A 537,357-nucleotide genomic window follows, 5' to 3' on the forward strand; every position below is an offset into this window, starting at 1 on the left:
TCCAAAAATACGAATATTTTCCCTTTGCTGAAAAAAAATTGAATTCGAGTAAAATAATTGACAGCGATTAAAAAAGATGGGTAATAATCAAAGCAAAATTTTTAAAGATGAATTATACAGGCTGGGTGATGAAAAAATAAGAGTTAAAGGGAATCGCTCAATCGGTTGTGGTGTGACTTTATGTGCAGATAAAAATGGAAATTTGGTAGAATTTTTGGCAGGTCCTTTTGGCACATATCTAATTTCATAGTTTCTTTAAATCACTGGAAAATTTTTTTAATTCTTTTCGAAGAATTGAAAAATGAATTGGCTTAAAAAAAATTTCATCTAAAATAAAGATGGAAGATTTGGTAAAAACTATACCTCAAGACTTTGAGCAGTGGGATTCAGATCGAGTGGTTACTTTTTTAAACACTCAATTTCAACTTCTTCGGTTCAATGGTACAATCGGTCAACAAATTGGTTACGCTAGACAATTAGGTCGTTGGTGTCGAATGCATCCTAATGTAAAAGCTCACAACAGCCGAAGCTCTGTCATGTACTGCAATGAAAAATGCAAATGTTATTTTTGAAGAAATGAAAAGTTTGCTGAAAATAAAAAAATTGAATTCGAGTTAAATAATTTACGGCGATTAAAAAAGATGGGTATTAATGAACTAGAAGAAAGAATAAACGAGTTGGAAGAAAGAAAAGAGTCTACTAGAGAGGAGATATACGCGTTAAAAGGTGAGAAAATAGAACTGGTTCAAAAAAGAAAGGAGGTGTCAGCGGAAAGAAAAATAAAATTCCCGTACAAAATCAAAACGTGGGATGAAGGAAAAAAAGAGATTTTGGAAGATCTTGAATTGTCTGAGTTGAAGAAAAAAGCAAGTTCGCCCGAAGAGAAAAAAAAGGTGGCTCAAAAAATAAAAGAGATAAAAGAGAAAAGAAAAACTCTAATGAGTGAAGAGATGAAAGCTGAGAAAAAAATAATTTTAGAAAGAGGTAGAGAGCTCTCGATGAAAATAAAAAAGGTGAAAGAAGAAATAAAAATGCTGCATGGCAAAATAAGTGATATGGAACGAGAGAGAGTCAAATTGTGTGTTGAAATATATTATTTGGAAGGTAAATGTAGTAAGGAATTTTTTGAAAACTGGTATAAAAATTTATAAGATTATTAAGATCTTTAAGGTCCATGGAAATCACAAGTGATTTTTAAGATCATTTCATGATCACTGGAAATCTGCTTTTTTTAATTCTTTTTAAAGAATTGAAAAAATTGAATTAAGATGAATAAAATCTTTCAGTAATAAAAATGCATTACACAAAAAAGGAATTGAGAGAGTTGCTGAGGGAAAATGGTGTTATGCAAACTTCAAACAATTTGTTGGCTTTGACACTGATCGCGTATGAAAACAATTTGCTCGATAAAGAAGAATGAATGAAAAAGGTGAAAGAAAAGAAACCTGTGGGGAGACCGAGAAAGCCTAAAAAAGAGAAAAAACCTGTCGATCCTAAATGGCAAAGACTTGTTGAAATTAGAAAACATCCTTTCACTTATAAAATTACCCATGTGGAAACGGGTGAGGTGACTGAATACAAGTCTCATTACCAATTAAGAAAAGAAACAGGTCACTACTGGAAATACTTTGACAATAAACACGGTTATCAAATAAAAGTGATTAAGTCGTAACGAAATTTTAATTTGCTGAAAATTAAAATTTTTGATCATGGCAGAAATTGAAATGGGTTAAAGATTTTTTTTCTCCTATATAAAATCGACAAACTAAATATGAAAGCGTTAAAAGAGATGGCTGATGACCGAGGTGTCAAAGGCATCTCAAGAATGAGAAAAGCCGAGCTCATTGAAGCAATAAAAAATACAAAGCCCATCATTGGGTATGGTAGACGCACGACTGAGGCAAGGCCGTTGCCTGCACCGAGACCTGTTGTACAGAAACCTCCTATTGCTCCTCGTTCCGTTTCCAATGACTTGATTTCGTTTGGTCCTGCTCTCTTGCAAAAAAGGGTAACAAGAAATGAACTATCCATCCTTGACACATCTGTTATCGATTCAACAAACGTTATTACACCCAAACCTGTTCCTGCACCGAGGCCTGGATGGCTTTCAAGAATTGCAACGACTGTCTACAACGGTTTCAACAAAATAAATGCTCTCGTTGATCCATACGTTCCAACTGCGGTGAAAAATGCAGTGAGCAATGTGGGGAACGAAGTAAAGAAAAAAGTGGACTCTCTCAAATCAATGGCTCTCAAAGCAATCGCGCGATCAGCAGTTTACAAGCCACAAATAAAGTTTGTATTGACTAATCATGCGCTAAAACACGTCACTGAGCAATTTACTTACACCCCCTCTGTTCGATATGAAGACCCTGACGCCTTTTTAAATATGGTCAAAGAGGCTGCCATCAAAGTCATTAAAAAAAACACAAAAACGAACCTTGTTTTAATCTGCGAAATGACGCGTGTTAATATTGCTACTGGAGAAGAAAATCTTCGCACTGTGGTCTTCCCGTCTATATATGAAATTATTCTCGAATCAACAGACAAACGAGAAAGCTTTAAAACATGGAAAGAAAGAATTCTTGAAAACATGTCCAACTACAACAAGGAAGGATCCAATTGGAGAGTCAACAAAATTTTAAGAGTAGAAGTTAACATGATTGACTGGATACCTTTCAGCGGTTCTTCCTACATTGAGCTATCTCCTGAACTAAAAAGTAAAAAGGCGATCATCAACATGAAAAACGATGACAATCAATGCTTTATGTGGAGTGTCACCAGGGCGCTTAACATGAAAGAAAAAAACGGTGAGAGAATTGATGAAGACTTGATTCTAAAATCTAAAGAGCTCAATTGGAATGGAATGGAATTTCCTGTCTCTCTTACTCAAGGTATCAACAAGTTTGAAGCGAATAATCCAGATATTAGCATCAACGTCTTTGGGTACGAAGAAAAAATAATCCATCCTTTACGAATATCCAAAATTTTAGATCGAAAGCATAATGTTGATTTGCTGCTCATTTCAAACAAAGACACTAACCATTACTGCCTCATTAAAAACTTGCAGAAATTGCATGCAAGCTTATGACCGAGAAGAAAAGCTTCAAAAACACCGAGAAGACTGCTATAAACACATCTCGGTTAGAATTGAACTTCCAAAAGAAGGGACAACCGTTCAGTTTAAAAACTACAACATGTCCATGAGAGTTCCGTTTGTAGTCAATGCAGACTTTGAATGTTTCACCAAACCTGTCAACACTTGCACCCCTGACTCAAAACAGTCATACACCAAACAATATCAAAAGCATGTTCCAAGCTCGTTCAGCTACTTCATCAAATGCTTCGATGAAACCATTTATAAAGAAAAACCAGTCATGTACACAGCAGAAAGCGAAGAGGATGACGTAGCTCAAAAGTTTATCACCATGCTTGAAGCAGACCTTACAAAGATTTGGAACGATAGCGATTTACTTCAACAACAATGGAAGAATAAGAAACACGAGACTGATGAGGATAAGAAGAAGTTTGAAACCGCAACCAAATGTCACATTTGCAAAAAGGATCTTAACGGTGACAAAGCGTGGGATCACTGTCATTTGACTGGAAAGTACCGTGGTGCTGCTCACAACCAATGCAACTTGGATTATCAAATCCCAAGTTTCATACCCATTTTTTTACACAACTTATCCGGTTACGATAGCCATTTGTTCATCAAGAAATTAGGCGGGAAACTCAATTGCATACCCAACAATGAAGAAAAATACATCAGCTTCTCAAAAAAAATCAAAGTGAGAGACTATATTGATGAGAAAGGCAAACCAAAAAAAGTAAAGAAAGAAATGAGGTTTCTTGACAGCTACAGATTCTTACCCTTCGGTTTAGACAAACTAACTAAAAATCTAACCGATGAACAATGCATAAACGTTAGAGAATATTATCCTCAAGATAAACAGTTCAACTTGATTAGAAAAAAAGGCATTTACCCTTATGATTGGGTAGACTCCATTGAAAAGTTTTCCGAAACGCAGTTACCACCCAAAGAAGCATTCAACTCCAAACTCAATGGAACTAAAATAAAAGAAGAAGAATATGCGCATGCGCAAAACGTTTGGAACGTATTTGGATGCGAAACCTTTAAAGATTACCACGAGCTGTACAACATCTCAGACGTGCTCATTCAAACTGATGTTATTGAAAATTTTAGAGACGTATGCATAAAACATTACGAACAAGATCCCACCTGGTATTTCACCTGCCCTGGGCTCGCTATGGAGGTCTGTTATAAAAAGACTGAAGCTAAAATAGAACTTTTTAGCGATCCTGATATGCTTCGCATGACTCAAAAAGGAATACGAGGTGGTATCAGCATGATCTCAAACCGATATGGAACTGCCAATAACAAATACATGCAAGACTATGACCCTTCACAAACATCTAAATTCCTCCAGTATTTAGACGCCAACAATTTATACGGATGGGCTATGAGCAAACCTCTTCCCGTTGGAGGATTCAGATGGATGAAACTACTACAGAAAGCGGGTTCTGGCGCATTGATACTTTCCCATAGTTAAGGATGGAAACATTGATGCGATGTCTTACCTTTTATTTAAAATAGTGTGTCAATGTGATTTCCAAGATGTGTAAAGAAGTATAAAAATAATCATGTTATTTGTGTACCCTTTAAGATGCCTAAATTTTTTTAAGAAGTTAATTCAATTTTCTTACCATGTAGTGTCCAATAGCCAAGGTGGTGTGATTATTCAATAGGATGCTTTTGTCATCTTTTGCGCTGAGTGCAACTTTGTTAATTTCTTCAGTGTAGATGTCGTGAAGATGAGATCTGAAAACGTTCATGGTTGCAAGTTGTTCATTTCCACTCAATAAGCAGTCTTTAAAATGTTGGTGAGTAAGCTTATTTTTGACCACGTTCTTTTTCATCCCTTTGCATTTTTTGTGTTCATCTTTAGTGATTTTGTAAGAGTAGAGCTTGGGTCTAAGTCCAACAAACTCTTTAATTATTTTTCCTCCGGCTTCGTCTTTGAACATGCCGATGGTCTTATTATTTAATCCTACTTCAAAGCCAACGTTTTCAATGGCAGGATGGTTATTAGAAAAGTTGCTCGTGTCAAACATGTTTTTAAGATCGTTTGAAATGTCTTTGAAAAAATCATCCGTTTCGATTTCGTAAAAAAGTGAGTCAGTGTCGGTCATGAGCAGCTTGGCTTTATCACCGTATTTAGGTTTGATGTATCCGTAATGGAAATCAAACATCAAAGTTTTGCTCAAATCGAGGATGCTCATTCCCAAGTAAACAGGTTTATCGTAAAAGCATTTTGTTTTTTCCATGTGAATCACGATTAAGTTTTCATCAAAAATGGTGTTTCGTTTATAGCGAGGTACTTTGGACAATTTTAAGGCTTCTTTTTTAGTGGTGATGAGTCTGACATCAACGCGCTTTAGAATATTTTCCATTGTTTTCCCAAAGACGGAGTTGTTCATGAGTTTGAAAAATTCCTTATCAGATTCGTTGGTAGCTCTTGTTCTTTCCTTGGTGTTGAGATCAATGTATTTTTCCATGAAAGGTTCTTCTCTAAAGGTGATTCCTCGATGAATTTTGGTGATGACCAAGCCCAATCGTTCATAGAGTTTTAGGTTTTCATGATGAACGACGTATTTTTCTTTGTTGTTTAAATTTGGAACAAGTTTGTCTACTTTTCCAATGGTTAATCTTTCAGGAGCCAAAGGGTAGTCGTTGTGTAAATCGTGAAGCTCATCAGGATAGCTCAAATCGACTTCAAGAATGCATGGCATGCTGCGCCAATTTTGAAGATCATTCATCCATCTGAATCCTCCAACGGGAAGAGGTTTGCTCATGGCCCATCCGTATAAATTGTTCGCGTCTAAATACTGAAGGAATTTCGATGGTTGTGAGGTATCATATTTGTCCATGTATTTGTTGTTAGCATTTCCAAGCCGGTTGGAGATCATGCTGATTCCACCGCGTATTCCTTTTCGGATCATGTTGAGCATGTCAATATCGGTTATCAATTCCAATTTAATTTTAGTTTCCTTTAACATGGCGTCCCAGGCTAATCCAGGAGAGGTGTAATACCAGGCGGGATCAAGGCCGTAACATTTTATGCATACGTCTCTAAAATTTTCAAAGGCATCTGCAAGAATCAGCACGTCAGACTTGTTGTATAGCTCGTGGTAATCTTTAAAGGTTTCACATCCAAATACTTTCCAAACGTTTTGTGCATGCGCGTAGTCTTCCTCTTTTGCTGGTTCATCTTCCAGTTTGGAATCAAAGGCTTTGATAGGAGGCAATTGCGTTTCGTAAAACTTTTCAATGGAGTCTACCCATTCATAAGGGTAAATGCCTTTTTTTCTTATCAAGTTGAACTGTTTATCTTCAGAAAAATATTTTTTAACGTTTTTGCATTGATAGTCGGTTAGATTTTTAGCCAGTTTTTCTAATTTGTCAGACATGAATCTGGTGGTGTCAATAAACCTAATTTCTTTCCAAACTCCTTGAAGTTTACCTTTTTTATTGATAAAGTCTCTTACTTTAATTTTCTTCGAGAAGCTGATGTAATTTTCTTCATTGTTTGGTATGCAATTGAGCTTTCCACCTAATTTCTTGATGAATAAATGGCTGTCATATCCAGACAAGTTATGAAAGGCAACTGGAATAAATTTTGGAATTTTATAATCCAAGTTGCATTTATTATGAGCAGCACCACGGTATTTTCCAGTCAAATGACAGTGGTCCCATACTTTATCACCGTTAAGATCTTTATTGCAAATGTGACATTCAGTTGCTGCTTCAAACTTCTTCTTGTCCTCATCAGTTTCTATTTTATTTTTTTCCCATTGTTGTTGTAGTAAATTGCTCTCGTTCCAAATCTTTTTAAGGTCTGCTTCAAGCCTGGTGATAAATTTTTTAGCCACGTCATCGTCATGTGTACGTTTCAAGCTTTCCCTTGTAAATAGTTTCGTCGTAGCATTTGATATAATAGACAATGGAACTTGGGACATGCTTTTGATATTGTTTGGTGTATGACTGTTTTGAGTCAGGGGTGCAAGTGTTGATGGTCTTGATGAAACTTTCAAAGTCAGCATAGATCACAAACGGATGTCTCATACCCTTTTGAAAGTTTTTAAACTGAACAGTCGACCCTTCTTTAGGAAGATCGATTCTCATTGGAGCATTATCATAGCAGTTTTCTCGATGGATTTGAAGCTTTTCTTCTTGGTCAAAACCTTGCATGCACCTTCTGCAAAAATGTAGCTTTCTTTTACCTTTTGATGCTGAAGAACCGGCAAACCGACTGAAATTTTTAATGAGACAATAATGGCTGTTTTCTTCGTTTGAAATATACAACAAATCAACACAGTGCTTTCGGTCCATAAAATCAGATACTCGTAAAGGTTGAGGTGCTTTTTCTTCATACTCAAAGACGTTTACGCTAATTTCAGGATTATTCACTTCAAACTTGTCGATTTTATGGTAATCAACAGGAAATTTTATTCCATCCCAATCGAGCTCTTCTGATTTTATAACCAAGTCATCTTCAATTCTTTCGTTGTCTCTATTTTTAATGTTCAGAGCTCTGGTGACGCACCACTTGAAGCATTCATTGTCGTTGTTTTCCATGTTGACAATGGCCTTTTTGTTTTTCAACTTGGGAGGTAGCTCCATGTAGGAAGAACCGCTGAGAGGCCTATAGTCGATAAAATTCATGTCCATTTTTAAAATCTTGGACAAGACGCCATTGGATCCCAATTTGTTGTATTTGAAACTATTTTCCAAGATTTTTTCTTCCATTTGCCTTATTAACGTTCTTAAATCCGTAGCCGCTAGAATAATTTCCGAGTTGGATGAAAAGTTTGCCATTCGAGTGAATTCTTCACCAGTCAAGATGCTTACAGATTTCATTTCACACGTTAAAATAATCCTTACCTTTGTGTTTCTTTCTCCTTCCATGGTTTGAATAGCAGACTCTCTTACCCTATTAAAAAAGGATTCAAGGTCTTGGTATTGAGAAGACGGAGAGTAAGAAAATTGTCTAACAGAGCGCTCTGCTGAATGCTCAGTCATATTAAACTTTACTGTAAAAGGTCTTGGAGCATCAAATGCAACACCTTTGAGAGACTTGATCGTTTTTTCCACTCCGCTTTTTACGCTGCTTACTGTTTTCTTCACCGTAGTTGGAACGTAGGGATCAATAGCAGTGAGCACTTGGTTAAAACCGTTGGAGACAGTCGTTGCAATTCTTGAAAGCCAACCAGGTCTAGGAGCAGAAACAGGTTTTGGAGCAATGACGTTTGTTGAATCAATAACAGGTGTGTCAAGGATGGATGGTTCATTTCTTGTCACTCGATTTTGCAAGCGAGCAGGTCAGAAAGAAATCAAGTCATTGGAAACAGGTCTCGGTGCAGGCAACGGTCTTGCCTCAGTCGTTCGTCTACGAGCAGGTCCATACCCAATTATGGGCTTTGTTGCTCTTATAGCTTCAATGAGCTTAGCTTTTCTCATTCTTGAGATGCCTTTGACACCTCGGTCATTAGCCATCTCTTTTAACGCTTTCATATTTAGTTTGTCCATTTTATATAGGAGAAAAAAAATCTTTAACCCATTTCAAATTTGCCGTGATTTTTAATTTTAATTTCAGCAAAATTAAAATCTTGTTATGACTTAATTATTTGATAACCGTGTTTATTGTCGAAATATTTCCAGTAGTGACCCGTTTCTTTTCTTATCGGATCTTGACGGACATGCCATTAGAACCAATGCCAATTTTATTTGTCTAATCCCTCAAGACGATGGAACTGTTGGTGAAATTTATAAAAGGCACGCCTCATGTGATATGGACATAAAAGAATTTAGAAAGTTTTGTAGAGATTGCTGGTCTAAACATCGTGGATTTGTCGTCATTGATCTATCCTCTGAAAAAGATAATGGAAAATACAGAAGCGGGTTGTACGATTTTTATTTTCCAAACGTATAAAAAACATGTCTGGATTTTATTTGCTTGCTAAATCTAAAAAAGATCTTCCCACCGTATCAAACAGCTCCATCAAAACATACTTTGAAAGACCTATCGAGCTGGATTTAAACAAACAGTACGAAATGGCTCTTGTAGGACTTGAAACCTATCGAAGCTACCCCAACATCACCTCTAAAAATAACGTTTTCAGATACAGTCCAAACGCTGGATCGAACAGCTACACCATCTACATTCAAGAAGGATCCTACGAAATCAACCAGCTCAACGAATACCTTCAAAATGAAATGCAAAAACAAACAGGAAGCTTGTACAGAGTAGACGGAGTCACCATTACAGCAAACGAGTCTTCGTTAAAAGCCGTATTAAAATTTGGAAAGCCTACAGCAACGACAAAATACTGGGTTGATTTCAACGTCAATAACAGCATTGGATCGCTCCTCGGATTCGATAAAAACGAATACACCTACGTCGAAAAAAAAGAAGACCCTGTTGATCCTAATAAAGTCACAAGCGTCATCGACACCTACGAGTCTGAAAATATCGTGAGAATTGAAGAAACTGCAGTCATTCGAGTCACCAACGACATTATCGGCTCGTCTTATTTAGACGGAAGAACAACAAACGACATTTACTCCTTCTACCCACAAGTTGAACCCGGAACCAAAATTGTTGAAAAACCTTTTCACCTCATTTACCTTCCCATCGTTGTCAGCAAAATTTCAAGAATGGAAACACAAATCGTTGATTAAGATGATCACTTGATCGATTTTAGAGGAGAAGACATCATTGTCAGATACCACATCAGAGAAAAAATCTCATCCACTCTACACGATCTTTTCTCCGGAAGCGCTTTCAGTCGATGAAAAAAAATTTTCCTTTTCTATTAAAAATGTATCAAAAGATCAGTCTCAACATTTCGAAAGGACAAGCTGACAAAATTAAAAAAGCGTTACATGATAAAACTGCAACCAGCATAAAACTCACTCATCAAGACTTGAACGGCGAACATGTTCTTGCTGTCACTAAAACCCGATTGAACAAAATTGCAAAAGCATACGACCACAGAAAAGGCGTCACGCTCAAACTCAGCAAAAAACAACTCATGCACAACGCAAAAGTAGAAGGTGGATTCATTGGTGCCCTTTTAACTTTACTAGGGATGATCGGAAGCACCATCGCTACAAAAGTCGTTCCTGCTCTTGCCACTGGACTACTCTCTGGTGTTGGAGCCTCTGTCGGTTCTGCCATGGTTGACAAAATCGCTGGACGCGGTATCGTTTACTTAAAAAAAGACGGAAAAGTACTAAAAATATCCAGATTAGGATCAGGTATATACCTAAACCATTGGAATGGAAACACTCAAGGTGATGGGCTTTACATCAAGAATAAAAAAGCATGCGATCGTATTGGCTCTGGAGAAGAAGAACAATTCTCCGGTCTTGGTTTACTTCTCGGTCCCAATTCACCCTTCAACAGCATACCTATTTTAGGCTCCATTTTGTAAAAAAAATCATTTATGGAAGAAATTTTTTATCCAACAAGAATAAAAAATCATAGAATTTACCAGGATCCGTAGGATCATAGAAAATATACCTTTATCATTCCTATTTCTCCTTCAGACGAAATCATTAACGTCTCTCCCACATACACATCCAACACGCTAGAAAAAGAAACGATTTTTGAAACCCGATACAGCTGATCAGACTTACGCACCAAATCCAATTTCTTATCATCGCTCTCTTCTCCAAACTTAAAACTCTCACTAATAACACCACTTGTCCTCATTGAAAATATCAACATCCCTTTCTCTAAACACACTCTAAATTCCGATGTCGGCTTTACCATCTTACACATTTCGCTAAACCTACTAGCCGAAACTCTTCTCTTTGAACAAAAAGAATAGCGCTCACTCAAACTCACGTTTTGAACGCTTTCCGTCGCCACCTTAATATTATACGCAAACTGGTCTAAAGTTCTCACGGCGATTTCTAAACTTCCCGAACTCAAAATCGACAGTCAACTCGCTTCCATTTTTTACCGTTTTAAACACCTTGCTCACATAACTCTCAACACCTACATGCAACGATTCCTCAAATTCAAACACGTACTCATCAAAACGATCTGAAAAAAGATTCACCTCAAACATTAAATTTATCGTTGTTTTTGTTCGCACACTTATACTTTCTTTACTTATTCGCAAACACACCATCCTCATATTTTTGAATAAAAGATCAAACAACGCTTTCACTTCACCTGCATTCTTTGTTCTCGCTATAAACATTTTTTAAGAAGAAAAGAAATTTTTAAATAACATGGTAAGAAAATTGAATTAACTTCTTAAAAAAATTTAGGCATCTTAAAGGGTACACAAATAACATGATTATTTTTATACTTCTTTACACATCTTGGAAATAACATCGACACACATTTTTAAATAAAAGGTAAGACATCGCATCAATGTTTCCATCCTTAACTATGGGAAAGTATCAATGCGCCAGAACCCGCTTTCTGTAGTAGTGATGAATGATGAAGAGCTTAAAAATTGGCGTCGCATGCCTTGCATTCTCGATGTCGATTTAGATTACCCCGATAGCCTTCACGATTTACACAATGATTATCCTTTGGCTCCTGAAAGATTAACCATTGGAAAAGTAGAAAAGCTGGTTCCCAATTTAAACAATAAAGTAAAATACGTTGTTCATCATGAAAACCTAAAACTCTATGAACGAATGGGATTAGCCATCACCAAAATTCATCGAGGCTTCACCTTTAGAGAAGAATCTTGGATGAAACCCTACATCAGTTTCAACACCGAAAAAAGAACAGAAACACCCTTCGAATCTGATAAGGAATTTTTCAAACTCATGAACAACTCCGTCTTTGGAAAACATCGAAAATCATGTTGACGTTAGACTTGTCACCACAAAAAAAGAAGCCTTAAAATTATCCAAAAAACCTCAATTCGAAAGCTTCACCATTTTTGATGAAAAATTAATCGCGGTTCACATGAAGAGAAAAAAGCTGGTTTACAACAAACTTGTTTACTTGGGAATGAGCATCCTTGACATCAGCAAGATTTTGATGTTTGAACACCACTATGACTACATGAAACCAAAATACAACGATAAAGTCAAGCTGCTCATGACCGACACTGACTCGCTCTTTTACGAAATCGAAACAGAAGATTTTTACAAAGACATTGCTGATGATGTACTTGAAATATTTGACACGAGCGAATTTCCTAAAGACCATCCTGCCATTGAAAACGTTGGCTTCAAAGTGGGTGAAAATAAAAAGGTTATTGGCAAGTTCAAAGATGAGGCTTCTGGTAAACAAATTAAAGAGTTCGTTGGACTTCGACCCAAGCTCTACTCTTACTACATACCCAAAGAAAAGGATGAACACAAAAAATGCAAAGGCGTCCAAAAGAAAGTCGTCGAAAATCACATCAAACATCAACATTAAAAAGACTGCTTAATGGATAAGAAAGAAAAACTTGCAACCATGAACGTTATCCGATCTCATCTTCATGAAAATTACACCGAAGAAATTAACAAAGTCGCACTCAGCGCTAACGACGATAAGAGGATCCTATTGAATGATCACAGAACATTAGCCATTGGACACTACACAACAAGGCACGGTAAGAAAATTGAATAAAAAGGAAACAGAAAGACATCTTAACAAATATACAAATAACATGATTATTTTTATATTCATCTTGATAAGAATTAAAAAAAAAACACCATCTTGGATAAAAACATCAACACATCCCATATATAAGGGTATCAATGAGCCAGGATCCACATTTTACATCTACTCCTATGATAAATTTGTGAATGCTAAAAACCGTTGTGGTTTGTGGAAAGTGTCTCCTTCAGTTTTAGAAACTTTTACAAAAGTTGAGTTTCCCTTTCGCCATTACAGTAATGGTTTTGTAAAAAAAAATTGATTCAGAATTAACTGTAACTCAAATTTCAAAAAGAGTGGAGTTTGGTTAACATATCTGAACTTCGTAGTCTTTGAACAAATCGAGTTTCCAAAGAACTGTCTTTAAACTTATTTTATCATCTGATTACACTTTATATCAGAATAAGATTTTTTTTATATACTAAAGAAAAACTAAGTATCCATAAGCTCAAAGAGAATCAAACAAATTCAAAATCCCTCCGTTCAAAAATGAAAAAATTTCAATCAGATTTTGATAAATAGTAAATATCTAAAATATTTAATAAATATCTAAAAAAAAAGGTTTCGTAACCACGAATATCATAAAATCAACTTACAAATATCATGAAAACATCCTTCCATAGTAACTTCAGCAATTATTTGTCATAATTAGATTAATTTTAAAAAATGTTGAATATGTCTGATATAACACAGTATAACAGCAATATAAAAAATCTGATGTAACACAGTATAACAGCATTAATACAGAGGCTAAAAGAATTGCGAAAAATTTGGACATAGACAATAGAATAGAAAGCCAACCATGAACACAGCATTACCATAAAAGACCACAAAGATAATTTTGTCAACAATCCTCAGTGCCGTTTAATAAACCCCGCTAGACTGGAACTCTGGAAAATTAGCAAAATGTTATTGGATGATATTAATAGCAGAGTAAGAAAGGCAACCCTCGTCCACCAATGGCATAACACATGCGAAGTAATAGAGTGGTACAAGTCAATACCTGACAAAAAAATTTGGTACTTTTATTTAATACGACATACACGAGTTTTACCCTTCTATTTCAAAACAATTACTTCAAGATTCTTTAATACACGCTAAGAAGTTCACCATAATTCCTGAGAACCAGGAGATAACCCTATATCAACGTAAACTCCAATCACCCACCAAATATCATCAAACCGATACCGAAAATGATTTCTAACCTCATCAGTAATATATCTTCAAACGAAGAAGTTTTTGATAGAGCCGCACCGTTTTATAACAACGCTCTCAATTCTTGCGGATTTAAATGAAAAATTTTTTTCAATCAAAACTCGCCAAAACGTGATTCATGATCTCGAAAACGAAACCATATTTGGTTTAACCCCCCTTTTTCAATGAACGTTGGCAAAGATATTTTTGCAAGCGTAGCAAAGATATTTTTAGGTTTTATTGATAAATGCTGTTCATAACAAAAGACGACTATCTAATACTACTAACAATAATAGCCAATCATGCAATTGCCGACAAACCGCTGCCGTAATTTGTGCTTGACCGAAAAGTACTACATCATTAGGTCGAGGTTTTAAAAGAGGCTATCAAAAAATATGAAGATACTAATTTTGTTAAGTTATGAGTTAGAGATGCTAGAACTATTGAGACTGCTAGAAAATCTGTTCCTAAGAATGCTGTTTTATAGCACCTCAGATTTAATACTATTTCATCAAGTATTGTTGTATACATGGTGGTAAAAAACTTAAATATAGTGGCGAGGGAAAACGTAAAAGTTCGTAAGTTTTTGTTTGTTTTTTTACAGGATAATGCTAAAAAAAATCAATGACAATTTTTTTAAAACCAATTCAGAGATATCATTTATGAACACCGAAACAATATTATTTACAGAACCAATTACAGGACCCTGAGGAACACTACTTATTAAGTCTACCCAGTCTGAATAGAATTCACCAACTACTATACACTGATTTCTATTACTTAATCCAATCACGTTTAGCATGGATCATGATAATGCCAACCTAGCTGACCCAAGAACGCCACTTACATGGGGTGATAGCGTAAACGTCAAGGTGATGATGCAAATTTTGAAATCATTTTATTTTGTCCGCAAAAAATAACTTCATTTGAATGTTCAAATTGAGTGAAATTTTGACTTCATTGTGCGCCCATAAAAACACCTGTAGAATGAGAACCGCTATACAATTTGATAAAATTTGGTGCAAATGTTGCTTACAACCACACCAAACTTTGAATTAAACTTCAGTCGGATTGGTTCACGGGTTACGGATTTATGGCAGCTTTAGTTTAAATTTTGTTAGTTTTTTGCTACTTTTACCTCAAAACGTTACCGATTACTGTGATACTTGGTCACTTTTTTCAAAATTATGGTTACATGAGTGTTCTACTATGTAATATCAACAGTTTTTATTGAAATTGTTTAATTTCTACATGTACCATTTTTATTTTATAGACCAAAATATTGGTTTGCTATTTAAAGCGTGGTTTGGCTTGGCTTATGTATAGCGTGAAAATCTCGGCATTTCCTAAAGTTTAAACTACTGCCAAAGTGTAAATAAACCCTAAAAAAAGTATAAAACTTGGTCGAAAAACTACCAGTTGGTAAAACAAAAAAAAATAAAAAATACGTCTCCGTTGACATTTTTTTATTGACTTTTGAAGCCTTCTTAAAAAGATTTACTTTCAAAATTAAGTGATAAAATAACTATTAAAACCCTTTTTAACATTATTACCATTAAATAGCATCTGATTACAATTTAAGAAATGTCTTTTGATTTTCTCCACAAAAAATTTATTAACAAATTGTTCAATATACTCTTTTAGTACAAATACTCTACAATACAATTTAAATGTAATATTAAATTCATAATTTTTAAATTAACAGTATTTAAGGATAAAATTGGTTAAAATGTTCATTGTAAACCGTAAGCTATGATTTTCTGCTCCTTAGCTCTAATAACTCAAATCATGCTAGCTGCTCTTCAAAGATGCTTACTGTATAGATCAGTTAGATGATTATTGTTTAGCTTATACCTTGACAAATGTTGATAAAAATCTTGATGAGCGGTTTCAACAGTTTATTCAGTATAGGGCCCCAGGGGAGGGGGAACCTTTATGGCTGATGAAATCCTTGATATGGTAGAAGACGGTGTGAACTTTAGGTGTTACCTTGCACCAGTTTCTATCAGCAAGTTACTGAAGCATATCAACATTTTTAAGAAGCTTTCTACATTCGTTTCCTTCGAACTGACCCCCATGATATGGGCTAAGCTGAATGTGGAGAGCACCTGGCCACTTAACAGCTTTTGTCCAAGTAGCTTTAAGGATCTGATACTGCAACAAGAATTTGTATCTTGCTCCAGTGTCATTACTAGTCCTTTGAGTAAGAGGCTTTTTTTGTGGCGGTGAGCTGCTTTCATCCCTGAACGTAGTATCGATAATTCATAGACAAAACTTGAGAAAACCTTTGCCACCATCAACCTCGAGCTTAACAAAACAGCCACCAGAAATTTTGCGAGATTGAATAACATGGTTCACAAGACTTGATAAATCATTGCAGTGAGCAATAGCCCGAACTGTACCAGAATCTCCTTTTCCGTCGGTGATTTTTTAAGCCACTGCAAGTGAAGAAGTCACTTAAGTGTTGACCTGCTCTTATGAAATTCTTGTAAAATTTTGACTATACCATATTGCTGCTTGATGTTTGGTTTATAGTTTTAATCAGCTATTTTAATCCGTTGTTTGACAGGCCCGCATTTAATTGTACATTTACAAGAGCTGGAGTGGTCAATTTTGGAGCGCTTGATGGTGACAGGGCATTACTTCGGCCTGAAACCAAAACATTCATATTTTATGTTCATAATAAACTTTGTTTAGAAAGTTTGGTAAAGCTTTTAAATTATTCGTTTTTAAAGAGATTAGAAACTTGTCAAAAATGTATTTCCTAAAGTCATCTAGTCTCATTTCTTAATAATCAAGACTTTCTTTAATATTAGCATGTAAAAATTATTTAAGTATAAATATTTACCGGGGATTATTGTAAATGGGGGCCCGCCGGATGCTTTAGCAAGTCGAATAGTTCCTTCCGGGGATAATTCTTTATGGGAAATAACTCGAGATGCAATTTGTTCGGCTGCTTTGGCATCATTTACTGCTAAAGATTGAAGGTTTTCCCTGTACTTTATTTGCATTGGCATTATTTTATTAGCATTGGTGTGGGAAACCTTTTCCTAAAGGGCTGAGGCATGTGCTGCAGTGCACACTTGGTTCTTTCTCAACGGTGGTTTGCTCTTCAAGAGGATGTTTTTCTTGCAGCTTTGAACGACTTGTATTGACTTGAAATCAAATAAAGGGGGGAGTGCAACTTCTTTCCCCTCTTGTTTCTTGCGCAAAGCAGTTCTGCATGATTCTCAGAGTCCTTGTGGTACCCGAGAATCACTTATATTGATCTTGGTCTTATACGTTTGGCATATTCGATCTGCTTGTTTAAAACAGTAAGCTGTTTTAAACATTTTTTCAGACAGAGCAAGCACACAAACTTTCGATTTTCATCATGAATCTTTGTTCGGTTTGGCATTGTATTAATTCACGAAATCTAACTTTACTAAATCAAAGTCCGCCTTTTACAAAATTTAACCTAAATTTATATTGGAAAATAATCCACTTAACATACTTACAATTATTAATATACTTATAATTATTTAAATTAGTGTTACTTGTAAACAATTATTAATGACTCTTGTTAACAATTACAATTTTTAACATACTACATTTTTTAGCATTTTTATGCATTTTAGCGGTAGTTTAAACTTTAGCCTCTTACTCAAAGGACTAGTAATGACACTGGAGCAAGATACAAATTCTTGTTGCAGTATCAGATCCTTAAAGCTACTTGGACAAAAGCTGTTAAGTGGCCAGGTGCTCTCCACATTCAGCTTAGCCCATATCATGGGGGTCAGTTCGAAGGAAACGAATGTAGAAAGCTTCTTAAAAATGTTGATATGCTTCAGTAACTTGCTGATAGAAACTGGTGCAAGGTAACACCTAAAGTTCACACCGTCTTCTACCATATCAAGGATTTCATCAGCCATAAAGGTTCCCCCTCCCCTGGGGCCCTATACTGAATAAACTGTTGAAACCGCTCATCAAGATTTTTATCAACATTTGTCAAGGTATAAGCTAAACAATAATCATCTAACTGATCTATACAGTAAGCATCTTTGAAGAGCAGCTAGCATGATTTGAGTTATTAGAGCTAAGGAGCAGAAAATCATAGCTTACGGTTTACAATGAACATTTTAACCAATTTTATCCTTAAATACTGTTAATTTAAAAATTATGAATTTAATATTACATTTAAATTGTATTGTAGAGTATTTGTACTAAAAGAGTATATTGAACAATTTGTTAATAAATTTTTTGTGGAGAAAATCAAAAGACATTTCTTAAATTGTAATCAGATGCTATTTAATGGTAATAATGTTAAAAAGGGTTTTAATAGTTATTTTATCACTTAATTTTGAAAGTAAATCTTTTTAAGAAGGCTTCAAAAGTCAATAAAAAAATGTCAACGGAGACGTATTTTTTATTTTTTTTTGTTTTACCAACTGGTAGTTTTTCGACCAAGTTTTATACTTTTTTTAGGGTTTATTTACACTTTGGCAGTAGTTTAAACTTTAGGAAATGCCGAGATTTTCACGCTATACATAAGCCAAGCCAAACCACGCTTTAAATAGCAAACCAATATTTTGGTCTATAAAATAAAAATGGTACATGTAGAAATTAAACAATTTCAATAAAAACTGTTGATATTACATAGTAGAACACTCATGTAACCATAATTTTGAAAAAAGTGACCAAGTATCACAGTAATCGGTAACGTTTTGAGGTAAAAGTAGCAAAAAACTAACAAAATTTAAACTAAAGCTGCCATAAATCCGTAACCCGTGAACCAATCCGACTGAAGTTTAATTCAAAGTTTGGTGTGGTTGTAAGCAACATTTGCACCAAATTTTATCAAATTGTATAGCGGTTCTCATTCTACAGGTGTTTTTATGGGCGCACAATGAAGTCAAAATTTCACTCAATTTGAACATTCAAATGAAGTTATTTTTTGCGGACAAAATAAAATGATTTCAAAATTTGCATCATCACCTTGACGTTTACGCTATCACCCCATGTAAGTGGCGTTCTTGGGTCAGCTAGGTTGGCATTATCATGATCCATGCTAAACGTGATTGGATTAAGTAATAGAAATCAGTGTATAGTAGTTGGTGAATTCTATTCAGACTGGGTAGACTTAATAAGTAGTGTTCCTCAGGGTCCTGTAATTGGTTCTGTAAATAATATTGTTTCGGTGTTCATAAATGATATCTCTGAATTGGTTTTAAAAAAATTGTCATTGATTTTTTTTAGCATTATCCTGTAAAAAAACAAACAAAAACTTACGAACTTTTACGTTTTCCCTCGCCACTATATTTAAGTTTTTTACCACCATGTATACAACAATACTTGATGAAATAGTATTAAATCTGAGGTGCTATAAAACAGCATTCTTAGGAACAGATTTTCTAGCAGTCTCAATAGTTCTAGCATCTCTAACTCATAACTTAACAAAATTAGTATCTTCATATTTTTTGATAGCCTCTTTTAACACTACAAATGATGAAAAGGAAGCAGAGCAAGTAAAAGCAATTGGCATTTTCACTATATAATATAACACTTGGATTTGTTTTGGTACGTGACGTTTTTAGCCAATGAAACGGACTTTCGGTAGGATAAGAATTTATTTTTGGCTACCGACTTTCGGAAGGCTATCCACAGCTTTATAGTGTTTTAAAGGAAAATGAGTTTAAATAAAATTTACATAAATAACCAACCGTACTTTCTCTACTCAGATTTTGAAGATGGATTGGCTGTTTCTTTAACTAATGGTTGTGATGTGTACCATGGCGAAGGTACATTTTGTTTTTTTAATTTTTTGATATAAATTTTTTATTAAAAAATTTGATTTAAATTAACCTGGTTAGAAGTATGAAAACCTTTTACTACTGAGAGGATAATGAAAACATCTTACATACAGGACAATACTACTATGCTTGTATGTTAGGTAGTTGTTTTATTATTTACATGCGAAAAAACCTTTATATTACAGACATAAAGATGATTTTTACTCACGAACCTCCTTCAGTATGTTTTTTGTAAAAAGTATTATAATCTACTATCAATCAGTATAAAATTAAAAAGATTGAAACTAAATTAAGATACAAGTGCATTACTAGCTTTATATTTGTCAAATGAAAAACTATTAAAATCAGCTGCATGTAATTGCATTCAAAATTCAGTCTTGACATTATTACTTTTCTTTAAAAATATCAAATTAGATAAAATAAATCTAGCATGGACAATTTCTTAAAACATTTAAGAAAAAGATAGAATGACTCCTACAGAGAACCAAAATTACTTGACTTAGTTTTAGATTTATTACAAATGCTCTTAATACAAATATAAAGCCTAGAAATTTTTTTTATTATTCTTCCAATAAGGCAAAGATCTGCTCCCTTTTTGCAAGTTCACCAAGTGAGCTTTTCTATCAGTAGTAAATAACTCTGGAAAGTAAAATAATTAAGTGTAAATAATTTGCCCAGAACTTAGCTGTATCTAAAAATGCATTATGAAACCATCATTATCAAAATATTCCCAATGAAGTTTTATTTCTCTATTTGGTAATAGTATGAGTAAATCTGATTATTAGTGTCTTCACAACAATGCACTGAGAAAAGGTTGCCATTTTAATTGTCTAGGATTTGTGAAGGAAAAAAGAAAAATTGTTTGGCAAATAATACAAATGAATTTGATATAGTTTGTGATTTAGCTTTTGGCATTAATGGATTATGGGTTATCAATGATTAGTTGTCTTCACTAAATGCCTGAACAAGGATAATGGGATTTTTTCTTATAATAAGTTCAATTTAGGAAGTTAAGAAAGTGCAATTAAAGTGAAACAAAGAAAGTTATTTATTCAAACTAAGTTTCAAGACAATACAGGTCAGGTTTTGGATCTACCCAAATTTAGTTGCTCTGACCAAAGATTTTTTTTGCAATGCAAAACTGGCAGTCAAAGTTCTTGAAATATTTTATGTAATCCTGTGAATTTTTTATCTAATTCTTATCTGGGCTTTTTTAATTGATTAGTTAAAGTTTTGTCTATTGGAATAATGAAGTAAAGAGGCTCAGAAATTACAAAATAAAGGTTTTAAGGAGTTATGTGAGTCATTTAAACAGAAGTGTTCATGATGCAAAATAAAAGAAGATTGCTTGAGGTGCCTCTTGTGTTCTTTAGATCCTGTCATTTGTTCTTTACAATAGCTAAATCAAAAAAATTTTTTAAATGGCATTTTAAATCTTTTAAAGTAGCTGTATCACAGCAGCTTTTTGTTATAAAATGGCATTTTTGTGAAAAAAAAATTTGAAAAGAAATTTTGAAGTCTTTTTCCTTTAAAAGCTCATGATAACATCAGGTACAAAAAAAAGGAAATAAATACTAAAATGTTACTTGCCATATAAACTTTTGTCAAAATATAAAAAATTTTTTTAATTTTTTTTTTTTTTTTTTGATAATTTTAAATAAGGCTAAAATTTATGAGAAAAAAAAAACAAAAAGTCCTCCAGAACTAGTGAATAATGATATGAAACAAAAATTACAAGTTATTCTATGAATGCATATCAAATTTTAAGACCCTAGGGCTCCACTTGAAGTTCCAAAATCTCAAAGCATTATAGACAAAAGATGTGTAAAGTGCTTATCTGTCATTGGTCAAGGTATTTCTTATAAATGTACAAAGACTACTCTACACAAGAACTTGGTAAAAATCACAACTAAAGACAGAGTTACTGTTGAGACAGTTGCAGTGTCAATCTTTTGTTCATCTACTGCTTTTCCACATGGAATATAATGACTCAAACAAGCACAAGGAGGTAGCCCATTTCCTTTCCTTCTAGGTAAATATTATCTTTGTAAAATGCTTTTAACTTTTAATTATTTCAGTTAGTTTGACTATTTTACTCAAACTTTGTACTTTATTTACAGGGACCTCTAGGTTTAAATAGCTTTTCCAAGAGAAAGATTACCTTGCAGCTGAAGACTTTGCAAAAGTTCAAGTGAACACTAGCCACTTAAATTCTGGAGTCCAGAAATTGGTTTTAAATTTGAACAGTATGTTACAGACCCACATTATAGAAAAAATTTTGCTTTTTTCTTTAATGCATTTTGGGGAGCAGCTTGCTTCTGAAATTACATACACTGAAGTTAATTTTTCCCCAAAAAACAAATCAACAGCACTAAAAGTGCAACATCTCTGGAACAAACCCTTCTCAAATGTGTAGTTTCACAAGATCATCTTGTGAAGGTTGGAATTTATGGAGGAGTTAGTTTTCTCAAAGTCAGTTTGGGTGTCATGGATTTGCAACAACCTACTCAACAAGTCACAAGAAAATTTATGACTCATCAGACCTTAAATGTCAGCTTTTGCTTTCTGTTTGTGAGGAACTTCTAGAAATCTAAGGGAATATCAAAACCATCTTGGAACTTGTCCAAGTGCAACAAATCACCTTCTTTTTATCTTCTCATATGAAAGTTGCAAACATTATATATGGAATTCAGTCCCATGCCCCTGTATTTGGTGTGATGTTAATGTAAATAGTCTTTTAAGCTGTGAAGCTCCAAGAACATTTGGTTCTGTCAAGAAAAGCTATAAAGGATTTGTCTCTTCTGGCAGTGATGGCAAAAAAGCAAAAAGACTTAACAACACTGCTCATCTTCCAATTATAATTATGTCTAGTGAATCTCTCATTATTGACCTTATTCCTCCAATGGAACTTCATCTGCTATTAGGATTTGTAAACATCTGCTTAAATCACTCAAAGATGCATGGCCTCATACTGATTAGTGGCTGGCTGGACTACACATTTAAATCAAGCCATACAATGGCGGTCAGTTGGCAGGACCAGATTGCAGGAAGCTCTTGAAAAACATAGACTTGCTTTACAGCTTGCTGAAAGAGAATTTGCATTTCAAGTTTTTACTTACTGACACACTGCAAAAGTTCAATGTAGTTGTTGAGTCTTGCTTTCAATAAGCTTGACAAAGCCTTCTCTGAAAAAATCCAAAGCTTCAAGGAGTCCTACATTACTCTCAATGGACCATCTATAATATCAAAAGTTCACAGAGTCTTTTACTACATTCAGAGTTTTATCAACAGAAAGAAATGCTTTCCTGGAATCTTCATTGAGGAAGGAGCAGAAGCTTTTTATTATAAGTTTAGGCTGACGCAGAACATTTCCCTGGTTATCCTCAATATGCCGAGTGTTTGACCAGCTGTCTGGTTGATCTCAACAGAAAACACATATGAAGATTGAGAATTTTAAACTCTATTCAACATAGTGATTATTATTCCAATATGTAAAGGAAGAATTATTTTTGCTTTAATTATAAGAATTGTCATATGTTTATGAGAAAAAATGCTATATATAATATTCCCAAATTCAATATTTTGTACTAAGTTAATAATACCAAAAACATTAAATGCAGTTTTCTCTCTCAGACATCAATTGTTGATTCTATTATTAGTACTTTTTTGAGTCCAACTGATGTTTACATGGAGCCTTTCTCCTTCTTGCCAAAGCTTTGCCATTTGCCTTGATGGCTGAGTATAGGTGTGTTGATACACATTCCTTAGTAGTTTCTGACTTCCAAGGCCACCAGCCACCATCCTGTTTTGCAATAAATTTGTTAATTTAAAATGGGATATATTTATCATCTTTTTGTTTGATTACAAAAGTGTGACTAAAAGAAACTGGTTTTTCTACTGATTGAACAACAATTTATAAGATCTTATCAACTTTTCTATTCTTGAAAATAGAAATAATTATTAGAATTAGCATAAATTTCTATGGTATCCCAAAAGAAAAAAAATATATCTTGAGCTAAATTCCATCAAAGTGAAGCATTTGCAAAAAAAAAATGGTTGTTTTTTTTTTTTTTTTTATATTAGAATAATGGATGGACCTAATTCACTTGGTTATTGTGTTTAACTAAAGTGAGAGTAAATTTTAAAAAATATGGTAGAGCAATAAAAGAATTTTGAGGCAACCTTTATCACTTTAAAATGATAAATAAATTTTCAGTACCTAACTGTTCTGATAATTAAAACCTTATCTTGATATTGAGGATTTAAAACTTATGTTGATTTGAGAGAATATAGTCTTTTCAAATGATATAAAAAGTTAGTATGCAGCTACAATAACTTTGCATGTTAAAAAATATTTTTAAAATATTGATAATATTTGTAAAGACAATTTTTTTTAAAGTGCATACAAAACAAAATTTTCTAAATGAGGTCATCTTTGCTTTTGTCTTAAAAAAAAGTTCTGCCTTGTTGCTTTTCTTTACTAAAACATCTAATAATAAACTTTGTATTCAATAATAGGCTCATTTAATATGAAATCATCCAAAAAAAGAACATTTTCAACAACCTTACGTCTCAGAATTTGTTCATTTTTACCTCACTTGCAGTCCATATTAAAAAAATAATAACTGCAAAAATTTCAGTTAAAAATACACATAGGTTCCAGAGATATCGTCAGTTAAGATAATGCTGACTCAGCATTTTAGTGATTATCTGAAGCGACTACAAAGCAACTTTGGCATATAGTATCTTCATAATGGCTTGGGAAATTTCCTAAAATTTGGTTCCCCAATAGATTTTAACTTGTGGAATCCAAAAAGAGCACCCTCAAGACTCGATTGTCTCAGGAAATGCCTTGTTTATCCAATTTTGTTCAAAATTATTGACTTGTAAATTCATGATTTTTGGAAGTAAAATGAAGGCTGTGGCCCAGAATCCCAAATAAAATGTTTAATTGTATATCTTTATTTTATCTTAGTCTACTGAAAAAAATTAGATTCATCAATTGTCTCTAATACTTGATCAAAATTTGCGTTTAAAAATTGTGTCTTTATTGAAAAATTGAAATTTTGTAACAAAAGCAAATGAAATGTTTTTTAAAACATTTATTTGAATAAAACATCAAATAGTGTTATTTATTGACTAGTTTAGGACGTTTATAGTCATAGGCCAAGGGAGGGCCAGGGGGCCTCTGACCAATTTTGCTTTCCCCCCCCCCCCCCCCCCCCCCCTCCAATCTCCCTGGATTTTTTTTTTTTTTTTTTTAATGCATTAAAGGATATGATAATAAATAATTATTAAAATTCAATTTAAAAACAATTTTTTTTAGTTTAAGTTTGAGAAACAATTTTTTTTCATTATTTACCTCTTATTTCAAAGTAAGCACTTAAAACTAAGATCTTTTCACGATTTTAAAAATCATAAATTTTAAAAACAAAAATATTGAAATATTTTTTAAAACATTTTAACAACCAATATCTTTAAGGTGTTATTTAGTAGATTAATATTAATATAGTCATTGACATAATAAGGTGGACAGTGGGATTTATTTAAACCCTTCTCAGCCTTCCATCCAAAGATTTGAAAAAAAGTAAGGAAGAAAGACAAATTCTAACTGCAAAATAGGTAAATAAAATTGCAAAAAAATTATTTTAAATGTATCTAACTATTTTTTTGTAACCAACTGCTTATATTCTCTAAATATAAATCAGATATGTTGTACATACGACCTTATATTGTTGTGGGACATGTAACTTTGGAATTGACATATAACTTCAGATTTGAGCACCCAAAACTCGTCATTTTTCATTGGCCAAAAGTTTTTACCTGGTCCATGTGGATGAATAAATCTGACTTTTATATCAAGCTCACTTACATCTTCAGCAATCCCTACCCACCAAAATCTGTCATAAAAACATGAAAAAGATTTCCTCTAATATAAATTTTTTTACTTTCCATGTGTGTTCCAAAAGGATTGCAATACTTTGTAATTTTTCTCTCAAAATGTTTTCCATAGAATTGCTCATGATAACAACATATAACTCTTATTGAACAATATTTTTCCTTTAAATTTGCTCGCCATATTATTACTTCTTGTTTTTCACAAAAAAGATCTTTGAATTGAACAAAACCTTGTTTCCTAGAAAATCCAGTTTTGTGACAATGAACGTTAAGACTTTTTCCAATGTCACATTTCTCCATATTAAATATGTTTATCATTTATAATATTACCTGCTAAAATAATGCAAAAAAAAATAAAATTCACAATCATTCTTTAAAAAAATACAAACAAGTATAACCTTAAAAAAGAACAAAACAAAACATTTGCTTGTTGTTGATATGATAAGAGGTAAGCATTCACCAATTTGAATTGAAATAATGAAAAAAAAGTGTTTCTCAAACTTAAACTAAAAAAAATTGTTTTTAAATTGAATTTTAATAATTATTTATTATCATATCCTTTAATGCATTAAAAAAAAAAAAAAAAAAATCCAGGGAGATTGGAGGGGGGGGGGGGAAAGCAAAATTGGTCAGAGGCCCCCTGGCCCTCCCTTGGCCTATGACTATAAACATCCTAAACTAGTCAATAAATAACACTATTTGATGTTTTATTCAAATAAATGTTTTAAAAAACATTTCATTTGCTTTTGTTACAAAATTTCAATTTTTCAATAAAGACACAATTTTTAAACGCAAATTTTGATCAAGTATTAGAGACAATTGATGAATCTAATTTTTTTCAGTAGACTAAGATAAAATAAAGATATACAATTAAACATTTTATTTGGGATTCTGGGCCACAGCCTTCATTTTACTTCCAAAAATCATGAATTTACAAGTCAATAATTTTGAACAAAATTGGATAAACAAGGCATTTCCTGAGACAATCGAGTCTTGAGGGTGCTCTTTTTGGATTCCACAAGTTAAAATCTATTGGGGAACCAAATTTTAGGAAATTTCCCAAGCCATTATGAAGATACTATATGCCAAAGTTGCTTTGTAGTCGCTTCAGATAATCACTAAAATGCTGAGTCAGCATTATCTTAACTGACGATATCTCTGGAACCTATGTGTATTTTTAACTGAAATTTTTGCAGTTATTATTTTTTTAATATGGACTGCAAGTGAGGTAAAAATGAACAAATTCTGAGACGTAAGGTTGTTGAAAATGTTCTTTTTTTGGATGATTTCATATGGAATGACCCAAAAATTAAAATTCTCATATTAAAGTATTTGGTTTTAAGCCACTGAAAATCAACTTTTATCAATGGCAAATGAAGTGGATATGAGTCAACAAAATTTTTTACAATCTATGAAAAATGCATTTTGTGGTAATAATGGATCTTCAGAAGTGTTTTCTTTTGAAATCAATATCACTGAATATGCTTTCAAGGTATTTTCATGTAACACTCAGTAAAACATTATTTGTTCATTGTGGTGATGTTTTTAAATTGATTGTTTTTTGATTAATAGTTTATTTGGAAACAGATTATAGCTGATGAAATGAAGGTATGGTCTGTTATACTTTTTATGAGAACATGCTTTTGAGACTGGTTATTTTATAAAAAATATATTTTTAAGTTTCTCATAAAATATGTTTTTCATAAAATAAGCATTAATCAAACCCTGTACTAATAACCTGTAAAGTTCAGCAAGTAACCTTTTGGTTAATGTTTATAGTTTCAGCTTGGTGTTCTAGAGCTTAAAAAAGAAGAACAGTTGCTTCCCATGCTATCACTGTTACAGAGAGTTATGAGCAATGTTCAAATGTTGTCGGTTCATTGTTTCTTTCCTTTAAAACCTTTTTGTCATTTGAATATTCCTTTTTTTCTGAAAAAGATGAAATTTTTTTTTAAAAGATGAACTCTTTTAACTATTTTTTTTAAAAAAATCATTCTATAGCTTTAAAAATCAATCAAAATTTGTTACAATTTATTCATAAACATTGAATTGAATATCAACTACAATATGTTATCTAGAATAAAGAAGATAAACTCAAAGACCAGAATGCATTATTGTTAAAAGAAAATAATACAATAACAAAGGTAAAGTTTTGTTAAAACTAAAAAGATTAGTTTTTCCATGTCAAATCACCAAAAAAATATTAATTTTACACATTTGTATCTTGAATTTTTTATTATTTGTATTTCATTATAAACAAACTTAATTAGCCCAAATTTGAACCTAAAAAACTTCAAGTTTTGTTTACATTTTTTCACAGCCAAAAAAGTGAAAAAAAAAACAACTTTCATCTTCAATAGTTTTAGAATACTTTCTTAAAGTTTTATAATTTTTTAAAAAAATTTCTCTTCTTTTTTGTCATGATTTTCAAGTGATTTCCTTAGAATTTGTTTTTCCCTAGGTTTTTGTATAAGGAATTTTAAAAAAAAGCTATGAAATCAAAAATTTTGCTTTGTTTTAACAATTTTGTTTAAAATATTTTGACTTTAAGATAACTAATTTTTGTAGGTAAATTGAAATTTGTCATCCAATATTTCTTATAGTATTTATTTAATATGTAAATGTGTGTGTATAATTTTTTATCTTGTTAGGAAATCTTAAAATTTTCCTTGATTTGCTAAAGTTTTTCACAGTTTTGTAAAATTAGGGTTAATGTTTACAATCATTCCAAGAAAACCCTTTGGAGGTTTGAATATTCACATATGGTAGAGTAACCAGGGCTGTGGAGTCGGTAAACCACAGTTCTGATTCCAACTCCTTAACTTTATCATAGGCAGACTCTGATTCCTGACTCCAACTCCTTCATAAGTCACCAATTTGTAACAACAAATTTACTGTGGTAAAATGTTAAGATTGCCTATTTCATCACCATGATATAAATAATCTGACCACTTAGTGCTTTACACAATATTTAATAGAAAACAATTTCTGAACAAATAACTTTTCTGAACTTTTGTAAATAGATATACAATAAACTCTTATGTAGTCACTAATTAAATTATGAATTAGTCCTCAGAAAAAGTATTGAGTCCGTCAGATCTTCCTTCATGGATGTCCTCAAATCTTATTATTTCTAGTGCAGAGAACAACCTCTCTACACTAACTTGAGTTGGTGGCAAAGCAGTAACCACTCGGGCAACTTCTTTGACCATTTCAGGATACATATCAATTGCTTGCAGTTCTGTTACTTTTGATGAACAGTCAAATTGTTCCACTGCTTTTAATGCACATGAAAAACTGTGCTGAAATTTACTGGCGGTGTTCTCTGATAGGGATGACTCTTTTTCCATGTGGTAACGCTTTGCACGGTCTTTATGGTCCAAATATTTCTCAAAATCAAGTTCTTCATCAGTAGATGATGTTTAAGATGTGGTAGTATGACCCAATTCCTCTTGTTCCTGACAGTATGCAACTTGTTCATTCTTACTGCTATTTCAAACAGAGCTTCTTTTCCTTTTGTCAGTTGTTAATCATCAAGAATTATCCGATGCATTGGATCTACATAAACAGCTGCCAAAAGATTCTTATTTTCTAATAGTACTTTTTCTCTGTTTTATTGAAGCGGCAATGCCACTTGCAGATAATGCTCCTTTTTGGGACAGGCAAATTACCACTTTTTAAGAAAAATACCTGGAGTTAAGTCCTCTTCTTGCAATTTTTTAGTCACTGGAAATGGATGTTGTAGCAGTTCTTCAAGCTCTTTCACCTGTTTTCTTTGGCTTTCATGTAGCATCAATTGAGGATTAGCCATGTCTACGAGAAAAGGTTTTAGTTCAACCAAGCATTGAATCATTAAGTAGGTACTTCCCCATCGTGTGGCTTGATCAATAGTTGCCCCTTTTCCAGCACGTCTCCTCAAAATTGTCTCAACTTTAGGGGTTCTGGCAGCAGTAGCCAATTTTCTCAATTTTTTAATTAGTGCAGCAGCATGTCCTTCTTGCAGACCATCCTGTATAGTCAGCTGTAGCGTATGCACAGCACAGCGCATGTGATGAATGCAAAAACGTATTGACATAGTTTCAATAAAATCATTTAAGCTATCATGTTGCTGTTCATCTGAAGCAACTTTGGTTTGCTCCTCTGTCTCTATACTGTGTTCCTCCATTTTCAATATATCTGTTTCTCTGAACCTAGTATGTTCTTCCAGCTGCCTATCACTTTGAGTAGTCTTGTTCATCAGTTTAATGGTGCTTATCATGTTTGAAGCATTGTCAGTTACAACTGAAAGAACTTGTTCTTTTTTAAGTTCATATTCTTGAAGATTCTTTTCCAATTAGACCTGGAGAAATTCACTGGTGTGATGAGCTTTGGCGTCTTTTACTGTCAATGTCTTGGGAACTAATTCATTATTTTCACAAACATATCAGACATTGATCGCAAAATAGTTCACTCTATGATGTGTACAGCCGTCCATTTTAAGAAACACAAAGCATACTTTGAGAGATTCTCTAAGTTCTTCTTTTTGTCTAATAGCTTCTTCAATCACTAATTTTCTAATACTCTCTCTCTCTCCAGAGAAATGCTAAGCTTGCGGGTCATTTCTCCATTAAGACCCATAAAAGCTGGTTTTGAAAATAATGATATAGGCAAACCATTCTTTACCTCAAGCTCTATGATCTGTTTTTTAAATGTATCTACTGTCATTGTCACAGTAACTTTGTCCTTTTCAAAATATCTTGCAACTGATATCTGCAAGGTTCTCTGCTCCCTTGCTTGGCTGGAAGTGCTGGTCACTGGTTCATTACTTTGGATGCAATCTTTCTCTTTCACTACTTTGAATAGTTCAGAATGAAAGCTCTGTAAATGTCTCTTTAGATTGGAAGCTCTTGTAGGAGCATTTTTATCTTTGCCTGCATATGCACTGATCTTGACTCCACAGTATTTGTTTTCATCTGGATCATTTGTCATACACTGACAGACAAAATGTTTTCCATCTTGAGTAATAGTAAAATGTTCAAATACAGCAGACTTAACAGGAGGCTTCTTTGACATTGTCAGTTTTTTTTATAATGTGCTCACAATTCAAATGACAACTGTTTTTCCTAAAAACAATTGCACACAATTGTTAAAATGTATATACACACAAATTTATATATATTTCACAGCTGTCCACTATGTATAAATTTATATGTTAGAATTACATTTGTCCGAGAAAGAAAAATGTGAAAAGTGCAGGTGCTATGTTTAGACACCAGGGGTTATTTATTGAACTATTGTAAAGCAGTAGATCAGGGCAGTAGGGCAGCGCTAGTTGAGCAATTTTTACTTATTCTAACAGATCTCTTTAATGGTGCATCGGATTTACATTATTTTTTGTTAGAAAGATAATTCTATCTGCTAAAAATGGCTTAGGAAAGAAAAACTTTTTTAAATTTGTTTGAGAAATTATTTGAAAAGTTTGCCCAGCTGCTCAACCTACCCCAGTGGGGTAAGTTGCAACAAATTAATGCATTTCTGTGGCTGCTATGAACTCTTTTATAAAACTAAAATATACATACATACATACATACATACATACATACATACATACATACATACATACATACATACATACATACATACATACATACATACATACATACATAGATGTGATTGAGTCGTATTTTATGTACATAATCTAAAAAAGTAAAAAGCGCAACTGCTACATTGGGCATTAAAAGTAATTAAAAAGTTCTTTTGTTTTCAAAATATATTTTAACAAAAGAGTGTGCATAATTAAGACTTCAGTAAATTTTCAATTTTCTTTGAGGAAAAGCTTGAAATTGAAAATATTTGTAAATTGAAAATAAGTGTTTTTTTTAAAAACTGTAAATTGTCAAGACCGCAGAAAAAATGATAATAAAGAACTTTTAACTTTGAAGTATTCAAAGAAATTAATTTAAAAACATTTCAGCTTTTGACCTTTTTGCATAATTGTGCAATAATTATGGGCTTTTCTATTAAATATGTAAAGTTGTATTTAATGTACGTAAACTAGAAAGGTAAAATTGTTCTTTACTTTCTAGTTTACGTACATTAAATACAACTCAACCTATATATATATATATATATATATATATATATATATTATTATTATTATTATTATTATTATTATTATTATTATTATTATTATTATTATTATTATTATTGTTGTTATTATATAGACTAAATAATTAGCTTGGTTTATATTACATTACTTAAAGTTTCACCCAATAGCGATCATCAGATAACATCTGATGATCGCTATTGGGTGAAACTTTAAGTAATGTAATATAAACCAAGCTAATTATTTAGTTTATATAATAACAATAGTAATATATATATATATATATATATATATATATATATATATATATATATATATATATATATATATATATATATATATATATATATATATATATATATATATATATATATATTAACATATCAAACTCCTAGTCCTACAGTTTTTGCAAACTATTACTACTATTCCCATTATGTCTGGATATCCTACAGCTATCAGAGCAAACTGGGACTTAAAGTTTTGTAACAATTTGAGGGCTAGAGTTTAATACTTAAGCTTTAGACTGACAGAGCCTAAACTATTTTAATGACTAACATATATAAAATTCATATGAAAGTTATGAAACTTTGAAAGATTTTTTTTAAGCTGGAGTCAGAGCTCCAACTCCACGACTCCAACTTTGACTCCACAGCCCTGAGAGTAACTATGCAAACTTGCAAAACATTTTAATCCAAGAGAGATGTTTGATTTTTAAGATTTGGATGGAAAAAAAAACATTCAGTTCACATGTTTCAAGAGCTATATTCTTTTACCATAAACTTTACATGAGTGATGTTACATAAAAATACATATTTCGTACTAAATAACTTAATCAGAAGGTATATTTACATATGAAAAATCTGAATAAGTAATCACTACACAGCCATTGAGTATGAATTCTGTGCAAATGATTCCAATTTGATATACTTGTTTTTATTGGTCATATACTCTTGCTAAAAACTTCCAAGTATATGTATTTAAAATGTCATTGAAAATTCTCTTCAATGACTTGACAAATATTTGTTGTTTTTATAGTTGACAATTCAATGCAAGAGCTCTGAGCCATACTGGCAATTTTTTCCTTTGTATCTTTTCCAGTGATCTTTGAATTTGAATGCATTGTTTTTGTTTCCTGTTCTCTAAATAATTCAAATGAAGTGCCATGGTATTTGATGAAGTCTGGTACATTGAAAAAAGTGGTATGTTTGTCAAGTTAACCACCATGAAAGAGTTGCATCTTAAGTTTCAGCTTTGCAGGCTAGTCTTTTGCTTCTGGTCAGCACTGCAGTAGTATCTTTTGGTTCTTTCTGTTTGCTTTTAAATGGATGTATTTGTTCAGCTTTAGTTTTCCGATCTTGCAATCAAACACTCAGAGTTCAAAGAATTTTGAGAGTGTGGCTTTATCTGGAATCAAAGTTTAACTGCAGGCAGTTAAACTTTTTGATTCACCTTGATTAAATTTTTGGAGCAACTTCCAACAGTTGTTGCAAACTCCTGGAACCTCTTGAAATTCAAGTCCTTTTTAATAAGTTAGTGCACTCTTTTGCTCATAAATGTTGTTAGTTCCTGTTCACATTTTTGCAGACACAAAAAAACACAGAAATTTGCTGCAATCTTAATGATTTTTAAATGTGGCATTTTTAAATGTTGCAATTTAAAAAAATGAAAGTAAATTGTTTACAACAAATGTGTAAATAGATTTGAAAACAAACTGAATAATGCAATTTTAATATCAAGGAATCAAAAAATGGGGCATGGGGAAAAGAGGTTTGAAGCTTTAAATGTTTTGCAATTATTTAACAATATATTTTTTATTTTAGACAACAACGGAAGAATGAAAAATAATTATTAATCTGCAAGTGTATGATAGTTTTAGATGGTTTTTGCTTCATTTACATCATTTACTTTTTAAGTACTGATTAAGTTCATCTTTTATTGGTGTTTTTAGGCAAAAATTTTAAAGGAGAATATCTCTCTTGGACAAAGCTAAAAGTTTTTGATGTTTTGCCAAGTTATTCTACAATATGTTTATGTTTGAGAAATAAGAGAAGTTTAATACCACTATACAAATACTTAGGGTTTTTAGAGTCAAATTTAAAAGTCTAGAAAAACACTGCAAAATACCTGTTGCAAATCAAAAGAAAAGGTAAATAATGGGTTAAATATCAAAGAATGTCTTTTCAGCTTATAATGTTAATGAAATATTGTTTAAAAAGTATACATAAACAGATCAAACAATTAGATGAATGAAGATGGTTTTAGATAATGTATGAAATCTTTTACTCTTATCGCCATAATGTTCAAATGATAACCACAAGAAAGTGAAAATGCAAGCACCAGAATCATGGACATCATAAAAATATTGCAAATCAAATTTTAAAATTTGCATAATTCACAAGATATTGAAGATCAGTTACAGTTAATTTTTTGCTTTTACATTTTCTAAATTATTGTTTGCAAATAAATTAAAGATCAATTTTGAGACATAAGGTTATCATAATTTAATTCATCTCAAGTAGTTAATTTGAAATTTAAATTTTTGTTATTTAAACAATTTTTGTATTTAGACAATTAAAGATGCCTTTAATTACTGAAATGTATAATAATACTAGTTTTCAAATGTTTTTTAATGAAACAAAAATTGTTTTGAAATTTCTTCTTAAACTTAATATTCTGCTATATAGAGAATGAAAAGTTATCTTCTGGAAAAAGACAAATTAGAGCATGAGCTATTTTCAAAGGTAAAATAAATTCTTACTTAAATAGTCAGAAACTCTTTGAAGTTTAATTTTTCCTAATTTTTTCTTTTTTTAGTTCTGTTTGGTTTTAAATGAAAAAAAAGCAAAGATTCGTGCCCTAAAGAATGAACGTTAGTAGTTTACTTAGGTGATTTGTAACTACTTTCTGCTTAAAACCTTTTTTTATACTACATATAAGACAAGAAGTGTTATAAACATAACTATTTTTTTTATACTACATGTAAGACAAATATTACAAATATTATTTAACAATTAAGGGTGGTTTTGAGCTTTACAAGCTTTATTAAATGAATCGGTTTACTAACATTTATCAGTTCATTAAAAGTATTGCTGGCTAAACCAGTATTTATATTTTTCAAATAACATGAAGAATGGATAATGAATAATGTTAAAAGCTCCATTGCAGTTGTTTCAGTCACACAAAATTTCAATTGAATTGTTTTTTGCAATTATCAAGTTGCAAAGTTAAGTATGGTATTATTCTGTTGTCAAAGTTCAGTACAGCATTGTCTGTTATCTCAGTCTTCCAAACACTGGGCATCTGCAGATACTTGTACTTTGCTTGTCACAGCTGGCTTTTTTATAGTTATTTGATGTCTTCATCATAACCAAGACTTATTGCAACTTTTTTAATGGCAAATGTTCCTTTTTTAAATGATGTTCTGTCCGTTATTGATGTAATTCCAGGATGTATGTTAATTCTTGCTCTTTTGGTTGCATATCCTGTAACATTCATGACTTCCTGTAGCAGTAGTCATAGGTCTGACTGTGAATTTACATCATTTTTTTAAAGAATATTTATTATTTGTTTCCCAATTTTACTTTGTAAATTTTACAAACAGTTATTATTTGTCTAATTACAATGAATTTACATTTTGTTTACAATTTCAACTATTTTTATCCCTAAATTTTGTCTGATTACAAAAAATTTTATGGTGCACATTCTTTATTTCCATTTTAATAGAACTGGCTACTGACTCCATCTCTGAAGATGATTCTAAACTTTCTATTTTAAGAGCCAACCTTACAGATATTTTTAGAGACAAGATTTGTAGATATGTTTTTATACATATATAGGTAGTTTATAGATATAGACAATGCCTATATCTATATAACATAGGAGCAGAGATAAATATGAGGTCTGGGGGCAAGTAATAATTTTAAGCTCCCCAAAAATTCATTTAAAAAATAAAAAAAGCTTTTCCTTTTTTTATTATTATTGATTTTAATATCTTTATATATTTGTTTTTTTATTATTATTATATATCTGATTAATTTTATGTATATATATATATATTTTAGTTGAACAAAAGTCTTTAAAATCCAACATTCAAAAGATTGGTAATTTTTACTATTTAAATGTAATAAGTGTTTATTTAAAATCGTTATCCTTAGTGCACCCCCAACAAATATAATTTCTTTAATCTTTATAATATAGAAAACAAATCATCTGAATATTCAGACACAGAAAGGTTAGCATATTTCATTTCTTGATTACAGCATGCATTTTGAAAGTTGTTAATAAAAGTTGTTAATAGCTTAATTGTTCTTTCAGTGATCACGATAACAATCGCACGAAGGTATATATATATAAAAATTTTTTTTTTTTTTTTTTTTTTTTTTTGAGAAAATAATGAGAAAATTTGTCTTAAATATCTACTGCTATTATATATCTATATATATATTTGGCTACAGAGAAAACTGTAAAACCTCTTTTAGAAGAGTATTGGACCTCAAAGTTCCTGCAAAGATTCCTTGGATAATTTAAGTAGCTCAATAGGGCCCGATGATGTTGATATTCCAAAGCGAAAAAGCAAGCAAAAGTAAGAGGTCTTTTTTTTTATTTATCTAAAAACGTTTTTTTAAGTTAAGTTTGTAAATTTAACTCAATAAAAGTTTTATGTAAATTTTAGGAAAGTTCGCTCATCGAAACCAAAAGCACCAGTTACTGTGCCAAGGTTTATTTCTTTGCCAATGCAAAATTCAAGCAGTTCAAGGTGTGTTCATTTACTAAAAACTATAGTTAAATCTTATATTTTACGTTTTGAGGAGCTTTTTTTTTAAAAAAAAAGGTGGTAAAATCCCTTTGTACAAACATCTTGCAGATCTTATAACAGATTTTAAAAAAACTTAATTCAATCTATTCTTACATACCGTGGTGTGACCTAACAAAGTCCTATGTTGTAAGAAATCCTAATGTAACAAATTATAAATTTTATATTGTAAAATAAATATTTTGGTAAAATATTTTTTTATTTTAATTGGATATCTAGTTATTATTTAAATTATAAAGTCTATGTAAATATTTATTTTATAATATACAAAATTTATCATTTGTTACATTCGGACTTTCTTACAGCATAGGATTTTGTTAGGTCACAGCACGGTAACTCTTTTTAAAAAAGAACGGCTTACATTTAAAACAGGGAACTGGTGGATATGAGGAGGGAGATTTACATCTAGTTTGAAAATTACTGCTCGTAAAAGTACCTTTTGGCGTCAAATTTTTCTTTCAATACTTATGTTTTGTAGTATTTTTTTTAATACTGGTATTTTGTTGTAGGGGAGACCAGGGCTAGTTGGCTACAGTTTTAGTTTTTGAGCTCTGTGTATTTCTGGGTGAACTTTTTTGAGGATATCAAATCGCAGTTCAAAAGAATATGAATCTGGCAAGCATGTTCAAGTCTCAAACATTAAAAAAATATATTTGATGGCCCAAAAAGGGCCTCCAAAAAAGAAAAAAATATGTACCAACCTACCCCGACGCGGGGTAAGTTGCCTATACTCTCAGGGTAAGTTGGCATACTTAGAAATTACAAGCCTGTCTACTTTTTTTTTATAATTTCGCATGTCTGTAGATCTATAGTGTTATATAACTTATGTGAATTTACGGCTAATGTGAAAAGTCGTAAGTTGGCATATGTTGCCAACTAACTCCAAAAACTTTTTGCTCAAAAAATAGCTTATAAATCCCCAAAAACGCGAAGTATTGAGAAACACAAAATGTGACTGGTTAGAGCGAACCATACAACACCTACATTTATTCGAGTTTACTTATAGCTAATGCTACTGCTTTTTAAAATTGAAAAAGCAATATAGTTACAAAAATTACAAAATTAGAAAAAAAAAACACAAAAATCGCTATAACTTCTATGCGCATGCGCTTATAGCCCTAATACTACACTGAAAGATGAATTAGTTAAGCGAGAAGGCTCCATGTGAATTTTGGAAATTTCTGGTGTAAAATTCCAAAGTTAAACGCAGTGTGTCAACTTATCCCTGTATCCAACTTGCCCCGGTCTCCCATATTGTTAATTAAAAAATTCCTTTTGTTTAGTTCGACAAACACAAGGGTTCCAGTGGTTTCCGAAGATTATTGCGATTTACTTGACGAATTATAATGATGAGTTCATAGACCTATTTTAAATATAAATGTAATTTATTGCTTGAATTATTGTTGCCAAAGATTTGTAAATCAAATTTGTAAATGGAATCTTGAATAATTGAATATCTAAGTAGCATACATTTTTGTTCCCTTTGTGTTGCATGATACAAACGATATCTAATCGATATTAGCGCATATGCTTAGAGTATATATTGCGAATAGTATAGGAATATATACAAATAAATAGGTTGATTAAGTTCATGTTATCTTTTCTGTTCCAAAACATGACATCAAAATATGTCGCTAAAAGTTAACATTAAAATCTTGGAAATAAACGACAAAAGTTTTGAAGGAGCGAATTTTTTATTATTATTAATCATGGAAATGAAAGCTAGAAGTTAACTTATTTTTTTTTAGTGTTAACTCATGTGATGACAATTGGTTCCGCTTGGTCTCCATGTTTGTAGTCTCCATGTTTGTATGTTACTTGTGCTTTTCTGTTAACTGACAACAACTTAAATAAAAAAATTCAAAAAAAATGTTAAAAATTAATTATTTCAATCGAACTAAATGTCGACCTCGCATCAGTTAACATAGGCGTATAAAATGTGCGTATAGTCTGTCTTTCTTCTCCCTTAAGTAGATTTGGTATTTTTGTTTAGAGAATGAGTACGAAGGTGAGACATTTTGATTTCGGTTATAAAGGTTACATTTATGGTATGAAGGTATAAGATTATTATTTTTTGAAACCTAGTGCGTTAAGTTGCCGCTCACCAAATATTATAAAAGAATTATTCTCTTTCATTTCCTGTAATAAATTCTTTAAGATTTTTTCCGATACGAGAACATTGAAATTTGCGAGCCCTTTAAATCGGTGTTAAACTTACGTAACACGATAGCTAGCTTCAAATTTAAGTTTCGTGTGGTGCACGATATTCACTGAGCCTAGTAGGCATAAAAATTTTACTAAATGTGTTGCGGAATTCAACATTGGTTGCTGTAAATAATTTTTCTTCGCTAAATACAAATTAAAAGTAAGAACTAAAAAAATTTATTTTAAACTTATGCTTCGTCGTTCTTTTGATCGCTGCACATCTCTAGTCGCCATTCTGTATAAAAATATTTTAATATATTGAGCTTTATCGAGTTTAAATTTAACATTAGTTGTAGACAATGCCTGCTACTAAAACAATTTCTTTTAAACAAATAAGAGACACCAAGTATGTAATATTACATACATACATACATACATACATACATACATACATACATACATACATACATACATACATACATACATACATACATACATACATATTTTTCTTATTAATATATAGTAATTTATGCTAGTTTATTATGTTGCTTGATGTACTGTATGTTTATGTGGTTGAAATGGTGCCTTGAAAGTAAATCTTTTCACCATGTATTTGGTGGTTTGAAAGGGTAAATTGCACTGAAAGTCATTTGAACTGCACAAAACTTTGACCTCTTAATTGAAACTAAATTTTTTTTATTTAAAGTAAGCAAAAAACTTTTGAGAAATAAATTAGCTTGTCACTGTTAATTACACACAGAAAAAATTGAAATAACAGCCAAATTAAGTATTAAATTTTATTGCATTTTTTTTCCGGTTCACGTTTATTTTATAAATAGCTTAGTTCGGTTCACGTTTGTTTGAGAATTACTGACCTATTGCAATTAAATGAGCATTCAAGCATATTAGATAAGTGAACAGCTTACCCCCTTAAATTTCACTTAACTGTGTAAATAAAAGCTGCAAAAAGAGAGTGAAGCTGGGTGTTTATTTTTGGTAAACAGAGTAAATGTCCGTGTCTCTTATGTTTAACAAAACGTACGCTTAATTAAACTTATCAAAAATAAATTGGGGAACTAATTAAAATAACAAATGATGTATTATTTTGGGGTTACTTTTTAAGGGCTTTTTTTTTTTTTTTTTTTTTTTTTTTTAAGGAAATTGAACGCCAAACTTTTATTTGTTAATTTAATCAGTCAAATAAAGTTTGTTTTTTTTTAACAAAGAAAAAATGACATTTTGATAGGTATATTTCATTTGAAATACAAAAGTTTTTCATTTAACAGTTTTACAAAGTTTTTATTTATTTCCATTCGTATGTTGTAATTTTTTTAGGGTGTTTTTATTATTGTTTGATTAACATGTGCTTGAAAAAATAATGAGTTTGAAAATGTGGTTTTTTTAAAGGAAAATTGACTTTCAAAGCAGTCGTGAAAAATGAGCGAGAGTGTTAAAGCGATTGTTCGCTGCCGTCCGCTTAATGAAAGAGAAATAGACGCCAATGTGGATATTGTAGTTTCCGTGGATACTTTAGAAAGACAAATAACTTTGTCTCGATCAAGTAAAATGTTATATTCTTGGGTTTCTTGTACATTTACCATATTCATTTATGTTATATATAATATGTAAATTGTTTTTTCGGAAATTTAAAATCGGTTGACTGGTTTTTACTAAGGCAACATCAATACTCACCGGCACCGTTCATTCACGTTCGATCACGTGTTTGCCACAGACGCAACTAATGAAGAAATCTACAACGAAGCTGTATCGCCTCTAGTTGAGAGTGTTCTTCTCGGTTACAACGGTTGTGTTTTTGCATTCGGCCAAACGTCTTGCGGAAAAACATTTTCCATGCAAGGTATTAAACTGTTCAAACTTTTATCTTCATTGTAGTATATGTCTGCAGATCGAGATGATTCTTGTTATAAGTACTTTGTGGTGCTGAAATTAATCCGTGATTTTTTCATAAGAAAGTTACGAATTGCTTTTGGTACTTTAATTTCCTTATGAGAGTTTTGAATTAGGAAATAAGTTTAATCTTTTTTATTTCGACCCAAGAAATAAAATTTTTTTATAAAATTTGTTTGCAGCTTGTGAACTCTTAGAATGTTTTGCAGCTTGTGAACTCTTTGAATGTTTTACGTGGTATTTTTTATAAAATTTGTTTGCAGCTTGTGAACTCTTTGAATGTTTTACGTGGTATTTTTTTTTGAACTCTAGAATGTTTAACTTGTTGTGCAACAACGAATCAAACTTTGACGTGCAGTTTGAAATATCAAATGTAATAGAGATTAATAACTGCATGAGTAAGTATGAACTTTAGAAGAACTAATTTTTGTCATTTATAAATTTAAGGGGTACAAAAACCGTCTTCTCAACGTGGTGTTATGCCCCGGGCTTTTCAACAAATATTCGAATGTATTCAAGCGACTGATGTCAGTTATTACGTTGTTCGAACTTCTTACTTAGAAATATATAATGAAGAAATTCGCGATTTGTTGCAAAAGCAAAACAATCATAAGCTTGAAGTCAAAGAACATCCTGAGAAAGGTATAAATCAAAATTGCTTTTACAAATGGAACAAGGATTCGGACTTTGTTTAACACTTTTTTTTGCATCACAACACTGATTTTTATAATCGGCATATGACAACGATACAGAGCCCTATATTTAATACTTATCTTGCAACGATATAAAGTCCCACGATGCATATTTTTTCTTCAACTTCATTCCTATTATTTTTTAATAAAAAATGAGGCAGCTGTACGCTGGTACAGCATTAGCGGAGAAGTGTAAGTAAAAAATGAGTAGTTGCAAATGACCTTAATTTAAAGAATAAACTAAAACATAATGAAACCCATCTTAAACTATAATTTTCAATCTTTTTGCATTAGACTTTTTTACGTTCAATCAAAATATTTCCAATTTACGGGATGAATAAAAATGAAAATGATATTAGTTTTTAAGAGTTCTCGTGAAATAGACTCGTAAAAAAAACTCCCTATTTCGACATGATATATTTGATTTTGTAATAACAAAAAATTTATCTTTTTTTGTCAACTTGGTAAGTTACTTAAGTTTTGTATGTTCAGTTAATAATTTGCAATTAAAGTAAAAGCACCTGTTTTGAATAAATTTTGTAATATAAAAATTTATGTAAAACCAAGTTCTTTAACAATTGTGTATTAGAAAATAAACTAATTTAAAGTAAGTAATGTACTCATATTTTATATACATAAACAAAAGTTTTATGCGACGGTTCTAACTTAAGATTCATGGGTATACAAGCAAATTGCAACTCTACTGAATTCCTTATAATTCAGCAACTCAAGAATAGTGGAAAGTCATGTCGAAAAATTTCAAGACAAATAAAGTGCTCTGTTGGAATGATTCAAGAGCGCTACCTAAACTACTTAAGAGTATCAAAACTAGAGTTCGGAAAAGAGCAACGACTAATCGAGAAGATAATTTGATTTTTGAAAGAATCTATTTATCTCCAGCAAAACCATTAAAATAAGTTTTAAAATTTTCTGTAAATATTAACTTTCTGTAAAAATTAAGGACAAATAAGAAATATGACGTTGTTTTGTAGAAAGATGAATCTAAAATTATCATTTTGGAATCACATGGCAAGTAGTATGTACGCAGACTATCAAATAAAGAATATGATCCGAGTTATACTTAAAAACAGTAAAATTTGGTGATAGAAGAATTACAGTGTGGAAATGTTTCTTATCATCAGGTATTGGTCGTATTCACAGACAATACGACAGCTGATATCTGTATCAAGATGCTTGGATAAACTATGCTTCAATATGCTGAGGATAAAATGGCGTTGATTTGGACAATTGAGTATGATAACAATCCTAAGCATATAGTTTTTAAAGCTAAGAGATGGTTCCAACACCTCTGTAATCTGGGAATTATGCTGGTTAATACAATTACCTTTTATCGTTATATAAGGCAATTCTATCAACCAGTATAATCCCCAGATTTAAAGTCTATAAAAAGTTATGGTAAGTTTTGAAAAATGGTAAAGCAAGACAAAAACTGCGAAACAAAAAACAGTTGTGGAAGTTTGTAAAAGCTGCATGGTATGCTATTCCAAAATCAACTTTTCGAAAATTAGTTAACAGCCAAAAGGGTAATTTTCCAAAAGGGTAATTTTCCAAAAGGGTAATTTTCCAAAAGGGTAATTTTCCAAAAGGGTAATTTTCCAAAAGGGTTATTTTCGGCACGTTGATACTGAAAAGAGAAATCCAAAAAAATTTTTTTTTTTTAAATTGTCAATCCTGTAACCCTGAAAACAAAGAGAGCAAAATATTTTTTTTTTTAAATAAGATGGATAACAATAAACTGTGAATGAAAAAATTATCAATGCTCGTCAATAAACTGTATTTTTTTCAAGTGAGATTCTGCATGTGTCTTTTTTTTCATCACTGTAAATAAAATTAATTGAATTTAATTTGTTTTATCTAGGCGTTTATGTCAAAGACCTAACCAATATTGAGGTAACATGTATTGAAGACATGGAAGAAGTGCTGGAAATCGGAAGTTGGAACCGTGTTTTAGGTTCAACGGCTCAAAACCCTGACTCTTCTCGATCGCATTGCATATTCACTATCGAGTTCGAAATTTCATTCTTTAGCGATCGAGATCAACAAGAACATTTTAGATCTGGTAACTTACACTTTTTATGATCATAAAACAAGCGTTATTATGATGTAAAATAATAATTAAAAATAAGACATAATAAATCTTTAGGTCGATTAAATTTGGTTGATCTCGCTGGAAGTGAGCGCCAGCGTCATTCAAAATCGGAAGGAGATCGTTTTCGCGAAGCTACCAAAATCAATCTATCTTTGAGCGCTTTAGGAAACGTTATATCAGCACTAGTAAATGAGAAATCAAAACACATTCCTTACCGCGCTTCCAAGCTCACGCGTTTGCTGCAAGATTCGCTCGGTGGAAATTCGCGCACTCTTATGATCGCTTGTGTTAGTCCAGGCGATAACAATTACGGAGAAACATTAAGTACTTTGCGCTACGCTAACCGAGCAAAAAACATTAAAAATCGACCACGCGTTAATGAGGATCCAAAAGATACCATGATTAAGCAATATCAGAAAGAAATTAAAGTTTTGCGTCATTTATTATCTAATCAAATAAAGATATCGGGCGAAACACCTACGTTGCCTCTTCCTGTTTCATTAGAAAGCAACGAAGATAAAAAACCAAGTCGTACGGCGGTTGTTATAACTAAACAAGAAAGATTGGCCTACGAGCAACAAATCTCTGGACTTCAACACAAATACGATTACGAACATGTTTCGCGTGAAAAGTTTGAAACATCTTTGAAATCTACAAAAGCTGACTTTGATAATTACCGCTTGAAAAACGAGTACAAAATACACAAGCTACAAATTGAATATCAACTGAGAATAAATAAACTAGAAAAACTGCTTCAAATGGCCAAGGATGATGTTAGCGAGGAGTCAGCTTATGTATCCAACGATAGCGATGAAACTGAAAATATTTCCTCAGATTTTTCAGACAAAAAAGACAAAAGCACTCTTCTGAGCCCTGTCACCGAAAACTCGCATTTGTGGAGTTATCAATGGCTAAAATGCTACTGTGACTCCAATGGTAGAACTATGAGTAGAAACTTTTTCTCGTTGAACTCGCAGACGGATGACCAATTTAATTGTATATGCAGCGAGCAAATTAAAAAAAATCAAACCAACGAAAAAGAAAGTCAAACTTGTCAAATTTGTATTAAGCGAGCAAAGTTAAGGAATATTGATTGCAGTAACTCCAGTTTAGTGACGTCTCAACCAAGTTCTATTTGCGAATCTCTTCTTAGAGAAGATATGTTGGATGAGGTAATCTTTTTCTCCTAAATCGATGCGTAAAGTTATTTTGTTTCAACCAGAGAATCTGTCGCAAGATATTTTGAAATTTTTTCTAAAATAATTTGTTAAGAACGACGGCATAAATTTGTTGAATATTTTTCTTTTAGAAACCGCAAAGACTTCGTAACGGTGTTTGTTGTTTCATTCCTGGAATTTCATTCTTTGGCGAAACAAGTTGAAAAAAAAAAACAAGTTCATATTAAAACTAGCAGGAAGAAAAAACAGGTGTTATGTAGAGACTCAGAAGACTGATGAAAGAGACAGAAGAGACTGGCACCATTGCCATTTTATTCGAAATTGAATACAATTTCAAAGATTTGGATAAATTCGTAAAAAAAAAATTCAAAAATAGAATGTTATTACAAATACCTTAATTTAAAAACATCACTAAAAATTCAATAAAAAGTAGTGATAATTGTACTTTTTATTTGATTGTATTTTGTTTAAGTGATTATAGTTTAGTTGATTATAGAAAATGTTCTTTATGAAAGTTCAAAAATTTTTTTTTTAATGACACTACACAATACGTTTTTTTCTGATTAAGTTTTAAGCTTTCTTTTACATAATTTTGGGTTGTTTATTTCAAAAATGGTAACCATATTTACTTATTACGTTATAAAATTTTTATTCTGTAACATATATCCCTATTTTATGATGTAGAGAAATCAGAACAAGGAGTCATTCTCACAATTGTCTCAATCATTAGTAGAGTGTGACAATATGTTAAATAGACGATGGAAGATGGTGAAGACGATGAAACTACTCTATTTTGTCGAAGCCTTATTCCAATTATGAAAGAACTCCCATTAAAAAAAAATAGACAGGCTATGATAAAGATATATATATATATATATATATATATATATATATATATATATATATATATATATATATATATATATATATATTATCTTTTTAGTAATATTTTTTCAGAATTACAAATATTTATGGGATCAGGAAAATTTAATTTATTATTTTCAATTGCATAACCAAGACTGCAATTATTAAAAACACTACCATCACTCTGTCTTCCCGAGTCACCAATGTCTACCATGAATTCTACCATGAATTCGTATTTAGCGTTACAAACTGCTAGAAGGACAATACTATGCGTTTTTTTATAGTTGAAATATTCTGACCCTCCATTATGGGGAGCTTGCATAATAATGTGCTTGCCATCTATGCAAGCTGAGACACCTATAGCATGCGGAAAATCCCAAATATTTTCGAATTCTTTAGCAATTGACTTCCATTCGTGTTTTTCTGATGGGACGTGTAGAAAATTTCTCTCTTTCAATGAATTCCAAATGGCTGCACACGTTTCACTAATAATTCTACTGATAGTGGAAGCACTGATTCTGTAACTTGCAGCAATAGTACACTGAGCATCTCCTGTTACAAGGAATCTAAGTGTTACGGCCAACCTCTCACTTGGACTGACAGGATCTCTCATTATAGTTCTTTGTTTCACAATGATAGGCGTTACAAACACAAGCAACTCTTCGTTAGTTGTTGGAGACATGAAAATACTTAAAAAAGTATTCCTGGTCGTGCAAACGTAAATTTCGTACTAATAAATGAAACTCTCCTTACTATAGGCGTTCAGCATAAATTTTCCTTACCCAAAATCGTTTCTTTAATTTTTCTTGTTTTATTTGCAGTATCTTTAAAATAATTATTTTTCTACTAATCAATAACAACCTTTTTCTTATTAATGACACGTTTTGTAGCAAAAAAAAAGCGTGCCAAATTGATGATGGAATTTAAAATTCTGATTCGGCGAAAAACGAGCCTCGAAAAAAATCCGTCGCACGAAATAATTCGCTCCGTGGAAATCCGCCTTTACACATCTTTGGAAACCTCAGACGTATAGAAAATGAAAAAAGATATGCACTCAAAACACATTGTTTTCTTCGTTTTTATCCGCAGAATTTTCAAATAGATAGATTTACAGAGTATGCTTTTTTAATATGAACAATATTTAGATTTTCACGATATTTCCGGCAGATCATTGTTTGCAGAAAACTTTTATTTTCGGACGGTTAAGTCAGGCATTCGGTCACTTGAGCCACAAATGTTTTTAAAAGATACCAACTTCAAATACTAAGAAATAAAAACTAAGGCAGCATGTTTTTTTAAGTTTTACCTTCTCATTATCACTTAATTGCTCATTTTGATAAACAGATAAATTGATATACTACTTATTATTAGTGTTTAGCATAGAAGTTACATCAGTTTGATATATTTGTTGCAAAATGTTACCAGCTTTTTTCAATTTTCAATTAGCGCAATTTATCTGCCAATGGGTATTTCTCAATCCACAATTTAAGCGGTTTAATCTGTCGCTTTGAATAATTCTAAAACCTCAAAGAAGGAGAGCCAATATGGTCGAAGGCATCAGTGCTTATTGTTATCACTTAAGTTTTATTGTAGTAAAAAAAAAAACTATAATTCGTAATAGCTAAAGACATAAACACATATAAACACAATGTTACAATTAAATTTCCGTTTTTTCCATTAAGTATTTTGTATCGGTGCCCCAATACGAGCTCATTAAAGTTTTAGTTCAGCTGATTTGTTGGCTTAAACTAAAACGTAAGTTTACCACTTTTAGTTCTAGTTATATGATATATTAGTTTTACATATCTTTTACACATCACAATTTTTTTTTTTTTTAATTTGAAAAATTTTGACTCATACAATCAATCAATATCAATATATTTTGTATTATTAAAAAGTTACAAAACACAGGTCATTACAAATAAAATAAATTATAATGACTTAAATCCAATAAAAAATGTACAAAAACAACTCATAAATAATTTAACCAAAGTTTACATGCATGCATGTATACATACATACATATATACATACATACATACATACATACATACATACATACATACATACATACATACATACATACATACATACATACATACATACATACATACATACATACTCACATACATACATGTCTGATGTTAGTAGGCAGGTTACTTCGGTACTGTTTAAATATTGAAGTTGTATAAATACTTTTTCTTTAGGAAATAAAGATATTTTTGGGTTGAAATTATGAATGTTCTTATTTGATTTTACTAACATTGCAATATAATAAAAAGAAGATGATCAAGCATATTGTAAGTAAAAAAAAGAGAAGGTATATAGAGAATGGATTTGATTTGGATCTTGCCTGTATCTTTTCTATTATCCAGCCACCAGGTATCATTCTTTGGTGGTACTGTTTTAAGTTGTAGAACTAGGAATATCAGATGGAACATTAATACTACTTGTCAACTCATTAAGTTTCATTACTAACACTCCTTTTATTAAGATTGCTTTGTTATGGGAACTTTCTCCATTAAACAAAAAAAAATTTCACATATTTCTACTCTCTCTTAGAATGGTCACCATTATAGCTTGTCATCATCCAAAATCTGTTAAGGACCAATAAAGTAGTTTTCTAGAATTTGTAACAATTCTTCTAGTTGCTAAGCTGTGAGAAACTTTTGATGGTCACATAAAGATTTTTTCTTGCATTTCCATGCATAAAGTATCTTAAACTTTGAAAATCACAGATTAAAAAAAAAAAATTCTTAAGAAATTTATATTTTGCCGCACTATAACTAATAATTACCACAATTTGCCATGTGTTGTGTTATATTTATTTGAGCTATATGATGCTTCAATCGAGTTTTAATTGATTGCTCATCTCCTCAAATCCCTGTTCAGATTTTATGTTTTAACTTGGTTGCTATGGTAATAAATTTTGCATAGCAACAACTCATTTTTACATCAACATTGTTTTAACAGTATTTTACTTGCTCTAAGTACATAATATTGGGGGTATGTATTAAAATGAGATTCACAATTCTTTTGAGGTTAATTTTTTTTGGTTACTATGGACACCTTACTTTGCATAGCATAGTAACAACATATTTTCGCTAGTTGTTAGTAAAAACGACGTGTATCTTGTTTAATTGAATCTCATTTGTCCAATTAATTATTTTTTGCTGCTTATAAAAAATTTAGAGATAAATTGTTATTGTTGCAAAGAACGTTTAAAATATTTCAAATACAGATAAAGCAACTAAATATTCAGCAGACAAAGCACTGGCTTTAATAATTGATGCAAGTCTGATAAAAGCTTCCTATCAATTGATTAGAAGAGAAGCCTTGGAGAAAGAATAAAACATCTACCCCACTTACAATGATGTCAGAGATGCAAATTTGAAATGTTATCCTGCAAACATAACAGTGTAGGAATATTCAGCTTCAGTTCCTTTAAAAGATTTAATGATTCATATTTTGCAAAGAATCTGTGCAGTTCAGGAACCTGTGCTAAGGCACTTGATATTGAACAACAAAGCAATAAAAACAATGACACTAATGTGTAAGGCTGGTTTTGATGGTGCTACAGGCCAAAACATTTATAAACAAGTTTTATCAGAACCTGACATTAACAGAAATTTAAAGGGTGAAGAATCATTATTTATTACTTGTCTAGTCCCATTGGATTTCACTGGATTTAACAATAGCAACGAAAAGGTGCCTATTTGGAGAAATCAAAAGTTGTTCTCCACAGCCTATTGTAGACCCATAAGATTTGCATACAAAATGGAATCTGTGATTGAAGAAGATCAGTACATTAAAAGTGAGATAGAAAGCTTGGGTATGATTTTATTAGAAGTTTGCAGATCTTCTATTGAAGTGAATTGTATTATTGAACTTACAATGATTGATGGGAAGGTTCAAACAATATTATCTGAAAAAAAAAAAGAAACAAGAAGAAACAAGAAAGTGGCAAGCAAGATCTAAAGAACACAAAGAAAAGGCATCTGTAGCTAAACAAAAGATTCAGACTGGTTTTATGAACAAAATGGGACTTGTTGTTGATTTCCCTAAAAGTGGTGGTTCTGGAACAAGCAATGATGGCAATACCTCAAGACGTGCTTTTGCAGCATATGAACAAACAGCTGAAATTCTGGGTATTGATCAAAATCTTATATTCAGATTTTACATTATCTTGGTAAGGCTCTTTTCAGGATATAAAATAGACTGCTTAAAATTCAAGGATTATTGTTTTGATACTTTTAGATTATATGTGTCCCCTTTATCCATGGTATTACATGGCTTAATCAGTTCGCAAAGTATTGATACATGGATATGACATAATTAAAAGCCTTACATTACCCATTGGACTTATGTCAGAGGAAGCTCAAGAATAAAGACTTTAAATCTTATTGCAAAAGTTTCAGCCAAAAAACATCCAGAAGAGCAACAAATATTGATCTTATCAATAGACTCCTAGTTTCCAGTGATCCTGTAATTTCATCACTGCGTAAATCAACATCACACCAAACAAATCATAAAGTATTTCCTTCAAATGTTTTACAATTACTTAAACAATCTTCAAATGATATTATTGTTTTATAATTTTTTGATGTAATTTAAAATTGACAATGTTTTCTTGTTATATTTTTTGCTTTTATTATTCCTAAAATATTATTTACCTAAATACTCAATTGTTATTCAATATAGGTGGGTCAAAAATCTGATAAAATATTCAAATATCAATTTACCACTTTGTAAATAAGGAAAGTATCTGGTAGCTAAGCGATATAAGTATCCATAGCAACTATATTTTAAAAATTACCACTTTTGTAAGAAGTGTGATCTCATATTGGTATTCATACCAATTTAGTGAATATAGCACTTATAAAATATCTGCAGATAACAAAAATAGGTTGTTGCTAAGCAAAAAAGGTATCCATAGCAGCAAAATAAAAAAAAAATTACCTTCATAAAAAGTGCAGACATCATATTAGTACTCATACTAATTTTAGTGAATATAGCTCTAATATTAAATTATTTACGAATTTTCTCCAGTATAAGTGAATTCTGGCCCATTGTGCACTGCAAAAATGATTTCTCACTGGTTCACTTTACTCAATATAACAGTCATACCATAAGCTATCAAATTTTTTAATGAACATACATGTGTGTCTAAATATACGAGGGCAATTGTAGATGCATATATTATGGAAATAAAGGTTTATCTAAGTATATTAAGTATTATTACTTTTTAAAGTATGATGATTTAAAAAATATGATTAAAAAAAAAAAAACTAAGTTATTAAAATATTTCAAACTTTGAATTTTCCTTAATAAGTATTGTTAGATATAAAGCCAAATATTATTGCCATGGGTTTCCCTTCAGAAAATCTTGAAGGGGTATACAGAAACAATTTTGATGATGTTGTTAGGTCTGCTTTTGAAAAGATTTATTCCACATTTTTAGATGGATTTAACAATTTCTCTGTTTCATGTTTTATATAGATTTCAAGGATTGTTTCTTATGTTTTACATTTTTTAATTTCATGCGGAAGTAGTTCTAAAAAATGGTTTGTTGAGTGATTTTTGTTTTTACTTTCAGGTTTCTTGAACAAAAACATAAAGACAAGTACAAAGTTTATAATCTGTAAGTTAGTAACTTTTGTGTTTTTATGTTCATATTTGTTATGTGCACACAGGTATACACAAATAAATACAAACTCAAAAGTATTACTGGAAAGTCAAAAAGCAATAAATAAAGTAATAAATAAAGCAATATGTAATGAATACCTTGACAGATTAAACACATGGGCCATTACACTCTGGCATTTAGTTTTTAGTAAACTAGATGCCAAAATATAATGACCGTTTTGAATCATTTCAAGCTTGTTTTACAAGTTTTTTAGACAAGTTCAAATAATTAGTCTGTTGTCAAGGTTTGTCTTTTGCAGCATGTTAAGCTTGAGAACAGACATCTAAAATGCAATTCAAGTCTTAACTGTTAGCTGGCCATTCTAGTTTTTTTTATATTGTCATTAAACCATTTAGTACACATTTTTGCACAATGGTAAAGAACATAACCTTGTTGAAATATGCAATTAAGTCCACTAATTCTAATGTATGGTTGTAAATTTTATTTGGTATTTCAATAAATAAGATAGAGTTAAGTCCAACCATAGAAAATGGCTATTCTATATGGATTCAATGTGAAATACAATAACTTTATAGCATAAAGTGTAGTCTTTTCTTAGTTTCTTTAGATCTTTATGAATAAAAAATGTAAATTTTATACCAGCGTTAATTAAGGTGTGTGGAATTCAAATAGAACTAATTTCAAATTAAAATACACCTAATCAAAATTTCCATTTTAAAAATATTTCACTAATATTTATGTTATCATGTAAAGTGTATAGATAAATACAAAGTGCATTTAGAGAATGTTAAAACTTCTTCAATTTTGACACAAAGTTCTACTTATGTTAAACTAACTTTTTAAAAACTTAAAATTAGAAAAAATGAGTAAGAAGGATCAGTAAAAAATGTAAGAAAAAAGTTTTGAGCAATCACATTTAGTATCAGTAGTTATGATTTAATCAGAAGTTAATATTGGTAAATCTTACATGGTCTTATGTAACAACGAGTGTTAGATTGCAACCAATAAATTCTGTTTTCCTTTCATTGAAAGTATTAAATATTAAATGTAATTATCTCTGCTATGTGAAAAAGGTTAAAAAATAAAAAAAAAATACTGCACCAGGAATGATACTTTTTTATAAGTCTGTCTAGCGTAGATTCAAAATATAATATTTGATAATCATAAAATGAATTGATTTAAAATAACTTTAAATTATGTAAAGGATGCATGACATTTGCTAGCGAATTACTTTGCATTTCCATATTAGAAAAACATAACAATAGTGGAATTATGAAAAAATACAAATGATTGAATGAAAGCCATTTTCGCATTTCACTTCGCTACTATTTTTTCTTTTTTTTTTTGTTTTGTTTTGTTTTGTTTTGGTTATTTATTCTATTATTGTAAGTATTTTTGTACTACTGTTTTGAACAAAATTGACATTTAGCTTTGTTTATGATGAATTTTATAAAGTATGTAAAATGAGGTGAGTTTGGCCAAAGTAAAAGTAGTTTTTCTCACAAAAAAAAGGTAACAATGGTTAATATATTTATATTTTAATAGATGTGCTCTCAGTTAAATAATATATGAAAATTAAAATGAAAAAAAGTTTAGTCTTGAGCTTTTTTTTTAAAATCCTTTCCAGCCCAAATTATTTAACTTCAATAAAAAATTTCTTTTTAACTATTTCTTATGTAACTATGTCTAGACAACATTTTGTTTAAATAACAAGTTGGTTTTCCTTATTTTTTGTATAGAAATCAATAAGTTTTTTTTGTTGGTTATGCAAAGGTGCACATTACATTTACTACATTTCAGCCAAGAATATCCCATTACACATAGTTTACATCTATTTTTTACTAGACTGTTCTGGTATGTGTCTGTAATTATCAAATTGATTGTTTACTCTGTGTATTGATGTAATGCCATATTTCTTTTTTTTTTTTTTTTTTTTTTTTTTTGCACTGTTATTTTCCTAAGACAATTGTCTCCCTCATTTGGTGGTCACCATTGTATTGTAGTGTATCAAACTATTTGCAATTTTGGCTCGAAGATCTAAAAGTGCGTTGTTTTATGTTTAGATGTTTTAGGTGCCTTTTATATAATAACCAAGTATTTTCAATACTGACTACACTATTTTCAGATTAAATCTTTTTGTTCTAATATCAATACTATATAATACAAGCATTCTACAACCATATCCAAAAGTTTAACCCCTCTCATAAAATTATTGTACTCTTTAACAATTGCTTTCAATATAGGTGTTGGCTAAATGCACAAATTTGTTGTCCAGCAATTTGACAGGAATTACACCATTGTTCTCATAATAAATTTGGTCACAACCATCTCTTCTTTCTTTTTTCAGTTCTTTATCATTTTTGAAACAGCTACCAGGAAACCTGTTTAAATGAGTAGTTCCAGTTGTAAAAAAAATAATTTCTTTTAAACTGACAATCAAAGAGTGGCGCATGAACCAATTATCTGTAAAAACTCAAATTTTGATTCCTTGGTAATGCCTCCACTAATACCAAATGTTTGGGTCAATTTGAAGGTATTTTTTTCCAATATATATAGTGAACATTTGGGTCAATTTGATGTTATTTTTTCCAATATATATCATACAAAACCTTTTATACCCCACTTATGTGGTTTGTTCTTTACATAGTTTCAAAGAACTGCCTTTGAAAGCAATAATAAACTCATCTATAGAATTGTATTGATCAGGTTCAATTTTTCTAAAATTGGCTGTCAGTTTTTCTATATACAGTCTTATTTCTTATCAGGAACTGGCCCAAAAGGTTTTTATCCCTCCAAAACATTCTATAGGAAGGCATCCTAATAATGCCACTTAGAATATGAATGCCTTTAAATTGTTCAATTTCTTTTTCAGTTATATTTACTGATATGTTGTTTTTTTGTACTGAGTACAAATCAGTTTGATAAGCTATATTTCTTATTATCTCCTAATAAATAACTGAAAATATTATTAAAGACTTAGTTCTTCATTTGTTGGATGTGAAAAAGACTAATATGCCTTCTTATGTAGTAAGCTTTGTAATTTTTTTTGGTTCAGTATATATATATATATATATATATATATATATATATATATATATATATATATATATATATATATATATATATATATATATATATATATATATATATATATATATATATATATTGCCATCTCTACATTCTTTTAAAATTTCAAGTTTCTATATTTCATGTAATTCTTCATATCTTCTCCTGGATTCTTCCTGAAAGGCTTTCTTTTCCTTCTTCTTTTTTCTTGATACCAGAAAAATGTTTCAAATATTCTTCAACAATTATTGTATCAAGATTTATTGTTTTTTTAGATGCACTCATCTCAAAAAATTAAAAAGTCAAAATAAACAAAGTCAAAATATTAAAATAAACAAAAAAGGTTAAAATGAACAAAAGAAATTGAAAATGCATCTAAATTGTAAATTTGCAAAAGAATTTAAAAATTTAAACAAGAAAATTAAAAATAGAATATAAATATAATTTTCAAACATGTAAGTTGTTGAAACATGAAACATGAAAATTGTTGCCGCATGGCAACAATTTTCGTTATGGAGAATATTTATTTTCTATAAAACAAGTAATAATAAAGTATATACATTTGTAATACATACCTTTATAATGGAGAAATTTTTTTTTTTTATCGAAAACACATTAACACAATAATGATAAAAACAATAGATAATGAAGGTAAAGCATAACTGTAACACTTTATTGACAAAAGTTCAAAATATTCAGTTAAAAACAAATGAAAATTAAATATTTTTAAACAAAGTTGCAAAGAGCCATCTTTAACAGACTAGTAAAACTATTTCTTTCATTTAATCCAGGAAATTTACATAGGTGCAAAATTTATGATATTTTAAATGACATGTTGCTGTATGGCAACAATGAGCTGGAAAAAGATAGACATTAGTGATGGGTCAAAGTCTATAAAGGTGGTGACTTTGACCAATAATGTGAAACTCAAAGTTATAGAGTGATTATATAAACCTTATAAATATTAAAAAACATAACCATGTACATCTTTATCATAAGTATCAGTCAATTTAATTTTTTTTTTTTTGCATCAGTTAATTTTTGGATTTTTGTATTCATGCTGGCTGCTTGTATGTTAGAAACATTGGTGAAATACTTTTCCCTAGAACAACTGATACTTTCTACCTTTTTTAGAGTTATATGTCACCTCTTGCTTCAACCAGATGTTGTATGAAGGAATCAGTTATAAGGGAACTAGTACTCTCTTCACTTGTATATTCTCTAATATGAAGTCTGTTTAAAAGCTGTTTTCACTCAAGCCATTAAATTCTATTTTGATTTTCTAACAACCAGGTTTTTCAATTTTGCTCATGAGATTTTTTATCAATGTGGGAAATTGGTCCTTTTAAAGTTTAGAAGTGATGGTGCTTTACATCCTTTCCCACTTTCTTTCCCTCCATCAAGCCTTCACTGGTCAAAAGTATGCAACATCCAGTGGCTGCATCAAATATGTTGAATTTTGAGGAAGTGTTATCAATTTTGTATTGTTGTCTTCACACAATGACAGATTGTGTGGATTAACATATGATGACAAATTGTCTCTGATGAGAATATATGTACATTGAATTTTTTGATGTAATGTTTACCACTCATTGATATTCTTTAATTTTTAGTGTGTCTAAAAAAGATCATTGTACTGTTTGATAACTACCATGTTAGGAGAACAGGTACAATTTATGTACTATTGTGCCTAATGTGTTCCCAAAGATAAAGCCATAAAGAAATTTGTTATTTGAATTATTGCTGAAGTTACTGCTGTGAGAGATTTGTCAAAGGTCAGTGTCTATGATAGTTATGCATAACCAAAACATTATGCTGAATTAAGCTATTGCAACAGTTGTGCAATATATTCAAAGGTTGTATGTAATCGATCTAGAGAAGATCATAAAATCAGAATGCTGCCCCCATTATTTGGTTTAAGACCTGAAAATAAGTGAACTCCAGGACAAGGGCCAGCAGCAAGTGGAACACCTTCAAAGAATTAATGGATGAAATAAATCTTCTGAATTTTTTTTTAAAAAAGAAAAAAAGCAATTTAGAGCAAGATAATCTCGTTGCTTTAAAAGAGACCTCATTATCAAGCTATAAATTGCTGTATTTTTTATTTACTTACACACTAAATGATTTTTTTTTTATTTACTATAAGATTTTTAAAATTAATTTACACGCTATATGATTTTTTTAATTTACTTACACTATATGATTTTTTTTATTTATACACTATATGATTAACACAAATATTTATGAAAATTTGAGATTTGGTCATTTTAATTATAAATTTTTTTAAATACTTTAATTTACTCTGGTATATAGTTTCATACTTTTTGTCATAAATTTAAAGATAGTAAGAAAAATGCACTAGAAAATATAGAATAGTGGGAAGCAAAAGTCTGATACACATCTTTTTAGTATTTAAACAGGTATTAACATGAAAAATCATCATTGAATTTGCATGGAATTATTCATAAAATACTTCTTGACATCCAACTGTTGCTAGACTAGCAGTTGGGCAATAAGGAAATTTGTTTTGCTTAGAAAACCAAATAAATGAAGCCCAATGATTTTTCTGAATCATTTAAGTTGATGTTCATCTTTTGCAGTTAGAGTCATCTGATCATTTTAACAATTCTGACTTGCAATGAATCTCCTAATTCCTTATAACCTTTAATGGTAATTTCCAAATTACAATCTTTTGCTATGTCAAAAAATTATTGTTGATCCTGAAATATTTTCTAAAATTACAACCAACCATTTTAAATGAACTTGATAATTTTTTTTATTAGATTAATTTTAAGAAAATTAATAGAAAAGATTTTATTATAAAGTAAATAAATAGGATAACTGTTAAGTAAGATAAAAGTTATTTTGTTCTATGATTTATTATCAAAGTTATATGTAATTCTTTGCAGAGTATTTCATATTTCATTTAGCATTTTTTTAATATTTTTAGTTGTTCTGAGAAGTACTATGAACCTGAGAAATTCTGCAGCAGAGGTAATTGAGAATTCACTAATATTTTAAATCATCTGTTATGTTTTTCTCTGCTTATTGATTTGAAAAGAAAAATATGTAAAACACAATTATTTTATAATTAGATACATTTATTCCTGGGCATATATTAAAAGAATGTCTTAAGAAATTGTTTGAACAGATGCGATGATCAAAATGTTTGATGTTTTATGAGTTTTATTTTATGAATTTTGCTCTATGTAGTTTCTCTATTTGGATTTGATGACCACAGTGCACCACCATTTGAATTGATGGAACAATGTTGTGTTGACATGGACAATTGGTTAAACAAAGATGTTGATAATGTTGCCATTGTTCACTGTAAAGCTGGAAAGGTAAAAGCATTAAAACATAAAAATGTTGATGTGCACTTTATATGACTAAAATTACATCACAATGCTATTGGGTACATTGCTATACCTTCATGATGGTATTATTTAGTTTCTCTTTTCTTTATAGGGACGTACAGGTGTAATGATATGTGCCTATTTATTGTATAGAGGTTATTTTGACAATGCAAAAGATGCAATGGATTACTATGCTAAAACTCGAACTTACAACGAGAAAGTAGGTAGTTCTGCTTCATTTTTTTTTAGATGTTTAACAAGTGTTCCTGGAAAAGAAAAAATTTGTTAACGGGATTTCTATCCTCATATATTCTCAGCTGTTTTAACATTGCATTGTGAAAACACAATTTCCTCAAATAAAATGCAAAAGATAATATAAAAAGTTATAGATAAAAATTAAAATTGCTTTGCTTATTGGTTATTTGCTATTTCTCTAATAATCCTTACTATTATTATATTTACAAGTATTTACATTTATTATATTTACAAGTACATTTATTAGTTATTAAGGTTAAGTTATGAGATTAAATCTTATATATATCTTATAGTGGAAAATAATCAACTCACAGTAGAAAAGTCAGTAAAACACATTGAAAATGCTAATTTTAAAGAAGAGAAAAACATATAAAGACATAAAAACAGTTAAATGATTAAGGTTAAAAAGAATATTTGTATGTTTCATAGGCATGCACAATTTACTTAAGGTTTGGTTGCATATTGACAAAAGATACATTGACATGATATAAAACAAAAAATTTTTGTCTTAAACCATAAATACTAGTGTGACTAGTATTTATGGTTTAAGACAAAAAAGAAAATGGTAACAAGCATTTAGAAAGCTTTGGTGTAAAAGTAGAGTGACATTTATGTATCACTTTTTACTTTTGATTTTTGTAAATGTAAAACATGTGAGTTTTTAAAATAGAAAATTTGTAAAGCAAGTTTCATTGCTATTTATTACTTGATTTTGGAATAATCACACCCTGCTGTTTAAGATATTGTTCTAAAACAGTAGACAAACTTCTAAAGCAGTTAGATCTATCTTGTGATGCTTTCTCCCAACAAACTTCTTTCTTTTCAAATGTAAGTTTTAATAGATTGGAAAAATAAGTTAGATTTGTCTGCATATTTATTAAAAAATATCTGGAAGGATATGCTATACAAACCAGTTTTAGCACTTTGTGCAGATATTTCTGTCAGTGATGGTCATGAGCATTTTTTTCATATCTGAATATTGAGTGATGTGGTTAAAAACTTCTTTTGGAGTTTTACATAGAGAATTAAGTGTTACATAGAGGATTGAGTTTTTATATATATAAAAAAAAAAAAAAAAAAACATTTATTTTTTATTCTAAAAACATTTGCACAAACGTTTTTTCTGCCAGACATTTTATGTTGAAACTTTGCAAAAACAAATTAATTAGTTTTCTTTTTTTAATCGAGTAGCGTTATTTGATTTTTTCTTTTGTTTCTACTATTTGACAGGGTGTGACAATACCTAGCCAAAGACGGTACATAGAATATTTCAGCTACTACATGAAAAACATAAAGTATAATTGTTTCTTTATAACATTTAAAATTGTGTTTTCTTATTTAAAGAACAGTTTCTTAAAGTTTTTGTTATGTAATGTGGATCTTGTTCCTAATTTTAACTTAGGAATGGGGCAAATGTTACTTTTGACAGAAAAACTGTTCTCCTTGAATCAATCAAGTTTATTGGAATTCCTACTTTTAACTCTGGAACATGTGGTGAGTTCCACTGAACTACTTTTGTTTTTATGGTTTGTAGAAGAAATTGAACTATCCTTTTTATACACAAAGTTTAAGACATTAAAAAAAATTCTGACAAAATTTTATGCAAATAATAAGTTAAAAAATTGGTTCTGAAAAATTGTCTCGAAGTTAAATATGAAAACATCGTTCTACTTAATTAGTTTACTTAATTACTTAATTTAGTAATAAAGTTTTCAGAAAAGAACAAAAATCAACTTTATTAGGAGAAACAAATGATCACTTTAAATTAGCTGAGTGTGCTATTTCAGTTAAAGTGACTTGGCATTTTTTTAAATGGTTTTCAATGTGAATTCCTTAACTTTTTAAAATCACTTTTTTAAGTAAGATAGCAAATACAAACATTTTACTGGTTCACTAATATTAACATTGACAGCTGAAATGGTCTTCATCACAAACAAAATCCTTTGTGTTGTGCCATTTGCTTTATCAAAAACAAAAAGTATTTTTTGTCACTTTTTTACTTTTCAGTGCCCAGTTTCGTCATTTACTCTGGTAAAGTGGAACTTTACAAATCCAAACAAACATTCGAGGTAAGTAAGTTCAAAAACACGTTTGATTTATGTAAACGAAGCTGCTGAGTGTTTAACAAATTATCAACTAAAAAAATGGAGAGGTTTTTTTTTTCTGCTTTAAGTTTTTTATCAGATTTGTTTAACTTTTGTTTATAACTTACTAGTATCATTAATAGTAATATGTAACATCAATGAAAAGTATTAAATCTAATATTTTTTGATTATCACTAAAAATTAATAACAGTAATAATATTTCTATAGTAATAATATTTCTAATATAAATAATTAATAACAGTAATAATATTTCTACTGGTGTAAAGTATTTATTTAGATAAAGAAAAACGATAAAGAGTATACTATGAAGTTACAAAAACCAGTCCCACTGTGTGGCGACATCAAAATAGATTTTTTTCATAAAGAGTTGTTTAAAAAGGTGAAAATATTTCTTGATTTTTTACTATTTATGTATTGCGCGCAATCGCGTAGTCATTCAAGCCTCTCACGCTTCCTTTTAGTTGTTATATAAAAACGAGCATTTTGTTATTTTTTCTCTTCCTTACAAGAAATAAAAACCGCTCTAGCACGCTTAGTTATAAATAAAAAATAAAATTCTTTACATCGTGTACAAGTACTACGACATTATGTTTTTAGTCTTGTTTTTTCAATCTAGCTTAATATTTTGAAAATTCCATGAGTTTTTTATATTTCATATCTTTTATTTGTACTTTGAACTAGGAACGTATGTTTGTTTTTTGGTTTAATACTTCTTTTCTGGAGTATAACACAACATCGAGCCATACGAGCAGTCCCGGCTGTAACAAGTGGCAAAAAAACGAAGTGAAGAGCTTCTTGTTTAGTAAAAAGGAGCTTGACAAAGCAAACAAAGACAAAAAAGACAAGTTTTTTCCTTCAACTTTTCAGGTTTTTTTAGTTTCTACTTTCGTATTGTTTTTGTTTTTTTTTTCTTTCTAAAAAGTTGAAGTTAAAACTATTTCTTCGCAACATGAAAGAGTGGTAAATGTTTATTTTCAGCTTTCTTTGGACATAACACTTCCAGGAGATGGGAAAACAGACGCTACGGATTCCTGCGAACAAACAAGCCAAAATGATAATAAATGTAAATCCAACGTTAGTAAAATTGAAAAGAGTTCTTCGTCCGAATCCAACGAAAAACTAGCTAAATACGATGAAATACCAAAAACTAACTCTAAGCAAACTTCTGATAAGGCTAACAGAACATTATCACCATTTACTAAACGAGGTAATTCTACTCCAAGCGCAGTTAGTGATCTAAATCGTTCATCGAGTCCTTCTTTAGACACACTAGCAGTAGAAGACGTAATAACTGTGGAAGATGAGCAATTAAGTGACGATGATGAAGAAGAAGAGTTTAATGAGATTGAATCCAAATAATTACGTTTTTAAATAACCATACTTGCAAATATCTCTTCGTCTTTCGAAGTAAATAAAGATGGTCTGTCCGCCGATATCTTATTGATGGAGTTGCTGCAACTGTCACCGAAAAGTGGCATGATGGAAAAAAATCATCTAAATAATTATGTCCTATGCATTTAATTATTATATTTTTATATGTGCAATTAAAATCGAAAACTGAGTCAACATCGATTACACTTTTCCATGGAAAAGTATTCCAAATTTCGCAATTACTTTTTTCTTAGTATCCTTTACAAACTTAAAACAAGATGTGAGCTCTTGCGTTTGCAGTTGTCTTCAATTGAATCTATTTTTTGATTTTAAATTTTTAAATTTTGTTTTCGTTCACACGTTGTCCTAAATTGAAATATGCACAATCATCTTACATCATAAGCTAATTATGCACAGTCATCTTACGTAATATGTTAATTACGCACATTCATCTTACGTAATATGTTATCTTAAATAATTTTTAAATAGTTTTTTTTTAAAAAAAAAGCATGAACATAATGTTCCGTGGCGAAATAACTTCATTAATTGAAATTAATATATAGTCCGTAAAATGTTCATACGGTGTGTTTTTTGTTGATAATTCTTATCTGCATTTTGCATTTTTAGCAAAAGATTTGCTTGTAATTTTGCCGTGCCTAAATGGATCAAAAATTTTAATTAAAAAAATTGTTTTTGACCAAGTGCATAGTTGTTCGTCCATTTAATTTTTTTTTTTTTTTTGTTGTATATCTCCTGTGAGTGGAGCAGAAAAAGCTTATTGAGCTGGATACGTGGGAATTTAAACTGGGGGCGTTGATCGAAAGTTCTAAAAATTTAAAGTGTCAAGTAAGCTAAATTTCAGTTTACATATTTTAAAAACCCGTGGCTTTTTCTAGACAGTCAAACAAAACAGCAGGGTTTTGGTGTCAAAAAGAAAGTTAAGTTCAAAGCTGTTCTTAAAAAATGTTAGATGGTAAAAGTAATGAACGAGGTTTGTTAAGTTCTTTATTCGAGCAAATAATGCAGCAAGTAAAAAAACTAAATTCTTAAGGTAGCAGATCCCCTTAAAATAAAGTTGCTTAAATTGTTGTAATGGAGCATCAATTGCAATTAAATTCTATATTATATCAATTAAATATTTTTATTATTATTTTGAAATTTTGAAAAAAAAAGTAACCAAGGAATAGTTAGACATTTAAGCAGCCATTTTGAAAAATATACAAACAAGATTAAAAAAATTCTGGTAAATGCTACTGACTCTAAATTTTCAAGGTATGTTAGGAGAACTATTAACTAGGGTTTCAACCACTTTTGTGTAAAACGGGTAAATATTTCAAAAGATAATAAAATAAAAGATTTTTTTTTTTTTAAATTAGTAAAATTAAGTACCTAAAAAAATAAAAAGTTGTACTTAATATAAAAATTAGACCTTTGTTGAGGTATAAATCCCAGACAACACATCAAGGAACATTTCCTGAAAATTTCAAATCAAAATCTTCATTAGAAGTTGAGAAAACATGTTTAATGTGTTGCAAAGTATTAAAAAAAATGAAACACAAGAAAAATGCTTTTACAGATTTCGTAATAAAAAAATAAAGTTGGTATCATTCTAAAAACCACCAGCAGAGTATGATGTTCCTTCTTCATTTTCTTTATCTATGAATCCTTTTTTTATTGCTCTCAGCACCTTTCTTCTACTGATACCTGCTGTGGAAGTCTTTTTGGTCATATAACCTATTCGAGTTGAATTTTTTTTATTGTCCCAATGTGCATAAATCGAACGATTTTTATTTTCAGTTTTTTAAAAACTTCATATAGCCCAGTTGCTCCATCATTAAACTCTAAAATAGCAGATGATACAGCAATTTCAAGAGTACTTCAGCTAAAATAAACATCTTTAGGACATTTTTTCCAAATGAAGTTGTTGATAGCTTCGTTATTATTTTGCGTCTGTCCATGCAAACACTTGGATAATAATTTATCTCTGCTTAAATCTTGAAAGATAGGTTTTAAAATTTCTGTTATTGCTAATAAAAGAATTAATTTAGCTTTGTAATTCGATTTACCTGTAAATTTATTTGACTGCCACATGCACCAGCTGTTTATACATCGAGGACAAAATTTATGCCGTTCTACTTCATCAATAATATTTGAGTTATGGAAAAGTGTTGCCCAAATACTTTTTTTCATTTCATAAATGCTGTTGAGATTTTTCTGAACAACAATTTGTGACTTCTGCACTTCTTTTATTTACTACTGAAATTTGGAATGTGTCTATAACTTCGTCACAGTTTTTACAAAACATTTCAAATTGCAAGCTAAATCCCATTTTTTTCTTGAGGTTACCATGCAAAATAATCTTATTTCTAGGGTTAGGACTATTGTAATTGTAATGAAAACAATAACAGCAACAATAATTATTGTTATTGTATTAACTTAATTTAGAAACAATAACAATACTTGTGATTTACAACTATTGTAATTCTGTAATACAATAACAATAAATATTGTATTGTAATTCGTCTTTGTAATACAATAACAATATATTGATATTGTAATAAAAATTATTTTATTGTCAAAATTTAATAAATGTTTTAATAGTCCAGTTAAGGGTAATAGTCCACTATATACCCTTGTACCCTTGTACCCTTGATTCTATTTTACTGAAACATAATGGGAGGGGGAAGGGGTGCCAGAATGGTAAATTGGGCAACTTTAAATAGTAAGGCTATCATTAGACAGGCAATATTTTGCGGCCATTTAGAGCTTAGAAATACATAACAAGATAGGTGATGCGAAATCTAAATATGATCCGAAGGTGATCAAGATTAATACCGATTGCATATTATATTATATTTTGAAGATCAACACCGCATTTGTTACTTTTTAATCAACATATATAAAATAATGTTTTTACCCTATTTACACAACTTTAATCGGTTAAAAAGAGATAACTTGGTTTTTTAATGATCATCATAAATGTGCTATATATGGCACACTCATGGTAATTTGTCACCACAACCACGCATAGTTATAGGATCAGCATTATTATAGGATTTTATTTTTTACATATTTTTCTGATCAAAACATATAAAAAATAAAATTTCCAATATATTTCAATTCCGTAAATAAAAAATAGCGAAAATAATAGTAAGTTCGTCAGAGATGAATATAAACACGTTAAAATACGTTAGCTTTACTACTTTAATGTAAAGTAATACACTACAATAGTTATTGTAATTGTTTTCATCAAAACAATATAATAATTATTGTAATTTTATATCATTAAAACAATACAATACAATAGTTCTCGAATTTTATTTTATTGTTAGAAAAAAAACAATACAATACTTATTGTAATTGTTTTTATATCACAGCAATACAATACCAAAATAAAATTTTTTTATTGTTTCTGTAATATTACAATACAAAATTATTGTATTGTAATGTGTAATTGTATTTAATTTTTACAATTACAATTACAATAGTCCTAACCCTACTTATTTCCACATTCAGGACAACAAATATACTCACTAAATAATCTTTTTAAGATGGAAAAGTTCATAATAAAGTTATAATTGTTTTCATAACCATCATTCTTATCCTCGACATTTTGAGTAGTATTCATTTTCGAAAATAACTTCTTTGCACTTGAACAACATGCAATTGATAAAGGTAAAGTATTTTTCTGTTTTTCGTTGTATGTGTACTGATTGCCTTTGAACTTATATTTACTTTTTCTAATCGTACTACGAGTCATTTTTTTAAATATAAAATACAAACTTAAAATAAGCTTTTTAAACGAGCATGCAAATACAGTCAAAAGATAAGATTTTATTTACTAGAGTTCATTCTGTGGAATCTTTCTTAAGGTTGTTTTGAGCCCTGGTAATAAAATAAAGCTCACAAGATATTTTTAAGACTTAAACCCCATTCACACCAAAAATAAAACTTGTTTTAATCGTGGTTATTTAAACTTGAGACGCATTTTTTCCGTTCACACTGCTTTTTAAAACCTTGTTTCAAATAAAAGAGTTAAAAAAAGCGGTAGCTAAATAAAACACCGTTTTAAAAGCGAGTGTTATTAAAACTCGATTTTTTTGGTGTGAATGGGGTATTAAATTTCATCCAAACTACTAATTAAAAAGTTAAAAACCTAACAACAAACCCGTTGCTATGGCGGTAACTAAGAAAGTCTGAAAACTGAGGTGCACTAAAACATAATTACTTAAAAAACTAAATTAAATTACAAGCAAGAGTTTTCATATTACCAACCTCTGTTAAATTCTGCATCGAAATCAAATTTAAAAAATTTTGTAAACTTTTTTGATTTTTGTGGGGGTCTGCTACTTTAAGCATACTAAGTTATCCTTATCTGACGTAGTGGCATTAAGAGATTTATGTTCATCAGTACAAACGGATTTTTTCAATACTGTTTATCTGCAACATCTGTTCATTTAGCATCGGTATTGCCAGTTTCGCAGGGCTGACCTTTCATTAGATAAAGCCCCTTTTTCATTAAACATCCTGGAGACTTAAGGTGGTCCACCCCAATTCAAAACGTACTTTTTACATTTTTTTGAGTTTTTTTTTTTAAGTGATTTTTTTTAATTTCAGTTATTGTAGAACATAATTAGAGCACTTTTTTTAGTTGAATTAGTATATTAGTAGGTCTAATTGATCTCTTTAATAGGATAGATATATTTTATTTACCTAACAACGCCCATAGCAACCATTTTTCAAAGAGTATTATAAAATTAGCATCTCAAGAATCAATAAATACATAACAAAAATAAAACTGTTTAGTCTTACATGAGTTTTTGATAACTTTGGCTATATTTTAAAAGCCTATCGCGATGTGCATTTACTGTAAAGTGATATATAAAGTGACAACAGCAGTACAGACATTTAAAGTTTAATTTTAAATAGAAGTAAAAATTGTAAGTTCTTCACAAAAATGCCAAGATCTACTAAATATGTTAAAAAAAGAGTATTTCGAGGTAACCAACATGTTAGGAATCAAAGCATACATAGTTTTGAAAACAAAAAAGGAAGTGCAAGTGAAAAAAAGTTGCAACAAAATGTTGACTTTAACGATGTAGAAAATGAGCTTGATGAGGATAATTACAATATTATAATAAACTCTAAAGTTTTAAAAACAATGTTTAATAATTGTATATGTAAAGAGTGTTGTTCAAATGATGGAAAGCTGTTACTAAAAAACAATTTACAAAACAAAAATGGGTTCTCATACGAGTTACAGTTATCATGTGATACATGTGAATATATATCAAAATATGATACATCTCTTCAAAGTTATAAAAAAATCTTAACCACTCCAGGAAAACCTGTTGCACCTATAAATTTTAATGCCATTGTAGCTTTTAGAGAACTTGGCAAAGGTTATGAATCTTTGCGTACTTTTGCAGCATTGATGAATATGCCACCTCCTATGACGCCAAAAAACTTTAACTATTTGACTAACAAATTATGCAAAGCATATGAGACTGTTGCTATTCAAAGTACTACTAGAGCTGCATTCCAGACCAGAATGAATCTTTGTGTTGATCATAATGAACCTATAAATTGTCAGGTATCTGTTGATGGTACCTGGCAAAAGCGTGGACATCAATCACTAAATGGTATTGTAACCATAATTTCAAAAGAGAATGGAAAGTGCTTAGATGCCATTGTTCTTTCAAAAAAATGCAGAGGTTGTTTGTACTGGAAAACAAAAACCCTTAATCCTGGATATCTTCATTGGAGTTTAAATCATGTATGTGATGCTAATCATGAAAAATTATCTGGAGCAATGGAATCATGTGGGGCGGTGATATTATTTTCTCGATCGATAATGAAGAATAATTTAAGGTACACTTCATATATTGGGGATGGTGATACCTCTTCATTTACTGATGTTGTTTCCTCAAAACCCTATGGCAATATAAGTATTGAGAAACTAGAATGTGTTGGTCACGTTCAAAAACGAATGGGAACTCGTCTTCGTAACTTGCGCCAAAGTCAAAAAGGGAAAAAACTTATTGATATTAAACTTGGTCAAATTAGTCTAAGTGGCAAAGGTAACCTCACAGACAAAGCAATAAACTTGTTTCAAAACTATTATGGCATGGCCATACGACAAAATGTTGACAATCTCTACAATATGCAGAAATCCGTATGGGCTGTGCTTTTTCATAACTCTGACATTGAGGATGAAAACGTCCGCCATCAATTTTGCCCAAGGACAAAAACAAGCTGGTGCTTGTGGCAGTGTGATAAACTAACTAACTTATCTAAATATCAAAAGAAATTGAGCCTTCCATTAGCTATTCACAAAGTTTTAATTCCTATATTTAAAGATCTATCTAATCAAGATTTACTAAAAAGGTGTCTTCATGGTCAAACACAGAATAATAATGAAAGCTTGAATAGTGTTATATGGAAAAGATGCCCAAAAGATATATATGTTAGTAAAAGGTCTTTGGAACTATCTTTAAATTCAGCTATTATTTCGTTTAATGATGGTTTTCAAGGAGTTTTAGAAGTGTTTAAAATTTTAGGTGTTAACACTGGGAGGTTTATGATTGATGCTTCTAAATTACATGATGTATTACGTATATCAAAAGGAAATTATAAATCCACCAATAAATGCAAAGTTAGAAGGCAAAAATTAAGAGGAATTAAATAAGGGTTCTTAGATAAAGAAGCAGAAGAAGAACCTGTATCATTTTATGAATCTGGAGCTTTTTAAATAAGATTTTATTTTTGTTTTGTGATTTTCTCCACATTAGCTTTTTAGCGAATCAAATAAAGTTAAAAAAAGATATCTCCTGATTGGCTTATTCTTTTTCTTTGAAATTTTCCCAGTTTGTTTAAAATATATTGGAAGAGGACTGGTAGCAGAATATTTATTTTTGCTTTTTTTTAAGTTTGTGTTTTTGTCATCAAACAGTGAGACCTTCACGATAAAACAAGGAACCATTATGGCAATGCCTATAACTTTTGAAATATTCCAGTTAAATAGATAAAACTGCTAGGGTACCTGAGTAAACATGTTAGTAGCTGAAATACCAAAGGGCATTAAAAAGGGTCATTTACTTCCTGAGAAATCTTTTTTTTAAAAAACACACCAAAACAGGGAAAATGTTGAATAAATGAGGCAAATTGTAAGATTTTTTTAAATACTCTTTTTTAGTAAAAAACAACATAAATAGACTAAATTGAAAAATATAAAGTCAATATTAAAGAAATTCATTTGAATTGGGGTGGACCACCTTAACTGTTGGGTTGGCCTTAAAAAATACATTGTAAAGAAGTGGGTTTTTTAGGGTTTTGCTTTAGAAATCAAACTTCTCTCACGTTCTACCAATAGCATCACAAAAATAAGGCTTCTTTGGGATTAAATTTTTCATTTCATTCATTTTTATCAAAAAGTACTTAAGTACAACTTTCCAATATGTCACATATTTTGTCTTTTCTTAAAGAACCACCCATACTTCGAGTCTTCAGCCTCCAATCTTTCCAGAATACTTCTCTTTATCTGTTAGGTGAGCTAAAGCATATTTTAATTTTATTGATACTCATGTAAAATCTCGAGGATTGAAAACTGATCCTCTGGTGAGACTATGTATTTAAACTGTACAAAATAGAAGAGTGTCCACCAACAGAATATATAGTAAAAAAGAGGTCTGTGGAGAGCATTGACAATAATAACAATAATTGGGTTACAAATGCCACATTTAACTAACCCACTTACAATAATTAAGTAATAAATGTCATTTTCCACATGCTCCTTTACAATAATTAAATTAATACTGTCACTTTTAACTCGCTCCCCCTGTTGACTTGTCAAAAATATTTTTCTTTTAATTGTCTTAGATATTGTCCATCAAGAGCTGCTTGTCGAGTTGGACTTTTATTAATTGACCTGAGCGTCTTATCATTCTGCCCAATCTTGGTTTCAACTGCACAGACATTTTTTTTTTCGAATTATCATCTTTATCTTTGTTACTTTGTTCAACATCAATCTCTAGAGTAATTAATTTTTGGACAGGTCGGAAACATATCCTGGATGTTCCTTTATTCGAAATAACCTTTAATTTTGCTCCACAAATTGCTTTGTCTTTCCTTCAATAACTTCCACTTACTTCCGGGTGTTAAATCTTTGTCATTAATTAACATAATATCATTTACTTTTAGTAGCTCTTCTTGTTTTTTATCATTAAATTTATTATATAAATGTTGTTGTTTTAATTCATTCAGGTAAACTTTAATGAAACGCTTTCAATAACCATTAATTGATTTCCTTAACTAAATGGCACGTTTCTTGATATCAACCAAATAAAAACATAAATTTGATTCCATATTATTTCTTGATATATTTCGTCCATACATTAAGGGAAATTGAGTAAGCGCTTCTTTATTATCATCTTCACTCATGTAGACAATTACTATTAATAATAGATTCAATATTGCATAAAACTGTTAGTTTCTACTATATAATAGTGGTCTACTATTAATAATAGATTCAATATTGCATAAAACTGTTTGCAGTTCTTCATAGGTGACGAGGGATTTTCCCATGATCATGAATAGTGGTATCTTCACTAATCGTACCAATCTTTCATAAAATCCTCCCCATCGAGCGGAAGAAGGTAGGATGAATTTTTGATTAATCTTATTGTTTAAACTTCTTTATTTCAATAGATTTAAAATTGTCACAAATAATGCAATCAGGTATGCCCCTGCGTGCAATAAAAAGTTTATGTGCTCGGAGGAAAGCAGGGATCTTCATGTCAGGAATTAATTCCAGATGAGCAGCACGATTAGACGCACAGGTCAAAATCAAAACATAAACCTTAGACACAGAATCAGTTTTTAATTATTTTTTTACATATCGATGGCTCCGCGCAAAACCGGACTATCTGCAATCTCCGCGGAAAACAAATTTGGCATATCTGCTTTCTCCGTATAAAACAAAATTGGCATATCTGCAATCTACGCGTAAAACAAAATTGGACTATCTGCGTTTTTCGGGTGCATAAATTTTTGGTGGTGTTTCTTTAAATATTTGAAGTTTTTTTATCAATATCAATATCAATATATATATTTCGTGTTAAGAATGTTACAAAAAACACAGGTCATTGCAAATTTTTATAAAATTCTTTAATTTTTTAAATAATAGCGATTATTTAAACATTTATTAATAGCGATTATTTAAACAACTAACAAAATTATTGTTATTAACCTATTTTTGTTCATTAACCAATCAAACTATGTGGAGTTTTCTTTGTTGTCTACTTAAAACCATTCTTTTTTGGAGATGCTACTTAACTGAACACAAACTAGTTAAAAACTCATGCATGAGTATTAAACATTATGGTTTCCAACTTTTCTTAAACTTGGTTTATCAATAATTAGGATCAAAATCAAACTGAACCTAAGGTTCAGTTGGATTTGAGCTCTAAACCATTAAACATTGGCTTAATCAGATGTCACCTCAACTGCAGTGATGATCAAACAATTTTGGTCCAATTATATTTGATAATTTTTACATATCCAAGACTTTGGGATGTAATGATATGTAAAAAAGGGTTGTAATTTTTTTACTATGATAGTAATAACTATGATACAATCAAAAATAGCTGTATTTTTTCTAAAGAATAATTACAAAATAACAAAAAACTGCTGTTTTAAATAAACATATCCTTAACTTGCACATTGATCTGAATATCAGGCTTTTATTACTTTTACAGTATACCCAATATAATAAATTATCACATTTGTAATAGACAATATTAATTACTTGAATTTAAATTATAGTCACATTTAGGTAACTTTTAACTTTAGAAATTATAATTTAACATACAAACACAACTTATCTAAAAACATCTATAATTTTGTAGTCCTAACATATTTTTAAGATCTAACATATTTTATTTGACGATAGCAATAATACACTTGAATTAATTAATTTTGTAAGCTAAACAAACCAACTTGTTATTTTCACATTTAACCAAAACATGACTGACTGCTATATGCTATATAGTATACCTATATAATATAGATAACACAGTAACACTACTTTTTTTTTTTCTGTTGAAAATAGACAAACTTGAAAAACACCAAACAATGTTTCAAATAAGCCTCGTAAAACTGTAAAACGTTTTCTTAATCCAGCAGCATTTTAATTTCAAATTAAATTTGAATACATAAAATTGGTTTTGCGATCAGCTACACTTTGATCAATTCATGATGAGTATACGCTTACTAAGTTCAGACTTGAGATTAAAGTAGATGCAGACTGTTCTTATTTTAGCTGCTAAAACGATGTTCTAAAAATATTGTAAATTTTTCATTTGCATTAACATACCATGTCATATAACTATTTAAAATAATTACTTCTAAACAAAATCAAATGTGGCAAGTGAAACTTTGTGTTAAAACTTAAACAGATTTATATCTCAGGAATAGATGGAAAATAATGCAATTACTGTCTTCTTATTAACAACTTTTATCATCAGATCTGCCATTTGTAGTGAAATCACATTTTGACAAGGCGCATAATTTCATGCAATAAAAACTTTGAACGCCCGGAGAATGCAGATAGTTCAAAAATAAAGCTGGCGGAAAATGCAGATAGTCCAACTTTGTTTTACGCGGAGATTGCAGAGAGTCTGAATTTGCGCGAAGCCATCGATATAATGGTCCAGTAAAATCTACACGAACAGCTTGAAACGAAAATATAGGAACATTTGTATGATAATCAGGTAAGTCAGGAGTTGGGGGAGGTAGCATTGTTCTTCCATTAATCTTCTTGCAAATAACACACTTACGCGAAACATTCTTGACACTTTTTCTTCCTTTAATAATCCAAAACCTTGCTCTAACTTGACTTAATGCCATTTCAATGCTATGATGCATGACATTGAAATGACATAATATAATAGCTACGTATTCCATCACGTAAAATAATAGGATACTTTTAATTATAACTTAGTATCGAATTTCCAAATCGTCCTTTTAATCGCAGTATGTTTTGTTCATTAGTGAACAACTTCAGGGATGAGCTTAGATTCTTGTAGTTACCTTAATTTTGTAAATAAAACTGTTCAACTAATAACCATAAATTGAATGCCTTATCATATTCATCAAGTGTTAAGGTGGCTTCACAGGAAATAAAAGGTGTAAAATCAAAAAAAAAAAAAAAAATTGAAAAACATGATTTTTGAGACTTTTAACAATGCTGAAAATGATTGTACAATTATTTTTTAATAATTTTAATTTTTTAAGCAACAATTTTGCATTTTGCAGGTATGATATAAAGTAGCTTCCTTAGCAACGTCTATAGCAACGGAAAAAAGCAGTATGAAAACTTTTGTTTAACCACTCTTTTGGTATGTTTTCGTGTTCTGCAATTATAAAAGATTTATTTTAGAGGCTAACCATGTTCAGTTTTAAAAATAAAACCGTTCCACTTATTAAAATTGCATCATTTCACGATCATTTAATTACTTCTTGTGACAAAACCATTATACTAACACAAGTTGTGTTGATACAATGTTTACTTGAAATATTTTTTTAGATTAATAAATTAAATATATAATGGGTAATTATAAGAATACTTCAAGATCTAAGAAGAGAAAATTTAGTGGTAACAAGCACACCAAATGTATTAAAGATACGAATGTAACTGGTAACTTGTCTGAAAATGTTTCATGTATCAGTTCTAAAAAGTTAAAGTTTGATGTCGAAGATACAAGTAATGCCAACACAAATGATTATTTTCTTCTTGTTAATTTTATTTTTATCAAACAGTTATTTGATTTGGTTAGTGCATGTCCTGATTGTAAAAGTAAAGTTAACATCACAGATGATTATTCTAGCAGAATGGGTTTCTCCCATAAACTTATTTTAACATGTACAAATGCACAATGTTCTTTTACATACAGTAATTTTACTTCAAACATTGTTAAAAATGATAAAGAAGGTAGAAACATGTTTGATGTTAACCTGAGAATGGTAATTGGATTCCGTGAAATTGGAAGAGGACACCAACCAATGGTTAATTTTTCACGACTTATGAACATGTCATGTTTAACTGTAAATGCTTTTGACAATATAAGTAGTAATGCAGATGCAGATGAAAACTATTCTCGTAAATTAAACTTGCCTGAATGGATTTATGAAATTATTAAGAAAGACTTTGATGAATTGAGTAATGACAGTTTATTGAAAAAATGTCTTCATGGGCAAACTCAAAATTGTAATGAAGGACTAAATAATATCATCTGGTCCCGATGTCCTAAAAATGTTTATGTAAAGACAGATGTTCTTGAAATGGGAGTAAACTCAGCAGTTCTTTCTTTTAATGAAGGTTCATCTGGTATTTATCGTGTATTTAAACATTTAAATCTAGACTTTGGAAAAAATACAATAACCAGTTCAGTAAAAAAAGACCGAAAGCGGTTACAGAATATGGTGAAAAAAGGACAACCAAAAAAAAAAAAAGAAGAAAAGAGTTGAGAGGAATTAGGAAAGGTTGGATTGATAAAGATCAAGAACAATTATCAAAAAATAGCTACAAAAAGGGATGTTTTTAAAACTTTTTTAACTTATTTGCCTTATATCTAAAAATGAAGATTTTAACATAATTTATAAACTCAAAACACGATATCTCAACATTAAAAAATGCTTAGACCTTCAAATTTTCCCTAATTGTCCAATACATATATATGTAGAGAATGAACTAGAATCTTGATAATTGAATGAATATTTATTGATTGCTAAGTCTTTTTTTGAACCCTACCCCCTAAAAATTAGTCAATTTTCAGTTTTTAGGGACTTAAAAGAAATGTTTTTGTTTTTATATATTGATCTTAGTTCATCCTCTACCTCATATATCAGATAATAATATTGCAAAGTTGCGAGTTGTTTTAATTAGCCATTCTGGTTTAATCGTGTTTTGAAAAATAAATAAATATATGCTTTTTTATGCGTTTTTTATAAATAAAGTCCTCTTTTTTTTTTTTTTTTTCAATAAGCATTTATATTTTATTGTTATTTTCATTAAATTAAATTTATAAAACTGATTTTAGAACAGATTTAAGTTATTTTACTAAAAAAAAAACATTTCCTGTGAAGCCACCTCAATATGTTTTCTTTAATTAATCCATTGTTCTTCTTAATTGTTTTTATCAAATTACTTGCAAATGTATTAACATATCCAGTTACCATTATGAGTCTGTAAAGCCACTTCAGAATCTGTCCAACAACTAACATTACTAATAATTAATCGATTTTCTGTTACTCGTTTCACTTCTCCTACCAATTTGCTCAACAACAAACAACCCAACAGTTCTAACCGAGGAACAGACAACTCTTTCAATGGCGCTACCTTTGTTTTGGCTGCCAAAAAAAATACTCTCACAGCAACACTCGTCTTAACTCTGCACGATATATTTCTCTTGAGCTATCAAAAAATCCATGTAACTCTGCCGAAATTATTCTCTCCTCTACTCAAACAAACGCCGCACAGTGGCTCAAAATCCTTAAAAAGTGGCAAAAAAGGAAAAAAAATAAAGTCTTTAGTTTCTAAATACAAATAACTTTTAATGATGGTAAGGCCAGATGCATAACAATTTAAAACTTTTTTTGAAGCCATTGCAAGTTTGTGTATTAATTTGAAGCACTTTATTAATGCTTTTTTTATGACGAAAAAAAACCGGAAATGTTCGATAAAATAGTCAGTTTTAGAAATTTATTTTATGGAGACATAGTAGCTAAAGTGTTAGTATTTGAATGATTTTTTTTCTAATGATTATTAGGTTTAAGCTATTACTCAGCATGAAGAAATCTATTAATAAAAATTTTTTTTTTTATTTGTAACACATTATTTGTGGTACAAGAACAAAAATGTTCCGCATAACTCCACGCTGATTTTAGTGTTTTTGAGTACTGTCAGCAATATACCATTTGCTGGAATAAAATTTACCTGCTCCAATTTGCTCCAATCTAAAAAAGAGCTTTTATCATTTACTCGCTAAATATTACATTTAGCGAGTATACAATAAAAGGTTGGAGTAAATTGAAGCAAGTAAATTTTATTTATTTATTTAAAATATAAACTCTTTTAAAAAAAGAGTATCAGCCTTACCTATTATATATATATATATATATATATATATATATATATATATATATATATATATATATATATATATATATATATATATATATATATGTATATATATATGTATGTATGTATGTATGTATGTATATATATATGGATTTTCAAAATACTTGTAGCTATTAAGCTATAATGTAAACGACAATAAGATTGTTAAACTATTGATAACTTTTGTGTGTTATGTTATAGATAATATATAAAACATGAAAAGAATTGATCTTCTTCAAAAAATTAAAGAGCTAGGTTTCAATAAAGTTAATCTGCTTGAATCTTTGTTTAAAGAAGTTTTAAATGTTTATAACCTTCATGAAGATGACTTCGATAAATCAGAGCTTACTAACTTAAAGAATAAGTTGTCTGTTTTTAAAGCAAAAGTGGGAGCTAAGTTAGATAAGCATAATAGAAACTATGACAGATTGATTTTAAAAGAAGGTGTTTGGCTGCAGGTAAAGAAACAGTTATTTGTTAATAATTTTTTTTATGCAATCATTCTATTTAATTAAGTTTCTATTTACAGGAGGAGTTTTTCCCCGATCTTGTTAAAAGAGTTAAATTTAAAGAAGGTCCAGGTAGAAAAAATAAAGTTTGGGAAAATCTTGGTGAAAGAAGCAAAAGAGCTAAAATTGCCCATTTAGCTGAAAACAATCATGAAGCATTGGCATTAGCTTCTATAAAAAGTGCAGCAACTGAATCCAACATTAGTAGAAACAATTTTATTTTTATAGTAAAGAAGGCTTTGGACCCAGATAAAGCAAATGAAATTAGGAAAAACATGTCTATGCTTGAACCTGTTTAAATGAAAGTTGAAGATGCTCTCAGCCTAAAAATTCAATGTGATCTGTCCGATGAACAATACCAGATAATCAGAAATAGCTCCTTATTACAAAATGCAAACGTCTATCCGTCTCTTCATAAAATTTTAATTGAAAAAAAGAAATGCTATCCTGATAATATGACTTTTTCAGAAACATCTGCAGTTTGCTCCCTTCAATCTCTTTTTAATCACACACTGTGTAGAATCTTGAGTCTAAATAGTTGCAACAAAATATTTTCTGAATTATTGGTTAAAGATATCAATCAGCATGGAATCATGCATTTCAAAGGCGGTTTTGATGGAGCGTCTAGCCAGAGTCTGTATAAACAAAAATATTTAGATACAACTCTAGATGAAGTTATTAAAAATGAAGAGAGTGTTTTCCAAACATCTGTTGTGCCTCTTAAACTGACTGTTAATGATACAGTGATATGGTACAACAAAAAACCATCTAGTACACATTTCTGCAGACCGGTATGTTTGCAGTACAAAAAGGAAACAGATATGCTAATTAAAGAAGAAGAGGAACGATTACAAATTGAGATTCAGAAACTTGAACCATTTGTAGTAAGTTTAGAGTCAGAAGAAGCTGAGTCATCTATGATGACAGCAATTATAAAGTATAATTTGGATTTGACTATGTTTGATGGAAAAGTTGTTAATGCACTGACAAGTACTACATCTTCTCAAAGCTGTAATGTATGTTCAGCAAAGCCAACAGAGATGAATGACGTTAAATTGATTAGATCTAAACCTGTCAATAAAGAAGCTTTATCTTTTGGCCTTTCACCTCTTCACCTTTGGATAAGATGCTTTGAGTACATTCTTCATCTTGGATATAAATTGAAAATTAGGTCATTTTATGCTAAAACCTCTGAGCAGAAAGAATCAGTTAAAGAAAGAAAAGCATTTATCTAAAAGAAGTTTAGGGAAGAAATAAGTCTTATTGTTGACATGCCCAAACAAGGTTTTGGAAACACTAATGATGGTAATACTGCCAGAAGAGCCTTTGAGGAATCGATTACTTTCTCTGAGATAACTGGTGTAGATGTTGACATCATTTCTAGACTTAAAACAATTTTAAAAGCAGTTTGTTCAGGATATGATTTAGATCCAAGCTCTTTTCAAAATTATTGTAATGATACAACAGATAAAATTCTTTCTGAATATAATTGGTATGTTATTCCTCCAAGCGTTCACAAACTTTTAGAACATGGTTTACAGATTGCCGATGCATTAGAACTTCCCATTGGAGTTTATTCAGAAGAATCACTAGAGGCTCTTAACAAAGAGATTAGAAATGCAAGATTAAACCATTCATGCAAAATTTCAAGGATAAATGTTATGAAAAACCAGTTTAACTATCTTATGATAAGGAGTGATCCAGTTATATCAAGCATCCAATTCACTAACCATAGATGTGAAAATGGGAAATTGCTTCCAGTAGAAGTTCTTTCTCTTCTTAAACAGTCGTGATTCTTTTGTGAAATTTTTTATTTATAGTTAAATTTGCCATCAAAAATTAAAATTTTCTATGAATTAAAATTTAAAATAGTTATAATAGTAATGCTCAAAGTAGAACTATTATCTACTCTTTGTTGATGTCTGAATTTTTTTTATTTATTAATGATAATTCTTTTAATCATTGTTTTTATCAAAAGAGGAGGATAACAATTGATGACAGAAATTTTAAAAAAATTAAAATTTTCTATGAATTAAAATTTAAAATAGTTATAATAGTAATGTTAAGAGCATTCTATTATATACTCTTTGTTGATGACTGAACTATTATTATTTTTTTTGAAAATTCTTTCAATCGTTGTTTTTAGCAAAAGGGGAGGGGCCCGGTAATAATTATGACTTAAATTTGGATGGTAGTGTACTGTGTGATCACGCCTGATTACAAGTTGGAGTGAGTTAAAAAGAGATTTAAAAATAAATTATGTATTATGCAAACTATTACTTGATTCGAGAAGAAAAATTTAAAAAAAAAATCTGCTTGCGCGTGTAAAATTTCATACGCGCGTGTTTTTTAGATACGCGTACGTTTTGCTGGTTGTTGCACGTAAAAATAACTTAAAATCACATAATTGATTTTTAGACAAAAAAAACAATAACTATTCATTTAATACATATTAAAATGCAATGGTTATATAATTTTTGCCGTTTTTTCTTCACTTTGAGTCACTGTGCGCCGATCTCTTTACTCTTAAAAGACTCAGTTCATCAGCATTTCTCAACGATTCTTTTTACTTAAACTCGATTACACTTACACTCGCATCCTACTCCGTTTTATCTCTACATAAAATTTGAAAAACTGTTTTTAGTCTGGCTGTTATAGGCGAAACAATGCCTAATGGATCGTAAATTGATGCCGAAATTTTTAAGATATTCCTTTTTGATGTTTTAAGTTCACGTGACATTTTTATAAACTCATGAAATTGGAAAATAAATTCATCATTTTTTGTGTCCCATTCAATTCTTAAAATTCTTTTATACTCATGATCACTGTTACCCAATTCTGTTTTTAAATAAGTACTGTCATCAAGATTGCTTATAGAATTTTTTATTTCCTTATTTCTTATCATTTTCTCATTAAAATCAAAATACTTTTATAATTCTTAGCTGTTTGTTTTCCATTTCCTTAAATTGCAACCACCTTCAGACATAATTGTTTTTGACTTTTTATAAAACTCTTTACCCTTCGTTACACTTTCCGTTCCAGATGTCACATCATCAACGTATAAATCTACAACGAATCTTTTTAAAAACTTACCATTTGATTTTTCATATTTTTAATGTGAGGTCTTATTGTTCCATTTAATAAAAAGGGGCTAGTCAGACCAAATACTACTCTCAAAATCCTATAAACAATCAATTCTGAGTCCTGTTCTGCATCAATATTTTTATACCAGAGAAATCTTAAATAATCTTTATACTCATAAGAAATTTCTACATTTAAGAAAGCTTGTTTAATGTCTGCTAATATGGCAATATAATTTAATCGGAGTCGCAGTAGCACATCAAATATTTTGGATGATAAATTTGGCCCTGAATAAAGACAATCATTCAAGGACAATCCATTGTTAGAACAGGAAGCATCAAATACTGCTCTTATCTTAGTGGTTTCCTTATATTTTCTTAAGACTGGCCTGTGTGCTAGGTAGTGTGTTTTTCCTGATTCCTTAGCGATTTCATTGTCAGGTACTCTTTCAATAATTTTATTCATTTCGTATTCTTCAAAAACAGCGTCATAATCACTTAACAAATTCTTATTACTCAATTGCCTTTTTAACCTATTCAGTCTAATCTCACAAAATTTATAGTTATCTGGTAAACAATCGTGATCTGGTTTACAAGGAAGCTTAGTTACGTATCTCTCACCGTTGTGCATAATATCATTTTCGAATTTATGTATCACACACTCATCAGTAGATTCCATTTTCTCCGCACTCCAAAGTTTGTGTAAACCACTCCTTAGTTCATCTATCTCACTGCGCACATCTTCCACACTCTTCATTAAATTAGCATCAACGCGTAAATTCGTGTTTACTTTCTCATTACCATTTTTTACAGAAGGCATTAAGCCACTTCCCACCCAACAACAAGTCGTCTTAAAGACAAATTGAAGACGTCTTCAAATTGGTCTCAAAGATGTCTTAAACTGGTCTCAAATGAAACACAGTAAGTCGTCTTATCTAAGACGTTTTAAAGTTGCCTTATTTAAGACATCTTAAAGTTGTCTGAAACTGGTCTCAAATGAAACACCGTAAGTCGTCTTATTTAAAACGTCTTAAAGTTGTCTTATTTAACACGCATTAATGACGGCTTAAACTGGTCTCAAATGAAACACAATAAGTCGTCTTATTTAAAACGTCTTAAAGTTGCCTTATTTCAGATGTCTTAAAGTTGTCTGAAACTGGTCTCAAATGAAACACAGTAAGTATACTTACTGTATTAATTAATACCCATCCTAGAACAGAGGAAGAAACTACAGGGCAGCCTTCAATCCCTCTAAAAACTTTACTTGTCATAAATTTATGGTACAAATTACAGCCTACCAATAATTCAATAGGAAAGTCTTTAGAACTATCATCACAATCAGCTAGAATTAACTTTGAAATTTGTGGGTAATTTTTTCACGATCGAGATATCTCTTGCCTCGACATACACATACAAATTACTATTTCTATGTTTTACCTTAAGTTGAACAACATCGAGCTTTTTAACCCGGGATTATTAAATTAACCGAATGTTTTTATAATTATAGCTTTTTGCCTTGTTTTTAATTTCAATCTTTCACATAGATTTTTGGTAACATAAGACCTCTGACTACCGCTATCAAATAAAATTCTGAATATTCCACAATCACTCTCTGAATTAAAAAACTTAGCCTTTGCTGTCTGTAGTAAAATGCTATCAGATGCACCTACAAGAGTTGCACTAGTCTGGGTTTATTTCTTATTGCAAATAGAAATTTGATGTTTCCTATTGTATTGAAAACATGAATAGTTAGAATGACCAAATTTTGAGATATGACCTAATTTTAAACAGATGAAACATCTCTTTTAGCGTTTTAGAATTTCAATTCTTGAATCTAAATTCGTTATCATAAAACAGTGAGAAGGCTTATGGTTTTCTGAGCAATATACACATTGTAAAATTCTTTGTTCTGGTGCTCTTTTATTTTGTGTATTGAAACCTGATGTTGTAAAGTTATTTTGTTTCTATAATTATGAGAACAATTTTGGATAATTTTGCTGTGGATTTTTGTTTAAAGAATTGTATTTCAAGTTTTTATGTTCATTTTCATCATAACTTGATTTTAAAAAATATTTGGCAAAACACTCCTTAGCTTGTAATTCTTCATTGTAAAATTTTAAAAGTCTGTCTAAAGTTCATAACTCCCCGGTAAATTTTCTAGAAACTAAAATCAAAAGTTCATCTGGCAGTTTCTCCTTAAGGATAGGAATTAGCAATCAGTCGTAACTTGTTATTCTGTTTTTAGGGATCTAATATTACGTACACAGCGCTTTTATGTAATTATAAAGCTCTTCTAGATCGTTGAAATATTTAATTTGCTTTGTGTTTAATAAAGAACCCATATCAGCTGTACAACGTCAAAATACTGTGTTTTGACGTTGTACAGCTGATATGTGCTGAAACTAAAACTTGTGTTTAGTAAAGAATCCATATGTGCTGAAACTAAAACTTGTGTATTCCAATATCTGTTAGTAAAGATTTCAATTGCCTTTTTTTTTAATTTTCTGAGCTAAGTTAAAGTCCTGAAATAAAAGCTAATGCTTGGCCAGACAAATATATATTTTTTTTGATAGTTAAATTTATCCATATCACTTAAACCTTCATGCCTATGAATTGACAAATTAAATTGGTCCAAGAAACCCTGCCAATCTACGGGATTCCCATTAAAAACTGGCAAATCTAACTTAGGTGAAGTACACTTTTTTGATTGATTGAAACTTTTTACAGAATTTTTATCTCATTCGTTTATTTTTATGTTCTTGAATTTTAGTGTCACTCCAACCATCAACACATGATAACACTCAACTACTTTCGCACTCTCCAAAACGTCATTTTCAATTTTCTCTTAACCTAAATTGTTTGATATTTCCTCATATATATTGTTTAATTTCTCGTAACTCTCGCTTAAATTATTCTTTAAACCTACTAATTAGGCATGGTTAAACTCCTCACTCTCTAATTCCTCTCTTACTTCGCTCAACAAGTTTCCAATACTCGTTACGCTTTCTTTCTCGCAGCTGCCATTTTAAAATAAATATGCACAACTCAGAATAAAATCGAATTTTCCTCACAACCAACACCTTCAACAATTAAATTCTATGAAATCTTTCCAAATAAATCACAAATAACATGCAACATGTTTTTGCAGGGTGAGGAACGTCGCTTTTTGTAGTATTTTTATGATTGAAAATGAGGAGGCAGTGGTAAAATATATTATGATCAGAAATAAGAGTCTAAAAAGCATTATCAAAGCAGACCAAACTCCTTTTTTACACCTTAAAAAAAGAGATTACATTAATAAAAGATGCAAAGGACTACATTAATAAAAGATGCAAAGGACTACATTAATAAAAGATGCAAAGGACTACATTAATAAAAGATGCAAAGGACTACATTAATAAAAGATGCAAAGGACTACATTAATAAAAGATGCAAAGGACTACATTAATAAAAGATGCAAAGGACTACATTAATAAAAGATGCAAAGGACTACATTAATAAAAGATGCAAAGGTTGGAAGCTTGTTAAGTTATCTCCTAATACAAAAGGTTAAGTTATCTCCTAATACAACAGGAAGTAAGTTTACTGATTTTTTTTTTTTTTTTTTTTTTTTTTTTTTTTTGTTTGTATTTATTGTATGGAAAAAAAGTTTACACAATCGACATTCCTTACTATTCATTTTCTTAGTTTCGGGCATGTATTTTTGCTCCGTTCCATCGAAATTGGGTAAATAAAAGTTCATCAAAATTGGGTAAAATCTGATGCAGTTATTGAGTAATAAATTTTTACGAATTGTAGAACTAGCTTAAACCAATTCTAATGTTTATTTATGCAATAAATAAAACTTGATTAAAATATATTTATAATATAAATGTAGTCATACATTTACTCAATAATAACTAACTTAACCACTTTTCTTTCATTTGAAATTATATAAAATAAATAAAAAATGTATTGCGACACCTGTAGGAAAAGCTAACCATCATTTCGTTGCTATTGGTTTTTTAAAAAATACGGAGTAGAAGATCTATGTTGAAAAATTTCATTCATCATCAGTAGCAAATCATCAGTAGCAAATCATCAGCAGCAAATGGTAACAATTGAATTTTGTTATCCAATACCCAACCTTCCATAGTCGGAGCTTTTTGTTCTAAAGCGCTTTATCTTTGACTTATTTCAGTTTTTTTATTCTACTACTTCTCCAATATCGAGTAGAATATTCCAACATGTTTTGGCGACTTTTACCAGAACGTCTTTGTGCAGGTTACTGGCCATTTTCAGTGGCTGGATTCAAAACTTCGGCTAGTTTTGAAGCCAAAGGCGAATGCACGATTGAAGGTTTTTTTTTGGTCAAAAGAGGTCGAAGCCGAAGGTTGGATTCTCGTAGATTGTATGAGAATGAATTTTTGAAAACGATGTTTCTAATTTTAAAAAATGTTTTCTTATTTAATTTTTTACCTCTGTAATTCATATTACTAGGCGCCCCCCACACTCATATACCCTATTTTGGTTCCACAAATTGTTTGCGTTATTAGCATTAAAACGCATGAACAATCCTCCGTAATTTTATGCCAATAATATAAAAACAAGATTCATTAAAGCGTGAAAGATATTGATTGTGAGCGCGTACCGATTGTGAGGGCTACTCGTTCACTCGGGATAATTTTTATTGGCCGTTTTTTTAAAAAAAAACAACAATTAAACAATTGATTTTTTTTTTTTTGGTATATTTACGTAAATAAAAAAATCTCAGCATGATTGCGTGCAGAATTTTACTGAGGTATGGTTATAATTATACTCTTTTTTAAATATTTTGGAAGCCGTGAATCAGTTAAATAGCACAGTCGTGTGGGTTTAGTTTAGCTGCTCGGAATGCGCAGTTTGCAGCCAATATGAGGAGAAGAAAAAAAAAACCTGAGGGGAAACTGAGCATTTAAATTGTTAGTAGCTAGCAGCGTTACTATGTCATAAAAAAATATTTGAAAACTTGCCAAATGGTTGAGACCTCGATATGAAACATTAGACATGACAACGAAATTAAATTTTACTATCTTTTGCTTCAACATTTTTGATGAAAATCTAAAAATAGTTTTTTCTATTATTTCCCCCACAAATTTACAAAAGTAAAAAAAAAAAGATTCAGACGGATGTTCAATTTATGCTTCATTAAGTTTATATTTTTCATAGAATAAAAGTTTTACTTATTAATGAGAAGTGAATGTTGTGAAAAAAGATCGTAAATTGCTTGTAAAAAACAAAAAATACTTCAAATCACAAATATAAGTTAAAGAAAATGCAATTGTTTTTCAAATTTCACAATAGAAGAAACTATATATCTTATTTAGATGAAAGCAGCCATTACTTCCAGCGCCATTTTGATCACATTTGTATTTTTGTCTTTTGTGCAATGCGAGAAAAAGTTCTTAAAAGGTAAGCATGTAAACAAAACGTCAGCTGCAAAGACTAAGAACGGAAAACGTTGGATGCAAACTTATCCAATGGGTTATTTGCAACAACAAGAATCAATACAAAGTACGACCTTCAACAACCCTTACGGTGAACAACCATTCGGAGGGTCACCTGACACTTTAGGTTACGGCTTTAATGGTTTTAAAGATAGTTCCTTTCATGACATTTACAATCTAAACAAGCAGCCATATGGTGGTGATGATTTAAGCTCGAACTTTGCCCAAGACGAAACTGCCTATTTGAAACCTGGCATTGGAGATTACCCTTCAGATATTCAAATAAACCCTTTTAACAATATGGGAAGTTTAAGAACAGGTTCTTATGATATGATGACCAATATTGGATTGCCAATTCACGAAAAACCGAAAACTCAAAAGTTAGCACAAGCTTTTAATACTTTAGAACAAATTGCTCTTGATGATGCCGCTTTAAATCCTTCGGCATTGCATAAAACACCAACGAGCAATCTTCCTTCCACAGATGCAACTAGTTTAAATAAAGGAGATAGTAACGGCGCATCAGGTAAACTTGCGCAAGAGTCTCTTCCACTTGTGAAGGAATCTGAAGCTGCTACAGAGAGTGTTGCAGCCGTTGAAGCTAAAGATGATGGGAAAACTGCAGAACTTTTACCCAAAGTTGAGGCCAAGGAAGATACGACTGACGAACCAACTGCAGATAAAACAAAAGCAAAAGAAACGGCAAAGCAAAAAGCTGAAATTACTCTGCAAAAAGATGTTTCAAATTTATCCAAAGATAGTAACAAGGAAAATGCAGGTGAGAACTCTTCAAAGGATAAAGATGGAAGCAAAGTTGAAAAAGAAGCTGCCTCAGTGGTTTCTTCTAAAGCAAAAACACAAAACGGTTAGTGAATTGTTTTGATGTTAAAATGTGAGGTTCTTATTTGATTACTACATTTTTTAAAACTTAGGAAAGTTTAACAAATAAATAGTTCTAATAGTTTAATGAATAAATTAAGCTTACTTTAAAAACTCAACTGCCTCAAGAGATTGATAGGACCCCGCTTGGATTTACAAAAAAATGACACGTTAGAATGAAAGCTTTCATACATAAATACTCTTTTACGAAATGCATTACAAAACTTATTTATAGCAATTTTTAATTTTCAGTACCACGCAATTTAAAGTAAATTTGAAATTGAATAACGTTTCAAAAAAATAAAATGATAATAAAAAACAATAGCAAAAAAAAATTTTTTTTCGATGTAATTTGTAGAGGTTAAACATTCCCGTTTGATTTGCGGTATAGAGTAAAATTAGGTCAAATGAAATAGTTAAGAATTTTAATTTTTTTTAAGGGAAAAAGGTTTTTAATTTTTTTTTTAAAAGTTGAACAGAAATTTGAGCTGTATTTAAATATATACAAATCAAGTAAAAAAAAGTTTTTAATTAAAGAAATTTTGTTTAATTGAAAAGAAAAGTTATTTCATTCTACCCTCACATTCGGGGAGAATGAAATACGCAAATCTATGTATAATTAAAACAACACTTAACTAAAAAAAACAAAAAGCAACCAATAATAACAATTTAAAAAAACAACCAATAATAACAATTAAAAACAATCAAATAAAAAAAATTTTATTTTTGTGATGATGTTGAGTCGTAAAGAGGTACTAGAGGTTGAGCTGAATTGTCACTTGTGCGGCACTATTTGGTGCAATAAAACTCAGCGCCTTTTACACATCGCTTTGGTATGCATGTTTGATAAAGCCAAGCCTTGCATTTCGAATTTTCACATTGATACCATGTCATGTATTGACTTGTTGAAGCTTCGCCTAAAACTTTACTGCACTTTTTACACTTCACTTGGTTTGCAGCTGTTATTGTTGTTGGAGTTACTGTTGTTGCTTGGTTTATTTGCAGCTCGTCATTAAAGCTTAGCTTACGTTGCTTTTTAGCTTGCTTTACTGCTTTTTTGCTCTCAGCATCTTTCAATCTTTCGAGTATTTCAGGTTTACTGAGACACTCCCCATCGAACCTTGGTACATCTACATTTTTTCGTTTTTTTGCGTCAACGTGTTGGATGCGAAACATTTGGTGCAAAGCTGCTACAAGCGATTGGGCCAATTGCAATTTTTTTTCAACCTCTTTTTGAATTTCCTTTTGAATAGCCGGAGTTATTTAACTATTGAAGGTTGTTTGCAGGCGAGTTGGCTTTGGAGGTAACTTTGAAGCTGATGCTATGCAACATATGCTCATGCTAGATGTTTTTGATATAGATTCAGATAGCAGTGGCTGAGATGATGTAGTTCCTGGTGCTAGTAGTGGTTGTGGTGCTTTCATAGATTCTGGTGGTTGAGATGATAAAGGGTCAGGTTGAGATGACGGTATTTCAAACGTATTAGCAATTTGCAATTTTGATTGATCGTTTTTACTGATGTCAAGTGGAAACAAGCCAGTATTCTGAAATCCACTAACTATTTGGGTGCGTGTAAAAACTTCACCAGAGCTAAAAAGCTTTGCTTGCAGTTGGCTAAAACATTTTTTTGATAAGTTGCTGAACTTTGTCTCTGCATAAAACTGTTGAAGTAATTTGCGCCAAACTCTTTTAACATGACAATAAACACCGACATCTAGTGGCTGCAGAATGTGTGACGAATTATCTGGTAAGCAAATTAACAAGATATCGTTTTTGATACAAATAAGTATGACCAGATAGGTGACATGTGTCACATGTCCATCTACGACTAAAATATGAATGCCTATAATTGGATAACTATAATTAGATTTATTTAATTAAATAATTAATTGATTTAGGTAAAGAATAAACTAATTACCTGGAAATTTTTTTAACGGCAGGAACATACACGCCAGTGAGCCAATTCAAAAATTGCTTATCTTCCATCCATCCGGATGGAGATATGGCGTAAACGGCATCGTCTGGACCACTTAAGCACCAATTTCTGTACAGGCGTTTTTTTGATTTAAAAATAATATATGGAGCAAGACGATTACCAGCAGCATTGATGCAACTTCCAACTGTGTAATGGATTTTTTCATTGTTGCCAACCAATTTCAATGGTCTTTTTGCACCACGCCGGCAAGCTACATGTTACTTGCCTTGATCACCAGAAAATCCAATTTCACCAAAGTTCCACAAATGACATGAAGAACTTTCATTGATTCCTGCTTCGTTGAATTCTTTTTGCAGTGTGTTGAAATACTTTGCAACTATTTCTTGTGTGCAAGAAGCGGCTCTGAGTGATGAAATATTGCCTATGGCCCTGATGCTTAACTTATAACTCCACTGGTTTATGAAAAGCTTATACCAATCTCTCCCTGGTGTACCATTAGGAAACAAATGAGATTGACCTTAGTGTTGCAAATAGTCGGTAACTAGTGTGATGAAGTCATTGTAAGTTCTACCGAAGCCCCAATCGGATAATTTGATTAGGATATTTACCAAAAATTGATTCAAGTTGTTGCGACAATCTCGTGTTTGAACTACTTCCCATTGTTTCACCTATGCCGTGGACACGCCTGTGAAGAGTTGCTACTGGTATGCTGAATGATTGAGCAGTTTTGTTAAGTGAAAATTCACTACTTTGTACTTTGGCCACTGTAAGAGCAACTTGCTCTTCGGTGGATGGTTTTTCTTTTTTCTTTGAGAGCAACTTGTTTCGAGGCATATTTTATATTAGAATAGATTTAACACGAATTGATTTAAAATTTATACAAAAAATTCATAGACATTGATTGGTCACTTGAGATTTAATTAATAAAAGCCGCATTTAACAAGTGAGCAATCAGCGTATTTCATTCAACCCCACATGTCTCCGTTTTCGTTTTTATCTCATAACTTTTTTCCCTGAATAGCAAATTTAATTTTGAAAAAAGATTCTTAACCAGCATAAAAAGTTCTACCAGTATACTTATTAAGTTCATTAATATCAAATTTAATTTCCGAGAGCTTTATGTCCATTTTTCAAAAAAAGAAAAAAAATATCATCACGCATTCGGAAACTTAACAAATGATCAAAATAATTTCTTTTTTTTAGTTAAAATTTGATATCATCTTATTCAGAAAAAAATCCTCTACAAAATGATCAAAAAATATTTCAAAAAGTTTATTCAATAATTAATTAAGAACAAAAGAATAAGCATAGCCATAACTATTTCATTCTACCCTCTATTTCATTCTACCCTGTTTTACTATACAAATTATGCATGCATCCTTTAATTTATGAGTAAATCTTACTCAATGAGCTCACGAAACATGAATTTTAGAGATTCGAAGAATTTTAATGATTGTTTAAAATGTGAAAACAAAAATTGCTAATAAAATTAATCACAAAAAATTCAAATGAAATTGGTTTTTATTTTCAAAAACAAAGAATTATGTTTTTAGATGGAACAAAAATAAAGCTGAATTTATAGAACCAATATTATTTTTTGTTGACACAATGTTCGTTATCACAATGCTTGTAGCACACAATGCTTGTAGCACACAATGCTTGTAGCACACAATGCTTGTAGCACACAATGCTTGTAGCACACAATGCTTGTTATCACAATGCTTGTTATCACAATGCTTGTTATCACAATGTTTGTTGCACACAATGTTTGTTATCGGCTGTCGAAAAGGTTTTTTGAAACATTAATAAATGTATAACAGGAAATACAAGTTGATTAAATACATAAATTGTCGAACAAAAAAATTGAGAATAAATTTTGAATAAAAAAGTAACTTTTAACCAAATATAATTTATCTACATTTTAAGTTTAGAAGTTTAGTAAAGATTCAAATGATTTAAAAGAATTTTATCAATAAAGGGGAGAGTGTCTTTTTAAAACGGGAAGAGATTCTCTTTTTGCTCGTTCGTTTATACGTCATTAAACTCTTATATATTGATTTGTGTTCATGTTTTTCAAATGTTAAGCTCGACTTATTTAGCCTTACAGGATTCATGTTGTTTTTACAAGTTCAGTCACATCTTTCATATCATTCTTTTGACTTATGTTGTAGAGAAAGTGTGGCTAATCATAAGAACATATTTTTTCATAATCAAAAGTCAACTCTTACCTAGTTTCATAGTGCGACTCTTAATAATGCTGACTCTTAATAATGCGATTACAACCTTTTTTAATAAAAGAGATCGTTGAGTTTTTTTTTTGTTTTTTTTTGTTTTTTTCATGTTTTTCACGAAAAGTTAAGTTAAAATCCTGTAATTTTTATGTCACGTGTCAAAGTGGTTTTCTTCTTTTTCTAAAATCCACACGAATTTTTATCCATAAATCACTTAAAAGGCGAAATATATCTCAATTTTGTAATTCAAAAATATATTGCGTCTTTTAACTGATTTTTTAATTTATTGGTATTTGATTGACATTTTATTTTTTTTGTCGAAGTTTTAGGTGGTCTGTTTTTTATAACTTGTTCTAAAGAAGAAAAACCCGTCTTGAAAAACATTTGTATAAATGTTTTTCTTTTTTGTTTTTTTTTGTTTAAACTTTTTGTTTTTTTTCAGTTGACAATTATTCATATTGATTAAGTAACATGTTAAGATAAAAAAAAGGGTATTAATTATTTTCATGTTTTTTCTGAGAAATAAAAGCAAAAAAGTCAATTTTGGTGAAAAATTGGAAGCAAAAATTTGACGCATTAAACTTTTTTTGGAGGTTCTCACACATAAATATTTTTTTAACTTTACAAGCTTTATTTTGAGTTGACAGGCCATACCATAAAATTTATGTTTCAAGTTACTTTATATTTTTTTGCTAGAGAATCTATAAATTTTTTTTTGAGGTTTTTTTTTTTTTTTGATTATTTCCTTGTTACTGATTTTACAATGATCATTGATTTTACAATGATCATTGATTTTACAATGATCATTGATTTTACAATGATCATTGATTTTACAATGGTCATTGATTTTTACAATGGTCATTGATCACAAAAAAAGTTTTCTGCAAAACATTGAAAACATTGGAAAACATGAAAAGAAAATTTTTTCATTTCTAAAAATTAAGACTAAACAAAACTCCCTAATCGATGCTCTCATTACTACAAATACTACAAATATTCACTTCAGAAATGATACAAATATCTAAATATATTTCCTATTATACATTTTTTTAACACATGAATTGAAAAATAAATATTTGAGATACCTAAAATTATGCTCAAGGCTCATTAAAGTAGAAGATAAATGGTTACAATATGTTACAGTAGATCTAGATCTTCAGTAAGAAGCTAAAGAATGAAATGAGTTTAGCAATCATAACATTACTTTTTTGGCGAATGAATATTGACACGTTTACATTGTTTCATTTATGTATTATATATATATATATATATATATATATATATATATATATATATATATATATATATATATATTCTATTTATATTACACTTTTTTTGTTTTATTACATTTACTTTTTGATAAGGAGCAAAGGAAATAGAATTGTTGGCTGATCAAAAATGCTCTCTCATTCTGAAATTCCAGATTTATTCTTTTAGACAATTAGATGATAAGAAAACTTTGTTCCACAACCGAGAAATGTTTACTTCATATCATTTTGAGAACGATGCTGACAATGAAAAAAAAAAAAGTAAAAAAAAAAGTTATGAAGGTAAACTCTACTACTCTTTGAGAAATCTATGCAATCCTATGCTATGTAACTCTGGTCCAACAAGCACACTGCAAGATATTTTATGGAGATTCGATTAAAAAGATTGTTAGTGTGATTTATTTCAAATGCGGATTTGATGGTAAATTAACCTTGTACAAAATAACATACACAGAATAATCTGAAGTTGTTAAAAACAAACAGGTCTCTATTAACCGTTATTTTAAAATTGATTTTTTTCTCTCTGGAATCATAACTTTGTATGTCTAAATGTTTACACTATGCAAAATTCTATATACTTGAATGACAAGTTTTTATTTTTTGGTTTCCATTTGTTAAAAACCTAACAAACGCCGATGCTTCGCTAAATATACTTAAATATACTATAAAAGAAATACTTAACATTCTGGAAACTGTGTGATGCTGAAAACAGATGAAGCGGTTCTTATAGGTAATAATATTCATCTTATCACACATATAAACCTATGACTCAAACTGGTGTAATTAATAATCGTATAATGATAACTGCATAATACAAATTTTTAGGTTTCAAAGGCTCTAACAACTAGTTTCTAAATTTAAAATATCTCGCATGGCAGTGGAACTAATTATTTGTAGATGTATTCCATTAAACATTGAAAATGAACCACAACATTTTGTTGAGCCTCCACACAGAGCTTAAAAAAAACATATTGAACTAAAAACTTAAGTTATGATGATTCTTAGCGACTTTCAAAGTTTATTTGGGCGTTTTCCAACTTTTCAACAACTTTTCCTGTGTTTTTGAGTTATGGATTTTCAATTGATCATATTGAAGAAATGGCAAATGTTAGCGTTTTGCTTTTAATTATTTTCAACTTTAAATAACAAGATGAATGTCAGTTTTATAAACTTAAATATTAAAAAATTTTTTAATAATTTTATTAACAGAATAAAGGGAATTTTATTGCTTAACAGACTTTTAAAGCATTTTTACTAATCCAATATTTGAATCAATCTATATTAAACCTTTGATGACAATTCCAATAATATTTTAATCTTTGAAATTTTTAAATTTCAAGATTTTGTACTTTTTACAGAATGAAGAAAATGGAAAAGAAAAGGGTATGACAGCACTTCCTTTATATTCAACTGCAAGTTAACGAACAACGATGTTTAGAACAAAGGCTACGCAATAAACCAATCAACTTTGATATTTATCTGATAGATAATTTACCTATGGACAACTACATGAAGTTAAATGAGTCAATCAAAAGTGATGTCACAGTTAGTGGTCATGATATTGATGTTCCATCCAAGATCTGCTCAAACGTTGCAATAATCAAATCAGCCACAAATGAAATAACCAATTTCATAGCTTATTAATGCTGATTTTATTCAATCAAATTAATTGAATAGAAAGGAAGCAAAGTAGACATTTGAACTCTAAAAAAAATAGGAATGGAAACTTGTTCCACTAAAGATAATTTCTCTAAAACAACACTTGAGCAAAGTTTTCTTTTTACTAAGATCACTTGTAATGTAGGAATATTTTTCACAATATAATGATTGATTCACAACAAAAGGTCGTTGTGAAAAAGTTTAAATATAAGAAAATATAAGAAAATATAAGAAAATATAAGAAAATATAAGAAAATATAAGAAAATATAAGAAAATATAAGAAAATATAAGAAAATATAAGAAAATATAAGAAAATACAGCAGGGCGATTTTTATACGACTGTGGTGTGATCCAGCTCAGTATTTAAAGAAATTTCAAATAGTAAATAGAAACAATATAACAGTTTCTAAAAACAATGGTATGATAAATTTAAGATGATGATAAAATAGGATTAGTGTGTTATAATAATACAAACAAAATTCCACAAAATTTATAAAAAATTTTACCTCAGAAACGCGTCTGAGAAAAACAAAATGCATATTTGAAATCAGTGTTCAAACTATTACCTCACTAATTCAGTTTTGTTGATGATTTTGTTGACTCGTGTTATTAACTTTAAGTTAACTTCCTCGTTAAATTTAAACGGTTGTAAACAGTTTGTAGACTTTTCTTTTGCAGGGGGGTTGGAACTAGAGAAGGTATTACCTCCTTTCCTCTTCCAATAATGTTCAGTGATGTTAAAATTCTTTCATTCATTTTTGGTTAATTGCCAATTGTCATAAAAAGTTGACTGAGCTCCGAATTCCAAACATAATCTTAAAACTAGTATATACTATTCATTTCCTTTTTTTGATGTTTAAAGAATAATTGTGGCTACGACCGCATTGCTGGTACTTTTTAAATGCCTTTTTTAATGATTATTAAATGGTTTAATTACTAATACAAACAAGGTTGCTGGAAACAGCGACCCTGTTTCCAGCGGCCCTGTTCTAGCAACATTGTTTGTATTAGAAATTAAACCATTTAACAATCATTATTAATTGAGCATTAAAAATATTCTTAAGGTACACGTCGTCAAAACTGGGAAAGTGAGTTAGTTGACATTTCTGATGTTGGCTTACCTTCGTTTGCTTCTAATGGTATCTATGATAAGGAGGTGTTAGAAAATAGTGATTTGATTGAAGATGTTGAGAAAACACCATACAAGGTAAAGGAAAAGTTAATATCTTCATTACAAAAAGCGCTCTCAGATAAAGATATGTCTGCAGACGAAAACAAAGAGTTAGAAGATACTAGCAAAAATTTGGCACTCGAAAAAGGTGAATCATCTATTGAGCTTGTTGAAGATTCAATGTCTGAGGAAAAAGAAGCGTCTGGCAAACCTGAATTATCTGATGGTGATGGAAAATTTGAAGCTGATAGTAAGACAGCAATTATTGAACAAAACCTCATGAAGATTGATAAACCCAAGCTGGTTCATTTGCTCGGTAAGTTGATCAATATCTACAACTATATAAAATTATATATCTATCTATAACCATAGGTATATCTATTTATATTCATAGAAAAAATTGAATCAAATTGGAGAAAAATTAGGGTTTACAATTTTATAGCATCTGTTATTCCACAGACTGTTTGTGGTCTTGGGGGACCAAAAACTAATAAAGTAAACTTTGTTCCAGCCAGTGAAAACAAATGTTTTTTATAAACTAGTCTGCCGAAACTAGTTTTTGCAACTTGCATGAATGCAATGAACGAAAAAGCGCACTCAACGCATTTTATCAGCATTTATAGTAATTTATTGATGTGCATGTAACCGGTTCAGTCTAATGATATAAGTTATTTGCAGTTGTCAAACCACAGGAAGCCATTTATAATACTAAATTTGAATTTTTGATATTTTGTCACTAAACTCAAACTTAAAATGTCCGCTAAAATGAAATCTCTCTAGATCTAATTCTTACATTATCCGAACAATTTCAATTAAAGTAACACGTATAAATATTGTTTATTAAAATATGATAAACAATATTTGGGTAGCTTTCTTGTTTATCTTTTTACAGCCACATTCATAAGAGATAATGAGATGAAAGAAGAAGATGGTCAAAACGAAATAAAGGAAGATGCTAAATCAAAGCACTTGACACAAAAGTCAAAAAACGAAAATTTGCAGGTAGCAAAAGAAAACCTTGACCTAAAGGTGTTAGCTACCAAACTGCAGAAAGCGGAAAAATCTTTAAACGATGCGGAAAAAGTTAAAGTTAAAGGAATCAAAGGACTAAAACATGGCGAACGCGGTAAGAGTTGTAGATTTTTATGTTACATATGGTGAATTCGCTATAGGTTGTGAATTTTCATTATAACGACAAGTTAGATCTTTTCAACAAAACTCCTATTGAAAAATTTTAAAACTTTCTTTCGCTAAAGAAATCAATTGTAAACTTGTTTAGGAAGCAGTCTTGAGCATGATCCTTATGCAAACATCGGAAACACTGATCCACTTAATGCAGACACTGATCCATCAATGGGCACAAGAAAAACTAAAAAAGCAACCCATAGATTTTTAAGCAATGAAGAAGATTTAACTAAAGCAAAAGAGGCATCGGACAAGGAAGAAGACCAAGATGATAAAAGAAAAGCGGCTGAAGCACTCAAATTGGAAAAACAACTCAAGGAAGAAAAAGACGCAATTAAGGAAAAAGCTGCTGAGATAAAGGAGGCGAAACTAATGCATATAAAAAATAAACAAGATAGCGAATCCTCTGGCGACATGAAGGAGGGCAAAGAAGCTGAGCAAGAGAATGTCGATGTAGAAGTTCAGTTGGAGAGACAGGAATTGAAGAAACTAAAAGCATTGGAAAAAGCCGAAAAAGAGAAAGAAATTGAGTTGAAAACATATGCTGTCATGGTGAATAAGAATAAAGCTAACGAAGCAGCTGAGAAAGAATCAAATGAAGAAGAAACTAATGATGATGATACTAATGATGATGTAAACAAGAAAGCTTCGAAAAGTCAGAAGCTCCGACTAGTGTCTCCTGAACTTGTTAAAGCAATTGCCGATCAGCTGGAGAAGCATAAATCAGAAAATGATCAAGAGCTCTCTCAGGAATCCGAAAATTCAAAAGAAGACTCTAAAATTGAAGGTAAAGAGGAATCTAAAGAGAGCGAAGAATCAACTGATCACGACAATGAAAAGTTAAAAGAGAACGAAAAGGTCGATGACGACTCGCTTAATGTTCAAACTTTAATAGAACATATGAAGCAAAGCCTAATCAATGCGAAGAAATTCAAAAACAAAAATGCTTTAAAACCAGCAGAAAAATCTAGCAAGCATCATAAAAGCACTTACGATGATGCTTACGCCCAAATAGGCTCGCAAGATATTAACATAAAACGAAGTCGAAAGTTTGCTAAAAAATCTCTTACACGGATATCCAGTCGCGATAAGAAACACCACGTACACCACACTCACCCTCTTAAAAAGCACTGATTAATTGAAATGTGGTAATATTTATCTAACTCAAACATTCGCGTGAACGTTTGAGTTATTATAAGAATTTTGTGAATGAGATGTCAGCGGCGGTGGAAACAGGTCTTCAGAATCTTAGAAAATGTTTTCCTAAACCTTGTTTATTCAAAAAGTGCATATGAAGAGTTCTTTTTACGAAGTTCAAACTAATGAATAGTTACTTAGTAGTATTTTACCCTTTAAAAAACTGGAGCAATAACGGAATTTTGTTGACGCAAAGTTTGGTTCCATGTTTTCACTGGACACATTTTAATTTTTTATTTGTAAAAAATGCCAAAGAAACCGTTTTTGAAAATATAAAAAGAATCGTAATAAAAAAAGTTAAAATAAGTTTGTACAAATAGTTTAAAAGTTATAACAAATTATTGATTTTTGTAAATTTTAGTCAAACGGTCTAATAAATTATTAATTGAACACATGATTGTTTTGTACATCAACGTTATGTACAAAATCATTTTGCAACAAAAGAGTACTTTATGGGTGCTAGCAGATCACAGAGTTTATTCTCATGGACACTAAAGTCAATAAAAACTGGGAAAAGATGATAAAACTGTTAATTCAAAATCATCTATATTTTTTTTCACTATAAACTTAATAATAATGACCCTCCACCACTAGGTCATCAATCGAGATTACCAGCAATATTCATTAATAACATTACTGGTAATCTCAATTGATGACAAACATTTTGTTCATTAAAATGATATGATTTAAATGTTCGTTAAAATGACAATGTTCATTAAAATGACATGATTTAAAGATGTCATTTTCAGCAATCTGTAAGGAGATTTTATTTCAGCTTAAACATTTATTACTTATAAGTTAAAAATTCTTTCGATGATTCTACTTAAGCATCTTTTAAAGTTGATCGATTATTCTACTTTTAAGCATCTTTTAAAGTTGATCGAGATTTAAATTTTATTTTTATTACCATGGAAGGTTTTTGAAATTTTACTAAAAAAGAAAAAAACAATGAGAAATTAAAAAGAAACAAAAATGAAAAGAAAACGAAATGTGAAAGAGAATAATGCACAACAGTGAATTGATACATGAATTCATATATACATATTTACACACACATACATTTACATAATAAATACAGATCACAAAATCATTTTTTACTGCGCTTTAACGTAAATATGACGTAATGAGCGCTAAAACTTAGAAAGTTCATAATTCAACGAATCGCTTAACAATATTTTAATTGCTTTGCTTTAAAAAGTTAATAAATCTAAATGATCACATTGCTTACGACTTCTTTCAAATGCGTGAGGTAAGGAAACTATTTACGTCCATCGCGAAACTCACAACCATAAAGAATCGTATGGTGTTTTGTTAGACATGATGCGCGGAAATCTACAAAAGTCAAGGTAACTTGCAGGGTGCAGCATAGCGAGCTATCCTTTCATGCATGCCAGCTTCGTCAGTAAAGTATAGCTCAGGAGTAAATGTGAATATGCAATTCGTTGGGTAGATTACGCCATCATCTCTTACTAATGATATGGGGACACTAAGTTCTGATTGCATATACTTCCATCTGCCTTTAAATAAAGAAACATCAGGAACCAGACACAATAGGGTTTGGAAACTTCTATAAGGAAATTGTATGAATTGTTATACTGGTCGGTTCACAATAACAATATTACATTAGTATAAAAAAAGGAAGATAATGTAGAAGAATTTGAAACACGCAATTAATGTTAACTCAATTTGACGCACAATAAGACCAGTCTCAAATTCACTTGCGCAATTGTAATTGTGGCATGAAAACGAGGCAAGTATGGACAACATAAACAAATATAGAGGAATCACATTAGTAATATTACTAAACTGCAGGAGGAATATTTTCAAGTATGAACTAAATGTCTCTTTCAGATATTTGGACATCTTGGTTAAGTTGTGCTAAATTTTACCAAACTTAAGGTACATGAAATTAGACCAAGTAATTAGATCTCTTGATACAGCAGATTTTGGAGTTTTAAATAAATCAGGAGATATATGTCAGTGAAAAACTAGGTCATGCTAAAAAACATAAAAAACTGATCGATTGGTTTCGTTTTTGGCCAAGGACCAGGCTTGGATGCAGGTGTACAGAACGAAGGAGATAACAACTCTTTAAGCATTTTTCCTTCGGATTTATCTTTTTGTAGGAGAATGTCTAATATTCTCAAATTTCATTTTTTATGTGAATATATTTAAGTTTCAATGTTTTCCAAAGTAAATATGAAATAAGTTAGATTCTTAAAACCTCATTTATCATTTTATTATATTATCTTCTAACAGCTTTCTACATTTTTTTTCAAATGTTAGTAGCTTGCAATTTTTTTGTGGTGTCTTAAATAAAAATACACCAAGAATTTCATTTCTTTTCTTTAAAATTTTCTAATCTTTATTTCTTAAAAACTAATCTTTATTTCTTAATACTTAAAGTAAAATCGGCGCACTTTACGCATTTCGAAAAATGAAAGAAGCCCCTTTTCTTAAATATTAAAATATTTTCTTGGATCCAGCTTTACGTCTTTTTACATCTTTAATGAAAACATCTTTTAATGAAAACATCTTTTAATGAAAACATCTTTTAATGAAAACATCTTTTAATGAAAACAGGGCAAATTTAGTCTTTCATATTGGTCGTATGATTCGAACTTCCGCGGAGCAATAAAATTCCACTAACACCTGTGTTTAATTCTAGACATCTTTATCTTTTATGCAGTTATAAGTACACATTTATAAGTATGCAGTTATAAGTTTGGTTACAATTGTTCATAACTAATTATCTTAAGAAAGCAAGATGTTTTTGTATTTGCTTATATTATTTGTTAATAAGTTTTCACACTGCAAGTATTGCGTGATTAATTTCGGGAAAGATCTATCCAGTTTGATTATTTCCGAAAATTTATTTAAGAATTATGGCAACAGGTACAACATTTTAACGACTAACTAAAACTGTTTATATTGTTGTGTAAGAAAAGCAGCCATGTTTTCCTAATGAAATTTGTAAGAATTAAAGAAGCAAATAAGAAAATAAAAAAATGTAACTTAATGTTATGTTATACGCATGTAACTTGTTGTTTCGCTATATGCGGTCTTATTTGAATTGAACCAATATGCATTAATAGTCATGTTGAAGCAAAAATATGCATTAATAGTCATGTTGAAGCAAAAATATGCATTAACAGTCATGTTGAAGCAAAAATATGCATTAACAGTCATGTTAAAGCAAAAATATGCATTAATAGTCATGTTGAAGCCATGTTGTAATAACATTTAATGCTACATTTATTAAAAAAAGGTCGGAGAGTTTTTAGTAGATTTTGTGGTAAATATTTTACAAAATTAACATAAATATTTTATTCTTTAAGAAAAATAATAAACTGTTGAGCATAAAAAGAAAAGGTAATCAACAAGCACCTGTACATAGTTTCAGCTTCAACGTCAGCGAACCACACTTTTAAGCGTGTCGTAAATTTATCACCGTGTACTTCCACTTTAGCAACATCACCACCCCCAGTTAACTATAAATAACTTTATGAATTTTATAATCTATTATAAATTTATTCTGTCTTTATGAGATAAGAATATCTTTCAAAAGAATATCAAGAAAATGAAGCGTACATGCAAATAGGAGACAAATGGAACTGGAGCAATTTTGCTATGAACAGGACCAGCACCTTCACAAAACTTGTAAGTACTTTTATCTAAAAAAGATTTTCTTTTTAAACTCTAAATTTCTATGTTTATAAATCTAATTTGTAGTTACTTTCAAAATTTTAGCATTTCAACGACCCCCTCCCTCCCTTTTTTTTATTCCATTTTATCCACAAAAAAAAAAAAAGTAGCAGTTTATGAAAGGTTTTCGTGTAAAATTAAGAAACTTGTTATAATTTTGATTTTTGGCTTGTATATAGTACTCATTTAAAATTGAAGTTAAAAAGCCTACCAAATTGCTGATAATCCACTAGTCTAGAATAATGTCTGGAGTACTAAGTCCAATTACTACTCTAATATGCATGCATGAGTTTAAAAACAAACACAGTTTCTATTGAACTTCGGAAAGAGAATGAGAACTTAATTAAGCTTAAAGATACTTAAAGGTACATATATTTACACTTAGATGATATTTTTAAAATTAAATAGGGGGTTAAATTTTAAAAGTAAATTAAACTTTTGAAAATAAACTTTGTTATAGGATTTTAAAATCTTTTACAAAAATCTTTTGTTTTCTTCCTGAAGAGTATCTAAGGTCAAAATATTAACAATTGCAGACTTCTTTCATTTCTTTTTACTAAAGATTGTGAACATACAACTTTAAAAAATAAGAAAACAAAAATCAAATTTAGCTCAATGATCATAGAACTGTTTACCTGCACTGATAATAGTCCATGAAGCAGCATCTGATATTAACTCTCTTCTTGAGTCTTTAGAACAAGGTGACGCCTGACAATTATAAACATAATATTAAAAACTAGATAACAAGATGAATAATGATGCTTCTTTTATAAATAAATTATAATGAAATATTGTAATTTTTTTTTTTTTTTCTTTTTTCAAAAATTAAAAATTATATTAAAATGTTTAAACAACAACTATTTGATTGCCCCAGTTCAACAGTATAACATCTCAAAAATATTCATTTTAAGATTTTTTTTTTTTTAATTCTAAACAATGAGGGCATGATCTTTTCAGTACAACAACTGTATTCAATCAAAGTAACTTATTTTCCATATTTTTTGCATAATCTTTAAATTTTTTAACTTCAAATTCCCTTTTCTAAAAATGTCTAACTTTTAGAGGTTACAACTGTTGAACTGGGGCAGCAATATAAACAAGTTTTTTGTTTTTTTTTTTACTTAAAAAAAGAAAAGAAAAAGAAAAAAAGGCAATACAAGAAACTACAAAAATTTAAAGTGGATTTTATTTATAGAACTTGTCTTGTGTAACAAAACAATTTCATAAAAAAGCTAAAGAAAAAACCTGAAACATAATGACTTTTTCTTGATTTATGCTCAAGTACATGTGGTTGGTACCCTTTACATAAAATGCAACTTTGTGTAACTGGGAAACAGGATCATCAGCGTCAATTAACACAGTTTGTTTGTCAACTTTGCGTATAATCTGCAATAAATAAAAACTATCAATGAGGACCTAATAACTTGCACCTTAAATAGTTATATAATTCGAATATTTTTGATTGAAATAAACATTTTAAACAACAAAAAATTGTGATAAACTTAAAAAAAAGCAAACAAATCAAATGTGAAATACCATCATTGGGGTAGCAAGATTTGTTTTTACACAAACTAATTTAATTGTTTGCCCATAATGTACAATGCCTTCAATAACATTAATTTCTTCTCCATCTGGTTCATTATCATCACCTAGAGTGCAACTTTTAATTTAATAAACTTTATATAATAGAATTAATAATATACAGTACTTTCAAAAAAATATAGGTGCATTAAGACGGATTACTCTTTTTTTTTCAAAGTAACAGTATTTTCTTTTAAAATAAAAAAAAAACAACATTTGATCCAACTTTTTTTTTTGCATGAAGAGAGAAATATTTCTTTGTGACTAAGAAATGTCATTAACAAATTCATTACTTTTTTATTAGTTCAGTTTTATTAAGTAAAAAAACATAAAGGAAAATATTGTAAAAAAAAAGTTTTAAACTGATAGCCAGGATTATTAATCCTGGGATTTATAAATACTGGTTCTTGAAAGATATTAACATATAATGTTGATTTTTTTAAAAGTTATAAAATGGCACATTCAAATTAGCTTTATAAAAACTATTTATCAAATATTAAAGAGTTAATTGTTTTTATAGATATAGTATATACATGTAATAATAGTCCTGATTATTTTTAAGTTTTAATTGCAAAAAATCCAGCTGCAGAAAATGCAGGATCAGACTCTACACTGGTAGGTTTAATAGTCATTAAAAATCGCATGCTCTTTTTAAAAATTCCACCTCATGTTTCTCCATTTTCAAGCAATTGTATTTCTTTTTAAATTTTTGCTGACAGCGTATCACATGAAATTGGTATCCTCAACAAATTTCCTTTTTTTACAGCTTTTTTTTGAGCTCATCTCTTTTTACAGCATTTTATTTATTACAGCATTGAGTTCATCTGAAATACAAAAAGGTTCAAGAGGAGAAAATATAAATTCAGACAGAGACTCAGGTGAATCAGATAAATTACTTCATTTTTTCGTTATTTACTTATGTTGAAGTAAATAACAAAAAAAATGACATAACAAAAAAAAACCAAGAAAAAAAATGCCAAATGGACAGCCTGTGTGGTTAGCATTTTTAAGTTTTTTTAACACAAAAGTTACAGCAACATTGGCAGTAAACAAATCTGCATCCTGACAAAAAAGGGCCTCAACAGCTACTTTTATTGGGATGAGAGCTTTAATAATGGTTGATATCATTTTAATTTCATTACTAGAAAGAGAAAAAGATTCACCTTTGGGTAGACTTACATCTATTTATGCTCTTTGTACACAATTTTGTAATAAATGTGCATGTTAAAGCACAAGCTTGTTTCAACTAGTCTTACAATGTTTTGTTTAAAAAATATCTGTTTGCTTTCCAAACTCAGTCAGGACAAACTTCTGCAAGATATCATTTTTTATTGATCTATTTGTTTTAACACAGAAGCATGTTTACATAATAAAAAACTCCAAGATAACTATGCCAGTATAACATTTGATACCTAACTTTGTGCAATTGGTCAGATTTGTAACTAGACATTTTTTCAAGTTTATTGTAATTAGACAATCTCTCATGAGCTTCTTGAAAACAATTATACAAATTTTTGTATATAAAACTTAAAAAAACAAAGTTAATATAAAGAACAAAAAATTTTAAAGTCCTAATAATAGAACTTACACAAATGAATTGACAAATAACCCCACTGCAAACTGCTGGCTATAAAGTTGTCATCTTCTACATGAAGGTAGCGAGTGCTTACAGTTTGTGAACGTAAACGATTAAATAAAGCCACATTTGAATTTGAAGAAATGCATACTACAAATAAAATCTGATAATTCATTCATCAGAAACCTTACTTATATCATTTATATAAACCTTTCTTATAAGATCACTTGTGGATGTTTATGAATAACAAGCCTTAATTATTTATATAAACCTTTCTTATAAGATCACTTGTGGATGTTTATGAATGACAAACCTCAATTATTGCGATATTATCATGTTTAAGTAAACTCTTTCTACAATACTAAACATCATTTTGTTTGCGACATTTTGTGTTAAATTAAATTTTAAACTTAAGATTTGTAAAAACACTTACATTTAAAAAAAAAACTAAGTACTTTTAAGTATCTAAATTGATTTAAAAGTTAGTGAGAAATGGTGTTATTTAAATTTTTACACTTACATTCTGTATTTTTGGATGACTGTTTCTTTTTTGAAGGTTTTGATATGACCTAAAATTAAAGGAAACTTAGTAAAAATAAAGTTTAAAAATCTTCAGTAAAAACATGGTTTTGTTAAAAACTTTTAAACAACTTTTATTGTAAGATTAAATTAAAAAATTAACAAAGAAAGTTATACTTTAAAAGAAGAAAGTTCAAAGAAAATGTTTTAAAATAAAAATAAAATAAAAATACATATAAAAAAATATGTAAGAAAGGGAAGATAGTAGCCAAATAAAGATAATAAAAAAAAAAAAGAAAGAAGAATGAAGAATACCTTCTTTGGTAAAAAGCAGAGAACCAATTAATTAGTTCAAAAAATAAAATACCATTATTTTGTTAATATATTGATAAATATAAAATACCATAAAGTACCTTAATTCGTTTTGAATCAAAAATGCCCAGGTTTTTTCCATCTTGGAATATAAGCTGAGAGTGTATCATGAAATTTTTGCGTTTATCAACATCAGAAATGTACAAAGATTTTGCAGAACAGAATGCAATTTTCCCCTTTAAAATAAAATAGACACTCAATATGCATATCTTAAAAAATCATTTATAAAAAGAGTGTTGACATAGTAATTAAGATTTAATAAGGCATGTTAGATCTTAAAGTATATCATAAAACCAATTAATAAAATTCCAAGCAAATAAAATTCTTTTAATAAATAAAATAGTTTGAAGAGTTTAAGTGAAAAACTACAACTTAAATTAAACAGTGTAATTTGTTTAAGAAATTTTGTTTATAATGGAAAATAATTGCCAAGATGAAACCTATTACTTCTACAGATATCAAAACCTGATATTTCTATAGATATCAAACTAAATTTTTAACTTTAAATTACAATTTTAAAAATTGTTAAAAAATTATCTTAAACCTTTTCACAAATTCAAACCTTTTCATTGACATCAAACTGCTGAAAACCAGGTTGATCTGGAGATCCAATATTTGTAAATATGAATGGATACAGTTGACTCCCTTCACCTTTCTCCTCTTTACGCTTTTGCCAACCTTTTCCACTTAAGTAGACACATGGTGGTGGGCAAAAAAACCTTTTAAAAAATGCAGATAGATAAAAAATCAGGAAAAAAAAAGGTAGATTAAAGGTTGAAAACTTTTTAAAGGTTGCCACTTGGCAAATCCCTTGGATTTCAAAAGAAAAAAAAGATGGGTTTCAAAGAGAAAGAAGAATTATCATCATCATCAACAACAACAAATTTAATAAAAACTTTGTTTAAATTAAAATAAAACATTTATTTGCAACCTTAATCTATATTTATTTAAAAAGGCAACTATTACACAGAGATAATATTTCCAAGGTAGAAAACTTATTAATGCAAAACTATTAATAGTAAGTTTATTACACTATTTTATTACCTTTTCTCATTGCCATATGATTTTTGAGCAACTTTTGCATGCAAAACAGTTACAACAAAATGATCTCTTTCTTTTAAATATCGGTTCATATTATTTGCAGTTAATTTATGTAAAGTTTGCTCAACTCTGTAAAATAAAAAAAATTTTAATGTAAAGATAAATTTTATGACTTTAATGGAAAAATCAAGAACTGCTGCTCTGGGGATCAGTAAAACCAGTTATTTTAATCAATTTTAAAAAAGCTACGTTCATAGGCAAGATTAGGTCAAAGGATTCATTAAGTTGTTGCATATTTGTTGCAAGAATAGCTCCCTGATTACAAACCTTGCAATCTTAATAGTTTTTATGTCAAAATTAATTAAAATTTTTCATGAGTTTTGACAAATACTACTGGCATTACAAGATTCACAATCAGGGAGTAAAAGAATACAAAAATTTGATTTGCATGACCTCTTCTTACTGTCATTGGAATTGTGACAAAAAAAAGAACAAAGAGTTTAGTAAGAACAAAACAAAGTGTGATATGAAAAAATGAAGTTAATGAAAAATTAGAAAAATTATTGATAAATACAAATATGCAAGCAAAGCAAAATTTCTACTCTACAAATATACATGTATAAACACACAGATTCGTATATATGTGTATGTACACAAACATACATATATATACATGTGTATATATATATATATATATATATATATATATACATATATATGTGTATATATATGTGTGTATGTGTAAATGTATATATATATATAAATATACATATACATATACATATACATATATATATATATATATATATATATATATATATATATATATATATATATATATATATATATATATATATATATATATATATATATATATATATATATATTAGACCAAAAAAGACCAGACAAAAAAAAAATTTTCTGAAAATTTAATTTGCTAGGTGTTTAAATAATGTATTTTGATGAAAAAAGTAACTCCTGAAAATTTCATGACCTTATTCCAATATTTAGTGACAGCTCAATTAACTTTACTTTTCTGCTTTTGTCAACTACTAAATTTGATAGAATAACATACTGAATAGTGTTCATTTTACTTTTGTTTATAACTGTGTTGGTTTTAATTGGATCTAGGTATTTGTTGGGCAAACAAAACAATTCATCTAAGTTTCAATGAATTTTCTTAGTTATGACTGATTGTTTATATTTTTATATGAACATGTATGTAATATTTTTAGTGAAATAATAGTATTTAGCAATAACTGAATCAAAGTCAAAATGTCAAAGAAGAAAGTTATCAAAACAAGAGGTGACACTAATGTGTGGTTAATTGTTCATCAATTACCAGTTCAAGATAAACTAAGTTGTTCAACCTGTTTGCCCACAGTTGGTTTTGTCCTACAACGCCTCTTTAATGACTTAAAGACAAACAAAATGGATCTTTCACAAAGCTGCTCCAATACTATTGATGAGGTTTTATAAATTTGGTTTATTGCCAATGCTATTGCTAAACTAAAAGTATTGTATAACTCATATGTTAAAATTGGAAAAAACAAAAAAAAAAATCTCGCAGAACTGAAAGACAGTTAAAATTGGAAACTGATTTGGTGAACAAGTTTAACAAACTGTTTGATGTGGCTCATGCAGGTTGTAACAAAAATTCAACAATATATTAATTTTCTACAAGACCAAAGAGAGAAAAGGAAAATGGTAATGGGTGCGGAAGATTTAGAATTTAAAGAATATTAACAAAAACAAGTGTATTGACATTTCCAAGAAGAGTAGTGCAAAAAAAAGGTACTAAGATCGGGTTGGTTGAACATATTTTAGATTCAGAATATGAAGAAACTGGTGATGAGGAGCTGCTAATTAGCAAGTATCACCAGCAAAAGGCTAGAAAGACCATTATATTAGAAAACAACCATATTCAAACTCTAGCTAAACAAAACCAAAAGTTAGCACCAAAGCCACATAGTGTTATTGATAACTCATTATTTATTGGTAGTCTTGATCGTACAAAAACTACATGAGTACAGGCTATGCACATTGTTGTGCCAGTCCTTAAAGCTGTTGGCATTGACATTAAAGACACTATCTGCAAGCTCAATATATAGAACTCGTAAAACAATTAGAAAATCCATATCCCAAAACATTTAAGAAACTTTTGTGCTGAATACACCCCTGATTGCCCATTTTGAAAGTAAAATCCTACCAGACCATATGGAAACCTGGCTGATAGGATGCCAATTATTATATCAGGTTTAAATGTTGAAAAACTATTAAAAATTCTTAAACTAGCTTTGAGTACTGATGAGCATATGGGAAACTTGGTTGTTGAAATGTTTAAAAAATGGAAAGATAATCCAGATTGGCTGGTAGATCTTTGTTTTGACACAACTACTTCCAACACTGGTGTTCATGCCGGTGCAATTACTATCATTTAGAAGGCATATTACAAATATTTACTGTTTTTAGCCTGCAGGCATCATATCCTTGAAATTGTTTTGGCTGTAGTTTTTCCAGTCTTCAGGTCCACAGATTGGAATATTTAGTCAGTTCAAAGAACATTGGAAGCTTATTGACACTACCCAATACAGTACAATTGAGGCTCCTGACAATCAAATCAAATCAAATCTGAACTTACAGTTGCTGAATGCTAAACCAGATGAAGAAAAATATGTTAGAACTCCTTAGGAATCACAAAAAGATTACCTGGAGCTCATCTGAATCACATTAATCACACTGGGTGAAAATGATGATGTAATTCAATTCAGCCCTCCAGGTGCCTATCATTGTGCCAGGTTGATGGTAAAAGGAATATACTGTCTTTAAATCTATTTGTTCCATAGACAATTCAAACTTACAGCATCTGTACTATAGGGTCTTCGTCATATCTGTCTTTTCATTATTAACATTTATGTGAAAGTCTGGCTTAGACTCCAAACAGTTTTTATGCTCCATACAATGATCTATGTCTACTCCAGACTCTTGAGTCTTATGGTGCTATTGACAAACAGATAGCAGACATTGCAATTAAGAAAATAAGAGGACATTTGTGGTATTTGAGCAAAGATTTAATTGGACTTGCATTATTTTCTGACTTTGTCCCAAATAGTGAGAAAGAGACTATGATTACTGTTCTAAAAATACCACCAATGAAAACTGATCTCAGAAGAGTTCATTCAAAATTAGTTGCACACTTTAAGGAAAAGACTCTGTCAGATTTTATCACTCAAAGATCAATGAATCTGTTCACTGCGCTTAACATTGATCCAATTTTTCATACTTTTAATCCAACTGCATGGGTTTTTTTGCCTATCTCACTGCCAAGCTAAAAATAGCTTGAGTCACCAAAGACTGTGCTGAGCATGCTGTTAAGTTAGCAATAGACTTCAATAATGTGTTAACACTTGATGAAGCTGAACGGCAGTTAATATTTCAGATTGTCGAATATCACAGAAATTTCATGATCATTTGGTTAAAGAAAAACTTTAAAGCAGAATAGAAAGTGATTACAACTTGTAAATACTTTGATAAAACATTGTATAACACACTTAAATATATTGTATTCAATCAATCTTATGTGATAAGAAAGTTTACTATTTTATCACTATTTTTTTACAACTTTGAATCTCTTGAGCAGTCACTAAAACACATTATTTAATACCCCATTCACACCAACAAAACCAAGTTTTAATAAGACTTAATTTTAAAGCAGTGTTCAGTTTAAAGCTTTTTTAATTAATATCCTTGTCACACCAGAATAAATCAGATTTATTTTTATGAAACCGAATAAAACTTAAACTTGCAAACTCAAGTAAATATTCTTTTATTTAATACTTTGGTCACATCTACTTTGAAGTATTTTTTAAAAACAAAAAAAAAGGAAAAATTACAAAAAGAAGATATATCAATTTTCAAAGATATCGAAGAAAAAGTTGCTATTTAACACAAATCATACTTATAATACACATAAATATATGCTTAATTGTATCATATATGAAATAAGAGAGGTAAAAAGAGAGAATATGAATAAAATACATATATAAATGATTTTTTTCAATTGAATATATATATATATATATATATATATATATATATATATATATATATATATATATATATATATATATATATATATGAAGACCTCAGTGGAAAAACCAGCGTTGTCACATTTTTCTTATTTTGAGATAATCAATTTTAAAAGTTCAAAACGTTCTTTAAAATTTAATTTATACACTGCTTTTTAGTTTTATGTATATATATATAGATTAACTATATTTATATCAGATTATTTCTTAAAAAATAAAATATAAATATTTTTTCAATGTTTTTTTCGGAAACTAAAGTTCATTATCAATAAATGGACATCACTGACTTTTTCCTTGGAATTTTTAAGTGGCGTAATTACTATTTTTAGCCCTTCTTTTTTGTTTAAAAACAAAACAATATCTTAAAAATGGGCTCTTCATGATGTAAGGGACCTCAAAAGACAGTTGACCCTGCTGTTTCTTTAGCTAATTTTTTTTTGTTATCCCACTGAAACGTCTATGGGAAGTTATTACATTTTGTTAACATCTATTGTGGAGCGATAGATTTTTTTATCTAACAAAGTCAAACTAATTAAAACATAAATTTTAACACAAATTTATCAGAAACATTACTATACGTGAAATTAATGAGACCAGCATGAAATTAATGAGAAACATAACCATAATTAAAATATATTTTTCTAATCAGTATCTGAATCTTCTGATGCCGAATCTTTTGTTTTTGTTTCTGTGTTTGAAGTAACAAGATTATCAAAAAAACTGTGATTATCAGGTTTACATAGACGCTTCAGAACTTGTAAGTCGTTATACTTGGCAGTACTTATTGGTAGAACTGAGGAATACATATTAAACTGATTGAGTGCAGTTTCTGTTTGATTATTTTGTCTACGTTTTACCAAAGCAGTATTTTCAATATTGCCATTCCAGTTGTTAGGAAAGAGACGCAGTGCAGGGTGTATATCTTGAATGACAAGTTCTCTGACTGGTCGAGTTTTTATCAGACATGCACACTTATAATATTGTTTCAAGTAATCAGAAAATCTGAAAAAATTTACATTGAAAAAATTTACAACATTAAAAGGTGAAGGTTTTTTTCTGCAATTCTTAAGAACCTGACGCCAATCCTCAGGAATTTCAACATTAGCCTTTATATTTACATTTGCCATGTCATGATCGCATTCCATATAGGAATGACCTCGTATAGGAAATGACACTTTAATACATTTAAAACGTTTTTGAAAGTGAACCATCCAATGCAAAAAACGAAACACAGTGTAATTTTTGTTTTGTCCTGCACATCCATCGCAAAAAAAATGTAATTTAAGGACTGTGTCAGAAAGATGATTAATGATAAAATGATAAAGCATAGAGCAAACATCATCAGCTCCCTTTTTTCCTGTTGTTTCATCGTATGTATAAAGAAATACTTCATCACTGGATAGGATGTGTATATTAAATGAAAAAATTTAAGCTGTCTTGGGTAATACACATTGTTAGTTGATTTATTAGGCAAGGGTAAATTCTTCTGAAAATCAAAAGCAATAGCTTCAAACATGTCTGAGTTTTTTGCTCGTTTTTTTGCATTTGACTTTCTGTTATAAAATACAGCAGCTTTTTTTGTGTGAAAATCATGCCCTGTTTCAAGATCTTTTTTCTTTTTTTATTAAGTTTGATAATATCTTGACCAACTGCATTTAAAAGCTCTTGGTCAGTGTGTTTTATATTTACAATGAACTCATCACAAGCTAAACAAGTGTCTTTTTGTGGAAAGCCAAACCCAATATTAAATTTATTGTTAAAAACTACTCTGTATGTTTCGTATCCTAATTTAACAGTTGGGTAAGCATGTTTGAATAGTTCAAACATTTTAGAGACATTTAGATCTTCAGATAAGTAAATTTTTTTAGTTTTTCCAATAGCATAATGAGATGACCTTCCTCTGAAAGAAGATATATGTTTTTGGATAGCTTCACTGTCACTTTCGGTTATTTTGTGTGGCCAATTTTTATGCTTGCCTCTACCATCGATTGGAGGGCGACCTAAAAGAACAAAATGACATAATATTCATATACACACACACACACACACACACACACACACACACACACACACACACACACACACACACATAAATAGTTTAGTTCATAACTTAAAATATTATAAATAACTTCTTTAACTATTTACTAACCAGTTGTAGCAACTGATTTCCTTATTGATTCGATCTTAGCTTTTGTAATTCCGAAAAAAGACATCATAGATTTAATGCAGATTGGAACTTCGATAGCTGATTGTGCTCTTTGCACCCTTACACAATAAGAATATGAAAAATTGTGTAAGTAAGTTTTATCTGCATTCTGTCGTGGTCTTCTTCTGTCAATGTTTTGGATTTTTATTAGTGTGGATAAGTACACGTCCTGACTATTTTAAGATGAATATTCATTAAAGTTCTTAATAAGTTCGTTCCTTTCCTCACTACTAATATTTTTAAAACATGCAAGTCGAATACAATTACAGTCTGCCCCAATAATATGGCTCGATAAATTGTGTATTTTTTTTCTATTTTTAAAATTAATATTAATCTTTCTTTTTCTTGATTTTTCTGTAACCACCGGACTATCATTACAAGCCATTTTGTTTTTTGTTTACTTTTTTCCGCGGCTTTTTTTTCAACCAATACTTGAGGTATTAAGGAATCACGTTGTTTCGTAAACTATAAAAACTTCGGACAACGCAGGTTATTCCAAATGTAACCCTTGACATCACCGATTGTTCCATTTGATCATGTTTAATTTTATCCTCTTTTTTAATGAGTGGACTAGTTTTTTCACTTGGTAATTAAAATAAAAGATGAAATAAGATATGCTTGCTTGAAAAATAATAGTTTCTCAAAAATTTTAAAAATGTGACATCGCTGGTTTTTCCACTGAGGTCTTCATATATATATATATATATATATATATATATATATATATATATATATATATATATATATACATAATCATCACCATCACCATCATCATCATCATCATCATCATCATCATCATCATCATCATCATCATCATCATCATCATCATCATCATCATCATCATCATCATCATCATCATCATCATCATCACCATCATCACCATCATCATCATCATCATCATCATCATCATCATCATCATCATCATCATCATCATCATCATCATCATCATCATCATCATCATCATCATCATCATCATCATCATCATCATCATCATCATCATCATCATCATCATCATCATCATCATCATCATCATCATCATCATCATCATCATCATCATCATCACCAGCATCATCATCATCACCAGCATCATCATCATCATCATCATCATCATCATCATCATCATCATCATCATCATCATCATCATCATCATCATCATCATCATCATCATCATCATCATCATCATTATCATCACCATCATCATCATCATCATCATCATTATTATCATCATTATTAGTATTATTAGTGGCGTCCTATGATTCAACCGAATCCTAAATTTCAATTTAGAACCGAATATGAGAAATTTATTACACAACCGAAAATATTCACGAAAAAAATTAGAACCGAAATAATTTCAATCGAATTTTTGATCAAAATGTCATAAATGTATTAAGAAACGAAAAAACTTCAATCGAATTTTCCATCGAAAGTCATTAATGTTTTTAGAACCGAAAAAATTTTGATCGAAAGTCATTAATGATTTTAGAACCGAAACTCATTGAAAAGGTTTACAATCGAAAGTTCTAGCACCGAATTATTTTAGCGTTTATAAATTTTATAAGTTTTATACTTTTATACTTTTATAATATAAGTTTAAAGCGCTTGCTGTTTGAAATACAGTCTAACATAACAAATTGAAAAATAACTTTGTTTATTTTCAAAAATATCTCGTAGTTGGTGGAATAATAACAACAGAATGGAATATCAAAAAGTTGAAGGTGAAAGAAGAAATTCATTCCTCTACATAGCTGGGAATAATTGCTATGTAAAAAGCAAGAATCACAACGGTTACATTTATTTAAAATGCAAAAACTATCAACTGTGTGTTGGAACTGCAAAAATACGCGAAGGAAGTGATTTACTTGAGACAATACGAGGCCACTCTTGTGATTCCAAAACAGAAGATTTTAGCCATTTGGAAGCGCTGGAAAAAATGAGACTGAAAGCTGCAACTACACAAATTCCATTACGCCAGATTTACATGGAAATTATTCAAGACTGTCCTGAAAATGTTAAAAGTTCTTTATCCTACTTAAAATGTGAACAGATACTTCGTGGTGCAAGTAAAACTCAGTATAATGCAAATCCCAACAGCCTAGAAGAAGCAGTATTGGCAATATCTGAATCAAATCCATTTACCAACATTCTGAAGGGAATCGTCACATTTGAAGACCAGTTGGCCATACTGTTTTGTTCATCAGCACTACTACAAATACTCTCAGGTAGCACAGTAATTTAGCTCAAAACTGATGACTTTTTGTGAAACTTTTTTAGAAATTCATTCAACATCTTTTAACCTTAGCTTGCTCAGAGTATTCTGTTTTTGTAATATTTTTCAGTACTCTTATAAATTTTTTCGTTTTTTTCAGGCTCTACAATTATTTTTATTGATGCAACACTTCGTGTTGTTCCTAGCATCTTTAAAGGAGATCAACTACTAAATATCTCCATTGTGCATTGTGACATTGTCATTCCGGTATTTCATGTACTTATGACTGGGAGAAAAGAAGGTATTTACATCGCCATATTTAGAAAAATTAAGAAACTTTCAAGTGACTTTCAACCACGAATTTCTATGGCTGACTATGAAGCAGCAATAGGCAGTGCCTTGAAGGTCGTCTTCCCTGAAATAAGATTGACTGGTTGCCGGTTCCATTATGGCCAGGCAATTTTGAGAAAAATCAAAGCCGTTGGTCTTCAATCTGAATCAACAACCCTGGTCAACAACCTTGCAATTAGAAGGTGGGGCCAGAAATTCGTTGCCATGTGCCTCTTGCCTAGTGTTCTCATCAGAGCAGAAGTAGATTTACTCAAAACAGAGATGAGTCAATTCGCTAAAATTGAAACTCGTGAAAAAATGAGAATGTTTTTGTATTACTTTGAGAAGTATTGGATGACAACACAAACCCCTTGCTTTTTTTTCTGTGCATGGACTTCAATTCAGAACCAACAATGTCTCAGAAGCACTGCATTCAAAAATGAATAGATGCATGACTGCTCACCCTAGCTTCTGGAGGTTTCTAGATGATATATATCATCAGGAATTGCCATATTTGAATGAATATTGTACAGGCTAAATTCCATTGATTAAACTCATAACAAAGTAACTAGATTTAATTTGTAATCCATTAAGGTATTAGGATCTCTTCTGATAGGTCCAAATCAACATATAAATTAGCTATCATAATTTCACAATTGCACTATTTAAATTTGTGCTAACAAATATTTTACAAATCAAACCATTTGCTCATATTTTGAAACAGCTTGAAAGTGTGATTATGATGATTTATTTGTGACAATTTGCTCATATCTGCCCTTAATAACATTTTGATGATATATATGTAATCTTTATTGCATTTGCACTTTCAATCTCTGTTTGTTTGAATTTCTTATAATAAAAATGCATCAAAAGATTTTTTTAATAAATTTTTAGATAATCCTAAATGCAGAACTGGAACTCAACCAATCACAAAATGGTCATCAATCTCGAAGAGGACAAAGAAGAGAGAGAGTTCGATCTTTTGAACGATTACAAAGTTATGAAGAAAAACTTTCCACAGGAGAGTGGACTCCAACAAAGTTTCTTAAGGCTTCAGCTTTCTTCTTTAATGACATCAAACTTACATCAATGGGAGATACAGAACAAGAGCAGGTAAAATAAATTGTCAAAACTCATGCACATTATAAAGTAATTCTGAAAATGAAATAATTTGGTGTAGTAAACGTTTCAGTTAAATATTTTAATACCTCGGATATTGTGATTAGACAACATTATTATTATACTACAGCAAATTTTATGTTTTCGTCCGAAAACATAAAATTTGCTGTAGTATAATTTTTATATTGTAAGGTACCATTAGAAAGTTTTTATCTAATTTCATTTTTGAAATTTATTTTAGGACGAAAATCCACAAGAGAATGTTCAGGATTATCAACAAGAGACCAGGCCTGCTGAGACATTGTGCAAGATATGCCTTGCACTTCCTTTAGAAGTTGTTGTTCTGCCATGTAGACACTTGTATTTGTCTTCAGTGTTCAGATATCCTTGCAAATGACAGAAACAAAAGATGTCCAATTTGTCGTTCAACTTTTTAAATGTTTTTGTGTCTTAGTTGGAGGAACTGTTTGATTAATTACTATTGTAAATTATATACAGATCATATATATACATATATATTATATTCTAATTGGTGATTTTAATATGCAACCTTCAGATAAAATAATGAAGGAATTCCTTCAACTTTGCATTAATTTAACCAATACCATCAATGCATTAATTTAACCAATACCACCAATTGGTTTCAAATGTGTAATAAATTTCTCATATTTGGTTCTAAATTGAAATTTAGGATTCGGTTGAATCATAGTACGCCTACTTTTCGGTTCTAAGTTGTTCGGTTATGAAATATTTCGGTGATATTTTCGAGGATAAATATTTTCGGCTCTATCATGTGACACGTTATTAATATTATCAGTTTTATTAGTATCAGTATCACTACTATTATTACTATTCTCAACTTTTCATTACATCTATTTTTTCATGGAGATTTATAAAACCTCTCAGCTTCCAAACAAAAGTTTTTTTAATAAAATAACCCTGCAAATTCATTACTTGTTTAAATAACCACAATTAAATCAAGTTTTATTTTTGGTGTGAATGGGGTGTAAGCTTGCAATTTTGAACTTATTTTCCTGACCACAAACCATATCAAATTAGAAGGTAGCCCAATTAAAATTATATATATATATATATATATATATATATATATATATATATATATATATATATATATATATATATATATATATATATATATATATATATATATATATATATATATATATATGTATATATATATATATATTATGTATCCTTAGTTTAGTACTGTAAACCACTCTATTGTACAAGCTGCACACAGTACTTAATTATAATGAGAAATCCAAGCTGAATTGCATAACTTGTAATAACTTAACTAACCCACAAATATATTCATAAAACAAAATGTATGCATACAATTCTAAGGCATAGTGTAGGAATCATTAAAGAAGTGCAAGAACTGAAAATAAAAAGATAAACAACTTCCTATTTAAATCTAAATTTATTATAAACTTTACAATATAATAGTTGTTCAAATAACATAAAAAGAAATTTGTTTTTACTGGTTTATTTGATCAACTGATTGATAGTTACAGTTTTCTGATTGTATACTGTGGTGAATGTATGATGACTCTGCACCTGAAAAATGAATACATGTAAAGATATTCAATCAATTGTGTATCCAGCAGCATGTTTCTTATCATTACTATTATTTCACTAAGATCTAAATCTTCTCTCTTTCTCTTTAAACTAAATTACAAATAAACTGAATTACAAATAAAAAATTTCTATTTAAAATGACTGCAATGTTTTTTTGTGTTTTCATTTCAATCTCAAACAAAAACTACAAAAAAAATTGCATTAGCATGCATTTTAGCACCCCTTTAGCAAATTTTCACATTTAGTTAACTTTTAAGTCGAATTTGATCATGTTAGAATGAGATCAAATCATTTATTTGTAATTATAAATTTTTTAGTATAAACAGATCTGCAGTTATATTAATTTATAATTAAATTATACTCAATACTTTTTTTAAAAAAATTTCACTGTTTACAATTACAGTTGGTCTAATACTGACAGCTTTTATTATCAAGAAGCATGTCAAACATGTCTTGTTAAGTCTGTGAGAAATTGAATACAGCAGCAAAAATACAAACCCTCTCATCACTGTTCTTGATTACTTTTTCAAATTTAGTAATGTTATAATCAGATATGTATTCAGACAGAAAGGAATTATCAACTGCCAATGACAGTTTTCTCTAAGAAAATCAATTAGTGTATTTGTTGCAAAAATAATCTTATTTGATATTCCAAAAATGCTTGCACTAAATATAAAAGTACTTGTTTGGACATCATACAAACAATTCCATGAACACATTTTTACAAGTCACCCAATTACATAATAACTGCATGCTAACCCAAAAAAAATCGCTTCTTTTTTGCAGCTTCTTTTTAACTTAAAAAGAAGCACTGTTGTGTTAGATACAATTAAGCAAAAAGCAACCCCAGAATTCTGGTCTCTAAGATTCCCCTACTGTATTGGTTAAAATGCTGATTTTGCCACTTGCTCTCCTGAAGGTTTGTGCTGCTCCTGTGAGAACGAATGCAGCTTTCCTACATATCTATGGTTTTCCTAAGTACAGTTCAAAAATAGTTGAGAAACTCATCTTAACCAATTTCTTAAACACATTTAACAAAAATAGTTAACAGAATGCTAAAAATCTGTTTCTCTGGCCCATTATATTATCTCTTTCTCTTTCTATTGTGCTACTATTCTCTAATCCCTTACTTCTATGTAAGAGATTAGAAAATAGTAACACAATAGAAAGAAAAAGAGATAATATAATAGTAGCACAATAGAAAGAGGAAGAGATAATATAATAGTAGCACAATACAAAGAGAAAGAGATAATATAATAGGCCAGAGAAAACAGATATTTAGCATTGATACATATTCTAGTAATAATGTATTTAATTTGCAAATCCGAATTTTATTATTGGTTTCTCTTAATCATTTGTAGATTTTAAAAAAGGTAGTTTATAAAAGAAAATGATTGAAAAAAAATCTCTAAATGAAATTCGGAGATAGTTGATAGTAGATGTATGGTCAGCAAATAAAGTCAGCAAATAAAGTCAGCAAATACTGATGGCCAAAAGCTGATTCCATCCTTGTGTTCTTTTAAAATAAATAGAACTAATAATGAAATCCAAAAAAAATAGCCATTTTATCACAGCATTCAGCATTATTATTGTCATCATCAATACCATTTACCATCAGCATTTTATTCTCATCAACATTTTTAACAAAGAAAATCTGCTGGCCCAAACTTTTTATTTCAAACATTTTTTGAATCATTAATTTTTTTTTTAAACTTAAAATAAAGTAACTTTAAAATGATAAAAAAAAATTTTATTTCGTTTTTTATTTTCTTAATTTTTTAAAATTTCTTAATCAAAAATAGATAAAATAAAATAATTTGGTGAAATATAAAAACTATTTGAATATTAAATCATGTTATAAGAAATTATAAGATTTTTTTTCAGAATAAAAAATTTTAATGGTTTATTGTTCAAAACTTCAAAATTTTTTTCAAAAAGTTAAGAGTAAATAAAAGTTTTAATTATTCAAAAAATAAAAGTTTTAATTGTTCTTTTCTTAAACAACAAAACACTGTTTTATCCAAATTTATGTTATTTAAGTCTGTTAAACATATTTGACTCTGACTATTGCACATTTTAATATGACTGATGAATGTTATATTCAACTTTCATAAATTTAGTGAGTGAGACACATAGAAAGTGTATACTAACAACATGGCAATAGATATGGATGCATTTGATCTTGATTTGTTCTTAATATATCATTGAAGTTAATGAAACATCTATTGAAATATTATTTTAAAAACTTATTAATATCTAAATGAAATTGGTTTCTCTTATGATAGGACTTTTTTTTTAACATTGTTATTTTATCAAGATATATAACAATAAAAACTTTATATTTGCTTTTGCTTTACATCAGGGGATATTTACAAAATTTAAAAAAAAACATCCTTTAAGTTATAATATTCATTTAAGAAGATTATAATACAGAAATAAAAAATTTTTTTGAAATAAGAATATTAAAATAAGAATGGTATGTAAACCACAACACCTAAATCCAAGATAATCATGTTGCTATGTTTATAACTTTTAGTTAAACACTTAACTTAGATGGAAATGAAAAAAATTTATGTATAAAAATACAAAATAAACTCCTTAAAAAATAAATTTACAACACAAAAAAACTTCACAACTTTAAATTGTCTATTATAGTTAAGAAAATGAGTCTTGCAATTCAATAAAAAGTTCTTTCTATTTAACCATTAAAACTTTGGTCGTGTGAAAAACTAAAAAATCCTATGAAAGTCTTTTAGGATGATTTCTAAGTTAAATCTCTTCCAACATGCAAACAAAAACCATGAGATAATAGGTAAAGGTAAACAGCATATTACAGATAAGAATTAAAATTAGAACATATATATATATATATATATATATATATATATATATATATATATATATATATATATATATATATATATATATTATGCCTTACAAGTTTTAAGTGCATAAAGCAGGGTATCCTTAGACTCACAAAGAAATATAATAAAATGAAAAGATTGAATAAATTAATTTGGAGTTCCAGCAAAGCGAATTGGATTCAGAAGCAAGTAGAATTCTAGATGGAGAGTTATACCTTTTTTGACATATCTGTTCCTTAACTAATTGACATGTCAATGAAAGATCAGAGAATAATAGAAGAGCTGAAAAGAGAAGATGCAGCCTTTTATGAAGACCTGAAAGATCTAAAAGGAATATGATTATGATTGTACAACAAGATGAAGATTTGAATTTAATTTCTGGCAGAAGCAGCAAAGATTTGTAAGAGTTAAACATTTGACAGAGCTTAGGATGGACTAAGTAAGTTTTAAGATGAATTAAAATTTTAAGATGTTAAAACTTGTTTTGATATTGTGAATGAACATGATAATTCCATTTCGGACAAAGAAAATTCTGCATATGAGGTATCCAAATCTAAAATAATTTTAGTATTAATACCTGATAAACTCATCAAAGCTGTTTGTGTTTAGTATAGAATGTTTTAAGATTCATTTAGAAAAAAAATTTATTTGTGCTTACAAAAAAATTTGTTCAAAGATTGTTGGCAAGAATAACACAGCATCAGATTATCCAGTTAGGTTTAGCTGGATTTCTTTAGAAGTTGAACCTACCTACCTACAATATAGCCAAGGTAGTATTAAAGTTTGAAGGAATTGCACTGAATATAAATGTTTTAAATAGTGGGGACTACAAGATTCTGTCATTCTGTCATTTTTCAAAGTCAACCAAAATCGACCTATAAAATTTTAAAATTGAATAAGTCTATTAAAAGTCGATTTAGTTGAATTATTTGAATAAAAAATTATAATTATATACTTTAATGTTGCTTAACAGTTTATTTTTTAGATGCAATCAAACAAATAGAACTTTAAGAGAGTAAACAAAAAAACTAGGTGGTATGTAATACTGTTATAATAACACATGCTGTTGTTTTATCTAGACCATTTTCTTTGTTCAAATTTAATTTATCTAATCACTTAGATGAATTAAAATCGAATAAACAAACAAAAACAGAAATTAAAATCACTAAGTAAAGAAAAAAACACAGATGGGTATTTTATATCATTTTTCACAACAATAAAGCAAAATATTAATAAAAGACATTAACTAATAAAAAAACAGTAGTGTAGATAGGTGGGTGCAGATGGGGCAACTATACCTTTTTTGGGGTGGCAGATTTATAAAACTTTTTCACATCCTTAACTAAGCACTATAACACATTACTTAACATTTTCTTTTAAAAAGCATCAACTGGTTATTATAATGAGGAAAAGGAAACAGTAAAGAAGTGGTGTTACATCCAGTAAGCTAAGAGTTAATTTTATTTTATACAGCAAATAAGGTTCCATGTCTAAATATTTTAGTTGAATTAAAAAACCGCTTTGAATGATATTCTTACGCATGGCTCAATCTTTCTAAATAATTTATCTTTAAAAGATAAACTACTAATAAAGATATCTCTTCACTAATTGGTCAGCATCATAACCATATTAAAGGTTGATAAAATTAAATCAAATGAAAAAATAGAAATAAGGGTGTCAGGATGATTATCCGATTAAATCAACTTTTAGTCGATTAGTAAGAAACCCATAGTTGATTAACACTTTCGCTGCCAACTACGAGTATACTCGTAGTAAGTTGGCATCATTAATTTGCCAACTACAAGTATACTCGTAGTGAGTTGGCGTTATTTATTTGCCAACTACGAGAATATGTCAAGCTCGAAGACGTAGTAGTATAAGCGAAAAATGAATCCGAATCTTCAATATCATCATCTTCACTATCCTCACAATCTTCCATAATCATAAGTGCTGTTCCAATTGTGGAATATCTGTGTTGAGCTAATTGGAGATAGATAAATTTATAAATTATCTATTTGTAAAAAAGAAATTACTCATCTATAAAACACATTAATTAGTATACTGTGTAAAAAATTCAAAGTGCACACAAAAATGTTTTTTAATGTATTAAAAAATATCTTATTGTGTACTTCAAATTTTTTTTCACATTTTTAATAACATACAGTATAATGTAGTTATCAAATATATTTTAGCTTCTAGTCTAAAAAACACAACAATTTAGAATTAAGAAAACAAAATATAAATTACCTTGTTTACTCATGATAACTGCCAATGTGCATGTGCAAAAAAATTGAAACACTATTTATAATAATAATGCATAAAATAAGCTACATTACTACACCTTTTCAAGATGTAAGTGAGAACTTGAAAGTTGTAGTTAAGAAACATAAGATGTAATTGAGAAATACAAAATATAATTTAAAAGTCACAATATGTAATTTAGAACATGGAAGATGTAATTAAGAAACGAAAGATGTAATTTAGTAGATGAAAGTTGTAATTAAGAAACAAGATGTAACTGAGAAGAGGAAAGTTGTAATTGAGAAAAGCTTATAATATATGTTTCAAATTACATATTGCGATTTCTTATTTACATGTTGGGTTTCTCAGTTACATTTTAAATTTCTTAATTACATGTTGTGTTTCCTAATTACATATTGCGACTTTTAAATTACATGTTGTATTTCTCAATTATATCTTACATTTCTTAATTACAACTTTCAAGTTCTTAATTACATCTTAAAAAGATGTAGCCACCGCAATAAGTTACACTCATTATGGTGTTAAGAGTACTTTGGCACTGGAGAAAAAAATTTCTTCAACATTACCAAACTATGAGTATACTCGTAGTGCTTTTTTTTTTGTCAGTTATATTCAGAATAAAAAATACTATAGAACTATTTCAGATTAAAAATATTCTTTTTATTGAAATGTTGATATCTAGCCTTGGCAATGAGAATGAAATCACATAAAACAGCCTCAGCAAAAATTAATGATTGTAGACATTATGGCTTGGCAAAGAAATAACGCATAGTTTAAAATAGCTCGGCAGCGAAAGTGTTAAATCAACTATTCGATTTTTCAAAGTAACTAATTTCGAACTTTGACTAGTCAACTTTTAGTCAATTTAGTCGAATTTAGTCAATATAGTCGAAACTGATAACAACACTAATATATTATTATTATTATTATTATTATTATTATTATTATTATTATTATTATTATTATTATTATTATTATCATTATCATTATCATTATCATTATCATTATCATTATCATTATTATTATTATTATTATTATTATTATTATTATTATTATTATTATCATTATTATTATTATTATTATTATTATTATTATTATTATTATTATTATTATTATCATTATTATTATTATTATTATTATTATTATTATTATTATTATTATTATTATTATTATTATTATTATTATTATTATTATTATTATTATTATTATTATTATTATTATTATTATTATTATTATTATTATTATTATTATTATTATTATTATTATTATTATTATTATTATTATTATTATTATTATTATTATTATTATTATTATTATTATTATTATTATTATTATTATTATTATTATTATTATTATTATTATTATTATTATTATTATTATTATTATTATTATTATTATTATTATTATTATTATCATTATTATTATTATCATCATTATCATTATTATTATATAATAATGATAATAATAATAATAGTAATAATAATAATAACAACAATAATAATAATAATAATAATGATAATAATAATAATAGTAATAATAATAATAACAACAATAATAATAATAATAATAATGATAATAATAATAATAATAATAATAATAATAATAATAATAATAATAATAATAATAATAATAATAATAATAATAATAATAATAATAATAATAATAATAACAACAACAACAACAATAACAATAATAATAACAATAATAAAAATAATAATAATAATATATTTGCTCTACTTATTCTAAGCTGTAATGAGCACTCTTACTGGAAATATTAACATAATTTCTACAATACTACATATATATATATATATATATATATATATATATATATATATATATATAATTTATAATTAGAGTAATAAGCATAATTAGTGTTAAATTTTTAAATGTTTTTAATAATATTAGGTCAAAACTAACACAAAATTTAACTTTCAACGGAGAAACTACAGATATTCATTTATTTCTACGCAATATTGTTTCTGTATTTATATTATATAAATATATGGTTACTATACATAAAAAAATAAACATTAAAACAGTATAGAGTTTAAATTTTGCCAGGTATTTTAACATTTAAGAATTTCTTGAAATTAAAAAAATGTGACACCACTGGATTTCTCACTTTTTACTTACTATCTATATGTATATACCTGGAGTAAAAATCAGATGAGGTAAATCAAATTCATTGTATGGGTTGCTTGTTATTGCCAGAAAGTCATCCTGATAACAATTTTTACCAGAAGATAAATATGGATGGTATGAAAATGATTCTCCACTTCTTTTACCTTCCATTTTATATTCTAAAATTAAAAATCAAGTTTTTTATTTTTTTGGTATTTATGAAATTCATAAATAGAATAAATCCAACAATATACACAAAGATAAGTACATAACCATTTTTTTATAATTATAACTATGTTTATGCATACATACAAAGTTATATTTATATACAGTCAGCCAAACACACACACACACACACACACACACACACACAGATATATATAAGAAAAAAAGTAATCAACATTATAATATAAAAAAAAGTTAATCAGCAAAAGTTTGAGTTTTTCTTTTTGGTTTTTTTTTTACAATATTCTTATCCTAAAATTCTAAATCAAGGTCTTATTTGGGACAAAGTCAGTCCTGAATTTAGCTATTTTAACAACAAGCACATTTAAAAATACTGTACAGGCATTGGTTTAATACATGAAACAATAACACTACTCTTGCCTTCCAAAGTAAAAAAGCCCTCACTAAAAGAAACTTCTGTAGATGTAAAAAATTTAATATTACAGCTGTGAATGAAAAAGAATATGAAAACAGACTTTTTTTTTTTTTTTTTTTGCTTTTTCTTTAATTCTTTTTTTTTTTTTTTTTCATTTCATAGCTGCATTATTAAGCTTTAACAACAGTCTGTAGTTTCAATGTCCAGACTTTTATCAAAACTGTTTTATTAACAGTAAAGTTACTTAAACTGTTTAATAAACCATGCAGTAGTCATTGTAAGGTATTAGAAAACCATGATATTTGTGCTGTTATTCAAAAAATGAAAATTTTGTGCAGAGACTGTTACAAGAATCCTCAGAAATTAGGAAATTCATGGGAAAGTAACTAAAAGAAAAACCTTAGCTACCTACAGCAAGTTAGAATAAACTAATTGACTTTGCCAAACAGCATACTAATAAAAGCATTCAGATATTAAAAAGTAACCTCTTTCTTGATTAAAAAAATGTAACATGCTTGAAAATGACAGACCTTGAAATGTTTAGACACAAAAGTAAGGAAGTGAATTTTAAGAAATTAGGCTCCAACAGTATGGAGTTGGCAATTTGATAATGGCATTTTAGGTATCAATGGCACCAGCTGGGGTTGGTGAACTGGTGTTCACTGAATACTGGATCATAAACAATACCTACAGATTATCCAGGGTAATGTACAAGCATCTATCAACTTAGATACGGCACAGATAACCCTGGATAATTCAGTGTGACAGATATTGTACCAAAGTAATATACAGGAGCCACATTTATTCAGCTCTACAGTCACCAGACTTAAAACTAATTTTTGAAAAGCACAAATGTTTGATTGGATTTAGGTTTCTTTCAATATAAATAACAGAAGTTAAGAAATTAAAACAGAACTTTTTAAGATTTTTTGTTAAAGTAGCCAAAGTTTGCGAAAATCCCCAAACTTTGCCGGCGAAAAACTTTAAAAATTTCTTCCTTAAAAATCTCTTACTTGAAAATTTCTTATTTGAAAATTTCTTACTTAAAAGTATTTAGCAAAAATTAAGAATAATGTTACGCGGAAAAAGCCTTTTTCATTTTTTGTAAATAGTTCAGCTCTTATTTTTGACTATTTTTAAAACGTTTGATGATTTAATCACCATTATTATATTTAACACATTTAACCAGCACTACTAAATTAGATGTTTTCCACACCGCAATTGCATACTCAAAACAAAAGTGAAACAAGGTTAAAATAAATGACAACATAGAATATTTCTTGCAAAAATTTTACGTAGTAAACTAAATTTACAAGATATCTGAAATATTAGATGCTTTCAATTTTATTCTCATCTAAGCTATTTTCTATCAATCTTACAAAAAGGTTGCAGATAAGTCAGAACCAAACATTTTAAAAAAAGATTGCAGATAAGTCAGAACCAAACATTTCAAAAATTGACCGCGTATTCTCTTGAAGTTATCGATTGTCTGAACTGTCATTTGCTGTTGTAATTCAAGAACGGTTAGTAGTAGGTGCTGAAATGGCAGTTTGCATCTTTCATATAGCCTAACGAAGAGCTCGGTCTTTTCATCCGCCTTTCCAACATACAACATAAGAGAAATTTTTTATCACTATCAAGAGGCGTAACTATGGGGTCGTAATGGTACGCATTGCGGTCCATCGATCCTGATTCAAACTAAGTTTCGTATAGATACCACCGTTTGTCAAGTGCTTCTATTAAATGTTATCTTTTTGATAATGTCAAAAGTGTTTAAGATTCAATTAAGACACAATACCGTATAATGGATATGTTTATAAATATGTGCTTACAAAATTACAAGGTATACGTAATTTTTTTAGTCGATAAAATACAAAAGAAAAAAGATCGTAAAAATGTTACCAAAAACATTTCTTTCAAGATTATTACCTTAATAACAGTTCTAAAAGAGTAGAATTGTTTAAACATTTAGAATTAGAATATTTAATGCTGTCATAGATACATAGATACTATTTCATATCAATCATACGAAAGATTTAAGATACTATTATTTTGGATTTCAAGATTCACATAGATCATAAACTTTAAAGTTTAATATTGCTTTTTTTTTTAATACCAAAGATTATCAACTTTAAACTTTAAAGCTGATAATCTTTGATATTTAAAAAAAAACAAATTTCAAAAGAAGAATTCTACTTTTTTTACTATTTCCATTGAATCTTATTCATGTTCATTTGCTTTTAAAAAATATAAAATGCTTATAAGTGGTTGGATCTACTCTCTGTTTTTATATTGTTCTTCACTCTCCCAGTTGCTTCTGTAGAAAGATTATTTAGAAAGTTAAAGTTAACAAAAAACTATAAAAGAAATAGTTGGGACAATCGCGGCTGAATGATCTTTCTATATTAGCAATTGAAAGCGCTGAGGCTAAGAAAGTGGGTTTAACAAAATTAATAAACTTGCAGCGATGAAATCTAGAAAAAAATTTTTAGTTCATAATTATTTATTGGTAAAGTTGAAAATAAAGAAGTGTTTTCAACTTAATTTGTATTTTTTATTTTTGTTTATTTTCTTTTTTTTTTTTGTTTTTTGTTTTGTTTACTTCGTATATTGTCTTTGCTGTAAAGACTCGGTCTGTTTCTGGAATTTTGCGTCTGGGCCAAAATTTTCTTGTCTAATTTGAAAATTTATTCAAGATTAATAAATTTATGATTATAAAGGAAAACCGCAAATTCTTAGTTAGGCACACCCTTCTTGATAAAAGAAAATGTTGGCTAACAAATTTAGCATCGATTTTGATTTTTTTTTTGTGAAGTATAAGAAGGTTCGCGAAAAAATATTTGTTTTATACCAAAACTCCAGATGCTGTTTTTGTAGGCAAGTTTTCGTCGCTCCTGCAAATATTTACAAATAGTTAAATTACAATTTATTAGAACGAAAAATTGACTAATTTATGTTGATAAAAGAACCTACTGTATTTAGATAAATACAACCTCAAATAGTTGAAATGAGTAATTTCAACTCAAGTCTTTTTTTATACTAAATGCTTAATTTTTTTATTCTTAGCAGTATAATTAACTTTATTAATAATAACAGAGAATTGAAGACATAAGTGGATGAACGCGTTATGTCGCAAAAATACAAAATTCAAAAACATGTACAACACATTTTTTTCATGAAATTAAATATTACATACACAATCTTAAGTGTTTGGTTACTATATCCCTCCATAAATATTAACATATCTTTGCTATATAAAAATATCTAGAACAATATGTGTTCAAAACTTTAACTCCTGATATCTCAGTTCCATATTGGTGTAACATAACACCTTCATCCACTTATGGCTTCAATTCAAACTTCAAGATAAAAGTTTTATTTTGAAGTTTTTTTAAAGTTTAGCATAACATAATTAACATGTTTAAATATGTTGAGCCAAATAGGCATAATTTCAAAACAAATATGGTTTCATCATACAATCAACTGCCTCCTAGAAATAATGGGCAGCCTAAAGTCTCTAAAAGCATGCAATCATCTGCAGTTACAGTGCTCTGATAAAATTGCATTAAAGTTTACTGCATGGCTGTGTTATTTCCCGTTTATTTTTTTAACTGTGAATATCGGAGTTAATTGGTACGTAATTAAAGTTAAAGTAATTGAAAGTGACAAAATTTCACAGTAAAAATCAATTGAGTAACAAAACGATGTTAATTGAGTAACAAAACGATGAAAAAACTTCTGAGGCATAAACTATAAAGTATTTCAAAAATTTAAATCTTCAGGTCATAAATATTAATTAGGTAACATCATTTATAAAAAACTTTTATTCTTACTAAACATTTAATTAAAAACAACAATGAAGAAAAAAAACACCCGTAAATTTTTCACCCTTTTCAGAAATATCAATTAAAATTTTTAAACTAGTTAAGAGGCTGGAATGGAGTCTAAATCTTTGTCAAAGTCATATGTCAGAATTACATAGCGAGATCAACAGCTTTTATTGTACCTAGATATCTATTTACTTTACCATTTCAAGTCCCTGAACCAAAAACAAACAGTACCAATTATTTCAATATCTTAAATTATAAAAGCTTTGAAATTTTAATGTACATTTAAATCTGCATTTTTTTTCCAGAAAAAGACAGTAATAGCATTTTTGTTAACTTTAAAAATCGTTTTTCAGGAGGTCAGATAGTGTCTTGACAAAAGAAAAATGTCTAGTAATGTTATTTACAATCCGATTTTTTGGAGGTTTGAGAATATTCATGTTCTAGATATTGGTCCACCAATTAAATTTTACCTAATGCTTCTTGTTATTTATTTGTTTAATGCACTAAAAAAATTATCAATAACTTCTCAACAATCTCGATGTTCTTCAACACTTGCAATATGAGAGCACAACACCATTATTTTACTTTAAGTGTTAAAAATTTTTATAGAAGACAAATTTCTATATTGCCAATAAAATAACTTCTGTTTTATCTAACAGAAATCAAAAGAACTCAAACTATATTTACAGTAACCAACTGTGACTGTAGAAATCAGTTTTACTTTTGACTATTATATACAAAGAAATATTCACATGCTACCTATCTGTTTATGTTCTTCAATTGTGTGTACATACATACATGCATACATACATACATACATACATACATACATACATACATACATACATATATACATACATACATACATACATACATACATACATACATACATACATACATACATACATACATACATACATACATTCATACATACATACATATATAATATATATATATATATATATATATATATATATATATATATATATATATACATATATATATATATATGTATGTATATATATATATATATATATATATATATATATATATATATATATATATATATATATATATATATATATATATATATATATATATATGTATTGTATGTATGTATGTATGTATGTATGTATGTATGTATGTATGTATGTATGTATGTATGTATGTATGTATGTTACAGTTAACTAATAGAAATGGCAATTGTTCCTGAACTTGAGAACCTTCTTAGTTTAGATGGGTATTTGACAGATTTCAAAGAAGATATAATTCAGAGGTACATTAAAGTTTGTTTTTCACAAACCCAAAGTTATTTGTTTCCAGCATATTGCATGTTTAATAATATTTAAATATTTCTATGTTTTTTAAAAAAATGCGTGGAATAATTTAAATATAAATTTTATAACCCACTTTTTCAATTTCATTTATAAAAAAAATTGTAAAAATTTTTTAGAATTGAAAAAATTACAAAAATAAATGATTTATAATGCTGTCAAAAACATCTGAAGCATCACTTTGCTGAGGCTTTTTTCAAAGAGTGAATTTATATTTTCTAACAAGCTAAACTATTAGCATAAAAATCTTCAGATCTTTATGACATATAGTTATCACTATTCAGATTTAAATTATGTTCTGCAAAATCTTTTATAATATTCAAAGCAATCTTCTTTGCCTTTAAAAATCTTTATCTGTAGATTGTGCCATGAAGCACCAATAGTTGATCTACTGTATCCACCTTTTCAAAGTCTTCTGCAGTAAATTTTGATAAAATTTATACTTAAGTGATAAAATGGCATAACTTTAAATATGTTGATTGTTCTTTAACCCTTTAAGGATGGGTCACATCAATAAACTTTTTTGGGTAATTGCCCTGACAGCTAGTTAGCATCATTAAGTATTCTGATAAATTTACTTTTTTTAATATCAAATAATGCTCATTAACGTTAGTTAGTAAAGTTTGATTTATTATTTCCTTTTTTTTACTTTCATTCTGTTTTCTATCTTCTGTGAAGTCTTTAGTTGTTACATATATATATATATATATATATATATATATATATATATATATATATATATATATATATATATATATATATATATATATATATATATATATAACAACTAAAGATGGATACACCATCAATTAGTTGTAATTTTTCCACATCAAAACACTTGCTCTTTAATGATTCAGACAGTGATGAAGAAGAACTTTTGAGTGAAATAGATAGTACTGATTATAGTGATGTTAGCAGTGATAATGATGAAGAAACAGTTAAATCCAGGTATAAAATTGTTTACATTTTGCCAATTAAAAGTGTTACTTGGCAAAATGTAAACAATTTTATACCTGCAGTATACAATTTTGATAAAAAACAATATCAGGCATGTTACCCTTTATTTAATGTAACAGATAGAAATGAAGAATTTGATTATTTTATGAAGTTTTTTGATCAAGGCATTATGCAATTTTTTGTAAATGAACCAAGTAAATTTTACAATTATTGTATGCTAATGAAAGTACAAAATCAAGTGGATACAACCTTGAATTGTATATTTTCTTCACTTTTAAGATGCTAATGCCTCATAAATAAACATAAAAAAAGGAATACTTGTCAAAAGATGAAGTGGTACAGACAGAATTCTTTATTATGTAAATTATAAATAAAATTTCATAATATTCTATTATTAACTTTTATTTTGCATCCCATGGGATTGATATTGTGAAATATAACCGTACTGAAAGAGTTAATGATCAAAGTTTTGCTGCAGGGTAATGCAGTTTGGGCTAACACATCCAGTATTCTTGGGTCTAACAACTCCTCAGTTATCTCAAATTGTAAAAGTGCTCTAACATTCTAAGCATGGTTGTTTGAAAGTATTGATAGGCTAACAGTACATATGCATTCTGTCAGTCCAATTCATAAAAAAGTAAAAGACCACTTCATTGCTAAGATACAAAATCTTCCCACATAATTTTAGCAATTATGTAGCAACCTTTGCAAATTAGAAGCCCAGCCTTGTCTCAAAAAGAAATAACTTTCATGTTTGTTGTGGCACTTGCTGAAATAGTCAATTCAACTTGTTAAAGATCGAAGAAATATTGCAACACCTGTTAATTAGAAGGCAGTTTACTTCTACTGTTGTTGAAAAAAAAATCATCCATACTACTGTTTGCCATCTGTTGTGAATGATGATATGTATACATTGTCCAATATATAATGTTAAAAATACTTACAAAAAAATTGATTGTGAAAAAAGTAATTGATTTGTTGATTAAACTCAGGTCAAAAGTGAGTGTTAACATATGATTTACAAATGTAATAAAAATTTAAGTTATGCATCATTTCTCAAAATTTTTGTGAAATAATGCATTATTTAAAAGATTCAAAATAAAATGTAAGCTGATTTAAATTTTAATGAAAATACTGATTCAATTTAAAAACTTGTAAAACTTTTTGTTCATTTTTTATATAATTATTATAATAAGTTGTAGGCTGTTGTTAAGAAAAGTAGTAGGCTGTTGTTAAGAAAAGTAGTAGGCTGTTGTTAAGAAAAGTAGTAGGCTGTTGTTAAGATAAGTTGTAGGCTGTTGTTTTAAGTTGTAGGCTGTTGTTAAGATAAGTTGTAGGCTGTTGTTAAGATAAGTTGTAGGCTGTTGTTAAGATAAGCTGTAGGCTGTTGTTATGATAAGTTGTAGGCTGTTGTTATGATAAGTTGTAGGCTGTTGTTAAGATAAGTTGTAGGCTGTTGTTGTAAGTTGTAGGCTGTTGTTAAGATAAGTTGTAGGCTGTTGTTAAGATAAGTTGTAGGCTGTTGTTAAGATAAGCTGTAGGCTGTTGTTATGATAAGTTGTAGGCTGTTGTTATGATAAGTTAGCTGCAGAGATCACACTGTGAAAAAGTTAAGGGAATCGTTTTTAAATGGCAATGATTTTAAAGTAAAGTATTTTTAGATATGAACGCTTTCAAGCATTGGTGAGCCACATTGACCAAAATGAAAATGGCCTTGATATTTTTTCTCAAAGTTATCAAAATTATGGCTTGCACGTCACAGATAAAGGTTTAATGTTCAGAGAATGGATTCCTGCTGCAACAGATGTCTTTGTATATGGAGATTTTAGTAGGTTTTGATAAACAATTATTTAAGTTATTCAAGTAAAAGTTTGTATTTTATGAAACAAGCTAATAACATTACTTTGCTTGAAATGTTCTCTTTTATAGATTGTTGGAATTCAAAATCTCATAAGATGTTAAAAAAAGACTTTGGAAAATGGGAGCTATTTCTTCCTATTAACTCTGATGGAAGTCAGCAAATAAAGCATCTTTCAAAATACAAGGTTGGAATTTAATCTTCTTATTATTTTTTCATTTGTTGATTTCACCTTTAAAATTTAGGAAAATGAATTAGGATTATACCTTGTGATGATGAAATATAAAAATTGTTTTCTCTAAAATACTTTTGTAGACACAAACACTGATGTGCAAATCTCAAATAAAATTTTACATCCTTTTTTCTATAATAAAATCCATTTTATTATAGAAAAAAGGATGTAAAGATCTGGTTTTTCTCTAAATAGTTTTTAGTTTTGATTAGATATGGTTTTATGACATATGGTTTAATTAAGTACTTACAGATAACATTACCTATACCAAGTTGGGTACATTTTTTATATTGTTTGTGATGAGTTTAACAACTCATATTTTTCAAAATAAAAGTGAGCTAATATAAATTATCTAAAAAACAGGATCTCGATGTTTAAAATTACTATATCTTTACACTGCAGAATTATATCTTTATGCTGCATAATTAGTTTCAGTTCTTTGAAGCAATTGAGGAAAATGGTTTCTTTTAAAAAACTAAAATTTTTTAAGTAAAGAAAGGTGTCCATTGGTTTTTATTGTTGGTTTTCAGCTTCTCATAGTGTCTTCCACTGGTGAGTTGTTAGAGAGAATATGTCCATGGGCAAAGTATGTTGTTCAAAATGATACAACAAAACTAATGGAGCCTGTTTTTTGGAATCCTCCAAATCCATACATTTTTAAACACAAGTGTCCTGTGAAACCAAAAAGTTTGAGAATTTATGAGTCGCATATTGGTATTGCTTCTGAAGAAGGCAAAGTTGCTTCATACAGAGAATTTCAAAACAATGTTCTTCCACACATTAAGAACTTAGGTAATATAAATCAAAGTTTTTCTTTTTATTGTAGCTTTGTTATAATCAATCCAATGTGATATTTTTATTGTAGGTTTATATAATAAAGACACTGAGACATTTTTTGATTTTTACAAAACTATATTTATAGTAAACATAACTGATTTAAGAATATTGAATATTTAATTCAGTAATATGTAAAGCATACCTAAAACAGACATAGTTTTTCTAATAAAATTTTATCAATCTGTCCATTCAATATCAGTAGAATTTATCAGATTAATAGAATTGTTTAACATAAAATGCTGCTTTTTGTAGATATAATAGAAGATTTAATGTATTGGATCGTAAAGAAAATTTGTTCGGTTTTATAAGACAATTTTATTTAAACAAAAAACATTAATTATAACAATTAATTAATCAATTATGTATTCTCTGTTATTATTTACAACCTCCCAATGTTCGGCTAGTTTTTTGATGCCATCCCACCAAAAATTGCCCATTCTGTTGTCAAAGAAGTTGTTGAGCCAGTTTTTGAGGCCCTCTTCATCATCAAAGGTAGTGCCTCTCATATGGTTTGAAATGGAGCGGAAAAGGTGGTAATCTCTTGGCACAAGGTCTGGAGAGTACGGCGGGTGCTGTAGAGCTTCCAATTTGAGCTCTTGAAAGGTGGCTTTGGCGACTTGTGCAACATGCAGCCTAGCGTTGTCACAGATCATAGCCTTTTTTGGGTGAAGATCTTGCTTTATTCTTGACTTCTGTGTATCTCCTGAAGCCACCCAATATTTTCTTTGCTTCATACTCATGTATAGACACCATTTTTCATCTCCTGTAACGTTTCAGTATAAAAATTGTTGTTTATGGCCTCGTGTTGCTTGATGGCGTGCAAGATGTTGAGCAGCGGTTTGAAGGCAATTTTCTTTGTTGTTTTCATCAAGCTGTTGAGGCACCCAAGCTCCGAGTTTTTGTGAAAAGCCTGTTGGTTGAAGATGGTTGGCGATGGTCATGGCACTACATTTTGTTTTTTTGGCCAATTCATGGTTGTTTGGCAACCATCTTCTTTCAACAGGACCTTTAAATGCTCCTCATCAAATTCTGATGGTTGTCCGCTTCGAGGCGTGTCTTCAAGGTCAAAGTTGCCATTTTTGAACTTTGCAAACCATTTTTGTGCTGCTCGCTCCCCTATGACACCTTTTCCATACATGTTGCATATGTCCCGAGCTGCTTTGGCTGCTTTTTGACCTCGATGAAAAGTAAAGAAAAGCAGGTGTCAAAAAAATTGATTTCTGCCTCCTGGATATTCCATTTTAAAGCCTGGAAAAATAAGAAAAAATTAAGTCTTTCAAAAAACAAATAATACAGGTTTGTAGAGCAGAACAAGTACTATTTAAAGAATATAAACACTTTACCGTATAACAACAAATACCATTATGAAATAAAGGAATACAAAAACTGAACGAACTTTCTTTACAACCCAATAATTGAAGTAGTAAAGTAGATAAAAGTTATTTTGAGATTAACATAGTTACTTCAGAACCATACATTTAAAATACAGTTGAATTCATAAGGTATTATGTTAAGTAAAGATTCTAAGTTTCTCTAAATAAAAATTATCCTAAGAAAATTTAGTGATTTGGTAAGTGATTTATTGATAAGTTCTCTGTAAAAAGTTTCATATGAAATTAAAGTTAATCATGATGGGTGGCAAAAAATTTTAGAGACAATTTAAAATTAATTATCTCAAAAACTAAAAAAAGAAAAAAAAAACTGTTTTTTGCATTGTGTAAAATATTTATTCAGTTATAAGTTTTCACTTCTTTAAAAAATGAAAAACATGTTCTGCTGTATTTCTTAATTTTCCCTTGACTCCCTTCATTATGGAGTTTAAGTAAATTTCTTTCAATTTTTTTTTTCTTTTGACCCACTGCACTATGGTTTCTGAGACCCGATTTTTTGGCAGAAACCCATTTTTTTTAAGTTCTAAAAAAGATTTTTTTTATGTTGTACCTTAAAGTAAACCCATCAAAGTGATAATAAACGAGGTCTATTTTTAAATTAATTGCCTAGTTTGTTTTTAATATGCACTCAAGTTGAGGATATATTTAATCTCTGCTTAGTTTGCAGTGAGTTAGCGTAAAGTGAGCTGTAAATTTAATAATACATAACTTTTGAAATAGTTAACATTTTTGATTGCTGTAAAGAAAATTATTTTTATACAGGTATATACTTTTTAAAATTATTCAATTAAATTAAAATACTGCATTATTATAATGATTATATAAAAGAAATAAGCGCGTGTATAGAATTTTTTCTTGACATTTTTTAAAACTTTGATTTGACTTTTAAAAAAATCTCCGTATTTCTCCAAAAATATTTTTACACGATTGAATTTTGGTAATGTTCAGAAATATATTCCAGTTTTCAAAACTTGCCCCTAGTTGCCCCAATTAAAAATATATCTGTTTTTTTGCCGTGATGTTCCATTTCAAATACGAGGACTTATTTAATGTAAGGCTGGAAAAGAAAGATATAAATGAGAGAAAGTCGAATGTTTTTGAGCATGTCATTCAATTAGTTGGAAATGATGAAACAGTAGTTATTAGCAATAATATTCAAAAGAAAATATGTAGTTTGTGCAATTCTTTTGAACGAAAATGGTCAGATTGTCAAAGAACAATATGCCGATTTAAAAGTAAAAATTCAGATTGGTTGAAAAGAGAAATTATATTTACTGATGATGCAATTCCATCAACATCTTCTGGACGACCAAGGTTATCATATACCGAAAAATCGTATCGGGCCAAGAGATAGGAAGCATCAGAGTTGTGCCGGGATATGTATACGAAACATCTCTTATATTACAAGCAGCAGGTATGGCTGCACGTCAGTAAAAGAAACGTGATTTAGCATTGTTTCTAAAAGAATTGAACACAAGTCCATCTCGGCCAGCTAAAATTTAAAAAAATATATTTTCACCAAAAAAAGAAACAGTACGTTACACAGCCGAAGAAGCATTAGAGTTAATTTTGGATTCTAATTTAAGTATCAAACAGTTTTTTAAGTATCAAACAGTAAACAACAGTATCAAAACATTAGACAAGGAGTTATCAAAAATTGTAAAATGTATCCAGATTACAAAGAGATTTGGAAATGTAAATCAGAATGTAGACCAAATGATATATCAATTTCCGATATCCTAGCACAAGTACCATTAAAGAATTTGTTAGAGTATACAGTGGAACGTTTTGTACAATCACAAGAAGAAGTGATTTTTCAGCACATGGAATCCATCAATACTAACGAAATTATAGCCGAGATGATCTTTCTTCCCAGTATCAAAGTAATTTAGATAAATTTGAAAAATATTGTTTTGATCCGGCAAAACATTTTATGTCTAAATATCCTTGGTATCCAATGCCTGCAACTGTACATAAAGTTTTAATAAATGGTAGACAAATTCTAGAAAATACAGTACTACCAATAGGTTATTTTGGTGAAGAAGGGTCTGAAGCCAGGCATAAAGTTTTTTAATATGATAGACAATTTCATACTCGTAAAACCAGCAGAGAAAAAAATCTAGAAGATATTTTTCATAGAGCCTTAGGTACCTCAGATCCTATCATATCCAGTATTAACTTACATAGAAGAATTCAGAATCATCTTAAGTTACCTCTTCCTTCTGAGGTAATAAGTTTACTAATAGAAATGCCATTTAATACTTTGCAACATCAACATAGCGAAAGCGAAGAGAGAAGTAAAAGCGATGACGACTATGATGATGCAATTTTCGACGAGGACTTAATTTCCGTTAACTATTTAGATTTAATTACATTGGATAATAAGATTTAGTTAAAATTTAACTGATTTTTTGAATATGAATTCATCTAACGATATTTTTTACAATAGATATAAATAAAATATATCTATATAATAAATATATTTACATATATATATATATATATATATATATATATATATATATATATATATATATATATATATATATATATATATATATATATATATATATATATGTATATATATTAATCATATAAATTTTAGTTATGAAATATTTAGAACATATTGCCAATCTTTAGAAATAAAGATTATTAGCTATTTTGTCTTTAAATTGAAGTTATTAGTTTATGCCAAAAAATCGTGTCTCAGAAACCATAGTGCACTGATCTGTTGTTTTTCCTTCCCAGCCATTCTTGTAAACCTTTTGTGCTAAATAACCTGAAAATTTTTTGATTGGCTTTGCTTGTGGAACATTTGGCAGATTGATCTCTTTGGCAACATAGTTCAAGTTTTTGTATATCCATTGTGATGAACCCAATAAACATAAACCTCTTGATAAAGGCTTTATTCAACAATAATATACTAATCTAAAGATACAAGAGTTTTAAATATAACACAAAAAGTTCATAACACAAAAAGTTCAAAAACAATAATATAAACACTAAGAATCACAACAATTTTCCCATCTATATAGAAAAGACACTAGCTTCGTCAGTTCTTGTAGAACGTTGCAAAACGTCAGTAGATGACTCATTTATTGGTTTATTGACTTCAACACTTATTTCCGATGCAATTTTCGGTGATGGGCTTTTATTTACATTAAACACTTCCGCAGTTGCATTATCATGAGATTCAATAATTCTATTCTCGTTGATATTACAAGACTTTTCTTGTGGGGCAGAGTATGGTGCAAGATCTTGAAGTGAAACAGTTGATTCTCTTCCATCCGGGTAACGAATATTAGCATATGTTGGGTTTACATCCACTAATTCGACTTTATCAACAAGATTATCATTTTTGTTTGTTCGCACAAAACGTCTAAGAAAAATGGGACCAGGAGTTAACCATGAGGGTAATGAAGTTCCACATGATGAACGCCGAGGGAAACTGAATAATCTCTCATGGGGTGTACAATTAGTTGCAGTTGATAATAACGAACGTAGTGAGTGAAGGGCATCGGATAGAACAATCTCCCAATTTCTAACATCTAGGTTGTGGGTTTTTAGTGCCAAACAAATATTTCTCCAAATCAACCCATTGTACCTCTCAACTTGTCCATTACTGATAGGATGATATGGAGTGGAATTACTTGTTGCAATTCCTTTCTGAGTCAGGTAAGATTTTAGTTCATTAGATATGAATGACGAGCCTCTGTCAGAAAGAATGTAAGTTGGAAAACCACAAAAAGAGAATATTTGGTCTAAACATTTCACAACGGTTGTTGAACTGATATCTGGACACGGGATTGCAAATGGATACCCAGAATATTCATCAATAGCTGTAAATAAATACTTATTTCTAGAATTCGATGGCAATTGTCCTTTAAAATCTATACTTAGACGATCCGTTGGACGTATCGATTTGATTAACTCACTGACATTTGCAGATCGATAAAACTTTGGTTTTAATTCTGAACAAATATGGCAGTTAGAGCAAATTTTCTTGACCTCTTCGGTGGAAAAAGGTAAGTTCTTAGATTGAAGCATACGAGTGACTCCTGGATGACATAAACAGTTATGTATATCGCTTAGGTTTGTTTGAGGTTGAGTTGTGGCACAAAAAGCACGCGTAAGTGCATCAGGGACTACATTATCACTTCCAGGACGATACGATATAGTATAGCTAAACTTTGCTAACTCCATCCTCCAGCACTGAATCTTACTATTTTTAATCTTTGTTTTCTTTCGGTTATCAAACATAAAAGCTACAGAACGCTGATCAGTGATTAACTGGAATTGATTTCGTAACAATAAATGCCGTCATTTTCGAACAGCTTCAATAACAGCCACTGCTTCTTTTTCTACTGCAGGGTAATTAATTTCACTTTTGTTTAATGTCCGAGACATGAAAGCAACTGGGCGACCATTTTGATTCAAGGTAGCTGATACAGCTACATCTGATGCATCACATTCAACAACAAAAGGTAAACTCTCATCAATAGAACTCAAAGTGGCAGAGTGAAGTTCCCTTTTAAGTAATTGAAATGCTTCAAATGCTTCACTATCGATTGGAAATGATTTAACATTAATTAAAGGTCGAACTTTATTAGCAAAAGAAGGGATCCACTTTGAGTAATAAGAAAACATACCCAAAGTTCGACGAAGTGATAAAACATCAGATGGAGGAGGTAGTAAATCTAAAGGACGTAATCGTTCAGTATCTGGTTTTATGTTGTTATGACTAATGCAATAACCAAGAATATTTATCGAAGGAACTGAAATGACAGATTTTGATTCATTTAATGTTAAGCCCCAACGTTGTGAGGCGCTTTGAAACTGTAGACAATTTTCATCATGATGTGCCTGATCATAGCCACCAATGGTTATATTGTCAAGGTATGGAAAAGTGTCATGCAACTTTTCTTCTTCAACAAATTTGTCCATAGATCTTTGGAACATAGACACACCATTAGTAACTCCAAATGGAATCCTGCAAAATTGGAACAATTAACCATTTGCTTCAAATGCTGTATACTTTTTATCTGAATTTTTTTATAGGAATTTGGTGGTAAGCACTTTTTAAGTCAAAGGTAGAGAATACCTTGTATTTTGCAAGTTCATTTATCATATCATCTATTCTGGGGAGAGGATATGCATCTAATTCAGTGTAAAGGTTAACTGTTTGAGAGTAATCAATGCAAAGTCTTTTTTTGTTTGATTTAGTAAGATCCTTTACAACCACTACCTGGGCTCTCCATGGTGAGAAGCATGGCTCAATTATACCATCTGATAATAGCTGTGATATTTCACTTTCAATAAAATTTTGGTCATCTTTATTAAACCTTCTTGATTTAGTAGCTATTGGCTGCGTTTTGTTTGAAATACCCATAAACAAGGAAGGTATTTTTATTTGAGCCATTTGCAGTGCACATAGGTTATTTTCCTTCGTGACTATTAAGTCTTCTTTTGCTCCACCAAACGGAAAAATAAGATTTTTGTGTTGCTTTTGGAAGTCATATCCAAGTATGATATCACTACAAAGATTTTCCAAGACACCAAACCGAACATTATTATACAGTAAACCATTTAGTTCGAGGTTAACTGAACAACAACCCACCAAACCAGACTCCATTGTTGTGAGGGCCATAGAAATTTTTCTTTTACTGGGTATCGTTTTTATTTTCAAATTATCAATAATTTTTTTGCTTATAAAATTATCTGAACTACAAGAATCAATTAGTGCTGTTAATGATTCATCATTAATTTTGACAACAACAGATGCATGAGAAAGGCTCTCAGGACAGCCACTTGAAAGAGTACACAAACTTGGTTTATGCACTGCAGCAGTAACACTGTGGGTCTTATTGATTGACCGGCCAAGACAAACTTTGGAGAAATGTCCTTTTTTTCCACATTTAAAACATGTAACATTTTGAGCTGGACAATTTTTCCAAGCAGAGGTTCGATTGAGTTGGTTGTGAGATTGATTACCACAATAAATACAATTTGTTTGTGGATGAACAGGTATTGCATTAAGTGCTGCTGTAGATTCTTCTGGTAACTCTATAGTAGCAACAATATTTGGACTGGTTGATGATGAGGGGGGTTTCTGTATATAAGACTCAGAGTTCCTCTGAGCAATGTCAAGAGAGCGAGCTTGGTTAAATGCTGATTGTAAATTCAATGTTGAATTTTCAAGAAGGCGTTGACGAATGTAATTTGAGGTTATTCCAGAAATAAAAGCGTCTCTTATTTGTTCCTCTCGATATTGTTCAGCTGAGACATCTTTATAATTACAGTTTTTGCTAAGTTTGCGTAGTTCCTGAAGAAAGTCTTCAAGAGATTCACCTGATGTTTGATGCCTTATTAGTAATTGATGCCTTGCAAAAATTTCATTAGGGGTTTTTATATATAAGTTTTCCAGTGTTTCAATGATGCTCTCATAGGAATCACACTCTTCAATGTAATCATAAACATTGGATGATACAAAATTAATGATGGAGCGAAATTTATCTGGAGTATCCTCTCCACAACCCTCAATAAAATTCTCAAATGTTTGTTTCCAATGCTTCCATTCTTTTGAAGCAGTTGGTGCATTATGGTCAAGATCAAGCCTTGTTGGTTTTAAGATCTTTGACATTTTATATATATATATGTTGAATAAATTGTGATGAACCCAATAAACATAAACCTCTTGATAAAGGCTTTATTCAACAATAATATACTAATCTAAAGATACAAGAGTTTTAAATATAACACAAAAAGTTCATAACACAAAAAGTTCAAAAACAATAATATAAACACTAAGAATCACAACATCCATGCAACATTTGAATAATGGGAACTTGCTAAATCAGACCAAAATATGTACTGAAATTCAGGATAATGCTTATGAAAAAATGGGAGAAGTCTTTTCATTAAGCATTCCTCAATATACAGCTCAGATTTGATGGAGCTTGACTTGGTTTTAAGAATAAGTGGAGTCGATATACATGCAAGTGAAATTGTTACACATGTGAGAACTTTTGAAGGGAATTTTTCTTTTACTGTATATTTGATGTTTTCTAGACACATATTGATGTTATCAGTGTAAAATTCTGCATTTCTGGGCATTTCCATACCATTAAATAAGATACTTTTTGTCATTGATCGCTATATCTTCTTTTTTTCCATAAAGGTGGTTTATAAACTTTTGATACAAATTTTTGGCTCTCAAAGCTGATTTTGGAGTTTTTGTTCATTTATAGTAAGAAATTTGCATTTTTGGTATGAAATATATTGATGGCTTTTTCCAAACTTCTGGCCCGATTTTTTTTGACTCCATATCTATTGTTTACTAGTTGCTTGAGTTGAGCTTGCTTAGCTGGTGTCCTTGAAGATGGTTGTCCAGTTTTTTTCTTGTCTTTAATTGGTCAGTCAGTATGTAACTTATTTAAGAATTTATGTAAACTTGAACATGCATATCCTTCTTTTAAAAAGTGATTGATGATTTTTGATTTTTTCATTTTTTACAATGAAATTTTTAACAATTTCTCGAAGATTTTTCTCTCCTGGAAATGTTTAACCTCATTTTTAAAACTAAACATCTTTATATTGATTTATATGAGAAAAAATAATTTAACTTTTGTCTAAACTTTTTTGCCACCTGTTAAATTAAAGTTGTTACATAAATAAAATTCTTCTTCCTCTATGCAGTCCTGAAACTTTCTCATTACTAGGTAATATATCTTTAGAACAAATTTTGGATATGGTAAAAAGCAAATGAATGGATTATAAAATCAATAGGTTAAAATAGAATTTTTAGTATGTTTTTTTTTGAAACAAGAAAGTTTCTTGAAGTTCCTTGTACTTGATTAAAAATATCCTGGAAATGTCCTGGAATTAATTAGGTAAAAAAATTCCTGAAAAATAACAATAAATATCCTAAAAATTGCTTGAACTTTAGTTGCTATGATAACCCAACTTACTTATCAGTAGAAAGTGTTGTCATCTTTAAAATAACAGGGTAAACATTTTTGATTAAATAATGACTCGAAAATTATGTGTTCTTTAGGTTACAATACAATTCAGTTAATGGCAATTATGGAGCATGCTTATTATGCATCATTTGGATATCAAGTTACAAGTTTCTTTGCCCCATCCAGGTTTGAAGAAGTTACAAATATTCTTTACCATAGTTGGCTGCATTAGAGTTCTTTGCATTAAAAATTAAAATTAATGTTTTGGATGTAAACATTGAAGTGTGATGCATGACTTTTTAACTTTAAAAACCATTTTTTACCTTCAAAAACTTGTTACTTGTTACAAAAACCATTACTTGATATTTTAAATTAATTTTAATAATGATTGCCTGTTGCAATCCATGTTGCTAGTAGTTTAACACTAGAAGTAGATTTTTCAATAATTGCTCAATTGTTTACTTTATAAAGCATGCCACCATTATGGTTCTATTTAAATTTGTAAAACATACCAACAAAAAGTAGTCAAATTGGTTATCAAATCATTTTGAAAAGTGGAATTATATATTAAAGTGTTTAAAACCAGAAATATATTTAACAGTGTTATTATATCAGAGTGTTTAAAAGAGGTTAAAGCAGTTGTTTGAACTTTTTAAGATATTTTTTTCTTTTTGATAATACACTTTAATTAAAAATGTTCCACTATCTCAGAAGCTAACCTAATACCATCTCTAATATTTCCATGTTTTAACCACCTTTATATATATTTCCACTATTTAACCACTCTAATATATATTTTTACTTTTTAACCACTCTAATTTATTTCCACTGTTAAACACTTTAATATATCACCAGTTTTAATGGCTTTTTATATCTCCAGTTTTTAACAACTCTATAATGTTTTCTATTTTTAAATACTTTTATTAACACTGTTAAACACTGTTCTTTAAAAAGAATGTTTGACATGGAAACTTGCAATTATTTTAGTAATATTTTACTTTCAGTCGATATGGAACCCCTGATGAGCTAAAAGAATTGATAGATATTGCTCATGGTATGGGTATTACAGTTTTGTTGGATATTGTTCATAGCCATGCTTGCAAAAATGTCTTAGATGGGTTAAATAAGTTTGATGGAACCAATGGATGCTTTTTCCATGATAATGAACGCGGCTATCATGATCTCTGGGATAGTAGACTGTTTGATTTTACAAAGTGAGTTGGCAATTATAAATTTTAACTTTTTTTTTTTATTAGAAAATTTTATGCTACCAATGTGTAAATATTCAGCATTTTCTGAAGATTTTTGTTTTTTAGAAAAGTTATTTTTTATTTCATTAAATTTTTTTTTTTTCCTAAGTTAAAAGGTTTAAAAAGTACAGAAAAAAAGTTATTAAAAAAAGCACAGTACAGAAAAGGGTATTACTAATTAAATGCTGTGTATCTAATTAGAAGGGAAAAACATAAAAAAGTTAACTTTAACTGTACTACCTAATATTTGCATTACTTTTTTTTAAAAAGTATGAGGTGTTTTAGCTTATATATTAAAAAATACAATTCAAATGAATTGTAATAGGAAGAGAAAAAATACACACACACTACCATCCATAATGATTCAATTGATATAGAGATTTTTGAATTTTATATTTCTTTTATCATTTTTATTTTTTGTAATATTGGTAAAAGTTTTGGTAGTAGCCACAAGGAAACCACTTGTCTACAAAATAAGAAAAGGAAAATGCAGTAGCAGAACAATATAAAATATTTATTGATGATGACTGGAAACTTGTTCTTTGGACCGACAAGTCAAAGTTCCAAATTTTTGGTTCAAACAAATGTTGGTGATCAAATGATGAAACAGTGAGTGGTGCCAACTGTAAAACTTGGTGGAGGTAGTGTCATGGTGTGGAGTTGTTTTGGTGCTAATAATACTGGTGATATCATTAAAGTAGATGGATTAATGACAAAAGAAGTGTGTTTGGGCATTTTAAAAAACCCTACCATTCCAACAGGAAGTCAGATAATTGAAGAACCATTCATTTTTAAGAAGATAATGACCTAGAGCATTCCTCAAAACTTTTTAGGAATCATTTAAGTGAATTAGAAAATGATAATACAAACTTAAAAGTGGCATAAAATAAACTTTCAAAAATTGCAAAATTTTACATCATTATACTGAATGCCACAAAAATGTAAAGGTGTTATTATATTCGAATAATTATAAAAAAAATCATGAGTATTTTAATTATTTTAAGTATTTCAACTTATAAATATTTATGCCTAGGTGGGAGGTTCTTCGTTTTCTTCTTTCTAACTTACGCTGGTATATTGAAGAATTCAAGTTTGATGGTTTTCGATTTGATGGTGTTACATCAATGTTATATAACCATCATGGTTTGAGTTATGGGTTCAGTGGTGATTATCGAGAATATTTTAGCACAGCAACTGATACTGAAGCATTAAACTATCTGCAACTTGCTAATTATATGTTGCATACACTTTATCCTGAAGTTATCACTATTGCTGAAGTAAACAATAAATATTTCTTGACTTATTTTTAACTATTCATATTGATTTAATGCCCTAGATGTTTAATATCAAGTTTAATTTAAAAATATTATTTTGGATTTAAATAAACATCTATATTATTATTATTTATTCTGGCTCTTATTGTGGCTAAATGATATTTTTAGAATTAACTTATAATAGAAATATTTTAAAATAGAAATATTTTAGCTTACAAGTGTTGCTATTGTTGTTATTTAACAATAACAACAATAACAACAATTTTGTTACTTTTGTTATTTTTGTTATTTTTGTTATAGTTTTTATAATCATTATAATCATTGTTATCATCATATCAGCATCATATTATCATCATCATCATCATCATCATCATCATCATCATCATCATCATCATCATCATCATCATCATCATCATTATCATCATTATTACTATTATTATTATTGTTATTATCATTATTATTATTATTATTATTATTATTATTATTATTATTATTATTATTATTATTATTATTATTATTATTATTAATATTAATATTGTTATTATTTTATTAATATTATTATTATTATTACAATTATTATTATTAAAATTGTTATTATTTTTATTATTGTTATTAAAATTATTTTTATTATTATTGTTATTATTGTTTTATTGTTATTATTATTGTTATTATTATTACTAGCAAAAAGCAACCCGTAACACGGGTTATGGTTGGTCTGTTACTTAATTTATAGTGGCTGTTTTCCTCAATTTAAAGTTGCAAAACCTTAACTAATACCCTTTTAGAAAAATGCCTTCAAATTGAAAAAATTAAACCATCTTTAAAATTGAAATAAAAAGTATGCCGAGGTAAAATAATTTACCAATTATTTAACATTATTTGAGTAATTTACAACTGACATAGGTCATATCAGTGTAAGGCAGAACCATTTTCCTCGACATTACTAAGTTTAACACAATACATTTTTAGTTACTGACTTAAAATAATAACACTTCATCACGCTTTAAATTGATGAAAAAGTAAAGCTAAATTCTTGTTATATTTTTTATAACATGAACTTTAGTTAGTAAGATTAATATAAAGCAAACGCAAATTAAACATACATGTTTCTTTAAAAAAGGAAATTGCCTTAAAAAACGTTAAATGCACGCAACTAAATAAATTTATTAAAAATAACTAAGCAAATGAGTACAAATACATTTCAAACAAAAAAAAGTTAATTTACAATCAAACATGTGTATAACAAATTTAAAAAAATATGTAAACTTTGATCTTTTATATTGCATTAATGGGTCATATGACTAACCTAAAATAAAAATTGTAATAGATAAGTAGACATAGAAAAAAAAAACAACTGGAAAACAATTTACCTGCTTTTCAGTAACCTATTGCCATACTTAAACTGCTGTCGTGATGCAGCTTGTTGGTGTTGTTCTGTGACGATATTTCATGTTGGCTTTTAGTAAACTTTAATTTTATTTAAAAGACATTACAATAGATTTAAAGTATTTTAATTAAAAAGCAAAATAACAAATGCTTCAAGGAGCCAAACTATAAACATTAAAAGATAAAAAATCAAATTAAGATATAAATAAATTGCATTTACATAGCTAAACATATTGTCTTGGCTTATAGAAAATTTTAAAAGCAGTGAGTTCAATAAATTAAACTATCAATTAATTATTTTTAACAATAGAATGTAGTATCATATTATGATGATTGGGTAATGAATTATTTAACTATATTTAAGATTAATTGGTGAAAAACAAATAAAATTTTAATTAAAAAAGACAAAAACCAACCAAATATACAACATACATTATTAACAAAAAAATTACAATATTTAAAAGAATAAATCACTGAAGAAAAAGCGACAACAAAAAAGTTATAAATATCTTCACTGTTAGAAGACATTTACAACCTTTTGGTTGCTGTTTTTTATTCAGTGTCTCCCAACACCCCGGTATGGATGAGCCCTCCATTTAATGGATGGCTCATCCATTAAATGGAGGGTTCCTCCATTTAATGGATGGCTCATCCATACCGCCATTACTACACCACTTATTGAAGGACCTCTCTGAGAGAGCCCCTGGGTGGTGATAACTTTGGTATTGCTCAAATGTTAATGGCTCTAAAATTAAAATAGAAGGATATAAAAGTTAAAAATATTTGCAATTTTATTTAATCAAAATATAAAGCATAACAGACTCTCATTTAAAATAAGTTATACAATAATCTTATGACTTTAAAAAAATAAATATATATCAGCTATAAGATGTTTGAAAAAAAATCAGCTTAGCAAATAATAAAAAAAAATATTAAAAACATGCAATTCTAATAATAAACATACTGCTAACAAAGAAAAATTAAAAAAAAAAAAAACGTTCTAAACCCTTTTTTGCAAACTTAATTATTATTTCTTCAAAAAAAATTATTAGTAAATGTTTTTTAAAAATTCACAAAACTTTACAATATTTTCTTCTTCTATACCACATAAATACATCATCTGATAAATCTAAAATAAAAAATGTAACGAATAAGTAATTACATACAAAACATTACATACAAAAAATGAAAATCAATGTACCTTATAGAGAAAAGCTGTTGTAATTTACCAGAGTAGTAGTTGTACAATATTATTATTTCATGTTAGCTTTTATAAAATAATTTATGCTGGAACATCATGATTCCAAAATATTTATAGCAAAATCATGTAGTAAACAGCGCTAAAAACAAAAAATCAAATTGAGATAAAACAAATGGTATATATGGCAAAAAAATTTGTATTGGCTTTTAGTGAATGATTAAAAGCAGTGATTTTTAATAAAAATTACCTATTTACAATTTTTAATAATAGACACCAACATGAAGAGAAGCCAAATGTCTATTAACTCAAAAGATAACAAAAAACATCACAGCAACAACACACAACAATAGCACACACCATAAGTTAATACAATATGTATATAATATAACTTAAGTAAGATAACATTCATATGTAACAAAACATAAGTAACAACATTACGCAAAATGTTACTAAAATACATTACGTATTTTTAGAATAATTAATAATAAAGGCTTGAAAACAGCTAGACCTAAAGCAGTAACAGTTTGATACTAAACACTATCGTGTAACCCTCTGTTAAAAGTACATCACTTGGGTGGCAAAGTTGACAAATCTTGCTCTTCACATTTACCAAGTCACTCACAGCACTTTGAAAACACAGAAACAACATAATATAAACATATGTACCAATTAATAACACAATAAATGTGTTAAAATATGTATATAAGGTTAAATATATACCTTATATACATATTTAAATACATTTTTAAAACAATTATATAACACATATTAACATTTACACAAACAATAAAAGAAACACTTTACATGCCATGTCAGTGTTGGCACAAAATTTTAATTTATTTTTCTAAGTTTTCTAAAAAATTTCAAAGTAGTAATAACCATTTTATGGAAATAGCATTAGTATAACTTTAAATAACATCCATACTCCTATTTTCCTTCTAAAAAATAAAATAATAATAATAAAACTGCTAAAAGAAAAACAAATTATAAACGATTTGAAAAATTAAAATCTTTTCTACTTTAAATCCTTTCTACTTTAAATCCTTTCTACTTTATCTAATTAAAATGTATATATAACTATTTTATATACTTGCTTTAATTATAATATAATCTTAACGATGATTATTTATCTTAATATGATTCTTTATGTAATATATCTAAACTAATAATTAAATTCCAAAAGGAAAAAAGTTTTAGCTTGCTTAAGAGGTCTTATTCCAATGACCGCATGTATTTAGAGAATGCGCTCTTTCAAAGCCTAGTAACAAATGAAACGACGTTAAACATTAAACCTTAAACGTTTCTGTAGCAATTATATTAAGATTATTGTTGCTGTTGTTGTTGTTGTTGTTGTTGTTTTTGTTGTTGTTGTTATTACTATTATTATTTTTATTATTATTATTATTATTATTATTATTATTATTATTATTATTATTATTATTATTATTATTATTATTATTATTGTAGTAGTAGTAGTAGTAGTAGTAGTAGTAGTAGTAGTAGTAGTAGTAGTAGTAGTAGTAGTAGTAGTAGTAGTAGTAGTAGTAGTAGTAGTAGTAGTAGTAGTAGTAGTAGTAGTAGTAGTAGTAGTAGTAGTAGTAGTAGTAGTAGTAGTAGTAGTAGTAGTAGTAGTAGTAGTAGTAGTAATTAAACAAAATGCATTAGTCAATATCAATATTCTACTCACTGAAGAAAACTATAATTTAAAGCTATTATATTACTTAAGGATGTTAGTGGTATGCCAACATTATGTCGACCTGTTGCTGAAGGTGGTGTGGGATTTGACTATAGATTAGCTATGGCTATACCTGATCAATGGATTAAGGTTTTTTAAATTTTTATATTAGTAGTAGTAAATTAGTAAAATGTTTTTTTGTTAAATATTGTAATTCATTGTAAAAATGAAAGTTACATATTAAGTTTAAAACTTAAGCTTTAAGTAAGTTTTAAAATTTTGTTAGATATTAAAAGAGAAAAAAGATGAAGATTGGGACATGGGATATATTGTTCATACACTAGAAAATCGGCGCTATAAAGAGAAAACAATAGCATATGCTGAATCACATGATCAAGCTCTTGTAGGTGACAAGACTTTGGCTTTTTGGCTGATGGACAAAGAAATGTATGATTATATGTCAATACTGAAACCACTTACACCAATTATTGAGAGAGGCATTGCTTTACATAAGATGATCAGGTAATCTAAAGTGCTTTTGTAGTTTTAAATTCTTGTTTTCTAAACCAATTACTACAGTTTTTTACCTTTATCAATAAATATCCTTTTTTATTCTGCATAGACTGCTGACATGTGGACTTGGTGGTGAAGGTTACTTAACATTTATTGGAAATGAATTTGGTCATCCTGAGTGGTTAGACTTTCCCCGATCTGGAAATAATAGTAGCTACCATTATGCTCGAAGACAATGGAATTTAGTAAAAGATGCTACACTAAGATTCAAGCACCTTAATGAGTTTGATAAAGCCATGATGCACTTAGAAGAGAAATATGGCTGGCTAAATGTAGAACCTGTATGTCGTTACAAAATAAACTGAAAAGTTTTTCTTACTTCTCTATTTTTATTTAGTAAAATTTTATTTTCCAGGGATATGTGGCATGCAAACATAACGAAGATAAAGTAATTACATTTGAAAGGGGAGGACTAGTATTTATATTTAATTTTAACATTAATAAAAGTTTTGTAGATTACCGTGTAGCTGTTGACACTCCTGGAAAGTATCTTTTTCATTTTACATAAAATATCTTTAGATTTTGTTTTAAATTGTACATAAATGAAAATTAATGCTGTGATTACTCAGAAGACGTGTCAAAAAGTATGAGAATGTTTTGGTTAAAAAGGCACAATTCCAGTGAAGGTAATTTTCTGGAAAATCAAAAATAATTTTCTCAAATCTGTTTCTATCAGAATTTTGATAAAAACATCTTTTGAGCATAATTATCATAATTTCTCATAAATACATAGTGTGAAAGTTAATATTTGGTTAAATCTAAAAAATTTCTCAATTTCGAAAAAAAAAAGTATTGCTTAACTAAAAATCAGATATAAAATTGTTTTGGATTCTGATATCGCCCTTTTTGGTGGCCAAAACAGATTAGATCATCAATGTGATTTTTTTACAGAAAATTATAGTTTCAATAACCGAAGATGTTCATTTAAGGTATGTTTATATTTGTTAAATATTTACAGTTATGGAAAGAAAAAAAACTTGAGTTACATATCTGGAAAAAAAATTTTTAACAGTATTTGACAATTGTGTTTTTGTTTTGCTCATCTCTCACAAATTTCCCATAAATTTTTTACGCAATTTAAAATCTAATTGTTTTTATCCTTGTATCGGAAACATCTCTTAGCTTTAGGAGATGTATGCTATGGATTATCATGCTGAATGTCCAAAGTGACGGCATTTTATCCTCAGGATATGGAAGCATAATTTTTTTTAAGTATGTTTGATACAAATGCCAGCTGTCATAATTTCTGTTATCAAATGAATGCAACCAACATCTCATCATAGCAAACATCTCCACACTGTAATTCTATTACCAAATTTTACTGTTTTAAATGTAATTTGGGTCATGCTCTTTATTTGATAGTCTGTGTACATACTGTTCGCCATGTGATTCAAAAATCATAAGTTTAAATTCATCTTTCAACAAAACAATCCATTTTTTACTTGACAGAATATTTACAGAAAAACTCTTTTCAGGCTTTAACATTATTTTTTCAATAAAAGCATATTTCTAGGGGGTTTTTTCTACTAAGTTAGGTTCTACTAAACATCCTCTAATTATAGATGATGTTACATTTAATTTTTAGTTGTTTTTAATGGTGTTGTTGAAGATAAATGGACCCATATAAGCTTCACGAATCAAATTATCTGAAATAATCCTTTTCTTAACAATTTAAAATGTTGCATTTCCAAAAAATTCCAAGAAAGTTTTTTTTCTTTCAGATATCTGAGTTCTCATAGAATCACATCTGAGTTCTCTAGTATCATTAGTTTCATCAAGCCACTGAATCATAGCATTGCATCAATCCAGAAGGGATATAATCTAAAGACAAGATTAATGAGATTTTGAAACATTTTGCTAATTTTATTTTTCTTGATATACGTATACATTAGATTATTTTATGTATTTACTTTTGTCAATATAATTCAAACTTAGTTTTGATATAAATATTGGTGCCTGATTTAAATTTTGATTTAATACACCATGTTTTTAATTACAAATTTGCCTCGTATATAACAAAAACTGTAAGGAAAGTTTTTACAACCGACGGTTCGACATACTTACAGTTCGTTCGACATACTTACAGTTCGTTCGACATACTTACAGTTCGTTCGACATACTTACAGTTCGTTCGACATACTTACAGTTCGGTTCGACATACTTACAGTTCGTTCGACATACTTACAGTTCGTTCGACATACTTACAGTTCGTTCGACATACTTACAGTTCGGTTCGACATACTTACAGTTCGTTCGACATACTTACAGTTCGTTAGCAGAACACTGAAAAGTGAAGTTATATTTAACTGAAAGAAAACAAGGCGGCAGAGTAGTACTTAAGGCGTCATTTACCACCACTTCTAACCTAATTTTATTAGGTTTGCTGTAAAATGAAGAGATTTTAAAATTTCTCGCATTCTGTTCATTCAAATGTGAAAAAATGTTGGTAGATACGACTTTTTTTATTATTATATTCAGGACTTCAAATCGTTAAAATGTTTAATCGCTGGGCTGTTACTTATAAGTTAGAAAACGTAAATTTCCCGTTGGCATGAAAACTAGAAGAAAATAACAGATGTATTTGAATTTAGCATGTGAAATTTATAATAACACATGCTAAATTCAAATACATCTGTTATTTTCTATTATTTAATAGCACATTTCATTTTAAAGCCAAAAATGATTGAAAATTTGTAGAATAGTTTTAATAGACAATACTGTTAAACTCGTGCAGGTTGACCCCCATATAACTGATATCATGTCAGTCAAATCATGAAATCATGTATGAAATTTTTTTTTAATAAATTGCAATCTTATAAATTGCAGTTATAAAGAAACTTGGAGAGGATCAAAACGAAACATGATTTGTGTGTTAGTAGCTCTACGTTTTATCAAAAAGTAAATGTTCGTGTTTCACAAATATTCGTTGGTTGCTGTGTGATCAAGCATTACTTAAAATCAAAAAACTGCCTTTTGTGAGTTCATATGAATTTTTTTTGTGAATAATGTAACGAAGTATCTTCTTATAGGTTTACATACCATCTCGAGTAGCTATAGTTCTTGCGAAAGATGACAGTTGATTTGTGAAGAGCATCTCTTTGTGTTGCCGCTGTTGCGTTGATTGGTAACTTGGTGAATATTTTAGTGTAAAACTGGTGTAGCGTAAAAGTATTCTTTCTTAGTGATTTTTATTATATGCGGTAATATTTTAAATTATAGATAAGTTTTTCTTTTCAACAAAAATTTGATTGATAAATTTTTATTCTAAAAGTAATATAAGATTTAAATGCATTTTATAAGATTTAATATCTGCATTTTCTTTTCTTCAATTTATTGCAATTTTTTCGCATTAAACAAATAAGTTTTAAAAGTTTTTTTAAAGTTATTTTAAGTATTGTTGTGTTTATTTGAGTTTTTTTGTTGTTGTTTTTTTTATATATATATATATCATTTTGTAAGTAAAGTTTTGGTTAGAGAAATTAATATATATTGAAAAGTAAAATATGAATTACACTAGCTAAAAATAAACTATTGTGTTTATTCGGCTTATTTTTTATATATATCATTTTGGAAATAAAGCTTTGTTAGAGAAATTATAACGTACATCGAAAAGTAAAAAATTAAATATACTGACAGAAACAAACTAAAAAATGATGAAGGGGACGGAGGAAACTATATGGCGAAAAATTAGGTACCACAAGATTTATTGTAGAATAGAGCGATAGGTTTATTTTTATGTAAGAAAAATATAAGAAAAATCTATCATAGAGAAGTGGGTAAAAATAGTCTGGGGTGGGATGAATGAAGATAAAATGTTAATAAAGGTACCTGTATATAACATGCTAATTTTCAATCATTGAAAAATTGTTTAAAATACTGGAGCACTCATTTCTATGATATTTAACATGCTAATTTTCAATCATTGAAAAGTTGTTTAAAATACTGGAGCACTCATTTCTATGATATATAACATGCTAATTTTCAATCATTGAAAAATTGTTTAAAATACTGGAGCACTCATTTCTATGATATATAACATGCTAATTTTCAATCATTGAAAAGTTGTTTAAAATACTGGAGCACTCATTTCTATGATATTTAACATGCTAATTTTCAATCATTGAAAAATTGTTTAAAATACTGGAGCACTCATTTCTATGATATTTAACATCTTAATAAATGAGCATTTGTACCCTATCCTTGCATAGGGTACGCAATACTTCATTAAGTAGTAGTACTGTACACTGGGATTATGACTTTGCAGAGACAACCAGTTGTACCAACAACTTGTAAAAACACAACGACATGAAAATGTTTAAACATAAGGGGTTTCTGGGGTCAAAAACTTTTATGAACTCAAGAACTTTTTTTTTCTCTTATGTATAAAAAAAGAAAAGGCATCAAGTTTCAATTTCTTTTGAACTTGGGAATTAACTTTGTTTATTTAATGCGCGCAAACTTAGTTTTTACCTCTAATGGCATCTTTTTAGATTTATCGCATCACTTGAATTGATAAACTTTAACGAAAATGTCAAAAATCGTCAAAATAATATCTCTATGAGATTCCATGATATTTCATACTAAATTGAATTACATTTTCAATGTATTATATTAAAAATATATATCATAAAATTGTTTCGTTCAAGTGTAATAAAACAGTTGTTGTTTTTTTTAATCTCAAATTTCTCGTTGATAAAATTATTGATAAAGAAAAACGCTTTAATGAAAGATTTATAGGGTTTGTTCGAAAAAAATCAGGTAAAGAGTGTATTTAAAAAAAAAAAACAATTTTAAAAATCAAAAAATGAGTTTTAGCCGTTAATATATTTGAATTTTTTTTCTTGATATTAAGTATCGTTTTAAGAATCTACTTATGTAATCTTTAAGAATCTACTTATGTAATCTTTAAGAATCTACTTATGTAATCTTTAAGAATCTACTTATGTAATCTTTAAGAATCTACTTATGTAATCTTTAAGAATCTACTTATGTAATCTTTAAGAATCTACTTATGTAATCTTTAAGAATCTACTTATGTAATCTTTAAGAATCTACTTATGTAATCTTTAAGAATCTACTTATGTAATCTTTAAGAATCTACTTATGTAATCTTTAAGAATCTACTTACGTAATCTTTAAGAATCTACTTATGTAATCTTTAAGAATCTACTTATGTAATAAATTGCCTGTGGAAATTTTAAGATTTTAGACAATAACAACCCAAAACATACTGCTAAGAAAACGAAGCTATACTTAGAAACAAAATTACCTCAATGTTTTAGAATGGCCTTTTCAAAGTCCAGATTTAAATCTGTTAGAACATTTATGATATATTTTGGAAAGAAAAATTGGTGAACAAACATTTAGACGCAAAAAAACGATTTAAAAGATGCTTAAAATGAGCGTATGGGATAATATAACAACAGATGAGACCCAAAAATTTGGACAAGTCAATGCCAAATCGTCTAAATCATCAAGGCTAAAGTAGGCCCCCATTGATACTAATTTTCATGAAATTTGGTCGGTTTGGAATTTTTTTTTTTTTTTATTTTGCAGTAGCTTTGTTTGTAGAAATATTTTCTTCGGAAGTCTCTTCGGAATATTACTGATAAGAATGTTAATGTCTCTGTCTGGATTAGTAGATCTTCTTCTGTATAGGCATTGTAACAAAACAGTGTTGTGTAAAACAGTGTTGTAGAAAACAATTAGGAAGCAAGTTTAACAGACCTGAGCATTAGCCTACCTGACATTTTAAAATCATTTATGAGAAATATCTCCGCATGCTATTTTAGTGTTTTCCGATAATCTTTTGTGAATAGCTTCATTTGCAACATCTGAATTAAATTTTAAAGGTAAAAAATTTTCTTATCAATGCTTAGTTACCAATATTTTTTACAAATTAAATTCGATTAACTATTCTTTTATTTACATTAAACATTTTAAATGATATCCGTTATCCAATTCGAGATTTTATTTAAAGAAAAAAAATTGAAGACTAACGGGTGATGTAACTGCCTCCAGAATTTTTAGTGAAAAAAACTCCAGGGAAGGTTGGACACATCTGTTCTCCTCCCTCTGCGACGCCATGACCGTTGGATCACTTTTCTAGTGATTTAGTGTCAAAAGATATAAAAAGTAAATGCTCCTCACGACTGTTTGGTTTAAAAAAAGTTAAAAAGCTTCATTCCTAAATAGAACTCCGAATAGACTTAGAGATAGAAACTACATGATCCGAAGGTGATCACAAATAATACCGATTATGTATTATAAAGTTATATTTTGAAGATCAACATCGTTTAAATTTATTACTTTTTAAATCAACATATTACTAATAAATTATTTACTCTATTTACACAAAGGTTTAAGTCGTTAAAATAAAAATTGGTTTTTAACAGCCGTCATAATTGTGCTACATATGGCACATTTATGGTCAGAGTTGATACGGCATAATATGTCTAACAGATCTGTCGCCATACTTTCAAAATATTTTCCGTCGACATAAAATATGTCAAAAATATTTTTCTGTCCACTTGCTTTGACTTAATTTTATGTCTGAGGCATTTTCTGACAACATAAAATATATCCGAAATATATTTTCTGCCCATGTATTTTAACATATTTTTATGCCAGAAATATTTTCTGCCGAAAGAAATAAGTCCCAAATATATTTTCTACCCAAATATTTTGATATAATTTTGTCAGAAATATTTTCTGCCGAAAGAAATATGTCCGAAACATATTTTCTGTCCACACATTTTGACATAATTTTATGTCTGAATTATTTTCTGCTGACATAAAATGTCTAAAATAATTTCTATCCACATTTTGACAGAATTTTACGTCTAAGACATTTCGCGAGGTTCGAATTATTTCGTTCAATCTCCCATTTTAAACGTTGGGAGAAAATGAGTTATTAATTTTATTAAGTAGTGATTACTTTTAAAACACACTCTACTTTTTAGATTTTTTTAAAATTCTTTTTTAAATATAAATTATCTTAAAAATTTATAGCGCATTTTTGTTTGATTTGAAGAGTAAAATAAAAGCTTCGATTTCCCTTCATTTTAATGTAAAAACAATCTCAAACTTAATTTTTATTACTGAATGTAGTTTTTATCATATGCCATACAATATGGCGTCCAGTACTTGTGATTAATGATGAATCGTAACTTGTCTTTCGTGTCAGCTGATGAAATCGGACAAATGTCTTTAGTAAAAAATGCTCTCAAAAACTTCAAAATTGTTATAAATCGTCACAGCATGAATTGCTACATTCATCATGGGTGTGAAAATATTTTTTCGCTCATAAGAGAAGAAACTGAAAGTGTTCTTGTCTCGTCGATATTTAATAGTATGTCGTGATATGGAAGAAACGTGTTCGGAGTTTGCTCTAGATATATTAAGGACGGGCAAATTGCTGACAGAACCTTAGGCATAATTACTCAAGAAGGTCGACAGTTTGACGAGATTTTGGCTGCTCAGTTAGAAAACGTGGTTGGAAAAATTGGAAAATGTGCTTATGATATCTATGCAACTTGCACAGAAATTGATATAGGCGCTTAAGAGAATGAAGAAGGAAATTATAGTGAAGTCCACACTGTTTGCTTTGAAAAATCAGTTGGATCGTTATGCTCAGCCATGTTTTGTGGCGCACATGTGTCAGCTAGCTCCCAAGGACGTAATGTCAATGTTTGAAGATGCATTAAATAACATCAGAAAAGTTGCTATGGAATCCAAAAAAGTAGCATATATTTAAACATTTAAAAATCTAAGTAAACCTCCTATAGACATTGAACTACGCTGGGAATCCACTTTTTTGATAATAGAAGATTTCCATACCAACGCAGAAGCATATCAAAGGCTAAGACACGACCAACTAAATTTAAATGATGCATCATGGAGCTTATTAGATGAATATTTCGATGCATTTTTACCAATACATTCGGCCATATGGATTTTCAATCCGCAAAATTGTCAATGAGTGAATTCTACGTTCGATGGATTCAAATGAAAATAGAAACTGAGGACATTCCAGCAGGTGATTTGGGATTAAAAATGCATCAACTGTTTAATACACAAATGTTGAATAGAGGAATTATACAGTTGATTAAAATCCATCAAAAACTTTGTACTCGACGAGAACAATTAAGCTCTTTATTAACAGAAGTATTTATACAATCAAATGCGTCATATTCCTCCAATACTTCTGAAGAGATGATTCCGATGAACTCAGAAGAAGTTGATGCTGAAAAGGTACGTCGTTTCATTGAATATACTGGAGGAGGAACTAGACAAGGTATTGCGAATGTATCTTCAGAATCAGATCAAGATATTTGTCAACTAATTTAAAATGGACTCTTAATGAACCACGACGTTGAATTTGACGTTGAATTCAACATTCTCGCGTACTAAAAGAAAAACCAGACAACAAAATGGAATCGACTTTATGATATCTCGCAATTATTTTACAGCGCGTGTTCTCCAGCGTAAAAGTTGAACGTGAATTCTCTGGATTCGCTTTGGTTTACAACCGTCTACGCATTCGCATTTCAAATGATTTCTTAGACTATTATGGTTGTAAAAAATAATGAAGATTTATTTGATAAAACAAAATTTGTTTAAAAAACTGAACATTTCATATTTCCTTTTAGTCGAAAAAAATTTTTGTGGCGTCAAGTGAAAGAATCAAATTCTGAAAACTTTTTTAGTGTCGAATGATAAAAATTTTCTTTTACAACAAAATTCTTTTTGATTTTGCGTTAGAAAAGTATTTGACAGAATTCTAGCACATGATTTCAGTTACTTTTCAGAATAGAATTATGATTAAAATGGCTGCGATGTAAAAATTTACAACCAAATAGCATTTAGGAGCCGTTTTTATGGACAAAAGCTAGTCCGTTTGCCTAGCTCGCCTGGCTAACGAGCCCATCTTTAGAAATGTGTTATATGACTAAAGCAACTCTTTCGAACGTAAAAAAAAAAAATTGATATCGAGGCTGGCCTCAATATCAAAAAAAGTATATTTCAAAGATGGCGGCTGTAGACAAGAAAATCTTAAAATAACTTCATTTGAATGTTCAAATTGAGTGAAATTTTGACTTAATAGTGCGCCAATAAAAACACCTTTTTAGACAAAACTTGAGAAAAACTTTGCCACCATCAATTCCGAGCTTAACAAAACAGCCACCAGAAATTTTGCGAGATTGAATAACATGGTTCACAAGACTTGATAAATCATTGCAGTGAGCAACAGCCCGAACTGTACCAGAATCTCCTTTTCCGTCGGTGATTTTTAAGTCACTGCAGGTGAAGAAGTTACTTAAGTGTTGACCTGCTCTTATGAAATTCTTGTAAAATTTTGGCTATACCATCTTGCTGCTTGATGTTTTGTTTATAGTTTTGACCAGTTCTTTTAATTCGCTGTTTGACAAGTCCGCATTTCATTGCACATTTACAAGAACTGGAGTGGTCAATTTTGGAGCGCTTGATGGTGGCAGGGCACTACTTCGACCTGAAACTAAAACATGCATATTTTGTGTTCATAATAAACTTTGTTTAGGAAGTTTGGTAAAGCTTTTAAATTATTCGTTTTTAAAGAGATTAGAAACTTGTCAAAATTATATTTCCTGAAATCTATCTAGTCTCATTTCTTAATAGCCAAGAAATTCTTTCAATGTAAGCATGTAAAAATTATTTAAGTATAAGTATTTACCGGGGATTAGTGTAAGTGGGGGCCCGCCGGATGCTTTAGCAAGTCGAATAGTTCCTTCCGGAGATAATTCTTTATGGGAAATAACTCGAGATGCAATTTGTTCGGCTGCTTTGGCATCATTTACTGCTAAAGATTGAAGGTTTTCCCTGTACTTTATTTGAGAGCATTGGTGTGGCAAACCTTTTCTTAAAGGGCTGAGGCATGTGCTGCAGTGCACACTTGGTTCTTTCTCCATGGTGGTTTGCTCTACAAGAGGATGTTTTTCTTGCAGCTTTGAACGACCAATTTGGCAGATTAGGCAATGACACATCCTGCCTCTTGTTTCAAGCCTCACTTTTATTGACTTAAAATCAAACAAAGGGGGGAATGCAACTTCTTTCCTCTCTTGTTTCTTGCGCAAAGCAGTTTTGCATGATTCACAGAGTCCTTGTGCACGGTGATTTAAGCGTAGGATGTTATTGTGAGCATGTGCATTAAATTACACTGTATAAAAAATAAAAAAAAATGGCGGAGCAGTTTTTCCGTAAAAACTAAAAACTTTAGTGATTGATTTCCTTTCTAAATGTCTATTTAGTCTTTGCAATCAAAAAAATAAAGTTTTAAAATTATATAATTGATAAGCTCTTTATTAAATTTAAAAAAATAATAATAAAAAAATCTGTCGTAAAGAAACAGATTTTTTTGTTTAAAATAATTAAGTTTTTAGGTGAAAAAAAAACAGCATCTCCTCAATTATTTAAAGAATATCTTGCGACTGAAAATTTTTTGGATAAAAATTAAAACATATTCTTATTCTCGATACTGTAAGGAAAAATTTTATGTTAATCATTTTCACCAGTCATTTTTTTAAATCGAGATAATTTATATAACGTTAGGCAAAAATTATTTTATTTTTTTGACTAAAAAAAAATGTAAGGTTAGCTTATTTATGCTTAAGGGTTAAAATCAATAAGGTCAATTTGAAAATGAAATTTAAATTAGGATTTTGTTTTTCTTTTAAACTTTTAAAATTTATAACAAATTTTCAACTAATTTTAAAATTCTTTTACAAAAATATTTGTAAAATTTTGTAAACTCATTTTTCTTTTTTTTACAATTGGCTTTATATCTTTTGCTTTAGGATGATTTCTTAAAAAATGTTCTTTAACAGTGCTTTCTAGCCGACTACAACCCTTCATATGCCAGAATAATCTATTAAGATTGTTGAATTCGGCGTGTAAACTTTCACCACCTTGTTCACCATACACACCGATTCCTAATCTCCATTTTTTAATAAACTGATATACATGGTTTTCAAGTAAATGCATTTTAGGTGTTACAGAAGCATCTGGCCATGTAAATCTATAAAATTCCATGAGTTTTTTGATTGCTAAATCTAAAAATTAACGAGATTTTCCATTATACAATACACAAAGAAAAATAATACTCAATAATATCATACTGTAAAAATAACAAGAGGTAGTTTAGGTATTATAATTTACAATCAAGAGAAAAATTTACAAGAGTAAAATCGAAAAAGTTAGTTAAATATTTACCAAGCTCCTGAATATCATTATCTTTGAAATAGTGTGAACTATTCATAATATTATGACACTTAGAATAATATGAAAATAACTTTTTAAATTTCTAGTTCACATCAATAGATTGTAAGCGAACACCAGTATCTATAAATCCAAGGTCTACAACTAGCTTTGGAATCGAATTGCATAAGTCAAGCAATGGTTGATGCTATAAATAAAAAAATATCAAAAAAAGTCAAATCAATTCATAAATCAAGGCATTATTAGTATTGAGCTTTAAATATATTATTTTATGCAATACACTTTTTTATTATATATAATAAAACAGTTTGTTGTATATACACATATATACAAAATGCTTAAGGTAGTTTTTTTAATACTGTAAATACATACATACATACATACATACATACATACATACATACATACATACATACATACATACATACATACATACATACATACATACATACATATATATATATATAATCCTTTTTCGACCTTAGAGCGACATGCTAATATATGCAGCCTTAAGGTGACAGTTCTCAAATCTCATAACTTTTTTTTTTTTTTTAAATTTTTATGTTGGCATTGGTTTGCTTTATCTAATCGAAAAACTTCTTTTAAAATAGACTTGGTGTAAAATACGTTTGTAGCAAGATATATAAATTACGGTCCCCCTAACGATATTGTATATTTTTAGGGTCGCCTTAAGTACATTTGTATGATTAGATCGTCCTTAGGTTGACCCCTTTATATCAGGAAAGTCGCCCTAACGTAAGTTTATCACAAAAACAATCTGAAATTTTTTATAAAACCAAAACTTGTCCAAAATATCAAATCATTTTTTAACTTGTTAATTCTGATTTCACAAAACCACATTAAAGTGAAACGAATAAGAACGCAATAGGTAGCTCTCGTCATAGTTTTCAATATATTCTAACTATCAATCTATAAATCTATTTCAAGTTGCTTCTGGATCTTCCGTTGGTGCAACTTTCGAACTGCTCGAACGTTTATAATCCTCGTTCTGACGTGCGCATAACTTAAACCATTATATCGATCGGCAAACTTTTCCATTTCCATTCGACCTGAAAAAGCAAAATCGGCCACTATGATTTTATAACAATCTTGAAAAAAAAAACTAGAGTATAAATTTGGAAAAATAACCATTCCACAAACTACCCTGGCTAATTCCAAAAAGACATCACAAACAAAAAATATAACATACTTGGGTAACCATGGTCTTTCTCAAGATGGTCCGCAAAAACCTTTTCAAAATACTTTTTGCTTTCTGCTGTCCATGATGTATATGATCTTTTATTTTGTGCAACTACTTAACAAAAAAATAAATTTTTGCAATAAAATTTATATAAAATTTTTAAACTTTAATAGGGTGACCATTAGCAGACTGAAGAACATTTACAGACATTAGTGGTGATTTTCAACTTTCAAAAGGCAATAAAATTTTAGGTTTAAAAAATCTGAATAAAAGTTATCTTAAAAAGAAAAAAGTTTGCATTCAATAGTTGATGGTTGTAAACATTGTATTCAGGTAGTGTAATACATGTAAAAATTATATACATTATTCGAAACTTCGACAAATGCTAGCATACCTAATAACAGTGATAAGAACAACCCTTTTACCTTCTTTTGGTGTGGCTTTTGACTCCTTTTTTAATATTTGAATGGGACCAAATCTTATGTCATTGTTCAAAATATTAGGTGACACGTTTTTATTTGAGTGACATGTTTTATGAATAACTTCGGATGTTTCTTTTCTTTCATTCATTGGTAAGTGGTTATGAATCTGTAACAGCCGTTGACCTGTTGTTTTTATCTGTACCGAACCTGAAGCTACCTGATAAACATTTTCATTAACAGATTTTGAGTGACCAAAATGTTTAAAAACCAGCTCCTTTTCTTTTTCAGAAAGGTTAAGTTTGGCTAGTAGTAACGCAACTCTATGCCTGTTTTTAGTAGCATTTATAGCACCTTTTAAACTTAGCCTATTTAATACATCATCAATACAATTCCATCCACTGGCATGACTTTCACTATTACGTGTACTAGCAAATATATATTCATTTTTTCTTGATACACCTGCATCTCTTCTTATAGACTCATCTGTAAGAAACTGCATGGCTTTGATAGTTTCTGGAGGAAATAACACTGGAACAAGATGATCACCTCCTTTCCCCGTCTGATATGTTACCAACATGGTGTCAGACAGAAATTCTGTGGGGACATCATCTTTGTCCATCCATTCTCCACTTAGAGCCTCTTTCCACTGGTGCAACATTAAACGCACTGGCTCACCACCTCTTCTTGCATTGAAAATTATTAAACAGGTTGCTGTTGCTGATCTTACTTTTATAAATAACTCAACAGGTAAATCAAAACCATTCAACGAATTCATAATTGAAGAACATTCATCTAAAAGCATTTTGACATATCATCATTTGGGAGATGAATAGGCTTTCGAAGGGTAACATTTTTTCTGTAATTCAAGTCATAATATGCATCCCCAAAGAGCTCATCTTCAACTAACTTTAAAACTTGCAAAAATTCAACAACTTCCTTAGATTTCTTATCCAAGTTTTTGATAGGAAAATGACCGATCAAGAATTTGGCTGTCAACTTAAGCATATTTAGAATGCTGATCTTTAAACCACTTTTCTGATCTGAAATCGAAATATGATTTAAATCAGTACTATCACTTTCAGATTTTTGACTTAAGGTGTTCACAGCACTGCCTAGTATTGTTATGGATTCCCTTCTGTACATGTCTCCAGCATTATTTAATTTGTCAGTCAAGTTGATTTCTGACTGATTATCATAAGCCTTACAAAAAGCTAGGTAAACTCTAGCTATTAGTCGCATGCGACAATGTACTGCCTTCTTTCCCTCTGTTACTTTATCCTTTTTTCTTTTCAAAGAACCAAATGATCTTGCTCCTATCATTAGAATGATTGGATCTGTTTTTATATAGTTTCCAATTTCATCTAACTGAAGAGAATTTAAAAGCAATTTAAAGTCATGTGAATAGTTTTCCAAAGATTGACTTTGTTCAAAACTAACCATTGGTAACATTAAATTTGTGCCACCTGCAGGGCAAATAACTTGATGTCGTGCTTTATAGCTCCTGGAGAAGAAACCTTTGCAACCAGAACACATTATGGGTACCTCAGATTCTTGCTCTGAGTTACGCTCTCTCATAAAACTTTTCTTGCCAGTTTTTAAAATATCAATGTTAAAGTTCAGTATACCATTTCTTCTGAAACTGCCAATTACACGGTCTTGTTCTTTTGAATTCATAGTTAACAATGGAGCTACAAGAGGTAGCTGAGCATGCTTTTTCAAAATATGACGTTTAAGTCTAGTCTGAGGTTCTTTACAAAAGTAGCAAGAACGTGACGGTTTTTTATATTTTGTTGATAATTGGTTTTCATTTTTATTATCACTTATACCATCATTAATAAAAACACCACCATTGTCATTATCAATAATTTCTAAAGAATTCTCAAATAAATCAGAATCGTTTAAAGGAGTATAATCACTTATATTGATCATACTATTATTTACACAAGCTATTTTAGAATAACAAAGGTTATTTGATACATGGTCAGGTAAACTGTCAGAAGTTACATCATTTAATTTAGTGATGGTGAGATTTTCACATTCTATTACATCTGCACTTAGAGTATCAAATTCTACATAAGCTGCCTCTACTGAATCAATGACTAACTTTTCTGAATGAGTTGACTGGCTAATCTCAAAATCTACATCAACTGTATTATCCTCATTAGATTTACTAACACCAACTATTCTAGCAACTTCACCAATGGAAAAAATATCTTCTACTGTATCATTAGCTGTGTTAGTTATAGTTGAATAAGGGTTTCCTGTCTCTGAGGCCACATTGGTGCAGAAAATTCTTGCATCATCACCACACAAACTTTCACCTATAGATTCCACATTTACAGCATTTAAATATGATGGCTCATAAACAGGTGAATTAAACCCTTTCAAATGCAACTTGAGTGGTTGTTTGCTTGATGATTTAGTTAAAGGTAATAGCAATCTAGAAGACAAATCCATACTAAAATTTGAAACATTTATATTAGTAACAAATGACAACACTGATTTATCTGAAGAAATGGTATTATCTGCAACAGTGTCAAATGGTTCTCTAATTGTTACTTCACAATCACTGTCTGGAGCTATGTCGATAATATCTAATGATGGCAAGTCTGTATTGGTAGTATTTTGATTAATAACTGTAGAGCAAAGATTGATTGTTTCCTGGTCAGAATTTGAATCAGAGAATGTAACCTCCAAACCCTCATCATTCACAGTTGGATCCTCTGACAAAAGCAAATTATATCCTTTAAAATGCTTTTTTCTGAGCTGTATATTTTTTAACTTTTTAGAGGTTAGATATTTAACTCTTGAAGTATTTGGGTGCTCAGTCTTTATTATTCCATCAACTATGTTTACTTCATATGGATGCAGGCAAGATGCCTAAAAAAAAAAGCAAATATATTCACACATTAATTGATTGGAGCTGGAGATGCAGAAAGCCATAGCATTGGTCATAGTCAGGCAAAACAAAAAAAAGATTGTTATTCAAAAGCTTTAAACTTCATCATAGACAACAAAGAAATCAAAAGTATGATATAACAGATATATATATATATGTTGAGAACCTATGGTTTTCATATCAAAACAACTTATAATAATAAATCAGAGAACTTTGAGAATGTTAAAGCACATACTATCTTTCTCCATGGCATGTCCTGCTCTTTTTCTCCATAATCATACCTTCAAAAAAATTTTAAATAACAAAGTAGTGGGTCCATCATACTTGTTTCTGCTAAACATCAACAACAGAATTTTTTTTTAAAACAAAGCCAGATTTGGAATCCAAAAGAAGATAATAGGACACCCCATTTATTTACAGGATTAGAATTATCAAGAAATATATAAGTAAATCCTAACCTAATTTCTGTTCCTTTTGCAATCCTTTTTGTTGAAAACAGACAGAGATGTACATTATTTTTATACACAACTCTTCTCATACGTGCATTAGAAAGATTATCTGGTGAATCATTTACCATACGACCTAATTATTCTGTATGCTGTGTTGCATCAATACTAAATCAAAAATTGCAATATAAAAAATAATGAGAAAGAATGATGCACTAAAAAATATTATTTTTTTCTAATTTTCAGAACTGAACCACATAGTTGTGAATTAAAGATTTTTACAAACAAAAGAAATAATTTGGCAATGAGATTGCAAAACACAATTTGAGCAAATGCTTTTAATAAACATTCTACATCAAGTGATTGAGAATTTATCTTGAAAAATTCCTGTCATGTTCTAATATCCATGTACAAAAACTATTTTGTAAAAATATTTTGCATGTTGTTGAAAACTGTAAATGGAAATCCAACTATATAAATAAACCTAATGTGCTGCCTGTGTCCAACTAATACAGATGGCACTTATTCCATTTCATAAATATAATATTCATTTAATTTTAACTAACCAGATCGAATCACTTCAATAGAACAAGTACACTTTATTTTTAATAGCTATTAAAATGAGCTTTAACAGAACTGAAAATTTGAAATACTTTATTGGAACTCTGTCATTCTCCTGATAATTATGGAAATGATAAGAAGATAGGAAGCTAGGAAAAGAGAAAAATTGCAGTACAACAAAATCTTACTAAAAATCCTATGATGAAATAATAAAAACTACCATATGGATTTTCCATACACATCTTTTACTCCATAATAAATAAAACTTCCAACTTTATTTTTTGAGTAAAGTTCATAGCGTTGTTCAGCATCATTCATAGAAATTTTTTCACCTAAAAATACAATATAATCTTTAATTGAGGTACCAAAGAACATGTAAAAATGTGTAGCAAGATTTCTAACATAATCATTCATATCATTTTTAACTATTGAGAATACTTTATGGACTTTGCAATTTAGCGCAGTGCTACACTCACAAAACTTCTAATAGAAGAAATATGTTATAATGTAACAGCAAGGTACCTCTGTACTCTAAAAGGAAGTCTCCCTTTTCAAAATCCACTACTGCAAACACGCCAAAACCTAATTGTGGAAAATCACATTATTAAGCCTCAACAACTTTGAAAAGAGTAAAAAATTAAAAATAGTATGTGTCAAGAAATTTAAAATAATATGCACATCAAATATCTACTGTGTCTAAACTTCAAAAATGTATATTTAATATTTCCCCCTCCTAAAAACAAAAATAAGAACATTAATATGATAATAAAATAACAAATAAGTGGCAACTAGTAGGTGAATTTTAAGTAAAACTTACAAAGTTAATTTAGATTTACAATCAAACAATTCAGATTTAGTAGTTGTTAAAACACACAAGAAAACTTTATTTATTTACTTATTTTTTGAAATATTTTACTAAGAACTTTATTAGATTAAAATATTCCAATAAAGCTCTTCCTTAGGTAAATATGTACAGTACTTCGAATAACAAAACTATCTTACTTTTATGATCAGTGGATGTTTTGAATCCAGGAAGTTTCATTAAGTTTGCTTCATCAGCAAACCTTCTGGATTTATGATTTAGACTGTTTACAACAATTCTTTATAAAAGATTTAAATTTTATATTTAAGAAGCCACATATCAGATAAAGCAATAAGAAAGTTCTCCCGAGTATAGTCTTTTGATGATAATACAAGTTACACAAATTTAAAGGAAATAAATAACATAAGAGACCTTAAGGAAGATTTCTACTTCAGTCCTTAGCTTTTACTAACCTAGTTTCAAACCTAGAACACTCTAGTAAGTCCATTACAGGGTCAAAGTTATGCAATTCTTCAAATAAATAGAAAATTTTTTAGAAATATTTTTAGTATTGAATTGTAAAAAAAAAACTTTCCTTTGGCGTTCTAATTGAATAAAATATATAGGAGTAGCATAAGTCACCTTAATGGAAAGTTCTACCTAAATATTCCCAGCACTATGTTTTGTTTCCATTTTAAACTGGATTTATACAACACATTAGTACAATAAATATACATAAAACATTATCACACTATTTTTAAAACAAATTGTTAAAAAACTTTATAAAAAATTTTTATATTCTTTTCTGTATAATATTACAAGCTTGCTTTTATCTTAATCATTTACTATTTTATACTAACATAATTTTACAAAACATTCAATGGAACTTCACTTTATGTAATAATTGAAAATTTAGCAATTAAGACAAACATAGTTTAAAACATACCCACAATGTCATTTATTTTAAAGAGCTTCAAGCCATCAATATCCTTTTGTTTATTAATGCTACAAATTGAGGCATCTTCCTGAGATATCTTAAAACGTTTTCTCAATTTGAACTCTAACAGGTCAATAGAATAAATTAGCAAACAAAATAAATTCATGAAAGATTACTTTGAAATACTGAACCTTAATATAGGTTATATCTATTTGGTACAATAACTAAAAGGCAGTTAAAGGAAGAAAAAAAACTCATACTTTTTTTATCCTGTCTTTTGTTTTTGCTTCTTTCCATCATCATTTTTAGTTTGTTTAAATGTTACAAATTTTCTAACCAGTCATCAAAATTTACATTCTTATTTATACTCATCGACCCTTTATTTACAGCAGTTATATTTGATTCTCAACTTTGTGACACTTAATGTTAGTCTATTGTCTTGCTATGCATTAAGTAACTACACATTAATAATTGAGACTTAAATATATATAGATGAAAGAGTTAAAAAATGTTTGAAACTTTGCTTTACAGGTGGTTTTTCTTTTTTTCTAAAAGGAAAAAGCACCTAGATTAAATAAACTTCTAGGTGCTTTTACCTGTTAGCATCCTTTCTTTTTAGCATGATGGGATTGGTATATAGCTATGCACTATTTATATTTTGGTCTTAGCATTTTTTATTAAAAAACCTTTAATGGGGCAAATATGTATTCTATTATTTCACTGGTTAAAAATAATAATTTGAAAACATTTAGTTTAACCACTGAAGAATCACACTTTTGTGACAATTATTAGTATTAAGTTAATAACTCATTATTGACCAATGGTACCCAAACTTTTATGCACTGACACATTAACAACTGGGCTTTAACTACATTTGTTTACATGTACTTCATTTATTTATTTAGCTACCCAGCCAGTTAGAAATACTTTGAAATTTTACAGAAAATAATGTTAAGAATCTTTTTAAAGATTATGTAAGCAAAATTATTTAAATAAGATTATTGTATATTATTTAAACTTTTTAAAAGACAAAAGAAACTGAAAAATTGTATAAACTTTCTTGTTTAATTCCAAAATGAGAAACTTAATACTATTACTATGCTTAAAAATAAAAATCTTTTCCAATCATTCTAAGCTTGAGACCCATATTTTCTCAAAATAAATATTTTTTTTTATCTAATTAATCGAGATGCCAAAACATTTATCTAGCTTAAAGGAATTAAGAAGTTGTAAGAAAATCAATTATTGATGATAATAACTCTAAATCTAAAAATAATCTCTTAATGAAATTATACTCATTACTATTATTATTGCTGTTATTCAAATTAAAATTAAAAAGCTGAGGTTCACTCTTCGAAGATGAATATAATGCACTTAAAAAATTTTAAAATGTATAAGCTTTCGAAGTTAAATTCATTTAAAATCTAGAATAAATATATATAAATTAAAAGTGTCAGTTACATAGAGAGGATGTAAGATAAACTTTTCCGTTAACTTCCCGTTGAGTTTACTTAAGTTTCTTCGCGCAAAGAAGTTTGCATGTTTAGAGATTTGTATATTTTTAAAAATGCACTTTAAGCCTCACTCTCCTTTCCAATTATATATCTAAGACTGCTTTTATATAGACTAGGACTTAAGTGGTCCTTTTCAATTAAAATATAGGAGATATATAATTAACAATGCATATAAAAATCTCCCCAAAGTCAACTGTTGCCTTTAGGATCGGTTTTTGTGCAATGTGCGAATAGACAAATATACAACCTAAATAAACAATAGTTTCTTATTCCAAAACTGGCAATTAATTAACGTAAAACAATTTATGTTTAATGATTACATTACGGCAACCCATTTATAGCTCCGGTTTTAAAATTGATATTAGATTAGTTGTTTAAAACTATGTTGAAACGTTAAGGCGACGATAAAATGTTGCCTTAAGAATACTGTCGCCTTAGTGATATATTTTAAGGTATCGTAAGTCGCCTAAGAGGCAAAGTAGCAATATATATATATATATATATATATATGTATGTATGTATTTACAGTATTAAAAAAACTACCTTAAGCATTTTGTGAACATGGTTTCCTACAAAACATTTCCCATGATAGGCTTGCCTTTCAACTTTATTTTCTTTCAATATTTCATCTAGTTTTTGAATGCATGGTCCTGACACTTTGTCTAGTTCGTTACATTCGTGTAAACTTTGAAGCTCTATTGACTAATAATATGTTTTTTAATTAAATTAGGTAGACAAAATTTACAGATATTTAATCTTTTAATTATATTTGTATAAATTAAAAAAATTATTGACAACTTAAAGTAAGAAAAACTTCATCCTCTTTATTAAATTGTAATATCCTAGTTTGAACAAATTTTTAAAGCAAGTTTTATCTATAAATTTTGATTAATATTAAATTTAATGATTCATATTTTTTACTGAAAAACAATACCTTTTCGTTTTTTCTCAATACATAATAAAGAATTCTTGGTTTATATATTTTCAAAATATCTTCTGCTCTTTCTGGATCACGCAAAACTTGTATTCCAACTGTGTCTTGCAGAAGAGCAATTTTTTCTAGACAATCTGTAATAACGCTATTCAAAAGACTTGATTGGACATACATGGAAATAAACTTGTCAAATTCTGCTTTACCAATAGTTTTATTTCTTAATGCAAGTTCTCCAGCAAGTTTTATATCAATTAAATGACACTCGTCTTCTAACATAATAAAAAACTTCAAGTAGATACCCAGAGATATATGTAATGCAGGCATTGCAACCTGTTAAAGTTAATAAAAACAATTGTAATTATTTTGTAGTATAACAGCATTATTTAAATAAAAAGAACTAATTTACTTGATCCAGAGGAATATTAAACAAAGAATGATCAATAACATTGTTGAAAAGCTTCGCATTTTTTAAAATTCCTCCAAAACTCTGAAAAACTTAAAGTTATCTCTTAACGAATAACGTGTTCTATGTGAAACATTATGTTTTCAATTTTCAGGAGTTATTTTGATCTCTTCCTTTGTTATGTCACAAAAGAGGCAGCAGTGCCGAAGGAATGAATAATGTGTTGTACGACTGATTAAAAAAATAATTATTCAATTGCAGAAATAGATTTGTTAGGATAATGATTTATTTATTGCATATTAGAAAAAAAACTTACCACTAGCTCCTGTGATTCCATATACACTGCACAGAAACTCATAATCTCCAAACATAAAAACACAACAATGGTGATTTCTAAACAAAAAAAGTTTTTTTATCCAAGACTTTATGGAGAATAAATATTTTACAGCTTTGATACAGTAATAACATCCTAAAACTAATTACAAAGTACCCACCCAAACATGTGTGGAAACTCAAGAAAAAAAAAGTAATATGAATTATTCTGAAAAATTATATTTTATTGTTCAGAACAAGTATTAACCGTGACTGCTGTGACATATTAAATTACTTCCAAACCATTTTTTGCAACTCATCAACTTGCTGTGTATATCTAGACAGTCCAACTTTCAGATTGACACAATAATCTTTTGCTTCAAAAGTACTAAACACAAAACTATTTGATTTTGAGTTAGGCTGATTTTGATTAATAACTTGGTAACTCATTTTAAAAGAACCACCTCCATGATCACCACCAATTTTTATATGTATTTCATCCTTTATAATCCCATCATGTTTAAGTAAGTTAAACCTTAAAATATTAACATTTAAATTTGTAAGTTTGTATACATACATATATATATATATATATATATATATATATATATATATATATATATATATATATATATATATATATATATATATATATATATACTTATCTTATACAAATTAGTATAAAGATTAACTTTTATTTTTCTAGTAATTTATAAATTTAAGTGTTTATTAAAAATATCTCAAATTAACGAGTTATTACTTTTCCATAAGATTTAGTAGGTTTTCTATATTTTGAGGTAGGTTGTTGATATATACCCAAGGAGCTAGTTAAATTTCAACAACAGCATTATTATTCTCATTTTGAAATGTAAATGGTCCATCTAAAACAACTAAATCATTTCCAGCCCATTCATTTGCAACAACTCTTTGTTTGTTGTTTGAAGCAGTTTTAATATTTTTTGAACTTAATCACCTAGAATAATAATATACAAGCAATAAGTTTTGCAATTATAAACAATTGTAAAAATGAACTACAAGTTCTCAAATAAAAAACGAAATTACAAAAAGTATTTAAAGTTCCATATTTATATTTACCTAGCCATAGTTTTCAATTTATTCCAAGGAATACCCATATCAGCTTTTAAAGCAACCATTTCTTCTGCATTTAAATCCACTCTTCCAATATTGGCTTTATTTAAAATTTCATTTGCTTCATCATTATCATATGACTTTAACATTACAGCTGTTTGACAGATTTTAGAGTCCTTAGAACTACCAGCTGTATGGTCTTTTTCTTAGTGTGCTGTTACTACAGTTTGCGCTATCTTTATAAGCTTTGGGAGCAGAAACAAAACAAAGTGGCTGTAAATTAAATAAAACATTACTTCAAATAGAAAATAAAATAATATTTTATATTTTTTTTTTATAAGTTATATTTAATATTAAAAAAACTAAATCAAACTTAGAATTTGAATGATGTAATAAAGTTTAAATACTACTACAATTCTAATAATTATAATTATATCTAGCATAATAGAAAAGTAAACACTATTTAACTTACTATAAAGTTAAAACATATTTCTTACCCTAGGCCCACCTGATGAAAATTCTATTGTAGATGTTTTGGACTGATTCAACTTTTTTTTAATGATATGTAAAACAGCATCATTGGCTTCTCATGGGATTTCACTTGTGTCAGTGATTTGGTAAAAACTGTTTATACTAACTAATTGGTTGTTTTCATTTATGGTGCTATTTGATATTTTTCTGCAGTCATGATTTTCAAAATTTTTGTCTTTCAAAAATACTTTTTTGTCACAATTCTTGCATATAATAGTTAAATGTTTTATAATTTCAGATGTATGGACAGAATATGATAGGCTGTCAATTGTGATGTTAGTTTTACATAATGGACAATTTGAATCATTTTCTGATTTATCTTTAACATTTGATAAAATGCACAAGCTACAGAATGAGTGTTGACAGGTCTTTAACATGACAGGCTGATTCATAACTTCTCCACAAATCTTACAAATGCATAAAACTATATGTGGATTTAGTTCATGGTTTAGTTCTGTTAAAATTTCTTTATCTTCTTGTATAGGCAATCAATCAAGAAATGATTTTATATGAAATTTTGTCCATTTTTTAACTTTTCCTGGTCGCCCAACATTAGATAGAGGTTTTTGACCAGGAATACCAAAAACACATTTGCATTCAACTGTTAGACATTTTACCCAAATTTTTGGAGCTTTGAAAACTTTACTGCCTCTATTTTCGATGTTTCTAAGAGAAGTATAACACTTCATGCACATTTTCTCTGGATGACTACACTGAGAATCTTCTGATACATTTATTCCAAAAGCTTTATAAATTCGATCTATTTTACTGTCAGTTTTTAAACTGTCTTTTCCTAAAAGGTTTCCACATATTCTACACACTCTGGAAAGTTTTTGTTGGTGATTACTCGCCATATTTTACGGAGTTTTTTTCGTGAAACCTTCCCTATTCAAAAACATTATATTTTCTTATAAAAAAATGACTGGTAATAGGGACTATTTTTTTTGAAAAGATAAAAAGAAGGAGTATTGTTATTAACTTACCAAAATCTTACAAAAATTTCAGTTCTTCTAAAATATAAATAAATAAAATGTGTTAATTTCGCTAAAAACAAAGCTTTGTTGATCCCAATAAAGCAACTTTACTACTTCAAATTCTAATAATTACAATACTCAATCAAGTTCATTTGTGATCGGTTTTGCTTTATTTACAAGATCAAGTTTACCAACAACAAAAAAATACAAGCAAACGGGCAAACCAGTAAGCACTGTAAAATGAAAGCTTAACACAGTTAATTAAAATAATAATGTTTATATATTTGCAGCTAACGCATGCGCATAATAAAATCCCAAGATTTAATAAGTGAGACCGTCAGCTTCAAAACCGGTCCTTTGCACTAAAGCAAATTTTACAGGATACACTTTTTTTTTGGGCAAATAAAAAAATTAAAAAAAAACATATACACATCATGTTTAGTCACTAATGAATGGTTTTCTATGTGAATATCAGTAATTGTGATAATCATTGAATAGAAATATTTAATTAAAGGGCATTTTTTTCAAAAAAGAGCCGGTTTTGATCCAGCCACTGCACATTTTAATAAAATTTTAATTGTTTTGTGATTAATTTCGTTAGAACCCATGGTTATTTAAAGACCAACGCGATTTCACACGCTTTTCAGTATATTTACGTCATATATGGACAATTTTAGAAAACTCTCCCCCCCCCCCCCTTTTTTTTTTTTAGCAGGATAGCCCGCTAATGTTTTTTAAAAAGTTAAATATATTTCGAAATAATTTTTGCCATGCATTAAATTTCTATTAAAATGAAATAACGTAACTAATTATTAGTGGTCATAAAAATTGAAGAAATACCTGGATCACATGTCATATAAGTTTAGCTACCTGGGTTTTATAGTAGAAGCAACAAAACACGGAAAAAATTTTTAATGAGAAATTTATTATGGTTCTTGCAATATGGTGTTATTAAATAAATTTATGGTGTACATAAAATTTCTGCTAGACATGTATAGGCCACAAATACATGTGTGAACAACATTTAAAAGATTAAATTTACTTATGTAATAATTAGAAACACAAAAATTATATAGCTTTCTTTTTTTTATATGCACCTTAAAAAACACATTAAAAAGGCAAGTCAATGTCATAATAAGAAATTCTTTACAATAAAATAGTTTCAAGTTTACAAAATATAAATTACTAAATCCTAACATCAGCATCATCAACATCAGATGATCCATCTTCACCACAGCACAGCTCATTATTTTCTTCTGATTCACTGTCCTGATCAGAGTCAATGCCATCTATTTCCTCATTAGGTATGATTTTATTGTAAAACTCAAGATTTTGATCTTTTCTCCAATCAATACCATAATGAGAGTTCAATAACTTTTCTACATCCTTTATTTTCTTCGGGTTAATTTTAATTTGTGAATGAATGATTGGTAAATTAATTGAATTAAAATTTTTACCTTTCTTGGTCAATGACTTAAAAGCATTAACTTCTACTGTATAAAAAGGTTCACCTCTCACCTCAACAATTCTTGGTCTTTTTAACACAATGATTCTTTTACAACTAGCTATTTTGAAATGCCAAGAGACATTATTTCTTAGAACTGTTTTCAAATAACTTTTCCAATCAAAAATTTCATAATTTTCTCCTAAGTGGAAAACTGCAGAATGTTTTTGAATGACCTCCACATACTCTTTGGGCCTAACAATGATCTCCTTCTTATTGATGACCTTTTCAATGGTGCCAAACACCCTATCTGGTGGGATAAAGGAGTGACCTGTCACTGGGAAATCCAGTTCCACTGTTTGAATACGAGGATGAGCTTTATTAAGGAGCCAATAACTGATCATACCAATCATTACTGTATTCTTATTTTGCCCAGGGCATCCATCACAGCACAATCTGACTCTTTTTATGTTGCTAGACATGCTTAAATTATTCAGAGAAAAATAAAGAGCAGATGCAATTTCATTTGATCCCTTAGATTGCTCCCCCTCTATCCAATAGTGAGAATCAATATTTTCTTTGTTAAGTGTATTATGAAAGCTCCCTTTTACAATTGTAAAATTATAAAAGTTGAGTTGCCTCCTATAATATGCATCTTGATCTGATAGTTTAGGTAAGACTTGATTCTTCTCACAATCAAATGAGGGGGTAATAAGGTCATCACTTTCTTCCCTCAGCTTGTCAAAATAAGCATCAGCTCTTTGGCAATGGATGTTTAATTTTAAAAATATTTTTTCTCTGGCTTGGAGATCTTTTGTATTTTTGATTCTAGTTTTAAGTTCAGAACATGCAGAGCAGGTGTCAACTCTAGGGGTCCCAAAACCTAGATTATACTCTGTATTGAATATATTAGTAAAAAACCATTTGGTAACTTTTAATTGACTATCACACTTTTTGTTATACATCCTCCACATTGCAGCAGTTGAGAGTTCAGCTGGTAAGTACTGCCTACATTTTGAGTGTGACCTACAGTAGTGCTTTTCACAAACTTGAAATGATTCTATGAATTTATTTACTTTCTCTTTTTTCTCAACAAACTTCTCTGCTTTTCTGTCTCCATCTCTACTTTCTTTGGCTGAAGTACCAGATTTGTGATATCTACTGACAACTCCAAGCAGTCTATGTTTTTTTATGCCTAATATTCCTAAAAATGTTCTCCTACAAACTGGTATTCTTATAGAGGAAGAGACAGCCTTTGTAACAAAATATTTTACAGTAAATTCTCTTTTCCTATTTGATTCACCTTTAACACGTTTCGGCTGTAGGAATGAACAACGCTTCAAAATGAAGTTGTCCTGGTCCATTTTCTTACTTGTTTGATAAAATCGCTCATTGAAAGTGATGACATCACTCTGTGACAGGCAGTGACATTGGGAAGCACCCAATTTGTGCTTGCATGAAGGGATTTTTGGTGGACTCTTTGAATACCTGCAGAAAAATAGAAGTTAAAAGTTAATAAACATAATTACAAATAATACTTCATCAGTAATGCATACCTAGCTTTCTTCTCCTTTGCTCGTTTAGTGTTTTCGGGGTCTGCCACGCGTTTGCGTGACTGCAGTCTGCTTGTTTATTTTACTTTTCGATCGTTTTCCATCGCAAAAAGTCTGTAAATGTTTAATTAATCAATATTTCATAAATATTTTCTACTTTTTCTATTACTTACAAGACAAATCACGAAGAATTTGCAACTTCCAGAGGATAAAAGCATTAAAAACGAAAGTATTTTCAATATCAGCTGTTGTGATCACGTGGTATGATAAGTGCTTTCCTATTGGCTGAAATAATAAACTGGTTTTGAAGTAGCTGCGCAAACAAAAAGAGCCGGTTTTGCACCATTTGCTGAATGTTACATAGTAAAAACTATAGGATTGAACAGGTTTTGCACATTTTTAATGAACAGATTTTTTTAATTTTTCAATATAGTGCGAGCCATTACGAAACATTTGGCGTGCTTCATTCAAAATCGAAAAAAATGTCACAGGGCCGGTTTTGAAGCTGACGGTCTCAAGTATTGAATCACCGTGTGTGGTACCCGAGAATAGTGAGTCCGAATAATCGTATTTTTACGTTATCCGGGTAATCGAGTATTTATTTTTTTAATTACCCGGGTATCCGGGTAAAGAAAAAAAAATTTACCCACACCATGTTGTGTTAATCAAATTTAAAATAAAATGCAACAATTTTAGTTTTAAATCTATTTTTTATTTAAAAAATAATACTTTAAAAATACAAGTTTGTCAACCGTTTCCATTTTCAACTGATTTCGGGTTTTTGTGACAAAAGCTGAAGCTACCGAAAACACTCTTTCACTTACTGTTGACGTTGGTTGTATTGTCAATAATGCTGTAAAAATTTTTCCAATAGAGTCACCTCGTTTTGAACAATCTTTCTCCCACAACTTCATTTCTTTTTCCAATGAGGATTTTCTCTCATTATTTTCTTTCGGAACAGTCATAATTAATTCAATTGTTTTTTGGAGTTCATCATAATTTGAAACCAAACCATTATTTGAAATTATTTCTTCATTTTCAATTGTTAACTCTGTATCCATCTGTGTGTTTGCAGGATCTTCATTGAACAGCCTTTTGAAGGTTTCTTTAGCCAATAAATGAATAGAACTTTTTTTAAATAAGTAAAATGGCAGGTAATCTTTGGTTTAGGATAATTTCCAGATTGTAAAAAACGCAAGAGTGATACAACATCCTCATTTCGTCTTTCTTCAACTCTTTTCTTCAAAGCAGTGAACATTTCCATGGCTAACTGCGTATTTGTTTCTTTTAGTTTGTTTTGCAAAAAAATGCATACTCCTTCAGCTTTTAAAAGATTATTATTATCTTTACTGAGCTCTTTAACAGCAAGCTCAACCGGTTGTAAAACATGTGATATTTCTTCTAAAACTTTGATATTTTTTTGTGAACATTTTTGCTGACCTAATTCCATTAGAGCCTTTTGTATACAATCGTATATTTTTATGAAACGATTTACCATTGGTATTATTGAGTTCCATCTTGTTTTGCAATCGAGTAGCAATCGTAACTTTTTGCCTTCTTGATCTATTATATGCTTTTCAAGAATACTGCTTCGAACTGAAGAATATTTGAAAAATTTAATAATTTTTCGTGTTTCATCAAGAATTTTGCCAATGTCTTCACGAAAGATTGGTAATTGTCTAACTAAATCATTTTGGAAATTTAAGTTACCATCAAAAGCAAATGCATCAGCTACCTCATCATTTTGTACGGTAGTTTCAACACAATCATCATCTGCTAAATTTTCATCATATTCTAAATTCTCATCATCTTGGAAATTTGTTTCAATTACCGCATCATCATTCGTAATTAAACTCCCACTTTTTTTATAAAATACATCAAGTACAGCAAGATGTATAGCATGGTTGTAGCATAACTGAGAAAATGGTAAAATATTCTTCCCATATTTTACCATGACTGATGCTCCATCATGTGTGGATCCGACGATATCATTATCCATTTCAATTCCATAATCTTTAAGTTTTGCTTTTACCAAATTGATAGTGGCATTTGAATCACAAGAACCTATTATTGCAGATAGACCCAAGACTACAGGTGGCTTTGTTGCTGAATGAAGAGTGATATTCATGAACCTTCTAACGTTTATATCACTCCATTCATCGAAAGTAATACTGAATCTCTCTCCGGATTTTTTTGCTCTAATAACGACGCCATTAATTCTTCTTTTTTTTCTTTATAAAAATCCATTACATATTTCATTACCGTTGTTTCACTTTTTGGCATTTTATAATTACGACTTGCTACGAAACCCCTAATGGCTTCAGATGAAGTAATTCCTTTGATGCTAAATCCATCTTTTGTCGCACATTTCGCCAATATTTTATTCAATGATTCTCGACTTATGAAATTTATTATTCCATTTCCAACTGATTTTGTGTTTTTCGAAGAAGACGCATCAGTTTCATTTGTGTCGCCCAAATTTCTTTTTTGTAAAGATATGCTATGTAATTTTAAATGATTAATCATTCCAGTAGTATTAGATCCCGGACTTTGAATTATAGATTTGCATATGTTACAAACTGACTCCGATTTCTCTTTTTTTGTAAAATATTTCCATACCTCTGATTTTTTCGAAGACATTTCTGGGTATATGTAAATAAATCACTAAAATAAAAAATCACAACATAAAAATTGAAAATTGAAATTTATATGTATTTAAATATGCATTTATTACTTGAAATTTAGTACATTTTACTCAAAACACTTCACTTACCAAAGGCAGCTATATATATATTAGAAAATTAAGTATTTATTTTATTTATTTCACAAATTTTTTTTTAAATATTTTACTTACATTTATAGCCTGCTTAAATGTAAGGCTATAAATGTAAACTCAATTATCAACATCAAGTTGCCACGACTAAAAATACAAAACGCAAGCGAAACATTATATGGTTTAACCCTCCATTCAGTAAAAACGTGGAAACAAAAATAGGAAACCGTTTACTTGCATTGGTTGACCTTCACTTTCCGGTAAATCATAGATTGCACAAAATTTTCAATAGAAATTCGATCAAGGTAAGTTATAGCTGTATGCGAAACGTAAAATCCATCATTAATTCGCATAATCACAAGGTTTTACAAGACCAAAGAAGCATACCAAAAATCACCTGCAACTGTATCAACAAAACCGCTTGTCCTTTAAACAATCAATGTTTGTTAAGCAATATCGTTTATTAAGCTATCGTGAGTTCCGAAAATCTTGAACTCAAAGAAAAAGTTTATTTTGGCATTAGCGAGACACCATTTAAGCTAAGATATGCTAACCATTTAAAATCTTTTAATACGGTCAGGTATAAGAATGATACCGAGCTTTCAAAGGAAATTTGGAAATTCAAAGAAAAAGCCATCACACCTATAATAAAGTGGAGAATTGTAAAGCGCTGCAAACCTTACAACCCTGAAACCAAGATTTGTAACCTTTGCCTTCACGAGAAGTTTGAAATTTTATCGTATAAAGAAAACAACCTGCTTAACAAAAGAAGCGAAATAATATCTAAATGTCGACATGCTAACAAGTTCCTTTTATCCTCTTTTGATACTGAAGACTACACTCTCCGAACAAGGGTATGCTCCGAAGAACTTTTAAGGGTTCTAATGGTTTAGGCTGACGAGGCACCCTAAAAGTTCTAATAAGAACTTTTTTTTAAGGTTCTTTGTAAGAACCCTTAAGAAGGGTTCTTGGTGGAACCTTAATGGACGGTTCTTCGCTAAAACCTTATATATAGTTTTAGCGAAGAACCTTTAGGGTGTCCCGTCAGCCTAAACTGTTAAAGCCCTGTAAGGTTCTATTAAACCTAGCATATTGTTGTGATTATTTTAGACACAATTGAAAAACACTTTTTAAAGATTGCTTAAGATGCGTCAAAATACTATTCGGGAAAAGCATTTTAAGATTTATTTTCATGAAAAAAACAATGAGTTACTATTATTAAAATATTTCGTAGATCTAACATAATAATGTAATAATTAGTAAATAAATCTTCTAATTTTTCTATCAAATTTATAGCAAAAATAATTTAGTTCATTTCATCAACAGGTTTGTAACACGGCGTACAGGCATTGGTATGTCGTCGTTTTCACTTGACAAACCAATTAATGCATGTTGCACAAATTTTAGCGTGTTTGAAATTTTTGGATGATATTTCGCATTATACAGGTAATGAACTCCGATCAAACATGCCAAAGCAAGAACGTTGTCTATCCCGAAGTCATCGCGCATGACTTCGACATAGTCTAATACAATCGTAATTTTTGGAGATGTTGCCATATTTTCTTGTTCAAAGTCAAACACAATGGCTGGCGAATTCACTACTGGCATTTTACCCGCAACGAATAAATGGTCGCTGCAATCTCCTTTGAATAACCGTGGAAGCATGAGAACGGCAGTATTCATCATCATTTCTAAAAACACAATTAAAATTTAAAAAAAAAGTCGCGGATTATATATTTTTACTTATATCTACAAATATTTGTTAAAAGGATACCTTATGATTCACATAGAGTATTTATTTACGTAGAGTAATTATTTTAAATATATGTTTCTATAAAATATTTTAAAAATGACGTTATTTTGTTATTTATCTAGAGCCTAAAAACTGTTTATGCTAAATAAACAGCATTTATCCGACTTTCACACACACACACACACACACACACACACACACACACACACACACACACACACACACACACACACACACACACACACACACACACACACACACACACACACACACACACATACACACACACACACACACACACACACACACACACACACACACACACACACACACACACAATCTTGATATATGAATGTTTACAGTGCATAATTTGGGTACATTAGATTTGGTAAAAAAACTAAACCTTTCTTTTTTACTTCATCTTTCTCGCCTTCTATTGTAGTAAGAATACTTGAAAGCAACTGATCTTGCTTCTTGCTAACAATATCCAACACCCTACTTGCAATACGTGTTAATGATACACGGAGCTCTCTATCCAAGTCTTTATTAAATAGAATCTTGACTTCAGCCAAAATCTATAATTTGTAAAAAACTATAACAGTATTTGAAGATAGACATTCAACAAGCAATAACTTTTTAAAAAAATATTGTTACATACTATAAATCTAAAAACAACCAAAAAATATAAAGGTTAAAAATATTTTTATTATTAATGTAGTCAGTGCTGTCTCCAGGGGTGGGGGTGGGGGGGTGGGGGTGAGAATTAAACTAAATTTAACACCAAAGCCTTATGTAGAGTAAGTTACAGCAAAAGTAAAATAAAGATACCAGTTTTGGTAGACTCATCCAAGGATATGCAGCCATTATGTCAATGGTAGACTTATTTTGTATATCTTTTGTTCTATGCGTGCAAGTTCTTTTTTGTCTATCTAACATCATTTCATAATTTGGACTCATCTTTGAAGATTCGTGTAGCATTTCATCTAACAAAAGCATTGTACTAACGTCATCTTCAAATTCATCCTCCATTAGTGGAAAGTGCTATGGAGATTAAACAACAATGAAGGAAATTACTTTTACTTAGAAAATATAAAAAATGAACTTAATTTATTATACTAGGAATTACAATTTTATTTATAACAAAAATAAATAAAAAATAAGATACAAATAAACAAAATCAAGGTTATTTTTTTTTTTTTATATCCACAGAGAAAAAAAAAAAAATTTTGTGGGTACCTTGAAAATACAATAGGTTGCAGTAAGTCAAAAGTTTAATTTTTTAAAAACAATTCTTATTCACAATGTGCAACTTGGGGATAAATAGGGAGCTTAATACTTGAAAATGTTCATGTTTCATAAAGAATAAGACAAAATAAAGTAAAACTTTAACATTATAACTTTAGCAGTAAAAAATGGGTTTCAACACATTTACACCCTAATATTATATACCCTAATATGCAATTATAGTTGCTATTAAATTTAGTTTAATTTTTGTTTAACTTGATTGTCTAGTTTTTTATTGCCATTTAGAATAGGAAAGAAACAAAATATATGAAGCAAATAAGTTATATATAAATATTCTTTAAAACCATGCTATTATATGAAATGAATTCTGAAAAAAACACTACTGTATTACCTTTTAATTGCAACTAATTTAAATTAAGCAACAGTTTTAACAAAATAAAGTAAAATATATGCAAATGAATTCATATTGTTACTCGAATTTGCCTGGGTGTATTTTCAATTTCTTCAACTATTTTGCTGTCTTCAACAAGTTTGTGTTTTTTTCCATATCCTTTTCTGCCAAATTTTTCCTTTGCCAAAAGTACATCTTCATTGTTAACCAATGGTATTCGTTCTTTTTTAAATTTATTTTTTAAACTTTCCAGCAGTATTGACTAAATCCAGCAAGTGCATGAGCTGACAAGTTATCAGCTGATATAGTTGCAAGTGCACCATACAATTGTAAATTCTCACCATCAATACATAGTGCAATCCCATTTAAACACAATTCAATCAAGTCTGATATTAAAGTTTTTAATATTTCTGCATATTTTTTTGATTGTTTTATATATTTTTCTTTAACTAAAAGACACAGGTGTATATACTTCAATTGAGAGTGATACTTATATTCTAAATTACCTATAAAAAAATAAAATGCACAAAGCTTATGTGTGGAGCGGTGTGATCCAATTGGGTTACACACAACAAAACCTAAATTTGATTTACAATAAGTCAAAATTTTTGCTTCAGAACTAACAACTGAAAAGGCTTTGTCTAACAAAGCTTCACTTTCTAATATTTCTACAAGATCATGATTAGGATCAAAAGTAAAACCAGCTTTACTCAAGCAGTTTTTTAGACAATCCGCATAATTAGAAGAAAAGTAATTAATTAATGCATGAACTTCATTACTAATTTCAAGCTGAACAATTGTTGGAATAGAATGTTTTTGCCCCAAACCAATCACAAACATTGCAAAATGTTTTTGCAGTTTAAGAACAAAATCATTAATATCTCTGTTAAATGGCTGATTGAGTGTTGAACTTGCTAGTTCATTGTCAAAATTACAATTGAGTAATTCTAAGTTTTCATTAACAGATGAATGCAAACTTTCATCAACATTTGTCTTGTTTCTGTCAGCATAATATATTTGATTGTGTTTTATTCGCATGTGTTGTCTTAAACCTTTTATTGTGTTATATGTACAGGGACAACCATCAAGCCCACAAGCTACAGTAAAATTAGCTTCAGCTTCGTGGCATATCTGAAGGTGAGTCAAATATTTACTTAAAATAAACTTTTTAACTTGACAAAAAGAGCAGATGAAACTTGAAATACTCAACATTTCAAAAATTAATCTAAAAAATACAGTAGAATAATTATTAAATACTAACCAACAAACTTTGGTTTCAAAACACTTAGGTCTACTGTGTCCAAATAGTTACAAGTGTCATTAACTGTCCAGTTAAAGAATGGTATTGGAACATCATTAGTAGCCATGAAAATTGCTACGAATGAAAAAAACAAATTTAATGGATATTGCTGAAGCCATTTATGAACAAAACAGTAAATGAGTATTATAATTATTTTTTAAATGAGTTATATATATATATATATATATATATATATATATATATATATATATATATATATATATATATATATATATATATATATATATATATATATATATATATATATATATATATATATATATATATATATATATATATATATATATATATATAGAAGATACAGCAAAGGATGACAACTTTGTTGGTACTTAAAGTTTCATACCGGCGTGCCGGCAATCATCAGCCAAAATACATAATGAAAAAAACGTTACAAAAAGAGAACATTAAAGAAAAACGAAAAAACCGATAAAAATGTCGTTAAAAAAGAATTGTTCTTATTAATGGCTTCAAATTAGTCTTTACTGTCAAATGACGCAAGCATGTATTTATTCATATGCCTACACTTACTAACCAGCTCTTGCTTTTTATTTAATAAATTTGCGCCTCTATAGATGGCAATTTCAGTTTTTTCATTTAAACATAGAGCGCATCTTCTTGTGCTTGGTTGATAAGGTTGGCATTTCCTGATTATACTCCATTTAATAAAAGGTTTTCCGTTTTTTTCTTTTATGCGCCACACTTCCTTGGATAGTTCGGTGTCGTTTTTGTATTTTACAGTATTGAACGACTTAATGTGGTTTGCATAACGTAATTTAAAAGGCGGTTCACTTATGCCAATATATATTTTATCTAAATAGTTCGGAAGGTCTGAAGAAATAACAGCTTTGTAAAGCATGTTTTCTGTTAGGCAAAGTTGATTTAGTGGACAATGCAACCTGTTGATACAATTGCAGGATTTCTTATTTTGATCTTCAATATCTTCGATGATTTTTTGGTTATGCCAGTTTATTATAGATTTTAAATTCGGCATGCAACTGTAACTGACTTTCAAAGTGTTTCTATTGAATATTTTGTTCAAAATATGCTTAGATGGAAAATGTTTGTCTACCAAATTAAGAAATGATTTGCCAACTTTTGTGATCACATTTTTGCTAAATGGTGGGTTGAACCATATAATGTTACGCTTTCGATTATACTTCTTTCTGGTATTATTATTAGGAGTATTGTTATATTTTAATTTATGACTATATCCTGCTTTATTTAATGCCTCCTCATAACACTTAATAGCTTTGCCGAATATTTTTTCACTGGATGAAAGTCTTGATAATCTGCGTTCCAATGAAATGGGTATTTGCTTAATAATATTCGGAGGATGGTTTGATTCCTTATGAATATAGTTTATTTGATTCCCTGGCTTGCTATAGGGTTGGTAAGTAGAATCGTTTAAGTTCAAAGTAATATCTAGGTAGTTAACGATTTTAAGATTGCATTTAATGGTAATGTTTAATCCATATTCTTTAAACATTTTTGTGATTGTTTTCTTGACTTTTTCCAATTCTGGGCCACTTAGATTTTCAAAAACCGCCAAACCATCGTCTCTGTAAATACCTATAAAATTTTTATTATAAACGGATGATAGCTTATCTAACAGAAATAGCCCCACTAATTCGCAAACTTCAGCCCCGTCAAATGCCCCCATTGTTACATCAAATAAACCGCATCCTTTTTTCATCCAAGTCTCATTTCTATGAAACAGAAGAGATTTTCTAGAGTGGTATACTATTCTTTTTTCTTCAGCTGTAATACAAACGAATTTCTCAGCAAAGGACATCACTATTCTCAACAGTTCTTCACTAATTGTTGGATAAAAATCGTTAATATCAAAAACGACGAATTTCTTTAGCTTCTTATTCGGAATGCTTTTAAACCAATCTATTACGTTCTGCGTGTTTTTCCATTGATTTAGATTCAACGTGCCCCTTATAGTATTGTTTATTTTGTCTAAAATAGATTTGCTTATTTTTCCCAACTCGTTTTTTGCAGGATTTATTAACCGTACGCTAGGGTTATTTACAAAATTCTCTTTGTGATCTTTAAGTGTTATAAAAGCGCTAGTTTCACCATTGATATGCATCTTGTTTAATTCGGTTGTGCCTGCCATGATTTCCTTACCTTTGGCATACCTATAATTTTACCTTCGGAAATCATTTGACAGTAAAGACTAATTTGAAGCCATTGATAAGAACAATTCTTTTTTAACGACATTTTTAGCGGTTTTTTCGTTTTTCTTTAATGTTCTCTTTTTGTAACGTTTTTTTCATTATGTATTTTGGCTGATGATTGCCGGCACGCCGGTATGAAACTTTAAGTACCAACAAAGTTGTCATCCTTTGCTGTATCTTCTATATATATATATATATATATATATATATATATATATATATATATATATATATATATATATATATATATATATATATATATATATATATATATATATATATGTATATATATATATATATTACACTAACTTTTTTATTTTACTAATTATATATATATTATACTAATTTTTCTGCAACATAAATTTTTTTAATAATAACTAATAAACAAAAAGTCAACAGCCTATTTAATAAGAACAATAGGTTCCATTTTCCATTACTTTTTCTTATTTGAAATAAATTTAAATTTTTCTGTAATTTTTTTTTTAGGTTACCTAATAATTTGTATAAGGTTACCTAAACCATAAGGTAATCTTTTTCTGACCTATACTATAGTAAGTAGTATAGGTCAGAAAAGAGATTATAACCAAATAGATCACAAGATATTCAGGCCATACACTGAACTTTTAGGTTACTATACTTAGTATAGTATAATACTATATATTATTTGATCACTTAGGTTACTATACTAAAGTATAGTAATCTAATTGATCAAAACAAGTTCAAAGTACGGCCTGAAATTCTATTTTGTTAGGTAATCTAATAGGTACTTACAGGTACCCATTAGATTACGTAACAAAATTCAAAAAAGCAAAGAATTTTTTGTAGGCTATGAAATTTATAATCAGCTGACTAGCACATACATTTGAACCATGCAAAGAGAAATTGAAAAAATAATAATTAAAAAATACTTACAAGTGCTGAAAAAATAACCGAATTATAAGGATAAGAACACGTGAGTTTTTTAAAGAACCTTTTAGCAATTTTTGGATCGAGTAAATTGTTCACAGAACCTTTAAAGCATTGTTAAAAACCCGAAGGTTCTTGGAAAAACCGTTTAAGCATCTTAAGAACCCGAAGGTTCTTTCAAGAACCAAAATGCAGCAATAAGAACCCGTAAGTTCTTTGAAGAACCGAAGAGCAACATTAAGAACTGAAAAGTTCCTTAAAGAACCGATAAGAACCCTTACTTTTTACAGTGTAAATGATTGCGTCTTTTTGCTCATTACGACAGAATTCGTTCTACCGTAAATTTGATTCGTTTTTAAACGGTTTTTTACGTTTTTAAATTTGTAATTAATAGCTGATGATCGCCGTAAGGCACGAAACTTTAAGTACTATTAATATGTTGTTTTACTCCATTTAAATAACAGATATATATATATATATATATATATATATATATATATATATATATATATATATATATATATATATATATATATATATATAGGCGCTACTCGACTTTCTCCCCCCCCCCCCTAATTTTATGATTGATTCTGATAGAGAATTTTATGCTGATTAAGAATCGTATAAAAACATGGGTCTCAAAATCAATGGAAAGTGCTCTAATTCGAAGTCAAAGTTGTAAAAAATCCCACTAAAAACCCTAATATTCGCCATTTTTTTTCAAAACGCTTTCATTTTTAACGAAAATTAATTACCGTTACATTGCGCAATAAACAGACCTGGTTATATATATATATATATGTATATATATATATATATACATATATATATATATATATATATGTATATATATATATATATATGTATATATATATATATATACATATATATATATATATATATATATATGTATATATATATATATATATATATATATATGTATATATATATATATATATATATATATATATACATATATATATATATATATATATATATATATATATATATATATATATATATATATATAGATATATATATATATATATATATATATGGCGTTACGTATCAACAGCCCTGTAAGTACAAAGAGAGCAAAGAGTATAGTTTTTCAATTTAGATTAAAAATTTTGATTTGTATCAAAAACGATGCTAGAAAACGATATTTTTTCCTTATAAATGAAACTAAAAACCTCCAGCAAATTCTTAAGGTTACTCTTGATGAAATAGACTATAAAAAAGTCGAACAAGTCACTGAGAAAGCCCGTGAAATAATGTTCAAAAAGTCAAAAGAAAGATTATTCAAAAAGTTTAACGTTCTTCTAAACGAATTTAAAAGTAACCACGGTAATAACAGCTGCAAGTTAACCACGTATACAAAGAACGCTGTTTTAAATCTATGCAGTACCGAGATTCCAAAACACCAAAACGATCTTCTTAATCTTGGCCCACACTTTGTACCTTCTTTGAGAGATATCCCTTATATGGACATTATTGCAATAACAGAGTCTTTTGCTTTAAAGCTGGAATATAACAACAAGATTGAAAATGCACAGGATTTGAGGAAAAATGTCTTAAGAGAACTTAAAATGGGCAAAAAATTAAGCCAAAATTTAACAAGAGAACAAAGAAAAGCACTTAAAGAAATTAAAGAAAGCAAACTTGTCGATATATATCCGTTTGATAAAGGTAATGGTTTTGTTAGAATAGAACACGAAAAAGCTTTAGAAAAAATTCGCGAACAGATTGGTCCAACAAAAGTTCTGAGTGAAGATCCTACTTATAGTTACGCGACTAAGATCAGAACCTATCTCTCACAACTTAACAAAAAGCAACGATTTTCAAAAACTGAATATGATAATATATATCCAAGTGACCCCATCCCACCTCGTATGTATGGTCTAATTAAAGCTCACAAACCTGAAAAATCCTATCCTATGAGAATAGTAGTATCAACAATCGGCACGCCTAACTATGGAATATCAAATTACTTAGTAAAGACAATACAACCTGTCTTGAACAAAAACAAAACACGTTTAAAAAACTCTTTTGACTTTATTAACAAAGCAAACTCATGGAATATAGAAAAAAATGAGGTTCAAGTTTCATTTGATGTAGTAAACCTCTATCCATCAATTCCACTTAAAGAAGCTACTTTCATTCTTTTGGATCAACTAAATAAAGATGATTCCTACAAATCTTCTACTAAACTTACTATATTGGAAACTAAAAAGCTGATAGATCTTTGTTTACATCGATGTTATTTCTTGTGGAACGAAGAAATTCATGAGTTGGAGAATTCCGGTCCTATTGGCCTTTCGTTCATGGTCATACTGGCGGAATCTTTTCTACAATACCACGAAGAAAATGCTTTTAATACTGCAAAAACATTAAACCCTCCTCTTGATTTAAAATCCTATCTAAGATATGTTGACGATAGTCATGCTAGATTTTCAAAAATTCAGGAGGCAGAGCAATTCCAACTTATTTTGAATAAACAACACCCTGCAATACAATACACAATTGAAATTGAAAGCGAAAATAAAACTTTAAACTTCCTCGATGTAACGATAATAAATAACACTAATGGTAATTACGAGTTTAAAGTTTACAGAAAAGAAGCCATTACGAATATTCAAATTAAACCTCACTCAAATCACGACCCCAAAATTTTAGGCGCAATATTTAAAGGTTACGTTCACAGAGCTTACTCCATATGCAGTGATTTACATTTACAAAACGAGATAAATTTTCTAATTCAAATGTTCAACGAAAATGAAAATGGTTACGACAAAAGTCAACTGGTAAGTATTGCAAACCAAATTAGAAAAAATCGGTCTATAAATAAAAACAAATATCAATCCGAGTGTGACACCCTCCATACAGTTTCATTACCGTGGATACCATCACTCTCCCCAAAATTAAGAAAAATATTTAGAAAAGTTGGATATAGGGTAGTTTTTAAATCGAATCCCAATTTAAGATCACTGCTAACGTGTAAAAACAAATCTAAATTACCACGCAATAGCCAACCTGGAACTTACTTAATTGAATGTAACTGTTTAAAGAAATACGTTGGCGAAACGAAATTACAAATTAGAACTCGAACCCAACAACATCAAAAATTCTTAAATGAGGGCAAGTATCATCAGTCTGCAATAGCCACACATGATAAATCATGTTCAGAAGAAATTAATTGGGAGAGAACTAAAACTCTTAAAGTAGAGACAAAAAAGTTTGATCGGAAGGTCCGTGAGGCTCTTGAGATACAGAGACACCAATGTTCCCCTCTAAATGGCGGGATTAATCTGGATAATGGGCAATTTGTTAAAACTAAATTTTGGACACCATTTTTTACGTTTTTACGTAAGGATATAAAAAAAGAAAGAAGCCATTCAACTGCTGACGTCAGTTAATTTTAACCGTTTTTTGTAATTTAAAATAATTTATCGAGCTGATGATGCTGGTAACCATAATCCAGCGAAAATTTCATCATAAATTAATATTTGTATTTAGAGAATTCGTATTATTTGATGTTTTTTTATTAACATAACATACACTCTTATACAAGATGTCAACATTCAAATCATATATATATATATATATATATATATATATATATATATATATATATATATATATATATATATATATATATATTGTTTTTACAGGTGGCTTAAGACTTATAATATATGCACTGCATCAAATGCGTCACAAAGAGTAGTTGCTGAAAATTGGTCAGTCAATGAAGTTATTGTTGAAAATGCTCCTTTCTTTTTCGAAAAAGATGAGAAAGATAAGTTAGAAATTAAGGAAGTTCCTTGGGGTTATATTTCTGATTTACCCAAACATATATTTAGACATCTAGAAGAGTTAGAGAAGTAAGATATTTTAGAATTACAGAAAGATAATAAATAATCATATTATATATATATATATATTATATATATATTATGAATTATTATATATATATATATATATATATATATATATATATATATATATATATATATATATATATATATATATATATATATATATATATATTATAACTTATAGTTTTTCAGTATTACTTAACTTTTCAGTCCATTATAATTTTTTTTCTCCAGTTGCAATGATCTTGTGAATCATAATTTTATTCAAAATAAAGAAATTCACATCAAAATTGGAGGAGATTATGGTGGTGGAAGTTTCAAGATGAGCTACCAGATAGTTAATACCATAAATCCAAATAGTTCTGAAAATACTATTGTTTTTAACATATTTGAATCAAAAGACCTCAGAGCTAATATTAAAGTAGCCATGGCAAGATTTGAAAAACAAATAGAAGCGCTACAAATAATGAAATATAAGTATGTTAATAAATTATGATGTATATATATATGATATGATATGATATGATATGATATATATATATATATATATATATATATATATATATATATATATATATATATATATATATATATATATATATATATATATATATATTTAATGTTTGTGTACATACTTATAGGGATAATAGTATCAGAGTATTTATTTTTGGAGATTATGAATTCCTTTGTTCACTGTATGGAATTTCCGGAGCCTCAGGTGAGCAGTTTCATTACTTTTATCTTAATTTTTTTAATTATGTATTTCAGGACAGGATTTCAAGACAAAATAAACTTAAGTTGGGTAGGTCTTTAGAACTGCCCAGGAGGCTGATAATGTCTGACCACTAAATCCTGCTTTGTTCATTCACCTCACCAAAATAGGATTAGTATTTAATAGTTGGTAGTTTTTTAGGTAAACATTGTTGTTTATTCTGTTACGCAACCACAAATGAAATGAAGGTTTGCAAAAAAGAAAGAACAGGCATAAAATCTCGTACCTTGGAAAATCTGCAAGCTGATTTTGAAAGATTTATGAAAGATGGTGGCATTAAGAAAAAGGCCAAGTTTTATAATAATGTTATAGCAGAGCCTATCCTGAGAATACCTTTAAACCAGGTTAGTTTTTGTTTTACATTTTGTTAATATTTAATCCATAGTTATTTCTAGGGTTCAGAAAATGTGTCTGCGCAGATCTGCGCAGACAAAAATATGCGCTTATCTGCGCAGACGTCGGCGCCGACGTCTGCGCAGACACTTTAATGGAAAAGAAAAATTTAAATTATCTGAATCAAATGTCTGAAATTATTTTTGTATAATTATCTACTTTTTACGAGTTTTTCATTACTTATCTGTTTCTTCTTGGTTCGAGCTACGTATAATCAATCGATATAAGCTTTTGTAAGTGTTTCTTACTACAACTTAAAGTGATTTAGAATCAAGAAATCTTGTATTTTCGTCATTCAAAATATTTAAAATGGAAACCATCAAAATTTCGAATTATTTGACAAATCTTGATCGAGAGAAGCGTTCTGGCACTTGTTTAGCATGCAACAAAACTGTTCAATGGTCGAAGGAACGCCTTGCAGCGCATAAAAGATCAACATGTCCAAACGCCAGTGTCGAGGAAAAAAGATTGTTTTCAAAGCGTAATTATGAATCGTCACATCTAATCAATGATTCTCAGCAAGTTCCGTCTACGACTGATTCACCGACGCAGCGTGTACATCCACCAATTAATGAAGAGCTCAAAAATGATATCGATACGAAGCTTGCTAATTTCTTTTACCGTACGGGTATATCATTTCGTTTAGTCGAATCGGAGGCCTTTAAGGATTTCGTTAAGTCGCTCAATCCATCGTACGCATCTGTCATCCCGAATGCTAAAGCCTTATCAGGATCTCTGCTCGACAAAAAATACACAAAATGTTTTACTTCTGTAAATGAAATTTTGAATTCTGAAACAAACTTAACACTGATGTCTGACGGCTGGACGAACATAAGAGGCGATCACATAGTGAATTTTTGTATTAAAGCGCCCAATCAGAAGCCTTTTTTTTACACCTCGATAAATACATTCGGAATCATTCAAAATTCATCTGCAATTGCCGCAGCAATCTTACAAGTTATTGAGAAGATTGGCTCACAAAAATTTACCAGTTTCATAAGCGACAACGCTCCTGTTATGAAATCAGCGTGGAGGATCATTGAGGAGAAATATCCACACATCTCGGCTAGCGGATGCGGAGCTCATGGAGTCAACTTGCTTGTGAAGGACATAGTTTCTACAACTGAGGCCACAAAAACAGTCAAAGATGCAGAAAAAATCATCAAATATGTGAAAAATCATCACATCGTGAAAGCAAAGTTTGATGAAAGACGAATTGCAGCAAATACTTCTCTTTCATTGTCCATGCCTGTATCTACACGATGGTTTAGTTATTATAAATCAATGAGCAGTCTCCAGCTATCAAAATACGTTCTTATTAAGTTGGTAGACGAAGAAAGTACATTGCTGAAGGAAATTCAACCAAAGAATACATCTGCTGATGTTATGGCATTGATAAAATCTAACCCATTTTGGGACCGTCTCTCTAAGCTTGTCAAAAGCATTGAATTTCCTTCCAACGTGATCGGAAAGCTAGAAAGTGATGAAGCTCCATTGTCTCTCGTGTATGATTACTTTGGTCAAATGTACAATTTATATATGGACGATGAAAACATACAACAAAAAGTGCAATCTCGCCTTGATTTTCTCTTTACACCAGGTATTGGAATTGCTTTCATATTAACGCCCAAAAATGCCGCAGAAGGTTTATATTTGAATGAAGATAAAACCGATTTTATCACTGCTACAGTTGAATTCGCCAAAAAGATCAAACCTGAAATTGCTGACACTGCTGAGGATGAATTGATTGCTTTTATGGGAGAAATGGCTGCGCTGCCTGAGAGAAGGAAGGAAACAATATTCAAGATGAACGCGCGAAATTATTGGAACATTATCGGTCGCGATAAATATCCTGCTCTTTACGAAATTGCTAAGTCTATTAACGAAATGATCTGCTCATCGGCTACAGCAGAAAGAGCTTGGTCGACCTTTCGATTTATTCACTCGCGACTAAGAAATCGTCTTACGAATGAGAGAGTTGAAAAGCTGGTATTCTTGTATACCAATAGCGTGCTGATGGACACAAATGACAAGACTGATTACATTCTTGAAGAAGGTGCAATTCTCAATGAAATTGAATGTCAAGAAATCACCGAATAGGCGCCAGCATTACATTTTTTTATTACTGTAAGAATCTTTGAAAACTCCTATTGTTACTAATCACCAAATTTATAATAAAGTTAAAATATTACTTAAAACATTTTATAACTTTAAAACTTTTTTTTGTTGATTTCAAAAAATCGTCTGCAAAGCAGTAAATTTTGTCGGCGCCGACTTCTGCGCAGACGTCTGCGCAGACAAGTTATACTGTCTGCGCAGATCTGCGCAGACAGTCCGAACCCTAGTTATTTCCCATAGAATCACATTGACTATATTTAAATAATAAATTTATTTTGTTCTCTGCATAATTAGGTGTCTTTACCAAGTCTGCATATTGCTCTTGGTGTTTATCTCAAGTTTTTTAACATGTTTGAGGAAGAAGCCCATGAAGTGGACATTATGATGGCAGCATCATTAAAAAATAAAAATTGTCTTTTATCTCAACCGAATCAAGACTATATTTTAAAACAACAAAAAATTTTGAATCTAAAAAGGTGCATTGATAAACTAGATGACCAAATCCAGCTGGTTAATGATACTGTAGCTATAGCCATATTGAATAATGAAGATTGTGTAGAAAATATTCAGTCACTTTACATCCCTCAACTCAATTTGCTAAACGAAACAAAAATGGAAAAAGTAAAAATTGTTATAAAATTTAATAAATATAACTTTGTGAAAATAAGATTGTTTTATGTTATTTTTGACATGCGGATAAAAAACATGTTTTTTTAGGTTAGAGAGTGTAATGGTTTGGAAAACGAACTGATTTTTAAGAAAAGTGAGGGACCATGCATTCAACAGATTGAGTTGATTTTGCAAAAACTCAAGGTACAGCGACAAGCATATCATAGGAAAAGTTTTATAGGAAACCATGTACATAAAATGCTAAAAGTAAATATGTGCTATATGTTTTACATATAATATTTTATATTTTTATATATAATATATATTTAATAATTATTATAATAATAATGATGATGACGGTGATAGTGCTGATGATAAAATAATAGTGATAATTATAAGCTGAAAGTACCAAGTAATGTATCATTTGTGTATTTTCAGAAAAAATCTATATTAGAGCTTTGTAATTCTGTTCCGCTTCTTGTTTATAACAATGGATTGTCTGGAACAACTGTTCATGAAAAATCAGTTGAAATCAGTAGCAAGTATAAACAACTTTTCAATAAGCTTTCCAATTGTTATAGCATATTTTCTTCAAAAAGTACTATGACAATAATTGAATTAACACAACTAGGTATGTTTTATGTAATAGTTTTGTAAATAAAATAGTTACTATTTTAAATAATTATTTTGTATTTGTTTTACATTGTAGTGCCTCTTTATTGCTTGTTTTATTGTATTGCATTAAATTTTTCTCACATAAACGTAAAAATCTAATTATGTAATAATTAATAGCTATATTTTAAATTTTATGGTATAGTTGACAACTATAAACTAAATTGCAAAAACCTAAACAATAAATTATATAATAAGAATAAAGACATAATATAATGTAATTTTTTTTCTTCTGCTTAAGCATTTGATAACTGTGTTTTTGTATACAGAAACATATGTTGATGATTTAATGCAATTTTATCATGCCAAATGGCCTCAGGGTTCAGTGCCACCTAAGTTGCACATGATGGAAGATCATGCGATACCATTCTTACAAAAATGGGGTGCTGGCTTTGGATTCTATGGTGAACAAGGAGGTGAATCAATTCATCATCAGTTCAACAAATTAAAGATAATATATCAATCTATTCCTTCACCAACAATGCGATTAAAAAGCATCCTTAAATCGCACCATCTAAAAACTAATCCTAAAAATAGAGCGCTGAGACCTAAAATTAAAAAAAGAAAAAGGAAATGATATCTGTGTTACATTTTAAAAATTATATGTCAATAAAAAAAAGTCAAAAAAGAAAATGTAAATAATTTAAAATTGATATTTATTTTTGACTTTATATAAAAAATAAAGTTTTATTTATTTCAGAAAACTTTTTTATTTGAATTATTTTTATGTATATATAGCAAATATAAAAAGTTGAAAAAAGAAAATATAAATAATTTAAAAGAGTTATTTATTTATAACTTTATATAAAGAAAGAATTTTTTACATTGCAGAAAGCTATATTTTTAAGAAATGACACCTGTCATTTCTTATGGGTATTATTCTTGTTTTTATCAACATAAAAAATTATATTTTGTTAAAATAGTTACTAATAAGAGGATATAAAGTAATAGGATTAAATGTAAATATGCTACAAATAATTTAAGCAAGGTAGTTATGTTAGTTTTTAAATAAATGTAACAAATTTATAATCATTCAAAATTTCTTAAACTAAAAAGTTGAGTAATATGAGAATATTATGTATCCAAAATAGTAAAAATTTCCAAATAATTATATCCATTGTATATTGCTAATAAACACCATAAAAGTATAAGGTAATTCAAAGAACTTACCGATAACAAAAAATTAACTGTATTTTTATCCTCAATTGTCAAATCCAATTGATTGTAATCCAAGAAAGTTAAATACCATATTCTTTATTTTTCATATTTCAAAGAATTTTTTCAAATTTGTGTCAATGAATCAAAAATCAATCAACATCTCAATTGATTTTGTATCTATCAACACAACAAAATGTACATACAATAAACCATGTTACTTCCATCTAAAAGAGAAGAAAAACACAAACATATATATAAATATATAAATTAGTAAAAACTCTTATTAAATTTTTTTCTTCACAGAAGAAAAAAATTATATAAGCATTTTTGCTAATTTATTATTGCTCTGTTCTTTAATAACATTGAGCACTCTATTTGTAGAATACACTAACATATATATATATATATATATATATATATATATATATATATATATATATATATATATATATATATATATATATATATATGTGTGTGTGTGTGTGTGTGTGTATGTGTGTGTGTGTATATTTATGTGTGTGCGTGTATATATATATATATATATATATATATATATATATATATATATAATTATTATTATTATTATTATTATTATTATTATTATTATTGTTATTATTATTATTATTTAGATGGAGATAATTATGGAATAACTCATTAGTCAGATAACAAAGTATACAATATTAATTTTAAGATAAGTAAGAAAAATTAAAAGTAATAATAAAAAATGAAACTTTATTATATTAGGACATAGTCCTATCAGTAAAAGCATACTTTTAAGCCAAAAAAAAGCTGAAGCAATAACCAAAAAAATATCATTAATATGGAACATATTTATCTGAAGTTTAAAAAAAAAAATTTTGAATTCCTACAGTCAGATTTTTAAAAAATCGAATTTAAATAAATAAACAAATCTGTGTTTTACTCTAAAAAGTAACTAACTAGAGATGAAGTTTAAGCGCGCTAAGACCATTTTAATACTATTTTATTGATGTAATTATGAAATTATATGTATTAATATACTGATATAAGTTAAAAACAAGAGTACAGCATTATATTTCAAAGAAAATGTTAACAAATTAACGGTTGTCATATAAAATATTTTATGTCGTTAAGAGCCGCAGCCATTTTAAAAGTTCAAGACTTAAATCTTTTAACGCATGCGTGCCTAAACATAGCGCTTGTAAACGACCGTGGAAAAAACGGTAGAATACCGACACTCGATTGATTAATAGTTAAATGAATGTGCAATATTTACATTTTTTTGTTTAAATATTATACTCGATACTCGAAAAAAATATTCCGAGTAGTCGACTACTCGGAACTTGCTTATAAAGTATCAATTACTCGGGTACTCGGGTAATCGATAATCGTAATTGGATTCCCTACCCGAGAATCACTTATATTGATCTTGGTCTCATACATTTGGCATATTTGATCTGCTTGGAAAACAGTAAGCTGTCTTAAACATTTTTTCAGACAGAGCAAGCACACAAACTTTCGATTTTCATCATGAATCTTTGTTCGGTTTGGCATTGTATTAATTCACGAAATCGAACTTTACTAAATCAAAGTCCGTCTTTTACAAAATTTAACCTAAATTTATATTGGACAATAATCCACTTAACATACTTACAATTATTAATATACTTATAATTATTTAAATTAGTGACACTTGTAAACAATTATTAATGACACTTGTTAACAATTACAATTTTTAACATACTGCGTAACTATTTAAATCAATGATAATTGTCACACTTAATGACAATTTAAAAGAGATCTTATTGGTGAGACAGTCCTACAAACGATTTTTACGGCTCTTCAAAGGACTATTCTGCCCTTCATAACATTTCTCTCTTCAAAAATTATTACACTTTTAGAAAACTTTTGATAGAGATTTTCTCTTTTTGTGTCTCTGCAATTATTTTTATAAATTTTGTTTCAAAACAACCCTAATCTGTAAAGATTGATTTTCCTCAGACTGGCCCTCGAAACTTTTTAACGGTCAGTTATCTTAGTTATCTAAAATTTTTAAGCCAATTTTCTTAGTCAATATAACAAATATTTGGTTTTTTTCACAGTTTTTCTGTTTTAGAAATAATTTTTTTTTATTTTTTATGTAGGTATCCTTAGAAAGGCTTATCCTTAGGAAATTCTAAGGAAATGCCGAGATTTTGACGCTATGTATAAGCTAAGTCAAACCACGTTTTGAATAGCAAACTAATACTTTGGTCTGTAAAATGAAAACGGTACGTGTAGCAATTAAATAATTATAATAAAATATGTTGGTATTACATCGTAGAACACTCATGTAACCATGATTTTGAAAATAGTGACCGAATAACCCAGTAATCGGTAACGTTTTGAGGTATAAGTTGCAAAAAACTTACAAAATTTAAACTAAAGCTGCCATAAATCCGTAACCCGTGAACCAACCCAACTGAAATTCTATCCAAGGTTTGGTATGGTTGTAGGCAACATTTGCATTAAATTTTTTCAAATTATATAGAGTGGTTCTCATTCTACAGGTGTTTTTATTGGCGCACTATCAAGTCAAAATTTCACTTAACTCGAATATTCAAATGAAGTTATTTTCCGAGGACAAAATAAAATGATTTCAAAGTTTGCATCGCAGGGTACCTTGATGTGTACGCTATCACCCCATATAAGTGGCGTTCTTGGGTCAGCTAGGTTGGCATTATTGTGACCTTTGCTAACCGTGAAGTCGACTGAAGATATTAATTGACCATCGAATGTTAATATTCAATTAATGTTCAATGGTCAATTACTTAATTTACTATTATAATAACTTAGTTACTTTTACCACAAAGAGTATTCGCACACATAGTAAAAACTATAATGAATTTTATAATGAAACTTTACAAACTTTGCCTTTTATCTTTATTTCGACTTAACGAATTGTGTAATTGTACGAAAACAGAATGCTCAAATGATAGAGTTTATTTCGAATTAAAAAATCATGTAATCATTGTGAGATAACAGACGATTCAATCGATTATCACGATCCATAATAACCGTGCTAAATATATTTTGGAGATTTGTGTTCATGCTTAGTTACATGTTCAAAAAAATGGGGTGAGCCTGGTCCCAAATTTTGTTATTACTTGCAAAATTTAACCTATCTATTTTGTATTCAGTATATAATATAGAACAAGTGAAAAATCATTTCTAAATTTTTGTCCTAATGTCCCAACCTTAAATTACAGTTTAAGTATCGCAAATAATCACCGGTTGCGTATATTTTAAAGAAAAAAAGGGTGAAAACATGAATTAAAATGCGTAAAATATGTGAGTTGACAAAAATTCTTTGAAAAAAAAATAGTTATAAAATAAAAGCAGCACGAAAAACGTATTTTTTTTTTACATCTTCACTTGTCGTTATGTAACGATCTTTAGGCGCCTAATAATACGTTTCTTTTTCCACCCAACCTGTAACAAAAGTAGCATTTGTTACTAAACTGTAACTTTTAACACACTAGTCAAATGTAGTAGGTTTAGGTTGAAAATTTGATTACTTCAAAAATTTTAGTTTCCTGATATTAAAGAATGGTAAACTGACTGATCTATGAAGAGAACGAATTATTTGGCGTACATCCTGACTAGAAAACCAACTTTTAGGGAATTGGGTCAAATTTCCCCCCTCCCAAAGGAAAATTAATTAATAGAATTTGTAGAAAAAATATTTTGGTCCTTATGAAAATGTTTTTGATTAAGTTTAGATATTATAAGAAGTTTGATAATTTATAATATTTTTATTTCTAACTTCAAAATATTTTGTATTAGTATTATATATATATATATATATACACATATATATATATATATATATATACACATACATATACATACATAATCACTTACATATTCACTTACATATCACTAGCATAATTAATATATGTGACATGCCTTATAAACATAGAGATCATTTATCATCTCGCAAGATTATTTGTGCTTGTTGTGGCAAAAAAAATTTTTAATGTTCTTTGTTGGAACCTGGAACTCAGTTCCTAAATCTGGTTCAAATGTATGCAAATAGTAACTACAATCCAGATCTACTTTCTAGCCCAACAGGTTTATGTTCAAGCGGCAAGGTTTACTTATACTCTGCCAAAAAAGAAGAGTCATTATTGTAACTTTAGAAAATTGGTTGCTCACGTCTGAGAGAATTAGATTACTTCCAAGATTTAAAGGTAAATATGTATTCCATATTTCTCTGAATATATATATATATATATATATATATATATATATATATATATATATATATATATATATATATATATATATATATATATATATACATATATATATATATATATATATATATATATATATATATATATATATATATATATATATATATATATATATAGGTGATGCAGAGTCAACCTGTGATTGTCCACTATGTGTTATGTCCAGAGATAAATCCAAAGAGGTAAAACCTTAAGGTAATGTATAACTTTTAATGTAAACATAGTAACAAACGTTTGAAAATCAACTTTCATAAAATATAAGTTGTAATTTACTTATTCAATTTGAAAATTGATTGAGTTACCATTCATAATAACTTATAAAGTATAAAAAATTATTTCTTCGGATGTTTTAAGTGTTTATTTAAATGAACCTGAGATATCAAATGAAGTTATTCAAAAAATTTGCTTTAACTGTTATCAAAGAATTGGAGTTGGAATTCGACATTCCTGTAGTAAGAAAGATACTGTGGAGAACATAAGAATGTTGTTGATCTCAAAAGGTATTAGAATAAATAAATTAGAGTCTGTATAAAAGTTCTTATTAAATCTTATGACAAGTTTTAAATGTTAAATTTTAGGTTTAAAAACATTAGAACAAGTCCTCTCCAAATCTCTAAAAGAAATCCAACAAGTTCAAAACATTCAATTGGGGAAAACTATAAAATTGTCGACAGGTGGGACTCCGTTAAGTTTACAGATAGGAAAGAAGAGGACAATGAAAACAATATCAAGTCAAACTTTCTATAGTATAAAAAGAAAGCACGATCTATCAGATTCTACAATAAATTCAATTGCAATGGATTGCAGAAAAGATTTGGGTAGATTGGGAGTGGAAGCTAACACTTCAAAGAAAATAAAGATATGGTCATCTAGTCTTGATGATTATTACGCAGTAGAAAAAGTGGAGTTTACAGCTAAGAAAAAAGTTGGTAATAAAAAAATCCTACATACTGTAATTAAAGATTTTGTGTATGTGAAAGATTCCAAATCACTTGTTGAACATATTTGCACTGTTAGGGGAGTTAGGGGAGAAGTAGATAAAGTTATTATTTGTGTTGGAATAGATGGTGGTCAAGGATCCTTAAAGTTTGTTATGAATGTTTTTAATATAGAAACAGATATTGACTGTTGAGAAAACAAAAATACTGGTGTTAAGAAAGTTCTGGTATTGGCATTTGTCAAAAATGTTACTGAAAATCATGCGAACCTTCAGATAATTATCAAGAAAATAATGCTCAACAGACTTAAGTTCTACTTAGCAGCAGATCTTAAACTGCTAAATATAATTTTAGGCTTATCAGGACATGGAGGAAAATACTCTTGTTTATATTGCAATGGTGAAAAGTCAAATCTGGGAGAACTGAGAACTTTTAATAAGTTAAAGTTGCTGTATACAAGCTTTGCTGAAAATGAATCTAAGAAATGTTCTATGCAAATCTACAAAAATGTTATTCATCCATGTCTGCTTGATGTAGCTGGAGATACTTATGTACTTGATGTAGTTCCTCCACCAGAACTTCATTTGCTGATGAAGATTATTACAGAGATTTCTAATGTTTTATGTAAAGAACCTGAAATTGTTGTATGGCTAAGTAACCATGGGATAATTTGGCATGGATATAATGGAGGTGGGTTGGATGGTAGAAATGCTAACAAAATTCGGAAGCTTCTGCCTGATTTGGAACAACATATTTTTGACCATTATCCTTCTTATAATCCAGTTGTTGAACTGTTAAAATCATTTTCTATAGGTAATTTATACACACACACAAACAGACACACAAACAAACACACACACACACATTTGTGTATGAACTATTTTTTCAATTTAAAACATAACTTTAAATTATATGGTTAAATTTCAACATTAACCATGACATTTTAGTTGTCGATAAGTGCTTTGGTATGACTCTTCATGAGGGTTACGCAGATGCCATTGCAATGTATGTTAAGAAGTTAATGGCAAATTAAAATTTGAAAATAATTTTTAAGAAAAGTTTGAAAAAAGAAATTTTAGGAAAGTAATTATTGAATATGATGTAGAAATAAACATGGAAACAATTCTTATTTAAAAATATTAAGTCATAGGCATAGACTAGCTATTTATTTTTTTACTTTTGATTTAAGAAACTGAACTTTATGATAAAATTAACTTTAACCACAATCTCTCAATGGGGTGGAAAGGTCATATTATTGAACACCACCTCATTAATTTCTTAAACAATATTAGAATACCATTAGGCATATTTGCTGAGCAATGTTCCGAATCTGTTCATCACAACATGCTGAAAACTCTGAGTAGATTCGCAACATCTGAATTCAGATCAAACCATGGAGTACTACTGAGAAGAACAGTGGTTGAATACTCAAGCAATAGAGTTTAGATGATTTCATATAAATCAATCATTGGAATGTCTGTGAAATAGTCTGTGAAAAATTTGTAAAATCCATAAGTTTATTGGATTTCCCTATTGTAATACGATTACTTATCTTTTATATAAAACTGTATGTCTTGTAACTGATAATTTTTGTATTATATTCTGTATTATATTTGTTATTTTAATACTTAATAAATTCATTTATAAATCATGTTGCTTTATCTATAAGTTTATCCTTAAGCCTAATTTTGTTTGAGTTTGATTCTCAATTTTTCATGGACTTTCTTATTTTAATATATTCTAGTTATATTCTATTATGTCTTAGATATTATAATTTTATTATATTATACATATTTGTTATTTTAATACTCTATAAATCTATTTAAAAATCATTTAGATTTGCAATTTAGGACTTTTTTTTATATTTTAACAAGTAAAAACTGAAATATTTTTTGAAGAAATATATAATAATTTTAAAATATTCCCCAAAAATATTTTTAAAAATTTGGGGAGGGGGAAAATTTGCCCAAATACCCTAAAAAGTTGATTTTTTTGTTAGGATGTATGCCAAACAATTGTTCTCTTCATAGATCAGTCAGTTTACCATTCCTTAATATCATGAAACTAAAATTTTTGAAGTAATCAAATTTTCAGCCTAAACCTACTACATTTGACTAGTGAACAGCAAGCTTACTTGCAGATTAAAAAATGACAAACCTTGTGGGTTTCTCCTTAAAAGATATCTTCTAATTTCATCATAGACAAAAATTAACAAACTGAACGGAAGTCCAGGTAACCACCATGTAAAGTTCATTGGACGAAGACGAAGTCCTATATTTACTCCAGGAGTATACTGGAGAAAAGCTGCAAGAGCAGTCTCAAAGAACAATCCAAAATTTAGGAACCAATTGCTAAATAGAATATTACACAAAATAACCTTTTATTAAAAAAGGGAGTTCATTTTTACTAAAACACTTAAATAACTGAATAAAAAGTTATTTTCTTTTTAAAAATTATTAAACATACCCCATGCCTTGATGAAAAAGAGAAAGTCTTCTAGTTTTACTGATAATAACATCAGCCCATTGCACTACCACAATCGTAGTAAAGAAAGCTGTTTGGCATGTTAGCTCCAATTCTTTACGTTGAAAGTATGTCCACTCACTTCCAAAGGAGTCAGGAAGGTTATTAAGTTGTTGATCATCCCATCTAGGTCGAATTCCAAACAAGTATGATGGCAAAAAACCATTTTCAGCCATGATTACAAAGTATGTAAAGAAACCAGCAGAGGCCTGTAATAAAAGAAAATAAAAACATGCTAACAAAAGAAAGTGAACCATATATGGTAACAAGTAATTATTATAAGTAAAAAAAAAAAAAAAACTCTGCAAAAACAGTGAACAACACAAGTTCTTAAAAATAGAATTTTTTTAGAATAGTAAAAAAATTTACCTGTATCATACCAATCATACCATATGCCAAACTGATTAGGCGCTCATTGACAAGTTTGTCTCGCACAGGATCTCGTGGTTTACGCTTCATTATGTCACTTTCAGCCTTTTCATAAGCTAATGAGATGGCTGGAACTAGATCAGTGCCAAGATCAATGCAAAGTATAGTGACAGTTCCCAATGGCAATGGGATACCAAATAAGATAAACATGAGAAAAGGGGATATTTCAGGAATATTACTGGTCAGAGTATAGGCTATAGATTTTTTTAAGTTATCAAAAATAAGCCGCCCTTCTTCAACACCAGTTACAATTGAAGCAAAATTATCATCTAACAAGATCATATCAGCAGCCTGTTTAGAAACATCTGATCCTGCAATTCCCATAGCAACACCTACAAGAAGTAAAAGTAGCTTAAGCTTTTCAAATAAAATTAAAAATGCATAAGAAAAAACTTCATAAGCATCATGGAAATCTTACCAATGTCAGCTTTTTTTAATGCAGGCGAGTCATTCACACCATCACCAGTGACAGCCACAATGGCACCAAGTCGCTGACAACCTTCAACAATGATTAACTTTTGTTGTGGTGAAGTCCGTGCAAACACTATTTCAGCATGGTGTCTTAAAATATCATCCAAGTCATTTTGTGATATGTCTTTTAATTGAGCTTCAGATAAAAAAAAAATTATTTTAAAAATTGCAGTAAAATAACTAAAGTAATTTTAGATGATTTTAAATAAATTTACACACATCCATGGATAACACATGCTTTAGCATCACGTTTATTCACTTCTGCTAATGGTATGTTCAATCGCTGAGCTATGTCTTCTACGGTTTCATTCCCTTCTGAAATGATTCCAACACCTTTTGCAATTGCTTTAGCTGTAATTGGGTGATCACCTGTGACCATGATAACTTTAATACCTATAAGAAAATACTTTAAGAAATTAAATTTTTTGTAATTTACTTTTCATATTTAATTTACAATTTAAAAAAAATTTTAAATGTTCATACATTTTAAATTTTCCATTTTCTTAAACATCTGTTTTACATAGAACTGTGATTTAGATATATTAGATAACAATAAATGTAGATACTGAGATTTCAGTTTTATTTTGTCTTTACTAACTATAACTAGTATATATAGTGTATAACACTATATACATGTTGTATAGTTAATAAACACTTTAGATGTTTACTAAATGTGAATGAAGTTTAGTGGTTAAATAGAAGTAAGAAAAATCTAAAAACAGATTGTTTATGGTAGAACATTTATTTGAGAATATACCAGCGCTCCTGCACTTGCTGACAGCATCAGGTACAGCAGCTCGAGGAGGATCAACCATACTTAATAGACCAACAAAACAAAAATTTTCTAATGGAAAATTCTGCTCTTCATCAGTTTTGAATTCAAAACCTCTAGGATATTGTTCAGCAGGTAGGTAGAAGTGACAAAAGCCTAACACTCGTTCACCAAGACCACCTAGAAGACATTCAAAATTACAAAACTTAACCTTTTCAAATAATAATAATATAAAAAATGTATGATTGTTGCCAACAAACCTAATTCATCATAAGCATGGTTGTAAGATTGCCTAAAATCATCATCCAAGGCGTGTTCAACACCATTAATAAGTATTGTTGAACATCTTTCCAATATTCTTTCAGGTGCACCTTTCATTACAAGAAGATATCTTGAATCATCAGGTTGCTCGTGAACAGAGACTTGATACTTATTAGTTGAATTAAATGGAATTTCTGCTACCTTTTTATATTTTGCTCTTATATCCATAACATTACCTACTGAGAGTTCAATGAACTTCAATATGGCAGTTTCTGATGCATCACCATTACATTCTTTTCTATAAAACAAAAAGATAACTTAAGTTTAAGATATTATGTGTATTGAAAATTCAATGCATTTTATTATCGTTAAACAAATTAAATTTTTCATATCTTTTTATCTAACTTTCTTTTTTAGTTAAGAGTAAGTAGTTTATTTTTAAATAATTTTGCTGTTTATACTTTGTATATGAAATTTTTACACAAACTGTTTAAGTAATTAAATTTTCTTATAATTTCTTTCCAATTTAAACTTTCTACAACTTTTTTGAAGTTATAAGTTATTTTAGCATGTTATTTACATTTACTTTTTTGTTCTAAACTCACTTTGGCATACTGTTAAACTGTTTTGTTTTTTTTTGTTTTTACTTTTACTTTGGATAAGCTAATTCATAAAAAGATGAAATCAAAGTTAATGCAACACCTCAGAATAGGAATATTTTCCTGTTTAGGTTTAAACTCAGCACGATTACACAATGCTCCAACTTTGGCAAGAGCTTTCCATGTAGATGATCCTTTCTCATGAGCAACACCTGATTGGTCTTCTGTTGTGTCAGCCTCAACAATTATTTTGTCAAACCACATATGAGCTACAGTCATGCGATTTTGAGTTAATGTGCCAGTTTTGTCAGAGCAAATGACTGAGGTACTTCCAAGTGTTTCAACTGCCTCCAAGTGTTTCACAAGACAATTTTTTTTAGCCATTTTTTTTGCAGTCAAGGTCAAGCATACCTTTCATAAAATAAAAACATAAAATGAGCATATTTTTAGCAGAAACTTTCATTGATGTTGATGGTCATGCAAAAAAAAGAATATTCTAAATAATTAAGAATGCTTACTGTAACAGTAGCTAGCAAACCCTCTGGGACATTTGCAACAATTATACCAATAAGAAAGATGATAGCCTCAAGCCAATGATATCCCATTGCAAGCGAAATGATCAAGAAACTTACACCAAGGAAAACTGCAACACCAGTGATAATATGAATAAAATGTTCAATTTCCAAAGCAATAGGAGTTTGTCCACTTCCCAGTCCTGATGCAAGATTAGCAATTCGACCCATAACAGTATTATCACCAATTCTAACAACTACTCCAGTTGCAGTACCTTCAACAGCATTAGTTGAAAAAAAAGCAAGGTTCTTTGTTTCAATAGGATTCTCAGATGTGCAATCAACACTGCGAGCTTGGGGTTCTGATTCTCCAGTAAGCGAAGAGTTGTCTACCTAAAAATAATTGATTTTTGAAACATTTAATCTTATTAGAAAATTAACAATTTTTTTAGGATTCTATATGTACATAAAAAACTCAAAAGCAACTGTTTTTCAAATATTAAATACTACTTTTAATGACTTTAATGAACACATATTCATATAAACAGAGTATATTTACTTGCCTTAAGCCCTTTGCAATCAACAATTCTAATATCAGCTGGAATTCTATCTCCAAACTTTACAAATACAATATCACCAACAACACATTCAGTAGCATTAAGAGTGGTTTTTTGACCATTTCGTAACACAATAGCTTCCTGTGGTATCATCTTTTTAAAACTTTCCATGATCTTAGAACTCTTTGATTCCTAAATGTTATAATATAATGAACAACAAACTTTCATTACTTGTTTAAACAAAACTTATAACTTTTTATAAATTTTTCTTTACTTGTTAAGTTATATTTATTAAATATTCAAAACAAGTATATATTTAAAAAGCAGTTCATTATATAAACACAACTAAACTTGTGATTTAAATCTCTTTAAATGTTAGAAGAAAAACTCTTTAAGAAATTTAAGATTTTAAAGCATTAGTATAAACTATGAAGGATAATTTGTTTACATCAATTCTTTACCTGATAATATGAAAAACATCCAGTGATAATAACTACAGCAGCCAGAACAATGCCTAAGTATAGCTCATCTTTTGCTGGGTTTGCCTCTCTACTCACACGTATAGTATAGGCAATAAAACACAGTATTGCACCAATCCATAATAACATGGCAAAACCACCAAACATTTGCTTACAAAACTTAAGCCATTCAGGTGTTTGTTTTGGGGGAGTTAAGGCATTTGGTCCATCACGTTCTAAATTGCGAGCAGCAATTGAAGATGTCAAACCAGTTTCTAAGTTAGTATCTAGGGATTTTAGCAGATCTTTAAGCTCCATTTTATGTTCAGACTACAAAAAGAAATGACAAAATCAATTGCAAAAACTATGACAGCAACAAAAGTTTAATTATAAGAAATAGTAATCAAAATACCATTTCTAGTTCTTTTTTCAGGTCCTCTAAATTGATCTTTTTTGGTTTTAATTTAGCTTTTTTCCCATGCTTTGGTTTGTTAGCATCAGCAGTCACTGAATAACTGCCTGAGCTCTAAATAAAAAAAGTTATCAACTATATTTTTTTTTACAAAATACAAACTATTTAAGAAGTTAAGCTACTAAAACAACTTAAATGAAAAAGTATAAAAAGCAATCTTGGATGTTTTCCTCAGCCATCTTGAGTGACATGCAGTGATAATAAAAAGTAATTTAAATTAATGAAGCCACATTATTAGTTATAGTGAACATAAATGGATTCCCAGAATCAGATAACATAAATGCTGCATTTTAAAAAGATATAAAGTTTAAATTAATCTAGTAATAAGTAACTTTAATACAAATGTTTTTGGCACTCTTGAGAAATATATCTTTTATACAGAAAATCCTTTAAGCAGATTAATAGCATTTTTGTTTGTCACCTTTTGCAATCTTTGAACTGAAATTCGAGATATACATTAACATTTTTAAGAAGCTTTATACAAACTTTAACTTTTTAAAACTTTAAAAAAAAAATTAAAATAAGAAAAAAAAACTTGCTTTTTTAAAATAACCCAATGTTGAGGCAACCTGTGTATATTTTCTATTAAAATATATAATGGTTTGGCATCAGATTGCACGTAACAAAAATTTCAAGTAATCATAGATGTAGACCATTTAAACGCGGAAGAAAAATTTACAATTACTCATAAAAAATTATCTGTAGTAAACTTGCTCTATCCAATATCTTTAATATCATAATTTTTAGAACTAATGTTGATCTGATTGTTTTGGTATACTTGGTACTTAATAAGTAATTAGATTTGAAAAATACTTGAATATTTAAAGGAATAATTTTTATATTTAATTTAGAAGTCTTAATAAATTATAACATAATAACTTGATAATAATTTAGTGAGCTCCTAATGATTTTTAGAGTACCTTGCTAGTTTAATGAAAACTGCAACATTAACCCTTTGCGGTCCAATGTCCCGTGTGACGGGACATTATGAAAATGTCGTTGCGGTCTAATGTCCCGTGCCACGGGACATCTACTATGTTGATGTTTATACAGAAAAAATTATCTTTTTAAGCTAACTTGGATAATTTAATAGGTTCAATTGGTAATATTATAGTGTGTTTTTAACTTTGTGCTTTTCAGTAACATTTTTTGAACGTCTAGCCTTACTTATACTCTTAGAAATTTTTATAAAAATTTACTTACTAATGGCAAGGAAGCGTTTTACAACTGAAGAAGTATTGATGGCATTGGATGAAACAAGTACTGAAAACGACAGTGAATACACTTTTAGTGAATCTGAGACTGAATTCTCAGAGATATCAGAGTCAGAGGAAGATATTGAACTGAATGAAATTGATGATAACGAACCTGCTTTAAACATAGGATGGATAAAAGTAGTGCAAGATACTCCTGCATTTGAAGCATTGCCATTCACAGTAGCAAATGTAGGCCCTCAGCATTCAATAAATTTAAGACGTGAACTAGATTTTTTCAAGTTATTTTTTACTGATGAGTTACTTGCAGATATTGTAACTGAAACTAATCGTTATGCTAAGTCAAAAATTAAAAATAACAAATTGAAATCTCATTCTATTTGGCATAAATGGAAAGATGTGACACTTGAAGAAATTCATGCTTATTTTGGTACTATTTTGAATATGGCTTTGAATGAAAAATCAAGTATAAAACATTATTTTTCTTGTGATTGGCTAAACTACATGCCATTTTTTTCAGCAGTTTTTTCTCGAACTCGGTTTCTTCAGATACATTGGATGCTGCATGTATCCCCACCATCAAATTCATCTAATGAACTGAATAAACGTGCAAGGAAAGTGCATCGTGTTGTATCAGAAATGAAAAGTTCCTGTTCTAGAAATTTTGTCCCATCTCGTAATATTGCAATTGATGAAAGTACTATTGGATTCAAAGGTAGAGTTGCATTTCGCATGTACAATCCACAAAAACCCACAAAGTGGGGCATTCGTGTTTTTGTTTTAGCTGATAGTGAAACAGGTTATATTAGTTTCTTTGAACCGTATTATGGTAATTGCACTACTGAAAGTTTGGCAAGACCTATGATGCAGTTTACAAGTTGAATCGTGTTGCATTTGTGTGATGAGCTTTTAGAGGTTGCCCAAGGTAGTGGTTATCACTTATTCACTGACAGATTATATACTAGTTTTCCTCTTGCACAAGAACTCCTCAAAATGAGCATACAAACTACAGGAACAATAATGAAAAATAGAAAACAGTTACCTGAAGATATAAAAAAACTCAAATTAAAGAAGCACGAAGTTTCTGCATATGTACACTCTTCCAATGTTATGGTTTTGGCATGGCAGGACAGGCGACAAGTTCTGATGCTGAGTACTTTCCATGATTCAACAACTGAAGTTGCAAAACAAAGAACAAAACAAGGTATTGTAGACATTGATAAACCAACTGTTATTGTAAATTATTCGAAACATATGGGAGCTGTTGATCGAGCTGATCACTATTGTTCCAGCTATTCATTTCTACGCAAGTCTTTAAAATGGTGGAGAAAAATATTTTTCTGGTTGTTGGAAGTTGCAGTTGTAAACAGTTATATATTGTTCAATAAGTTTTGTGAAAGCAATGGTAAAAACAAACTTCGACACCTAACCTACAGACAAAACCTCATTGAGCAATTAGTAGGAACAGTTCGTAACATTCAAGAACGAAAAGGAAGGCGATCATCACTAGATGATAATGAGCGCCTCAACCAAAAGCCACATTTTATTGCACAAGTTCCAAGTAATAATGCCAAAGACTGTTTAGTATGCAGTGACAGAAAAACACAAGGTGGTAGAAAAAAAACCGTGTACTATTGTAAAACCTGCACTAGAAAACCAGGACTACACCCTACTGATTGTTTTGAACTTTACCATACAGAGACTGAGTTTCATGTAAAATAGGATATCCAAAGTCAATATTGCAATTTACTTAAGAATAAAAACAAGCTTGTACATATATTTGTTTTTTCTTTCTTGTTTAGTACTTGCACTTAGGTCATAGTGTTTTTGGCAGAATAAAAATTAAACAATTTAGTGCTACACTAAAAACCTATTTTTTGTAAAAAATAAAGAAAAGCCATGGGTCAAACATATATTTTCTGTTATATTTAAGGTCAATAAGTAAAAAAAAAATTTGGACCTGATAGGCAAAAAAAAATTTTTTTTAAAGACCTCAAAGGGTTAAGTAAAAAATGAAAAACATTTGAACATTTAAGAATGGATTTTGCAACCAGTTAACCATTTTTTAAACTTGAATTTAGCTAGGTAGATCAACCAATCTTCTAAACAATAAAATATTTTTGTTGATGTACAATTCAAAAATTAAAAAAAGACTCACCGTTTTTGTTTCTAATTCGACAGGGTCAGCCATTTTAACGAATGGCTAACTATAATTTATCCCTGGATAAATGAAATATAAATGAAACAGAAAATGATGTGAAAGTGCTACCCAATTCAATAAAATGTGATAAACTAACCATCTAATGTAGAGAGGCGTGATATTATTATTGGAACAGCATTCTGGGAGAAAACTGTGGTAACAAGATCAACAAGTTACAAAACTTGTTTGACACTTTAAGCTCAGTAAAAACGTGCGAAAATAATTCATATAAGCACGTGCAAAATGCATGATAAACCTACATGGTGATTTTACATGAAAATCCAAAAGAACGCAGTGATATTATTACAAAATAGAAGGACTTTTTTGTTCGAATGTTCAATCTGTTTTTTTAACTTCTTTTTTTGTTGTTTTTCAGAAAAATTCTGCTTATAGATTGCTTGAAAACAATCTCTGGAAGAAATATTCTAAGGTTTGTTTGCGTTTTGTCGTTTTGCCATTTGAATAATCAGAAAAATTCATTAATCATTTAATAATTAATTGGTTAGTTTCTAAATTTTAAACATTTTCATTTTTATGTAAAACATATTCAACTTATCAAGCTTTTTGGATTAGGCAGAACCTATAAAAACACATTTTATCAATGTTAAACTATTTATCGATAGTCATTCGTAAAACTTGTTATTAACTTTGTAAATTATAAACCAATTCCACTAGAACTCCTCTCTTCTTCTACAGAAGGGGGTGCAAGGCTATATATAGCATAATAATTTTTTTTTTCCATTCCACATTTAATGCATTTAAAAACTTCGCGAAAAGACTTTTGGTACTTCGGTAATCTTGGTGAATTATAAATAATCCTATATATTGGTGGGATTATCTAAGTAACAAAGTAAACCAACAACATTTCTTTTTTTAGTTATTCATAGGTAGCAGTAAATAGTTTTTAATAATTTTTGCTATTCTTTTAATTTTTATTCCTTTTAACTTTTTATTGGAAACAAAATTATTTTTTTTTGATTTAATAAAATCAATCTCTTCTTGTTGTTAGTATTGTTTTTTAAAGAAGGAAATGCATACAGTTTGGTAAATAGGAAAAGTATACTATAGTATAAATCTGCAGGGGAGAGGCACACTTAAGAGTAATATAGGTATTACCCATATGAAAACTGAACACTTAAGAATAATATTGATGTTACCCACATGAAAACGGAAAATAAAGTGAAAAAAACATTTTAATGAAAATAGAAACACTTATTTATTGAATTAAAAAGAAAAGAACAATGATTGAGTACTTAAAAAAAGCATAAAACTTAAAATAATCTGAGAAAATCAACAATGTTCAAGATTGGAGCCCCGGACACAATCTTTACATAAAATTTTAATTTTTTTTCAACTAATGGGCTCATCTTTCATTCATAATTTAAATTATATCATGTCACACAAACATCCCAGTTATTGGCACGAGTAATTTTAACATAACTTTCGTATGCCTAATCCCTCAGGGTTATGAGATTATTTTTAGATGTTGTTTTAGGGTTGTGGGAGTTTTTCCATGAAGGCACCTTTCTAACATGTTTTCATCTGATAAATCAATAAATATTAGTTTAATTATGTCCCTAATAGCAGTAGGCAGTCCTAGTTTTTGTTTATAAACATTTGTTTTTGAACTTTGTCTGCTTGGCATTTGCACCAAGTATTAATAGTTCAAGGACACATTGCATGTCTTACATCAGAAGATGATGCCTCAGAACAATGAAATTATACAGCTCTAATAACCTTTTTTAGCTCATAAACAGACTTCCCATAGCATTGACAAATCACAATTCCAAAATAATTTTGTAACTTGTTAATTTTTTTGTCTATAAGACAACCAACACCCCCTAATCTTTTACCATCACTTAATAAGCTGTTATTAGTTGCTTTTACTTTCTTAGCCTTGCTCCAACTCTTTTTTGAATATGACCTACACATTCAAGTTTGGTTAATTCTTTCCTATCATAAGGATTCTGTTTTTGAATGTCTACAAATGCTTTAGAGTCACTGCCTCCAAAATAATTTATATCTTGGTTTCCTTTCTAAAACAGAAGCATTAAAACACACGACAAATCCTGCTGCTCCCACAGATCCAGCAGATCCAATATGATTAAGGTGACAGTCATTTTTGTATTTTTACATAAATTCTACATACTCATCAGAGTTAAACTTATCCTCCCAGAGTCCACAAACTTTACATATTTTTGTGTGAACACAATAGTCAAGGTATTTTTCTGTATCAACTGCAATAATAGTCACTATACCATTTAAAGAGTTATATCCTTGTTCCTGCCATGCACCATCACAAGAAACAGTAATATCTGAAATTCCAGTATTATCTCTTACTGTAAACTCAAGAGCTGCATTGATCATTGAGTGTGTTGCAATATATTTATATTACAGCCATATTTTATTTTGAAAGTCATTAGATGTGGCTTTTTGAAGTGGAGGTGGTAAGTTTAAAAAACCACATAGTTTTTCTAATGCACTATGTCCTTTTCCAATTTCACACTTTTACTGCAATTACTGAAAGTAAATTTATATCAAAAGATTTTTCAGAAGTTTTACTTGAAACTTTTTTAACGGTATAGAACTTCAATTTCCATAAACACTCAGCGCAACTCAATAGCAACAAAGAACTTAAGTCTTTTTTATTTTTATGATCTATATTCATGTTGATAGCCTTGCTCTCACAGTCAGGGCATGTTCCAACTTGGTTAGACGATAATTCGTCTGACTTTTTTTTTCCCGTGAACTTTGGGAAGTCAGACGAGAAAACTTTGGTTTTTGCGCTAATGCAATTTTTCATCTACCGGAACTGCTCAAAAATTTAGCACACATAAGATTTAAGTTTCATTTTTCTTCTTTTAATTGAACTTTTAGGCGGTAAACTTCTTATGCCTTTTCAATTTTTTTTATTTACAGTTAATTAAAACATACCTTATATAGAAAAAAAAATTGAAAAAAAATTACGTTAATTTTACCATCTATTTTTAACTTAAACAGAAACCGATAATTAAAGCGGTGTAAAAAAGCTGCTCATAAGTTTAGCACACTTGCACTTCTATTGTCTTTTAACTGCCGCTCTTTACTTTTTGACGTCAAAACTTTATTAAAAAGTAAATTTAACTATCCATTTTTACATAAACAAAACTGAACAAAAGTTTCAAAGATATAAATAGTATGTATTACCTCATTTGAAATAAACTTGGTATTTTTCGCTTAAATTTTGTCCATAATGTGACCAATAAGATGGGAAAAAAATCAATTAGCTCTGAAATAAAACAGCGTATTGTAGGACTACACCTTGGTGGTTTCAACAGCTCTGAAATTGCTCGAACTCTTAAGTCTGTATCTCGTTCATGTGTACTCAGAACAATTCAGAAATTTGAAAAAACTGGTACTACTGCAGACAAAAACCGATCTGGACGACCAAGAATCACAAGCATCACCGATGATAACAGTATCTATAGAATTGCAAGAAAAAACCCTAAATACTCAGCCAAAGAGATTGCACAAGAAGTGAACTTGGCTCTAAAAAATCATATCTCAAGACAAACTGTAAATAGAAGTTTGATTGATCGAAAACTTTGTTGCTACGTTGCTGCTAAAAAACCACTGCTTAAACCAATTGATCGGTTAAAACGTATCAAATTTTGTAGAGCTATTTTGAAAATGACTAATTATGAACTAAGAAGAATAATATTCAGTGACGAATCCAACTTTACAGTTATTAACCGAAAGAACAGAGTGATTATCTGAAGACACTATATTGAGATGTTTCGTAGTCGCTTCATTGTGCCGCGACTACAAGGTGGTGGAGGTTCGGTAGGCATATGGGGTTGCATCACTAATGACGGCCCAGGTCTCTGCTACTTATACAATGGTCGTATGGATCAACATAAATATATCGAAACGCTTGAAAATCATTTAACCCCGACTAGAGACATCTTTTTTAGCAATGAGTCAGAGTGGCAATTTCAACAAGATAACGCTCCTTGTCACAAGGCAAAAACGGTGACTATTTGGTTTCAAGAAAACAGCATTAAGGTACTTCAGTGGCCAGCTAGATCACCTGACCTTAATCCAATCGAAAATGTATGGACTGTACTGGACCGCAAACTCACTAAAGCTCCCGTAACATCAGCTGAACATCTTAGGGAAAGTTTGAAAGAGTCGTTCGACAGCTTATCAACTGATTATTGCCGAAAACTTTTTGATTCAATTAAAAGAAGATGTGAACTATGCATAAAGAACAAAGGTGGACATATCCCTTATTGATCTTGCTATTAAAGCAAACTTAAATCCAGGTGTGCTAAACTTATGAGCGGCTTTTTTTAACTTTTTTTTATATGTTAACTTTGATTAAAGATATTTAGTGTTAGACATTTGTTTTTTTTAGTTTTTTTTTCTCTTAATGTAATTAAAAAAGTCAAATAAATATTTTTTGTTTTTTAAAAAACCTTGAATTTCTTATTTTTTACTTTTATTTCATTTTTAAAGAAAAAAACGCAACTTAAATCTAATGTGTGCTAAATTTTTGAGCAGTATTGTATGTTCCTGCGGCTTTTCTTTGATCTTAATGAAATATCGTAAAGTTTCGGGGGGTTAATCATGGGTTACGCCAAAATTTAGTTAATTAAATTATCAGTGCTATTTAGAAGCAGTATAACAAAAGAAAAAGATAATTTAAAGTATGCTTTTAAAAAAGTTTGCGATTTATTTTTTATTAAATTTTTAAAGGATTACGAAAAAGAAGCTTTAAAAGCTCTCGGCAATGGCATACTACCCCCGTCCTTAAACCTGCAAAACGAAATTATATTTCGCCATTATTCATTTTTTTAAATAACCAAAGTTTTCTCGTCTGACTTCCCAAAGTTCACGGGAAAAAAAAGTCAGACGAACTATCGTCTACAACTTAGTAAGAATTTGTACAATCATGGCCTACTTTATACACGGCCGGATATGTTGCATAAATAGAGTCGTTCGACTCTTTATCTTGTCCAGTTAATCTACCACTGTGGTATTCACAAGATTGCTGCAGATACATTTCATCAAAAAGAATAACACAATCATTGCTTATTTTGTCCTCATTTAACAATAACTTTAATGATTTTATTGAATCAATTCCACCTGATACTAACTTCTTTAATAGTGACTTTGACGGTAAAGGAAGTTGTTCCAGAAGATGCGAATAAGCCTGAGATGATGAATATCTTTGCATTAGTGCAAAACGTAACACTTTTGAAGAATATGGAGGTCGACCTTTAGATTTAAAAAAGGTTAGTTTTGAAAGTTCATTAACTAAATAATAGGAATTTCCTTTAACAAGGTTGAGCATATAAGACACCAAATTGTCTAAAATAGATAAACTTGTGAGTTTACAATTGTTGATAGTTCTAAACCAATGAGGAAGTGGAAGTGGACAACTTTTATAATGCAGTTTTACATGCAAATTGTTATCAACACTTATTGATTCAATAAAAGGAGTGGAGTCTACAAAAAACAAACGATAATATAAAACAAAACTTTCATATCTTTGAAAACTAAATCCATTTGGAGAGTTAGATTCATGAAGCATATCAATGTTTTTTATTTTATCCATTTCTTGAAATGAATGAATTTCATCTGGGATAGTAGAATCTCGTTTAGTTGGTGGTTTACGAAAGTTAGAAACTTTAGGCATTACAGAAGATGGAATACAAGTTTCTTCAGAATAAATAGATGGAACAGGTTTTAACTCGTGTTTTAAAGTAACTCGTTTTCCATATTTTAAATATTTTTCTTCAAAATGATCCATGCAAATAACTGAATGTTTGCTTGGTTTCCAATCTTTTCTGTTTACAAATTTAATCCATTTTTCTTCTAAATTAGTATCTTTGGGAAAACTAAAAACAGTTTTACTTGGATAAAGAGAACTAGGTTCACTTTTTTTAAATTTATAGCCAGTTCGACAATTAACCACAGCGCATTTATTTACCATATTTCTCACAACTAATTTGGAAACTTGATCAACACGACGTTCTTGCCAAAAAGAACCATGAAAAACTGGCCTTCTAATTTTCGGCCTATTTATGCAACATATCCGGCCGTGTATAAAGTAGGCCATGGTACAATAATGTAAGGGTCTGCGTCTCGTTATTTTTTTTAATCGAGACGAGACGATCCTAAAAGCTTTGTCCCGATTAGCGATAAATATCGAGACAATTTTCAATTTTCACTCGAAATCCGGGACGATACCGAGACGAGGCGAGATGTCCCGGACAAAATAGGAGCTTTACAATTTCCCGGAATTTACATCTTTTTAACGGGACATACCGAGACATAATTAGACATACTAGTTAATCCTTAATGTGAAAAATTGAAATAATGAATTTCTGGCGCAATTACTATTATCTATTTCAGATGCTATTATTGATATTGTTATACCATCTATATAAACTCAGCTTTATAAAAATTAATGGTAGCAACTGAAATCAGGGGGAAAAAAATATTTTTGGAATAGTATTTCCACTAAAATATATTGGAAGAAGGGGATAAATATGTGTCCAAGAGCTGAGTTTCTGATATTGTTTACCGTTGAGGTCAGTATTCACTTCTAATGCAAGAGTTTGTTTTACACTCATATTTAAGGGAAAGATTATCCAAAGTGTCTTTAAGTTTTTTGATCCATAAAACATTTGACTTTTTTTAAAAAGTGTAATTCTTGCAGAGACTAACAATAGAGCATGATGTTCAATACCTAGTTCTTTTATTTTTTCTCTTTTCCTTTGCTCTCCAAGGACCACCCATTGTTTATGGGGTTTTCCAGAACCAAAATGGCTACTTTTATTGGTCATAAGATTTTCTTGAAGCCATTGGTATTCTTTTTCTATAAAAGAATCATAATTTCTACCATATTGTTTTAGTTTTTTTCCTCATTTTTGAAATAGATCTATCTAAAGTAGCATTAATTTATGTTCTCTTTACTAATTTCTTCAGTTTTATTTGATTTTGTTAAGTAAATCCTTCCAAAATCGTAATTTATCCACTCCTAATTCAAGTATATTCGGGATAAGATCTAATCTTTTTGTTGTTGTTGTTTTTAAAACCATTAATATTTATCAGAAACATTTTTGAGTACTTTACATAATTTTCACTTTACACTGTTTAACATTTTATATTTTTATTGCTTTGACAATTATCACATTACAGTTCCCTATAATGTTTAAGTAAATAATGTTACTTATTACAAGAAATATTGAAGTTGTGAAGTAATGCTATTTCAAATATCTAGCACTTCTTGAATAGTAAATCATTATTCAAATAAAAACATTTTAACAAATTTCTAAGTAGCATATGATGACAAAAATATGTTACTTGAAACAATATTTGATATGTTGAAACAAGTTATACAAGTAAAAAACTCAAATTCAAGAAATACAAATGTCATTGAGTTCATAAAAACCTTGTTATCCGCCATTTTCATTTATTTTGATATAATAAAGCACTGTTAAAAATTGACATTTGTATTTCTTCAAAAAATATATAAAGTTAAAAGATTATCTTCAAAGTAAATATAGACTTTAATTTAGATTAAAAGTTCTCCATTTTTACTAAATAAAAATCTCTCATTTTTTAGATTTCTTTGAAAATAATATTAAAATTTTTAACTTCTAACCATAAAATGTAAAATATAAGTTTTATGAAAAAACTGTTTTCACTTTTTAAATAAATGATCATTCTAATTTAATATTATTTTAAAAAAGGGCACTATATTTACCAAAAAATTGTGAGGGGTTTAGTGCCATTTTTGTTGTTGTTTTGAGTCACTGTGCGTCATTTCTGGCTGGCTAAACCAACTTGGTTGGCAAAAAATTTTCTTCACTGCGAAAGCGCGAGTTAGATATCTAGTTTATATAATTGATCTGTCTCGTAAAGTTTTTTAATTATCCGGGACACAGTTTTTAAATTCCGAGAAAAAATTTTGTCCCGATATATAACTTTATTCCGGGATAATCGTTTCCTTTGTCTCGCTATTTTTTCCGGTAATATTCTCGTCTCGTTACGCTTTTCCCGGTTCATTTCGAGAAAACCATTCCGAGACGCAGACCCTTACAATAATACCAAGATCAATTACAACATAGCTAGACTCATTTTTATTACTTTAAGGTTGTGGAATAGTTTCATTATTGACAAAAAAAAAATATCCGTGTTCACTCAAGGCATGCGACCGCACGCCTCTCCTGGGAAGGCCTGGTGGTAATAAGTGCTTTATAGTTGTTTTATCAATGTGTTTTTATAATAATGTAAAGTGTTTTTTTACTGTTTGTGTATGTGTTAATATGTGTTACATAATTGTTTAAAAAAGGGGTTTAAATATTTATATAAGGTATTTATTTATTTTAGTATATATTTAACCTTATATACATATTTAAACACATTTATTGTGCTTATAGTTTGTACATGTGTTTATATTATGTTCTTTCCGTGTTTTTAAAGTGCTGTGACATGGTAAACATCTACCTGAAAATCAAATATTTTATTTTAGAGAAGGAGCAGAACAAATGGCTTTAGATCGTGCAGCTCAACGTGATAAGCACCTAACGGCATAGTTTAAGTTAAATACTGAAAATGAAAGAGCACATTGCTATTCTTATGTAGACATTCCTTATCACTTTGTATTTGATGATAAACATTGTAAATGGAAGGTTAGATAAAGGGATGGTAATAAGGTGATAATAAGTTAATCCAACAAGTAAAAAACTTGATGGTAATAAGGTGATATAAAGTTAATCCAACTGGAGGATTTTTTTTTTTATTAGACTGTTATTTTTGCAAGCAAAAGGAGCAACATCTTGGGAGGATGTGCATACTGTAAATGGTATTGTCCTTGAAACGTTTTGTGAAGCATGTGTTTGTTTTCAATTATTTTGACCTTTTGTGAACCTGACAATCCTTTACATCTCTGGAATACATACAAATTTTTTATGATGGAAGATTTCATTCACCACTCAGTCCCACTTCTAATAGCTGAACAAGCTACTCTTCATCAATTTGAAAAGATTATTAATAAAATGTGTTATATAAAACCATATTTGTTTATAGTTGTATATATGTTTAAATTATGTTGTTTCCATGTTTTCAAAGTGGTGTGATTTGGCATTATGTTGAGCAAGATTGATAACCTTGCCAGCCAAGCAATTTACTTATAGCAGAGTTGTGACTTGGCAGCATTTAGTGCCAGGCGGAGTTACTGCTTTGGAGCTAGGTTGTGTTGTCTAGCCTTTTTTAATTATTCTCAAAAAAAAAAATAATAATGTCTGTTAATGTTTAGCGTAATGTGTATGAGAGTATGCAACCTTGATCTTTAAATCTAGGGTGTTTTCATGTCCTAAATTTGAAGTGATTGAATAACTAATATTGAACATAAAAACAAATATACTTTTATGTATTTATATGTTTAGTAAAAAGATAGACTTAGTTAACTTTAAATTAGTTTTCTAATTTTGCCTTTCATATTTTAATTTGGTTTGTTATCTTCACTGGATTTTAGGATCAAGGATGTAAATATGCTATTGTTTTGTGTTATTGTTGTGATGTTTTATGTTGGTATTCATTTTTAACAATAGACACCTTCATGTTGGTGACTATTGTAAAAAATGAATAATAGGCTGTTTCATTATTGGTACTTACTGCTTTTATTTATTTACTGAAAGCCAAGACAACATTATGCTAAAACTGCATGTTTATATTAACTGCCATGTCAAAATGGGTTACTATAAATAGGTAAATCGATTTTCAGTTTTTTTTGTGGTGTTTTATTTATTTTTTTTTTTTTTGTGGTTTTTGTAATTATAGTATCATAATTCCATTTTTTTTTTTCTTTAGGATTTACGATTGACGCTTTTATACGATTTATAAAAAGAAACCTGATTACCTTTTATTGTAAATTCTGGTCAGTTAAAATGATATAAATGTATGCAATTAGTTCAATTTTTTTAAAGTTTTCTCTATTTTAAGCCTAATAATTTGCTGTATGTAATTTAGGGAATCTTTTTAAATGGGTGGTTAATATTGTAGTTTAGCGCATTTTTCAAATATCGAGTTATTTAAATTTGATAAGATTTTTAACTAATTAATTAGCTTAGTTTGCATTTGCAACACTTTTGAGGAAAGAAAAAATTTTTATATATATTAAATTCTTATAAATATTAAAAAGAAAAAATTCTTATACACGTAAATCATTGTTTTACATTTCATTATTCTGGTAAAAGGTCTTCATCAAAAACTTGACTACTCTTAATAAAAATAACTATTCTCCTGACCACCATTAAGGCAAAAACGGGGAAGGGAGGTCCTTTATTAGTGTCAAAATATTTAAGAAAATTAAATTTCGAGTAACAAAAGGAATTTTTAGTAAATGGTAGTAAATTACCGTTTACTAAAAGCTATTGAAACAGAGGACATATATATAAAAATGGTCAGATTAGTGCCATATATAGTAATGGTCAGTTATTTTTAATAAATTAATTTGGTTGTGTGCATTTAACGTTTTAAAGAAAATTTCCTGTTTTAAAGAAAAATGTATCAAAGGGATACCAAAAAATTAATAAATCATGTATAATTTACGTTCGCTTAATATTAATCCTATTAATTAAAGTTCATGTTATAAAAAATATAACAAGAATATAGCCTTACTTTTTCGTCAATTTAAAGCATGATAAAGTGTTATTATTTTGTGTTAGTAACTAAAAACATTGTGTTGAACTTAGTATCGAGAAAAATGGTTCTGCCTTACACTGATATGATCTATGTCAGTTGTAAATTACTCAATTTCAAATACTTGGTAAATTATTTTACCTCCGCATACTTTTTATTTTAATTTTACAAGTGGTTCAATTTTTTTAATTTGAAGGGTTTTTTCTAAAAGGTTATTAGTTAAGGTTTCGCAACTTTAAATTGTGGAAAACAGCCACTATAAATTAACAGACCGACCATAACCCGTATTACGGGTTGCTTATTGCTAGTATATATATGGTTTTTGAATAGGATAAGTTTTTTTAATTGCTTCCTAAACTTTTTTAAAGTTAGTTGTCAGTTTGTGCTTTAACCAGGTGATAAAGATGTATTTTTGCATAGATTTCTGAAACAAGTTCAGGTAATAAAGATGTGTTTTTGCATAGTTTTCTGAAATAAGTCTAGGTGATAAATGTATTGTTTATTAAATATTTCTATATTCAAAGTTTTGTAGCTACCTAGAGCACAATGGTTTCATGTCCAGGGAACTACTCAATCTGTTATATTGCTGTAGTTTATTAATATTATAGAATTTTCTATTTTAGAGATAAATATGCATAAAATGAATGTAAATACAATAAAGAAAAAAATAATGTCACTGTTTTAAAGAATTTTACCAAAACCAATTTATGGCAAACCGTCAAGACTAACTAAGTATTTAATGTTAACATAATATGATTACCAGCTATTAAGCATCTGCGTCTCGTTATTTTTTTTATTCGAGACGAGACAAGACAATGATATCCGGGATAGAAAGATGATCCGAAAGAAAATTTATTGTCCCGGTTTATAACTCTATTCCGGGACAGTTTATTCGTCAATTTTTTCTGGGTTATTTCTCGTCTCGTTACGCTTGTTCCGGTTCATTTCGAGAAAGCGATTCCGAGACGCAGACCATTACCAGCTATAAGTACACTAAATTTTATTTCACAAAAACAAATGGGTTATTATGTGTTTTTTATGACAAATGAAATAATATATGAAATATGAAAAACGAAAACATGAAATATCTGGTTGCCGTTTGCAAGATAATTATAAATTTGAATAACTTTTTAAAAGGTTTGGTTTTATCAAATGAATTGTAAAAAAGCCTTTTAGAAATTACATCAACTAAAAAGAATGCATACTGGAATATATATTATGGAGCTTATAGAGTAGTCAAGGCAAAAAACGGCGACATATTGGAAAAAATACTAAAAAAATACACAAAATTAAGACTGGTGAATCTTGACAAAAAATTTTATTTCAGCTTTTTTCTATATTTCGCTATACTTTTTTTAGTCATTTTAAAATTATCCTTACAGGTCTATATTATTATTGGCAGACCTTTTTTACACAAAAAATGTTCCCAAATTTACCAATGTTCATCTTGAAAAAATGATGAAAATCTGTTCGTGCCGACAACTAATTTCCTTTGCCTTGGTGTAATTTGTTTAGTAATTTGTCAACGTGTGATGTAGTTACTTTATCCTGAACAGTCTTATAAAACAAATGCCATAAAAGTTTAAACTAAAAACACGCGATTAGAGTTTCTGTTTTAAAACTGTGGTCTGCCATTTTAATAGATTTTTTTGTTGACGGGTGAAAATTTAGAGTTTGTCAGAAACTCGCATGGCTCGCCTATTTCTGCGGCCGCTTTGATGTAAAACAAAGAGATGCACGTCCATCTCTTAAGCTTGGTTTTCAATAGTTGTAGGAATATCGTACAACAGTTGCACAACAACTTTGTTTTATAATGGAAACATTTTCTAGTGCAAGTTGCATAACTTAACGTCGGTTGTACGACAAATTTTATGTTGTACAACTACGGTTGTGAGTTTTTAAAAAGATCTATTTCTGCAACAGTATTTTGTTTTTTGTGCAAAACGTGCAGCTTATTTTTTTATTGGAAACCACACAACTGTTGTACAACAATCAAGTTTACAAAATATCGCCATTTTTTACAAAGCATGGCGACGGCTCCATCTTGTGTGTTAGAAAAAATCTCTATGGCAGATTTTATGAACGAAGTTCAAAAATTTTCGGTTTTGTATAATAAGTTTGATAAGGTATTTAAAGACAAATAGAAAAAGAAAAATGCATGGGAAGAAATTGGTCGCCTGTCAAACTTATCAGCTAATCAAGTGGAAGAAAAGTATAAAAGCATTCGAAATAGTTATGAAGGTGGCTGAAATCAAAGTGAAATATCCTATCAGGTTCTGGAAGTTCCACCTTAGTTTCTTCAGCTCGATTGGCTAAATACTTTTATAGAACATCGTGAAACAACATCGAATATTTGTTCAACCTCTCTGATTCCAGATTAGAAACAACGAATTTGGAGGAAAACGTTGAGGTGGTTTGTGAGCAAGTTGAAAATATTCATCATCCATTGAACAAGGAGCTAGATAATCATTTATCTGAAGATGTGACTGAAAAAAACGATTATATAAATTCTTGTGTGCAAGTAGAGTCAAGTGAATCGACAATTCATACTAATAACAAAACTAAAAGAAAAAGAAAAAAATTAGATTCTGATGATTTACTTGACAAAACTTTAGTGAAAACATTAGAAAAGATTAACTCCAATATTGAAAATCCGACTGAAGAATAGCAGGATAAAGATTATTTATTTATGAAATCATTAATTCCACAGCTAAAGCAATTAAACAGTTATTCCAAAGCTTTGGCTAAAGCTCAAATACAAAGCACTTCTTCTCAAATTAGAGTTTCCAGATAAAGGTGAAACAATCTAGCCTCTCTGTTTAACCTTTTAATGTGAATAAATAATGTAAATATTACATTATTTATTCACATTAAAGCTAGCTTACTATTTTGTTTAACCAATTGATGTGAAAAACTACACACTTTAAATAAAACCATTGAGGTATAATATACATCTTTTATTAACTTTTAACTATTGAGGAATATCTAAAATTTAAAAAAGTAAAAAAGTATTATTTTTTTAAATCATATTGTCATTCAAAAGAAAGTTTATTAAAGTATATTACATATAATCTAGTTATTAAAATGATTGTGGCCACATGGTTGAACATAGTCCAATTGCCACGAAAGGCTTCCTTCACATGAATTAAAATAATCTTTAGAAGTATTTCTTATTGCAATTGCATCAAAAAATGATTTAATACTTTTTGATTTTGAGGAATTAAGCAAACATACTTGATCTTGTAATTCTTTTTTCCGATCTCCTTGAATAACAATTGCTGAATTACTTTCACTATCAACAAAACCAGTAGAGATATAATGTGCATCCATTTATTAAATACAAATAGTTGCGAAGACAGACAGTAGCCTTTATTATATTTTCCACTTTCAATGGTTTTGCTTTATTTGGAGATTTGTAAATTCTCCATCTAGCAGCTAAAGTTCCAAAGCTATTTTCAATTCTTCTCCGTGCTCTTGGTAGGCAATAACTAAAAACTCTTTGCTGAACGGTAAGGTTTTTACCTGGGTATGGTTTTATTAACCATGGTTTAAGTGTAAATATATCATCTACAACAAAGAATGGTGGAACTTTAGGATCGATTTCAGACATTTCTGCTAAATGAAAATTTCCCATGTTAAATGCTCTACCAAATGTGCTTGCCTTTAAAATAGCAGCATCATTATCCCTTCCATAAGCCCAACAGGTTTGAAGATCCGATTTAATGACAAAAGCCGTTCAAGTCTGTTAGGAGACATTCTTAAGTAACGATATAAAAGTTCTCTATCAAATAGCATCATTTCTTGCACTAAAGGACTAAACGCACCTTGCTTAACGCGTTTTTTAAATAGTTCTGTGACCCAAAACATATGCTTTCTATTTTTTACGCTTTTTCAGCGTCTTAAAATTAAAAGTATAACAAAAAGTCGATAATTTAGAAAGAGATTTTTTTTATGAAGACCATTTTTTGTTTGTTTACACTGTTTTTTTGAAAGATCTTTGCGCTAATTCAAATCAATGGAAACATTGCATTGCACAACAATTTACCGCACAACAAATCAAATGAATGTTGCACGATTGTTGAACGATATTTCTACAGCTATTTGAAACCAAGCTTTATACGTCCATGCTTTGATTTCTAATTGCATCATTCCAGTCTGGCAAAACAAACCTGGCTGGCAAAAAATTTGCTTCACTGCGGAAGCACGAGTTAGATATTTAGTTAATATATATCATTGATCCTTCCAAGCCTATCAAATAGGACGTCATCTGAAAACTTTGTTGATCAACAAAAGTCAAAAATGCATAAAAAAAAGTAAAAGTTTTGTAAAAATAATCAAATTTAACCAATTTTGAAGGTAAGAAATGACAATATTCTTACCTTTCAAGATTCTTTTTTTAATTTAGTCTAGAACCCGCCTAAAAATGACTTAGGGGCCCCTTAAGGGTCTCTTAGTTGTTCAGGGTACTTTAAGGGCGAATTTTCTCAAACAATTTTTTTTATTAAAACTTCAAAATAGTAGCTTACATTTCTTTTCAGATTGAAATTAGTATACTTTTAATGATTTTTAAAAATTAGAGTGTGTTTAAGTGAGATCCTAATAAGGAGTGGGTTAGGGCAAAATTAGGGCTAGCCCGAAATCGGCTTCAATTTTCTGGAATTTTAAAACTCGGAAAAAGCGATTTAACAGAACAACTTTGCTTATACTGACATTGTTTTTACAAACTTTACAAAAATTCTTTGAGTGATTTTTTTTATGTCAGTAATTTAGATATTTTAGTAAATAAAAATTGTATGCAAAACTTATGTAGAGGAGAGTTTTTTAGTATAAGAGAAAATGTAGAACTGAAACGTTGTGTTCGCTGCGAGAAAGCTACATGCTCAACGCCGTTAATGCATGTTCTGGAAAATACACGAATTTTGCGTTTTTACAAAAAGGTTATGTTTCACTGTATTTTTTTAGCCCAAATAATTTTTTTTTTAATTTTTTTTTTCTCCTAACGCTTTAGTTTGTCTAAAATCAAACAGAGTTAAATTTTTTTTTTAATTACTCAAGTTTAGATTAAGATAGACAAAATTTTGCTTTATAGTTGATGAACCATATTTTGGTATAATATGGTGCTGCTCTAAATGAAGATAAAATATTAAATTGAGAAAACAACTTTTTCAAACAAGTTTTAAGTTATATGTTTAATTTCTAACCAGTCATATGTCTGCAAACATATTAAAGGTCGAAAAAATTTAGTTATTTCAAGTTTAAGATCTGTTTTTTCCATTTTATATGAAAGTTTTTGTTAATATGAGTGTGAAGAACACACAAATTGACATACGACTAGTTAGACTTTTAAAGTTAAACCTCTTTAGAGGTTTAACTTTAAAAGTTTTATAATATAGCTTAGAAAATAAGCTATATTATTTTCTAAGCTTAGAAAATAATATAGCTTATTTTCTAAGCTCAAAATTTAAACATTACTGTGATATGAACCACCCCTATTTCACAATGCCATAAAACTATTTAACAAGAATTCCGGTCTTTAAATTACCAAAGATTAATGTAAACATGTAAAATAGCGGGCAGAATATAAATTTACTTACTATTTTCTTGTAGAAAATATGTATACATATTTTCTTACTCCATCTCAAAAGTTATATTAAGTTTTAAACAATCTTAATATAAATAGTACAGAAATGTTTAACGTTTAACGTCGTTTCGTCATTAGTTACTAGGCTTTGAAAAAGCGCATTCTCTAAATGCACGCGGCCATTGCAGAAAGATCTCTTAAGCGAATTGAAACTTTTTTCCTTTTGGAATTAAATTATTACTTTAGATTTGGAATTTAATTATTAGTTTAGATATATTACATAAAGAATCATATTAAGATAAATAATCATTGCTGAGATCATCTTATAATTGAAGTAAGTATATAAAATAGTTTTATATACATTTTTATTAGGTAAAGTAGAAAGGATTTAAATTTTAATTAGTTAAAGTAGAAAGGATTTAAATTTTTATTAGATAAAGTAGAAAGGATTTAAAGTAGAAAGGGTTTTAATTTTTTAAATCGTTTATATTTTGTCTGTTTTAGTTTTTCTTTTTGCAGTTTTGTTTTTATTATCTTATTTTTTAGAAGGAAAATAGGGGTATGGATGTTATTTAAAGTTATACTAATGCTATTTCCATAAAATAGTTATTACTACATTGAAATTTCTGTAATGCTATTAACTATTTTTGTTCTTTTTTAGAAAATTAAAAAAAAATAAATTAAAATTTTGTGCCAACACTGACATGGCATGTCACATGTTATTGTATGTAACGGTTAAATTTTGTTATGAGGATTACAGGTCCAATGAAAAAAAAAAAAAAAAGAAGGAAAAGAGTATTGGGCGCTACTGCAGTTTCTCCCCCCCCCCCCTTTTTTTTTTTTATGATTGATTATGATAGAGAATTTTATGCTGATTCAGAAAAATATAAAAACATAGGCCTGAAAATCAACGGAAAGTGCTTTAATTCGAAGTCAAAGTTGTAAAAAATCCCACTAAAAACCCTAATATTCGCCATTTTGAAAATAATAACTTAATGATCTTTTTGCTGACAAAAGCAATACATAAATAGCATGGTTTTTACATTAAAAAAGTTGTTAAAGTATGTTTATCTTGCGCAAGTTTTTGTGGCAATGAAAATAGCCGTTTTTTGATAGAGAATAAACTATATTGCAAGTAATGTACTTTTGTAATAAATTTTAAAAAAGAAATCAACAGTTTTTTTTTCCTAAAAGAAGAACTTTTGAAACTTATTTCATTGTTGTTTTATCACATGTAAAATTTAGAAATAGTAACCATTAAACCATTTTTTTTTTAATAAAAAAACCAGTGTACGATACAATAATAATTATTCCTCAGTTTGTCTGCATTCTCAAATTCTACGTTCAACCTTTATCTGAAATCTTCCATTAATTTCATTTCGTTATAACAAATTCGTTATAATACTCTAACAGTAATGCAAAGGCTGATGGAAACCAGGTCTGTTTATTGCGCAATGTAACGGTAATTAGTTTTCGTTAAAAATAAAAGCGTTTTGAAAAAAAATGGCGAATATTAGGGTTTTTAGTGGGATTTTTTACAACTTTGACTTCGAATTAGAGCACTTTCCGTTGATTTTCAGGTCTATGTTTTTATATTTTTCTGAATCAGCATAAAATTCTCTATCATAATCATAAAAAAACAAAAAAAAAAAAAAAAAGGGGGGGGGGGGGGGGGAGAAACTGCAGTAGCGCCGAGTATTGTTTGTAAATATGCATTTTGAATCTTTTTAAATTTTCTCGCGTCGTTTTTAAAATTTTTGTTTGCACGCGTTTATTGTTTGCATATATGCTTTTTTGATATGTATGTGTATGTGGTAATAAGTGCTTTATAGTTGTTTTATCTATGTGTTTTTACAATAATGTAAAGTAGTACAATACTGTAAAGTGTTTTTATTGTTTGTGTATGTGTTATATAATTGTTTTAAAAATGTGTTTAAATATGTATATAAGGTATATATTTAACCTTATTTACATATTTAAACACATTTATTGTGTTTATAGTTAGTACATATGTTTACATTATCTTATTTCTGTGTTTTCAAAGTGCTGTGACTTGGTAAACATCTACCTGAAAATCAAATATTTTATTTTAGAGAAGGAGCAGAACAAATGGCTTTAGATTGTGCAGCTCAACGTAATACACACCTACCAGCATGGTTTAAGTTAAATACTGAAAATGAAAGAGCAAATTGCTATTCTTATGTAGACATTCCTTATCACTTTGTATTTGATGATAAACATTGTAAATGGAAGGTTAGACATTGTAAATAGAAGGTTATGGGTGGTAATAAGGTGATAGTAAGAATGGATAAATTTAATCCAACTGGAGAATTGTTTTTTCTTAAACTGTTACTTTTGCAAGCAAAAGGAGCAACATCTTGGGAGGATGTGCGTACTGTAAATGGTATTGTCCTTGAAACATTTCGTGAAGCATGTGTTTTGAAAGAATTGTTGTAACATGACACTGAATGACAGAATACTCTTTCTGAGGCAGTTTTAACACGTATGCCAAAGCAAATTAGACAGTTGTTTTCAATTATTTTGACCTTTTGTGAATCTGACAATCCTATACATCTCTGGAATACATGCAAAGCTTTTATGATGGAAGATTTCATTCACCGCTCAGTCCCACTTCTGATAGCTGAACAAGTTACTCTTCATCAAATTGAAAAGATTATTAATCAAAGTGGTAAAATGCTGGCTGATTACAATCTGCCTGTTATTGAGTTTATAGGCTTAAATCTAGAAAATTGTGATGAAAATGTTCAACAACTGAAATAGTAGAATTGTGTATAAACACAACCAGCTGAAATAGTAGAATTGTGTGTAAAATTTTGTTTGCATTGGCTATGGGTGCAGAAGTTTGCATTAACTGAAAATATGACAGTACAAGATGGGGAAGGTGAATTTTCCCAATGTCTTCTAAAGCTTGGGAACGGAACAATACCTGTCAAAGAGGAGGATCCTTTTAAAGGATGCATTGAAATACCAAATCAGTGCATTATTAGAGAAAATGAATCAGTTGTTGAAAAGATTTTTGGAGATGCTGATCAAAATGATTATTCTAAACGTGTGATTTTAACACCAACCAATTTTGATTCATTATCAATCAATGAAGAAGTGCTTGAATGTCTACCGGGTGAGGTCAAAATTTATTTAAGTGCTGATCAAATTGATACTGATGACCTTAATGAAAGAAATAATTTTCCTGTTGAGTTTTTGAACAGCTTAACACCTTCAGGTTTGCTACCTCATTGTTTAAAATTGAAAATTGGTTGTATAATTATGCTACTTAGAAATTTAGATCTCAAAGCTGGGCTATGCAATGGTACTCGAATGAAAGTTTGTGCTCTTCAAAATAATTATATTGATGCAGAGGTTTTGACAGGTGTTTCTGGTGGTAAACGGGTTTTTGTTCCTCATATTCAATTGGCTCCATCAGATTCTAATTTACCTTTTGTTCTGAAATGTCGTCAGTTTCCTGTCAGATTGGCTTATTCAATGACAATTTTCAAAAGTCAAGGTCAAACATTTGATAGAGTTGGGGTATATCTCAAAAAACCGTGTTTCTCTCATGGTCAACTATATGTTGCATGTTCAAGAACTAGGGCATTTAATAGTTTGTTTTTCAAAATTGATAAACATTTCATTCAAGGTATGGAAGATGAAAAGTGTTACACAAATAATGTTATATTTTTTTAAATATTTTAATTTTTTTTTTCATAGTTTTTGATATATATACCTGTCATTTAATATGTTTATATGTGTAATAATATGTTTATATGTGTTATATGAAACCATATTTGTTTATAGCTGTATATATGTTTAAATTATGTTGTTTCCATGTTTACAAAGTGGTGTGAGTTGGCATTATATTGAGCAAGATTGATAACCTTGCCAGCCAAGTGGTGTACTTATAGCAGAGGTGAGACTTGGCAGCATTTAGTGTCAGGTGGTGTTACTGCTTTAGAGCTAGGTTGTGTTGTCTAGCCTTTTTTAATTATTCTGGAAACACAATAATGTCTGTTAATGTTTAGCGTAACCTTGATCTTTAAATCTAGGGTGTTTTAATGTCCTAAATTTGAAGTAATTGAATAACTAATATTGAACATAAAAACAAATATACTTTTATGTAGTTATATGTTTAGTAAAAAGATAAATATATAGTTAACTTTAAATTGGTTTTATAATTTTGCCTTTCATATTTTAATTTGGTTTGTTATTTTTGCTGGATTTTAGGATCAAGGGTGTGAATAATCTATTGTTATGTGTTATTGTTGTGATGTTTTGTGTTGATAGACTGCTTGGCTTACCTTCACGTTGGTGTCTATTGTTAAAATGAATCATAGGTAGTTTCATTATTGGAACTTACTGCTTTTATTTATTTACTAAAAGCCAAGACAACATTATTATTATTATTTTTTTTTTTTATATTAGTATTGATAATCCTTTTGCACTTCGAAACAGATTTTATAGATACATTTTCGATAAATGTTTATATTAACTGCCATGTCAAAATAGGTTACTATAAATAGGTAAATCGATTTTCAGTTTTTATGTGGTGTTTTTTTTTTGTTTTTTTTTTTTTTAAGGATTTACGATTGACGCATTTATACGATTTATAAAAAAAAACCTAATTACCTTTTATTGTAAATTTTTGTCAGTGGAAATGATGTAAATATATGCAATAATGTAATTTTTTTTTTTTTAATTTTCTCTATTTTATGCCTAATAATTTGTTGTACGTAACTTTGGGGATCTATTTAAATGGGGGGTGAATATTGTAGTTTTGCGCATTTGTCAAATATCGAGTTACTTAAATTTTGTAACGTGTTTAACTAATTAATTAGCTTAGTTTGCATTTGCAACACTTTTGAGGAAAGAAAAAATTGTTATACATGTAAATCATTGTTTTACATTTTATTATTCTGGTAAAAGGTCTCCATCAAAAACTTGACTACTCTTAACAAAAATAACTCTATTCTCCTGACCACCATTAAGACAAAAACGGGGAAGGGAGGTCCTTTACTAAAAACTATTGAAACAAAGAGGGCATATATAAAAATGGTCAGACAAGTACCATATATAGTAATGGTCAAATGATCAGTTATTTTTAATAAATTTATTTAGTTGTGTGTATTTAACGTTTTAAAGTCAATTTCCTTTTTTTAAAGATACATGTATCAAGGGGATACCAAAAAATTAATAACTCGTATAATTTACGTTCGCTTTATATCAATCTTACTAATTAAAGTTCATGTTGTAAAAAGTATTACAAGAATTTAGATTTACTTTTTCGTCAATTTAAAGCATGACGAAGTGTTACTATTTTGTGTCAGTAACTAAAAACGTTTTGTTTTGAACTTAGTAATGTCGAGGAAAACGGTTCTGCCCTACACTGATATGACCTGTGTCAGTTGTAAATAACTCAATGTTAAGTTATTGGTAAATTATTTTACCTCGGCATACTTTTTATTTTAATTTTATAGATGGTTTAATTTTTTCAATTTGAAGGCGCTTTTCTAATTGGGTATTAGTTTAAGGTTTCGCAACTTTAAATTGTGGAAAACAACCACTAAAAATTAAGTAACAGACCGACCATAACCCGTATTACGGGTTGCTTTTTTGCTAGTTATTATTATTATTATTATTATTATTTTTATTACCATCATCATCATCATCATCATCATCATCATCATCATCATCATCATCATCATCATCATCATCATCATCATCATCATCATCATCGTCATCATCATTATTATTTTTATTATTATTATCATCATCATCATTATTATTATTATTATTATTTTTATATTTATTATTATTATTATCATCATAATTATTATTATCATTATCATTATTTTTATTATTATCATTATCATTATTAGTATTATTATTGTTATCATTATTATTATTATTATTATCATTATTATTATTATTATTATTATCATTACTATTATTATTATTATTATTATTATTATTATTATTATTATTATTATTATTATTATTATTATTATTATTATTATTATTATTATCATTATTATTATCATTATTATTATTATTAATATTATTAAGGGGGGAGAAGAGAGCTCTACAGCATGTTATTCTTTTGAAACGCGACTCATAAAATGTGATTTATTTTTACAAAAGAGCAAATGACTTTTTTAATCAAAATTTTTATAAATCTTGTTTCGACTGGTTTTAAAACTTTATTTTTTATATTGATACACATACCGTAAGATTGGGTGGCTTTGGCCCATTTTACACCTTAATGTCTATTGCATGAAAGCCACAAAAGTTATTTCCTCAAACACTAAGTACTATTAGAAGTACAAAGAAAGGACAGTTAGAACTTTTTGTCTCCCATTTGAAAATTATTTACCTGAAGTATCTTTTGGGTTGGTTTAAATGGTGGGCCAAAGTCGCCCTGTGTGTTAGGGTGACTTTGGCCCAACCCTGTAAAATGGGACTAAAGGAAGCAAAACAACAATAAAAATAAATTTACAAAAATAAAGTGACAAAAGAAGATGTAGTAACAAAGTTCTTGTATACAGTAAATAAAATATAGGTACAAACTAAACAAGTATAGGTACGAAGTAAACAAAACAGTTTAGGTATAAAGTAAACAAAAATGACTTAATAAATGTTTTAAAAAAATTTAGTGAAAAAGTTCTGGAACTGAATAAATTCCTCTTTTTGAAATTTTCTTTGGTTCCTCAATAAAATTGACTATTTCAGACTAGGGAAAAAAAAGTTGCACTGCTGGTAGTGACCATTTCCAGTTAAGTCCATTTTTTTTCATAATAGTAATTTCTGCTCCATTTTTTCTTAATTTTTTCAACTGCAGAAAAAAAAAATTTCCAAAGTTACTTTAAAATTATTCAATAGTTATTACATTAAATAATATTAGTTATCAAAATAATTAGTTATAAAGTTTACTAATTGATTAGCTAAATATAAATAATTCAAAATAAATAAACAAACCTGTCCAGGATTTAAATCTCCATTGCATTTAACAATTACATAACAATTCTCTAAAAGATTTAACAATTTCTCCTTTTTACAAACATTTTTTGTTTTATTTTTTAGAAGTCTCAGTAGTTTCAGTATTTGTACTTGGGCCAGCAAAGTCAATGTTTTTGGTCTCAATTGTATTTATAATACTAATAGGTGTATCTACATTATTTGAATTTAATCTATTATTTTCATTTATAACACAAGATGATATATCAGCAATTCACCATTAGCATTGCCACAAAACATTACAGAGAACGAGTTCTTTGTAGAATTAATTATGCGTTCAGGATACTTACATTTATGCTTTGTTAATTTTTTTTTTTTAAACCTGGATCATCACTGAGATTGGTTTCATCATAATTCCATATATTATCAGGTGATATATTACTTATTTCATTTGATAGATTTATAAAGTAGTTATCAATCACAGTCGTTCCTACTTCTGCTCTCTTTCGCTTTATGTTGCTTGCAAATCTTACTGTGAGTTCAGGATTTCTTTTTAAAAAAGATCAAATCCAATCATCACCTGGAAAATTATTTTTGAACTGAGGTATAATGACGCCTTTTTTCTCTAAATACCCTTTTACTATGCATCTTAAATCACATTTATCAACAGGAAAACCAAACTCAGATGATTTTATTGCATATGCCTTAAACATGTCTTCTTCTTTTGATGTAAATATTTGCTGACCACCATACTTTTTAGGTTATGTCTGTTTTATTTTATTTTTTAATGTTGATCTTGGTATATCGTATTTCAAAGCTGCTTGTCGTTGAGTAATTAAACCATTCTTTAAATCTTTTAATGCATTGTCTAACTGTTCTTAAGTATAAGTAACATATTTTCTTTTTCCACGATTTGGCTTGTAATTTTGTGGCATATTTAAACTAAGAACTAAACAAATTTTGCTATTTACTAATACAAACTGTTATACTGTTTTTCTATTGCATTACTACTACAAAATTTTTCATTCCAACATAGTAACCACCATAATATCTATAAATGATCACTAAAAAAGGTTTACTCTAATACATGGGGTGACTTTAGCCCGGGCCAATGTCACCCTATGTAGTGGGCCAAAGACAACCTTTTTTTTTTTAATCTCAATTGCAAAAAAGTAATAAACTGTTAAGCTTTCAAAACAAGATAGAATCAAACACTAATGGTTTAAAATTAATTCAGTGTATATTCCAATAAAAAACCTTCTCCAGGTACTGCTATCGATGTAAAAGTTTACACACCTAAAAAAATTCGGATTTTAGGTGCTTCTTCTAAAGTGCAACTTACAATAATATCACAAAGACTCGAGTTAAGTAAACTAAGTTAGACTAAATAAATAATAAATTTCCAACAATTTGCTACTAAACATTAACCAGCATACCTTGAGGTATCGATTTTAAACCATTTTTTAAAAAAATTTTGCTCGGGCTAAAGTCATCCCGTAGGGCCAAAGCCACCCAATCTTACGGTAATAAAAAAACGGGGTTTACTTGAAATTATAAATGGATACTAATAGTTTTAAATATATGCATTTTTACTATAAAGAACTTTAGTGGTTTTATAAGTTTATTATAGTTTATAATCATTAAAAGTTTTTCAATTTTCTGTAAAATGTTTATATTTTTGACAACAAAGTAAGAACTTCACTGAAATAGAGTGTTGTGATAAAAATTATACCAGATACTATTTGATGCATTTTTTTAATATGTTCTATATTCAAAATCTGTATTAAAAAAAATAAAAACCACGTCGTTAATACTTTTAAAAGATAACTTTTAAACAAAATAGATCATTGCTCAAGATGGTGAATGTCAGCGATCTTGTGTATGTTTTTCAACTATTAACTTCCGATTAGAGCAATTTACTTTGATTTTGAGGCCTATATTTTTATACCATTCTTAATCAGTCTAAAATTTTCATAATCGATTTTAAAAATAGAGGGGTGAGGGGGGGGGGGGAGTTGAGTAAAAGCACTTTCTTAATAACAAATATTTAACGAACGTATTACACAACTGGGTTTCTTTAATCTAATTTAAGTGAAGATAAAAAAGTTCCAAACTTGTTGAAGAAAATGTAAATAATGTTTACCAGTGTATAACTTCATTCTTAATCTCTGTATATATTTTTCTTTCTCTTAATGTATATTATGTAATCTTTTATTTGTGTATATGTATATATGTACATGTATAGAAGTGAATACGTTTTTTTATTAAATTTAATTATTTTATCTCTTTAGTCTAATTTATGGGTGTTATTATATAAATTTTGTGAAATTCTTTTTCTATTGTGTGATTAATTTTTTATTAATGTTATTTTTGTATTTTCTTTATCTAATTTAGATTAATGAGTTTTATTTGTGGAATACACACACATACACACAATAGTTACATTAGTTTCAATAATTTCAGAGGTGTTATAGTATTAGGATTTTTCAATATATTCTGTCTGATTGTCTTTTAAATGCAGAAATTATGGAAACACTTAAATCTAAAATAAATAAAATATTTCATTCTGTAAAAGAAATAAAAAGAGTAAACAAAGTTTTTTCTTTATAAGCATTTTTTGGTATTATTTTAGAAATAACTTGTGAATGCATTTATGATGAAAGAACTCCAAAATTTTTCAAAGATCTGTCGAAAGATTGTTTGTGTAGGACGAAATTTTGCAGATCATGCATCAGAGCTCAATAACCCAGTACCATTAGTCCCTCTAATTTTTCTTAAGCCTCCTACTTCAATTATTAAACAAGGTTCTTCAATCAAAGTTCCACCAAAATGCACCGCACTTCATCATGAGGTGGAACTTGGTGTTGTTATTGGAAAAGGTGGATCTAACATTCTAAAAGACAAAGCCTTTAGTCATATTGCTGGTTATGTATTAGCTCTGGATATGACTGCAAGAGATTTCCAAGAAGAGATAAAAGCAAAATCACACCCATGGCTTTTAGCAAAATGCTGGGATACTTTTTGTCCAATTAGTGAGTACATACCAAAAAGTAACATAGAGAATCCTGAAAATTTAGAGTTATGGTTGAAAGTTAATAATAATTTAAAACAATCAGGCAATACCAAAAATATGATTTTTGGAGTTTCAGAAGTAATTAGTTATGCAAGTAAGGTCATGACATTGGAAATTGGAGATTTGATTCTTATGGGAACTCCAAAAGGTGTTGGACCAGTGATCTCTGGAGATGTAATTGATTGTGGTATAAAAGATGTAACAGAAATGAAATTTTTTGTAGAATAATATTTTGATTCAGTATATATATATATGCCAGCCAGGTTTTTAGTTGGAATTTTTTCAACATATTTGTTATATATTTTAACTCAAAATAATTTCTGATGAATAAGATAGTATCTTAACAACTTAAGTTATAAACTTAAAGTATCTTAAAGTATTATCCTAATACCTAAAAATATTATAACACTATATAACATTTGATATTAACTTAAAATCAACATTAAGAAATCTTAATTTTTAATGGTATTTGATCAATTGTTTGACCAGAAGTTATTTCGAGCAATTAGGATTACGTATATATATTTATAAGTATATATGTTGTTTAAGTTGATTCTTATATATGTCTACAGTTAGTTTTTTTAAAAAAGTAAACAAGTAGTTAGACTTGTTTTTTTAAACAATGAATAATATTTTTATAAACAATGTTTATGTCTAACTTGCTTTAAAAAAGTTATAATAACTATGAAAATTTACTTAATCAATGATCTGACATTTATTAGAAGAGGTTTATTTCTTAAGTTTATAATAAGATTACTAATAATTAATATAAGGATTTTAATTCTTGTAGAATCCTATTCTATTAAATAGTTGAAGCTAATTTGTGTATTTCTAAGAGTATTTTTTAATAGAAAATAAGCATTCATTCATTATAATATTATAGAAATGGATTTGTGTCATTTTGCTGCTACTTGTAGAAAAATAATTGGTATCGGACTTAACTATAAAAAAGCTATTGCTGAATTGAATATCCCGCCTCCAACATCACCTATCTTGTTTTTAAAAGCCACTTCAAGCATCATCAAAGAAGGACAACTCATTAAGATACCCAATGGATGTTTAGATATAAACTATGAAGTAGAACTTGGCGTTGTAATTGGCAAACCAGGTTCTAATATCCTGGAGGAAAATGCTCTTGATCACATTGGGGGTTATGCCTTGATTCTTGATATGACATCTGGAAGCCACCTAAAACTTGTTAGAGAAAAGTCTCTTCCATGGTGTATTGCTAAAAATTGGGATACATTTTGCCCTGTTAGTGATTTCATCTCAAAAGACGAAATTGCGAATCCTAATGACCTTAATCTGTGGTTAACTGTAGATGGAGAAATAAAACAATCAGAAAACACTTCAGACATGTTATTTAATGTGGCTCAAATAATTAGTTATACAAGCCAAATAATGTCTTTAGAACGAGGTGATTTGATTTTGACTGGCACACCCAATGGAGTTGGAGCTGTAAAATCAGGGCAAGTAATTGAGTGTGGCATAAAGGGAATAAAGAAAATGAAGTTTTCTGTTGAAAAAAATACATGAGACTTTTTTTAAAAAAAAATTTTTTGAGTTTGTTTACAAACTCTTGTATTGTTTTTTTTTTTTATTTCTGAGTTTTTAGTTATCTTCTGAGTCTTATAGTATACAAATAAATTTTTCGTCTCTAGAGGGTCATAAGTTTTTCAGTTCAGGATCGTTTAGTCTAAATTTTTTAATTTGTCTTGATCTCTTACTGAGTAGGTTCGTTTTATTCTTTTCGTTATCATTTTACATTTTCCTTGTTTTGGTTTTAGTCTAACAACATACTAATGGCGCATGCTCTGTTGGGTTCAAGAGTTTCTATAGTAAGTCGTGTTTTTAATTAGATTAAAAGTACTTGTTGCAATTAAACATGAAATAAAGAGCACCTAAAGTGTATGAAAATGTTTATAATATTTAAAGACCACGTGGGGAAAACGGTAACCACAAGTATGGTTTCTAAATAATAAATTTTTAGGTTGAGCATAATTAATAATTCTTACGTCGTTTTCTCATAGGCCACAATGCTATTGTTTAAAAAAATAAATGGCAATAAATTTCTAATCAAATCCCATAAAGATTGTCAACATGTGCATATATATATATATATATATATATATATATATATATATATATATATATATATATATATATATATATATATATATATATATATATATAAAACTAACTCCTGTAGCTTATAATAATTTTTTTAGAATAAATTGCCTTTTTTTCAACCGATACGAAGAATTACATCTGCGAAAAATATGATTGTTCAAGTTATTACTTTTCGGAAAAAAGTTGGTGAGAATATTTAAAACACCGTTTTTATTCATAATTTAGACAGATTAACATAGACTTTAGTTTTGACACGTAGATAATTTGCCAAATTTTTCTTGTCTTCCTCCAATTGAGAAACGTTTGTTTCTCAATTGCAGAAAATGCTTTTTTTTGTTTCAATAGGTCCTTCAGTGTACAAAGGAGTGGATGAACATGTCAGTTTTAACTCGAAGCCCATCTCTGTTTATAAATGTCCAGATTATTACAAACATAACAATATGTCTTTTTACGACATTGAAAAAGACATCGCTGCTTCCAATTACCGTTTGAAACAACCTGCTTCTCATTAAGTTTTAAGAAATATATGCTATAGATAAAAACTTGAAAATTTGTTTCTATTTTTCTAAAATCCTCTGTAACTGTAAATCCTCTGCACAGTTTCATTTTAACAAAATCAACGAACTAATTTAATTTTTTGTTTTTTAATTAATTAGTTAAGTTTAATTTTTTGTTTGATCTTTGTTTGGTTGTTTGAGAATTTTTTGAGCTTGTTGTTGCTTGTTGTTGCTTGTTGAGCAGCTATGAATTAAAGTTAAAATTAAAATATTTTCATCTGTTAAAGAAACTTATTAATGTTCATAAATTTGTAACAACAACAAAACAAAAAAAAACGTGTCTTTTAGGGGAGAGTGGGGCACCATGAAACACTTTTGGTTTTTGTTTTGTAACTACATTCTTAAACACATTTTTTTTTTAGTGATTAGTGCAATTTGTAGATAAATTTATACTTTCAAAATTAAATTCTTAAATTAACAAAATAAAAGAGGTCAAACTCAAAGAAACTTATTGAGTAAAATTCGAATTTTGTATTAAGGTACCCCATGGGTGGGTTACCTTTTTGGGGTACTTTTTTTTTTCTTCTGATAAGATTGCTTTCTTATCTTACTTTTCTTTTCTTTTAATTCGAGTACAGTTTTTGTTGATGTATCTGTTGCTATTATACTGCTAGCTTTCTCATGAGGTTTTATTTTATTTTTTCTTTCAGCGAATCACATGAAATAAGCTCAGCCAAAACAACATCAACAGGGTCCTTTGTCTTTAAAAACGAATCAACGGGTTTGATGACTTCGAGTTTCCTCTCAGGAGTAACAACTGCAGCAAATGTGATGTTGTGCTTTGTCCTCAGGTGGTTCCTCATGGAGCTTGTGGTTTCTCCTTTGCACAATTTCTTGGTTGCAGAGCTTGCACTTGGCCAATTCAAGTTCGTTTGAGTGCAAAAAGTGCCTCCAAATTGATGTGTTATCATTGTGGACTTCAGAAAACGACATTTTCGTTTTTGTGAAAATTTGTTTCATTTTTTTTACTTCACAAATTGCAGTAACTTACATTAAAAGTTCAAGTGGAAGCAAATTGAATGTTTTCATTTATTTTCTTGAGCAACTTCATATCAAGAAAAGTGTTTTAGAATTGCCAAATAACCAAGTAAATTTTGTGCAAATGATATAAGTTATAATCTCTCTAATTCGAATCTCTTTAGTTCGAAAATCTCCATAATTCGATTAAATGTTAAGTCACCGTGAAATGTGCAAAAAAAAGTCAACTTTCTATAATTCGAAAATCTCTCTTATTCGAACTTTTATTTTTCCCCATAAAGTTCGAATTAGAGAGATTGTACTGTATATCCAAAAACCGGTTTCGAAAATAACATTTTCGGTTTTCGATTTCCAAAAATTTTACGGTTTCCGGAAACCGGTTTTCCTTTCCCTAATAATAAACTTTGAATGGAGCAAATACAGAGACATCTAAGGGCTGCATTTTGTGACTACTATGTGGTGGTATAGTAAGAATAGTAACACCAGTATTCTTTGCAAGATCAAGAGCTTTTATAGATAAGTGGCTCTCGTGATTATCAAATATAAGTAGGAATGGATTTTCCTTTGACAAGAATGTTTTTGATATAAAATGTTGAATTACTTCTACAAATAACTCTGTATTCATCCATCCAGTTGGATTTGCAAGACCAAGAGATCCAGATGGTGCATTATTAAGCATATGTTGCTTAAACTTTCTTTGTGGGAATATTATTGCAGGCGGTATGATAGCACGTGAGGCACTTATGAAATAACAACTTGTCACCAAAGTTCCACACTCTCTACTTGTCACAGAGTTAACTTGCTTGATGTCTTTTTTAGTAATTATTTTATTACATCTTTGTACAGTGGTGGTAGCTGTTTCATCCAGATTCCAAATGCGAAATCCATCACCAAGCTTTGTTTCTCTTAAATACAGTGCCTCTAAATTAGTAAAAAAACTTTTGGACATGGTAATTTTTGAAAGATGTCATTCTTGACAAAGAACATCCTTCTGGCATTCGAATACTTAAAGAATTCATTTCTTAATAAACACCCTCCTGTTAATACTTAATCAGCAGCTACCTCCATTGAGTTACTCGAGAAGGTTCCTTTACTAGTTTTTCTTACATAGCTCCTCATTCTAATCTAAAAATATTAAAGCAATAACAAAGAGGCTTTACAATGTATAAAAAATCAATTCATGGTCATGTCATGATTTGATACCACGCTGAGCTTTAAGTTACGTAAATAGATTTTACATAATAATAGAAATCAGTATAAAAACATAAATTAAATGAATGGTAATCCTTCAACAAAAAAGAGTTAATAAAGCAAACTTATGTCTATGTAAATTTTTGTAACTTATGTTTACAAGACAAAGTTAATTTTATAACTACATAAGTACATCATCATGCTACGTGCATAAATACAAAATAATGTAAAATTTATTTTTGCTACATAAACTTCATTTATTGGTCCATCGATTTTTTACCAAGTTAGGTGAAACATTAAAGTATCTAAGTCGATGTTTCCCGCCGGGAACTAATTAAAGTATGCTTGACTATCGAAAAGTTTTTAAAACGGTACATTAGTTTAGTGCCCCACTAAAACTGTTTCATGATAGCCCATACGTTCTAATAAAATAAGATGACAGGATTTTGTTTTTCAAACAATTATTTTGCACTGAAGAGCTCATGAAATATAGTTTACAAAATAGAAGCGCTTCCCAAAGAATAGAATGAATAAAACACCGTAAAACGCAACAGATCCAAAAAATTTTTAATTACTTTGTAATGCAAAAAACACAAATTTGAACCTTTCGCAATATTATTGACATGTTCTGATTTAAATAATACGTTAAACAATACATCTAGTACCCAGACAGCCTATGACACTGGGCCAGAATTCCGGCGAATTATCGCAAGCCGTGACGACTAGATTAGTAACGGGCCAGTACTGGCCCGAGTCTGGCATGCTTCTGGCGAGTAGTCGTACGCCATTGCGATGGCATTTGATATTGGGCCAACACTGGCCCGATTGTGGCGGCTACAGTGTTTTGGCCGAATGTCGTTTCGCCATAACCGTCATTATTTTGAATATTTTCTGCGGTAGGGGAGAACGGGGTGAGATGGGACAAAAAAATTTGCTTGCGTGCTGTGCTTTAAATTTTCCACAATAACCATACAAATCGGTTTAAAACTATAGTCCAATGAATTGTCATGTTAAATTATTGCAAAACCCATTATTTAACCATCAAATTAAGTTCAAGAGCTTGGTTTTTTAAAGTGACACTGTTTGTCCCATGTCACCCCATGTTGGGGTGAAATGGGACAATGGTTGGGGTGAAATGGGACAAAAATAGAAACAAATAATTTTAAGCATTATTTAATTGTTTATTCTACTCCTTATAAAACATAACAATACACAAAATTTATTTATGTTTAACAAGAATAAAATACCATTCTAAATGCATTTGTAACTTTGTTCAACAGGTTGCTTGATGTTTAAATTGAGTCAAAATTACGTTGATGTCTGAGGGGGTAACTTTTTTTCTTTTTCTTATCTTTATCTTCTTTTTTTCTTTTACATTCTGATAAACTTTCAACTAGTTCATTTCTTGTTGGTGTGTCAGTCAATACCAGAGACCTAGAACATTTTTTTTTTGCACTTTTTCTCTTTGCCACCCTTTCACCCGCTTTTGGAAATGGCCTTATATCTTCTGCTGTCCAATGGTAGGCAGAAGTGCTGATTTGCTGTTTCTTTTCATTAATAACTTCAGATACAATACACAGTGATGTGGGGATTGTTTGTTTGTCGGATTTGTCATTTGCTGGAATTGGTCGATCAGATACATAAGAACATAAAAAGTCGACATCACTGAAAACATATGGATCGTACGGGAAAATGCCAGCTGCTTTAAAACCATTTTGAATGTTTTGGGAAGTAAAGGCTCTCGTATAAGCTATTCCTAAATTTTCAGAAATGTCATATATCATCATAGGAGTATTTGGATGCGCCTTTAACCATGAATCACATGCTAAATTGTAAAATTTCTTTAATGGCCCAAATACTGATCTGTCAAGTGGTTGGAGTTTGTGGCTGCAATGGGGTGGCAATGTCAAGAGCACAACATTGCTTTCCTTAGCTTTATCCATCAGTTCAATCGATATATGAGTTTTGTGGTTGTCCATTATTAAAAGTAATGGATGATCCTTGCTGGGATGCCCATACTCCACAAAATGATCAAACCATTTCAAAAAAATTTCTGTATTTATCCATCCACTAGGATTAGCATCACCTTTTGTACCTGTTGGTGCACCTTTAAGCATATGGCTACGAAAGTGGACACGAGGAAATATCAAAAACGGTGGAATAAAATTTCCAAGGGCATTAATGCAACCCACCATTGTAACTAGGGTTCCCCTTTCAGCAGAAGTTACCTGTCCTACTTGCTTTACTCCTTTACCAGCAATCACTTTCACTGGCTTATGAACAGTTGTCAGACCTGTTTCATCAATGTTGTAAATGCAATCAGCAGAAAAGTTATAGCGCTTCTGCACACTGTCAAGGTTTTTGAAGAAAGTATCTACATTTGTGCGATTGAAACTAGTTGTTCGACTGAGGCTGGTAGCTTCTGGCGTACGAATAGATAATTTTGTACGGTTTAAGAATAAATAAAACCATTCAGTTCCAGCTGTTTCACTCTTTTTCCAGTTTTCTGGTATTTTAATGTCATTTTTAATTGCATATTGATATGCAAGTTGCTTTGTTTCTCTAACATCAAGTCCATAATGCATATTAGATGCTTGACGAAGATATATTGAAAGTTCATCTTCTTGTGTCTTATTAAAAATATATTTATGTTGTTCATCAAAGTATAAGTTACTGTAAGAAGTTTCTTTGTTAGCCTTTATTTTCCGCTGTAAACTTGATTTTGAAATTGTATACTCTTGTGCAGCTGCTCGTAGTGATAAACAGCCAGATTCGACAGCCATCACAGCAGCTTTTATTGTATGAGCATCAGGCTTTAACCGACTTGTCACTCGTTTGTACTTTCTTGGCATCTGAAAAATTATTACTCATATTACTCACTCCATTATTAAAAAAAATTATGCTCTTTTTAATTGCATTAACCAAAATCCAGATTAGGCTATAAATTTTAAATTTATTTTAATGAAAATAAAATAGTATCACAACCCTATAAAACTTATAATGTGATTAAATTTAATAAGGCTAATAGTGAAGAACTTTATTTAAACTGAATTTAAAATACAAAAATGATTGGCATTAAAACAATACTTACTGTGAAAGATGTCTTCAGGACAAAGTAACAAAGAAATCCAATATAATAATAATTATTTTCTATGATAAAAAACACTTTACTATAAAGTAAACATTGAAATCTTATCATAAACATAAATATAATTTTCTGTTCATTTGCTTTTTTACAAAAATATTGATTATAAAAGTTAAAGTACAGTAAATTAAAAAAATGATAAAATTGAACAGTGTCCCATTTCACCCCATATCTCCTGTCCCAAGTCACCCCATTACTCGTAAGTGTGAGAAAACCTTTATTTTATATAGTTCTCGTAGCCATATGCTAATCATATTTCTTCAGTAGTTAAATAAAACAATAGTGAATAATTAAAAACCATAAACATAAAAATATATGCAAACAATACATAAATATTTAATATTAATGATGTCTTCAAAATCCAGGAAAATTGTTAGATTTTTACATATTCGCAAATAATCCGAAAAAAAATACTCCTGAAACTTAAAAAACACAATAATATGAAGAAGCTATTGCAAACTTATAACATATATAAAAAAACTTTTGCTTTATTAAATTTTTCACTGAGATATTGCCAAGTCCCATCTCACCCCATGTCCCATCTCACCCCGTTCTCCCCTATCCATGATGATTTTATAGACGCGAAGCCAAATGCTTACAAGGTATATTTTGCAAATTTCTTTCTTTTGCTGTTATTTTTTTATTATGCTATTATTACAATACGTATTGTAATAATAATAGCAAATGTACGTTTGCTATTTAAAAAAATGTTGCTTTTTTTTGAAAACATATAGTTATGTTGTAATTAGAATTGCAATTGCTAATCCTAACTCTTGCAGTAGTAAATACTACTGTAAAAAGTTTAGATGTGGTATGATGTAAATAATGTAAATTTCACTTATGCTGGCACACATCATGGCGCTACTCGACTTTCTCCCCCCCCCCCCTAATTTTATGATTGATTCTGATAGAGAATTTTATGCTGATTCAGAAAAATATAAAAACATAGACCTGAAAATCAACGGAACTTTTAGCTGACAAAAGCAATACATTAATAGCATGGTTTTTACGTTAAAAAAGTCGTTAAAGTATGTTTATTAGGGTGTTTCAAAAAAAAGTCATGTCTGAAAAAAAAAAAGAGCCCTAGCTTATCATCTGCCCAGACCATGATTTAGTACTAAGGATTTTTTTTTTTTTTTATATTTGAAAATCCTAAGGGTCCCTCCAGGGGGTAAAAGGGGCAGTTTTTTTAGCGTTTTGTACCATTTTTAAAACAGTTTGGAGGAAGTCTTAACATTAAAATTTTTAATTTTTTTTTTTATATTTCTGTTTTTAAAGACCTAGTTAATCTAAATAAGACGGACTCTATTCTCCAAAAAAAAAAAAGCTTCTAAAAACTGTTTTAAAAAATCCTAAATTTAGGGTTTTTTTGATTTTATAAAACCCATAAATGTTAAACAATATTTTTTTGAAATTCATATTAGTAGGTTTATTTTCGATTAAATTTTCGATGCAGTATTATATTAAATTCACTTGTATTCAGCTACAGAGTTTATTCTAGGAAATAATAAAAAAAGAGGGCCTGGGAATGAATAATAAGGAAATGATTAAATATTTTTTGTAATGAAATATTCAAAACCAAATGGTTTTTTCCGAAAACTAAAAAAAAAATAAAAATTTATGAAACTACAAAAAACTTCAAATCCAATGTAAAATTTGTTTTAAATTGAAATACAGTAATCTTAGTTAATTTATGATCATCTTTATTACAGCTATCTATTAAAAACAAAGTAATTTTTCAAATTAAAAACAGATTAAAAATTTGTTAAACAAAAAAATGTAAAATAAAAAACTAGATTTTTTTTCTGCTAGCAGCATTTTCATAATCGATTTTTTTTCTGCTTTTTCTGTTTTTCTTGTAATCATTTGTGAAGAGAAGGGTGTCCTGCCTTTTCTCCTCAGAATATGCTCTGTTTATTAGGTCTTGAACTAATTTTACCGCCCTTTCAGAGCAGTCATTAACAACATCAAGTCCAATTACTGTTGCTTTAAATTCTAGATAAAAATCATTGAATTTCCAAAATTCTGGTGGTGTTTTCATCCATTGAGTTTCTGCTTTTCCATGTCTAAGCATATCAAAAACTAGCCACGACTTGTCTGTTATTAATGGAGCTAAACTAGGAGGCTCATCTTTACTGAAGTTAAGGCTTTTTAATATAGCTTGGTCCATTATTTGGCGCTCCAAAGGGAAATTTTCATTTGGACATCTTGGTAAACTATACAGTTTCTTGGCCATATCACCACGTTCCCTACATTCTTCATCTGCTAGGGCAAAAACTACCAAAGTGGGATCCAAATACCAAGTATGTCTAAGAATAGAGCTCGTAACAGCTTGGGAGCCAAGTAGATTCCATTCCTCATATCTTTTCATTTGCCAGTAAGCTTTCATATCCTAATAAACAGTATTAATAAACATTTTGAATCATTTTAATCAATAGCAAGCTTTCTAACCTCTCAATAAATTATTAAAAGACCATATACCTGTGCTGGTGCTAAAGAACTTAACTCTGCTTTTAGAAACCACTCTGTATAGAAAAGAGATATGAATAAAACCATACCAGTTATTTCTTCTTTTTCTTTGTTAGTCAGGTTTGGAATTTCATTCATTAAAAGATACAATTTTAAATAGTATAAACCTTTTCCCATGAATCTTGAATGGTGAACTGGTCCCGGTAAATGGAATTTAAACCTATTTGACGATAGAACCATTAAAGTAAGTTCAGCTAGCTCATGGTATTCTTTTCTAACATTTCCATCCTAATAAATTTTTAATATATTTTTAATTTGTTACAATCGTTTCTTTTAAATATTTAGAATAAATAGACATAAACAAAATCAAAATTATAATAGCACCTTTTTAAAGATCTTTGAATTGATCACATTAGTAAAAAACTGAATAGCAGCTAATTTTTGATTATATACCCATGTTCCAGGTGGTATTATTAGTCTTTTCAGCTCCTTAGTTTCAGTATCTACACAGTTCCAATTTTTTTTTTAGAAATTCAAATAGTTTGTTTTCTGGACCAGAAGTTTCGCTGCTAGGGTAAACCTTCCAGAAATGAGTTATGTGTCGCTCAATTACATGATGTCTACATGCAATCAGCAACAATGGGCGTTGAATCTGTTGAACTAATCTCATGCAAGTACCTTGCCATCTTCCTGTATTTGCTGAAGTTGTGTCAAAGCAGAGACATTTAACTTTATCTCCTAATCCAAAAAACTCCATTAATTCAAAAATAGCTTGCTTTTGATTAACCCCTGAACTAGACTCTATTGGAAGAATGCCAAGTAGTTCTGTTTTCCCATCAATCCTTACCAAAACTGCAATTCTATCTTTTTTTAATTGCTTTCCTTCCGTCAATTCATTTACTATTTTTCCATCAAAGTGTATGGTCATTAGTGAATCTGATGATACTACACTGTTTTTTATATATTCCCTTATTTCTGTTGCTCCGGCAGATACTATGTTCTCTGCAGCTCTATAAGATGTTGATTTAGAGCACTTAAAGTTTGCTACAGAACCACCAGCCATGACAATAACACTACTAATCAAAGCTGTATGTTGGTGGGGTGTTATACCCTCTCCCACTGCTGTATGAGCAGTAGACTGAAGTATATTTTTAGGAAGAAGAACAGAATTTTGAGTATTAGGAATCTCATTAAAATCAAAGTCGATATCTGTTTCCTGGCCTAAATCGTCGCTAGTGTAACTAGAAGAACTTAGATAATCTAAACCATTTTTATCTAACTCTACACATAGCTCTTTTTCTAAATTTGATTTGCTTCTTTTCTTTCTTCCTACAGAATACTCATATCTTTTATCTTTTCCTCCAAGACTTCCTTTCCTTTCCCAAAGCTGGTCTTTTAAGAAAGCAATATCTTCTTCCTTGTCTTTCATTTTTCTCATTTTATCTTTTAATATTTCCTCAAACATAACATGAGGATGTTTTCCAATCCAAAATACTTTATTCATTTGTTCTTCAAATAAATGTCTTTTTTTTACTTCAGCAAGATTTGTTCTTTTTCTTTTATCTTTTAATTTCATCCACTCTTTTAACAGTTTCTCAACTTTATTCCTTTAAAAAATAATATTTGCTTGTATAATGGTTTATGGATTAAACTGATTTAGAGTTCAATGATAAAACTTACCTTAGCTTTTGTATTGTAAGCACCTTAAATCCACCACGTATCCAAGGACCCATTAATTTAGATAATATGCAGCAGTCAAACTGATCAACTGGGCAGTTAGGTATAAAACAGGAACTTTTGTTAGTACAACCTACTAAGCACTTAAGTTTTGCTTTACATCTTAATTTTCGTAGAAAGAGATAATATTGAATTACCTCTTTAGCAGTTGCAAATTTATTTGCTGGAAGTTTTATGATATATTTTTTAACTAAAAATATTTCAACCAATCTATTACTTCTAACTTTTTTTTTCGGTGGCATTTTAACAATTTTTTTATTTTTAATCTAAAAACAAAGTTTTATATAACATATATTTAAATAAAACATTATTTACTGAAAAGATTTAAAATTTTATTTAAAAAAATATATAAATAAGTACACCGTAAAAATATTTGTTTTTGTTATATATTTATGGATTTTTGGGTTTTTTAAAACAGTTTTTAGAATTTTATTTTATTTTTTTGAGAATAGAGCCCGTTTTATTTAGATTAACTAGGTCTTTACAAACAAAAATATGAAAAAAACATTTGAAAATTTTAATGTTAAGACTTCCTCCAAACTCTTTTAAAAATGGTACAAAACACTCTAAAAATTGCCCCTTTTACCCCCTGGAGGGACTCTTAGGATTTTCAAAAATAAAAAAAAAAAAAATCCTTAGTACTAAATCATGGTCTGGGCAGATGATAAGCTAGGGCTCTTTTTTTTTTTCAGACATGACTTTTTTTTGAAACACCCTAATGTTTATCTTGCGCAATTTTTTGTGGCAATGAAAATAGCCGTTTTTTAATTATTAGAGAATAAACTATTTTGCAAGTAATGTACTTTTGTAATAAATTTTAAAAAAGAATTCAACAGTTTTTTTTTCTAAAAGAAGAACTTTTGAAACTCAGTTCATAGTTGTTCTATCACATGTAAAATTTAGAAAATGTAACCTTCAAACCGTTTTTTTTTAATAAAAAAAACCAGCGTACGATACAATAACAATTATTCATCAATTTTTCTACATTCTCAAATTCTACGTTCAAACTTTATTTGAAATCTTCTATTAATTTCATTTCCTTATAACACTTTCGTCACCATATTTTAAAATAATAATGCGAAGGCTTATGGAAACCAGGTTTGTTTATTGCGCAATGTAACGGTAATTAATTTCTGTTGAAAATGAATGCGTTTTGAAAAAAAATGGCGAATATAAGGGTTTTAATGGGATTTTTTACAACTTTGACTTCGAATTAGAGCACTTTCCGTTGATTTTCAGGTCTATGTTTTTATATTTTTCTGAATCAGCATAAAATTCTCTATCAGAATCAATCATAAAATTAGGGGGGGGGGGGAGAAAGTTGAGTAGCGCCTACATCATTACAGTAATTTTATATGAAAGTAGTTATGTTTTTATATTACAACAGTTTGAATAACATTCATGCAAGATATTGATTTAACAATAAAACAGAAATGGTTAAAGAAAAATCTATTTAAAGGTTAGAAGATAAAGTTTTAATCACAACAACTGTAAGATAATCAAGTTTTTAAATAAACACCTTTTTTATATTATATATATATACACTGCAGGCCAAAAGTTTCCGGACACTTGGATTTTGTTTAATTTTTTAATTCTTTCTCCCATAATTATTTCAATAAAATTCAAATATCATATTTATTTTTTAAAAGATACATATAGTTACTATTTAAGAAAAAAAAAAGCCAAAAAATGAAATAAAAAAAATACTAAGAACACTATTCTTATTACACTGTCTTTTTGTCAAAAAATAACCCACGAGTTTTTATCACTTTTTTACGATCCGTGGCATCCTATTTATTAATTTATTTATTATTTCGGGTGTAATTGATAACCAGGATTCTTCTAATATTTGCCACAGGTGCTCTTTGGATGTTGGGCATTTTTGTCTGACCTTTCTTTCCAATTCTTCCCACAGTAACTCTATTGGGTTTAAATCTGGTGATTGGGCTGGCCAGGTCATGATTTTGAGGGCACCATTATCCTCTTGTTCCTTTATATAGTTCTTACATAATTTTGAGGTGTGTTTAGGGTCATTGTCCTGCATAAAAACAAAACCACGACCAATAGTTCTTAAGCCAGAAGGTATAGCATTGTTTTCTAGAATTATTTTATATTGTTCTTTTTTCATAATACCCTCAATTTTAACTAGGTCACCTACACCAGCTGAAGAAAAACATCCCCATACCATAACTGACCCACCACCATACTTGATTGTCGGCACTAAACACTCTGGGATCATTTTTTCTTTAGTTGTTCTTCTGATGTAAATTCTACGCCTTTGCCCAAACAGTTCAAAATTGGACTCGTCGGTCCATAGTACTTTTCCCCAGTCTTCTTCTGTCCAATTTTGGTGGTCTATAGCCCATTTAACCTTTTCTTTTTATTTTCAATCCGTAGCAACGGTTTCCTGACCGCTATACGGCCAGAAAGTCCTGCTTGTCTAAGACGTCGCACAATGACTCAGAACGATCAAAAAACGGTAAAAATTAAATAAAATTTGACATAAATCGTAAATCAATAATGCTATATATCAAAATAATAAATTTTTGGGTCAAAGATTTCAAATTTATAAATAAATTTTTTTTTTATGCGTAGCTTCGACGCGTATAACGCGTGCTTATGCGCGTTTAAGGTGACTATACGCGTAAAAAAATTTTTTTTTTCAAGTTTTAGAATCTTCAAGACAAATACATTATCTTGATATATTACTCTACTTGATATTTTTATAAAAATGGTTTTAAAAGGAGGTTGATATTTTCTAAACGATATGCTTAATACTTTTGGATCTGATCTTACAAGGTAGTGCATCTGATTCATCACTGTGTTTAACCTTGAAATTTTTTGCCGTGTGCTTAAGTCTAGAATTTCTTATCTGTTTATTTAAACTCTTCAATGCATTCCATTGCTTATGGGGCCTTCCAGAACCAAAATGACTATTTTTATTGTTCATAAGGTTTCTTTGAAGCCAACGATTTTCTTTTTGTATAAATGTATCATAATTTCGTCCACATTGTGTTAGTTTTCTCTTCACCTTTGAAATAAATGTAACTAAAGCAACCTTTAATTTATTTAAGTTTTCTTTGCGAATTTCTTCAGTATTTTTTATTTCATTAAGTAAGTAAATCCTTCCATAATCGTAATTTATCCATTCCTAATTCACGTATATTTGGGATAAGATCTAATCTTTTCATTGTTATTGTTTTTAAGAACCATCAATATAATAAAACTAATATATCAGAAACATCTTAAATTACATTATACATTTTTTTACTTTAGGGGAGGTAGGGGAGCATTGGGCAGTCGGGAGGTTTGGGCCAGTTATAAAACTATAGCGCTATGGTAGAAAACAAAAAATATCTATAGTAGATTGTGAGAAATGAGGGGGTGCCCAAACCTCCCGACTGCCCAATGCTCCCCTACCTCCCCTACACTGTTTAAAATTTTATTTTGTAATGACTTTAACAATTGTCACATTGTTACATCCTGTAATAACACTATATTACTAAGTTAACATTATAATACAGGAGCTACTAAAGTTGTTCAGTTGAGCTTTTTCAAACATGTTTTACTTATCAAATAATAAATACTTTCAAAAATGGCGGAAAACAAGGTTTTTAAGTGTTTATCAACACTTTTATTTCTTTAATAACTTCCAATACCGCAGGAGACCGCAGTAATCCCTTTATAATTTAAAAGTAGAAATGTTAATTAACTAGAAAAAATGTATATATTTTTGGAACTCGGTAGAACATTTTTTTAGCTGATATATAAACAAAAAAAATACAATTACTTGCGACCTTTTTTTTAGAAAAGTCTTTAAATTTAAACAAAAAAATCAGACTTTTTTTTTCTTTTGAGTAAATTTGAAATATATAGAGCCAAAAGATTATCTTTAAAAAAAATATACACTTTTTTTAAAATTAAAAATCCTCTTTTTTAGTTAAACAAAAATCTCACATTTTTCAGATTTCTTTGAAAATAATATCAAATTTTTTTACTTCTTTTAACTATAAAATGCAAAATAAAAGTTTTATGAAACAATCATTTATACTTTTGAAATAAAAAATTATTGCAATTTAATATTATTAAAAAAAGGGCACTTAACTTATAGAAAAGTTGTGAGGGGTTTATTACCATTTTCTTTGCTGTTTTGAGTCACTGTGCGTCGTTTCGTAGTGGTTAATGAAATAGATTTTGAACGACTCCTATTGTAGCCTGAAGTTATTTCCGGGGCCGTAAGTCTTCGATTTCTTTTACTCATCAATATTATACTATTATCTTCAGCTTTTGTTGTCTTCCGTGGTCTACCAGATCTTTTTTTGTCTTCAAAAATGCCTGTTTCTTTCCATCGTTTTATGGTATCTTGTACAGTACTTCTGGCAACTTGTCTTTTTTTGCAAATTTCACGAACTGAATATCTTTCTTTATGTAATGTAATTATTTCAGAACGTTTTGCAACCGTTAAAGAAGGTTTTTTACCCATACTTTTAATTAAATAGTCGAATTATAAAATGCAACCGTCATTAATACCAAATGAAAACTAAACAAAACTAAATATTCTTAATCATTTTAGTCGGATATCATTATATTATAAATATTTCCTTCACGTTTCAACAAATAAATAACTTTAACAAGACCAAACTCTTAAGAGTAATGAAACGCTATATATCAAGTTAAAATAAGCAATTAAAAAAACAAACTTATTTATGTAAGTTTGAGGCCAGTAATACCTAATTACTGACCTCAAACTTACATAAACACTTAAAATTATTAAGTTTAAGTATTATAAATTAATATTATTGATTAATTTAATGATACAGGATAGATTTTAGCTTTTTATATAAAAAATATCAAGTGTCCGGAAACTTTTGGCCTGCAGTGTATATATATATATATATATATATATATATATATATATATATATATATATATATATATATATATATACATATATATATATATATATATATATATATATATATATATATATATATATATATATATATATATATATATATATTTTAAATGACGACATCTTGTATGAGAGTTGAATAAATTTAATATATGAATTTCAATAAATACGAATTCTCTCAATACTAATTTTTTATTTTATCTAAGAAATTTTCGCTAGATTATTGATACTAGCATCTTCAGCTTTAATTACAAATATTATTAAATTAAATTACAAACAAACATTAACGGTAATGTCACTTTTTAATGGCTTCTTTAAACTTCGCTTTAGTTGGGCTTCTTTAATATTTCGTAGGTATAAAAAGTATGGCGTCCAGAATTGCGTTTTTACATATTGACCGTCATCTAAATTCATACCTCCATTTTTAGGTCCGCATTTGTTGAACTGAATTTCGATTGCCTCTCGAACTTTTCTTTCAAATTTTTTGGGTTCTACTTTTAGCGTCTTTACTTGATCCCATTTTATATTACCTGAACATTTAATTTTATGATGGCCAATTGCATATTGTTCTAATTTTTCTTCAAAAACATTTTTTTGGTGTTGTTTTGTTCTTGTTGCTATTTTCATTTTTGTTTCACCGATGTATTTTTGTTTACACTCGCATTCTATTAGGTATACTCCGGGATGGCTATTTGATGGTAGTTTTGTTTTGTTGCGCGAAGTTAGTAAAGATTTAAGATTTGCACTGGATTTAAAGACTGCCCTGTAACCTGCTTTCCTAAAGATTTTTCGAAGTTTTGGTGATAATACTGGGATCCACGGTAGTGATATAGTTGGCATAGTTGCTTTGTTGTTAGATAAAAATATTTCATTATTTGAGTGTCGTTTTTTTATAACAATATTTGCAAGGTCTTGTAATTTCTTCTTTTCGTATCCATTTTCAGCAAACACATTTATTAGGAAATCGATTTCTTTATTTAAAAATTTTTCAGAGCAAATTGATAAAGCTCTATGAATAAATCCTTTAAATATTCCTTCCAAGATTTTTGGATCGTGGTTTGAATTGGGCTTAACCTGAATATTTGTTATTGCTTTTTTTCGATGTATGTTAAAATCATATTTACCTTTTTGATTATTCGTTATTTGGATGTCTAAAAAATTTAATCTTTTATTTTCATCTTCCAATTCAATTGTGTATTTGATGGCATGATGTTGACTGTTTAATATTTGTTGAAAACGGATGGCATTATCTTTATTTGTAAATCTTGCGTGGCTATCATCTACGTACCTGAAAAACGATTTTATTTCTAACGGTGGATTAGAATGAAGCGCAATATTGATTGCTTTATTTTCAAAAAATTGCAGGAAACCTTCCGCAAGTACTACCATGAGTGAAAGTCCTATTGGACCTGAATCTGCAAGTTCATGAATTTCTTCATTCCATAAAAAATAACATTTATATAAACACAGTTCTATTAGTGATTTTATTTCTGAAACGCTTAGTTTTGTTAGTTTATTTAAATTTGAGAAGTGCTCTAACATATCAAGAAGAATTTTTGTAGCCTCTCCCAGAGGAATTGATGGATATAAATTGACAACGTCATAAGATACTTGTATTTCATCATTTGATATATTCCAAAGTTTAGCTGTTTTTACAAAAGTTGACGAATTTTTTAACTTTGTTATGTTTTTATCTAAGATTGGTAAAAATATATTTACTAGATATTGTGATATTCCATAACTTGGTGTCCCGATGGTTGAAACTACTAATCGCATAGGGTATGATTTTTCCGGTTTGTGCGCTTTAATTACACCATACATACGTGGCGGTACTGGGTCGCTTGGGTAAAGACTTTCATATTCTTTTTTGGTAAATTGCCCTTTTTTATTCAATTTTGATAGGTAAGTTCTAATTTTAGTAGCAAATGAAATGGTAGGGTCCTCTTTAATTATCTTTGTTTTGCCAATCTCTTGACGAATTTTGTCAATGGCTTTGTTGTGTTCTATTCTAACAAAGCCTGCTCCTTTATCAAAAGAGTATATATCAATGTTTCTGTCCTCTTTTATTTGTTTTAATGCTTCCCTCTGTTTATAATTTAAGTTATTGTTTTTTTGCGGTTTAAGCATTTTAAGTTGCCTCAACACGTTTCTGCGTAAGTCTTGTGAACTCTCAATTTTGTTGCAATACTCTAGTTTTAACGCAGTGGATTCTGTTTAGCGATTGCAATCCCGGGATCCCGAAATCCCGGGATCCCGCCCTTTTTTATGATCCCGAAATCCCGGGATTGTCTAACATCAATCCCGGGATTCTCTATAATATCGAACAAAAAAAAGGGTAATGAAAAAATATATAAAAATAACAACAATTTTGCGTATCAATAAAAAGTTTTTATTTTGTATAAAATTGTAAAAAGTATTGTATTTTCAGTTGTGTAATAAAATACGATATCGAAAAGGAGTGATTTAGAGAAAAACAAAAGTGAATATCTTTGCACTATGTCATGTTGGTTAGCATACCCAGCAAACATGTCAGCGTTGGATCAACGTTGAAAACCGGTCGCAGCGTAGAAAAAGCGTTACAGTGACAAAAACAAGGTCTTTTCAACGTTGAATCAATGTCCGTTTTTGTATACTTAATCGCGGTAAATTGAAACGTTGAATAAGCGTTGAAATTGTAACGTTATTTAGCTTCTCAAAATGAAACGTTTATTCAACGTGGAATCACTTTACGCAAAAAGCCACTTTAAAAACGTTTCAAAATTTATGCTTTATCAACGTTAAAAATAAACCGCTTTTTAAACGTTACATTTTCAACGTTGAAAAAGCGTATAAATTTCAACGTATATTATCTTCTAAAAAAATCGCGTTTATTCAACGTTGAATAAAAGTACGCAAATAATCACAGTAAAAACGTCGCAAAGTTTAAGGTTTATCAACGTTACACATTAGCTGCTTTTTCAACGTATTTAAGCTATTTATAAAACAACGTTTATTCAACGTTACATATGCCAACGTTGAAAATGTGGTAATTAAAAAACATTGAAAAAGTTGTTTTTTTGCCAACGTTAATAAAACGTTGCTTTTGCAACGTTGAGGAAGTAGCACATTGACAATTTTTGTCTCATTGATGTAGCCATTACAAAAAAAATTTGCCGTAATGGAAAGGCAAGGAAAACTTAATAGAATGCATGCAGATGGTATAAAAAATAATTTAAAGTTATATTTTATAAACTATTTTTATTGCGACTAATTTAAAACTTTTAGATTTTATATCAAATTGTATATAATATACATAAATCTCAGGGTAAATTCGATTTATTCAGGTTATTTTTGTCTATATTTTTATTTTATTTTAAGTTGACCATTTTAATAAAATACTCAACTTTTTAAAAAAATGTTATTTCTTAGTTAGAAATAGTACTTTATTTTAATAATGTTCAGATGTACAAAGTAATATCAAAACTAATAATATATAGTAAGTCAGACTAAATTTGGTAATTTAACAGACTAAATTTTAGAGACATATTGTGTGTTTGTTTGTCTGTATAATATATACATGCTTTTTTTTAAATTTCACATAAATGTATATAAATATATCTACACAAAATGAATTTCAGCTCAGTCAGTAGCAAACTTTGGACATTTTTAAATTAGTTGTTGCAGTAATAAATCATTAAAAAACTTTTGGTCGGAGGAGGTATTTTAGTGGGCAAACATCCTGTGGTAGAAAAGTTTTTCAAACATTTTCAAAACATGACAGCTATTTGTATATATACATGTAAATTATATGTGTGTGTGTGTGTGTGTGTGTGTGTGTGTGTGTGTGTGTGTGTGTGTATGTGTGTGTAAATAAAAAAATATATATCTATTTAGATAATCTATTATAATGGCTTCACAATCTTGGGCTTTAGTTGTTTATTTTGAAAATAAGATTAAAACAGAGGCAGTTGTTCCATCTTGTTGGGTAAAAGATGGTTATTTTGGCCAACTGGTGTTCATGCAATGAAAGCTGCCTATAATGAGTTTCCAATTGATGATTCCTGGAACAAGCTCAGAGTTAAAAGAATTAAAGTAACTGGAGGTCATTAAATTTTACTGTATTCATTGCTATTTTAATTGTTTATTATGAATAAAAAAAACTATTATTAATGTTTTATATTAATAGTGAAGTACAATAACAAATAAACTTTTTTCTTTCTAATTTGGGATAAGTAATATTTTGAATCTGTTTATTTTATTATTATTGCCTCTGTTTACACTTATTCTACATTTCAGTTTTTATATTCATTGTTTATATTTATTTTACTAAATAATTACTAATAGATAAAGAAGTATGTGAAGGAGTTAACTTCACAATTACAGAGGAATCTGAAGAAGAATGTGAGTAATTATGTTTGTGAATAATTGGTTTCTTTTTGAATTTGTCTTTTCTTTTTTTTTTATATGATAAAGAATAAAAATAAAAAAAAGAACTGTATGTATTTAAAAAAAAAAATGTATATAGATGCTTAATAAATTGCTTTTTTTTTAAAAAAATTTCAGAAAAAGGTTTTTAAACAACTTTTAGAAATTAAAAATATGGTAAAGGATCTTCAAAATGTTTCTTCATTGGTATCCAAAAATCTGCAAATAAATGCATTGAGTTCAATAGAACAACTTTTTGAGCTAGATACTACGTTAAATGACAGTGTCATTTTTTCTAAATGGGTAAGTTGCCCTGTTGCTATTGCTAGTTTGAATTTTTTGAATTTTTCTTTATGTTGTCATGGTAAATTTATTTATATTATTAACTGAAAAGTTGATTAAACAATATAATTTTATTTTATTTATTATAATTTGTCATTCTTTACATAATTACTTTTTGTTTTTTCAACTTTCAATGTTTTTTAATTTGTTTAAAAATGTAAGGGATTTTATAAAAGATTGCCTCTAATTATATAATTATTTAAACATTGATTAAAGATTTTTTTGAAAGCAGGTATCGCAAATAGCGAAAATTGGTGGAGTTAACTTAAAAGATAGTGTAAAACGTGTTATTGAGTGGTAGGTCAATTTTCTACACCTTTCCAAGCCGAAATGACAATGGTTTTTAATGGATTATTTAAAAAGTGTTTGCGAAATATATTTATTATAATAAATATAATTATACGTTTTTTTAAGCATATCATTATATGCTTTCTTTCCTATAGCATGAATGTTGTATTGTACAATATTGTAAATATTGATTCAAATAATTACTAACTTTTTAGGCTGTTAACAATTGAGTTGCGCTGTTTGTTAAACATGAAGGGGCAAACCAATTCCACGAACAAAACCAAACAAAAGTTTGTTTCTTCAAAGACAAAATTGTATCGTGTTTTAGTTGGTAATATGTTTTGTTTAAACTTTTTAAGTATGCAGATTTTTACTAATAGTATTTAAGCAAGAAGTTTGAATTTTATATTTTAAAGAGTGTCTCAAAAAGATACCCAGATGAAGCAGGGATTTATGAAGCTGTAAAATCAGTTCTGAAATATTCGCCAATAAATTTTTGTAGAAAGCAGAAATCGGAAGATTAGAGTTTTTTAATGACATTTTAGGATATGTGATATGATTTTGTTTGTGTCTTGTGTAAAGCGCTTTTTCTAAAATACACGTTTATTTATTTAATCTTTCATTGTACTATAAATTGTATTATAAAAGTTTTATTTTTTGGTTTAGATTCTGTATCTCAATGATATCCTGGCCTATCGATTTGATATCCTGTAAATTGTATTTTTATATATTGTATAAATATATATACAGACACTCACACACATAAATCTTTAAAAAAATCTTTATATTTTTATATATATCTATGAATTGTATATTTTAGGCTTTTTTATATTTATCATTCTATACTACTGTTGTATTAAAAATCGATTTTGGAAATATTGCAAGTGTAGAGTTCAACAAACAATTTTGTTTTATTTGCCAATTCAAGATATATATATATATATATATATATATATATATATATATATATATATATATATATATATATATATATATATATATATACACATATAAGCATTGTTTCAACGTTATATTTCAACCTTGATTCGACGTCTTTTAGTAACGTTAAATCGACGTTTTACTATCAACGTTACAAATCCTTGCAAAATCGACTGCTTTAACAACGCTTAAGCAACGCTTTTTTAGTAACGTTTTTTCAACGTTATGTTGCGACGTTTATGCAACGCTTTTTTAGTAACATTTTTTCAACGTTTAGTTGCGACATTTTTGTAACGTCTTTTAGTAACGTTTTTTCAACGTTACGCAACAACGTTTAATCAACGTGTCTTTAACAACGTTACATTTCTTTGCAAAATCGATTACTTTGTCAACGTTTCCGCAACATCTTTTGCGACCGGTTTTCAACGTTGATTCAACGCTGACATGTTTGCTGGGTATATACTATTTAAAAATTGAATACGATTTGATTTAAATAATAGATTTGTAAGCAATGAAAAATATTATTATAATATGCTTGCTTGCGATACCCAGACATTTATCATTATATATTACGGTTTATACTTATTTTACAATAATTCTTTATATAATACAAGTTTACGTCGTTTCTAAAAAGTTACTTATGTAAACACTTAAAATATTCGCGTTAAATTAGTTAGATTTTTTAATACCTTAGTTACTATTGTTAATAATTTTTAATAGCTTAGTTACTATTGTCAGTTTTTTCAAACTGAAGAAAAGCGCGTTTCTTATAAGGTAGAATCTTAAAATTAAAAACTAAATCAGCATGTCGTATGTGGACTTTACAACTAAAAGTAACTCAGCTGTTTGGAAATATTTTCTACGGGATGAAAAAAGCCAAACAGCGATGTGTAAATTGCCAAACTGCAAGAAGATTTTAAAAATTGGTGGTGGGTCAACAAAAGGACTTCATACACACATGTTGTCGGTGCATAATGTGAAGGTCGAAATTCTAACCCAACCTAATATTACCGGAGAATGCACACCAGATAAACCACCAAAAAAGAAATCTAAACCACTGACAGAATACTTTTCGATTTATGAAAGGGAAGATAAAACACTTAGTGCTACACTTGCTCGTTTAACGGCGTCTGACGGGCTTTCATTTAATGTGATTTGTTCTTCAACAGACTTACGTGCCGCTCTTACTGCTATGGGATTCAGAAATCTACCAACGTCAGTAAACACAATTCGTAATCATGTAGTAGAGTACAGCAAAAAAATAAGATTAGGTTTAGTTCATCAAATTGAAGTGCGCAAGAAAACGGAATTCGGTGTAGGAGAGAGATTTTCTTTGTCTTTTGATGAATGGACGTCACTTCGAAATCGTCGCTACATGAATATTAACATTCATGGACAAAAATCTCAGTTCTGGAGTTTAGGTTTAGTGCGAATAACAGATTCAATGCCAGCAGAAAAGTGCATTGAACTATTAGAAAAACGACTTAAAGACCATAGTCTTGATCTATACAGCGACATTGTGGCTATAATGACCGACGGAGCTAGTGTTATGAAAAAAGTTGGCAGGTTGCTGCCTGCTAACCAACAATTATGTTTTGCTCACGGCATACAACTTGCTGTAATTGATGTTCTTTATAAAAAAAGAGAATTCGATGCAAATCAGCCAGATTTTAACAATGAATTTTCTGACAGTGATTCATCCGAGAATGAGGACATTGAGGAAGATTTGTTGGACTACAATCATGAAAATGTTAGACCTAAAATTGAACTAAACGAAGTTCATTATGGGCCAGTCATTAAAAAAGTACGCAAACTTATACTAAAGTTTAGACGATCACCTTCCAAGAACGACGTCTTACAAAAATATATTAAGGCTGAATTTGGAAAACAGCTGTCTTTAGTAATGGACTGCAAGACACGATGGAGCAGCCTTCTATTAATGCTTAAACGATTTTACAAAGTAAAAAATTGTATACAAAAAGCATTAATTGATATTTACCCAGTGCAAGATAATTCTATAGCTCTGTCATATGATGAAGTGACAATATTATCAGAGATTATTACAACTTTAGTTCCCATTAAAGCAACGGTTGAAGCAATATGTCGTCGAGATTCTAACCTATTTACAGCTGATATTGCTATTAATTTCATGCTTACAAAATTAAAAGATGCTGACAATAATACAAGCAAAGAAATGCGTAGAGCTTTAATGGCTCGCATGCATGAACGCCGAACTGATATGAGTGGACTTCTGCAATACCTGCATAACGGTCGAAGCCTCGATGAAGAAATAATAACAGTGCCTTCTTCATTTAAATGTCGAAAACTTTTGGCAGAATTGCTGGAAAGATTAAATGCTTCCAATCCTGCTCTAGTAAGAGCATCAGTTGAGTCTGACATGCTGGATTTGATTGAGGAACCTGAAATGGCACCTGAGTCTGAAAGAAATATTTTAAGTATTGAAGAGGAACTTGATCGTGTTATTAAAAAAGGACAATCACCAATACATCCAATTAGACATGAAGGATTGTCATCAAAAATTCAAAAAGAAATGACACTATTTGAAAATGGGGGTACACGAGGCGATTATTTAGAAAGAGTTTATTCTTTTCTAATGACCGTGAAACCAACAAGTGTTGAGGCTGAGCGGGCATTTTCTTCCGCTGGCCTGTTCAATACAAAAATTCGTAACCGTTTGGGCGATGAAACTTTGGATGCGTTATGTTTCCTGAAGTCGCATTTCAAAGCACAAAAAACATAACATATCTCCTTATTTCTAACATAATTTTTTAACATTTATTAACATGTGAAATTTAATTAACATGTTAGTTAAATTCATTTAATAAATATATTTTTAGTTAAACGTACTGTTTTTATTCTACTTAATACTGTATAGATGTTGTATCTGCTTTTCAATCCCGGGATTAATCCCGGGATCCCGGGATTGATGTTTTTCAATCCCGAAATCCCGGGAATGAATAAGACCTCCGGGATTGCAATCCCTAATTCTGTTATTGAAATAATGTCTAAATAGGGTATATTTTGTATAGTTGGAACAAATTTTGGTCCTAGTTCTAAAAGATTCCTGTGGTTTTCAGGTATTTCCGTTTCACATAGGTTTAATACAACATCTTTAAGAATTGAAGGAGTCTCAGCTTTTTCTTTTAAATTTATATTTTTCAAGATATTAAATTTTTTGATCAGACGATATTTAGATTTAACAAACATTTTTTCTCGGGATTTTTCGGTAACATTTTCGACAGATTCATAATCATCTTGAGTTAATTTTTTATATAAATAGTTTTGGATATCTTTTACAAATTTTATATGATTAAAATAACGAGTTCTAGAATCGTTTTTGATGCATATTAGTAATTCAAAACGGTACCTTTTAGTTATGTCTCTTCCTCTTTTGTTATTTATTGGACATACAACTCGAAGCGATTTTGGTATTAATTTATGTTTTACACACTTTTGAAGAAAGATATATTGATTCTTCGATTTTGCCATATTTGTTTTTGCTTGTTGTAATTTTTTTAATATATTAAATTTATTCAACTCTCATACAAGATGTCGTCATTTAAAATTTATTTCACAGCTAAATACGGAGCTGAACTTTATAAAGAAACAAAAAAATTACAACAAGCAAAAACAAATATGGCAAAATCGAAGAATCAATATATCTTTCTTCAAAAGTGTGTAAAACATAAATTAATACCAAAATCGCTTCGAGTTGTATGTCCAATAAATAACAAAAGAGGAATTGACATAACTAAAAGGTACCGTTTTGAATTACTAATATGCATCAAAAACGATTCTAGAACTCGTTATTTTAATCATATAAAATTTGTAAAAGATATCCAAAACTATTTATATAAAAAATTAACTCAAGATGATTATGAATCTGTCGAAAATGTTACCGAAAAATCCCGAGAAAAAATGTTTGTTAAATCTAAATATCGTCTGATCAAAAAATTTAATATCTTGAAAAATATAAATTTAAAAGAAAAAGCTGAGACTCCTTCAATTCTTAAAGATGTTGTATTAAACCTATGTGAAACGGAAATACCTGAAAACCACAGGAATCTTTTAGAACTAGGACCAAAATTTGTTCCAACTATACAAAATATACCCTATTTAGACATTATTTCAATAACAGAATCCACTGCGTTAAAACTAGAGTATTGCAACAAAATTGAGAGTTCACAAGACTTACGCAGAAACGTGTTGAGGCAACTTAAAATGCTTAAACCGCAAAAAAACAATAACTTAAATTATAAACAGAGGGAAGCATTAAAACAAATAAAAGAGGACAGAAACATTGATATATACTCTTTTGATAAAGGAGCAGGCTTTGTTAGAATAGAACACAACAAAGCCATTGACAAAATTCGTCAAGAGATTGGCAAAACAAAGATAATTAAAGAGGACCCTACCATTTCATTTGCTACTAAAATTAGAACTTACCTATCAAAATTGAATAAAAAAGGGCAATTTACCAAAAAAGAATATGAAAGTCTTTACCCAAGCGACCCAGTACCGCCACGTATGTATGGTGTAATTAAAGCGCACAAACCGGAAAAATCATACCCTATGCGATTAGTAGTTTCAACCATCGGGACACCAAGTTATGGAATATCACAATATCTAGTAAATATATTTTTACCAATCTTAGATAAAAACATAACAAAGTTAAAAAATTCGTCAACTTTTGTAAAAACAGCTAAACTTTGGAATATATCAAATGATGAAATACAAGTATCTTATGACGTTGTCAATTTATATCCATCAATTCCTCTGGGAGAGGCTACAAAAATTCTTCTTGATATGTTAGAGCACTTCTCAAATTTAAATAAACTAACAAAACTAAGCGTTTCAGAAATAAAATCACTAATAGAACTGTGTTTATATAAATGTTATTTTTTATGGAATGAAGAAATTCATGAACTTGCAGATTCAGGTCCAATAGGACTTTCACTCATGGTAGTACTTGCGGAAGGTTTCCTGCAATTTTTTGAAAATAAAGCAATCAATATTGCGCTTCATTCTAATCCACCGTTAGAAATAAAATCGTTTTTCAGGTACGTAGATGATAGCCACGCAAGATTTACAAATAAAGATAATGCCATCCGTTTTCAACAAATATTAAACAGTCAACATCATGCCATCAAATACACAATTGAATTGGAAGATGAAAATAAAAGATTAAATTTTTTAGACATCCAAATAACGAATAATCAAAAAGGTAAATATGATTTTAACATACATCGAAAAAAAGCAATAACAAATATTCAGGTTAAGCCCAATTCAAACCACGATCCAAAAATCTTGGAAGGAATATTTAAAGGATTTATTCATAGAGCTTTATCAATTTGCTCTGAAAAATTTTTAAATAAAGAAATCGATTTCCTAATAAATGTGTTTGCTGAAAATGGATACGAAAAGAAGAAATTACAAGACCTTGCAAATATTGTTATAAAAAAACGACACTCAAATAATGAAATATTTTTATCTAACAACAAAGCAACTATGCCAACTATATCACTACCGTGGATCCCAGTATTATCACCAAAACTTCGAAAAATCTTTAGGAAAGCAGGTTACAGGGCAGTCTTTAAATCCAGTGCAAATCTTAAATCTTTACTAACTTCGCGCAACAAAACAAAACTACCATCAAATAGCCATCCCGGAGTATACCTAATAGAATGCGAGTGTAAACAAAAATACATCGGTGAAACAAAAATGAAAATAGCAACAAGAACAAAACAACACCAAAAAAATGTTTTTGAAGAAAAATTAGAACAATATGCAATTGGCCATCATAAAATTAAATGTTCAGGTAATATAAAATGGGATCAAGTAAAGACGCTAAAAGTAGAACCCAAAAAATTTGAAAGAAAAGTTCGAGAGGCAATCGAAATTCAGTTCAACAAATGCGGACCTAAAAATGGAGGTATGAATTTAGATGACGGTCAATATGTAAAAACGCAATTCTGGACGCCATACTTTTTATACCTACGAAATATTAAAGAAGCCCAACTAAAGCGAAGTTTAAAGAAGCCATTAAAAAGTGACATTACCGTTAATGTTTGTTTGTAATTTAATTTAATAATATTTGTAATTAAAGCTGAAGATGCTAGTATCAATAATCTAGCGAAAATTTCTTAGATAAAATAAAAAATTAGTATTGAGAGAATTCGTATTTATTGAAGTTCATATATTAAATATATATATATATAACAAAATAATAGCAACAAAGAAAACAACAACAAAGAAAAAATAATAACAATATATATATTGTTATTATCTTTATTTTTGTTGTTGTTTTTGCTGTTATTAATTTATCTTTGTTTTTATTATTATATGCTCCTTTATTATTACTTGTCATTAAAATAATCTTATTTAAATTAAGTTAGTTTTAAACTCATTTTAAGTGACCTTGGTTGTAATCTGTTGTCATTTACATTATAACCATGAAATAACTTTGTCAATTGTCACTTTTCTCATTTTAGCAATGAAATATAAGAGTGAGCCATCCAAATTAAATGTTTATATATTTTTCTATCTTAACTTTGGGACAATGTATTGTTCCTGTTACATACATAGTTAGAGTTATTTTAAAAAGCTTTCAACAAATATTTAATGAAGATACCTGTTGTGAAATATTTAATCTACAAAACTCATTTGGTGAGATAACTGTTACCCCCTCATACATATCTACAAAAGACAATTTTCCTGCTATAAGTGAAAAAGTTGTAGATAAAAATGATTCAGTTTTTGGAACTGTAGTTAATATATTTTCAGATAACAATGTTAGCCAGTTTTGTGCCTTTTGCAAGGTTTTAAATTTAAAAAACCTGTGTGATTTAGGTCTGTTAAGAATCACATTTAGTATTACACTTAGATAAAGTTAAACACATTGCAATTTTAGATGACAGATTTCTCAAGTATCTATTGTTAAAAGTTGATGATGGTTTTTTGTTTCTCCTTTGCTTAACTTGTTATAATTTAATTTTTTGAAATCTGTACTAAGTCTATTTTCTTACATTATTACTAACAAAATTAATATGCTTATTTCATACATAGTTTTATATGAGGTGGTAATTGAAATATTTAACTTATTTAGGCTAATTTTACTCGTGTCTTGAGTAATTTTTTATACTAATAATAACAATTTTATAACAACATTGTCTATATTTATGCATTCAATAGCTGCCAATTGGAGAAATTACATTTAGTAAATGTAATTGGCATAGAAGTGATTCCCATAAATGTTTAATAAAATGCTTTTGATTTCGTTTTTTTTTTGATTTTTCACACACACACACACACACACACACACACACACACACACACACACACACACACACACACACACACACACACACACACACACACACACACACACACACACGCACACACACACACACATACATACACACATATATACATACAGTATTGGACAAAACATTTGCAACCAAATAATGCTAATTTAGTTTCTTTATATAAAAGTGCTGCATTTTTTCAATTTAGAGAAATAACTATGTAACTGTTTAGAGACAAAGTTCTTCAAATTTTGATCATCACAAAGTTCATTATTTGTACACGAAAATTAATAAATCAATCAAAAGTATTAAAAAAAGTTTACTTCCTTCTGGACAAAACAAGTGCAACTCGATAAAATGTTGACCAAGCTGTTTTTCGCTATCAATATTTCGTGGCGAATCCTTTGTTGTTGATCTCAGCCTTGTATCTTCGAGGCATAGGTTCGATCAGGTGATCAATGAAACTTTGTGGAATCGCTGCCCAGGCCTTTTGGATTTGTTCAAACATTTGATCCTTATTACGAACACCTTCACAATTAATTCTGCGGTTGACCATCTCCCACAGGTTCTCGATAGGGTTGAGATCCGGAGATTGAGGCAGCCAATCCATCACCGATAGGTGGTTGTCTTGAAACCACTGCTTGACTACTTTTGCAGTGTGTTTCGGATCGTTGTCTTGCTGAAAAACCCATTTTATTGGCATATTCCATTCAGCATGAGGTAACATAGCATCTTTCAGGATATTTTTTATTCATGAAACGGTCCATTATTCCATCGTTTCGATGTATTGGACCTAGTCCGTTAGCAGAAAAACACCCCCAGACCATTACATTGCCTCCACCATGCTTCACGGCCTTATGGCAGTAACGTAAATCGAGGCTTTTTCCGGCCGGTCGACGTACACGGCAAATGCCATCGCTCCCAATGATGTTGAACTTCGATTCATCACTGAACAGGACAGTTCACCATTTCTGCACATTCCAGTCAATATGAGATGTAGCAAACAGGAGTCTTTTCTTCTGGTTTTTTAGTGAAAACAGCGGTTTCTTTGCAGGGCGTCGAGAAAACAATCCGGCTTCAACAGCACGTCGTCTGATTGTTGGGTCCGATACAGGCAGCTCTAATTGCTTTTGTATCTCAACTGATGATATCCAGGGATCCTTCTTGATGGATCTGACGATCATAGAATCCTCTCTAGAAGTGGTGGAACGCGGTCTTCCACCTTTGTTATCTGCTGCCAACTTCCCCGTAGAACGATATTTGGAACATAGTCTTGATACTGTCCATTTTTTCACGCGATATTTATCACAAATGCTTTTTTTTGACATTCCACTTACGTAATCGCCAATAATTTTCTTTCTTAGTTCCAATCCAAGACTGTCGGGAGCTATTTTTGCACTTGAAGTCATAAAAATAATAAATATTTCTTGATGCTACTGGATGCTTCCAGATGCTTTTTCTGGAAACTTCTGGAAGCTTCTGGAAACTTCTGGATACTTCCTTTAATTATTAAAAAACTTCCGTGATGTTGACACGGACCAGACTTAAGAAAATGAAACAAACCAAAAATCTTTCAATTAAAATTAAGAAGATTCTAATTGACATATTAAATTTTTTTTTTTAATATCTTGTTAATTAAAACATACGGATTAAAGTGGTATAATTTTTTTAATCTAATTTTAATTAAATAGCGTTTAACTTATTAAAAAACTGATGAGTACTTATAAATCTTCTTTAAATAAGTTGGACAAAATTTAACGACCACTTTCAAATCTTTAATTTGCACTTATTAAAAATAATAATCCATTATTTTTTTTTAACTGTCTTAATTGCTTACTACGTTGGCTATAAAATAAAATGTGGAAACCTGAGTTTCGATATCAAATAAACATTTATTTTTTGAATTGCAATAAGGATATAAAAATATTGCAAAAATGCGTGCAAAGATCGAAGAAAAAGACAGATACGCGGCTCTTGTATTAAAAGAAGAAGGCTATAGCATCAGACAAATAGCAGAAAAGCTCGGAAGGTCTCACTCTTGCATTATTAACATAATTCAACGATACAAAGAGACCCAGTCAATTAATGATCGTCATAGGACTGGACGCAATAAAATTTCAAATGACCGTGATGTTCGCTCGTTAGTGAGATTAATGAAAGAAAACAGACGAGCATCATCTACAGACTTGTCTACGAAATGGACACTGTCAAATGGTCTGAAAGCAAGCCCTAGAACTGTGCGAAGGGTCCTCCACAATTTAAATTATTTATGGCGTGCTGCTGCAAAAAAACCACGCTTAAATAAAAAACAAAAATTTGCCAGGAAAGAGTGGTGCAAACTACATAAAAATTGGTCAACAGATCAGTGGAGCCGTGTGGTCTTTAGTGATGAAATGAACGTTGAGGTAGACAACAGAAAAGGTCGCGTAATGTTGCGTAGACTTCCAAGCGAACGGTTCGATGAATCATGCATTTTGAAACGAACAAAACAAGGCAGTGGTTCAATAGGCATTTGGGCCTGTATGAGTGCCTATGGAGTTGGCGTTTTTCATTTATTCGATGGTAGACTCAACAAAGAAAGGTACATCGAAATTTTGGAAAACTCGCTTATTCCTAGCATTGATTTATGGCAGTTGCAAGATGGATTTATTTTCCAGCAAGATAATGCGTCGTGTCATAAAGCGCATGTTGTTAGCGATTGGTTCAATTCTAATAAAATTCAAGTGCTTCCATGGCCTGCCAATAGTCCAGACTTGAATCCAATAGAGAATTTATGGTCATGGCTTGATCAAAAGCTTGGTAAAGAACAACTTTACAATTTGGAAGATTTGAAATCTTCTATCTCTCATCATTTGAAAAATGTGCCTGATGAAGTAATCAAAACTTTAATGAATTCAATGCCAGAACGAGTACAAGAGTGCTTGAAAACAAATGGAGGAACAACACGTTTCTAAATTATTTTTTTACTGCTTTTTGTAATATTTTTGAAAATGGTCTTAAAATTTTGTCCAATTTTTTTTCCCATTTATATTTTTTACTAGTCAGTTTTTTAATTTTTTAACATTATTTTGTAAAAAAATTATAAATTCTTTTATAATAAATATAAAATACAATAAAAATTCTTTCTAAAAATGTTTTTCTTTTTTCCAAAATAAAATTATACTAAGGTTAAAAATAAATTTTGAAAAAAAAATGAGTGGTCTTTAATTTTTGGCCACCGCTGTATATATATATATATATATATATATATATATATATATATATATATATATATATATATATATATATATATATATATATATATATATATATATATATGTTAATAAAAAACATCAAATAATACGAATTCTCTAAATACAAATATTAATTTATTATGAGAAATTTTCGCTGGATTATGGTTATCAGCATCATCAGCTCGTAAAATTATTTTAAATTACAAAAAACGGTTAAAATTAACTGACGTCAGCAGTTGAATGGCTTCTTTCTTTTTTTATATCCTTACGTAAAAACTAAGCTAGGGATTCTCGAAACGTTTCGGGAAAAATCAATCGAGAAAATTGTTACGTTACGATACGAGAGGTTTCGATCAGTTACGAGAGCGATTTCGAAAAATCAACTAATTTCTCGTAACATTTCGGTTACGTTACGGGAAATTCCCGGTTGTTACGAGAATCATTACGAGAACGGTTTCGAGTTTCTCGTAATGATTCTCGTAACAACCGAAACTCATTTTTCCCAAATTTTCATTTTCTCATTACGAGAATTATTTGTGTTTCGGGATATTTCGGGATATTTCGAGTTATTTCGAGTTCCCAAAATGATTTGCAAAAAATTTGATTAACCAGTTAATCAGTTGAAGGACGCATTTTTAGGACATTTGACGAGCGCAACAGCTGAATTTCGATACATATCGAGAAAATGAAAAAAATATTAATAAAAAATTTTCAATGGTCATAATTTGCTTTGAGGATGGTTTGCTTTTGCAATGTGACGTAGTTTGAAGAAGTGATGAAGTTAAAGAAATAGTCAAATCGCGAAACGTCATAGATTGTTCGGGATCGAACTCACGACTTTCTAATAACGGGACATATGCCTCAGACCGCTCGACCATTGAAACAGTCTAATAAAATTTAAAAAAAATACATTATTTAAATTATACATAGTACATTTACTTTTTAAAAAATTAACAAAAAACTGATGAATATAAATACGTTAAGAGATGAATATAAATACGTTAAAATACGTTAGCTTTTCTACTTTAATGTAAAGTAATACACTACAATAGTTATTGTAATTGTTTTCATTAAAACAATACAATAGTTATTGTAATTTTATTTCATTAAAACAATACAATAGTTCTCGAATTTTATTGTATTGTTAGAAGAAAAACAATACAATACTTATTGTAATTGTTTTTCATCACAACAATACATTACTAAAGTAAAATTTTGTTATTGTTTCTGTAATGCTTGAGTCTTCTGCGGCTGAAAATTCAGCCACTTATAGACTAAAAATTGCTTCTGCGGCTGAAAATTAACGCATGCGCAAAGTTACATCGAGATGACAAATAAATGATAACATCAAAAAAAAACTAAATTCTCAAAAGATTTTCCAATCGATAGGTCGCTCATTGTATTTTTTAAATTATCTTCAAATTCTCTTCAAATTCCTAAAAGATATCTCACAATGATATTTAAGTTAAGAAAATGAAGTAAATTAATATGAATACTTGCGCATGCGTTAATTTTCAGCCGCAGAAGCAATTTTTAGTCTATAAGTGGCTGAATTTTCAGCCGCAGAAGAATTAATCTTCTGTAATATTACGATACAATTTTATTGTATTGTAATGTGTAATTGTATTTAATTTTTACAATTACAATTACAATAGTCCTAACCCTAGTCTTGATAAGTAATATAATAAAAGACTTTAAATTGATATTTTCAACCTTTAATTGTGTTTTTTAAAAAAAGAAAACAAAATTCAGCTGTCGCGCTCGTCAAATGTCCTAAAAATGCGTACTTCAACTGATTAACTGGTTAATCAAATTTTTTGCAAATCATTTCTGGAACTCGAAATAACTCGAAATATCCCGAAATATCCCGAAACACAAATAATTCTCGTAATGAGAAAATGAAAATTTGGGAAAAATGAGTTTCGGTTGTTACGAGAATCATTACGAGAAACTCGAAACCGTTCTCGTAATGATTCTCGTAACAACCGGGACCCGATCGAAATAAATTTCTCGAAAGTTTAAAAACTTTACTCTCGTAACTCAAAAACATTTCGAGAAGAGTTCCGTTACGAGTCTCGTTTCGTAACGTATCGAAACAAAAATAGTTTCGAGAATTCCATGCTTAGTAAAAACGTAAAAAATGGTGTCCAAAATTTATCTTTGTTTACATCGATGTTATTTCTTGTGGAACGAAGAAATTCATGAGTTGGAGAATTCCGGTCCTATTGGCCTTTCGTTCATGGTCATACTGGCGGAATCTTTTCTACAATACCACGAAGAAAATGCTTTTAATATTGCAAAAACATTAAACCCTTCTCTTGATTTAAAATCCTATCTAAGATATGTTGACGATAGTCATGCTAGATTTTCAAAAATTCAGGAGGCAGAGCAATTCCAACTTATTTTGAATAAACAACACCATGCAATACAATACACAATTGAAATTGAAAGCGAAAATAAAACTTTAAACTTTCTCGATGTAACGGTAATAAATAACACTAATGGTAATTACGAGTTTAAAGTTTACAGAAAAGAAGCCATTACGAATATTCAAATTAAACCTCCCTCAAATCACGACCCCAAAATTTTAGGCGCAATATTTAAAGGTTACGTTCACAGAGCTTACTCCATATGCAGTGATTTACATTTACAAAACGAGATAAATTTTCTAATTCAAATGTTCAACGAAAATGGTTACGACAAAAGTCAACTGGTAAGTATTGCAAACCAAATTAGAAAAAATCGGTCTATAAATAAAAACAAATATCAATCCGAGTGTGACACCCTCCATACAGTTTCATTACCGTGGATACCATCACTCTCCCCAAAATTAAGAAAAATATTTAGAAAAGTTGGATATAGGGTAGTTTTTAAATCGAATCCCAATTTAAGATCACTGCTAACGTGTAAAAACAAATCTAAATTACCACGCAATAGCCAACCTGGAACTTACTTAATTGAATGTAACTGTTTAAAGAAATACGTTGGCGAAACGAAATTACAAATTAGAACTCGAACCCAACAACATCAAAAATTCTTAAATGAGGGCAAGTATCATCAGTCTGCAATAGCCACACATGATAAATCATGTTCAGAAGAAATTAATTGGGAGAGAACTAAAACTCTTAAAGTAGAGACAAAAAAATTTGATCGGAAGGTCCGTGAGGCTCTTGAGATACAGAGGCACCAGTGTTCCCCTCTAAATGGCGGGATTAATCTGGATAATGGGCAATTTATTAAAACTAAATTTTGGACACCATTTTTTACGTTTTTACGTAAGGATATAAAAAAAGAAAGAAGCCATTCAACTGCTGACGTCAGTTAATTTTAACCGTTTTTTGTAATTTAAAATAATTTTACGAGCTGATGATGCTGGTAACCATAATCCAGCGAAAATTTCTCATAATAAATTAATATTTGTATTTAGAGAATTCGTATTATTTGATGTTTTTTATTAACATTACATACACTCTTATACAAGATGTCAACATTCAAATCATATATATATATATATATATATATATATATATATATATATATATATATATATATATATATATATATATATATATATATATATATATATATACACAATGAAATCATGCATTAAAGTTAAATTTTATGTTCAGGTGCTATAAATAAAAAATCATTTAAACTTGGGAGCATCAAGCGAAGTGGTTGAGCGTTGGCCGAAGAGTATTTTTAGCATTCAGGAGATCGAAATGATGGACTAAAACCTCGGGAAGAACGAAAAAATTCGTTGAATAAATAGTACTATTTCAATCTATTAATATCTGTACAATTAAAATTATTTTGTCAATTTGAATCGGAATAAATTTCAAAAAATATTTATTTTTGTAATTGTTTTTTGTGCGATATCACGTTTTCTTCAAAAATGGCTAATAATACCGTGCTAGTGTATGTATATTGTTTAAGAGTAACGAGTCAGTGCTGGCATACGATCACGGACCAATGCTGGAAAATGATCCCGGGCCAGTGCTGGTTAGCGATGCTGGGCCATTGGCCGTTTTGACATTGGGCCGTAATCAATTGCCGGTGTCATGTTAATATTTTACTCCGTTGAAATTTTACTGCGCAGTAAATTTTTTAACGCTATAATTTTACTGCGCAGTAAAATTTTAACGTTAAAAATTTACTGCGCAGTAAAATTTTAGCGTTAAAAATTTACTGCGCAGTAAAATTTTAATGTTAAAAATTTACTGCGCTCGTTATTTTTTTACTGTCATCAAGAAAAGAAGAGATGTTAAAGTTTTTGGGAGGGGCGGGTAAAAATATACATGTTTTATAAAACTAAGGGTACTTCAATTTTTCTTTTAATGAAACTTTTATTATTTAATGCATACATTAAATGATAGTTTACTTTCCAGGCTAGATTTTGATTCACTTTTTTATGTAAAGTTATGCATTTTCCCTTATTCTTAGCATTAGAAGATTTTACATTTAGGAACATATATCAAATAAGTTTACCAATAACTGAAGGCCATAAATTATTGACGTATATATCTGACGAATGGGTTCAGATATACTTCCAATAGGACTGTATATACTTCTAAAATAACATGAAAAACAAGTGGAACCAACAACATTTTATTTCAGTATAAATTTTTCTCACTTTAAAGTCTTTAGTGACAAAACAACATTAAAATGATTATTGTTTTTATTTTCTAAAAGAATAGTATGAGATGTTAGTTGATCAAGTTTAGTGGAAGCTGGATATTTTAGCCATGTTAGTTTTTGTCCTGTGAATGACCACACCGCTATATCAATTCCAATAAGATTTGCAGTACCAAGAATCTCTACATCTGTAGCCCATATACCATCTGCGGCCATGTCACTTTTGGCGAGATAACTTTCCACGTCATCACCTAAATATCCTGATAAGAGACTGGAGCAGGGTTCTGTTGTCATGTGTTTCACAACCAGATCGCGAACACATACATGTTGACATTCAGAACCTGACAGCAAAAACGAAGATGATGTAGAGAATATTTTTTTTGCAATGTGTTATCCCCTTTACTGTTCCTTAATAAGCATGTAGAATTTGATAAAATATCAAGAATCTCATATGGACCCAGCCACGAGAAAGTCATTTTTGCACCTTTCCTATCATCTCTTTTAAGATTTCTTAAAAGTACTTTCTGACCAACACAATACTTTGGTGCTGTTGCATGCTTTCTGTCATAGTCAATTTTTTGTTTCTTTTGTGAACAAACAATATTTTTCATGGCTTTTTCTTCAATTCCTCTTTTCATTTCTAAAGCTTTTTGTAAAACCTCTTTATCATATACAGGATTATATTCATCATCATTGAGTCTATCTATGTATTTTACATCGATTGGAAGGCAGGGTTGTCGGTTATACATAAGGAAAAATGGTGAGTACCCCATTGAATCATGCACTTTAACACGTAGAGCAAAAAGGATTCCATCTAAAACTGACACCCAATTTTGAACATTTTCATTTAAGACCTTAATGATTGCTTTCTTAATTGTTTGGTTCTGTCTCTCTACAAGGCCATTGGCTTGTGGATGGTATGCCGAGGTAACATGCTGCTGAGTACCTGTCATGTCATGTAATGCAATTGATACAGAGTTTACAAACTCCCGACCTTGGTCATTGATTTGTATTTTAAAACAACCATGTCTGCATATAACCTTATAGAGAAAGGATGCTACTGATACTGCTGTTTTGTTTCTTAGAGGTTCAGCTTCAGTCCATTTAGAAAAATAATCAATAAGAACAATCACAAATTTGAATCCATTCGATTCAGGTAATTGAATTAAATCCACACCAACTTGCTTCATTACTTGTTGTTCCACTTTAACAGGTTTTAAAGCAGGAGATACTTTAAGATTTCTGTTGGAGGTTTTCTGGCATCGCTCACATTGATTTATATGCTCTGTGATATCCTCCACTATTGAATACCAAAAAAATCTTGAAGATATTTGCTTTCTAACAGTATTAATACCAAGGTGACCGGCTAATGCAACAGCTTTCTCTGAAGTTCCAAGACCCTCATGAACTTCTTTAACTATGTTTAGTTGCTCTTCTCGATCTATTACCACAATCAACTTCAAGAAACAAAAGTTTGTTTTTACACATTTAAATAAAAACAATAATTAGAACTAAAAAATGTTTTAAATGTTAAAATACTTTTTGAAATTTTGAATTAGTTAAAAAGTTTTTCTTACCATGCCAATATTTTTTTTGCAATACATCAATTTGTTGTCTATAATTGCAAAGTTTTTACATTACCTTTTAAAGTTTGCCTTTTTTCCTCTCTCATTTACACATTCAAGTATTTCCTGATATCATGAAAGTTAATATTTTTGTACATTTTGAAAACGCCAAAAAAATAAACGCCAGAAACTGTATATTAAAAAAGTCAGTAAAAAAATAACGATAGCAGTAAAATTCCAACGTTGAAATTTTACTGCGCAGTAAAATTTTTACGTTGGAATTTTGCTGCGCAGTAAAATTTTAATGGCAGTAAATTAAAAACGCTACACCGGCATCACGTCGCTGTCGTAAGCGGAACTGGGCCAGCATTGGGCCTCTAACGGGAGGCTGTCTGGGAATGTACCCCGTGAAAATCGTCCAATGCTGCCTCAACCCTGAACACAGGAAACATTCAACAATTTTTTTTGTGAAGAATTTATGTTTTATCGTTGAATTTTTTTATTAACGTCGCAGAACATATACCTTTCACAGAAAATGCAAAAAATAATTCCTTAGGTGGAGTAAATTTCTTTGTAAATCCTTACACTTCAGAATTAAAAAAAATTAGAAAAAATATCAAAAACCACAAAACGTTTGTAGAAAAGCTATCTGACTGCCTTTGTGAAGGAAATCCTACTCATGTAGTTTAAGGCCAGTCTCCGTAAATTTCGGGTTTGTTTCGTTTATCTGAGGGTGACGTAAAATTGTGCCGTTCAGATCCCGCGGGATTTTTCTAAACGCTTATAATAAAGCGGTAACTAAAAAAGTCCGACAAGAAAGTTTTCTAATTTTTTAAGTATATATCATGAGTTCATAACATGTTATGAATTAGTATATAATATAATGATTTATAACAAACCACATTATTTATTATTCAAATCTTGAATACTTATTATTTGCAATAGATTTTTTAAATTGAATGTAAATTGTGTTAGTGTATTTTACTAAATTAGTGCTCAATGTTCAAAACAGAACATAGAAAATAGAAAGTGCTCAATGTTCTTAAAGAACAAGAAAATAGAAAGACTTCTTGACGATTCTGATAAAAGAGAAACTGGCAGCGTGTGTGTGTGTATATATATATATATATATATATATATATATATATATATATATATATATATATATATATATATATATATATATATATATAATATCTAGATAATCTAGATAATATCTAAACAAACAAAAAATTAATAAATCAATTGACTGGATGATTATTGTTAAAACAAAATGAATAAAAAATTATATATTAAATAATGATAATCAATACAAATCATATCCTATTTAACAAAACTTTATTACTAGAATATAAACTATTACTCCAATAATATCACAAAGGATGTTTTTAAAACCAATCTCAAAGGTTTTTCAATTCATTTTGATGTATATAAACATTCGACAATTGCCATAATCTTTAAACTTATTTAGCTGCTTTTAATGAATTTATGTAAATTACTTGTTAATTAAACTAATGACCATGCATTTGTTCTCATTGATTTATAATGTATTTCGAATAATAATAATTTTACTACAAAAGAATTTAATAAATCGATTTCTATTTCTTCCAAAAAAATCGGTTAAATTTGTTGTGTCAACAGTCTACCAAAGACTACTGCTGATTTTATTAATTTATTTATTTTCAATCTAGATCTTTTTTTTTCTCGCAATATTTTCATTCTTGTTAAATAAACATTTTCTTTTTCTTTATTTTCTCCAGTTTTATTTATCTTTACTATACAAATTAAACATGCCATCAGTCAAATTTCAATGTGTTGTATTTAAGCAGGATCCATCCTCCTATAGTAAAATAAATCACATTTCTATATAATTATAAAATATACTTGTAAATAATTTTTTTTTAGTTATATAGTAAGCATTGTAAAATAGTAATTGATTTCTTTGACCAGGAAGTTCCATCAACTACATTAAAAAATAAAAAAAATCATGAAAAGTACTCAAGAGACGATGCTGTCAAAATATATTTGGCAACTAAAAGAAAAAAATATTAACTTTAAATTAAACTGGCCTATCCTAAAAACTGCGCCTACTTATAATAACATATCTCAAAAATATTAACTTTAAATTAAACTGGTCTATCCTAAAAACTGCGCCTACCTATAATAACATATCTCAAAAATGTATATAATAAGTTTGTTCATTTGTTTTTATAATTTTTTAAAAGGTACTTACATTTTTGAGATATGTTATTATAGGTAGGCGCAGTTTTTAGGATAGACCAGTTTAATTTAAAGTTAATATTTTTTTCTTTATGTTTATGTTTTGTTATACATTTTTTTCTTTATCTTTATGTTTTGTTAACAAAAAAGTTTGAAATTATTTCTTATTTAGATCAAGAAAATTTACTAAATAAAAAAAAACTGAACTTATTTCTAAATGCAGACATAAAAATAAGTACCTTTTAAAAAATTATAAAAACAAATGAACAAACTTATTAACCAAATTTACTTACTTCTAAATACCAATTAAAAATAATAAATTGTATTAACACTATATATACATACAAGTATGTATATTTATATGTATATATGGTGACCACACGCTCTATTTTGTTTATTACGGAATAACTTCCACCGCACAGTGGGCCAGAATTCACTTTTACTGGACAAAATTCGTAACTAATTTAATATTAGAGCTATATTCACTAAAATTAGTATGAGTACTAATATGATGTCTGCGCTTTTTATGAAGGTAATATTTTTTTATTTCGTTGCTATGGATACCTTTATTTTGCTTAGCAACAACCTATTTTTGTTATCTGCAGATATTTTATAAGTGCTATATTCACTAAATTTGTCATGAGTACCAATATGAGATCACACTTCTTACAAAAGTGATAATTTTTTAAATTTAGTTGCTATGGATACTTATATTGCTTAGTTTCCGGATACTCTCCTTAGTTACAAAGTGGTAAATTGATATTTGAATATTTTATCGGATTTTTGTCCCACCTATATTGAATAACAATTGAGTATTTAGGTAAATAATGTTTTAGGAATAATAAAAGCAAAAATAGTGCAAGAAAACATTGTCAATTTTAAATTGCACCAAAAAAAATATAAAACAATAATATCGTTTGAACCTTCCCATCAATCATTGTAAGTTCAATAATACAATTCACTTCAATAGAAGATCTGCAAACCTCAAATAAAATCATTCCCAAGCTTTCTATTTCACTTTTAATGTACTGATCTTCTTCAATCACAGATTCCTTGGATTCCATTTTGTATGCAAATCTTATGGGTCTACAATTGGCTGTGGAGGACAACTTTTGATTTTTCCAAATAGGCACCTTTTCGTTGCTGTTGTTAAATCCAGTCAAATCCAATGGTACTAGACAAGTAATAAATAGTGATTCTTCACGCTTTAAATCTCTGTTAATGTCGGGTTCTGATAAAACTTGTTTATAAATACTTTAGCCAGTAGCACCATCAAAACCATCCTTACACGTTAGTGTCATTGTTTTTATTGCTTTGTCGTTCAATATCAAGTGCCTTAGCACAGGTTCCCGAACTCCACAGATTCTAATCAAAGTATGAGTTATTAAATCTTTTAAAGGAACTGAAGCTGAATAGTCCTCCACTGTTATGTTTGCAGGATAACATTTCAATTTTGCATCTCTGACATCATTGTAAGCAGGGTAAATGTTATACTCTTTCTCCAAGGCTCCGCTTCTAACCAATTGATAGGAAGCTTTTGTCAGACTTGCATCAATTATTAAAGCCAGTGCTTCGTCTGCTGAATATTTAGTTGCTTTATCTGTATTTGAAATATTTAAAACGTTCTTGGCAGCAACAATAATAGATTCATCTCTAAATTTTTTATTAGCAGCAAAAAATAATTCATTGGATGAATGAGATTCAATTAAACAAGATACACGCCGTTTTTTAGTTTTATTAGAACTATTATCAAATGCAACTGGTTTTCGACCACGTCTACTTGCAGTTGGTTCATTGTCTTTTTTTCTAACAATTAAATATTCATTTAGCCAGCTCACAAACTTCTTTTCAAAATTTTTGACAGAATAGTTTGCAGATTTCCACTTTTTTTTATACAAGTAAACAAATCGTTGAACAGCGTGTCTAAAATCAACGTCTTTAAAATCAGCAAATTTTGGCTGAATAAATTTTAATATATCTTCAGAAATATATTGTTTTGAAATACTAAGATTGTTTTTTTGGAAAAAATTATGAATGTCTAAGTTTAATAAAACCATATCTAAATTATTATTGTAGCAAGTATTTTGTATTTAAAAGTTTAATGTTATAATATATATGCCGTCCGGACTACTAATACTTGTTATTAATTAAGTTACTACAAGTGTTAGTAATTAAAATTAAAAGTAATTAAATTACTGTTAGTGTTAGTAATTAAATTACTAACAACTACCGAAAATATGTTGTTGCTATGCTATGCAAAGTAAGGTATCCATACTAACCAAAAAAAAATAATCCCATAAGAATTGTGAATCTCATTTTAATACATACCCCCAATATTGTGTACTTAGCGCATGTAAAATACTGTTAAAACAACGTTAATGTAAAAATGAGTTGTTGCCATGCAAAATTTAGTACCATAGCAACCAAGTTAAAACATATATAAAATCTGAACGGGGATTTAAGGGGACGAGCAATCAATTAAAACTCAAGTGAAGCATCATATAGCTCAAATAAATATAAGACAGCACATGGCAAATTGTGGTAATTATTAGTTATAGTGCGGCAAAAAACAAATTTCTTAAGAAATTTTTTTTTTTAATCTGTGATTTTCAAAGTATAACTGAGATAACATGCTATGACAAATTTATTTCACACATTTGGTTTTTCTTATCTCTAAACACTCTAGAATAACATGTGCTAATTTTTTGTTTCAAAAACGTAGATGTAATTGAAATATAACACAACGTTGATATCACCGTTAATTACTTATTTAAATTTTTTTTTTTTTTTTTTTTAATTTCAATATTCAAATGCTTAGAGTCCTGGTAACTAAGGGATTTAATATAAATAAGTTATCAATAATTTTCTCCTAATATATATAGATACTAAAATTAAATAAGTTTTCAAGATTAGACAACTAAAATTTTTCCCATTTTGTCCACCTACTGGCCCACTGTGCACCGACAGAAACCATTCTGTTTATGCGGTCATCAAAAAGCCTTTCAAAACAAAATCGCTAAGTATTACCGAGTTCTCGACACTTCATTGTACGTCGTTGAAAGAAATTATTAAATGTCGGATTTTTTACCCTACCTTCTGAATCAAAGTATGAAAAAACTTTGATTCAGAAGGTAGGGTAATAATTCAATATCGATGTCTTTTAGCTTGTAGATAACTAGAAAAGTTGTGCTTAACAATTTAAACCCTTATTTTTTTAAACATTCATCTTTAAGTTTAAGGACAATATGCGTCATCCACCATATTTTTGTCAATAATATTTTTTTCAACTTAGCCCAACTTTTGCTAAGTATTATTCAGCTTAGACAACAAATTTTCAAAAACAGTTTTTTTTAAAAAGGAGTTGTAGAAGGTAGGACGAACTACCATAAAAATTTGGACTGGCCTTAAATCACCTGAGTATGACGCTTACGTGTGAAAGTATTTTCAGTCGACGAATATATTTGACTTTGTTGAAGAGTTAGTATTTTTTGGATTATTCGCATTGTGCTAAACTACCCCTATCCTAAACTGCCCCCCTCTCCCCTAATTGGGTGTCTAAATAAATAACGAAATAATTTCTTTCTGTATTTTGTTTCGTTTTATAAAACTTGGTTTCTTTCTTTAATATGAAGTAAATTTTTGATATCGCCAGAAAATGATTAGACTCAAATCGTAAATGAAGTTTACAAAAATGAAATTATTTTCTATAATTTCAAAGTAATTGAAGATAAAATAAGGTTATAGTTCTTCGAGCTGTAATAGTATGATTGGAATTAATTAACTAATAATAATTAATAGTCCTTCTCGTTTAGATGAAAAAGTTATTATGGGATAGTGTAGTGAATATTGGAGTATCTAGAGTCAGGAAATGGTTAGAGTATCTAGAGTTAGGAGTATCTAGAGTCAGGAAATGGTTTGAATGCGTTTTAAAATATGGTGAAGATAAAAATGGTATGTCTTTGTCTGTGAATTTGAGGATTGCGAGTTATGGATTAAAAAACTTCCAAATACAACTTTGTGTTTACAGATTATAAGCAAATTTGTGCTCAACACTAGCCTAAAGATGCAGAATTAAAAAAAGTCAAAGGTGGTAGTTTTGTTCCAGTGCATCTTCCATCAGTCTCTAAAGGTATACCAGTGTTTTGTATTCCCATAATGTCTAGAAAACAAGATGTCACTGGGTTAATGTGCTCTGAAAGAAATAGTTTACCTGATGAGTTCAAAAGTTTCAAAAAAATGGACGCTAGTCAATTTAATTCAATTGTAAAAATTTTGAAGTCAATCTTACATAACTGTGAAGAAAAATTTTATTTTGTTGAAAAATAAAAAATATATATCTTTAATATCATATGAATATTGTGGACCAGTACCTAAGTTTTCAATATGTATAACTTGAGAAAATTCTGGAGATATTAATTTTCTTTTTTAAACAAACGAATTATCAAATATTATTCTCTACTGGAGAATGCTGTTAGTTACGTTATTAATAATGAAACAGATTCTAAGCGAGCAAGTTATATTAGGCATCAAGTCACCAAAACCAAGTGAACAACAAAATTTTGGATTAGTTCTCAATGTTTTTTTTGAGGAAACAGTTTCAGCATTTTGTGTAAAAATTCCTGAAGCTAAAGATACTGGACTTTTTATTGAAACAGTTGTCAAGTGATGGCTTATTTTCAACAGTAAAGGTCTAGATTAAATGATTAGATTATATTAGATTAAATGATATTCGAAGAAAGCCTATTACTTTAGTCAATGGCAAATAGATTTCTTAGAGAACTATATTTCTTATTGCAAAAAACTTCTAAAAGATTAGCGAGCTGTGCCAAGTATTTGTTGAATTGCAGTGATCTTATATATTGCTAGGACATATACAATCAGATGCACTAGAAAAACAGTTTAGGAAATATCAGCAAGAGTCAGGTGGCACCAGGCCTGGATTAACAATGATAGCAATGAAAAACTATTTAATGTATTTTGTATCATAGCTGATCTTAAACAATTTTTTGTAAGTCTTAACTTTGAAAAACTTCGTTCTCTAGAACAGTTAGTGAGCATCAAACATAAATAGATTCTTAAAATTGTTTCGGAATTTGGAAACACAATTTCCTTTTTTTTTTCTTTAATAATTTTATATAATGATGATGCTCATCTTTTTCAGCTTTTTTTTTACGTTTTTGAGCTCTGCTTTCATATGTTCTCTTCATTTTTTAGTTTTTTCTAAAATAAAGGAAAAAGTCAAATATTCTTATATTTCTTTTCTGAAATGAATGAAATGCAAACAAGGGCTTTTATATATTGCAGGTTTTATTGCTTACAAGCTTCCAGAATTACATTCAATTTTAGAAGAAACAGACACCTTTGATATGTTTCAAAAATATGAAACTTTGATTAGTTCTTTGAACAGGGGAAGACTAAGAGAACCTTCTGACAATTTAGTCTATGTTGTTTTTTATTGTTTTTTTTTATATTTGAAGTGACACTTGTGAATAAAGTTTTGCCATTGCTGTGCAAGAGATTTTTAATTGACATTTTTATTAACTGCAATAGTAAAGTTCAATTGGTTGTTCGAAGTGTTAAAAAAGTTTGCTGCATTTTGGCAAAGATTTTTTAAAACTAATATTGTAAAAAATACTCTGAAGATTTTGGGAAGGAATCTTTAATAAAACAAGCAAAACTTTCAACTTCAAAATAAAATACTTTGAGTAAAAAAAGTCAAAATAATTTTAATAAAATAAAATTAACATATTTGTTTGTTTTTATCAAAAAAATTATTATTTGTATCACAAGTGTTAAACAGCTAAAATAAACATAGTTTATGAAAATGAGATTTAGTCATTTTTAGCTAAACTCTTTTAATTTTTATTGTAATTAACTTATTTATAAACGTAAAAAAAATTCCCACAATATTTGCTTCCGAAATTTAATGAATATTTTTTGTCCTAATAAAGCTCTTCATTTGATTCTGAATTTTGTTTACAAAAGTAAGGAAAAAAAAAAATTTAACCGTAAAAAAGTCGGCCTTCGCAAATTTTACGGAAAATGAGCTGTCGCGGCCTGTTTAAGAAGGCCTTGAAATCACGGAATGAAAAACCTTATAAAAATAAGACCGAATGATAACACGGAAGATCTCGAAAAATTTACTTAATAAGTCAAATAGAAGATCGCCAATGATCATTAGCGTTGCAGGTTTAACAATTTCAATATTTCTTACCTGTGAAAATAATAAAAATGTGTAAGCGGTTTTTTAGGACGATATTTGTAGGATATTTTTGGAAAACTACCCAGCAAGCACACGACGTTGAAATAATGTTGATCAGCGTTATTTTAACGTTGTTTCAACGTCGTGTGCTTGCTGGGTATCCGGTATAAATGAACAAGAAAATTCGTAAAGAGAGGTTTTTTGGAGAGAAAACAATTATCATTTTATAGATATGTTTGTTGCGAGAAAGCTACAATAATGCTGACGATAGGGATAAAATATCTAAAACAATTCAGAGCAGTTGTTGCCCAAACTAAATCAACTATGCTTTACTGCAAGTTTTTTTTCACTGCATTTAACTCTCTTACACAATATCCTTTCAAAGAAAATGTAGACTATAAGTAAAATTACTTACTTTTACCAGAAAAATTTTTATGTCTAAAAGGCACAATTCGTTTGGCAAAAGCATCTGAAGATCATCGACTTCCTGTTACTCCAATTTCGGCAAAAGTTATTTGGTCTAGGAATTAATTCGTGCGGTTTTTAATTGAAAATTAAAAGTTTATTTCAAAAACTAAATGGATGAATACATTAATGAAAATAGTGTCCATCGCTAGTCACTACTTTTGCCCATCTCTCCGGCAATTTACGAATTTCGTGTCGAAAAAATGCTTCATCCTTAGAAGTGATCCAATCAGAGACCCATTTTTCGATATTTTCTGAAGAAGTGAAGCGCTGTCCAATCAAATCGTTATTCATGCAATCGAACTAGTAGTAGTCAGAAGGAGTCCGGAGAATACGGCGGGTGGGGTAACACTTCCCATCCGACATTTTCCAAATAGTTTTTGACAGATTTTGCGACATGTGGTCGAGCGTTATCATGCTGAAAAACGAGTTTATCATATCTGTTACCCCAATCTGGTCGTTTTATGACCAGAGCTTGCTTCAAATGCATTAATTGTCGTCGATAACGTTCTCCATTAGTAGTTTCACCAGGTGTCAGAAGCTCATGGTACACCACACCTTTCATATCCCACCATATACACAGCATAACCTTTGCACAGTGAATATTCCGTTTGGGTTGTGATGTACCTGGTTCACCTGGCTTTACCCAGGCCTTTTTTCGTTTAGGATTCTCGTAATAAATCCATTTCTCATCAACAGTAACAATTCGATGCAAAAATCCCTTTCTTTTCTGTCTTTCAAGCAGCAATTCACAAATGGTCTTTCTTCTTTCCACGTCTCTGTCTTTCAATTCATGTGGAGCCCAATGAGACATTTTTTTAGTCATACCCATGGCTTTGAGGCGTCTGGAAACTGTTGATTGTTCAACTCCTAACGATTTTGCGAGGTCCTCTTGCGTTTGACAAGAATCCTGATCGAGCAATGCTGCCAATTCTGCATCTTCAAATTTTTTCGGCTGTCCTGGTCGCTCTTGGTCTTCCAAACAAAAATCACCACTTTTAAACCGTGCAAACCACTTCTGACACGTTCGCTCAGCTAGAGCATGGTCACCATAAACTTCAACCAAAATACGATGACTTTTGGTAGCACTTTTCTTCATGTTAAAGTAATGAAGAAGAATCCCCCGCAAAAACACTTTATCAGGAACAAAAATCGACATTATCAGTTAAATTAAAAATAGTGTTGTTTACGCTTAAATCAAATGATTTATAATAAAAATGATGCGCAATAACAGTGATCTTCGCACGCATGCGTGGCTAAACGAAACGCTGAGACAATAAGCTAGTTTCGTAATCCCTTATCAAACCGCACGAATTAATTCCTAGACCAAACAATTATAAAACTATATTATCGTAAGTAACCAATAGAAAGTTATAGCTTTTGCAGTTTTTGTTTGTTGGAGGTAATGAATGCAAATTTTCTATAGAGTCAAGCGCAGCAAGATCACTTTTTGCTACATCAACATTGACAACCCAAGACCTCATCAATGTACAAATTAACACTAGCCTCTCCAACAATGGGATCAAAAAATTAGTGAAAACTCTCCATCAGTCATCAGACAAGAATATGGTTGAGCCCAACTTTTATGCCAATTTTTAAATGGCTGGTCAACAGCTGAAGGACTTTTTACTTGTACAGACTTTAAAACCACAGATTCCAAAGGTTGTGACAAAAACCATGTTGTTGTTCATTGCAAAGATTTTTCTGTCCTGGTTAGTCAAGTCATTCAATCTAGAGAAACTTCAGGTGGCTACTTTGTCAAATTAGGCATTGATAGAGACAAACTTTTCCTCAAGTATTGTCTCAGTGTTATTGAGAGTTCCACAGAACAAGATGTATTGAACTCACCACCTCAAAAACGACTTCTGAGTTCCAGAGCAGCAAAAGCAACAGGTGTGAAAGACAAATTCTTGTTGCAGTCTCCGAAGATTTGTCAGAAACTCTTTCTAACATTCAAAAGGTCTGGTCACTCATCAATGCGGACGCTCTGAAGTTGATTATTGCATGTGACATGAAAGTTGCCAACATCGTTAGTGGACTTCAAACACACTCAAGCATGCACCCTTGTTGTTGATGTGATATTGACTCAAAGAACCTTGCTTGCGGAGGCAGTTTAAGAACATGCAACTCGGAAGCATCACGCCAAAAATCCACACAGTATTCCAGCACATCAAGGACTTTGAAAACATGAAAAAATTGCCCTTAGGACAATTCAGCGAACAGGCTGTTGAGACTGCACATCAAGATTTTCACCAGCATTGGTCAAGACTCAAAAGAGATAAAACCCACCCAGAATACAAAAGAAAGCTGTTCAGCTGTCTTGTGGATTTGAATAGCAAACATCTTTAAAAAGTTATCAAAAATTTTCATCCGTTAAGCTTCATTTTAATGGAATAATATTGTTTGTTAAAAGATAACTTAAGCTCATAAGTAACCCATTATAATGAATTATAGTCAATTTCAAAAAAAAATATTTAAAACTTGTGTCAATGTTATGTCAAAGTTTAGTGCCATTTGAAAATAGTAAGCTGACCAATGCTTTAAATGCCATGTCAAATAAATTAAAGAGTGTCAAGATATCACAAGAAATAGAAAGCAGTCCAATAGACTTTACAGTTTGCACATTTGATAATGATTTTGAAAACAAACCACTAAGGAATTTTAGGCTTTTTTTTGACTGTTTTTAAGTATGAAGTATGTTTTTCAGCACACAATACATGTTAACCAGTTGAAGATCACATGCAAAACGTTTTCAACACATTTCTTTGCTTTGCTCACAAATTCTTAGGGCTAGATCCATGTGTAGAATAAACGCAAACTTACTAGAGTAAAAAATGTCAAGATCTTTTCTAATTTTCACCAAAAAATCTGTAAAAATATCTCAACAAACTTCTAAGCTAGTAGTTTAGTTAGAAGAATGTTTATGGGGCATTATATATATTTTCTATATAAAACATTATATTTTCATATAAGGTTTTGTATAGAAAAAGGTGCATATGCTGTAAATAGGGCTCAATCAAGAACAACAGTGTTGAGCTCCTAAACCAAGTTTAGGAGGTCAACACTGTTGTTGTGCTCTAGTTGAATATAACAACAGCTTTATAAAAAAAGGATTTTCATGTTCCTACCAAAATGTTTATTTTGGTAGGAACATGAAAATCCTTTTTTTATAAAGCTGTTGTTATATTCAACTAGAGCACATCTGTTACCCACATCATGGCCTTGGGGCTTGCAATTGGCTATAATCGGAAAAGTTTTGCACTGAAAGTAAAAAAATGAACAAAAAATCAACACTAAAAGTACCATAACTTTTGTAATACTGCAGAGATTGGGATATAATTTTACCCAAATCTTGGTATTGGCGTAGGCTACATTACCACCAAACTTTATTGGTCTATGATTAATGGTATGGATTTTATAGCAGTTTTGCTATATCAAAAATTTTTTCCAGTTTTGTAACTTCAAAGTCACTTTTTTCCCGCAGACGTACCTAAAAGATTTCAAATTTTGCACCAGGTAAGGCTGGGATGTGTACACTGTCACCCCAGATAGGTTGCATTCTCGGTTTAGCTAGATTGGCAGTATCGGATCCCATGATAACAGTGGGCTCCTGATTCCTTTGATACTAAAGATTACTATCCCAGGAAATGTTGGGGTCAAGTGCAAAAGTTGGCTCGATATTTTTTGAAACAGTGGATACAAGAGTGACTTCCCTCGCTTTCACTACGGTATAAGTGGAATCGTGAACAGTTAGAGATTAAAAATGTGACATTGTAAAAGAAATTTTTCCAGATAGCCCAGCGGAAATTGGCAAATTAGAAGAGTAATAGAAGTGCATTTGGGTAGAGTTGGGCATGTCAGAAACGTATAAGTTAAAGTTGGTACGAAAGAGTTTATATGATCAAACATATCAAACTATGATATCAAACAATGTTCTCTCGAACTTGAAAGTTAAATATTCGATGGATTGGAATCCGTCAAAGATGGGAAGAATGTTCAGAAGCAATTTCAACACAAACCTGCAATTTTTTTGTGGTGAGTGCTTGCTATCATAAAAACAAGAATGTACCAAATTTACGAACGTCTCCACAATAATAACCATTTAATGATAGCGTGCGCATCACCGTAAATAATCTTAATTTGGACTTAATATTTTATCTTTTTATTATAAATAGCTTGTAAATATAAGTAAAAAATATACATCTTCGATAAAATCAAATGTAAATGAAAAAAAAAAAAAAAAAAAATCTTAGAAATATTTAAATATACATAATCGGTATTATCATCATCACTGGATCAGGCCTTCTACTCTCGAAATATTGACTCTTGTTTTTTTTTGTGTGTGTACCAACACGGTTGTTTTGTAAAAGATTTTTCAAATTGCTCTCAAGTCTTCTGTGAAAAGTTGTAACATTTGATACGTTATAGCAAGAGTCACTAGTATTTTTGTTAAACTTTGAGGTTGGCGAATCGTTGGAGATTGATGCTGATTGATGTTAGGTGATGATGGAGGTTAGAATGAGGATGATGAAGCTGGGCAAGATGGTGATTGCTTTTTTAAGCTATATGTAATTATTATATATATATATAGATGTTATTGTCGATACAAATACTTGCAACATTGCAAGTAAACATGTGTGACATGTCCGTCCAAGACAATAATGTAAATATATATGATTTTTTTCATTGCTACCAAGCCAAAATTTTAAAGAGAATATGTGCAGAAGTGTGAGCAATTAGCATGTTCACTTTTCCTCCGATAAAAATACTTACTGATTGTGAAATTTCTCAATAAATGCCTATTTAGGTCAAACTTTATAATCAATAAATGCTAATTTAGACCAAATATATACAAACTAACCATGAAGTCAATACAAAAAAAGGTATTGTAAATATTTAAAAAATTGCCTTAAACATTTTGGAACGAAAGAGAATAAGTAACCCTTCTAGCAGAGTGAAAGTTCTAGAGGTGTAAAATCTCTAGCGGAGCGAAATCTCTAAACTCGCAGATTAAATAATAATGCTTATTGACTCAAAAGTTTTTCTCGAATCATGAATAATTGATAATAAATAACAAATGATTTTTGATTTTCCCTTTTAAAAACAAAAGAAAAAAGAAAGTGCTTGAAAATTAACAAATCAAATTCTTCATGAAAACCACTTCAGCTTACAACTGTGGAAAAGAAAAAGAATATAAAAGCAACCAAAAACACGCAAAAAAATGCGGCTCCCAGAAGGCATTTCAAAATACAAGCTTTATATGGTAGTTTGTGAACTATATATGGTGCGTGAATTTGAAAAAGTTTTCTGAGGCGCTTTGCATTGTTCGGTAAAGTTGAAGAGTTGTAGAAGAATTTTTCGTTTGGAAACTCAAAAGAGCTCTATACTTTTTAAAAAGAATTTGAAAAGAATATTTCTAAATATGGCGGATCCAGGGGAATTAGAATCAAAAGCAGTAAGCAGCTATTTTATGTTTTTTACAAAATAGTGTATTAGTAACTTAACAGATTTAATTTGCTTAATACGTATTATCAATTGTTGAGATTTTGTTTTAAAATAATTTAATAAAATAAAATTGATGCATTTAGCAGTTTTAATAGTTTTTAATTGATAGAAAATAGTTCTAATAGATGATGAATTAAATATCCGCTAATATTTTGATAAAGGTCTTTATTTATGTTTTGTCTTTGAAAAGTCGAGATTACTCTAAATAAACGAATTAGATCTGTCTGAGTTTTCTTAAACAGATAAGTTCGTCAACAAAATAACATTTAAATTAGAATTACTGAAAATGTTTACATTTTTGAATTAAAACAATAAATCTGAATCACTAGTTTTGTTAAATTGTTGTTGTTTTAATTTAAAAATACATTTCAAGATTGTAACTATTTTTAAATTTTTTTTTTTTAATTATATTTGTTTTTTTTTTTTAAAAAGAATGCAGACAGCTATTCTATTGCTACAAAGAAATGTGCACGAAAAAAACCCAGTAAAAAGAGTAAGAACAAAGCTGAAATGGAAGATCTTAAAAAAGAACTTGAGATGGTTAGTTAAATTTATATATAATATATATATATATATATATATATATATATATATATATATATATATATATATATATATATATATATATATATATATATATATATATATATATAATTCTGTCAAAAAACATTACTTTTTTGTGAATATAGATTTTAGTAGGACCCCTGGAAAATTTCAGTTTCATAGGTGTGCTGCTAAGCCTTGCACTTTGGGTTTAAAATTTCAATTTTTTTTTTTTTTTATGAAATAAGATTTTTTGGTAATTTAAAACCTGAAAAAGTCAAAGTTTTGCAAAAATACCATGGTTACAATAGGTTTTTTTTATATCTTTCCACTTTGGACGTAAAGAAAATCCATATAATAAAAGCTAATTTTTCTCAAAATGGTTTCTTAATTATTGTTTACAAATTACATTAGTTAGCAGAAATTTCTTATTTCTTTAAAAACTTACAGCAAATTATAAATTGTGTAAATTAAAAATAAAAGCAATTTTAATATTTATCTTTTTTGATAATTCAATAAAATAAGTATTTTATTGGGTTCAAAGTTTTGTAATTTTTACTTTGATTGACAAAAAAATACTATTTACCTTGATTAACAAAAAAAAAGGCTCTTCTCTATTTTTCTTAAGGTCTGTGCAACATATGCCCCTGAGGAAGGGCATATGTTGCACAGAAACAATTTCTTAAATAGTAACTCAGTTGGACCTAAGATTTTTGTCGTTCTAGTAAAAGTATTGCATAAAAGCTGAAAATTTTAGGAAATGTTTGTCAACACTTGTTTTTAATATTTTTAGATTTTAATTTGCCTATTGCATAAGATATCAACAAAGATAAATAATGTTTCATATCTTGATATAAAGCTCATACATATGTTTGCAAGCTAATTGTCCCATAGCTTTTCCCCTGTACTTCTCTATTTGCATACAAACACCATTTAATCATCCAGTGTTTATGGGAGTTGTATCAAATAACAGAAATTCAATCACATCAAATATTTCCTATTCTTCAAGGATTTCTTGAATTGTTTTTGTTTTTGTGCTTGCTTCACTACTGTCAACAGGAAAAATGCAAATAGGTTGAACATACTGGACAGGTTATGATAACAGTCACTCTCAGTTTTTTTATGTCCTGACCTGTAGGTTTTGTCATTACCTTTGAATTAAAAAAAAAAGTTACCAAATTGCTTGACTTTTGATGAGAAAAAGAATCCCTGTTTTCAACCTAATCTTTTTCACTTGGTTAAGAACACAAAAATACTTTTTGTTGAAGTATCCACTTTGGTACAGCTTGCTTGAACTTTATTGTCTAGGGAACAAGAACTCACATCACTGAGACAATTGAATTTTGTGTGTTCTTTATGAGAAACCTGTAATGGTAGTACTTTAAAATACAACTACCAGATGGAAGTTTAATATTAGCTAACATCTCTTCCTCCTACAAGGAACACTTCTCATTTTGACATTTTTCTAAAACTTCAAGCTAAAACTGTATATATTCAAGATAAACATGCTTAACACACAGTGTCATCAGCAATACACAGAAGTTGTTATTATATGTTAAAAACTGTTTTGAGAAAAATTAGCTTTTGATATATGGGTTTACTTTTAATCCAAGTTGGAGGACCTAGCAGTGTACCTATGAGTCTGAATTTTTCCATCAGTCTTACTACCATCAAAATTACAATAAGGTACAATCAAATCTGATTTTTTTTTTTTTTTTAATGTATAAAATACTGTTTAATTTCTTTCATAGACAGAGCATAGCATGACCCTTGAAGATTTGCTATCAAAATATGAAACTAGCATAGATGATGGATTATCATCTCATATTGCTGCTCGTAATTTAGAGCGAGATGGTCCTAATGCCCTTACCCCTCCTAAGCAAACTCCAGAGTGGGTTAAGTTTTGCAAGCAAATGTTTGGAGGTTTTTCATTGCTTTTGTGGGCAGGGTCTATTCTTTGTTTTTTTGCTTATGGTATTCGCTCATTAAAAGAAAAAGATCCTAGCAATGATGAACTGTATTTAGGTGTTGTTTTGGCAGTTGTAGTCATTATTACTGGTTGTTTTTCCTATTATCAGGTAAAGACATTTATAGGTTTTTACATTAAATTCTTTAAAATTTATTTTATAAATTTAAAAAAATATTGCTCTGTTCTTAAGTTTATAGAGCTCAAAATTTTCTTCTACTGTAATTTCTTAAAGTAAAAATAAAAATCAAATAGATTTTTATCTCTGTTTTTTAAAGAATTTTAAATATTAGTTTTCACTGAATATTTTCCAGAGAAACTGACACTAGTTATTTTATTTTCAGCCTTATCCTAGTTCATCTGCATGTATTTTATCATCTTGATTGGTTTTTAAATCAGTTCAATAAGTTAAATAGTTCTATAGGTACATGTCCAATAGGTGGACTGAATTACAACTTTTTTCAGAATTTAGTTTTGTTACTATATTTAGGTTATCTCTATATCACTAAATAGCCTAAAAACACTCCAAAAAAACTTGTGGCAATCAGAACACTTTTAATGAACTCTTAATTAATTTTATTCAAAAATGCAAGCTTAAAATATTTTGTCATCTCTAGATACACAGGATAGAAACAAACCAAGTCATATTAATTAAAAATGGCATCATAGATATAAAATTCATCTTATGATTCATGGTGCATATGAGATGCTTCCTTGCCATAGCAAAATGGGAAGCCTCAGAAGCAAATAAACAGATCTCTTATCACTTCGTGATAAGAAGGAAAATTTGTTATGTCAAGTTCTCTCCAGATTATAATTAACTTATGATCTCTGCAGTGATATTATGAGTTGTTTATGGTTCACCTACACCTCTATCATTAATAATTATGAGCTCAACTTATAGATGCATAAAAATTAATTTCTGTCCGTAATCTTGTTAATCCTCTCTTTACTGTGGCCTTTTCTTTGGTATATTTGGCCTTCTTTTTGGTATGTTGGTATATATGTGGCCTTCTTTTTGTTGGTAAATCTTCTAGTATTCTATATTTATTTCATCAGGCTTAAACATGGAATAAAAAATATTCTATAATAGAAGTTATTTCATGTTAGCCAAAGAAACCTCTTCCACAATCTCTTCTCCATAGTAACATATAGTAAATGATTTAAAGCTATCATGCATCATATTTGTCTTTTTATGCAAGAACCATGTGAAACATAGTTTAGAAGTGAACAATTGGCTTAAACTAAATTATCTTTAACTCATTTGCTTTTATAGATTGAACATTGAAATTTTCAGCATATACTATTTTTTTGTTGAGGAATCCAATCACGGTAAGTAAATCTCTTTAACCGCTAACTACTATTCTACAGGCACAGACCCATGCTATTGTTTCTAAATTAATGTGTATAAAACTTTTAAGAGAAAAAGTTATAAGAGTTCTAAAAATATTATTAAAATTTTGTAAGAAATGTCAGGAATGGACCTTTCTGCTTACAGAAACTATCATTCTTTAATTGGTCTTTTCCAAATTTGAATTTTCTTAAATTTGAATGCTTTGAACTCAGAAAAATTATATTAGAACAATAATTTTTATTGAACAAGCAACTAATCATTATTGAAAAACAAATCCAAAATTTCACAATGTAACTCAATTTGCAGAAAATAATTGTCTTCATGCTGCTTTCAAAAATTTCTGACTGAGAATTATATCCATTTTTAGCACCAGTAGCTTGAGTAAATACCTGTTGTCTCAAAAGCCCTCATGGCTGTGTTTCATGTTTTTTTATTATCAAAATCTTGTTCAGGTGTGGCTACAGCTAGATACAGCTTTTCCCTCAATTTGTTTTTTATTAGATATTTTGTTTAGTTTTTGTTGAATAGGAATTTTTTCTTTGTTAGTTTTTGCTTGAATCTTTCTGATATTCAATACCCTAAACGAAGTTTATACTCTATAATTAAATAATATAATTTATCCAGCAGTCCAAAGTTGATCACCCTAAAGTTAAAGCTTTCTCATCAGTTTTTTTTTTCCCCTAATAACATCATGTTTATTTATTTCATAAGGTTTATCATGACTCACATTACAAAATTTAAGTGGAACTATCTGTGATAGTATTTAATACTCTATTATCCAGTATAATCTACTCAAATAAACGTTTCCATTTAAAAGATTTAACTCTAGAATAAACCATTAAGGGCTTGGCTAAGTTATAGAACACATTTCCTGTTTAATTGTCACTTCTTTTATCACTACAGGGAGCAGGAACTTGTATCAGTCTGTCAAACTTTTCAGTAGTGTCTACTTCTGTAGCTTATTTACATTTTCCTTAGTTGAAATGTCTAAGAGAAGTCAAATTTTTTTCTCTGCAGGTTTATTGCCATAAAAGTTCACCTGAGATGCTTTTCTATATACTGAGAACGTTTTCTAAAAAGCTAAATGCTAAAATTATCATTTGGTATACTATTGTTTTGAAATTAAATTTCTTGAATAATCTGTCTTTCTGTATGTGGCTCTGAGTTTAAAAGAGGGGTGGACCCTCCACTAAAAGTTTGCATTTTGAATTATTTTGAGTTTAAAATTTCTTTAGAGGAATTTTAAGTGAAAATTCTGTTCTTTCGGATTAAATTATTACAAAATATGTTTGCCATACCAAACTATTACAATCTCAAATTTAATAGTATTTTTCCATACAAAGACATCTTTTACAAAATGTTTTTATTAATTGTTAAAAATTATTTTAACTTATCTTATTTAAGAAAATCTTTTTTATGCATGTGTAATATAAACACATTTTTACTTATTTACAAAAGATTTTGAATTAAAAAATATTTACTTTATTAAATTTATTTAGGAATCCAAGAGTTCAAAAATCATGGAAAGTTTTAAAAAAATGATACCACAGGAAGCCATTGTATTGCGTGATAAACAGAAAATTACTATTAATGCAGAGCAGTGTGTTGTAGGAGATATTGTTTTTGTAAAGTTTGGAGATCGAATTCCAGCTGATATTCGTATTGTTGAATGCAAGGGATTAAAAGTAAGTCAAGGTTTTACTCAGCTCTATACTATATCAACTCTATTTCTTAATTTTTGTATTCAAAATATTTTTTTGATCTACAAGATGAGATAAGTGTTATGTCCTAGCCCTGCCATATATACCTTCTAAAGTTTTTGATTATAGTAAAAAATTGCTAGTGATTTTTCATAGTTGCTATAAAATGTTTTTTCAAAATTACCTACCCTCATCTTTACACAGGCCTTTAAATATGACATTTCATCATCAATGGCAGAATGCAAGACATCCATCAGAAAACTTGATTTTATCTTCTACAGCCTCTAATGTCCTCTAATACTTGTCAAAATTTGTCTATAAATTTTTAGATTTTACTATGGGACACAAGACAAATGGCATCATAGATATAAAATTCATTCAATGATATTCCAAATGAAGGTCAAATATGATGATATTTGACATTCATTTGGAACATGCAATACATGCATTTTCTGAGTTTACTTGTGGTAGACATATAGCATACAGGAGTTGCCCCAGTTCTATTCTTATCACATACTTTGAATCCAAAATAAAGTTCATATGCTTTCTTTTTAAGTAGTATAAATTTCTTTTTCTGTTTAACAAACGTCAGTTCACCATAAATCTAACAGAAATATGCAAAATCTAAAAATCAAAAACTACAAAAAATATAGCCACTTTATTTGCATATTCAATTTAATATATAGATTATATTTTGGTAAATATTCAGATATATTCTGATTTGACAAGTCCTTATGTTAATAATAGAAGCTAAATTTGACAAAAAAGAACATACCTCTACCATATATTTTGGTGTAATAGATTTCTAGCTGTTTACAATGTTCCTTTAAATTTAAAAATATGAAAATATTATGTGGAGAAAGCACTTCAACTTATGTTTTTTATATAACATAAAACTAATTTTCCCATTTAAAAATAGTAAGTTGACTTAAAAAACAAGTCATGAACCAATAATATTCTGTCATTCTGTTTTTACCTGCATTCAGGTGAGGTTAGACCAAATTTTGATTGCTGATTTTATGAATACTTTTGGATAAACCTAATACATAATTCAACTTTAAAGGAATTTTTTTTCAAATTCTAAGTAAATCTCTGTAAAATCTTTTACTTATACTTTGCCTCAATGGACCTTTTTAAAGTTTTAGCATATTCTATGGGCTGAATAACAGATAAGAACTTAACCCTTTCATGCGCTGGGTTGTTGTATAACAACAAATTAAACTAAGCTTCCCCAATGCAAATAGTGCATCCTAACTGATTGAAAACAATATTATTTTATAAAGAAAGTTGAAAAGGGCTGTAGAAAAAGTCTACTATTTCAGAGTACCACTGACATTTGTAGATGATTTTTTATGGGTGAAGTCGGTACTAGGAACAGACAGCGAATACTACTAATTTAAAGGATTTATAATTCTAATCTTGTTTTGAAAAAAATATTTAATGTTAGTTTAACATATTACTGTTCTTATTTATGTGATAAGATTTTTTAATCAAAATATTTTTTTTATCATTTAATTGTTAAAACAAGTTTAAAGATTAAAATATTGTTATAATTATTATCATTTATAATATCATTATTCTTATTTTTATCTTTTAGTAAATATAATATGTATTACTGTGAGTGTGATTATATGTTACTTATGGTTATGTTGAGTACTATGCTATGTTATTTACTGGGTGTACTTAGTACATGTTTATATACACACATAAGTATATATTATATATGTGTGTGTATGTGAGTGTGTGTAATTTGATGCAATTTATTTATTTTCAGAACTTAAAGTAAAAGAAATAATGGCACTTTTAAAAATTTTTTATTCTTCTAAACACTCACATAAAGTTATAACAAAGTTAGTTTCCGAGGAAGCTTTTGTCATAGATTTTGACGATAGTGATGTTGATAGTGATAATAATAATAGTGATCTTGAAAATACAAATATAGAAAAGGATTTGTACATGTACAGTGATTTTACTTGCTCAAAATCAGAGTTTAGTGTAGATGAAAGTTCTGATGATGAAAGTATAAATAATAAAATGACTTCAGTAAATAAATTTCTTAATCATGTACATTACACAAACAAAGTCGTTGTAGGCAGTGTGGAAATGGTTTTACATATATTTAATGTATGAACTGGTAGATAAAGCCTGTGTTTTTTAAAATAATGAAATTTTTTTAATGAGTTTCATGGAGTCAACCAATAGTTTTAAATGTTTTAATCCACTACCAGTTATTTTTTGTTGTTTGTCAGGATCCCTCTTTGACTGTTGTTAACATCCCTCTTTGACTGTTTTGTTATTTTAATTTTATTACTGTTTTAACAAATGTAGTGTAGAATTAAGATTGCTAAAACTCAAAAATGTTTGTTTATTAAAAATACCCATTGGCGGTAAGTGTTGTTCTATAACAACAAATTCAAATGACATCTTCACATAATTTTTTCCTAATTTTTTTTTTTCATATGTCATATTGTCATAAATAAGGTTAAAAAAAAACAAAGTTTGGATTTTTTTTAGTTATGGAAAATAATTGGAGCATGAAAGGGTTGTGCTGTCAAAAATTATGTTCTACAAAAAAAACCTTTCAGTTTCTGTCCACCATTTTACACAGATTTCTCTTGAAGTTTAAAACTAGCAAAAAAAAATTTAAGTTAACATTTTTATGTTATTCTCCATTTCGAACAAAAAAAAATGGTCTGCATTCTAAAATGTAGTTGGGTATTTTATTAAAGAAAAAGCTACAGACATTACATTTTTCATCCAAAAATTAGATTCAGACAAAAATAGTAATTAATCAATTACCTCATGAATCCACATTACCCTTCCAGCTTCTTTTGTACTTTAGTAAATTTTTGACACTTAAAATATAAAAAACTGATTTTTTTTGTACTAAAAGAAAACCAACTCTCATCCTTTTTTTTTAGGTAGACAACTCTTCACTTACTGGAGAATCAGAACCCCAAGCTCGCAGTGTTGATTGCACATCTGAGAATCCTATTGAAACAAAGAACCTTGCTTTTTTTTCCACTAATGCTGTTGAAGGTACTGCAACTGGAGTAGTTGTTAGAATTGGTGATAATACTGTTATGGGTCGAATTGCTAATCTTGCCTCAGGGTTGGGAAGTGGTAAAACTCCTATTGCTTTAGAAATTGAACACTTTATTCATATTGTGACTGGTGTTGCAGTTTTTCTTGGTGTAAGTTTCTTGATCATTTCTCTTGCAATGGGCTATCATTGGCTAGAGGCTATCATCTTTCTTATTGGTATAATTGTTGCCAATGTACCAGAAGGCTTACTTGCAACTGTTACGGTAAACTAAACTTTTTGAATTTTTTTTTTTTAAAAAAGTGTTGTTTTTTTTTTAAAAAAAGTGTAAACAATCATTCTGTTGATTAACTTTTTTTAATTTTTATTTACTTTAAAATATTCTGTCCCCTGATTGATAATTTAAGCATTTTTCAGAGAGTTGACATTTTCAGAGAGTTTTAATATTTCATAAAAGCCATGAGAAAACTTTTATCAAAATGATAAATAATAAGTAAACAATTATCTCATGTATTAATAGTAATTTAGTTGTCATGAAATAAAGTATTTGCATCAGTATTAAAGTAAAAGAATAAATCAGTTTTATACAAACAATTGCTCAAGGAAGGTAAGTTGAGCAAAATATTATTAGAGGTAATACATTTCTTTTTTTTTTTCCTTCATTTACAAATGGTTTAAAAAATATATTTACTGGTTAAAATGGTTAAGTTACTGGTACAAATGGTTAAAAAAAAAATATTTACTAAAAAAATTTTTGTTATCTTTAAACTTAGTAAAATTTTCATCAAAAATATGAACTACATTTTTCATGAAAATTTTATTAAGCTTAAAGATAACAAAATTTTAATGTTAAACTTTCCTAATTGTGTTAGATATTACAAAATTGTATTTTGCTACAAAGTTTTGTCTTCACTCTGTTTTAGTTTCATTCAAATTTATCTAAATTTTACTTCCAGGTGTGCTTGACATTGACTGCAAAAAAAATGGCAAAAAAGAATTGCCTAGTAAAACATTTAGAGGCAGTTGAAACACTTGGAAGTACATCAGTTATCTGTTCTGATAAAACTGGTACATTAACTCAAAATCGCATGACTGTTGCACACATGTGGTTCGATAAAATGATAATTGAAGCTGACACAACAGAAGATCAGTCAGGAATAGCTCATGATAAAGGTTCTTCAACATGGAAAGCACTTGCAAAAATTGGGGCATTATGTAATCGAGCTGAATTCAAACCTAACCAAAATGATGTTGCTATCCTGAGGTACATGTAAAAACATTTTTTAGTTATACAAATTAATATAAGCACTGTAATTAAGTATCTAAAGTATTTAAAAAAACTTTGAAATGACAATACTTTACAAATAATTTTCTCCCTATTTGAAAAATGAGACTAGGTGATGCTTACTAAAACTAACTAAACAATACTTTTTCCGGTTCAAAATGAAATCAAATGATACTTTAGCAATACTTTTTACCAATTTCTAACTAAGACTGTGATACTTAACAATTATTTTATTCCAAATGAGATTAAGTTTTTGAATGAGATTAAATGGTTCTTTACAATAACCTTTCAAAAAGTTTGACTAAGATAAGTAAATCTAGTAAAAACTTTACCTAACCAAATCATTCTGAAACATTTTTCACCTTAGCAGCACTAATGCTTAGTAAATTATACATTTTTCAAAATTATTTTTTTCTGAAAGTCTTTAAATGTTCGACTATAATTTTTTTGAAGTTTTTGAGATATATTTAGTATTAAATGAAAAAAAGAAATGAAAAGAGCTAAACAAGCAATATTTAAGATGTTCTAGGTGGATGTGGCCAGATGAGGTTTAGTAATGACAATCAATCCAATGGAAGGTACTGGCTGATCTCTTATGTCACTTGATACTGATTTCCATTAATCTTCATAGTTTTGCTTTATATTCAACAGTTTGTCAATGTTTTCTGGTTGAAAATTTATCCTCTAGAATGAAATCTTTCCTTCTGCTGAAAAGGCACATTGAGAACAATTTTACACTAAGCTATCTGCCAGAAATGAAAATTGAGCTTCATGTTTTTGCTATGACTGTTGGATCAGATTTTGACAATTATGCTTGACAGTTTTTGGCAAAGCTTTGTGAATATCTCATTAACTGAATCGCAGGATTTGTTAGCTTTTTTTTCTTATTTTTTTTTTGGAGAAGCTTAACAACTTTAGTTATCATGTAATCATCTTCTCCAACAAGCAGAGCAATTAAGTTTTCACAAAAAAAAAAAATTTTAACTAAAAGAACAATTTACCTAAAAATAACCAAAATAATGCAAAACATAAATTAGTGTTAGAGGAATTAAGGCCTTAAATTATCCAAATACCTTGTATTGATTTAACATTAAACCATAATTGGTGTACTTCATGGTTATACACCAATCTTTTGTATATATCATCAGAATTATCACTCAAGACATCCAGACCAGTTCAATGGCAGTATGGGTAAAGCATGTTATCCATATAAAGAACAACTTTTCCATTGGAATTTGGGAAACACCTCTTGAAGAGTTGAGCCTTAATCTCATACAAAAACAATTTGTCAAACTCAATCAAGGAAAAAACAGCATATGAGGCACTCATGACACATGGTTGTTGTGTTGTCAGAAGAAAGTAGTTCTGAAATTTAAGCAATACATTCCATCAATACAAACAGATTAAAGTCATATGTGGATGGAATGACAAATTGCCTTCATCTTGGCCTTGATTTTCACAAATATTTATCAATGTTTGTCTTATCTTTAAAACACTTTTGATTGACATTGATATAGAATTCTAAATATTAACCACTAGAGTGATGAGTTTTATGCATGGTTTAAACTCATCTGTAATAAAAAGGCTAGCTATTATAGGCTTTAGTTATGAAAATTTCTGTTACTGTTCAAATGATATAAATGACTTGATATAATACAATGAACCAAATATCACAAAAGCCAAAGTAAAGAAGATGTTGTAATATTTATATTATTTGTCAAATAAGTTAGTGGATCTATGGTTGTTTGATAACATACAGAAATATAGTGTAAGAAGATGCAATGATCCATAACTCTTCTTTCAAAGTTTGTATAGTGAAATCAAAAAAGACCTAAACAAGTTCCAGCCCCTGCAACTTAATAATTTTGCAAACAGAAATAAAATCAAATGATTTTATGTTTTTGATATAAAACAATTCTTTAATGTTGATGCAAAAAAATGGAATAATTCTAAAAGTTACTTGGATTACAAGAAACTTTTAAAATTCTTCCATTCAAGATTACAAGATTCTTTGTGTGACAAACAGAATTGGTGAGAGAGAATTAGCTCTGGTTTAAGAGCTAGACCAAAAATTAACTTGAGATGAGGATCAATATCAATTTCTTTTATAACTGGTTTCCAAACATAAAGCTTATCCTGATTGCAGCTAAAAACTCGAAAAAAATGCAAGCTTTATTTTAAAATTATAATATTAAGTACATTAAATGAAACATTTTATTGAAATTTTGTGACAAAGATTAAAATATATTTGGCTTGGTATAGTATAAAAATATTTTTTGTATTCTAACTATAAGAAACTATCATTTTTTTAAGAAATTAGTTATTATTTAGTAAGGAACAACATTTAACAATAGGAGCATAAACTTTCAAAAGATATTCTGAGGGGCATTTTTTAGAATCACTCTAATATCCACTACTAATTCTTGATGTCATATATACTGCAAACCTATCGATATGTATTACTATATTACTACTATTTCATTGCTCTAGTTTAAAACCTCAAAAGAATAAAAAACAAAATTCAACAAAGTTTATTTACCTCTTGTTAAAATATGATTTTAAGAATGTTTTCTGTTCGGTATAAGCTTATCCTTTAAACATTTTCTTATCCTGATTGCTTATTTTTTGGAATAGATCTTACAATAAGCTGTTAGTATTGGTGTTTTAGGAAAAGCTTCTGTAAGGGAATGGTTTATGGTAGCACTTGCAGACCTTTGCTGAAAAATGTCAAAGTTATTAAGCTGGTAAATTTCAAACCATGTTTTTTTCCTTCCATACAAATACTCAGGAAACAACTCTTTTTGAAAACAAATCAAACCCAGATTTTTGCAAAATACTTTAGTCATTTTTGAAGTGCAAGAATATTGATGCTAAACTAGATTTCTAATAACTTAGTTGATCAAAGGAAAAGTAGCCACCAAGTTCCCAAGCGCTCAGCCCTTTTTCTTTTTTTTTTTTTTTTTTTTTTTTTCAATTTAGGTTTATGGGTTAGGTTTAGGCTTGCAAGTTCTAGCATCCAAATGTCCTGTCCCTGAAGTTATTTATTTTCAAGGCAGAACTTCATATTATTTAACTACTTTGTATTTCCTTTTTTTTTTCTCTCTCTTCTTCTTCTTCTTCTTCTTCTTCATCTTATTTAAAGTAAAGATTTAAATTCAAAATCATTAGAGACATGGTGTTCTATTTTTTAGTTTTTGATTCTTTTGGAACTCTTTTTTTTAAAAAAAAAATTAAAACTATTAATTTGGTATATAGGAAAGAGTGCAATGGAGATGCTTCAGAGACTGCCATCTTAAAGTTTATAGAGCTGTCAGTTGGAAATGTTATGGATATTAGAGCGAAATATAAAAAAGTGGCAGAGATTCCATTTAACTCAACCAACAAGTATCAAGTATCTGTTCATGAACATGAAGATGGCAATAACTCATGTTACCTCCTTGTTATGAAAGGAGCACCTGAAAAAATCTTAGAAAGATGTTCCACTATTCTTGTGAATGGAGCAGAGCAACCACTTGATGACGATATTAAGGAGAATTACAATAAAGCTTATATGGAGTTAGGTAAGTTTTGTAATTTTTTTATAAAGTTTTTTCTTTAATTTTTTTTAAGGGAATCTTTGTTAAAATGATTGATGCCATGTTATTTTTAGAATATATATTTCTAAGTCCCTTTTAATAAATTTCATAGTTGTTTTTATTCAACTAAAAACTAAGTTTAACTAAGTCCTAACATTTAACTTTGTTACCTGCTAGTCTGATGCTGTCCTTTAGTTACTGATAAAGTTACTAATAAAAAATTTTAAAAGAATTTCTTTAATTTTCTATTTATTTCATATTTATTTTTGCAACATTTGTAAATCATGGTGATAAAATTACTAATAGATAATTTTAAAAAAATGCTGAAAATGCTTAAAAAATAATAATAATAATAAGTAAATTTAACAATATCTTGTGAGTGTTTACCATTTCTCTACATCAACATACTTTTAAAAAAAAAAACATACATCTCATTGTTATCAACAACAACCTTTATGTTAAGATTACAGACGCTAAGAAACATAAACATTATTGTATCCCTTTGTATTATGTTTCAATAAGTTTAGTTTTGATTTAGTTTTGCTGGAGTAAAGTTTGATAATAATTGTAAGTTTGTTATATTTCTCAAAGTTGGTTTTTTATTTTAAATATTTTTATAAAAAATGGTAAGAAAACACAAATTATCAGTAGAAACATGATTGGCAAAATACAAATATTCAGTAGGGGATATTTCCCAAAAAAAAGTATGAAATATTATAAAAAGTAAGAAACTGGAAGTGCAGTTAATCAGAAACAATCAGGATGTCAATGAATTACACCTGCTACTAAAGACAGAAGAATTGCTACCACTTGTAAAATAAATTAACTGCCCCAGAAATTACAAATAATATAAAAGATAATAAAAATAGTACATCTGGCTGTAAGTGAATTAGAAAATACATATTTGAAAGATCGACTAGGCCGTCCCAATCAACCAATTTTTTCACTAAAACTTTTATGGAACAAATATAGATAGAATTGTCAAAAAATTAAAACCTAACAATAAAAAAGATATATTGCTAAAACGTAAAAGTGAGTGGTATAAAATAGACTTTCAAAAATTGGAAAACTGTAAAATACCACCATGTAAAACAGTTACTGCCACTAAATGTAGTTAAATAGATGAGAAGAACTTATGAATTAAGTATATAAACTTTTTTTTTTTTTTTTTTTTTTCATGTAATTATAATTGATAGTAATAGAGCATATTTTCAAGTGATTTTCTTTCCTTTCCTCTAATTTGTAAGTAAAACATTGAAAAGTTGAATAATTATGGATGAGCCATCAAACACTATGATGATAAAATTGTTTTTTTAAATATGTAGTTCTTTGCTTTTAAACATTTTATAATATAATTGATATCATTTTGTCATTCACAGAGGGAATCTTTTTTAGAATCTAAATGAAAATTTAAGCAAACTGTTTTCTGATGTTATTACTATGTTTTTCCTTTTTCTTTTTGTGTTTTTATTACTTTCATTGTTTTATAGGTGGTCTTGGTGAGCGTGTTTTAGGATTTTGCCATTATTACTTACCTATTGAGCAATATCCTAAAACTTTTGAGTTTAAGACTGATGAGGAACAGAATTTCCCATTGGAAGGATTATGTTTTGTTGGTCTGTTAAGTATGATTGACCCCCCTCGAGCTGCTGTCCCTGATGCTGTTAGCAAGTGCAGGAGCGCTGGTAATTTAAGTAAAATTAGTTCTCATGATATGTTCATTTTGAAAAGTTGATTTTTAATTCACTTTGTGTGCAACGGTAGGTATTAAAGTAATCATGGTGACTGGTGATCATCCAATTACAGCTAAAGCAATTGCAAAAGGTGTTGGAATCATTTCAGAAGGGAATGAAACTGTAGAAGACATAGCTCTACGATTGAACATACCTTTACAAGAAGTCAATAAACATGATGCTAAAGCCTGTGTTGTCCATGGTGGTATGTTTTATTGTTGAAATTACACATTTTTAATAAAAATGCTTCGTTTTAGAATTTTTTAATTTATTTTGAAATTCTCTTATTAAATTAGGTCAATTAAAAGATATAGAGTCGGAGGAACTTGATAGGATCCTAAAGCATCATACAGAGATAGTGTTTGCCCGCACATCACCCCAACAAAAGTTGATTATTGTTGAAGGGTGTCAGCGGTTAGGCGCCATTGTTGCCGTCACTGGCGATGGTGTTAACGATTCGCCTGCTTTAAAAAAAGCTGATATCGGTAAAAAGCTTTAAGCTTGACTTAATAATCTAAAAATCTAACCTCTATTATGATATTTTTAAAAATAAAACTGCAGCTCTTTTACTAGAAATAAGTTAAAAGATTATAAATAGTGCTTTATCATTTAAGGAGTTGCAATGGGTATAGCTGGCTCCGACGTATCTAAGCAAGCTGCAGACATGATTCTGTTAGATGATAACTTTGCTTCAATTGTTACTGGAGTGGAGGAAGGCAGACTGATTTTTGACAATTTAAAGAAGTCAATTGCTTATACTCTTACTAGTAACATTCCCGAAATTTCTCCTTTCCTAATGTTCATACTTTGTGGTATTCCTTTACCTCTTGGTACTATCACTATTTTGTGTATTGATCTTGGAACAGATCTCGTTCCCGCTATATCTTTGGCGTATGAAAAAGCTGAAACTGATATTATGAAACGTAAGCCACGTGACCCATTGCGGGACAAACTCGTTAATGAAAGACTCATTAGTTTAGCATATGGGCAGATAGGTATGATACAGGTGGGTGGAGTTTTGCGCGTTTTGAACTAGGAATTGTATTCTTATTATTACATAAGCTAATATTGTAAGGCGTAATAAGTACATGTGTCTTTTTTCTTAAAGGCTGCTGCTGGATTCTTCACTTACTTCGTCATTTTGTCAGAAAATGGATTTTTACCATCTTATTTGTTCGGACTTAGAAGTAAATGGGATGACATGAATATTAACAATCTAGAAGACTCTTTCGGCAGCGAGTGGACGTATTTTCAGCGCAAGGAGTTAGAATTGACTTGTCAGACCGCTTTCTTTACCACTATTGTAGTTGTGCAATGGGCAGATGTGATCATAAGTAAAACCAGAAGACTTTCGTTGTTCCATCAAGGAATGTCGTAAGTTAATTTTTAGAATTGGTTTTTTTCTAACAAATTATTGATTCTCCGTATTAAGTTATTATTGATTCAACGTACTCTTTGGTGCCTATTAGAAGGGGGGGGGGGGTTTGGAAATATCACAAAAACTTAATAAGCAGGGGGGCTGGAATAAGCGGGGGGTGGGTTGGAAAATTTCGAGTTTTTTTAAATACCTAAAGCAATAACTAAATAATGTTTTTGACGTTTCAAACGCTCTAGGTCTTTGTATGAACGGGATGCAAGTTTAACTGCTTTTACGAATTCAGGGTCGTCACCTTTTGCATCGACCAAATCAGTATAAAAGAATCGGACAGACTTTGCAACATATCCAGTTGTCGGTTTTATTGGCACGTGTCGTTTTCTTTTTGCATCGTATTTCGTCTTTCCTTTGTTTTTTATCACTTCGGCATCGTACTCTTCTTTGAACTTTTCCACAATTTTTCCAAGCTTCATTTTTTCTACGTTACTATATTGGCTTCTTTCTGTCCTTTTAAAAATTCTTTTCGTACAAGCAAATAAGTACTGTAAATGATATGACGTGACGATAGAAAGAAGAAAATTTCTTTCTTAATGAATAATGACGTAATGATAGAAAGAAGAAAATAGAACGTTCTTTTTTTTAAAACAAAGTTATTTGAATGAATGATATTTACGCAGCGTAAGTAAGTAGTGAAAAAGAAAATTTTTATAAAAAATAGTCTTGTCTTGGATGGAATTTTTTCTAAAATTTAATAGCCGGGGGGGTTGGAATAAGAATGTCCTGGGTGGAAAATTTTTAAAAAGTTAATTAGCGGGGGGGGGGGGGGGGAGCGACGTCTATTAGGCACCAAAGAGTATTTAACTTATTGTAACTTTATTCAGAAATTGGTTCTTAAACTTCGGAATATTCTTCGAGACCGCTCTTGCGATCTTTCTTCAATACACTCCTGGAGTAAACATAGGCTTGCGTCTTCGTCCCATGAACTTTACTTGGTGGCTACCTGGTCTCCCTTTCAGTTTGTTGATTTTTGTTTATGATGAAATTAGAAGATATCTCTTGCGCCGAAACCCTGGAGGTGAAGTTTTTTTTTGTTTTTTACTTTGTTATACTTTGAACAATATAATTATCGTATTCCTGATATATTTGTGCTTTTATATTAGAAATTTTTGAAATGTTCAATTTTTAGGCTGGGTCGAACAAGAAACGTATTATTGATATTCTTTTCTGACTGTCAGAACCTTTAAGTGTATTTTTATCTGGATAATTTTGCTTATTATTTAAAGACTCACTCCACTCTAACATTATGTAATAGTTTTAGTATTAATTAATAAGCAGCAATTTCAAAGTTATTTTGAATGTTGAAAACTAGAGCTTTGTTTTGAAATATGTCGCTATAGTAAAAAAAATTTAATATAGTTTTAATGGACCATTGTTTTTACCGAGTTTATATAAATAGAAATACTGTTATATTATAGAAATGCATTTTATTTATTATTAATTTATTATGGTAAATTTCATTAAGTTAAAAACTAAAGTTACAAATTGATGATCTCTTTTTTTCGACTTAGATATTGATAATTGTTTAACTTCCAGTCCAACAAAAAAATGTTTTGTGACGCATTTTATTTTTCATGAGAATTCTTATTTCCGCTCTTTAGTGAATTTTACCGAGAGAAAATAATGAGACAAGTTATTAGTGTAATATTTTACCAGTTTTTGATAAACGATTAAAAATCCTCAAAATTCTTTTTAAGATATTTAAAAAATATTAAACAAAAATGAATTAAAAAAAATAATAATTGCGTAAATCGAGTATAAAAGATGAAGTATCTTACAAAATCACGAACACTTAAAAAGAATATTAAAACCCTCACCAAATCAAGCTAAAATCAAACTTTCAGCGGGAACAATTTAAAACGAAATTTTTATTTAAAAAAGTAGAATGTCTTTTCTACTCTGAATTAAAAACATTACCGACGGTCTTCTCAGTGAAATATATTATTTTATCAATGATTGAAACAAGTTACAAATTATAATAGTTAAAATAATTACGTCAATAAAAATCTTAAAACATGAACAGACAAATTATGCGTACATGATAAATTATGCATAACGATCCTCATATTCGCCGTTACGTGCTCTAGGTCAACGTATAAGAGGCGCTCCAGACATCTTTTAAAATGAAATCAAGCTAATGACTGACGATAAACAGAATTTTAGTCATCCACACAACTGCATTGTCATGTCTTTCTATAGTATTGAATGAAAAAAAAAAAACGTTTAAAGAGATTAAGAAAAGTACTAATGGAGCAGGGTTTCTCAATTTGTGGGTCGCATCCTTTTGTGCAGTCTCGTAATTAAGCTAGGGAGTCGCGAAAATTACATATCGTTAGAAAGGATCTTTGAAAAGGACTTTAAGTCTACTTTTCAAACATTATTTCAAAATTTTGAAAAGTTTCACTGGATGTTCAGAATTTGACAATTTCTCCGAAAATTTGAGTATATACGGTACCTTTTACCCTCAATCGCGAAAATATTTGTATCGTTGGTTGATATTTTTCAGAAAACATGAAAAATGTCAACTAATGATGTAACCTCGTTAAATTAGAAAGTAATTTACAGGTTAATTCAAATGTGAAAAATTACTTTTAAACAAAAAATAACAAAACTAGTTTACAGAAAAATGCTAAGTGCTTGCTTACCAAAGGATTCAGTTCACGCTTTTCAATGAGATCAAATTCAGTAATAAAATGATAGAAATGTTTGTAACATTGGTTGATGTGAGCTTCCTGAAAGTCATAAAACTTCCTTACAGCTATTTATAGATGTTTTAGTTTAAAATAAAAAAAGAAACTTAACTGTCAAATATTAAGAGATTTCGTTCGACTTCAAGTGTACCGTTTTTCTTGAGTAATTCTTATGCTTTGTTTTTACCAACAGTTATTATATGTTAAATAATAAAAGTTCATATCACAAAAGATCAGTTTTAGTTTTTCTCACTCCCCATGTTTAAATTTTACTATTTATTTATATTTCTTAAAGAGTAAAAAAATAAGAAAATAGAAGTCTTTCTGACATTTTTTCTGACGATCAAAAAAAAGACATTTTTTATGGCTTGCTATTTCAAGTGCAGCAACGAAAAAGATAAAGGAGATAATATAAAGATTATAAATACACTTAATATTTCAAGCAGTGGATTTTATAAAATAAGTATAAACAACAAAGTAACTTACTGCACCTAACGAGACAATCTTTTCAAAGTGATGAATATATACATGCACAAAGACTCGAAACAACCTCTTGAATATGTTTTTCACAATGTTTACAAAATTTTTTGGGAACGGATCATCTAAACAAAACAGTATTTTTGCTGCATTTTTAAACATTATCTTTAAGGCTCTCGAGTTGTAAACTCATTATTTGTGAAGACTGAAAAAGATTAAGTTAAGGGAGGTGGGGGGGGGGAGGAGTTTTACATGTCCTTAAGTTTTGATGAAAAGGTGTATACTTTATTATCATTTCAAATTGTATTTAGACTTCTTTATACATTATATACATTCGTAAAAAAATTAATTGCTCAATAAATTATATAAATTCGATTAATTTTGTCTTAAATTAATGGAATTCTGGCAAAAAATATTACTAAATAAAAATATACGATGAAATGGCGCATGTCTCATTACTGGAACCCCATTTCATCATCACTAAAGGTCATCAATTTTTTATTTTCTTGTCTACTTCTGTTACTACGTTTCTTAACATAATCATGCAATAATTAACTCACATATTTAAACGTAGTCCGTGTTAATGTCTGCAAATTATGTGAAAAATAAAAAATTTTTAATAATTTTGTAATTTAAAAAAAAGCATTACAGCAATTCAAGACTCAAATACCACAAAATTTAGATGTACTGAGTGTTTTTAACACAAATTTTTGTGTATTTTCAATTAAGAATTTTCAATTTTTGTAATGGAAATCCATTAATATCTCTTTTTACCTCACGTTCCATTTCACTTTTCTCCCGTAAACTACATTGGAAATCATCATCCACGAAAGATTTACTCTTAGAAAACTTGAAAGAGCCTCAAAAGAAGCCAGAAATATGTCGTAAGATTTGATCACAGTTAATATACTTCGTTGATTTGATTGGATATTTGATTTCCAAAGAGATAGTGCGTAACATTACTGATTTTCTTATTTCTTTCTCTATAATCCTGCGGCTGACGTCAGAGACAGGTAAAATTCAATTCGAAAATTCTCTCCTTAAACTTAGGGCCTGTTTATATGACAAGGGCTAGCCCGTTCGCCGAGCTAGCCCGGAAAACGAGCCAGTTCTAAAATTGTATTTATATGAATTTTAGCCAAAAAAAATGATATCGAGGTCAGCCTGACTTTTTCTAGCAGAGCCTATTTATTGGTAAAATAATAGCTTTAAAGATGGCGGCTAGCGACAAAAAAACACTACATTTTAACAATGTTTAAAGGTGAGTTTCCACTCATCCGTTTAGCTACGGGAACGGGAAAGGGATGGGAAAATTAATCACGTGAGCATGCGCAGTTTGTAATTTGATTTTCCCGCAGCTTAGTTTTTGCCATCATATCTGTCTCGGGAAAAAGTTAATCTCAAATCAACTTTTATAAGCAAATAGCGAAACGAGCAGCCAATCACCTTGCTAGAATTTTCGAAAAAAAAAAATAAAGAAGTGTAAAAGTTTCCAAGAATTTTTCCATTTTCGTAATTTTTGTCATAAAGCTTAATTTCGTAATTTTGTCAAAAACATTTATTTTCCTATAATTATGTATGTAATTACTTAAAGCTATTTACGCGTATATTTTTATTTTCCTACTATGAAGCAAAATAGAAATCATTAAGATATTTAGTTACTCACAGTTGCAACTTTGTTAGTTTTACTGCTAATTTTAAATTGTATAAATACCCGAATAAAATGTTAAAATATTAAACTTTGAAGTGTACTGTCCGATTTACGATATTGATTATTATAAATTCAATTTAATAATGAATGAATTAAATGTGGATTTTTCAAGAATACAAAATGTTCCAACAAACTTGGAGGCTCATTTAATAGAAGTGAGAAAATTTCCATTTTTATGGGACACAAGAACTCGCGCATATAAGGAAACACCTTTAAAAGTTGAAGCATGGAGGCAGATATCTACTTTATTAAAAGTAGAAGGCAGCTATTTATTTTGCCAAGTAAATTTCAACAAAAATGTCTAAATAATAAAATAACGTAACCTATTTTACATAACGTAACCTATTTTATTATTATTTTTTTTTGTGTATAGAAAAAACTTTGACTTCAGCATGGACAAAATTGAGAGAAAATTTTCGTAGATGCTTGAATCGTCAAAAAAAGGCTATCATGTCTGGAGCTGGTGGAGAACAATTACCATCATGCCAATTCTTCACAGAATTAATGTTTTTGAAAGATGTCATTGGGGTAAAATCGACTAGTTCAAACATAAAATGCGATATTTTTGCAACACAACATTTAGTTGAACACAGAGGACTTGAAAATATAGACAATTCTATTAGAGCATCAAGTTCAAGAGATAATTTGACTTTAGTAGAAAATGAAACAGTTATAAATTCAATTACATCACCTCAGATGATTATCTCATTGCCAAATCATATGAAAAGAAAAATGAAAATTAACCCATTACAAGTTGCTCTTGAAAAAGCGATAATGAATGATGTGGAGCAAAATAAACTGATGAAAATAAATGAAAATGATCTGGATGAGTTATTCTGTAAAAGCTTAGTAAGCTCTTTTCATAATCTTTCAAAAAAGAAAAACAAATTAGCAAAAATAAAAGTTATGGAAATCCTCCTTGAAATGGAAAGTGACAATGAATGAAAATGTAAAATTTAATTTTCAAATAAAATATATTTCATATACGAAGATGTTAGTTATTTTTACATTCAATATATACATTTAAGGTAAACAATAAAATACTTAAAAATACTATATATATATATATATATATATATATATATATATATATATATATATATATATATATATATATATATATATATATATATATATATATATATAAGGAAGAGAAATTTCATCTTTGATCAAATGTATTTTGAGTATGAGTAACCATATCGTATTGCCATGGAACCTGTCCTTGGGGAGAATTAAAGAAGTCTCAAAATGATTCCCTCACTGCTTTTGCATCACGAGTATAGTTATTTGAGTCTAATTGTTTTTGTAAAAGTGTTATTCCTTGGTAATCAGAAATATCACTTCGCCATTCACCAGCTTGCAAACCAGAAGGTGTTTCATAATCAACAAATTTTGAAGGACAATATTGATTTAATGGTTCAAAATGACGACCATGCATAAGGTAGTTATACAGAGCAGTGGCAGCTTTAGTCACGTTAATTACAATATTTTCTTTTGCAATAATTGGTTTGCAAAAAATTCTGCGTCTTGCTGCCAAAATACCAAAAGTATTTTCTATTGTTCTGCTTGCACGTGCCAATCTATAGTTATATATTCTTTCCTTCAAAGATAATATTTCTTTAGGGTATGGGTTCATTAAATAGTTTTTGAGGGAAAATGCCTCATCTCCAATTAGAACATATGGCAGTTTTACGCTTGAACCTATTGGTTCATAAGGTTCTGGGATATTTAATAACTTTGATTCAAAAGCAATTCCCATTTTACTATTTTTGAATACACCACCATCACTGTTTCTACCAGTATCACCAATATCAACAAGTGTGAATTCATAGTTTGCATTACAAATAGCCATCAGAACAATAGAGTGAGATTTTTTATAATTAAAGTAGAACGAGCCTGATCTTGAAGGGGCTTGCATAACTATATGTTTCCCATCTATAGCCCCTATGCAATTGGAGAAGTTCCATTTCTTCTCAAACTCATTTGCTATAGATCTCCATTCATTTTTGTTTTTTGGATAGCTAATATATTCTATAACCAACAAAATAGTCCATATAGCAATAGAGGTTTTGTTTATTACTCTTCCTATGGAAGTCGGACTTATTCGAAACATACCAGATAGGTCTATTTGTGAAGTGCCTCCAAAAATATATCTCAAAGCGACCATTAAACGTTCACTTGCTCCAATTGTCTCGCGTCTGAGGGAAGACTTTGTAATCGCCAGCGCAATTAGACTTAACAAATGTTCATACTTTGTAGGTATCATTTCAAAAAAGTTAAAAAAGAATTCGTGATCGAAAAGTTGCATATCTTTTATAAATAAGTTAAATGCTCCTTTTATATTTCTTTCTCTAAATAATCTTCTGACCCAGATACTTTTTAAATAATTATGTAATATTTTTTTGTATTTTTTTTATATAATAATTTGTTAATTTTTATTATAAAAATTTGTAAATTTTTATAATAATTATGTAAAATTTTAAATAATTCAGTAACAACAAATGTAAAGTTCTTCTGCTAAGAATCGATAACACTGCCATTTTTATTATTTAGCTATCATTACTTAAAAGTGAATGTTAAAGTAAAGCAAGTTTGACCAGTGCAAGTGGAAATGAATATATCCCATCTGATCTGTCCAAATTTGTTTTTTTGCCAAGATCTCAGCAAAAAACAGCGAGATCTCGCTATCCGGGCTAGCTCATTTATTCATATAAACGCAAAATAAAATTAAATTAAAATATTGATGAGGTCGATATCTCGGCAAACGAGCTGGCTCTTTTGCCGACCCAGCCTGCTTTCCATATAAACAGGCCCTTAAAATAATGCGATGTGTTAACAGAGAAAATGGCTTCTGCTCCTCAACGATGAATTCATCAATGAAACTAACGAGGGAATTATTCTCCACCTATTATGCTATCAGATTGCAACTTAAATAACTTAAGGTCAACATCATTCAAGCCAACACAACTCATACTAACAGAACTACACAAAATGAAAACATCAAATGCAAATTTTTTGTGCATATAGAAAAAATCTATATTTTACTTAGGTCCTCTAAACAATCTTGGCACTAACTACTGTTATCAGGTCTCAAAGCAATATTTCTAGCCCTAGTTAAACAGGAAATAGTGATTTTACTGCCATATACCCACATTCAATTAAAAAACTGCAACTTCAACAAACTTAAAAAGTTAAAAGCTTTTGAAGAACAAAAAATTATTTCAAATCACTTAATTAGGTCTGGGAACTTAAACAGTTTACCATCCTTGGCTTAAATGATTTGGTGATAGAGTATTTCTTTTGCTGAAAAAATTTAAATATTTGCTTAAGAGATAATTCAACAAATATTTCAAAAAATAAATTATTTTTTGTTATATTGTTAATGATTTTTTTTCAATTAATTTAATTGTTTTATTTAATTTTTCAGCAAGAAAAAAACCTTTGCATTTAATGGACTTTGCATTTTTACTATATAAACATACATATATATAAATAACTAAAAAAATAGTTAAAATAAGAAATTATTTTTACTATATAAATACATATTTTTAATTTAAACTGTAAAACATATTTATTCTTATAATAAAACATACTTTAGGCCCCAAATTTTCTTTTATCTTTTTTAACTTTTACAAAAAAATATAAAAAAGGGTTTAGTAAAATTATTTTAATTAGAAAGATGATTTTTTCTATGTTTTAAATATAATTAAAAATCTGTATTTCAATGTTACATTTCCTGGCATTTTTTTTGTCTGACAATTTTTTGTTATAGTATTTTTAAACTGACTTTTTTCAATTTCTCAACACACTCAAGGTACAATTTTCCTTATTTCCATTCTTAAAACTTACTGCGTTCATCTTTCCAATCCAAAGTAATTTTAAAAATATTCAATTTATATGAGTACAATTTTCTGTTCTATTTTGTTGCCAAACCCCATTTAATAACAGTTAACCTAGTAATTGTGGATAATAACTGAAACTCACCTGAGTTAGGAGGAAATATATTCTCATCATTTACTTGATGATCAACCCAATCCATCAACGTAGATATGTACATAGGTGCAGAGAGGGCAGTAGGTTTTTTGTATTTATCTCCATCTGCCCAATAATATTCATATCTGTAAATTAGAGATAAAAATTTTTATTTCAAAACTTTTGATCAAGTTAAATAATTTCTTATTAAATGTTAAGCAAAAAACAATAAAAATTATTATTTTATATTTGAAGGCATTTAAAAATTACAGTTAAATTAAAATGGTAAATTATATAAATATACTTTGGGCCACCAGACATGACTGGGCAGCTTGCTTCTGTACAAACCTCAGATATTGTTCCATAGATAAGATTGATGCGATTGTAAAAATCAACAACTAAAATATTTTGTAAAAATTATCTTAAAACTAACCAGTTAGTTGCTCCAAAAAAGCAAGAAAGTTTTGTAAAGACAAGTGTTAAAACCCCTACTTAGTAAATAATAATAACAAAAACAATAATAATAATAATAATAATAACAATAATAATAATAATAATAATAATAATAATAATAATAATAATAATAATAATAATAATAATAATAATAATAATAACAATAATAATAATAATAATAATAATAATAATAATAATAATAATAATAATAATAATAATAATAATAATAATAATAATAATAATAATAATAATAATAATAATAATAATATCATTAACTACAATCAGCAAAATATCTGCTATAGGTATTCATTTGTAACGGTTCCTGTTCAATAGTATACTTCATTTTCTTTCAGAGTCATAATTACACCTATATATTTACTTATTTATATATTAACACACTAACTGTTTAACTAAATAATTTTCACTAGTACTACTTGCTTAAAATAATTCTTAGAGCCTTTTTCTTCTTCTATTTATTTACTTTTATCTATTTACTTCTTCTATCTGGGTCATTTGATAACTTATACTGTCATTTATTCTAATTACTATGTTACCTTCATTGATCAATTTTACAACGATTGCAGGATGTAGTTCATCTTGCTTTCATGGTTGTTTAAAACTCTAGTAGCAAAAACTGCAAACACAAACTTTTTAATATTTAAGAAGTACAAGGCTAAGGTGTAGACTTTGAAAATAATTTTCAAGAAACTTTCAAAATAAAATAAATCAGCTAACAATTTGTAACTTTAATTTTCCAAACTTTCAATAAAGCTCATTGCGTACCATATTATTTATTTTATTGGCTGATGGCAGCTTTGAAATAATTTGCAATCCAAAACAACTTATATGTTAAATTTTTTTTGGAAGATTATGCAATAAGCTGTGTTTTGTTTCAAAATAACTGCCAAAATTTTATGGATATTGCTGGGTTTTGATTGAATAAAAATGAAGTTCATTTTTATAAGCATAAAATTCTTATCTTTGAAGAAACTGAAAGAGAACTAATCAATGAACAACTAAACAACAATGACAGCTTTGATCTGACGAGGATGACAGTTAGGTCAGAGAGCTTCATAATCCAGTATATGCTCTGTTTCTTGATGACTTTGAAATCTAACTTTGAAATTAAAAAAATAACTTAAAAATTAACTTAGAAAGAATTTCTTAGAGTTAAAAATTTTTTATTGCAAACCCATATTTTGTAATCAAACCTATAACAAATTAGATTTTGTAGTAGAAATAAGAATATTTCAGATTGATGAGGTTTTCAATATTATTGAGAGTGTCCTAGCATGAGGGAAAAGAGATTTAGATAAAAGTAAATAAAATCATTTAGTTAAAAGTTGTAAAAACGTTGCTGCTCTAAGAGGATGAAAGAACAAAAACTTTTTAACTTGTTACTTTAAATGATTCAGACATACAAATAAGGTTCAGAATTAGATGATAAATCTCTAAAGTACCTTAGTAAAAATTAATCAGATAATTGTCTGAAATACCCTAGCAAAAATCAAGCAGCAAAAAAAATATGTAAATGTCTATCAGAGCAAAAATCACAAGATTACTAGAAGTGGTAATAATATATAAAAATCAATTCTTTTTATGTTCAAAACAAATGTAAAAATAAAATTTAGACCCTTTACCCAAAAATCAAACATACCATGTACTGCTAACCAATCATCTAAATCTTCACTTGGAGGGAGGGCTACTGCCTCTCGCATATCAATCCCAGACTTTAATGTAGCCTGAAAAATTGTGACCAAATAAATTACTTTTATTGCCTAAAAATATGAGTTATCCAAACCTTTTTATTTTTTTTTCCTTTGATATCTTGAATATAAATTTTTTTTAAAAAATTAATTACCTTTTAGATTGAATTGTGATTTTGCTGTTTCAAGATTAGTTTGCAACAGTAATATTAAAAAAATAAAACAACATACTCTGGCTTTCTTATGCAGTTGATACTTTATTGAATTTGATTCCCACTTCTTTTTTGGACGAAATGTCTTAATAAAAATAACACTTCTTACTATAATATGATTGTATGGATAATGCTAACTTTATATTACAGCAATAAAGATTGCAATAATAACAAATGCATCAAATACTGAACTGAATTTTTAACAAAAGACATTTAAAAAAAAAATTTGCAAACAAATTACAATTTTGAAAGATTGTGCCCATAAAAATGGAAGCTAGTTCAATATTCTTTTGTTCGATTCTAAAATTAGACAAGAAGCCCTTCTATGTAATAGATTTTCTTAAGAGTTATTTCCATACATTTTGAGGTTTAAGTAAGCAAATAAAATATATTCATTAAAGATGAATATCAGCTTCTTTTGGTAAAAAAAAAAAAAAAAATTAAATTGCTCTTAATATTTATAAACTAAAATTCAACTTGATATACTACATTTGTTAAACTGTTAATAAATATTTGTGCCAGGATGTATAATAGTAAATACATAGTTAGCTACAAATATGGCAATTAATACTCGTGCTTACTTTTTGTCGGTTAGTATTTGAACCAATTTTGAAGAAACCGCCTTTCTTTTCTGCCATTTTCTTAAAGCTAAAGCTAAATTCAGATAGTTATATGTTACTATAGTATAATACAATTTAGGCTCATTATGGCCAGCGAAAATTTCGTATTTTATATTTAGATAAAATAAACGAAATAGCAGACTGAAACTAAAAAATATAGCTGAAATATTGTCTTCGCTTAACGTTAACTCTTCCATAAAACGAATGATGATTTTCATGCTTACTAAAGAAATTAGATTGACTAGGAATGTTTTAAGCATAATGCATATAGGAACGATTCACTTTGTTTACTACTTTCAGCATTTCGAGTTCAGGATTCTGGAAAATAACTTTTGGCCATTTGACTTAGAGTGCGCTCATTCAAAAAATCAAAGTTTTTCTATTCCGAATTCAAGCAGCGTAATTAGCTGAATTATTTTCTTCAGATTATAGCGTCCTTCCTTTTATATTTAAAACCAAGTTTATGCATTCTAGCGTTAATCTATTGCTTTTTAATTTACAATACAAGTTGTAAATTTATTATCAAGCATAAAAATGAAGACTTTTTTTTTAAAAATCGTTTCAGTGGAAAATGGTTGGAAACACATTGCAACATTCTGGAATAAAATTTACTCGATGTACTAAATCGCATACGAGGACGATTTAATAATCATTTAGAAAATGAGTTCAAATTTTACAACTACTTTAGTAAGTGGCAATAATTGTGACATAAATCAGAAAAGTCATATCTTCTAAATTTGAATTCCAAATTTTCATTTGATTAAGAACAGAAAAATCCTAAATTGGGTCATTCCACGCCAAACGGTCCAATTTCCGAAATAATCCCCGCACTACCATCTCCGATTTTAGTAAAATTTTGACAGTATGTTGTTAAACATGTTTCATGAACATTGCCAAAATTTCAGATCAAAATAATTATTATTTCGGATTTTGTGGTACTTTTTGTAAAGCTTACCCAAACTTCAATATCTGTCAGTAGCTAAAATTCGTATATTTGGGGTCCTATATTTTTGCAATGAAAGGGTAATATATCTTAAAAACGTGGTTTCTTAGTAAACTGAAGGTGCAGATCACAAATAATTTGTTACAAGTTTCATATTATGTCTATATTTTAGTCTATGGTTCGCCAAATATCGTCACAAACGCAACACTATAAATATTTTTTATTTATTTGTAGGGTCATATCTCTAAAACTAAAAGTTTTTGAATATTGCTATTTTGTCAAAAGGTTCTACATACTGTCATAATGATATGGATTAAAAATTTGCTATTTTAAAAATTTCTCTGCTGAGTTATTCTGAGTGCAATATGGCGAAAAAAGTGAAAAACCCTAAAATATCGTGTGTTTGAACCCTTAAAACATGATGTGGGCAAATTTTTTTTTGTTTTTTTAATTGTATTATTGGAAAGACCTTATTTCAAAATTTTAGAAACAATAAAAACTGTCTTGGAGAGATTTTTCTTATGAACGCAAAAAATCTAGTTTTTGTAAGCTAAGTTAGGTCTGCAAAGTCTTTGATATTTTAAAAAACGATGTTAAGGTCCGTATATTAACTATTGCCATGTAGAGGTAATTTTAGTAAGTAAGTATATTATTATTCTACGGACAAATCTCTCTAAATTAATTTCAAATATTTAAGTTTATCACTAACATCTAATATTCGAAGACGAAAATTAGAATAGATGTTATAATAAGAGTTATTTTAAATTTATCCTGACATGTCTGTTGAACAAAACTTAACTACTTGTTGTATTGGAAAATTTGATGGAAGTTTATGTCATTTAAGTACTTATTCTCGAAAAAAGGGTTTTATTGACTTTTGCTCAGAACTTTCGAACGAGGAACAGAGTTTGATTGTGAGGCGAACTTATAATTTGATTAAAAATATTACTTTAATTTGTTTCCACCACAAATCACTGCTGTTGGTAAAATACACGCATTTACAGCGCCATTGTTTAAACCCTTTTGGTATGGCCAATCGTTGCTCAGTTAAAGGCTTGAGATGTATTGACCAATAGACTGCAGACTGTCTTTCGAGTTTAACAAATAAAGTTATTTGTCCAGGTCAAAAATTGTGTCCAATTTGCCGCAAAGCTTATTCAACCACAAGCTCTTCAAGTGAAAAAATTGATGATATTGATGACATAGATGATATATTTTGTTCAACTGACACTATTAATACTAGCCTTTCTGAGCTTGGAATTTCACCTTTAAGAAAACGTGTTAGTAAGAGAGATCATGCTAGTTATGTAAAAAACAAAATTTTGAAAGTGCAAATAGCAGTTGCAGAAAAAATAGTTGTTGTTAGTGGTTTATCACCAGATAATAGTGTCCTACCACTAAGCAGTGCAAGTGTAGAGTGTGAGAATTGCATTGACTGGTCAGATTTGATATTAGAATTGAAAGATAAAATATCTACAATCAGTAATCCCCATGAAAAAGTTCAAGTTTTAACTCTTATACCAAACAGTTGGTCAAGAATAAAAATATATAGTGAGTTTAAAGTATCAGACAGAATGGCTAAAGCAGCAAAAAAGTTAAAAGCAAAAATTGGAATCTTAGCACTTCCAGAAAGAAATGGAGCAAAGAAATTGCCAGAACATATTAAAGAAAAAATTTTGAAATTTTATGAACACGAAGCTTTTAGCAGAACATGTCCAGGGAAAAAGGATTTTGTATCTGTAGGCATTGGTGCAAAAAAAGTGCATATGCAAAAAGAATTACTGTTAGTTAATTTAAAGGAACTTTTTTTGGAGTATAAAAAAGAAAATGGAGCTGAAGTCGGATTTTCTAAATTCTGCGAGTTACGTCCAAAATGGTGTATAACTGTTAGATCTTCAGGTACCCATCGTATTTGTGTATGTACTATTCACCAGAATATAAAATTAATGCTTGCAAGTAGCCCAGTTACGGTGGACTTTAAATGTCTAATTGAAAAAATAGTTTGTGATATTGAATCTAAAGAATGTATGCTTCATCGTTGCGATAAATGTCCAGAGAATGAAATGTTAAAGGCTTATCTTGAAGAGCAATTTAAAGACTTTGAATCTGATGAAACTATAGCATTCAAGCAATTGATAAAAGTAGATCGTGAAACTTTAGAATATTTGCAATTACCAGTAGATGACTTCATAGATGATTTAATTTAAAAGTATCTATTTTATCTAAGCATCATTTTATTGCCAAAAACCAAAACAACTATTTACGATTATTGAAAAATGAACTGAAATCAAATGAGTTGATCATTTTGATGGATTTTTCTGAAAACTATTCATTTGTTGTGCAAGATGCTGTCCAAGGGTTTTACTGGGCAAACAGCCAAACAACTTTGCATCCTTTTGTTGTTTACTACAAACTTAATGACATACTTAAAAATAAATGTTATTGTGTTATCAGTAATTGCATGCATCACGATACTATTTCTGTTTATGTATTTCTTAGTAAATTATTAACTGGACTTAAAACATTTTTATCTTTTGAACTTATTCATTATTTCAGTGACGGTTCAGCTGCACAGTACAAAAACTTCAAAAATTAATGAATTTATGTCACCATTATACTGACTATGGTATTAGAGCAGAATGGAATTTCTTTGCAACTAGTCATGGAAAATCTCCCTGTGATGGAATTGGAGGAACTGTGAAGCGTTTAGCAGCACGTGCCAGTCTTCAACGGCCAATTGATAATCAAATTTTAACGCCCTTAAATTTATATGATTTTTGCAAGGAAAGGATCAAGGGTATTTCATTTATTTATGCTGATAGTGATGAAGTAGACAATATTAAATACAATCAAGAGAAACGATTTAGTACTGGAAACACAGTTGCAGGTATTCGCGATAATCACAAATTTGTACCTGTAAATGAAAATCAGGTTTGTGTCAGTCGTATTTCAAATGACAATACATCTTTTATTGCAAACGTTAATGAGAGTTACAACAACAACTCAACCAAATTAATTTCACTGTCTGATCTTAGTCCTGGAAATTTCATGCATGTATTTATGATGCACATTGGTGGATTGGACATGTTTGTGAAATTTCAGAAGAACAGGAAGATGTTTTCATTGATTTTATGCATCCTCATGGTATGGCTCAGTCATTTTACTGGCCTAACACCAAGAACAATTGTTGGGTTCCTGAGCAGCATGTTATTGCAGTCATTCCAAATCCAATCAGTTCTGCAACAGGTCGATATTTCAATTTACCGTCAATTGTTGTTTCAGACATTAATTCCAAATTTGAAGCAATTTTAAATATGTAATTTGGAATCAAGTTGATTATAGTTTCCTACAACTGAATTTTTTCTATCACAAATTTTTTTTTTCGTAGATAAGAAACAATATGTTAACATAAAAATATTTATTTTTAGTTTTTTGTTGCAGAAAATGTGTTGTAAAAGCTGTATTGTTAAACTAGATTTTGCATCTATAACCAGGACCGCATTTGTGAGGTGTTGGATTGATGGTGCTCTTAGGCATATGAATAATCGTCGCCTAAAATTTCGTAATAAAATTTAAAAAAATACATATATAACAAAAAAACAAGCGCCCCTTTTTGGTTGGTGCCCATAGTCAGTTGCCTCAACTTCTCTAGTATTTTAAATTGTCAATAACATGCATTTATCCGCAGTATTTTATAGATAATAAGATAATCTCTTCAATAAATCTGTTGTAAGTTTTTTTCTTTTTCTTGGCGTAGTACCATTTTCAAGAGATTAAAATAGCTCTTCTAAATCTTGAATTTAATGGCTATATATTCTAGTTTTTATTGTCATTAAAAGCTCTCTACTTAAAGTACCATTAGATTCTTTTAATTTTCTTAACATAAAATCAATTGCTAATTGGGATGTTGCAAGATTAGAAGCGTTTCTACTAAAAGCTTCAACATTTAATTAAATAGGCTTTAGCGTATTGTCAACCCATGTTCCATATTAATATTTTCTTAAAGTGCACACTTCCAATACCTTGAAGAGTTTCTTAAATGATACAAATTGTTTTAAAATACATTAGAAAATATTATAATTTATATTTTGCCTCTTTCTGGATTAGATTTACCCAACTATTTTGTAATTGACAGTTTTGATCCAACCGTTAATTTTATGAACTTTTTTTACCGTGGGTTGCCCTAGCAATAATATAACTACAACATTATCTAAGCATGCTATTATGCATCACATACAGATGACTAGAGAGGTCAGGGAATCAAAAAACACCCTGATGCGTCCGAAACAAGTCCAGGCATTCAAATCACGAGACTCGCCGAGTCTTAGGCCGGGTATTCAGCCACAGACTCGCCGTGTCCGAAAAAAACCGGGTACCCAGACCCTAAAATCCCTAAAAATAACTCAAGCAAATGTTAAAAGATATTTTTTGAACATTAAAATATTTTGATTTTTGGCACAATAAGCTTTGATTTTGATGCAGTATGATAAATCTTTATGTTTAGGACGAAATTGTAAAATTCAAAAAACTTATATATTGACCAAGTTTTTTTCGTTCATAAGAAAAATCTCTCCAAGACAGTTTTTATTGTTTCTAAAATTTTGAAATAAGGTCTTTCCAATAATACAATTAAAAAAACAAAAAAAAATTTGCCCACATCATGTTTTAAGGGTTCAAACACACGATATTTTAGGGTTTTTCACTTTTTTCGCCATATTGCACTCAGAATAACTCAGCAGAGAAATTTTTAAAATAGCAAATTTTTAATCCATATCATTATGACAGTATGTAGAACCTTTTGACAAAATAGCAATATTCAAAAACTTTTAGTTTTAGAGATATGACCCTACAAATAAATAAAAAATATTTATAGTGTTGCGTTTGTGACGATATTTGGCGAACCATAGACTAAAATATAGACATAATATGAAACTTGTAACAAATTATTTGTGATCTGCACCTTCAGTTTACTAAGAAACCACGTTTTTAAGATATATTACCCTTTCATTGCAAAAATATAGGACCCCAAATATACGAATTTTAGCTACTGACAGATATTGAAGTTTGGGTAAGCTTTACAAAAAGTACCACAAAATCCGAAATAATAATTATTTTGATCTGAAATTTTGGCAATGTTCATGAAACATGTTTAACAACATACTGTCAAAATTTTACTAAAATCGGAGATGGTAGTGCGGGGATTATTTCGGAAATTGGACCGTTTGGCGTGGAATGACCCAAATATAAGTTTATTGGACCGTTACAAAGATATGAAGCGTCAATGTCAGTTTTTAAAATAAAATTTAATATATAATGTGATTATTTTTCCTAGACTTATACATATCGTTAGAAAGGATCTTTGAAAAGTAGACATATTTCTTTGGAAAGGACTTTAAGTCTACTATTCAAACATTATTTCAAAAATTTTGAAAAATTTCACTGGATGTTTGAAAATTTCTCCGAAAATTTAGTCCAAAGTCAATAAATTTCAACTTTAAAGAATTAAAAAAAAAATCATCAAATATTATATTTTCATTTTTTGCAAATATTATCTCTGTATCTCTAGTCAAATCTCAAAAGATCTTATCCACCTTCGTCCGCCTTTCTGCCATATTGAATTTTATGATACAATACCTATGTCAATGTCACTAATCTGTATATGAAGCTATTTTTCAAGTTATTAAGAATTCCAATGTACCTGAAAAAAGGAAATTTATGAACTATTTTTAAACAAATTATCACTATATCAAATCTTATAGTGCAGCCAGTACCTACTTTGATGTTAAAAATTCCTTCGCAGGGAACCTGATAACAACAATTGAATTTTTAACCTGTCTTTCGTATGAACTGCAAGAAATTTGCAACTTTCAAACATAGTTTTTGGTGAATTTAAAAAAATTTACAATCGTTTTTCAAGGAAAGGACATTATTGGTCTCTCCAACTTGAAAAGTACTGTTTTAGAAAATAGTGAATCAGTAATTAAATTAATTTCATCAAAGATAAAAATTAGTCTAACAAAATTCCGATGTTTTATATGGACTTACAATCCCTCATATGTTACTCTGCGTATATGAGGGATTGTAACTATAAAAAAGATATACCATCACTCAACTTGGCTTGATGGAGAATTCAACGTGAAGGATTTCATCAAAGAACAAACATCGACATCAGCAGAGTGATCTTAAATATAAATCAGTAGAGAAACCTTTCCTGCACGCCCGTAGAAAAGCTTTTAAAGAAAAAAAATTTTAGTTTGGTAAAAGTTTTATCACAAATTATCAAAAACAAGTAAAATTCAAAAGAATTATTCTACAAACTGTCAAAAAAAACAACACAGATGCTAGCTGAAGAAGCTTTGACCAACTGCTACAAAAGCGATGGATTATTACATACTGTGAGGGTGGCGTTTTAATATGTTTCTTTTTAGCTATTTAATTTTCTTTTTGTTTCACGTTTAGTTTGTTATTTAGTTTAGCTAATGAATGTAAGGGTAAGGGGAAGTTTGGGTTTAGTGTTATGTGGATTAGGTATATGGAGGTTGGGAACGAGGTTGATGGTCTGGGAAGTACTTGGTCAGGTCAGGGCGAGGTTTGGGAATTGTTTGGTTAGGAATGGGATAGGTTTAATCTAAAAAGGCTAAACTTATAATCGCCGTCCTCAGTATATTCTATAATATAGTAAAACTCAACAAATGTTCTATTAATGTGTAATGGTAGCACTCTTACTCTTAAAACTTTTATATAATACAAATAATATTCTCTTACTCTTCTTGCAGTGTTCAATACAGTGTTTACATCAATCACTCCTCTTTCTTTTATATCTTCTTTTATTACAATTATCTCTTCTTTAATTAAATCTTCTGGTTATTCCCCAGCAATTAATATTAAAATCTTCTTCTTTTATTCAACTGCTTATTAAACTGCTTATAAAACTGCTTGTTCATCAAAGTACTCTTATTATCACAAAATCCTCTTTAAATCTCTTAAAAACTCTTTTAAATCTCTTCTTTTTAAGAGATGACCGTACTCATCAGTCGCTCTAATCTCTATCTCTAATTCTCTCAACTAACCAACTCTCTTAACTTGACTTAACTGTTAGACTCCTTCTTTTTTGAGCTTTTATAGTTTTTGCTTATTTTCCTGTTGCGATATCTTTTCATTTATTTATATGGCAGGTTGATGAGTCTTTGTGTTTACGTCTTTTCTCAGTTGTTCTTAACTTTTCTTCTTTCCGTTTTATCGTCTACTTACGTGATAGATCGGTGAATCATCGTGTATAAGTCTTTTCTGATCGTTGTTTTTAACTTTTCTTATTGTCACTTTATCGTTTACGAGTCTTCACATTTACGTCTTTTCTCAGTTGTATTTAACTTTTCTTCTAACGCTTTATCACTTATTTATATGAAGAGTTAGTGAATCATCTTGTGTATATTTTTATCGATCGTCGTTTTTTATTTTAGTTCTCCCTCCTCACAATACCACCCAAAGAAGACATCGATGTCGTATTACTTAAATACGATATAATGAAATTTATTTTTTACTTATAAGAAAGCGTGCTAAGAGCTGTCTTTATTCTTTGTAAAAGAGAGAGAAAGAAACAAAATGCTCGTTTTTATATAACAAATTAAAGGAAGCGTGAGAGGCTTGAATGACTGCGCGATTACGCGCAACATTCCCCGCCCAACATTAATTTTTTAACTAAAAGTTCAACGTCATCTTCATCTCAAAATTTTACTTGAATAACCTTTTTGTCCAGTTTTTTATATGAGGCTTCAGACAAATATAGCTTGTTTATAGGTCTTTCGGTAAAAATTGATTTTCCATTATTAACGTACCCAACTTCTGCTGCTCGAATTTGCTTGTCATGTGATTTGATCAATTTCTGCACTATTCCGGTTTTTCACAGTCCGCGTTTAGCATTTGAAGACTCCACGGGAAGAAACGGCAGGGTCACATTTTTTCATTTTGAGATAAACCATTATTAAACTTTTAAACCTTTATAAATTTCGAAGTTTTAGGAAAATTTAGAAAAACTTTAAATATGCATCAAATCATTTATTTGATTTGAATTCAAATACAAAATATGCTATTATGGTTAGTAAAGCTAGAAAGTGTAAAAAGTCGAAACTTTCAAAATGTGACCCTGCCGTTTCTTCCCGTGGAGTCTTCATTTGGGTCATAGAATAATACAAAATCATTTAATGCAATTTGATTTGTGCCATTTCTTTTTCTATGCTTATGATGTTCTTTTAGCGCTGTGATGTACTCTTCTCGCCAGCGCATCCAATAATGATTTAGTACACTTACAATATATGTACTTCGTGTATTTAAATTGCACTCTATTAAGTGTTCCTTAATTGCTTTAAAGTTCATAGTTCTACCATATATTATGTGATTCGGTGTTAATGGGGTGTCTCCAAGCATTTTGTATGTAAATGTAATTGGGTGATTATTAATAACGGCTTCAACTTCGGCTAATATGGTCAGAAGCTCTTCGTATGTAAGGCGGGCATTTGCTATTACTTTGTGGAGGCAACGTTTGATCGAAGCAACAAGTCTTTCGAAGAATCCTCCTCACCAGGGGGCAGCGGCCCCCATGATATACCACGAGATGAAGTAAAATCTTGAGTAATTTTAGATATGAATTGTGAGCCGTTATCGGAAATGATTTTAGTAGGCGTGCCTCGTTTCGCTATAAACCGTTGAAAACTTCGTACACAAGATTCATCTGAAAAATCTGGAACGAGATCTAAAAAACAAATCGCGTATAGAACAGCAAATATATAAAAAAATCCAAACTTTATATAAATTATTTCCCTCATATATATTCTTAACGTATAATGGGCCTGCGTAGTCAACACCTGTAAATTTAAAAGCGTGATCATCATTAAGTCTGCTTAAAGGTAAAGGGGGGAGGGCTTCAGAGTAAGAGTAAGGTAGTCCTTCGAAAAGCTTGCACAAAGGGCATCTTCGAATAAACCTTTTAATATAATTTCTAGCTTTCGGTACGCAAAACATACTGCGTATTTGCTTTAAAGTTTCTTTAACTCCATTATACATGACTAGTGAGCAATGATAGTAAATAACTAAGTCTGTAAAATCTGAATCACGCGGTAAATAGATAGGATATTTCATATCTGACGTAATCGGTGCATTTTTTAGTCGTCCATAGCATTGTATAACGCCATCAACATTTTTTAAATTTAGATCATGTTGAAATTGTTTATAATTTTTTGTATTTGCCAAGGTTTTTTGTGTATATTGAATCCAAATTTTTAGCGCGGCTTCAATTTTTGTTGAATCTAAAGTAGATCACTTTAAACTCTACCAGGCAAAAGTTGTTAAAATTAAAACAAAGTTTTTTACGACGTTATGGGTTATGACGGATTTTGTCTTTTCTGAAAAAGGAGAATATCTTTAAAAATAAACAAAATGATCTCTAAGCACAACTTTTTCAGTAATGTTCAGTCTAGTACACTTCGATTATTGTTATTATCCGCTTGAACATCTAGTGATTTGTGGTATAATTAGAAAATCCGGCGTTTTTTATAAACTTCCAGCGTCTCCCCTAACACGACCAAACGGAGCGATCATCGTTAACGGCACTTTGAGCAATAAAGTCGATAAGCGTATTTAAGATTTTTTTTTTGTCGGGTGAAACCATGTGATCAAATTTACTTTTTTTTTTGACATGAAATTTTAGATTTTTAAATATTTTGTAGCTGTTTCAAGCAAAAAAATACCATTTTCTTGTTTTAAAGTTTTACATGAAAATATGTTAAAACTTTTTAAATTTCTTCCTTGAATTCCATTAAAAAATTATTTTTTGATTATATGATAACTACATTATGTTGTGTATAAAATACTCGGTGCTGGATTAATATTGACAATTTTCTAATCCGTGTTTCTCATAGGACAATGAAGAATAAATATCAAGCACTCTTCAAAATGCAATATATGGGAATGAGATCATAGTATTAAGCAGATTGTTTCATTGCAAAAATAAGAAATGATAAATAAAAATACAAATTAATCTTATTTTTTTTTACCAATAATTGATCACTTTAAATAATTGTGCTAAATCTCACAATAAGGTTTCGCTAAATTTCATTCTTTCATCCAGCTTCTCTATTGTTAATTTTTAGAAAATACTTTTGGAAGTTGACAAAGGCTGATATATCCTAGGTTTTGTAAAGCACATCGTGGATCAGACTGATGGCCAGTAAACCTAATTTTAATGCAGTTTAAAAGACAACATTTCACTGTATTTTGTTTTAGAAAGAAAATATTTTACTATCTTATGCTTATCTATAAATTTTCATTTCCTAAGCTCAAGTAAGTTATTATTGCCTGATTTGTTAGAGTCAAAGGTTAAGATGAAGCCTATGCTTGGGGTTATGAAAAGTAAAAAAATAAAAATATCAGGATAAACATACACCAGGGTCGACCTTCAGTCTTTTTGTATTATAGGCGAGTGACAAATACCCCTTAAAAAATCAAAAGACTTATAGGGGGTATTTTACAACGTTTTTCCTATTTCTACTGTGCAAATTTCCAAATTCGCAAAAAAAAGTAAACAAAATTTAAGAGCTTCCGAACATTTAAATTCGAACCTCAGAACGTAGCTAAACTGTTTAAGTGTTTTTATAAGAAAGCTGAATCTTTAGGAGGCCTAAAAGAAATCCATCATTCTCAAAAAAAGAAAAATGAGGATTTTTAATGCCAGTTTCTTCACATTTGCATCGAAGAAAGGTACTTTTACAGAAAATCTAGTAAACTGTTTAATTTTTTCCATAAGAAAAATTTGGTTGAACCAATAAAGGAATTTCTGAGCAGTATTCTCAAAAAGCATGAAATATTTTGGAACCTCAAGTTCAATAAGAACATACACTTTAAATAGGTAAATATAATAAATTATATTTGATAAAAATAAAGTACTATTTTTGTTAAATATGAATGTTTATATTTATCTGTATATTTTTATCTATTATCGGCTTTTCTTATAAAAACATGTCGGCCTTTGAAAATGGTATACTTAACGTCAAATTCTTAATGCAAGCAACCCGCAAGGTGAAAACGCGTCACACGCGTTTAAACAAAAACAACACGAAAAAAAAAAATTTCTCAGACTGGCCTTAAATTACCCGAGTAATCATAGGTTGACTTGTTAATTTAAACTTCGGCCAATCTTTAGGATTTTTATCTAAAAATGAAGGTCCATTAAACCAAAGCTTGTAATTATGTATATTTGCTAGAGTTGTACCTCTTGATAGTATATCTGCTGGGTTACTTTCAGAATCAACATATTTCCAGTATGAAATGTCAAAAGTATTTCGAAATTTTTGTACTCGTTTTTGAATAAAGGGATGATAACTTTTTTTAATGTTATTAATCCAATGCAAAACAATAGTAGAATCAGTCCAGCAAACAACCTCTTTAAAATTAAAAATTGGAGAAAGTTCTTTTAAATTAATAGACAGTTTCTGCTAGTAACAACGCAGCCCTTAATTCTAGACAAGGAATAGGACTTTTCTTAACTTGAGCAATTATAGATTTTGCTGTAATTAGTGAACAGTGGTATTGTTTATCAACAAAAGAGTTTAATAAAAAGAGACAACAGCCATAAGCATGTACCACCTTGGAATAACGATGTTTTGAGAGAAACGGAAATCATCAACAATGGTTTGCCACACTATTAAAAAATTACCCTCAAGCTTGGTGTCCCATCCTACTTTGTTCAAACATAGCTCCTGAAAAAAGATTTTACACCGTACTATTACTGAATTTATTATACCGAGCGGATCAAAGATGCGAGCTATGAGTCGTAATAATTACCAATTTGTTGGGGTGGTCTTGGTGTCGGTTAACTTTGTTAAATCAAATGTTATAATGTCACTTTCTTTGTTCCAGTTTAAACCTAATACTTTGGTAGTGGTTTGATGTTGAAAGTTTTGTTCATTTATTAAGTTCTCTAATTCTTTACAGTTCTATTCAAATTTTCGTAGATTGAAACCTGCATCTTGGAGACGACATTTGACTTTTTGATAAAATTCAAGTGCTGCGTTTATGCAATCAGCTCCTGTAATGAGATCATCTATGCGTAATGAGCTCATTAGTTTGTGAACAAAATTTAAATTGTTGTCTATCTATCGTTCAGCATGTGTGATTAGTGTTGCTGAAAAGAGAAATAAAGATGATGCAACTCCGAATGGTACCCTACAAAGTCTGTACGAACTAATCTCTTTCATATGAATGTTGTCCGTATTAATGTCGTTGAGATCTTTGAACTGGACATAATCACGATCTAGAGAAGATAATACTAACATGACGTGTGCAGTGTTAACATAACTACCTGACTCACTATTTTCAAATCCCTTTTTAACAAAAATAGGACCACTTAGTAAAAAACCTAGTTTGGATTTTAAAGCAATTGGATCATTGTGGTTGCCTCTAATGATTGCATTTCGACAAATGGCCAATAAAAGTCAGCTCCAATCAGAACATCTACTTTCATACTCTTATATCATTTCTCAAATTTTTGTCTGCTAACTTAAGATTATGTAAGTGTCTATACTTTTCACTAGCAAGATTTATATTGTCCGTTAAGAGGAAAACATATATCTTTTACGTAGCAAACTATTCGTATTGTGCGGCCGAGTAGACATTTAATTCGTATCTCAACTTTTTCTAAAATTTCTGTTGTATTATTGTTGTATTATTGTTTTTACACATATCTCCTTCGTACCTAATGTTTTCACTTTTAACTTTTGAATGGAACTCGGGTGATAGATAACTTAACTGAGAGCAATTGTCGAAAAGTTTTCCGCAATCATTTAAATTGCCATTATTATCCAAGACTTGAGTTGATGCAGTTTGCAGCAAAACAGATTGTTGACCTTCAGATGTAGCTTCTACAACTGAAGTCCATTGTCCTTTAGATTGATTATGATGAGATTGAGTTTGTAGGTTAGAATTGTGTGTATCGATGCATAATGCAACGTGATGATGACGTCGACATTTAAAACATTTTATTTGAGATAAACACTGTTTACTTATGTGTCGACTTCCTAAGCATTTGAAGCAAAGTTTTTTATCACTGATGTTTTCTTTCTTGGTTGAATATTTGGAACTGATCAATAGTATTGAGGTTTATGTGGCTGGTCACAAAATAAACATTTATTTAGTTTTTGGAAATCTCTTGGATTGTTCCTTTCAAAATAGGAAGCTTGACCTGTATTATTTGGATATGAATTTTACCGATGTTTTATCCTGTTGAGTAAATTAGATAAATGAATTCGATTTGATTCCCTATTATTTGCACTAGTGTGAAATGTTTCTGTAGTAATAAACCTGTCTGATTTATCTAATGAGATAGTTAATGCTTGTTCTCGCGCACGCAATTCAGTCTTTAGAAGATCAACAACTAATTTAACATCTCAGTTGTCATTGTTACTAAATTGACGGTTGACAATTAATATTAGCTCTTCTGGTATCTTCTCCAAGATTACTGGGATGAGCAGAGTTCCGTACATATTACTACTAATACCCAGATTCTCGAGACTTGTATTTCTAAGCTGTCAAAAAGTTGTCTTAACTTTTCAACTTTACTAATACTATGGATTCTCTCTAATGACAAGAGTTTACGCATATATGATGATATAAGAGCTTGTTTATTGTCATACTTTCGTTTAAGTATTTCTAATGCAGTCTTGTAATTTTCGTTTGTCAAGGCAAGTCTAGTTATAGAGGCTAGGGCAGGTCCCTGAAGAAGGTTGTGTAAGTAAGTCATTTTTTGGATGTTAGATAAATCATCATTAAGATTGATTGCACAATTAAAGTTCTCTATAAATGTTAACCCAATTTTCTGGTCTGCCATCAAATGGTTCTAGTTTTAATATAGGAAGTTTGATTGTTTTAGTTTTAGAATTGCTTGTTAAACTTAAAGAATCGATCTTGGGATCGTGTTTTTTTAAATGCCTGTTAATAATTAAAAGCTCGTTCTGGTAAATCTACAGATCCCGGGATTGATATTTTTCAATCCCGAAATCCCGGGATTGAAAAAGACCTCCGGGATTGCAATCCCTGCAAATTGCACTTAGAAAAAAGAAGTATAAAAATAAACTTAAGCCAATTTTTTCGACTTTGTCCCATATAAAATATTGGCGTGTTCTCAATATTCGCACCCCATGTTTTTGAACTTCCGCCAGTATTCTATCAGTCGTTTTTTGACTTGAATGTATTTAAAATTTATAAAGACAAACAAAAAAATAAAATCTAAAAAAAAAAAAAAAATTTATACATTTGTACGCTTTACAACTAAAAATTTGGTTTTGATCCTTATTCATGTATTTTCACCAGCTCAAACTTCGTTCCACCTGCTCAATGACATCGTATTACCTGAAAAAGAAAGATAAATTTATTCAACTGATTTTTTATCTATTGGGCAATTGAATTGATAGGCTTGGGCTAGCCTAAACCTCTAGATATTTATATGTTACGTAACAAAAGAATAGTTAGACTTTAAATAATTTTAAGATGTTCTTGCCAGAATCAGAAGTGCATTCACGACTGGCTTTTTCTTTTTAGGTTTATTCTTAGGCTTAACTGATGGTATAAGCTTCCTCTTTGTCACCACGTGGTTGGCCTGCGAAGTTTTCTTTTGAAACGTACTCATAAGGATTGGCGAGACGGAAAGTGTCCACAACCTTCGTCATGCCACTCTTCATGGAGCCAATTAGTCCCACGTCCAGTGGCTGTATGAAATGAGTGTTATTAGGTGGAATGAGGATAAAAGTTATTTGTAAATCTGCTTGCTTCTTCATTACATGAAATTATTTGTAAATCTGCTTATTCACTACATGAAATTTTTTGTAAATCTGCTTCTTCACTACATGAAATTGTATCTGACTTTCATGTTTATCGGTCCAACAATAAATGATATTTGAAAATTATTATCTGTGTGCCACTGGTCAAAAGCGTTGCATAAGTATTAATAGAGAACTTGATGATATAAATAACTCTTTAGCAGATTTACAACAGCAAATAAATTTGGAGGCAATATACAATCATGAAGACTGTCTAGTTTGCATATACAATAAGAAGGGGAGGGAGAGATCCGTCAGCACCAACATTTGCTGTAATGAAAGTGCAAAGAAAATTGTAAGGAAAAATTAGTAGGCTAAGTTATCATGCTTAGCTATCATGCTCTAAGATATGTAAAATTAAAAGCAATATATATTGCTGTATTATAAATAATAAAAGCATTAAAGAAATAACAGAAAAATGAGCAATAAATTTAATATAAGATTACATACCAAAAACTGTAATTCTTTTTTTGTATTGCAATTTTTGATCCTCTTTCAACCAAAACTTTTCCAGCTTTGGGTGAAAATTGAAACCTGGACTCATCGAAGTTAAAATTGCGCTTGGGTTTATATAGGATATCTAATAGCCTTTCTCCGGCAAGCAGCTTGTAATATCCGCAAAACAACTGTTTTATTACTTGTTGTGACACATTACCATTTATCTTCAGATTTTAACAAACCCTTATCTAACAAATCGATAACGTCTATAATTGTTTATTTTCCCCATCAAACGTTCATCTGACAATAGACAGGATACAAATGACATGATAGTATCTTAGGTGACAGGGTGAGCACTCCTTTGTGGATTGATTATATAGTTAACCAACACTTGCTCTTCACTTATGATCATAAAGTGCAGGGGCCCATTTTCTTGACCATAGGGGCTTTTCTACGAATCTTGTCTTTCAAGGTTGTTCCAGGAATGCCATAATATTTTGATACACCAACTGCGCTCCTTTGACCGCTTAAAGCTGTCAAAGGAGCGCAGTTCATCAAAAATTTTATTTTTAAACAAAATTGAGCCATACGCATATTGACTTATGTGCCAAAGTTTATATTTTATGGCAGAGACAAAAAAATCAACTTTGTTAAAAAAAAAATTTTTGATCGCGATTACTCGCAAGGGGGTTATATTGCCTCCAGTGTTCGCCACCATCACCCACACCAAGTTCATCCACTAATTCTATGTTTGTAAGATATTCCTGCATCCTAATAACACTCTGAAAGAGAAAATATAAATTAGATTATAAATAACATGTTTTTTTAGAGATTATCCAAAAGCTTTTCAAAAATTTGTCACTAAGATTTAACGATGTTTTACCCTATGGTAGTTTTTTTCATGTTAATGAACGGATATGTAAAATTTTAAAAAAAGAGAAACCAAAATATTATTATTAGAGTTAGTAAACCCTGTAGCAAATGCAATAACAGAATTTTCATTTGATTAATAACAAGATATAATTTACAACAGTTTGTTGGAAATATTTAAAGCTTTGTGGAAATAACACCTTCTATAAACCGGTAAAATGTTATCAAAAAAAGGACTCTAAAATTTTTTAATTGTAGATATTTGTTGTGTTAGAGTTCAGTTTTTAAAACTTAAAAGTTCACTTCTCTGGTATTGGAATAAAAAAGTTTTAAGGGGCTGTTTATATGAAAAGCGAGCTAGCATGTTTGCTGAGCTAGCCCGTTTACCGAATTCTCGACGTCGTCCTTATTTCAATTTAATTTTATTTGGCGTTTAAATGAATAAGAGAGCTAGCCCGGGAACTGAGATCTCAATGTTTTTTTTGCCGAGACTTCGGCAAGCGGGCCAGCCTTTATCCATGTAAACAAAAGTTAATTACAATAAAAATTGCTTATGGGGATTTTGTAATTCATTTAACAACAAAAACTTTAAAAATATGAAAATAAGCTCTGTTATCATAGGATCCGATATGCCAACCTAACTGACTCGAGAATGCCACTTATTTGGGGTGACAGTGTACACATCCCGGCTTCACCTGGTGCAAATTTTGAAGTCTTTTAGATACGTCTGCGGGAAAAATATGACTTAATTGGAAAAATTTTTTTGATATAGCAAAACTGCTATAAAATCCATACCATTAATAATAGACCAATAACATTTGGTGGCACTGTAGCCTACGCCAATACCAAGATTTGGGTAAAATTATATCCGAAATGAATATTTTTGTACTCTAGCATAAGATATACTCAACATAAGATATGCTCAACATAAGATATGCTCAACATAAGATTTGCTCAAGTTTATTTTCAAAGTTTTAAGAGCCATTGTCTGAGAAATGTAGGCAAAATAAACAAATTTTGGAAGTGATGTCTTCAAATTGCACTCTTTTTTAGATATTTTGTAAAAAAACAATGAAAGTAGGCCACTGGTAACTTTTTTTTCTAAAATTTTTATTAATTTTGGAGATATTGGGTCCCAAAATTTGGCCCGTTTTGAGAAAATTTTGCGCATGGAGTGCAATTGCTACTTTCAGGAGCAACATGAGTATGACAGAAACATTTCTTTTTAATTTTTTTACTAATCTGGGTAGATTTCTACAGTAAAAGTAAAAATTCAACATGATAACATTTTCAGTAGTCTAGAAATCGTTGTCCAAAACCACAACATTTGAAATTTTACCCTAACTTTGAGCTCTAATATCTCTCTAGGCCATTACTTGCACGTAGTTTTTTTAGGTATTTTTGAAAGACACTAAAATATACATTGATTTTTCGGAACAAAAACCATGTGCATGCAAGGACCTGGGAAGAAGTAACCTGCCAAAAATCACTTTTTGCGTTCAACGTGCTTTGATAGATTACCCATAACAACCGTGGCCTTAGGTCCACCATGAACAGTATAAGTTATTTATTTTCCTTAAATATGCATCTTCCAATATCAGAAAAAAAATCCATGTGCTCGGGTGATAAAAAGCCTATAGAAATCCTAGAAGTAGCCTAATTTAGCCAATTTTTTAACTAAAAAAATACCCTAGCAACGGTATAGATATACTTAGTAACGGCTACTTTACAGCCTTATTAATTAGTACTGCTATTAAAAATTTTAATATAATGCTTTTTTTAAAGAAACTGTACAAGAGAACTTGAAAAAAATTTTTTTTAAAACTATATCAATGAAAGAAAGAACCATTAAACTTCAAGTAGGGAGTTTTGTCAGGTGACATTTTATCGCGGAAAAAAATATATCGTACGTTTTTGAAAAACTTCGTCCAAAAAACGCAATAAATGATTTTATGTAGGTGTCGAAGAATAAAAACCCACCCATGAAAATAAATAGTATATAAGTATATATAGATGTTATTTTTTTTAGAAAAGGTTGCACTACAATAATTTGTTTGGGGACGTCGTTTTGCTTTAGAATTGATAAAGTTATTTAATTTTAAATGTTTCAGTTTTGTTTATATACAAGTAAATTAAGCTAATTCTTTCGCCCCCACATAAAAATAGATTCTGCAACTATTTATTTATTATGTCAAACAGTTTTTTTTTTTTTTTTTTGGTAGTCTAATAGGGTGGGTTTTTTGTTTTCTAAGTGGAGATTTTATAAATTTCCCCCGTCTTTTGAAATTTTATTGTTAACGCAACTTTTTAGGCAAGAAAAAAAAAAAAAGACAAAAAAGATTTTTTTCGGTGCCGAAAGTTTAACGAGATACTTTAAGGAAATATTTCATAAAATGTATATGAATTGAAATTATTAAAACACGAATATCTTTGGAACCAAATAAGCTACAGAAGTGGTTGAAACCATTTTGAAAATAAAATATATTAAGGAATCCAATGCATTTGGAATAAAAAAGATTTTCATTGGCTTTAAAAATTGCCTAAACTCCCTACTTTAAGATCGTTTTTTCCGTTTAAAACTGATGGGAAATACAGTTTTCTAAGAATTACCAAAAAAATATAATAAATTTATTAATAGCCAATCTGAATCTCCACGTTGTCAATATCATCTTTTGAGAGTGAATAATCTCCTTTTTAACTAGTTAGTGTTGGTGCATCAATCTTACAAACAATGTCAAGAGACGAATATTGTCTTTGGTTGGCCACTTGAAGCAGTTCTTTCCAGGTGTAACAGAATATTCCATACAAGAAACATATATACCATCATCATTGACCTAATGGTTGAGGTAAAGTAACGTCTAATCATTGCTGCTTCCTAAATATTCCTTGAAATTAGTTAATATGGTTAATAAACCAATAATTTTGTAATAGATCTCAATACACAAAAATACAATATTATAGTGTTAAAACTTCTTACATTTTTAATTATTGCAGGATACCATTACATAAAGTATGGAACAACAATCAAATCACCAATTTGAAATTCAGCTGCTAACTCCTTTGCAAACAACTGAATATCGTTGTTTAAATCATCTTCTTTGTTTTCAGGTGCATCTTTCATATCAACAGTTTCGTCAATTACATCATCAGTTAAGTTAACCTCTTCACAAAAAGTGGTTGCCACCCTTCCCGTTCTTTTTTGCTTACTCCATTTAAAAAATACTTAAAGGATAAAGGAAATTGCTAAATATTTATCTCAAGCCCCAAGAAAAGAAAAAAGTCACATTTTTTAGCATAATTACTTTGGGTATTTGTAAATATACAAGTTAATTTACTTGCCTACAGAATAATGATCGAATTTGTTGAGTTGTCACATATTCACTTGGCTTTAATATTGTCCTCAGCTGCTAGTGAACTTGCTTTATCTGAAAGGACAGTGGACTTGCTCTAATTGCTTCACACAAAGAGCTAGCTGCTTTTTTGATTCTTCAATAGTTTCATCTGAAATGATTGTTATATCTGGAGCATATATGTCATCAGCAGGAAAGCAAGACTTTATTGGTGTTGGAGCTGGTTCTAACATGTCAATACTGTTACCTGTAGAAATACTTTTTAGGTTGCTGAAGCAAAATACGACTCCAACAGGAAGTGATAAACTCTTTTCATTATAAGCAGCAAGGGTGTTCAAAGGGATGGATCTAATTTTTGGTGCTTTTTTAACGATTTGAAATTTATGTCTTGGGTGTTGATAACTGTTTGGCTGATTCCAACTAATACCAAAAGAAAAACGATGTTACGACCATAATGAGTCATAGCGTGAAAGATAAGTTTGTAGTCGGTTTTCAATCAAGGTTTTTTCATTCCACTGGTTTGTCGGTAGTAGCTATAAAACATTAACGATAGATTTTCCACCTATGGAGTAAGAAACCCTGTTTCTTTTAATAAAAAAGCAAATAATACTCTAATATTATTCATACCTTTAGAGCTTATAAATGATTAGTTTTATCAGCAGTTAATTCATTAACTTAAAAAATTCCATCTTTGTTCCAACGCTTAAAAGGACCACAAGAAGTCTTCTCTTTATTAAAATATATGGATTTCTCATAAGAACTGACTTTATTCTTTCTCTTTGACATATTTTGTTTATTGATAATTATTTATTGACTAATATTAAAAAAATGCAGTTTTTACTAACAAATTTTAATTCTTCTACTGAAAACTACTGAAAAAAATTTATGTTATGTAACTCAAGTAAACCATGGTATGTACCAAGTAGTCATTAACAAAAATATCACACTAAGTCGGCAGTCATTCGTCCCCTCAGTATTATCTCGTTCTATCTACAAATGAAATAAATAAAATGTTCTGTTTAATATATAAAATAAATACAAATAAATATTGTTTGTTAAAAGATAACTTAAGCTCATAAGTAACCCATTATAATGAATTATAGTCAATTTCAAAAAAAAATATTTAAAACTTGTGTCAATGTTATGTCAAAGTTTAGTGCCATTTGAAAATAGTAAGCTGACCAATGCTTTAAATGCCATGTCAAATAAATTAAAGAGTGTCAAGATATCACAAGAAATAGAAAGGAGTTGAACAAAATTTAGAGATTAATTCATTTTTTATTCAGTTATAAATCAACATTTAAAACTCTTTCTAAAACTGAAATCATAATATTATATATATATATATATATATATATATATATATATATATATATATATATATATATATATATATATATATATATATATATATATATATATATATATATATATATATATATATATATATATATATATATATATATATATATATATATATATATTAGGGCATCCCAGCTGCCCCACAAAACTCAATATTTGATCGTGGATAGCTGTTCAAGTTTTTGGTAAGGCGTTTGGGCCTAAAAACAATGGCTATTAATTTTTTTCTGCAATCTGATCACATATGAGTTAGCACAAGCGACATAAAGTTTGATACTGTGAAAAATATACATTTTTCGTAATAATATCTAATGAATGTTTATTTTATCTTTGTTTAGTATTGTTATTTAACTAACTTTGATTATTTTTCAGATTACTAATGATTAATATATAATATAAATGTATCATAATGGAAACTAGACATAATGATCGATATATAAAAATGATATTAGGGACCACTCCTGGTATCAACGACAAGGAAATCAAGGGACATAAACTACCAACAAAGAAGCAAGTAATTCTTTGCCTGCTTGCAAACCTTAAGGGTTTAAACTTTAATGATGCATTATCTCTTACAATTGATAATGTCCTGAAGCATTATTTGAAGTCAAATATCCCTCCATTAAGTGGAAGAAACAATATTGGCAAAATAATTAAAGAAGAATATAATGAATTTATGAAGTTAGTGAAATACAATGAAAATCGAAGACATTTGGATAACCCAAGAATCAAGATTTTTATGTCAACATTAGATGCTACCATGAAATTTTATAAGAAAGCTGTTCTCCAAGATATAGAAGTTCAAAAACGACATAAAACAATAAAGGAAAAAGAATCCATCGATGCAGACATTGCTTTCATGCAAAGCATGATAACTGATAGGAAAGCATCTTATTCAGGAATTGACAAAGCCCATTCAAAAGTTGTTGAGAAAAGGCAGAAAAGAACCTATGATAAAGCTTTTCCCAAAAGAGACCATTCGATAATCTTCAAATAAACTGATTAGTTTGAGTTAACCAGTAATTCTTGTGATGAATCGGTTGGGGGGACTGCTGGACCCAGCTCGGCCTGCTCTGAAATTGAACGGCGACACAAAAGGCAAATTAAATCTGGTGAACACATATTTGTCCCACATGATATTCTCAAGAATTCAAATGTTATTGCCTGGAGTGTGAGGAATAACATTAGTAATACTAAGGTGAATTCATTCGTACATTTGATGATATCTGTCTGTGGAGGAGATGTTTCAAAAATAAATTTAAGTTCCAGTTCAGCCCATCGATATCGAACATCAGTACTGCCCCATATCAGCCAACAAATAAAAGACAAATGGAATCCATCTCCAAAAATAGTGGTACATTGGGACGGAAAACTAATGGCTTACACTGATGATCGTCTACCTGTTTTAGTATCGGGAGTAAATGGAACTAAACTTCTTGGTGTGCCAGCCCTGCCAAGTTCAACCACAAAAGCTGATCTGAAATATGGTAACGTTGTCTCTGTTGCAACAAAAAATCTGCTTGTAGATTGGAAATGGGACAAAAACATCATAGGTATGGTCTTCGACACAACATCCTCAAATACAGGTTAGGCTTTAACATAGCAATTATTTATTAAATTTTGTGAAATGTTAATAATCTATTGAATTTCAAATCAACAAATCATTTTTGCACAAACTCTAGGATTACAAATACTGTGGAGGTTTTAGTAATGGACTAATTGTAAGGCTATTAGGTATAGTTTTATTAAAGAATTAATTAATTCACTCTTTACATCACAGGACAGCATACTGCAGCATGTGTCTGAAAGAACTAGACTGCCCCTTGTTGTGGTTTGCATGCTGCAGGCATGTAGGAGAAGTCATGCTTAGCGACTGTTGGGATTCATTAAATATAGAGGCTTCATCTGGTCCAAACATTCAACTTTTAAAAGGTAAGCCTAATGCTTTTAAACATCATTGTAAAAAAAGATTTTTTTAATTGATTAAATAGACTTGCTTTAATTAGTGATAATGATTATAAATTGTTGCAGATTCAAGAGCCACTACTTACAACTTCCACCAGTTAATAAAGCAAACTTTTACTATCCTGAACTTCCTAGAGCTGAAAAGGAACAAGAAAGCTTAACAAATTGCTTCCGTCAATTTCTAGCATTAGATTTCACTCGAGGGGATTACCAAGAACTTATTGAACTCAGCCTGTTATTAGTTACAAAAGGATCCGAACCTCAGAAGTTTAGCATGAAGCACCCTGGAGCTTTGCACAAAGCAAGATGGATGGCAAAACTTCTGTACACTATGAAAATAGTAGTATTGTCCGGAAAGATAATTGAGCAGTTTCCCAATTCAGAAGTTGCAACCAAAAATCAAATCAAGAAATTAGAACGTTTCTGTGTGTTTGCTGTAAGTGTCTACGTGCAATGGTGGATTAATTGCCCACTTGCAGCTGATGCCCCAGTCAACGATTTGATTTTAGTCAAGAAACTGAAACAGTTTGCATACCATGATTCTATAATTGCTGGCAAGGGAATAAAAGCTCTTAGCAGACATAGTTGGTATATGAATGAAGAGCTTGTTCCATTGGCTCTTTTCTCACAAATGGTATCTGACAAAGACAAAGAGAGTATCAGGCTCCGGCTCCTCCAATTTGAAAGTGCTAGAAGTACTACAGACCGTGTTGGAGCATCCTTCGGAAAACCTAACCTTAAACCAATTTCAGATTAAGTCACTGAGTGATTTAATTGGCCCTGGATCAATGAGGTTTTTCCATATTGTGAATGCTCCCTATGAGTTTCTTCAAACACCCGCCAATGAATGGACAAAACTGGACGACTTTCTTGAACTGAAGACAATTGTTCAAAGTCTTCAAGTAGTCAACGAAGCTGCTGAAAGAGGAGTAAAGCTATGTCATGATTTCTTGGGTGTAAAAATGGACGAAGAAAGGTTTCAAGATGTTCTCCAAGTAGTGGAAAATTCGCGAAAAAAAGTTCCAGATCAGCGGAAACTATCATCTTGTTCTCAAGAGAAGTCGCAGTTTCTAGCACTGGATGATGATTGATGATTAAATAGATAAATGAGGTTTAGATTTTTATAATAAACAATGAACATTGTACATGATATTACATCATTCAATGGAAAATATTTTTTCATCTTTTAATTTGTATTTTTGTCTAAAAAGATGAAAATTCAATAATATAACGTAATCTTCAATTTGATTGTGCTGGCTAAATTTTTTGAAAATCATAAAAACACATATATTTCCGGTGTATATATGATGAAACACAGTTGCAAAATTTTGAACAGCGATTTTGCAAAAAGTTGGGGCGTCTGGGACGCCCTAATATATATATATAGATATAGATATATATATATAGATATATATATATATATCTATATATATATATATCTATATCTATATATATAGATATAGATATCTATATATATAGATATAGATATATATATATATAGATATACATATAGATATACATACATACATACATACATACATACATACATACATACATACATACATACATACATACATACATACATACATTTATTTTTTCTTTTACATTTTGATATTTTTTACCTTCTGAATTGGGTTTGATTGCTATTCAATTGCTTGCTATTCAATTGCTTAGGCAAACCAATAGCAAGATTTGTTTAGTTTTTCAGGTGTTGTTTTTTTTTTAAATTTTAATTACTTCTCTTCTCACTCGTTACTCTTACAGGTTTATTTACTTTTGCTTTGTATTCATAACTGGTCTCTTGTTTCATCATGTTTATATAAATTGTTTGTTATTACAATAAAATTTTGTGTGCCATTTTAGGATCAAGGACATATATTGATGCAATGTTTTCAGCTGTTTGGCAACTTTTTACTGATCAACTTTGAAGATTTAATTTTTTTAAATTATCTTGAAGTTTCCTTGAATTACAATTTTGGTCAAATTAGATTAAAAATGTGCTCTAAACTGAGCGGTTAATTTTTTCTTTAACACTTTCAACATTTTTCACTGAATTATGTGATTAGCCTTTTTCTTTTTTTTTTTAATGTTTGACATGATACCAGAACTTTCATTATATTTTTAAAATACAAGAATGTTTTTCAAATATTTCCAAAATATATTTGTATATATAAACATGATGAAACAAGTTTATCTTTTAACACAATAACTATCAGCCAAAATTTTATCTGTTACCCATTATCATATATATATACATATATATATATATATATATATATATATATATATATATATATATATATATATATATATATATATATATATATATATATATATATATATATATATATATATATATATATAGTCCAATTAAAACTTAAAATGGTTACAATCTGATGGTCGAATGTAAGAAAAGATTACTAATTATTGCAAAAAATGACGCTAAAAAAATATTTTACCAAAGCAAACCTATGGTTATCGAACTATCAAATGCAATTAAAAATATTGTGAAACCTGAAGATATGTTAAACATAGAACGCATAACTGATATATCAAGAGAAATAAAATTTAAACAAACAAAACGACACCTTATACGTAAGTTCAATTTTCTTAGCAATTCTAAAAAGAGCAATAGTATAAAAAAAAATTAATACTTTAAATATTATTTCAATACCACATACTAACCTTATAAAAAATCCAATACTAAATCTTTCGAATATATCAATCTCACGTGAACAGGAAAACTTATTATGTCTTGGTCCGCAATTTATTCCAACACAAAGTAAAATATCATTTATTGATATTATAACATCAACTGAAGAATGTGCTTTAAATATTAAAAAAAATGTGAATGCAGAAAGAGCAGAATTTTTAAGACAGAATGTCAGAAAAACGTTAACCAAATATTTAAGAGTGAAAACTGATAGTAATATTTCTAAAAACCAACGTAAAGCTATCAATGAGCTCAAAAATTTAACCAACATAAAATTATATCCATTTGATAAAGGTAATGGGTTTGCCATTTTAAATTCGGAATCAGCAATACAAAAGATAAAAGAACAACTTGGCAATTGTGCAATATCTGCAGTTGATCCAACTCAGAAGTTCCTAAATCTTATCCAACATACCCTTAGTAAATTAAAGAAAGATAAAAAATTAGATCAAAAAATATATGATAAAATATATCCTTCAGATGCAATTCCGTCTCGTTTGTATGGTTGTATTAAAGCACATAAAAGTGAAAAAGGTTATCCAATGCGAAAATCAACGCATTGGATAACCTTTTTCACTTTTATGAAAAAACGGCTATTTTCATTGTGGCAATGAAAATAGCCGTTTTTTGATTATTAGAGAATAAACTATTTTGCAAGTAATGTACTTTTGTAGTTTTTTTTCCTAAAAGAAGAACTTTTGAAACTCAGTTCATAGTTGTTCTATCACATGTAAAATTTAGAAAATGTAACCTTCAAACCGTTTTTTTTAATAAAAAAACCAGCGTACGATACAATAATAATTATTCATCAATTTTTCTACATTCTCAAATTCTACGTTCAAACTTTATTTGAAATCTTCTATTTATTTCATTTCGTTATAACACTTTTCGTTACCATACTTTAAAATAATAATGCTAAGGCTTATGGAAACCAGGTCTGTTTATTGCGCAATGTAACGGTAATTAATTTTCGTTAAAAATGAAAGCGTTTTGAAAAAAAATGGCGAATATTAGGGTTTTTAGTGGGATTTTTTACAACTTTGACTTCGAATTAGAGCACTTTCCGTTGATTTTCAGGTCTATGTTTTTATATTTTTCTGAAATAGCATAAAATTCTCTATTAGAATCAATCATAAAATTGGGGGGGGGGGGGGAAGAAAGTCGAGTAGCGCCTATAATATATATATATATATATATATATATATATATATATATATATATATATATATATATATATATATATATATATATATATAGGTCCAGTGAAAAGTTGCCAAACAGCTGATGAAACATGGCAGCAATACATAGAAGTTGTTCATGAATATGAAGCAAAAGGAAGGGCGAATTGCAAAAAAACCTGGAAGAGTAAGGAGTTTCCTGCTATTGGTTTGTTTAAGCCTCTGCTTAAGCAAACAAATTACCAATTCATCAAAATATATACTAACATTAATGGCAATGAGAAGATAAATAACTGCGACAAAAAACTTTTTTTTTCATGAATTGGTTTTGACAAGGCTATATGGGTGTGTTTCCCTCATCCTAGTTACGCCTTTGCCATAGCAATCTTGGTTTCTAGTTTGATAATGTAGAGACAGTTATTGAGAATATAACTACATCTAATTAGATTATACAGCCGTTTTATTGACAATAAATGCTTATTAAAAGCCTTAGTTAAAATTAGAAATTTTGTTGTTAAATAAGATGATGAGATGATGATGATGATGATGATGATGATGATGATGATGATGATGATGATGATGATGATGATGATGATGATGATGATGATGATGATGATGATGATGATGATGATGATGATGATGATGATGGTGATAACGATGAGGCTGATTGTGCTATTATTAATGATTTATCAAGGCAGATGCACCTATGATTAATATCTAAATCATGTTCTTTGATTGAATTAAACTTTTTTTTACATATAGATGCAACAGTCAACATAATTAAAAGAGAATTTGTTTAAATACTGGAAATCAAATCTTCAGGTAAAATAAGCTGTTTATATTTTGGACATGTTTCATTAAGTTAGTTAACCTTTATATTTTCCACAAGACAGAAAAAACAAAATAAGTGTTCACATTTTTTTAGAGTTGCTGGTTGTTATGATATTTTACCACATAAATTACTCTGGTAAAGCTGTAAATGAGGATTAATTTCTTTTTTTAGTTCTTCAATATCTATTTCCAACTCATGTGCTGTAACAATGTTTTTTTTTAATGGTAGCAATCATGGAAGATGAACACACTTTTTTACTAATACCAGGGCGACCAATAAGCTTTTTATTTTGTTTTAGTGGTTTAGTAACATGTAAACTTTTACTGAATTTTTCTACCTGCTGACAACAATAGCATTCATCACAATGAGTTTTCCAGTTCATATTTAAAATAAGTGTTGTTGATTTCACTCTTTTGATCACATTGTTTATGGTATCATAAAGTTTTTGACAAATTTTAGATGGGTGAACATTCTCTAAGTCTGACAACATGACACGGAATACCTATTCAATTTTACTTTTTTGGTTTATTCCAATAGGATGCTTTTTTTTTCCTAACCAAATATCCACAGACTCTAAAAGTAATAAAACGTTTTGGATAGTTATTGTGAATAACCATCAAACTTAACCACATGCATTGTGTAGTGTTTATATTCTTGAAGTAAATTAAGCTAATAAATCAATAAAAAAAACTGCATATAAAGTAAAAGATTTTATTTAAAACTATTAGAAACATTTAGTCAAATTTTTTACATAAGGACATTTTTTATTTCACAAACGATATAAATAAAATTTCATCAATTTAGGACAATGGTTAGATGTAAATTTTGAACAGGAAAAAAAATTGAGTGCTAAGATTTTTTATAAGTAATAAAAAGTTAAAAGATTCATATAAGTAAAAGTAGAATAAATTTTAAGTTTTACCACTCAAAAAAAAAATGTAAAAAGACTTCCAAATTTGTAAATAAATCAAAGAAAAAATTTTTTTAGGTAGACCCTCTTCAACCATAAAATAATATTCCCCTTTCATTTTACTTAGTTCTTAAAAAAAAAATAAGTTACCGAGACACTACTAACAGCCTAAAAGCTGGTTATCAACGTAGACGATTTTAAAAAACACGATATGTAGTGAAAAATTTGTCGCTAAGTAAAAATTCATTTTGTAACGAAGCCATTTTGAAAGTTCTAAGTTTTTCACACTGATCTCTATAATAACTGGATAGCGCAACTCCGAGCAAAACTTCTAAATTTTTGACTCCAAAATCGCCATATTGGAAAGCCCCAAAAATTTAAATCCCGTAAGCTTAAAGTTCTGTTTTTCGGCTTATCGCTTTAAATTCACATATCAGATTTCAGCGTTCTGGGGCTTTCCAATATGGCGATTTTGGCGTCAATTTTGATATTAGAGATGCGCTATCCAGTTATTATAGAGATCAGTGGTTTTTCACAATCCAACTGCGCTTGCGCACAATAACCTGTCGCTTATTAACAGTTTGAACGACCGTGCAGCACACAATGCATGTTGATCAGTTAAAAATCACATGCAAAAAATTTTCAACACATTTCTTTGCTTTGCTCACAAATCTTCAGGGCTAAATCCATGTGTAGAATAAATGCAAATTTACTAGAGTAAAAAATGTCAAGATCTTTTCTAACTATCACCAAAAAATCTGTAAAAATGTCTCAAACTTCTAAGCTAGTGGATTAGTTAGAAGAATGTTTATGAGGCATTAAAAGCAATGTCATAAAAAGTTTTATATAGAAAAAGGTGCATATGCTGTAAATAGGGCTCAATCAAGAACAACAGTGTTGACCTCCTAAACCAAACATTTTGGTAGGAACATGAAAATCCTTTTTTTATAAAGCTGTTGTTATATTCAACTAGAGCACATGTGTTACCCACATCATGGCCTTGGGGCTTGCAATTGGCTATAATCGGAAAAGTCTTGCTCTGAAAGTAAAAAAATGAACAAAAAATCAACACTAAAAGTACCATAACTTTTGTAATACTGCAGAGATTGGGATATAGTTTTACCCAAACCTTGGTATTGGCGTAGGCTACATTGCCACCAAACTTTATTGGTCTATGATTAATGGTATGGATTTTATAGCACTTTTTCAATATCAGAAACTTTTTCCAGTTTTGTAACTTCAAAGTCATATTTTTCCCGCAGACGTATCTAAAAGACTTCAAATTTTGCACCAGGTGAGGCTGGGATGTGTACACTGTCACCCCAGATAGGTGGCATTCTCGGGTCAGCTAGGTTGGCAGTATCGGATCCCACGATAACAGTGAGCAAGTTAATCTCCAATATGCTCAATCAAAAAATAATTTGCTGTCAGTGGTATATCATTTCTAATAATCTGTAATTTGATAGGTTTGTGGTCTAGAGTTTAACAAACTTTCGACACCTGTAAAGGCTTTATTACTGCAGTTTTCCGAAAAGCTAATGTAACAGATGAAGTCTGAGAACTGCAATAATCGCTTATTTTGCAGATTTTTTTAATATGCCAAATACACCACCGAAGTGTGGTCCTAAGGGAGCGTTGAAGTACCATTCGATTCCTTTGTTGGCTGTTGAACAGTTTGTTTATCTTTATCTAAGTTGTTAAGAAGATCTTTTAATTAAATATTTCCACCAACAAAATTTGTCCCGTTATCAGTATTTCCACTGGTAATCCTTTTCTATTTATCATCCAAAAAAATGTATATAGAAACGAATTATTATCCATGTTATGTACAATTTTGAGATGTACTGCTCTTTATGTTAAACATGTAAACAAGCAAATCTTTTGTTTCGCGTTCTCCCTCCTATTGATCAGTAAGAAATGATCCAGCAAAATCAATACCAGCTCTTGCAAAAGCTCATAGTGGTTCTTTTATACCAATGACTGGTAGAGACGCCATTACTAGTTGGGGTAGGGTTGCATTTTTTTTTTTTTTACATTTATTGCATAGCGTTTCTACTTAACAGTTTCTTCTCTTCCTTGTGTGTCCCAATATCTTTCTGACAGTTTTTAAAAGATTTGATTCGTTCCCATAATATGATTTCCATCTTCGTAAAACTGTATTACAATCAACTTTGTTACAATGTGATCTTTTGGAAAAATGATTGGATATTTAAAATCTTATGACAGGTATTCAGTTTTTTGTAATCTGCTACAAAGGCGTATTAAACCTTCTCTGTCTAATTTTGGCTTTAAAGAAATAATTTTGCTTGATATTGATGTTTTTCCTTTCAACAGGATCTAGTATTCTTCTTCGAAACTTTCTTTGTGAGCATTGGTAATTATTTTATTTTCACTTTCTTGATATTAATCTGTTATTATTTCACCTTTTTTACCTAAATTAATTTCACTTTGACATTTGCTTAGGAAACTATGTATTCCTATCAGTTCACTCTGAATAACTTTTTCCAACTTGAAAATCTATTTATATTAACCAGCTGGTTTGTGTTTTGGGTGGAAAACATAGCAATTATCAATACAGCCTTTTTCTTTATGTCACCAGATGCTCCCATTTTCATTTCAACACGATCAGATGGTGGACATTCATTCATCCAGAGAGTTTAAGAAACTCGGCCCATGCTATCATGTTTTGTTAATTCCCAATCTTTCACTATTATTCTTCAAGTTAGTTTGTTGGTATGTACCTTAATGGTTTTAGCTCGATTTTGAATTAATCCAACACGGTTTGAAACAAGCGGTTTTAATTTTTGACTTTGGTTTCTGATTACCTTAGAACATTCAAGCAACCACACAATAAATTACATCTTTTAACTCAACTTTCAAAGCTTCAGTTCTCCGCAAGTTTTAAACGAAAGACAGCTCCAAGTAACTCAAAGTTTTGAGATGCTGATATATCTCAAGGAATTTAATCTAGCTTTTGACAATATGAGTCTCCATGTCAATTTATGTCGTTTAAAAATTGTTGGTAAGCAACAGCTCCATGCACTTCGCTAAATGCATCTGTAAAAAATGTAAATAGATTTAATTCTAACAATTAGCTTTGTTTGCAAGTACCTAGGAATTTTTATAATTGGAAGATCTTCTAAATCCTGAAACCATGTTTTCACTTGATTAACATGTTTGTTCAAGATTTTATCATCCCACTCTCGTCCATCATTCCAGCTGAATGCTACAGGTATTGTATAATTGAATCCCTGTTTTTTCGTCAACAACTGAACTCATTGTATAGGTTAATCCTAGAACTGCTTTTAAAGCTAATGGGCATTTTTGAAATTTTTGTAGAACTATCACGAGATCTAGTTGAAGCTTAGGACCTTTTCAATTAACATAGTTAATTGGTTTACCATTGTATTTTGCAGAACTATCAAAAGTTATTCTAACTTTAGCAGTTGATTTATCGAGAATATGTGGTGGTTACCAACTATCGAATATATATTCTTGTTATCAATTTTTTCTAAGTGTCTTTTCTCTTGATATTGTTAATAATTGTATTATTAACAATATCAAGAGAAAATTTATGTAACTGCGGACGCTTTTTTTTCATAAGACGCTTTCCCTTGTGTGCCAAACGATTTAATGCCATTGTATAATTGTTATCCAAATGCCTATTTTGAGGTCGTATCTTCCGCTTTCCATTTTTAGTGAAATCTGCATTATTTAGTGCTTTAATGTCATCTGAGCTTATTGTATTTTCTCTTTGCAAATCTTCATCACCTTCAGTTTTCCATAACATTCTTAACATTTTCCATGTCCTTGTTGCTTGATGCTAGTTTTATAAAGTCTGTTAATAGTTACCCAACAAAATCGCCTTTGCATGTCTATCCAAGTGGAGTGAGTCGAGCAACTGGTTTGTTTTTAGTTCTTTTTCTGCACATTGTAACTCAGCATAATCCACGCCGATAATAGTTTCAATTGTTGGCGTTGGTCCGACGCTTGGGAATTCAATATTTCTTAAATATTTCTAACTAACTGCTTTAAAGTTTCCTGTTATCTTAGTAACTTTGAAGGCTTGTATTATCATGTTCATCTATCCAACTATTCAATTTGGAGTTCAACTGGCATCGTTTCAAAGGAATTAAACTGACCATTTATCATTTTGATTGTTACTTTTTTCGTTTTACCTTGAAGTAGCAATTCAGCTGCTACATCAGTGTTCAGGTAGTCGTGGTACTTCCATTATTAAGTAAAGCTTTGACCACAGCCTTTTTATTTCCATTCCGTAGGACAACTGGACAACTGCCCGCAGAGATATGTAGCTCATGGCATTCTTTGAATGTAAGTTTGACGTTAGAGAGTTTTCAACAACCTCTTTCTCGTGTTTTTTTTTTTAACACATCGCCTGATGGATATTGGCGTAACTGTAGTTATGTATTTAAATTCTGTATTTGCTGGAGCTTGATCAATGCAGACGTTGAATGAAGCTTTCTAATCTTCTTTTTATCGCCATTAAATATTGGTTTTCGCTATTTCCATGGATCTTGTTTAGTTTGGTAGATTTCTCATTTGAATTATTTATCACATTAACCTTTGACCATAGCAGCTCGTTGACTTAGTTAGCCGTTTATACGTTACATTACTACTTATCCACCCTAATTTGTTAGTATTATCTTCCAAATGAGTGTTACTTTTTTGTTCTAACTTCGAGTTTTGGGCGCTTGTCTGGTTTCGCACCCACCCACCCCCCTTTTTTTTTTTTTTTTGCAGATTCTGGAAGATCTTTGTCTGAAACGGAAAAAAATGGTATTCATTTTTATTTTTGACAAAGAAAAGTACTCTAATTCACATTTGAATATTCCATTTTTCCGTTAAAAACGACGCTGCTTTTAACTCCATTTTGAAACTTTTTAATGATAGTTTTAAAACCATAAATTCAAACCGCTGAAAATTTTTACCTGGTTTTTACAAGCGTTAAGAAATACAAAGAACAGAAAAACAATGAGTTTTGTTCCATTTCGAGTCAGATTTATCAGCCATATATTTATCTTCTAGTTGCTGTTGAGCTTTTCTGAGCTTTTCTTTTTGCTTTATGGTATCACCTTTAACCTCATTCGCCTGTGTAAATGCTAGAACGTCGTAGACAGGGGAATATTTTTTTTTGACTGAGTAGTTTTTCTCTGTTACTTGATTTATCAACACAGTTGTTTAACATCCATTTATTGATTCGCTCTGTAGCATCTGCAAAGTCGTTATTTATCTTTTTAATTTCTCCGTTGAGGCTTCGTGTTGTTTGTCGTGTTGGAGCTGGTAATTGTTTGACAATTAACCAATCTCTGAATGACTTCTTCATGAGTCAAAATTGGTTTTTTACTTAAAAATTAAATTTCGTCTTTACTAGGAGGATCATCAACACCAAGCAGTCGAACGAGCTGGTGTCTTGTTCGAATTAATGAACATTTTAAAACACATTTTTTCTTAGTTAATGTGGATATTTCACTTTGAACAGCTATTTCATCTCCAACTTGTTGTTTTGTAGATTTTCGAATTCTTCTTCCTTTAAAGAAAATTTCCTTAGCTACCAAATTATAATCCAATGATGACCACAGAATCAAATCGATTATATATTTTGTAAGTATTTCAAAAAAATTTTTGCTGCTTTTTCATTTACATTTCGTTTTATCGAAGATTTATATTTTTTATTTATGTTTACAAGCTATTTATATTAAAAAAAAAAAAAAACCATGAAGGCTAAATTAAGATTATGGTGATGAGCACGCATCTTTAAATGGCTATAACTGTGGAGACGTTTGTAAATTTGGAACATAGTTCTTTTTATGATAGCAAGCACTCACCGCAAGAAAATTGCAAGTTTTTGTTGCATTACTTCTGAACAAGGCAAATATCTAAATACAACTGATGTACTCAAGAAACTAAGGCAAAATGATGCAGAACGATGCTAAAAAGTCAATGAATTAAAGAAACGCAAGATTGACTTCAGTGAAGCTTTATATGAAACTCTGCAAGTTTAACATTGAAAAATATGGAGACAAGACAAAGACATTAAGAGATGCAAAAAGTCTTGCAGAATTTGGGAAGAGGCATCGCCCACTCAAATAAACATGCTGCATCAATCTGATGCTTCTAGCTACAACTTTAAGGGTTTTCAACTCTTTTAACCTAGAAAATAGAAAACTGGTAGAGAGTTTTTTTGCATGAAAAAATGCCATGAAACAGCTCCAATTTTATTGATAAATAGTTGTATTTGTATAATTCATTTCTAATAACATAAGTTTTCATTTTATTTTTTATTAATTTAGCTTGATTTTCCTAATATCTTAAGTAATTTTTATTAAAAGTTAAGCTTTTTTTTTCCATAAAAATTTATTTTTTCAAAAAACTTTCAAAACATTTTTTCTCAACTTTTATATATTTATATAGTGTAAAAAATTCTCTACAAGATAAAGAAAAATGTGTGTATATATATATATATATATATATATATATATATATATATATATATATATATATATATATATATATATATATATATATATATATATATATATATAAATTTCTTTAAAAAATGATTGAACTTCAAGCTAAAGCATTAACTTTTACTTTAGTTTACTCTATTTATATATTTGAGGAAGCAAATCAGAAGCACTGAATACTTTTTCGCTTCCGCTTTTAAAAAAAACGTTTAGCAGAAGTAAATTAGTTCATAAATATAAACACGTCAAACCTTCATTTTAAAATATTTAAAATGCATTTTATTTATGAAAACATGTTTTTAAATTTATTTTGAAAAAAAAACCGAAAGCAAGCTTATTTTATCTTCTCTTAGCGAAAAAATTTGTGAAGTTCGCTTAATTTTGCTATTCGAACTTAAGCGAAAACCGAATACTCATTAAACTTCGGGTACGAAGTCACGGTTAGCACGGATCACCATAATGCCAACCTAGCTGACCCAAGAACGCAACTTGTATGGGGTGATACACATTAAGGTACCCTGCAATTCAAATTTTGAAATCATTTTATTTTGTCCTCGGAAAATAACTTCATTTGAATGTTCAAATTGAGTGAAATTTTGACTTGATAGTGCGCCAATAAAAACACCTGTAGAATGAGAACCACTCTATATAATTTGAAAAAATTTAATGCAAATGTTGCCTACAACCATACCAAACTTTGGCTAGAATTTCAGTTGGGTTGGTTCACGGGTAACGGATTTATGGCAGCTTTAGTTTAAATTTTGTTAGTTTTTTGCTACTTATACTGTGATAATAGCTGATCGATATGAAACTTTATTATTACGTTTATAAAATTCTTGTCATTAAAGTTAATTGATGTAAGTTATGAGTCAAGTCATACGCTATTTTTATAGTTGTCGTATTTACATTTTATGACTTGACTAATAACTTAGTCAAGTTGTACGCTATTTTTGTACATAATTACGCCCTCGAGAATTTTTTGTTTCTGTATAAAAGTTGTAAAAGAATTGAATAAAAAACAGTAGAAAATAAAAGTAAACAAAGTTGTTGTATTCTACAAGCTATTTCGGCAGTATGGCATCCATGGCAAAAATGATTGGAAAATTTGATGGATCTGGAGATGTTGTAGTGTGGTTGAAAAAGATCAAGCTGGTGGGAGAGCTGCAAAAGTTGGGCGATCTTTCATTGATCATTCCGTTGTTTCTTGAAGGCAGTGCGTTCGCATTATATGAGCAACTTGAGGAGAGCCAAAAAACTTCCGCTATGGACATTGAAAAAGCCCTACTAGATGCATTTGCAGTTGATGGTTTCCAAGCTTACGAGCAGTTCAGAGATCGGAGATGGAACGACGGTGAATCTGTCGATGTGTATTTGACCAGTTTACGTCAACTTATGAATTTGGCCGATATTGAAAGCGAAGAATTATTGCTAAGAGCGTTCATAACTGGATTGCCGGGTGAAATTTCAAAGCAGCTACGAGCACAAGTGAAAATATTTGGGATCAGTTTACAGGATGCATTGAACCATGCAAGAGTACTCATGACGGAAAAAACAAAAGAAGAGTATGTTTCAACAACCATCTCTGAGTTCCATAAAAATGTTAAGAAACCATCCGCTACTGATGTTATCTGCTACAACTGTGGCAAGTCTGGACATGTTGCTCGAATCTGTTTTTCGAAGAAACAAATTGTCAGTGATGGGATAAAATGTTTCAGGTGTGGAAAATCTGGACACATTGCAAGATTTTGTTTGTTGCATCAGGGAAACTCAAATGGGGAATCACCAGCGCCAGCTGTTTCCCTAAACAACTAACGGCGCTTCCAATATGCACTGTGCAGGTGAACAACTTTGCTGGGAAAGCACTGGTTGACAGCGGATGTACCCGAACTATTATCTCAAACAACATGGCTCGGAAAGCTGGTGTTCGTATTAGAAGACATGATATAATGGTGTTGGCTGTTAATGGAGAAGTTGTGAAAACGGAGGGAGAAGCTACAGTAACATTAATCATTGAAGGAAAAAAGCTCAAAACATTAGTAATGATTCTAAAAAGTGTTGTCAACGGTATTGATGCTATTATTGGTATGGATGTCATTAATCGCTGTGGAGGAGTGCACTTGTACAATGGAAAAATTGAATTTGGTTTTGTTTCAATTTATACAGAGAAACAAATTGTTGGTATAAATGACAAGGATTTTGATGCTTACTTTGATGGTGCAAAGTGGACTGCTAAATATAAATGGAAACAAGGTCAACCACAACTGAGAAATTCTGTCGCGCAGTACAAGGTAAAACCCCAGTTGATACCTCAATTTAATAATGAGATGGACTTATGGGTGAAAAATGGCTGGTTGAAACCATGCAACAAAGAAGAAAAAAGTACAGAAGGGATTGTCCCGTTAATGGCTGTTGAGCAGGAAAACAAAGGAAAGGTACGACCTGTTCTGGACTTTCGCGAATTGAATCAGTACGTTAATTCGCATAATGCCACAAGTGATGCATGTGATGAAAAAGTTAGAAAATGGAGAACTCTTGGTGACAAATTTGCAACACTTGATCTTAGATGCGCCTATATGCAAGTACACATCGATCCGAGTTTGTGGGAGCATCAGAGGGTAATCTACAAAGAAGAAAAATACTATCTTACACGTCTTGGTTTTGGGTTAAATTCTGCTCCAAAAATAATGTCTTCAATCTTAGGCAGCGTGTTGAATCTAGATGCAGATGTTAGTGAAGCAACTGAACACTACAATTACGATATAATTGTTAATTTGGAAAAAACATCAGTTGAAAAGATCGTAAATCATTTGGCGCGTTATGGATTGGTAACCAAAGAGCCAGAGCAATGTGATACTGCACGAGTATTGGGTTTGCAACTATTTAGAAATGAAAAAAAGGAGCTTTGTTGGAAACGAGGAAACACCATTCCAAAGTCACAAGATATCAAAACTGAAAAAGTAACACGACGGAAACTTTTTTCGATATGTGGACACTTATTAGGTCACTATCCTGTTGGAGGTTGGCTCAGAATTGCCTGCAGTTTTATAAAACGACATAGTCAAGGAGATGCTTGGGATGATCTAATCGGAGATCAAGCTCAGTCATGGTTGATTGAAATATTGCGCCGATTGGAAGTTAGTGATTCTGTGAGAGGAAAATGGAATGCTGAAGGAATTCAAAATGGAGCGACATTGTGGTGTGATGCAAGCAGCATGGCAATGGTGGTTGCTATAGAATACAATGGCGTAATAATTGAGGATGCAGCCTGGCTTCGAAGTATAAATGATGTCATGCATATTAATATTGCTGAATTAGATGCTGTGGTGCGTGGGATAAACCTAGCTGCTAAGTGGCATATAAAGAATTTGTCAGTATTCACTGATTCAGTAACAGTTCATGGATGGTTAAAAAGTATGCTGACTGAAAGTCATAGGGTTCGATCAAATGGATTATCAGAAATGCTTATTAAAAGAAGACTTTCTCTTTTGCAAGACTTAATAAAAGAATATAATATAAACATCACATTGAAATGGGTTCCGTCCTCCAAAAACAAAGCTGACGTGTTGACAAGAGTTCCAAAAACTTGGATAAATGAACTTTCACAAAAAAATACTAAAGAACTAGCTGGGGTAAGTATTGCTGAAGAAATTCGTAATTGTCACTCAAAGCATCATTTTGGCGTTAATCGGACAATGTTTACAGTGCAACGAAGACTTCCGCACGTATTAAGAAAAGACGTTGAAGAATGTGTTCGCAATTGTTGCCAATGTAATTCAATTGATCCAGCACCAGTAAAATGGGAAAATGGAGTGCTAGATGTACCAGACACATGGTATAGAATTGCTTGTGATGTGACTCACTATAAAGGGTCGCCATATTTAACAATGATTGACTGTGGACCAAGTCGGTTTGCAGTTTGGAGAAAGTTGCCGTGCGAAGATACCAAAAGTGTAGTAAATCAATTGGAATCCGTATTTAGGGAGCATGGCCCACCGCAAGAACTGTTGATGGATAATGGAGCGGTGTTTAAATCCAAAGAATTTTCAAACATATGTGAAAAATGGTGTGTAAAAAGGAATTATAGATGTGCATATAGACCTTCAGGGAATGGGATAGTGGAGCGTAACCACCGCACAGTAAAACGAACAGCTGCGAGGGCACAAATATGTCCGTTACTAGCGGTATTTTGGTACAATGCAACACCAACGGTGGGAACAAATGAGAAATCTGCACCTGCTTCTCAGAAAAATATGTACGTCTGGCGTCTACCAATTCAAGAGGAGAAAAACACTGAAACTCAGGAAAGATCACAACGAGTTATGGAAACTTATGGAATTGGAGAAAAAGTTTACGTTCGCCCTGCTGATGCAAAGTGCACTTCAGTTTGGAAAATTGGTACTGTAACTGACATACTCACAAACACAAATATTGAAATTGATGGTGTACCAAGACATGTGCGAGATGTGAGAATAGCTCCTGCCTCAAATGTTTCAAACGCTTCAAGAGAAACTATTATCAGTGAAAAGATCGACAGCGATGAAAGTGATTTTGAAGATTTAGACATTTTTGCTGCACAAGAGGAAGAAACCGAAGAAACAGTTGTTGACGATGAGGAAGAAGCTGGTGGCAGAGAAATCGTCGAAAATTTATTACCAGCGATCAGACGATCAACCAGAGAAAGGACAAAGCCGACATATTTAAATGACTATGTTACTTAAGAACTTTAGTTCTTGGGGTGATGTGATAATAGCTGATCGTTATGAAACTTTATTATTACGTTTATAAAATTCTTGTCATTAAAGTTAATTGATGTAAGTTATGAGTCAAGTCATACGCTATTTTTATAGTTGTCGTATTTACATTTTATGACTTGACTAATAACTTAGTCAAGTTGTACGCTATTTTTGTACATAATTACGCCCTCGAGAATTTTTTGTTTCTGTATAAAAGTTGTAAAAGAATTGAATAAAAAACAGTAGAAAATAAAAGTAAACAAAGTTGTTGTATTCTACATATACCTCAAAACGTTACCGATTACTGTGATATTCGGTCACTATTTTCAAAATTATGGTTACATGAGTGTTCTACTATGTAATACCAACATATTTTATTATAATTGTTTAATTGCTACACGTACCGTTTTCATTTTATAGACCAAAGTATTAGTTTGCTATTTAAAACGTGGTTTGACTTGGTTTATGCATGGCGTGAAAATCTCAGCATTTCCTACTGCCACAAACTACTGCCAATGTGCAAATAAACCCTAAAAAAAAGTGTAAAACCTGGTTGAAAGAACAACCAGTTGGTAAAAAAATAAATAAATACGTCTTCGTTAACATATTATTATTGATTCTTGAAACCTTCTTAAAAAGATTTACTTTCAAAGTTAAGTGATAAAATAACTATTAAAACACTTTTTTTTACATTATATTACTATTAAATAGCATCTGATTACAATTTAAGAATTTATAAGATTTAATATTTTCTCCACAAAACATTTATTAATAAATATCTCAATATACTCTTTTAGTACAAATACTCTACAATACTATTTTAAATCATAATATCAAAACTCATAACTTTTAAATTAACAGCATTTAAGGATAAAGTTGGTTAAAATGTTCATTGTTAACCGTAAGCTATAATTTTCTGCTCCTTAGCTCTAATAGCTCAAATCATATTAGCAGCTTTTTAAAGATGCTTACTGTTTAGATCAGTTTTACACAACAATCTTTGTACTCTGGATGATTATTGTTTCGCTTACACCGTGATCAATGTTGATAAAAATCTTGATGAGCGATTTCAACAGTTTGTTTACTACAGGGCCCAATGGGGGATCCTTTATGGCTGATGAAATCCTTGATGTGGTAGAAGACGGTATGAATTTTAGGTGTCACGCTTGCACCAGTTATCATTAGATAACACCATTTGAAGTTTTCAATTCTTTTAGCGAAGTCCGGTTGTAGGATGAATCCAAAGCAAGCCTTGACACCTAAATTGAAACTTTTGAATGCGTCAACTATGTGAAAGATATTGGGAACCAAATTTGTATCAGCAAGTTGCTGCAGCACACCAACATTTTTAAGAAGCTTTTTACATTTATTTCCGTCGAACTGGCCCCCATGATATGGGCTAAGTTGAATGTGGAGAGCAGCTAGCCACTTAACAACTTCTGTCTAAGCAGTCTTAAGGATCTTGAAAAGATGATTGACAACTCCTAAGTTGAGATACAATTCCATCAGTGGGATGATTTCCAAAATCAGAACATTGTCAGGCCCGCTGATGATTGGCTTTCGAATGACATTGCCGAACAGCTTCGCATTAGCAACATCCCCGCCAGATTGCTGAAAAGACTCGAGGCTAGATTTGATTGAGTCCAGTGTTCGCAAATTTCCAGATTGAATAACAAGATTCACAAGACTTGATAAATCATTGCAGTGAGCAACAGCCCGAACTGTACCAGAATCTCCTTTTTCGTCGGTGATTTTTAAATCACTGCAGGTGAAGAAATCACTTAAGTCCTGCTCTTAGCAAATTCTATCACCTGTGGAATGAGAACTCACTCAATTTGAACATTCAAATGAAGTTATTTTCCGAGGACAAAATAAAATGATTTCAAAATTTGAATTGCAGGGTACCTTAATGTGTATCACCCCATACAAGTTGCGTTCTTGGGTCAGCTAGGTTGGCATTATGGTGATCCTTGCTAACTGTCGATTGAAGATATTAATTGACCATCGAATGTTAATATTCAATTAATGTTCGATGGTCAATTAATATCTTCAGTATTCAGTGTTCAATTAATAGCATATTAATTGAACACTGAGTACTCATTAAATTTCGGGTAAACTGAAGGTATTAATTGACCATCAAAGTTTCATAAAATACTCGTATTTTATGATGATTGATGATTCGGTTACCACCCTACAGTCTGCTAAAGTTTACCCTGTTAAACCGACAAGACTTTCCTGACAACCTAATTTTTCGAAGCAATTTCGGTGATGTTGGTCAATTGCTAGAAAAAATATTTTTTGCAATTATTTTATTATGCTTTAAAGGGTTTTAAAAACAGTAAGCTGCTTTTTTAAACTTAGTTACTTTTACCACAAAGAGTATTCGCACACATCGTAAAAATTACAATGAATTTTTTCTCTTCATAAAGTTTGTGAAACTTTACAAGTTTTGCCTTTTATTTTTATTTCGACTTAACGAATAGTGTATTCATTGTACGATAACAGACGATTCAAATGATAAAGTTTATTTGATGAAACTTTGTAAATATTAAGCAATATTTACAAAGTTTCATGGACACATAATTATACAAATCAGATTTCGTAAAAGTAATATAATAATAAAATATAATAATAATAACCTAAAAAATCTATAAAATTATATATATATATAACCTTATATAATAATAAAATGTGATAGAACCATTAAGTCGATTAGACACCTTTTTATTGGGTTGAATGTTTTAGTGAAAACCACTTATCATGATTGTGTAAGATGCTATCATGATTGCGTAAGATGCTATATTCTGAGATTGAAACGAAGTGGATCTTAGACTTTTAAGAATAGATTCTAAAAAGTTCAAAAAAACCTCTTAAAGCTTCAATTGAAAAAATTAACTGAACTAAACAAGAGTTGTTAAATTTGGGCTCTTTCCAATCTTTACATTTAATAAAAAAAATATTAAGAAAAAAGGGACGCAAAACAGCGTTTTCAATGGTAACACAACTGAAGACACCATGTGCAGAACAAGCCTCGTATTACCAAGTAAGGGAAGTACTTCTCCATTACATTTATTTTCCTACAATATCTATATGTGCTGTCAACAAAGCGTAATACATTTTGTCTGCAGCTTTTCCTTAAGATTGTTCAAAAAGCTTTTTTTTTTTTATTTCGCTGCTGATTTTCACACTTTCACACCAATTTCAGGTGTGCGATTTGTGGTGTTTTATTTGAAGTGGTTTCAGTGCTTCCATACTATCTTCTAGTTACAGGTAGCAGTGCTTTGCAAAATGTTTTTTAATCGATTAGAGCTGACCGTTTTGGTAAGCGTGACAACTCAAATAGCTCCAGCACAAATGTTTTATCAGCCTTCACAAAGGAGCTTAAATCTTGGTCAGTATCAGCGTCTTTGTTTATAGGGAAATAGTAGGCATGGGCAGGATACCGAATGTAATAATTGAAATTTTTTCAGTCATGGCAGCAGTCTCAATTATATTAACTGTTGGGATGGTTGTAGGTAATTCACCTACAACGGGTTATTTATTATTACAGGGTGAGGAAATATTTGTAATACAGAGATTTGTAATGGAATATCAATTATGCAAGACATCTCTGAAGATCTTTGTACAACTATTAAAGCAGTTGCTATGTTAAAAAAAAAACTCTTAAAAAAAAAAATAAAACTTTAAGTTTTAGTTTGGCTTCGTAATTGCGGAAAAATCTCGAGCGACCTCAAGATACTGATATTTTAGTCTGGAATTATTCATATCTGCCACTTTACTATCTGAATGTTAATTTGCATCCGAATCTCTTTACACATTAGAAACCATACACTTAGTAAATAAACTTATTTGGAATGGACTACTGTAATTCATAAAAACTTATGCGACACGCTTATAGCAACACCTCACCATCTGTTGAAAAAAAGTAGATTTGAAAATTGTTTTAAAATACTTTTATCGTGTTATTAGTTTTTTAAAAAAAAGATTAATTAGAAATAAAATAATATTTACAGTTTTATAGAAAAAGAAAATAAGAAATCTTGATTGACAACTTCCTGTTTGTCAGCCAATAGTGATTTATAAAATTATTTGCTTTTGCGCGGTTAAGTTAACGAAAACTGGGTAAAGTACAATAAATGTCAACATTCTCAGGAGCATCAACGACAACAACTGCTTTTTTTCGGAGTTTGACTTGCCTGTTTATTTAATTGCATACCTGTGGTAGACAACTGCCTTTCATCATTTTTAAGCAGCTGTCTAAAAGTAAAACAAAAAAACATCAGAATGTTGAAAGAAATTGAAGCTTGTTGTTTAGAGTAAGATAAGAAATTAAATCTATTTCATCAATTAACACTTACTTCGCTAATTCTAGGCAAGCATTTATGATGTTTGTTCCGTCTTTGGCACTTGTTTCAATAAAAAGAGCTCCCACATCATTTGATAATCTTTGACCTTCCTCTGGACTAACAACCGGCATACCTTTCCGACGCGCATCTTGCCGAAGGTCTGTTTTGTTGCCACAAATGATAATGGGAACCTGGAGAAAAAAACGAAACACATTTCTAATGCAAACGTTAACTTACGTAAAAAAGAAACATTCAGTTAATGAAATTTGAAAGATCAACTTACTTTCTTCGAAGATCCTTCTTCGATAGACTGAAGCCAATCCCGAACATCCATAAAAGAACTTTCACATGTTACATCATACATCAGAATGACACCATCAACTTTCCGAAAGTAACTTTTTGCTATACTTCGGAATCTTTCTTGACCAGCCGTGTCCCAGAGTTGAAGAGCAACTGTTATTCCGTTTAATTGGATTGTTTTTATTTGAAAGTCAACACCTTGAAGTAATCAGGTAATTAGAATATTAAACTGCATGAAGGTTATTTTTTAACTTTTTAAAAATACATATTGAATCAGTTCATATAAACATAGGCTATTAAACGCAATACAAATCATTTTTAAAAATTACCAAGAGTGGAGTTCAAAGCAGAATAAAATTTATTCTTGCATAAACGAATAATAAAACTGGATTTTCCAACAGCCGCATTTCCTACCAAAACTAATTTATACATTTTCTCTGGAACTCTTGTGTCCACATCCTTAGCAGATATTGATTCTCCTGAAGTATCTGCACCAACACCAAACCCGCGTTTAGCTGTAGTAACCACATGATTTCTTTGATTAATAGCTTCAGCTGACACTAAAATCTTTTCCTCAACAGTAATTAGTTCTTCACTGGTACTAGGAGAAAAATCATCATCATCATCATTTGTTTGATTGACTAGACGAGCAAGCTCTTCATCTGGCATATCATATTCATCAGCATCTTCATCAACTTGACGCTGTGAGTACATGCTTAACTAAAAAAAAAAACATCATTACTTTTCTTCCATAAGAAGACTAAAAATAAAAGTACTTCACTATGCGTAATGCTGTTTACCTCCATGTCATTTTTTTTCAATAAAAATGTCGATCGAGAACCTATCGACCAAGAGAAGTTAACTGTAGTAGTACGCTCATTAGTAGTTTCATAAGTGGCGTCCTGAGAATGTCCAAGATTATTTTAACTATTTATTCATATACATATATATACATTACAAAATTATTAAGTGTATTTAAATATCATCAAACTTTAAATGTTTAAAGCATGCAAGTTATACTGAGTTAAAAATTTAAAATAAGTGAATGTCTTATTTAAAAACCTCATTACTCTCTCCTCCAACTGGCTTGAAACGTTTTATCATGCTCATATCAATCCCAGTTTCCTGATCACTATAGTTGTTGCTATCATCTGAATCAGTAAGAATTGTTGACTCAGGCACTTGATTAATTGAATGGTTAATACCATTTAACAAAGAGTCACTAGTGCACATACATCCAAGTATCCCTAAATAGTGGTGTTTTTTGGTATTACATTTCTCACAAATTTCAGGACAAACTTCAGTAATGCTATATCTTTCATAAATATAATCTGAGCTAAAATCTGATTTATCAAGGCTTAATTCATCTATCTCCTCAACAAAGTCCTTGTCAATTTTTTTGAGCAAATAATCTGTGGTTGTTTTGGTAATTAGATGATGACTTCCGTTTGTTTCTTTTACCTGAAAATTTCTTTCACCACTTTCACCCAACTGAGTAACATTAGGGCCATGCCCAATTTCACACTGTATTGACACTTCATGTTTTCTGGAATTAACACACAAACTAAGATTATTATCTACTTGAGTACATATATCAGTTTTAGTAGGTGGGAAACAAACACAGAGGCTGCTCAGATCAGTTTGATTATTCTCAATGTAACTGTTATCATATAAAAATAAACTCTGATCACTTGATAAAAAGGTCTCAGAAATGCCCTTATCAGTGTCTGTGAGTGTAGCGTTCTTGCAGAGCCTATTTTCATCATTTATAAAAGTTATTTTACCACAGCAGCAAGCATTTAAAACAGTAGATTCTTCATCATAAATAGTTGCTTCTATGCGTGTAGTATCATCACTTGAAACTGTGGAGCTGGTATTGCTCTCACAGGTTAAACTGTTATTTGCAGTATTCAAACTACTTGTAAGACTTTCTCTGAGAAAAACTGAAGAATCAGCAACACTGTCTGTGTTAAATAGAGTTGAATCCACCAAAGAACTGTAAGCTGTGGTAGGATTTTTAACATTTTCTTCTTCCTTTTTTACAGTCTCCAATAAATCATTGTATGGTAATTGCGCAGACTAAAAATGACATTTATTTTTTAGGTTTTATAACTTAGTTATTTATTATTATTCATTATGCCTAATTGTATTTAAACAGAATACATTTTTAAAATTCTCTCCATAAAATATTGTATTTTAAGGATCTTTTAAGATTTTTTATTTATGTAGTTATTTCCTTTCTAGATGTTAAAAGCTTTTATTACTGAATTAGCAAAAAAAAAAAAAAAAACTTGACAAGTTCCGCTGAAGGAGCTTACCAAATTTATTTTATTTATACTTAAATTAGTAATTTTAAAAAAGTGAAAGCTTTTTTATTGAATTAAAATTAAACAATATTACAGATTGAAAACCACTATTTGTTAAGGTTTTTCGCGGAGAGCTGGAAGTGCAAGGATCACTCTTAATGTAGTTATTGTTTCTTCGTAAAGGGGTCACTGGGGCAGATTGGCAACCAGAGGGTGATTTTCTTGATGATGTTGGTGGGCGAAGCTGTTCGGATAACAGCTATAAAAAAAAAAAAATGCTCCAGTAAAAACTTTTAATTCTCAAACAAAATAATTTAAAAAGTTAATTTTGATAATTTATAGAAAAGAGAAAAAAAAAAAAGAAAATGATAAATCCCCCTTACTCCTAATGCTTCTCTTAATTCATCATTACTTTCACCAAGCCTTTGGTTTGTTTCACACAAAACTTTCAGCTGATGTACAAACCGCTCTCGATCAACATGCTTTTGTGGAGTGGATGAAGCAGAATTGTTTAAACTGAGCATTCGAACAGGTTTCCGCCCAACATACATTGAGTCATTATGCTGAAAAGTGTTTTTAACATAATTTTATTGTGCAAAAAACTCATGAATGCTTCAGTGATAATTAGTATTAAAAATCATGAACATTTCATAATCATTCTGTTTATTTCAACATTTTACTTTCAAAAAACTTTATTTTTTGTATCTAAATTTTATCCAAATAAAATCCAAATTTCTTCAAATAGGTAGGGCACAAAGACTTACAACTTGATCATCAGCCTCCATTAATTCTGCCATGAGAGAGGTTTTGCTAATGACTTCTTCATCAAAAGGTATAATTGATTGCCCTGACATATCTTCAATATCTGTGTCATCAAAGTCATTCAGCACGTTGTCAAACCCTGGTCCAGGATCACTTCGAAATGAACTGTGCAAATTTGGCTGCTTATACTTTGCTAAAACCAAGCTTGTAGCTCGTTTTACTGGAGAAGTAGTAAAACTACTGTTAGTACGCTTAACCTAAAATAAATATGAATATGAATATATATATATATATATATATATATATATATATATATATATATATATATATTGAAGAAACTATTTATAACCCTTTATAAAAACAAAACAACAATTAAAAAACAAATTGTTACCTCTAGTGCAGAGCGAAGATCATCATTAGTATCATGCAACTTTTTATTTGCTTCATGTAACAAGTGTAGCTGTCGCGTGAGGTTTTCTTGCTCTTGAACACAGTCTAAAACTGTTATACGCTCCTTTTGAAGACGATCTGATTGTTCATCATATTCATACTTCAGTTTTGCAACTTCAGTCCTCATGAGAGCCATTTGTGTTTGAAACTCAAGCAATCGAAGACGAAGGTTTTGATTTTCCTGTAAAATTTTTTCATAACATTTACTTTGATATTTCCATTAATATTTTAAATATCAATAATTCAAAATACAATCATTTGAGTATTTGCATCAATTAATTTACTAGATATTTTTTAATATAAGAACTAACCTTCTCTTTCAACTGCATTTCTTCTAGAATTTGGTTAGGAATCATTATTTCAACTGCTTTTTCCTCGACTCGTTTCTCTAGCTACAATAGAGGGTTCACAAATATATAGCATGATAAAGTTAAAACAAAATTGCTGAGGGTCAAATTCAATTATAACCAGAACAATTTTATAAATTATTGTATTAAAAATAAAATTGTTTATTTATTTAAAGATTTTTAGTTAAAACTTTTATTTAGATTAAATTTTTAAAATAAATTATTTGTATATTAACTTCATGTCATACATATTTAACTTTATTCTCCATATCAGCCAGTTCTTTTTGTGCATTTAGTAATTGCTGATGAGCTTCTTGTTTTTGGATATCAAGTTTTTGCTGCTCTTCTTGGCGAATTTTCTCTTCCAACATTTGAACTTGCTGGTCCATTTCATGTTCCAGCTGTGAACTAATTTCATTGCTCTTTAATGTTGCTCTAAATTAAAACTAAATTTATTAGTTTCATTTGTTTGCACTACATTACTTTCCCAATTCAATAAAAGTTATCAAATCTGCATAACTCCCAACATTCAGATATTTAAAATTTTTTTATGACTTATGAGGTTTTATGCTCAGAAAGTTTTATTTGGTATATTTTAACTTTTGGTAATTTAAAGGATTTTTTTCTTTCTTTTTTTTTTTCTTTATTTACTAAATGCAAATACTTCTTTGAATAACGTCAGTGGTTTGTATTGTACTTATTGCTGCAATATTGAAAAAAACTTAGGCTAATTTTCTTTTTAAATTTACTTAATTTCCTCAAAATAAAATTATGGTATGACAACTTAACCTCTTTACACACTTAATGGGTTAATTGCAATATAAGAATTTATACTTTAAAATTTTACCGTTTAAGAGAAAGTTCTAAATGCTCATTTTCTGCTTGCTTTCGTAATAAATTATCTACTGTTGCAGCAAGAAAATTTTCCAAAGAATCAAGAAGTAATGGATCATCTCGGGATCGGGCTATTTCATATAAATCATCCAGATATTCCTGTCTAAAGTAAGAGATTATTTATGATAAAGCTTAGTTGAATAGCATAGCTTAGTTAATATTTTATAATAACTTCTGCTTCACTAAATTATATTTAAAAAGAAATCATCTTTAAATCAAGTTTTTCTTGGGTATCATAAAATTATCTTGATGCTTTCAAACAATTATATAAAAAGTTATGATGCAGGTTTTTTCTACACTTCACTACACTTCCTAATCTGGAAAAAGGAAACTTTCTATTTTATGCAAACTTAAGTCATTTAATCATCCAACTCAAGCAATAAAATGCTTAAGCAAATGTATAATAGTAGCTGACTTGAATTATAACTTACATATTTATGCATGTTTATAAATACAGTACATAAATTTAGAATATATTTAATACCCTGCTAATTCCACATGTTTACTCTTCTTAGGCATTATTTTAAAGAAGCATTATGTAAATACTTCTAAAAGAAAACTTTTCTTTTTTTCTTTTTCATTTTTAAGCCATTGAAAGTCATTGATGTGATTAATTCAAATAAATTGCACACTCAACCACACAGCTCAACGTTTTAACTATCTTTATCCTAAATCAGAGCATGTAAAACAGATCTTAAGGTAAGTTATTTATGAAAACTCAATCGACTCAGTTAATATTTAAATAGTTTTGCTTAGCATGCTATTTGCAGTGTTTTTTTTTTTTATTTTAACTTAAAGTTGTACAAACCACCAGTCGGAGTTTCCTCTAACACAGCGATGAAGAAATACAAATGTTTCAAGAACAAAAAGCCTAATTTAGAAAATTTTAAAAAGAAATTTAAACTTCTTTTATTCAGTGTTATTTATATAACGTGAATCAATACAAAACAAAGTTACGAAAAAATTACGCTGTTAAACAGCACAGAAATTCTCGACGTTTCGCAGTGATTAGCCTCGCTTTTAATCGGAATCATATTAAGAAGTATTTTAAACTCTTCTAAACCAACAGAAATAACTCTATTTAACCATCAGAAATTTGCACAACCAACATATTTCCCACACTCACACTTTAGTATCTAAAGATCCTTTTGCTATCCTCAATTCATTGTTACTTCTGCTGTTGTACATCTCATGATGTAAAAACTTTTAATTGACGTAGATTAACGGTATACGAACATTTGCAAAACATTTTATATAAAAGCGCAATATAAGTCCTTTCTCATTTACTACTTAAGTAGTTACCTGTTTGTAATCCAAATACAAATAAGTTGAATATTATTGCGTTATATGTTTATGATATTCGTGGATACTTGTGATATTCATGAGAATATCATAAATACATAACACAATAATAGCCAACTATTTGTAATAACAAATACAATCCTTAATACATTTTTTTTTTTTCTTTCGAAAAATTGTTATTTTTGTTGATGTGATGTATGTATATATATATATATATATATATATATATATATATATATATATATATATATATATATATATATATATATATATATATATATGTATACTTTTTAGAGTACATTAATATAATTATATTAAATTACTCTAAAAGGAAACTTACCCTGGTAAGTAAGATGCCCACCTAGTATGTATCTTACTCAAAAACTCTTCAAAGGTTGGCTTGTCTTTTTGCGAAAGTAATACGCTTCTTGGTTTGGGTAGGAAAGTGCTTTTCATTTTGAAGGAGAGGGGCGAACTAGTGACTATATCATCATTTTGAACGATCAGTCGCCATGGGCTGACACCGAGCGTTTTAACTTTTATTGCAGAATCTTCTTGCTTTAATGAATCATACATAGTGCGAGATGTTTGATCTTCGCATTTCTTCTGGAAAAGATCTTTGTTAGATCTACTATAAACGTTGCTAAAGCTCGTTCTTGTTTGGTGTGTGACTGGCGTTTTTATGCAATTGAAAAAATTTGAATAAAACGATTCTTTTTCCATGGTCTGAAACTGATTTTCTGGTATTACGTAGTCAGAGTGATTATTCAGAGAAAAATCGTAATTATTATCAGGAACCACGTGCGCGTTTCCATTAGTATCAGGTGAATATTGGAAAAAACTATTTCTTGGGACAGAAAATGTTACTTCAACAAACTCTGATTGATAATTCATTTTTCATTAATTGATACCATAAAATGTATATTTCATGTATCTTCCAAATAACTGCCTAAAAATCACTTTCAACACTGGCTCTTATAAATTCCAATTCTTTTAAAAAAATTAAATGACATGTACTTGGTAAAACTTCAGCTGTAAGTTTAATAAATCTAACAAATTTTAATACACAACTGGTAACATTCTATGCCTTAACTTCGCTTTGAAAAATATAAAACTTTTATTTCACTAAACACATACGAGAGGAAAAATTTTGAGCTAAGCGCCACAACAGGTTTTTCAAAGGAATAATTTCAAAGAGAATTATGTTAGTTTATGCGTAAAATACAATTAAAAAAACCTTTCAATTTCCATCCACCTGGTGAAGTGATCTTTGGATTACCGCTCACTTTCTGCATTTTTGTAAAATATGTTTTGAAAAAAATTCCTTCTTCTGGGGGTTTTGTGACCTTTTTAGGTGATGACGTTTTTTTCCTTTTTTTTTTTTTTTTTTTTTTTTGCGTCATCTCTTTATTAAAACTAATTTTGGGGCCAATGCTATAAACATTTCGAAGTTTTTTTCGAGAAAAAAAATCTTTCGTAAAAACGCAATTTTTTAAGTAAATTACTTTTTCGTAAAAATAATGCGTAAACTCGAAGAATTATCGCTGTTTGTATTTTTTTCGGCCATTGCTTTAAGCATAAAACGTATACGTCACTAAAATTCACGGACTTTTTTTTATCCGTAATACGTCAATGATAGCAATTTTTATTTTAATTTTTATTTAGTAGGCCTACTTAATAAACTTTATTTGTTATTAAGTAGGCTGTGCTGTCTATTCTATTTTTATAAATATTTTTACATTCTAGTATTTGGTGTTTAAAGAAACTGTGTAAAATTAAAATAGGAACATGGATTTAATTTTTTCGGATGAAGACTTATATTTCGAAGTTGCAGAAAATGATCTTCGCCACCGATTGCCTCGAGAGGTGGTGTTTAAAACATTACTTAAAATTACTAAATTTTGTTGTTTTTTTAATGATTTTTTATCGAACAAAGTCAGAAATCATACTAAATAGGCTCAGAAATTATATATTTGTTTTGTTTTTCAATTTTATTTTAGTTTAATGGCCGCTTTTTTAACGAAGATGTTTCTGACAACGTTTTTTCGAGAGCAGTATCGAGTCCCAAGAGCTTTATTAGATTTTTAGAAACTAGGCTCAAAGATGATTTGCAACATTATACTAAGCGAAATAAAAGCATTTCAGTACGTTTCCAGATAATGGCATTTCTTCATTTTATTGGCACAAATGTTTTTTTTCATGTTCTCTGAGACTGTCATGTTATACACAGTGTAGGAGAAGCTATTTTCAATGTTAGTGCATTAAGTTAATAAAACTATTGTAAGTATATATATATATATATATATATATATATATATATATATATATATATATATATATATATATATATATATATATATATATATATATATATATATATATATATATATATGTATGTATATATATATATATATATATATATATATATATATATATATATATATATATATATATATATATATATATATATACATGTAATTATATATATTTTTATTAAAATAGTTTGCTAATTAAAACATACTAAACTTCCCCAGAAGAACCTCTTTGTTTTCTTTGATCTTTATTGCTAGTAACATTTTAAGTTCTTTAGACAGCATTTTTGTTGTTGTTGTGTATTTGTGTATTATGGCATATTTTATTTTGTTGTGTATTTGTGTATTATATGGCATATTTGTCGACTATTTATACTTTTCTTTAGCCAAACACTATGAAAAATTTGTTTAACCAAAATAACTTTCCAAAACCTACATAAATAAGCATGGAATGTTAAGTTCATGCATGCATTGTTAACGAAACACAGCAAGGAACTGCATAATCAATTAAATGCAGATTTTAAGTAATTAGTTTATTATGGAGTTACCGAAATCCTTTTCAGTTTAATCTATAAAATATCTACATAAAAACACAAACAAAGAATGTTCAATGATCTTGAAGTAGGGAGCTTAGGCAATTTTTATAGCCGATATAAATCTTTTTTATTTAAAATGCATTGGACTTCCTAATATATTTTGTTTTCAAAATGGTTTCAACCACTTCTGTAGCTTATTTAGTTCCAAAGATTTTCGTGTTTTAATGTTTTCAATTCATATACATTTTATGAAAATTTCATTAAAGTTTCTCGTTACACTTTTGGCACCAAAAAAAGAAATCTTATTTATCTTTTTTTTTTCTTGCGTAAAAAGTTGCGTTAACAATAAAATATCTAAAGACGGGGGAAATTTATAAAATTTCCACTTAGAAAACAAAAAACGCACCCTATTAGACTGCCAAAAACAAACAAAAAAACTGATTGACATAATAGATAAATAGTTGCAGAATCTATTTTTATGTGGGGACGAAAGAATTAGCTTAATTTACTTGTATATAAACAAAACTGAAACATTTAAAGTTAAATAACTTTATCAATTCTAAAGCAAAACGATGTCCCCAAAAATATTATTGTAGTGCAACCTTTTCTAAAAAAAATAACATCTGTATATACATATATACTATTTATTTTCATGGGTGGGTTTTCATTCTTCGACACCTACATAAAATCATTTGTTGCGTTTTTTGGACGAAGTTTTTCAAAAACGTTCGATATATTTTTTTCCGCGATAAAATGTCACGTGACAAAACTCCCTACTTAAGCGTAACGTTGTTCCAAGAATAGCCGCTAAAAATCACGAAGAAAATATCTAAAATTGAGATCAAAAATTTATCTGAAGTTTTTTTTCTAAAAAACGCATTTTTTTATCTGAAAAAGGCGATTCCCTGGTTCGTTTATAGCATTGGATTTAATAGCGAAGTTTTTATCTTAAAAACGGAATTTTTTTGAATGTTTATAGCAATAGACTTTTTTTTTCTTCGCTTTTTACGGTAAAAACTTCGTGTTTTACGGAAAAACTTCGTTTTTTATGTTTATAGCATTGGCCCTTGGTAGCAAACGACAGTTTTATACAAATACCGTATTTTTTTTATTTTTTTATTTTTTGCTGAAAAAGTTTTTTATATTTCAAAAATTACTTAAATAGATTCTTTTCGATTGAACCATTTAATTAGCAATTTTATTGGAACTTATTTTTACCAACTGCTATTGGGATTTATGAACACACTGCAGTTCTCTACTCAATCTCTCTATAGCAGAAAAAAAAAAAGTTGAACTGCGAAGATACCGTGTTCTATATTTTTTTACTTTCCTGTGCGAAATTTTATTTACTCATAACCTTACTATTTTTTTGAGCGTATTTGTTGTACTTGTTTTGTGAGCTTAAATTTTAATTATTTATTAGGTTTAATTGAAACCAATTAAATATTTTAAAAATATTACGTGATACACGTTTCATGGTTTCAAATTATCATTATCATAGTTTCAAATTTTTAAATTTGTATCCAAATGATAAATCAAAAACTAAGTTGTGTATTCAGAATGAGAATTTGGTTTTTCTAAACAATTACTTGTAAAATTTAAGTTCTTTCTTTTCTCCGCTTTCCTTTTCCCACTTCCCTCCCCTCTACCCTTCATATCCGAAAAATTGTATAGGCTAACTATTGGTGTTTGGTTTTTCCGTAAATAACTAACAATCTAAAAATTTCTCAAGATTGACTTTTAACCCATTAACGAGCGCAATTCTTCCGGTTAAAAAAAATGGCGCAAACGAGTTATTTTTACTATTTTTAAAATGTTAAATACTCAGTTTGTTAAAGGTTCTAATTTTTTTGTTGAAAACTTAAAATCTTTTAGGAAGGATAAAATAATATTTGAGTTCTTCTAATATATATCAACAGGCTTTTGGATAAAAGAGCATTTAAAATCATTTTAAAGGAATTTTTTAATAAAAAAGCACTTTTTGTTTATGTGCTTATCGATATAACGATTCGATTTTTTTTTTATTGAATAACTGACGATCATTTAAGATTTTTTTTATCCTTATTCGTCCCTTTTGTGAATATTTGTGAAAAATCGTCTACCAGTGATGTTGCTTTTTAAATTTAATTACACTAATTTATTTTAGCTAATCGAGAAAAAATTTTTTAACATTTTTAGTAACGTTTTATTATTAATTATTTAGTCAAGTTTTAAAAAAAATTACTCGAAATTTATCGAAAAAACATTTTCCCTGGTCTAATATCTAAAAATAAATTTTTAACAAGCTATCCAATAATTTTTCTCAAGTTTAACAAGAGTTCTGAAAATAGATTTTTAATATAAAGTTTAAAACTAAAAAAAAATTTTAGCCAACTTAAAAGATACTCAGTCCTAGTTTGTGCCGATGTATTAGTACCATCTAAAAATATCTTCTTTCATCATAGCAAACTTACTGATCATGAAGATTTGAGACAAATTTTAAGATACAAAAAAAGGAAGTTAATATAGTTTACAATGGTAAAAATGAATAAAATTGACAAAACAATTCAGCTTTGTACCATTCTGTTAATAAAAAATATTGTTTTTTTATTTTTGAAAATCTCCCTCCTTACTTTTTCCTTGATAAAATAAGGTTATCGTTGAAAAAAGTAATCATAGCTTTTGAATATTTTATCATAAATTAAATTAATAGCCAACATTTGTTTATTAAACAATCAATCATAAGCCTTGAAGGTGTCATTGTGAAATGATATTGTCAGAGTAGCTTGTTGATCATTGACTGGTCGTAGCCATTGGCGTCGAGCCCACGGGGGCAATAGGGGCAGTGTCCCCCCGGAAATTTATACTAATAATATATTATCACGGATTATCATGAGGGCTAGAGTATCTATTTGTCCCCGTAATAATCCGTGATAATATATTATTAGTATAAATTTCTGGGGGGGGGGGGGGGTGGTACTGCCCATGTTGCCCCCGTGGACTCGGCGCCTATGGTCGTGGCTGATATTAGAAGCACGAGTAAGAGGTATAAAATATTGTTGCATTAAATTTTGGTTCATTATTACCTAAAAAGACCTTTTTTTTTTGAAAATATTTATTAGATGATCTTATTCTTTTTATCTAGAGTAAATTTGTTAAAAACTGCAACACTATCGTTGCATTATAAAGCAATCTTATTTATGTTTAAAAAATGTAGAATGTCAAAATGAGTTGAAACATCTAAAAATGTATTAATATTATTCTACACCAAAACGTTGATTCAACTTTCTAATTCAATTTACTTGCTAAGTACGTTTTTAAAAATTGTATTGAAAAACAACTCAATGATTGCTTCCTATATTTTAACTATTTTCGTTTTTTTTTTTTTCAAAGAACTCTACTTTCCCCTATCTCAAATACAAACACTAAATACGTATTGAAAATTGATTTAGACTTTAATTTTCTTTTAAACCTTAAAATTCAAACCAGGTTGTTTAAATAATAAAACTCCTAAAACGTTTAGAGTTTAAACCAGGTTGTTTTTATAATAAAGCTCTTGGATGGCATAATTTTATGGCAACAGACAGAGCAACTGCCTTTTATATCTAAATAAGAAAATTCCCATGATTTTCTAAAACTTGTGAAGTCGAAATAGTTTCTTTTTAAAGATCATAATAATTATAAAAAATTTTAAAGCTCTCACCCAAGTTGTTTCGTTGCTTTTGTCTTTAAATCCAGCCTCAAAGGTTTATTTTTCATTGCCTTTAATGCAGCATCAGCGGAAATAAATCCACTATCGTTGGAATCTTTAGATAGAAATTCACTGTTTTCAAGAGGTGTATTACTACTTACTTGAATGTTATTGTTTAACTGGTTGGCTTGTATTGTCGTTTCTTTAGCATCGGCAAACGATTGGAAAAGCTTATAATTTTCCATAAAGTCAGTGATTGATATCTTTCCATCTTTATCAGTGTCCAGTTTTGCAAAGATCTGCTTAAGCTCAAAAGAATTTAAATCAACCACCGCAGCAAGTTCAACTTCATCAATAAAGCCACTCGAATCTAATTCCACAGCTCCAAGAAGTTCGCGTATACCAAGAGCATTTTCATCAGCAATCGACATAACTTAGTTGAAATTAACGAGTGAAGTTTTAAAGCGACTTGTATCGCTTCTTGTTTAATCAAAACTAATGTTATTTTTAACTTTTGTTTCAAAATTAGTTTATACAAGTAATATTTTATACAAATATCATTTAGCCATTATCAATATTACCTAATAAACTCCCGTTTATAATAATAATAAAGTCACCGCATTTTAGACAGTAATCCGACATTGATAACCAGTATACCAGCCGATTACTCTCCGATTGGAGTTAAGCCATAACAAAAGCACCATTAGCCACCTCCAATCTTTTCTTTCTAATATGTCTATTATATATATTGAACTATTGCAACACTTTTTAAATCTTTTCTAGGTATATTTAATAAACCTTTCTTTTATTTGTTTTATTTAATTGTCTTGCTTTTTCAAAATTAAAGCTCGCAAGTTTTTACGGGGGATGTTTACGGGGTTGTTTATGCTACAGGCGTCTCTCGCGCTAGCTGTGCTAAACATCTGCGCTTAACATTTGAATTCGACCAATTGAAAATTTTCTTCCATGCCGATTTAACAATTGCGTACAAAGCGGCACTTTTTTTTTTTTAAATCTATGTTATCGTTAAAAAATTTACCATAAAGTAAGAACTATTTGGATCCCTCAGGTAGTTTTTCTTTAATATTATATAACTAAAAAAGATATGAGCACTTTATTACAATAGCACTCAAGAACTGACAATTTTGTTCTTTCTTTCTTTCTGTAAAATTAGAAAGAAAGAAAGAAAGAAAAAAAGAAAGAAAGAAAAAAAGAAAAAAAGAAAGAAAGAAAGAAAGAAAAAGAGTCGCCAGTGTCAAATTTCGAAAGAAGAAACTTGTTTTTATGCCTGCATTTGGAAACCATTTCGTTCTCTTTTTTCAATAAGTTTCCTTGTTGAAACATTACTATCTCATGTACTTCTCATGTATTTCTTTTTTTTATGACGTAAGAGCATATGTCATCTTTAATTTTGTGATTTTTTAACGGTTTTATTATTTTTGCTTTGCATTTCATGGCATGAAATCTTAAGTACCATAGTATATATATTGTTTTAAAAGATTGGTATAAAAATTTGTACTTTATTTGTTATTACTCGTTATTAAATAAAAAACCGATGCTTAACTTAAAACTGCTGAGATGCAAAAAAGTAAAGTACATCACGTTGAAAATATTAGCGATGATTTTTAAAGAGTTAAGTAATACAAGTGAAAATGTTTTTGAGATGCCTTCAAAAAGCAACTTACGGGATAAATTTTACCTTATTGGTAATTATCTTCAATAGATAATGGGGCGAAAATTACCTTCTACCAAATACGTATTAAGGCTGCTGTTCCACAAACTTCGTATAAAAAAATTCGGCTCACGAGAAAGTGAGGCGCTGTAAATGCAGGAATTTCAAACTTTCTGATAAAAATTAAAATAAAAAGCCAGTCCTGGACGTCAACATCGCAGTTAACAATATTCAGATGCTATTCATTCAACGTAGTTGATGAAAAAAGCCGTATTCAGCTTGAAAATATTCATCTTTCGTGATGAATTTAAATTAACGAAGAAAGCTGCGCACTTACAGAAATTTGTGTGCTTCTCTTTAAGATTTGCTTTTTCACGAGTAAATATTTATTTCGTACAATTGTCAAAGGCACACAAATTTCAATTGCTAAAAACATACGCAAATTTCAATTACTAAAAACACTCTTTCAGAACCAAGATTCCGTAATTTTATACCGCGTTAATAAAAGATAAAAACCATATAATTTTCTGGCAAAGTCCTTGTGTCAGGAAGCCATTGCTTTTCGATAAAAAAGTGCCATCGATAAAAAAGGAAGAGGGTTGAGCGAAATATCAAAAATAAAAGGAATAAAAAGAATAAATATAAAATAAAATGATATTCCAAAAATCTTAGAAAAAGGAATAAATTATTTCAGATCTGCGACAACCGAGTTTTTTACAAGACTTAATATAAATCCTCAAAATGAAGAACAAAAACAAAATTTATTACAAGTAGTGACAGGTGTCCGGCACTGCATTTCAAATTCAAACAAAGGAAACCTCACTGAAATAAGTAGTAAATATATTTAAAGTTCCAGAATATGCAATTGTTCTAGTATTAAACAAATCATTGTTATATATTATTTCTTTTAAATTGTTTCAAATAAATTTAATAAGCACGCACATTTTTTATTTTTCAGCTCAGTCAATGCATAGTACAACTTATTCATCTTTATTAAAAAATCACGTACTTGTTTAAGTGAGACCAGTTGATTAGGGAATTTAAAAACCCAATTTAAAAACCCAGAATTTTACGTTACAAAACCTTTCCATTTTGCCGAAACGGCAACGTTGTACTAACTTAAAATCTAACGTAAATACAATGTTAATACAACGTTGCGTGCCGGCTGGGAAGTTGTTTACTCCTCCATTCGTGAAGCAAGTTATTATCTTATTATGAAATTGGTTTAAAACTTCACAGGAATTCTTTTTTTCTTCAATGAAAAAAGTCAAAAAACATACATACATGCATACATACATACATACATACATACATACATACATACATACATACATACATACATACATACATACATACATACATACATACATACATACATACATACATACATACATACATACATACATACATACATACATACATACATACATACATACATACATACATACATACATACAACAAAGCAGATTTTGCTTCTTTACTTTCTCTAAAAATTTCTATTAAAAACTTTTATAGAAAAAATATTTAATCTATATGATTTTTTTTTATCATAGTAATTTTTTTTTATATCAGTATTTTGCATTAATCAAAAGATTGCCGAATTAAAAAAGTTTTTAACTTTTGTAATTCAGCAATCTTTATAAAAAATGCAGGGTTTTTTTGTTTTAAACAAATAAACCCCAACTTCTCACTTAAAACAAAATTCATCATTTTTTCTTTTATTGTATAAAAATATTTTTCAAAAAACAAATTTGACATTTAAAGTTTTCAAACAAGTGACATTTAATGTTTTCAAACAAGTGACATTTAATGTTTTCAAACAAGTATATAAAAGATAATTGATAAAGATATCTTGGAACTTTGTACTAAAAATATTTACTAACTATAATTGGCAACAGCCTTATGTTAAGACCCTACTTATTACCCGCAATGACATTTTTTAAAACTCAAATTGATGTTTTGAAAAACAAACTGGTAAAAGGAAATCCTGTTGTTTTGTAAAAGTTACAAATTCTGACAGCTCGGTTACCCTTCAGTAAAACATAACTCCCATTCTTTTGAAAATAATAAATTTTGAGTAAACTGAGAAAAAATATGTAATGACTTTATTTACCAAATAAAAGCATTTGCTGATAATTTTTCTCCATTAGCCGCTTTTTCAGAAATTTTTATATAATCCTCAAAAACTTTTCCTTTTCCTTTTAAAGAAGTATCTAATGCTCGAGATTTAAACCTCGATAAATCAGGAGTGTCGTACCCAATTTGTAACGACGTCAAATGCCGAGTTTCATTTTTTGGTGTAAGATGGCATGCAACGAATGTATTATTATTAGTGTAAGTTCCTACGGTTGACGAGTTAAATAAATCATGGAATTCGATTCTAGAAGCTTTATTTGGAATACTAAAGCGGCTGAAAATATCTTCTCGAGGAAACGTAGCTCGTGTAGTAGATGCCGATGATTGACCCTATAAACAGTGAATATTTTTTCGATACAAAATTAACATTTTTTTTCACCTAAAGTCATCGATGTAAATTTTTTTTTTTTGAGAATAAAAAAAATTCGAAAAATTGTTTTAAAATAGTTGCCTGTCCGTCCTTTTTCGATCGCAAAGATGTAAAAAGTGATGTCAATCCACTACGAATATTTGACCAATTGCTGAGCTAAATTGATTAAAAAATTGTTTAAATTGAAAATAAAACTTAAATGAAAATACTAAAATTGCTATACACTGTAAAAAAGAAAGGTTTCGCAAAAGGTTTTTTTACACTCGCATAAATTTTTCTACGATTAGAAAACTTTTTGATGTTTAAAAGAAAGGTTTTTTTGAAAGGGATTCTATTAGAAAACCCTTTAGCAAAGGGTTTTCCGTAGTGAAACATAAGAAACCAATAAATACTGAGTGTCGTTTATTGATATCGAGGCATAATTAAAGAAGGCTAAAGATAGAAAGGGTTTAAAATAGAATTACAATCGCTTAGCAATATGATATTTTAAGTAAAATAAATAGTATTTATATTATTAAATTATATTTGTAATTGTATTTAGTTAAAATTTTTAAAGTAGAATACGCAAAAGAGTATATTTTTTAAGTTATGAAAAATTATTGAATAAAAATATTGAATTATAAATTATAATTTGTAATTCAAATTAAAAACGAAAGTACAAGTTAAAAAAGAGTTTTTCACTTTCGGATTAAAAAAGGTTTTTAAAAAAAGGGTTTTCTTAAAAACCCTTAAAGAGTTCCACCCTCGGGACAAAGTAATAAACCTTTTAGAGCTATTTAAAAAACTCTTTTTTTTTTTACAGTGTATGGTAATTATATAGAGTACAATTGTTGTTTTAAGAAAATTTACCTTTTTCTGAGTAGATAAACAATTGCTAGAGAAAAGCTCAGCTTTTCCAGATTCTCTTACAGGAATTATATTCAATTCACTCAGCGCGTTATCCGTTCGGTTATTTTTTATTTTTGTTAACCTGTTCTTACTGCGTAATAATTTTAACTCATGCAGTCCAAAATTTGCAGCCTGTGAATCTCTTGATTTAATTTTCATAGCCTGACTTTCTCTGACATATTTGGTTGAATCATGCGAATCATGACTTATTTTACTGTTACTTTCATTTTGGAGTTTTATAAAATAGTATGACTGTGGAGCATAACTTGTTCCCTTTATGTCGTTTGAGAACAAATCTGCTTGTGTAATGCTAGATATTTTATTCTTTTTTTTGGGAGGTGGTGATTTTTCAATCAGTTTTTTTGCGATCGATCGATCGTGCAAACAATTTTTCTCAAAGTTATTTGATGTCAAATTGCTATCACTATAAAAACTTTTATGTATAAGCTGTGGCCTATCGTGTCTTTTCGAAGATTTATTTGGAGGTAATGTTTTACTTTCACTTATTGATAATATGCTTGAACTACTTTTATGCGATTGAGACTTAGTAGTATTATGTTTCACAGATGAATCAAAAGAATCTCCTGAATGATTGCGTAATTTTAGTGCTTCTTCTAATTGAGCACGGTCAAAATCATAAAAAATATTCTTGACAAGATTTTCGGATGCTCCTTTATACAACTGCTGCTTATCTCTTTTGCTCTTCGTTGCTAATACGCTTGACCACGTGTCGAGCTGCAGCATAATTTCTTCGTTAATCAATGTTTTGGTTTTTTCTTTAGACTTCATAGATGAAATCATTTTAGGAGTGTGACTTGATTCTTCAAAACGAACCTTTTTAAGTATGCTCTGGTCAGGAACAGAAGATTTAGACATTACCTGAGGAAAACTCATTTAAACAAACTTCTATATTATTCATTAGAATGGAATTGAATTGAAAATAATTTAAAATTGCACTCCGAATAAAACCGTTAAACTTACTTTTGTAACAAGGTTTAAGTAACAAATTTATTTATGAAACTGAATTTTTCTCATCAAAAGCTTTGCTATCTTAAATACATTAAAATTTTTATTTTAATAAAATTTGAAAAAGTCGATTTATTTTAAAAGACTGATATAGAAGTTGATTATCATTCGCTATTATTCGCTATAAATTAAAAAACCAAAAGCCGATGCTTAGAAAGAAAAAATTTGCTTACATTCGTAAGTATGGCCACGCTACTTTCTTTCCCGAGTTTTTTTGCGTAATCCAAAGGTCGCTGATTGGAGTGGTCAAAGCAGTTTACGCTTGCACCGCTATAGATTTGCACCAGCAAAAATATATAAATGAAAAACAATTTTTAAAATTATAATATCAAAAATGTAATAAACAGTTATTGACATAATTGCAATTGCGAAGCTTTTGTTATCATTTCGTATTTTGTTGTTTGAAAAACATAAAATTTCTTTCATAACTTACCACTTTATTAATGTTTGAATTGCTTGATCATGTCCGCACCAAGCTGCAACGTGGAGAGCAGTGGTGAACAATTTGTCTTTTTCATCTGGGTTTACTCCGCAATGTTCAATTAACCATTGAATAATTTTTGAATGACCTTCAGCAGCAGCTACATGATGAAACAAAAAATATAGCTGTAAATTACACATACTTGATGACCTGATTATTTTAGTACAATTTACGCATCGGTTATTTCCTTCCATTTTTTTCCAAAAAAACAATTTATTTCATTCTAAAAAATGCGATTGAGCCAACCGAAAAATCTTTTTCAAAATCAGCTGCTATAATAACTACATATGAAAATATATTTTGTTAAAATCGAAAAATTTAAATCCAGAATGTTCGTAAATTTGGTTAATCGACTCGATACACAACGAGTTCTGTTAATCACAACGAATCAAAAATCTTAATTGACTCGATACACAAGTGTTCTGTTAATCACAACGAATCAAAAATCTTAATCGACTCGATACACAAGTGTTCTGTTCAACATCATTGTGTTCTGTTAATCACAACGAATCAAAAATCTTATTTACAAAATTTCGGTCAAATCAAACTTATTCCGTAAAATGTTCTGATGATGTGGGCGTTACACTACTAATGAAGATGACCTCCAATCCAATCAGTAAATTTTTTTGATTGAGATTAAGACTTAAGATTGTCTTATCAATAAAAAAAACTTATAGTTCATCAGTTTTTTATCTGTTGAGAGCGAAAGAGGCAGTGAAAACATGCAGCAAAATCCCTTAGAACTACCCAGCTTTACACAAAGTACACGGTAAACAAATAAGAACTACTGAAACTATAAATAAAAATCCTAGAGTCACATTTTATACGGTGATTTGCTTTACATTTATACGGTGATTTGCTTTACATTTATACAGTGATTTGCTTTACATTTCTAAGAAACCTGAACTTAAATGACTCAGACAAAAATACTACAAGATACTCTTACTAAAAGTGTTTTATCTAAATATTGTTCAACCCAATATTTAGATAAATAAAAGCAGGTTTAATTGAAGATTGTATCGTTTTTTTTTTTAAAACAAAAAAACAAAAAAAAAACTGTGACTTAATGATGTTATATCTAAATTTGCTTATGCAATTCAATATAATGTTTTATTATACGAATTGACGTTGAAAGTCTATCAACTGCAATTATTAGAGCAATTTTAAATCATTTTTGATAAAATGAGGGCCGCACAACAGCGCAAACAATTGCGTATAAAAAACATTTATGGCCAGTATAAAGTGTTAAATATGAAGATGACAAACGCTGCCCTTAAATAAAAGTATCGTGTTGTAAAACATTGTATTACAACCGTCATTGTTTTTATAAATTAATTATTCTACGATTACCGGCTTTAATAACCATTTATTGCTAAATTATTCTTCGTTTATCGACTTGTAATTTTCTTAAAGAAGCTATAGAGTTCTTTTCTTTAAGAAACTGTAAAGTTTTAAAACCTGTTATCAAAGGTCAAAACATTTTTGTATTTTAATTTAATTGATTTTTCTGAAAATTTTCAGAACAGGTTTTTTAAGTGATTTAAATGATTTAGGAAAATTCTTACAAAGGTAAAAAAATCGTAATAAACATAAAAGTTTTAAGAAAAAAGCAAAAAAAAAAAAAAAGCAAAAAATAAAAATAAAATAAAAAAAGTTAACAGAGGAAAATAATAATAAAAAACAAACAAACAAAGAGTAGTTCTTCGTTTTTCTTTACGCATTCTTTTTTGTATATGTACATATCTGTGTTTATTTTATTTACTTTTCTTTTGATTTGCTCTTTTTTTATTTTAAATTCTTTTTTTACTTTTTTTTTTGATTTATATGCGAGTTATGTGAATTTATGTCTTCTATTATGTAATTAGTTTTTCTTTGAGATTTTTCTTGTTCATTCTTTATCGTGTTTAATTTATAGCGTTTTATCGTGTTTAACTCATAGCGTTTTATCGTGTTTAACTTCAAGCGTTTTATCGTGTTTAACTTTTAGCGTTTTATTAGTATATCACTATTTGCAATGACCTGTGTTTTGTAGTATTTTCATTAAAATTAAGTATAACTTGTTGATTTGGGGTTTTTATCGAATAATTAAGTTAAAGGAAATTATTCGGCAAAATAAACCTGATGGTCAAATTTAAGAGAGACATTTTGAAAAATCATTTTCAATTAATCAAAGTTTTCTGTTTCGGAGTGACATTATTTGTCCCTAACCGAAATTATGGCTAGTATAAGTTATGTTTTTAAAAATAACAGTATACAACTTCAAAAACATTAACATATATTCTTATAAACAAAAAAATTTAGACAACAACAAAAACTTACCATAGTGCAAAAAACTTACCATAGTGCAAAAAAGTTACCATAGTGCAAAAAACTTACCATAGTGCAAAAAACTTACCATAGTGCAAAAAACTTACCATAGTGCAAAAAACTTACCATAGTGCAAAAAACTTACCATAGTGCAAAAAACTTACCATAGTGCAAAAAGGATCTGCCTTCGTTGTCTTTACTATGAACAGCATGAGCTGCTTTAAGCAAATACCGAAGACACTCTAAATTACCCTCCTGAGATGCTACATGAGAGGGAGTCATTCCATTTATTGTTTTCACGTTAGGAGAAGTTGATGAAGTCTTAATCAACCAAATTAAACAGTCAAGTTGCCCTTCTTGAGCTAAAGACACAATAAGCAAAGCATGACAAAGACAATTTGCAACGTAAACATAAAATTTACAGGCCGGTTTGATAATTTTCATGTTATCAAAAAGAACTCAAAGAGATTAAATTTAAACCTGGGTTTAAAATAGCTCATATAATTTACCCTAAAAAGCATTAAAAATCAGAGCCAGAGCAAACAGCATACATACGCAGTAATTTTGTTCATTTTGGCCTACCTGCTATATATAATGGTGTCACGTGAATAGTATCCTGAAAAAAGAAAATTAATTTTTTTGAGTACTCTAAGGAAAATTTTGGTAGAAAAATATATGTTTATGAAGAAAAAAATTATGTGGAATAATGTTTCATAATTTGCGGAAAATTTTTCTCGTAAAGTTGTTAAAATCCTTGTTTTTCTCGGTTGTAATAATCTATAAAACTATAAAACTATTTTTTTTTAATAATATGCACTATCGACAGAAAGTTTAAGGCAGGTTATGATTTTATCCTTTTGATTAAAACATAGTTAAAAATGGAAATTATTGATTAAAAATGTTGAATAATATTTAGTTCTTGTAAATATAACAATTAGATTAAAAATTAGACTTGAAATGATTTATTTATTCGTTTAATTCTAAAAATTTAGTACCTGCTTTTAAAATATTTTCAAATCGAGCCTACCAGTAAATATTTACATAGAATCATATTTTCCCCAAATTCATAAAGGGTTAAAATAGTTTTATGTAAAATGTGATTGGAGCTTAAACCTCAATTGTTTTTTAAGGCTAAATTTTTGTTTTGGTTTTCCTCAGTCAATTACAAATTAAGTTAAGGGAACAAGATTACAAATTAAGTTAAGGCTTTTGAACATTGAACAATGATTTAAAGTTATTGTAGCTTATTACGAAAATCGACGGTTAAACAACACCTCTATTTGAAATTGAGCTCAATGATGGTAAATTCAGTTCTATTAAATTTCAGAACTTTGAGGTGACCATCATGCACACCTTTAAATTATCACCAGATTTTTCTTGTAAAAGAGGCAAATAATATTTCAAATAATGTACAATTAGCTATCATATTATATATCTTTTTTTAATAGATACAATCAACCTAGAAATTTGATTTTTTAAGAAAAGGTCATTGTAAAGCAATATTATATATATAAATAGTATTTTCTTTACCGTTTTCATGCATTAATTTTTTCTAATGCAGGTTTGAAGCAAACGAGTTCAAAATTTTAAATAAGTCAAGAATAACAGCAATTAAAGAATTATTATCCTAGAGTTTTATTCTGTGAGAATTGTAAGACAACCCCCCACCTTCGAAGTTTTTAGTTGACTTGAGAAAAAACTTTTAATGAAGAGAAGCTTTAACTCGAAATAGACATTATGTGTAGTTGTAATGGTTGCAGGTTTTTAAATACACAGTTATGTTGATGGTGGTAGCTAAATTGTAATGACAACTCCAGCTCCTGTTACTTCTCTGCGAAGGACTTTTATTTGGTGATGCTAAATACCAATTTTTTTTTTTTTTTTTTGAGTTCAAATGGAAAATTAAAAAGAAATTTTTATTAATGTAAAAGTGTAATGAAGTTATAATTGGTAAAATATCTTAGATTAAAATCAATCAGATGAAAATCTAACTGGAGATAATTTTAGGGGTTTAGATCTTTCCCAGTTTTAAGCTTTTAGCTTAAAACTTGGAAAGATACTGTAATGTTCAAAAATATTGTAATGATCAACCCTCCAGTCATGTCGGAGTTGTGAAAATGAATTCAATGGATTCCTAGACCTCATTGACCCTAATCAAGACAATTGAAACGTAAAAATCAGGTAAAAAAAAAGAGGAATTTATGGTTTTTAATTCCTAATTTTTTTTTTAGCAATTATTAAATTAAACAATTAATTCTAAAATTGTTTTATAAAAATAATTTATTCTGTAAATAGCTCGCTAAAAAAACAATGTTACAAAAATTAGAAAACAATTGCATAAGAGAGCATCTACAAAGATATATGGGACAAGTGTCAAGGCGTAAAACAGACGCTAGAGAGGAATATTAGTTTATAGCTAGTTTGACAAGTTTTCTGATATTTTGAACTGTATGTGTCCAATCATTCTCGTTAATTTATAGGGTTTAGGGTTGCAAAGTAAATTAAATAAAAGTTACAAATATTTTGATATCCCTATCTGAATTTCGTCGTCCAATTTTTTACGATAAATTGCACAACTTCAAGAAAATCGATAAATATTGAAAAATATTGTAATGTTAGAAAATATAAAAACTTGTACAATACGATATTTTTTCTGATAGTTTAATTGAAAAATAAAATAAAAGAATAAAAACGCGTTAAAATAAAGTTAAAATAAAAATGAGCTTGAGCTCACCTTTTGGACGCACAAAAATTTAATTTTTGATGAGTCATTATTTTTACTGTACTACAGCCAATTTTCCTTCTCAGAATCCCGAGGAGATTTTCTGTTAAGATTATATAACTATTTGATGTGTAATTTCTCACCTTAAGTGAAACACTATCTTTATTTACTTCATGCAAGTATTGCAAGATTTGCAAATGACCGAAACATGCAGCAAAATGTGCTGGTGTAGCCCCAGTGCTGGATCTGAACATAAAAAAATTTGCATACATTTTCAAAAAACATGTATAAATAAAATTTATATGTATACATATAAATGTTACCGTGAACACGGATCTCCACCAAATTGTACGAGCCATTTCAAACAAGTAAGTTCTCCATCAGCAGCCATCTTGTGCATTAATGATAAACCTAAGCTATCAACATCGTTTGGTTTTAACAAACCAGACTCGTATGACTCTTGAAACGTGCGAATGAGATGGTCAGTCATTATTTAGAAAAGTATTTTACAATATAGTTGGTCTGAATAAAGGCACTGGGTACCAAAGCAACTGAAAGAAGAAAAAAGAGTCACAACTATAACATTATCAACTTATGTTAAAAAAAACTGTTAATTGGAAGTAACACAGGAAGTATTCTTTTTTTTCTTAGAAAACTGATACGTATTATCCAAGTTTTAAAACAATGGTTTTGCAGTAATTATAGTAAAGAGCATACAGTGGGCGACATAATAAATGAACAGTGGACGACATGTTTAATGAACAGTGGATGACGTATTTAATGTACATGGAACAACATAATTAATGAACAGTGAACGACACAGTTAACATATAGTGGACGACACTACTTACATAAAGTAACGTCATACGTGGAGGTAGTAACATTTTGGTACGGGATGCTTTTTCGTCATGGAGTATTGAGAACCTTATGAAAATTAAAGAAAAACAAACATATAATGTGTATGTTGCCCTGTTAAAGGATAATTTGAAATCCTCGCTAATAAACCATTTTTAATTTCAAATACATTTCGAAGGTAGCTACAGACTTTTTCCTCAATCTCCTGAATATGGAGATTGAGGAAAAACTCTGTAGCTACCTTCGACAGTTTACACACATTTTACTTCAGTGTAAACATAAAATCAAGTTTAACAAAACTAATGTTAATAATAATCCTTTGTTTATCGCTAATTGAAGGCATTTAAAGTAAATTAAGATTGTAAGCTTATTTAACGTCACCTTTAGGATTGTAGTCCATTCTGCCGGCATGCGTTCGCAGGAAACCCTTTTGTTGGTTCGACCATCCATAAAAATTTTCGCAGCATTATATATATTACTTTTACCCACTTCAAAACTAAAGAAACTTTAGTTCTTTAGTTTTTCAGATCAGTAGGATCATGTTTTATTTTTCCTCACATGGTTCCAAAAGTGTACACTTATTTTAATCGTTTTACAACTGGTTTTCTCACACCGTTTATCATCTGAGTTTTTCAGTTTAAACTTCGATTTATCCAACCGTAATATTCGTCTCCACCTTTCAAAATTTGATATCTGTGGTCGTTTGGAAAATCCAAACATACTGTTTAGTTTTTTGCCGATAAGAATGGTTTTTTGCTGCACGATATTTACACAACCATGCATCATTCGAATGTCACAGTATTTTCCGAAATATCATTCCTACATATGGTTACTTGATTTACTTAAACACCTTTAATTATTAACAAACAACAAAAGGATGTCACATTAATTGTGTAAAGTTGATTTCGACGACAGAATTTGTTCCTTACATGAATACTTATTGTGATACTTTGAACTTTTAATGAAAAATATTTATTCACGTTATTTTTTTATTATTATTTATTTTATAGTTAATTACATGAATTAAAAAAAAAAAAAAATCTAAAATTCAAATGTTTTGTTACCAATCATTTAAAAAAATATTATGCTAGTAAACTACGTTATATTGTTCAAAGTACGAACTATTAAATGCAGAAAATAACAGACATTTTTAGTACCAAGAATTAAAATATTTTTTTTACTTAAAAACTTGCTCCTTTTCACTATTCTATCCTTTCAAGCAATTTTACCTTTCATCGTTTCTCTTCAGTTTCTCGTTCAAAGAAATTTTCTTTTTCGGGTTTATATCTTCATTATTATTCGTCGTTTTTGTGTCGAACGTCTTCGTTTTAAACTTGTAAAATTTCTACTTTCTTAAAACTTAAACGACAAAAAAGAGTTCAAAAGAAAATTAACAGTGTTCGTAGGGTCATAAGATAATTTGATCAGCGAATTAAAAACATCGATGGAGCACTTAAAGTTAAAACGCAGGAAAAGAAAAATTATTTTTTTATTTTTGACTTTCATTTTAAATTAAACTTTTTGATTTATCGCGTTAAAAAAAAAAAAGTTTGCAAGCTGTTTTCGTTTTGAGCTATTATCTATACACAGTTGCTAAGCAACAACTTCATAATCATCCATTTTTTACTTGCATTTGAAATGACCTGAAATATTAAATCATGTATATTTCATGGTGTTGGCTAAAATGTGTAAACTTCAGCTGAAATATCTAGGGATTTATATCTTCGGTGTCCGTCTAAAATATATGTTGATACATTACAATTTACATTTAGGTTAGTTTTAAGGTATATTTAACTTAAAAATCCATATATCTCAAAAGTTGCGAAATGTAAAATGTCTGTTTTTTTTCCCGCGGTCTTCAGTTGTTCTCGAAGTTTACTACCTTCTTTTACCTTACTCAAGTTTAAAGTTTTTTTGTTATTTGTTGTTTTTTTTTACTTTAAGTATACTTTTAAAAATATTTTAAATTTATCAGTATTTAGTTTACTTACTATTTCTTATATAAATATTTTTTCCTTCTCTTTTTTTTTGTAATGTTTTTGTTAAAAGCCTAAAAGCACTTTTACTTTTTTCATCAAACAAAAAATCTGTTGAAAATTGTAAAAAACCGTTCGCTGGATAGTAAAATGCAGGACTTTTTTTTTTATTATTTATAATTTATTACATGTCCAGTACTTTTTATTTTAGTATTTTTATGAAATCTGTTTTAAAAAGTATTATTAAGTATCCTGTGTTTTGATATTAATAAACAAAATCACTACTCACCGGTTTTGATACCAAAAATGGATATTGAGCTCTAAATTGTAAAGCAAAAGAACTTTACCATTTCAAGGCCCAGATTTGCCTAAATTTAGAGGGTTATGACCAGTGTGTGATAATACCTTCCATCTAGGAAAAGATCAAATTCTAGAAAATTTTGTGACACCAAACTTAATTCTAAACAAAAAAAATCTTACCTTTAACCTCTTGGTTAGATGATATATTACTTTAATGTCATTTCAAATTTTTTGTTTAAAAGTTCTTTTTTGTTAGGATGATATATTTTTATATTAGGATGCATCAAAAACTTTTTTTAAAAATATGTTATTTTTTGGACTTAGGAAAGTGTTCTGTATCAATTTATTTTTATAAATATATAAATTAACTACTAAAAAATATTATCTACTAAAAAAATAACAGCTAAAAATTACAACTTATCTATCTCTGTTTAAATAGTATACTCTTTTAATTATGTTTTGTCTTTGTTCTAAAGTTGACAATTAACTAAAAAAAACTTAATTTATAAACTATATTTGTTGAATTAATTTTCTCAAGACCTTTATACTCAATAAGTTTCTAGGATTCAATAGATACTTAGCTCAAGAATATATATGGCAACGTGTGCTATCTTGCTTAAAGAAAGTTTATTGATGAGGTTCAAAAGGGTTCAGAAGTTTTTTTTTCTAAATACCTTATATAGCGTTCAGCTTTCATTGTTTCATTTTTAGGAAGAGTTCTTTTGCTCTGTTTACCACTAAATCAACCCCAAACCATAACATGCGCGTTATATTTGAAAGTTCTTTTGGTGCATTTAGGATTAAATCGGTTTGAATCGCGGGGGCAATTCACTCGCATTTAACCTCTACTTATCAGCGAAAAGTGATTTTTGTTTGACCACAAGATGGTGGTTCATTCTTTTCTTAACCATAGCTGCTGTAAGCAATGGTTTTTGCGCTGATATACGACATGGTAAGCTTAGGTTTTTTTAAGCCTATCTTAAACTGTTCTAACTGACTCTTTTCCATGCAATGACAGGTGCATTTTTTTCAATTTTTCAACAATAAATCGGGGATTTTTGATCTTCTCTCTTTTAATCTATGCATCAGTATCCTTAGTAGTTAATCTAGGTCTACGATTATGCTTTTTATTTGAAGGAATTACTCTAAAACGAAGATTTTTAGCTTGTGCTAGAATTTTAAAAACACTGGTTTTCGATCTCTTGTTATGCTCCATTATTATTTTGAAAGGAACTTTTTCTCTACGCTAAGCAATTATTTGGGCTTTTTCCACATCTGTAAACTCTTTACCTCGCATTGTAAATTTTCGTATATCATTAAAACACCAATGTACAACTGCTAGACACACAATAACCTTAAAATCCATACTAATATTGACAGAAACTAGAAATATTGGCACGTGTTAAAAATACATGAAATTATTTCAGATATCCGCAAAACTTTTGCTCTAGCTGTTGATCACATTGCATGATGCTTGAAGAACTTTTTTATTTTACTGTAACTAATTATTAGTTAGGGTAACAAAAATGTAACATAAAACAGGGTAACAAAAAGCTCTGTTAATGTGGTTTCTATTTTAGTTAATACAAATCATATGAAAAGAGTTTTATATTAATACAAATCATATGAAAAGAGTTTTATATTAATACAAATCATATGAAAAGAGTTTTATATTAATACAAATCATATGAAAAGAGTTTTGCTTAATTCTGTTTGTCAAATGTATGACCCATGTCTCATGGTGCTCAAGTTTCATGGGGCACCATGAGATATGGACACCATAAAACAAAGCAATTATATAGCGACATTAAAGTATTGTGACAAATCTTTTTGAGTTGTAATCAGTAACTACTAGATGTATTGTTTAACTTATTATTTAAATCAGAACATGTCAAAGCTCAGCGTGGTATCAAATCATGGCATGACCATGAATTGAATTTTTATACAGTATAAAGCCTCCTTGTTATTGCTTTAATACTTTTAGATTAGAATGAAGAGCTATGTAAGAAAAACTAGTATTGGAACCTTCTCGAGTAATTCAATGGAGGGGCGCTAATTTACTTCTCTAACCCCCCCCCCCCCCCATTTTAATTTTTGATTATGATAGAGAATTTTAGAGAACTTTATCCTGATTAAGAATCCTATAAAAACATAGACCTGAAAAAGGAAAGTTCTCTAATTTGATGTTAAAGTGTCAAAAATATATACCAAAAACGCTAATATTCGCCATCTTTTTTTATAACACTTAAAATTTCACTATTTAATTACGCCGCCTGGTTTCTGTAGTTGAAAGTAATTAAAATTCTAATGAAAATTCAGTATTTATGAAAATTCTGTAATTATAAAAGACTCTCTGTAAGATATGTTTCTGTATTTCTGTTTTAAAATTAAAATGGCGAATGCTAGATGACCGACTATTATTGAGTTTGATAGCGTTAATTTACCGGAAATTGGTCGCAGGTTTAAAAACAATAATAACGAGTGTATCCGTTGGTGCAGGGAGTTTGGTTTACTTGCTATCAATATGATCTGTCCTCGATGTAACATCCAGATCAACGAACAAAATAGTGATAATGTCGATGGAAAGATTTGGGAGATGCATGCAAATACAATGCAAAAAGAAAATAAGTATTCGTGTTGGGAGTTTTTTTAAAAGATCTCAACTGAAACTTTGGCAAATAATATTACCTATATTTGGACTCGTAGCGCCGAAACTTTGGCAAATAGTATTTATTTATATTCGGACTCGTAGCGCCGGAAAAAGTTGTGGCCTTTCAGTAAAAGACATTCAAAAGGATTTAGAAATTGGTAGCAATAAAACTGTTGTTGATTGGAATCAATTTGTAGAGACATTGCCGTTACTTATTTCCTTAACAACCCTGTGCAATTAGCTTTAAATTTGGCTTTGCTTCTTTACCATATTGCCTCCTATGTTTGGACCCATAAATCGAGAAATGATTCCCAATTATTTGTCAGAATTTATGTGGGCGCAATGTTTTAAAGAACATTCTTATTTTCACTTTTGGAACCAAGTTGTAGATGAATATCCCGTTTGATTAATATTTTTGTAGGCGCTACTGCAGTTTCTCCCCCCCCCCCCCTTTTTTTTTTTTATTTTTGATTATGATAGAGAATTTTATGCTGATTCAGAAAAATATAAAAACATGGACCTGAAAATCAACGGAAAGTGCTCTATTTCGAAGTCAAAGTTGAAAAAAATCCCACTAAAAACCCAAATATTCGCCATTTTGAGAATATTAAGTTAATGATTTTTTAGCTGACAAAAGCAATACATTTATAGCATGGTTTTTACATTAAAAAAAGTCGTTAGAGTATGTTTATCTCGCGCAATTTTCGTGGCAATGAAAATAGCCGTTTTTTGATTTATTAGAGAATAAACTATATTGCAAGTAATGTACTTTTGTAATGAATTTTAAAAAAGAATTCAGCAGTTTTGTTTCCTAAAAGAAGAACTTTTGAAACTTAGTTCATAGTTGTTTTATCACATGTAAAATTTAGAAAATGTCATCTTTAAACCGTTTTTTTTAATAAAAAAAACCAGCGTACAATACAATAATAATTATTCATCAGTTTGTCTACATTCCCACACTCTACGTTCAACTTTTATTTGAAATCTTCCATTAATTTCATTTCGTTTATTACACTTTCGTTATAACACTTTAAAATAGTAATGCGAAGGCTGATGGAAACCAGGTCTTTTTATTGCGCAATGTAACGGTAATTAACTTTCGTTAAAAATGAAAGCGTTTTGAAAAAAAATGGCGAATATTAGGGTTTTTAGTGGGATTTTTTTCAACTTTGACTTCGAAATAGAGCACTTTCCGTTGATTTTCAGGTCCATGTTTTTATATTTTTCTGAATCAGCATAAAATTCTCTATCATAATCAAAAATAAAAAAAAAAAAAGGGGGGGGGGGGGAGAAACTGCAGTAGCGCCATTTTTGTATATAGTAATATCTAAAATCATTAATATATTTTTAAAAAAATCTATATAATCTGAAAATAAGAAAAAAACTTATTGAAATTCGAAGTTTTTTCAAGAAAAAAATACTTAAATAAAAAGAAAATACACAACAAATTTATCCATAAAATGTTTTAGCGAAATAAAAACCGGGCTATAAAGTTTTTTTAATGAATAATTTCATGTTTATGGCATTAATTATAAACTTAGTCGTGTTTCAAAAGAGATGGCGAATATTAGCGTTTTTGGTACATTTTTTTGACACCTCAACATCAAAATAGAGAACTTTCCTTTGGTTTTCAGGTCTATGTTTTTATAGGATTCTTAATCATAAAATTCTCTATCATAATCAAAAATAAATATAGGGGGGTAGAGAAATAAATTACCACCCAATGGAGGTAGCTGCTGATTTAGTATTAACAGGAGGGTGTTCATTAAGAAATGAATTCTTTAAGCATTCGAATGCAAGAAGGATGTTCTTTGTCAAGAATTGCATCTTTCAATAATTACAATGTACAAAAGTTTTTTGCTAATTTAGAGGCACTGTATTTAAGAGAAGCAAATTTTGGTGATGGATTTCGCATTTGGAATCTGGATGAAACAGCTACCACCACTGTACAAAGATGTAATAAAATAATTACTAAAAAAGGCATCAAGCAAGTTAACTCTGTGACAAGTAGAGAGTGTGGAACTTTGGTGACAAGTTGTTATTTCATAAGTGCCTCACGTGCTACCATACCACCTGCAATGATATTCCCACAAAGAAAGTTTAAGCAACTATGCTTAATAATGCACCATCTGGATCTCTTGGTCTTGCAAATCCAACTGGATGGATGAATACAGAGTTATTTGTAGAAGTAATTCAACATTTTATATCAAAAACATTCTTGTCAAAGGAAAATCCATTCCTACTTATATTTGATAATCACGAGAGCCACTTATCTATAAAAGCTCTTGATCTTGCAAAGAATAATGGTGTTACTATTCTTACTATACCACCACATAGTAGTCACAAAATGCAACCCTTAGATGTCTCTGTATTTGCTCCATTCAAAGTTTATTATAATGATGCAGTAAAATCTTGGCTTCTAAATCATCCTGGAGTGCCAAGCATAATTTACGAAATTACATCTTGTGTTAACATCGCATATGAAAAAAAATTTATTATTACAAACATTCAAAGTGGATTTAGGAAAAGTGGAATATCTCCTTTTGACAAGAATGTATTTTCAGAAGCAGATTTTTTATGTAGTGTTGTTACTGATAGAAACAATCCAAATACATATAAAGCAAATACTGGAGAAACTCTGAATAATAATAATTTGTTACTCTCAATAGAAAAGCTTCAAGAGCCTTTTGTCAATTCTGAGCCAAGTACAAGTGAAGCCAATGATTCTAAAGTTATTAACTTCGTAAGCCCTTCTCAGTTTAACGTATTTCCAAAGGCCGCTGAAAGAAAAAAGAAAAGAAAACCTCATGAGAAAGCTAGCAGCATAATAGCAACAGATACACCAACAAAAACTGTACTCAATTTAAAAGAAAAGAAAAGTATGATAAAGAAACAAATATCTTATCAGAAGAAAAAAAATGTTTCAGAAAGTGATTTATTAAGTGATGAACATGATTCTTATTATTAATTTTAAAATATTATAACGAGTCTTTAGAATAACTTGTTTCTTTTTTTTGTATAAATTTTTCGTGTTGCTGTCCTACATTTTAAAATTTTTTGTGTTGCTTTCCTACATTTTAAAATTTTTCATTATCCTATTTCATGGTGCCCAATAGACTGTATCAAGGTACCCTGCCTATGGGGTACCTTGATACAAAATTCGAATTTTACTCAATAAGTTTTTATGAGTTTGACCTCTTTTATTTTATTAATTTAAGAATTTAATTTTGAAAGTGTAATATTTATCTACAAATTGCACTAATTGCTCAAAAAAAAGTGTTTAAAAATGTAGTTACAAAACAAAAACCAAAAGTGTTTCATGGTGCCCCTCTCTCCCCTATGCAGTTTCAAACAAATCGTTTTATCAAGAATAAAAAGATTAAAAATTTGATATTGAAAATAAAATACAACACTAAATATTCTTAATATAAACCTAGAAAATCTAAAGCAAATAGTAGAAAAGTGGAAGGATTCAGGAGATTTTTTTTTTGGGGGGGGGGGGGGGGCATTAATAGAAAGATCTATCACTGGGTTATTGGTGAATTAAGTTCAGATACACCAATTTATTCTAATGAAACATTTTAAATCATTTGAAATATGCATGGAAACTATATCGTAACATGTAAAATTTTATCATTTTTTGTGGATTAGCTGCATATTTAAAACTTATATATGACTTAAGTGATTCTCATAAAAATGATTTAAGTGATTCTCATAAAAGTAATTTTGATGAAATAATACAAATCAGTGCTACTCAAGGAAAAATGCTGTTTGTTTATCAAGCTCATGAAGAAAGTATATAAATTATATAGAAAATTTATGTCTTGTTGGATGTAACCTATAAAACCACTAAGTATGCTCTCCCATTATTCTTTTGGAAGTATTTTGCTATTGTACATGCAGTTATTTTTGTCATAACATAATCCTCTGCAAACATATTTTTGTGAATTCGGAGACTGAAAAAAGCTTCTTTCAAACAACTTAGTTCATTAGATGATATAGCTTTAGTTTTTCCCCATACTGCTTCTAAGGAACACTCAGTCAGTGAGCATTTTCCTTTTGAAAAAGTAGTACTCATTACAAATATATGCTAAGTTGAAAACAAAATGAGTATGCAGAAAAATTATAAACTATCTAATTTAGCAACTTATTTTGATATATCATTTATGCTAACATGTTCAGCTTTTTTACCAATAAAAAACATACGTTACTCAAATATCAATTTTTTTCTGAAGACTCCTTTTTTGAGTTTAAAAAAGCTACGCATTCTTTTAAGGTATAATTTATCTTTGTTTTTGGTTGGGGTGGGAGTTAAGTTAGTTTTAATCTAACTAAAATTAGCCGACTAACTTTTTAGTCTAACTAAAATTAGCCGACTAACTTTTTAGTCTAATCAAAATTAGTTCACTAAAACAAGATTTAGTGCTAAAAAAAACTGAATAACTTATACCATGAAATTATATGAACATCCCATGTAACATTTTAACATTGGGCCACTGCTGGCCCAACGCTGACATAAACAGTGGCCCAGTGCTGGCTACCGGCATTGGTCCTGTATCGTTTTGATTATCGGCCCAATGCCGGTCCAGAAACGGCAAAAAGCACTAAACTTGCGCTGGGCCGACAGTAAAACTAGCATTGGGCCAATAGCAACATTTGCAGAAGGCCGGTAGTAAAACTTGTATACGTTGATATTAAAACATGCGTTGGGCTGATGGTCAAACTGGCATACGCCAGTTTGGAATATTCCGCTGGTACAAAACTTGCATTGGGCAGATAGAAAAAAATTCTTTTTAATTTTTTAGTTTTAAAATTCATCAAACTAACTCTTGCGAAATTTAGTAGTATGATATAGAAAAAAAATTAACAAATAAAATTAATAAATTTAATAAAGCTAACTTACTTACAAAACTTAATTACAAAATTAAATAATATTAATTTAACAATATAGTATTTTCAAGGTAATAAAGCATTAGTTGTCTGTTTAGTTTTTGATTTTTCATATCGTCAATGACGGCCACCATCTCTATCTACAGCTTGTCGAAGCCAGTTTTGAATATTTTTATCGATAGATGCATCTTTTGCATTATTCGAAGATGGGCTTTGGCGGACGGCATCTGAGTGAAAGCCAAAATTAACAAAATATAAACTCGGGTAACATGTAATAGGTACGTGCGTATCTGCGATATACGGCACCGATTTTAAAGATAAAATCGGTGACCATTTTTTCACCGCGTGCTTGAGGTAGGTGTCGTAAGAATGGATTTTTCTCGTCTTTTTTTTAGAATTTTATATTCACTTAGATAATATTTTAAAAGTAGAGTGTTGTAAGTTTGTTGCAATTTGTTTTTTTTTTTGCAGTTACTAACGTTTTTAGTGATTTCATTGTTATTGAAAACTTCATTCCTGTTCTGGAAGTGAATTGACATTGAAGGCATGATGGGCTTTTTTTCTAACTTTTGGATCAATTTTATATATCTATTTTCTATGTACCTGCCAAATTTCATTAAAAAATAATGACACGCTCATATTCTATTTTTCCACGCAGTAAAGGTACCAAATATTCTTCTGTTGTAGTGGTTGGGGGGGGGGGGGGGGGGATTCACGATTATGAGCATTTTGTATATTTGACTTTTTTCTGTTGCATGTTTTAGCTTTTTTTTAGAGCATTATGGGACCTAAAAAGAATCATCTATTTTATGGTGAAGCAAAAAATTATTTAGCTTTTAACTTTACAATGCCAACTCATTTAAATATTGATTGTAGAAATGGACATATATTAAATATATTCATATCCAACAATGAGTCAATTAAAACAACTGTTGAAATAGTCAATAAACTTTTTAATTTCAAAATATGTAAAAGTCAGATTGTGCAACTAGTAAATAGATCCAAATTCTATGCACGTAATTTTTCAAGGGATTCTAAACAATTTATTAATATCTGCAACATGTTCTTTGCATACCAAAAATCAATATCTGCTATGCCACAACCATTGCATTCAACCACAAGCTCAAGTAATATTGTTTCGTGTTCTTCTATTTTATCTTCTCAACACATCAGTGTTCTATCTGTATCAAATAGAAATCACTTAATTCCTTCTTTATCTGGTCCCACTTTAATAAGCTCTTCTCATGAACCATTACTACCCAGGTTGAGAGCTGATCAGTTGAGTCCTAGGAAAAAAGTTTTGCAAAAGAGGTTAACCATTTTGGCAAATGAAATGGCAAATAAAAAACGAAAACATAAAGAGGATATAAAAGAGTTAAGAGAAAAGTCAAAGGCCCGGCCATACCAATTTAAATATCTAAATCAAGTTATCAAAGAAAAGACAATCCTTAACCTTCGAAAAAAATTAAAGGAAAAGTATTTGAATTTACAGTTTAAGAAACTTCAAAATCACATTTTTATTTTAAAACAACAGTTGACATTTACCCAAAGCAAATTATCTTATCAAAAGGCTATGTTAAGCCAACAACTTGCTGACAAAAACTCTGAAATTCTTGTACTGCAAAATGACATACTGATTTTACAGGAAAAAGTGGAGAAAATGCAACAAATAACACAAAACACCAAAAATGATAAATGCTACTCAGCAGATATTAGAGCACTTATATATGACATGCTTGTATGCCAAGTTCCTACACAAAGTGTTCCAACTCTGCTCAGTAAAATTGGAGAACACACTGGCTATCGATTTAGTCACATTCCACATCGCACAACTGTGGAACAAATGATGCGATGTGTAATTTCTGACTTACTGACCGCTGAAATAGCTTTCTCAACAAAAGATCTGACACTTGGTTTTGATGCAACAACACAGGAAGGTGTTCATGTAAATGTTGTGCACTTAACAACAGAATCAGTATGCATGGTTGTAGCTATTGATCAACTTCCTGGAGGTACAGCTTACGACTATCAGAGCCACATTACAAAATCTGTTGATAATCTTGCCAAGTTATATAGTGACTTCTACCAATTACAATTCACTGATGTGCAAAATACTATTATTGGAAACATAACTAACACAATGAGTGACAGAGTAGCAACAAACCATGCGACAGTTACTAAGTTAAACCTTGTTTGGCAGAAATCATTAAATGAACTAAACTGTCACCTTCACCCCTTGGACACAATGATTAGTTCGTGCAAGTCTTCACTCAAAGCATTAGAGACCTCTAAAGGAAAACTTTTTGGAAGAGACTGCATTGCAGCAAATATTGTTTTACAGCTGAACAAACTTCGCTACAAGGATGCAAAAGGTACATGTATAATCTTAATCCCACTTTATTACTTTAATACAACGTAATTTTGTGAAATAAGATAAATAAATCTAAAATATTTTTTTTATTAGCATATAAATGTTTCTTATTTCACATGCTCCTTATGCTCTTTAAAATAATTACTTTATGTTATTTAAAGGTGACCCAAAGGGTTTTGTATCCTTTTTGGACCAACACAAGCTGCCCAGAGGACTGCTACCACGCTACAGAGGGAACAGACTACACATTCTTTTTCACACATGTGAGACTAATACTATGGTTTGTTTATAAATTTTTTGTTTCAGGTATCCGTGAGTTATGTGCCCTAGCTTTAATTGGAAACAAAATTTTGGATGACAAAATTTTATATCAGACCAGATCAGGGATCTGACTACATATCTGGCATTCAGGTAGTCAAAAATGTTCGGAACACTCTTATTGAAAGCAGCAAGGATCCTCTAAATCTAATTAAACAAAAAACTGATTTTTTTGGAAATATTATTATAGATCCTGTTTTTGATTCAATAATCAGCTTTTGCCCAGTAACTGATGAAATGAATAAAACATTAGCTGAATGTCTGAAAGCTGTTGTTAGTGTCATTGACAGGCAGTACAAGCGTCAGTTCAACATGAGTTCTAATGATCAAATTATGAACCAGACTAAATCAGCAAGGCTTCACAACATTGATTCAGAAGAACTTATGGGTATGTTTAGTGCTGCAAAGCAAAAAGCTCCAAATGCCACGCTTTGTTTTCTTTCTTCAAAACTTCGTGCTTGTAAAAACAAAACAACTGCTCTACTCTCCAAAAAGCCTACTGATATTCAAAACAAACTAATATTATGGGCTATTTCTAATACCAGAAAAGCTCGATTTGCAAATGCACAATGTCATAAAGAAATGATGTCAGAACTTATAAAGCGTATGGCTGACCAAATTCAAAATAAAAAGGACAAAGAGCAGAGGAAAATAGAAAAATTTTTAAAAAATTGTATGCCTAATCAGATAAAAGAAATATTTCCTGACTTAGAAAATAATGAGGCTTCTAATATTGAAGAAATTCTTATTGGAACTGCTATTGGAAGATTTATTTGCCACTTGAGGTTTGATAAAGCCACTAACAGCCAAGATGTATATTTTGGCAGACTTCTTAGCATTTAAATGAAGAACAGTGGTATTTACATAGTTTCTTATTGGAAACCAAATGAGAATGAGGATGATGATGCTGTTGAGTATGGAATGAGCAAATACCAACTATCTGCAGACATCATCAGTGGTAAGATGGTAATATCATAAAAAATGATGTGCAAATTGATTATAATAAGGTATGTGTTATTGTAAATCATAATATGGTTTATATACTTGCATAAATAATTTTCATTTACAGATATTAGGTAAGTGTCTTGGTTAGCAATATTTTTTCAATGTCTAATGTGTATATTAAGCCCCTCACCCTCTTTATTTTGCTGTTGTTGATAAGATTGTGAAAAGATTTATAATTCTTTCATTGATTGTTTTTATGTATCAGATCTTATTTTAGGTAGTCGGGTAGTTACCGACATCAAACAACCAGGGTTGACTTGGTTGCTACATGCTATGGGAAACCAAAGCTCATTTACTATTGGCTTTGAGCCAATTGGTTACATTAATATTTCTATTTTAATTGCATGTGTTATGCATCAGAAGTTATTTTAATTTATTTTTAACCTAAAACAAAAACCTTTTTTCCCCTAATTTTTGATGGGTTTTTTTAGTAATTATTTTAAATATCTGATGTATTTTATCTGTCATTGCTAGATTTTAACTCACAGCATGAAAACTGAAAAATAGACTATTGCTTCTATGGATCTTTAGTAAGTCAGGAAAGAGGTAAATTTATACTTATAGATTAAATTATGCAGTAATAACATATTTATAACATATGAGATACTAATTTATTTTTCAGGACATATGCCTTCTCTATTAATAATGGTTGTGCTATGGTGATCTATATATTTATTTAAAAATCTATTTTTTTTTTTTTTTTTTTTAGATATTCTTGAATGATCAACTTTTTCTATCTTTGGATGTCAATGCAAGATTTGCTTCAAAACAAGGCTATTTTCATAGCCACAATTCTATTAAAAACATTAATAAGCATATGCAACACAATTAATTTAGTTTAAATTTTATATTATGAAGTATATTTTAAGACAAATCTTTTACTTATTGGGGTGGGCGTATTAATCGATGTTAATCGAGGCGATATATAAAAGATATTCTGAAACGCTTTTTCTAAATACATGTCTTCATCTCTTTAAATACTAACATGAAAATGTTATCGCAAATTGTCAAAGTAACTAAGCAATTTTTATTCTAGTATTTTTAAGTATCTATCATGGCTTAAGTCAAAAAATTATGTGGCTTGAGTAATAAAAATGGTACGGTGGGGAAAACAGACATTGTTTTTCCCCAAAACTATTGCTATTACACAAATTACATCCTTTTCTGACTTTTTCCTCAAGTCATATTTTTCACTTGCAAAAAATAGATATAATTAAAAAGGTTATTATTTTCTTTCAGTTCACTGTTTACCTTCTAGAAGGCTATGTACATATATAATAACGCAACAAATAGACTAGGCGTTTTAATATTTCAGCCTATATATGTAAAGTAAAGTATAATATAATAAGGATTATCTTTAAAAAAAAGTATATAAAATAAATAAATTTATGAATAAAATTTTTAATCATATAAAAATTGATTAATCTTATTATTATTTATAATTTTTTTAATTAGTTAATAAAAATAATTTTTTTAATTAAACACTATTAATTTTTTTCTGTTATTAATTGAATAAAAATATAACCGAGGCAAAGTAATGCACTAAAAACTAAACAATGAAGTTCTATTATAAAACCACCGTAAGCCAAACGCTAATTTTTTAAGTTGGTTGCAGTTTTCTTAAGCATTCCTTATAATGAATTTTTGTCACTTAAATGGGCATAACTTTTAGTAGAATGATTAGTTTTTTATGAAATTTTCACCATTGTAATACTGATTTAAAGCTCTTTACAATGATGTACAATAATTAAATATTTGAATAGTTTAAAAATTTTGCACACATACCTACATGTAATGTAAAGTACCATGTAACAAGTTCTGTTCATAACAATTACTTGCAAAAAAACAATGGTTTTACATGAATGACATAAATTTTGATGAAAACAGATTCAGTCATGGCAATTTAAATAAGAAAAGTACATACCTTCAACAACCGATTTTAATCGCAACTTTCCAAAACCATGCTTTCCGTAAACACCTTTCCAATTGACAAGACAAGCAAGCTTTGTTGTAATGAGACGTTTCATAATTCGTTTTGTCACGTCAGCCTCATCACTGCCGCCTACTTTGGAAAGTAGGTTAACCTAAAATGTATTAACCCAATTCAAAGCTTATTAAACTGTCACATATTTTTGATTGTCAATTCTTTACCGAAATACAATTCTTTAACAAAATATAAAAAAAGAGAGAGAATCTAGGGTGTGTCAACCTATTAACCATAGAGTAATTTTAAAATATAAAATAATTATATAATATGATTATAAATTGAGTATTTTAAATCATACATTAACTTAAACTTTTAAATCATACCAAATTGCTGTAAGTACCACAATCGCTACATAACTCATCTAGCTGCATTAACTGATCAACAGTCTCCAAGGGCAATTGTAAAGTATTTGGAAGTGGTAGTGCTACATTACCACTTTCCATATTTTGTTTAGCAAATTGGTGCATTTGATTGCTTATAATGACATCATTTTGAGCTTTTATTTGCTCCAACATTACAAAATTTTGTGAGAGAGCTAAAGAACATAAACTTGAAATTAACCCACGAAAAGTACAAAAAATAACTTAATCATAAAGATATATGTACCTTTTAATCATAAAGATATATGTACCTTTTAATCATAAAGATATATGTACCTTTTAAATACGGATTTTCTTTTGATAAAGCATTGTTGACATTTTCACACTGTGTTGGTAAATTTTGGTTTGAAATCGCTGAGTTTTCCAAATAAAACAAGATATAAATTAAAAAATATTTAGAATATAATTTTGATAATTTCTGTATATATATATAATATAAAAATCTACATAACTCAACATTATAAAAAATCAATTAAAACTAAACATCTATACCTGATGCCATTATATCATTAACTTCTTTAAATGAGTCAGTAACTAAACAATATGAAAACAGAATAACATTAGACCCTTGAGTATACAAAGAATAATGCCAAAAAACTTATTACTGCCCCAACCTAAATCATCAGTCGGCTGTAGCAACACTCCTAGGCATGATATTGCTAAATCAGTTGATTAATCAATTTCAAAAAACTAAATTATATAAAAAATAATATATTATTAAGACCTGATTTTGAAGTACTCGAGCTACATTGCTGTATAGGGGAGATGTCAGCATAAGATTCCAATGGAGTCACACCTAAAGGACATATATGTTTTTTTTGTGTAATAAGAATGCAGGTGGAGGAACATTATTTATGCATCAAAATTTCATATATATAATATTTATTTAAATTACTTATTGGAAAAAAAATACTAATGTTTGAAATAAATTTACCTTCGATAAATCTAGAATTTGATCCCTGAGGCAAATTTATAGCTTCTGGCATTGGAAGTTTTGTTAGTTTCTTTTTTTTAATGTTAATCTTGTTATTCTTGCTATACTCACTGCTACTGCTGCTTTCAAATTCAAAATAGTTTATTGTTCTTTTCCTGTAATAATAATTAATTATCCTTTATTTATTTTGTTGTTTTGCCTTTAAATATATTATTGACATAAAGGCATAATATATTTATAATAAATGACACAAATCTTATTATTAGGTTTTTTGCACTACAATTTATAATACCAGGAAAACATACTTTAATATAAAACCAAGATATGTGTTCACTATAACAAAAAAGTACCTATTTTTGGTTGAAAGATTCTCTGATTCTGATAATCCAGAGCTTGTAAGATCAGACACACGCTCACCTTTTTTGCACTTTTCACACGCTAATAAATAATCATCTAAAAACAATTAAAATACAACTTATTATTATCACTGGCAAATTTGTTCAATATTTTTTTATATCAAACTATAACAACAATCTAGATATAAAAAAGCATAAATTATTTCTATAAATTTGTATATTTTTTACAATGTTATAAACTAGTAACCTGTATGATATTTTATTATAACCTTGTATAACATCCAAGATTGCTCAGGATTTATCCTTTTCTTGACACCATCCCTTAGATTACGACATGTTAATGTAGTCGGCCACTTACAATAAACAATGCCTTTTTCTGAAGTAATCCAAGTTGAAGGCACCACCTCAACTTCGGCTGTGTCAGGAGAAAACACAACAGACCATAAAGATATCTTTAAACTGTGTATATTTAATTCTTTATATAAATATAATATAAAATTGTAAATATAAAAATATACTGCAACATTTTATATATATACGTATAAAAAGAATACGCTAATATTTTAAGTACCATTGTACACAAGTGTACATTAGTTGACAAGTGTTTTATCTCTGCCTAATTTACTTCATCTTTCCCTATTTTTTATTAAACATTTTTATATATTTTAACGAACATTAAATCTTGTATAAAATTGAATACAAATATTTAAAAAAATATTTATATATTGGTAAATATAAAAAACATATTTGTATCCAAATGTAATATTTAAATACATATATGTTTTTTTTTAAATACATATAAAAAAAGTCTATGAAAAATTTATTTAAAAAAAAGTAAACAAAATTGAATGTGCACAATTTATACTTATGTGGAGTATACAAATCTTAGTAGTTTATATAGTAAAACTAAATACAAAGCTTTTTATTCAATTATGTAAAAGAGGTATAAGAATATAATTACAACCACTTGGTAGGCATATACATTTTTTTACACTGGAAAGCGGAGCAACACTGAGAGTGTTTGATAACTTAGTAGCTTTGTAAATTCCAATACTGCTGGAAGGAAGTGGATATTCAAAAAAGGAAGATAAGTCACAAAAACCATTAAAGACAACAAAAAACTCTTTATCTACTTGTATAAGATTCATAACTTTTCCATAAATATTGTCAATATTAACATAACTATCGCACGGCTTAGAGATAGAGAGCTTAAATAAGCTGGTATGAAACACCATATACTGTTTAACTTCAACAAAATTGTATTTTTCAGGAATAGGACCATTAGATTGTTGTCTTTTACAAATAGGAAAATCATTACAATTTGGCTGTGTATAACTATTATTTCTTTCTGTGAGTCTGTTGATAACTTGCTGTAGAGGAAGACGAGATGAACGTACCAATTTCTTTAACTTGTGTAAACTATTTTCAAAAGGAAAACAACTAATTGTGTCCAATGAGCCATACTTTTCAACATCTGAGGCTAAATGAATTAAGGAATGCACATTGTACACAAGAAACTGGCATCCATATAACAACTGAGAATGTTTAACAAAATATTTTAGCAAACTATCAGCATATGCACAATATTCCCTGCATAAAGTTGGATGACATAGACAAAATATGGCAACTGAAAGTAACATGAAATGATTATAGACAGCAGGATCATGAAACTGTTTTAATACAACAGGTCCAGTATAAATAAGAAATTGTCTAAACTCTGTAGCTTTCCATCGCCTAATTTCATTTAAGGAATGAGGCTTTCTCTCAAGGTATACAAATTTGCAAACTAATTAATGCACTTGAAAGATTTTGAACAGTTGCAACAGGCAAACAACATTTTAAATTACCTGAAAGCCAGGAAAAAATCAACCTTCGAACAACACCAAGGCAAATCAGATGCATGTAGTCAAGAGGAAATTGACTAACTAAACCTAGGTTAAGTTTTTGCAATGGTGATGGAACATCTCTTATATGATGATCTTCATCTATGTGTTCATTAAATGCCGCATCAGTCCTTAATGGAGAATTACTTTCTGGCAATATTATTTTATGAAAATCATAAACACCCCGTTGGCTACATCTTTCACATGAATGATATCCACTATGTGTTTTAATACATTTAACAAAGGCTCGTGCAGGAGCATCACATAGAACACAATGAATGATAACATTTATATGTTTTTCATTTACATTAAATCCAATGTTTTGAAGTTGTAAAAATTCATTCACAAAATCATTCATGTATTCGTCAATATTTTGCGGTTTATGTGGTCCTGCATAAAGTCCAATGATAAATGGTAATTTACATTTTGATTCACATATTATCCCTGATATTGACCAGAATTGAAAGTTTGAACTTTTGTATATAGATAGTCCATCGATGTGAACTTTTACTTGGAGAAGCCTATGTTGTTCAGTAAGTTTAATATTTCCAGTATTAATCTGATAAAGAATTGAGTTTTTCAAGCCAAAATGATAATATTGGCCCCCACTAGAACACAAAACAATGTTACTAACTGGTTTAGTGTGTAGTAAAGTTCTAGGATCTTTTGGCAAATTGGGATGAAGAGGATGCAATATATTTAAAAGACGTTTTAAAGCTAAACTATTAATATTGTTATTTAATGCCCATTGACCAAGATCCGATGATAGACAATCTTCTCTTGCAAAAAAAAATTCTTTGCTTTCATTATCCGAACTTGAAAGACAATCTAAGTCTGATTGCGATGAAAAATCGGCAATATCAACATAGTTGTAATCGGTGTTTGTATAACTTTGTAACCCAGTAATGTTTGAGGAAATATTAGGCAGACATATATCATTGGCAGGGCCGCCGAGAGCCTTCAAGCCGTTCGGAACAAAACCTTTTTTGGCGCCCTTATAGATTTCGCTTCATATATATACTTAGCATAGAAGCAAAAAAGTACATTATGCCTTTATAGCTACTTTAACTTTATTTCATTTTTTGCTAACTAACCGCAGCATAAACAATTCCTAACTTAAATAAAATTTTTGAGCTTTTTTCGAGGCAAAATTATAAATTACTTCATCATATCACAATGATTTCGCGAAATCATTTTCAATATTTTTAATACTTTTCAATATTTTCAATACTTTTGGTTTATAAATTGTTTTACTATTGGCGTTAGGCATCGGCCCGATATATTCAACTGATGGCAGTAAAACAGATTCTTTGCCGTCAGTCTTGCATATGCCGGGCCAATACAAAATGCCATCACTAAATCGACACGATTTGCCGCCCGTAAACCATGCACATGGCCGATGCGATATATTGAATAAATTTATTTCCGACAGCTTAGCATACATTGGGCCTTTGCCGTATGCCAGCAATAAATAGATATATGGCTGCCGGCAGTAAAACGCACGTTGGGCCAATACCGTAAGTTTACAAATGTTACGTGGGTATAATATGAATTATGACAAATAAATCAATTTAAAGGCATTCATCAAAATTTATTATTTTTAAGAAATTTAAAACACGTAATATAATTTGTGACAATTAGGTAATAACAATGTTTTGTTTGTACCTAGTATGGCCCCAAATTTTCTTTTACTGAATTAAATAAAAATTGGTTTGTTAGAAGAACAACTCCGTCAAAAACAGCTGATATTTTATACTGAAAACATGATTAGTTATTAGCATTTTAATGATAATTTTTAAAAAACAAAATTGAGAGTTGAACAAGATATATATTCAATTATACAATATAGAAGCAATAAAAAACATTGATTGCCTAACTTTTTTGAGGATATCAAATTTCAGTTTAAAAGAATATGAATTTGTCAAGCATGTTCAAGTGTCAAACATTAAAAAAGAAAATAATTGGTGGCCCAAAAAGGGCCTCCAATAAAAAAGAAATATGTGCCAACTTACCCCGGCCCAGGGTAAGTTTTATATACTCTCAGGGTAAGTTGGCACACCATATAAAAAGTTTAGCAACATTAACACGTTGACCGCCGTGTCAGCCACCGGTGGCCGACACCGGGGTATTCCAATTGAGCCGCGTCCGCCACCGGTGGCCGACACGACATATTAGCTTTAGCTTGTCATTCTGCCCTTGTCGGCCACCGGTGGGGGACACAAAAATCACTTCAAAAATATCTCAAAACAAATCAAATACTTTTATTTTGACCTATTCTATTTAAATTAAACCTAAAACGTGAAAATAATTTTTAGACATTTTACGAAAATCCTATTGGCAGTCAACGTGTTAAGCTTTTATTTCAAGCGCATGTTTTTTATGAAAGCTCTTGATAATTTTTATCAAAGAAAATTTTTTTAAACTTTTATTGCCCTTGAGTCGATCGAATAGATTTTTATTCTATAAAAATTGCATCAACAGCATTTTTTGTAACATTTTCATAATTTACAGGCCTGTCCACTTTTCTTTCATAATTTCTCATGTCTGTAGATCTCTAGTGTTATATAACTTAAGTGAATTTATGGCTAATGCGAAAAGTTGAAAGTTGGCATATGTTGCCAATTAGCCCTGCAATCATTGTGCCAACTAGCTCTATAAGCTTTTTGCTCACAAAATGGCTTATAAATCCCCAAAAACGCAAAATATTGAGAAACAGAAAAAATTTGACTGGTTAGAGTGAATTATACAACACCTATATCTATTCGAGTTTACTTGTAGCTGATACTTTTGCTTTTTAAAATTGAAAAAGTAATAAAGTTACAAAAGTTACAAAATTAGTAAAAAAAACACAAAAATCGCCATAGCTTCTATGCGCATGCGCTTATTGCCCTGATATTCACTGAAAGATGAATTTGTTAAGTGGGAAGCTTCCATGTGAATTTAGGAAATTTCTGGTGGAAAATTCCAAAGTTAAACGCATTGTGTCAACTTACCCCTGTAGCCAACTACCCCCGGTCTCCTCTATGTGAAAAAGTATTGAAAGATTTTTCAAGTTGTTACCTTTCAATGTTCAACCCAAAACTTAAGACTACTAATTGCTTCTTCGTTTTGAATCAAAAAATATTTTATTTTTAGGCCAATGTATGTTTCTTTAGAACCTTTTAATACTCGTCTGTTTTTACTCTCAAGCCCTTGGAAAAGAAGTAGGGTGGTATGATATCACATTCTGAGGAGAAAGCCATGACAGTAGCTAGAAACTTTATTTACATAACCTTGATTACATCCTTGGGCCACAAAGTAAACCAACAGTTATTCTGGTTGTTTTTTTTTAAGTCCTAGCTTTTCATCAGAGAAGAACTAGATCATGCCCGGCTGCAAAGGGTGCTTCAATTTGTTAAGCAGTTTTATAGAGTTCTTTAGCGTTTTCGGTTAACAGCTGGCCTTTTCTTATGTTGTTTGATATTTACCATAAGTCTTCTGCCACACAGGTCCTAATCATTGACTTAGACCTACTCAAGACACGAGCAATTAACATTATTGAATTACCAGGGTAAATTTCAATCATTCATTGGACTTTCGCCACGAGTTCAGGAGTTTTGATACAATTACACTTATTGCTTATAAGTTGGTCTCTCAACTATGGCTTCAGATTCTTCAAGCTCTTTTCTCATCCTCCAAATTCAACTTTTGTCCACTTTAAGAACTTTGCAATCTGAAATTATCATGTCCACCGTAAATTGCAACTAACACATTTTTTCTCTTTAACAACTGTGGTGTTAAAAATTGATTTTTTGAACCCATTTAAAAAAATATTATTTCACGAATAAAGTCTTAAAAAAAAGCAGTTAAAACAAAAGTTTTTAAAAACAATTAAAACAAAAGTTTTTCAAAAAAAAAAAAAAAAGCAACTTAAGTTGCTTTTTTTTTTTTTTCTATAAATAAAATATAAATTTATATTTATCAATAAATTTATCGATATATATTTATCAATATATATTTATCAATAAATTTATCGTGCAGGCTGCAAGCGAAGTGTTTAAATTTGGTAGTTAAATACCGCGCGCACCCTGTATATTGTTTGCATTTTGCAATGAAGTAAGTTCTTTTTCTATTTTATACAGCGTGTTCGTAAAGTCGGTTTAAGTCTTTGATGAAATATATTTAAATGAAGAAATAAAATAATCGGTTTATATGTATTTTATTTTAAAGTAGAACTATCGATAGTATATCTAATTAGAGAAAATGTTCGAAATGAGCTCCTTCTGCCGTTATGCAGAGTTTCAATCGATCAGGTACACTTCTGCATACTTTCTCGCACATTGATGGCTGTAGCTCCGCACAGGCTTACTCGATTCGACTGCGTAGCTCAACAAGTGTAGAGGGTTTGTTCCTATATACTATATCTTTTAAGTAGCCCCAAAGGAAATAGTCTGGTGGAGTTAGGTCAGGAAAACGCGCAGACCACTCGATAGGGCCTCGTCTGCCGATCCAATGACCAAGGAACTTTTGATCGAGCCATGCGTCGGAAGACGCTCCAACCTGTTGAAAGTAGAGACAACGCTGTTTAACTTTAGGTCATACATTTGTCTTAAGCATTTCCAGATAGGACTTGCCATAGTGCAGCTGGCTATCATAAAAATATTTCACTTCTGGACACCAGCGTGTAACTTGCATAGTGATAGTGGACGGTATGAGCTACAGAAAAATGGCTGCCATTGGCCATTTTGAAATTATTTAAATGGTCACAACTGTAGAACCAGTAGTGATATCCACTTCAAATAAACGTTGATTTGTTCTAAGAGAAAAGTTACATAAAACTGGCTGAAATAAATGTTTTGAAATTTCAAGATGACTGCCATCGGCCATCTTGAAATTTTTTAAATGGTCATAACTTTAGAACTAGTAGTGACATCTACTTAAAATAAACGCCGTCTTGTTCGATGATGTAACAAGAAACTCATATTCATATGGAAATGAATAAGTAATAATACATTAAAGTTCATGATACATACATACTTCGTTAATGAAATTGTTAAATGCTCTTGGTTCTTGCCGATAAAAAGTCTATTGACAATGAAATCGTTCACTTGTCAGCAACAACCGAGTATAATCGATAAGAAATAAAGCATCAGGATTCAAAGATTCTTGTAATTCTCCAGTTAATGACAGACATCTCTTGAAACATAAATCATCAAATAATGGTTATTCTATGGCTTTGTTTATCATCACATTATAATAATGTCACATTTATTATCTACATGCTCACAGTATTCAAGCAATATACTTCAAGTAAGTTGCAGTAAATACTAAATGAAATCAATTAAAAGATAACAGTGATAAAGGACTATGACAATGTCAGTGAGTAAGGAAGGAGTTGACAATATGCAGAGGAAGCATCTTAAAATAATGAGGTCTTGGTATCGTTAACAATTATGGAAAAACAACACACTGGAAAGCTGATCAAACAATTACATGACTCATCGTTTTTATATAGAAAGTATAAGACAAATCTCAAAACTTGTTAGATGTGTTAAAATTAAAAATTAAAAAGTGAGTAAGCATTGGTCGCCAATAAGACATAAACGAACTTCTTTAGTGTTATGGTAGAGGGAATTGATAAAGTATAATAGCAGTATTGTAAACAGAATAACGTTTTCAAGTATTTACATACTTACAATACACTTTTGGATTACAATTCGTCATGGAAGGAGATCTGGAGAACATGGTCGAATTCCGGGTCTTCTTCAACTTCCTGCTCTTCATATGAATCACCATTTGTTTCTTTGTAACAACAGCTGTTACATGCACACAGCTTAATGCACGGTAAACCATGTCATTTGCATGAACAGTTTTTACACTCAGTTTTGCACGAACAACGAATTAGTTCCTGGCAATGTCGAAAAACCTCCGGCAGAGTGCATCAAAGTGGTGTATAGCAGTCATCAGCAGTATCTTTCCACCCCCATTCAATGGGTACAAATCCAGGAGTAACAGCAAACAAGCATTGTTTCCATAAGTGTGTCTGCAGTGCTGCTCTCTTTGAGTGCTGCAGAAGAGCGTCTGCAGTCGGCGGAATGTTTTCAATTGCTCTATTCTTTATGGTGAAGAGAATACGGCGGCATTCGTTAACGCCAGCAGCGGTTGATGATCGATCGTACATCAATACTACAAATCGCTAAATGGCCTTCATTGCCGTTTCAGTTAAGATATCAATTTTTGATTCTGACGTTGAAAGGTTGTGAAATGCAGCATCAACTACTCGGTAGTTCATCCACGCTTTCCATGCCGTTCGTTCTCCAATCCCACAGAATGTTGATACTGTGTCACATCCAGTGAAGGCATGGAAGAATGGTAAATTTGATGATACACCATCTGGAATGTGTTAATGTAGATGATGAACTCCTATCATTCGTCTTCCTTTTCCAACTCCAAAATCAATCCACAACTCTTTCACTCCAATCATCTGGCTAAACACAGAGGGAGCCATAACGACCTCATCGGAGTCCACAGTGCGTATAGCTATAGTTAAGTTACCATTTTTCAGTGCATGATTAGCATGGAGCAAAAGACGGCCATCTGCCTCTTCAGCACTACATGGCGACATGGCATCTAAATCTTGTTGACTGGCACATGCAGCTTCTTCAATGGTACAAATAAAAACTTTTCCAACTACTGATTGCGTTAAAATGAATCTGGAATTAAGACCGAACAGTTGCGTCTTATTGAAGTCCACAGATACGAATTTGTCAAACTTTTTTGGAATAAGTGTACCCATTGTGACATTTATGCGTTGCCCTAATCCATGATCTTCCCGTGTTTCGGACTTCAAGCTTTTTGGGACATACCGATCAAAAACAATGTCAAGGCGCTTTTGACTTGCTACATACATTTTACAAAAGTAGTTGGAGTCATGTTTAAGATCAGTGATTTTAGTTTTATGTTTGGAACCTGGAATTTTCGAACTGTGGAACACTTCAAATTTATTTCTTTTGAAAGGCTCATGGGTTGACTAACAAAATATGAAAAAGTAAAAAACAATAAAATATAAAAAAAATATATATATAATAAAAAAGTAAAAACATATAAAATCTTGTTATCCCGAGTTTTCTCAAATTTTCGAATGTTTCCTTTCTTTTTTCATTAATTTTTAAACTTTTATTTGTTTACTTTTATTTTCGTTACTTTATATTCTGTTTATTTTATATTCTTTCAAATAGTTCGTTCGTTCGTTCTTTTTTTTTTTTTTTTTTTTTTTTTTAGGTATTTCGTTTTTTCTTTATAATTGATTTTATTTTTGAAAAACTAAAGTAAAATTTCTCCTGATTTATTGATTTTTCTTTTTTCACTCTTTAAAAAATTATTTATAGTCCTTAATAAAAAGCGTCCACCATTTGCAATGTCATTGCAAAGTTCAATCGTTAACAACCTGCCACGTTTGTATTTATTCGTCCATTATTCCTCCGAATTCGGTATTATTACGACCGTAACGTAATATAATGGCGTCAATAAGACACAAATCTTTCTTATCTTTAAAGACCAATTAAACAAATTTTATTAGCTTAACGGCTTGTGTCTCGATTGTTTTACATACAGGAATATATAACCTTTAGTTGTGCAAAAGGATTTGTTGGTGTCCGGCAGTGAAATATTGTTACGTCAAAAAACATCAACCGACCGCACTACCAGTGACAGAACCATCGAAGAAGTATGGTCCAATAAATCCACCTGAAAAAATTCCATACCACACCATAAGTCCTTCTTTAGATGTGCCGACCTGGAGTATTTCATGCGGGTTAGAGTAGGCCTAGTAGCTGCTGTTGTGACGATTTATAACTCCATTCATTCGTCTTCACTAAGCTCTTGGACTTTGCTTGGTCTGAAGGGTCGAAGACGTGACTCTTTAACGGCATTGTATTAGCTGGTCTGTTTCATGCCCAGAGCTGTAGCGCCCTTTCGAATTGAGAGATTGCTCGTTTTCACGAGCTGCTCAGTTATTCTTTCGACTACCTCTTCTGTCACAGCTGAGCGAGACCGGCCCGATTTCTCTCGATCATGAACGCTGCCTGTCTCTTTGAACTTGTCAACCAACCTTAGAACCGCTGGCTTGGAGGGTGGCTGCGTGCCGAGCTGTTTTCTCCACTCTCGTTGAATTTGCTCAGAACTCTCAAATTTGGCATAGAGAAGAACAACTTTAATTCTCCCTTCAAGAGATAGTTGGCAGCTCATTTTTTTTCTGAAATTAAATTTCCTAGAATCAAGTTTACTCTTATCGTAACGAGAAGCAAGCTTGGCTTGTCATCCCTTACTCAACGTTATATGTTATTCTTATCGTAACGAGAAGCAAGCTTGGCTTGTCATTCCTCACTCAACGTTATATGTATTTTGATTGCAAGCAGTCACTTTCTGCATAAAATTGATTAAAAATAAAAACCGTTTAAAAGAACTTACGTTCTAACAAAAATTCGATTTTCAATCTAACATCGAAAAACTGGTTTCTTGTTTTCCATATCAAATTTTGCATTTGATAAGTAAGAGTTAGAGTGTTGCACTTACCTCCGCCTAAAAAAAGTTAAAGTGGTCCTAGAGAACGAGCCAGAGAAATCTGCAACTATGATAGACTGCAAGATTTAAAAGAACAAAATAATTCCGAGAACTTTTAAATATTCTTTTCAAAATCGTTTTAAAATTTTAAACTAAAAAAGAACATATTTAAATATTACAATATACAAAATTTACAAATAAAAAACTTCTCCATTCAAGCATATGTAAAGTAATCTTGAAATACCCAGTAAATATTCTAAAGACACGCCGAAAACGCCCTAGAGACACGCAAGAAAAATTTAACTATAAAAACACGTTTAAGTTTGAAAAGTTAATACTGAATTGAAAAATGAAATAAAATAATTTGTCTGAAAAAGTTAAAAACCTTAAAAGTAAACTTAAAAGAACCAAAGTCTATCTCAGAGTATATGCATGGAATGTATAACAATATGTATATGCATGGTATGTATATAAATATACACAGAAAGACACAACTAATACATATAAAACCACAGTATAAGGAACGAACGTTTTAAAATATGAAGGATTATGCAACACGATTATATTCAGATTTCTTAGCTACTAAAGCATCGATTAGACGTAGCTTTGCTTTCACGAGCTAAAAATAATAACAAAAATTTAATAATTTTAGTTTGTCAAAATAAGACAAACAAAAAAAAAAGTTAAGAAATATCGAAAAGTACCATCGTCTAAAATAACAAACCTTGTATTCTCGATACTCTCGCTCTTTGGGTATACGGTCTTCCTTTTGCACTTTCCTGAAAATAAAAACTATTTTTTGAGAAACGGCTACAGATTAGGATAGCGGGCAGACTGTGTAGTCAGTAGTCCTAACATTTTAGGGAACAAACTAGCTAAAAAAACAGTTACAATTAAAGATTTTAGTGTGAGAAGTCATATTTTTGGCAAAACACATATTTCCTTAAAGCAATTAAGTTATGTAGAGACTTATAAATGCTAACTTCAATCCGGAAATAAAGTCATCTAAACCATTAAATAAAAGTACACAAATTGACCTTTTCATGTTTATCTACAGATAACAAGGTTGTTTATTAGGTCTTCAGCTGCGAAGCCTTATGCATTAGTCAAAACATTTCAAGTCAGCAATTGTAGTTTAACTATGATAAACAGATGTGACGATGAAGACAATGCACTCAAATGCAGATAATTAAAAAGAAAAAACTGGTGAATAAGACAGAGGCATCACATCTTTTAAAGAAGAGAACATGAACTCTCATCTCTGTTTTCAACGCTATCCCTCCTTAATTTCATTTTACAAAAATTACTTCATTAAAAAAGCACCTCAATGATCAATTGGTATCTCTTTTAGGTCTGATTGGATCAATTGAAATGTCTCTCTTGAGTTCATCACTCATCAAATGCTGCAACAAAAGCTTATGATGGTTGTACAATACCTAACTTAGGCAAAAACCCTGCTAATGCTAGATCCTTGGATGTCTGTATGAGGCTTTCATATCAGCAATGAAACACAAAACATAACTTCTTGATGAGATCTACAGAGATTTTCTCTTAAAAGAAATTTTTTTCCTTTTGAAATATATTCTAATCATGATAAGCTATATTTAAAAAAAATTATCAAAGAGTGATAACCGGAAAAGGAAATATATTGAGATACTGGATCTCAATCCAATCAAAAACATTTGAGCTTGGATGGATGCTCAAATGATCAAAAGTAAAATAACCTCTATGGAGCATTTAAAAGCGGTTTTAGTGGAAGTCAGGAACACAGTACAGATAGAACTTTGCATAAAGCTAGTTGAGTCAATTCCAAATAGAGTGAGATCATGTTTATAAGCAAATGGAAGATATTTTTGTTAATAATTTACTTTTTTTAACTTTGAAAGTATAGTGCACTTAAATTTATTTAGCATTTCTATTTTCTTATTATCAATTTGCAATATTGTACCTGTTTATCATTATTATAACCATTATTGTTGTATTTTTAAAATTCTTTTTTGCCTTAATTGTAAATATATCTCCTAAATAAACAATTAAAAATTTTTTTAAAAACCTTTTAGTTTTAATTTTATACCACTTTATCTCTACTGAATGTTAAAAAATGAATGATTGTGCTTAAACTTTCTTGCACTACTGTATATTAAATAATTAAATTAAAATAAGTTGTTTGTAACTAATTCAATTATAAACAGAAAACTTGCTGAGGTGACAACTCCAGCAGGTGACTCATCCCTACATATCCACTTAAATATAGAAAGCTTAGTGATAATTTGCTGTAACCTCTTTCTCTTTTTTATTGCAAAATAATTCTACCAAAAAAGGAAAACAGAACATAAAATCAATTGAAAATACTCCCTGTACCATATGCCATATTCAACTTTTCAATGATGCTCAAAATGGCTGAAGCTGGATTAAGTAAAGATCATACAGAGTTCTATACTGCATGCCAGAGAATTGAGTTATAAACAGCATTCACTTGTATTGCATGTAAAAATAACTTACAAAATGTTGTTTTTTTAAATTTATTTTAAAACAATAATTAATCTCAAGAACTCAAATGCTATGCTATTGTAAATTTTTCATAAATATGTTTTTTTATGTAACCATGATTATAATTTTATGTAACTATAAATATTTTACAGATTTTCATAGACTTTAACTGAGGTCTTTTTTACAGACATGAACAAACCCTGTAATTCTCTCCTACCAGTTATAAAAGGTGCTAGAGTGCTGGTATTTTAGCAACTTGGTGCAACCATTGGCTAATAATAGGGAAAATGATTACTTTTATGCAAACCAAAACCTCAAGCTGTATACATCACATTTGTACCTTTTAAATAGATGATGACATAAAAATCATGCTGGAATATCTACTGAATATCCATTTGAATATTTCATTTCTTTTTTTTTTTTCTTTTAAAACCACTTTTTCTCTGAAAAACAGTGTCTATGTTTCTATGCTGAATATTGTATTTTTTTTAGCAATAAAATTGACAAAGTACTTTTTTCTTCAAAATGCTCACAAAGAGCATTTTTCTTGAAACAATTTTTTTGTAACTTAAGGACTTTTGAACTGAGATCTTAAACTATAATGTTAATAATGAATTTATGTGCTTGCATTCATTAATGTTTCAAAGATGTCTCCTAAAATGCAATTAATTTTGTAATGCTCATAGCTATTATCTGAAAGCTATGTTTTGTTTATCTCAACATCATACTATAATCAGTAACAATATAATAGTTTTTCTGAATTATAATTTAAGAACCAAATAAAAATTAGACACAAGTATGTATTTAATTCAACAAACTATTTGTGAATAACTGGCAGTATTTTCAGCCATGAACACCTGCAAACTTAATCCACCACTATAGAGTAAACAACATAACTATTTTGTTTGCTAACTAAAATTTTGAGTAACATTGAAAAAATGAAACTAAAAGTTTTAAAATACTAAAAACGAACCTGTGCTTGTCAATAAAAAAATTCTCTTCAAACTCTTTAAGTAGCTTTCCTAATCGTTTCTTGGCTCGTTTTGTTTCACTCTGCTGTGTTAGCAGTTCTGATCTAACAAAAAAAAAAACAGTTATATATGAAAATATTCCACCTAAATATTTAACTTACATTGCATTGAATGTGGAAATCCCATTTGAAAACTTGTAAGAATTATAAAAGTATTATCTAAATATAGTTTACAATGTTGCATCATGCAAAATAGCTTCATTTAGGTATTTCTTGCTTGTTTGCGATATATGTGAAGTATCACTTAGTTTTTTAGTGATGTTAAATGTTCCTTCTAAATCAATCCCTTCAGGGCCTCCTGGGCTTTGTGAAGACTGATAACAACCCAATTCTTTTCCATTTTCAAGAATATCTGTAGGAACAGATAAAATAATCATGTCGTTTACAGCAAAATAATTTAACATAAAGGTTAAATGGAAGAAAAGTAAACTTTACTAGCATATTTGTTTTATTTTGAATTTAGAAAAAAATATTTATGGCTACAGCTTGAAGTATAAATACGGATACTAATTTTTTAAACATTTTTAGTAACTTATGAAAGTACTTGTAGTAAATTTTTAAAAATAATAATCTATAAATTTTTAAAAATAATAATCTATAAATGCTTAAACTAGTAGCTAAACCTCTATTAGAAGCTGGAGATACATGGTGTCTTGGTGAGGTAACAACCTCATGCTTAGATTGACTAAAAACATGTTTTTTTTCGTTAGAATGATAATTGCTTGAAAAATACTCCTCGTTATTTTTGTATGGCATGCTGCTGGTAAAATGCATTGAGTCAAAATGCCTAGAAAAAAAGAAAAGAAAATAATGAACTAACCTTTAATATTAAAAAGAACTTGATTAGCTTCACCATAAAATATACAGTAGGAACTAAAGACTTACCCACTTTCAATATGATTTTTAACTGGTGAAACTAACTAAAGATGAACATTATTTCACATTAAATTCAAAATTCAAAAATAGAATAAACAACAATAAAAAAAAAAAAAACACCTACTCGGCCAGGACTCACGATGCATTGCTTGATTTTACGATATCGATCATAAAGTGGTCGCATAAGAATTTTATCTTCTTTTGTCTCCTGATAAAATATAAGGAGCTTATAAAAACTTATTAAGTGCAAAACAAGAAAAAGATTAAATTTTGAAGCCTTTAAATATTTATCAAAATAATGAAACTAAAACACTATTCCTATAGATAAATTAAACTTATAATACAAAAGAAGTTAAGAAACAGTTGAGCATATACAAAGCATACAGTAGCTTTTAAATTTTAAACAAACATTTAATAGAAATTAATTGTTTGAACTATTGTAACTTTTGAGAGAAAACGGTATAAATTAAAAACATTAAAAAAATATTGTGAGTTTATACTTGATAACATTTTAAAGAAGATCTTTTGGAGGTTCTTATGTCTTAAGTCACTTGCTTTGTTATTGGATGCTCAAACACTACTCATTGTATAAAAAACATATTATCTAAGCATATATTACATGTTGTAATAGATTTATAGAGAAAAAGTAATGTAAAAGTTCATATGATGTGGTGTTAATCTTTTTCTGTTTATGAAGTAGTAAATTGTATTTAGGAAATTTAGAGAAAGTAAAAAAGTAGTTTATCAAATGTACACACAGATTTTACATACATACATACATAAATTTTTAATTTTCAATTTAGATATGATTTTTTATTAACTAGTGATTACAGAAATTTGTAGCTAAACAAACTTTGAAAATATCTCTCACGGTATTGATATTGTAGGTTATTGAAATTGATATTTATTAATAAAAAAAAAAAAAAAAAAAAAAAAAAAAAGAAAATTTTTGATATTTTCCTGCAAAAAATTTGCACAAACAAGTAGAAGCTTTTCCCACAACACATATTTAATAGTTACAAATGTGATTCTTAGCAATTGATTGCAACTAATCAGATCTATATTTCTCCACATATAAAACATTTTAAGAAATATTTAGAGATACGGAATTTGGGGTTATTACCATATTTTTGGCTTTACAAGACCCGCATTCTCCATAGTATCAAAAAGTATCAATTATTTTGGTACCAAATGAAAGGTGAATACTCCGGGTTTCAAAAAGGTTAAGGTTATATACCCCTCAAAATCCCTGTTTGAGAGTTATAGAATTTCAAACAGAATGATGGAACTTCACAAAAACCTCAATTTGAGGGGGGTGTAAACTTTATAAGTCATTAAAGCCGATCAAAAAGAGATTATTGAATCAAATTTGAAATTTGTCAATGAATATAAATATAAAGTTTAAAATTTAAAAAAATAATAACAAGTTTGACTGATTGCCCTCATATTTGGGGCTGGGGGGCTAATATTTTGGGGTTTTTGTTGTTCCCAGTCTCCAATCAACGCAATTTTTTTGCGTAGATCCTCATTCCTTATATATATGAACATACTTAAATATGGAGTTTTCTTTATGTTTCAAAGTTGCTTAGCTCAAACATCAAAAGAAGTTGTCTACGAGCTTGCTAATACATACATGTGATCAACTTTATAATTTGCATTAAATATTATTTCTGAAAGCTTACATGCACAAAATATTTATTTAAGTATAACTAGTTTTTAAACAAAATTAAGTCATTATGCGTTTAAGGTAGAATTTTTGGTAATATTTGCATATGTAGTCATGCGTATAGTAAAGGTCAATTAGTATAAGTAAGCAGTAAATTATCTTGTGACATTTATTATCACTTAAATTCATCTAAACCAATTTTATAAAAGGATCATATAATTAATTTTTATTGCGCATTTCATAAAAGTCATTAATGATGACCGAAAATAGTGAAAATACAGCAGCAATCAGTTTGTTGAAATTTGAGTTTGGAAAATTGTTATTTAAAGAAAATTTTGAAATCAGTTTTTCAAAATGCATTACTAAGATTGAATCATTTTACAATAAAAAATTAACTGAAAGTGAAATTACTGCATTAAAAGAAGATTTGAATAATCTTAAAAGTAATTTCTCACAACATTGGAGATTAAGGAATTATGATTCTACAAATCTAATGCGCCATCATCCCACTTACTCTGAACAATTTGTGATCTCTCCTGAGTATTTTGTTCAACCATGCCAAACATCACCATTAAGAAAAAGAGGACAACCATCAAAATCATTAGAAGAATTGTGCGAAAGGAGGCAATATCAGGCGGCAACTCAAATAGCCGAAGATTCTGAAGACTGCATTTATGTATTACTAAAAGCTGTTCAAACAGCATCACATAGAAAAGGATGTAAATTCCTGAAACAATTGATTAAGATAGTCATCGATAATATTGATAATGCAGAGGAGCTTCTTAGTAAAATCAGTACACAGAAACCAATTAAGATGACGCCAGATGAGGCATTAAATCTTCTTATTGATAATTCATTATCGAAAAATACATACCAAAGTTTACGAGTTGAAATAAAAAGTAGAAATGCCAACATCTTTCCAACATATTTTGAAGCAAAGAAAAAATGTCGTCCAGATGAAATCCAATCATCTGATGTGAAAGTGTCAACTTCAATAAAATCACTATCTTGTCACACAATTTCGAGGATTGTACTATTAGAAGAAGATCAAATTGTGAATTATATGAAGAAGATAAATAAAAGTGTTATTGATGCTGAAATGATCTTCGCATACGGTGCTGATGGAACAACTGGTCAAATTGAATATCACCAGGCGTCATCATCTGGTTTATTAATAGATGACCACTCATTATTTACAGTTACCATGACACCATTACAGCTAAGAAGTAAGCTAGATGGAGAAATTTTATGGAAAAATCCTACTCCTCAATCTTTTCGATTTGTGCGCCCCCTGTCTCTGGAATTTACTAAAGAAACAATGGAACATGTTAAGGTAACCTTCCAACAAATTGAAGAGGACATCAAAAACTTAGCTCCATATCAAACAGATACTTGAGAAGAGTTGCAAGTTAATATTTCATCGTTGTTCTTTCCGACTTTAATTGATGGGAAAATTTTAAATTTTTTACTTGACAATAAATCTTCCCAAAGCTGCCCCATTTGTAAATCAACACCAAAGCATTTTAACAACTTGCTAAACTTTGATAATGATCAATTAAAGCCAAAAGGTGATTCGTCCCTTATTTATGGTTGCCAGCCTTTGCATGCTACCATCAACACTCTCAATTGCTTGCTTAATTTATCATACAGAAAAAAGTTAGAATTATGGCAAGTTAAAGGTGAGGAAAAAAAAAAAGCTTTAGCTGAAGAGAAGGCCAGAGTTCGACATAAAGTAGAGGACTTCTTTAAGATCAAAATTGATAGAACATGTCAAGGCGGACAGGGAAATACAACAACTGGTAATTTATGTCAGAGACTTTTCAGTAAACCTCATGATCTCGCTAAAATTTTAGAACTAGATGATGAATTTGTATCAAATTTAAGCACCATTCTAGCTGCCCTTAATTGTCACGAACATTTGGACTTTGAAAAATTTGGGTCCTTCTGCCATGATACATATTCCTTATTTATTAGTAAATATAAATAGTTCAACATGCCTGCCTCTCTTCATAAAATTCTTTGCCATTCAAAAAACATTATTTTGACACTACCATTATCATCTGGATTTTTTGGTGAAGAGGGAGCTGAATCTTGTAATAAGTACTATAGGCAGAATCAAAGATATCATTCTCGAAAGTGTTCTCGTAAAAGTAATTTGCTCGACGTATTTAATCGAGCATTAGATTCATCAGACCCTATAGTGTCTTCAGCAAAACTGGATGTGAGAATGAAAAGGATTAAACATCAGGTATCAGAAGCTGTCAAAAATTTCCTATTATTTAAAAGTTATGAACAAGAAGCTGATTGGGACACTACAACTGAGGAATCAAATTTCATGGATTTAAATGAACGTTCTCTTATTGACTATTTTGAAGACATAGACTTAGATATTTAGCAGTAAGTTTTGCATATTTATTAATTATTAAATAACTGCAATATCTACCTACCTATAGTATCTTATAATATAATTCTTTATGCTATTGTAAAAAACCCAAACTATTTTTCATTTACTTTTTATTGAGAATATTTCAAAAAATTGAAAATTGGATGGAGTTATGCAGAAAGGAACCAACCCACAAAATCCTATGTTAGGACAAAGAACAATCTTCAAATCTCCAATTTTGCAAATATTTTGATGAAAACCAATATGGGGTTTATGTAATGACATTTACAGGCATAAACAAACAAAATAATTATCACAAATATTTTTGTGAAAAATTTGTTTACTTTTGTCCCATAGTGCAATCTGAGGCTAATACAACTAGTGGTATTAAATTTATTGTGTCACTTTAAACAAACAAGGTAGCTTTCCTTTGTAAGGTAATTTTTGGGCTTTAAGTATCCTCCTAGCAGCAAATTCTCTCAATTTCTTGTTTTTGTCAAACAAAATAAACAGAAGCAAATTTTCAGGATGAGCAAAATAGGCATTACATTGAATTATGGTATCTAATACCAGTTCAAACTCTGCTGGCAAGTATAAAGCTTTTTTAATGAATTTCCAAAAAATTTTTAACCCATCTTTACAACCATAGGGCATGGAACATCTTTCTTTCCTAGGACATGTTAGTCAAATCATCAGAGCATTTTTAACTATAATTGACATTATTATTTTGTATAAGCATTTTTAATTTGCACTTATTTCTAATATGTTAAAAAAATGTCTCAATGGGAAATTGTTTAAATGTAGCTGGAAAATAATCAACTGAAATGACTGTTGAAGCATTCTCTTAATGAGTCTAATCACCTTGTTTAATTTTCCTGTGTTGTTTAATGTACCACAACTAAGAGCTGTCAAATTAATACTTTTGGCAGTATCTTGGACTGGCAGGGCAAAATTTAAGAGATAATTGCAGCAGCTTCCCTATCAGAAATACCATAAAGATCACAGGATTTTGACAACAAACACAAACTTTTTGCAGATTTTGTTGTTTTGTTCTTTGTTTTTGATATGGAAGGTAAGTTTAGCTTATCAAACAAAGAAAAAATTCCTTAAGACTCAGTTGAAGATGACACCAACTCCTGCTGTTCAAACTAGATGTTTTTGTCTCAGAGGTTTGTTTAACTATTTTGTGTAATTTAGTTGTAAAAATGTGGTCTGTTCCACCACCTTGCATCTTTCTTTTCTGTCTTTGGTCAAGCAAAAACCCTTGTTCTTCTTTTGGTTCATTGTTTGCTCCTAGACAACAACAACAAATTTTAACTTGTTTACATTAACATGAACAAATGCTGATAATCTATTTAAGGATTTAATGAGGTTTTTGCACTTTAAATGATAAGCCTTTAATAGCTGAATCATTCTTGCGTGTGAAGCTATAGAAAGGAAAAATTTTCTCCAAACATCTTTAAATTTTTGAGATACAAGCTAGCATGTATGCATGCATGCATGTATGTATGTATGAAAATATATATATATATATATATATACAGTGAGAGAAATAAGTATCCGAACAAAAGATTTTTTTATGGAAAATAAACTTTGTCAGGTTTTTTTCGAAAAACATATGTTTTTGATAAATACTTTTATAATTATTCTATAAGCAAATTTAATTACGATTTTATGTTGCAAAAAATTAATCAAAGGTAATTAACTTGCGTTGCTAAAATTTAACGATTCCCGAAGGAGTGTTAAAACTTCAATGAAAAATAATTATCCGAACATGTTGTTTTGTAAACGAAGTTTTGAAATTGATTATTAAAAAAAGTTTTTAAACCAATGGTTTTAGAAATATTGTTGTTTTACAACGAGTAATTTTTAATAATTGACTGATATTTTTTTAAATTCATTTGATTTACCATTGATATCATCAAGTATGGGAGTTAAAACCAAGGAATGGTCCCAAGCTCAGCGCAATTTGGTTATTGACTTGTTCAAGCAAGGTAAAACGTTTAGGTCGATAAATAAAGCGACTGGAATGGCATTAGGAACCATCAGCGATCTGGTTAAAAAGTATAATATGTTTGGATATGTGCAAAATCAGCCCAGATGCGGAGCAAAGCGTAAAACAACATCAAGAATAGATCGACAAATTGTAAAGATGGTGCAAAAAAACCGTTTTTTATCAGCACCAAAAGTGTCAAGCCTCTATGAGAAAGATTTTGGGTTACAAGTGAGCTCATGTACTATTCGAAATCGATTGAAAGAAAGTGGATTCAAAGCAAGAGTTCCACGCAAGAAACCATCCCTTTCAAAAATCCATCGAAAATGAAGACTTGCATTTGCTAAAAAATATGTAAATATGCCGGTATCATTCTGGAGGAAAGTTTTGTGGACGGACGAGTCAAAATTTAATCTTGTGAAGTCCGATGGAGCTCAAAAAGTTTGGAGAAAAAAAGGGGAAGCATTCACACTCAGTTGTATTCGAGGCACAGTAAAATTTAGTGGAGGCAATGTTATGGTATGGGGATCGATGGCTTGGAGCGGAACAGGAAAACTGGAGTTTATTGATGGAATTATGGACTCTGAGGTTTATGTTAAAATTCTCAATAAAAATCTTCTGGCTTCAACTAAAAAACTGCGATTAGGAAAGCATTTTATCTTCCAACAAGACAATGACCCTAAACATACGTCAAAGAAAGCAAAAGAGTTTTTCATCCAAAAACAAATTGAGTTACTTGAATGGCCTGCGCAAAGTCCAGATCTCAATCCAATTGAACATCTCTGGGCAATTCTGGATAAAAAATGTGGCACACGATGTCTAAAAAGAAAAGAAGATTTAAAAATCATGCTCCAAGAAGCTTGGGCTGATATCGACTCAGATACGACAAAGAAATTAGTTGAATCGATGCCATGTCGACTTGGAGAAGTCATAAAAGCTAAAGGCGGTCCAACTCGATATTAAAAAGTCAAAAAAATAATTACTCGGAGAAACGTTAATCTTTAAGCCTTAATCTTTAAAATTTTGTTCGGATACTTATTTAATGCTAAAAAATTGCATAGTTTAAATGTATCTTAATTTTTTATCAATTAAATATTATTATTGATATTTTTTTTTTGCATATTGAATTTGTAATAAAATTTTCTTTCAGAATAATCATTTCTTTTATTTCTATAAAGTTTTTTTTTTCGGAAAAAAACCTGACAAAGTTTATTTTCCATAAAAAAATCTTTTGTTCGGATACTTATTTCTCTCACTGTATATATATATATATATATATATATATATATATATTGAGTCCTGTTGAAACTTTAAAAATTGCCTGTCTACTTTTTTTATCAAAATAATATCACTATTTGCATAACTAAATTCAAAAAGATTATACAGCTTCTCCTTTTGTTTCTGATTCAATTGACCTTTTCTGTTTCTTTTCTAATATTTTATTAAACAATTTTCTGGATAATATAACCCAAAACAATAGAAGCTGATCATAAACTTGATGAGCACTAAAATTGATAGTTTTTGCAACTTGTTTTTTAACACAATTTGCAAAAGGATTTGCATAATTATTACTGTTTAAATCAATATCTTAACCATATTTATTAGCTAATCTTTTACAAATGCTTTTATCTGGGAAACTAGAAAATATTATTTTGATTTTAATATGCGTCAATAATGTGCCAATAATTAGCTTTGCTAATTATTGACAAAATTCACAGGCTGCATAAATTTATTATTATAACCGTTTTTCGGTTATTAATTGTTAACAAGAGTCACAAGTTGTATGTTTAAATGGTATATATAGCGAACAATTTTTTTTGTGAAGTGGTTGAGGTTGTTGACAAGTAATAAATATATTAGAAACAAAAAAATGGCTTTAAAATGCGCTGAACAACAAACTAGAAAATATGTCAAAAAAAGAAAATTTAGTCAAAATCACATAGCATTTAACATTTTAAAACTATTCACCATAAGTAAATGAATATAAAATATAATAGCTTTTTTTCTTTTCTTTTCAGAACTTTTTTTATGAGTAATTTAAATTTTAAAATGTCAACATTTCCTTATGTCATAAATTCTTCCTTAAAATCCTGACAAACCGTAATTATCTTTAAAATGGTATTGTACTTACAAAATATATTTTACATTAGTGTTTACTCTGAGCAACAGTTTATTAAATAAAATAAAAGTTAAAATTTTCAAAGATTATCATAGCTCAATTTAAATTATTAAGGTAAAATTGCATGAAATCATTAAAAAAAAAATATTGATACAAAAAGAAGATGAGATACCTACAAACACTTAAAATAGATAACCCACCAAAAAGCGATGGAAACTGATTAAAGAGCACAACAAAAATAGAAAGAAAATGAATTCATTAAGATCAGAATTTAAAAACTATTTCATAAAACCAAGACAAGACTCTTAACACAACCACTCTTGTTGTGCCAAATAGACTAAAGTCTTCATAAATTACAATTTGAATACTTTAAATAAACAAAATCATCAAACTCACAGGTCTACCATGTAAATTTTCATACTGAAGCAGAGATTTTTGAATGGCAAGTTTCTCCTCTTTTAATTCATCAAATGACATTGCCTATACCAATAAAATATTTTATATAAAAAAATAGACACTTTATTTAGTATACCTTCTTTAGTATACTTTGATTAAGCACCATTTTTCAGTTTTGCAGACTGCCAATAGCAACTAAATTGCTTAATTGTTAAATTTAAATGTACCATTATGTCATGTGGTCGACCAGCTTCTTTTCTCTTTTTGTCCAATCGACTAAGGAGTGCAATTAGAGTATCTTCTTTTGATACATCATCTTCACTATCAGCTAATTCTAAAAATATCTTAATATCACCATCTTTTTTTTTTATCATAACCTCACTAAGCCACAGAGTTTTCATCTTTATTCTCTTTCATATTTATTGATTTATGAATAAAGATGAATATACTTATATTCTTAAAAGATGAATATACTTATATTCATAAAAACCTGTCAAAAGAAGCTTAAAGTTTTAAGTTGATTTCCATTCTAACCTTTTCTCAAATCAATTACTAATCATAACTATCTTATCATTTAATATTAAATTGCTTTTTTTCTAAAAAAAGCTTTATAAAAATGAAACACTTAGGTTTTAACATTTTAGGATACTTTATGAAAAGTTTCCAACAAGATGAGAGTGTTAGCCATAAATTTTTCACAGTCAGAGCATTTATGGAAGAGAAGAAAATAATTCTATAGCCCTATCCAGCTCAATCACCAGATTTGAATCTTATTTGGGTTTGGGGGAATAAAGAATAACTCAAGGAGATACATACCCAGAAATAAGAACTAAAGCTATTTGAGAAAATTTTCTAACTAAAATTTCCAAAAATCATTCCAAAATACATGTAGGGGATCAAATATTAGTTTTGTTGTATTTGTTATTGAAAATATTCCAACTTATCATGATTTGATTAGTTCTCATTTTATGGCATTTTAATTAAAAATAAATAAATAAAAAATTTCAATGCACCTAAATGTTTGAACAAATTGTACATTGCATCAGTTAAATTGCTGCAATTAATAACTCTTAATAAAGCTGAGTAAGAAAAGTTGCCATATAAATTTTACTGCAAATTTCTTGTTTAAATGTCAAGCTAAAAAACTTCTCTCATTCTAAATGATTAAAGAGCTGTACTTTTTGATCTAAACAAATAAAAAAAGACTTTTAGTTAACAAATTACCAAGCTAACCTTTGGAATTGGAATCTATGTGCTTGGGGAACATATCAGATGAAGTGTCAGTTTTTTTGAGTGATTCATCTAATATGAAAAAAAAAAAAAAAAAAAATCAGCATAAACATTACTGGTTGAATATTATTTACTTTTTATAATCTTCTCTTCACCTTTTATTTGTTTCTTAACTTTTCCAAGCTCAATGATATATTTTTGTATTTCTTGCTTCTCTGAAACTTTTGGCTAAAAAAAAAAAAGTTTAAAAGTTTGTTTGCTTTATATCTTTTATTGTTGATATAATTTAGGTACAAAAATTTTAAATACCTTTCTTCCTTCAAGTTCTTCAAAATTTTCTTCAAAAGCTTTGATAATTTTTTTCAATGCTAAAATTAAATTAATCTCCAGTCATATTTATCAAATACTCTAAAGTTGTAAAACCATTTTCCAAATAAACTTAAGAAAAGAAGCCATTTACTCACATCTTATTCTCTTTTTGAGGTCTTCTTGAGTCATATCATTTAACACATTTCTGAAATAATAATAAAACTATCAAGACACTAGAGCAGAAAATCATAGCCAGAAACTTGCCCAACTTGAAACCTCACCTGTGTTTGTCAGCAGGTATTGGACTAGAGTGATCAGGTTGAGTAGGGTTTGATGCCTGATTACTGAACATAAACATAAATCTTTTGGAGTACTTTTATTTAAACAAAAGTATGGTTAAAATAAGTTCTTAAATATACATAATCTATATAAACATATTACAAAAGTGACAAGTTGATTAAAATTAGATAATGTAAAAGAATTTTTTTTTTTTATTAGAAGGATATTAAATGTTCTACTTAACATAATAATATTCAAACTTCAAAACATAAGCAACAAATCATGATGGAAAAAATGCAGAAGCTTTTTAACCTTAATAAAGGATCTTAAAGATCTTAAAAAAATAGTTGAAAAAATTATTGCAAATAAAAATATACCTCATGTTTAACTCTTTTGCAGACTGCTTTGATTCAACTACAAAAATTGCACAATCATAATAATAACTATTGATATGATTGAAGACTTTTTTCTTGTACTTTTTTTTTTATATTTAAACTGACAGTTTCTAAAATTGTATAATTGATTAGAAGTTCAACTTCATCACAATATGAAAATTTTTACTCACAATTCATTCATCACAAATTTTACATATCTTTCTTAGGGTAAGTAAATTTTATTAAATGTACTTTAAGGTAATAAGAAAAGTTCACAATTAAGTAACACATACCTTCAAAACTAAGCTGGTACAAATCCAAAGGTGGAAATGGCATCTAAAGGAAATATTTAAGCATTAAAAAGTGAAAATGTGAAAGTATATTCATCAGCTAAATAACATAGATGATTAAAATGTTTTTTAATACTGTAGCAAAAATTTCATCCTTTTTACTCCTAAAAATATCATCCTTTTACTCCTAAAAATATCATAAGAACTTAATATTCATTTAACAATTGAGAATACTAAAATAAAAAGTGATTTTTCATTAGATTTCATTTATCTAAAATCTGATTTACATAACATAATTTTATAGAAGATAGGACTTTAGCTAACCACCTAGCAATGCGAGAGGCATTTTTTTAATTAACTATAACCAGGTCTAAAAATTCATTTTTACAATTGCTAGAATAAAAATATGATAAATGCTTTTTTAAATAATGGAAGATCTGATCATGACAGTGTAAATTTCTTTTTCAAATTTCTTTCAAAATAATTTCTGCAACCTAAAATACTTAAACTCCCCCCCCCCCCGCCCCAGTAATCTTGTTACTCCTAATCTTGTTAGTTCCAATCCAAATATTTTTTTATAAAAATTCCATATCATAGATAACTATCATAAAATGTTGAGAGAATAAAATTTTTTTTAAATATCTCTGAATGTTTTGTATTGGTTACAAGTATAAGTCTATTTATATAGATAGGATCTAATTTGCAAATTTGGTTAAAGCTCTTATCATTGGAATTATAAAATTTTAAAATATGCATTCTATGTAGTTCTTCTTGATACTAATGAGTTTTTAGTTGTTAGTAAACAAAGTTAAATTATCTTTATACCTTTGATATATGTTGGGTAACTAATTAAACCAAAAAATCATCAACTGAAATATAAAAACCTAATAATACCAATAATAATATATTTAGAAGTTTCTTTCAAAGTAAAAGAGAAAGATAGCATAAAGCATAGATAGCATAGCAAAGACACATAACAGGACCTGAAATAATATTTGATCACCATTCTTATACCATAAAATATTCAGATTCTAATATTGTTTAACATCAATATTATGATAATATTAGGATATCACTGTTGTCAAAAGTAAGAATAGCATTCTTCGAGCTGGCCTAAAAGTGCCACCTACATGGGGTAAAACTAAATTCATCCAAAAATCAAAATTTAGAAATCCAGCTATGAGCTCTGCAGAAATAAAGGTATCAACAGATCCAGTAATGATCAGCATACATTGCTAGAGAGTTTAGCCTTAGCTAACAAATTTCTTGAATTAAGGAAAAACTTGACCACTGTCATTGATAGAGCAAAACAGTCTCAAGACTCCAAATTTTTTAAGATTTTTTTAATTAATATTGCACTATGTACAAGGATGGGTTTTTGTCAATAATTACTTGTGACTTGAAAGTTTGTCATTTGCAAGTTGCAAGAAATAATTAGCTTGGCATAATTTGCCTAAATAAGGGACCAGATTTGCTGAACATTTATCTAAGTCTCAGGTAGATTTTCTGCTACAGCAACTATTATCTGGTATATGACACCAGTATTTTTGGGAACTATATGATTCATTAGATGTTTATTTACTTAATAGGCAGTACTGATTTTAACTGAGCATATCTTTTCACTAAGCACCAAAACAACTAAGAATTACTGGAGATGGGTCTTAATGTAACAATCTTATCTACCAAACTATTAGTTGTTTTTACCTGAAGTTATAGGCAGAGATGGTCATTGAGTTGCCCTAGCAAAATGTACTGTTTCTTGTGATAAGTTGGCTTTTGGGAAATCACACTTGCTACAATGTGAGCAGCAGCATTAGAATTTTTTGCAACTAAATATATTTGAATCGATTGCAGTTGTCAGGCAACCCCCAACTAAAAGACTGAGATATTTGCTACATTTCCAAGGTGGTGGTTGCCATTATTTTTGGGTTGGTCAATTGGGCTCCTCTCATTCATTTGTAAATGTTCCATGCTGCTAATGACACAGTAACACTTTTGTCCACAGGTTTCTGCTTAAATCTTTATTGATATGAAGTCAAACAACACTGGAAGGGCTGGACTTTTCACTTAACTTAAAGAATAGGCTTTATTTTATAATTATTTGCAAAACATATTTGAAAACTAGTATATAACAACAAAAAAAATTTGAAAGTTCAACAAAGAAAATTGAAAGTCAAACTTTAATTAAAAATTCTATGAATTTTTAATATCTTACTGTTTGATTCAACCAATATTATCCAACAAAAAGAGGTTTAATAGACATTTTTAAGCAAAAATAACTAATTCTTTAATTATGCTGATCAATTGGCAACTTTGAAGGAATATTTGCCATAATCTTCTAATAGGAGTCCTACTATAATAGTTAAATATGTACCATATTACTATAAAAAATTAGTTTGCTCTGCAAATGATATGCAAAGGTAAATGAAAGCCCAACTATTTATTTATATTAATTTTTGTCATGCCAACCTCAACTAGTTGGTCTGGGTGAAAATGAATATAAAATTATTCATAAAGACCCAAGAGTTACTAAAACTATTTTAAAGCCAATAATGCCAGTGGAAAATATTTTGGACAAAAAGGGTTACAATTAGATAAAAAGGAATACCAAAATGTCAATAAGCCAACAACCATGCAAGACATTTGCATGGAACTTTTTCTACTTACAAACATAGGTATTAGTTAGATATCCAACAATTTTCATGTGGATGCTTTCAGTAGGTCAGCTTTAATAAGCATTTTTCTTACTCACAGTTAAAGGTACAAAAACAGTTGTTTCAAAACTTCAAAGTAAATTTATTTCCAACAGTCATAATTATGACATTTAAATACTAATATTACATCTTAAGATATTAATACCTTTTAGAATGTTAACTTTAAGCTCACATTGTATGGTATTGATCTGATATTTTGATCTCAGTTTTTTTCTCTAGTCTAATCTTTGTTTTTAATTCCCTGCAGTATTTCTATCATGCTTTAGTTATGCAGCTAAAGTATCACTCTCTTTGGAATGAATTTCAATCTGTAATATCTTGTAAATCTTTTAAAAAACTGGAATATTCTATTATTTAGGATGATTATTCTATCTTTGTCTATATCTTCGATTATTAGCTGCCAAATATCATAGTTTTTCTCTTAAAATGGTTGTACCACCTTAAGATGGTAACTAACTAGGATTTGATGCACCAATTTCCCCAAAATAATACTTTTTGGTGCCACAACAACATTATACAAAAAAAAAATTAAAAAAAAGTTTTTTTTTAAATTTGCATTTTGGTAAAGATATATAAAAAACACAATCTGGATCTTCCACACTTAATGTTTTACTTTCATCTGTTTCACAAGCAATCACCACTAAAAGGGTACCTTTCTGATTTTATCTTCAATATCTTTGTGTGAGTTTCTTTTTGATTTCTTTCAGAAAATTGTTTGTTGTAATCTTATTAACACTAGAGATGTAACCCTTCCCTCCTCTTTAAAAAACTAGAAATGTCCAATTCTTAAGATTCTTGATTAAAGTTTGCTTATTCAGATAAACAATATTTGTTTCAAAAAGGTCTTTTTTTTAAAAAAAAAAAATTTAATGTCTAAAAATTTATTTACAACTTTATAACTTTATGGTAACTTTTATCAAAAATACTATCAAGAACTTTATTAAACATACTAATAACTCAGTTTATGTTTTGTAAGAAAAACTGTGAAACAACTTAGTGTTCAAATTTAATAAAACTTTATAAAAAAACTAACTTTATCAGTAACTTTCAACTTTGGAATTATCATGTTTTACATATTCAATATTGGCAGAAAATACATCTATTTATGTTTAAAAACTATAATTTAACAATTATATATGTATATATATATATATATATATATATATATATATATATATATATATATATATATATATATATATATATATATACAGCGGGGTGCAAAAAAAAAGCCACAATGACATTTTTTTTTTAATTTTAAGTATAAAATGTGTAATCAAGCAAAACAAGAAAAATTGGATGTGGCAGTTAAAAATTCAGAAAAGAAGAGGTATGTATATATATACACTAATATTTTTATAACAAAAATCTTTAAAAAAACGGAATAATATGGGCACATTTAATATGTTAGAAAACAACTAACGGATATAGAAATTGGACGAATTACTGAAGCTGCTGATCGAGGAGAGTCTCATAGAAGCATTGGAAAGCGTTTTAAACAGCAAAACTCCACTATTAGCGGATTGGTGAAGAAATATAAACAAACTGGTACAACTGATTGGTCTATTGGATCAGGGAGAAAACCTAAAACTTCAAAAAAGGAAGATCGCTACATTCTTAACGCCGTCAAATAAGATCGTAAAATCACATGTAATGATATAAAACTAGATTTGAACCTTACTAATATCTCAAAGTGGACAATATCTCGTCGAATAAAAGCATCAGGTGAATTTTTTCTGGAAACCAAATAAAAAAAACCATTTGTTAGTCAAATCAATCGCAAAAAAAGATTAAAGTGGTGCATTGAGCACAAAGATTGGACATGTCAACAATAGGCTAAAGTTATTTGGAGCGACAAGTCTCCTTTCGTCTTGTTTTATAATGGTCGATCTCACTGTTGGAAACTAATTTGGGAAAAATTCAACCCCGAAACATGCAACGCAACCATTAAACATGACAAAAAGGTTAATGTGTGGGGTTGTTTTAGTGCACACAAAGTTAGACAACTTTACCGGGTGAAAGGCACCATGGACCAGTATTTGTATCACAAAATCTTAGTTAATCAACTTGGACCAAGTATAAAAGAACTTTTTCCTAATGGTGACTACATCTTTCAACAGGATAACAATCCCAAACATACAGTACGGTTGAATAAAAGATATCTAGAATCTAAATTGATACCAGTTATGTCTTGGCCAGTACAGTCTCCTGATTTAAATCCAATAGAAAACCTATGGTCTATATTGAATAAAAAATTGAAAGATCGTAGGGCAACAAATGAAGATGAACTGTTCCAAACTCTTCTTGTTGGTTGGAATGTTTTGCCAAATGACTTATTAAAAAGAGTTATAGATAGTATGCCTTCTAGATGCGCAGAAGTCATAAAAAACAAAGGGTGGCCAATTAAGTGCTAATACAACTAAAACTAGAAAAATACTTCACAAGTCCTATTTTCTTTTTATTATATGTAATATACAATAATATCAAAAGCATTTCTATCAAAATTGCCTTATATTACTTTTATTATATGAGTTTAAGATATTTTTTATTGCTTTTTTTATTAAAAAATTGAGTGTGGCTTTTTTTTTGCACCCCACTGTATATATATATATGTAATTAATTTTTGGATTTTTGAGTAACATTTAAAGGAAAAATATCTAAATGGTAATTTAGTCGCCTCAAATATTTGTACGATGTCAGAAATAAATTTCCATCAATTGTAATTAATTTACTTTCAGTACCTTGCGAAGACAGCAACAATACTATATTATCAATAATGTATTTCTACAATACTATATTATCGCTCCTTGAAGTTGAGCACTCTCCAATATATTCAGCTACATTAAATAATTATAAATTATAAAGAACCATTATTTCAACTATTCAATGAAGAATGTACCAATACCATCCAAAAAGCAATACTTAAAATATTCAACGGAGAAAGTCAAGCTACTTATAAAACGTATGAGATGGAAAGCTTTGATGTGCAAAAATGATCCTAACCAGAAGCCTGTTTACCATTATGATCTCAAATCAAGAAAATCCCCACCACAGCACCTCAATCTTGTAAGTTTTGAGAATGATTTGCTTAAGCTAATAAGAATATCTTTATTAGCTTAAGCAAATCATTCTCTTATATATATTTACTAATATTCAAAATGATTTTTTTAAAGACAATTGCATCACAACATTGAAAAAGTCAAATCTTCAAATAACTTTTTTGTCTTTGCAGATAAAACTAGAAACATATATGAGCTAGATAGCCTTCATATCAGAAGCTTTATACTGAAAACATTACAAAAGTATACAAAAAATCTGATATAACACAGTATAACAATATTAATATAGAGGCTAAAAAAATTGCTAAAAATTTGGACATAGACGATAGAATAGAACGCCTAGCCATGAACACAGCATTTATTACCCTATAAGACCACAAGGATATTTTTGTCAACAATCATCAGTGCTGTTTAATAAACCCTGCTAAACCAGAACTCGAGAAAATTAGCAAAGTGTTATTAGATGATATTAATAGCAGAGTGAGAAAGGCCACCCTCATACACCAATGGCATAACACAAGCAAAGTAATAGAGTGGTTCAAGTCCATACAAGACAAAAAAAAAAAAAAATTATGTACTTTTATTCAATACGACATTTAAAAATTGTAGACTTCCTCAATACCACACTTAATCTCCTTGACACTTTTCAACCTTAAAGAAAACCAGGAGATAACCCTATGTATATCAACATCAACTCCAATCACCCACTAAACATCATCAAATCGATACCCAAAATGATTTCTAACCACATCAGTAATATATCTTTCTAACCACATCAGTAATATATCAAAAAAAGAGGTTTTTGATAGAGCCGCACCGTTTTATAACAATTCTCTCAATTCTTGCAGTTTTAAAGATTTAATAAAATTTTTTTCAATCAAAACGTGATGCTGGATCTTGAAAATGAAATGTTATTTGGTTTAACCCTCCATTTTCACTTAATGTTAGAACAAACTTAGCAAAGATATTTTGGGGTTTAATTGATAAATGCTCCCCTAAAGACTATAAACTTCACAAACTTTTTAACCGGAACAATGTAAAAGTTAGTTACAGCTGCCTCCCAAGTATTAAGAAAATTATAACTGCTCATAACAAAAGAATACTATATAATACCACTGACAATAACAGCCAGTCATGCAATTGCCGACAAACCGCTGCATGCCCACTAAATGGGAAATGCCTTAAGAAAAACCTTATTTATATTTGCGATGTAAAAACTCAGCAGCAAGAAAAGGAGCATTATTATATTGGGCTCACTGAAAAAACCTTTAAAGACAGATGGTATAAGCACAGGAATTCTTTTCATTATGAAAGTAAGGCAAACTCCACTGAACTTTTTAAATTTGTATGGGAGTGTAAAAGTAAAAGTTTAGAATCATTCCTTACGTGGAACATTCTTGAACAGGCTATTTAACCATTTAAGCCTAGTGGCAATTACTGTAATTTGTGCTTTACTGAAAAGTACCACATTATTATGTTAAAACTAGGCTTGCTCAATAAAAGAAGCAAACTAAAATCAAAGTGCCGTCATGAAAATAAATTTTTAATAAAAAACTTTAATGCCATCATAGCAGATACTCCATATTTTTTTATATTCTTTTATTACGCCTTTTTACGCCTTATAAATATATATATATATATATATTAGACATGTCCAAAAAACAACTTTTTTTAAAAATGTCTGAGCACAGCCGCTAAATGTGTTCTTTGTAATAAATTAATACTAAATTTAAAAAATTTTTGAATAAAAAAAATTTTTAGGGGTTGCTCAAGACCCTTAAACATCAGACAAGTCCCTAATATTTTGAAAAAAAAAAGTTTTTTAAAACCATATCATGTTGGGTCTCAAAAGAAGTGAAATTTTATAAAAATTTCAAAAATATTAACTATTTTATATAAAAATTACCAGTTCAAATTTTATGAATTAAAAACTATCGTTTTTTAACAAAAAATAAAAAAGTGCATATTTTTAAAGTTTTTTTTAATAAACTTTTTAATTTGTGTTTTTTATAAACTTTTTTTATTATTTTTGAAATTTCTATAAAATTTCACTTCTTTTGAGACCCAACATGATATGGTTTTAAAAAACTTTTTTTTTCAAAATATTAGGGACTCGTCTGATGTTTAAGGGTCTTGAGCGACCCCTAAAAATTTTTTTTATTCAAAAATTTTTTAAATTTAGTATTAATTTATTACATAGAACACATTTAGCAGCTGTGCTCAGACATTTTTTAAAAAAGTTGTTTTTTGGACATGTCTAATATATATATATATATATATATATATATATATATATATATATATATATAGCTAAAAAAACAATCATTAAAATTTAGAAAAAAATCATTTTTCTAAAAAAAAAATGAAAAGACTATTATCTAGTTTTATCAGAATAACATGACAAGCACACCTTGAAAAACTCATGAATTCAACTTCCCTTTTTTGGGTATAAAAGCCTTATTTGTTTAGAAAATCCAGGAATTAAAATTGTTAGGAGTTTTTAGCAGGGCTGTGGAGTCGAAGTCGGAGCTCACTTTGGCTGGAGTCGGAGTCGGAAAAATTGTACCGACTCCGACTCCGGTTTAAAAAATTCTTTCAAAGTTTCATAATTTTCATAAGGATTTTATAGATGTTACAAAACTACAAGTCCCAGGATGCTCTAAAAGCTGTAGGATATCCAGACACAATGGGAATTGTAGTTTCCAACAACTGGAGAACAAGGAGTTTGACATGTTATTTTTAGGCCTTTAAAACAGTGATAAGCAATAGGGTATTTTGCTGCTTATCACTGAGAATTATATATCACCTCCTTTGCGCTCTCCTCTACCTTCCCTTAAACTATATAACTTCATGATCCCATAACTCCCGACTTAAATTGTCTGGCACTGTGCTACATATTCTTAGTAGAAAGCTAGGCATGCCACCACCAAGCACCAAAGAGTTGCTCCACAAACAGAAAGACTGTAAGTATTCAATTAACTTTGTTTCTCTGGAGAGAGAGAGTATTAGAAAATTAGTGATTGAAGAAGCTGTTAAACAAAAAGAAGAACTTAATGAATGTCTCAACGGACGCTTTGTGTTCCTTAACAGAGTGAACTATTTTGCAATCAATGTTTAATTCTTTTTTGAAAAAAATGAAGCAGCTACCAAGACATTGGCAGTAAAAGACGCCAAAACTAATCACACCAGCGAATTTCTCCAGGTCTTAGTAGAAAAGATTCTTAAAGAATATGAACTTAAAGAAGAACAAGTTCTTTCTGTCCAACTGACAATATTTCAAACATGATTTTGACAAATTCATAATGTTATTAGCAACTGCATAAGAGTTTATTGCATAACAAGAGTTCAGAAAAGTTGTTTGTTCAGAAATTGTTTTCTTATAAATATTGTTTAAAGCACTAAGTGGTTGGATTGTTTGTATCATAGTGATGAAATAGCCAATGTTAACATTTTACTACAGCTATTTGTTGTTACAAACAAATAACTGAAGTAAAACAAACAACTATTTGTTGTTACAAACTGGTTACTTATGAAGGAGTCGGAGTCGGAAGTCGGAGTTGGTCCATGATAAAATCAAGGAGTCGGAGTCAGAACAGTAGCTTACTGACTCCACAGCCCTGGTTTTTAGGTTAAAATTGTTAGGAGTTTTTTTAAAAATTGATCTTTGTCTCATTTGTATTTTATCAAATGTGTTCTTATTTTAAAACACAATTTTCAAAATAATTTTTCTGTTCGCAGCTGGAACAACCAAAACAAAATTGAAATGGAATCCTAAATTTAAAAAAAAAAAAAGACAACTTTTGGTGTGTCTTTTAGAGATGTTTACTGCTGTATTCAGCAGATGAATTGAAAGTTGTTGTTTATAGCAGATGAATTGAAAGTTGTTGTTTATACGGAATGACATACCAGTCACTTCAATTTGTTGTTCCAATTCACACAAACCCATGTTGGATTGATTATAAGGGTTATTTACAAGATAAACATAAAGACTTTCCATCAGCCTAAAAAAACTCTCCAACATGATGGAAAACAATGTACAAAAACAATTGCTCCAAAGCTGTGCAATCAATTCCACAAAGTCCTTACGAAGTTGAGCTCCAAAAGAAGGATGACAAACTTTCTTGAAGTTGTAAAATGCTTCAATTCACATTTGCTTTTTAAACAGGTTGTTAAAGTTCTAACTGTTCAATATTTTTGAGCAATTTGTGACATGCTTGAGATTGAAACTCCTTTGTAATAGATGACTGGTTTGAGGTGAATTACTTTTGGTCAATCCTCTGCCATTGGCCAAACGCTTTTCAGAGAGGAATAGAGACAATTCACAAGAAGCAAATAAAACTCTAGTGGAAGCATGATGTCCAAAACATGTGTGGTTTGATCTTGAGCAAGAAAAAGCTAATTAACAGAACTGAAGAAACTTTTTCCTGGATTACCATGAGATGAATAAAATGCCTCTGCACTAAGGCAGAAAGAACCAAGAGTCCTGAGATCCCCAGACTGAAGAAAATTGTCAGTTGATTTCTCTTTTGCATGGTAGAATTAAATAATACAGTATCAAACTTTTAAAAAACAATCTGAAAGATTGTTTTCTAATAGTTTAATAATATATCATGATATATTACAATAATAGTTAGATGATGTTAAAATAAAAAATAATTTCCTCTGACATATTATCAAAATGTAAAAATTTAATATTTGACCCACAAAACATATTTAAAATAATCATTCAAAAAAACCTATTTAATTAACTTTTTTTCTTTAAAGTGGTGTTTTTTAAAGTAAATAAGCGACTTCTAAACATTTTATGCCATTTCACATGCTTTTTTAAAAAATATTGGTATCAAAAATTATTATACAGAATAAACTACTAAAAAGAGGGCAATTTTTGATAAATATTGAATAAAGTAAAAATCAATTTTTACAAAAAAGTCCTAATAAACTTATTTGAATTTTTGAATTTTCTAAACAAGTAAGGTTTTATACTCCAAGTTCTGTTTGCATCATTCACAAGTTTTTTAGGGTATGTAACTTCAAATCCTTCTTGCAGTCTCTAAACATTCTCAAATCTTATTATGAAACTGTTTCATTCAAACACCATAATTAAAGCAAGAGCTATCCAGAAAAAGCTGGCAGATATTAAGTACTATAAATATACCATTTACTTTTAAAATTTAAGCTTTAAGTGCAATTTGCTAACACAATTTAATTTAACTAAAATTGAGTAAGGATGATCATTATTAAGTAGTATGTAACAAAATTCCGCTAAGCAAAAAACCAGAATGTTAGACTTTTTAAGTATTTATAGTTAAAAAATACCCTGATTTGTTGAAAAAATGACACAAAAAAAAGTTCTGCTAAGATAAAAAATTTTAAAGACAGCACAACTTACTGTTATATTTTGCTCCTTATTTCCCAGCGAACTACTTCTAAACAAACGTTTAAGGATTATCATTATAAGATGGATTTGAAAAAAATATTAAAATTCTTTAGGAATATATTTAACATACTGTTCATTATAATAACACCTAAGATCCTCTTCCCCCAATTAAGGTGTCTTAAAAAAATTACTTTTGATATCACTGATATTGCTGGAAATTGTACTTTTACACATTTAGCTAACAGTTTACAATAAGAAAAATATTGTGGAAATGATCTATTCAAACAAATTTTAACTTGCTTGTATATTATATTTTAAAAAACCAGTTTACAACAAAAACCAGTTTAAAGTTTAATGTATTTACTACCTAAATTTGCAGCAATCTTGTAAATCAATGTACAAAAGTTGTCCACCTTACAAAAACAAAAAAGTGAAAAAAGAAAGAAAAAAACACACACACACAAAAAAACATGTAGGCTATCTGCATTGGTTTTTGTTTTATGATGCTTTAAATAAACAAAAAATTTCAGAGATCAAAACAAAAAACTCTATTGTTTGCTATCACAGGTTTTTCAATTTCAAACTTTCTGCTAGCTCATTTTCATTGTACTTTTCCCAGTACAGTAAATCATGTTTCAAATTTCACTCTGATTTTAATGAAAAGCAAAGTAAGTCTATTTATATATTTTTTTATAATGAAGTAGTCTTGATATCTAGTTCAAATTTCTAATGTATTTTGTGTAACTGTTAAGTTTTTTTAAAAAAGAACTTGAAAGGTAAAAAAAATCTTTTGATACAAAAAATGATTTTGCTCTCAGTTTGCTATTGTTTAAATAATTAAAAATCAATTTTAAAATAAAAATTAATAATACAAAATATATTTACTGAAGCAACTTGTTTTCAGGATTGACAATTTCATGAAAGTTGACTTAAGATGGATGATTATGATGATTTGAGCAGCTCAAGGAAATCATTTTCTGTACAATTAGAAAGATGTAATTGGAAAATGCAAACTATGCTCATCTATTATCAAAGTTTCTGGATCAAGCACAAAAGGTCTTTAGACTCATTTCAGATCAAAACACAATATTCAAATTAGGTCTTGCACTGAAAATTTAACATCAGAATCAAAATCAAAAGTTGCTAAGATTGATAATTTTTTGAAAACAGAACAAAAGACAACTGGTGAATTATTGCTAGACTTGTTGCTAGTGATGGCCTTACTTCCAATCAGAATCTAATGAGCACTTTTCTATCAGCTTTAATGAGTCTAAATCTGCAAGAAACAGGCTATGCATGAATCTTAACTTGTAATTTATAACAGAAGCTCAGTCCTTGGAATGATAAGTGTCGATGGAAGTATGGTCACTGAGAAAGCCATTAATCTTATAAGAACCAGAGTTGTCCTGTCTTTTTAGTACTGTTTTCATTTTAGTTTTTTAGCTAATTTATCCAGACTAATTTGATTTTTGATTAAGAAGATAAAAAAACCAACACTTTTTTATATTTTAAGTCTGATATATCAGTTTATCTTTTTTTAGGGGTTAGAGGTGTTTTTTATAGGGGTGGGAGTAAAGCTTAGTTTATTCTAACTAAAATTAGCCGACTAACTTTTTAGTCTAACTAAAATTAGTTGACTAAAACAAGATTTAGTGCTAAAAAAAACTGAATAACTTATACCATGAAATTATATGAACATAATATGAATTATGACAAATCAATTTAAAGGCATTCATCAAAATTTATTATTTTTAAGAAATTTAAAACACGTAATATAATTTGTGACAATTAGTTAATAACAATGTTTTGTTTGTACCTAGTATGGCCCCAAATTTTCTTTTATTGAATTAAATAAAAATTGGTTTGTTAGAAGAACAACTCCATCAAAAACAGCTGATATTTTATACTGAAAACATGATTAGTTATTAGCATTTTAATGATAATTTTTAAAAGAAAAACAAAATTGAGAGTTGAACAAGATATGTATTCAATTATACAATATAGAAACAATAAAATACATTCATTGCCCAACTGTTTCCATCTTATTGTTGTCACTGTAAATATCTGTGTTTTTATGAGTGTAGAATGAAACAAATTATTATTACCTCAAAAAATCATTGCGGGTATTATATAAAGGAAATCCGAAAATGCTTCTGCACATAACACACCTTTCAAAAACATGGCACCATTTTTTTTTTTTTTACAAATTGATTTCACATGTTTTTTATAATTTATAATTCACTTTAATTAGAAATTGAAAAAATTTAGACCTAATAATAATGGGGACTAATTAGATAAGTTTTATTACAATATTCCAAGTGTATATGTCACAAAACTTTCTCCAAAAACCTGAAAAACTCTAAAAATTGAACCTTGAAACAGATGCCCTGCAGATGTAAATTGTAATTTACAGCAATTTGTAATTAAAAACATGGCACTAAAACCACTTCACAACTAACTCTTAACAAGATTTTAAAAAAGTATTTTTTGCGTAACAGTAACAATATGTTTTTTGCAAATTAAAAATTTAGTCATAAATTTAATTAAACTAAAAAGTTAGTCAATTAAATTCAGTTAGAACACAAAGTTAGCTGACTAATATTAGTTACGCTAAAATGTCAGTCGACTAACTTTAGTTATACTAAAAATGTAGTTGAATAATTTTAGTTATGTGAAAAAGTTAGTTGACTAATTTTAGTAATGCTAAAAAGTTAGTCAACAATAAGTGGCTATGAAAAGTTTTCATTCTTAATGTCTCAGCAATCCTGCTCCACATGAGCAACATTTAATATTTACAACAAACCTTTAAGAGCACTATTCATCACTAAGCAGAAACAGAATTTGAGACACATTTTTGAGGAAAACAAAAACATAAGGCAAAGTTGAGCTAATTTGAAGCTAATTGACTTAATTCTTGCTCAAACATAAAAGTTTAAGATTCTTATGTTTCAATTTTTCTGACAATTTTAAAATTCTGACAAAAATAAATTTTTACTTTTGTAAACATAAAAAAAACATACTGTGTTGATTTGTGAAAAGACCTCAGAAATATCAGTCTTTTATACTTCCTGTATTTTGTTCTTCTTGCAGTTTAGGTACATGTCAGATGTCATAAGTTAATATTTAACTGTATCCCTAGTATTTTCAACAAAAGAAGTTAAATGTTCATGATCTAATTGTGCACTTTTGTTGGACTTGCTCGTGGCTTCAATGACACTCTCAGGCTAAGAACCTATTGGATACTTAAAATATTTAACAAAAGAAACACCATGAACTACCATCCTATGCACAGACTGTGACATTGAAATAGCTTTTAAAAACTGATTGTTAGAAATGAGACCAAACAGACATTCAAATATCTGCTTAATTTCTATATATGGTCTTGTGGTTGTACTGTTCATATAAATAGTTTAATCATACTGGTATCCAAATTTAAAATTCTTTAAGCCACAGCTGGTTTATTTTTTGTGTTCAATTCATGGGTGTTTTTGGTAGAGTTTTTCTTCCTTATTTTTTTTTTCACTGCTGGGAGTTTACAAGCAGTATTGAAGACCCACTCCATACTGCATAAATGCAATTAATCAATGTGATAAAAATAGTTGACTAACTTGAATTTACAAAAAAAAGTATTGCCATGTAGTGTAAAATATTCTTTACAAACAAAATTTCATTTTGTAAATGTTCAAATTTCTCAAGAATAAAAGCAGACTCTTTTGCAAAACAAAAGATAAGATGATGAGTTACATTTGGACTGTTTGGATTATAACTTTTCCATATTATTTGTTTTCCACTTTAAATCTTCAATAATACAAACACTATACTATACACAGTGTAATCATCCACACCTTTTTTTATAGTTGCTGCATTCTGAAACTCAGATTGGTCACTTTGCATCTTACAAATAATATGTATGTTATCACTTTCCTCCTGTGCTAAACCTTTAATAAAATTATCATCATCTACCAAAAGATGATTAAACACTCTTAAGAAAATATGCTTTAGGGGAACACATGTATTAAAAGTTGATAAAGAGTGAAAGTACAATTTTATCAATTTATAAAAGCTATAGAAAGGAAAAGGTTGAAGGGCTTGAAGACGTCTATCGGCAATGCTTTGGCTGATATTTGAAGAAAGGATTCAGGAAAGAAAATCTGATTCACCTCTTTGCATATCTGAAATCTCCAGATTTTCTTGACTAATCTCATGTTCAGTTTGGAAAAAAAATAAAGAAGACTTCTATTGCATCAATATCTACAGCTTTAATTCAAAGACTGTTTAGTCCTAAGCAATCTCTAGAAACAGACAAACTAGAAGTGGAGTTCACAACTAATAATGTTGAAGACAAAAAAAACGAAACACTGATTTTATCAGATAATTTCCAAAAATTTCTAATAGAAAGTGAGAAAAAAGATACTGAAAAAATTTTCATTTCCGAAAGAGTTTTTTCAGAAATAGACCTCTTTGTGACAAAATTAAGAACCAGATTAATCGATGACACATTAAAAGCAATCATCATCTTTTGCCAACATATCAAATCTGAGAAATGAATCGTCTTAAAAATATAAAGTGAAATATTCTTTATTTTCATGTACCTGTTGTAAAAAAGCTTTTTTCTTAATAAAACAAAAAACTATTATTTAACTTATGTAGGAAACCTTTATAAACCTAATAAACCCAAGAAAACCTGGCAAACTCAGCAAAACTTGGCTAAATATTGTCAACAGACAGGTACCTCAACATTAAACTTGAATTTATGAATCCAGATGAAAATTAGTTTTCAATTAATACCAGCAAGAAGTCCTTTAGAACAGTAGATATTGGTAAAAATAGCATCCTATGCTATTCTAGTTAAGATAAACAGTTTTACTAATAAAATTTACCTAACTTTATTAGCAGATTTTCTGCCAATAACTCCTGTTCTAAAGGACTCTTTGACCTGATGAAACCCAGTCAAACCTAGCCAATTCCAGGTTTTAAAATTCTAAATCCTGACTATCAAGTTTGGAAAATTAGACCCAAAAAGGATGCCCTAAATGTGACATTTATGATGTTATTAATTAAAGATATATACAAACTTAACTTCTAGCAAGATCATGATCCCAAGAGCACAGCAAAAGAAACACAAAAAAAGATTCACCAAAAATGCTGTAGAAGTAATGACAAGTACAGTTGCCAGACTTAAATCCTATTTAACATTTATAGGCAATTTCAGACCTTAAAGTTGGAAATCGAAGTGACCAAAAATGAACCAAAAATTTGGTAAAATCAATTTCAAGACGTTTTTGCATCTGTTATCAAAACAAAAGGAGATCCAAAGTATTCTAAATAACTTTCTATATATAAGCTAATGATTTAGTAAGTTAACTTCTTCATATTAAAGTAATTGCAAGTAATAGTAAGTCACTAATTGAAACCTACAGAATAGCTTTTTATTTTAAACATTATGAGATCAATATTATTACTTATCATTCAATTCTTGTTATCTTAATCAAATAATAATTATAAAATACCACTTTTAGCTTAAAGAACTTTAACATTCAAATTCCTATAATTATATGTGACTAAAACAATACCTTGACATTTTGCGCCTGTTTTGCGGAGGAGGGGCTCTTGTTGCAGTAAGCTGAAAAATTAGTCATAAAATTTATTAAAATGATCAACTTTTAATTACTTTACAGCAAATTTAATTATGCAAAACAGCCCAAAAAAATCCTGAAAAATAATATTGAAAAGTATTCAAGCAAGCTTCAGTTTTTTTTATACAAAAAAACTCACTGATTCTTAAATGAAATTAACAATTGTAAATTTTAATACAAATAATTGTGTTAAAGCAGAAATCTTTTGGCATTAAATATTTTAGTAAATGAAAATTCAAAAAGAAAACAAATAAGTTTTTTTCTTCATAAATAATTATTTTTGCTTACACCTTACAAACAGAAGTTTCTTGAGAACAAATATTTGTTATTTCAATTTTTAAATGTTCTCTTTTATCAATAAATACCAAAAATATAATAAATATATATAGCTTTATCTTCATAAAAAAAAGAGGACGTTTTTACAACATTTTTTAAAAAATAACATCTCACAGTTTTTAAAGGCGAGTTAGTCCTTTCTGCAATGTACATCAAATCATTGTCTGTAACAAATTTCTATAATGAACAAACCTTACTAGCATAAAATGTAAAAAATATAGTCAACTGAATAGAAAAAAAAAAGTTGATTATTTTGATTAATGAATATAAAGCAATGAATATTTTAACCCATTAAGGACCACTGCCATCAAATGATTGATAAAATTCTCAATCATTTAATACAGCGGTCCTTAATGAGTTATACATGGGGTAGGCAAAAATAACCCAACATCATGTAAATGATTTTTAAATTTACAAAGTTTACAATGAAACAGCCATTACTTAAAATGCAATACTTTCGCCACCTTAAATATTAAAAAAAAAAATCTGTTTAAAAAAAAGTTTTTGAAAAATGTAATTTATAAAAAAAAAAAATTAAGTTAAATAAAACTGATTTTTTTTTTTTTTTTTAATTTTTCAAAAACTTACCAATTAAAATGTCAAAAAATTTTATGTAATCTTTTATTAAAAATTGATTCCAATTTTAAACACAGTAAATGTTATTCTGTAAATACTTTTACTTTATCTTAATTCTTATTCAAATCTCTAAAACATATTTTTTGCTTTATGCAAGATGCTTACATAATAAACAGTAAATTTTTAATCATTTTTTAAACTTAAGCCTGATGCTTTTGATATTATAGCAATTTGCTTCTGTTCTTTACAAGAAGTGTGTAACCTCAATTTTTTTAAGAAGGTTGAGACTGTAACTTCACTAACATTCATTAAGCTTTGTATATACAAAACAGAATTCAGTCAATGTACTATAATAACTATAGTTAAAGTATATATCTTTTGAACCAGAATTCGTAATACCATTTAATAGTAAATAATATTAATGACCAGGAAAAATAAGGTTTGACCAATACGACTTCATTTATTTGGACCCTTATGACCCGTCAATTCAAAATTTTTTATCCCGACTTTTGATTTTATTTTAGAACTATGCAGAAAGAAAATCTTAACTGAAAATTTTTTTATTATTATTAACTAGCTTTATTTTGGAGAAACACAAATCTAACATCTGATTGGAAATCAAACCAATTTTTTTATTTTTCCTCACTTGACATATTTTTACTACATTCACTTTTATTACTAATCAGAGAATGCTAGCAATTTTATCAATTTAAATAACTAGTTTGTTGAAGAACAGAATGTTGTTTTTTAAGAAACTGTCTTCCAAATCTAAAATACTTAAATTTTTATCTATTGTTGACTATTTTAAGATTCCCTTTTACAGTAGACAAATATTATCTATATATTACTAGTATTACTAATAATATCTATAGAGCTTTTTTATAGTAGGTTTACTCATGTTATCAAATTTGTAAGGGGAAGATAAAGTCCTTGAAAGGGAATTCTTCTAAAGAAAGAATAAAAGAAAAAAATTAGTCTTGCCTTAAAGTGAGAAAATTTTAATTTAAAAAAAAACAATAAAAAACAAATAAAGGTCTCAACATATTCTTCAATACCTTTGGTTTGTTTAATCTCCCTTTCACATTTGAATCATCTGAAATTGAAAAACAACATTTGAAAAGACAAGTTTTTATTAAAGCAATCCAAAAATTTTGATTTTTGGGATATAAATTAAAATAATACTTTTTGCATCTTGATGAAGCTTTACCATTGGTGACTAAAGAAAATACAAAAATTCTCCTCACATTTTTGTTTCAGGACCTTTAATAGAACTTTAATAGAACTTTAAAACAAATGTACAAAAGTATTGAACATTTTTATTTGTAGATTTTGTAGAGTAAGATTTTTTTTAAAAATTCAATTTAAAGGAAATTTCAAATTTTTGTGAGAAATTTTATAGCATTTATTTACTTTTTATAGTATTAATTTACTGCTAAATAGGTTTTATAATTTTTTTACTGTAGTACAAAAAAAATGCAGATCGATTCAAGGCAAGATTAATTATTAATAGAAGTGAAAATTGGGAACTTCTAACAAAACAAATCTTTATTGCAAACTTACATGCTCATCAAATGTGTCAGATTCAGTTGATGACATCACACTACCAAACAAATGCTCTTTTACTGAAGTGTTTATCATCTTTGTAACCAAACTAATAACAAAGAAAAACTACAAAAAAAATGATACAAATAATAAAAACAACGAAGTTTAAATAACAAGTTTAAAAATTTGAATTTATTTTTAAAAGACAAAAAACAAATTTTAAACTTCTTTTAACACAAAAACAATTAAAACTTTTAACACAATAAAGAATAAAGATTTAATACAAGTATTCTTTTTTTCAATAAAAAATATGTGCATTCACTGAATGAAAGGAAACTAAAAATCCTGCTACAAAATTGACAAAAAAAATTCAGAAACTAGGTATATATAAACATCAAAAATACTAATTATTTTGAAAAAATACTTTTTATTCAGAGGCGAAGAAACAGTTAAATATGAAGGAGATAAATCGTGTATGGGCCCATCATCATCATTCACACTAAATATAAGAAATGGTATAAAACCATAAAAACACGTAAAGAAATTTTGTTCTTTATATACCAAATATTTAACTTTTAAAAACAATTTCTAAGAGAAAATTATAAAATTAGTTTTACTAAATCTAAATTTTTGTTACTTTTTTGATTTTCTATAAAAAAGTGAAGGACTAAAGAAAGTATGAAAAATTTTCATGAACAATAAAAGCTAACAATAAAAGATTTTCATCTTCCATGTTTTCTTTATGATTATTTCTTTTGAAATAATAACCTTTTGATGTTTTTAAATACTTAAAATAATAACCTCTATCATGTTAAAAATTTCTTTTTTCTAACATAACTATGTAAGAATATTATAAAAGAAAGACTTACTAACATAGTATAAGTCATAAGAAACAAAGTATAAAACACATGTACATTGCAACATACACAAGTTCTAAAGTTTTGTCTTCAATTGTATTAATTGTTATCTTAGGTTTAACAGAGAAGGAGGTCTGCTCTGAAGAATCTTTTTCACCAGAATCCAACAAAATGGGATCAGAAGAATACTAAAAGTAGACAACTAAACCTGTTGAAAACTATTACGCAATATATTCATATGTTTTCTTTGAAAGAGTGACCACTAAGTGTCAGTTAATATGGCATCACTGTGTCACGAAATGACTTTTAATTCGAACCTCTTGTCCCGAGAAAACCCTTTGGAGGTTTGAGAGTACACATGTGTAGAATAACACTAGAGTTGGTTTGAAAGACAAACAGTTTTCTACTTTCAGCTTTGAAATTCAAGCTGTGAAAAACATTAATGACTCTAGATACTTATACAAAATTATTCTACTCAATTGATTAAGAAGCAAGCCTTTATTAAACTCTTACATAGCATATTTAATTAATAACTGTAAATGTCTCTTCCACAAATAGAAATCAAAATAAATGTTTACTGTTATACTAGATCAAACAGTTTCGAAGATTCCTGGGATAATCCCGATGGATGGCTGGCCTCTAGAAACGTTGCCAATGAAGACTGAAGTTGTGGTGAAGTGACTCTGTGGCTTGCTCAGAAAAGATGCCCAGAGAGTGGTTGTGGCGATCAATAAACTGTGTCACATGGAAGAAAACAGCATGTGCTTTGGGGGTAACACTTGTGTTTGGAAGGTTAAGATAGGAAGCTTTAAACTCTTCAATAAGCTCACAGTAGTTCTGTTGGAGTGTATTCCCAAAGCAGGCATGAACAACAGCATCAAATTTTCTGAGGGTTTCAATAAATGGAAATGCCAAAAAGCAAGCATGCTTCTCTGCAAGTTGTTGAAGTGAGTCAACATTTCTCAAAAGCTTTCTACACTCATTGCCAGCAAATTGTCCTCCATGAAAAGGTTGTTGTTGAATGTTGATCATCTTTGGCCACTCATCTGCATTTTGCCAAACCTGACAGAGGTTCTTAAAGAGGTGGTTCACAACACCAATAAGAAGGTGAAGTTCCATAGGAGGAATAAAATCTAGGACAAGAGTATCATCAGAAAGTCTTATTATTGGCTGGTGAACAACATTTTGAAAGTCCCTTGCCTTTTTTGTTTGGGCACCGGCTGCTTGGAAGCCTTCAAAATCAGAACGAATGGAGCCAAATGTTCGAAGCTCACCACTGTGATGAAGATTCTTTGACTCAATGTCACACCAGGTGCAAGGGTGTGCACTAGAGTGAGATTGCAAGCCACAAATTATGTTAGCAAGCTTCATGTCGCATGACAACACAAAAGACATTCTCTCTAAACACAGTTTATCCAGAATTTGTTTGACATTGTCATAGTTTTCAGAGACATTTTCTGCAATGGCCACCAAAAGTTGACGCTTCACTCCTGAGTCTTTGAAATTTTTAAAGCGAGGTTTCTTTGATGGAGGAGAACTATCTGGTGTTTCTAAGCTCATAATACCAAAAGAAACTTTCACGAACCCGCCTCCACCATCTATCCCCACCTTAATAAGCTGGTCTGACTGAGGGCCTCTGACTTCAGCAACAGTGTTTCTTAATGACTCCATTTCATTGCAGTACACCAATAAATGTTTAGACTCTTGGCTAGTGCTTTTGGATGTATCAGTAATTTCTGAGGTGACAAAGAGGTCAGAAAGTTGCTTTCCAAGAGATTCAAACTTTTCTCTGAAATTTTTCTCCACAACACGCTGTGGAACTACTTTGTTTAGAGTTGAAGCAAGCATATTCATTCCTCTATTTGAAAGACCAATCTGGTTTTGAACTTGTATTAGATGTTGTGCAGTCAAGGTGGGTGTAGATGAAGGAAATAATTCTCTTTGTCGCGATGGACCTGCAAAAAATCACAGAAAGTTACCATTGTATCATTTCCGAAATTCATAGAGTATATTTTACTGCTATGCCCTTTGACAAAAGTTTTTTTTGTTTAAAAAGTACAGTTTTTACCTGGAGTTACTGGAAAGGGTCTTCCTACTCCTTGATTGAGACGGACAGTGCCATGGCGGGAAGGAACTTTGTTGGCAATTACAGAAACAGCCACTCTTTCTGCTGCTTTTTTGTCCTTTTCTGCAACTTCGAGTAAGTTCTGTCGTAACATTGCTTTAGTACAGACATGAGGGATGCCTCTTCCTATCAATGAAAAGCATGCTGAACATCTTTTCTCAACAATTGGCTGTTCTATAAGCTGACTGGCAGTGTTTGTTGCTCCACTTATCTGAGGGCTTCTGAATTTTGCTTTTCCCACACTACAAATCAAGCAATCACATGCTGATTCTCTTGTTGCAGGACGGATCTTTATGTTTTGATAGTCTGGCAAGGAAGGAAGTTGGACATCTCTCCCTTCACCTTTTCTTCTGAGACTTACTCGACAGTTTTCACAGATTCCAATTGGTACTCTTTGGTCTTCAAAGTTGATTCTTTGGCCCAAAATTTCTTGACTGCGTTTAATCATAAAATCAGTCAGCTGCCTGTTAGCTTTGTTCATACAGAGAAAACAGACAGTTTTCCTGTTGTCTTCATGAGTTTTTGCTTGGTTAGGCATTTTGAAAAATGACGCACACCTTGTTCTTTTAAAACGGTTTCTAAACTGTTTGCAGGTTTTTTCCGGAATTTTTTAGTTAATTATTTTTTTGCTAAAATATTTTGTATGTACTATTTGTAAAACAAATAACCAAAATAGACAGTTTTTTTGAGAAAGAAAAAAAAACTCTTAGTTTATTGACCTTGTTAAATAAGCATAAAATTAGAAACTTTGAACTGATTTTTCTTTCTCGGACAATGATGAAAGATTTCAAAACCAACTCTGGTGTAATTCTACACATGTGTACTCACAAACCTCCAAAGGGTTTTCTCGGGACAAGAGGTTCGAATTAATAGTCATTTCGTGACACAGTGGCATTACTACTGCATTAAATAAATGATTATGTAAGAATAAAAAATTTAGTTAAAAAAAATGTTTCTGGAAAATAAAAATAAAAAAAAAAAAGCAACTTACTTTTAAAAGATTCTCTGGATTTCTAGAGTAAGATTGCTTTTAATATTTGGGTATAATTTCAAAAACTTATATTTTTGATGACCTGGGATTACTTTAAAAACAAACTATGCACTACATTTAGGCTTTGCGAGGCATTACTTCTTTTACTTTTTTTGGTAATTATAACACTGCACTTCAAGTGATTTATTAAAATTTGCTTTATGTAACACTTTAAAAGAAATTAACAACTTAACTAAATCCCTTTAGTATGTCTGATTTAGTTAAAAGAAATAATAACATTAACAAATTTTGTTTACCTCTGATTATTAATACTAATCTTAAAGCATTTTTAATTCCTAAAAAACATACTGTAATTAGAGACAAAAAACATACTATTGTTTTATGGCGTAGTTTAGTTTTCATGACTTTCATCTGCTCATAATAAGGTTTCGGCTTTTCAGGTTGAACACTGAAACAAGTTGTGAAAACTTCAGATTAGAAAATAACATTAAAGTCTTTACTGATCATGTTTAATGTTAGTTGACTTTAATGAAATTATATTTTATTGTAATGAAAATATTAAAATCTCCTTGACACTTTGTTACCTATTTTAATCTGTAATTTAAGATGTAAAAATTAGTTTTAAAAAAAAAATGAACATTATGCCTTAAATAAAATTGGGATTTCAAAAATACATTTCATGATAGTAAAGATGATATCGAAGTTAACTTTAAAAAACTTTTTAAAAAAAAATTAGTCATAAATGCACTCACAAGGGAAGTGGATTGCATGATATATCATTTAAAACATGTCAAAATACATTTTAAAACAAAACAACTGCACATAAAAGTGGAGAAAAAAACTTTTGGACTGTGAAATATAAATAACAACTGCAACTAGTTTTTTTAATCATTTAAAGTATAATATATTATTTTTTGATATTACTAAAAAGAAAAAAGAGTTTCAAAAGCGATATTTTTTAAAGAAAACAAAATTAGTCACCCAGTTTAAACAGGCTGAAAAAATTAGGAAATTAAAAAGAATTTTTTTCAAACATATTTAACATTATATTGTTTACACATATATAAATGGTATAAGCCATTTATCTAACTACTAAAGAAAAACCAAATCAAATCTAAACTAATTTTAAAAACAAATTCCAGAGCTCAATATACCATCTATGACTATTAAGCTGTGTATATGAATAATGACCTTTCACAAATTTTATAAACATAGTAATTTTCAGCCATTTTAAGATTTCAAAAATTCAACTTTTTGAAAATAACTCGCTTAAATTTTTTGAAATTAACTTATTAGTAATACATTTTGAAATATATTTATATTCATGTAAGAAAGTATAATGCAACAAGAACTGCAAAAAGTTTAAAAGTTTGTAAATATTATACCTGCAATTTAAATGTTATATATATACAATAAGACCCATAAAAATTTTAAAAGTTAATACTTTATCAACAACAACAAAAAAGAGACTACTTACACTTCTTTACTGTCTGGAAACAATTCATTGTTTATCTAAAACAAATTACTAATTTGTACTAAGCTTGTAATTTTCATAAAATGTAAAATTTTTATAAAATATACAATTTTCAAAATCAATATACAATATAGTTAGTTAACTATGTTTACTAAAAAATAAACAAATTTATTTAAACTAGCATTGAAATGATACTTACTTCAACTCTAACAAACAAGTAAAATTATATCATACACTTCTTATAATAAAATCAGAGTTTCAATAGCCTTAATTATTGTTATCCATAGTCAAGTATGGTCCAACATGATGAAATATCAAAACAAATTCATAGCCTTTATAGATATTATTTCTATTGAAAAAAAAATTTACTTGAAAAATTTCATGGAACTCCTGTAGAATAATTAGAAGAATAGCATTCACATATGCCTGTTCCCTTAAACCCTCCAAACCTTCACCACACCGAAAGATATTTGGACCAAAAACAATTGCCAATGCAAGAGGTGTCATCTTGTTTATTGCTGAACCATCAGCTATTGATAGCATAAATTCACAAAGATATTTAAGCAAAAAAGCATTCCCTCTTGGCATTCTTAGAATCAACTCTTTTAACATAAAAGCAGCTTTTTTTTTGTCTTTGCCATGTTGATCTTGAACTTTGATAAACAATGGTTGCAACTCTTCAGGTATAACAGGCTCAGCAAGCTCTCTTAAAAATAATTTAAGAAGACTGGCAACAGCAGCAATATCACCTATTTCTTCAATATCAGCATCACCATCTAGATTATTTACAACTGTTAGCTTAAAAATACTTAGAAATAGTTTAAATACTATTTTAAATTATTTCATCAAAAAACATCCATTTTTATTTTACAGAATCAAGAACCTTTAATTAGGTTTCACTATTATCAATACTGTTTTAATGGCCATGAGAACTGCTCAAAGTGTGCATTACTGTTACAGTACTTTTCCCAATAATTTTAAAAGTTCTTATGCTTTTCTTAACAAATATAAAAGTAAAACCTAGCACTTTTAGTTAAGAAAATGACTAATTATATCACTGTCATTTAAGAAAACAGAAATAATAAATAGTATTGTTTTTGGTCAAGTCTATTTTAGTTTACTAGAACAATTTATCATATAAAATAACATAAGTATTTTAGAAGAATAACATAAGTATTTCAGAAAATAACATAAGTTCTGAAAAAGATTGACGTACACATATCAAATGCTGTTTTTAACCTATCAACTACTTTCATATTGCCATTGACACGAAAGAGTCCTTCATGTTTAAGACCATGCAACTTTAAATATTCACACAGCCTTGTTACTATCACAGGAACATCAGTTTGATCCCTCTCATTTAAATACTCCAAAGGTACACCTATAAAAAAAACATATAAAACAAGTATTCTTACTTTTAAGAAAAAAATGGGAATAAAAAAACATTGTTTAGAAATAACACTTTCAAATTTAGTTATACAAGTTGTTAGCAAACATCAATGGCCTGTACCAAAATAATCAGTGTTACTTTTGTTATACACCAGTAACAATTAAACGAGTTTTTTTTTTTAATCATTTTTTAAAAAACAGAATCTGAATCTGAAGAAAAAAATGTTTTTTTTACAATTTTATTCAAGTAATTTTAAAGTTTTAAAGTTAGAATGGGTGAATTCCTAGTTAATTTAATAAGACAGAGCCATAGTCTTATTGCAGAAAGTGTCAAACAAAAAAAAATTTAAAGCTAAACATCTACTCTAAGGAAGTGCTTACAAGGATTTCTAATTTAAAGTCTTTTTGTTCTTCTTGTTAACTTAAAGTCTTTTTTTTCTTTTGAAAACAAGAGTTATAGTTATAAAAATACTAGGTATAATTCATGAATATTTTAGCCTTTTGTTTTTTGGGATAAATATCTAAAGTAAAAAATAGTGACCAATTTAACATTTTATTTCAGTTTGATATCAGATCGGATATAGTAAGAAGGAAAGATTCTAACTCAGAACAGTTTTACCTTAAAAAGCATTACTTTAAAGGTTAAAGTAAATTTCATTACGAAGCAGACTAAAAAATACCACTAAAAAAATGATTTTAACCAATCCTAAGAAGAAAAATATTTTAAAAGCAGTTCAATGGAGTTTTTGTGTAACCACTCTTACAAAAGTTGACTTTTCATTGAATATCAGAAAAATCAGTTGGTTTCTCAGAAAACCAAAAAGATTTAATTGATTTTCTAAAAAACCAATTGGTTTAGTAATGGAAACCTAGAAAACAAGCCTTAATAAATTTTTAATAACAGTTTTAAAAATATTTTGTTGTTCTAAGTTTCAATTTATTTTATGTAATCTAAAGTTAAATAATTTAAGCATTAATTCCAGTACTTTAAAACTAAATTTTCGTGATTTATGGCATCTGATATTTTTATCTCTTTGAATTTGTTCTTTTTACAAATCCTTTGCTTACAGATCTATAATTTCTAGCTGAAAATTCTCATCTAGCTAGTTGAAAATATCAACAAGCTAGATGAAAATTTGCAAATAGAAATTATAGATCTGTAACTTGATTTTAAAAAATCACTTTGCTAAACTTGCAAAGAGAATTTCAACACTTGCATTTCTTTGCTCAACATTAGATTTGTAGATTTGGTTGCGCATACAGATGCAGGCAGTTATTTTCTGGTTTTTCCAAAAGAGCACTGTTGGAAGCTACAGTCATATTGTCAGACGAAGTAAAACAAACTTCGATTGTTTCCATTCCTTCTGAAACTTTTTTTTCCCAAAACATAACAGTTAGCACATGCTATATACTATTCAAGTTACCACAATCTTTTTGTTTAGATCATTTCTGCTATTGACATAAATGGAAAACGTCACCCAATTATTACCCTGCTAATAAAACTAAAAGAAGAGCATACCTTGGGTAAATTGGGATCCCTATTTATCCAAGGTATGTAGGGATCCCAATTTTTGATCCAAATAAATCATTAATCCTATATTTTGATGGCAAGCTGATGATGGATTTTACTGGTAATGAAAAAGCTGACCATCTTCCAATCCTTGTGTCAGGGTCTGAAGTTGAACAGCTCCTCTGCATTACCAAACTGAGTATAGGCACAATTAAAGCCATGGTAAGTGCCATTCTTAAAGCTATTGAGTCACGGGGAATATAGGATCATATAAAAGCAGTTAGTTTTGACAACACATTGAATAATATTGGAAGGAAAAATGGTGCCTGCATATGATTGGAAGGCAGCTGAATGACAACTGTTATATTTTAGCTTGCTTTAATTAAGAAAATGAAATAATGCTAGAAGTGTTTTCAGGGGCTATAGATTTATAAAGTGGTTTTGGACTTAAATAATCATCAGTAACTACAACACAGAAATTAATGACCCACAAGTTGCAGCCAAATCACAAGCTATATTTTTCTTAGTTTTTCAATTGGAAATTACTTAACCCCATGATGGTTACAGAGAACTACTTGAGCTAGCCTTTCTGTTTCTGGGTGCTGAGCCTCTACTTGGTATTCAAATATCAAGCCTGATGCTCTACATCAATCCACAATAGTGTTTCTAGTCTCAGCTGCCAATGATTGCTCCAGCTAATGACTTGAGGCTACTACAAACACTAGTTTCACTCAATTTACAAGCAGTAAAGCTCACTTAAGAAGTTCTGTGTATTTCTTTCATTTGACATGGAGACTTGATTGAGAAGGTGAGAGAAGATGAGAAAAATATTCTAAGAAATATTCTAAGAAACTTGTTTTTAAGTTTCTTAGAATATTTATAACTACTTTTGTAGTTTTGTACTTTTAAGTTTCTTAGAATATTTATAACTACTTTTGTAGTTTTAATATTTATAACTACTTTTGTAGTTTTGTACTTTTAAGTTTCTTAGAATATTTATAACAACTTTTGTAGTTATAAATATTCTAAGAAACTTAAAAACAAGTTTCTTAGAATATTTATAACTACAAAAGTAGTTTATATTTATATTAAAATTTAAAAAACAAAAATAATTTTTTTTTTCATAAATGTTATAACTATATTACAAAATATAATAAACAATATTTTTATCAAATATTTACTATATAAAGTATAGAATGTATAAAAATATATTATAAAAGAATTTAAAATAAATTTTTTTAATTATTATAATTTTTCTCATTAATTTAAGACTTACTTTAATTTTCTATTTATTAGAAAATTAAAGTAAGTCTTGAACTAATGAGATATTAATTAATGAGATATTTTGAAAGCAAACAAACAATTTACCTTACATATTGCTACTTTATGATAAAATATTAAGATAAAAATTATTTTATCATAAAGTAGAAATATGTAAAGTAAATTGTTTGTTTGCTTTCAAAATTATAAAGAGGAAAATGACTACAGAACTCTTTATGATGTCTACATTCTATTTCACTATGGGTGAGGAAGAATAATTCTTTTAAGAACACTATTGCAATACTGGATTTTTAAGAGGAAGAGATATTGACCATTTTAAGAATCAGAGGTTACTTTTAATCAATCTTTCCAATTGAATGTTTTTACCCTTGTTTTACACTTGCAGTTAACATAGAAGCTAGAAGACTATGTGCAGACAACATAATCTAAAACTGATGTTTTTTCCTTGCACTGTTCAATTCACTTCTATCAACACAAGAGGCTGCTGAAGGTAACTTGTGCCAACATTAGAAAAAGGAGGAGCATGCAGGAAGTGGAGACCAATTGAATTTGTAGAAAAACAATTAAACAATAATAAGAAAACTTGACTTTGTATCTGAAGTATATCATTTTTAAAATTATTTTTTTCAGAAACCTTTTTTTTATGTAACTATAGGTATAAACCTCTGATATAAGTAAAGTTTCATTTGAGAGTTATAAGTTTGATCCAGGCAGTTAAATTGTATTAACATTGTAAACTTAATTGATATTAATTTGCTAAGAAAATTATAAATGTTAAAAGATAATAACAATTCGAAAAACTGACTTACCAAAGGTTCTATTTTGTGGTATACGAATTTTCTCTTTCATAACCTTAGGTGAAGCAGTAAGAATTTTCTTTACCTTAGAAGAAATAGACTCACTACGAGGTGATAATAACTGTGGAGTAAGCAGCATGGGTGAAGATCCAGATGTTTGGAGTTTTGTTTGCTAAAAAAAAGCATTACAAGTTTAAATAAAACATAGACTCAAATACAAAAATTTGTATGATTTTTAGAGCTTTGCATGAAACTTAACAAAAAATACTTTTTGTATAAGAGTTAATATTCAGAAAATGAATACTTCTTTTTGGTAGAATTTTTTAAAAATTTTGAAATTAGATTATATTTCAGTCTCAATTACATACCCAGCTATTTAAACCAATTATTTTATTCTGTCTAGATTAATTCTAATAGTTTTACATTATTTTACTAGAAAAGTATATGTACAAAAATATACTAACAGTGACATATGAAGATGACCCCATCTGCCAGATACATACTCAGTGTCTACAACTCAATAATAGTTTAATAAGCAAATTATTTAAAGAAATCAGGAATAAACCACAATCCACTTGATCTATCCAACATCCATATTCTGCAGCACTAATGCTTTAAGAAGACATCATACTATTTCACATAAGCTATATATATATATATATATATATATATATATATATATATATATATATATATATATATATATATATATATATATATATATATATATATATATATATATATATAAATTATACAAACATTTTCAATTATACAAGTTACTTCTGAAATATATTTAAATATATACACATAAGAAGTAATGAAAAATTGTATACGCATACAAATAATGTATTAAACAAACTGCTTAAACACTTACTTAAAAACTTACATAAAAAATTACTTAAAAACTGTTTTATAATCATAATTAGGACTTTACAATGATCTAGCTATATTCTTAGCTATTTATTTGCTATATAAACAGTAGATATAGAACAGATATAAAATTCTTTTATTATCCACGAATGAAAATTGTGCGATTTAAAAACGTTGTCTTAGTTGAGAATTCAATCATGAAACATCTAAAAGGAAACACTATATTGTAGGTATATGAAAAAAAAAATGTTATGCGAAAATTGGTTCATTTCGGTCGAGTGTTATGGAGATAATGCTGTTTGACAAATTGATCTAATACAACTTGGTCTCATTACAAAAGGTATAAAGAAAGGGGAGGGGGAGGAGACAGCTTATAAAAGTATTAAGAAAGAGGGGGGGGGGGGGGCAAGGAGTTTTATTTTTACTGGTCAGTTCAGGTTCCCACCAAACTTTTAGGTAGTTTTAGTGGCATCTTATTAAATTATTGGCTTAATAACATTGTAAAAGCAAAGATAACGGAGATTTTTTGATAAGCATAAGAATAAGTTTTCAACAATTTAATCATAAAAAGAGAAAAAAAATTAGGGATTGTCGAAATTGGCTATTGGTTCTTGAGATAATGAATTTTTAGTTTCGAGAAAATAGTCTTTTTTAAAAACGTCTTTAAAAAGGAGAGAAAGACGGGTTAACACGGTGCATAGGAACATGCTCTAAGACCTTGAACACATCCCAAGAAATTTTTTTTTATTATTATAATCAGAAAACAATTCCTCATTCAAAAAATGTGAACAACAACCTTTTTAAGTGGGGGGCTGAGGAGAAATCACATGCTTTAGGGGAGTACCCAGGAATTTTGTTGTTCAAGATAGGTAACTAAGAGGCATGGAGCATACTCAAATACCCGACCCTTAACTGCCCCCTTCCTAGAGCTACATCTCCTTTAATCTTAAAATTTCTTTTTTGTTTTATCATAAACTAGATCAAAGTTCATCGACAGTTATCAATATCATCTTTATAACAATCTGCTGCAAACTCTTCAAGCTATAAAAACAGATTTCCATTAAAATTATCAATAGCTGACAAAACAGAACACAAGTAACATTTTTATATAATGTAAGTCTTTCATTAAAGATTTCAATACAACTATAAGTAACTTTCAATACTTAACAACAAATTTGTAATAACAATAACAGAAAATCTTTACTAAACTTTAAATATTTAAGTTTTTGCAGTCAGACTCATGAATCCTAGAATCTTGAAGAAATATTCATAAACGCAGCATAAAATGTATAAAAAACAAAACAAAACAAAAATGAAACAACCTGAATTTCGTTTTCTTCATCAACTTCTTCTTCACTTCCGTCAGATTCTTCAAAGTTAATACGTGATATGTCTTTATGAGCAACTCGTAAACATTCTTCAAAAGGTTGCTGTTCTGACGAATGCAAAATTGATACAACTTTACTTGAATTTTTTTTATTTTTCAGTTCAATAGAAGATTTCTCTTCAACAGCAATGCAATGTAAAGCACCATTTTTACTCTTAACAATAGATGAACGACCTGAAAATTAAGTATTAAGGTTTTAAAATACTTAACATAACATTTTATGAAATAAAAGTTAATTGTATAGAAAGAAAGAAAAAAAAAATGATTTCAGATAAAAAAAAAAAAAGTAAATATTTTTAAAGCTGTAAGAGCTGTTTGAGCTGAGTAAATGTTTACAAAGTTCTGAAAAACCTAGAAAATGGTGAAACTAGCTTGTGGAAGGTCAAAAAACCACGGTGCATAGGAACATGCTCTAAGACCTTGCAACACACCCCAAGAAATTTTTTTTTTTTGACTATCATCAGAAAACATTTCCTCATTCAAAAAATGTGAACAACAACCTTTTTAAGTGGGGGGCTGAGGAGAAATCCCATGCTTTAGGGGAGTACCCAGGAATTTTGTTGTTCAAGATAGGTAACTAAGAGGCATGGGGCATACTCAAATACCCGACCCTTAACTGCCCCCTTCCTAGAGCTACATCTCCTTTAATCTTAAAATTTCTTTTTTGTTTTATCATAAACTAGATCAAAGTTCATCGACAGATTTCAAATTTCATCAAAAAATCTTTTTTCATTTAAGATTTTTAACCATGCAAAGCTTAAAATTACCTCCAATAACTTTAAAAGGGTCTTAATTTTTAAACGAAATATCTCTTTTGATGTAATTTGAAATCTGTTGATGAACTTTGATCTAGTTTAATATAAAACAAGCAAAAAAGTGAAAATGGTTTTTAGGAACCTTACCCTAGGGGAAGGCTATTGGGTGTCGAGTAGGGTTTGCTAAAATCACTTATTACATTAAAAAAAAAAAAAAATTTCTGGTCTTTATGGTTGGATTATGATTGATATTTTACATTTCAAAATCATACTAAACGTTTGTTCATAGGAGGTTTAATGTTTTAGTTTTTACAAACTACATTCCTACAAATAGAAAGCTACTTTAAAAGTGCTTGTAGTTGTGAGCAACAACCGCGTTTTTTAGCGCCTCTATATAGTTTGGGCTGTGTTCTCCAACTTTTCTCATTCGCCAAAACTGATTGAAATCCTGATGAATGGATTCGAGAGCTTGTTTGGTCCAGTAACCTAAGCCTGTAGAATATAAGAAGTACAAAAGAAATGCAAGTTTATTTAACAAATATTTGTCATAATTTATGCAAATTTTACAATTAAACTGTTAAAGTAGAGTATTTAATTACTAATATTATAAATTATTTATCAAATTTAAAAATTATTTATCATAGTAAAGACTCCGCCTTTCGTGTCGACGAATTCGATAATATGTTGCTCAACTATGTGTACCTTCAAAGGAATTGTAGCCCAATTTGAACTTTTCACCAGCCACCCTCTTGACGATTAATCTTCACTTGCAATTTATCACCTCAAAATTGAATTCGTCATCGAAAATGACTTTGGGCCAGTCTTCTACAGACCAGTGAAGTCTTTCTCTACACCACCTTAATCTTTTTAGGCGATCTGAGACACGCAAAAGTAGTTTTTGAGCAGCGACATAGCAATCTAAGCCTTTCTTATCTAGGCATCTTCATACAGTCCATCTACTAACACTAAACTAGTTGGATGCAGTCCATCTACTAACGTTACCAGGCGTATTTGTGAACCCTTCAGAAAGGGTACGAAATATTAGGGTCTTGTCTAACCTTTTGATAGAGATAACTTTGGTCTCATGAAATTAGCTTTAAAGGCCTACCAAGCCTTGGTAAATCTTTGACATCATTATGTAGCTCGTGGTTTTTCAACATTGTTTGTACACTAGGGGGGTTGACTTTTCAATTTTTTCACTTAAAAATGAATGGGTATATTTTTAAAAGCTGACATTGTTAAAGTTGTTTATAGAAATACATGCTTTTAGATATTTGGTTGCAAAAACATCCCCCGTAGAAACGTTTTTTTTAAATCTTTTTTTAAACAAGCTAAAAAAGTTTTTTACGTTTTTAATACAGTTTTTTTTGTTTTGTATGATACAAATAGTGGTTATATATATATATATATATATATATATATATATATATATATATATATATATATATATATATATATATATATATATATATATATATATATATATATATATATATATAACTTTATGTATAAATTGCTTAAATTCATCAAATACTAATTACTTCTGCAAGTGTCATCTTTAATTGTCGTTTGCTGTCAAAATAAGCGTGTTCAAATCAAGATGATTATTTTGTGTTTACTAAAATCTACAATTAATATAATTAAAGTAAGTTATTTATGTGTGCTTAAAATGTAAAATAGATTTAATTCTAAGCTTCATATGTAGCTTACAATTATAATTAACGTATACTTTATATTTTAGAAATGTTAAGAATAAGCTCGCAGATAGCTGAAAAACCTGAAAAATTAAAACCTGGTCTCAAAATCTAGTCCACTTTGAGAAATCAAAATCAACAAGATCTCACATAACCAAAATTTTAGAACCACTTGATAATTTAAATAAAATGACAAAAGCTTATTTTGTTATTGGTCGGTTTGTTTGCTTATCAAGTTTAGAGAAGTCAGTTTATTCGAGATGTAATAGAGTTGACGCAGAACTATATGATTTATGGCTCAAGTTTAGTTTACCAAAAATAAATGAAAGGTCTATAACAAAAAAAGTGGAAATTCTCATCAACAAATATCATTCAGTTCAAAAATTTAAACTAAGTCTTGAAAAAAAGTGGGATTATTTATTTGATATAACTAAAGTAAATGGTAATTGGCTGAGCAACGAAGACAAAGCATTTTATTTCTTACAAGTGGATACTAATGGTCAAGTTGGTTATTGTTCATCAAAAACTGTTAAAGTACATCCATCTAAGGCTGGTAGGAAGAGACCTAGCATACCTGAAACAGATACAGTAGAGGTCAGTGACAAAAATGAATAAGGCAATGAACAAAATGATGAGCAAGATTCTAATTATATTCCTCCAGACAAAAAAGTTAAGAGAAAATATGAGAACACCATTGTGGCTGTTAACTTAGTTAAGAAGTCAAAACTAAGTATTAAGAAATCAGCAGAAGTTTGCAAAAATTTATCTGCATGTGGTGTCAATGTACAAGCCCCATCTAAATCTGGGGTTTATAGAGCTACAATTTCAGCAGCTCAAAAAATGGAAAAGCACATGATAAGTAATTTAAAAAATGAGAATTGGGTGTTGCATTTTGACGGTAAAAGAATGTCAGAAAAGGAGTATTAAGTCTTGGTTTTAAAAAATGCAGAAAAGGAGGTGAAACTAGTCATTTTAAAACTAGATAAAGGGAAAGCTATTAGCATTTACAGTGGAATAGTTGAAGTGTTGGATAAATTTCAACAATGGAGTAGTATTAAAGTTATAATATCTGATACTACAAGTGTGAATACTGGGAGTAGAAATGGAGTTGTTATTCAACTGCAAAGAGAATTTGAAAGGAAAAAACTTGAACAATTTCAATTTATTAGTTGTCAGCATCATGTGTTGGACACAATTTTAAAACATACTATGAATGAAATTCTTAATGAAAGAGTGTCAAAATCGCCAGAATTACATTACAAATTTATTGAAAACCTGCAAAAAAATTATGAACATTTAAAGTCAAGCTTCAAGCAAGGTGAACAAATTTGTAAAGTGAAGACTAATAAATGGAGAGACGACATGAAGTTTTTGTTCGAGTTGGTACAAAGTTACCGATACATGAAGGTTAATGGCAGCTTTCCAGCTATAAACTTCAAAAGTCTACCATCGTTGCACAATGCCAGATGGAATTCAAGTGCAATCTATGCCCTTCTGGCTTTTATTTTAACTGAATCGGATAATAATCAATTGTGCTTAATTTGCGATTTGGTCTGATATATGGTTTTCTGACATGCAATACTCAGAACATGATTTTAAAAATTTAGAACAAACAATAATTTCAACTTCAGCCATGAAGACCTTAAAAAGATTTTGGTCACAGGAGCCCAGCAGAATACAAGGAATTCAGAGATCCAATATTTGTGCTGAAAGAGCCATAAAAGTATGCAAGAAATTCATGCCAGAGATATAGACAAAATAAACTACAGATTAATTCTGCAAAACAACTTTTAAATTGTATCTTGCTTAACTAAAAGCTATTTTGTCAAAATAAATTGTTATTTATCTGGTAATTTGTGGAATTTTATGTATTTCTCAAACAAAAACATATTTTTCTAATTACGGGGGATGTTTTTGTAACTTGAGTCAATAGAACTTTTAAAATCGGTAATCTAGGGTGGAATGCAAGAACCGAACTTGAGTCAAGTTCGACTTGAAATCTCAAGTTCGACTTGAAATCTCAAGTTCGACTTTGTCAAGTCAGACTTGAAAAATTGACTTGAGCGAATGCGTAAACGAGACTTGAAAATTTTAAGTTTGTGCTTGAGAAAGTCGAACTTGAAAAATAGTCGAGGCGTTGAATTTAGGGCGTTTATCGGAAAATGCACTTCGCAACCAATAGCGGTAATGGATTTTTTTTACGGGAAAAACCTTTTACTGAAACCGTGTAATGATATTTGTAAGCATCTGCGTATCGTTATCGAAATATCGAAACTAACCGATATTTTTTACGATAATGGGTTTCGATATGAATTGGTATATCCGATATGTTACGATATGATTCCGATAAAATATCGTTTGGGTTTCGATATACACGATATCATTATCGCTTTTAGCGATAAATATCGCATAATTTATCGATAAAAAATGTATAACGATATTTTTGAGTTTCGATATGTACGATACGTTCCGATAAAATATCGTTTGGTTTTCAAAACTTTTCAATATTTTACAAAATTTTGTATTAGATATAACTAAATGTTAAGTTGTTTTATATTAGATATTTTACAATATTTTGTATTAGATTTAACTAAATGTTAAGTTAAAATATTTTGCAATATATTTTCTCAATTTATTGATTAAAATATTGATAAAAAATAATAATCGCCTATTTTTTAACGCCGTTTTTTAGATTAAGTTGTTAAAAACGGCTCAGGCAGTTAGGAGAACAATCCAACTGTTTATTTTTTTAAATAAAAACATACCGTGGTGTGACCTAACAAAGTCCTATGCTTTAAGAAAGTCCTAAATTAAAAATTGACAAATTTCGTATATATAGAAGAATCATTTGCGGAAAATAATTCTGTTGTTTAAACTAGATATCTAGTTAGATAAAATAACTAAATTTTTTTCTTTAAATGTTTATTTTATGTATACGAAACTTGTCATTTCTTAAATTAGGACTTTCTTAAAGCATAGGACTTTGTTAGGTCACACCACGGTAAGCGCTCCAAAATATTTTTATTTTTTTAAAAAAGAAAAAGTTATTCTTTAAATATTCGTAACAGTTGTGGTTTATTCGATTATAACTCATTATTAAAGTCCGCTTTTTTAATAATAAAAAATACTTATGTGATTAAAATATCGTCTAGCTGAAATGTTGCCGCTAATTGTAACGAATGGAAACTTTCGCTACCGGTTTCGGCCGAAACCGAATTCAAAATTTCTGCTTCGACAACCTTTTACTTATTCTGTTTCGGGCAAAATTACGGTTCAAACTACTACTGTAATGAACCAAAACTTTTTATAGGGAGGTTTTTTCTTTAAGTTTAGAAAACTTGTTTTTATTTAGTGTGGGATCATGATGATTTCCTAATTATATCGATGTTTTAATCGTTTGTGGGTAAATCAATTATCAATTACAAAAATTGAAGTAATTATTAATTGAAATCACGTGACAATTGAATCAAGTTACTATTCTCAAATCATTCTTTAAGCGATCATCAAATTAAGCATCGGCGTTACCGCACCGGCGGTAAAAACATTTCGGTAAAATGCGGTAAAATGCGGTAAAATGCGGTAAAACGCGTAATACGCATTTTTACCGCAGTGCGGTAAAAATGCGTATTACGCGTCAAAATTACGCAAGGGTTCCTTCTAACCTCAACGATTGGGAAAAAACTTGCGAAGAAGAGCCGTATGAATTACCACATGTCACACCACCAACTAAGAAGACTCACCAACAGGGAAAATCACATAGTCAAACTGAAACTAAAAAAAGAGGTGCACTTGAAAAGGCTTCTCCAACTTTATCAGATACTCAAACTGGTCCTGAACCTAATAAGCAACAACAGCTACAGTTAGATACTCAAGAGAGTCAAAGGACTCTAGCTCAACAAGAAGGGTATGAAGTGACTCAAGGTAAAGACCAAACTCAAAGTGTCTCTTTGTTTATTCCAATGACACTCCAGCACAATCAAAGTAGAATCAAAAAAGCAAAATTAGGTAATATAATGAAGTCGAATTGGAAGGGGAATGAGAAAAAAAAGTACAGAGCATCTGAGCTTGCAAACATTTTATTAGAGACAGATGATGATGTATCTGATGATTAATTTTTTATCAATAACTTGTTTGTTTAAAACTGTAAATGTAATATTTACTAATAGAAATACAAAAAGCAATTTAAAGTATCTTTTTTTAGTTTTTCGGTAATCAGCAAAAAAAGAGGTAATTTGTGATAAAATGCGGTAAATCGTGAAAAAAGCGGTAAAAAGTGATAAAAACGGTAAAAAGTGATAAATGCGGTAAAATTGCGTATTACGCATTTTTACGCAAAATTACCGCGGTAATTACGCATTTTTACGCATTTTTACGCTTTTTACGCAGATTTACGCATTTTTACGCAAATTTACGCAAATTTACGCATTTTACTCAAATTTACGCATTTTTACGCATTTTACGCAAATTTACGCATTTTTACGCATTTTTACCGACGGTGCGGTAACGCCGATGCTTACATCAAATATTAAAATATTTTCACATGTTCTATTTTTTATCAAATCATGTTACATACTGATCGTTTAAATGCCTTATGTCCCATAAATCATTACAAAAACAAATCTATTTTATTTTTTCAAATATTTATTTATTCAAACAAATTTGAATGATAAAAAAATGTCATAGTTATGGAGTTTTTGAAGATTTTTGTTATTATTATCATATATATATATATATATATATATATATATATATATATATATATATATATATATATATATATATATATATATATATTGATAAAAATAACAAAAATCTTCAAAATTTGTCAATTTTTAATTTTGGACTTTCTTAAAGCATAGGACTTTGTTAGGTCACACAACGGTATGTTTTTATTTAAAAAAATAAACAGTTGGATTGTTCTATAGAGATATATATAGAGATAAGTTGTTCCGTTGCGAAATTTGTTAGAACGTTATCATAATATAATTCCTGGGTCATTCCATGCCAAGTGGTGCAAATTTTAATGAGGTCCCTCATGGACCATCTCAGATTTTATTGAAATTTTTTGATTTTGTACATATATATGTTAAAAGCATGTTTTGAAAATTTTAGATCAATATCTAATATGGTTCTTGAGAAAACGCTATTTAAGTAGTGGGCTATTTTGCATAAAATTTCACTCTACAAGAAAAAAGGGTTTTTTCATCATTTTTAACAGCCAATAACTTTTGAACAAGTTAGTTTTATACTTCAATTATTATAAGATAGCAAGTGTGCTGTGGATACTTTGAAAAAAGAAAAAAATATTATTTCTGGCATCTTAACTTTTTCCATAATGGCGGGCTAAAGTTGATTTTTTTGTTTTAAGAATAAGTTTTTTTATGATTTTAAAGACCTTAATCTTAAAAACTAGTTACAAAGTTAATACAAATCAAATTGCTTGCTGATCTACATGTGGTGGATAAACATTTTTAAAAAAATCAGTTGATTAAAGAGCTGCATTCAAAAGTTATAGGTCTCCAAAATGAGTCAGATCGAGATTTTCGTAAAATTGATCTGTGATGCAAAGCATCTGTTACCTAAGATGGCACTTTTTTTTTTTTATAAAATTTTTTATACGCATCAATTAAAGACTGTTAATTAATAAAAACCAAAAAAATTAATGGGCGCTTATTTATAACCCCCAAAAGGTAGTCTCTAAAAGTCAGGTAAATTTTCCATAAAAAATTATTACTTTTTAAAAGTTTAGTTATTGTTTCATTTAATTCTATATTACTAGTATGTCAATCTAAAAAGTACTAATAAAACCAAATAAATTGTTGTATTTTAGAACTAATTAATAATAAGTAATATGCCTGAGCTTTCTACTTGCTGTATTGGTAAAGCATTAAATGAACAGTGCTATCTATCTAATAAAAGTAAACGCTACCAAGAACTGTCTAAACTAAACCAAGAGCTTATTTCTTTGAGAAGCAAAATAAATCCCATAGATTTTATTTGTAGCTATCACGAGAAAGTTTACTTGTCGAGGTATGAGAATGAACATCGCAGGTATTGTTGTATCCGTTGAACAAGCACGCAAAAAATGTGAAAAGTAAGTTTCAATATTTAATATCTTAATTTAATAAAAATACCTTAATAACACTAAATAAATAAAAAAAAAAATATTTAATAATTATTTCCGTTATTTTTTAGATTCTCTTAGAGTTATCAGTCTTTCATATGCCAAAGATTTTGGTTTAATACCTGGTCAAAAAATTTGCACTAGTTGCAGAAAAGTTCTGAATTGCAAACATAATACAAAAGAAAATGAACTCCAAGAAAAAGAAATTTATGTTGACAACCATACATTAAAAGAAGATCTTAATTCAAGTATTGCAAGTTTTGGATGCTCACCTCTAAAACTTGTTTCAAAAAAAGATAGAGTTGCATATGGAAAGCGTAAAATTGATAGCATAAGAGCTCATACACAAAAGGCTGTTGCCAATGTGCTAGGTATAGAAATAGCTGCACTTTGTGAAATTGAATCACCCTCAAAAAAATGTTTGAAAAAAACAAACACAGATTTAGACAATATTATGACTAAAATTAAGTCAAAATTTGAAAAAACATTGTCAAATTCTGAAAAAATCACACTTCTTACACTCACTCCAGACAGTTGGTCAATAGAGAAAACTCAGAAGTTTTTTTTTACTTCAAAAAGATCTGTAGTACAAGCCAGAAAATTAAGTAAAAAAAGTGGAATACTATCAAAACCTTCTCCAAAATCGGGTAGAAAACTAAGCGAAGATGTAATTACAGAGGTTGTTCATTTCTACGAATGCGATGAATATTCAAGGGTTTGTCCAGGAAAAAAAGAGTTTGTTTCAGTTAAAGTAGATAGTAAAAAGCAACATATCCAAAAGCGCCTTCTACTAGTCAATATGAAAGAGCTACATATTGAGTTTAAAAAGAAATATAATTATCTTAAAGTTTGTTTTTTTTGTTTGTTTTTCATTAAAAAAATTATTGTATTATAAAGAGGGGAGGGGACAGAGGGGAGGGGACTTTATCTATTGGGATTTAAAAGTTCTTTATCTAAAGGGATTAAAAGGCTTTAAGCATTGATATTTTTTAATTGATATTTCATAATAAATAACATTATATAATTCAATGCATTTATTTATTATGTCAATTTTAGAATTTTATGGAAAATTTACCTGACTTTTAGAGACTACCTTTTGGGGGTTATAAATAAGCGCCCATTAATTTTTTTGGTTTTTATTAATTAACAGTCTTTAATTGATGCGTATAAAAAATTTTATAAAAAAAAAAAAGTGCCATCTTAGGTAACAGATGCTTTGCATCACAGATCAATTTTACGAAAATCTCGATCTGACTCATTTTGGAGACCTATCCCAGCCAACCAACAAGTATGGGTCCCATAAGGGACCCATACGGGCGTATATAAGGGACCCATACGGGTATCCCTAAGGGATCCCAGCGGGAGTTGTCCCAGGGCCCCATCTGGGAACCATAAGGGTTGCCCGCTGGGATGCCCATAAGGGTCCCATATGTTTACCGTTTTTTTGCCCTTATGGTTCCCATGTAGGCATTTCTGGTATTTCACACGGTTGCCTTCTGGGATGCCCGTAAGGATCCTTTAAACATACAATTTTTTCGCCCTTACGATTCCTAATAGGCTATCTGTTATTTCACAGGGTTGACCGTGAAGGTCCCGTAGTTTTCCGATTTTTTTTTCTCTACTTTGTCGCACACGGTTTATATACAATACGTGTTTTAATACATAATTTATAAACAATTCATTTTTAAATTCGCCTGTACGTAATCAATAAAAATTATAAACTCTATACTTTTTATCGTTTAAACGTTAAACGATTTTCATGTTAATAATTATTAACATGTAAAATTTACAAATGGATGTAGGTAAAAATTAAAAATAATATTAAAATCATTGATTACGCCATTCAGCTGGATATTTGAAAGAATTTATAAAAAAAGGAATTTTTACATAAAATACTTCCGAATTTGGTGAACTTTTTCTAAACTTAAAAAATAAAGAGTAAACAAAAACAGTTCTTTAAAGACGTTGTTTTTTGTGTCCATCAATCTGAACTGGGAGCCCTCATTGTAGTTTTCGTAATTGTGTATCGGCGACCGTCAGGACCCCGATCTCTTGCGTTAGAAAACCATTTTGATAATTCTGTTTCAATATCTTTATTATTGATTTGATTTGTATTTGAGTTTAGTTTCACAGCATCTATAATCAAATAAAACAACACTGTATTAAAGTAATAAATAATCTTTAACAATTTAATATCTTTTAGTAAGTGATCATATGCAGCATCTCCCTGTAGGGACATGCTGCATAATGCATGAACTTATACTACTTACTAAAAAAAACTTGACAAAGCAATAGTGCTTTAAACGATTTCTTTCCCTTCTGCCCTGTCAAATTAAATTGGCGAGCAAGCTGACCATCAAGTAAAACTGGCATCGCTCTCATGACGAAATTACGTAGATCCTCGCCTCCAATGTCTGATATATGTTTTGCCTAAAAGAAATAACATGTAATGAAACATGTAAAAAAAATTGTCATTCTTAATCATGTAAAGTCACGTTTAATCACACTTCCTTTAAACAAGTCACCCTCACTCAAACATAGCAACATCTTTAATCGCAAAATTTTGATATAACGTTAAATTTACACATTTTAAGACACAAGTTAAGTAAAGTTTAACAAGATTTAACAATTTAATATCTTGTAGTAAGTGATGCGGCTAAAATAAGTTTAAAATCTTTATCAGTCAGGAAGCAGAATTGTTTCATATGATATAAATACTTCAACATTAGATTTCAACCCATCCTAATGGCTTTTATAATGATATCATGCCATCCAATCTTAAACCCAAACTATTTTACGCAGTTAATTCTTTCTAAACTTGAGTTTTTTTATTTGTAATTATTGAATGTTGAATTTAAAAATCATTTTAAACTTACAAGAATTTTTTTTTCTCCACACAACACAACTTTTCCTCTAATGTTTCAACTTCTGCTGTAGATGTCAGTGGCAACTTTATATCTTCAGGCAAATCAAATGTTAATTCTTCACTAACTAGCATTTTTTGCTTAATAGAATGCAATAATGATGTATGCACCTTTAGAGTTTTTTTAATCTCCTCGACATTGCTAACCAAAGTTGTTATTAAATTAAATACTGATTGCAGGTTAGCAGTTTGACATAAACTGGAGCCTAAATAAAAAAATTATTACAATCTTACTACAAACCATGCAATAACACGGTTAAAGATTAGAACTTTTACTAATCTTTAACCATTACCTTGAGGTTTAAAAATGTAGCACTCAAAAGCAAACCTTTTTTTTTTTTTAAGTTAAAAAAAATTTTGTATATAGCCCATTCAAGAAATTGCTCAACTTAAAACAAAAAAACTATAAATACATGACAAATACTGATATACAAGTATTAGATTGGAATACTAACATTGGAATACTATTTAACTAAGTAGTTACTATAGGGAATTACCTGCAGTAGTAGAACTTAACATTGACAATGATGTTGCCCTTGCAGCAGTTGAAGCAATAGGAGGTGAAAATTGTTCACTATTCCATATGTTGAAGTCATTAGAATGTTCATCACTAATCAAAATGGTAATAAAAGCTAATTATACATATATTTTTTCTAGTTATCAGTATAGGGGTCAATTATAAAGGATACCACCATTTTTAAGTCGATTTCTGACCCCCTCCTCCAAAAAAAATTTAAAAAAATCTTTGAAGTGACGTCCTTTTCTCACAAGTGACATGAGGTCCTTTTAATATTGACCCTCTCCCTCCCCTTTTTGATGACATTTTTTATGGATGGCCCCATATCACTATTTTATTTTTTCTAAAAACACTTGATAATTTTTTTTAACGCAAGCTACTAAAAATACAGTAATCATTTTGAAGATTGAATACTTTAAGTTTAATTTACAATGTAGCACGCATGACTCCATACTTGCTGTATGCTGTTTTTCCTAATATTTTTAATGAAAATTAATTGATGAAAAGTTCAATTCAAATTTTTACAACTTGTAAATGAATTACTATGCCATTTTTTAAGAACATTATATTAAATTATATATAAATAAATCCTGGTGTGTACACAAATAATGAAACTCACTGTAACAACTGATCGCCAACTCTGGATTTGCTGTTTGATGGGAGTTTGCAGGGTTGCTGTGGCTTTTGAATGAGAAGAGCAGAATTTACCAACAACTTCTTTCTTTTAAAATACAAAAATAATCTTTAATAATGTTAGTTCCTACAGGTAACAAATATGAAATAAATTTCCATATAACAAATAACATATAGAGCAATTTTGTAAAAAAAAATTACTTTGGTTCTACATTAAACAATTGATCATTTTCAGATTCCTCATTTTCTGTTTCTTTCTTGTAACTAATCTTTGTTACTCTTCATCAATATAAAAATGACAAAAACAAAAGACTTTTTTAAAAAAAAAATGTAGCGTTTTTTAATATTATTAACTTCAACACAATAAAAGACAATTTTAAAAAAATAAAATAAATTTTTTAAGTAAAATTATTGTGGTTATTTAAAATAAAAAGTTTTCATAATTATAGATAAACAAAAAAGTCATTAAATGCCTACCGCCTTTTTTTGTTTTTTTTGACAGTTCCAGAACTTTCTTCCATCTCCTCAAATGCATTTTCTAAACTGGATGTGTCTTCTGCCATTTTGGCTTTTTGACGAGCATTGTTTAAACTGTCTAAAAATTGGTTTCAAAATAAAAACTGGTAAAAAAAAAGGTCATATACAAATGTACAATAAATGTAGAAAATAAACTATATGCAAAATAAATTTACCAGCTAATCCCAGCACCCTTGCCATGTAAATTGGCCAATTTATCTCTGCATCATGGCTGTTATTTTTAGCTTTAGAAATTGTATTGGGATTCTTAAATGGTGGCCAATAGCACTTAACTGATGTGTGATTTGATATCATTAACTGGACATTACTAGCATCCACTCCCTCAAGCCATTTCAACGGAACATAGTCTGTTTCGCAAGTGTTTTCAAAAGCAACAATTGCAAACATATTTTAACTAAATAAGATTTTTATAAGTTATAACATAAGAAATGTTTTAAAACTTTTAATTATAGTAATTATGAATTTTTTATTAAATAGAAATAATAGTAGTTTTTAAAAGTTAGCTTTTTATTAATAAATACTTTATATTTTTTTAATAGTTTGAATTATTTGTAAAATAACACGCAGATAACTTGAAAATAGAAAAAGAAAAGTACAATATTCACAAAAACATAAAAATAAAATATGCCATTGAAAATGTAATAATACAACACTATTATTAAATACTATTTATAGTAACTGTTTACATTAATACATGAGACATTTGTAATTTAAAACCAAGTTTTTTCGGACAAAAATCAGCTTTAGTGGAAGTGCATTTGAGGGATTACAACAAAACCATTTTTATGCGGCAGCAGAAAATATTTCGTTCTTAATTTTCTCAATGAATAAACTTTTACAAGGTATGAAAGGTTTTCAACATAGAAAATTGACAGTAAAGATGAGTCAAGTGGATCTGTAAAAAACGGCTCCTGACGATCAAACTCTACACAAACAACAACAGCATCGGAGTCGTTTAAATCATTTCCAGCAAGAATATTTTTAACTAAACAAACTTTGTTGTCTATTGCAAAGCAGTTGTTTCCATTTTCATTACAAACTATAAACTGAGAACCAAAATATTGTTTAAATTGTGAGAGGTGGCGTAACGGCAATGGAACTGGACCATCGAAATGTTTTTTTTAAAATTTAGCAGTGAAATCAGCATCATTTTTTTCAGAGTATTGTAAGTGGCCCTCTGACAATCTACATACAATTTGTGTAACAGGGGACTGTGGACTACGGATTAACTTCTTAAGTCTTCCTAAATAACTTTCAAAAGGAAACGAAGAAACATTGTCTAGCACTCCGAACCTCCGAACATCATCTGACAAGTGTATCAGTGAATGGACGTTATATACACACTGGTCATTTCCATATAACATGCAAAAATTTGACACAAAGTACTTTAACAGTTGTTCAGAATAATCTACATAGATGTTACATAAGGATGGGCTAATAAGTATTCTAATAGCTACTGACAGACACAGAAAATTAATATACAACTCTTTAGGCAAAATGCCTTTTAAAACAACAACACCAGAATATAATAGAAATTCCCTAAGTTCTGTAGCCTTCCAATGTTTATATTCAGAGAGTGATCTAGGCTTTCGTGCAAACTCTCGAGGAGTATAATATTTAATTGCAACAAGTTTATCAGATATCAAATCTATTGCTGCCCTTGATAATCTACGAACAGACAAGCTGTGTATCCATTGATTTATAATTCTTCGTACAACTCCTAAACAGACCAAATGCATATAATCTAGAGGAAATCCACTAACCAAGCCTATATTTAAATGTAATACAGGAGATATGAACAAGGAACAATGATGAGCAGGGTCTTTTTTATTTCGGAAATCACTATCAGTTCGCAAAACAGCAAATAGATTAGGTATAACAACTTTCCCAAGCCATTCTCCAGTTTGTACACACCTTTCACAGGAATTATAACTGTTGTGAGGTTTAATGCACTTTATAAAAGCTCGCGCTGGTGCATCACAAATAACTGCTTTTAATTTGATAGAGTAATATTTGTTATTTTTTTCAAACCCTGTCTTCTCTAGCATAGTCATTTCCGAAACTAAATCTTCCATATAATCATCAAGGGAAGTTGGTTTGCTTTTACTAAAATAAACGGCAATCGGAAATGGACACCATCCAGTATTTTTAACCAAGCAAAGTATAGGCCACAAACTATTTGTTGAGCTTTTGAAAATTGGCACACCATCTATATTAATATGCAAATCTAATTGATTTATATCATTATTGAGAGGATACCTTTCGGTAAAAATAGACAGCCAATACTGTAGGCTAAAATAAAAATATTCCCCACCAGCAACATTTCGAATATTTACACTTCTTCGAGTACTAAGCAAAGATCTTGCATCTTTTGGCAAATCAGGATGTAGCTGGTTTAAAAACCCAAGCAAATTGCTACATGCTGTCTGGGAAATGTTAAATTTTACTGCCCAAGAAACTAACTTATCTTTCAAAGTCTCACTTTCATTGAGTTCTTCAGTGAAGTCATTATTCTCCTCATCACTGTCATCATAAATTTGAGTTGCCCATTCTGGAAAGTCATTATATTCTTCAGTGTTATATAAATCATCAAGCTGACTATTGGGGTCATTATTATCAAATATTGGCAAATTAATTGGATCTTTTGAACTTGACATTTTTACCATATTTATTGGTAAATTATCATTATTTGCTTGAGAAAAATGTGAGGTTGATACATCCAAGTTAGGTATATTCACACATGCACTACTCAATATCTTTGAAACCGCAACAGCTATCTTTCGGTTTTTTGTACGTTTTGAATAAAAATAACTCATTCCAAATAAATAAGCTATAAAAATATTATACTTTGAATTTAAATTTCTAAATGATAAAAATTATAGTCAATTACACAGTAGGGTAAATCAAACTTTCAAAATTTTTTATTTTTTTATTGTAGCACTATATGTGAATAATAAATTTTATAAGTTATAGGAAATCACTTAAAGCATTTTTTTTTTTAAATTTCTTTTTTTTACCAAGATTGCAATTTTTGAAAAGGTAAAATTGTTTATTTATACATAAAGCAAGGGTGGGTGGTACTTTTTACATTATTGAAATCTGAAACTGTGTAGATTTAAAAAAATATATTTCCATTATATAAATATGTGGAAAAGATATTTTTGTTTCATAATAAATTATGAAACGCGAATCCTTTTTTTATATTAATCTTATAAAACTGTTCAAACATAATAATGAAAATTTAAAAGAGTTATAATACTTTTATTGTCTGATCAATAAATTTCACTAAATGTTAAAAATTCCATAACAAACAATTTAATGTATGATGAAAATGATATTCAAATATAAGTAAAAAATAAAAAAGTATTTTTAATGACTGAAGTTTTTATTTAGTTATACTTACATTTGCATATTATTGCAAAAAAAAATTGTAATATAATCTACATATCGTGTAACACTTTGTTTTATATTCCAATTTTTCTATACAACATCATTTTTATTAAAAAAACGTTTGATGTATAACAAAAAAACCTTTTTTTATAAATCAACAGAAAATATTTAGTACTTAATCTTCTCAAGGCCATCATTAAGACTTAACAACTTCCAGCCTGGAAGTTGTTTAGCCTCAATGCAATTTAATATTATTATTAACAATTGTTTTACTTTATCCTTTTTTTGAGTTTTTGTTTTGTTTTGCTGGAAGTCTTCCAGCAAAACAAAACAAAAACTTAAATATAATATATAATATTATATTTGATATTAAATATAATATATAATTGATATCATTATTTTCAATTTTCTTTTATACATATTTATTCACATTTACGATACATAAACCGTAAACATTTTTTGCAGAAAATTATTTGCAAATGTCATGAATCATGAACAATTGCATAAGCAATTTATGAATATGATAACTTTAAACAAAATACAACAAAAGAAATAAGAAATAACACATATTGCAGAGCGGTAAGCGCCAAATCATTTTAATTTTAAATATTACTTTTTCAAATCTGCCTCAATATCAATTTTTTATTTATTTCCCATACGGGTCCCAGACAGATCCCGCGAAAAAAGCCCCTATGTATCCCATACCAGATTACCGGACAAATCCCATACGGTACCCATATGTTTTGGTTGGCTGGGATAACTTTTGAATGCAGCTCTTTAATCAACTGATTTTTTTAAAAATGTTTATCCACCACATGTAGATCAGCAAGCAATTTGATTTGTATTAACTTTGTAACTAGTTTTTAAGATTAAGGTCTTTAAAATCACAAAAAAAACTTATTCTTAAAACAAAAAAATCAACTTTAGCCCGCCATTATGGAAAAAGTTAAGATGCCAGAAATAATATTTTTTTCTTTTTTCAAAGTATCCACAGCACACTTGCTATCTTATAATAATTGAAGTATAAAACTAACTTGTTCAAAAGTTATTGGCTGTTAAAAATGATGAAAAAACCCTTTTTTCTTGTAGAGTGAAATTTTATGCAAAATAGCCCACTACTTAAATAGCGTTTTCTCAAGAACCATATTAGATATTGATCTAAAATTTTCAAAACATGCTTTTAACATATATATGTACAAAATCAAAAAATTTCAATAAAATCTGAGATGGTCCATAAGGGACCTTTGCACCACTTGGCATGGAATGACCCTCCTACAAAAATTAATGTTTAATGTTTAATGTCGTCGTTTCGTCATTAGTTACTAGGCTTTGAAAGAGCGCGTTTAAATGCACGCGGCCATTGGAGAAAGATCCATGAAGCGAGTTAAAACTTTCTTCCTTTTGGAATTTAATTATTAGTTTAGATATATTACATAAAGAATCATATGAAGATAAATAATAATCGCTAAGATCATCTTATAATTGAAGTAAGTATATAAAATAGTTATATTTACATTTTTATTAGATAAAGTAGAAAGGATTTAAATTTTTATTTGATAAAGTAGAAAGGATTTAAATTTTTATTAGATAAAGTAGAAAGAATTTTTATTAGATAAAGTAGAAAGGATTTAAATTTTTTAAATCGTTTATATTTTTTTTGTTTTAGTTTTTCTTTTTGCAGTTTTGTTTTTATTATCTTATTTTTTAGAAGGAAAATAGGGGTATGTATGTTATTTAAAGTTATACTAATGCTATTTCCATAAAATGGTTATTACTATATTGAAATTTCTGTAATGCTATTAACTATTTTTGTTCTTTTTTAGAAAATTTTGAAAAGTTAATTAAACTTTTGTGCCAACACTGACATGGCATGTCACATGTTATTGTATGTAAAGGTTAAATTTTGTTATGAGGATTACAATTCTTACGAAGAAAAAAAAGAAGGTAAAAAGTATTGTTTGTAAATGTATATTTTGTATCTTTTTAAATTTTCTTGCATCATTTTTAAAATTTTTGTTTCCACACGTTTATTGTTTGCATATATGCTTTTTTTGATATGTATCTGTATGTGGTAATAAGTGCTTTATAGTTGTTTTATCAATGTGTTTTTATAATAATGTTTTTATAATAATGTAAAGTGTTTTTTTACTCTTTGTGTATGTGTTAATATGTGTTATATAATTGTTTTAAAAATGTGTTTTAAATATGTATATAAGGAATATATTTAACCTATTTTAGAGAAGGAGCAGAACAAATGGCTTTAGATCGTGCAGCTCAGTGTGATATGCACCTAATGGCATGGTTTAAGTTAAATACTGAAAATTAAAGAGCACATTGCTATTCGTATGTAGACATTCCTTATCACTTTATATTTGATGATAAACATTGTAAATGGAAGGTTAGACAAAGGGGTGGTAATAAGGTGATAGTAAGAATGTATAAAGTTAATCCAACTGGAGAATTGTTTTTTCTTAAACTGTTACTTTTGCAAGCAAAAGGAGCAACATCTTGGGAGAATGTGCGTACTGTTAAGGGTATTGTCCTTGAAACGTTTCGTGAAGCATGTGTTTTAAAAGAATTGTTGCTAGATGATACTGAATGGCAGAATACTCCTTCTGAGGCGGTTTTAACACGTACGCCAAAGTAAATTAGACAGTTGTTTTCAATTATTTTGACCTTTTGTGAACCTGACAATCCTTTACATCTCTGGAATACATACAATTTTTTTATGATGGAAGATTTCATTCACCACTCAGTCCCACTTCTAATAGCTGAACAAGCTACTCTTCATCAAATTGAAAAGATTATTAATCAAATGTGTTATATAAAACCATATTTGTTTATAGTTGTATATATGTTTAAATTATGCTGTTTCCATGTTTTCAAAGTGATGTGATTTGGCATTATGTTGAGCAAGATTGATAACCTTGCCAGCCAAGCGATGTACTTATAGCAGAGTTGTGACTTGGCAGCATTTAGTGCCAGACGGAGTAACTGCTTTGGAGCTAGGTTGTGTTGTCTAGCCTTTTTTAATTATTCTCAAAACACATAATAATGTCTGTTAATGTTTAGCATAATGTGTATGAGAGTATGCAACCTTGATCTTTAAGTCTAGGGTGTTTTCATGTCCTAAATTTGAAGTAATTGAATAACTAATATTGAACATAAAAACAAATATACTTTTATGTATTTATATGTTTAGTAAAAAGATAAATATAGTTAACTTTAAATTGGTTTTCTAATTTTGCCTTTCATATTTTAATTTGCTTTGTTATCTTCACCGGATTTTAGGATCAAGGATGTAAATATTCTATTGTTATGTGTTATTGTTGTGATGTTTTGTTGGTATTCATTTTTAACAATAGACACCTTCATGTTGGTGACTATTGTAAAAAATGAATAATAGGTAGTTTCATTATTGGAACTTACTGCTTTTATTTATTTACTGAAAGCCAAGACAACATTATGCTAAAAATGCAATTTATATCTTAATTTGATTTTTTTTTTTTTTTATAGTATTGTTAACCCTACCTTTTGTACTTCGAAACAGATTTTGTAACATTTTCGATAAATGTTTATATTAACTGCCATGTCAAAATGGGTTACTATAAATAGGTAAATCGATTTTCAGTTTTTATGTGGTGTTTTATTTTTGTTTGTTTTTTTTGTTGTTGTAATTATAGTATCATAATTCCATTTTTTTTTTCTTTAAGGTTTACGATTGACGCATTTATACGATTTATAAAAAGAAACCTGATTACCTTTTATTGTAAATTTTGGTCAGTTAAAATGATATAAATGTATGCAATTAGTCAGTTAAAATGATATAAATGTATGCAATTAAATTTTCTCTGTTTTAAGCCTAATAATTTGCTGTACGTAATTTAGGGAATCTTTTTAAATGGGTGGTGAATATTGTAGTTTAGCGCATTTTTCAAATATTGAGTTGCTTAAATTTTATAAGGTTTTTAACTAATTAATTAGCTTAGTTTGGATTTGCAACACTTTTGAGGAAAGAAAAAATTCTTATATATGTTTAAATCTTATAAATATTAAAAAGAAAAAACTCTTATACACGTAAATCATTGTTTTACATTTCATTATTCTGGTAAAAGGTCTTCATCAAAAACTTGACTACTCTTAATAAAAATAACTATTCTCCTGACCACCATTAAGGCAAAAACGGGGAAGGGAGGTCCTTTATTAGTGTCAAAATATTTAAGAGAATTAAATTTCGAGTAACAAAAGGAATTTTTAGCAAATGGTAGTAAGTTACCGTTTACTAAAAGCTATTGAAACAAAGAGGACATATATAAAAATGGTCAGATTAGTGCCATAAATAGTAATGGTCAGTTATTTTTAATAAATTTATTTGGCTATGTGCATTTAACGTTTTAAAGACATTTTCCTGTTTTAAAGAAAAATGTATCAAGGGGATACCAAAAAATTAATAAATCATGTATAATTTACGTTTGCTTGATATTAATCTTATTAAAATTCATGTTATAAAAAATATAACAAGAATATAGCCTTACTTTTTCGTCAATTTAAAGCATGATAAAGTGTTATTATTTTGTGTTAGTAACCAAAAACATATTGTGTTGAACTTAGTAATGTCGAGGAAAATGGTTCTGCCTTACACTGATGTGACTTACGTCAGTTGTAAATTACTTAAATAATGTTGAATAATTGGTAAATTATTTTACATCCGCATACTTTTTATTTTAATTTTACAGATGGTTTAATTTTGTCAATTTGAAGGCGTTTTTCTAAAAGGGTATAGTTAAGGTTTCGCAACTTTAAATTGTGGAAAACTGCCACTATTAATATTGTCCGTCTGTTAAGTAACAGACCGACCATAACCCGTATTACGGGCTGCTTTTTGCTAGTGTTAATAATTTTGATAGTTGTTTGTAACAACTATCAAAATTATTAATTCCGTAATTTTGTTGGTTTTTATGACGTTTTTGAGGGATATTGTCTGGTATAAAAGAAGGACTAAATTTGTAAAGATAGGTTTTGTTTTGAAGAGAATATTGTTGTCATCTCATCGATGTGTTGCGAGAAAACTACAATATCGATCGATAGATAGATGCATTTGAATAATATATAAGTTTTTGTAATGAGTTATGAGACACTGTTAAGTAAAATAGTTATTTCATGTTATTTTGATATTGATTTGGCTTTCATTTTTCAGATTGTTTCGATTTCGGCTTCACTCAAACTTCGGTTTTGGTTACGGTTTTAATTACGGTTCTACTGAACCGAAATTAACTAGCTAATTGTAATAAAAACGTTTTTAAAAACTCTCTGGGAAAAAGTTTTTGGGATACTCTTTAAATTACTTAGATGTACATAATTAGGCTCTTAAAATAAATTTTTTTTTATAAGGAAAGATATTAAAATTTTAGTTTGAATTAGTATTAAATTTGTTATTGAACAACATTTTGAAGAATGCCAAGGTCAAGGAGCGAAATTTGGAATCACTTTGATGAAGAGGTCAGTACTACACCAGATGAAGAGCGACTTGTTACTGCAAAATGCAAGTATTGTTTTGCAATTTGCAAGTTGGCGGACAGGAACACATCTGGCATGAGATCACATTTGACAAGGAAGCATCCTGTTCAGTTTGCAGCCCTGGAGGAAAATCGCCATGTTGCTTTTGATGAGTTAAAACAGGTGCAATAAAGTTTACAAACGTTTTTACTTTTTTAATTTAAATATTAACTTTTATTTTCATATGTGTTAGTTATTATTACTATTACAATACCAAGATTTAACAAGATTTAACGATAAATATCAATAACTTTTGATAAATGCTGATGAATGTTTCAATATTAGGTATTTTAATGGGTTTCATATTAATTTTTAGACCTACAATGAAGACGAGGCTTATGAGCAGGTCCGAGATGATAAGACACCATTAATGTTGGGCAGTAGAGTTAAACGAGGAAGACTTTCCGGACCATCAGCAGAAAAGGTCCAAAATCTAAAGCATTGGGTCAAATACAAGCCACAAGACAACGAACAGCTCAGAGGAGACATTGAAATTGTCAAGTTTTTGGCCCGTTTAAATTTGCCATTCTCTTTGGTTGAACATGAAGCTTTTAAAGATTTTGTTCACTTCTGCAACCCAAAAATGAATGTGAAGGCTGCAACAACATACTCCCGGTTCAAGTACGAAAAATTTTAATTGTTTTAAAATTTTATTGTGGGGAGTCAATTCAATGGGAGTTCCAAGAGAACTAAATTTTTTAAAAAGCTACTTTTTTAAGACCAATCCACACCAATTTTTTTTTGGGTTATCTTAGTAGGTAACCATATTGATATGTAACGAGAAATACCAATAATTTTTTATTTTAATTTTAGGTTGCCGTTGTTGTACAAAAATGTGAAAATCTGTGTGGATGACATTCTAAAGGAGGAATTGCCAAAGACCGCTGGATTTGCAATCTCAACTGACCTCTGGCAAAGTAGAAACAATGATGCATACCAAGCCAGTACATTGCACTATGTGAGTGAAGACTTCCGATTAAGGATGTTTGTGATTGGAGTTTCTCCGTTTTCCGGACGACATACAGCTGAAGCCATTGCTCTTTGTCTGGATAAGTATGTTTTAGTATTTAATTTTTATTAGGTTAAAATTTCTGTAAATTAAGTTAATCGTTTGAATTATTTAGATAAGCAAAATCCGCCATTTAGTTTAAAATTAATGTCACAAACTAATACTTTTATTTATATCTAAAATAACAACGAAAGTATTAGTTTATATTTTAAAACATCAAAAAGCAAACAACTAATTTTACTTTGCTTTTCAGGAATGTCTCAGAGTTGGCCGGAAATAATGGAGTTTCGTCCGTTGTGTGTGTCCATGATTCAGCCGCTAATATGAAGGCGGCAATTAACAAGTGCAATTTTGTAGATGCATCTCTTTTGTGTGCTGATCATCTTTTGAATTTGGCAGTTGAAGCAACTGTCAAAGAAACAAAAGGTTTTGACAGTTTGGATCTTCACGAAGCAATCCAAAGAGCAACTGAATTAAGTTCAAGATGCCACAAGTCATCTTTGTCTGAGCAAAGAACTAAAAAAGAGGTAACTAGTTTAACATCTTTTTTCGCTTTTATAGTAATTTAGTTTATAGTTTAATACAATACAAGCGCAATATAAACTTCTTAGTACACTTTGTGTGACAAAATTTTTCAACTGATAAAATGTTAACATTTAAAAAGTAAAAACATAACATAGTTAATATCAGTTTTTTATTATAGTAAATAGTACTAATCAACTTTTATGTTATGTTTCTTATAATTCTATTTTAATTTTTAGCTAAAGCTGTTGCTTGATGACAGTGATGTTGTTAGCAAGGATAAGTTGAAATTTGTGAAAATCATCACTCCTGTGAAAACACGCTGGAATTCAACTTTTATGATGTTGGAAAGCATTGTAAAAATGCGTCGTATCCTCAGCTCCATTAGAGACATTCCTGGAAAAGATGACACCAAACTAGCTCCAGTCATTCCTTCAGAAGATGAATTCAATCTTTATGACGAAATTTTGCCTATTCTGAGGAGAGTTGCTGAGATTTCAGAATGTTTCTTTGCAGACAAAGAAGTAAGCATTCACCTCGTTATCTCAAACATTTACACACTGAGGCACAAATGCCTGGATTTCATCAAGGCTGGTGCGGCATCACCAACAGCACAAATGTTTCACCAAAAGCTAGTGGAAAACTTGGATGTTCGTTTTCCGGACATTGGTTGTCAAAACCTTTTTTACTCTGTTGCCAACTTGCTTAATCCCTTGTACAAGGGAAGAGCTCTGAAAAAACTGGGTGGATTTGATGAAGCCTATGAGGCACTGATTACTCAATCCAATCCTTATCAGGAATGGATTGCTGCAACAACATTATTTAATGAACGGTTACATGCTGAAATCCAAAGTCATGTTTCGGAAGATGATCCTTTCTATAATGTTGGAATGGAAGAAGCTCCTGCACTTATGACTTCCTATTCTGGTCCGGCTCCACCTCCAAAGTCGGGCATTGTCACTGAATGGGAAATATTTCAAAATCTCCCAGGGGTTGTTGGTGTGGACGTGCTGGAATTTTGGAGAGCAAATAAATACAAATTTCCTCTCCTTGCTCAAGCTGCTAAAAAATGGCTATGTGTACCTGCTTCCTCAGCATCTTCAGAAAGAGCTTTTAGTGCCGGTGGTGGAGTTGTCTCTTATAAAAGAACAAAATTGCAGCCTGAACAAGTTGAAAAATTGTTGTACATTCAGCAAAACTACCCTAAGGTCCAGATCAAAAGATGGCTTCTAACCAGTCGGGATGAAAAAGAAGAATTGTTTGAAGAGGCTTCTACCAATAACTCTCAGAATTCAGCTGCTTCAAGTCAGGGACTTCCTACTTCAACTCTTACATCAGCAGTTGAAATGGATGACTAACTTAAATTGGTTCATTGCCTTAGTGGCGTCATTGGTTTATTTTACTGCTTAAAGTTTATAAAATTTGCCATATAGTGATTCAGTGATTTCAATAAACCTTGACTTTGAGATTAAATTTTAATCTTTTTCTTATATTAAGTCACAGGCACAAACCTTAACGTGTTAAACATGTCACGTCAACAATTTATCAAGTAAAAAATTATTTTTTGTTTTTAGCTGTTTTTTGCTTCAACTTAAGTCTTGAATAAATTAAAAAATCAAAATTACAAATAAAGTTTTGTTTATTTCTTTTTTTTTACATTAAATAGTGCACTTGTCAGCAATTTTATGACAGTATTTAGGTTTTTAAAAAAATTATTTTTTTAGTCGGAAAAAATAATATCGTAATCAATCGATAAGTATCGTTATCGTTTGAGTTACGATATGAGTTACGATATTTAGGTAATTGACCGATAAATATCGTAATGAATCGATAAATATCGAAACTTTATCGTGCAAACTTTTTGGGTACGATATTATCGTAATATAAAAAAACTTACGATACGCACATTCCGATACCTTATCGTATCGTATCGTAATACGATATGTTTCGATACGCAGACCCTTAGTGGTAATACTGCAGTTAAGCGGCGTAAAATAATTTTTAATTTTCGCTTTTAGCGCTCTCGCTCGCAGAGGCAAAAGTTCTTAAAATAATTATAAAAACCTAAGTAGATAAATTTCAAAGTAGTTATCTTTTAAAAACTTTTTTGTTTAATATTTTTGTTTTTTGTTTTTATTGTTAATATTTAATTATTTTATCATTTATATTGTTAATATTTACTTATTACATTATTAATTATGTAAAGAAATTTAAATTTTTATATTTTATAATTGTATAATTTTAGTTTGTTTTAGACAAATTTCATATTACAATTATAGAATATAGGATACTACAATTATTGTTCTTGCTAAAATATTTTAAAAAAATATGTGGCTATGAAAATAGCCGTTTTATTTATCAACTACAGAGGATACTGACGAGACACACAAGATAGAAACGCCGAAAATATTGGAAACTCTTTAAATGTATGAAGCCAGCAACGCACGTGGTTCAGCCAGGATTTCATCTTCAGCAACAATAGTTGTTGGAGCACTTGGTCTCCCACGACCAGCACATTGCATAGCCATCTAAACAATGATTTACCATGTTAACTAAGAATAACTATTTACTTAATATAAACGATTTATTCAGTGCAGAATTTATTAATAAAATTAATTTTTGTAAATATAATTATAATACAAATAATATATAACAGAAATGAAAAAATAAAAAAATTTAACAGTGACTATTACTTTTACTTATATTTTGTATGAGGCTTTTCATTTCATTTCTTTTCTTTTTATACATTTCGAATTTTTCCATATTTCGAATTTAGTTTTCTTTTACTTTTCGCAACGTCACTTTCAGATTAATTTTTTTCATTTTCACCATCGCAGAGTTTAATCAAGCGAAAATTAAAAATTATTTTACGCCGCTTAACTGCAGTATTACCATTAATGTTTCTGGTTTTCGTACATTTGTTGCCTAATGTAGATTTTAGACCAAGCCTATGCAATATTTTAGAAATATATCTATATTTCTGGTAAATATTTTTTTGTTGTTGTTGCTATAATGTACATTAGTTTGTTGCATGTAAGCAATAAATTGTTGAATGTTATAACTCAATAATATGGTAATATGTGTATATTCTCAATAATATGGTAATATGTGTATATCGGTAATATGGCAATATTATAGATAATATGATAACATGCATATTATCAAATTGTTGATGTTTTAGCAATTAATTGATGATCATCTTTAAAAATTATCTAAAATTATTTGTTTGTTTCCTATATTTATATTTTTCCTAATAATTAGGTTTTTTTGTTTTTTTTTTATTTTAACATTTTATAAGTTTTAGCAATTAATGCTGTAAAATTAGCAATTAATTTAACAAAAATGAAGAGAGCAAATTCAGCATCATATATGAAAGATTATATGAAAAAATACCGAGCAGCTTTTGCTGGAAATTTATCTTCATCAAGTTCTCATTCTCAATCTGATTTCTCAGAAGAAATGTCAGAGGGTTGTGAGAGTAATATTTCAAAGTGTTCACACAATAATTCCCCTATGATAACTTAAAATTCAAGTAGTCATTCTCATTTTGATTCCTTGGAAGAATTAGATCCTTTTGAAAGTTCAAGCTCAGAAAATGAAGATAGATGTTTAATTAAGCAAACTGTGCATGAATTTTTATCCGATCTTACCAAATGGGCAGTAAAATGCAAACTCCAAAGAGAGTATTTTGATGATTTGCTAAACTTGATATGAATTAGTGGTCATTTTCATCAAGAAGACATCCCAAAAGATTCTCGCACTTTACTATGTACGCCTCGTAATGTTAATGTTGTTGATAAATGTAATGGAAAATATGTTTACCTTGGATTACGAAAGGGTATTTTATCAATTTTTCAAAGAAGTGTTAAAGAAATCAGGTCTGTTGAAGTGGACATTAATATTGATGGCTTACCTGTACATAAGTCATCAAATTTACAATTTTGGCCAATTTTATGTAGAGTGCTTGGTTTTATTGACCAGCCATTTGTGGTTGCTTTGTACAGTGGTAATTATAAGCCGTCTCATCTTGATCAATTTCTAAGTGACTTTGTTAATGAAGCTAACTATATGCACCAGCATGGAATCTTAATATAATTAGCACAGAAACGTTTAACGTTTAACGTTTAACGTCTAATGTTTAACGTCGTTTCGTCATTAGTTACTAGGCTTTGAAAAAGCGCGTTTTCTAAATGCACGCGGCCATTGGAGAAAGATCTCTTCAGCGAGTTGAAACTTCTTTCCTTTTGAAATCTAATCATTAGTTTAGATATATTACATAAAGAATCATATTAAGAGAAATGATAATCGTTAAGATCATATTATAATTGAAGTAAGTATATAAAATAGTTATATATACATTTTTATTAGCTAAAGTAGAAAGGATTTAAATTTTTATCAGAAAAAGTAGAAAGGATTTTAATCTTTTAAATCGTTTGTATTTTGTTTGTTTTAGCTTTTCTTTCAGCATTTTTATTTTTGTTATTTTAATTTTTAGAAAGAAAATAGGGGTATGGATATTATTTAAAGTTACACTAATGCTACTTCCATAAAATGGTTATTACTACTTTGAAATTTCTGTGATGCTTTTAATTATTTTTGTTCTTTTTTAGAAAATTTAGAAAAATAAATTAAAATTTTGTGCCAACACTGACATGGCATGTCACATGTTATTGTATGTAAAGGTTAAATTTTGTTATGAGGATTACAGTTCTTATGAAAAAAAAAGAAGGTAAAGAGTATTGTTTGTAAATATATATTTTGTTTACTTTGAATCTTTTTAAATTTTATGGCGTTATTTTTAAGATTTTTTTTTGCACACATTGTTTGCATATATGCTTTTTTGATATGTATGTATATGTTGAAAGAAGTGCCTTATAGTTGTTTTATCAATATGTTTTTACAACAATGTAAAGTGTTTTTTTATTGTTCGTGTATGTGTTAATATGTGTTATATAATTGTTTTAAAATTGTGTTGAAATATGTATATAAGGTATATATATAACCTTATATACTTATTTAAACACATTTATTGTGTTTATAGTTGGTACATGTGTTTATATTATGTTGTTTCCGTGTTTTCAAAGTGCTGTGACTTGGTAAACGTGTAGAGCAAGATTTGTCAACTCTGCCTGCCAAGTGATGTACTTTTAACAGAGGGTTACACGATAGTTTTTAGCGTCAAACTATTACTGCTTTAGGTCTTGCTGTTTTCAAGCCATTATTGTTAAAGATTATTCTAAAAATACATAATGTATTTTAATAACATTTTGTGTAATGTTGTTACTTATGTTTTGTTATATATGAATATTATCTTACTTAAGTTATATTATATACATATATTTACTTATGGTGTGTGTTGTTGCTGTGATGTTTTTTTGTTATCTTTTGAGTTAATAGACATTTGGCTTAACTTCATGTTTGTGTCTGTTATTAAAAATGTTAAATAGGTAATTTTGTTAAAAATCACTGCTTTTAATCATTTACTAAAAGCCAATACAAATTATTTTGCCATATATACAATTTGTTTTATCTCAATTTGATTTTTTTGTTTTTAGCGCTGTTTACTACATGATTTTGCTATAAATCTTTTGGAATCATGATGTTCCAGCATAAATTGCTATAATCGCTATTAGTCTCCCTTCACATAATGAAGTTGCAGTTGTATTTGTTGGTGTACTACCTGTTTCCAGGGAAGATGTTATTTACTCAAGAGGTCATCCTCTTAAAACTCTATCAAATATGTCTGCCAACTTAGATCCTATGGTTTATCCTCTATTTTTTCCAAGGGGTGATGCTGGTTGACATAATCAATAGGTTCACAACCCTGAACGTGCTACATTGGTTAGAAATCATGTTACATTTTCTCAGTATTACAATATAAACTTTCAGTTAGACAATTTTTTTCTTCACTCTTTTATGGCAAAAAACTGTTTCAGCAATATGCTATTGATGCGTATGTTAAAATCAAAGGCCAGCACCTTGCTTTTATCAGAAATAACCATAATAAACTGAGAAGCAACCAGTATAATGTCTTACATGAGCATGTAAAGAATTAAATGCAATTGATAGGTTGTTAAAAGATATTTGCAACAATAACTTTCCTTTCTGAGGAAAAATCATTCTTTTTGGTGGTGACTTTACGCAAATTCTGTCTGTTGTGAAAAGAGGACAACCAGCTGAAATAGTAGAATTGTGTATAAAATGTTCTTTGCATTGGCAATGTGTGCAGAAGTTTGCATGAACTGGAAATATGAGAGTAGAAGATGGGGAAGGTGAATTTTCCAAATGGCTACTAAAACTTGGGAATGGAACAATACCTGTCAAAGAGGAGGATCCTTACAAAAGATGCATTAAAATACCAAATCAGTGCATTATTAGAGAAAATAAATCGATTGTTGAAAAGATTTTTGGAGATGCTGATCAAAATGATTATTCTAAATGCGTGATTTTAATACCAACTAATGTTGATTCATTATCAATCAATGAAGAAGTGCTTGAATGTCTGCTGGGTAAGGTCAAAATTTATGTAAGTGCTGATCAAATTGATACTGATGACCTTAATGAAAGAAATGACTTTCCTGTTGAGTGTTTGAACAGCTTAACTCCATCAGGTATGCCACATTGTTTAAAATTGAAAATTGGTTGTGTAATAATTAGATATTTAGATCTCAAAGCTGGGTTATGCAATGGTACTCGAATAAAAGTTTGTGCTCTTCAAAATAATTATATTGATGCAGAGGATTTGACAGGTGTTTCTGGTGGTAAACAGGTTTTTGTTCCTCGAATTCAGTTGGCTCCATCAGGTTCTAATTTACCTTTTGTTCTGAAAAGTTGTCAGTTTCCTGTCAGATTGGCTTATTCAATGACAATTAATAAAAGTCAAGGTCAAACATTTAATAGAGTTGGAGTATATCTCAAAAAAAACCATTTTTCTCTCATAGTCAAGAATGTTCAAGAATGAGAGCATTTAATAGTTTGTTTTTTTTTAAATTAATAAACATCTCATTCAAGGTGTGGTAGATGAAAAGTATTACACAAATGATGTTATATTTTTTAATGTTCTTAATTTATAGTCTTAAGATTTTTATTTTGAAAATTTACTGTTTGTAAGTTGTTAGCACATTTTGTTTGTATAAATTTATTTATTATTTTAATATATATATATTTTTTATAGTTTTTGATAAATATATCTGTCATTTAATATTGTTATAAAATGTGTTTATATGTGTTATATAAAACCATATTCGTTTATAGTTGTATATATGTTTAAATTATATTGTTTCCATGTTTTCAAAGTGGTGTGACTTGGGATTATGTTGAGCAAGATTGATAACCTTGCCAGCCAAGCGATGTTTCTGTACTAATTATATTAAGATATATATATGTGTATATATATATATATATATATATATATATATATATATATATATATATATATATATATATATATATATATATATATATATATATATATATATATATTAGCTATGTTAATCCTTTTGTACTTCGAAATAGATTTTATAGTTAAATTTTCGATTAATGTTTATATTAACTGCCATGTCAAAATAGGTTACTATAAATAGGTAAATCGATTTTCGGTTTTTATGTGGTGTTTTTTTTTTTTTTGTTATGGTATTATAATTCCTTTTTTTTTTCTTTAAGATTTACGATTGACGCATTTATATGATTTATAAAAAAAAACCTGATTACCTTTTATTGTAAATTTTTGTCAGTTAAATTGATATAAATATATGCAATTAGTTCAATTTTTAAAAATCTTCTCTATTTTACTCCTAATTATTTGTTGTACGTAACTTTGGGGATCTTTGGGTTATAATTGTAGTTTTGCGCATTTGTCAAATATCGAGTTACTTAAATTTTATAAGGTGTTAAACTAATTAATTATCTTAGTTTGCATTTGCAACACTTTTGAGGAAAGAAAAAATTGTTATATATATTAAAAAGAAAAAATTGTTATACATGTAAATCATTGTTTTACATTTTATTATTCTGATAGAAGGTCTTCATCAAAAACTTTATAACTCTTAATAAAAATAAATCTATTCTCCTTACCACCATTAAGGGAAAAACGGGGAAGGGAGGTCCTTTATTAGTGTCAAATTATTAAAGAGAATTAAATTTCGAGTAACAAAAGGAATTTTTTAATAAATGGTAGCAAATAACCGTTTACTAAAAATTATTGAAACAAAGAGGCCATATATAAAAATGGTCAGATTAGTGCCATAAATAGCAATAGTCAAATGGTCAGATATTTTGAATAAATTTATTTAGTTGTGTGCATTTAACGTTTTAAAGACAATTTCCTTTGTTAAAGAAATATGTATCAAGGGGATGCCTAAGAATTATCAATTCATGTAAAATTTACGTTCGCTTTATATTAATCTTATTAATTAAAGTTCACGTTATAAAAATAACACGAATTTAGCTTTACTTTTTCGTCAATTTAAAGCATGAGGAAGTAATATTATTTTGTGTCAGTAACTAAAAACGTATTGCTTTGAACTTAGTAATGTCGAGGAAAATGGTTCTGCCTTACACTGATATGACCTATTTCAGTTGTAAATTACTCAAATGTTAAATAATTGGTAAATTATTTTACCTCCGCATATTTTTTAATTTGAAGGCGTTTTTCTAAAAGGGTAATAGTTATGGTTTTGCAACTTTAAATTGTGGAAAACAGCCACTATAAATTAACAGACCGACCATAACCCGTATTACGGGTTGCTTTTTTGCTAGTTTCTATTAATAATATTGAATTGCCATTTCGTGTTCGCTCATTTATTTGTGATGCACCTGCGCGAGCATTTATTAAATGTGTAGCGGGACACACTGCAAAGTTTGGTTGTGAAAGATGCACAGTAGAGGCAACATCAGAAAATCATAGAATAGTTTATTTAAAAACTGGTGGAAAGTTGAGAACTGATATAGAATTTCGTCCTTGCAGTTTATTACAACTTGAAAGATGAAAAAGCTACAGAATTCAGACAATTTGTTTTGTATACTGGAATGGTGGTTTTAAAAAATAGAATTTCAAAGGATCTGTATGACCTTTTTTTGGCATTTTTAATTGCAATTACTTCATTTTGCTGATGATGTGAAATATTTCTCTTGTACTTCAAATGCTGCAAAATTATTTGCAGCATTTGAAGCGTATAGTACAGGGAGCCAAAAACAATCCTGTTGTTTCAGCAGTGAGACGAATCGAAGAACATGCAATTTCAAATGTTATTAAGTGTCATAAAGAGTATAAAAAAGTTAAAATATCACTACAGAAAAGAGAAAAGTTTTTTATTGATGTGACTGGCAACTATTGTGAAACAATTACTTTTAATGGAAATGGTAAAAGCTAGCTTTTAATTTGCAAAATAGTTAATCCAAAAAAACTGAAATCATTTTTTGATCAGACGATTAATAGTAGGGAGCTTGGTATTCTTTACTGCTCAGATATTGAAAAACAAAAAAGAAAAATTGTGAAAATGAAAAGATGTGATGTTGCACAGAAGTTGTATGATATGAAATATCTTCAAAATGGAATTATTTTTGTGCCAGTTGAATCCGTTATAGACTAGCTGCTTGTCTAATTGAGCTTTTGAACCAAAAATTCATTATTATTTGCATTTTGTAAATTAATTATTTGACATGTTTTAGTGTATATGTAAAATTATTCATTTTATATAAGTTCATACAATTGTTTATAATTCATCATTGATAATTAAGAGCTATTGTCTGAGAAATGTAGGCAAAATAAGCAAATTTTGGAAGTGATGTCTTCAAATTGTACTCATTTTTAGATATTTTGTAAAAGACAATGAAAGTAGGCCACTGGTAATTTTTTTTATCTAAAATTTTTATTAATTTCGGAGATATTGGGTCCCAAAATTTGGCCCGTTTTGAGAAAATTTTGCGCATTGAGTGCAATTGCTACTTTGAGGAGGAGTTTTAGCAACATAAATATGACAGAAACATTTCTTTTTAATTTTTTTTACTAATCTGGGTAGGTTTCTACAGTAAAAGTAAAAATTCAAAAAAGTTAACATTTTCAGTTGTCTAGAAATCGTGGTCTGAAACCACAACATTTGAAATTTTACCCTAACTTTGAGTTCTAATATCTCTTAAGACCAATACTTGTACGTAGTTTTTTTAGGTGTTTTTGAAAGACACTATGACATACATTGACTTTTTGGAACAAAAACCATGTGCATGCAAGGACCTGGGAAGAAGTAACCTGCCAAAAATCACTTTTTGCGTTCAACGCGCTCTGATAGATTACCCATAACAACCGTGGCCTTAGGTTCACCATGAACAGTATAAGTCATTTATTTTCCTTAAATATGCATCTTCAAATATCTGAAAAAAAATCTATGTGCTCGGGTGATAAAAAGCCTAGAGATGTCCTAGAAGTAGCCTTATTTTGCCAACTTTTTAACTAAAAAAATACCCTAGCAACGGTATAGATATACTTAGCAACGGATACTTTACAGCCTTATTAATTAGTACTGCTATTAAAAATTTTAACATGATACTTTTTTATAAAGGAACTGTACAAGAGAACTTGAAAAAAATACATATAGCACTTAAAATAAAAACAAATAAAAAATATATATAAATAAATACAATGTTCTAATATAGTATATTATATCAGGTAGAACATTGCTTGAGTTACATGACATAAATTTTTTCCAGTAGTTTTCAGTAGAAGAATTAAAATTTGTTAGTAAAAACTGCATTTTTTTAATATTAGTCAATAAATAATTAACAATAAAACATGTCAGAGAGCAAGAATAAAGTCAGTCCTTATGAGAAATGCATATATTTTAATAAAGAGAAGACTTCTTGTGGTCCTTTTAAGTGTTGGAACAAAGATGGAATCTTTTAAGTTAATGAATTAACTGCAATCATTTACAAGCTTTAAAGGTATGAATAATATTAGAGCATTATTTGCTTTTTTATTAAAAGAAACAGGGTTTCTTACTCCATAGGAGGAAAATCTAACGTTACCGTTTTATAGCTACTACTGACAAAACCAGTGGAATGAAAAAACCTTGATTGATAGCCGACTACAAGCTTATCTTTTACGCTATGACTCATTATGTGCGTACCATCGTTTTTCTTTTGGTATTGGCTGGAAGCAGACAAACAGTTGTCAACACCCAAGACATGAATTTCAAATCGGTAAAAAAGCACCAAAAATTAGATCCGTCCCTTTGAGCACCCTTGCAGCTTATAATGAAAAGAATTTATCACTTCCTGTTGGAGCCGTATTTTGCATCAGCTACCTAAAATGCATTTCTACAGGTAACAATATTGACATGTTAGAACCAGCTCCAACACCAATAAAGTCTTGCTTTCCTGCTGATGACATATATATTCCAGATAGAACAATCATTTCAGATGAAACTATCAAAGAATCAGAAAAAGCGGCTAGCTCTTTGTGTGAAGCATTTAGAGCAAGTCCACTGTCCTTTTAGATAATGCAAGTTCACCAGCAGCTGAGTACAATTTTAAAGCCAAGTGAATATGTGACAACTCAACAAACTCGATCATTATTCTGTAGGCAAGTAAATGAACTTGTATATTTACAAATACCCAAAGTAATTATGCTAAAAAACGTGATTTTTTTTCTTTTCTTGGGACTTGAGATAAAGATTTAGCAATTTCCTTTATCCTTCAAGTGCAATTTTTTAAATGGAGTAAGCAAAAAAGAACAGGAAGGTTGGCAACCACTTTTTGTGAAGAGGTTAACTTAACTGATGATATGATTGAAGAAACTGTTGATATGAAAGATGCACCTGAAAACGAAGAAGATGATTTAAACAACGATATTCAGTTGATTGCAAAGGAGTTAGCAGCTGATTTTCAAATTGGTGATTGGATTATTGTTCCATACTTTATGCAATGGTATCCTGCAATAATTAAAAATGTAAGAAGTTTTAACACTATAATATTGTATTTTTGTGTATTGAGATCTATTACAAAATTATTGGTTTATTAACCATATTAACTAATTTCAAGGAATATTTAGGAAGCAGCAATGATTAGACGTTACTTTACCTCAACCATTAGGTCAATGATAATGGAATATATGTTTCTTGTATGGAATTGTCTGTTACACCTGGAAAGAACTGCATCAAGTGGCCAACCAAAGAAAATATTCGTCTCTTGACATTGTTTGTAAGATTGATGCACCAACACTAACTAGTTAAAAAGGAGATTATTCACTCTCAAAAGATGATATTGACAACGTGGAGATTCAGATTGGCTATTAATAAGTTTATTTTATTTTTTTGGTAATTCTTAGAAAACTGTATTTCCCATCAGTTTTAAACAGAAAAAATGATCTTGAAGTTTAATGGTTCTTTCTTTCATTGATAAAATTTAAAAAAATTTTTTTTTTAAGTTCTCTTGTACAGTTCCTTTATAAAAAAGTATCATGTTAAAATTTTTAATAGCAGTACTAATTAATAAGGCTGTAAAGTATCCATTGCTAAGTATATCTATACTGTTGCTAGGGTATTTTTTTAGTTAAAAAGTTGGCAAAATAAGGCTACTTCTAGGACATCTCTAGGCTTTTTATCACCCGAGCACATAGATTTTTTTTCAGATATTTGAAGATGCATATTTAAGGAAAATAAATGACTTATACTGTTCATGGTGAACCTAAGGCCACGGTTGTTATGGGTAATCTATCAGAGCGCGTTGAACGCAAAAAGTGATTTTTGGCAGGTTACTTCTTCCCAGGTCCTTGCATGCACATGGTTTTTGTTCCAAAAAGTCAATGTATGTCATAGTGTCTTTCAAAAACACCTAAAAAAACTACGTACAAGTATTGGTCTTAAGAGATATTAGAACTCAAAGTTAGGGTAAAATTTCAAATGTTGTGGTTTCAGACCACGATTTCTAGACAACTGAAAATGTTAACTTTTTTGAATTTTTACTTTTACTGTAGAAACCTACCCAGATTAGTAAAAAAAATTAAAAAGAAATGTTTCTGTCATATTTATGTTGCTAAAACCCCTCCTCAAAGTAGCAATTGCACTCAATGCGCAAAATTTTCTCAAAACGGGCCAAATTTTGGGACCCAATATCTCCGAAATTAATAAAAATTTTAGATAAAAAAAATTACCAGTGGCCTACTTTCATTGTCTTTTACAAAATATCTAAAAATGAGTACAATTTGAAGACATCACTTCCAGACTTTGCCTACATTTCTCAGACAATAGCTCTTAATTGTTCAGGAAAATTCATATGTTAAGTTTTTAATATTTAACATTTTGTTTTAGAATGACTAATATAAATAGATATTGCATTGCAATTTGGAAAGAAGGTCAGATTGAAATTGAAGATATTGTTCCTTGCTGTTGGATTGATACAATAGAAAATGTTTTATATTATCCAAAACAGTCACCAAAACCTGTGAAAGAACTAATTAAAGCATGTGCCCCTCCTCAAATATCATGGTTTAGTTTTCAGCTTCTAAAATTAAAGCAAACAAGTTGTAAGAAACTTTGTTCTTTAATTATTTCACAATATCCTTTAAAAAGTTACCAATATTTAGAAACTTAATTTAAGTTTGTATTTTAGTTTACACATATGTAAGTACATATATGCAATTTAATGATGTTGTTTTTAGGTAAGAAATTATTTTAAATAAGGCTTACTTAATTATCTGTTGCATAGTTTCAAATAAATAGCATATTTTCATAGCTATTTTTATAGTAAGAGTAATATTTACATCTTAGATTCATTAGAAGAACTATCAAAAGTTTTAACAGCTGGTTTAAATGAAAAAGAAGAAAATACGGAGAAACTTGTAAGAGAAAAAAGGCCAAATCGTGATATCGATTTCATATGTGAGTTCAAAACTTATTTTCATTTTCTTTTTGAACATTTGTGCCCACAGCTTGGGTTAGAAGTTTTTTTTCTAAAGTAACTCTGTTATGTTCATATGAAATCTTAATACATTATGTTTTGCTGTCCAATTTATTTAAGCAATTTATTTAATATATATTTATTCAATTTATGAAAGCTATATAAGTAAAATTAAGTTAAATTTAATTTTCTTTTAAAAGTTTTACTCTTATAGAATTGTTTAAATATTGGTAGTAAAGTTACTTATCAATAATTACACTACTGGTAGGTGGAGCCTATTAACTTTGAATGGAGCTTGTTAACTTAGAAATAATCTTCATAGTAATATAAAACTGTAGAAAAATAAAACATCAATTTATTTGTCCTTATGACTTTATATTATAAAATAATATATTAAATGATTAATTGTACAAGTTTAGTTAACATTTAAAGTTAAATTTTTATTTATTCAAAAGATGATTCATCTGATATGACAGAGCATGATGAGCATAATGAATCAGTTCAAGTTTATGATGACAAACAAGATGTTCTTCAAAGTACAATAACTTATTTCATTATTAATTATGCAGTGCTGTATTTAATTTAAATGTACTAGTTCACATATTTTATGTACAAGTTATTTGAAAGATAAAATTGGAAATTTATGTTTTTGTTAGATGAAGCAAAGCTGTGCCGATATCCTAACTATGATATATCAAATGACCTTTCTCAACCATTATTGAGAGCAAAAAAGTCTAGTAATAATTTGTTGCAAAATGTTTTCTGTAAACAATTTAACTGTCTGTCATTCTTTTCTTCTAATTTAAAAAAATAGTATATAAATGTTAAATGGGTTTTTTATTTTCTTAGAAGATACAAAAGTGAGTAAACAATATAAAAGTTCTGGTATCAGACAAAGCCAGCAAGAAACCATCATTTGCAGTGGATCTGATGACAACAATGATAATGTTTTTGTTGATAAAGGTAGGGATCTATTAAAAAAGCAGATTACTGCTAGTGACAGATACATTAGCACAGGTGAGATATATGCATTAGGATTTTTAAATGTGCACAGACATGACAGTGTTAAATAGACACTATGATAAAATGTATTTCAATTCTTATTTTATGCATGATTTGAATAAATTTTTATTAAAATGATATATTTACCAAAATTTTAATTGATTAAGCATGCCAAGGCCCATTGTTGGTCAACATGAAGGTAGATTTAGGCAATGAAAAGTATCAGAAAAACTTTCAATTTCACTTTCTACTGTAAATAGAGTGATTGTACAGTTTACCAGAGAGGGGAAGGAAATGCACATCAACACAGCCAAGTTCTCCTGGGACTTCTGACAGACCATTGCATCTTTTTAAGGCCTCAGACATAGCAACATAACCTGGTGTCAGTCCCAGAACAGCTGCCTGGTATTTTTATAAACTAGGCTACTATGGCAGAGCTGCATGAAAGAAGCCACTTTTTTGTCCACCCAATATCAAATGAAGAAAGGATAAGGTTTGTGAATAAACTTTGACATCAAAAGATTGCAGTCACAGTTTCCATATTTCAGGAAGGACTTCTTCCAATAATCTCAAGTGGATGATTACTTATTTATGAAAGATGGAGCACCTTGCCAAAGCGACTCAAAAATGGTTGAATCAAAATGAGATTAAGAAACTGCCATGGTCGAGACAATCACCTGATATAAACACTATTGAAAACCTCTGGGCCATATTAGACTGGAAACTTCACAAAAAGAATAAGAAGCCATCATCGCAGACAGATTATTTAAGTTTTTTGCATGAAGTATGGCAAGAAATTCCTCGAGATGATATTTGTGAATTTATTTCTAGCATGCCTAAAAGGGTTCTAGCATTGAAAAATGCAAACAGGATGTCAACTAAGTATAACTTATTCAAATTGTAATCATTTTTAAAAAATTTTATTGTATCATTTACCATTTTCAATAAAAATTTTGGTTTATTGAGTGTCTATTCATTTCTGTCATGTATGTATGTATGTATGTATGTATGTATGTATGTATGTATGTATGTATGTATGTATGTATGTATGTATGTATGTATGTATGTATGTATGTATGTATGTATGTATTTATGTATGTATGTATGTATGTATGTATGTATGTATGTATGTATGTATGTATGTATGTATGTATGTATGTATGTATGTATGTATGTATGTATGTATGTATGTATGTATGAATGCATGCATGCATGCATGCATGCATGCATGTATGTATGTAAATGTATTTTAAACCAGGATATGTGCATTTTAATGAGCAACAAAACATAATTGAGATGGACTCTAGTCAACTGGTAAATTTTTCTACATTTTTAAAGAAAAAGCCAATGAGAGAAGATTTAATTGCTGGTTTGACTGCTGATGAAAATACTTGTATTAAAGCTCTAGCTTCCATATCTGGAAAAAGTGAATATTTATTTGTATTTAATAAAAAAGCTAATAAAATGGAAAAAATACTTTGATATTTTGGGTGATTATGTTCTGGTAAATTTTATCTTTTAGGAGACGAACCGGCACCTAAAAGATAAAATTAATCTTGGTGATGATAAAGTTTTCTATCAAAAACTTTGGAAACTAAATAAAGATGATCATAATTTTTTTGTTGATAAAAGTAAGGGGCTATCAACAAAGCAGACCACATCTAGTGACGTTAACATGAGCACAGGTGAGATATGTGTGCAGGGCCGCCGAGAGGGGGGGCCAAAGGGACAGTTTGTCCCGGGCAGCAGATGTCGATGGGGCGCCAGATGCCAAAGTAAAATAAAAATAGTTTTTTTAATCTTAAAATGCCATAATTGAAATGTATATATTACTCGCGTTATATCATTATTTTTAATTCCTCGAAAAAATAACAAACTGTGAATACAATTTAGAAATAATTCTATTCAGAATTTAGAAAGTAATAGTAAATATTTTTCAACTCTTTACGATCAACTTATTTATGGTTATTCATTTTTAAGATTTATATTTAACTATTGAAATATTTATTTATGACATTAGCTTTTTGAGATTGAGTTTATAATTTCTTGATGAGTTTGCGTAGTTGACAATGCTATTATTTTATTGATGCGTACGGTTATTTACAGTAACTGTTAATAATGAATCGTAAAAAACTTTCTGGTGCCCAAAATAGGGCATTGGCTTCCAAAAGGGTAAAAGAATGTGAAAAAAATAGACAAATGCTCCAAGAATTACGTTGGTTTTACAAAGCTACTAATCAAAATACTGATTTGAAGGTGATTTAGTAGAAATATATAGGTCTATATATATATATATATATATATATATATATTATTTTCGAAGCAGTTTACGAATATTTTTGAAATTAATCATTTTTCACACAATGCCAATATCCGTTGCAGAAGGTGAAAGATCTTTTAGTAAACTTAAGATTATAAAAAACCATTTCAGAGCCACCATGGGACAATAGCGACTTTCAAATCTTATGATCTTGTCTATTGAAAATGATCTCGCGAAATCATTGTGATATGATGAAGTAATTTATAACTTTGCCTCAAAAAAAGCTCAAAAATTTTATTTAAGTTAGGAATTGTTTATGCTGCGGTTAGTTAGCAAAAAATGAAATAAAGTTAAAGTAGCTATAAAGGCATAATGTACTTTTTTGCTTCTATGCTAAGTATATATATGAAGCAAAATCTATAAGGGCGCCAAAAAAGGTTTTGTCCCGGGTGGCTTGAAGGCTCTCGGCGGCCCTGTATGTGTGCATTAGGATTGTATATATTAATATATATGTGTATGTATTATATATATATATATATATATATATATATATATATATATATATATATATATATATATATATATATATATATATATATATATATATATATATATACATATACATATATGTGTGTGTGTGTATGTATTTTATATATGTGTATATGTGTGTATGTATTTTATATATATATACATGTATGTATGTATGTATGTATGTATGTATGTATGTATGTATGTATGTATGTATGTATGTATGTATGTATGTATGTATATATTAGGGTGGTTCAAAAATAGGTCATTGTAAAATTTCAACTAGAGTGGAAGCTTATAAGGTGCCCAGATATTGGTTTTATATATAAAATTTTTTTTTTTTTTTTCATTAATGTTCAAGGGTGGCCCACGGGCCCTAAAATTTTTAATTTTGATGATTTTTGTCGATTTTTCAGAAATTTCAACGCCCGTGGGCCACCCTAAAACAATGGAAAAAAAAACAAAATCATCAGTAAACTCAGAATGAGTAATAGAAACAAATAAAAATGCACTCTTAATAAAATTTTTTATGCAAAAATTTTGAATGAACCTGAAAAAATTAGGAAAACCGAATATTTTGCTTTTTCAATCATTTTCTTTTGTAATTTCAATCATTTTCTTATGATGACATTTTTATCATTTTTTACAGTTAAACCATCAAAAGTTTTAAATATCATACCACAATATTGCATTTTATATATAAATTTGAGAAAATATTTTTAAAAAATCCTTTTTTTTTGTTGATCATGGTACAGTTTTGTTGACTAAAAAGTCAAATAATGCTGGAAGTAGCATTTGCTGCAAGATCGTTCTTCTTGGATCCTTGTTTACTTCTCTTGTAGACATGGTTAAACAAGAACATATTTTGCCTCTTTTCCTCTTATTGGATTTCATAATAAGCCAATTTGATAGCTCTCTCAGAAGAATCATTGACTACATCTAGAAATTCGATGGTAGTCTCAATCTCTAGGTAAAAATCATTCAGCTCCCAGAACTGTGAAGGAGTTTTAAGCCACTGCACTTCCCCTTTCCCATGGCCAATCTTATCAAAGATTAGCCAAGATGGGACAGTAACAAGAGATGCTAGGGATGGAGGCTGATCTTGGGAGTAGTCTAGTGAATGAAGAACCTTCTTATCTACTTCAATACGCTCCAGTTTGAAGACATTGGGTCTGTCCAAATGAGTATTATAGAGTTTCTAAACTAACTCGTCTCTATCAGGGTAATTCTTATCAGCTAAAGCAAACACAACTAGAACTGGACTTAAGTACCAGTCATGCTTTGACATTGATTGGACTACTTCAGTAGCTCTAGGAAGATTTATTTCCATAAACCTCTTCATTTCCCAGAGGGCTTTTATATCCTATAGAAAATTTAACGTAAATAAGCAATATTCTATCATTATAGTTTACATGTTTTTACTTTTATTTTTATTCTAAACCTTTATTATTTTTACCTGATATGGAGAAGCAGCAGGCAACTCAGCTCTAAGGAACCATTTAGCATAAAATATACTGACAAACATAGCCATATCAGATATTTCCTCTTTGTTCTCTTTAGTTAGACCAGGAATATGATCGAGTAGAAGGTACATTTTCAGATAGTACAAGGCTTTAGCCATGAACCTGGCATAGTGTACAGGTCCAGGCATATAAAACCTGAACCTCTCCTCCTTAGTAACAATCATCAAAGAGAGCTCAACTAACTCCTGGTAATCTTTTCTTGGTTTCCCATCCTGTATTTTATTAATTATTGTTTTTAAACATTAAAATACATACAAAAATAGTTAACAGAAAAATAATGTACTAGAATGAATGATTCATTTTACCTTCTTGTATGTCTAATTGTTAATTAAATCTCTGTAGAACTGTTCAGATTCCTGTTGCTGTTGGTTTATCCAGGTTTCAGGTGGAGTTTCAATCCTCTTCAGGGGCAGTATATTTTTCTCTAAATCATTCCAGACTGACTTGATTTTTTTGAACAGCTGGTTATCTGGTCCTGTAGATTTACTACTTGGGTACATCTTACAGAAGTGAGTAATATGACGCTCCAGAACATGGTGTCGGCAGGCAAGGAGAAGAAGTGGCCGTCCTAACTTTTCTGACATTCTGGTATTTACACCTTGGAGCCTTCCAGTGTTTGATGCAGTGGTATCAAAACAGATACATTGTACTTGGTTAGTGAGACCATAATTCTCTAGAAGATCATAAATAGCAATGAACTGCTGTTCTCCAGTCCCTGAATCAATAGGAGGAATACCAAGTAACTCAGCTTTTCCATTAACTTTCACTAGTATAGCAAGTCTATTCTGAGTAAATGAAATATTTCCTGTATATTATTTTACTATCTTTCCATCAAAATGAACAGAAATCAATTTATGACCAGAGTTGGCCATGTCCTTGATGTACTGTCGAATCTTTTCAGCTTCTGAATTGATCATATGTTCTATAGCTCTGAGAGAGGATGATTTAGAGACAACATATTCACCAACATTTCCTCCTGAGAGAGCTATTACACTGCTTATGATAGCAGTGTGCTGATTCACTGAAAGACCTTCACCTGCAGCAGTTATAGCAGTACGCCTGAGAATATCTTTAGGTAAAAATACAATTTTATTTAGCCTGAACATTTGTGGAAACAAACTCATCCAGATCACTTTTATCAGCATCACCTGCATTGCTTAATGAATCAACAGAAGTATCTAATTCATCATGGTTTTCCACCAACTGCTCATCAGATTTCTCACTCACATCTCCACAAACCTTTTTAGAAGCTCTCTCAGCTGCTTTTTTGAAGCTGGTGTCAGTAGGTCTTATGTAACCTGTCCTTTTCTCCTTTTGCATTTTCAAGAATTTGATATCTTCTTTCTTGGCTTCAGCTGTTCTTTTTCTGTCCTGTTTTATGTCTTCAATTAATACTTCTATGTTATATCCTATCCAAAATACCTTCTTAGATTCTGTTACAAAGTTCTCCCTCTTCATGATTTCTGCTGATTTTTCTCTATTCCTATGAGATTGCAGCTTCTTGTAGTTATTTAGCAATGTTTCAACTTGCTTCCTTAAATTAATAATTAATGATGAAAGACTTATGGTCAAGTAATTACAAATTATATTAAAAATTAATGAAACAAACCTAAGAGAATTCTGTAAATCACGAGTTTTATACCCCCCAAGCTTCCAAGGAACCACCAGTTTAGACATAATACAGCTGTGATTCTTATCTTCTGGACAGATTTGTGTAAAACCATTACTGTTGGTACAGCAGACAAGATTTCTCAGAGCAGCATAAGGTATGATTTTATGAAGGTGAAGATAATACTGAATAATCTCTTCTCCTGTGGCAAATTGCTTAAATGGAAGTGAGTCCCTTGATTTACCTACTAAGAATATTTCATCAACCCTTTTGCTTTTTTTTCCATGAATTTTTGGCATTTTATCTATTTAATTATAAAAGAAATAATAATACATAACATAATTTAACTTTACATATTTTCATATTTAAGAATAAACATATTTCTTAGATATTCACTTGTATTTGTTTTTAAGTTTTGCTATTATTTCAAACACTTGATTGACGTCGCTTGCAGTCTTATTGCCAGTTTGGAATAAATGTTTACAGTTGTACTCAGTACTGTTGTACGTTGAGAAAATACGTGGGTTATAGAGTAAATTGAAGTCTAGATTGTCTTCTAACTCATCTTAATTAACTTTAAGGTGGCTCTATGGTTAAAAAACACTAAAAAATAAAAAAAAAAAAAAATCTGTTATCTTCTTTGAAATTTATTCTAGATTCAGAAAATATATATCTTTATGTAAATTCAAACTCAATATTATGAGTAATATCCTTTTTTTTAAGGTGCAGTTTTTTCAGCTTCTATAGCAACGCCCTTAGCAACGGCGATTTCCTGTCTTTTTATTCAACTATATTAAATTTACAGTACCTAATTGCTTTTCCAACTTAAAAACTTAATAGTGTGTTTGTACCTTTATATTATCTACTTAAATTTGTTAAAACGATGTCTACATGGTACTACCCAAAATGCAAACGAAGCATTTAACCAAATAATTTAGAAAAGGTGCCCTAAAGATGTATTTGTTTGTAAAGAAATTTTAGATATAGGTGTAGCATCAGCTGTTATTTATTTCAATGATGGAATGTCTGGTTTTTCAAAAGTTTTTGAGATTTTAAATCTAAAATTTGGATATCTTGGTAATTATGGTTCGTGTAAAATAGACAGCCACCGGCAACGTCATTTTAAAAGAAAATCTTCTGAAGCTTTTAAAAAGAACAGAAAAATGCTAAGAGGTGTCAAAAAGGGATTTATTAATAAAGAAAAGGATGTTGAAGGTGGAAAATCTTACTCTCCAGGAAAATATTAGAAAATATTTTTATATATTTTATAAATGTGTTTTTTTACAGTATTGTTTTTTTCGATATTGCACAAAACTTAAAATGGGTTTTCTTAAAAAGTATAAGAGTAATTAACTTGAAATTTTCAGGGAGTGCTCTTTAACAATTACTTAAGGGACTGTAGCAGAATTAAACAAAACTATTGGTATTATTTTAAGTTTGGAATAATTATCTTAAATAAAAAATGGATTTTTATTTTGCTTCCATTGCTTTTATCCGCCATTTTTTATATAAAAATTTTTATACAAAAATTCTGCTACAGTCCCTTTGTGTTAGAATCATAAAGATATTCTGAAATTTTTAAGTTCATTGGATGTATATTTTAGGAGTTATACAGTTTTAAAATTGTGTTTATATTTTACTTATTTTTTGCTGACTCAGCAAAACAAAACAAAAATTATAGTTTTTTTGAGTGTATTAGTTAATAAAAATAATTACTTTTTTCATTTAAAGTTATTTTGAAACATTTATCTTTAAAATGCAGAAGTTATTTTTTTAACCATAGAGCCACCTTAAATTATTTTTAAAAAATATTATTTACACTGGCAAATGAGTTTCTATCCATATTTATGAGATTTTCACTGTAAAAAATGATAAAAATGATTGAAATTACAAAAGAAAATGATTGAAAAAGCAAAACATTCGGTTTTCCTAATTTTTTCAGGTTCATTCAAAATTTTTACATAAAAAATTTTATTAAGAGTGCATTTTTATTTGTTTCTATTACTCATTCTGAGTTTACTGATGATTTTTTAAAATTTTTTTTCCATTGTTTTAGGGTGGCCCACGGGCGTTGAAATTTCTGAAAAATCGACAAAAATCATCAAAATTAAAAAGTTTAGGGTCCGTGGGCCACCCTTGAACATTAACGAAAAAAAAAAAAAAAAATTTTATATATAAAACCAATATCTGGGCACCTTATAAGCTTCCACTCTAGTTGAAATTTTACAATGACCTATTTTTGAACCACCCTAATATATATATATATATATATATATATATATATATATATATATATATATATATATATATATATATATATATATATTTGTTGTATCATAAACCAGGATATGTGCACTTTCACAAACACCAAAACATAATTGGGATGGATTCCAGTCAACCGGTGAAGATTTCTACAATTTCAAAGAAACATCCAACGAGAGAGGATTTGTTTGCTGGTACGACTGCTAATAAAATATACTTGTCGTGAATCTCTAGTTAATGTTTATGCAAAAAAAAAATATATATTTATTGTTAAATTTTATCTTTAGTTAAAAAATGTATTTCTTTAGATAAAACAATACGAAACAATAGAAAACGATCTTATTTTTGTTATTTATTATAAAACTTGTCTTTTCTCTACTAGAGAAGGGCGAGTCATTAAAAAAAAAATTCCAATAAAGGAGGTCGACCGAAAAATCCGACTAACGAAATTTATCCAATGGATGATGCCACATTCCAGCGCAAAATGATTATGTCGCAATATGACATGAAAAAGAAAATAAGCACAATCGAGAAAACTGTCAATATTGCTGTTGGTCTATTGCAACAGTTTTTAGATAAAGATGTGTATGAAGTGACATTTGAACAGGTTACATCAATAAACGAGTTAGTAAAATTTGAAAACCGCCTTGAGGACAATGTAATAAAAGAAAAGTTAAAAAGAAAATTTGATGCAATTGGAACTTTTTGTAAGTATGCAAAAGTGCATTGTTATGCAGTTTTAGATTCTATCATGACGGAAGAAGTACAATCAAAAATTAACCTAATGTATGGTAACCATGTGCCAAACAAGCAATATACTGATCATTTGTCATTAACACACGACTTACATTTGATTTTGTCGACAATTTTAATTTCTTTAGTGTCATGGAAGGTTCCTAAAAAACAGTTAAAAACTTATTTGAGTGAAAAGTTAAAGCAAGGAATGAAAAGAGCAGTTGCTGCCAAAAGAGACTGAACTATTTATTCGTTTTCTTTTATTTGCCGTTTTTTAAATTTAGATATATGCATATATCTTTATATATATATATATTTTTTTTTGAAGTAAAATTTTTGAAGAAATATAGCTGCGTTAATTTTTTGGTTTGGAGAAAATAAAGAAAATTAGAATTATTTTATAAATATAATGTAGTAAATAATGAAAGGAACATTAATGTTCCTTTTTTTATGATAATTTATTTTCTTTACTATAATATAAGTTGTACGTTGAAAATGATAATTTTAAACGAACAAGTTATTCTAATAAATTAAAATGATTTTAAAAGTTTCCTTGATTGAAACTTTAGTATAAACACGTGATAGAATTAGTAAAACTCACGTAAAATCTACGTATTTTTGGTTACGCTTAACCCGTCTCGTACACGTGTTTGATCAAGATTTAAGTTCCAAACTGAAACTTCAATTAATACGTGCTTGAAACCTTTTAAGACACGTATTTAAAACCTCAATAAACACGTGTTTGAATCTTCATAAAAGACGTGTCAAACACCAGTAAAACTCCCGTGAAATCTCCGTGTTCTTGGTTTACGCCTGGATCGTGACGAATACGTGTTTATAAGGGTTTTAATTCCGAAATTGAAACTAGATGTGCCGATTGGGTAATCAATATTTAACTAGTTCATTATTTTATTTTAAAATCTTTTTTTTTTTTTTAAATCTTATGAAAATTAAATTATTTTCACAACATTTTAACCTGTGGCAAAGTTAGTGGAATCATGGACCTATAAGAGAAAGACGTGCAACCTATTGTTTTTTTTTGCGAGCCATGCTCGTTGCGTATTGTTTCAAATCTTTTGTTTTAAACAATAGAAATTAAATTATCGATGGCTCCGCGCAAAATCGGACTATCTGCAATCTCCGCCAAAAACAAAATTGGCATATCTGAAATCTCCGCGTAAAACAAAATTGGACTATCTGCATTTTCCGCCAGCTTTATTTTTGAACTATCTGCATTCTCCGGGCGTTCAAAGTTTTTATTGCATGAAATTATGCGCCTTGTCAAAATGTGATTTCACTACAAATGGCAGATCTGATCATAAAAGTTGTTAATAAGAAGAGAGTAATTGCATTATTTTCCATCTATTCCTGAGATATAAATCTGTTTAAGTTTTAACACAAGTTTCACTTGCCACATTTGATTTTGTTTAGAAGAAATTATTTTAAATAGTTATATGACATATGGTATGTTAATGCAAATGAAAAATTTACAATATTTTTAGAACATCATTTTAGCAGCTAAAATAAGAACAGTCTGCATCTACTTTAATCTCAAGTCTGAACTTAGTAAGCGTATACACATCATGAATTGATCAAAGTGTAGCTGATCGCAAAACCAATTTTATGTATTCAAATTTAATTTGAAATTAAAATGCTGCTGGATTAAGAAAACGTTTTACAGTTTTACGAGGCTTATTCGAAACATTATTTGGTGTTTTTCAAGTTTGTCTATTTTCAACAGAAAAAAAAAAGTAGTGTTACTGTGTTATCTATATTATATAGGTATACTATATAGCATATAACAGTCAGTCATGTTTTGGTTAAATGTGAAAATAACAAGTTGGTTTGTTTAGCTTCAAAAATTAGTTAATTCAAGTGTATTATTGCTATCGTCAAATAAAATATGTTAGATCTTAAAAATATGTTAGGACTACAAAGTTATAGATGTTTTTAGAAAAGTTGTGTTTGTATGTTAAATTATAATTTCTAAAGTTAAAAGTTACCTAAATGTGACTATAATTTAAATTCAAGTAATTAATATTGTCTATTACAAATGTGATGATTTATTATATTGGGTATACTGTAAAAGTAATAAAAGCCTGATATTCAGATCAATGTGCAAGTTAAAGATATGTTTATTTAAAACAGCAGTTTTTTGTTATTTTGTAATTATTCTTTTATAGAAAAAATACAGCTATTTTTGATTGTATCATAGTTATTACTATCATAGTAAAAAAATTACAGCCCTTTTTTTATATATCATTACATCCCAAAGTCTTGGATATGTAAAAATTATTAAATATAATTAAACCAAAATTGTTTGATCATCACTGCAGTTGAGGTGACATCTGATTAAACCATGGTTCAGTTTGATTTTGATCCTAATTATTGATAAACCAAGTTTAAGAAAAGTTGGAAACCATAATGTTTAATACTCATGCATGAGTTTTTAACTAGTTTGTGTTCAGTTAAGTAGCATCTCCAAAAAAGAATGGTTTTAAGTAGACAACAAAGAAAACTCCACATAGTTTGATTGCTTAATGAACAAAAATAGGTTAATAACAATAATTTTGTTAGTTACGATCTAGGTTACTATATATATATATTTATATATGTGTGTGTGTATATACGTGTATATATAAATATATCTATACATATATATATATATATATATATATATATATATATATATATATATATATATATATATATATTTATAAATGCGTGTGTGTATATATACGTGTATAGATAAATATATCTATATATATATATATATATATATTTATATATATATATATTTATAAATGCGTGTGTGTATATATGTGTATATATAAATATATGTATGTATATATATATATATATACATATATATATATACATACATATATTTATATATACACGTATAGTATATATATATACATACATATATTTATATATACACAAAATTATTGTGATATGTATATATATATATATATATATATATATATATATATATATATATATATATATATATATATATATATATATACAGAGCCGGCTCGTGAAAAATATTATATGTGTGCGAGAATAAATTAGGCGCCTTTTAGATTTAAATTCCGAGCTCGTTCGCAAAAAATGTCACTTTTTTTAAATCATAAAACAATGCATACTACAAATACAATAACTTTCTTAAGAAATTTTTTGATTTTAAACATATTTTTAGTTACTAAACGGAACACGTCTAACTTTAGATTTTGCAAAATTTAATCTTAAAGTATCAATATCCACAGATTCAGCAATTTTGTTTTCAATGGAAATTATTGATAAACCATTTAAACGTTCCTGGCCCATTGTTGATCGTAAATAGTTTTTTATTAATTTTAATTTGGAAAAACTACGTTCCCCTGTACTCACTGTTACCGGTAGTGTTAATAATATTCGTAAGGAAATACAAACATTAGGAAACAGTTCTTCAAGCTGACTATCATATATCCATTTAAGCACAGATTCCGGTGATTTTTTCCCATCTAATTTCCGTGATAACAAATTAAGTTCCAGAAACAAATCCTCTGAATACACATCTTTTGAATCACCATGAGTCAATACTTTTTCCAGTAATCTGCATTTATTAATTAAGCCTTCTCCTATTTTATCAATTTCTTTGATATTATACAAAAACTCGAACGGTTCTATTGTACTTGAAAAGCTTTCAAATCGTTCATTTATTGATTCTTTAGCTATTTTAAAGAGAATATCAAAAAACTGCTTTTTGAATTTTTGGTTTGGTTGTATATCACCATCTTCTTCAAAAGGTTCATCATCAAAAAACCTTTTTCTTTTTCTTGCTCTTTCACGTGAAATAGAACTGAATTCATTGGTCAAGTTTGCATCATTAGCTAGAATTTTGGCTTTTGAAATATATATTTTGTAAGAATCTTCAGTGTGTTTAGTAACAAAAAAATCGATAGTTTTCTTTAATGCATTTGCAGCAGTCTTCACGTCTACAGTTTGACATTGTAATAGTTTGCTAGTACAATTAATTTCAGTTAATACATCGTGCCAAACCACAACACCACATATGAATTCAAAACTGTTTAATTTTGATGCAAGTGATTCAGCAGTTAATCTAGTAATAGAATCTTTTTCAATGTTGACAACTTCTTTCAATGCACAATAAATTTCTTTTAATCCCAATTTTAGAGCACGAACAGCATTCACATGACTTTCCCATCTGGTAGTACTTAATGACTTTACTGTTAATTTGCAACATTTTGATTCAAAAATTTGCCAACGCTTTGTAGTTGCAGAGAAAAAATTATACAAAGCTTGAATTTGTGAAAAAAACCTCATAAGTTCTAAACATCCTTGGACTGCATCCGCAACAACCAAGTTCAAGGAGTGACAGACACAAGGAATATAAAAGGCTCGTGAATTTATATCTTTTATACGCTTCTGTACACCAATTTTTTTACCTTTCATATTGGATCCATTATCATATCCTTGTCCACGAATATCCATGACAGATAAATTATTTGATTCCAATGAATTCAAAATTTCTTCAGTAAGTCCTAATCCAGTAGTATCTAATACATTTATAAATCCTATAAAACTTTCTTGAATTGTGACACTGATAACCTGGTTATCCAATTGTTTTGCAATGTTAACGTAACGTATAATAATAGACATTTGCTCTTTGTGACTATTATCTGGTGTACAATCTACAATAATCGAAAAATACTTAGCCTTTTTTATAATACTTAAAATTTTATCTAACAGTCTAACAGTCTTAATCCTTTTGCTTGTGTTTTTTATTTATTTTTCATTTGGTTTAATGCAAGTTCTTTAAAATTTTATGCCTTTATAATACCTTCTATTTTTTATAATAAAATAATAACAATCATTTTTTGAAATTTAATTATTTGAACTTTAAAAAATATGCAAAAAACAACTCATTATGCAATGCATTATAATCTGAAACCGCACTATCTGCATCAAAATAGGCAGTTGTAATTGCATGCAATTTTACTAGCTAGATCTAATATTACTAACAAAAAATAATTATGCACAAAAAATAACCAAAACAAACAATGTGTAAAAATAATTATATAAATAATAGACTAAAAAAGAGATTTGTATATTTTTTATAAAAAAATTCAAGAAAATCTTTTTTAAATCTGGAAAATAAGGTGCAGATATGTCATTCACAACTGACAATAGAAAATTAAGGCGGGGACCGATTTCAGCATTAATGTCGGCCATCTTGTCCAGAAGTAAACATAAAAAGTAAACTTTTGTCTGATTGGTTAGCAGAAAACATTGTAAAAAAAACTGATTGGGATTAGACAAGGGGCATAACTCAGTTTTCACAAAAATGGACTTAGTACCTTTGATATTTTTAGCTATAGATCTTGAAAGATCAATATATTTTGTTTCTAAGCAAAATTTTAATTTTGCGCCTTTTTAATGCTGCGCCTGTGTGTTTCGCACACTTCGCACACGCTACGAGCCGGCTCTGTATATATATATACATACATATATCACAATAGTTTCGTTAGTTAGGATCTAAGTTACTAAATATATATACATACATATATATATATATATATATATATATATATATATATATATATATATATATATATATATATATATATATATATACAGGGTGTCTGACAATATTTTAAGTTGGATTTCCCTAGCTTTTCCCTGATATTTACCTATTTCTCGTTTAGAAAAATGCTCTTCAACTGCAAAAATATAAACAATAATACAACCCACGTTAAGTATATCAAGAGAAGTTCATAAAACTATCTGCCAAATAAACTTTTAGATTACGTGAACTATATACAACTTATTTAAGTTATATAAGTTTGATAAAGACTCATCTTTCCTGATTTTTCTAAAATTTAACCTAATTTCTCTGATAATCCCCTGATTATTTTGAAGATATCCGAATTCCCTGGCATTTCCCTGATTTCGCAGACATCCTGTATATATTTATATGCAGATCTTGTGTATAAAGACCACTTAGCAACATTGCAACATAACATAACAAGAATTTAATTTGATCTAAACTTATTAGTCACAAGAACAAGGCTAAATAAAATTGACAAAGTATGTATGATGAATTTAGCAATTAGTATGTAACATAACAATGTTTTGTTACATATGCTATATTATTATTAACAATAACATAAGTTATTTTTAACATATTTATCTTAACTAAAGCTACTTGATTACTCACAAACTTAATCAAGTTATAATCAAGGTTTTGTGTTTAAATAATCGCTATTAATAAATGTTTAAATAATCGCTATTATTTAAAAAATTGTAGAATTTTATAAAAAACTTCAAATATTTAAAGAAACACCACCAAAAATTTATGCACCCGAAAAACGCAGATAGTCCAAAAATTTATCGGCCGTGGATAGAGTGCCGAAAGTCGGCACTTAAACGAAATTTGCTTATAGTGCCGGAAGCCCGTTTATTGGTTGAAAAAGTCACGTGTCAAAACAAATTTCTGTTTCATATATTTTAAATTCCAATCATTTGGAAAATATTTAAACCACAGCACAGTGGGCCAGATATATAGGATATGGTGGACAAAACCTAATTATTACCCAATTGCTCCCCAAATCCATTTAGATATATAAATAATCATTACACATGAAATAATATTTATTTTTATCAAGAATATTTTAATTTTTAATAACAAAATTACAATTAATAGGCTTAGTAAAAATTTTTTTTTAAAATCAAACTTCTTTTCAAAAATCAAACAACAAATTGTGTTTAGCTACAAAGAATAAGAAGAAGGTGGAGCTGATTCCCTCAGCAAAGCCAGAACTTCACTGGGGATTTTTTTAAAACTCTTACTATTTTTGTTATGACCTTTTCTTAATGATGTTATGACAGGATCACTAGATACAAGTAGTCTGTTAACCAGGTCGCGATTTGTATCTATTCTAGAAGTCTTTCTACTGAAATCTTCCCTAAACTTTTTAAAATCCTTGTTGCGGGCCTCTTGTGCCTCCTCTGACATCAGTCCAATTGGCAAGTACTGTCTAGCAATAATGGCATGGCCATGAACTAAAATTTTGTGTACTGATTGTGACATGTAATACCAGGAATACTTAGATATGTAAAGTTTAAGAGCAGTAATACAAAACTCTTTAAACTTGACAGTACCAATTTCAAATCCAGATGATAAAGTGACTAGAATGATGTAAAAATAAAAGAGTTTCATCTACTATCAAAATTTTGGCAGTTGATTGATAGTCTGCAAAGGCTCACTTACCAGATCCTCCACTTTTTGGGAAATCCACAACCAGTCCTATTTGGTTCATAAATTCTATCTGGATACGTTTATTCACTAGCTTAACATTTTCCTTATCTTCAATAGCTCTAGACTGCCACTTTTGAGTTTCCAGCTTGTATCCAATATGTAATACCATTTCAAAAAACCTAATCCAGGAATGCAGGTTTTATATTTCCTTATATTTCCAACTTTATATTTCCCCGGTTTGCATCCTTCCATTTCTTTTGATATACTTTTAAAAACGCAGCACATCCAGTAGAACCCAAATTCATAGAGACTAGAATAGCTTCTACAGACAAAGAAAATGATTTATCACTAGGTTTTAGTTGGTCATGCCGTATACGTTTATGGACATCACTTATCTTCATATCAACTACAAAAAATGATTTTAACATAATTAGTGCAACCACTATAAACTAATATAACATGAATATGGCCATTATTTTCATTTCAGCTACATTTAATTAGGCCAGTATAATAAGCACAGCACCTATTATTACCTAAAACCAAAAAAATAGGTTTGTCGCTAACAGCATTTTACGAAAATATCTTTTTTTAAATGTTTACCAAACTTAAAGGGGCAGCTAAGAGCAGAATTAAACACCACCAACAGGCTGTACATATATTGTATTAACTTGTTTTAACAATAATAAGCGGTTCCAGCAGGTTCTAAATTATATGCGCCACTTTTAATATAATATTTTAATATTATAAATAAGAATCTTGCCTTTATATTTCAAAATGAAACTGTGAGTTTAATACAAGACCTTGGAATTTATGGTGGTATTTTTCGTAAAGCTATAAAATTAAATTTTAATAATGTGTCAATTAATTTCGCATAAGTTAAATAATTTAAAGGTTATTCATTGTCATAGTTGTAGGTGATATATCTATTATAAAAATTAATAAATGAATTTCTAAATATATTCAATTGTAAATGATATTTGTACATTTATGATGTACTATCAAACTACCAATAATGTATTAAACCATACATTATGCTCTTATATACATAATATACTAAGTAGTTGGAAGTATTTCGAATATTTTTTTTTGAGGTTTTGTCTACCACCTGGCCCACTGTGCACAGGTAGAATTCCCTTAAAAACTTTGTAAATTTTCAAAATGGAGTACATCCGTTACAGGTCAACTATTTGAACTTTTTTTATTGTGATTTGAAAATACCTATTTCAGGGCTTTTCTGCCCTGGAAGTCGTTATCCTTGTTTTGCTATATTTAGTGAGAATTAGCAGAGTGAACTTTCTGATTTTTTCAAAGATTCCCCTTAAAAACTACAAGGAACATAATTGTATTTATATGGATGAAAAATTTCTGAAAGTTCTAAATTTTTTTTCTTATTGTATCTGAAGTCAGCGTAGTATGATATATAAGGAGGCTTGCTAACTAAGTCTAACAAAAAAAAGCATTTTAGCTAGTAAAGTCTCTTAAAAACTACACAATTTCCCCCTTAAATACTATATTAGGTAAAATATGCCTCCACAAGCTTACTTAGAATAGCCAGGAATGGAGAGAATGTTTATACTGATTTTCTTTAACTAAAAAATGGTAAAATTGCTATAAGTGGTACCTTTCTGTTCATTTTGTGTTCATAATCTCTAATTAAGTATGTATATTCTTTATTTTTAGTGTTTAAATAAAATAATAGTATGGGAAAACCGCAGTTAATTTTTAAGATTTCTGCTGGTAGAAAAAGAAGTAGAACAAAAACAAAGCAAGAAACCCGAGCTGAAGCAATGGTTTACTGAGAGGACATAAGAGCTAAAGAAAATCAAATATCAGAGGCAGTAGATTGGTGCACAGAAAATGAAAAAGCAGACCAGTTGTGCTTCTATCAGATGGTCATTCGTTGCGGTTTGACTTTAAAGTTCCTCATTTTTTGTGTGAAAAGCAAATCAATTTATTTGTGTCACTGCATGATGCTACTGGAGTCACACAGCTACTAGACCAAGCACCAAATCAACAGCTCCATTGATATTATAATAACTAGCGAGATGAGCTCTTTTCCTCTTTCCAGAAAATAAATTGAGAAAGGTTCATGAATATCCCAGAAATAATGTGGAACAATTGGGTATCCACTGCCAATATTGTAGCAGCCGCCAAGAGAGTTGGTATAAGTAAGAATGGTCTTAATGTTGATGATATGCAACAGGATAAATTTGAACAAGCAGCTCTCTTTATTGAAAAAACTGATGATGTTAATCTACAATCTTCTACTCCTAAGAAAACAAGTGTAACCTCAAAAGACGGACCCTTGGCAACAACTCCAAGATCACAATTTAAAGTCGCCCAAACAAAAGGAAGGTATGGTTCAGCTGAATATTTGAAATCAATGTATGAAATGTCAAAATCATTCATTGAGAGAAGCCTCAATTATTTGACTCAGAGATGTTTTTTTAGATGAAATGTTTGTTTATTGCATGTCTCTTTTTCAGAATATTTTATGGTATTCATATTTTTTTTTTGTCATTTTATGTTATTCAAAAAATATTTATTGCTGTTATTAAAGCTGTACTTAAATCTATACTTTTTTTTTATTAAATTGTATTAAATCTATACTTTTCTTATCATTTTTCATATTTCCTATTATTCAAAATATACATTGTTGTTGTGTTAAAAGCTTGATTTCCTATTTTAAAACTAGTGACCCCTTAAAAACTACTTCCATAGCACTGCAAAAAAAATACAAAATAAACATCTTTAAGAGTTTGTAAATTATTAAATATTACATTGGTGGATTAGAACAAGTCTAACATTACCTAGAAATATGATAATTGCAAACTTAAAATTAAATTTTTAAAAAATAGGAGGTCATAATGCATAAAATTGAAGCATTTTTAACCCTAAAAATCTGATTTGCATTCTCTTTTTGAGAATTTTAAAATTGTAAAAGAGGTAAATTTTTAATTAATTTGTCATCTAGTATGTTTAGAGATACTGATTAAATCATTGTTTAATAATCTCATTGACATTAGTGGAACCCAGAGCTGGAAGTTTACACGTGTAGTGTTTAAGGGGGTATGTATTTTTAAGGGAATTCTACCTTTATATAATTGAAAAATTTCATTTCATTCATACTGTCAACTAGTTTTGCGTGCATAGATACATTTTTATCATTTGAAGATTTAAAATCAGCTCCACAGATTTGAAGCTGATAGAAAAACCATTCCAAGAAAAGCTGCTATAATAGCTCCACAGATAAAGTATTATTATATAAAGTATTGTTGTATACATGGTGGAAGGAAATTTACAAATAAAGTCAATGGAAAAAGTCAAACTTTGTTAGCACTTTTTTTATTTTATAACTTTATTATTATTAATGAAGAATTTATTATAAATAAAGGTTTAAGAAAATAAATTGATAACTTATTTATGCATAGGAAATAAACAATGTTCTTATTTAAATGCCTTATTTCATCAAAGGATAGCATATTTATTTCATGAAAAAATAACCGATTTTGAACATCTTTATTATAGAACTTATAAGAAAGAGTGCCCATTCTTCTTAATTTTTAAAGCATCAGAAGGTGGTGGATGAATATATATTTTTGGAGCTATTATAGCAGCTTTTGTTGAATGGTTTTTCTAGCAGCTTCAATTGTTTTGGCGTCACGAACCCACAACTCCACAAAATGAGAATCTTCATATTTCTTAACAACTGATTTTAAATCTTCAAATGATAAAAATGTATTTTTGCATGCAAAACTAGTTGACATCTTTTAAGTATGAATGAAATGAAATTTTTCAAATATATAGTTCAAATATTTTCCCAACAATTTGAATTTAAAATATATGAAATCGAAATTTGTTTTGACACGTGACATTTTCAACCAATAAACGGGCTTCCGGCACTATAAGCAAATTTCGTTAGAGTGCCGACTTTCGGCACTCTATCCACGGCCAAATTTATCTGGCAAAAATGCAGATAGTCCAATTTTGTTTTACGCGAAGATTGCAGATAGTCCGATTTTGCGCGGAGCCATCGTTATATTAAAGTCTGTCGGATTCGTCGGAAATTTTTGGCCTCGTCTAACCAGTCACATCAACTTCTTTTCTTTATTAAAGATGACAGCAATATCAATTTTCACGAGCCGTTAAATACAGGAAAGTCTCCCTATTTTGATTGGATGGCGAAAAATTGGTCTACAAAGTCCGAAAAACATTATTCTCGTTTGCCGGACTTAGTGACTTCTATATGATATATGTGGAATACGTATATGAAATATTATAAATATATTTTTAGAGATAAGGACCGCGTGAGACACATATTTTAAAACAATAGCTAAAAAAACAATTTTTTTTGGATAAAATGGCACTTGGAGCCGTTGCCAAAAACACTAAAATTTTAAATTACCCCAGCCATCGCATCTAAAAATTTACACAATTTTAACAAAATCTTTTTGCCATACTGAAAGGGTTGTTCGAAAGAGATTTTTCACAATTTATAATAGGCAAATATATTTGACCTAATTTGGGGTAAAACATTTGACCGAATTTTGTAACTTTTTTGATCTGTTCCCTGACTCGAATCAATTTTATAAAAAATCTGCCGCGCTTAAATCACAGAAGACAATAAAACCGCAACAACCCCCGTTTTCAGAGGGAGTAATTGCAATTGCAAAAAGAAATAAAACAACATCTCTGTCCTCTATTCTTGCTCTGATAAAAATATCTCTTCACTGAAAACCATAAACAGCTGCCGCTGCTGCTTCATGGAAGTAATAAACAAATGCTGTGGAGAATGAACTAATATTTTTAATTATAGATTTCATGGTGTTTATTTGTAATTGTTGATTTAAATCCACATTGGGTACGGTAAAAAGTGTGTTGTTGAAATTTTAAAAGTTTTTTTCTTATGTGAATACAGAATTATGTATAAATATATTAATTGATATTTCATTTGCTCTGAAAATTCTGAATACACCCAAACATAGAAAACAGGTTAAAAGTTGGACTTATATAATGACTCATTAACTCCAACATTTGCTTACTCGAATTAACTTATCTGCCCCTTGGAGAGCCGACATATTGGGAGTTAAATATGCAATTAAATATCTACAAAACTGCAATTACAAATATAAATTGGTAAATGAAAGAAGTTTTGGGAATGAAATTATCGAAGTTTTTATTAAATTAGTTTAAACTAATTTAATAAAAATACTTTGTTGTATAATACATTACACAATTATGTGTTGCAAAAGCTCTGTTATTTAAATAATATTATAATGATGTAACCAACATTATTTCTTTATATAATCTATTAAAAACAGACTACTGAAAGGTTATTAAAACATCAAAAAATGTAAAACATCAAAGACAAGTAAAAAATATTTAATTAAACAAAACTAGTTAGAGTGAAACTTTTTCTAAATTGTAAAAAACCACAATCAAATCTTTTACTTTAACACTTCACACCAAAACTGTTAATCTCAGTAATGCACAAATGTGTTGTATAAACATTTTCAATAGAAACTCCAAAAACAATAAGAATCACACTACAACATAATTTATCTTGTTCTATTACTGAAGTTGCATCAACATTTTTTCTAATAACTCCTTTTTTTAAACTAACTTATCATCACTCTTTTTCTTAACTGAAAAATATTTTTTATAGTAACTACTAATCCAGTGTTTGATGTAGTAATTCATGTTAATGCTTGATAAATCCACTTTCAGTTCTTCCTTGGCTAAAAACAATGGCTAAAATGGCTTCTTTGGCTAAAAACAAAAACAATTTCTTTAAAAAATATCTAAAGAAATTGCTGCATAAAGTCTTTCATATTAATATCATCAATAGTTGAGTATTACTGGATCTTGAAGACAAAATATTTAATATTAGATACCTTCAAAGTTATAGGTACATAGTTACCAATTTGATACTTCAACTTTGGCCACATAGTCTTTCATAAAGTCAAAAATGAAAAAAAAAAAATTTTTTATATGGCTATTTCATTAGTCAATGAGTTTATTTGCATAGCATTAAAAATTAGACAAAGTAAATACTATATGCATGGTCAAATAAACGTTTTTTTTTAACTTTGACAAATACTTCCGGATATATTAAAATTTGGATAATTGTAATGTCATGGTTAATTATTTCCGGAGATAGATGAGCAGTATCTATGTTCAGTTCATTTTCAGTCAACATATGATTTGTATGCGATTTTCTGTACCCAAAAAATTCCAAAATTTTTTTCTGATCTAAATTTTAATCAATCAAAGTAAAATAATAAAAATCAAATTGCAAAACAATCAAAAAGGTAAACTAATTATTGAAACAAGGGTTTCAAATAGGCTAAAGTGTATATATGCAATGGTTTAGAACTTATGCTAGCTTTAAGTTTTGGAAAAAGTAATGAATACAACATATATGACACCAAATAAGCAGTATTGATTGAAATTAAAAAATCAAAAAAAGTATTTTACCTGGTGATAAAATGTTTTTTTTAATAATACAATTAGCTTGTGTTTCAAGTTTTGGCTTCTTTAATTTACTTGATGACTGTAATTGAGAGTCTTGATAAAAAAAAAAAAACATATTTAAAAGCATAAAATTGAACATATAGATATCAGTAAGGCCAAAATATATATATATATACCTTTTATTTTTAAATTCCAGTTGGTAAAATCAAGAAAACTATCTATTTCATCTGCAGAAGGCTTTGCAAGTCTTATGTTTGATGTTTTACGCTTTTTTTTGGTTGAATAAAATGGAGACTGCTTGGTTATTTGAGTGTTTGATGGAACATTACTTTTGAAATGTAATTCATTTTGCTTATTTGTTGTTAAGTTTAAAAAGGTATTTTGAGCTAATGATATATTTTTGTGTAAGCTCTTCAAACCTTCTTCATCTGATACTGTACTACAGGTAACTAAATTAACTAGATTGTTTAAATTTTTAATAATGGTATTTTTTAAAATATTAATATCTGCAGGTTCACATCCTTTTACAACTTTACACTCTAATTCAATAGAATGTGTTGGCAAATGAATAGGTTCATTTTTTTTTGTTTCACAAACCCTGCTAAGACGATGTATTAAATGAATGTGTTTACAGGGGATATTTTTGGTTAGAAAATCCATACAGTCGCAACTATATAAATGAGCACATACTTTACATTCTGGACATTTTGTGAGGCATTCGTTTATTTCACACAATTCTTGGTGTTTTAAAACTCTGTATAGGCAAGCATTTGTTTCAGACTGTACTAGCCTTGCTCCTTTATCATCCAAAGTAAAACTTTCATTCAGTTGCAGACTTGCAATGTGCCTAGAATGCACCATTTTCAACTTGAAGCTGATTTTACCTTTAGTTAATTTTATTATTCTTTCATATACTTTGTCTCTGTTAAACTTTAACAAAGCAAACAAGCAATTATCAATTCTTTTATTATGCTTGCCTTGTAGGTAACTGTACTTGAAGACTTTGTGAAAAGATTCAACATACATATTTGTATTTATGCCAAGACCCATACGATAACAGAATGCCCAATTTTGTTTATTACTGACCCAATATTTCTCAAAATACTCCGCAAATAATTGTGTTAAATCAGATGATTGCAAGTAATTCATTAATAATTGTAAATAGTCATCAAATAGGTTTCTATCACTTAGCTGTAAAAGAAAGCGAATACGTTTGTATATATCTGCTTCCATTTCAATATTGTGTATTTTTTTATGCAATTCTTCTCTCCAAGCTTTATCAACATGCCAAGTACACCAGAACTTTAAAGGCTCACACAAATAAGCCTCACAAAACGCTTCGTAATATTGTGATGCCATATCACTCATTATCCAAATTGGACAAAAATTTCCAGAATGTTCTTTTAGTTTTATAAAAAATAATTTTAGAAATCTGAATGAATCACTATTTGATATGCACCATCCAACAGGTTGCCCCTCTCCAAATTCATCAATAACTAATATTGTTGTCAGCAGAAAATCATAGGCATTTGTGCCATGTGTAGAATCAATACAAACACCATTTTTGCCAAACTGTTGTAAAATTTTTTTTTGATGCTCTGTTTGCATTATAATGATAAAGTCAGCATCTTTAAGTTTATTAAATGTATCTGACTCTCCCTGTAATTTATAATGTAAAACATGATTATTTTCCTTCATTTGCCACTCTTTTAGCCAAATTGCAACACTATCTTGGTCATTAGCATGAAGCTGTATAGAATTAATGTTAAATGCTTTTTCGAGATTTTTAATATCTTGGTATTGAGTTAAATGTAATCTGGATTGAACAGAACCCATTTCATCTCTAATATCATCTAGGATTCTATCTTTGGTTACACCCATTTTTAGTTTGCTGGCAATTTCTAGTCTTTGAGCACTTGATAGGGAAATATGTTGAATTTCATTGCTATGTCCATAGTGAGAATAACAAGCGTGAACCAGAATTGTTCCATCTAAGTTTTGGTAAACTTTTAGAGTGGATGTGCAATTTTTTGCAATTTTTCGAGTGCCTATTTTGTAAAATATTCATTATGGTAATAAATAATCTATTATGGTAAATAGATAATTGTAACTATTAAGATTACAATTAACTGTACTTATATATTATACATAACTTTTTAAATTGTTTTAAAGAAAGATAATAAAGAAAATTCTAATAATATAAACAAAACATAAAAATAATTAAAAAATAAACAAAGTAGTCTTCAGAGACTATTTCAGTGAAACATACCACTACTTTTAGCTATTCTTTTCTTTGCCATGCTTTTATAAAATCCACTTCTGTTGCATTGATAGTATGATACTTTCCTACCATTTTTATCCAACTTTTCACCAGAAGGTAAAACATATTGCATTGAGTTATTACTTTCAATATCTGATTTCCACAAATCAAATTCTAAACATTAACAAAAAAATGAAACAACAATTATAAAAAAAAGGTAATAAGAAAGACAGATAACTGATTGTTTAATTCCTTTACAAATTTGGCAATGATTCATAATATAAGAAGCTACTATTCTGAAAGATGCATTATAAAAGGGCCTGCAACAATAACTTACAATATAAACTATGAATAATCTACTCCTGTGAGTATTGTGAAATTAGTTAACTATTTAATTTTTTTTTTTTTAAATCTTGAAAACAAAATGAAACTCAAATTTAAAGAAGTAAACAAAAAAATAAATAAAAATCATTTTTTTTATAAAAGCATATAAAACAATTTACTTCAAAAACATATAACTACCTTTAAAATTAGAAAATGATAATTTTTCTTCCTGAAAAGTATAAAAATGAACCGCAGATAAATGTTTTCGTAAACCATTAATTTGTCTGCATTGAAAACCACATTCTAGACAAAAAGAAATGCCTGACTGAATATATGCTTGAGCTTCATTAATCAATTTGTGCTTATTTTTTATATGTCGCTGCATATTCTTTTTTTTGGTGAAAGTAACATTGCAAAATGCACATTTTAGAGATGAAAAATTGTTACTTTCTATATTAACAATAATATTCTTATTTAATGATGATTCAGAAACATTTGTATATTTGAAATCTTCATTAGAAGGCACTTCGAAACTGCTAGAAACTTTGCCTAAAGCAGGAACAACAAAATCCAAATTTATTTCTTTACTAATAAACCATGACATTAAAACCAATCTTAAATATTTAGAATATTTTGTAGGCTCTTGTAGAAAAATGTAATTATTGTTCTCTCTTTTATCATTGCTTATTATATGTACAAAGTAATCATAATTTAAACAAGATATCGCACAAATTATTATAGTAATAACTCCACAAATATTTCCACATGTCTGCATTGGGTAGTTTCCTCTGCATAATGAACTGCATTTTTTGACGCCATATCTGTGCGTTTTTGGATCATGACAGTATGTAATGCTAACCTCTTTATTTAAGTGATACAATTTTCTGATCAATAATTTAACTTTACATAAAAAATCATCTGGAACTGACCAACCTAATGAATCTCCATAGTAAAAACTACACTCAATATTATTATAAACTGCAAATGCCCAATGGGAACCAGGATTAAAATCTGTGCCAGAGAATGTTTTTTCATTGTTTCCTCCAACATTTATAATAAATATCAATTTAATAGGGACAGAAGTTAATCTTGACACATAATGCTCAATATTTCCTATAAAGTTAAAGTAAATTACCTTTGAATGGCTTTGAATAGAATTTAAAATACAAGATATTTGCATCATATGATCTGAGGAGAGCCATCTAGTACAGCATAACTCAGCTAAAGTATTAGGGTTCATCCCATATTCTGAAATTTCTGTACTAGCTGGCTTTCTAAAAAGCACTTCCTTGAATTTTTCAATTAAATTTTGAGGAGGGAATATACCAATTGATTTTGGTACCAACTTTGGAGAATTAAACCATGTCAGCTCTTGATCAACTGCTAATTTGATCTCTTGAACCCTATGAAGCGCTATTAGATGCTGAACACTTTCATAGAGGAATTTCCCTAAATTACATTCTACGTAATGAATTCCACTTGCAATATTATTGCGGAGAGATAATTCAGTTGACCATCTCATTAACTGATGTTTAGGTGGCAAACTCATAAGAGAAAACACATCTTCAACTTTATCAAAAGAAAACTGGCTGGTTTTGATGGAATAATCTTGAACAGTTTTTATAAATTGTTTATGTGACTCGTATGCATCTTGTCGATTATAACTATTGATCGTAAGCTGATTAAGCTTCATTTTGTTTAGAGATAAGCTACCAGATACCTTAAACATAAAATTTGTTATTTAGAAATAATAAAAAAAAAGTTTAAAATAGTTATATTATTAAAAGAAGTAGCTAACTCACAATCGTTATTGCGAATTAGAAACTGGAAACTGTAAGCGTGCTCTTTAGTATATATATTTCTATATATATATATATATATATATATATATATATATATATATATATATATATATATATATATATATATATATATATATATATATATATATATATATATATATATATATATATATATATATATATATATATAGTACATCCATACATGGTCATAAAAACATAAACTTTTTTACGATCCGGCAAACGATTAAGTTGTTATTCGGGCTTTGCGGAACAAGATTTCTTATCCAATCAAATTAGGGAGACTTTCCTGTATTTAACGTTTAGTCAATTTTCCAGATATTTTTAATATTTTAAGAATTAACGCGGATGATGGAAATTGTTGTGGAAGAAGACCTGTCTGACATATTTTTAGAAGATTTCATTTTACCAGAACTGCCATCTATTGCTCAAACACCTCAATCATAATCGCTTCTTTGTAACATCTCAAAACAAGAATGTCTAGGCTTTGTATGTTATTCAGTCAGTGAGGCAGCAACACACAAGATATTTAATTTGGTTGCAGATTCTACCAAAACACCAGGAAATTTATGTGCTGATCTTGAATCATCCATGATGAAACAGAGATATGATATAAATTTATCAGAGTTCAGTGAAAATTTGAACCAGAATCTAATTAAAATTCTGCAATTAAGTTGGTTGACTGGCTCTGGTAGAGAAAAAAGATCTTCATTGATTAATGCTTTATGTTTGAACTCCAAGTTAAAAGATATCTGGAATACTATATTAGTCTCAAGTGGATTAGAAGCATATTTTGCAGGAAAACACCTATACCATTTTATAATAACTAGAGTTTATGAGAAACACCTTATATGTTGTAATAACTAGCTGAAAAATAGACATTTAATCACAGAAGATCTTGCATTGACTTCTCAAGAAGAGAAGATACTTCGATATGTTTCTGGTTTTATAGTATTTTCTTAGGCAAATTGTTACAAAGACCAAAGTAATAAATCAGCAAAAATTATTTCACAATTATTAGAATCATGGAGAGAAAAATCAGACCAAGGCATGGTGTGTGAAAGCATTTATGATTATACCAAGACATGGACTGAAAAAATAAACAGAGGAGGTTTGTTTTGTGTAAATACAGAATTTTATTTATTTATTTATAGAATAGAAAGAGTAGCACATGAAACTTTAAACAAGTCTTTATTGAGAACTTACCAAGGTGAAGATCTACAAGATGTTATAATGACAATGTTACAGCAGAGCCAGCTCATTGACTCTATTTGGGCATCACTTACTCAAGATGTTAAGGTTGAGGAATTGAAAGGAATTTTAAAGGATGTTATATTTAAAAGTGGATAAATTTATGGGCAAAATCATTTGTTGATGCATGGATACAGATAGCCAAAAGAAAGACAAATAATATATCAAGTAAAAGTGAGCCATCCATACGAAAAACTCTTTACAGAAAAGTCGACAACAAATTAACTTTTTGAAAATAATTTGTATTTTATTATTGAATACTCAATGAGAAACAAAAATTTTGAACATCTAAAATAATTTCATGAACCAACCTTTAGATAAGCCTTTACACAAGGGGAAGAGGTTTACACACAGATATACCTTAGTTCTCTTACTTATCACACCTGCTGTCTATACCGGTATTTTGTTGTTTATACTTTAAATAGTTTACACATGTGGATGTTTTTAATTTGTTTCTCTAGTTTTTTGAAGATTATTAATTTTCAAAAAGCTCAAAACAAATCTTAAAACATTCATGTGTGTAAATGATTACATGTCTTTACAGTATTAGCTGATTGAAACACTCCAATTTTTATGTCTTCCTTCCACTAGGATAACAGATACATATAAAGTAGAAAGAAAAAGAAATTTTTTTAATAATCAAGATTTTTTTTAATAATCAACGACTACTAAAGTTTAAGTGTAGCTAAAAAATACTTAAGTTATAAAATAAGCAAATTGAGAAAATTCAGTTAAAAAATAATTTTTGGTACGTTAAAATTTAAGATTTAAAAATAGATTGGTTAAAAAGGTGTTTTTTTTTTTTTCATAATCATTCAGTACTTAGAGAAGATTAGTGAGTAGGATTAGTTGCATTTAAAAAAAAGGTTGTAAAATTACAATAACATTAAAAAAAAAATGCTTAAGAAATATGATATTAGTTTCAAACGGTCAATTAGGACAACCTTCCAATACCAATTCACTACGGATTAACAAATCATATAAATAAACGTATTCCTAATGATGCGTTGTTTTTTCGACCTTTAATGAGGTAAATCCTCGTCATGAATATCCAGTTTGAACATCTCTCTTTATCTACCTCGTGTGTTTCCACTCATTACATGGATTAATCCATCGCCTGCAACATTCAAACCCAACACATTTCAATTGAATTCTTCTAAAGTAGGGTTTTCATTGCAACCTCCCCTTCTTTGTTGCTTTGAAAAGTATTCTTCTATCGGGTCTTGTGTAAATTTTTCAGACAGCAAAAATGTAACACCATCTTCCAACAGAAGAATCTTGCCCAATGCCACAAATGAATGCACTAAATATACAAAATTGTTTTATTGCATGCTAAAGAAAAAAACTAAATTAGAATGAAATAAGTGTTACACCAAATAAAGAAAACATTACTATATAATAATGACAATAGGAAAAAAACTTACGTAACTAATTTTAAAAATTGTTCTAGAACTCACCAGATATTCTAAGTCCTTCAAGAGTCTGTTTAATTAGACAACATCAGTTTTGTTCTTCTTTAGACAAATTTGGAACACTGTGTATTCGTTTAAAAAGCAAAGAAATTCCTTTTCCAGCCACTAAAGTTTATCCAAAAAAAATATAATTTGTCCCAAAAGTAAATAAAACCCCATACATAATAACTTTATTCTGTTTATAAACTGAAATTTTTTTACAAACACACACAAAAGGTGTGAAAGTATACACAAAGGGTTGAAAAAGAACATTTCTAAAACCTTTACTCGCGTATAGATATTTTCTTCTTTAATTAAAAATTATGTACCTCAAACCTAGGGTCCTCTATAGAATTATATGGATTTAGTGCATGCTTCTTTGTTTTATTATTAATCTTTGACACATTCATGCAATTGAAAAATTTATCCATGAAGGTAATAAATTTTTTTTGGGAGACAGTATTTACATCACCTTGCTCTTCAAGCATGTGCACAACAGTTAAACTGAGTACCTAAATAATTAAGTAAAATATGGTTTGGATTTTACAGTATTATGTGACTTATTTCTCAATAATTGATTGAGAGTGTTTTATGAATGTTGTTGTGTTATACATGTTCTTTATTTTGTTATTATGTATGTTTCTATTCTTGTTATAGACAAAATACAATTATAGCCTTTTGAGCCAACATAATATTTGGTTATTCATTACAAGGTGTTGCTCTGATTAAAAACAACTTCTAAATATATGTAAATGAAAAAGTTTAACTATTAAAAGCATTTATGATCAAATTTAAACAGACTATGAGGCAGACCAATATTTGTTAAAGACTATTAACTATTAAATACAAACTGCTTTTATAGCAAATAATCCAGTTAATATATGTTCTCATCCTACAGTGCTTTTCAAAATGCTTAATTATAATTTGTAATGAAATACTTGCACTGCCAGGTTTACTCTCATTCTGGATTGTGGTGTTAAATGTATATGCTTATCTCAAAGCTTGTGTCCCATTTGTAGCCCTGTGGCACCTCGTAAAATTCCAAGATCCCATTCATATAGGGTCATAATTTGGTGCCAGCCCAATTCTTGTCCTTGATACTAAATTTAAAAATTTCTAAAAAGTTAAATAATTTTATTTAAAAACCATCAATGTTTCTCAATCAATATAAAATTAATAAAAATGTTAAAAACTCAACTAAAAAAACTTAATAATTCACTAATAAAACACAATGACCTAAATATGATAAATAATTATGATAAAGAATGATAAACAAGAAAAAACAATATTTTAATTTCAAATGGCACACCACTAAATGTCTTGACTTTTTATGCCAATGTGAATCTTCTAAGTTATTTCTTGTAGTCTTGATTAAGTGTGGTACATCACAGAAGAAGTAAATTTTTCTTTCTAGTAGAAAATAAAGTTTTTATGACTCTTACTTTAACATGAAAATCTAATATAACAGAGATCATTTACTTAGCTACTTTAGTGCATGTATAACTAGAGATATACTAAATAATACAAAATAATACAAAATTTCAACTAGTTTTGTAACTACCTGGAGCACAATGGTTCCATGTCCAGTGAACAACTCCATCTACTATATTGCTGCAGTCTTCTAATTTATGAATATTGTAGAACTTTCTATTTGAGCTTGCTCCATCAGACACAATAGCCCTTACTTTAAGTCCAATTGATTCCAAAATCATTATAGCATTCCATGCACAAG

At 29.4% G+C, this 537,357-nt stretch overlaps 51 protein-coding genes, 7 long non-coding RNA genes and 15 pseudogenes across 133 annotated transcripts; 33 read left to right on the forward strand and 40 right to left on the reverse strand.

Annotated features, from left to right (window-relative positions):
- Window positions 1-19,504: 19,504 nt before the first annotated feature.
- Window positions 19,505-38,264, forward strand: LOC145186691 (DNA repair protein XRCC4-like). Of its 13 annotated transcripts, XR_016454734.1 has the most exons (15): window positions 19,506-19,675; window positions 26,929-27,077; window positions 27,158-27,193; window positions 27,365-27,456; window positions 27,664-27,729; window positions 32,706-34,088; window positions 34,355-34,411; window positions 34,485-34,539; window positions 35,732-35,770; window positions 35,868-35,901; window positions 35,985-36,009; window positions 36,149-36,252; window positions 36,343-36,426; window positions 36,993-37,221; window positions 37,767-37,952. XR_016454734.1 is itself a non-coding variant. In XM_090094997.1 (14 exons), exons 1-13 carry the CDS (start codon window positions 19,564-19,566, stop codon window positions 37,828-37,830), a joined length of 921 nt encoding a protein of 306 aa, XP_089951123.1. In that variant the 5' UTR covers window positions 19,505-19,563; the 3' UTR covers window positions 37,831-37,863; window positions 38,232-38,264. The 13 variants fall into 13 exon arrangements, 8 of the variants coding, with proteins under 8 accessions (XP_089951123.1, XP_089951122.1, XP_089951124.1 ...); XR_016454732.1 differs by lacking the exon at window positions 36,993-37,221 and having other exon boundaries at window positions 19,505-19,675; window positions 27,365-27,460; XR_016454730.1 differs by lacking the exon at window positions 32,706-34,088 and having other exon boundaries at window positions 19,505-19,675; window positions 27,365-27,460.
- On the forward strand, window positions 38,232-45,030 carry LOC145187010 (kinesin-like protein KIF17). 5 transcript variants are annotated; one of them, XM_090094977.1, is made up of 8 exons: window positions 38,232-38,292; window positions 38,477-38,491; window positions 40,036-40,189; window positions 40,304-40,486; window positions 40,984-41,178; window positions 43,108-43,308; window positions 43,393-44,510; window positions 44,648-45,030. In XM_090094977.1, the coding sequence occupies exons 3-8, from the start codon at window positions 40,066-40,068 to the stop codon at window positions 44,717-44,719; spliced, it is 1,893 nt and encodes a 630-aa protein (XP_089951103.1). In that variant the 5' UTR covers window positions 38,232-38,292; window positions 38,477-38,491; window positions 40,036-40,065; the 3' UTR covers window positions 44,720-45,030. The 5 variants fall into 5 exon arrangements, with proteins under 5 accessions (XP_089951103.1, XP_079919442.2, XP_089951104.1 ...); XM_080063316.2 differs by lacking the exon at window positions 38,232-38,292 and having other exon boundaries at window positions 38,434-38,491; XM_090094978.1 differs by lacking the exons at window positions 38,232-38,292; window positions 38,477-38,491 and adding an exon at window positions 38,511-38,539.
- A 1,863-nt stretch (window positions 45,031-46,893) lies between these two features.
- LOC145186934 (phosphatidylinositol 3,4,5-trisphosphate 3-phosphatase and dual-specificity protein phosphatase PTEN-like) lies at window positions 46,894-61,881 on the forward strand. Of its 3 annotated transcripts, XM_090094979.1 has the most exons (13): window positions 46,894-47,135; window positions 47,588-47,735; window positions 50,722-50,806; window positions 50,977-51,021; window positions 57,044-57,087; window positions 57,307-57,437; window positions 57,562-57,669; window positions 58,935-58,999; window positions 59,107-59,198; window positions 59,712-59,773; window positions 60,087-60,188; window positions 60,491-60,676; window positions 60,788-61,881. In XM_090094979.1, the coding sequence occupies exons 2-13, from the start codon at window positions 47,666-47,668 to the stop codon at window positions 61,166-61,168; spliced, it is 1,371 nt and encodes a 456-aa protein (XP_089951105.1). In that variant the 5' UTR covers window positions 46,894-47,135; window positions 47,588-47,665; the 3' UTR covers window positions 61,169-61,881. The 3 variants fall into 3 exon arrangements, with proteins under 3 accessions (XP_089951105.1, XP_089951107.1, XP_089951106.1); XM_090094981.1 differs by lacking the exon at window positions 50,722-50,806 and having other exon boundaries at window positions 46,908-47,135; window positions 47,588-47,700; XM_090094980.1 differs by lacking the exon at window positions 46,894-47,135 and having other exon boundaries at window positions 47,557-47,735.
- Window positions 61,882-64,742: 2,861 nt separating this feature from the next.
- On the forward strand, window positions 64,743-73,773 carry LOC149884863 (uncharacterized). Its single transcript, XM_090095644.1, has 3 exons — window positions 64,743-64,855; window positions 69,734-69,834; window positions 72,494-73,773. The coding sequence occupies exon 3, from the start codon at window positions 72,785-72,787 to the stop codon at window positions 73,703-73,705; it is 921 nt and encodes a 306-aa protein (XP_089951770.1). The 5' UTR covers window positions 64,743-64,855; window positions 69,734-69,834; window positions 72,494-72,784; the 3' UTR covers window positions 73,706-73,773.
- Window positions 65,719-68,391, forward strand: LOC149884864 (uncharacterized). Its single transcript, XM_090095639.1, has one exon. It carries the CDS (start codon window positions 66,138-66,140, stop codon window positions 67,866-67,868), a length of 1,731 nt encoding a protein of 576 aa, XP_089951765.1. The 5' UTR covers window positions 65,719-66,137; the 3' UTR covers window positions 67,869-68,391.
- Window positions 68,573-70,110, reverse strand: LOC149884865 (uncharacterized). Its single transcript, XR_016454912.1, has 2 exons — window positions 68,937-70,110; window positions 68,573-68,732 (listed from the first exon to the last, which is right to left on the reverse strand). It is a non-coding gene; the product is annotated as an uncharacterized LOC149884865 (long non-coding RNA).
- On the reverse strand, window positions 70,812-72,502 carry LOC149884866 (uncharacterized). Its single transcript, XM_090095648.1, has 2 exons — window positions 71,674-72,502; window positions 70,812-71,514 (listed from the first exon to the last, which is right to left on the reverse strand). The coding sequence occupies exon 1, from the start codon at window positions 72,140-72,142 to the stop codon at window positions 71,684-71,686; it is 459 nt and encodes a 152-aa protein (XP_089951774.1). The 5' UTR covers window positions 72,143-72,502; the 3' UTR covers window positions 70,812-71,514; window positions 71,674-71,683.
- A 1,682-nt stretch (window positions 73,774-75,455) lies between the features above and the next one.
- Window positions 75,456-78,499, forward strand: LOC149884867 (uncharacterized). Of its 2 annotated transcripts, none has more exons than XM_090096165.1 (2): window positions 75,456-75,814; window positions 78,012-78,499. In XM_090096165.1, exons 1-2 carry the CDS (start codon window positions 75,572-75,574, stop codon window positions 78,045-78,047), a joined length of 279 nt encoding a protein of 92 aa, XP_089952291.1. In that variant the 5' UTR covers window positions 75,456-75,571; the 3' UTR covers window positions 78,048-78,499. The 2 variants fall into 2 exon arrangements, with proteins under 2 accessions (XP_089952291.1, XP_089952290.1); XM_090096164.1 differs by lacking the exon at window positions 78,012-78,499 and adding an exon at window positions 75,886-77,704.
- LOC149884868 (uncharacterized) lies at window positions 76,321-77,704 on the forward strand. Its single transcript, XM_090096163.1, has one exon. The coding sequence runs from the start codon at window positions 76,321-76,323 to the stop codon at window positions 77,098-77,100; it is 780 nt and encodes a 259-aa protein (XP_089952289.1). The 3' UTR covers window positions 77,101-77,704.
- On the forward strand, window positions 77,137-77,704 carry LOC149884869 (uncharacterized). Its single transcript, XM_090096166.1, has one exon. It carries the CDS (start codon window positions 77,137-77,139, stop codon window positions 77,656-77,658), a length of 522 nt encoding a protein of 173 aa, XP_089952292.1. The 3' UTR covers window positions 77,659-77,704.
- Window positions 78,500-78,946: 447 nt separating the features above from the next.
- LOC149884870 (uncharacterized) lies at window positions 78,947-79,765 on the reverse strand. The gene has a single exon (XM_090094577.1). The coding sequence runs from the start codon at window positions 79,763-79,765 to the stop codon at window positions 78,947-78,949; it is 819 nt and encodes a 272-aa protein (XP_089950703.1).
- Window positions 79,766-82,488: 2,723 nt separating this feature from the next.
- On the forward strand, window positions 82,489-96,330 carry LOC149884871 (uncharacterized). Of its 4 annotated transcripts, none has more exons than XM_090095633.1 (5): window positions 82,489-82,521; window positions 84,291-85,275; window positions 93,450-93,872; window positions 94,449-94,682; window positions 94,836-96,330. In XM_090095633.1, the coding sequence occupies exons 2-5, from the start codon at window positions 84,291-84,293 to the stop codon at window positions 95,873-95,875; spliced, it is 2,682 nt and encodes an 893-aa protein (XP_089951759.1). In that variant the 5' UTR covers window positions 82,489-82,521; the 3' UTR covers window positions 95,876-96,330. The 4 variants fall into 4 exon arrangements, with proteins under 4 accessions (XP_089951759.1, XP_089951757.1, XP_089951758.1 ...); XM_090095631.1 differs by lacking the exon at window positions 82,489-82,521 and adding an exon at window positions 83,574-83,725; XM_090095632.1 differs by lacking the exon at window positions 82,489-82,521 and adding an exon at window positions 83,679-83,885.
- On the forward strand, window positions 91,216-92,566 carry LOC149884872 (uncharacterized). The gene is made up of 2 exons (XR_016454910.1): window positions 91,216-91,832; window positions 92,084-92,566. It is a non-coding gene; the product is annotated as an uncharacterized LOC149884872 (long non-coding RNA).
- A 621-nt stretch (window positions 96,331-96,951) lies between the features above and the next one.
- LOC149884873 (recombining binding protein suppressor of hairless-like) lies at window positions 96,952-124,894 on the reverse strand. 2 transcript variants are annotated; one of them, XM_090095641.1, is made up of 14 exons: window positions 124,662-124,894; window positions 123,560-123,709; window positions 116,184-116,259; window positions 104,736-104,861; window positions 104,254-104,410; window positions 103,733-103,867; window positions 103,321-103,369; window positions 102,813-102,950; window positions 101,180-101,292; window positions 100,889-101,029; window positions 100,279-100,351; window positions 99,530-99,612; window positions 99,326-99,429; window positions 96,952-97,505 (listed from the first exon to the last, which is right to left on the reverse strand). In XM_090095641.1, exons 2-14 carry the CDS (start codon window positions 123,699-123,701, stop codon window positions 97,280-97,282), a joined length of 1,563 nt encoding a protein of 520 aa, XP_089951767.1. In that variant the 5' UTR covers window positions 123,702-123,709; window positions 124,662-124,894; the 3' UTR covers window positions 96,952-97,279. The 2 variants fall into 2 exon arrangements, with proteins under 2 accessions (XP_089951767.1, XP_089951766.1); XM_090095640.1 differs by having other exon boundaries at window positions 124,823-124,881.
- LOC149884874 (uncharacterized) lies at window positions 109,462-111,717 on the reverse strand (annotated as a pseudogene).
- On the forward strand, window positions 112,720-115,118 carry LOC149884875 (uncharacterized; annotated as a pseudogene).
- Window positions 124,895-129,091: 4,197 nt separating the features above from the next.
- LOC149884876 (1,4-alpha-glucan-branching enzyme-like) lies at window positions 129,092-153,413 on the forward strand. Its single transcript, XM_090095636.1, has 13 exons — window positions 129,092-129,237; window positions 131,914-132,080; window positions 132,182-132,297; window positions 132,873-133,134; window positions 142,624-142,714; window positions 143,533-143,742; window positions 144,812-145,055; window positions 149,366-149,464; window positions 149,601-149,836; window positions 149,937-150,168; window positions 150,243-150,373; window positions 150,699-150,816; window positions 152,917-153,413. The coding sequence occupies exons 1-13, from the start codon at window positions 129,158-129,160 to the stop codon at window positions 152,965-152,967; spliced, it is 2,037 nt and encodes a 678-aa protein (XP_089951762.1). The 5' UTR covers window positions 129,092-129,157; the 3' UTR covers window positions 152,968-153,413.
- Window positions 137,650-196,806, forward strand: LOC149884877 (uncharacterized). Of its 2 annotated transcripts, XM_090095637.1 has the most exons (10): window positions 137,650-138,245; window positions 138,434-138,595; window positions 191,406-191,615; window positions 191,844-192,086; window positions 192,251-192,327; window positions 192,523-192,725; window positions 195,187-195,513; window positions 195,610-195,768; window positions 195,940-196,132; window positions 196,443-196,806. In XM_090095637.1, exons 2-10 carry the CDS (start codon window positions 138,552-138,554, stop codon window positions 196,748-196,750), a joined length of 1,764 nt encoding a protein of 587 aa, XP_089951763.1. In that variant the 5' UTR covers window positions 137,650-138,245; window positions 138,434-138,551; the 3' UTR covers window positions 196,751-196,806. The 2 variants fall into 2 exon arrangements, with proteins under 2 accessions (XP_089951763.1, XP_089951764.1); XM_090095638.1 differs by lacking the exon at window positions 138,434-138,595.
- LOC149884878 (uncharacterized) lies at window positions 150,807-152,454 on the reverse strand. Its single transcript, XR_016454911.1, has 2 exons — window positions 151,798-152,454; window positions 150,807-151,708 (listed from the first exon to the last, which is right to left on the reverse strand). It is a non-coding gene; the product is annotated as an uncharacterized LOC149884878 (long non-coding RNA).
- Window positions 158,789-160,106, reverse strand: LOC149884879 (uncharacterized). Its single transcript, XM_090095650.1, has 2 exons — window positions 159,600-160,106; window positions 158,789-159,404 (listed from the first exon to the last, which is right to left on the reverse strand). The coding sequence occupies exons 1-2, from the start codon at window positions 159,907-159,909 to the stop codon at window positions 159,328-159,330; spliced, it is 387 nt and encodes a 128-aa protein (XP_089951776.1). The 5' UTR covers window positions 159,910-160,106; the 3' UTR covers window positions 158,789-159,327.
- LOC149884880 (uncharacterized) lies at window positions 160,558-171,186 on the reverse strand. Of its 3 annotated transcripts, none has more exons than XM_090095647.1 (3): window positions 170,466-170,608; window positions 161,135-161,327; window positions 160,558-160,974 (listed from the first exon to the last, which is right to left on the reverse strand). In XM_090095647.1, the coding sequence occupies exons 2-3, from the start codon at window positions 161,178-161,180 to the stop codon at window positions 160,634-160,636; spliced, it is 387 nt and encodes a 128-aa protein (XP_089951773.1). In that variant the 5' UTR covers window positions 161,181-161,327; window positions 170,466-170,608; the 3' UTR covers window positions 160,558-160,633. The 3 variants fall into 3 exon arrangements, with proteins under 3 accessions (XP_089951773.1, XP_089951771.1, XP_089951772.1); XM_090095645.1 differs by lacking the exon at window positions 160,558-160,974 and adding an exon at window positions 170,857-171,186 and having other exon boundaries at window positions 161,140-161,327; window positions 170,466-170,624; XM_090095646.1 differs by lacking the exons at window positions 160,558-160,974; window positions 161,135-161,327 and adding exons at window positions 167,190-167,251; window positions 170,857-171,186 and having other exon boundaries at window positions 170,466-170,624.
- LOC149884881 (uncharacterized) lies at window positions 162,031-167,251 on the reverse strand. 4 transcript variants are annotated; one of them, XM_090095626.1, is made up of 7 exons: window positions 167,192-167,251; window positions 166,890-167,001; window positions 166,121-166,276; window positions 165,898-165,943; window positions 162,767-165,643; window positions 162,351-162,452; window positions 162,031-162,210 (listed from the first exon to the last, which is right to left on the reverse strand). In XM_090095626.1, the coding sequence occupies exons 3-5, from the start codon at window positions 166,237-166,239 to the stop codon at window positions 163,556-163,558; spliced, it is 2,253 nt and encodes a 750-aa protein (XP_089951752.1). In that variant the 5' UTR covers window positions 166,240-166,276; window positions 166,890-167,001; window positions 167,192-167,251; the 3' UTR covers window positions 162,031-162,210; window positions 162,351-162,452; window positions 162,767-163,555. The 4 variants fall into 4 exon arrangements, with proteins under 4 accessions (XP_089951752.1, XP_089951751.1, XP_089951753.1 ...); XM_090095625.1 differs by having other exon boundaries at window positions 162,351-162,455; XM_090095627.1 differs by having other exon boundaries at window positions 166,858-167,001.
- Window positions 171,507-174,531, reverse strand: LOC149884882 (uncharacterized; annotated as a pseudogene). Its single transcript, XR_016454906.1, has 6 exons — window positions 174,175-174,531; window positions 173,158-174,076; window positions 172,667-172,933; window positions 172,332-172,544; window positions 171,867-172,106; window positions 171,507-171,652 (listed from the first exon to the last, which is right to left on the reverse strand). The product of XR_016454906.1 is annotated as an uncharacterized LOC149884882 (transcript).
- On the reverse strand, window positions 175,011-177,359 carry LOC145189465 (uncharacterized). Its single transcript, XM_080066111.2, has 2 exons — window positions 177,166-177,359; window positions 175,011-177,097 (listed from the first exon to the last, which is right to left on the reverse strand). Exon 2 carries the CDS (start codon window positions 176,971-176,973, stop codon window positions 175,351-175,353), a length of 1,623 nt encoding a protein of 540 aa, XP_079922237.2. The 5' UTR covers window positions 176,974-177,097; window positions 177,166-177,359; the 3' UTR covers window positions 175,011-175,350.
- On the reverse strand, window positions 181,104-184,536 carry LOC149884883 (sterile alpha motif domain-containing protein 3-like). The gene is made up of 5 exons (XM_090096036.1): window positions 183,895-184,536; window positions 183,407-183,586; window positions 182,517-182,729; window positions 182,092-182,263; window positions 181,104-181,626 (listed from the first exon to the last, which is right to left on the reverse strand). The coding sequence occupies exons 1-5, from the start codon at window positions 184,534-184,536 to the stop codon at window positions 181,247-181,249; spliced, it is 1,587 nt and encodes a 528-aa protein (XP_089952162.1). The 3' UTR covers window positions 181,104-181,246.
- LOC149884884 (uncharacterized) lies at window positions 183,644-186,311 on the reverse strand. Of its 2 annotated transcripts, none has more exons than XR_016454907.1 (3): window positions 184,989-186,311; window positions 184,586-184,699; window positions 183,644-183,773 (listed from the first exon to the last, which is right to left on the reverse strand). XR_016454907.1 is itself a non-coding variant. In XM_090095642.1 (3 exons), the coding sequence occupies exons 1-2, from the start codon at window positions 186,303-186,305 to the stop codon at window positions 184,616-184,618; spliced, it is 1,212 nt and encodes a 403-aa protein (XP_089951768.1). In that variant the 5' UTR covers window positions 186,306-186,311; the 3' UTR covers window positions 183,644-183,773; window positions 184,586-184,615. The 2 variants fall into 2 exon arrangements, 1 of the variants encoding a protein (XP_089951768.1); XM_090095642.1 differs by having other exon boundaries at window positions 185,178-186,311.
- Window positions 196,807-200,637: 3,831 nt separating the features above from the next.
- On the reverse strand, window positions 200,638-213,232 carry LOC145186484 (sodium/potassium-transporting ATPase subunit alpha-like). 2 transcript variants are annotated; one of them, XM_090095628.1, is made up of 14 exons: window positions 212,970-213,232; window positions 209,538-209,651; window positions 209,129-209,455; window positions 208,674-208,859; window positions 208,117-208,503; window positions 207,702-208,009; window positions 206,999-207,297; window positions 206,724-206,918; window positions 206,186-206,359; window positions 205,914-206,102; window positions 205,436-205,827; window positions 205,010-205,275; window positions 204,701-204,894; window positions 200,638-200,781 (listed from the first exon to the last, which is right to left on the reverse strand). In XM_090095628.1, exons 1-14 carry the CDS (start codon window positions 213,000-213,002, stop codon window positions 200,753-200,755), a joined length of 3,093 nt encoding a protein of 1,030 aa, XP_089951754.1. In that variant the 5' UTR covers window positions 213,003-213,232; the 3' UTR covers window positions 200,638-200,752. The 2 variants fall into 2 exon arrangements, with proteins under 2 accessions (XP_089951754.1, XP_089951756.1); XM_090095630.1 differs by having other exon boundaries at window positions 208,117-208,499; window positions 208,670-208,859; window positions 212,970-213,176.
- Window positions 201,255-203,989, forward strand: LOC149884885 (uncharacterized; annotated as a pseudogene).
- Window positions 213,233-214,514: 1,282 nt separating the features above from the next.
- LOC149884886 (uncharacterized) lies at window positions 214,515-215,814 on the reverse strand (annotated as a pseudogene).
- Window positions 215,815-216,257: 443 nt separating this feature from the next.
- Window positions 216,258-216,767, forward strand: LOC149884887 (uncharacterized). Its single transcript, XM_090094578.1, has one exon. The coding sequence runs from the start codon at window positions 216,258-216,260 to the stop codon at window positions 216,765-216,767; it is 510 nt and encodes a 169-aa protein (XP_089950704.1).
- Window positions 216,768-217,923: 1,156 nt separating this feature from the next.
- LOC145182128 (uncharacterized) lies at window positions 217,924-220,901 on the reverse strand. Its single transcript, XM_090094579.1, has 2 exons — window positions 220,768-220,901; window positions 217,924-219,876 (listed from the first exon to the last, which is right to left on the reverse strand). Exon 2 carries the CDS (start codon window positions 219,112-219,114, stop codon window positions 217,924-217,926), a length of 1,191 nt encoding a protein of 396 aa, XP_089950705.1. The 5' UTR covers window positions 219,115-219,876; window positions 220,768-220,901.
- A 165-nt stretch (window positions 220,902-221,066) lies between these two features.
- On the forward strand, window positions 221,067-222,980 carry LOC149884888 (uncharacterized). The gene is made up of 3 exons (XR_016454909.1): window positions 221,067-221,246; window positions 221,536-222,773; window positions 222,876-222,980. It is a non-coding gene; the product is annotated as an uncharacterized LOC149884888 (long non-coding RNA).
- A 3,798-nt stretch (window positions 222,981-226,778) lies between these two features.
- LOC149884889 (uncharacterized) lies at window positions 226,779-227,406 on the reverse strand (annotated as a pseudogene).
- Window positions 227,407-231,041: 3,635 nt separating this feature from the next.
- Window positions 231,042-234,426, forward strand: LOC149884890 (ATP-dependent DNA helicase PIF1-like). 2 transcript variants are annotated; one of them, XM_090094493.1, is made up of 2 exons: window positions 231,042-231,101; window positions 231,381-233,478. In XM_090094493.1, exon 2 carries the CDS (start codon window positions 232,168-232,170, stop codon window positions 232,987-232,989), a length of 822 nt encoding a protein of 273 aa, XP_089950619.1. In that variant the 5' UTR covers window positions 231,042-231,101; window positions 231,381-232,167; the 3' UTR covers window positions 232,990-233,478. The 2 variants fall into 2 exon arrangements, 1 of the variants encoding a protein (XP_089950619.1); XR_016454634.1 differs by lacking the exon at window positions 231,042-231,101 and adding an exon at window positions 233,527-234,426 and having other exon boundaries at window positions 231,109-233,212.
- Window positions 234,427-235,788: 1,362 nt separating this feature from the next.
- LOC145187057 (uncharacterized) lies at window positions 235,789-236,966 on the reverse strand (annotated as a pseudogene). Its single transcript, XR_016454646.1, has 4 exons — window positions 236,887-236,966; window positions 236,636-236,802; window positions 236,275-236,529; window positions 235,789-236,131 (listed from the first exon to the last, which is right to left on the reverse strand). The product of XR_016454646.1 is annotated as an uncharacterized LOC145187057 (transcript).
- A 1,881-nt stretch (window positions 236,967-238,847) lies between these two features.
- LOC145186714 (oxaloacetate tautomerase FAHD1, mitochondrial-like) lies at window positions 238,848-239,595 on the forward strand. Its single transcript, XM_080062937.2, has one exon. It carries the CDS (start codon window positions 238,907-238,909, stop codon window positions 239,552-239,554), a length of 648 nt encoding a protein of 215 aa, XP_079919063.2. The 5' UTR covers window positions 238,848-238,906; the 3' UTR covers window positions 239,555-239,595.
- Window positions 239,596-240,138: 543 nt separating this feature from the next.
- Window positions 240,139-243,028, forward strand: LOC145186715 (oxaloacetate decarboxylase, mitochondrial pseudogene; annotated as a pseudogene). Its single transcript, XR_016454908.1, has 4 exons — window positions 240,139-241,164; window positions 241,555-241,642; window positions 241,802-242,521; window positions 242,664-243,028. The product of XR_016454908.1 is annotated as an oxaloacetate decarboxylase, mitochondrial pseudogene (transcript).
- A 354-nt stretch (window positions 243,029-243,382) lies between these two features.
- LOC149884891 (uncharacterized) lies at window positions 243,383-243,940 on the reverse strand. Its single transcript, XM_090094580.1, has one exon. It carries the CDS (start codon window positions 243,938-243,940, stop codon window positions 243,383-243,385), a length of 558 nt encoding a protein of 185 aa, XP_089950706.1.
- Window positions 243,941-245,354: 1,414 nt separating this feature from the next.
- Window positions 245,355-248,203, reverse strand: LOC149884892 (uncharacterized). The gene is made up of 2 exons (XM_090096558.1): window positions 247,274-248,203; window positions 245,355-247,034 (listed from the first exon to the last, which is right to left on the reverse strand). Exons 1-2 carry the CDS (start codon window positions 247,385-247,387, stop codon window positions 245,475-245,477), a joined length of 1,674 nt encoding a protein of 557 aa, XP_089952684.1. The 5' UTR covers window positions 247,388-248,203; the 3' UTR covers window positions 245,355-245,474.
- Window positions 248,204-248,877: 674 nt separating this feature from the next.
- On the reverse strand, window positions 248,878-249,716 carry LOC149884893 (uncharacterized). The gene has a single exon (XM_090096205.1). The coding sequence runs from the start codon at window positions 249,714-249,716 to the stop codon at window positions 249,120-249,122; it is 597 nt and encodes a 198-aa protein (XP_089952331.1). The 3' UTR covers window positions 248,878-249,119.
- Window positions 249,717-249,781: 65 nt separating this feature from the next.
- Window positions 249,782-252,040, reverse strand: LOC149884894 (uncharacterized; annotated as a pseudogene). The gene is made up of 3 exons (XR_016455059.1): window positions 251,477-252,040; window positions 250,181-251,403; window positions 249,782-250,084 (listed from the first exon to the last, which is right to left on the reverse strand). The product of XR_016455059.1 is annotated as an uncharacterized LOC149884894 (transcript).
- Window positions 252,041-255,638: 3,598 nt separating this feature from the next.
- LOC149884895 (uncharacterized) lies at window positions 255,639-256,016 on the reverse strand. The gene has a single exon (XM_090094582.1). It carries the CDS (start codon window positions 256,014-256,016, stop codon window positions 255,639-255,641), a length of 378 nt encoding a protein of 125 aa, XP_089950708.1.
- A 604-nt stretch (window positions 256,017-256,620) lies between these two features.
- LOC149884896 (uncharacterized) lies at window positions 256,621-258,676 on the reverse strand. Its single transcript, XM_090096757.1, has one exon. The coding sequence runs from the start codon at window positions 258,570-258,572 to the stop codon at window positions 256,716-256,718; it is 1,857 nt and encodes a 618-aa protein (XP_089952883.1). The 5' UTR covers window positions 258,573-258,676; the 3' UTR covers window positions 256,621-256,715.
- A 455-nt stretch (window positions 258,677-259,131) lies between these two features.
- LOC149884897 (uncharacterized) lies at window positions 259,132-262,371 on the forward strand. Of its 3 annotated transcripts, none has more exons than XM_090096748.1 (6): window positions 259,132-260,526; window positions 260,769-260,825; window positions 261,013-261,152; window positions 261,424-261,488; window positions 261,695-261,810; window positions 261,896-262,124. In XM_090096748.1, exons 3-6 carry the CDS (start codon window positions 261,024-261,026, stop codon window positions 261,919-261,921), a joined length of 336 nt encoding a protein of 111 aa, XP_089952874.1. In that variant the 5' UTR covers window positions 259,132-260,526; window positions 260,769-260,825; window positions 261,013-261,023; the 3' UTR covers window positions 261,922-262,124. The 3 variants fall into 3 exon arrangements, with proteins under 3 accessions (XP_089952874.1, XP_089952873.1, XP_089952875.1); XM_090096747.1 differs by having other exon boundaries at window positions 259,132-259,642; window positions 260,319-260,526; window positions 261,695-262,121; XM_090096749.1 differs by lacking the exon at window positions 261,896-262,124 and adding an exon at window positions 262,146-262,371 and having other exon boundaries at window positions 259,133-260,526.
- A 30,978-nt stretch (window positions 262,372-293,349) lies between these two features.
- Window positions 293,350-311,684, forward strand: LOC149884898 (sodium/potassium-transporting ATPase subunit alpha). Its single transcript, XM_090095139.1, has 14 exons — window positions 293,350-293,518; window positions 294,001-294,108; window positions 295,863-296,189; window positions 298,931-299,116; window positions 302,053-302,439; window positions 303,131-303,438; window positions 306,715-307,019; window positions 308,525-308,719; window positions 308,799-308,972; window positions 309,064-309,252; window positions 309,382-309,773; window positions 309,876-310,141; window positions 311,024-311,217; window positions 311,329-311,684. The coding sequence occupies exons 1-14, from the start codon at window positions 293,486-293,488 to the stop codon at window positions 311,355-311,357; spliced, it is 3,093 nt and encodes a 1,030-aa protein (XP_089951265.1). The 5' UTR covers window positions 293,350-293,485; the 3' UTR covers window positions 311,358-311,684.
- A 151-nt stretch (window positions 311,685-311,835) lies between these two features.
- LOC145186486 (MOB kinase activator 3A-like) lies at window positions 311,836-322,440 on the reverse strand. Of its 3 annotated transcripts, none has more exons than XM_090095141.1 (9): window positions 322,323-322,440; window positions 322,002-322,074; window positions 321,440-321,505; window positions 321,160-321,244; window positions 319,354-319,447; window positions 319,062-319,195; window positions 313,376-313,491; window positions 312,845-312,931; window positions 311,836-312,392 (listed from the first exon to the last, which is right to left on the reverse strand). In XM_090095141.1, exons 2-9 carry the CDS (start codon window positions 322,056-322,058, stop codon window positions 312,363-312,365), a joined length of 669 nt encoding a protein of 222 aa, XP_089951267.1. In that variant the 5' UTR covers window positions 322,059-322,074; window positions 322,323-322,440; the 3' UTR covers window positions 311,836-312,362. The 3 variants fall into 3 exon arrangements, with proteins under 3 accessions (XP_089951267.1, XP_089951266.1, XP_089951268.1); XM_090095140.1 differs by having other exon boundaries at window positions 322,265-322,405; XM_090095142.1 differs by having other exon boundaries at window positions 312,117-312,392; window positions 313,381-313,491; window positions 322,265-322,405.
- Window positions 315,047-316,051, forward strand: LOC149884899 (uncharacterized). Its single transcript, XM_090095143.1, has 2 exons — window positions 315,047-315,338; window positions 315,451-316,051. The coding sequence occupies exons 1-2, from the start codon at window positions 315,161-315,163 to the stop codon at window positions 316,020-316,022; spliced, it is 750 nt and encodes a 249-aa protein (XP_089951269.1). The 5' UTR covers window positions 315,047-315,160; the 3' UTR covers window positions 316,023-316,051.
- A 9,062-nt stretch (window positions 322,441-331,502) lies between the features above and the next one.
- LOC149884900 (uncharacterized) lies at window positions 331,503-332,118 on the reverse strand. Its single transcript, XM_090094583.1, has 2 exons — window positions 331,845-332,118; window positions 331,503-331,732 (listed from the first exon to the last, which is right to left on the reverse strand). The coding sequence occupies exons 1-2, from the start codon at window positions 332,116-332,118 to the stop codon at window positions 331,503-331,505; spliced, it is 504 nt and encodes a 167-aa protein (XP_089950709.1).
- Window positions 332,119-341,559: 9,441 nt separating this feature from the next.
- LOC149884901 (uncharacterized) lies at window positions 341,560-348,993 on the reverse strand. Of its 3 annotated transcripts, XR_016455177.1 has the most exons (4): window positions 348,518-348,993; window positions 343,133-343,495; window positions 342,133-343,038; window positions 341,560-341,989 (listed from the first exon to the last, which is right to left on the reverse strand). XR_016455177.1 is itself a non-coding variant. In XM_090096614.1 (2 exons), exons 1-2 carry the CDS (start codon window positions 348,853-348,855, stop codon window positions 343,492-343,494), a joined length of 342 nt encoding a protein of 113 aa, XP_089952740.1. In that variant the 5' UTR covers window positions 348,856-348,993; the 3' UTR covers window positions 341,560-343,491. The 3 variants fall into 3 exon arrangements, 1 of the variants encoding a protein (XP_089952740.1); XR_016455176.1 differs by having other exon boundaries at window positions 342,133-343,495; XM_090096614.1 differs by having other exon boundaries at window positions 341,560-343,495.
- Window positions 345,334-346,937, forward strand: LOC149884902 (uncharacterized). Of its 2 annotated transcripts, XM_090096690.1 has the most exons (3): window positions 345,334-345,453; window positions 345,648-345,799; window positions 345,899-345,993. In XM_090096690.1, the coding sequence occupies exons 1-3, from the start codon at window positions 345,401-345,403 to the stop codon at window positions 345,991-345,993; spliced, it is 300 nt and encodes a 99-aa protein (XP_089952816.1). In that variant the 5' UTR covers window positions 345,334-345,400. The 2 variants fall into 2 exon arrangements, with proteins under 2 accessions (XP_089952816.1, XP_089952815.1); XM_090096689.1 differs by having other exon boundaries at window positions 345,648-346,937.
- A 1,244-nt stretch (window positions 348,994-350,237) lies between the features above and the next one.
- On the reverse strand, window positions 350,238-352,012 carry LOC149884903 (uncharacterized; annotated as a pseudogene). The gene is made up of 2 exons (XR_016454647.1): window positions 351,616-352,012; window positions 350,238-351,128 (listed from the first exon to the last, which is right to left on the reverse strand). The product of XR_016454647.1 is annotated as an uncharacterized LOC149884903 (transcript).
- Window positions 352,013-359,854: 7,842 nt separating this feature from the next.
- On the forward strand, window positions 359,855-362,668 carry LOC149884904 (uncharacterized). The gene has a single exon (XM_090094584.1). The coding sequence runs from the start codon at window positions 359,855-359,857 to the stop codon at window positions 362,666-362,668; it is 2,814 nt and encodes a 937-aa protein (XP_089950710.1).
- Window positions 362,669-366,621: 3,953 nt separating this feature from the next.
- On the reverse strand, window positions 366,622-380,768 carry LOC145187196 (ras and EF-hand domain-containing protein-like). 11 transcript variants are annotated; one of them, XM_080063518.2, is made up of 14 exons: window positions 379,921-380,768; window positions 372,042-372,191; window positions 371,443-371,629; window positions 371,159-371,239; window positions 370,789-371,028; window positions 370,400-370,654; window positions 370,019-370,198; window positions 369,730-369,894; window positions 368,392-369,408; window positions 368,130-368,231; window positions 367,659-368,049; window positions 367,313-367,527; window positions 367,042-367,220; window positions 366,622-366,940 (listed from the first exon to the last, which is right to left on the reverse strand). In XM_080063518.2, the coding sequence occupies exons 1-14, from the start codon at window positions 380,337-380,339 to the stop codon at window positions 366,841-366,843; spliced, it is 3,681 nt and encodes a 1,226-aa protein (XP_079919644.2). In that variant the 5' UTR covers window positions 380,340-380,768; the 3' UTR covers window positions 366,622-366,840. The 11 variants fall into 11 exon arrangements, with proteins under 11 accessions (XP_079919644.2, XP_079919642.2, XP_079919645.2 ...); XM_080063516.2 differs by lacking the exon at window positions 379,921-380,768 and adding an exon at window positions 373,731-374,588; XM_080063519.2 differs by lacking the exon at window positions 379,921-380,768 and adding an exon at window positions 373,215-373,344.
- On the forward strand, window positions 372,059-375,642 carry LOC145187197 (uncharacterized). Of its 2 annotated transcripts, XR_016455169.1 has the most exons (4): window positions 372,059-372,196; window positions 372,677-372,787; window positions 375,137-375,256; window positions 375,391-375,642. It is a non-coding gene; the product is annotated as an uncharacterized LOC145187197 (long non-coding RNA). The 2 variants fall into 2 exon arrangements; XR_013846836.2 differs by lacking the exons at window positions 375,137-375,256; window positions 375,391-375,642 and adding an exon at window positions 372,887-372,957.
- Window positions 380,769-383,658: 2,890 nt separating the features above from the next.
- Window positions 383,659-393,898, reverse strand: LOC145187070 (uncharacterized). Of its 2 annotated transcripts, XM_090096582.1 has the most exons (11): window positions 393,595-393,729; window positions 392,362-392,434; window positions 391,834-392,061; window positions 391,654-391,756; window positions 389,371-389,404; window positions 388,953-389,150; window positions 386,434-386,581; window positions 386,174-386,270; window positions 384,936-385,853; window positions 384,168-384,242; window positions 383,659-384,046 (listed from the first exon to the last, which is right to left on the reverse strand). In XM_090096582.1, the coding sequence occupies exons 3-11, from the start codon at window positions 391,998-392,000 to the stop codon at window positions 383,690-383,692; spliced, it is 2,097 nt and encodes a 698-aa protein (XP_089952708.1). In that variant the 5' UTR covers window positions 392,001-392,061; window positions 392,362-392,434; window positions 393,595-393,729; the 3' UTR covers window positions 383,659-383,689. The 2 variants fall into 2 exon arrangements, with proteins under 2 accessions (XP_089952708.1, XP_089952709.1); XM_090096583.1 differs by lacking the exon at window positions 392,362-392,434 and having other exon boundaries at window positions 393,595-393,898.
- A 9,215-nt stretch (window positions 393,899-403,113) lies between these two features.
- LOC149884905 (uncharacterized) lies at window positions 403,114-410,123 on the reverse strand. Its single transcript, XM_090094585.1, has 10 exons — window positions 410,114-410,123; window positions 409,780-410,049; window positions 409,527-409,629; window positions 409,177-409,331; window positions 408,967-409,038; window positions 408,735-408,776; window positions 408,519-408,596; window positions 408,186-408,397; window positions 407,800-407,959; window positions 403,114-403,467 (listed from the first exon to the last, which is right to left on the reverse strand). The coding sequence occupies exons 1-10, from the start codon at window positions 410,121-410,123 to the stop codon at window positions 403,457-403,459; spliced, it is 1,113 nt and encodes a 370-aa protein (XP_089950711.1). The 3' UTR covers window positions 403,114-403,456.
- LOC145180961 (uncharacterized) lies at window positions 403,429-405,668 on the forward strand (annotated as a pseudogene).
- A 328-nt stretch (window positions 410,124-410,451) lies between the features above and the next one.
- LOC149884906 (uncharacterized) lies at window positions 410,452-412,609 on the reverse strand (annotated as a pseudogene).
- Window positions 412,610-420,041: 7,432 nt separating this feature from the next.
- LOC145186371 (protein FAM13A-like) lies at window positions 420,042-465,706 on the reverse strand. Of its 6 annotated transcripts, none has more exons than XM_090096714.1 (31): window positions 465,520-465,706; window positions 465,068-465,227; window positions 461,295-461,459; window positions 460,448-460,854; window positions 460,082-460,116; window positions 458,977-459,052; window positions 455,558-455,676; window positions 455,056-455,130; window positions 454,650-454,740; window positions 454,272-454,305; window positions 454,145-454,182; window positions 453,987-454,035; window positions 452,628-452,689; window positions 452,115-452,164; window positions 446,554-446,587; window positions 435,395-435,437; window positions 435,105-435,141; window positions 434,730-434,792; window positions 434,604-434,653; window positions 434,449-434,507; window positions 434,295-434,367; window positions 434,143-434,211; window positions 433,137-433,243; window positions 432,910-432,993; window positions 424,477-424,560; window positions 424,362-424,396; window positions 424,100-424,263; window positions 423,651-423,828; window positions 423,420-423,521; window positions 420,681-420,735; window positions 420,335-420,575 (listed from the first exon to the last, which is right to left on the reverse strand). In XM_090096714.1, the coding sequence occupies exons 1-31, from the start codon at window positions 465,541-465,543 to the stop codon at window positions 420,504-420,506; spliced, it is 2,694 nt and encodes an 897-aa protein (XP_089952840.1). In that variant the 5' UTR covers window positions 465,544-465,706; the 3' UTR covers window positions 420,335-420,503. The 6 variants fall into 6 exon arrangements, with proteins under 6 accessions (XP_089952842.1, XP_089952840.1, XP_089952841.1 ...); XM_090096715.1 differs by having other exon boundaries at window positions 433,137-433,237; window positions 446,554-446,590; XM_090096713.1 differs by having other exon boundaries at window positions 446,554-446,590.
- Window positions 456,026-457,402, reverse strand: LOC149884907 (uncharacterized). Its single transcript, XM_090096719.1, has one exon. The coding sequence runs from the start codon at window positions 457,340-457,342 to the stop codon at window positions 456,128-456,130; it is 1,215 nt and encodes a 404-aa protein (XP_089952845.1). The 5' UTR covers window positions 457,343-457,402; the 3' UTR covers window positions 456,026-456,127.
- Window positions 457,537-458,151, reverse strand: LOC149884908 (uncharacterized). Its single transcript, XM_090096720.1, has one exon. The coding sequence runs from the start codon at window positions 458,149-458,151 to the stop codon at window positions 457,537-457,539; it is 615 nt and encodes a 204-aa protein (XP_089952846.1).
- A 215-nt stretch (window positions 465,707-465,921) lies between the features above and the next one.
- Window positions 465,922-468,706, reverse strand: LOC149884909 (uncharacterized). Its single transcript, XR_016455251.1, has 3 exons — window positions 468,410-468,706; window positions 467,248-467,486; window positions 465,922-466,966 (listed from the first exon to the last, which is right to left on the reverse strand). It is a non-coding gene; the product is annotated as an uncharacterized LOC149884909 (long non-coding RNA).
- A 936-nt stretch (window positions 468,707-469,642) lies between these two features.
- Window positions 469,643-471,543, forward strand: LOC149884910 (uncharacterized). Its single transcript, XM_090096352.1, has 2 exons — window positions 469,643-469,712; window positions 469,809-471,543. Exon 2 carries the CDS (start codon window positions 469,951-469,953, stop codon window positions 470,374-470,376), a length of 426 nt encoding a protein of 141 aa, XP_089952478.1. The 5' UTR covers window positions 469,643-469,712; window positions 469,809-469,950; the 3' UTR covers window positions 470,377-471,543.
- A 3,714-nt stretch (window positions 471,544-475,257) lies between these two features.
- LOC149884911 (uncharacterized) lies at window positions 475,258-476,974 on the forward strand (annotated as a pseudogene).
- A 759-nt stretch (window positions 476,975-477,733) lies between these two features.
- On the reverse strand, window positions 477,734-480,964 carry LOC149884912 (uncharacterized; annotated as a pseudogene). Its single transcript, XR_016455150.1, has 8 exons — window positions 480,651-480,964; window positions 480,436-480,553; window positions 480,160-480,237; window positions 479,945-480,046; window positions 479,306-479,418; window positions 478,758-479,014; window positions 478,156-478,315; window positions 477,734-478,021 (listed from the first exon to the last, which is right to left on the reverse strand). The product of XR_016455150.1 is annotated as an uncharacterized LOC149884912 (transcript).
- Window positions 480,965-481,065: 101 nt separating this feature from the next.
- LOC149884913 (uncharacterized) lies at window positions 481,066-483,418 on the reverse strand. Its single transcript, XM_090096460.1, has one exon. The coding sequence runs from the start codon at window positions 483,309-483,311 to the stop codon at window positions 481,617-481,619; it is 1,695 nt and encodes a 564-aa protein (XP_089952586.1). The 5' UTR covers window positions 483,312-483,418; the 3' UTR covers window positions 481,066-481,616.
- An 11,725-nt stretch (window positions 483,419-495,143) lies between these two features.
- On the forward strand, window positions 495,144-498,356 carry LOC149884914 (uncharacterized). 6 transcript variants are annotated; one of them, XM_090095053.1, is made up of 4 exons: window positions 495,144-495,302; window positions 495,468-495,701; window positions 496,014-496,419; window positions 496,528-498,356. In XM_090095053.1, the coding sequence occupies exon 4, from the start codon at window positions 497,223-497,225 to the stop codon at window positions 497,931-497,933; it is 711 nt and encodes a 236-aa protein (XP_089951179.1). In that variant the 5' UTR covers window positions 495,144-495,302; window positions 495,468-495,701; window positions 496,014-496,419; window positions 496,528-497,222; the 3' UTR covers window positions 497,934-498,356. The 6 variants fall into 6 exon arrangements, with proteins under 6 accessions (XP_089951179.1, XP_089951175.1, XP_089951177.1 ...); XM_090095049.1 differs by having other exon boundaries at window positions 496,057-496,419; XM_090095051.1 differs by having other exon boundaries at window positions 495,583-495,701; window positions 496,057-496,419.
- A 4,384-nt stretch (window positions 498,357-502,740) lies between these two features.
- LOC149884915 (uncharacterized) lies at window positions 502,741-504,096 on the forward strand. Of its 2 annotated transcripts, none has more exons than XR_016454743.1 (2): window positions 502,741-502,913; window positions 503,006-504,096. It is a non-coding gene; the product is annotated as an uncharacterized LOC149884915 (long non-coding RNA). The 2 variants fall into 2 exon arrangements; XR_016454742.1 differs by having other exon boundaries at window positions 502,749-502,913; window positions 503,057-504,096.
- Window positions 504,097-504,165: 69 nt separating this feature from the next.
- LOC145198029 (uncharacterized) lies at window positions 504,166-514,976 on the forward strand. 7 transcript variants are annotated; one of them, XM_090095046.1, is made up of 10 exons: window positions 504,272-504,488; window positions 504,575-504,623; window positions 504,733-504,843; window positions 505,318-505,398; window positions 505,519-505,599; window positions 505,712-505,825; window positions 507,123-507,290; window positions 507,387-507,549; window positions 514,130-514,240; window positions 514,429-514,976. In XM_090095046.1, the coding sequence occupies exons 2-8, from the start codon at window positions 504,608-504,610 to the stop codon at window positions 507,410-507,412; spliced, it is 597 nt and encodes a 198-aa protein (XP_089951172.1). In that variant the 5' UTR covers window positions 504,272-504,488; window positions 504,575-504,607; the 3' UTR covers window positions 507,413-507,549; window positions 514,130-514,240; window positions 514,429-514,976. The 7 variants fall into 7 exon arrangements, with proteins under 7 accessions (XP_089951169.1, XP_089951171.1, XP_089951170.1 ...); XM_090095042.1 differs by lacking the exon at window positions 504,575-504,623 and having other exon boundaries at window positions 504,215-504,488; XM_090095048.1 differs by lacking the exons at window positions 504,272-504,488; window positions 504,575-504,623; window positions 514,429-514,976 and adding an exon at window positions 505,077-505,126 and having other exon boundaries at window positions 504,756-504,843; window positions 514,130-514,241.
- On the forward strand, window positions 514,465-515,208 carry LOC149884916 (uncharacterized; the record flags this gene model as incomplete). Its single annotated transcript, XM_090094586.1, has 1 exon — window positions 514,465-515,208. A coding segment is annotated over one exon (558 nt), but the record flags the coding sequence as incomplete, so codon positions are not given.
- Window positions 515,209-517,979: 2,771 nt separating this feature from the next.
- On the reverse strand, window positions 517,980-522,214 carry LOC149884917 (zinc finger MYM-type protein 1-like). The gene is made up of 4 exons (XM_090094587.1): window positions 522,058-522,214; window positions 521,637-521,975; window positions 520,478-520,507; window positions 517,980-519,478 (listed from the first exon to the last, which is right to left on the reverse strand). The coding sequence occupies exons 1-4, from the start codon at window positions 522,212-522,214 to the stop codon at window positions 517,980-517,982; spliced, it is 2,025 nt and encodes a 674-aa protein (XP_089950713.1).
- Window positions 522,215-527,284: 5,070 nt separating this feature from the next.
- Window positions 527,285-533,006, reverse strand: LOC149884918 (uncharacterized). 2 transcript variants are annotated; one of them, XM_090095652.1, is made up of 8 exons: window positions 532,906-532,966; window positions 532,239-532,823; window positions 531,302-531,406; window positions 530,789-530,953; window positions 528,696-530,567; window positions 528,523-528,612; window positions 527,940-528,297; window positions 527,285-527,814 (listed from the first exon to the last, which is right to left on the reverse strand). In XM_090095652.1, the coding sequence occupies exons 2-7, from the start codon at window positions 532,303-532,305 to the stop codon at window positions 528,083-528,085; spliced, it is 2,514 nt and encodes an 837-aa protein (XP_089951778.1). In that variant the 5' UTR covers window positions 532,306-532,823; window positions 532,906-532,966; the 3' UTR covers window positions 527,285-527,814; window positions 527,940-528,082. The 2 variants fall into 2 exon arrangements, with proteins under 2 accessions (XP_089951778.1, XP_089951777.1); XM_090095651.1 differs by having other exon boundaries at window positions 531,302-532,823; window positions 532,906-533,006.
- A 266-nt stretch (window positions 533,007-533,272) lies between these two features.
- LOC149884919 (uncharacterized) lies at window positions 533,273-534,456 on the forward strand (annotated as a pseudogene).
- The last annotated feature ends 2,901 nt before the right edge of the window (window positions 534,457-537,357 follow it).

This window comes from Hydra viridissima, unplaced genomic scaffold (assembly GCF_058129835.1).
Source record: "Hydra viridissima isolate aposymbiotic clone 2 unplaced genomic scaffold, HvirCarnegie_v1 scaffold_8, whole genome shotgun sequence".
NCBI classification, from domain to species: Eukaryota; Metazoa; Cnidaria; class Hydrozoa; order Anthoathecata; family Hydridae; genus Hydra; species Hydra viridissima.

Excerpts from the sequence above, each read along its gene's own strand:
- LOC145186691 (XM_090094997.1), top strand. The coding sequence starts at position 19,564 with ATGAGTTTAAATAAAATTTACATAAATAACCAACCGTACTTTCTCTAC. Across the intron at positions 19,676-26,928 it reads TGATGTGTACCATGGCGAAG|CCACTGAAAATCAACTTTTA; the intron begins GTACATTTTGTT and ends TTTGGTTTTAAG. Across the intron at positions 34,412-34,484 it reads AGCATGAGCTATTTTCAAAG|TTCTGTTTGGTTTTAAATGA; the intron begins GTAAAATAAATT and ends TTCTTTTTTTAG.
- LOC145187010 (XM_090094977.1), top strand. The coding sequence starts at position 40,066 with ATGAGCGAGAGTGTTAAAGCGATTGTTCGCTGCCGTCCGCTTAATGAA. Across the intron at positions 40,190-40,303 it reads AATAACTTTGTCTCGATCAA|GCAACATCAATACTCACCGG; the intron begins GTAAAATGTTAT and ends GTTTTTACTAAG. Across the intron at positions 44,511-44,647 it reads GAGAAGATATGTTGGATGAG|AAACCGCAAAGACTTCGTAA; the intron begins GTAATCTTTTTC and ends TTTTTCTTTTAG.
- LOC145186934 (XM_090094979.1), top strand. The coding sequence starts at position 47,666 with ATGATCAAGCATATTGTAAGTAAAAAAAAGAGAAGGTATATAGAGAAT. Across the intron at positions 59,000-59,106 it reads TACTACATGAAAAACATAAA|GAATGGGGCAAATGTTACTT; the intron begins GTATAATTGTTT and ends ATTTTAACTTAG. Across the intron at positions 60,677-60,787 it reads TTTTTCCTTCAACTTTTCAG|CTTTCTTTGGACATAACACT; the intron begins GTTTTTTTAGTT and ends GTTTATTTTCAG.
- LOC149884864 (XM_090095639.1), top strand. The coding sequence starts at position 66,138 with ATGCCAAGATCTACTAAATATGTTAAAAAAAGAGTATTTCGAGGTAAC.
- LOC149884866 (XM_090095648.1), bottom strand. The coding sequence starts at position 72,142 with ATGGAATACGTAGCTATTATATTATGTCATTTCAATGTCATGCATCAT.
- LOC149884863 (XM_090095644.1), top strand. The coding sequence starts at position 72,785 with ATGGGTAATTATAAGAATACTTCAAGATCTAAGAAGAGAAAATTTAGT.
- LOC149884867 (XM_090096164.1), top strand. The coding sequence starts at position 75,572 with ATGAAAAGAATTGATCTTCTTCAAAAAATTAAAGAGCTAGGTTTCAAT. Across the intron at positions 75,815-75,885 it reads AAGAAGGTGTTTGGCTGCAG|GAGGAGTTTTTCCCCGATCT; the intron begins GTAAAGAAACAG and ends TTCTATTTACAG.
- LOC149884868 (XM_090096163.1), top strand. The coding sequence starts at position 76,321 with ATGACTTTTTCAGAAACATCTGCAGTTTGCTCCCTTCAATCTCTTTTT.
- LOC149884869 (XM_090096166.1), top strand. The coding sequence starts at position 77,137 with ATGCCCAAACAAGGTTTTGGAAACACTAATGATGGTAATACTGCCAGA.
- LOC149884870 (XM_090094577.1), bottom strand. The coding sequence starts at position 79,765 with ATGCCTTCTGTAAAAAATGGTAATGAGAAAGTAAACACGAATTTACGC.
- LOC149884871 (XM_090095633.1), top strand. The coding sequence starts at position 84,291 with ATGAAAGCAGCCATTACTTCCAGCGCCATTTTGATCACATTTGTATTT. Across the intron at positions 93,873-94,448 it reads CAAGCTGGTTCATTTGCTCG|CCACATTCATAAGAGATAAT; the intron begins GTAAGTTGATCA and ends ATCTTTTTACAG. Across the intron at positions 94,683-94,835 it reads ACTAAAACATGGCGAACGCG|GAAGCAGTCTTGAGCATGAT; the intron begins GTAAGAGTTGTA and ends AAACTTGTTTAG.
- LOC149884873 (XM_090095641.1), bottom strand. The coding sequence starts at position 123,701 with ATGGAAGGTAAAAGAAGTGGAGAATCATTTTCATACCATCCATATTTA. Across the intron at positions 99,613-100,278 it reads ATGGACTATTATCAGTGCAG|ATAAAAGTACTTACAAGTTT; the intron begins GTAAACAGTTCT and ends AATCTTTTTTAG. Across the intron at positions 97,506-99,325 it reads GAAGCTGAAACTATGTACAG|AAGTTTCCAAACCCTATTGT; the intron begins GTGCTTGTTGAT and ends ATTTCCTTATAG.
- LOC149884876 (XM_090095636.1), top strand. The coding sequence starts at position 129,158 with ATGGCAATTGTTCCTGAACTTGAGAACCTTCTTAGTTTAGATGGGTAT. Across the intron at positions 150,169-150,242 it reads GCTGGCTAAATGTAGAACCT|GGATATGTGGCATGCAAACA; the intron begins GTATGTCGTTAC and ends TTTATTTTCCAG. Across the intron at positions 150,374-150,698 it reads GCTGTTGACACTCCTGGAAA|ATATAAAATTGTTTTGGATT; the intron begins GTATCTTTTTCA and ends ACTAAAAATCAG.
- LOC149884877 (XM_090095637.1), top strand. The coding sequence starts at position 138,552 with ATGGCAGTTAGAGCAAATTTTCTTGACCTCTTCGGTGGAAAAAG. Across the intron at positions 192,726-195,186 it reads TGAGAATACCTTTAAACCAG|GTGTCTTTACCAAGTCTGCA; the intron begins GTTAGTTTTTGT and ends CTGCATAATTAG. Across the intron at positions 195,769-195,939 it reads ATGTACATAAAATGCTAAAA|AAAAAATCTATATTAGAGCT; the intron begins GTAAATATGTGC and ends GTGTATTTTCAG.
- LOC149884879 (XM_090095650.1), bottom strand. The coding sequence starts at position 159,909 with ATGTGTCATTGCCTAATCTGCCAAATTGGTCGTTCAAAGCTGCAAGAA. Across the intron at positions 159,405-159,599 it reads CCCACTTACACTAATCCCCG|TTTCAGGTCGAAGTAGTGCC; the intron begins GTAAATACTTAT and ends TGCATGTTTTAG.
- LOC149884881 (XM_090095626.1), bottom strand. The coding sequence starts at position 166,239 with ATGGTAAATGATTCACCAGATAATCTTTCTAATGCACGTATGAGAAGA. Across the intron at positions 165,944-166,120 it reads GCAAAAGGAACAGAAATTAG|GTATGATTATGGAGAAAAAG; the intron begins GTTAGGATTTAC and ends ATTTTTTTGAAG. Across the intron at positions 165,644-165,897 it reads ACATGCCATGGAGAAAGATA|GCATCTTGCCTGCATCCATA; the intron begins GTATGTGCTTTA and ends TTTTTTTTTTAG.
- LOC149884880 (XM_090095645.1), bottom strand. The coding sequence starts at position 171,180 with ATGCCTGCATTACATATATCTCTGGGTATCTACTTGAAGTTTTTTATT. Across the intron at positions 170,625-170,856 it reads TATTGAGAAAAAACGAAAAG|TCAATAGAGCTTCAAAGTTT; the intron begins GTATTGTTTTTC and ends ACATATTATTAG. Across the intron at positions 161,328-170,465 it reads ATGTTCACAAAATGCTTAAG|CATCAACCATTGCTTGACTT; the intron begins GTAGTTTTTTTA and ends TTTTATTTATAG.
- LOC145189465 (XM_080066111.2), bottom strand. The coding sequence starts at position 176,973 with ATGGACCAGGACAACTTCATTTTGAAGCGTTGTTCATTCCTACAGCCG.
- LOC149884883 (XM_090096036.1), bottom strand. The coding sequence starts at position 184,536 with ATGTTGAGTATTTCAAGTTTCATCTGCTCTTTTTGTCAAGTTAAAAAG. Across the intron at positions 182,264-182,516 it reads GGATGAGTCTACCAAAACTG|ATTTTGGCTGAAGTCAAGAT; the intron begins GTATCTTTATTT and ends TACAAATTATAG. Across the intron at positions 181,627-182,091 it reads AGATGAAGTAAAAAAGAAAG|AAATGATGATGAATACTGCC; the intron begins GTTTAGTTTTTT and ends TTGTGTTTTTAG.
- LOC149884884 (XM_090095642.1), bottom strand. The coding sequence starts at position 186,305 with ATGGGGGCATTTGACGGGGCTGAAGTTTGCGAATTAGTGGGGCTATTT. Across the intron at positions 184,700-185,177 it reads TAAATAAAAAGCAAGAGCTG|CAATTTTCATGGCTACTAAT; the intron begins GTTAGTAAGTGT and ends TTTCATTCGTAG.
- LOC145186484 (XM_090095628.1), bottom strand. The coding sequence starts at position 213,002 with ATGGCTGACCCTGTCGAATTAGAAACAAAAACG. Across the intron at positions 206,360-206,723 it reads CAGCAAGTGCAGGAGCGCTG|GTATTAAAGTTATCATGGTC; the intron begins GTATATTCTCAA and ends ATTTTCTTATAG. Across the intron at positions 200,782-204,700 it reads TTTAAGGAGAAACCCACAAG|GTTGGGTGGAAAAAGAAACG; the intron begins GTTTGTCATTTT and ends CTTTTGTTACAG.
- LOC149884887 (XM_090094578.1), top strand. The coding sequence starts at position 216,258 with ATGGGAAAAAAATCAATTAGCTCTGAAATAAAACAGCGTATTGTAGGA.
- LOC145182128 (XM_090094579.1), bottom strand. The coding sequence starts at position 219,114 with ATGGCCTACTTTATACACGGCCGGATATGTTGCATAAATAGGCCGAAA.
- LOC149884890 (XM_090094493.1), top strand. The coding sequence starts at position 232,168 with ATGACAGTACAAGATGGGGAAGGTGAATTTTCCCAATGTCTTCTAAAG.
- LOC145186714 (XM_080062937.2), top strand. The coding sequence starts at position 238,907 with ATGATGAAAGAACTCCAAAATTTTTCAAAGATCTGTCGAAAGATTGTT.
- LOC149884891 (XM_090094580.1), bottom strand. The coding sequence starts at position 243,940 with ATGTCCAAAAGTTTTTTTACTAATTTAGAGGCACTGTATTTAAGAGAA.
- LOC149884892 (XM_090096558.1), bottom strand. The coding sequence starts at position 247,387 with ATGTTTATGATAAGATTTCAATGTTTACTTTATAGTAAAGTGTTTTTT. Across the intron at positions 247,035-247,273 it reads TCCTGAAGACATCTTTCACA|ATGCCAAGAAAGTACAAACG; the intron begins GTAAGTATTGTT and ends ATAATTTTTCAG.
- LOC149884893 (XM_090096205.1), bottom strand. The coding sequence starts at position 249,716 with ATGAAAGCTTACTGGCAAATGAAAAGATATGAGGAATGGAATCTACTT.
- LOC149884895 (XM_090094582.1), bottom strand. The coding sequence starts at position 256,016 with ATGGGTAAAAAACCTTCTTTAACGGTTGCAAAACGTTCTGAAATAATT.
- LOC149884896 (XM_090096757.1), bottom strand. The coding sequence starts at position 258,572 with ATGCTTAAACCGCAAAAAAACAATAACTTAAATTATAAACAGAGGGAA.
- LOC149884897 (XM_090096747.1), top strand. The coding sequence starts at position 261,024 with ATGGTAAAGGATCTTCAAAATGTTTCTTCATTGGTATCCAAAAATCTG. Across the intron at positions 261,153-261,423 it reads GTGTCATTTTTTCTAAATGG|GTATCGCAAATAGCGAAAAT; the intron begins GTAAGTTGCCCT and ends TTTTGAAAGCAG. Across the intron at positions 261,489-261,694 it reads GTAAAACGTGTTATTGAGTG|GCTGTTAACAATTGAGTTGC; the intron begins GTAGGTCAATTT and ends CTAACTTTTTAG.
- LOC149884898 (XM_090095139.1), top strand. The coding sequence starts at position 293,486 with ATGGCGGATCCAGGGGAATTAGAATCAAAAGCA. Across the intron at positions 293,519-294,000 it reads GGGAATTAGAATCAAAAGCA|AATGCAGACAGCTATTCTAT; the intron begins GTAAGCAGCTAT and ends TTTTTTAAAAAG. Across the intron at positions 309,253-309,381 it reads TTTAAAAAAAGCTGATATCG|GAGTTGCAATGGGTATAGCT; the intron begins GTAAAAAGCTTT and ends TTATCATTTAAG.
- LOC149884899 (XM_090095143.1), top strand. The coding sequence starts at position 315,161 with ATGAATGAATTAAATGTGGATTTTTCAAGAATACAAAATGTTCCAACA. Across the intron at positions 315,339-315,450 it reads TACTTTATTAAAAGTAGAAG|AAAAAACTTTGACTTCAGCA; the intron begins GCAGCTATTTAT and ends TTTTGTGTATAG.
- LOC145186486 (XM_090095141.1), bottom strand. The coding sequence starts at position 322,058 with ATGGCAGAAAAGAAAGGCGGTTTCTTCAAAATTGGTTCAAATACTAAC. Across the intron at positions 319,196-319,353 it reads GTCATGTCTGGTGGCCCAAA|ATATGAATATTATTGGGCAG; the intron begins GTATATTTATAT and ends TCTAATTTACAG. Across the intron at positions 312,932-313,375 it reads AGATTGTCTCGTTAGGTGCA|GAAGCTCACATCAACCAATG; the intron begins GTAAGTTACTTT and ends TATGACTTTCAG.
- LOC149884900 (XM_090094583.1), bottom strand. The coding sequence starts at position 332,118 with ATGAAATATCCTATCTATTTACCGCGTGATTCAGATTTTACAGACTTA. Across the intron at positions 331,733-331,844 it reads TCACGCTTTTAAATTTACAG|ATCTCGTTCCAGATTTTTCA; the intron begins GTGTTGACTACG and ends TTTGTTTTTTAG.
- LOC149884902 (XM_090096689.1), top strand. The coding sequence starts at position 345,879 with ATGATTATAAATTGTTGCAGATTCAAGAGCCACTACTTACAACTTCCA.
- LOC149884901 (XM_090096614.1), bottom strand. The coding sequence starts at position 348,855 with ATGGCAAACCCATTACCTTTATCAAATGGATATAATTTTATGTTGGTT.
- LOC149884904 (XM_090094584.1), top strand. The coding sequence starts at position 359,855 with ATGGCTCGGAAAGCTGGTGTTCGTATTAGAAGACATGATATAATGGTG.
- LOC145187196 (XM_080063516.2), bottom strand. The coding sequence starts at position 374,284 with ATGAATTATCAATCAGAGTTTGTTGAAGTAACATTTTCTGTCCCAAGA. Across the intron at positions 369,409-369,729 it reads CAAATAGTGGTTTTCAATCT|TCTGCGCAATTACCATACAA; the intron begins GTAATATTGTTT and ends TGTCATTTTTAG. Across the intron at positions 368,050-368,129 it reads TGAAAAAAAATGACATGGAG|TTAAGCATGTACTCACAGCG; the intron begins GTAAACAGCATT and ends TTTTTTTTTTAG.
- LOC145187070 (XM_090096583.1), bottom strand. The coding sequence starts at position 392,000 with ATGACTGACCATCTCATTCGCACGTTTCAAGAGTCATACGAGTCTGGT. Across the intron at positions 391,757-391,833 it reads GGTGGAGATCCGTGTTCACG|ATCCAGCACTGGGGCTACAC; the intron begins GTAACATTTATA and ends TTTTATGTTCAG. Across the intron at positions 384,243-384,935 it reads GTTTATCTACTCAGAAAAAG|CTCAGCAATTGGTCAAATAT; the intron begins GTAAATTTTCTT and ends TAATCAATTTAG.
- LOC149884905 (XM_090094585.1), bottom strand. Across the intron at positions 409,630-409,779 it reads TATAATAAAATATCATACAG|ATGATTATTTATTAGCGTGT; the intron begins GTTACTAGTTTA and ends AATTGTTTTTAG. Across the intron at positions 408,777-408,966 it reads CTCGAGTACTTCAAAATCAG|TTACTGACTCATTTAAAGAA; the intron begins GTCTTAATAATA and ends CATATTGTTTAG.
- LOC149884907 (XM_090096719.1), bottom strand. The coding sequence starts at position 457,342 with ATGAATATGCTTGCTTCAACTCTAAACAAAGTAGTTCCACAGCGTGTT.
- LOC149884908 (XM_090096720.1), bottom strand. The coding sequence starts at position 458,151 with ATGCCTAACCAAGCAAAAACTCATGAAGACAACAGGAAAACTGTCTGT.
- LOC145186371 (XM_090096713.1), bottom strand. The coding sequence starts at position 465,543 with ATGGGGTCATCTTCATATGTCACT. Across the intron at positions 434,212-434,294 it reads AGTTAAGAAACAAATAAAAG|ATGAATCACTCAAAAAAACT; the intron begins GTGAAGAGAAGA and ends TTTTCATATTAG. Across the intron at positions 420,736-423,419 it reads TTTTTTATTGACAAGCACAG|GAAAGTGCAAAAGGAAGACC; the intron begins GTTCGTTTTTAG and ends TTTTATTTTCAG.
- LOC149884910 (XM_090096352.1), top strand. The coding sequence starts at position 469,951 with ATGACAAAAGCTTATTTTGTTATTGGTCGGTTTGTTTGCTTATCAAGT.
- LOC149884913 (XM_090096460.1), bottom strand. The coding sequence starts at position 483,311 with ATGAGTTATTTTTATTCAAAACGTACAAAAAACCGAAAGATAGCTGTT.
- LOC149884914 (XM_090095053.1), top strand. The coding sequence starts at position 497,223 with ATGAGAGTAGAAGATGGGGAAGGTGAATTTTCCAAATGGCTACTAAAA.
- LOC145198029 (XM_090095042.1), top strand. The coding sequence starts at position 504,275 with ATGACTAATATAAATAGATATTGCATTGCAATTTGGAAAGAAGGTCAG. Across the intron at positions 504,489-504,732 it reads AAAATTAAAGCAAACAAGTT|ATTCATTAGAAGAACTATCA; the intron begins GTAAGAAACTTT and ends TTTACATCTTAG. Across the intron at positions 505,826-507,122 it reads TAATGTTTTTGTTGATAAAG|GATATGTGCATTTTAATGAG; the intron begins GTAGGGATCTAT and ends ATTTTAAACCAG.
- LOC149884917 (XM_090094587.1), bottom strand. The coding sequence starts at position 522,214 with ATGGTATTACATATTGGATACAAGCTGGAAACTCAAAAGTGGCAGTCT. Across the intron at positions 521,976-522,057 it reads CCCAAAAAGTGGAGGATCTG|TCACTTTATCATCTGGATTT; the intron begins GTAAGTGAGCCT and ends ACATCATTCTAG. Across the intron at positions 520,508-521,636 it reads AAAAGGTCATAACAAAAATA|TTGAAGAGCATTTTTCTAAA; the intron begins GTAAGAGTTTTA and ends ATATTTTTGCAG.
- LOC149884918 (XM_090095651.1), bottom strand. The coding sequence starts at position 532,796 with ATGAAGCTTAATCAGCTTACGATCAATAGTTATAATCGACAAGATGCA. Across the intron at positions 530,954-531,301 it reads ATCATTTTCTAATTTTAAAG|AATTTGATTTGTGGAAATCA; the intron begins GTAGTTATATGT and ends GTTAATGTTTAG. Across the intron at positions 528,298-528,522 it reads AAAAAACATTTTATCACCAG|ATCAGAAAAAAATTTTGGAA; the intron begins GTAAAATACTTT and ends ATTAAAATTTAG.